Source organism: Gasterosteus aculeatus, chromosome 20 (genome assembly GCF_964276395.1).
Source record: "Gasterosteus aculeatus chromosome 20, fGasAcu3.hap1.1, whole genome shotgun sequence".
NCBI classification, from domain to species: domain Eukaryota; kingdom Metazoa; phylum Chordata; class Actinopteri; order Perciformes; family Gasterosteidae; genus Gasterosteus; species Gasterosteus aculeatus.
In genome coordinates this window covers 17283395-17853447 of record NC_135707.1, presented here as the reverse complement: position 1 = coordinate 17853447, position 570053 = coordinate 17283395, and the positions used below count along the sequence as shown (strand labels likewise).

Sequence of the window (570053 nt, the reverse complement as noted above, 5' to 3'; positions counted from 1 at the left end):
CCGTCCGACCACCTGCCCTCTTGACCCCATTCCATCACATCTTCTACGATCTATCACACCTGACCTTCTTCCTTTCCTCACCTGTCTCATCAACAATGCTCTGTTATCTGGCTGTTTTCCCAATCCTCTGTAGGAGGCAAGAGTTAACCCTCTCCTTAAGAAACCTACCATCAACCCTTCTGAAGAAAACAACTACAGACCGGTCTCTCTTCTTCCCTTTTTGTTCAAAACTCTTGAACGTGCGATCTTTAACGAACTCTCCTCCTATCTCCACCATAACAACCTCCTTGACCCCCACCAGTCAGGCTTCAAGGCAGGCCATTCCACAGAGACTGCTCTCCTTGCTGTCTCAGAGCAACTCCACACTGCTAGAGTTCTAGGCTCTGCTCTCTCCCTTCTCTCGTCCTACCTCGACGGCCGCACCTACCGGGTAACCTGGCGAGGATCTGTGTCGGAACCTTGTCCTCTTACTACGGGAGGTCCTCAGGGTTCCGTCCTGGGTCCCCTTCTCTTCTCGCTCTACACCAACTCTCTCGACGCTGTCATGCGCTCGCATGGCTTCTCCTACCACAGCTATGCCGATGACACCCAACTAATTCTCTCCTTCCCTCCCTCGGATAAAATGTCTCAGAGCTGCCACAGACACCCATCAAGTTAAATGGCAGTAGCATGGTAGTTTTAATTGATTCAGGAGCCTCTGCAAACTGTGTTAGCGAAACAAGCTTCGAGAAACTGATGCCACGTCCTCAACTGAACCACACCAGCACCAAGAATTACCCGTTTCGCTCCAAAGTTCCATTACCACTCAAAGGTAGTTTCAAGTGCAGTGTGGAGAAAGGACAGGAAAACACAACATGCACATTCTTTGTAGTTGAAGGGGATGGATTTAACGTGCTCAGCTACAAAACATCTAAAGCACTGGGACTGATTAAAATAGTCACAGCAGTGTCGTCCACACAACAGCGTCGCACAGTCGCAGATGAGCTGGTGGAAAATCATCCGGAACTGTTTCAGGGGATCGGAAAACTGAAGGACTTTCAGGTAAAGCTTCACATAAATCCTGACATCAAGCCTTCATGCCAACCACATCGACGTGTACCGTTCCACATTTGCCAGAAGGTCGAAGATGAGCTTCAGAAACTCGAGGCAGATGACATCATTGAGGAGGTCAATGGCCCGACACCGTGGGTCTCACCTATCGTTGCACCTCCCAAGCCTAAAGACCCAGACAAAGTCAGACTTTGTGTTGATATGCGCCAAGCTAACACAGCTATAGAGAGAGAACGGCACATAACTCCCACCATGGACGACGTGATACACGAGCTAAACGGAGCAACAGTGTTTTCAAAACTGGATTTGAGAGCTGGATACCACCAGCTAGAGCTTCATCCAGACGGCAGGTACATCACTACCTTCACCACACACATTGGGTTGAGGCGCTACAAGAGACTGAGTTTTGGTATATCCTCTGCTGCGGAAGTATTTCAAAATGCTATATGCCAGACACTGCAAGGTCTCTCTGGTGTGAAGAACCTCAGCGACGACATCATTGTCTACGGAGCCTCCCAGACTGACCATGACAACAACCTCCGAGCACTGTTCCAGAGACTGGGAAAGCGGTCTCACACTCAATCGGGAAAAATGTGAGTTCAATAAGTCAAGGCTTGAGTTTTTTGGTTTCTTCTTCTCAGCAGGAGGTGTTTCAGCAGATCCCAAGAAGGTGATTGCAGTTCAGTAGGCTGCAGACCCCCAAAATCCAGGAGAAATCAGGAGTCTGCTGGGGATGGCTAATTACTGCTCCCGGTTCATCAGAGAGTTCTCCTCAATCTCAGAACCGCTGCGCAAGCTGACCAGACAAGACACACCCTGGGTATGGGGCCCAGAACAGAAAGTTGCATTACAGACACTGAAAGACCAGCTAACCAGCGACACTACGATGTTATATTTCTACCCAGGCAGAGAAACGGAACTGATTGTAGATGCTAGCCCTGTTGGACTGGGTGCTATCCTCTGTCCAAAAGACGTGCAAGGGGCTAAGTACATGATTGCATATGCCAGTCGGTCCCTGAGCGATGTAGAGGGGAGATACTCTCAAACAGAAAAAGAAGCACTGGCCATAGTGTGGGGCTGTGAACATTTCCACCTGTACATTTATGGTCATCCTTTAACTCTAGTGACGGATCACAAGGCGCTGGAAATCATATGGAACAATCCCAAGTCCAAACCACCTGCCAGGATCGAGAGATGGGGACTGAGGCTTCAGCCTTACGACTTCAAGGTTGAATACAGGAAGGGGGCTGACAACCCAGCTGACTACATGTCTCGGCATCCCATGTTGTCTGAGACAGGTGACAGCACTCGTGCAGCAAAAGTGGCAGAGGAGTATGTGGACTTCATTGCGAGTCATGCTACACCTAAAGCAATGACACACAGAGATCAAGACAGAGACACTTGCAGACCCAATGCTTCAAGAGGTTGGTGCTCACATCAGACACAACACATGGCATAAAACTGACAAGTCACAACATGCTGACATACTAAAGCAGTTTAGACAAGTTAGCAGTGAACTAACAACATCACATGCATCTGACATTATACTGCGGGGCACTAGAATAGTGATTCCCAAAGCCCTACAAGACAGAGTGTTACAACTAGCCCATGAGGGACACCAGGGCATTGTCAAAACAAAAGCACCACTCCGAACCAAGGTGTGGTTTCCAGACATCGATCGCAAAGCAGAAGTCGCAGTACGCAGTTGTCTAACATGTCAGGCCAACACACCAGTCACACACAAGGAGCCGCTAAAAATGTCAATTCTGCCAGAAGTTCCTTGGCATAGTGTAAGTGCAGACGTCTATGGACCGCTTCCGACTGGAGAGTACTTGCTTGTCATCGTGGATGAGTATACACGCTACCCAGTTGTAGAGAGTGTGCGGTCGACATCGGCAAACACAGTCATTCCGGTCATGGACAAAGTCTTCTCCATGTTTGGAATCCCCAGAGTTGTAAAACTGACAATGGTCCCCCATTCACCAGTGACCAGTTCGCAGATCATCTAGGATTCCATCACCGCCGGATAACACCGCTGTGGCCTCAAGCTAATGCAATAGCTGAACGGTTCATGCGGACACTTGGCAAAGCTGTTCGTGTGGCTGAAACACAGGGACTTCCTTGGAAACAACAGCTGAACATCTTTCTACGTGAGTATCGAGCTACGCCCCACAGTACAACAGAAAGCTCGCCTGCAGAGCGGTTATTCCAACGCAAGGTGTACACGAAGATTCCTTCATTCACTCACACTGTCAGTAACAGTTCAGACTCCGAAGTGAGGGCAAAAGACAGCAAGGCCAAAGCCAAAATGAAATCTCATGCAGACTCTCATTGTCGTGCTACACCACACTCTCAGTCCAGGTGACACTGTGCTTCATCGTCAACCCAAGCACAATAAGCTCACCACACCATATAACAGTAAGCCATACACCGTGACCAAAGCCAAAGGATCCATGATCACAGCAGCCAGAAAAGGACACTCCATCGTCAGGAATGCTTCATTCTTCAAGAAGATCTCACCAGAAATATTGGACATCCCACCGGACACTGATGATGATGGTGATTACAGTGATGCCTTCACGAGCACAACAACGCCAAGATATCCCTCAAGGCACAACAGACGTCCTCCAGCCTACCTACAGGATTATACTTAGTTTAGGGACTGTAAGCAGAAGAAATGTTCTGATTTGAAAGGGGACTGTATTAGCCAAGGTTAAGAAGTTTGGTGATTTCCCCTTTTAGCAGTCTAAAATAGAATTTTATTTCTGTTTCTAGAATTAGAAATACGCTATAAATATAGCAGGTACAGCAGGTACGATTGCTGAAGTTTGTTTGATTTGATGTAATAGCAAGCCCAGTTTTCAGAATGTTAAGATGACAGGTTTGTATTTGTTCAATTAAAAAAAAAAAGGGCAATGTGATGTTCATGACGTAACCACGTCACCTGCAGATATAGACGCGCAAGACACGTGAGCAGGAAGTACGCAAACGGTAACGTGTAAGCCAGAGCCGGAGAATAAACGCCCGTGGATATGAATCAAACTGTGTTAGGTCTGGTGTATAAACCCACACAACGCAAACACTACACTGGGAAACTGCAGGAAAGCACAGGCATAATGACGGAAAAGAGGGGTTTTATTTTTTCTGCAGAGCCTGGTGTTCATGAAGCTGCAACCATCTTCTCCTTTCTGTTGTCATGCGACAAACAACCGATCACGCAACGTCTTTGATGTCCCAGATAAAATCCAGAGGAATGTCTGCCATCTCTCTGTGGAAGGTGTCGTCAAATCTCTCGTTCTGGGCCACAGTGAAGTGATTCTTCCAGTCGCCGATGGTGCCTGGTGTCCACAGTACATGATGGGAGGAAAAAGAAAAAGGTTGTAGTCCTCAGTCCTCAAACGTATTGTAAGTCTGCCTATTCCCATCACCATATGCACATGTAATCCCCAAACGGATGGCATAAGCAGTGCAATGATATTTCACGTTAAAATCTGGATCAAAATATTGTTTTAAAATGAAGGTGCCGCTAAATGCTGAACCTGTGTGCTAAACACTGAGATATAGAGCATTAGTACAGCAGTCATTCCCCTCTTGTGTCCATCCATCCATCCATTGTCAAACCGCTTATGGAGTCCTTCCCAGCCAATCGCAGGGCTACACAGAGACCCACGACCATTCACACTCACACATCTACGGGCAATTTAAAGTCCCCAATTAACCTGATCCCCAGAGCATGTCTTTGGACTGTGGGAGGAAGCCGGAGAACCCAGAGAGAACCCACGCTGACACCGGGAGAACATGCAGACTCCACACAGAAAGGCCACTGGGCGGAGTAAAACCCAGGACCTTTTTGCTGTGAGGCGACAGTGCTAACCACCCCCCCTCTTGTGTGCGTGTTACAAAATGACACGGATCTTCTCTACAGCTGCTGCACAAGATTCATCCTTTGTCTCCGGCTCCTCCTGCATGCATCTGCAGCAGTGACCCTGCTCACCTTTCCTCAAGAATGTGCCCTGGTGGTGGCTGAGCAGGCGACCTGGTACTCGCTCGTAGTTGGCCTGTGGGTTCTTCTTCATGTTGTTGAAGGTGGCGTGTTTAACTACATCGGCCAGCTGCTCGTCGGTCAGCGCTGACCCCAGGAACAAGGCAATCCTCTCCACTGCGGAATGCAGGTCCTGAACATACAAAGCAGGGTATTTTTAACAGACCGATGCGTCGTCACACAAGCCTACAACTTCCAACATTACAGCACATTCAAGCACAGGGAGGAATGAATGCGGCTCCTACTTTAACCATCTCTTCGTAAGTGAGGAACAGCATGTTTATATCATCCTTGTGCAGGTACCACGCCTTGATGTGCTCAAACCAGCTGGAAGCAAATACTGCAAAGGAGAAGACAGACATGTTATCGCCACATTAGACGTTCACCTTGAGCTGCACTGGTGACAACGTGCCACAAGCACCTAATGCCATCATGTGAGTAACTGAAGAACTTGCCATCTCCTCTCATGAATTTTTCAAAGAAGTCGTCAAAGTCCGTCGGCGTTTCCAACATGTTTCCAACCTTATGGAAGTGGAAGTAAGATACAAGGACATCTTTGGGATTTCTTGCCACGTAGATCACCTGAAAACGGAACAGCCTGGGTGTGAGTGTTTAGGAGAACAACCCCAACACAAACAATAATAATACATAAAAGCCTGTAGCGCCTCATCGACCTGTAGCAGTCTGAGAGATACTTTGTGAGCCCGGTCAACTGATAGTCAAGATGATTTGTGCGTCATTGTCCAGATAATCTCACAGGAACTCATGGTGTAATGTTTTATGTTAAAAGTGCAAAACAAAGGGACCTGTACGCAGTCAGATTAACAACACGTTTTGCCTTGTTTGAGGAACAGTTCAAGATCTTGTCCATTATGTGTGTGTGTGTGTGTGTGTGTTATCTTAAAACTATATAACTCAAAGCCAGAGGGGAGGATCTTTATGAACTTGCAGGTGTGTCAATTCTGTCTCCTGCTTGCAAGTATTTCATAAATGTTCTACGCTTCTTTCTCTTTTAGATGACATTGAACATCAACACCACATTTGTCCACCCATCCAAAGCTACCTTGATGCCCAGAAATTTTACACACCTGATGCTTTCAAATTAAATATGTAAAACACGAAAAAAAATGGTGGTGTGGTGGTTAGCACTGTCGCCTCACAGCCAGAAGGTCATGGGTTCCACTCCGCCCAGTGGCCTTTCTGTGTGGAGTCTGCATGTTCTCCCCGTGTCTGCGTCGGTTCTCTGCGAGTTCTCTCGTTTCCTCCCACAGTCCAAAGAAATTCTCTGGTAATCAGGTTGATTGGGGACTCTAAATTGCCCGTAGATGTGTGTGTGGATGTGAGTGTGAATGGTCGTCTGTCTCTGTGTAGCCCTGTGATTGGCTGGTGACCAGTCCAGGTTGTACCCCTTCTCTTGCCCGAAGTTAGCTGGGATAGACTCCAGCCCCCCTGCGTGCAGCATAAGTGGTTTGACGATGGATGGATGAAAAAGAAAACACTTGGCTAGAGAGCTGCCTACCTTGCCTTTCTTCTGGCTCAGGGCGGAAGGTAATAACGAGAACGGCAGATGGCTGACTGTCATCCGTGGTGACCGAGACTTGATAAATGCCTCTGTTTGCACCTCGATCCAAGGGACCAACTCAGCGTTGGAGAATGTGATGTGCTTGCTGATGGCTGTCAGATTTCCCTTCGCCTCAAGCAGCAGCAGGATCTGTTGCATCCAGATGGTCCCTATCAAAACAGAGAAGACGGGCCTTATTTGCATCTCCCAGACGGAAGCACACCTCTCACCTCCTGTCCTTTATGGGCCTCTGTCCTGGTTTCTTTTCACGAAACACACCATCATTTCATACCCTGCTCTCTGTTGAAATCAATTTGCAACACACAGGATTAAAACGCCTTCCCCCTGTGAGATGTATGTAGTGGTAAAAACATTCTGTAAACAATTGTCTTGTGCTAAAAGCCAGATCTCAGTGGTTGACCCTGAGATGTAGAGACAGAAATATTTAGGGTTTGCAGCTGTGTTTGGGGAAGGGGATCATCTTGCTCTCACAGACCTTCGATCAGAGGAGCATTGTGTGTTACCCTCAGCTCCACCTGAGTTCTTATCTCAACTTGATTTGTGGCTTTTCGTAACTGGCACTAAGAACTGTCTTCAAGTGTATAAAAACTCAGTGTTTTTACTGCTCGGACACCCCATTACACAGAACGCTGGAATACGTGCTGGTGTGTTGGACCTCCTGCTTACAAGCAAAAGTTAGAGCCAGATATCTGCGGAGAATTGTTCATGTAATCTTTTTCTTTTCTAAATAAATGTTAACTTTTTGACTTTAATTGATCAACGTGCTGGATCCTTCTCATCAACCAACTCGGAGGGATCAGAGATCCCGACACCCCCTGCCTGCTCTGCCAGAAATCTGTTCTATTGACCTGATTTTATTACCCCGACCGATCTCCCTCCTGAACCTAACCCTCCCCCCACCCCGCGACCAGTGAAGGCTTGGAGTGCTAGCCAATCAGACACAGGGTAGGGCTGGTCATGATCACACCGTTCGGGGAAAAACAAATGGCGTCTGTGATGAATTACGTATTTAGTGTGACCCGGCACTTGGTTGTGCACCTTTGAAGCTTTAGAAAGGCACTTGCTGCAAAATGATAACAATTAAGCAATAATTAACTATTGTATTTAGTGTTGTACTCTTGTGATCTAATCACCTATGACACATTTTGAAATAAAGAAAGCATAAAAGGGATCTCAAATCTTTGTTTTCCTCACCTGATTTGGGGTATGTGACGACCAACACATCAGATTCTTTTATCTCCAAGTTACGAATCATGTCAACCGCATCTGGATCATGAAGGCCTTTGATCACCAGGAAGCCTTTGTGTGACACTAGGCCAGGATTCTTGCCATCAATTACATCCATGATCTAAAACAAAATAAGGGACATTTGGTCTTCATAGCCCTCTTTTATCAATGTTGCTTCTGTTCTGTTGCTTGTGAAGGAGAGTATATTTTGCCACCATGTCTGCACAAGATTGCGCCATGTATAGCTGTTCATAGGCAATTTTAAAAGTGTTGTCTATCATGCATCTGAATTATTGTCATTATAAAAAAAGTGTGATGGAAACGTGCACGTTACGACTTAAATGTTATATCAGTGCTGTACATGCGCCCTGCATTCTGGTAGATTACTGTTTGACTTTCAAACTTATTTTATTTTTGAAATTAACGACTATGATGGAGGGTTTGATGCATCTGAGATGGAACTTCAACTTCAGTACACACACACACACACACACACACACAAATTTATTGCAAAGCAAACATGCAGTGGTTTTAAAACAAGTGAACCCGTGCATGCCCACAGAAACACAAATAAAGAATAACTATAGAAAATTGCATTCATAGAATGTGGCTCGTACATCAGAAACATTGATTGTTCACCACAGATTCAATTACTCCCATTTATTACCAAAGAAATGAGTCAAGAACTAAGCAATGCATTTAGAAAAATAAAGTACACACAATCAAGCTGTCAGAACCCAGCTGCATTCCATGAAGAAATATTATGGGAGCGGTGCGACGCAACGCTTTGGCTAGCCTGGCTCTATTCCATGATGTTATCAGTTAGTCATATTAAATCAATGACAGTGAATAAATGTGTTTAGTTTAGTAAATTCAAAGAAATCCATTAAGTATGTGTAGGCCTCACTAAATTGAGGGGTTGAAGGGAGAGACAAAAGAAAGGACCTCTGTAGGACCTGATAATGATAAAAATATGAAGGCTCCTGGAAATGGGCTCACTGTGTTACAGCTTAACCGTGTAATACGTGTGTGTGTGTGTGTGTCTGCAGGATCCTGATTGGTGGAGCCGCCGCAGATGCGAGACAGTGATTCGTGCGTTCAATAAAAGGGAATTTATTTAGGTATATTAGGTATTTTAAAATGACACCAAATATATATGGGATTATTTTAACAGCAGAATTCAAGGTGCGGGGAACTTTAATTAAATTACAATTACAATTACATTAAATTACACTATTAAATCAATCCCATAAACCACAGCCTGGGACATTCCAGAATCCTTTGAGAGTTTCAGTTTTAGGTATTGCCCTGCCGGGTGATACGAATCTTAAATACTAGTCTACACATCATTTTAACAGTAAAGCGGACAGCGTGAATAACCATTTAGTTCATGGCTATTTTTCAAAATGCAGATTATAAATAAGCATATATAAAAACCTTGCACTTATATTAAGAAGGAATTAAATCAACCATTGGTGCCTTTCATTGGTTAGCGCAAACGTTCAATGGAAACAATAAGCAGCCCACATCACAATAATGCCTGGTACAAATTTGGTTTACCAATGATGTTTAAATAGTGTTACAAGACAGCAGATACGTGCTGCCATGTCGTTGTTACCACGTTGCCCGTTTGCTGTCGATGATCTTCATTTAAGGGGAGAAACCGCAGGTCGTTTTTTGTTTTTCACTTGTTCTGAAAATGTCTCTTTGATTATGCAAATGAGGCATTATCTCATGTTTGGTATTTGGGCATTTTGCAGACAAGAAAAGGTGAAGAAGTTCAAAAACAACTAATGGCACCAATTACTTTGATACGTTTTATGTTGTTTTGAATTACACATTTACTGAGATTTCATGTTTAGAGGTGCATTATCTGGTATATATAAACCATCATACGTGAGCGTCTGTGGAGCCAAATCCACATCAAACGTTCTGTTCATTTGAAAAACAAACCGGAACCTGAAATTCACATTTGATGCCAGTTGCCCGCCCCCTGCGCCACATCAGGGTCAAAAGTCCGAATGTGAAAAAAAAGATCTGAACGCAAAAAAAAGATCTGAAAGTGAAAATATAAATGTTTTGAATCTGAAAATATAAAATCTGTAACCGAAAATTATAGAGTGAATATCAAAAAATTAGTATAAGTGAAGATTGGAAAAATATAGTAGAGTCAAAACTATATTCATCCCGAAAATATTTTTCGTCCACTTATTTTTAATTTGAATACATTGTTATTATTTTTCAATGTGCAACAAAAAAAAACTTAAATTTTCGATCATGGCGTTCAGCCGCCGACGTGTCGCGTACCTGCTGTAGCGGCTCCTCAGTCTGACGCACGAGCAGCGATGGCACGATCCTTCTGCACGACCACGCGCGCACAAACTCCGCTTTATCGGGCCCACTGCTCCAAAAGCGTGCCAGCGACTCCACCTCCTACCTCCTTCCTCCTCCCCCTCGGAGAGACAGAGAGATAGAGATAGTCTGCTGTTACAAATGTTAAAATATGCCTAATGTATTTATACATATACACAACGGCATATCCATGGTTTGAGCAGGCACTCAGAGGGTCCCGGTGACCTTTTCTTAACAAACGGAAATAAATTGAAAATAAGACATAACAGACCGATCCATTGACAGGGTTCTGTTGAGTATTAAAATATAACCATGCACGCTTACGCTAGAATGAAATTACACTTACTACTATAAATTGCATAGTAATCATGGGTGAAGGCCGCTTAAAGGCCAGATTGCACAAACATGTATTTCAAGTCACAACCCCAGCACACGAACATGTTGCAAAAAGATGCAGCACTATCTGGGTCAAATGCAGTTCAGGAACCACCTGTTCCCCATTCTAAGAACAACATGTCCATTCCCCCCTGTACACAAACTGTTACGCCGCTGAGGCCACAAGGGTTTAGACTCAAAAGCAGACGCAAGGCGTAGTAGTCAGAGGCAAAAATAGTCTTTACTTCAGGCAGGGGTTCGGTACACGGGTAGTCAGACAGAGAAGGTGGATCAATCCAAATCGGCCGGCAAAGGGTCAAAACACGGGAAGAAACACTCAGGAGAATCGCGGGTAAGCTCATTGGGAACAAAGACAAACTGGCAAAGAGCAGGCTGTTGGCACAAAGTAAATACACATCAGAACGAGACACAGGTGGAAACAATAAGGGCAGGGCTTGCAATCACAGGGCGGTGGCACACAGGGAGGAGGAGTCTGAAACGAGAGGGAAAGGTGAGTGACAGAAACTCAACAGAAAACAATATTTGACCTAGGGTGTACCAGTACCCTGTACCCTTACAGTAGTCTAATGTATTTATACATATATACAACGGCGTATCCATGGTTTGAGCAGGCACTCAGAGGGTCCCGGTGAGCTTTTCTTAAGAAACGGAAATAAATTGAAAATAAATAAGACATAACAACAGACCGATCCATTGACAGGGTTCTGTTGAGTATTAAAATATAAACATGCAAGCTTACGCTAGAATGAAATTACACTTACTACTATAAATTGCATAGTAATCATGGGTGAAGGCCGCTTTTAAACAACACCAGCACACGAACATGTTGCAAAAAGATGCAGCACTATCTGGGTCAAATGCAGTTCAGGAACCACCTGTTCCCCATCCTAAGAACAAGATGTCCATTCCCCCCTGTACACAAACTGTTACGCCGCTGGGGCCACAAGGGTTTAGACTCGCGGGTAAGCTCATTGGGAACAAAGACAAACTGGCAAAGAGCAGGCACAAAGTAAATACAAATCAGAACGAGACACAGGTGGAAACAATAAGGCGGGTGACACCACCCTCATTGGACTGATCTCTGGTGGGGATGAGTCCACCTACAGGTGGGAGTCTGACCATCTGGTGTCGTGGTGCAGCCAAAACAACCTGGAGCTCAATGCTCTAAAGACAGTGGAGATGGTTGTGGATTTCCAGAGGAACAGAGCCCCACCCTCCCCCATCACCCTGTGTGACTCCCCCGTCACGACTGTGGGTTCCTTCCGTTTCCTGGGCTCCATCATCACCCAAGACCTCAAGTGGGAGCTGAACATCACCTCCAATAAGGCTCAGCAGAGGTTGTTCTTTCTGAGGCAGCTGAAGATATTCAACCTGCCAAAGACGATAATGGTCCACTTCTACACGGCCATCATAGAGTCCATCCTCTGCTCCTCCATCAGCGTCTGGTACGCTGCAGCCACAGCCAAGGACAAGGGCAGGCTGCAGCGTGTCATCCGCTCTGCAGAGAGGGTGATCGGCTGCAATCTGCCGTCCCTCCAGGATTTGTTCGTTTCAAGGACCCTGAAGCGAGCAAAAAAGATGGTGGCCGACCCCTCTCACCCCGGACAAAACCTGTTTGTGCCCCTTCCATCTGGCAGGAGGCTGAGGTCCATCAGGACTAAGACCTCCCGCCACACCAACAGTTTCTTCCCGTCGGCAGTCGGGCTCATAAAAGGAGCCCGGTCCCCCACTGACTGACTCTGACATTCTGACATTCCACCGGTCACTTTCTTTCATTCTGCACACGTCACTTTTGTCACTTCCTGTTCGCTAGTGCACTTTATTATTTTTTTGTTTTTAATATGTTTTACTTTCACTTCTTAAATTCTATTTTAAACTAACCCATAGCACTATACTACTAACCCATATCATTAGCATTTTTTTTTATTTCATTACTCGTGCACCTGCTGTCCTGCTGTCTTGTCGTACTGTCACGCACCAACCGCCAAGTGAAATTCCTTATATCTGACATATTATGGCAATAAATGTTTCCTGATTCCTGAAAAGGCCATAATGAGCAAATGATAGACTGCGAGAGAAAAATAAAAACATTTTTTCCAAATGTGTGAACTCTTCTTATCAACATAGGAAGCAGGTCCCCTCATGTTGCTACAGCAACCCAGAACAAACCGAGCACCTTATGAAAGCCACCCTACGGTGTTGTCCCATAATGGGGTTTCATTTCCACTGCACCGTTAAACGTATTCCTGATTTTCCTACATGATGGTTTTCCCAGAAATGTGACATACCGAGGTCCCCAATGTAGTGTATGAGACCCTAAATAACAAATACAGAGCGCAATGCGTCAGGTGGAATCACAATATGCCACCATGGCGTGCAAACAAGGGCTGAACCGCTAACAAAACACCTTTAGCTTGTGAACAAGGTTGATTTCAGCGTGCTGCTTTTAGCACTCTGTGTCTACCAGGTGGGCGGTAAGTTAGCCTAGAACTTTGTGTCTACTTTTCCTTTGCTGATGCCTCCTTTGGTCTTTGTGCTACTTAGTTGTTGGTCCATACATGTACTGCAACTTTTCTGACCAGAGTCATTAGAATTGTTTTTTTGTAGACAGTCAAATATACAAATGCAGAAATAGGCTCTCTCCATCTGCCCTGGATGTTCCTATTGTATTTATTATTATCATCATTTTTTTACAATTGTAATCATTTTTCTATAAAGTCACATGAAGTGTTATTTCAGAAGAGGCAGCTGGTCCTCTATGAAGGACAGAAATCCTAGATCTTCCCAGACCACCAGCTTCATTTGTCCTGAGATGACTTAAACCAACAAACGGCCACCTCCTTTGAGGGGGTTTTCCCTCAATTTGTCCCCTTTAGTCCCAAACTAGGGTCCAGGTTGAAGAATTATACCAATCAGTGGTCAGTGACAGCGTTGTGTATACTGATGTGTGGGTGTTTTGTCAGGTGTTGTTCCATGGCACGGTGGTAACCATTGAAAACTTCCTGACGTGGAAAGCCAAGTTTGAGCTGGAGATGGCTGAGCTGAGGAGTAAAAAACAGAAAGAGGAGGAGCAGGGAGGGAAGCTCAAACTCACCGGTAAACTCGTGATGTTTTTACTTAAAGGCTCACGACTTGCCACGTTAATTACAAAAAAGAAAACGCATGAACTAAAGAGAATGTAATCTGCACCTCACCAGGTAAACAGCTGTTTGAGACGGACCACAACCTGGACACGTCTGACATCCAGTTCCTTGAAGAAAGTGAGTGTTTGAACTGCTGCTTTTGTAAAGCTGTTACACAATATTGTTACTACATATCCTGGATATCACAGAAAAGCAGTTTTGTTCAGAGTGGATCTGTTAGATATTGGTTTGTTTTTACACACTGTTTACAAACTTACATCCACGCGCACACACACAAACAAGTTCAATGCCTGAACCATTTAATTGACTGAATAAACGTGTGACTGGGCTCTAGTGCCGTTTGACGTCCTGGTGCTACCTGGCCAGCAGAGGGCACTATATGTTTTCCTGGCACAGAACAAGCAAGATTTAACATTACAAGTAATATTACTGCATTCACACGTATTTTAAGGTGCATTCAGCAATGGTATTTTTAAATACTATTTTATTGTTTTCCAGAATCCCCCTTTTATGTAATAGCAACTTATATAATAACTATGACCATTTCGTAGCAAGGACAGCAAAGAGTTGTGATCTGGTCGAGTGTTTTGCTCTCAGTGAGGGACGAGCAGTTTAGCAGATGCAGAGCGGAGAGTGCGGGTCGGGATGTAGGATTTGACCATGTCCTGGATGTAAGCTGGACCCGATCCATTCACAGCATAGTACGTGAGCACCAATGTTTTGAACTGGATGCGGGCAGCCACCGGTAGCCAGTGAAGAGAGCGCAGGAGTGGAGTAGTGAGGGCGAATTTCGGAAGGTTAAAGACCAGTCGAGCTGCTGCATTCTGGAAGAGCTGCAGAGGTCGAATGGCGGTAGCAGGGAGACCAGCCAGGAGGGAGTTGCAGTAGTCCAGGCGTGAGATGACAAGAGCCTGAATCAGTGCCTGCGCTGCCTTCTGAGTGAGAAGGGGACGTATTCTTGACGCCGAGGTTCCTAGCGGTTCAAGTGGGTGTTAGCACGGAGTTGCCAAAGTTGACCGTCAGGTCCTGTGTAGGAGAATCTTTTCCCGGAATGAGAAGCAATTCAGTCTTGTTGGGTTGATTTTCAGATGGTGGGCGGACATCCAGATGTCAGTCAGACAGGCACAGATCCGCGCCACCACCTGGGTGTCCGAGTGAGGGAACGGGAGAATTAGTTGGGTGTCATCGGCGTAGCTGTGGTAGGAGAAGCCATGCGAGCGAATGACAGCGCCGAGAGAGTTGGTGTAGAGCGAGAAGAGAAGGGGACCCTGGACGGAACCCTGAGGAACTCCAGTAGTAAGAGGACAAAGTTCCGGCACAGATCCTCGCCTGGTTACCCGGTAGGTGCGGCCGTTGAGGTAGGACGAGAGAAGGGAGAGAGCAGAGCCTGAGACACCAAGTTCCTGAAGGGAGTAAATAAGGATCTGGTGGTTGACTGTGTCAAATGCAGCAGAGAGGTCCGGTGAGAACAGAGGAGAGAGAGGCGGCTCTAGCGGTGTGAAGTTGCTCTGAGACAGCAAGGAGAGCAGTCTCTGTGGGATGGCCTGCCTTGAAGCCTGACTGGTGGGGGTCAAGGAGGTTGTTATGGTATCTATTGCTATCTACAGTTTGCTTCATTTTGTTGACGTAGAGTTAAAAGTTTTAATAGAGGGAAATTTGGATGTAGAATAATACAGCTCTAATGGCACAGACATAAAATAACTTTTAGAATATAGATGGGAATGAAAAAGTTTGGGAAATGCAAGTTCTACTAATGCAACTTGTGAATAATAAAATAACTCAGAAATGAGCCCTTAAAAGATGCCTACGCTGTAATAAGACAACCGGGGAAGACAGTAATGAATTGCACTCATATCACCATGAAACTTCTCCAGTTGATTTCTGCAAATCTTGAATATATGTTGAAATATGCACAAAAAGGCATTATCAAAACTTAACTATGTGAATTTAAAATAAATCCACCTAAATGTACATTTCGGATGTACATTTAGGTGTTGTCAAAGTTGACAACATGCAGAACAATGTTTTCATCTGTATTGTCTCCCCACAGACACAATGAAGTATATTATACACACAAACATACACACAGTACCAGTCAAAAGTGTGAATGCACCTTCTCATTCAAAGGTTTTCTACATTGTAGAGTCATATTAAAGGCATCAAAACTGTGAAGGAACACATACAAAATGTGGTAATAAAAAGAAAAAAGAAAATGCTCAACCAACCAGAATAGGTTTTCTATTTTAGACCTTTTCCTTCTTGGTCAAACAGCCCTTACAGAGCCTGGAGGTGTGTTTGGGCTCAATGTCCAGTTGAAATACGAATGCAGGGCCCTGGGGTCCGTTTCAAGAAGCGGGTTTAGTGGAAACTCAGAGTTTGTTAACCCTGAGATGAGGGAAACTGTGGCCCGTCTGTTTCACAAAGGGAGGTAACTAAAGCTCAGGGTCAGTCACCATGGCAACTGAGCCTGTGAACATAACCTGGTCGGGAGCAGCTTTTCTTCAATATATATATATATATATATATAGAGAGAGAGAGAGAGAGAGAGCTATTGATGAATCTGTTTTTATTGCATTTCAAAAATGGAGATATGGTGTTTTTGAACTTGCAAAAATTGGGCTTTTACTTTGGAGAAATCTCCAAGTCTGTACAGTAAAAACACTTTATAATCATCATGGTAGTAGTCAGAGAGGTCCTTAACATGAGTACACTAGTATTTGCCTGGAACTATTGAGAATTATGTTTTTTTTGCATTTCAAATATGGAGATATAGGGCTATAGGGCTTTTACTTTGGTGAAATCTCCAAATCTGATACTCAGCATGCTAGTAACCAGAGATGTTCTTAACTCAGGTACCTAACTCTGCTAGGTTTGACCTGATCTAAGTCGGTTTTGCCTTCACTTCTGAATCAAATAAGATTTGAATTCTTAAACTCTCAGTTTGTCAAAACGCCACATGGTGATTGTTCACTTATTAGAGTGTCAAGCAATTGGTGTTTTGCATTTTGAGGAGTTTCTGTCGAGGCCAATCAACCTTTTTTCTCCTAAACGACAGGGGAGTGGTCAGCGCAGCCGTAGTCAACTCCCACTAACGAGGGAGTATTTAACTACAGATCGAGTGAAGCGTTAGATTATCCTAGCAGCACGAAGACGAGCAGGACAAAGACTAGGGAGTCTTTCGTGGAGTCTTCGGGGCAGCTGAATGCGGCGCCTTCTTCTAGTTTTGGTTATGTGTTTGACCCCTTTACCCATACCTGTCCGAACCTCCTCCCGCAGATACTACAGGCCTCGGGCCAGATCCGCTCTCTATCGTAACCTTTCCTCTCTCATCTATCTCACCCGCTCCACTCATGTCCAGCACCTCGTCACAGGAGGCCTCTGGAACTGCCAGTCAGCTACTCGCAAGGAAGACTTCATCTCCGGCTTCGCTATCCAGCAGTCGCTTGACTTCCTCGCTCTCACCGAGACCTGGATCACACCTGAGAACACATCTACCCCGGCCGCTCTCATTCTCCTTCAGCCACACACGCAGGCCCACTGGCAGGGGTGGTGGCACAGGTCTACTCATTTCACCCAAATGGAGCTTTTCTCTTTACTCTCTTCCACCACTGTCTTTCGAATTCCATGCTGTAACAGTCAGCGTGGTTACATGGATTCGAATAACTGGCTTAGTCAGACTGAAATTGAATTATCCGTTTCATGTAAACACCTTTGTCCGACTATGTGCGGTCCGACTATGATCCGATTGACACCCCTGGATAACTCGATCCGATCCAGTTGATAGTTCGACTATTGCGGCATGTAACTATGAATCGGATAAGGTACTGGACATTGCGTCTTTGCGCATGCTTGAGATCCCGACGGCGTCTTCTCTCAGTTATCAAATCAGCCAATAGCGCCATTCGCATTCGCTGTACTCCTATTAACATCATGCAAAAATAGTAGAGGGATGTAGCTTCTCCTTGCTCTCCGTTCGCCATCTTTCTCGTAATGTTGATGTTGTTGGTAGTGGTGAAGCCGTCAAGCGGAAATGGCTGTATCACAACTAGTTGTAAGGAACACAGCGCCACCTATCGAATCGGATATGACATGCTTCCGGCCAATGATTCGATTTATTCACTGCCATACATATTGGGATAATAGCACCTCCCCCCGAAAGATAGCATAGTCCGACTAAGCAAAGATTTGAATTATACCATCATGTACACACTGAGATACTCACCTGGTATAATTAACTATCGTTGTCCTTTACCGTCCGCCAGGCTCCTTGGGTCATTTCTTGGAAGAACTGGACATTCTCCTGTCCAACTTCCCTGAAAATGGCCCTCCGCTCATCCTCCTGGGTGACTTCAACATCCAGACAGAGAAGTCATCTGACCTCTTACACCTTCTTTCGCTCGGTCACTCAGTCCCTCTCCTCCTACTCACAAAGCCGGCAATCACCTTGACTACATCTTTACTAGAAACTGCTCTACCACTAACCTCTCTGTAACTCCACTTCCTGTGTCTGACCACTTCATCTCTCTCCCACTCTCCATAACTAACGACCCTGCCCCATTGACTGATTCTGTACCTGTTCGTCGCAACATTCGCTCCCTCTCTCCCTCCTCTCTGGCCTCCTCCTGTTCTATCATCTCTCCCTTCTACTGACTCACTCTTGCATCCGAACGCTGCTGCAGGGACTCTCCTCTCAACTCTTTCCTCCTCTCTAGACTCTCTCTGATGACCCGACGGACTGGCGAGTCCCCTCCGGCTCCGTGGCTGTCTCAACCGCGTGCCATGAGAGCCACCATGCGAGCATCGGAAAGGAGATGGCGTAAATATAAACGACCTGACGACCTGCTTTTTCTGCTTCTATCTCTGCTGCCAAAAGCTCTTTCTACCTATCCAGAATAGAATCTTCATTTTCTAACCCTAAAAAACTATTTTCGATCTTCTCCAACCTCCTCAAACCCCCTAGTCCTCCTCCCCCCTCCCCCCTTCTTCCGGGTGACTTTGTTAACTACTTTACCAAGAAAATAGCCGACATACACTCCTCTTTCTCAAACCCACCTCCTACTTCTTGCATCCCACTGGCTTCACCTCTATCGGCCACATTCTTACCCTAGTAACCTCTGCCCGTCCGACCACCTGCCCTCTTGACCCCATTCCATCACATCTTCTACGATCTATCACACCTGACCTTCTTCCTTTCCTCACCTGTCTCATCAACAATGCTCTGTTATCTGGCTGTTTTCCCAATCCTCTGTAGGAGGCAAGAGTTAACCCTCTCCTTAAGAAACCTACCATCAACCCTTCTGAAGAAAACAACTACAGACCGGTCTCTCTTCTTCCCTTTTTGTTCAAAACTCTTGAACGTGCGATCTTTAACGAACTCTCCTCCTATCTCCACCATAACAACCTCCTTGACCCCCACCAGTCAGGCTTCAAGGCAGGCCATTCCACAGAGACTGCTCTCCTTGCTGTCTCAGAGCAACTCCACACTGCTAGAGTTCTAGGCTCTGCTCTCTCCCTTCTCTCGTCCTACCTCGACGGCCGCACCTACCGGGTAACCTGGCGAGGATCTGTGTCGGAACCTTGTCCTCTTACTACGGGAGGTCCTCAGGGTTCCGTCCTGGGTCCCCTTCTCTTCTCGCTCTACACCAACTCTCTCGACGCTGTCATGCGCTCGCATGGCTTCTCCTACCACAGCTATGCCGATGACACCCAACTAATTCTCTCCTTCCCTCCCTCGGATAAAATGTCTCAGAGCTGCCACAGACACCCATCAAGTTAAATGGCAGTAGCATGGTAGTTTTAATTGATTCAGGAGCCTCTGCAAACTGTGTTAGCGAAACAAGCTTCGAGAAACTGATGCCACGTCCTCAACTGAACCACACCAGCACCAAGAATTACCCGTTTCGCTCCAAAGTTCCATTACCACTCAAAGGTAGTTTCAAGTGCAGTGTGGAGAAAGGACAGGAAAACACAACATGCACATTCTTTGTAGTTGAAGGGGATGGATTTAACGTGCTCAGCTACAAAACATCTAAAGCACTGGGACTGATTAAAATAGTCACAGCAGTGTCGTCCACACAACAGCGTCGCACAGTCGCAGATGAGCTGGTGGAAAATCATCCGGAACTGTTTCAGGGGATCGGAAAACTGAAGGACTTTCAGGTAAAGCTTCACATAAATCCTGACATCAAGCCTTCATGCCAACCACATCGACGTGTACCGTTCCACATTTGCCAGAAGGTCGAAGATGAGCTTCAGAAACTCGAGGCAGATGACATCATTGAGGAGGTCAATGGCCCGACACCGTGGGTCTCACCTATCGTTGCACCTCCCAAGCCTAAAGACCCAGACAAAGTCAGACTTTGTGTTGATATGCGCCAAGCTAACACAGCTATAGAGAGAGAACGGCACATAACTCCCACCATGGACGACGTGATACACGAGCTAAACGGAGCAACAGTGTTTTCAAAACTGGATTTGAGAGCTGGATACCACCAGCTAGAGCTTCATCCAGACGGCAGGTACATCACTACCTTCACCACACACATTGGGTTGAGGCGCTACAAGAGACTGAGTTTTGGTATATCCTCTGCTGCGGAAGTATTTCAAAATGCTATATGCCAGACACTGCAAGGTCTCTCTGGTGTGAAGAACCTCAGCGACGACATCATTGTCTACGGAGCCTCCCAGACTGACCATGACAACAACCTCCGAGCACTGTTCCAGAGACTGGGAAAGCGGTCTCACACTCAATCGGGAAAAATGTGAGTTCAATAAGTCAAGGCTTGAGTTTTTTGGTTTCTTCTTCTCAGCAGGAGGTGTTTCAGCAGATCCCAAGAAGGTGATTGCAGTTCAGTAGGCTGCAGACCCCCAAAATCCAGGAGAAATCAGGAGTCTGCTGGGGATGGCTAATTACTGCTCCCGGTTCATCAGAGAGTTCTCCTCAATCTCAGAACCGCTGCGCAAGCTGACCAGACAAGACACACCCTGGGTATGGGGCCCAGAACAGAAAGTTGCATTACAGACACTGAAAGACCAGCTAACCAGCGACACTACGATGTTATATTTCTACCCAGGCAGAGAAACGGAACTGATTGTAGATGCTAGCCCTGTTGGACTGGGTGCTATCCTCTGTCCAAAAGACGTGCAAGGGGCTAAGTACATGATTGCATATGCCAGTCGGTCCCTGAGCGATGTAGAGGGGAGATACTCTCAAACAGAAAAAGAAGCACTGGCCATAGTGTGGGGCTGTGAACATTTCCACCTGTACATTTATGGTCATCCTTTAACTCTAGTGACGGATCACAAGGCGCTGGAAATCATATGGAACAATCCCAAGTCCAAACCACCTGCCAGGATCGAGAGATGGGGACTGAGGCTTCAGCCTTACGACTTCAAGGTTGAATACAGGAAGGGGGCTGACAACCCAGCTGACTACATGTCTCGGCATCCCATGTTGTCTGAGACAGGTGACAGCACTCGTGCAGCAAAAGTGGCAGAGGAGTATGTGGACTTCATTGCGAGTCATGCTACACCTAAAGCAATGACACACAGAGATCAAGACAGAGACACTTGCAGACCCAATGCTTCAAGAGGTTGGTGCTCACATCAGACACAACACATGGCATAAAACTGACAAGTCACAACATGCTGACATACTAAAGCAGTTTAGACAAGTTAGCAGTGAACTAACAACATCACATGCATCTGACATTATACTGCGGGGCACTAGAATAGTGATTCCCAAAGCCCTACAAGACAGAGTGTTACAACTAGCCCATGAGGGACACCAGGGCATTGTCAAAACAAAAGCACCACTCCGAACCAAGGTGTGGTTTCCAGACATCGATCGCAAAGCAGAAGTCGCAGTACGCAGTTGTCTAACATGTCAGGCCAACACACCAGTCACACACAAGGAGCCGCTAAAAATGTCAATTCTGCCAGAAGTTCCTTGGCATAGTGTAAGTGCAGACGTCTATGGACCGCTTCCGACTGGAGAGTACTTGCTTGTCATCGTGGATGAGTATACACGCTACCCAGTTGTAGAGAGTGTGCGGTCGACATCGGCAAACACAGTCATTCCGGTCATGGACAAAGTCTTCTCCATGTTTGGAATCCCCAGAGTTGTAAAACTGACAATGGTCCCCCATTCACCAGTGACCAGTTCGCAGATCATCTAGGATTCCATCACCGCCGGATAACACCGCTGTGGCCTCAAGCTAATGCAATAGCTGAACGGTTCATGCGGACACTTGGCAAAGCTGTTCGTGTGGCTGAAACACAGGGACTTCCTTGGAAACAACAGCTGAACATCTTTCTACGTGAGTATCGAGCTACGCCCCACAGTACAACAGAAAGCTCGCCTGCAGAGCGGTTATTCCAACGCAAGGTGTACACGAAGATTCCTTCATTCACTCACACTGTCAGTAACAGTTCAGACTCCGAAGTGAGGGCAAAAGACAGCAAGGCCAAAGCCAAAATGAAATCTCATGCAGACTCTCATTGTCGTGCTACACCACACTCTCAGTCCAGGTGACACTGTGCTTCATCGTCAACCCAAGCACAATAAGCTCACCACACCATATAACAGTAAGCCATACACCGTGACCAAAGCCAAAGGATCCATGATCACAGCAGCCAGAAAAGGACACTCCATCGTCAGGAATGCTTCATTCTTCAAGAAGATCTCACCAGAAATATTGGACATCCCACCGGACACTGATGATGATGGTGATTACAGTGATGCCTTCACGAGCACAACAACGCCAAGATATCCCTCAAGGCACAACAGACGTCCTCCAGCCTACCTACAGGATTATACTTAGTTTAGGGACTGTAAGCAGAAGAAATGTTCTGATTTGAAAGGGGACTGTATTAGCCAAGGTTAAGAAGTTTGGTGATTTCCCCTTTTAGCAGTCTAAAATAGAATTTTATTTCTGTTTCTAGAATTAGAAATACGCTATAAATATAGCAGGTACAGCAGGTACGATTGCTGAAGTTTGTTTGATTTGATGTAATAGCAAGCCCAGTTTTCAGAATGTTAAGATGACAGGTTTGTATTTGTTCAATTAAAAAAAAAAAGGGCAATGTGATGTTCATGACGTAACCACGTCACCTGCAGATATAGACGCGCAAGACACGTGAGCAGGAAGTACGCAAACGGTAACGTGTAAGCCAGAGCCGGAGAATAAACGCCCGTGGATATGAATCAAACTGTGTTAGGTCTGGTGTATAAACCCACACAACGCAAACACTACACTGGGAAACTGCAGGAAAGCACAGGCATAATGACGGAAAAGAGGGGTTTTATTTTTTCTGCAGAGCCTGGTGTTCATGAAGCTGCAACCATCTTCTCCTTTCTGTTGTCATGCGACAAACAACCGATCACGCAACGTCTTTGATGTCCCAGATAAAATCCAGAGGAATGTCTGCCATCTCTCTGTGGAAGGTGTCGTCAAATCTCTCGTTCTGGGCCACAGTGAAGTGATTCTTCCAGTCGCCGATGGTGCCTGGTGTCCACAGTACATGATGGGAGGAAAAAGAAAAAGGTTGTAGTCCTCAGTCCTCAAACGTATTGTAAGTCTGCCTATTCCCATCACCATATGCACATGTAATCCCCAAACGGATGGCATAAGCAGTGCAATGATATTTCACGTTAAAATCTGGATCAAAATATTGTTTTAAAATGAAGGTGCCGCTAAATGCTGAACCTGTGTGCTAAACACTGAGATATAGAGCATTAGTACAGCAGTCATTCCCCTCTTGTGTCCATCCATCCATCCATTGTCAAACCGCTTATGGAGTCCTTCCCAGCCAATCGCAGGGCTACACAGAGACCCACGACCATTCACACTCACACATCTACGGGCAATTTAAAGTCCCCAATTAACCTGATCCCCAGAGCATGTCTTTGGACTGTGGGAGGAAGCCGGAGAACCCAGAGAGAACCCACGCTGACACCGGGAGAACATGCAGACTCCACACAGAAAGGCCACTGGGCGGAGTAAAACCCAGGACCTTTTTGCTGTGAGGCGACAGTGCTAACCACCCCCCCTCTTGTGTGCGTGTTACAAAATGACACGGATCTTCTCTACAGCTGCTGCACAAGATTCATCCTTTGTCTCCGGCTCCTCCTGCATGCATCTGCAGCAGTGACCCTGCTCACCTTTCCTCAAGAATGTGCCCTGGTGGTGGCTGAGCAGGCGACCTGGTACTCGCTCGTAGTTGGCCTGTGGGTTCTTCTTCATGTTGTTGAAGGTGGCGTGTTTAACTACATCGGCCAGCTGCTCGTCGGTCAGCGCTGACCCCAGGAACAAGGCAATCCTCTCCACTGCGGAATGCAGGTCCTGAACATACAAAGCAGGGTATTTTTAACAGACCGATGCGTCGTCACACAAGCCTACAACTTCCAACATTACAGCACATTCAAGCACAGGGAGGAATGAATGCGGCTCCTACTTTAACCATCTCTTCGTAAGTGAGGAACAGCATGTTTATATCATCCTTGTGCAGGTACCACGCCTTGATGTGCTCAAACCAGCTGGAAGCAAATACTGCAAAGGAGAAGACAGACATGTTATCGCCACATTAGACGTTCACCTTGAGCTGCACTGGTGACAACGTGCCACAAGCACCTAATGCCATCATGTGAGTAACTGAAGAACTTGCCATCTCCTCTCATGAATTTTTCAAAGAAGTCGTCAAAGTCCGTCGGCGTTTCCAACATGTTTCCAACCTTATGGAAGTGGAAGTAAGATACAAGGACATCTTTGGGATTTCTTGCCACGTAGATCACCTGAAAACGGAACAGCCTGGGTGTGAGTGTTTAGGAGAACAACCCCAACACAAACAATAATAATACATAAAAGCCTGTAGCGCCTCATCGACCTGTAGCAGTCTGAGAGATACTTTGTGAGCCCGGTCAACTGATAGTCAAGATGATTTGTGCGTCATTGTCCAGATAATCTCACAGGAACTCATGGTGTAATGTTTTATGTTAAAAGTGCAAAACAAAGGGACCTGTACGCAGTCAGATTAACAACACGTTTTGCCTTGTTTGAGGAACAGTTCAAGATCTTGTCCATTATGTGTGTGTGTGTGTGTGTGTGTTATCTTAAAACTATATAACTCAAAGCCAGAGGGGAGGATCTTTATGAACTTGCAGGTGTGTCAATTCTGTCTCCTGCTTGCAAGTATTTCATAAATGTTCTACGCTTCTTTCTCTTTTAGATGACATTGAACATCAACACCACATTTGTCCACCCATCCAAAGCTACCTTGATGCCCAGAAATTTTACACACCTGATGCTTTCAAATTAAATATGTAAAACACGAAAAAAAATGGTGGTGTGGTGGTTAGCACTGTCGCCTCACAGCCAGAAGGTCATGGGTTCCACTCCGCCCAGTGGCCTTTCTGTGTGGAGTCTGCATGTTCTCCCCGTGTCTGCGTCGGTTCTCTGCGAGTTCTCTCGTTTCCTCCCACAGTCCAAAGAAATTCTCTGGTAATCAGGTTGATTGGGGACTCTAAATTGCCCGTAGATGTGTGTGTGGATGTGAGTGTGAATGGTCGTCTGTCTCTGTGTAGCCCTGTGATTGGCTGGTGACCAGTCCAGGTTGTACCCCTTCTCTTGCCCGAAGTTAGCTGGGATAGACTCCAGCCCCCCTGCGTGCAGCATAAGTGGTTTGACGATGGATGGATGAAAAAGAAAACACTTGGCTAGAGAGCTGCCTACCTTGCCTTTCTTCTGGCTCAGGGCGGAAGGTAATAACGAGAACGGCAGATGGCTGACTGTCATCCGTGGTGACCGAGACTTGATAAATGCCTCTGTTTGCACCTCGATCCAAGGGACCAACTCAGCGTTGGAGAATGTGATGTGCTTGCTGATGGCTGTCAGATTTCCCTTCGCCTCAAGCAGCAGCAGGATCTGTTGCATCCAGATGGTCCCTATCAAAACAGAGAAGACGGGCCTTATTTGCATCTCCCAGACGGAAGCACACCTCTCACCTCCTGTCCTTTATGGGCCTCTGTCCTGGTTTCTTTTCACGAAACACACCATCATTTCATACCCTGCTCTCTGTTGAAATCAATTTGCAACACACAGGATTAAAACGCCTTCCCCCTGTGAGATGTATGTAGTGGTAAAAACATTCTGTAAACAATTGTCTTGTGCTAAAAGCCAGATCTCAGTGGTTGACCCTGAGATGTAGAGACAGAAATATTTAGGGTTTGCAGCTGTGTTTGGGGAAGGGGATCATCTTGCTCTCACAGACCTTCGATCAGAGGAGCATTGTGTGTTACCCTCAGCTCCACCTGAGTTCTTATCTCAACTTGATTTGTGGCTTTTCGTAACTGGCACTAAGAACTGTCTTCAAGTGTATAAAAACTCAGTGTTTTTACTGCTCGGACACCCCATTACACAGAACGCTGGAATACGTGCTGGTGTGTTGGACCTCCTGCTTACAAGCAAAAGTTAGAGCCAGATATCTGCGGAGAATTGTTCATGTAATCTTTTTCTTTTCTAAATAAATGTTAACTTTTTGACTTTAATTGATCAACGTGCTGGATCCTTCTCATCAACCAACTCGGAGGGATCAGAGATCCCGACACCCCCTGCCTGCTCTGCCAGAAATCTGTTCTATTGACCTGATTTTATTACCCCGACCGATCTCCCTCCTGAACCTAACCCTCCCCCCACCCCGCGACCAGTGAAGGCTTGGAGTGCTAGCCAATCAGACACAGGGTAGGGCTGGTCATGATCACACCGTTCGGGGAAAAACAAATGGCGTCTGTGATGAATTACGTATTTAGTGTGACCCGGCACTTGGTTGTGCACCTTTGAAGCTTTAGAAAGGCACTTGCTGCAAAATGATAACAATTAAGCAATAATTAACTATTGTATTTAGTGTTGTACTCTTGTGATCTAATCACCTATGACACATTTTGAAATAAAGAAAGCATAAAAGGGATCTCAAATCTTTGTTTTCCTCACCTGATTTGGGGTATGTGACGACCAACACATCAGATTCTTTTATCTCCAAGTTACGAATCATGTCAACCGCATCTGGATCATGAAGGCCTTTGATCACCAGGAAGCCTTTGTGTGACACTAGGCCAGGATTCTTGCCATCAATTACATCCATGATCTAAAACAAAATAAGGGACATTTGGTCTTCATAGCCCTCTTTTATCAATGTTGCTTCTGTTCTGTTGCTTGTGAAGGAGAGTATATTTTGCCACCATGTCTGCACAAGATTGCGCCATGTATAGCTGTTCATAGGCAATTTTAAAAGTGTTGTCTATCATGCATCTGAATTATTGTCATTATAAAAAAAGTGTGATGGAAACGTGCACGTTACGACTTAAATGTTATATCAGTGCTGTACATGCGCCCTGCATTCTGGTAGATTACTGTTTGACTTTCAAACTTATTTTATTTTTGAAATTAACGACTATGATGGAGGGTTTGATGCATCTGAGATGGAACTTCAACTTCAGTACACACACACACACACACACACACACAAATTTATTGCAAAGCAAACATGCAGTGGTTTTAAAACAAGTGAACCCGTGCATGCCCACAGAAACACAAATAAAGAATAACTATAGAAAATTGCATTCATAGAATGTGGCTCGTACATCAGAAACATTGATTGTTCACCACAGATTCAATTACTCCCATTTATTACCAAAGAAATGAGTCAAGAACTAAGCAATGCATTTAGAAAAATAAAGTACACACAATCAAGCTGTCAGAACCCAGCTGCATTCCATGAAGAAATATTATGGGAGCGGTGCGACGCAACGCTTTGGCTAGCCTGGCTCTATTCCATGATGTTATCAGTTAGTCATATTAAATCAATGACAGTGAATAAATGTGTTTAGTTTAGTAAATTCAAAGAAATCCATTAAGTATGTGTAGGCCTCACTAAATTGAGGGGTTGAAGGGAGAGACAAAAGAAAGGACCTCTGTAGGACCTGATAATGATAAAAATATGAAGGCTCCTGGAAATGGGCTCACTGTGTTACAGCTTAACCGTGTAATACGTGTGTGTGTGTGTGTGTCTGCAGGATCCTGATTGGTGGAGCCGCCGCAGATGCGAGACAGTGATTCGTGCGTTCAATAAAAGGGAATTTATTTAGGTATATTAGGTATTTTAAAATGACACCAAATATATATGGGATTATTTTAACAGCAGAATTCAAGGTGCGGGGAACTTTAATTAAATTACAATTACAATTACATTAAATTACACTATTAAATCAATCCCATAAACCACAGCCTGGGACATTCCAGAATCCTTTGAGAGTTTCAGTTTTAGGTATTGCCCTGCCGGGTGATACGAATCTTAAATACTAGTCTACACATCATTTTAACAGTAAAGCGGACAGCGTGAATAACCATTTAGTTCATGGCTATTTTTCAAAATGCAGATTATAAATAAGCATATATAAAAACCTTGCACTTATATTAAGAAGGAATTAAATCAACCATTGGTGCCTTTCATTGGTTAGCGCAAACGTTCAATGGAAACAATAAGCAGCCCACATCACAATAATGCCTGGTACAAATTTGGTTTACCAATGATGTTTAAATAGTGTTACAAGACAGCAGATACGTGCTGCCATGTCGTTGTTACCACGTTGCCCGTTTGCTGTCGATGATCTTCATTTAAGGGGAGAAACCGCAGGTCGTTTTTTGTTTTTCACTTGTTCTGAAAATGTCTCTTTGATTATGCAAATGAGGCATTATCTCATGTTTGGTATTTGGGCATTTTGCAGACAAGAAAAGGTGAAGAAGTTCAAAAACAACTAATGGCACCAATTACTTTGATACGTTTTATGTTGTTTTGAATTACACATTTACTGAGATTTCATGTTTAGAGGTGCATTATCTGGTATATATAAACCATCATACGTGAGCGTCTGTGGAGCCAAATCCACATCAAACGTTCTGTTCATTTGAAAAACAAACCGGAACCTGAAATTCACATTTGATGCCAGTTGCCCGCCCCCTGCGCCACATCAGGGTCAAAAGTCCGAATGTGAAAAAAAAGATCTGAACGCAAAAAAAAGATCTGAAAGTGAAAATATAAATGTTTTGAATCTGAAAATATAAAATCTGTAACCGAAAATTATAGAGTGAATATCAAAAAATTAGTATAAGTGAAGATTGGAAAAATATAGTAGAGTCAAAACTATATTCATCCCGAAAATATTTTTCGTCCACTTATTTTTAATTTGAATACATTGTTATTATTTTTCAATGTGCAACAAAAAAAAACTTAAATTTTCGATCATGGCGTTCAGCCGCCGACGTGTCGCGTACCTGCTGTAGCGGCTCCTCAGTCTGACGCACGAGCAGCGATGGCACGATCCTTCTGCACGACCACGCGCGCACAAACTCCGCTTTATCGGGCCCACTGCTCCAAAAGCGTGCCAGCGACTCCACCTCCTACCTCCTTCCTCCTCCCCCTCGGAGAGACAGAGAGATAGAGATAGTCTGCTGTTACAAATGTTAAAATATGCCTAATGTATTTATACATATACACAACGGCATATCCATGGTTTGAGCAGGCACTCAGAGGGTCCCGGTGACCTTTTCTTAACAAACGGAAATAAATTGAAAATAAGACATAACAGACCGATCCATTGACAGGGTTCTGTTGAGTATTAAAATATAACCATGCACGCTTACGCTAGAATGAAATTACACTTACTACTATAAATTGCATAGTAATCATGGGTGAAGGCCGCTTAAAGGCCAGATTGCACAAACATGTATTTCAAGTCACAACCCCAGCACACGAACATGTTGCAAAAAGATGCAGCACTATCTGGGTCAAATGCAGTTCAGGAACCACCTGTTCCCCATTCTAAGAACAACATGTCCATTCCCCCCTGTACACAAACTGTTACGCCGCTGAGGCCACAAGGGTTTAGACTCAAAAGCAGACGCAAGGCGTAGTAGTCAGAGGCAAAAATAGTCTTTACTTCAGGCAGGGGTTCGGTACACGGGTAGTCAGACAGAGAAGGTGGATCAATCCAAATCGGCCGGCAAAGGGTCAAAACACGGGAAGAAACACTCAGGAGAATCGCGGGTAAGCTCATTGGGAACAAAGACAAACTGGCAAAGAGCAGGCTGTTGGCACAAAGTAAATACACATCAGAACGAGACACAGGTGGAAACAATAAGGGCAGGGCTTGCAATCACAGGGCGGTGGCACACAGGGAGGAGGAGTCTGAAACGAGAGGGAAAGGTGAGTGACAGAAACTCAACAGAAAACAATATTTGACCTAGGGTGTACCAGTACCCTGTACCCTTACAGTAGTCTAATGTATTTATACATATATACAACGGCGTATCCATGGTTTGAGCAGGCACTCAGAGGGTCCCGGTGAGCTTTTCTTAAGAAACGGAAATAAATTGAAAATAAATAAGACATAACAACAGACCGATCCATTGACAGGGTTCTGTTGAGTATTAAAATATAAACATGCAAGCTTACGCTAGAATGAAATTACACTTACTACTATAAATTGCATAGTAATCATGGGTGAAGGCCGCTTTTAAACAACACCAGCACACGAACATGTTGCAAAAAGATGCAGCACTATCTGGGTCAAATGCAGTTCAGGAACCACCTGTTCCCCATCCTAAGAACAAGATGTCCATTCCCCCCTGTACACAAACTGTTACGCCGCTGGGGCCACAAGGGTTTAGACTCGCGGGTAAGCTCATTGGGAACAAAGACAAACTGGCAAAGAGCAGGCACAAAGTAAATACAAATCAGAACGAGACACAGGTGGAAACAATAAGGCGGGTGACACCACCCTCATTGGACTGATCTCTGGTGGGGATGAGTCCACCTACAGGTGGGAGTCTGACCATCTGGTGTCGTGGTGCAGCCAAAACAACCTGGAGCTCAATGCTCTAAAGACAGTGGAGATGGTTGTGGATTTCCAGAGGAACAGAGCCCCACCCTCCCCCATCACCCTGTGTGACTCCCCCGTCACGACTGTGGGTTCCTTCCGTTTCCTGGGCTCCATCATCACCCAAGACCTCAAGTGGGAGCTGAACATCACCTCCAATAAGGCTCAGCAGAGGTTGTTCTTTCTGAGGCAGCTGAAGATATTCAACCTGCCAAAGACGATAATGGTCCACTTCTACACGGCCATCATAGAGTCCATCCTCTGCTCCTCCATCAGCGTCTGGTACGCTGCAGCCACAGCCAAGGACAAGGGCAGGCTGCAGCGTGTCATCCGCTCTGCAGAGAGGGTGATCGGCTGCAATCTGCCGTCCCTCCAGGATTTGTTCGTTTCAAGGACCCTGAAGCGAGCAAAAAAGATGGTGGCCGACCCCTCTCACCCCGGACAAAACCTGTTTGTGCCCCTTCCATCTGGCAGGAGGCTGAGGTCCATCAGGACTAAGACCTCCCGCCACACCAACAGTTTCTTCCCGTCGGCAGTCGGGCTCATAAAAGGAGCCCGGTCCCCCACTGACTGACTCTGACATTCTGACATTCCACCGGTCACTTTCTTTCATTCTGCACACGTCACTTTTGTCACTTCCTGTTCGCTAGTGCACTTTATTATTTTTTTGTTTTTAATATGTTTTACTTTCACTTCTTAAATTCTATTTTAAACTAACCCATAGCACTATACTACTAACCCATATCATTAGCATTTTTTTTTATTTCATTACTCGTGCACCTGCTGTCCTGCTGTCTTGTCGTACTGTTACGCACCAACCGCCAAGTGAAATTCCTTATATCTGACATATTATGGCAATAAATGTTTCCTGATTCCTGAAAAGGCCATAATGAGCAAATGATAGACTGCGAGAGAAAAATAAAAACATTTTTTCCAAATGTGTGAACTCTTCTTATCAACATAGGAAGCAGGTCCCCTCATGTTGCTACAGCAACCCAGAACAAACCGAGCACCTTATGAAAGCCACCCTACGGTGTTGTCCCATAATAGGGCTTCATTTCCACTGCACCGTTAAACGTATTCCTGATTTTCCTACATGATGGTTTTCCCAGAAATGTGACATACCGAGGTCCCCAATGTAGTGTATGAGACCCTAAATAACAAATACAGAGCGCAATGCGTCAGGTGGAATCACAATATGCCACCATGGCGTGCAAACAAGGGCTGAACCGCTAACAAAACACCTTTAGCTTGTGAACAAGGTTGATTTCAGCGTGCTGCTTTTAGCACTCTGTGTCTACCAGGTGGGCGGTAAGTTAGCCTAGAACTTTGTGTCTACTTTTCCTTTGCTGATGCCTCCTTTGGTCTTTGTGCTACTTAGTTGTTGGTCCATACATGTACTGCAACTTTTCAGACCAGAGTCATTATAATTGTTTCTTTGTAGACAGTCAAATATACAAATGCAGAAATAGGCTCACTGCATCTGCCCTAAATGTTCCTATTGTATTTATTATTATTTTTTACAATTGTAATCATTTTTCCAAGAAGTTACTTGAAGTGTTATTTCAGAAGAGGCGGCTGGTCCTCTATGAAGGACAGAAATCCTAGATCTTCCCAGACCACCAGCTTCATTTGTCCTGAGATAACTTAAACCAACAAACGGCCGCCTCCGGATTCTTCTACTAACAGACGGCTGCTGAGAAATGATTTAGGTGTGTCTCATGATGACGGCTTACTCGTGGCATCAAATATTTGCGATATTACATTTGGACTAAGAGGTTCTCAGAGGGACTGTGTATGTTGTCGGGTTCTTCTCAGGACAGCCTGATTCTGCTCCACTTCCTCTCAATCATCAACGGTCATACCTACAAATAACTGGACAGCATGGAACAGCACAGCTTTTATTTAAAAAATGCTCTTAAATTGTGCAATATGGACATTTTGATAGAATGACTACATTAAATAATTCCTTAAGAGCAGAAAATGAACTTGTTCACAATAAAAACAAACAACTTGAAGTAGATGAGGTGCGCTTCTGTTCACGGGATGCGTTCAGCACATAATATCCTGGATTTAGAGATGCTGATCTGTAAAAAACAAAAGGATAATGATTCTATTTGACTATATCACAACTTTAAAGCTCTCCAGATGGGGTTTAATTGAATGTTTGAATCCTGTTCAGTCACGAGTTTAGTTCAGTTATTCATGGCACATGCACACATGCGTCCTTTCCAGGACAGCTCACCTGTTTCTCCTCCGCGGACATCACGCCGTGCACAGACACCACCTGGTACTGTTTGTGCTTCAGGCTGCCGGGGAACCTCCTGACTCGGCGGAGGGCGGGCGCGGCGGTGTCCACGCTCAGCAGCTTCCTGGTGTCTGAGGCCGAGGAGCTGGGATCAAGAAGCAGGAGGCACAGACTCCCGTTCCTCCTCTGCTCCAAGCCCACGATAGAGCGGCTGTGACCTGCGGGAGGACCACGGGTGTTGGTCAGAGGCTGAGACATGTTTGGCCACACTTGAAGGTGGTGTAAAAAGTCATGGGGGGGGTTACTTGCCTTACATATGTATTTACCGCCCTTGGAGTTTTCTACATTTCTACTACTTTTACGTGGTGTAACCACAGATTTATTTTATAACCTAAACTACATTTTTAGCCTCAATTTAAAACGCTGCGTGGAGGAAATACAACACTGCCCATCACCCTGAGCACACCGCCCCACCAGTGAAACATGGTGGTGGTGGCATCATGCTGCAGGGACGCTTCTCTTCAGCAGCTACAGGCAAACTAGTCAGAATTGAGGGAAAGACGGATGGAGCCAAATACAGCGCAATCCTCGAGGTAAATGTGATGCAGTCTGGAGAAGACTGGAGACTGGGTCGGCGGTTCATCTTCCAGCAGGACAATGACCATAAACATACAGCCAGAGCTACAATGGAAAGGTTCAGAGGATGCTAATGGTTTAAAATGACCAACAATAGTAATTAAAATGTTTGAGAAAGCAAGATCACCTTGTTATGTGAATAACATCTCAGAATAAAATCCACAACATAAGGTGAAAATACAGTGCAGCTGTTTACAGAAATAAAGTGGACATCTAAGTAAACAGAACTGATGGACAGACACAAATCTCCAGAGCAATTACGGTGGTTTGACTGAAAAACAGTGCGTACTGCACCTTGTGTCAGTCAACCTGTAGATTGAAACCTGCAATTAGCTGCACATTACAACACTTGTGAAAGATCATCCGGGTGATAAAAGTTTTAAGTTGCTCTATGTTTATAATTAGGCCTTTAAATTTAAAGAAAGTTAGGTTGCAAATTATTTTAAAACTCTTTGGGCTAGTTGGTAGCTTAGAGGGAGTCAGATCAGCCTCCCTATTTATGAATGCATGCTCGAGGATTCACAAATGTATTCAGGGATTTATATACGACTGTCTGGGGCCTGAAGACATTAAGTAGTCAAAGAAGCATGCGAGTGTATTGAGACCAACTATACAGTTCGAGGCGAACGACTACAGCGGGGCACAGGCTGCAGTGTACCTTGGTGCTGAAGGTAAAGCGGGGGCAAGGAAGTGCGGATGAGTCTGGGCGGCAGCCGGGTGCTCCCGCCAGACAGGAAGTACTGCTTCACCCACTCAAACAGCCGGGGGTGAGTGTCCGCCGGGCCTGTCGGCTTGTGAAAGTCGATGATGCGGGCACTGGAAACCAAAATACAAGCGTTGGTGTTAGATCGATACAAGATTTCAAAGAAGTCACTGAGCTGCATTTCAGCTTTCAGCTTCAGGGATAACTGAAGCAAAAAGTGCAGGCGGCCTTTGGGGAGGGTATGGCTGACCCTCACTGGGTGAATAATCATGTGGTGAGATGAGCTCCTTCGGGAATTTGAGAGAGTATGGAGTACCGGGAATGTTGCTATGAGTTATGCTGCTCATTCTATGACATGTAGTGCACATCTGACCACATCATAATGAGGCACATTTGTGATTTTGGGCTGTACAAAATGAATACCATTTGATCGTATTGCCAGACTGAGGGCTTTGTCCGTATTAGCAGCAGGAGGTCATGGCTGTTGAGCTCTAAGAGGTTTGTCCTTTGTCACAGCTTCTGTTTGGGATTGGTGTATCTAGGGGCCTTGACTAGTGTAACGCTCTCCTGGCAGGTCTCCCTGCTACCGTCATTCCTCTGCAGCTTATACAGAATGCAGCAGCTCGACTGGTCTTTTACCTTCCTAACCTTCCTTCTCCCACACTCCCCCTAGAACTAGACACACCTCTTCAGACTCTACCTCAATTCAAAGGATTAATTGTACCACTTAAATTGTACTTGTAATGGCTCTTATACTGTATATAGCAAGTTATAAATCTGCTTATTTAATGAAATGTAACTTTCTTTTTGTTCCTTTGAGTCGGCATCCTTATGGTTGAATGCACTTAAGTCGCTTTGGATAAAAGTGTCAGCTAAATGACATGTAACGTAATGTCTTGTTCTCCAGTCAGGGTGAAATAGATTGGGAGAGGGATTGGTGCAGTGTCTGTTGGGGTCACCAGGGACGTTGGCCAGAGGTCAAAGCTTTTTAACTACCAGTCGATCGATATTCCAACCCTCAACTATGGTCATGAGCGAGTAGGAGTGAGAGAGAGAGAGTATTAATCCATGCAACATTGCACATTTTACTGATACAGCAGGTTAGAGTCAAAACAGAAAGAAAAAAAAAAAGAAAGAAAAAAAACTACTGCACTTCACCCAACACCAAAGGGACGTGGTTCACCTCCCCATGGGACCAGGCAGGAAGAACCTCCTGTCGTTATGCTCACCTTATTCCCAGAGAGGTGAGGAGGGAGTAGATCTCCGTGGCTCCGATCCAGGCTCGCGTTCCCTGGAGCCGCCGGTTGAAGTGGGACGCCCCATGCGGATCCAGCCCTGCCCTCCACGCCTCCTCGATCATACTCTGCACCCGGGGGATGCTCGGCGCTGCGTTCTCTGACGGAGGAGGAAAGAAGTGACGGGTCGGTTTTTGTTTACCTGTCGTACATTTCTATTACTAAACATCTTCTGGCTTCTATGCAAGTTTGTGCAGGAAAGTCAAGCCACATCGTAAGAGTTTAGATCAAATCATGTTAAGGTCTTAAAATGGCTCATATTGCAAATCAATTGACAAACTATGGCAGGATTTGAAAATGAGTTAACTAGGTTTCCTATCTTGTCTCTTACTGTTCGGTCATCACTCTTGTATTGTTGTTACTCCTATTGTTTATTTAATTATTTTACAGTGTGTAATGTGCCTTGAGTACCTTTTAAAGTGCTATACAAATCAAATGTATTAATATTGGCACAAACAAATCATCAATTTATTGAAAAATACGTATACCTGAAACCCTCACCAATGTATTTTGGTAAAGGGCGCCCTGTTTTCTGACATGCGCTGTTATAAGTGACTGTTAATGCAAACTCAACACTTCATGTTTACCAGCATAATGTCCATTTCCTAAGCACTGAAAACTAGAACAACCAGCCCTGATTGGTGCTGGACAACTACCACCGAGGAACATTGTCAAAATCCAGCCAGACAAGAAAAAGGATTGGAGGTGATTTCAGGTGAGATTTGCAATGTGATGGTGCACCTTGTAAGAGGGAGGCATATGGCTCTATTGTGTGCAGAGAGGAGAGGAGCATCTGGAGGTTTCTGTATCCACAGCCCCAGCCTCTGTCCCCCGCTGAGGAGCAGTAGTGGTCGGTGGCAGCACACAGCCAAACGTGGACATGGTCCTTGCACTCCGTCTGGTAATATTCATACAACGCTCGGACCACACCTAGACAGCGAGGAAACAAGTTGAACTAGTTATTTTCCAGCATTGTTCCTGACACACAGGTACACCAGCAGCCATCACATCTCACTGATCAATATGCACTCGTATGTCCGCCAACTCTTAATTCCAGGCTCTTTCAAATCTGCGTTGGATATTCAATGTTGTCCTCAGCCCAAAGCTTGGCTCCCCTGAGGAGCAATTTCAGGACCAACTCTTTTTTTTTTCGTCAATATCCAAAGTAGATGCTAATTACAACTAAAACGTTGCAGTAAATATGTGACCAGAGAAATTATACCAAGGAAAGTCCCTTATATGAATTGGCCTCCGCAGTCCAGGGGTTGAGAGTAGTGTGTTTGGAACAGATGTCTGAGGTGACCATGCCTACAAGAGCTTTGGTGTGTTCCTGTGAACCAGCAGTGTGTGCGCTTTTGTGGTTAGAGAACAAACATACCCTGAGTTCTTGTTGTGCCATCATCAACCCCTGAGGCCAGAGACTCCATCATCTCGGCCCTCTTACAGTGGAACTCGCCAGGGGCCATCAGACCCCTGGCCACAGCCCTCTCCATGGCCCTCTCTGTCTGCCTGCTGTAGCCCCCGCTGCCGTCCAGACCAAACTGCCTCTGCACAAACAACACATCCCACAGGCGGATCAACATCCACTGTCCCGACAGTCCACACAGCAGGTGTGCTCTTGTGTAGAATCCAGACCTGCAGCTTCTTAAACTCTTCTCCCTCCTGCTGAGTCTCCTCCAGCCTCCTCCTGTGCTCCTCCTCCCGCTGAAGTTCTCTGGCCAGCTTCAAGTCAGAGCCGGGGCTCCCTGTAGACCCACAGTCCAACCCAAGGCGTAGAACGATTAGGATTGATATGATCAGACGGTTACCTTTGACACACAGTTTAGTAGAGGGGCTCGAGGGACCTGCAGCAGGGATACAAACATGTGCCCACCTGCAGAGTTCACAGCAGCTTCGTGGTCTAAATGCAACTCCACATGTTCCTGCAGAGAGAAGCTGTCGCTGCAGACGACAGAGCACATCGGGCACTCAAATCTCTTCTCTCCTATGAAACAGATGTGAGAGCCCATGTGAGTTTTAAACATTTGACATGCGAGGGTTGACAACATTTTTTTTTAGATTACATTGTACTCAAGTATGAGTAAAATTACACACTTGAAGAAAATACTCATAAAAGTACCCCAAAAATCTACTTAATTACAGTAACATAAGTAGTTTGTAATTTCCACCCATGGCAAATACAGTGTTGATTGTTCATGTTTCTGCCATTCTACCGCATCGTTACTAAGACTATTAAAGCACTGCGACACCTAACTGAAGCTTTTATCAAAGACTTGCTTCAATATTTTTGTTGGGTTTGCGCAGGAATTATCTGATGATTCCATCATCAAATTAATTAATACAGCTCATTCCCTTTTCTGCAGATGCAATGTTTCTTCTGGCAGGGCAATGATACATGCACAGTGAGAAAATCTACATGATCATCTGAGGGAGAAAAAACACTGCATCTGGACGCCTTCATCAAACCCCTGAAAACCCTCCTATAGACTCAGTTCACTCGTATTTAGCCAGAAAACAGTGCAAATGCTATAACAATGAACCCTAGCATCTACTTGTATCCCCGCTAACTAGGTTTTGCTATTGTGACACTTTGATGCCATAACTGCTCGTCCTGCTTCACCGATGCATTCATGCACCATGACGAAGAGCAGATTTAAATGGCAAATTGCCATGTCATGTAAATTCTACCAAACACTGTCAAATTTCTGTAATGCTGACCATCACTTGCAAGGGCTTTGTCATAAGTCCTGCTCTCTATGGACGACCTCACCCCAAAGGCCCAATATCGACACTTCTGACTGAATAGGTATCTGTCACCCCTAAATAATTAGATAACACTAGTTGACAGAGCGACCGAAGAAAATCTTCCAGACATGGAAGCAAAGACGCAAATCTAAGAAACAGAAGGCTTGCCTTCGGCTGCGGGCCGCTCCTGCAGATGCAGCTCCACGTGCCCCTGCAGGATGAAACCGCTGCTGCAGACCAGTCCACACATGGGGCAGGAGAACTCCTCCTCTGACACCAATACGAGACTAATCAGGTCAACAGTGACTTTAAAGTTTGAAATACATTTGGAAAAGTTTTAATCACCTTCTCCTGGTGAGGTCAGACGCGTCTGTTTGGCTTCTCTGTGCACAGCTTTAACCCCATCTCTGTCCTCATCACGGTGCCTGACGAGCTCACGTCGCGTTTTAGGGCTCCGTGTGGTCAAAGTCGGAGTGACGGATGCGGCCTCCCCAGTGGATGAGCCTCCACCTCCTGGTGCACTATTGTGTTCAGGCCGCAGTGAGTCTCTGGTGACACAACTGTCCCCAGCCGTGCAGGACTGAGGCATTCTGGGCTTTTTGCTCTCGGTTACGGCGGCGTTCGTCCCGGCTGAGCAGCCCGAAGTTGACGCGGAGACGGCTGGATCCTGGGCTCTGTGCGGTTCCTCTGGGTGCGCAGAGCTGATGTGGAAGCACAGTTCGTCGTAGGAGACACCAGACAGGGGACAGAGTGGACAGTGCATGTTAGTTTCAACATGGCTGAGAAGGAGATGAGTCCTCATGTCCTCTTCCAACATAACGTCCTCTCCGCAGATTTCACAGGTCAGCATGGCTGCGGCCTAAACACACACACACACACACACACACACACACACACACACACACACAAAGACACTTCAGTGTCAGAAACACAGAGTCGGTAGGGAAAAGTTCCAGGTAGTGATAGCTGGTACAGGCACAGCATAAAATAATTACATATAATAATAAAATATAACCAGCCGATAAACACACAACCGTGACCATGTCTTCCTGAACATCTGTGTATTTGCTTAAGAAACGGAACACTAAACAATAATCTGAATCAATTATTAGTATCAGCGGTTACATAAAAATGTATGTTTATGCCGAAATGAAATATAGTACAAGCGTTGCTATGATTTGGACCATCGGAAACGAGCATATTTTCGGAATGGAACCTTGCATATTATGTACACACTCGTTTCTAGCAGACAAAAAGGTGTAAATTGGAATACTGTTGTCGCCGCCATAACGTCACGTCACACCGCTGGTCACTGACATAACGTCACGTCACACCGCTGGTCACTGACATAACGTCACGTCACACCGCTGGTCACTGACATAACGTCACGTCACACCGCTGGTCACTGACATAACGTCACGTCACACCGCTGGTCACTGACATAACGTTACGTCACACCGCTGGTCACTGACATAACGTCACGTCACACCGCTGGTCACTGACATAACGTCACGTCACACCGCTGGTCACTGACATAACGTTACGTCACACCGCTGGTCACTGACATAACGTCACGTCACACCGCTGGTCACTGACATAACGTCACGTCACACCGCTGGTCACTGCTGGTACTTTCACGTGCGCGTGTTGCCCTTCTACGTCCAGACTGACGCGTTGTTGTGGTTGGAGAAATGAACTCACGCTGGATGAAATGAACGCAACACGGCGCGGGGATGCTGCGCTTTCCTTTCTTCACGTTAGAAACCTCGCGTGCCTTCAGGCTTATGGCGCCGTGCTACCAATATATTTCCGGCATAAACTTTCACAATAAAATGATGGCGAACGAGAACAAAGCCGTTTCTGAATATGCGTTCTTGTGTGGACTTTTGTTCTCGTGGACTCGTGAAACGTCATCAGTCACAGCCCGAGTACTGTTCCAATTCTCAAGTCCGCATCTGGCCGAGAACGGTCATAATACCCGGATGTGACTCGCCCCGCCCATTTTACCGGGCATGCATCGAAGCAGGCTCGTCTGTTCTTGTGAGAGACATACATCCCAGAATGCATTTCACCTCAGCAAGCTGCGATGGCAGATGAGATACTTGCGTGCGTAAACAAAGACCGCCTACTGTGGTGACGTCATCAAGTCAGCTGCTGTTCTAATTGCGGAAATGTCCGTTCTCCGTTCTCCCGTACCCGTGAGTCAGGACTCCCGAGTCTGTCTCCCGAGTCTATTCTCGCGGGAACGCGAGTCCGTTCTCGCCGTCTTAGGTATTGAGAAACGGCCCAAGACTCAGGAGACGAGTGGCTGCATCCTTGTAGCCTTCAGCCCTCAGCAGCCTTCGTAGACCTGGTCTGGTCCTCCAAAAACCGCAAAGGCTGAACCAAGCGGTCTCTGAAATGGGACAGTCTGGCCTACGGGGGGACTTCCTGCTTCTCCTTCTTCCTCTTTTTGGCGGGTTACAGCGATAATAACGTATACCGCCACCTACTATACAGGAGTGTGTAAAGGGACTTACAGTCACAAACTCAATTTATACTGCTGCAAGTCTAGTTTAGACACAGAAAAAGGCATTAAGGAATTGGATGAAGACCACACCACTGATGTAGGTTCTAAGACGTTTTTTTGTTGTTGATTAATTTTCTTTCTTAATTTTGATTTGGTTGTTGTTTAGAGTTTCTTAAGTTGATTCCTGATTGTCAAAAATGACAAAAAGAGAGGGATGTTGGGGGAAAATTGTTGCGCCTGCGTAGGGTGAGGCTCTCAGGAATGTGACCTTTTATGTGAGCCTGTGACCTAAGGCAGTCCAGGGTGAGATACGACACAGATGGAACCATACGTGCCCTGACTGACCTTTTAAATGTTATTCATTGACTGGGTCCATTAAGGGAGGGTCACAGTGTCTCCCCCACATCGTCTCTGGTACTTTTCCAAACACTCCTCTTTGAGGGGTGGGCTCTCCTGTGCTGAGGCACCACAAACCTCCCTGAAGTGTATAAAACCTCCTGTTCTCCTTTTCAACTTGGTCAGATCTTCTAGCTCCTCTTTGGGAGAAAGACCCATCAGCCCCCTTTCACCTGAATTGTAGTCATTTGACTTCTGTCTGTACTTACGGCTTGTGTTGATGATTTCTGTATTCTTTATCATTTTTCTATATTCTAGTTAGTAATAAATATCACAAAGCGAGTTCAAAATACTTTTGATTTCTCACAGGGGCTGAATCCACAAATTTCCACCACACTAATAACACTACCTTCAGGGATCCCATTTACAATCACAAATTCTTATGAAAAGGCCACTCCTACTTTTACCTTGAATGATCAATTTGACTAGAAACCCAATATCTAGTTATTCATCCTTCCACCTAATCCTGTTTATTTATTTCATTAATAATCTCCTTAATACTTATTTCTTTCTCTGCCTAATAACTTTTATTATTATTAAGTGTTGACCTACATTTACAAAAACCCTTCTGTGATTTATTTAGCAAGCATTTCATTTAATGTGTGAACGCTTCATTCTAGCTTCAGCCTTTCTAATCTTAAAAATTCAGGGTTCTTGCACCATTTCGAAAGTAAAATGTAATGCTTCTGAAGACCTTTTTAAGACCTCAACAAATATAATTTAAGACCCCAAAATGTCACAATTTCTTTGGAATACGCAATTTATTGCCTCCTACAATGGAAATCAAAACATTTTGTATAATAACTGACAATAACCCTCCCAACATTGTTTGGCCAATATAGATGTAAACAATCAAAGTGATTCCTTTGTGATGCAGAACAGAGCCAACATAACATACATACATTTGGATTACACTAAACAACACAATGCATTGAGAATCGGGGAACATGGCAGCAAAGACGCCACGTATGCATCATTAGATTTAAATGAATTGTGCCTCGTCACAGTATGGAGAACGCACAGTACCTCTGCCTTTTGGGTGTCTGGTGTTGAAATGAAACTTGTTACAGCCGACTGTTAGGTCGTGCTGCAAACAATGCAGGGATTAACCTGGCCCCGCTATGGCTAGCTGCTGCAACGTATCGCTGGTGCTTTCCTCCTTTCATGTGCGACTCGACGGCTTTGAGCCCCATGGTCCCTAATGAAAAGGTCTTTTTGCGTAGTTTACACATTGCCTCATTGTTGTTTTCAATCGGCACCAACCACCTCCTAAATGCATCCACTTGTTGTTAAATTTGCACTTCTCCATCTTCTTTGCATTTTCAACCTGAGATAGACAACCGCGTAATGGCGACACGCAGCCTGACGTCAGCGGAGACTCATTTCGCACAATACTAAATTAATCAACTATTAGATGTTTTACGATGCGCCACTGTGCTTTCTCGTCGTCATTAAGCGCACCGGCAAAAAAATTAATACCTACAGCAACTTTAAGTGAAATTTAAGACAATTTAAGACCTTAATTAGCCGGATTTTAATTTAAGACATTTTAAGGACCCGCGGGAACCCTGAAATTGATCAGAATAGTTCCTCAAAGGATTTGCATCTATGACGTTTTACCCTTGTGTGTTCTCATGTGGGCATATAAGCTGTTAGAACTTCTGAAATCTCTTTTGCACATTTTACAGGAATATGGCTTCTCATTGGAGTGAGTTGGTGTATGAAACTTCAAATGTGATGACTGAGTGAATGTTTTCCCACATGTGTTGCAGGAATATGGCTTCTCCCCAGTGTGGATCCTTGTATGAAGCTTTAAATGTGATTTGTCTCTGAATGTTTTCCCACATGTGTTGCAGGAATATGGCTTCTCCCCAGTGTGAATACTTGTATGAAGCTTCAAAGATGCTGCGTGATTGAATGTTTTCCCACATGTGATGCAGGAATATGGCCTTTCACCAGAATGAATTTCCGTGTGAAGTTTTATGCTACTACTAAATTTGAATGTTTTCCCACATGTTTTGCAAGAAAATGCCTTCTCATCACTATGAACTCTTTTATGATTCTTACATGCTGATTCATGAATGAATCTTTTCCCACAGGTGTTGCATACATATGGTTGATCAACACTGTGAGCTCTTTTCACGTGGGACAACAAGCCATTTTTATGTTTGAAGTATTTCCCACATTTTTTGCAAATAAATGGCTTCTCCCCTGGAGGAGTTTGCTCCTTGCTTGATGTTAAACTACGTTTGACTCTTTTCTGATCTTTTACATGCGGCCTTTCTCCAGTGTGGATCCTTGTGTGACGCTTCAAATGTGATGTCCGTGTGAAAGTTTTCCCACAGGTGTTGCAAGAATATGGCCTTTCCTTAGTGTGAATTCCCATGTGGGCTTTTAAGCCACTACTACATTCGAAGGTTTTTCCACATGTTTTGCAAGAAAATGGCTTCTCACCTGGAGGAGTTTGCTCCTTGCTTGATGTTAAACTACGTTTGACTCTATTCTGATCTTTGCCATCAGATACATGAGAGTTGTGAGAGAGAAGCTGGTGGTCATTGCTTGGTTCAACTACAGCGGCGCTTTCAACTGAAATGTAGCCTAGAGATGTTTCCTGTACCACAGTCTGTGTTTCGTCAGTACACAAATCCAGAAGTTGGTCTTCACCGTGGTCTCTTTCCTCACAAGTAGGAGTCAACATGAAGGTCTCCTGCTTCGGTTCAAGCTGCTCTCCCTCCTGACTGCTGCGGAGTTCCTCCTGTTCCTCTTTAATCTGTGGAGGATCTGGGTCCTCTTGGTCCACACTGGGGTTCCTCTCCTGGAGACAGAGCTGCTGGTCACCGAGAACCTCCTCCTCCGTACACACACGTGGCTGTGGGAGCTCTGCGGGGACACGGAACAAAAGAAATAGAAAAACTAACGTTTGAGCGAATAAATACAACGAGTGTTTACAAACCACAACCATCGTGTGTCCTGCTGTTCTACTAGACAGCAGATGTTTCTAAAGTTGTACTCACTTATCCTGTGTAACTTCACGTCGGGTTTCCAAAAAACATCCAACATTCTGCGCTGCCGGTCGATCTCTTCCTGGTACTCGACGACGGTTCTTTTAAAAACTCCGAATATTTCTTCAGCAGCAGCAGATAGTCGCTCGTTGACGAACTCTCTCAAACACTCAACCGAAGACATTGTTGCTTGGTTACCGATGAAACAATTACCGGCAACACCGAGCAACGACTGGATGTTACACTATAACGTTCCGACTGGAGACCTGAGTCACATTAAGGTTCCGCTTTCTATTATGGTCGCAGGTCAGCCGGCTCCTCCTTATTCTTCTTCTTCTTCTTCTTCTTCTTCTTCTTCTTCTTCTTCTTCTTCTTCTTCTTCTTTTTGTTTATTTTTGCTCGACGTTTCGCAACCAACTTAAATCGGTACACACCGCCACCTACTGTACCGGATTGTGCAGTTTCAGGGTGTGAGAGTTTGAAGTGTCAATACGCGCTGTTTTATTGACGCGATGGGTGAGGATAAGGAAGTAATTCATTTAAACAGCTTTAGATGACAGACATCTAATATTCAAGATTCCCCCTTTAATTCTACTATTTTGTTGCACTGTTGCATTATTAGTTTTAAATTTTGTTAAGTTATTTACTGTAACTCCATTGTTGTTTACCTTTAATTTAGATAACTGTGTCCGTGGGGCAGACACGGTCTCTATAGGGTTCATTAGGGTTTGGGTGAGTGACTGCTCGAATGGAAGCGCGTGTAAGACTGCGACTCTGCTTCCTGATCTGAACTCTGGATTAATATAATATAATCATGGATTAAGTCCAGCATTTTGATGTCGCGTGATCAAGGTCTGTAAGTCAGGGAGAAGGAAAAACATTTAAAAAAACAGGGCCCCCCTGGTTTGTACGAACGTACTCAAGATTCTTCGTCCAGACAATGTCGCCATTCCTCTAAGGCGACCTTGCCCGCCTCTAGCTCCCGGTTTCCCACATCGTAATTACGGTCACCCGGGTACAACTGACACGACAAGTAAGCACAGGGATGAAGCTTACTGTCCGTCTCAGTGCGTTGGGATAAAATGGCTCCCAACCCCACGTCCGAGGCCACAACCACAAACTGCCGCCACGGGTCTGGTTGGGAAAGGATCGTAGCAGAAGTGAACCGCCTCTTGAGCTCCTCCACTTCTGAAGTCCACACGAAGGGTTAGACACAGGAGGTAAGTGCAGTAAGAGGAGAGGCAACACGACTGTAAGCCCGGATAAACCATTGGTGAAAGTTGGCAAAACCCCAAAACCTCTGCAGTTGTTTTCTCGTGTCGGGTTTAGGACACTCAAGTACTGCCTCCACCGTAGCTGGATCCATCCTCACCTGTCCCTTAGAAATGACATAACCAGGAATGAAACAGTGTGAGCATGAAATTCACATTTCTCAGCCTTTGCATATAACTTGTCCTCCAGGACACTTTGTAGAACCAGGCTGACATGTTGAATGTGTTCGGTGGGATCTCTGGAATATGGAATATGAGAATGTCATCAAGATATACGAACACGAAACGTCCCAACATGTCTCTGAGAACGTGGAAAAAGCCCCTGAAATACCGCTGGGGCATTAGTCAACCCAAACGGCATGACTTGATATTCAAAATGTCCCAATGGAGTATTAAAGCCTGTCGACCACTAGTCTCCCTTTCGTATTCTGACCAAGTGGTATGCATTACGTAGATCTAACTTTGTGAAGATGGTAGACCCTTGAAGTGCATCAAAGGCCTCATTCATCAATGGTAACGGATGCTAGTTCTTGATGGTTATGTCATTGAGACCTCGATCATTAATACATGGCTGAAGGGAACCGTCCTTCTTGGAGACCAAAAAAAAATCCTGCTCCCAATGGAGACGAAGAGTATGTCCTTAATGTATTTCTCCATGGCTACGCGTTCAGACTTAGAGATGCAGTACAGACGACTACTGGGAAATGTGGAACCGGACTTCAACTCAATTGCGCGGTCATAAGGGCGGTGAGGAGGGTTTACTGAAAACCTCTCCTAGGTCATGGTAGTCAATGGGGACGAGAGATAGGTCAGCCGTACATTGGGTGGTTCCCTGACTGTTATCTAGTTTCGCACTGGCAGACTGCAAGCAGTTGGCATGGCATGATTTACTCCAATTGGTTATCCTAGCCTCTGTCCAATCAATCACAGGATTGTGCTTAACCAACCATGTATGCTCTAGAACGATCGGAATCATGGGAGAGTGATAATTAACAAGCTGATCTCTTCATGATGGTTACCTGAAATAAGTAACTTAACGGGTTCAGTTCAGTTCGACTAGTGATTTTGGCCAACAACCTGCCGTCCAGAGTAGTAGTAGCCTCAACCACCCCCCCCAGAGGAATTGTGCAGAGGCCCAGTTGTCTCACCACTTCAACATCAATAAAACTGTCATCTGCCTTGAAATTGTTTTGGCCAACAACCTTCCGTCCAGAGTAGTAGTAGTCTACTACTAGAGTAGTCAGTCTTTTGACTGACATTTCATTGTGAGCGTGGCGTGTAGCGCCTGGAGCTGCCACCCTCCGTTGGAAGGTCGACACATCCCGCCTCCTTTCTCTCTGTTGCTCCCGACATTGATTATCCACCCGTAATCCCGTACTGCACTAACTCTTCTAAAGTCTCTGGTTCAGGGTATGATACCAATTCATCCTTTATCTGGCCATTTAATCCGTTTTAATCCGACAGTTATTGCAGGGACCCGACCTCACCAAAGGGGCGAGCAATAGCAGAAAGGTCTTGTTATCTATCCCTGCACAGCACCGAGGCAGCAAGCTAGAAAACCTTGATCTCAGCCACGATGCCTTACCGACTGAACAAGCTCTTGGCGTACAGTGGAGCACAGAAGATGATACGTTCACGTACAGTATCAAGCTGCAGGATAAGCCAAAGGACCCCTGTTTCTGTTGTGCCCAGAATGTGAATCGCCAATGAGACCATACAAGGAGGCACAAGACCTGCAAAAAGATCCAGAGGTCATTACGGTGTACATACATCATAATTGAAGAGGATGCTGACCTTGTGAACAAATTGCTTTTTGGGAGATTACTCAAGTTGGGACAAACTAAAGAGAGCGGTGGCATGGATTATGAAAGCCAAGGAAACTCTGATCCACCTGACGGACAAGAGAAAAGAATTACAGCACTGGATCAGTCAGGTCGACCAGGATCCAGCAACATTAAAACTACTTGTGTAGCAACAAAGGAAAAATGTCAAATTTGACATTAAAAGGAAAGAACTGAGCTTGGAACAGTTGGCTGAGTGGTAGAGCAAAAATGTCCCAATCGCCATGGAGGTGTAGATTATTTTGGTCCCTTTGAAGCCAGACGGGGCCCGAGTTCTTCACCAAAGATTCATGGTTAATGGGAAGAATAATCCAAACCATATCTGAATCCAGTGGAACTGTACGCAGAGTGAAGCTGCAGACCAAAAACAGCACCCTTGAAAGACCTGTAAATAAACTGTTTATTGTTTTGTTTATTGTTTATTGTGTTTACTGCAAGAAGCCACTTGAACATAAGATCAGATAATGAAGAGACTGATAAACGAGCCTTGGAGTATAACGGTTTATGAATATATATATTTGGTTTGATAATTAATGGCTCTATTGATTTCAATTGTTTGAAAATGGTTTAATCTTTCTGCTTAATGATTTGGGGCCAGAAATGTAAGAGCCCAAAGAGTGTATATTGTTTAATTGGAGTGTCTTATATTTAGGATATATTATATTGCTATATATGTTTGATGCTCCCTTTATTTTCCCGTTTGTATTGACGTCATGTTGGTAGCAGGTGCAACTGAGATGAGCTGATTAGGCATTAGAGTACAGTTTTTCTACCGTGTGACAGAATGTGTTTTTTGGTCTATTTGGTTAACGCTTTTAATGCAGGAAATTTATCTCCATCCTGCTCCGGTTTATTTAAGAAATCTCAGTAGTGCCTTGTATCTCTCGCGCCATTCTTCGTCCGCTGTCAGAACTTCCTCCAAACTCCACTTCCGTCCCAACGGACTCATATTTTGCTTTAAGATGTACCTATCTGCATTTTACACGTGTGCGCTTTTTCCATTTAATACAGCGTTGAGTTGAGTCCTGTATGTTAGAATCTCAAACTTGATATTATGACCTCCTCTCTTTGTTACTTCCCTTTGTACATCTTCACATTTATGTGTTTCTGAATGTTATGAAAATGTCTTGGTTCGTCGTCTTTCTCCCACTTCTTCTACCAGACGTCCTGTACCGCCTCTCTTATTAATGATTTAGCTTCCCTCTTTCCAAAGGGAATATTCAATACCTTCTTGTCTTTTAGTTCTTGCTTTGCGATCATATCTGCTCTCTCGTTGCCTTCTACACCTACATGAGCAGAGACCCAGACCCATTTATTCACAGTCATTGAAGTGTAAACATAATAAAGGATATTTCCATCACTAATTCCTCTCTTTCAGATTGTTGTGACATCAGGCTGTGTAGTGACAGATTTTCTTGAGCCACTTGGCAGGGTGCGGGAGAAGATCCTGTTCCTCACTCGCTCACACAAAGATTCCAATTCTTTTTGTTTTCTTTGGGTGAAGTTCCCGTTTATTAGTTTTACACTTCACAAACCTCCAAACAACTGCATCTATATTTAGTTCTTGATCTCGCAGTGCATCCTGGTAGCGGTAAAAAACGTGCGATCTCCCCGTCACCCATGCATCATTGCCCTGGCTAATTGCACCTGTGCCCCCATATGTAGACTGTGTCACACTGCCACCCGTGGCCAACCTGAGATTGGCTCCCAAACATCCAGTGGTACACAAACATCCTGAATGGCTCCTACAGGCTGTTTAGAATCTGAACAGTCGACCTCTTTCAGGTCTCACCTCTTCTACCCATCACAGTCCCAAGGTTATTGCAATAATTTCACCTGAACAGACAGTCTGACATTATTATTGTTTGCACATGGTCACACTACATTCTGATATGAATACTCCAGATCCCACGTGTCCATTCCTATTGTCTTGATATCTGTCTGTATACATCTACAGATAGTTAAAATAATGTTAGTTGATACATACTCTGATGTCCAATGTCATTCAAGTTTATTTCCATCCATTGTGTCCTTACTATGAGTGTTAAATCCTTATTGTTAGCTGGTAATATCCAAGGAGGAACATTTCCACACGTTACGTTGGGATTACAGATCTAACCCCTTTCAAACGATTTCTTTGCCTCCTGTACTGATACTCCACCCAAACCCTTTGCCTTTACTTTGGGTGTATTCACAGAAGTTGATCTTCACCATGGTCTCACCCAGATCCCTTCAGCTTCACCCAATATGCCAGAGATGGCTTTGACCGTCTTAATCTTAATTGCAGTTTGTCAGCTTCCACCAGAAGTGTGTCGTTTTAAGATGGATTTAATTACGCCAATTTCTGCCTTAAGGCGCTGGCATGCTTCTGCAACGGCGCCTGTGGCTTTCCGTGCAATCGTGTTGATGGACTCGTTTCAATTCATGATTCTAAAAGGGTTGAGCGTGTTGCAAAGCAATTCACCACCAGAGCAATAGGTGGAGTAACGTTTCTTTTCAAAGACGACCTGGAGAATGACGTCTTTGTGTGTGGAAGTTGTTGGTTTATTTACTTGCACGTTTGAGGAGATCTGTGCGTCCTTATAGTCCGCTAATGACGGTGTGGTGGCGGGGTGTGGTTAGCTCAGCTGCAGGGGGGAGAGCGGGGGAGTGGTTCAGGGGACGGTGCCGGCAGGTGAGTGAAGAGCACAGGTGGATGTAATTTGGACTGATTGTCTTCCTGTTAAAAACGATGAGCAGGATCTGGAGGGGAGATGACGGGAGCAGAGCAGAGCAGAGCTGAACTGAACTGAACTGAACTAAGCGGAGCCGAGCAAACAACGCAACGAGTGGCCTCAATCTTGCTCTCTCCCCCTCTGACAAAATAAAAGACACTTTGCTGACAACGTTGTCTGTGCGTCCTTGAAGGAACCCGACGGTGGTAGCTCCAGAACGGCTACAGTGGCGCCCGGCCAGGAATGGATGCAAACGGCCAAGCAGGGGGGCTGATGCAGCCGGCGGTCGCACTTGGGCAGATGCTGGGAGAAATTGCCGCAATGCAGCGTGAGCAAGCCGAGGCCAACCGGCACATCATGGGGGCGCTGCAGGCCGCTGCGGACTGGCCGACCCAGGTATTGGAGCGGTTGGCGGCCCGGCCAGCCAGGTCCCGCGCCTGCGGGCGTGGTGATGCACAAAATGACTCCTGGGGACAAGGTGCAGTCCTACCTGGTGATGTTCGAGGCGATGGCGTGTGGGTGGCCGGCTGACGAGTGGGCGATCCGCCTGCTGCCACTCCTAACCGGGGAGGCGCAGACAGCGGCCATGGGCTTGCCACCCGGGCCCAGGCACGTCTACGCCAACGCGAAGAAGGCCATCATGGACCGGCTGGGGCTCTCCCCCGAGGACCATAGGAGGCGGTTTTGGGAGGCGAGTCGCCGGCGGTGGTGGAAAAGATGGTGACAGAGCAGTTCCTGGAGGGTCTTCCGCCGCGGACTGCGGCATGGGTCCGGTACTACCGGCCGGCGACGCTGGAAGCCGCCGTCACCCTCGCCGAGGACCACCTGGCGGTTCACCCCGGCAGGAAGGGGGAGGGCGGTCGGCCGACCGCATCGAGGCAGCCCGTCCCTGCGCCACGAAGGAGGTCCCCGCAGCCTGTCGCGGCTCGGCCCCCGCCAACCCCGCGGGCCCTAGCCCCTCAACGGGGTACTGATCCACGAATTACGCTCCATGGAAGATTTTCCACTAGAGCAGTCTCGTGATGATACTCTACCCATTGCCTTCGACCAAGTGAATTGATGGTCAAATGGTGCGCCCCAATGCCGCATTAGCATACCCGCACTTTTCACTGATTAGGGACAGGCTATACCGAGTGAGTCGCAACACTCAGACAGGTCAGGAAAATACGCAATTGTTGGTACCGAAAAGCCGTCGGGAAATGGTTTTCCAGGCGGCTCACTATAACATGATGGCGGGCCACATGGGTAGAGACAAAACTCTGGATCGGATAGTGGCCCGATTTTACTGGCCAGGCATCTGGGCGGATGTGCGCCGCTGGTCCGCATCCTGCCCACAGTGCCAGCTGGTGAACAGGCCGGCCATCCCGAGAGCGCCGCTGTGTCCGCTGCCGTTAATGGAGCTGCCGTTCGAACGAGGTATGGACCTCATCGGGCCATTCCACCGAGTGCACGGGGATATCGCTTTGTGTTGGTTCTGGTGGATTACGCAACCCGATATCCAGAGGCAGTGCCGTTGCGCAGCATCTCCGCCAGGAGTGTTGCGCGGGCGCTGTTTCAGGTCATCTCTCGAATCGGAATCCCGAAAGAGATTCTGACTGACCAGGGCACCTCGTTCATGTCACGCACCCTACGGGAACTGTACAAATTATTGGGAGTTATGTCCGTTCAGACCAGTGTGTACCATCCCCACACTGATGGCCTGGTGGAACGGCTGAATGAGACGCTAAAATCCATGATTCGTAAGTTTATTCACGACGATGAACGTAATTGGGATAAATGGCTTGACCCTCTGTTGTTTGCAGTACGGGAGGTTCCCCAGGCCTCCACGGGATTTTCTCCCTTCGAACTGCTGTTTGGCAGGAGACCACGGGGGGTGCTCCACCTGCTTAAGGAACACTGGGAGGAGGGTCCGAGCCCCAGTAAGAACGAGATTCAGTAAGTCCTGGACCTGCGAGCCAAACTCCACACATTGGGTGAGTTGTCACGTGAGAATTTGCTCCTGGCCCAGGAGCGTCAACAACGGCTGTACAACAGAGGGGCCAAGCTGAGACGATTCACACCGGGAGAAAAAGTACTTGTATTACTTCCTTCTTCTAGCTCAAAACTACTCGCCAAGTGGCAAGGGCCCTTTGTGGTCACACGGCGGGTAGGGGACGTCGACTACAAGGTGGTGCGATCTGACAGAGGGGGAGCTACACAGATCTACCACCTCAACCTCCTTAAAGCATGGAGGGAGGTGGAGTCTGTGTCTCTGGTGTCTGCTGTAGCGGAGAGAGAGGAGCTCGGGCCAGAGGTCCCAAAGTCCACCGATGCGTCCCGGCTCCCGTCCGATGCCCATCTCTCTGCAGCCCAGCAAGCGGACATAGCCCGGTTGCAAGACCAATTTAATGATGTGTTCTCCCCTCTGCCAGGTCGCACGGATCTCATAGTTCATCACATTGAGACGTCCCCGGGCGTGACAGTGAGGACACGGCACTACAGGTTACCTGAACACAAAAGGAAAATGGTTCAGCGAGAATTGGCCGCCATGCTGGAGATGGGGGTAATAGAGGAGTCCAACAGCTCCTGGTGCAGCCCCATCGTTCTTGTCGCCAAGAAGGACGGCTCGATAAGGTTCTGTGTGGATTATCGCAGGGTGAATGCGGTGTCACGGTTTGACGCGTGCCCGATGCCCCGGGTCGACGAACTCCTGGACCGATTGGGCACCGTGCAATTTTTTACCACACTGGATTTGACCAAGGGCTACTGGCAGATTCCCTTGTCACCAGAGTCCAAGGAAAAGTCTGCTTTCTCCACTCCGTTTGGATTATACCAATTCACCACGCTTCCCTTTGGGTTGTTCGGTGCCCCTGCCACCTTCCAGCGCCTCATGGACCGGGTGCTGCTGCCGCACGCTGCGAATGCTGCCGCCTACCGGGATGACGTCATCATCCACAGCACCACGTGGGGGGAGCATGTGCGGCGGGTGGACACGGTGCTGGAGTCCCTGAGGCAGGCCGGGCTCACCGCCAACCCGGGGAAGTGTGCAGTTGGGCGGGGGAGGTACGGTATCTGGGGTACCACTTGGGCGGCGGGAGGGTGCACCAGCAGGGGGAAAAGACAGCAGTCATCGCAGCCTGCCCGCGGCTAACGAAAAAAAAGTGAGGCGTTTTTTTTAGGCCGGATGGCTCCCCGGCCTAAGTCGGGCGGTGGGGGTATGTAGTGGTGGGGTGTGGTTAGCTCAGCTGCAGGGGGGGAGCGGGGGAGAGGTTCAGGGGACGGTGCAGGTAGGTGAGTGAGGAGCATAGGTGGATGTGATTTGGACTGATTGTCTCCCTGTTAAAAACGATGAGCAGGATCTGGAGGGGAGATGACGGGGGCAGAGCGGAGCTGAGCTGAGCTGAGCTGAGCTGAACTGAACTGAACCAAGCGGAGCCGAGCGAACAACGCAACGAGTGGCCTCAATCTTGCTTTCTCCCCCTCTAACAAAATAAAAGACACTTTGCTGACAACGTGGGTCTGTGCGTCCTTGAAGGAACCCGACGGTGGTAGCTCCAGAACGGCTACAGAGGGTTGTATAAGTGGTCATATTTCGGTATTACTTCAAAATACAAAAGCTCTTCAATCTGATTGATTCTTTCTTCGAAAATCTTCCTTTTAAAAATAGAGGTATTGTGCTATGAAACCGTAAATGTGAGACTCCGTAAATGATGTTGTTAGCAGACCAATCACAGCCTCGCGGGCTGCGTGAGGCTTGCGTAGGTTTTGACGCTAGTTTAGAAAAATTGGTCGACTCACGCAAGGAGGGGTAAAAAGGCACGCAAGGGGCCCCTGTGTCTCTCTGAAAACGCACAACCATAAACTAGGCTTTAGAGCTCTCAAATGATGATTGTAATGTACTCTTAGCAGCGGCTCCATAAACTGTTGTGGTCAAAAGTTTACATACACTTAACATAATGTCATGGCTGTCTTGCATGTTTCCTGTTATTTCTACAACTCTGATTTCTCTGATAGAGTGATTGGAATAGATACTTCTGACTTCATGAAGTTTGGTTCTTTTATGACTTTATTATGGGTTAACAGAAAAAGTGACCAAATCTGCTGGGTCAAAAATATACATACAGCAGTGCTAATATTTGGTTACATGTCCCTTGGCCATTTCCACAATTCCATAGTATATACATTATTGTATGATCGCATTATAGCATTATATCTTACTTTATCCCTTGTGCACTGTTGTCTTGTCATCCTGTCATCCATTGTCTTACTGCTGTTATGCACAAACCGCCAAGTCAAATTCCTTGTATGTCTGACATATTAGGGCAATAAATGTTTCCTGATTTTATCTTATAGATATCCATTAGTGACCTTTTACCTGCAGCCCATTCATAACATTGATCACCTTTTTACATTTAGTTTCAATATGAGTTCTTTCTCCAAAGACATTGTGGTGGCTGATTTTTGTAAGGGGTGCGGGAGAAAATTCTTTCCCTTACTCGCTAACAGAGATTCCAGGTCCTTCATCTCTTTGGGTGAAGTTCCGAATGGCTCCTACAGACATTTTAAGAGTCACGCGATCACTTTTAAACGTTTTGGATGCTGCTGATCACTAATATTTCTTCCCCTTTTCCACATTAATCCATTATCAGCATATAGCACACAGACGATATCTCTATAAACGTCCACAAAGAAGGCATTTATATAATACAGGGCTAATAAAACTACCTTCAGGGATCCCATTTACAATCACCAATTCTTCTGACATGGCATCTCCTACTTTTACCTTAAGTGATCAATTTGACTAGAAATCCAATATCTAGTTAGTCATCCTTCCACCTAATCGTGTTTATATATTTCATTAATACCCAAACCCAAACCCAAAAATGTCACAATTTCTTTGGAATACGCAATTTCATTTAATGAGCTTCATTCTAGCTTCAGCCTTTCTAATCTTAAAAAATGATCAGAATAGTTCCTCAAAGGATTTGCATCTATGACGTTTTACCCTTGTGTGTTCTCATGTGGGCATATAAACTGTTAGAACTTCTGAAATCTCTTTTGCACATTTTACAGGAATATGGCTTCTCATTGGAGTGAGTTGCTGTATGAGACTTCAAATTTGATGACTGAGTGAATGATTTCCCACATATGTTGCAGGAATATGGCTTCTCCCCAGTGTGGATCCTTGTATGAAGCTTCAAATATGTTGCCTGATTGAATGTTTTCCCACATGTGTTGCAGGAATATGGCTTCTCCCCAGTGTGGATCCTTGTATGAAGCTTCAAATTTGTTGACTGAGTGAATGTTTTCCCACATGTGTTGCAGGAATATGGCTTCTCCCCAGAGTGAATTTCCATGTGGATTTTTAAGCCACAACTAAATTTGAATGTTTTCCCACATGTTTTGCAAGAAAATGCCTTCTCATCACTATGAACTCTTTTATGAGTCTTAAATACAGACTCGTGAACGAATCTTCTCCCACAGGTGTTGCATACATATGGTTGATCAACACTGTGAGCTCTTTTCACGTGAGACAACAAGCTATTTTTATTTTTAAAGTATTTCCCACATTTTTTGCACAAAAGTGGCTTCTCACCTGGAGGAGTTTGCTCCTTGCTTGATGTTAAACTACGTTTGACTCTTTTCTGATCTTTGCCATCAGATACATGAGAGTTGTGAGAGAGAAGCTGGTGGTCATTGCTTGGTTCAACTACAGCGGCACTTTCAACTGAAATGTAGCCTAGAGATGTTTCCTGTACCACAGTCTGTGTTTCGTCAGTACACAAATCCAGAAGTTGGTCTTCACCGTGGTCTCTTTCCTCACAAGTAGGAGTCAACATGAAGGTCTCCTGCTTCGGTTCAAGCTGCTCTCCCTCCTGACTGCTGCGGAGTTCCTCCTGTTCCTCTTTAATCTGTGGAGGATCTGGGTCCTCTTGGTCCACACTGGGGTTCCTCTCCTGGAGACAGAGCTGCTGGTCACCGAGAACCTCCTCCTCCGTACACACACGTGGCTGTGGGAGCTCTGCGGGGACACGGAACAAAAGAAATGGAAAAACTAACGTTTGAGCGAATAAATACAACGAGTGTTTACAAACCACAACCATCGTGTGTCCTGCTGTTCTACTAGACAGCAGATGTTTCTAAAGTTGTACTCACTTATCCTGTGTAACTTCACGTCGGGTTTCCAAAAAGCATCCAACATTCTGCGCTGCCGGTCGATCTCTTCCTGGTACTCGACGACGGTTCTTTTAAAAACTCCGAATATTTCTTCAGCAGCAGCAGATAGTCGCTCGTTGACGAACTCTCTCAAACACTCAACCGAAGACATTGTTGCTTGGTTACCGATGAAACAATTACCGGCTACACCGAGCAACGACTGGATGTTACACTATAAAGTTCCGACTGGAGACCTGAGTCACATTAAGGTTCCGCTTTCTATTATGGTTGCAGGTCAGCCGGCTCCTCCTTCTTCTTCTTCTTCGTCTTCTTCTTCTTCTTCTTCTTCTTTATATTTGATCGGCGGGTCGCAACCATTTTTTAAACAGGTGCATACCGCCACCTACTGTACCGGAGGGTGCAGTGTCATGGTAACTGTTTCATCACTGTTCTAATTAAAAAATCAAAATAATAAACAACACCTACCGGACCTTCTTCCAAACTCCACTTCCGTCCCAACGGACTCATTTTTTGCTTTAAGATGAATTAACTCTTTTTTGCCATTAAATGCAGCCTTGAGTCCTGCATTTCAGAATCTCAAACTTGATATTATGACCTTCTCTCTTTGTTACTTCCCTTTGTACATCTTCACATTTATGTGTTTCTGAATGTTATGTCCTTTGTCGTCTTTCTCCCACTTCTTCTACCAGACGTCCTCTACCGCCTCTTATTAATGATTTAGCTTCCCTCTTTCCAAAGGGAATATTCAATACCTTCTTGTCTTAGTTCTTCATTTGCGATCATATCTGCTCTCTCGTTGCCATCTACACCTACATGAGCAGAGACCCAGCACAACATTTATTCACAGTCATTGAAGTGTAAACATAATCAGGGATATTTCCATCACTAATTCCTCTCGTTCGGATTGTTTTGACATCAGGCTGTTTAGAATCTGAACAGTTGACCTCTCTCATGTCTCACCTCTTCTACCCATTACAGTCCCAAGGTTATTGCAATCATTTCACCTGAACAGACAGTCTGACATTATTATTGTTTGCACATGGTCACGCTACATTCTGATATGAATACTCCAGATCCCACGTGTCCATTCCCGTTGCCTCGATATCTGACTGTATACATCTACAGATAGTGAAAAGAAAGGAAAATGTACATCAGGTGCAACAACAAATACAAACCCTTATTCAGCTCCACGACACGGCCATTGAGCTACATAAGTCATTAATCCCTTTGCTGCCCGAAAGCAAACAAATTTTACAAAAGGTATGGTTCTTAAGCATCGAGAGTTACACCAACGTTTTCAAAGACAATGTTACCCAATGGCTGAGTGAAACTACTGTGAACTTGGATGGAAACGACTTTGATGGCTCAAACAAAGACGTGCCTGACTCTGATATGCACGCCTCACAAGCACCAGCAAAGGCAGTTTCCATGCAAGGAGATCCACAGGATTGTGTGAATCCATCTGACAGCATATCCGACGTGGGAAGCAGGGCCACGGCCAGAAGCTCTCAAAGGTCATCTATATCAAGCATTTCTTCTGCTTGCATAAATGCTGAAGCTGACCTGGCAGCACTAATGGCACGACAAGGATTTCTGAAGGACAAACATGCGCTGGAGGAGGAAGAGGAAAAGATACGAAAAGGAAAAGAGAGACTCAAGATGGACGAGGGCAGCAAGCATGACCGGTTCTAAAGGCAGCGCAAGACAATACGACAACATGAATTCTTACTTTAGTGAAGCACAAACACAGTCAATACAGCTGAGAGCTGGTGCTGCTACATTTGTTCCTCAGACGTTGGCAGCACCTAAGAGGGACGAGCAAGTCACGAATAGCATCAGCGACCCAGCCACAAGAGCTAAGGTCAGAATGGCCACCCAAAGTTCACATGTTCAACTTTCTACTTCTCAGCACCATATGCACGAGCATGGAACCACTTTTAGCAACGAAGGGCCTTTAGGCCAAAGTGGTCAAAACGACGTTATTAAAATTATGAAAAGGCAAAATGAAATAACAACCTTGCTGGTACAGCAACAACAAATGGCATCTCTACCCAAAAGAGATCCGCAGGCTTTCGATGGCAACCCATTACAGTTTCACACTTTTATAAGCGCTTTTGAGAACGGTGTCGAAAGCTAGTCGAGCAATTGCAGTGATCGCCTGTATTTCCTTGAACAGTTCACTAGAGGTCGCCCAAGGGAACTTGTACAAAGTTGTCAGCATGTTGAGCCTGAAAGGGGTTATGCTCAAGCTAAGGCTTTGCTACAGGAACACTTCGGTAATGAGCAAATAATTGCCACTGCTTATATGGACCAAGTTCTGTCATGGGCCCCAATAAGATCCGAAGATGTTAATGCATTACAGGATTACGGTTTGTTTCTTCGAAGCTGTAGCAATGTGATGAACGGCGTACAGTATATGTATGAACTGGATATGCCCGCTAATATGCTTAAAATAGTAAAGAAATTGCCATACAAGCTTCGGGATTGCTGGAGAACAGTAGCCTGCGAGATACAAGAGAGCCGTAACCAAAGGGCCACATTGTTAATTTTGTTGAAAGGCAAGTTAGAATTCTAACACACCCAGTGTTCGGGAATATCCAAGACCCCGCACCAGCATTAAGTAAAAGTATGAATCGAACCATCTCTAAACCCAAAGGAAGTATTTTCGCTACAACTGCGACCACAGTGGAAAATAGGACTATTGGAACACGGGAATGGAAACGGTACACTGCCTTACCCATCAAAGATTGTCTGTTTTGTGAAGGTGAACACACTCTAGAGTCATGCCCTCACCTGGAAGAGAAGACTCGCACCGAAAAGATCACATTCTTAAAAGAAAATGGTGTTTGCTTTGCCTGTTTATGTACAGGACATATCAGCAAAGATTGTCAAAAACGGTCGACATCCCAAGTGTCCGCACAATGCTTCATATTCAGTTTAAGGAGAAGCAAGCAAAATCTGAAACTGAACAAGAGCCAGGCACGGCAGTGGGCAGAGCCTTAATGTCCAATGGCCTCACTGGGGCTGGTGAGGAAGACTGTAAACTTCCCATAGTCCCAGTACAGGTTAAGTCTAGGAAAGGTAATGAGACAGTGCTCACTTATGCTTTCCTAGATCAAGGAAGCACTGCTGTTTTCTGCACTGAGAACTTATTGAATAGGCTTAATCTCACAGGAAAGAAAACTTGTATCCTTTTACGTACTATGGGTCAAGAGAAGGTCATGAACACCCAATTAGTCACAGGTCTCGAGGTGGCTGGTCTGGATGGTGAGATATTTTGCGAACTGCCAAGTACTTTCACTTAGGAGAGTATGCCCGTCAATAAGGGAAATATTCCACATCGACAGGATCTTCAGAGATGGCCTCACTTGCGACATGTTCATCTGCCAGAGATCGACGCAAAAATCGAGCTGCTAATAGGAACAAATATGCCAAAGGCCTTGGAACCATTAGAAGTGATCCGTAGCCTGAACGATGGACCTTATGCCATCAAAACAATTCTAGGGTGGACTGTTAATGGACCATTGGTAGGAGACCGCACCGATGCATTTGACATTGTCACAGTCAATAGAGTTTCAGTTTCAAACTTGGATAAGCTCTGGCAGCAACAGTTCAAAACTGATTTTCCAGAATGCAGCCACGAGGAGCAACCTGCTTTGTCAAGGGAAGACCAAAAATTCATGAAGCTGGTCATAAATTCAGCGAGCCTTGTGAACGGACATTACCAGATTGCATTGCCCCTGAGAGAATGTAAATTAAACATGCCAAAGAACAGAAAAGTCGCAAAGCAGTGTACTCTAAACCTTCAAAGGAGGTTCAAGAGAGATGTGTCTTTCCGACAGCAGTATGCAGACTTTGTGGACAATCTTGTCTCCAAAGGATATGCTGAGCGAGTATCTGCGGAGGAACCGACTCGTGATGATGGGAGATTGTGGTATATCCCACACCATGGCATCTACCACCCTCGAAAGGGGACGATGCGGGTGGTGTTCGACTGCGGAGCACCTTTCCAGATGACATCTCCCAATGATCAGCTCCAGCAGGGACCAGATCTCACCAGCTCATTGATAGGTGTCGTGACCAGATTCAGGAAGGAACCAGTGATAATCTTGGCACAAATAGAGTCCATGTTCCATCAAGTGAGAGTACCAGCAGAAGACATGGATTTGCTGAGGTTTTTCTGGTGGCCCGATGGTGACTTTGCACAAGAACTGGTGGACTTCAGAATGAAGGCGCATCTCTTTGGTGCTTGGATCTTCGTCACCAAGTTGTGCTAGTTTTGCAATTAGAAAACGTGCTGAGGACAATGAAGGGCAGTTCAGTCTGGAAGCTATCGAGAAGGTTTTAAGTTGACTAAATGGACGAGTAATCGACGCGCCGTGATTACAGCAATACCAGAAGGGCAAAAGACAGAAAAGGACTAGTACGAAGGCTACTTATCAAGACTAAGACCAATTGTTTAGATAGGACAATAACCAAAGTCTGTTTGCTACTGGAAGCAGAGGTCTGAAGAGACAATTCATTTTGACTGACTTATCTACTCACACGACAAAAGGTGGTGGGTAAAGATCACCTTGACAGGCTAAGTGCTTGAACCTCTGGCCTAGACTAGACTCGTTCGTGAAAGAAGATGACTACACCCCCTTACTGGAATATTAATCATGGGCATTCGTTTGATGTATGTTTTATTGTGTTTTTTGTATTTACTACAGTGTTATAATTAGGGGCTGGGACTTCCTATGTGTGAGTGTTGGTACTTTTATTTTGAAATGTAATTAGCATCAGAATCACGTGGGCAGGTGTGCAGTGGTTTATGAATGAGTGTAGGCATCTAGACGGAGTGATGGTTGTATGGACATGGGGGTGAGTCGGGAGACGATACTTTTTGTTGACCGTATTCTACAGCGCACTTTATTGCATCGTCGCACAGAATGTATCGCTTCGCCTGCTTGGGTGTTTTTAACTTGACTTTCGGACAATAAAATCAATGAACTTCACAGGAGGAATCTGCGTCTGTTTGGAACGAGTTCACACACCAATCTCCCGTACTTAGCCTCACGTGACTCTACCGGATTGTAGTCACCACACCAGCCATTCTAAACTGGACCCCCACTTTTCATTCAACACTCTTTTCTTTCTCTTTGTCTCTTCGTTTATTTGTTGCTTTCATGACCAGTTCTTCTCTCTTGTGTCCTGCGGGTTTTCCTCCACCTGCTCTTTGCCGCCACGTCCTTCACCTGCACTGCGCACTTCTACCAAAAGGATCCACCTGTCACGTGTGCGCGCACCTCTATGTTGCTTAGTAACGAGCGTACGGTGGCCGAGACGGTTTAACAGCGTCTTCTCACGATGTGGCGCGTGAACCACAGTAGAAATGCGTGAGGCTTCAGAACCTGCATTTACTTTATTACGTTAGACGCGTTAACAGTCCCGAGCTGTTAAACGGGTCTTCGTGTTTCTGTGAAGCAGCGCGGCTTCAGCCTGCTAACAGTCAGCTGATCGAGACAGCTGAGCTAAACTCGCCGAAGCGTAAAATAGTCGTCGCGGTCCGCAGTCGGTGCACAAGAACCACCGCTGCACCGACGTGAGCGAGCGTTCTGGGTTCGTGGATGACGTCATCGTGACGCGTTAATATCCGCCGTACTTTGCCGGTCTGTTGTCTGTTAGCTGCGTGCGAATTTAGGGGGGAAGTATTGTGACTTCGTCAACCACCAACATGTTCGTCTCGTTAACGAAAGTTAGAATACATTTAGTCATAGTTTTTATTTTTTATTTTTTAAGATCGTTTTCGTCACGTCTTAGTCTCGTCTTAGTCGTGGGAAAAAGGTTCGTTAACGAAAGATTTTCGTCATAGTTTTTGTCGATGAAATGAACACTGGATCGAACCCCTTTCAAACGATTTCTTTGCCTCCTGTACTGATCCTCCACCCAAACCCTTTGCCTTTACTTTGGGTGTATTCACAGAAGTTGATCTTCACCATGGTCTCACCCAGATCCCTTCAGCTTCACCCAATATGCCAGAGATGGCTTTGATCGTCTTAATCTTAATTACAGTTTATCAGTGTTGGAAAAACTGTAATAATGTCATGCCAAGAAGGAGTTTTTAGACAAAACAAGACTGTATCGTTTGTACAATAAATTGGGTGTGTGACATGTTAGCTGAGATAAGACGACCACTCAGCATATGAAATCTGTTAAACTGATAAACCCTTAAGTGATGTCTAACAGATGAATCAATCTAATTTGCAACAGATATTCCAAGATTTTCTTTTTTTTAGATGAATATATTTATCAAACAAGGGAAACATTTGCAGGATATATTCACCTAATGTGCAACAAAAATTGTTTTAAAGATTTGGGGAATAAGAGTAAATTCTTTAATCGCAAGTATTCATTTAATGAGTGAACGCTCATCCAGTCGGGTTTCGGCTGATGGTTATGCCTGTCAGAAGAGATTACTGAAATACACACCAGGAGTCTTTACATCAAACTAAAGACACAGCTCTTCATACTATACTTTGACTAAAATACACAAAACAAATTGTAGCACTTGAATTCTACTTATAATGGCTCCTATCTGTAGCAGGTTGTAAATTAGCTTATTTGATGAATCTGCACTTTTCTTGTTCTGCAAATGCAGCATTGATGTTCCGTTCTAATAGAAAGCTTCAGCCTTTCTAATCTTAAAAAATGATCAGAATAGTTTGTCACAGGAGTTGCATCTATGACATTTTACCCTTGTGTGAAGCCTGTGGGGAGGGAAAGCACAAAGACTTTAGGAGAGGGTAATGTTGGTTTACGAGTACAGTAATATGATTAATATCTAAAATAATAATGATGATGATGATGATGATGATGGCAGCAGCAGGTGTCAGCAGGGCCACGGCGGATGTCAGGACCAGGGTCCAGAAGGAACTACGATCTACGGAGACCTGCTAGGGGAGAAAGCACAAAAAACTCCCGGAAAGAAGCTGAATTAGTCATGTGCATTAATAAAACGTGAATTATTGTAGAACGAGAGTGTGAGAGAGGAGCTCGGTGTGTCCTGAGGAGAAGTACCTTCAATTCTGTTTTTGATTTAACAGGGAGCCAGTGCAGAGAAGTTAATACAGGAGTAATATGATCCTTTTTCTTAGTTCTTGTTAATACACGTGCTGCAGCATTCTGAATCAACTGGAGAGGCTTAAGAGATTTACAAGAGCAGCCTGATAACAAAGAATTACAGTAGTCCAGTCTGGAAGTGACAAATGCATGAACTTATTTTTCTGCATCACTTTGAGACGGGAAGTTCCTGACTTTTGATATGTTACGTAGATGAAAATAGGCAGTCCTTGAAGTCTTCTTTATATGCGAGTTGAAGGTCATATCCTGGTCGAAGAAAACTCCAAGATTCCTGACGGTGCTGCTGGGTACCAGAGCAATTCCATCCACAAAAAGTGTATCACGTGACAGCTGGCTTCGGAGGCGCTCTGGGCCTATCAGGATAACTTCCGTTTTTTCGGAGTTTAGCATCAGGAAGTTGCCGGTCATCCAAGTTTTGATGTCCCCAAGACATTCTTGAAGTCTAACAAGCTGGTTTGTCTCTTCTGGCTTGATCGACAGATACAGTTGAGTATCGTCTGCATAACAATATCACGGTGTGGTTCACTTCCTGTCTTTAATTTGTAGTTTTCTGCCACTCGTGTCCCCGGGTAACTTGACTTCCTGCCTTGTTCTGTCATCCCCTGTGATCGTCTAATAGTTTCCACCTGTGTCCAATCACCTGCACCTCCCTTGTGTATTTAAACCGTGTGTCTCTTGTGTCACTTGTCGTCATTGTCTTTTGCCGCGCAAGTCCCTGTCTTTCGTCGTGGATGTTCGTAGTTCCTGTCTGCCGTTTTTCCCCTGGTTCGTGTGCGTTTTTGCCTGTTGGCCTTTTGCTTTTGCCTTTTGACAATTAAAGTATTTTATTTTCTAAAGAAGTCTGCGTTTGAGTCCTGCCTCCCCCACGCACCCCCTGACAAACAATGGAAGTTTATGCGGTGTTTCCTGATAAGATCGCCCAGAGGAGGCATATAGAGGGTAAATAAAATCGGTCCAAGTACAGAACCTTGTGGGACTCCGTGACCAACATTGGTGGTCTTTGAGGATTCTCCGTTTACAAGCACAAACTGGGATCGATCCGATAAGTAGGATTTAAACCAGCTGAGTGCAGTTCCTTTGATACCAATTAAATGTTCTAGTCTCTGCAACAGGATACAATGGTGTATGGCATCAAATGCGGCACTGAGGTCCAGCAAGACAAGAAAAGAGATGAGTCCTTGGTCCAATGCAAGTAGAAGATCATTCGTAATTTTCACCAGTGCTGTTTCTGTACTATGATGCGCTCGAAATCCTGACTGGAAATCCTCGAACAAAGCATTGTTTTGTAGAAAGTCACATAATTGATTTGCGACGGATTTCTCAAGGATCTTGGAGAGGAAGGGAAGATTAGAGATAGGTCTGTAGTTAGCCAACACCTCTGGAGCAAGAGTAGGTTTCTTAAGAAGAGGTTTAATTACAGCTACCTTGAAGGACTGTGGTACATGTCCTGTCAACAAAGACAGATTCATAATATCTAATAAGGATGTGCTAACTAAAGGAAAAACTTCCTTAAGCAGCTTGGTCGGAATCGGATCCAAGAGACAAGTAGAAGATTTAGACTTTGAAAATAAAGAAGTCAGTTGATCAAGGTTGATGGAAGAGAAGGCATCCAAACAGGCATCAGGGCCCACTGCTGCATCCAAGGTTCCTACATCGGAGGACAGGTCGGCACTGGTTGAAGGCAGGAGACCATCCATTTTCTCTTTGATAGTCAGAATCTTATTGAAGAAGTTCATGAAGTCGTTACTAGTGAGGTCCAAAGGAATACAGAGCTGTGACTCTCTGTCAGCCTGGCTACAGTGCTGAAGAGTAACCTGGAGTTGTTTTAATTTTTCTCTAGTAATGATGAGTAATAAGATGCTCTTGCGTTACGGAGAGCCTTCTTATATGTTTTAAGGCTGTCTTGCCAAACTAGCCTAGATCCTTCTGATAATCAAAAGTTATTTTCATGGGCTTAGTTGGGGGTTCACTGTCTTGTCTTGATTTAAGAGTTAGGTAAGGGGGGAAGCAGGATGTGCCAAGCAGGCAGACACGAGTCTGACAGGATGGGGAGTCAGTTTATGTCCTGGCTGAGGAATGTAAGGTCTGCGGGTCAACTAGCAGATTTACCAGGGGGGGTTAGAGACACACCAACACTATTCAACATACACACTCTGTTTGCTGATGTTTACGTTAAGTCAGGAGTCTGGACATTGGATGTGACCGGATCTTAGATGCGGGAGGTGGAAGGTCCTCCTCTACGCCAGTTTAGGGCCAATAGAAATCTTTCCATCTCTGTCTTTCAAGGGTTATAAAACATGATGTTCTTGCTGATGTTAGTTGTTCTTCCGGCCTGTGTGCTGCCTGAACTGCTCCTGCCTTTGCAAACGCAGCGCTGATACTTGATCTGACAAATAAATTTCCCAGAACGAGAAAAGTCGTTCGGCTGAATTTTTGATAACCCGGACCAGGCTCCAATTCTTGAACACGTATTCTTACACTTCTGATTTGGTGGAACGCCATAATCGTTCAGGTTTCCGCACAGTTTGCTTTAGGTTCCGTGTTTGAGGGTTATACCACGGAGCAGACTTCCTTCTTGTTGCTATTCTTCTTTCCAGAGGAGCAATAGCATCCAGCGCCACTCTCAAAGAGCCTGTAGCAGTATCGACAAAATTATCGATCTGGGACGGACTGAGGTTCTCACCGGAGTCTTCTTGTATCTTGAGGCAGGGCACTGAACTTAGAGCAGAAGGAATGGCTTCTTTAAATGAGGCTACAGCGGTATTCGATAAGCGTCGACTGTAGAAACCCTTGGCAGGAGGAGGTGGTTCCGATAGTAGAAATTCAAAGGTTTTCAGACAATGGTCCGACAGGAGAGGGTTCTGTGGAAAAATTGTTAAATGTTCAATCCCAATCCCATACACAAGAAGGGGTTTTTAGACAAAACAAGACTATGTCTGTATCGTTTGTACAATAAATTGGGTGTGTGACATGTCAGCTGAGATAAGATGACCGCTCAGCATATGAAATCTGTTAGACATCACTCAAGGGTTTATCAGTTTAACAGATGAATCAATTTAATTTGCAACAGAATTTCCAAGATTGATTTTATTTTTTTTAGATGAATATATTTATCAAACAAGGGAAACATTTGCAGGATATATTCACCTAATGTGCAACAAAAATTGTTTTAAAGATTTGGGGAATAACAGTAAATTCTTTAACCGCAAGTATTCATTTAATGAGTGAACGCTCATCCAGTCGGGTTTCGGCTGACGGTTATGCCTGTCAGAAGAGATTACTGAAATACACACCAGGAGCGCAGAGTCTTTACATCTTCTGCTACAAACTAAAGACACAGCTCTTCATACTATACTTTGACTAAAAGACACAAAACAAATTGTAGCACTTGAATTCTACTTATAATGGCTCCTATCTGTAGCAGGTTGTAAATTAGCTTATTTGATGAATCTGCACTTTTCTTGTTCTGCAAATGCAGCATTCATGTTCCGTTCTAATAGAAAGCTTCAGCCTTTCTAATCTTAAAAATTGATCAGAATAGTTCCTCACAGGAGTTGCATCTATGACATTTCACCCGTGTGTGTTCTTTTCATGTGGACAAATAAGTTACTAGAACTCGAGAAACCTCTTTTTCACATTGTACAGGAATATGGATTCTCATTGGAGTGGGTTCTTGTATGATACTTCAAATGTGATGACTGAGTGAATGATTTCCCACATGTCTTGCAGGAATATGGCTTCTCCCCAGTGTGGATCCTTGTATGAAGCTTTAAATGTGATTTACCATTGAATGTTTTCCCACATGTGTTGCAGGAATATGGCCTTTCACCAGAGTGAATTTCCATGTGGACTTTTAAGCTACTACTAAATTTGAATGTTTTCCCACATGTTTTGCAAGAAAATGCCTTCTCATCACTATGAACTCTTTCATGAGTCTTAAATACAGACTCGTGAACGAATCTTCTCCCACAGGTGTTGCATACATATGGTTGATCAACACTGTGAGCTCTTTTCACGTGGGACAACAAGCTATTTTTATGTTTAAAGTATTTCCCACATTTTTTGCATAAAAGTGGCTTCTCACCTGGAGGAGTTTGCTCCTTGCTTGATGTTAAACTACGTTTGACTCTTTTCTGATCTTTGCCATCAGATACATGAGAGTTGTGAGAGAGAAGCTGGTGGTCATTGCTTGGTTCAACTACAGCGGCGCTTTCAACTGAAATGTAGCCTAGAGATGTTTCCTGTACCACAGTCTGTGTTTCGTCAGTACACAAATCCAGAAGTTGGTCTTCACCGTGGTCTCTTTCCTCACAAGTAGGAGTCAACATGAAGGTCTCCTGCTTCGGTTCAAGCTGCTCTCCCTCCTGACTGCTGCGGAGTTCCTCCTGTTCCTCTTTAATCTGTGGAGGATCTGGGTCCTCTTGGTCCACACTGGGGTTCCTCTCCTGGAGACAGAGCTGCTGGTCACCGAGAACCTCCTCCTCCGTACACACACGTGGCTGTGGGAGCTCTGCGGGGACACGGAACAAAAGAAATGGAAAAACTAACGTTTGAGCGAATAAATACAACGAGTGTTTACAAACCACAACCATCGTGTGTCCTGCTGTTCTACTAGACAGCAGATGTTTCTAAAGTTGTACTCACTTATCCTGTGTAACTTCACGTCGGGTTTCCAAAAAACATCCAACATTCTGCGCTGCCGGTCGATCTCTTCCTGGTACTCGACGACGGTTCTTTTAAAAACTCCGAATATTTCTTCAGCAGCAGCAGATAGTCGCTCGTTGACGAACTCTCTCAAACACTCAACCGAAGACATTGTTGCTTGGTTACCGATGAAACAATTACCGGCTACACCGAGCAACGACTGGATGTTACACCATAAAGTTCCGACTGGAGACCTGAGTCACATTAAGGTTCCGCTTTCTATTATGGTCGCAGGTCAGCCGGCTCCTCCTCCTTCTTCTTCTTCTTTATATTTGATTGGCGGGCGCAACCATTTTTTAAACAGGTGCATACCTCCACCTACTGTACCGGAGGGTGCAGTGTCATGGTAACTGTTTCATCACTGTTCTAATTAAAAAATCTACACCTACCGGACCTTCTTCCAAACTCCACTTCCGTCCCAACGGACTCATTTTTTGCTTTAAGATGTACCTCTCTGAATTAACTCCCTTTTGCCATTAAATACAGCCTTGAGTCCTGCATTTCAGAATCTCAAACTTGATATTATGACCTCCTCTCTTTGTTACTTCCCTTTATACATCTTCGCATTTATGTGTTTCTGAATGTTATGTCCTTTGTCGTCTTTCTCCCACTTCTTCTACCAGACGTCCTCTACCGCCTCTTATTAATGATTTAGCTTCCCTCTTTCCAACGGGAATATTCAATACCTTCTTGTCTTAGTTCTTGCTTTGCGATCATATCTGCTCTCTCGTTGCCATCTACACCTACATGAGCAGAGACCCAGCACAACATTTATTCACAGTCATTGAAGTGTAAACATAATCAGGGATATTTCCATCACCAATTCCTCTCGTTCGGATTGTTTTGACATCAGGCTGTTTAGAATCTGAACAGTTGACCTCTCTCAAGTCTCACCTCTTCTACCCATTACAGTCCCAAGATTATTGCAATAATTTCACCTGAACAGACAGTCTGACATTATTATTGTTTGCACTCCAGATCCCACGTGTCCATTCCCGTTGTCTTGATATCTGACTGTATACATCTACAGATAGTGAAAATAATGTTAGTTGATACACTTAAGTCTGATGTCCAATGTCATCCATAACACTGCTCAAAACTGCTGCTGAGTCTGAACATATCAGCACCCTACATGGTGTCACATCCTCCACCCATCTCAACCCAATGATCATAGCCACCATCTCTGCCGTGTACACCGACACATTACTCACACTGCACTCAGGAACATGCACTCCTGCAGCCACTCTACCACCATTCACTACCTTAGATCCATCAGTATACACACTTACAAAACCATAAACCCTTTACAGACATACCTCTCCACACACACGCTCACGTCCCCCTTGCCCCACTCCCTCCTCTCCTCCATCATGCCTACATCCACTCTTGGGCTGTGCCAACATCCCAGGGAACATCTCCCCTGTTACTTCCATGATCCCCATAAACTCCTTAGCAGCCCTAACAACCATCTCAATCCGTGCCGACTTTTTTTTAACCGGTTCACTCATATTAAGAATGTGACACATAAATGCCAAAAAATCCACCCGTTTTACCACCAGTGTCTCTTCTGTAACTGAGCACCCCCATGACTACACTTCTTCTCTCATTACATTACATTACATGTCATTTAGCGGACGCTTTTATCCAAAGCGACGTACAATAAGTGCATTCAACCATAGGGTACAAACTCAGGAGAACAAGAAAGTGCAATTTCCTCAAATAAGCCAATTTACAATTTGCTATAGATAAGTGGCGTTACAAGTACAATTGCTACAAGTGCTACAATGTGTTAGTCTTTAGTCGAGGTAGAGTCTGAAGAGGTGTGTCTTTAGTTTGCGGCGGAAGATATGAAGGCTCTCTGCGGTCCTGATGTCTTCCGAGAGCTCGTTCCACCATTTCGGCGCAAGGACAGCAAAGAGTCGAGATCTAGTCGAGTGTTTTGCTCTCAGTGAGGGAGGGACGAGTAGTTTTACAGATGCAGAGCGGAGAGTGCGGGTTGGGATGTCGGGTTTGACCATGTCCTGGATGTAAGCTGGACCCGATCCATTCACAGCATGGTACGTGAGCACCAATGTTTTGAACTGGATGCGGGCGGCCACCGGTAGCCAGTGAAGAGAGCGGAGGAGTGGAGTAGTGTGGGAGAATTTGGGAAGGTTGAAGACCAGTCGAGCTGCTGCATTCTGAATGAGCTGCAGAGGTCGAATGGCGGTGGCAGGGAGACCAGCCAGGAGGGAGTTGCAGTAGTCCGGGTGGGAGATGACAAGAGCCTGAATCAGTACCTGCGCTGCCTTCTGAGTGAGAAGGGGACATATCTCCCCCCTCCACCACCTGCCCCTCCCCTCTCCCTGTGATCACTCCTGGCTGTTCCTGGGCCCTTATTTCTTGTTCCCTCCTGCTAACTTGGCTTTTCCTTGCTGCCTCTGCATATGTTACCTTATTTACTATCTTGTACCTCTGTCTTCTTTCTCTGCACAACACCCCCCCCATATGCCGCTCTATGTTCCCCGCCGCAGTTACAACACCTTATTTTAGCCTGTGCTTCACATTTCCCATACTCATGTGGGCCCCCACATTTAGCACACCGACACTGCCCCTTACACACACTGGCCACATGCCCCATGCGTTGACACTTGAAGCACCTTGGCGGCGCCGGCACATACTCCCTCACAAAGTAACTCACATACCCCAGACACACTCCACTGGGTAGATGCCCATCAAACTCCACCATCACCGTTGGGCTCTCCTCTCCGTTCCCTTTGTTTTTATTTGTCGTTCGTTTTGCCTCCACTAACCGTCCTCCCTTTACTTCTTTCTTGAATTCCTCCATTGTTATATCCCCCGGTACCCCTGTAATCACCGCCCTGCTCTAAACCAATTCCACCCGGTACATGACGCTTCACCTTCGCTCCATTCAGCGACGCCGACGTCAACGCCATTAACTTGCTGCGCCCAATTAACAGCAAAAATCAACACTCTCCCATGCCCAACACACCTCCCATCTCTAACATGTGCCACCTCTGCTTCAATAGCTTTAGATAATGCTATCAGATTCAACACTTTCCTCGTAGGCTCATCAAACACAGCCATAACTTTCCATTCCTCCACCTGCTCTCGCCTCTTATCCCTTCTCATTCTCTCCGCACCCCTCTGGTCATCCCCATCCGACATTGACTCTCCGTCTTTCCTAATACGCTTCCTCTCACCCTTCCCTTTCCACTTTACCTTAATACCCGCATGCATTTCTCCCTCCTCATTGTCCGACTTCTCACTGCCCTCCCGCATATCCACCTCGCTTCCACCCGAACTACCCGCCATGCCAACCTCAGTCACAGCGCAGCTGTGCAATCTGCAGAGCGTAAAAACCGGCAACAAAACTAGTGCCGAGGTTGTCGTGCGAATGAAGTCTCCACCCGGCTGCTGCTCTTTGTCTAAGAGAGGAAGGGCTGGTGGAGGCGTGACACTTTTAAACCAGCCCACCTAATTGCAGCCCCCTGGCGTTAATTGCCAAAAGGGTGGCACCTCTATACTGCCACATTCGCAGTACTTGGTTGTCCATTAGATGTCCCTCCTAGGACAGGTCTATAGCAGGGGTCGGCAAACTTTTTGACTCGCGGGCCACAATGGGTTGTGAAATTTGACGGAGGAGCCGGGCCAAGAACAAATGGTTGAAGTGTTTGTGTGAGCGAATATAAATGACATGTGAAAAACAATTACGTGAAAGGATTTGGATTTTAACAAATAGCAAAGCATTTATTTACAAGGCAATTTAACAAATTGGCAAAGGTGTAACAACTTCATGAGGACCAGGGACCTAAACGCAACACTTTGTTGTCTTTGTCTGTTTACTTGCAATGCTTTTGACACTTCATGGTCCTTTATTGTTTCCACTGTGAAATTGCTTGTCCCAGCAAAAGAGACCTTAACGTAATACAATCGTTGCAATACATTATTTTCTTGGCTGCATCATAAACCAGCCATTCTAAACTGGACCCCCACTTTTCATTCAACAGTGTTTTCTTTCTCTTTGTCTCTTCGTTTATTTGTTGCTTTCATGACCAGTTCTTCTCTCTTGTGTCCTGCGGGTTTTCCTCCACCTGCTCTTTGCCGCCACGTCCTTCACCTGCACTGCGCACTTCTACCAAAAGGATCCACCTGTCACGTGTGCGCGCGCCCCTATGTTGCTTAGTAACGAGCGTACGGTGGCCGAGACGGTTTAACAGCGTCTTCTCACGATGTGGCGCGTGAACCACAGTAGAAATGCGTGAGGCTTCAGAACCTGCATTTACTTTATTACGTTAGACGCGTTAACAGTCCCGAGCTGTTAAACGGGTCTTCGTGTTTCTGTGAAGCAGCGCGGCTTCAGCCTGCTAACAGTCAGCTGATCGAGACAGCTGAGCTAAACTCGCCGAAGCGTAAAATAGTCGTCGCGGTCCGCAGTCGGTGCACAAGAACCACCGCTGCACCGACGTGAGCGAGCGTTCTGGGTTCGTGGATGACGTCATCGTGACGGGTTAATATCCGCCGTACTTTGCCGGTCTGTTGTCTGTTAGCTGCGTGCGAATTTAGGGGGGGAAGTATTGTGACTTCGTCAACCACCAACATGTTCGTCTCGCTAACGAAAGTTAGAATACATTTAGTCATAGTTTTTATTTTTTAAGATCGTTTTCGTCACGTCTTAGTCTCGTTTTAGTCATGGGAAAAAGGTTCGTTAACGAAACATTTTCGTCATAGTTTTTGTCGATGAAATGAACAGTGTGTGGAAGTTGCGTTTGTAATGAAAGGCAATTCCGCGAGTTGAGAACAGCAGCGTGTGTCTCGTTTATTATTACCATAACAACTCTCAAGAGGGCGCAGCCCTGTAACCTCACAAGCAAGGGTCTCTACGTCATAACATAACAAAACGTTTAAAGGGACCGTGATCCCGGAACAGTCGCAATTGCGTGTACCACGAAACAAGAACAAAGGTGAATTATGCAGTCACATTCACTACAAGTGGATCGAACCCCTTTCAAACGATTTCTTTGCCTCCTGTACTGATACTCCACCCAAACCCTTTGCCTTTACTTTGGGTGTATTCACAGAAGTTGATCTTCACCATGGTCTCACCCAGATCCCTTCAGCTTCACCCAATATGCCAGAGATGGCTTTGATCGTCTTAATCTTAATTACAGTTTGTCATTGTTGGAATAACTGTAATAATGTCATGCCAAGAAGGAGTTTTTAGACAAAACAAGACTATGTCTGTATCGTTTGTACAATAGCGTCGTGGCGGAGGGGTTAGAGAAGGTGAAGCACAAAGTTGTTGGTTCGATTCCAGGCTGCCCCCAGTGACATGTCAGCTGAGATAAGATGACCGCTCAGCATATGAAATCTGTAAGACATCACTTAAGGGTTTATCAGTTTAACAGATGAATCAATTTAATTTGCAATAGAATTTCCAAGATTGATTTTATTTTTTTTAGATCAATATATTTATCAAACAAGGGAAACATTTGCAGGATATGTTCACCTAATGTGCAACAAAAATTGTTTTAAAGATTTGGGGAATAACAGTAAATTCTTTAACCGCAAGTATTCATTTAATGAGTGAACGCTCATCCAGTCGGGTTTCGGCTGACGGTTATGCCTGTCAGAAGAGATTACTGAAATACACACCAGGAGCGCAGAGTCTTTATATCTTCTGCTGCAAACTAAAGACACAGCTCTTCATACTATACTTTGACTAAAAGACACAAAACAAATTGTAGCACTTGAATTCTACTTATAATGGCTCCTATCTGTAGCAGGTTGTAAATTAGCTTATTTGATGAATCTGCACTTTTCTTGTTCTTCAAATGCAGCATTCATGTTCCGTTCTAATAGAAAGCTTCAGCCTTTCTAATCTTAAAAATTGATCAGAATAGTTCCTCACAGGAGTTGCATCTATGACATTTCACCCTTGTGTGTTCTTTTCATGTGGACAAATAAGTTATTAGAACTCCAGAAACCTCTTTTTCACATTGTACAGGAATATGGATTCTCATTGGAGTGGCTTCTTGTATGAGACTTCAAATTTGATGACTGAGTGAATGATTTCCCACATGTGTTGCAGGAATATGGCTTCTCCCCAGTGTGGATCCTTGTATGACGCTTTAAATGTGATTTGTCTCTGAATGTTTTCCCACATGTGATGCAGGAATATGGCCTTTCACCAGAGTGAATTTCCATGTGGACTTTTAAGCCACAACTAAATTTGAATGTTTTCCCACATGTTTTGCAAGAAAATGCCTTCTCATCACTATGAACTCTTTTATGAGTCTTAAATACAGACTCGTGAACGAATCTTCTCCCACAGGTGTTGCATACATATGGTTGATCAACACTGTGAGCTCTTTTCACGTGGGACAACAAGCCATTTTTATGTTTAAAGTATTTCCCACATTTTTTGCACATAACTGGCTTCTCACCTGGAGGAGTTTGCTCCTTGCTTGATGTTAAACTACGTTTGACTCTTTTCTGATCTTTGCCATCAGATACATGAGAGTTGTGAGAGAGAAGCTGGTGGTCATTGCTTGGTTCAACTACAGCGGCGCTTTCAACTGAAATGTAGCCTAGAGATGTTTCCTGTACCACAGTCTGTGTTTCGTCAGTACACAAATCCAGAAGTTGGTCTTCACCGTGGTCTCTTTCCTCACAAGTAGGAGTCAACATGAAGGTCTCCTGCTTCGGTTCAAGCTGCTCTCCCTCCTGACTGCTGCAGAGTCCCTCCTGTTCCTCTTTAATCTGTGGAGGATCTGGGTCCTCTTGGTCCACACTGGGGTTCCTCTCCTGGAGACAGAGCTGCTGGTCACCGAGAACCTCCTCCTCCGTACACACACGTGGCTGTGGGAGCTCTGCGGGGACACGGAACAAAAGAAATGGAAAAACTAACGTTTGAGCGAATAAATACAACGAGTGTTTACAAACCACAACCATCGTGTGTCCTGCTGTTCTACTAGACAGCAGATGTTTCTAAAGTTGTACTCACTTATCCTGTGTAACTTCACGTCGGGTTTCCAAAAAACATCCAACATTCTGCGCTGCCGGTCGATCTCTTCCTGGTACTCGACGACGGTTCTTTTAAAAACTCCGAATATTTCTTCAGCAGCAGCAGATAGTCGCTCGTTGACGAACTCTCTCAAACACTCAACCGAAGACATTGTTGCTTGGTTACCGATGAAACAATTACCGGCTACACCGAGCAACGACTGGATGTTACACTATAAAGTTCCGACTGGAGACCTGAGTCACATTAAGGTTCCGCTTTCTATTATGGTTGCAGGTCAGCCGGCTCCTCCTTATTCTTTATATTTGATTGGCGGGGCGCAACCATTTTTAAACAGGTGCATACCATCCTCCAAACTCCACTTCCGTCCCAACGGACTCATTTTGTGCTTTAAGATGTACCTCTCTGAATTAACTCCCTTTTGCCATTAAATACAGCCTTGAGTCCTGCATGTCAGAATCTCAAACTTGATATTATGACCTTTTCTCTTTGTTACTTCCCTTTGTACATCTTCACATTTATGCTCACGGGAGGGAATATTCAATACCTTCTTGTCTTTTAGTTCTTGCTTTGCGATCATATCTGCTCTCTCATTGCCATCTACACCTACATGAGCTGAACCTGAACAGACAGTCTGACATTATTATTGTTTGCACATGGTCACACTACATTCTGATATGAATACTCCAGATCTCACGTGTCCATTCCCATTGTCTTGATATCTGACTGTATACATCTACAGATAGTTAAAATAATGTTAGTTGATATATACTTAAGTCTGATGTCCAATGTCATACAAGTTTCCATCCATTGTTTCCTGAGTGTTAAATCCTTATTGTTAGCTGGTAATATCCAAGGAGGAACATTTCCCCACGTTACGTTGGGATCACAGATCGAACCCCTTTCAAACGATTTCTTTGCCTCCTGTACTGATACTCCACCCAAACCCTTTGCCTTTACTTTGGGTGTATTCACAGAAGTTGATCTTCACCATGGTCTCACCCAGATCCCTTCAGCTTCACCCAATATGCCAGAGATGGCTTTGATCGTCTTAATCTTAATTGCAGTTTGTCAGTGTTGGAAAAACTAATGTCAATTCAATTAAATTCATTTTATATAGTCCAAAAACGCAAATTTGCCTCAGGGCTTTACAGTCTGTACACATACAACATCCTCTGTCCCGAAACACACACATCGGCACAGGAAAAACTCCCCAAAAAATGAAAAACCCTTCCAAGAGGGAGAAAAAGGAAGAAACCTTAGGCAGAACGTCAGAGGAGGGGTCCCACTCCCGGGATGGACAGACTATAGGATGCCATGTGTACAGAATGAGCAATGTATAATACATGCAATTCCTATGACATAAATTATTCAAGTAATTGTGAGTAGTAAGTGTAGGATATTAGAAACATAAGACAATCCGGTTCATAAAATTAATAAAAACGCATATAGTGTACACCAGAATACAGGCATGATTCTGAAACTAATCAATAAAGTAATGACAATATTGTAAAACCACTGTAATTCTGCAACTATAATAGAATAATACCTGTAGGAACCATTGTTCTCGAGTTCGCTGTTGGAGACAACAGACGGGCACTAGGGATGGTCAAAGGACTGACCTGGGGCCTGTTGGTTGCTGAGACCAGCGGCTCCTCAGCTGAGATGTTCTTTTTAACACAACGCCATCCCCTTTATTTAATACATTTGATTTTAACCTTTTGATCAGCGATGACCTCTGTCCGTCCGGCGTTTCTTCATTTTTGAACACAACATAAGCCAGGCGCACAGCAGGACCACTGCAGGGGCAACCACCATCAGATAGAACCACCATCCACAGAAGCCTGTGGGGTGGAAAAGCGCAAAGACTTTAGGAGAGGGTAATGTTGGTTTACGAGTACAGTAATATGATTAATATCTAAAATAATAATAACAATAACAACAACAACAACGATGACGATGGCAGCAGCAGGCGTCAGCAGGGCCACGGCAGATGTCAGGACCAGGGTCCAGAAGGAACTACGATCTACGGAGACCTGCTTGGGCAGAAAGCACAAAAAACTCCCGGAAAGAAGCTGAATTAGTCATGTGCATTAATAAAACGTGAATTATTGTAGAACGAGAGTGTGAGAGAGGAGCTCGGTGTGTCCTGAGGAGAAGTACCTTAAAATCTATTCTTGATTTAACAGGGAGCCAGTGCAGAGAAGTTAATATGTCAGCCCTGTGAGGCGGGGGACTTAAAATCTAATAAAAAATAAGATACATTTATAAAAAATAAAAAAAAGGTACCAGCAACGCCACCTAGTTGCGGAGTCTAGGTCTCCATAAAAACAGGTTCTTGTTCACCAGAGGAAGAACAGCATGGATCACAAGACTTAAAAGAGTGGTTAAAAATGGAGGATTTTATTATTAACTAAAAACCCATAAATAACTACAATTGTATTAAAAGTCCAGCTGGAACAAAGTACTAAAAAAGATTAAGAATTCGACCAGCCACTGCTGCTGATCAGTCTTGCCCTTTCTTCTTGTTTCCGGTTCCGTTCCTTTCCTGGGTGAGGTGTCCAGTCCGTCTCGTTCCTCTCCTCGTTGCACCCTGCCTGCTCGTCCGCTGTCTTGCCGTCCTCTCGCTTGATTTCCCGTGGCTTCTCCTGCCCGTGGCTTCACCTTCCTGTGGCTTCCGCTTTCATGCCATAGCAGCTGTGTTAATTGGAAAGGGGAGGTCCTTTCATTGTGTAATGTGGTTGGCCAGGGCTCTCTGTAATTGATTAGTCCCTCCAGGTGCATGTAGTTTACTGAAAGGTGGGTTAATATGTGAAAATGTAATAAAACAAACCACGCTAAAATGTAATAAAACAAACCACGCTAAAATGTAAGACCAAACTATGCTAAAATATAATAAACCAATAATTTACAGAAACCACAATTCTCAGGTTTTATCCTATACACCAACCCTGTATTGCCCACTAGTTAAGTAACAAATTGTTCAGGGTCCCACCAAGTACACAATTTTCCTTGACCTCGTCGATTTCTGTTGCGTACTCATACTCTCTCTCCGGGTAAGAGTGGCATAGCTTCAGCTCTTTTGTCAGTGTTGTTTGCTTTTGGAGGCTGCGTTATCCATTTTCTGTCTAGCTATACGTTACGCTAGTGAAAGTCTCTGTTGGTGGTCTAGTATCCAACCACCAATGTCATGGCGTAGTTGCTGGGGACCGACACCAAGTCCCACATGCACAGGAAGCCTCAGATGCCTCCCAAACATAAGGAGGGAGTGTAGCTGGTTGCACTGTATATTGTATTATTTTAAGCATGTACCAACTCAAGCAAGTATTCTGGCCAACGGTTTTGCTTCTATTTCTAGAGAGCGGAGCATGTTTAACAAGGTCTGGTTGAAGCGTTCTGCCCCACCGTTTCCTGCAGGATGGTACGGCGTTGTGCGGCTTTTAGTTATACCATAAGTATCACAGAGCCGTTTCATCAATGCCGACTCAAAATTGGATCCCGGTCAGAATGGAACCGAGCTGGACAGCCAAAAGGCTGTATTACATGAGTCCACAGAGCTTTTACTGTTGTCTGAGCCGTTTGGTCATGTGTGGGGATGGCCCAAGAGTAGCGTGTAAATAAATCTGTGGCAACAAGGATATTTTGAATACGGTCTGTTGGCCGACCTAAGGACAAGAAGTCTAGCCCCATAACTTCAAGAGGGTATGACACAGCTATCCGGTTAAGAGGGGCCTTAGGCTCTACTCTTTTCTTCTGGAGGCTGCAGGCAACACAACCCAAATGGAAATGGCGTACCTCTTGCTCCACGTCAGGCCAATAGAAATGCTGTCGTATCCGGGCCAGGGTCCGATCCACACCAGCATGGGCAGCAGCTTCATGGACCTTTTTCCAGACCTCTTCACACCTTGAGCTTGGACACACCACCTGGAAGCATACTTCATGGGTGTGCTGATCAGTAACCTTACGGCACAATACTTTGTTTTCATCTTGTAGTCTTCTACTATAGAATTTCCTACAGTCCACACAGAACCTCCAGTTACCGGCCTTCACCAGAACTATGGGCGCAGCCCATGGGCTACAACGTTCTCTGATTACCCCCTTCAAGCATTTCTGCAAGTAGGTTTTTCATTTCCTTATACATCAGAGGCGGAAGAGGTCGGTACCTTTCTCTGATGGGCGCTGCATCACCCGTATGGATACGGTGTTGTACCAGGTCTGTCCGACCAAAGTCTTCATCATGGTTAGCAAACGCGTCCTTCCACTTGAGCAGCAGGGTGCATAGCTCCTCCTGTTGCTGTTTTAGAGAGATCAGGTCGGTTAGTCAGGTTCTTTACCTCTTCAGGCAGCTCCTGTCCCTTGTGGTTGCCTGTTGCATCTACCAAAGCCACTTCAACAACACAATTGTCTTTCAGAGATAGGGTAAGGTCACGAGATCCATGCACATCAGCTTCATCAACGTGGTACAGCTTACCCAATTTCTGGTTCCGCCCTATTGACAAGGTGTAGGGATATGGGTTACAGACACGAACAGGGATTCTCCCATTTCTTACCACTGCCAGTGTCCTAGCAACGCCAACATTGTTGGTTTCAGGTAGTGCTTCCATCAGGGCACAGTAGTCCGTTCCTCCCGGGACCATCCGAGCACGGCCCCACACCAGCAGCTCACTCTTTGGTGGGACTCGGATATTTTGGCTGCCCTTAACTGGAAAACTACAGGGGTCTTCCCAAACTTAGCTTTGGAAAAATGCTGCTCAAATAAACTCTGCTGCATTAATGTAACCTGAGACCCCGTATACAAGAGTCCTTGCAACTCAACCCCTTCAATCGTTACTCCTATAGTTGGGCATTGCCCAATAAAGGCTTCCGTGGCCCTTGAGTCGTGTAGTGCATTAGCAACCCCTGCCCCTTGGACCTCAGCAGCAGGGACAGCTAGTTTAAAGCCGACTGGGAAGCAGCAGGCCTCCTACAATACCTGGCTATATGTCCCGCTTGTCTACATTGGCGACGGATTGGCCTACCTTGTTCATCCCAGTCATTAACACCGGACACCGGTCGCGACCACTCCCTATGTTGTGTCAGGGGCTGTGGGGGAGCATTGAATGGTATAAGGAGTGGTTTAATTTCCTTCATTAATTCTTGGGCGAGTCCTTGCATCTGGGATTTCACATCTTTCATGATCTCTCGCTTCAGCATGTCTCTCCAACTTTCCTTCTGTAACAAAGCAGGGGAGGCATGCGAGTTGTTCACAGAAAAGCATGTTACCTCCGGCTGTGTTTATTTGTGTTCTGCACCCGTATATTAACTGGAGAGGCTGGAGAGGTTTAAGAGATTTACAAGAGCAGCCTGATAACAAAGAATTACAGTAGTCCAGTCTGGAAGTGACAAATGCATGAACTAATTTTTCTGCATCACTTTGACACAGGAAGTTCCTGATTTTTGATATGTTACGTAGATGAAAATAGGCAGTCCTTGAAGTCTTCTTTATATGCGAGTTGAAGGTCATACCCTGGTCGAAGAGAACTCCCAGATTCCTGACGGTGCTGCTGGGTACCAGAGCAATTCTATCCACAAAAAGTGTATCACGTGACAGCTGGCTTCGGAGGCGCTCTGGGGCTATCAGGATAACTTCCGTTTTTCGGAGTTTAGCATCAGGAAGTTGCCGGTCATCCAAGTTTTGACGTCTCCAAGACATTCTTGAAGTCTAACAAGCTGGTTTGTCTCTTCTGGCTTGATCGACAGATACAGTTGAGTATCATCTGCATAACAATGGAAGTTTATGCGGTGTTTCCTGATAAGATCGCCCAGAGGAGGCATATAGAGGGTAAATAAAATCGGTCCAAGTACAGAACCTTGTGGGACTCCGTGACCAACTTTGGTGGTCTTTGAGGATTCTCCGTTTAAAAGCACAAACTGTGATCGATCCGATAAGTAGGATTTAAACCAGCTGAGTGCAGTTCCTTTGATACCAATTAAATGTTCTAGTCTCTGCAATAGGATATAATTGTGTATGGTATCAAATGCGGCACTGAGGTCCAGCAAGACAAGAAAAGAGATGAGTCCTTGGTCCGATGCAAGTAGAAGATCATTCGTCATTTTCACCAGTGCTGTTTTTGTACTATGATGCGTTCGAAATCCTGACTGGAAATCCTCGAACAAAGCATTGTTTTGTAGAAAGTCACATAATTGATTTGCGACGGATTTCTCAAGGATCTTAGAGAGGAAGGGAAGATTAGAGATAGGTCTGTAGTTAGCCAACACCTCTGGAGCAAGAGTAGGTTTCTTAAGAAGAGGTTTAATTACAGCTACCTTGAAGGACTGTGGTACATGTCCTGTCAACAAAGACAGATTCATAATATCTAATAAGGACGTGCTAACTAAAGGAAAAACTTCCTTAAGCAGCTTGGTCGGAATCGGATCCAAGAGACAAGTAGAAGATTTAGACTTAGAAATAAAGACATCAGTTGATCAAGGTTGATGGAAGAGAAGACATCCAAACAGGCATCAGGGCCCACTGCTCCATCCAAGGTTCCTACATCGGAGGACAGGTCGGCACTGGTTGAAGGCAGGAGACCATCAATTTTCTCTTTGATAGTCAGAATCTTATAATTGAAGAAGTTCATGAAGTCGTTACTAGTGAGGTCCAAAGGAATACACGGCTCGACAGAGCTGTGACTCTTTGTCAGCCTGGCTACAGTGCTGAAGAGAAAACTGGAGTTGTTTTTATTTTTCTCTAGTAATGATGAGTAATAAGATGCTCTTGCGTTACGGAGAGCCTTCTTATATGTTTTAAGGCTGTCTTGCCAAACTAGCCTAGATCCTTCTGATTTGGTGGAACGCCATAATCGTTCAGGTTTCCGCACAGTTTGCTTTAGGTTCCGTGTTTGAGGGTTATACCACGGAGCAGACTTCCTTCTTGTTGCTATTCTTCTTTCCAGAAGAGAAATAGCGTCCAGCGCCACTCTCAAAGAGCCTGTAGCAGTATTGACAAAATTATCGATCTGGGACGGACTGAGGTTCACACAGGAGTCTCCTTGTATCTTGAGGCAGGGCACTGAACTTAGAGCAGAAGGAATGGCTTCTTTAAATGAGGCTACAGCAGTATTCGATAAGCGTCGACTGTAGAAACCCTTGGCAGGAGGAGGTGGTTCCGATAGTAGAAATTCAAAGGTTTTCAGACAATGGTCCGACAGGAGAGGGTTCTGTGGAAAAATTGTTAAATGTTCGATCCCAATCCCATGCACAAGAAGGGGTTTTTCGACAAAACAAGACTATGTATGTATTGTTTTTACAATAAATTTCCAAGATTGATTTTATTTTTTTTAGATGAATATATTTATCAAACAAGGGAAACATTTGCAGGATATATTCACCTAATGTGCAACAAAAATTGTTTTAAAGATTTGGGGAATAACGGTAAATTCTTTAACCGCAAGTATTCATTTAATGAGTGAACGCTCATCCAGTCGGGTTTCGGCTGACGGTTATGCCCGTCAGAAGAGATTACTGAAATACACACCAGGAGCGCAGAGTCTTTACATCTTCTGCTGCAAACTAAAGACACAGCTCTTCATACTATACTTTGACTAAAAGACACAAAACAAATTGTAGCACTTGAATTCTACTTATAATGGCTCCTATCTGTAGCAGGTTGTAAATTAGCTTATTTGATGAATCTGCACTTTTCTTGTTCTGCAGATGCAGCATTCATGTTCCGTTCTAATAGAAAGCTTCAGCCTTTCTAATCTTAAAAATTGATCAGAATAGTTCCTCACAGGAGTTGCATCTATGACATTTCACTCTTGTGTGTTCTTTTCATGTGGACAAATAAGTTATTAGAACTCCAGAAACCTCTTTTTCACATTGTACAGGAATATGGATTCTCATTGGAGTGGCTTCTTGTATGAGAATTCAAATGTGATGACTGAGTGAATGTTTTCCCACATGTGTTGCAGGAATATGGCTTCTCCCCAGTGTGTACATTGTACAGGAATATGGATTCTCATTGGAGTGGGTTCTTGTATGAGACTTCAAATGTGATGACTGAGTGAATGTTTTCCCACATGTGTTACAGGAATATGGCTTCTCCCCAGTGTGGATCCTTGTATGAAGCTTTAAATGTGATTTGTCTCTGAATGTTTTCCCACATGTGTTGCAGGAATATGGCTTCTCCCCAGTGTGACTTTCCATGTGGACTTTTAAGCTACTGCTAAATTTGAATGTTTTCCCACAGGTTTTGCAAGAAAATGCCTTCTCATCACTATGAACTCTTTTATGAGTCTTAAATACAGATTCATGAACGAATCTTCTCCCACAGGTGTTGCATACATATGGTTGATCAACACTGTGAGCTCTTTTCACGTGGGACAACAAGCTATTTTTATGTTTAAAGTATTTCCCACATGTTTTGCATAAAAGTGGCTTCTCACCTGGAGGAGTTTGCTCCTTGCTTGATGTTAAACTACGTTCTACTCTTTTCTGATCTTTGCCATCAGATTCATGAGAGTTGTGAGAGAGAAGCTGGTGGTCATTGCTTGGTTCAACTACAGTGGCGCTTTCAACTGAAATGTAGCCTAGAGATGTTTCCTGTACCACAGTCTGTGTTTCGTCAGTACACAAATCCAGAAGTTGGTCTTCACCGTGGTCTCTTTCCTCACAAGTAGGAGTCAACATGAAGGTCTCCTGCTTCGGTTCAAGCTGCTCTCCCTCCTGACTGCTGCAGAGTTCCTCCTGTTCCTCTTTAATCTGTGGAGGATCTGGGTCCTCTTGGTCCACACTGGGGTTCCTCTCCTGGAGACAGAGCTGCTGGTCACAGAGAACCTCCTCCTCCGTACACACACGTGGCTGTGGGAGCTCTGCGGGGACACGGAACAAAAGAAATGGAAAAACTAACGTTTGAGCGAATAAATACGAGTGTTTACAAACCACAACCATCGTGTGTCCTGCTGTTCTACTAGACCAGCAATTCCCAAAGTGTGGGCCGCGGCAAGGTACTGCAGGTCGGCCGCGAGAGGTCATTTACAATAAATAGTTTTTTAATTTTCAATTTTTAAAAGTTTGAAATTAATATAAAAATATTTTTGATGCGGCACATTAGTTATGTGAAACATTAGTCGATGAAGCACAAACAATTTAAACGAACAGATTAATAAAACAATAAGGCTCTCGCTCGAAACGGCTGCTCTTGTCCGCCTGTCGTTGTTCAACGAACGGGGCGCCCTCTTGTAGTATTAAAGTAAATATACCGCATTTTCCGCACTCCAAGGCGCACTTAAAAGGCTTTAATTTTCTCAAAAAACGACAGTGCCTTACAATCCGGAGCGCCTTATATATATGCATCCATTGGTTAATCGGTTGATCCATACTGGTTGTACACGGCGCTCAAGGCGCTCTGCCAAACATGCCAAAGCTCGTCTACGACGGCGAGATGCTGAGCGGCGCTCAAGCGCGTGAGATATGAGCTTGTTTCAGGGCGCGTCGGAGAAACAAAGCTGTCGTTCTCGCCGAGCACTTCATGAGATTAAAGAGCGAGAGACGGCGTCCTTTTCTCTACAGTAGCTGAACCATCTTAACGGGGAAAATAAGTTATTCTAAAAGCAGCCGAAGATTTAAGGCGTGGATGGCGAGGGGGCGGCGGGAACGGACGCACCTCGCAGCATCATGGGACCCTGAAAGCACCGTCTCCACCTTACTGTCAAAAAGAACCACAGCGAACGCGTAGAAAACTCGTTCGAGCGCGAGCAGAGATTCTCCTCCCGAGCAACGAAGTTCACGTTTCGCAAGCGAGCAAATACCTCGCGCGAGATGGACTTTTGCTCGCGGATGTTTGATTTTGGTTAAATTCTTAATGTCATTTAATCATTATGTTTTCATTAAAGATTTTCAGATTTCAAAGTGGGCCGCGGCATTCTTGAGTTTGGGAACCGCTGTACTAGACAACAGTTTCTAAAGTTGTACTCACTTATCCTGTGTAACTTCACTTCGGGTTTCCAAAAAACATCCAACATTCTGCGCTGCCGGTCGATCTCATCCTGGTACTCGACGACGGTTCTTTTAAAAACTCCGAATATTTCTTCAGCAGCAGCAGATAGTCGCTCGTTGACGAACTCTCTCAAACACTCAACCGAAGACATTGTTGCTTGGTTACCGATGAAACAATTACCGGCTACACCGAGCAACGACCGGATGTTACACTACAAAGTTCCGACTTCTTCTTCTTCTTCTTCTTCTTCTTTATATTTGATCGGCGGGTCGCAACTATTTTTAAACAGGTGCATACCGCCACCTACTGTACCGGAGGGTGCAGTTTCATGGTAACGGTTTCATCACTCTTATAATTAAAAATAATAAACAACACCTGCAAACAACTAAATCCTTTTTTTTACTCCTTTTTCTTTAAGAAATCTCAGCGGTGCCCTGAAGTTCTCGCATCATTCTTCGTCCGCAGTCAGAACTTCCTCCCAACTCCACTTTGTACATCTCTGAGTTGTCTCTTTACACATAGTGCACTTATCTGACTCCTTTATGCCATTAAATACAGCGTTGCGTTGAGTCCTGTATGTCAGAATCTCAAAGTTGATATTATGACCCCTTCGTATGCTAATGTCCTAAATATCATTATATCAATCATGTATATCATTTGATATCATTTATCAATTTGTTTTTTCCCATCTTTAATCATTAATGCTTCTGAACACACATGTGGCGTCATCTTTGTTTGCCATATTTTTTACCAATTACATAAAAACTAACACAAATAGTATTTGTAGCAATCTGTGAATAAATAAAATCTAAAAAAGTAAAAGCAACAAGCCAGGCCGAAAATAGATTATTAAACAGTGTTAGAATCGAAATATAACCGTGGGGTTGTGTTTTAGTTGTGCTTTAGACATTGTTTGTAGCGTCGCCATGGCAGAGCTCCGTCTCTCGCCGTCGCTACGCGAAGCTGCATTGTGCGCGCTTCCGCGAAGCTCGTACGCGTGTCGGTGGGCAGGCAGGTTACGCCCCGCCCACCGACCATTTATACAGTTCATACATTTTTTTTTTTTTTTTAGAAACAATTACAATCATCTATTATTATTGGTTTGCTGTAGATTAAGGCCGTTGATTCTGTCAATATAAAAAAAATATATTTGTTGTTTTTCATTTTACGCGGGAGGTCAAAGGTTACCAACAAAATGGCTGCACACGGAGGATCCGCGAACACAATTCCATCAGCAGCCGGATAGTGACGGGATATTTGGATGATTTGTGATCCCCACCGACTGCAGCAATCATTATCTGGACATTATCATTTCATTTCGTTTCGTATGAATACAATGCCGAGAGCAAGTAATGCCTGACTTATATTTACGGAAGAGTCCATTGTGTCGGCAACAAAAACACCGCCGAGCAACCTCCGGGTGAAACAGTCAGTAACGTTGTATAAAGCAGGCATTAGACAGACGTTGGTGTCGGTTGAGTGCCGGTGGATGCATTGTTATACCGTAAAAGTCAAGTATCGCTAACGTGTATTGTTGTTTTTCGCTTTACATTCGTTATGCTGCCTTTTGCTATGAACTTTTTTGCTGAGTCTTGAACTGGCAAATGAACGTGTGTCCGACGCGCTGCTGGGAGGGAAGCAGACTTCTGCCATGTTGAAACTGGAGTAAAGAAGCAACAACAAGCACCGAGGATGAACAGGAAGAAGGATAAGGGATTTGAGAGCCCTCGCCCCTTTAAATTATAAGTATTCGTTGTAAAGTGTTGAAATGATTTGCAGTGCCGTTAAATGGACGCGTTGTTTGGCGCTAAGTTACTTTAAGTACAAACTCTTCTGTGCTTGTTGATTTGAAATGTGATATCTGGTAGAGTTCACAGCACATTTTGACATTGTTTTTCTTTTGTTGCTTTTACGACCCACCAGGTGGTGTGCATCAACAACATCAACTTCCAGAGGAAGTCTGTCATTGTGAGTACAGAAGTTATTAATAATAACGTGTAATATTAAGGCTGTTTGTAAGACATAACTGCTTGAAGATGTAGTCTTCCCTCCTTGTGTCAAACCTAATGCTACTTCTGTTAACACTCATTCCAATATAACTGCAACTACAGAAATGACTATTACAAACTTGTTACTCTTTTTGTTAAGTATACTCTTTTTGTTAAGTATAGTCTATATATTCAGAATTTGTATTGGTTATATATTGTGTAGCTTCCTATTACTTCCAGTTCATGGAGAGACTTTGCTGCTGTGAGAAAACCAGCGCAGATACTGTGTGTTGGAACACTTTTGGGGTGAACAAACCCTTTCATGCGGTACATGTTGGAGGATTTGTTTGGTTCACATGGACAGCGCTTGTCCTGCTCTCTTGCCTCCTTTAGGGCTTTGTTGAGCTGACCATCTTCCCCACAGTGGTCAACCTGAACAGGATCAAGCTTAACAGTAAACAGTGCCGCATCTACAGGGTCCGAGTCAATGAACTCGAAGCCCCATTCATTTACAACGACCCCACCCTGGAGGTGTGCCACCACGAGTCCAAGCAGTGAGTATGTCGGTGCACGTTTCAGTGCTCGTATTGTGCCCGAGTTCTGAATACAATGGCTTGTAATTCGTTTCGTAGGGTTCAACAGGGTTCCTACTTTTCATTGGAATCCATTGACCAACTGTCGTATTATCTTTGGAAATCATTTTATCCTTCTCCAATTTCTCTTACCTGTGAATAAACTATAGGTTATCTATCATAGCTCCTCAAAACGAATGACGCTGCCTCCTAAACGGGTTATGTTCAGGATCATATTAGCGGTCAGTTTAAATCCGACTATGGGCAATGGTTTCCATGTGTGTTGGGTCAGATTGTAATGAATAGGAGTCAGAAACATGGCCTCACACTGGCCAATATTACTATCATTGTCTCTTCTAATGCAACGCTGCATGGTTAAAGTTAAATTGAAAACCTCTGGTGTGTTTGAATTATTCTATAATAAATGCGCACATTTTTTGTTTGCCTCCGTAGGAGGAATCTCAACTATTTCTCCAGCGCCTACACAGCAGCAGTGAGTGCTGTAGACCCCGATGCAGGACACGGGGAGCTGGTCATCAAAGTTCCTTCTGAACTCTGGAAACAAGGAGATGGTAAGTGAAAAAACTACCCTAGTTTTGGATCAGTTACCTGGTAAAAAAGCAAAACAGAATTCTGACGTTTTACTTTTGCCAAACAAACACACATATAACATACTGTCGCCTACCAGGTTTTTTATAAGAAATTAAAGGCCAAATTAAAATGATTTGAGATTGTTAACCGAAAAGGAAATGATACATAGAAATATCTGTGTTTTTGTCTCTCCAGATTTGAAAGTCTTAAAGGTGTACATAGAGTTTTCCCTGGACCAGCCGAAAGGAGGTCTCCACTTCGTTGTGCCTGATGTGGAAGGCAGCATGGCAGAGAGAGGCGCTCATGTGTTCTCCTTTGGATACCAGAACTCCACCAGGTCTAGAAGCAGTTTTTAATCATGACAGTCAAATCACGACATGCCTTTATTTACATTATAATAAATCCCGGCAGTGTGTAATGCAACCACTCTGTGCTCCGTATCTTCCCTGCCTTTCTCTTTGGACAGTTTGGACCTACAATCTTGACCTCTGTCTCGTTTAATAATTGACGGTTGTGTCTACCATCGAAGCCCATAATAGAAGCCGGTTGGTGGATTTATTTCCGAGCATGCGCTCAAAGCTCATCATAATGTCGTCTCCAGATTCTGGTTCCCGTGTGTGGACTCCTACTCAGAGCTGTGCACGTGGAAGCTGGAGTTCACCGTGGATGCTTCAATGGTGGCTGTGTCGTGTGGAGACCTGGTCGAGACCATCTACACCCATGACATGAGGAAGAAGACTTTCCACTATGTCCTCCCCATCCCTACCGCGGCCCCCAACATCTCCCTGGCAGTGGGGCCCTTTGAAATCCTGGTTGATCCCTACATGCATGAGGTGGGTCTGCAGTGAACAAGTGATGGATGTGTATGAAGGCTCACAGGTGTCACACGTCCTTTAAATGTTCTGGGTAGTTTCGGATTGTAATGAATCAAGTGATTTAGATCACTGTATTAGTACCTAATGCAGACATGTAAAGTGTACAAATATCTGCACATCACAGAAATGTTAACACCACTGTTATGTAGCTGGAAATATTGATTGGCATCGCCCTGGAGAAAATGACACGAGGTGGCTGACAACACGTCACGCAACTGTTGTCAGATCCGGCTGGTATCTCTTCACTTCACTTTATCAAACAGGCAAAACGAGGATAAGCATTGGAACATTGTAATGCATTGCAAAAGTTCACCCCAGAAGAGCACAACTCTTATCGATGAGCAGATGGTGTCACTCAGAGGGACTGGCAGCCAAATAAGGCCCGCAGGTCAAGAGCAAGCCCCGTCCTTGGGGTGGAACATTTGGGGCCGTTGCGCTTGTGTTTTTCTGGTCATTGAAGGGGCCGCTGGGAAAAAAATCTGACTTGGCATGAGAGGTGAAGCTGTGTGAAATTCCACACAGTATTTGTGGACAACGTGTTTTTCAGTGACAGATTTACTCTACAGGAACACTCACTTGGCTGGCTGTCTGCTTGAAGATGAAAAAAGTCTTGAGACAAGATGTGAGGGTGCAGAAGAGGGATCCATTGCCATTTTCAGGGGGTGTGACAACACATCTGTTGATCTCATCTCTTCTTACTGTGCAGTTGAACCTCAAGACAAAGCTCAACACAGGAGCAAATCAGACAAAGCATTTGTGGAAGCATGGGGAGATCCCTTTTCTCAAAACATGTCTCAAAACCACTTCAGCACCACTTAAATGTTGATGTGTTTGAAGTCACAGTTGAACAGAAGTAAGAGAATTAACTATATCTTCTCCGGCAGATTTGACACATTACAAATCTGCCTCATCTGGTCAGGAGGAGCAGGATGAGGGAGAAACAAACAGGTTACATTTCAAACCCCATTCTTAGAAATGTAGAGCAAGTTTCTGCTGACAAATATCTAAACATACACATCTTAAGTTAGAAAAAAATGCTATGGTGAATCTGCACAGCGACCACTAGATGTCACCAAACAATCAGAAGTGTTTGAGATTAACCAAATTCAGTGCCTAGTGTATGGACACTCTGTGTAATTTGCTGGTAGTAAGTACAGGCACTGTACCAGTGTGCTCAGCATAGAGCTAGTTTCTAACGGTGTTCGTTTCTAACAATAAGTGCAGCCATTGGGGTTCAACTCTTTGCTCTTGCTTGTTCGGACCATTTAAGAATGCCCCGTTTAGATATATTTTACATCATCCTCTCGCAGGTGACCCACTTCTGCCTGCCACAGCTGCTGCCACTGCTCAAACACTCCATGTCGTACCTGCATGAGATCTTTGAGTTCTACGAGGAGATTCTGACATGCCGCTACCCTTACGCCTGCTTCAAGACGGTGTTTGTGGACGAGGCCTATGTGCAAGTGTCCTCCTATGCTTCCATGAGCATCTTTAGGTAAGCATTACATTGAGTGCGGATCGGTTACCAATCTTGGTGGGTTTATTCATCTCACTGTGGCTGACCTTGAGTTGTCGGCTCTGTTTTTAGTACCAACCTGCTCCACAGCGCTATGATCATAGACCAGACCCCGCTGACCCGCCGCTGTCTGGCCCAAGCTTTGGCCCAGCAGTTCTTTGGCTGTTTCATCTCCAGGATGTCATGGTGAGGATCAACACAGTATTGGATTTGAAAAGGCCTTAGTTTGTGTTTAAAGGTCTCCAATTGATCTTTCATATAAGTCTGAAGTAGGCTTTTGTAAATCGCTTCTTCTGATATTGGAATTTAAAGTGTGACAAAATATTAAAACCCAACTCTACAAAGTCCAGTGGAGAGTAATTGCACCTATTTCTCTTCTTCCATTTGCTCAAAATGGAAATGTTTAAAGCAAATCTCTTTCAGGTTCCTGAGAACAGTTGGTGTGTTGAAAGTAGTGCACAGACTTTTCCTGCAGGATTTTGTCATCTTAAAAAGTTGACACAACACTGTCAATAAAAGTAAAAAGGAGTTTATCCTGGTTTCGGTTTCTCCTCTGTACTCCCCCCCCCCTCCGTCCTCACTCTACTTAATGTGCTGTTGCATCGCCCAACCCTGAATATTGGTGTTGAAGTTGGTCACCTCAACTGGGCAATGATCCGATGTGCGAGCGAATCTCGAAGGACTGCCTTAATGTCCAATAATTGTGGCTTTATTCGGCATACTCTCTTGCTTAGAGACATTCTGAGATTGTCTTCGCCAGTGGTCTTGTACCATTTGTTGTGGTTCCCGTTTGCGCACAATTACTGCGATCGTTTCTGTCTAAACGAACTTCACAAAAGTTTGATTGAGACAAACTCGCGTTGTAATAGCGCCCTAACACGCTGCGTGGAGAGAAGTGCTCGACGTGTGTCTTCTCACTGTTCCGCCTCACACGACCTCTGAACACCCATCACGTGTGCGGCCTTGACTGTCTCGTGTTGGCGAGCCGGCTGCTGTCGTGCAACAGAAGACCTCGGGGGAGTCGGATCTCTTTGATTCAAGCAAAGCGTGGCGCTGCCTGAAAGCAATTAGCTGAGGCGTGTAATTGAAAACAGGCCGAGCTCAGTAGCCCGCCAGACATAGAAGAGAAGGCACGAGGAGGCCCATGTGGTGAGAGACGGGCTGTGATCTGAGGAGCACCAGACCTTGTATTAGAAAATTAGCCACGTTGTCTTCATCATGTTTGAGGTCAGTTTTTAAAGCATACCTTTCAAAAAGGCTTTATTAAATATTAAATTCAGAATTCATTCATCATATTTGTTGCCTGTTGTCACATGAAATTGGTGAGAGTGAGAGACAGTGGAATGAAAAATAAAAAGCAAAAATCAAGGACTAAATAAATTCACAATGGGCCCGTGATGACGTGTGGAGGGGCTCAAAGTGGGTCTCATGGTGTCGCCTAACACTTCCTTCCTGTTTATTCTGCCCCAGTTGTTACGTAGCTTCATCCTTCTTGGTTGACATCTGTCACATGCTGAGAAGAGGAACTTTTATAACTTGAGTGATTGCCACATTGAAGTTAACTCCCTTTAAAATGGTCTAAATAAACTGCAATTCGTTGGCGTTGGGCGTAAACGTGTGAACCATGAAGGGAACTGATCCTTCATTAAATGATTTGAATTCCGTACTGCAGTGACTTGACGCGTTGTTACCTCTGAAGGGCCGATGAGTGGGTGTTGAAAGGAATCTCCGGATACATCTACGGCCTGTACCTGAAGAAGACCTTTGGAGTCAATGAGTACCGCCACTGGATCAAAGAGGTAACGGCCGGCGTAACTCTTCAATGGTTTCTTTAGGGATTTGGTCCGTAGAGGCTGCAATAGAAGCCCAACTCCCGCAGCACTGCTCAGAGGTTCTTTTCCTAAATATTTGGACTCGGACTGTCCGAGTGGTACGGTGGGCTCTCTAGAGCCTGTGTCGCCAGTGTCACATACGTGTAAAATTAACATCCAATGTGCAAAAATAACTCTTCTGGTAACAAAGCAAAGTTGAATCTTCTCATGTGTGAATTTACAGAAAGTTTTTAATTACACTGTATATCGTCTTGGTAGGTGGGGACTCGTTTTACTAATGATAACACAAGAATTCTTAATTCCAGATGATTATAATGGACACATAGTTATGAGCATTTTATTCCATATCTGCTAATAGGTGCCCCCAGCATTCTACACACTAGTACTTCAATAAGCATCATTTCAATCCATGAATCTAGTTTTAAATGTTGTTGTTTTGTTTTTGCCAGGAGTTGGACAAGATTGTGGAATATGAACTAAAGATGGGAGGAGTTCTGTTGCACCCGACCTTCAGTGGAGGCAAAGAGAAGGACAAGTAACACATTCCATTTAAAATACTAATAATTTTAAATTAAAGCCCTTCGCATCGATTGCAGTTATTGATTTGAAGATTAGAAGTGTAGGTAACAAGTCTTACGGATTATAATTACATAACGCACTGAACCGAACCTTTTTTTCCCCCCAACAGCCCAACTCCCCACCTTCACTTCTCCATCAAGCACCCTCACACTTTGTCCTGGGAGTACTACAAGATGTTCCAGTGTAAGGCCCACCTGGTGATGAGGCTGATAGAGAACAGGATCAGCATGGAGTTCATGTTGCAGGTGGGACACAACTGGCCTTTTCTTGTCCTCTGCCTTTGTAATAGTCTCAGAAAGAATTTGTTAAAGGGTTTGTTGTAATGTTTTGATGTTAGCTCCTATGAGACACTCATCCATAGTAGTGTCTCACCTACAGTAGATGACGGTCGGCTCGCCTCCAGTTTAGAGAAACCGACGTGAGGAGCAGCACAGGAGCAATGCAATGTACCGATGTAAACGGGGGCAGCAGCAAAAGGTCTTTGTGTGACTTTGGTGAATCCGAACTAGCTAAAGTCACATAATGACACAAACAGACTCATTGATGGAGGCAGCAGTGGACCAGACCTCTTGTGTTCAAATTACAGGGTTCTTTCGAGTTTGGTGGCTTCTGCGATTGCTTCAGTTTCCCGTATAGCCGTCTCACGCAATATGAATATGTTCTAAGTGATTTCATTTTAGGACCAAAGCAATAACCTGCTTTCCTCCTGTGTTCTGCTTCTCCAAACCACTTACCGCCATCCACAGTAGAAAATACACTGACTATAGAGACGTACTCGTAACCTCACATTAAAGCATCTAAACAACTATCTCTTTGACTCCAAACAGAAAGCGGGTACGGTTTGTATTGAGTTCTTGTTTTTTTTGTTGCTCTCCTGAAGGTTTTCAACAAGCTTCTCAGCCTGGCCAGCACGGCCTCGTCCCAGAAGTACCAGAGTCACATGTGGAGCCAGATGCTTCTCTCTACTCACGCCTTTCTTAAATCCATCTCCAATGTCTCAGGCAAAGACATCGGCCCTCTGATCAAACAATGGGTGTATCCTTTATCTGCAATCCAGTTCTGTTTGCAAGCAAATGCAATGATTCATAATAATCAGGCTGCACTGTATGACGCTCAGGAGCATTCCAGGTTAAATGCCAGACCTTAAACCACCTTCCAAAATACACCAGTTGGTGGGTTTCAGGCCTTTGATAAGAAATAGAGATATAGTTATGAAATGCAATTAAAGGTTGTTAAAAAAAGTTAAACCTTTTCTCTTGAATTGAATAAATAAACGGACTACCGCTTTGTAGACTATCGCTGCAATATTATCAATATGTCTTGCTGGCTGTTCTCATAATTTCTTCATTTTCCAGCCTCTCTTTGTTATCTTGGTTAACTGTTTGCACTCAGAGATCAAAGCGCTGTGGTGAAGTTCTTTGGCAGCTTTGCCTTCAATAGGAAGAGGAACGTGTTGGAGCTGGAGATCCGACAGGACTACACGTCATCTGGGACTCAGAAATATGTGGTGAGCGTGAGATACTGAACATGTGGAGTGAATGTGTCTGTGTCTCAAGCAAATTAAAGTCGATTCGTAGAAGTTTCCAACTGACGTGCTTTTCTTTTCTCAAACGATCCCGTCGTGGTTGAACAGGGAATATTTCTTCACAACGAAAGGCTGTTTAAAAACTGATTGGATAAATGAATCGAGCATCTCATGTTACAGAATGTTTATAAGGAGCTAGAAGTGCCAGGTACCTAATTTATGGTGTGGCGTATTATTACTGTGAAATAAGAGTGTGTGTGTGTGTGTGTGTGTGTGTGTGTGTCCCTGCAGGGTCCCATCAAAGTGACGGTGCAGGAGCTGGATGGATCCTTCAACCACACGTTGCAGATCGAGGAGAACAGTCTGAAACACGACATCCCCTGTCACTCCAAGAGCAGACGGTACCTCCACAGCACACGGCTCATGCCCTCTTGATTTAAGATGAGGAGTTATAGTAGTAATGTTATAATATTGACAATAGATACAATAGATGTCGTATATCTCTGGTGTGGCGGTTAGCACTGTTGTTTCAAGAGAAAACGAAATATCAATAATAGAAAATAGAAAAATAATGTGTCCCATGTTAGTCTTAGTTTTCTGTTGACTGGTCGTTCTGTTGGTTTCCTCTTCCAGAAACAAGAAAAAGAAGATCCCTCTGATGAACGGAGAGGAAGTCGACATGGATTTATCTGCCATGGAGTAAGACACCACTCACTATTTGGCATTTTATGTTTGAGTTTAGTTGCTGTCCTATGAGGGTATTGTTTTGAGCTAGGTAAGACCTGCGTGAGTTTAGGTACTTCCCTTTTCGCTTTAACTTTGTCGGCCTGCTGTCTGCAGTGCGGACTCTCCCCTCCTGTGGATCCGCATCGACCCAGACATGTCCATTCTGAGGAAGGTGGAGTTTGAGCAGGCTGACTTCATGTGGCAGTATCAGCTTCGCTACGAGAGGGATGTAGTTGCACAGGTGGGCTGAAGGCACGAGTGCAGCTCTCCGCACTGGCTTTTTTTTTTTGCATTTCTAAATCATCTGCCATCAATCTGATTAGACATCCTGGAGAAGGAGTTTTTTCAATATTGAACGGTCACGTGTTATAAGATTGATTAAGAGATTTAAAAGGATTTTGTGGCTTTATCGCTCTGCTAGGAGGAGTCCATCTCAGCATTGGAAAAGTTTCCCACCGCGGCCTCCAGGCTCGCTCTGACGGACATCCTAGAGCAGGAACAGTGTTTCTACAAAGTCCGCATGCAGGCCTGCTTCTGTTTGGCCAAGGTACGTGTCAGTCAGCGTGTATCTGTGTGTTTCTGTACTCCAGCAACATAATCAGGGATGTGTGACGTACCCACTTTATCAACTATAGGGTTTGTATCGCACAATCCATTCTTCTCTGACTGCAGGGGGCTGTGTTACTTGTTGAGTGTGTGGGGGCAGTTTGAAGGGACTGGTTCAGTGAAGCCTTCTCTGTGTCGGGGGCCCAAATCAATATGGTTATTGAGAGGCCGCGACCTAAAGACTCAACCCTCTCGCACAACTTCATTTTGACTTTTCATCTTTTGCATATTTCATGAAACGTTTCTTTGTACTCAATTGTTGAAAGCGCTACGGTTTCATTCATAATGTCGACACTTCGGATCGAGCAACTTGTCATTTCTAATGGAAGATGGCAGCGTCATCTTCCTCTATGATTACATTTTTGTAAAAAAAAAAGCCACGAATGTACCACCCACCGGTTTAACCCTTGCTGCTCGTTGGACTCAATAATCCTGTTCCGTGGCTGCAGGACATTCTCTGGATTTGGTCTCTTCCAGCTTTAACCCCACTGGATTTCTGCGATTCGGGTTCCACCTGAACCAATATTTTCACAACATGATGAACTGAGTGGAGGTTGAAATTGCAGCACTTCGTCTCTTTCATTATGGGGCTGTATTTGGCAAAGAACCCCCCAGCAGACTCCCATCATAATGGCCTCTGGTATATACGGCACACAAGCTCGCACACATACCCGCACTGACCACAAAGTGAGTTATGACTCACCTCAGATGGACTTGGCTGCATTTTGGTTGATTGTAATGGCATTTACTTGCATGTTATTGGTAGGTCTGCATATGGCCTTTGTAAAAACGGACAAATGCACATTAATCGCACAAAAAAAAACAGATGTGTCTGTGAATGTGTGCACACACTTCATACAAAAACATTCCGGCGGCCATGCCCCTCCCTTTATTTACCTTACTGAATGACAACGTCCCGTGTCAGTGACCCGTAGTCCCATATTACCACATTAACATAAATTCCACAATATCCTGTTGGAACCAAAAAAACACCGGAGCCGCTGGTCTTCGTGCCCGTGGAAAGCTGCTCATATGTAAATCTGCCTTTGACCTTTAGACAGTAAGGACATTATAACAGTCACAACATACTCGACTTGTCATTCATGTGCCCAAATAACCACCACTGCTCCTCAGAGAGCAGATTATATGTCCTTGACATTTCCTCTCCACAAACTTTTCTGAAAATGTTAAATTTGGCCATTATTTTGACTTAGTTGCTGCCTCTATGTGGCAGCTTTAAACAGAGCTGAGCTGAAGTAATTGGCTAAAGCAGAATTGTGTTCTTCTCTTCTCTCTCGTGTGTGTCTGTGCGTGGAAACCTCGCAGATAGCCAATGCCATGGTGAGCACGTGGCAGGGTCCGCCAGCGATGAAGTCCCTGTTTACTCGAATGTTTTGCTGTAAGAGCTGCCCGAACATCGTGAAGACCAACCACTTCCTGAGCTTCCAAAGCTACTTCCTGCAAAAGGTACCGGCAATCAACGTTCATTTTTCAGCATATTTTGGCAGCAATCCCTCGTCCTACAAGGTCATTGCTACACTGAGTATACTCAGTACTGAAGTATATTGTCCATCTTTTCTGTAGTAATATTGTCCTCAGGATGACTGTTCTGTCTTTTTTTTTCCCATGTCAGACGATGCCTGTTGCCATGGCGCTGCTAAGAGACGTGCAGAACCTTTGTCCCAAAGACGTCCTCAACTTCATCCTTGATCTCATCAAGTATAACGACAACAGGAAAAACAAAGTAAAGCAAAATCACATGCCTGTTCACATTGTCTCACAAGAAATACTGAACAGAACTCTTACAAAACAAATCTATTTCTTTGTATGAACATATACAAATCACCAACCAATAATACCAGTGTGTGGCGGGGGATGGGGGGGGGTGTCTTTTATATTATAAGTTATTCATAAGTGCTAAGTTTAGCTGTTGTGTTTTTGTGACAATTATCAAGTAATTGTCTTTATTAAAATCCTAAAACCGTAGCATATTAATGGCCCATCAACACCGCCTCCTTCCCTCTGTCTCCAGTTTTCAGATAACTACTACCGTGCAGAGCTGATCGAAGCTCTGACCAACTCTCTGACCCCGGCCATCAGCATCACCAACGAGGTGCGCACCGTGGACAATTTGAACGCTGACGTCCGTCTCATCCTGGAGGAGATCACGCGCTTCCTCAACATGGAGAAACTGCTGCCGAGCTTCAGAAACACCATCACTGTCAGGTTAAGAATGCACTAGTTTCCGTTGGTCCGTTAAGTTGGTACATTACTCTTTATTGCTGTAGGCCGAGTATCAGAAAGGGATCTTATCTCAAACCCAAGCAGACACTCCGTATGGAAGTTAGGATTAAAGGCCGTACCATCCTGTCACAATAGTTGGACCAAAATGGGACAAAGTCACACATTTTTTTAAGGGTTATAATAGTTTGGGAAAACATTTCCGTATTTAATTCTTATGTTAAAAATGTCATAAAAGTTGTCTCCTGTTATACTACAAGTAATATACTGTTGCATACAAGTCGTAAAAGAGTAGATTTATGACAAAAATGTTATAATGTATTAATTAATAATAATAATAATCATATATTATTTAATAATAATTTCTCTTCTATGTATCATATATTACGTTTCCATGCTGGTAAACATTCCTTAGGAATATATATTTTTGTGTTGAAGGCACCATAGTTTTCATTTGACATTTTTGGGGGGCAATTTTTCTTCCCTCTCTGCAGTTGTCTGAGCGCGATCCGCCAGCTTCAGAAGAACGGTCACATTCCCAGTGACGCGTCACTCTTCAAGTCCTACGCCAAGTACGGACACTTTGTAGACGTTCGCGTCGCCGCACTGGAGGCCCTGGTGGACTATACCAGAGGTATAGTATCAGAAATAGAAAGGCAGCTCACCTCAGCCTGCCAATTTGATTTATGTGACAGGCAGCATTTATATTCTTTCAATAACTTGGACATTTTGCTCTCGGAGTCGTTGAGAATTGAGAACCAAAAGAATCCAAATGAATTTGTGTGCGACTGAAGGATGTGTGACCCTTATGTTGGTTGAAATGGTTTGTGAAGCGCTTAGGACCAGGAGGCCCTCGGCCCGTCTCCGCACTCAGTATTTGTTATGTTCGTTATGTCATGCATCTCTTTTTTCCCCCGTAGTTGAAAGAAGCTCAGTGGATCTGCAGTGGCTGCTTGAAATGGCCCAGAATGACCCAGCTCATTATGTCAGGTCAGCTCACTCAAGCTCTCATTCAACGCACATTATGGCTCCTGAAACCACAATGCAGATGTTCTGACTGCTGTTAGTGTGGAGAATGATGGCGTTTGCTAAAGCTTCACATCAGCTTTGCCTGAAGTATTAAAGTTGGTGTAGGACAGGATGTCTTTGTGGGACGGACTAACGAGCCAACAGGACTTTCATTTTCCTGTCTGCCTTTCTTATTTATGTCCCATCAGACATAAGATCCTGGGTATGCTCTGTAAGAATCCACCTTTCACCAAGACAACCGACCCGGCTCCACCTTTCACCAAGACAACCGACTCGGCTCTGTGTAATGAAGCTCTGGTCGACCAACTCTGGAAACTTATGAACTCAGGTGAGACAGACAGAGACACGTGAGACACACACACACATACCTGTGCACCCGACAGGATGTTCAATCCTCTGTTCAAACCTCGGACAGCCCTTTCTAACGGGGGAGCCGTTGTAGCCTCTACGGTTGCCAAAGCCAACAGACCTCCATTGAAAAGAAGAGCAGTCATTTTGTGTGTCAGGAATGTTGTGAACACGCTGTGCCATCAAAAACAAAAAGGCACTTCCTGTCTGTGTCCATCTTTCCTCCTTCCTGCCAGATTCACAACCTGCTGGTCCTGTGTGGATGTTTTCAGACACAACAGCAGCTTCAGAAAGTATTGTCTCATCACTGTCACGAGGACTGGATGGAATGTCTTTGCGGCTTCATTCATAATGAGTAATCAGGCAGCAGGTTGAGTCCTACAGGGTTCCTGTGTCTTTGTTTTGGTTGTTCACAGCATCCATCCCAAGCACAGCCCCTCTACAGTGAGCCTATAAACGACCAGGCTACATATGTCCTCTGATGGGTGGTGATAACAGACGTCTTTCTGTCATTCAGATGGACAAAGGCAGAGTTAAAGAAGTTTCCCTTCCCACATGTGTACGCCTGGACAGACCTCTGACAGACTGCTACACTGTTCCTCAACTCAAACCGCGTTTGAACTTTGTCGTCGTTGTCCTCTGAATCACTTGTGTGCCTCAATCAGCTCTTTTCCAGACCGTTGGGGCGGTTCATCATGTGCTAGAAAGTGTTGATCCAGCCTCAGTTCCTCTTGCTCAGGTCCAGATACGTTGCAGTACATTCACTTGCAGCCACTTCCTGCAATGAGTACACGCTCCACAACACAAAGATATTCCTTTTTTCGGTCTATCCAAGCGGATAGATGGTAAACCTCCTTCATTCAGCTCTTCACAGGAACACTGCTTTTTAATCCAGATTATGTGGTGTAAATATATTTTACTGTCACATAAAACGGCACCTCTGTTTGATTGAACGGTCTTGGTATTTTCTGCGTTTTTGTCTTACAACTTTTTAGTTTCATCTTTCACAGCGTGTTTCCGGTTTAGTCACCTAAATATGTCTTCGGCATACGGTTGTGTTTTGCTCCACTCTGCCTTGTTCCTAAAAAAAACAAGACGACTATGGCAAAAATAGGACTACGGCAACAAAAGTATTGCACACAAACCAGTGGGTGCCATCACAGTGACTATAACGCAGTCTATGGTCACAATAGAAAAGGTCTGCATGTCAGGTCTCTGTAGAAATCGACTTCTTGCAGCCGTTTTCTTTTCTTTAAACGAGTAGTATTCTAGGGTTATAGTCTCATGGGCAGCGGTTGATTCTGGCGCCGCTGAACTCCTTGTTCGTTGTCATCGGTGGGATGTTGGACAACGAGGCTCAGTGCAAGCTAACCACTGTCAGTATGTCGGGGCTGATGAGACTGGCAGGCTCTACATGGAAGGAATGGCTTCAGTGTTCAGTATGCAGCCCCCTGTGTTTTTCCTTCAACATTGTCTGGTCGAAGGTTTAGGTCTACTTTTTGATGTGCCTCCGCCTTGGACGGGGTCTGCTTGCTATTGTGTCCTCGGGTTTCATTATGTTTCTCTCTTCCAGGGGGTCCTATGAGTCCGAGCCAGCCGGGCGATAGCGGCTCACTGTGCCAATGCAAATACACACCGACTCAAAATCTTATATAGAAGCATTGGTTCAAATTTCTATACTCCTGAAGGACACTGGGCTCTTATTGGCTCCTATTGTCTAATTTATTAAGGTGCAAGCTTGAAGGACAACATGAGGTATTAATGATCATTATTTCCGGTGAACTTTAGTTTGTCATTGCGGGTGGCTGCTGGACCGCTTAACTGCACAGTGACCAGAGTGTGGTCACCTATAATATTATCTTGGGGAAATGTGTTGGTTGGTCTCCCAATCCCGCTTCAGCCCACAGCCCCCCGTGGTGACGCACACACATGTTTCACTGCCCGAAGGCCACAGCGGAAAGAACACAAACTCTGTGTGCGTTCTGATGCTGTTAAAACCTTCTTCCAAACCCACAGCCCCCCCTCACACACACACACACACACCACCACGCTGGGCGCCTGCACGGCCATTGGATTGTTGTCTTTGACAAAATGAGTTTTTCATTCCAAACACACCGCTGCTCCAATGACTCATAGCTCGTAGAGGGAAAATGGGCCCACATGTCGCTGAGAGACAATCATCTTGTATTTGGTCCACATTGTGTCGGTAGGACTGATTGAATAATTTGTGTGGTTGAATAACATTGCGCTCGGGATTATTGTCTGGGGTACACTGTGACGTTTGCACCACGACTCTGTGCGCGAAGGGTCCACAGTCCACCAAACTGGCCTATTGTTTTCCATCCCATTGCCTCCACTTGACCCTTGACCCTTTTTTCTCAGGGACCTCCCACGACTGGCGGCTGCGCTGTGACGCCGTGAACCTCTACTACGCCTTGTTTGGATTGACCCGACCCTCATGCCTCCCCCTGCCCGAGCTGGGCCTCGTGCTCAACCTGAAGGAGAAGAAAGCTGTGCTGAACCCCACCATCAAGCCCGAGCTGGGGGTCGGTCCCGTCATGGACACGCCCGCCAGCATAGGCATCCATGGCGTGGGCATGAGCTACTCGGCTGTAAGTGCCGTGTTAACATTAAATGCACTAAAGTAGAGCAGAAGTTGTTTCTTGGCGTAGCAGCAGCTCCATTGGGTTTTATGCTGTTGGTGATGTAATCAGTTGCTTGGTGGTCTGTTTTGAATGTCTTTCTGATTTATTAATGCAACATAACAAATGTTGTAACTACAAAACAACATTCATCAAACATCAAAACACTTATCTTAGGTTGGATCTGTGTAATTATGGGTACTGTAGTGCTGCCAACTGGATTTGGCTGCACCTCTTACCCATTGCATCACTGTTGTGCACACTTCCAATCAGTCTGACTGCTGGTAGGATCAGTATTACCAGAATAATCTCACATGGAAGCAGTAAAGGGAGGGAGGTACTTTTCCACCAAACAAAAGTGTAAACAGTTGAGAGACTTTAAAAATGAAGGAAAAGGCCATTTCACTACATATTTAAGTGTCTTTGTGTCTGCCAGGTGGATGAAGAGCCAGATCCCATCTCACTGGGGGTGTGTGGGGTGGGGCAGCCCCCTCTGAGCCTGAAGAGGAAGGCTGAGACCCCTCTGGGCTCCCCTCCCGAGCCGGGGCAGATACTGCAGCAACAGGAAGATGATGCGCGAGGAGGGCGCTTCAAGATCAGGGTAACGCACTTTCTGTCTTTTTGTTGGATTGAGGCTAAATACTCATTCATATACATCTTAAGTCCGCTTTGTTCAGTTCCAGCAACGTCTCTGCAGCTAAAAAGACGTATCGGAGTTCTGATGATCTGTTTTTGCTGTCAACGCGTTCTCTGGTGTTAACGTGTAGCTGCGGTTTGTTGTAGTTCAACACAATGGAAGATGAAGATATTGATATGGAGACGGTTCATGACAGTCAGGCCTTCATTCACCATCACCTGAATTTGTTAGAGAGGCCCTCCACGCCAGGTGAGCGCACACACACACACACACACACACACACACACACACACACACACAGATCATTCGGAACAACAAATCTAACCCGGTAACACACACACCTGCCCGGTTTCTCTTCTCAGGTAAAGAGCCTCCGTCAGTCGAACAGTCGATGCTGTCCATGCCCGCCACGCCCGTGCCGTCCTTCCCGAAGGAGACCACGCCCCTGTCCTCCAAACACGGCGGCGAGCACGGGCACCACCACCACCACCACCACCACCACGAGCACAAGAAGAAGAAAAAGAAGCACAAGCACAAACACAAGCACAAGCACAAGCACGAGAGCAAAGACAAGGAGAAGGACCGAGAGAGGGACAACTCCCAAGCCTACAGCAACAGCCCGGCCAGCGGCAGGTCGCTGCGCTCGCCGTCTCTGTCCGACTAAAACATGAGGGGGAAAGTTGGGCTTCCAGTTGAGGGTTAGGGGTAACTGGTCACATGTGTCCCGCAGTAGCAGGCGTACGTCTCTAGTGAGCACAGAGACACAAAATAGAAACCAAACGGCATTTAGTTTATCTCTCCATTCCCTACTCCGTACTATCAACGCACAAAAAGAGTCATTTTGGCAAAGTGTTCAAATAAACGATGCTCTTTCGAGTGCCGTGTTCCTCAGATATATTTCAGGCGGCGCTCAGTGCTGGTTTGAGAGAGGGAACAGACGTTTGAACTGAGGCTAAAGTGTCATTTAACCCCTCCAGAGGCAACTCTTCTCTCTGTAGAAGTGTGCGGACTTTAGACACCGCTTCCAATCTGTCTGAGGCATGCAGCCACAAACGTCTCTTTACAAAGAGGCCAAAACCCTCAGCCCCCCCCCCCCCCCCCCCTCCTCCTCCCCCAGGCAGAAACATGATGTGTTGTGGTGTGGATTAGACCATTGTGCCTGGACTGGGCCTCTGGTGTCTTTAACAAACACAGATCCAGCTCCATAAAAATAGGCATTTGGAGTTTACTCTGGCACTGTTTCCTCGGACTGATTAGATGGTTTTAAACAGTGGAACATGCAGAAGTCAACGTTGGAAATGGCAAAATACGATGGACAAAAGACAGTCAAAGTCTCACATTGGTGAAATAATCCCTGTCAGCATTTATTCCCTTCTTCGTATTCGTCTTTATAGAAAGCTCAAAGACAATATTGGCGGCACGTCTGTGATACAAACCAGTCCTGACAGGAGACGTAGAGGAACAAGAGGTCAAGTAGAATTCACAGACTTCATGGATATCTAAGGATGCTTAACCTATGGAGCCTTGGAACTTAGGAATTTGGCCCTGATATTTTCTATGCTGTAATTTGTTTTGTAACAATTGTTGATTCAATTATTTTTAAATAAATTGGATGCAATTTTATTAGTAGTTTTTGTGGCAAAAGCTGGGTTGTGGCAACTTTTGAGGTACATGGATGACGTTCAGTCTTTTTATTTTTTCTGTATCTATGTCTGGTTAGAATGAGGTTTCTTCTTTTCGCTTAAAGGAATAATTTGGGTATTTGGAAATGGGTTTATGACCCGTATATCTGTACTCCCGTATGAGGAGGCTCTAAAAAGAGCACAGATCTATTTCACTTTTAGTTCTGTTCCTCGTCAGAAATTATTTGCAATATAGCCTAAACTCCTACCTATTGTTGTTTTGGAGTGAGCTTTGCGACGGCTAATATAGTTTTTCATCAAAGCACTGAATTGATTTTCTCCACGGCTGGTACTCGCATCTATTTCTCCAAACTGGGAAACTCATCTATACGTTCTTGTTACGACCCCTTTTTCAAACATGTGGACTATCCCTTTAAGCTATTTAAATCCAAATTTTTTGGTTAAAGGAGACACCAATACTAATATAATTTCTTTCAGCAAGTGACTTACAGGAACAGAGCAAAAGGCCTGTAGACAGCAAAGCTCTAGGTCTGAATTCCAACCTGGCACTGCTACTACACGCTGTTTCCTTCCTAGATTATCGTGCCATCATTGAAGTTCCGGGAGGATCTATTATCTCAAACTGAATTTATTGAGATAATCGATCCCCCACCTCCCTTTTTGGTGCGTTTCTCCACACAAACCCTCCTCTGAAATTGGTCCATCCTGTCAATTTTTCCCTGACTTTTGTGGCCATTCTGTGGAGGGCTTTTCTGAAACACATGATGCTCCTTCCTTAAGTCGCTCAAAGCTCTTTGACTTGCGCCCGCAGTATCCAACACAGCCAGTGGATCCCCACGGGACGGGTGTATGACACCGGGATCAATCTACAATGAGGGAATACTTGATTAATTCTAGGCTTTGTGTAACCAACAAACAACCTGCACCAGATATTTACCAAACTTCAGGCGTTTGAATAATTACATCAGAATCATATATTAATATTTAAATCAGACAAGACACTTTATTGTGCTCTTATTTCTTTAAACTTAAGTTTCTTGGCAATAGAAAACTCTTTACACATCTGAAGTGCATTGCAGGTTTATTTTGACAAAGCCAGAATTGTTGATCAATGGCAAGGATCGTGTGAGATGAATTAATATTAATAAACATGTTGTCTTATAACCATAAATATTTTATATTTTATAAAGGATTTTTTACAAATATGTTCCTCGTAAACAGCCAACGTCAATCAATCTTCAGGTTTGAGCAGATTGATAATAAATGCAAATAAAGTAAGGACGAAATAATCATCTGCATCCCAGCCGAGACTAGAGCCCACCTCCAACCCCCCACCGATAAGTATCCGGTGAGCCCCCCTCCTCCCTCCTCCTCCTCCCTGCTGCTCCCTCCAACGGTTCTCCTCCCCGGTGGTCCTCTCGAGTCAGCATCACTCTCTGTCCGACGCGCAGCGGTGGAGGACGAGGAACATGCTGTTGCAGACATTGGTACGGTAAGAGTGCGCGTCCGCTGGCCACTTCTGCCGCCGCTTCAATCCATGCGCAATTACGCATAAAACACGTGCGTTTTGGCTAGTTTGCGAAATGCGCTTAAATCCGTTCAACTGTTTTTTTTCTTCTGAATTACCTCCATCTCTCCTCTTCGACTCCTGCTGCTAATCATTAGCAAGAGAAATGCAGATCCAAACTATCAAAGGCGACAGTTATGCGGGTGCGGGTGGTCCAGTCCGCGGGGCTCACAGCAGCGACAGCAGAGTGTTAGATCTTTATTTCAATGCCTGATACAAACTTGTATATATATAAAGCTGACAATTCATTTTGGCTGTGCTCCACGGACTTAGCCCCCTCTTGACTGTGTATTCTATTATCTTCTCTGTTTTTTCACTTGTGCAGAATGTCTATTCTAATGTGAGATGTGTTGCTGTTGTTGTGTCAGTTTGTGTGGGTCCTGTCAGTCCTGCGTGGCACCGATGTGTGTCTGGGATTTGTCTACGACCGGCCCAGACGCTCAGGAGAGGATGGGACTTCTTCTAGATCAGAGTGTGAGTACCGCTGACCTTGTTCCCGGGACAGAATAGACATCCGAAGATAACATCGCTGCTCACGACAAAGGATGCCCCGAAAAAAAAGGCACTGAATCCGTAGCCGATCCTGACCTCTGACCTCCTTGTGGATAGACGACAGGAGAAAAGGCCCTTCACAGACTTTAACATTGCGATCATTATTAAGTTACAAAAGAAAATCATGTTTTTCTTTTTATGCTAAAAGGTGAATTGAACAATGAATCTTTGAAGCAATGACGTAAATAACTGTTACAACAGCTACACCTCCACTCGCACCCGTCTTGTGTGGTTATCAGCTGTCAAATGAATGAGAACAATTCAGAGGTGCAGTGAAAGCCTCTCACAGCGCTTTCATAAAAAGCAAACCCCAGCGAAAAGAGGCACCCACTTCTATGCGCACCGGCCATGTGAAGTGTACTTTGGACCTGCGTGAATGTCTCTGGTCGTTGGACGTGCCTGAAGTGCCAGACACGTGCAGAAAACGGCTGCGGTCAATTTGAACCCCATGTGAGCTTTAAGGGCAATCAGCCACGGCAACGTGAACCGCGGTGATACGCGTCCACCCCCATGGGCCGTCTCAGAGATCTCTCCCCCAACAAACAAGCCGAGGACTCGCTTTGCACACCAGCCGCTCCGCAGGAATGTCTCCTGCTCGGTTTGTTTGCTGGCTTGTTTTCTATATGAAGTGTCTGCCAGCGCATATGAAATAAGCAAGCAGAGGGTGTGTGGTTGTGGTTGGGGGGCGTCACAACGGATCACTGTGAGCCCGCAACGTTGTGATTGGGCAACCGGTGTGTCTTTTTTGTTGTTGTTTTTTTTTAAGAGGAGGGGAGGGGGAGTGTGTTTGTGTTGCTCTACCTTGAGTCAATATTAAGGGAGCATTGGAGCTCATTTTCTGCCTCAAATTCTCAAACCACGGGAGCATTAGGAGGCAGAGGTTTGCTTGGATTGTCATAGCAACAGGCGGCGAGGGCTGCAGGCCATTCTGGTATTTAACTTTGAGCATTCGGACTTTTATTAACTTAAGAGGAACATGCGGAACAGCGGAGAACATGAGTGTTTTGCTAAGAACACATGGCAACACGTCACGTTATAAAAGAAAGCACAGGTGTAAATAGTGAAATGAATGATGTCTGGATTCTATTCAGCTGCTTCAGTTTCCGGGTGTGCGGGTGTTGGTCATGATGGCTCACGGTGACACTGCCCTCATTTCTTACTGGGCTAAAATATGGGGAGGTAGAGCTGTTTGTTGACTTCACCAAAAGAAAGAATCAATGAACAGCTTTTACCAAAGCTTTCAACATTGTAATTTGTGTTTTTTTTCATTTGTATTTACACCTGCCTTCACTTCTGTGGTTCCTCATTACAGGTTGCTGAAAACATTACCAACCATGTAGTTGGTGGCTCTTGATTACGGCTACCATAACTAGAAGACCTAATATTCTGACTATTGAAAAATAAAAAACATGTGAGCGATCTGGCCATCTGTCAATTTCACCTCTACTAGTGGGTCCGTAGTCTCAATTTAAAGTCATCAGAAATGCTAACTACCGACTGGTGCTGCACCCTAGTCAACTTTCAAATTCAATAAAGCTTTTTTTCATGCTGAATGACTTATTTCTAAGAAATGTATGAGCCCAACTCTGGTAAATCTAAAGAGGCGCTTTTGTGCGTTTCTTTTTTGAAGTAACTTGGTTCTGTCGATAGGAAGAGGAGGTTGGACGTGTTCTAGACAAAAAGCCATCAGGGCTTTTCACCTTTGACCTGCAGTCCTCACAGGAGTAAGTCGAGTAACGCATGTCATGCATATGCACTTGCACTTAAAGAAACACACAAACGCTCCGTGTTGAATGAGTCCCGTTGGCATCGCCTGACTTTCTCCCTGAGCAAGGCCGTTTTTTTCCGCAGGAGAGTGGACAAGGAGCGTGTTGTCAGAAGTGTAGCAATAAGTTTACTCACTCTCGGATCTGCAGGATGTCTTCAGTTAGGCCAAGGGGGGGGTTCTCACAATGCCGGTCGGGTTCCACGCCGAGGACACCGTCCTCTGGGATCTCAGTGGACAAGAGCGTTATTGTCTCCGAGGGAGCGTGTCCACATTGAGATAGAGTTTCCACAGTTTGGGTCCCATGAGAGGATTTAAAGTTTAGTAACTGTTGAGTCTGGTCCTTACAGAGCTCAGTTACAGTTATTTAGGAAATATATTTCATAATAACTTGATAAAACTATGTTTTACTTGTATAGTATTTCTGACCTCAGGTCGCTACAGTTGAGAGACTTTTGAACAGGGAAGGTATTCATTCCCTTTTTGGACAATATGCAGTTTTTAGCCACTGGCCAAATGCCAAAATGTGCCCCCACTTCACTGTTAGTGTTTTGGAAGTTTGAAAGGTGTTGAGTTCAACGACAGGAACATTTGTGGTCAGCGCTGTGTGGAGGCTTAACCAAAACCAGGTATGGTGGTTTAAAATTGCTGCAAAAGGGTTTGAAGCTTTCATAATAAAAGGTGTCATTTTGAGAGGGAACATATTTGCCAATTGATATCTAAACACAATCAAATACCCAGAGTAAGGACACAAGGGACTTAATATACAGTACCAGTCAAAATGACGAGGGACTTGCACACGCATTAAGATGTCTTGCATTCTTTCTAACGCCCAGCAGGGGGCGCCTGCTCTGGTTGTGAAAAAAAAAATCAATCATTTGGTTGTGTGTGAGAGCTTGTGGGTCCCGGTCTCTAGTTTCAAGTCTTCAATGCCACAGTCCACCAACCAATGGTGGATTCAAAGTGGATACGTTCACTTCCTTCCAATATTATTTCACTAGTTGGGGAGAATCAGTTCCATAGCATTTCACCATCATAGGACAAGAACATTTCAAAGATGTTGAATTGTTGACCACGCCTCATACAAAGTGATGTATTGTCATACAGATAGAATATCACAATTATTAAATTATACACCATTGAGTTCAGAAGTAATTGACATATACATTTTAGCATTGTACAGGAACAAAAATATTAGAGATTTGTTAACAGTGTATTGACGTTCAAAACGTCTTCAGATGCAACTCAGCAGTGTTCAGAGAAACACCATCACATAGAGACACAGAGAGCACTATTGAGCCTCTCACTGAATGTGTGTTCCTCCCCGTCAGCTCGCTCTGCGTCTCAGTACGCGCCGACCTCCGGCTCCTGCAGGAACAGGTGCTTTGAGCTGGTTGAGCTGCAGCCCCCAAACTGCCGCTGTGACAACCTGTGCAAGACCTACAGCGGCTGCTGCTCTGACTTCGATCAGCTGTGCCTCAGGACAGGTACAACCTCCCCCAGCTTTTACCACTCTTATGCTAATGTGGAGTTAAGATAAAGCAACCAGTTTTACAAACGTAAATGAAGCCCTTAACCAATCAAATTGTGTGGATCAGACATACTAAAAAACCGTACATTGTGTTGCAGAGCGACACGTCAGTTCTGCATAGTCTGAATGATAAAGCAAACTGTTCCTCTTTTTAACCTTGACAAAGCAGAACTGATCCACTCCCTCAGCGCTTAAATTTTACAATAAAAACTGGTTGAAGGGGGAACTTCAATGAGCTCAGAACGTTGTGCGACAGGAAACCCGAATGAGTAGTAAGCAGTGCCTCCGGTTATGCAACAGTTGACCTCAGGCAGCCTCCCAGATCTGCTCGGATCCTGGTCGTAAACCCCTGAGCAAAGCTTTTCAAACCAATTATTGATAAAGGCTTTAACCGCCTCAAGTTTGCATCGCTGCCTGTTGCGTAGGAATTGTTCTACTCCCAAATATTTGAAGTTGAGCATTTCCCACATTTCTGTGTGCAGAGGCCTTCAATGTTCTGGTGTCTGGCTTTGAGAGAGTAGTTCATATTGATTGGACTTTTCTAGGTTATTGAAAAAACATTTTGGGCTTTCTGCTTTTAGGTGGTGCATTCGAATGTGTCCGTCACAACTATCTTTGATGATAAAACTTTGCAGTAAATGCCAACAATGCTTATAAAGTTCAGCAAGAGAATGTTTGTTGTAATCAATTTGAATCTACAGCCGTTTCTTAAACCTTGCTGGGTTGAGTGTCCTCATCAGAGAGGGTTTCTCATCTGTTCCCATCTTTAGCTGTGTCAACATTTCCTCCACCAGTATTGGTGGTCTGATCCTTCAGCCTGGTGGTCTCTGGCTTACCGCTGCCCAGCCACGCGAACCCTTCACGTGCCAGAAAACGATGCCTCATACACCAGCAACAAATCTAATCCGATGTTCTCATCTTTGGCCAGAACACACGCAGCGCTGTCCGTGTTTGTCCCAAACGGCAGCGCGCTCGGGCCGTAAGCAGCCAAACCTCTGGCAGCATCAATCACATCAGCTGTCACTTCTCAGAGCTGCTGGTTTTACTGCTACTTTAGAGATCCGCTTAGTTGTGTGTACACATAGTATAGTTTTGAGTATAGTGTTTTCTGCTGGTTGTCATGTCAACGTTCTTCCACGTTCCCATACGCAGAGCGGGGTTACGAGTGCAGCAAGGATCGCTGTGGGGAGATTCGGAACGAGCTTCATGCCTGCCACTGCTCCGATGACTGCCTGGCCAGAGGGGACTGTTGTACCAACTACAAGACCCTGTGCAGAGGTTTGAAACTTGAAATATTACGTACAATGATCAGCATGTGAAGGCTTATTGATGTGTGGATCTTCAGGACACGTGTCTTATCTTGACCCCCAAAAAACAGTTCACTGATTTACGATGCTAAAAGGTGTTTGGTCACAAAAAAAGTCAGAAAAGCTTTCAAATGTCAAATAAGTTAGCAAAGCTTCCAGAATACGGTTTAAGAAGACAGATCACTGACCTTCTACACGTACACATGCAGCTTTTCTATTTCCTATTTTCAGCTTTTGTTGTTCAGCAACAGTCTGGAAGTGACTCCTTGCCTGTCATTTTAGGGGAGACTTCGTGGCTGAAGGACGAGTGTGAGGAGATCAAGACATCTGAATGTCCTGCTGGGTATGTTTACATCTAAGCACTGAAGTAAAATGTATTATTGTTATTTAGTTAAATAAATGTGTGCGCATTGTAATGCGCAAAATAATCAATAATGATTCAAAACTAGTGCTCACTTATTTTTGCAAACACTTTAAACAAAGGTGCTTTTTAATAACAGTATTCCCTTTACACCGTATCAGTTCAAATAACTCTTGTAAATGTCAATTATAACTTTATTTAATCAAAGATGAAAAAGTAATGTAGTCAAATATTAAAGCAAATCTATTTGCCACTGCCGGGGTATTAACGTTTTATCTAGATTCAGGAAAAACAAGTTAGCCTCAACCTCTTGAAAATTACATCCAGCTGTACCAACAATCATGTTTTACATGTGAGAAAATTAGCTTTAGAATATTTTTGAGAGCCACAATCATAATATTCTAACAAGTTTACATTCATAAATGTGAAGAGGTACCACCGTGTTAACAAATCCATATGCATACATCTATATATATATACATGCCGTGTAACTAAATGATCAGCGTTGACCCAATTTGACTTAATATGACAGTACTTTGATCTTCCTCTAATATGTGTTTGTGCAGGTTTGTGCGCCCACCACTCATCATGCTGTCAGTGGATGGATTTAGAGCTTCTTATGTGAAGAGAGGAAACACAGTCATCCCCAATATTGAGAAACTGAGTAAATACTGGCTGGGAGTTCCCTGTAACCACTGTGTCGACATTCACATAAGACCTTTAACCGATTAGGGACTATTCTTCGTCGTCTTTGTTCTAATATTTGGGCCTGCTCTTTGTCCTTTCCAGGAACATGTGGAACCCACGCTCCATACATGAGGCCCGTTTACCCCTCAAAAACCTTCCCCAACCTCTACTCACTGGCTACGGTACACGGCCTGCTTACAAGCATTTGTTTTATCTATTTGTTTAGTAGTTTAATAGTACTGTTTTAAGACCGTCAGGCAAGCGCTAGCTGTGCTAATAGCTTTGCCAGACATTCCCCAAAAAGTTATTAAAAGATATTTTTGAACGCCACACTCACAAAAGGCCGATCGAGTACAGTTATGAATTTATATGTTGTCACCCTAAGCATCATCTAAGTGTCAATCATTATCAGGGTCTCTACCCAGAGTCTCATGGCATCATCGGCAACTCCATGCACGACCCCGTGTTTGATGCCACCTTCACCCTGAGGAGCCGAGAGAAACTCAGTCATCGTTGGTGGGGCGGACAGCCGGTGAGTTCAGTCTGTATGTTTCCATCCGTAGTGCATCAGCAACGTCATGGTATTTTGTAAATGAGTTTCTGTTCTCTTTTTCTTTTTGACAATAAATGTCCTCTTGTATGACTTTGAACGTTGGTGTTCTTCAAATTCTTCTGACGGTCACCGATCAGAAGCCAACAAAGGCACTAGAAACTTTTATTTTGAAGCCGACATCAGACGCAGAGCCCAGGAAACCACAACTGATAAGTTTTGCAATCTGGAGATTGAGAACAGATGTAAATATGAAATATGGTTTGGGATCACTTTTAGAAGACCAAAGCGTTGACATTCAATAGTCTGCAACCACTTATGGTTTTGCTTTGTTGTATTCAGTTAATGAAGAAACCTGCATTAGGATTTTAATACGACTCAGAGTCCGGATGCACTGCTAAGCAGCAAGGCTTTATCCTAAATGGTTAACACTTCAATAGCATCCTCTTGAAATATATCAGACTGATAAAATAATAAAGACTGCACTGTTTCTCTCCTAGATCTGGATCACAGCCCTCAAACAGGGAGTGAAGGCTGCCTCCTTCTTCTGGCCTGTGTGAGTCTACATTCCCGCCTCGCTGCGGCCAGGTGCTGAACGCGTTTCCCCACCTGGCGCTTTGACTTTTAGGTGCTCTGCATGAGCCGTTGATGTCCAGAAGGACAAGCATTATTTCCCTGTATCACTACTTTTTCGGCTTGCAGCTGGGTGGAGTGTCCTCTTTGTGCTGCTGAATCAGCACAATTCAAAGCTTCTGGTGCCGTTCTCGCACAGCTTTTTACGGTACTGAGGTGTTTTGGTGCCAGGAAGGAGAGGGTGAAGAAGGAGAGGGTGAAGAGTTGCTTATTTATTATTCAGCATTTTTAGAAATGCTGAATAATGCTTTTGATTTATTCTCAAATTTCAAATGTATTCTTCATATTCCCCAGACAATGATCATCTAGGGACTATAAATCACCTGCTGGGGCGTCACCACAGCGTGCGCGTTAATGTTCCTGCTGCACACTGAGGCCGCAGCAGCGAAACCCACAGCCTGTGTGCGGAACACAAAGGAGCCCACATGTATCGGCATAGAGTCGGCTTTGATGGAGCGGGGGGGCAGATCTCAGGAGAGGGCTGTTTTCACAGCAATTTGGGCAAATGGGCTTATTTACACTACGCGGGGTTCCTCTGTGAACTGGGGTCGTAAACGTCACGCCGCACGGCGCCGCAGGGGCCGGAGCGTTACAGTTCTCACTCTGCACTGGAGAGAAAGGCAGAGTGAGGACATGGAGACAGGAATGTCCTCACGAATGTCCTCACGACATGTGCCGACATTTCTATGTACTTCAGAAAGCCCCTCTTTTTGTTTTTAAACATAATTCAGCGCTGTAGTACCACTGTGGGCTTGGCATAGTAATGGGGAGCGAATTATTTGCTGACTGGTTGCCAGTCTTTGTTTTGGGTTCAGCTTTCTGGGAGGTCCCCCCCCAACTCCCCCGACCCCCCCGACCCCCCCGACCCCCACTCCGTAAGCACAAGGAGAGAAGTCCAAATGGAGCATATAAAACAAGGGCAGAGGAAATGCTGTTTAAAGTGTGAACATAAACACACAAAGGTGCAGAAAAGGATCAGAACCTGCTGTAAAGTGCTCATGCAGCGAGACCCCGACTCACACGTCCAGCGTCATTCCCGACGGGCGACACACACGCAGCCAGCGGGCGCGTCCCGCTGTACAGGCCTGCTTCAGAGTCGGAGGGAGCACTGTGGAGTTTAATGGTTTTAATGGGTGCATCCGAGTGCGCCGCTATAGTTGTGTCATGGCGGCTCGCGGCCTTTGGTTTGCGTTGACTAATGTTGTGTGGCCGTGGTTGTGTACTCGTGTTGCAGTGCTATCCCTTTGGAGAGGCGAATACTGACCATGCTGCAGTGGCTCCACCTCCCTGAAGGAGAGAGGTAAAATTATTAATTAATTATACAATTATTCCATTTTGGTCTGAATGTGAGGGTTTTAGACGCCTAAACAAACCTTATCAGTTTAAGTTCACATTATATCTCAGCACTTTATCTTTTTTCATAAAATTAAATGGGAAAATATTTAAACTATGGCTTAAACTTAAACCGATAGTGTTTTGGGTTATATACCGTACATTTAGCTGATAAACCTTATTTTTCTCCTGCGCTGGTACTTCCCACCGCCATTCGCTGTAGGTAATACTTTGACGTCCAAATCTCTTGAACTTAACATCTGATCTGACAAGTAACTATAACTAGTAGAGCTAAAATTACGCTCATTTCCTTTACCACAAAATGTTGTGGAGTCGAGGTCTAAAGTGAAATCTCAAAATTGTTCATAAATGCTGTGTTTGAGTAAATTGACTTATTCTCCACCTCCAGCAAGTGATGCACTTTGAAGCGTTAATTGTGGATTATTACTTTTTACTACATCACCGTCTTGTTTCAGGCCCTACGTTTACGCCATGCACTCTGAACAACCAGACGCATATGGACACAAAATGGGGCCCATGAGTGCAGAAGTGAGTACTGTGTATCTGCATTTTGGTCAATGTGTAGGAATGTGTGGTTTTGCACGGAAGGCTCATAGTAGCTGTACACATACACACCACTGTAGCGTCTCTCTGTCTGTATTGTGTATAAAAAAACAGACACACAGTGAGCTGAGGCCCTCTCTGTGTTTCAGTTGAACAACCCTCTGCGGATGATTGACAGGATTGTCGGCCAACTGATGGATGGACTCAAACAGATGAAACTTCACCGCTGTGTCAACATCATCCTGGTTGGGGATCATGGTACACACACACACACACACACACACACACACACACACACACACACACACACACACACAGAAGTGCTCTGCTCTGCCGTAGACACTCACACAATTGCCTGTTCTCCTCATCAGCTGATCACTCGTTCCCCTGCATGTTCTCAGGTATGGAAGAAGCTCACTGTGATCGCACCGAGTTCCTTAGCAACTATATGACCAACGTTGATGACATCATCCTCGTCCCCGGGTCTCTGGGCAGAATTCGCTCAAGATACCCAAACAACCCGAAATGTGAGGAGAGACGAGATCACAATATTTAATACTTACTGATATTTCAGCATCTTTTTGTCCTCCTTTTCATTTGTTTCTTTGGTTTCTTTGTCTTTTTCTGGTTCACTCAACGCGAGACATTACGGGCAAAGACATTTTCATGCAGTAGTCGATTTTAGTAGTTATTTTAAGCTATTTTGCTTACTTAACAAGAAAGAAAGCGCATAGATCTATAGACACACAAATATGCACCTACCTTAATCAAATCAGTAGTTACAATAAGATCATGCCTCATTTGCATATTTAAATATGTCGTTTCAGAAAACTTGAAAACTTTCTTTTGTATTGAGAGATTTTTGTCTGTGAGACCGTCATCATCATCATCATCAGACATGACACAATGCGCACTGCAGTCACTACGCAATGGAACAACTTTTACAATTGTTCTTTTTTTCAGATGACCCCAAAGCTGTTGTTGCAAATCTAACAGTAAGTTCTAGTCTTGCATGAATCATACTAAAATGTGTGTGGACTTACTGATATTATTTGTAATATTGTATTCTTGATAATTAAGGTGATAATAGAAATACAATTTTATTTCTGCAGCCCCTTCCAAACTGCAGCTCAAAATGCTTTACAAGAAAAATAAATCAATAAAGAAAGTATTTACAATAGTAGATACAAGGATCTAAGCCAAATAATAATGTCCCACGGATAGGTTAAAAAACAGGAGAAAAATAAATGATTGTTAAAACAATTAAACAAGCATGAAAAAGATTACTAGATATTACATATGTTAGAAAAGGGACGAATGAACTGAAAGCAAATTCATAAAAAATAGTTTTGCACATTTTAACACTATAGACAGAAGTGGCCAAATGACCGAAGGGGACGGTCAGGAACATACAAACCATTACAACCAAACCTCAATGTTATTATGATGTCTTATGTGGAACATAATATGTTCTCTTTATTTGATTAATGTTGAAATGCTCGCTGCCCAATTTCTTCTGGCCTGTCAACATTTTTAGATCATCTAAATGAGATAAAATACAAAGGCACAGTTCAACCTTTTGACACCTTCCGAAGAGAAGAGGGGTCCAACTATTGTAATGTTTCTTAAATGATAAAAAAGAATCCTTGTAACATTGTTCACATGTGATTTAAAATGCATTTCATGATCGAGACAAAGACTCAGGCTTTATACTTCAGTCTTATTCTGTAGAGCCGGACGTCCAAGTTTGCTTGTATATAATATTTTTTCCTTCGGTGAATTTTTACCGGTTATAGTCAAAGAAGATAAACATGCGTTGTAGCACGTAGAGTGTGGAGTATAATGGGTGATCGGTCGCCTCGGCCATTGGTATAAATGCCAATCATTGTTTCTTTGTTCCAGTGTAAGAAGGCGGCCCAGCACTTTAAGGCGTACTTGAAGCAGCATCTTCCTAAGAGACTTCACTACGCCAACAGCCGGCGCATCGAAGACATTCACCTGCTGGTCGAGAGGAAGTGGCACGTTGCCAAGTAAAGTACCACCGCTGCATCAAACAGAACAATACCAACAATAATCCAAGGCGTTAAAAGTCAGTGCAAAGACCGACACATCATTTAATATGCCAGTTGGAGACGTGCAGCTCTAAATGGATCCCTTGAGCTCGGTTAGCTGATAGGTGCATTCGGTCATGAATGAAAGGCTGATGTGCAGCGGACACACTTTCCAGCCCAACTGGGAAAGAAATAAATACTTAAATACTGAGACGCATGCACATAAGATAAAGAGGAGTCAGTGACTGTTTGCACTGAACAACATGTTCATCTGTCGACAAAAAAGGTCTCCTTCTAATTCCTTTAGTAATTATTCTATAATGAATAGATACGTTGGGAGATATTTTTTTTAGCTGGTCTGAAGTTCTAACTAATTTAGTTTATAATGTGTTGCGCTGTGATGTTCAGTCAGTTTAAGTACGTGGGCTTTTCAGCCCACCCATCAGAGGCCGTTTACTGCACATCTTGCTTCACTTAAAGACGCGTTTTAAACGTGTGCTGCTACCAACGCATCATTAACACGTGTCGTGCTGAAAGGTTTTGAGATGTTCCGTTCCAACCCCACTTTACACACCTTAAAAAAAACTTAAAGAAACATGTTTTTTTTCAAAAGTGCAGCTGCTGAAATGTTAATGACGAGCTCAAATGTACGCTGACAGGCGTGTGATGTAGATTCAGTGACAAAGTACATTATGATGTCATCAGGACTGAAAGAGAAAACAAACCACATCAGCACACGACACTGTGTGTGTGTGTGTGTGTGTGTGTGTGTGTGTGTGTGTGTGTGTGTGTGTGTGTGTGTGTGTGTGTGTGTGTGTGTGTGTGTGTGTGTGTGTGTGTGTGTGTGTGTACATGGTCAGGTTAACAGCCGTCTAGCATGGAGCTGTCATGCTTTTTGGGGTCGGGGAACCATAGGAGAGTTACATTCTATTTCTCTCTGCACACACGCACACGCACACGCACACACGCACACACAGCTCCTAAATGAAAGACATCTTTGAGGTTTGAGTGCAGCTCAGATACAGACGGGTTAATCGTTGGCACCGGAGCTTTGAGCAGAGTGTCTGAACTTTTACACTATTACACACACACACACACACACACACACACAGAGGAAAATATACAGTACGTATGTCAATGTCTGCGTAAAACTCCAAACCAACTAAGTGTTCACCTAATAGTTCACCTAATACAGTTACATTTCCCTGTCAGTTACATTTTTAACATGCTTGTGGCATTGCCCCCTAGACAGACCGACACGCACACACACACACACGCACGCACGCGTATATTCCGGTGTATAACGGAAAGTAGTGTTTTAATGGACACGTAGTTAAAAGTAGGTGTTTTTCAATTAGACTGTGGCTTGGCCGGTGTGAAGGAGTGCTCGTCCCGGGCTGAGGACCAGAGTGAATACGGACATTTTACGGACCATACGGACCATTTTCTAATGAACCAATTCGTTCCTTCACCTTCACTACAGGAAAGCTCCTGAAGGGAAGAGACACTGTGGCTTCTCTGGCGACCATGGATATGACAATAAAATCAACAGCATGCAGGTACGTCCCCTCGGTTCTCAGCTCTGGGGGGCAATGTGTACGGACGGATGGGTTAGTGGGGGTGTGCAGAAGTTGTAAGCGTGACCCCCCCCCCCACCGTCACCGCATTGATTTTATACACTATTCTGTTGAGCACAGACTCATGACATTTTGACTTTTTGAAGACTTTTAAAGCCATAGCACACAAGTAGTAGCTCTTAAAACTAAAACAATTACCCATCAACTGCGGCGACTCAACGCGTGTTTCGATCCGTTGTAGCTTAACATACACATACTAAATGGTTACTGCTGGTACCGCGCGAGTGGGGTTCCAGGCTCAGCCGTTCTCATCTGGTCCCCCTGATACACCCACTGCTGTTATTTATTATTTATTTATTTATTAATTTGTGCCATCAACTCTCATTTCAGACTATTTTCTTGGGTTACGGACCTACATTTAAATTCAAGACTAAAGTTCCAGCCTTTGAAAACATTGAGCTTTATAATGTAATGTGTGGTAAGGCATTTTATTTTTGTGCTTCGGTCTCTTGTCATTTTGGATCAAACTAAATGCGTTTCAATGAATATGTGAGTTCTCTAAACGCAATATGAATGTATTTTTGACCGCCTCCACTTTTTCTTTTGCCTGACACGACATTTTTCCCGCTCTCAGATGTACTGGGTCTGAAACCAGCCCCCAATAACGGCACGCATGGCAGTCTGAACCACCTGCTGAGAAGCCCCCCCTACAGGCCCACCATGCCAGAGGAGGTGTCGAGGCCAGCGGCCTCTGGTCCTGGTCCGGCAGGAACAGACGACCTGGGCTGCAGCTGTGCAGAAAAGGTCAGCCATGGTGACTCTGTGGCAGACCCGAGTCCAGCGCCCCGTCCAACCATTATTAACACTTCCAATTATTATTTAGTCCAAATGTTTTCTTTGTGAATTATTGACACTTCAGTAAAAAAATTCAACAATTCATTAAGTGAATCAGAAAGTAATTGAAGTACGCAGCTTTCCTAAACTTTCTAAACTAAAACAATCAAGACAAAAAATTGGCTACTTTTTAATTGAATTTTAGGAAATTGTCCAAAAATGATTTTGTATTACTTTAGTTACAATAAAGGAGTAAGGACAATCTTTTGAGTCCATGCGACAAATCAGTTTTGCTGCGATGACCATAATTCTGTCTGAAACGCCTGTGAGCTGCACAGTCAGTTAGGATTTCGGATGATGCTTAATTGGTTTCACCAGGCGGAATTGGAACCTGTACAAAAGATGAATAATGTGACTGTGATGCCGGTCAGAGGCCTTTTTCCTCCTCTCGACTGTGTTCAATCATGACAGCAGCCAGCATTAAGAAGAAGCACCGCTTAGTCTCTGCGTGCTCCCGCTGAGGCGGTTAGAGGAAAGATGAAACATGAGGATCACTTCTTTAGTCTGTCACATTTTTTTTTTTTTTTATGTGTCTGAGAACTGGCACAGCAAGTCGCTGGATGCAGAGGCTGTCTGCCTTTGTGTGCGCGTCTGTCTGCGTGTGAATGAGCCTGTTTGACTTGTGAAAAAAAGTAACTTGATACCTGTTTGATTTGTTGTGTCTTATGGTTCCGCTTCTCTTTTCAACGTGACATTTGTCATCCGATGCTCCTATTTGGGATCTTTCACATGTGGAATCCGATAAGCCAGACGACCTGCTGAGGTGACGACTTCCGATCTCAGCCTTGCAGAGCTTCACCAGCAGCTATTCTTCAATAAAACCAGTGTACTGATTCTGCATGAAGGCAGAGTAAAGGGACTTTTATTGTGAAGAGTTCCAGGAAATGAAACGTGTTCATGCAACGTTTTTAAGCAGCTCCTTTGACACATCCATTTCTCCATGAGAAGTTACATTGAACGCAGCTGCCGATCTGGTGCATCTGATCACAAAAGTCACGTTTAAAAGACAACTTGTTACCGCGGCTGTCTATTCAGCTTGCTTGAATGCTTCAATAAATATGTTGCATCTTTGATTTCTGCTGCAGAGCTGGACTCAATTCACCTCCAAGTCAAGCGGTTCTAAATCTGTAAATATTATGCCAACAAAACGGCAACTTCTCATTCCACCCTTCTCGGTCTAGACGCAGTCTGTATTCTTGAGATCTGATAAGCTGTAGCTTGCATTGGAAGTGAGTAAGAGCGAGCCCCTCTCTGCAGTGTTTCACTTTGTACTGTGTTTGTGATTTCCATGAAGATCTCTGGCAAGAGATTGTTTCAATCTCCGATCTTTTTGCAGTTGCGTGTAAAAAGTAGGGGCCAGAGAAGTTTGAAAGTGACCCTTGTACGAGGCTATAACCTGGAGTCACTCTGGCTCTGTCTCTTACAGAACAAAGTGGACGAGTTAAACCAGCGACTGAGGCAAGCTATGGATGGTCAGTCCTAAAAATTGTCTTTTGGTAGATGTAAACCTATTTAAATTGTTAAAGTATTGAGTATTCCTCACCGTGTCCCGAGTGAACCTGCGTCCTGATCCCATCCGCCGAATGATTCACAGGTTGCATGTCCTCGCCCCGTGTGTCTCGTCCCGTCCCTCTTTGCTCTCTCAGACAGCAGGAACTTGCCGTACGGCCGACCTGCTGTGCTCTTCCGTACCAAGTACTCCGTCCTGCACCACAGCGACTACATCAGCGGCTACAGCGAGGCGCTCTCCATGCCTCTCTGGACATCATACGCTGTCAGCAGACAGGTACTCTTCATCCTGTGCTTTTGTCTTATATGACATTGTTTTTAACATACTAAATAATAAAAGCTCAAAATTTGGAATTTGGAATTTGGGCTTCAGTTCAAATTGATAATGCATAAATATTCAACTAAAAATAGAGGCCTACCTATAGTATGTTCCCCAGTGCAATATTCTTCCATCACAAGTCTGTCCACTCCATTTAACACCGACAAAGGCAGTGACAAGGTGTAGCTATTATTAGCCTTTTAACTCGTTTTGCATTAGACACATTTGACTTGAAAAGGTTCTGGCGTCGTGTGGGTGAATGGGCTTGAACACAAGTCAAGCCATGTGCCATTTGCTGAGATGTCTCCTACTCACACGTCTCAACAGCTGCTCTCAACTTGTAAATGTCACTAAAGTTCCCTTCAGATATGTTTGAAGACGAAAGGGTTATCGGTCATGTTTGAAGACCTTGGATGTATTCTGAGAGTTCAGTTCATTTCAGACTTCCTTGTGAGGAAGGGCCCTCGCTGGCTCAAGGTCCAACAACGAAATTAGTCAAAATTGAACTAGTCCGCTGACCTCTGTCGTCTCCCTCTCTCTCTGTGTTTGGGTGTGCGTGTCTCCGTTTGGCCCTCTAGGTAGAAGTGTCCCCTCTGCCTGAAGCCCTGTCCAACTGTGTGAGACCGGATACAAGAGTCCCTCCGGCCTACAGCCAGTCCTGCACCAACTACAGAGCAGACAAACAGATCACCTACGCCTTCCTCTACCCGCCACGTGAGTCTGTCACAGCAGCGTAGACCCTGAAGGACACTAATGCAACTAAAAAAGGGCTCCTTGTAGGTGCTGTCCAACCACCAAAACAACCACAATCGTCGAACCTCGACCGCAAATGTGTCAGAAGTGTCTTTCACTTTCCTTTTGATCAATGCCGCTTTCAGCACCGGCTCGGCGCATGCTGGCATTTCAGCTGCATCCAACTGCTGCAACTTCAGCCGTTTATTTATGCTTCAAGTACATTTTCTCAATATTAGGCCAAACGAAAATTTACAGTCCACATTTGGCCATAAGAAGATTGCTCAATGAAATATTGTTTCAAAATGTGTGATTATTTTAACCACTAGAGTAGATCCATACAGTCATGAATGGGTACAACAGTTATAGGGACGCTGGGATCAGTAGAATCCGACGGCACACTCACACACTGTTAAGTGTTCAAAGATCAATTTTTTTTTTATCTATTTGGCAAAAGTTTAAGAATATTCAAATTATCTGCAATTTGATTGGTTGTCGTTGGCATTAACTGTGAGGCCATTACTAGTAACTATGTTCTTTTTTTCATCATTGACAGAATTCTCCACAACCACGGACAAAAAATATGATCCCGTCCTCATCACCAACACCGTCCCCATGTATCCTGCATTCAAGAGTAAGTCGATCAGCGATTATTATTATTATTAATATTATTATTATTAATATCAGCTAAACCGGGGCTGATGGATTCGCTTGTATATTCACTGCTATTCTGCACCATCACTTCCCATCGTCCCTGTTTCATCCTCTCGCTTGTTCTTTCCCCTTTTCCTCTCAAAGGAATATGGAGTTACTTCCAGAAAGCGCTGGTGAAGAAATATGCAACTGAGAGAAATGGAGTGAACGTGCTGGTTGGACCCATATTTGACTACGACCACGATGGTGTCAGGGACTCGGCTGAGAAGATAAAAGAGTAAGTGCAATCTTTTTCCTCTCCATTTGATTCATCTTCAATACACACAAAGGTTGAATAAATGGAGACATAGTTTATAGAGACACTGGGAAGAGAAGGGAACGGTTTGCCCATTTGTTTCTTTTGTTGTTGCAGGTACGTAAGCGGGGTGATACCGGTCCCTACGCATTTCTTTGTGGTCCTGACCAGCTGCTTGGACTTCTCGCAGGCTGCAGACTCGTGCAGCGGCCCACTCAGCAGCGCTGCCTTCATCCTGCCGCACAGAGCCAGCAACGACGAGACCTGCAACGTAAGGAACATCACGCATCTACACGTGTGAAAGCATTTTAGTGACACTCAGCAGGAACAGAAAGATTTGTTATGAAGAAAATACATTTAGGAATAATCTAAGAATGGGAATTTAGCTTTTACAGAACTGTCCTTACAAGTTAGGAATCCTAGGCAAGGACGGCATAGACTCTATCCTAAAATAAGCTCTTCTTAGGTCTGGATGGTTATGACAGTGAAGATATGATGATTAAAATGCTGCTGAATCTATGTGAGACTTTAAATGTCCCAGACTATTTAATAATCGTCAGTAGTCTTGCCACAATACTGAAGGGTTGTCTCCTGCCTCCCTGCAGAGCTCAGAGGAGGAGTCTCGCTGGGTGGAGGACCTGATGAAGATGCACACGGCCCGAGTCAGAGACGTGGAGATTCTCACCGGCTTGGACCTGTACCGTAGAACAACCCGGAGCTACGCCGAAATCCTCTCGCTCAAGACCTACATGCACACCTACGAGAGTGAGATCTGATATCCGCCGGCCGCCCCGTCAACATTGATGTTGCTCATTCCTCTTTTTTTCAACCGTGGTGGACGTATGTGGTACAAAGAAGAGGTGCTGTCACCTCCGTCACACTGACTTGCAGCAGGTCTTTCTCTGGATGCTGTGTGCAGCTCTTCCTTGTGGCCCTTTCACAGGAAATCTGCTTTCTTCTCATTCATCTCATCCATCTGTTAAGTCACAACATTGAACACCACTGAACTACCAGCTGTGACTCGTCCACTTTCTTCTAGTAGCAGGGAGGTGAAGCATTGTTCTGCTGCTTAATGGTCGGCAATGTGATTCAGTTACATCCAACTGAACAGCGTCGAAATATATTAGAAAATAAATAAAGGGCTTAAATTGAATTATACTAGTAATCTTTAGCCATCATCAAGATGCTGATCACAGTTATGGTGGTCATGAAGACGTCCAGGTGGATGCTGGTATAAAGGGCGTGGATGGACCGGCCGATGCAGGAGTAGCAGGTGTACAACTCAACAGGCTCAAATTGAATTTATACCAGTAAAGAAAAGAGGGTTAATCTTCATCTGCCCTGAGATTCCTGATGTTGACTGAGTCATCTTTTTTGGAAATGTTTATCTTTAACAGTGTGGTCAAATTTACCTGCAAAGGGTTTTTTTCAGGTACATAAACGTCATTATTTACAAAAATGCATCATGGTAGCAGAGTATGAAATCATAGGTCTCAAAACTAGTTATAATGTAGGGCCCTAGAATAAGGCAGGACTGCAAGACCAAATAATACTGCAGGACTGCTTGCCCTGAATACTCTTGCATACTTTGTTATTAGTTGTGTAGTGACTTGAACAGATATCCAATATGGTTTTAAGCCACCGTGGGCCGAACGGGAGAAATAATTGTTCAGTGTCCAATGCAGCCGTATCTATTCTCGATGTGCTGATCCATTAATCACGGTGGCATTCATCACACTACACATCAGGTACCAGGATCAGACATCAGGTCGGTCAAAACACATATTTGCTTCCTGTGTGTGTACACACACACACACACACACACACACACACACACACACACACACACACACACACACACACACACACACTCTGTGTCCAATCACCAAGCGCTCGCCTATATGCAGTCTCACATCAGTGCTCTTTTACAAGTAACACACACTTCAATTGTTCTCTAGCAAACAAGTATCCATATGTGTAAAATGAGTACATGTTTGAAGGTTTTTAAATAATCTTTAATTGCACTACAGACCCATCAACAGAAATCCATCCCAGATAAAACCATCGCCTGAGGGTGAAGGCCGGATTCTCAGTCCTCTTAACAATATAACCTTGATCCACTCTGTCTACTCTTTACACTACTAACCGGTTATGTTCAGTGAGTAAGAAGAAATTGTCTATTTTTTTAATGAAATGATAATGCAATGTTTGTGTGCACACAATGTGTATATGTTGAGTTCCATATATTTTCTGTTTGTGTTTCACGGTTGATTGTGTGATTGTGTTGGCTTTTCCTTCTGTGCACAATAACAATGTTCGAGATGATGATGTTTGTCCCCTAAGACATTTACCACCTGTGAGACCTATTTATGCTTTATGGAACGGCCATCATAATAAAAGTGTTTTTACAAAATGAAGTGTTACATATTGAAGTCCAGCTTCTTTTCTTTCTTTCAATCATTTAATTTTTAATTTTACATCGGCTTACATGCTTTCCTCAAAAACAACTATAATAATAATAATAAATAATGGACTCTCTAAAATTCATTTTTAAACCAATTAAAATCCTTTTTAAACGTTTTTGTTTTTAAAGTAATTGATATTATTTGCAATTAGCCAGTAAAATAAGCCCACCACTTACCCACAGTTTTTCATGACAGTTCAAATGTACGTAAGCTAGATATACATTGGTTCATCATAACTTATTAAAACTGGAGCTGGTGTCTAAAATGTACCACACCGAACTCCAGTGTCACATCCTGACACTTTCATGTGACCAGGAGCTGAAGTTGAAGTTCCGTTAACTGTGAGGCCCACAAGTCGCCTGCTTTCATGTTCACAAATAACAACAAGCAAGTTGATGCCTCGTAGATTCTTTATCAATACCTATCAATACAAGTATTCGAAGTGAAAACACCCCCATAGTTTCGTATAAAAAAAGTAAAGTTATATAATGTTATTGTTGAAGAAAGATGAAATGAACATATTGTGATTTGAGTTCTCTAATTTCCGCGCGGACGTGAACGCAGCTTGTGCGCGTTGGGAAGTGACGCGTTGGGACAGAAGGCTTTCGCTTCCTATAGGTCTGTTATAACCGGGGGGCGGCGGCACGTCAACGACATCCCCCTCGCGAATGGAGGTCGTTTAAGGTTTGCCGCGAACGCAGTTATCGGTAAGTAGCGTTTCGTTGTTTGTGTTACGTCGGCCAGCGCCAATGACGCCACGAGCGACAGTTAACGTAATAATAACAACATGCGTAAAATGAGTCTGACGTCATGAGCAGACGTTCTCTTAACACATTTTCTAAACCCAGAGAGCGAAAAGGAGCCGCAGGAATTGATTAGTCTTGATTGTTAATTCTCAACAAAGGACTTCCAGCTTGTTTGTGATTTAGTCCGCGACTACAAACCGGGTTCTTCGTCGCATCATTAAGGAAACAGCGTTGGCACAACTGCGGTCAACTCCGCTGGAACTCAGATTTCCGAAGTGAACTCAGTGGACACTTGAATTTTAGTGCACGTATATGCTGACATTTACGGTATTAAACAAGTATGTAAACAACTAGGAAACTACTATCAAACAACTATGATACTGAATATTAAATCATTTTATTGTACAAATTTGGAAATTTATCTAATGTAAAAAAAAACATATTTGCAAGTTCAAAAAGTCTATTTCCATATTTAAACAGGAATACAATACTTTTCTCAATAATTCCAGACAAAGACGTACATCAATGCGTACAAGACTTTTATGACTATATAATTACAGACATTTTTTAATACACAAATGTGTATTTTTTACAAACAAAAACAAAAACAAAAGAGTGAGTCAGATCTTTGATCTTCTAAAGATACTTTTAGTGGGTTCTTTGATAGACTTTTGTGAATTCAAACATTATATTTGAGAACTTACAGGTTTTACAGAAGGAATTTACTGTGCACGGTACGTTTTAGTCGATTTCCTTTTGGAGAGTCTCATTTAAAAAAAAAAAAAAAAAACACTTTCAGTGATGCAGTTATACAAGGACAAAATAATTAACATCCACTTTTTTTATCCATTTGTCTGAATTTTTCTTGCGTTGGTTTGTCAACAGTTCTCTCGCACGCCACATTCAGAATGAAGATGATGAAGGGAGTGGCACACATGCGCATTTCAAGGTGTAATTCAATGGTGTAGGCGGATAAATACATTTTTTTCCATCTTTTGCATCAAACATTTGGTTTGCAAGGTTAATATGTCACTCATGTCAGATATTAGTTGTGTGATATATATGTTTTTTGGTTTTATGATAGCAGTTTATGATCCAAAATATTTTTAATGAAGTCCCCAAATTTGTTCTGTAAAAATATAAAAAAAATTGTAATAGAAGATACAAAGATGTCCTGAACACATATGTATCAGTCATTGGTTGGACTTATTGAGCATTGGATTGCAATTCAAACATTGAGAAAGGATCTTTTGGGATTTTTACTCTATAATAATAATCCTCTAGAAGAAGTAGAAACATTACAGAGAGGTACACAATTACATTGGTCTTTGTCTGGAATAATTGAGAAAAGTCTTTTTATTGCAGTTCAAATATGGAGAAATGGTCTTTTTGAACTATTATAGGGCTTTTACTTTGGATAAATCTGTACAAAAATGTGTACAGTAAAAATACTTCATATTCAGTATCATGGTAGTCACACAGGTCCTTAACACATGTACGTTAGTCTTTGTCTGAAATTATTGAGAAAAATATTCATATTGCTGTTCAATTATGGAGAAAACATATTTTTGAACTTGCCATTATAGGGCTTTTTTTGTTTGCAGAAATCTCCTAATTTGTATAGTAAAAGTTTCTGTTGAGTTGACCACGGAAATCCGAGTGCCTGCTGAGTTGACCGCAGTGTTGGCACAAAGGAGGGAGATTAGTGTGCACATATTGGTCATCTCTTGACGTTTAACAATTGCAGATGTTTAATGCATTGATTTGTCAACGTGAATACCCAGTAAACAACTGCTGGGCAGCTGCTGTGAAACGCTTCACCAGCAAGGATCAGCAGTGTTTTATTCATGCGTCACTTTCACAGGAGGATTCTTATCAGACGGCTAAGAATAGCCATCTGGACTCTTCAACACCGTTACAGAGTTCATTGTAAGTATAATGATAATAGCTGTGATATCAGTACATTGCATCTTTGGTGACTGTCGCCTTACTGTAATTGGTGGATGCCTTCATTGGAATTAAAGAGGTTGATAATTAAGAAAGATGCTTCATTGGCTCACAAAACATTTCACCCGTCTTGTCATCTGTAATCCCACACAGGTGACCTGCAGTAAATATGGGTGAGATGGAAGGAACCAAGGTGCCATACCTTAAGATCCTCACTTACCACAGGGAGCTGCTGGTGTCACAGTTAAGGAGCATTCAATGCATCCTGGACAACCTGTTGGCCTGCAGCTTTGTCTGTGAAGAAGATGTCGAGATCGTACTGCGTTCTGCCACCAGGACCGATCAGGCAGGACATCTATTTAAAACATTTTCAGCAACATTTTCTCCATCTTTATTCATTGAAAAAAAAACATACAACATATATTCGTATCTCTCTCTAAAACATCTTCTGGTTCAAAGTAGATAATAAAGTAATAGAGTCTATTAAATTATAACCAACAAGGATGCTCTCTCATGTGACCGTTTCCCAGGTTCGTAAAATCTTGGAGCTAGTTCAATGCAAAGGGGAGGAGGCCTGTGAGTACTTTATTTATGTCATATATAAAGTACGCGACGCGTACGTAGACCTCCAGCCATGGTTGAAAGAGATCAACTACTCCCCGAGCAGTGACGCGACGGCACTGTCAGTGGTTAACACCGATCCCAGTAAGTATCACAGTCACTTCGTTCTCATGCTTTCTTATGATATGTCATGTAAGGGTGTCTGTAGCTCTAAAGGACTGATGTCTACAACAGGTGCGTTGTTCCTGTGTTGTATTGCATCACACATAGAGGTGTTTCTCCCTCTCTGGCTCAGTGGTGACCCGAAAGAGTCAATCCCAGGCGCTGCCAGTGTCCTTGTGTCCCTAAAACTTAACCCCAAATTGTGTCTGATTGTTAGTTACTGATGGGCAGGTGACACCTTGTATGGTAAAGTGTGTGACTGGGCAAATTTTGACAGGTAGTGTTAAAGCGCTTTGAATGGTCTGAAGACGCAGGATAAAAAAAAGTACAGTCCTTTTACCTCAATGAGTGAAAAATACATTTTTATGTACATTGTAAATGAAATTGACTTTGTGGCTAATTTAATGAACTAACCTGCATGTTGCCCGGTTACTACCAGGAGTCTTTGTTACTAATTTAACCAGAAACATTTAGCTCCTTTGTGATGAAAGGTGATCTATTGTGAAACGGCAGCTGCAGTCTAAGCCGGTTGTAAGCCCTTCTCTCAACTTAAAGGAGACATGTCACATTCTCGTTTTCAGGTTCACACTGGCGTTTAGGGTTTCTATGTGACATTTTTAAATGACTTGGTGTTAAAAAAACGTTTCTTATACTGTCTGATTTGTATGTGCATTCGCCCCGAGTCTGGAAGAATAACATTTTTAGTGCCTGTCTCTTTAAGCAGAGTTGACTTGAGGACTTCCTTATCTGGATTTAGGACTTGACTTGTCTAACTTGTCAATTGCAAAACAATGATTTAGTCCCCGGGGTTTTAGTGAAAAGAATTTGGCTCACCAGACATTATGACGCCACCAAAAGCTTCCACGTTGCTCTAATTCTCTGTCTTCCTCTAAGTCAGCCGGTACAGTGAGAAGTTGAGGCATGAGATGAGCCGCGACACCTGCTTCATCATGTCCTACGGGCAGCGAGAGGAGACCCGTCTGGAGGACCTGTACACTGACACGCAGATGGCCCTGCTGGACGACTGCAATGAACATTTGGGTTTCTTGGGGAGTCTGGACGAGCTCTTCGCAGACCAAGCGGTTTTCAATCCCCAAGGTGAAATCATCTACGTGATCGGGGATGCCGGTGTGGGAAAATCCATCCTGCTGCAGAGGCTCCAGAACCTCTGGTCCAAGAAAGATCTGCAGGCGGACGCCATCTTCTTCTTCAAGTTCCGCTGCAGGATGTTCAGCCTCTTCAAAGACACAGATCAGATCTCCCTCAGAGACCTTTTGTTCAAATACAACTGCTTCCCAGATCACGATCCAAATAATGAGGTGTTCGACTACATCCTCCGCTTCCCGGAGAAGGTTCTCTTCACATTTGATGGCTACGACGAGATTCAGATGAATGACCTGCTGAACGCTCCTGAAGTGGTCTCACCGGACGCCAAGGCGCATCCCGTCCAGCTGCTCGACAGCTTGCTCGGCGGGAAACTGCTCAAGGGCTCCCAGAAGGTGCTGACGGCGCGTACGGGGACCGAGATCCAGAGTACGGTGATCAGAAAGAAGGTGGTTCTGCGGGGGTTCTCCCCGGCTCATCTGAAGACCTACATCAGTATTCACTTCAAAGAGCAAGAGCACCGGGACCAGGTGTCGGTTCAGCTGGATGCCAGCCCCCACCTCTGTGGCCTCTGCTCCACTCCGCTCTTCTGCTGGATTGTACTAAAGAGCTTCAGGCACCTGCATACCATGCACGATAGCTTCCATCTGCCCGAAACCTGCGTCACGCTCACGGACATCTTCCTCCTGCTGTGCGAAGTGTGCCTCAGCCGCTCGGGCTCAAGCGCGCCGTCTCTGCTGAAGAAAAGCCCTCGCTGCGTCTCGGAGACATTCGTGGCCGGGCTCAGGCCTCTCGCAGCGTTTGCCAAGGTGGCGCTCCGGGGTATGGAGCGAAGTAGCTTCGTTTACAGCCAGGAGGAGCTCATGGAGTGCGGCCTGACGGAGGAAGACCTGACGCTGGGCTTTCTCAGACCTGTCGGCGAGTGTGATGCCAGTGGGGGCCCCGCGACATTCGAAATCCTCCATATCATCCTCCATTCTTTCCTGGCGGCGTTTGCTTTAGTGTTAGATGAGCAGGCTGCTGCCGGCTCCGTCCTCAAGTTCTTCACGGAGTGCCGCAGGAAAAGAGAAGCGCGCTGTGCGCCGTGTCTCTCCTGCTTCTGTGGCTCCTCAAAGTCCGGTGAGAAGACCCTGTTTGAAACGAACGAACACTTCCAGTTCACCAACCTCTTCCTGTGTGGACTCCTGTCCAAGGCTCACGCCGGCCTGATGGAGCACCTGGTGTCTCCTGTGTTATTAAGGAAGAAACGGGGGCTGCTGAAATCCTACCTTTCCACCAGTGTAAAGTCCCACCTCGTTGGCTTACCCCATCACAACAGTGGGGAGGGTCAGAAGGTCCATGTTTTGCCCAACTTCCTGTGGATGCTGAGGTGCATCTTTGAGACCGGCAGCAGAGACATCGCTCAGATGACAGCGAAAGGCATCACAGCCGGCTTCATCAAGTTGGGCTACTGCAATGTGTTCTCGGGCGACTGCACCGCCCTGAACTTTGTGCTGCAGCACCGTCAGAAGCTCCTGGGGCTTGACATGGACAACAACAACATCAGTGACTACGGGGTGAAGCAGCTCCGGCCCTCGTTCTGTAAGATGACCATAGTGAGGTAAAAACACTTGTTTTTAACTGCTGGTAAATCTCCATTGTGGGATATTTAGACTGATATTATAAACGCTAATCCAACTGCTTGTCTCCAGGTTGTGCGTCAATCACCTGTCTGACAGCAGCGTCGAGGTTCTTGCTGAGGAGCTGTGTAAGCACAAAGTCGTGGAGGTCTTGGGGTGAGTGAACGTGGTAATTGGTTCCAGGATGGATGGGTGCCAGTGGTGTATAAAATAATTCACAGAGTTTACTCAACTGAAAAGTACCAATACAACCCGCATTCGCCTCTCCACCTCAAGTTCTGCATTTGAAAATCCTCCGTGAGTAAACCTAGAGAAGTATTATAAAGTATGAAAAGTCAGTACTTTTGTGTGGGTGATGGGTGATCGTTGAATATGGCGTTATGCGCTTGATCATGCCGATGCATCATTGCATGAGTCTGAGATGATTCACGGGTAGAGAAGCTCTGCTAGTGTGTTGATTTGTTGGACTAACAAGTCACTCTTTGAAATAAATAAAACCTCCTTCATGTCAAGTAAAATTCTGCTGCGTTATTTTGAAAGTGAAACACAATCGTGAACCTTAATTTGTTTGTTTGGTCTTCAGGCTTTACAACAATTACATCACAGATGCTGGAGCTAAGCTTGTTGCTCAGATAATTGAGGAATGCCCCAAACTGCGAGTTGTCAAGTATGTTTCAAACCTCTCCCAATATAAAGTTGAGATGATATAATAGTTATAGTGTTAGTAAAATGAATGTGTGTTACATTTGTTATGTTAATTGATGACGTTATTGTGTCCTTAGGATTGGGAAAAACAAGATCACTGCTGTTGGTGGGAGATATTTGGCCAGTGCAATTCAGAAGAGCGCTTCAATATTTGACGTTGGGTAAGATCACTCCATGCAGGATGTTCTCATCTCACTGCGGGATCTCAAGTGACACAAAATATGTTCTACATGTCACCGTACAAAAACCTTGACCTTTCTTGATATTTTCGCTTGCAGAATGTGGGGGAACAGCATCGGCGATGAGGGGGCCCAAGCATTTGCGGAAGCTTTGAGGAACCACCCGAGACTTACCAACCTCAGGTGAGAAGAAGCTCCCTACAAAATAAATACCCACAATATTTATAAAAGCCAGCTGATTGAAAATCACGGATAACATTTCTGTGTTCTAGTCTCGCAGCCAATGGCATCACTTCTAAAGGTGGCAGGTGTCTAGCAGAAGCGCTGAAAGAGAACAGCATGCTCAGGATATTCTGGTAGGCTTGTCGCCCAGTTTGAGCAAAGGGGTTTCTGGCCGTTGTCACAGAACTATTCTGTGTGTCTGTGCTGTTGTAGGTTGGTGCAGAACGAGTTGAATGACGACGCAGCGCCACACCTCGCTGAGTTGGTCCAAGCGAACACAGGATTAAGCCACCTCTGGTAAAGAAAACAAACGCACTAATGAAGATGCTTTTCATTTACTCGCATGATGTGAAGACCAGAGGTCTCATTTGGAAAACAGTGCCGGAGATTCACTCTAAATGTTTGCGTTCGTACAATTTGGGAAGTTTACCTAAACCCACAAATATTATTTCTAAAACCGGTGGTATGTTTGCCAGTGGACAATTTCCTTATTACAAATTCAAATCAATGTGTTTCAGCCGCACATCCCACCCTGTGCACACCTACACTCAACCATTAGCTGTCAATGCAGAGCACTTTATGAATGCTGCTGCATAGAAATGAGCTGCTGATCGACGCGGCTTTACGGGGAATCACAGGGACTACCGAGCGGACGCGCTTGTGGATGAGATGATCCCTCCCAATTATTCCATTTACACATATTCATTTCCTAGACTGATGGCTTCCAAAACTATCGCAACAATCAGTGGTACCCAGTGGAAGTTTGATAGGTTAACACTATTTATTCAGTTCAGTCTTGTTGTAGCATTATAATTAGGACTGCTTGATTTCCAGTCCACACGTGCTGTAACCACGGTTACAGCAATGCTGTATCTGTCTCTAACAAAGTAACCAAGCATGAATCATTAAAGTGAAGTTCACGGTTTCAATTGTACGTACAATAATTATATGAAATCTACTGGTCTTTATCTTGCAGTGATAATTTAATCACCTGCAGATGGTTCATGTTTGAGATGAGGCTGATGACATTTAAGCATTTTATGAGGTTTCAGTTGGATTATCTCTCGTACGAGCACAAACAACATCCCTATTTCAAATGTTTATGATGAAGAGAATGGCTTCAACGCAACGTGTGAGGTGAATAAAAATGGAATGTGAGAGACTGTTATTTTTACCTGATATGATGCCTCTCACATTTACTTCCTAGTCTGGCTTCATTTCACCATCATGTGTTACGCCATTTTTTCCCATCTTCAAAATGTTTGATATTATAGATACACAATGCCTGTTTTGTTCACCCAAAGGCTCCAAACGGACCCCCGTTGTCGGACGCTGATTGTCAGAAACTCACCTGCTTTCTGTATTTGTCTGCAGGTTAATCAACAACCAGTTCACTGTGGATGGGATCAAAATTCTTTCTGCAGCCCTCAACGTCAACACGGCACTCAAAGAGATATGGTGAGGATCAGGTGTCGGTTCACAGAGATTTCAGACACTGTCTTTGCCTGCAATGGCCCCCAAATGCTATAGACCAACTGCTTCCATGTACTTGCTGTTTGGCTGCGTTCCATCTGTGGTAACAATGAATTGCATCCAATTATCAAAGTTGAGCAAAGGTTTTTTCCTACACAATAGCAGAAGGCTACTTCAGTACTCTACTTTTAGCAACAGCAATCTGATTAGTTCACATTTTAAATCCAGTCTTTCTAATGTCATGCCAAAAAATCCCCCAACAAATAGAAAGTTGAATATAAGCAAAAGGAAAACCAGTTTCTCAGCTTCAGTCTTACTTGGGCTGGTTTGACGGTTACCAATGTAAACAAATTTGACAACTTCCTGTTGTCTCAAATCGAATCAATGTTTTTGTACACATGGTTTTGTTTGCCTGAAAAAGAGTTTGTGGTTTACTAGATACAGATTGGTAAATGACCTTCTGGTACATTCTGAAGCTTTGTTGTGAGACTAAGAGACATAATCATGCCGACTTTTAAATGCATTCGATCATAGTGTACGAAGCCTCTCGGCTAACCTTCCATTTTTTACTTCTGACCGGTTTTTTTTCCCGCTACAAAAATCCTTACAGTGGTGTTCATTTGGGATCTGGACACACAAAAGATTCAAGTATCCAAAATGTTAGTTTGAGAGAACAAGTGACTAACTTCTGGTTTTGGCCAAATACGCTACATTAACTGTAGACTAAATTCAAATAAATGTATCCTGAAAGACATTGGGTTGGAATTGCTTAACATAAAGTTACATTTAATGCGCCTTGATGATTATGTTGATTCATCAGGAAGCTCCCTTGCTTTTATACTTTACTGTTTCTGTTAATTGAAGATTAGTAATTTACTGTAGGAGTTTGTAGAATGGGGGAACCATATAACAGAGCCATTCCCGTGTATTTTCCCATTTGAAAGCATGACGTGTCTGATGTTGTTCTTACAGTCTGAAAGCAAACCGGCTCTCCGAGGAGGAAGAGAAACAGTTTGTGGGAGATAAAAGGCTGCGGTTCCACTGACTGCTGCTCCTGTGAGATAAAACCTCCGTGTGAATAGACACAATATGCAGGCCGGACGCTTTCACTGTGATGGAAGTGAAACAATTGCTTCCTTCTGTGTGAACTTTAATAGACTCAAGGGGCACGTATGCACATGACATGACTCCAACACAAGGTGCTAATGGGAATATGTTGAGCCAGGAGGCTGAATAATGTTTACTGCCTGTGCAGAGATGTACAAACACCCTTTGGCTGGTGGATGCCAATCACTGGATCGATTTCTGTGGATGGACTGTGGACCGGGAAAAGCTGATGGCTTCGGGGAACAAGGACAACAGATGGAGCTTCGTTCAAATAAGACAACGTTGTCTTTATTGAGTCAACTGTCAAGCCGCCTTTGGGAGAGATGCACTCAGTCATAGGATTAAAGTGCTACAAGATGATTGTATGTATGGAAGGTTGACTGTTTTTCAACATTGTATACTGTAATGTCTTATGACGTACTGTGATTTAGAACATTTCACATTTTTAACTAAGATTCTCTTATAACTTTTTCTAATTTGAACACACCCAATAGTCACTTTTTTAAACCAGTTCGTACTCTTTCAGCAGCCTCTTTAAATTAAATCCAGCCATTGAGCCTCAGCATTGACATCCCAATGTCTTCTAGTTTGGTAGTTACTGCTTTTTCAGGTTTTACAGCAAAATATTCTATTTCAGACACTGTGCAATGTAAAGAAAACACGTTGTGCTCTCCTTTCAATAAACAATACTTCTGGATAATTATCATGTTTATCTATCCAATATTCATGAGCAAAATGAGTATTGAGTATTTCACAAACAGCTATGTGAAAATGTGTTTTACTACAGTGAGTATAAGTACTCTTAAGCTAATACAAATATAACTTACTGGTGTAATACAGTATTTCAAGAGCACTACAAATACATACTGATACACAGAATCCAAAAGTGTTATATTGAATTCTTCTGTCCTACCTTCAGTGTTAAGTAATATGAATGTACTTAGTGAAACAACTGCAATGAATGCAATACTTAATTCCAGCTTGGTTAATAAAATACCTTTTGTAACTTTCTGATCACGTCACATAGACACAGAAGGGTGATGCGTTCATTATATGTATTGATTGAAGATGGATTCATATTTTTCTTGCTTGCCTGAAGTAACATCTGGCTCTCCGTTCTGTTTGATGAAAGCCTGGGAAAACCAAAGACAACACCTTATGTAACTGAGACCATCAGTATCTAAAAAAAAAGTCTCCAATAGTCTTACCTCCATTTCCTCCAAGGAGGCAGAACCTTCATCCACTCTCTGTCCAAGGCCGTGACTGAAACTTGAGTAACGCTCCTGTTTGAACCACACACACACACGTGATGGTTTCTGTACACGGAAACACAAAGGGATGTTCCTCCAGCCGCAGACGTACCTTCACCATGCCAGAGATCAGCCCGTCCGTAATGATGCGAACAGCATTTCTGAGTCCTCTGGCGAAGGCGTCCATGGCCCCGATGTGAGCAATGAACAGGTCCTCCAGGTCCGTGGACTCCCGGCGCACCTTCGCATCAAAGTTCAGGCCTCCGGGCTGCAGACCTCCTTGTTCAACGATGACCTGGACAGGATGAGACACTAAAGAATGACCGGGTGCCTGTATCACTGTACTACAGACGGTGCAATAACCATTTACTGCATATGAACGTTAAAGATGCACTAATCATTGTTTATGTTAACTATGTCCTCATTAGCCCTGTGCGCTGCCACAGAAGGCATCAGTGTCACTACTGCACTCCCATAACATTACAGAAAACTGACAGTGAATGGTTGAAAGCACCCCATCCATCCTTTGTGCGTGTTATTTCAGATCCACTTCCTTAAATGAATGACCGGGCTTGCCAGCCATTGCGTAATGTCTTAGCAACGTTATCTCATTTGGATTGTTATCTTATACTGTTGTTGGACAACATCACATTCACAAACAAGTCTGGCAATAAACTGCTAGAAATCAAACAAATCGTTTCACCTTCATGACCAAGGTGGTGTTCCTGATGTCCATGGGGAACTGGTCTGTGTCCCAGCCCAGGTCAGGGGAGCCCGTGTTAGCGTCAACGGATCCCAGCATCCCGAGCCTGAGGACGAGAACACAGCTGGTTGTTAAAGGCAACGTCATGGAACGCCGTTTGCTCTGATGTTATTTTAAATGCTTACGCAGACGCCATGACAACATCGTGTTCGTACGAGTGTCCTGCCAGCGTGGTGTGGTTGGGCTCAATGTTCAGCTTGAAGTGACTCTCCAGACCGTAGTGCTTGAGGAATCCGATGACGCTCATAGCATCTGGACAACAGAGTGAGGTGTAGTCGCATCAGGACGACGGCGTTTCAGAGCTTACGGTGTTTCCACACACCTTACCGTAGTCATACTGGTGTTTGCAGGGCTCCTTGGGCTTGGGCTCGATTAGAAACTGACACTTCAACCCAATCTTGTCTTTGTACTCTGGTGACAGATCAGCAGATTAAACTGAAAGTGAGAAATTACCGATTTCGAATGAATCCCGTTTTTTCGTGTGCTCACTTACTGACGGCCATTTTGAAGAAGTTGGCCATGTGCTTCAGTTCTAGAGCAACGTCCGTGTTGTGGACGGAGAGGAACCCTTCCCGTCCTCCCCAAAACACTGAGGAGATAAATGCATACAATGGTGTGGTAACATTGCTGCACTGAGGAAGCCTTTCCGTATTTTAGACCCATGTGCGGCACCATCAAGTCACTCTACCGAAATTCTCTGCACCCAGCTTCTTGGCGGTGTCGAGCCCCTTCTTGAGCTGAGCGCCAGCGTAGGCCAGAACGTGACAGTCCGGGTTGGTGGCCGCACCATTCATGTACCTGTCACACGGATCAAACGTGTGTGTGTGTGATATATATCATGTATCATAACTTTTTAAAGGTTAAGACGAAAGAACCTCTTTCCCTGCTAGACCTATGGACCTCTTTGGGGGGGGGGGGGGGTTCTGAATTAAAATATAATAATAACCTCTGGTGGGCAAAGAGGTTGCAGGTGACCCACAGCACCTGGATTCCAGTCTGGCTCTGCAGCTGGAGGGCCAGGTCTGTTATTTCATCCAGATTCCTGTTGGACTCCTCCAGGGTGGAGCCCTCAGGAGCCATATCCCTTTAAGAAATAGGGGACAGATATTAGACTTTAAGACCATTAATATTATTAAATGAATTGAGTCCAGCAATTTGCAAAATATTGCTGTCACTAAATAGTTGATCCAACAAACCACTTAAATGACTTAAATCAATATTCACAGACATGTCAAGTACACAACCTCGATCAAATCGAAGCGATAAAACGGTAAATTACCGGTCATGAAATGTGTAGTATTTCACCTGTAAAAAAATGAATAAAAAAGAGGCAGAGGTCAAAGGGGAAACAAACAGCATAAAATGAGCATCAGCTGTGTGTAACTGTGACGTTGTAAAAGGGGATTTCCTCTCACACCGAGCTTGGTGAAAAACTCAAAAGCAGCCCGCAGTCGCTTCTTGGCGGAGTCCATCGGAGCGCCTTCATTCCAGGGCCGGTGCAGCGTCGGAGCCCCAAAGGGATCAGCTCCTAATAATATGTCAATTCAAAGATGAAGACAACATCTGTTGGTCTAATAAATGACTTTCTCTATACAACAAAGACATAAACTATAACAGACATCATGTGTGTGTCTTCTAGAGTCTATTCGCACTGCGATGACGATAGGAGGTCAGTTGCTACAGTACCAGTGCCGCAGAAGGAGTGCCAGTAGCACACGGAGAACCTCAGCCAGTCCTCCATCTTCCTCCCCATCAGCACCTGCACAGACCAACACTGATCTCAGACCAGCAGCTTCCTGTAACTATGTCTCACTAACAGACACACACACACAATTCATGATCAAGTTTCAATCCTACCAGGATATTTATCAGGTTAGAATATTTGAAAAAAGTTCAAACCTGACAGATTTTGTGAAAAAAATAAAGGGGGGGGGGGGGGGGGGGGGCGCGTGATTGTGTCCAACACCCACCTCCTCCGCATTGTAGTGTCTGAAGCACAGCACATCTGCGGGCCCGGCGTTGGGTGAGTACGGGATCTTGCGGATGCCTGCGTGCGCCACAAAAGGTTCTCCTTCAGTCACGTGACGTGAGGAAAACAGCGCATCCGGGGGCGTCATTTATAAAACCTTGCGTAGGATTTGCGCCAGAAGTGGCGTAAGGATGAAACGTAGGACGTGACTTATAAAACCGTGCGCACGCACGTCCTACGCAGCTTTCCCTTAATAAATCACAATCACTTCTGAATGCAGCGCAGCTTTTGCGGCTTCATGTCACGCCCATAGTTGCCCATATATAGTCTGTGGAACGCCCACAAATGAATATTCATCGATTGCGAAATCATGACAAACACTGAGAGGAAAACGAAGAAACGTACTTCACTCAGTGTGAAGTCGAAATGATCATTGGGAGGTGGAAAGGAGAAGTAAAACGCTTTTAGGGGGCACAGTGTGGACATCACTGATGCCAAAGAGGCACTTGAGTGGCAAAAGGTTGCAGAGCAACGCTGCAGCCTCGATAACCGTCCGTTTGATTGCATCTGACAACAGCTGTGTTTTCAGGATGAATTGCATAACGTGCCGATATTATTGCAGAACATATTTCACTTTTCTTTTTGAAAATGTGTTCATTTGTATTTCTGTTTGTTTTACGCTGCAGATCGATCAAACCGGTGTTTGTGTTATTTATGAGAGGCAGTATTGGCATTTCTTTTACAACAGTCTAGTTTTACACACTTTCACACACGTTTGCGTGTTTCTTGCATTTGCCGGCGTACGCATGGGTCCGAGCTTGCGTGAAGGACCGTACATTTTTCCGTCAAGTTTGCTTTTAATAAATACCAATTATTGCGTAGAGAGCGGCGTACGCCTTTTTTTGTGCGTACGCAACGTTCATAAACGAGGCCCCTGGACGTACTGTTGCACAACGAGGCGCTCCTTGTCCGCGGGCCGGATCCAGGGAAACCCTCCGGAGTCCGGACACTTTTCGCACAAGATCAACACGCACAAACGCACACGGCAGACGTTGTAAACGGGACTTGAAATAATATGAATTACCCAGGAAGAAGTCCTCGTGCGCTGCCATTTCTGGATCCCGACTTCTCCGGTGTTACGGTTCAACAGGCGACCGAGCAGCTGCAGACTTCAGCCGCGCTGTTGGCAACAGGAAGAGACCACGTAACGCAGCGGATTCGACGTCGGGGATTCTTTGAGGAAAAGAGTGTCGAATGTTTATTTATTGAAACAGGAAAGAGATGTTGCCCTACTTTGGAAATCGAGTTTCTATGAAAGCAAAAACTAATCGTTTTCAGAGCCTGTTTTAAGTAAACACATAAGAACTCTGTAGCATAGTAAAAAAGAAAAAGAAAACCTGCAACCAGAAGAAGATGGATCACTCGTAACTGTCACAAGCAGAAAGGAGGCAGATCAATTTATAGCGGGTTATCAGTAAGCACGGTCGCCTGTTGGACCGTAACGCCGGTTCCTGCAAGTTTGTCCACGTCTTTCCTTCAGTAACCACAAGGTGTCACTAAGTCCCTGTTACGGCTCTGCTATCTGAACCTGTGCACGTTGCACGAAGCCGATGGTGCACAGTAGCATACAGGTGCATATTTCCCCATCGTTGACTTCATTGTCCTCTCATGGCCTCTATGCAAAGACCAAAGTGAGGCAACGTTCCATGGAATAACAAATGTAACCCGCAAACCCAATTCCCCCCTGACGCATGTTCAACACAGTGTGTTTATTTCAATTATAATGGTGCCTTTATAAAATATCTGATACAGAAACATGAACAGAAATGTAGAAATGATAACAGTATACCGCACACACACACACACGTAACCCATAAATACACATGAACACATCCTAGAAAAGTACACATTACCCTTTAGAAGCCTTTGGTCTGGAACGTATGCGGGGGGGAAACAACAAAGATTTGCAGAAGAAAAGTTCTTGGAGCACCATTGGAGCTCTATCATAGTTCATATCTGTGCGCACACAACACGCTTTGCCTTCTCACATTAAGGGAACTATTCAACCGTGTCCATTTTCATCATGCTCGTTTTTTTGCATAAGATAAGGAAAGAATGGAAGGCGAAACAAACAGAACCAGGCACCAGGCACTGTAGAGTGAGGCACTTGAGTACCTAACACCTTGGTTTGGCATCATGACGTTTGGCACATGAGGGTGACGTTGCCCTTTGAACTGTGTGTGTGCGCGTGTGTGTGCGTGTGTGTGTGTGTGTGTGTGTGTGACAGAGTTAGAGCGATTGAGATAACAAGCCGTCGTTGTCTCCTTACTTACGGCCTGTCCATCTGAAAACAGCTAGGTGAGTTACATTCATTCTGCTCATATTTACACTTCCAGCGTACATAAAGTACATATTCTTGTAACTCAAGAGGGATTATTTTTATTTCTGAACCCCCGACGAGGCTTCCTGTCTGCCGACTTGTGAAAAGGTACTCCAACGTCACTCCTTCTCCGGCATGCGGGGCTTCCTCAGATCAGCCGGGCCACCCCGGGCTGGGAAGGGAAGCTGCTACGAGGAGGACGAGTCTAGCTGGCTGAGGTCCGTCTTCGGCACCTTGGTCTTCTTCTTCTTCTTCTTGTTCTTCCTGCGGCAGGGCTTGCAGACGCAGCAAAGGATGCACGGCGAGGCCAGCAGGAGGAGCGGTGACGTCACCAGCACGATGATGCTGACCCCTACCAGGATACCCACCACCTGAGGGCCGACACGGCGACATCGGTGAGCTGCAGCGATCAGTCATTATTATCAGTCGATCAAGTGACTAACTGGGATGTGAAAGGGGTCACTGACAGGGAACAATTATCACACAACCTTACAAAATGTAGCATATTACAGCTCATTGCTTCAATTTCAACTTCTCAGTTTTGGTTCAGTCGAGCCGCTCTCTTCCATCTTGCTGCAGGAAGCTGCTTTCAGTGAATGTTATAAATCGACTGTGCACTACTTGCACTGGTAAGAGACAAAGTTATCTCTTAACAGCAGCTAAAGAACCTGATATTTCCCCCAGGAGTTGGTGGAAACCTAAACAGGGCTCAGAGGAGAGTGAATAACACACTGAAGAACAAATGACAAACAATAACACTGCTAATGAGGGAGTTACATTAAACTTTATAACACATACTATAAGATTAGAAAAATGTATGTAGTAATGTTGAATGGTATTGGGAGCTGTGGTTCGTGGACTCCTGCACACGGTGTGCTAGCTATGCGCTTTCCCCACAGCAGCGTTTCCTCGCGGCTTCAAAGGAATTCACGAGAAACGGATAGTGAAACTCACAAGACCTGTTAGACGAGATGTTAACCAAAGTTTGTCATGTGTTGCTTTGCAAGGAACAACTGCGTGTCTGCTGTTCTCTTCTGTCGCCCTGGATATTTAGCAATGCAGTCAGGGAGTTTGCTGTAAACTTGATATTAACTGTTGGAGCCATGACGCCGTTATGCCGTCTGTTTGAATCTATCCTTAAGGGGAATTTACAGTGATTTGCATTGTGGGAGTGCCAATAGTATTTTGACCAAGTATAATATATATATACAAGTTAACTGTATTATATGGATGAACAGATGGAAAATAGACGCATTGGACTATTAATAGTTTTGTAGCCTTGAACACACATCAGAGGGGCTTCACCACATTACCATGTGATCATTTCATCATGTGAAATAGAAAGTAGGTTTGGAGACCGATCCTATTGTTGACGGGATAACGTCATTTCAGGGCAGGAATTTGAGATTAGCGCTGGGATTAGCTGAGCTTAATGTCTGAAACAGGACGATTTAGCCACACTAGCGGAAAACAAACCGCTAAAAGCGAGTGAACAAAAACAGATATTCAAAAAGAAAAGGTTATGCTAATGCACATATTATTTAAGTGTCCCCGAGGTGTGGCAGCGTGGGATTTTACTGTGCTACGTAGGTTCCTTCAACATCCTCGCTGGAGACATTGGGGATCACTGACTCATAAACACTGCAGCTGGGACGGAGTCCAAAAATCTCGGTAGAAAAGGGCACAGTTTTACTAAAATCAAACACAACAATTGACCACCCACGGATGATTGGCTGTGCAGGCTATTCTCTTCAGACAATAACAGGATGAAATGAATACTGTAGGTCTGGTCCGTATGGGGAGTGACCTCACCTGCGTCCTGTTCCACATAACCGAGGCCCTCGAGTGTCCCAGTTTGTTTCTGCACGGCCCCTTATCGTAATGCCTCAGGAAGATGTCGCCCTGCAGTCACAAACACGCAGAGGACGTGTGAACACAAACAAAAAAGAGTGAAGCAGAGAGATTTTGAGCTTTAACGAGTAGGAGGCTAGCTAGAATAGATACTTTTCACCCTGTTTGTAACACGGGAGACTCACATCCAGATTCTGCAGACAGTACCAGCAGAAGGTGTGTTTGCAGCTCTTGCACAGCATCTGTGCACAGCCCTGGTTCCTCTCGATGTAGATGCCGCACATGGGGCACTGCTTGATGGGCATGTCAGAGTCGCTGCTGGAGCGGGCCCTGCGTGTCGGGTCAAAGACACACATATGCAGTCAGCAGGGGCACAGTGGCGTGTGAGGCCACCAAGGCCTCCGCAGGCAGCGTGTGAATTCTATATTTGGCAACAGAAAGATGGATCAGTGCTCACTTTGAACTGGGTTAATTATTTTGGGATTCAAAGGTTAGAGGTTAGTATTCTGTGCGTAAAATACGGGGCAATGGGTTCCACTAAAAAGTTGTGTTTGAGGGGTTTCAACAAGACTTCATCTTAAACAAACTGTGAACACAATTTGGACATTATTACTCCTGATAAAATTGTAGCGCTAACTGGTTAGTAAAATTGCCTAAATACGTACACATAGAGAAGTAAAAAGAGCAACATTAGAATTCACTACCAATAATGTTTGAAAATAGCTCTTCTTTGGCCTCCTCCACCTGGGTGCTAAACATCTGCTAGTTGCTACCTGTCTGTCTCCAATTTTGTGCATTTGGGTTTATATTATCAGTTTTGTTTTAAACAGCTGCATGTTGTGGTTGGAAAACGTTATTAATCCAAAACAGAAAAGTTGCACAGCAAAAAAAAAGTTCTAAGATGCTAAAAAAGACCATGTAGTTCGAGGGGAACCTCAGAGTTGGATGATACTGCTTTGTGACTCTGTTCATGTAGTGTTTTTCTCTCTTCATAAAATCAAAAAAAATCAAAGCAGCTTTAAATTTGAGTGGAAAAGGGGGATCATGGAAAAGCTGTCCATTTGGTTGGTGCTTTGTAGGGTTATTAAGAACACTGATGAATGAATCTCGTGACAGCGTCAGACAAAATAGCTCTACAGCAAAATGCTGACGTGGGCATTTTGTTTAAATTAATAAACTGCAGGGATTTACGGTTTTGTCACTGGTTGCTGAAAAAAAGAAGATTAAATTAGATTAAAAGCAAAATGAGAAAATTGTGCAAATATTTTTTTTGTTGACTCCTCGCCGCAGTGTTCCTAAAGCATTGGCTATGACCCAGGTACAACAACATTGTGCTTGACTAAACCTGCCGGATCTCCCTTCTTCCCCCTCATGCGTGTGCCATCCTGCACAGCACACTGCAGACACCACTGCTTCACTGCAGTGCACAGGCCAGTCCTGCACTGTGAACCACCCTCCTCCTCCCTTTGGCACACTGACAATGGAGTTACGATCCAAGTCAGTGACTCCCCAAGGACAACAGATGAGCCCAAATTTGGAGGGGCTTTTGCTGTAGTTGTACGACGGGGAGTCGGGGACCACACAGAGGGCACTGCTGAGAAATACTGAGCTCTTCATCCTGAATGAATGTTTATTGCATATTCAGCTCAGGGCCTCGACTGAACAGAGGATGGACTCCTACTACTCACTTTATAATCCATTCAATGAAAATATCCTGACACAATAACAATCAATTATATATAATGGGATGAATGCAATCTGAATAGGATGCAATAGTAATAATCCCGCTTTTAGCACAATATCATTTTCAGTGCAGCTGACCAAGCAGCTGGCTAACTGACCTGCTTTCACGAGAGGGTACGGGCAACATCATGGGCTGGCGCTCTGGGCAGACATGGCCGGCCTGCCAGGGTCCTCTACAACCGGAGCAGAAGACGGTGTGGCAGGTAAGGCAGGGCACGGCGTGGGGCCGGCCCTCAGTGCTGAGGTGCACACTGCACACTGCCTGGCATTCCAGCACCGGGCACCAGGCTTTACTGGAGTCCAACTTCACTCCTGCAGAAAGCAGATATCAAGCAGATCTAAATGTTACAAACCAAATAAGAACATGTTTTACTCCTCATCTCTAAATACCAAGTCAGTAGCATAGGCTGCTGTGCTGTTTCTGTATCATCCGTACAGACAGTAATACCACTGATCAGAAACAAACTGACTTTTATAGCATTGTAAACTGAATGTGTCGCACTGCAAGAAGAAAATCAGGCCAACTGACGGGACAATGAAAACATGCTGCGGGCCAAAAGATCAATACGACAGTGGTTACTGTTAATTAAGTATTAACGAGTAAGTTACCGCGTTACAAACAACACGTAACTTCACTGTCTTACCAGCAGCCTGTTACTGCTAACACCACCAACGTTAATAGTTGTCTATCCACTTTTATTTAGTTTTTAAAATACACAGTAAAAATAGGATACAATTCAAGCACGATTCTCACCCCAATAAACATTTTTAATGGATCATCTCTGAAGACAAATTACTCTCTAGTGACTTTACGGGGACAGAAGCAATGCGGACAAATAATAAATCAGGAATGATTTACAAGCATAACAAAAGGCTCAAGCTTTCATTGTTTGTTCCCACCAGCTCATCCTTTAATAGTGAATCTATACAGAAAGGAAACATTGCTGTCCTACACTTTTTATACTGTTCATTGCACTATTTTATACTAAATATTACTAATATTATACTAATAATATGAGTCTCATGATTTTTGGCAAGAGTAAACAATACTGTGCAACTGAAAAATACCAATATAATTTGCAGTTTGTAAATGTCACCAGAAACCTATTTCAACAGTCATTTCTCGCTAAGCCTCCAGGGCAAGGCCGAGATATATACATTTGTCCCACTTCTACTTCTGGTGCAAACATCTACATATACAGTAACCTAAAAACACTGTCATTGAATTGAATGAGAAAATGTGTCCAAACTTTTGACTGGTACTGTAGGTCAAATCGTTCAGTAGCACTAAAACCAGCATTGCTCCATGAACCTCTTGCAGCATTTGTTATTGAACTCCAAGCAGGTGATGTTTGGTTTAGCTCAAGGTAATAAAGCTGCAATGTCAGTAACCTCCGGAGTAAACAATTGGACCAGTGCACAAGAGAAAAACAAGGCCCCGCATTATCCCAGGCATGTGAAACCCCGTGGTGCTGCTCGGGTGATGACACACCCGATAAAGTGCGACCTGAAGTGGCCGCATGCCAGCGTGCCAATGCCACAATAACTACCTCGCTCAAACTTCACACGCTGGTACAGCTCCACCTGGTCTTCTGGGGCCAAGCTAGCTATCTGCAATGACATAGCAGAGAGAAGGGATGTTATTGGTCAGTCTGAGACTGAATGGATTGTGTGCATGCAGGACGATTGAGGATACCAGAATCCTATTAGACAAATGCCAGAATACATGGCGATCGGATAAAACACTTCAGTAGTAAGATTAAAAAAAGGGGTTGATTACAAAATGATTGGAAGAAAGCTGAAAAGCAACAATTACTCCTGCTTGCATGTTTAACACCTGCCAAAATAACAGGGGATCTAACTAATTCCAGTCAGACAGAAGGCCAACGAACTCTGGTAAGCCAGGGGTATTTAATCTAATTCAGTTGTAGCCACAGAAAACATTACAAATGAGGAACTGAGTAGCAGAATTTCCATTAAAGAGTAAATCAGCAGTTTGCTGACTGGTATCTTGTATGAGTGACTTAATCGTGGAGTTTCACTTTCTGTTTGCCTGCTTTACATTATCTCATCCTCAGAAAATAATTCACAGAGAAATGTCATTGACACCACTACATTTTTACAATATTTACTCTTAGTCAATACAGCAAACGCAACTTATAAAACACAAGGGGGGAAATCCAACTTCAAGTATCTTTAGAAGTTATCTTGCTGCACTCTGGAATCCACAGCAGATTTATTTAGAAAGAAATTCAAATGTATTTTCCCAAAATACCTCAGAGTCCAAAAGCACTCCGGTTTTTAGGCAGGCCATATCTGGGCAGGTGATGGGTGCACCCCCACCCTCCATGATGGCCAGCTGAACATACCGCTCCAAACACTGGAGAAGGAGAGAACGACACGGCAGCATTATTAACATGACCGTCCCCTGAGGACAAAACTACAAGCAAAGGGAGCGGAGGGAAAATGAGCCGGTCCGCACAAACATGGCAAACACAGTGCGGCACGAATAGAAGTTTCCTATTGGTGTTTCTTATCAAAGTCTCATGTTGCCTCAGCTTTCAAATATGGAAGTCAGAGGAACTATGTCAACAGTGGTAGAAAGGCAAAGGTAGACAGCTTCGACAAACAGAAGAAAACATTTACGTGTCACTATTTGTTAATGGAGGAGTGGAATGTGTTTTTAAGACCCATTCGTACGTGCAAACTCGTGCTCATCATGTGCCTTCGAATAATGCATCCAAATACTGAACAGTCTGTGTTCTGCTTAATAAAACAGAGTTGACCTGATAAGCGGGGGTTTACAGTATCCCTTTTCCTCATTCTTCCCCCGTGACACAGTGTCTCTGTATGTGCTTTCTCGCTGACCTTGTGCAACAGAGACGCTACCTTGGACAGACAGTAACACCTCACACTGTGCACCAACCTCTCCGCACCTACACCTCAGTTTCCACATGTCACACAGGCACGTATTACACTTGAACAGTGTGGCGGTACACATCTGCTGCTGTTATGAATGATACATCTCCGTATTCCTCCGATAACGCTTCTTCTATAGAGAAATGTTCGTGAGACACAGTGAGCCTTCATTAATAACAACATTGGAAGTGGGGGAGAAAGTCAGCACTGGGTTGAAAGCCCTTCATTTCTCTAAAGCTGGATTTGGCATCAAAACATCTCAAGTTATTAAAACAGGAAGCAGCGCTCTAATAAAAAGGGAGTAACCCATTCCTACTGATTCAACAGTTGGACATTTGCCTAAATTGCCCAAACAAAAGCCGGTAGTGTTGGATCACTTTTTGTGAAATCCTAAAAGTAACAAGCATGAGCGAAATGATCCGTGTCAGTCATCACTCTGCATATAGCTTTTACGCTTCACAGGTCTCCCCTTAGTGAGCACTAGACATCATTTTAACGTTGAAATGAGGTCGGAATGTCTTTCCAACGACTAAAAAGTGCTGTCAACCTGTCAAAACACGCCAATTCGTTGATAATGTGCTCTGTTGTAACGTGAGGTTGAAAGAAAGACGATATTATCCATGAGGTTTTCATATTAATTAATGAGCTGGTCGGCGAAATTTGATCTACGTGAAGACGTACCCGGATGAAAAGTAAAAATCCCACAATATTTGATGTGTGTTACGATTGCGTTTGGTTTTGTGGACTGTTGCTGTACAACATTTCTGCCCTGCCCGTTTTGTGTCCTAAATACAGATTGGATGGGGGAAGGGTGTGTTGTGTAAACAAGAGGGCTCCTCCATGCTAAAAGCAAAAACTGTAAAGTATGATCCTGTGTAATACACAGATGAAAGTATTACTACAGAAATGTAATAAGTTACCGATGAGTTATAAGTAAACCGTATTTACTTTACCTACTAAACACGGAAACGTTCTTACTCCCGATTTCATTGTTTCCAAGATGTATCAAACTTCTTCAATATAACTAAACTAACTAAATTTATGTAAGAACATATACCACATTTTACAATATCAGTATTTACAGGCGTCTTCCATATTCTATTCAATTCAATTCATTTTATTTTGTATAGCCCAAAATCGCAAATTACAAATTTGCGTCAGAGGGCTTTACAGTCTGTACACATACGACGTCCTCTGTCCCGAAACCCTCCATCGGCACAGGAAAAACTCCCCCAACAATAAGAAAAACCCTTCCAGGAGGGAAAAAAGGGAAGAAACCGTATCTATATCAACACCCTCAGGGACAACGTGCACAATGTAAGTTGTAAGTTGCTTTGTTTAAATCTCAATACAAGCTTAATGTAACAAACTACATTTTACATTACAGTCATTACACTTCTGCTGAAACCAACATGGATTCAAATTATTTGGAAAAAATGGAGCGTAAAAACCCAAATCAATGCCTTAGAAACTTTAAACACAACTGATGATGGGCCAGGGGATCTTTTGCGGACCAGGGTTCTAAGGCATCTGTAAATGAGGGTTCTGACACACCTGCTGCCGCATTATTTACTATTATTAGTCACATTACTATTACTACTGTCCTCATAAACCAACTTTACTGACTGGTTTCTTGCCTGAAGTCGCATCTTTTACGCTGTTCATTCTGTACACATGACATCTAATGCCGATGTGAGGGTTTCGGGACAGAGGATGTCGCATCTGTACAGACTGTAAAGCCCTCTGAGGCGTTTGAACTTTGGAACCACTTTTCAACGTCTCTTCAAGGGAAAAATGCTCGCAGGGCTCCGACTTCGCTTGCCTGTTCTTACCGTTGTGCAGAAGACGCAGTCGCAGCCCTGCAGCTCCCTGGTGGCGGCGGGCGGCTGCTCGCTGAGGCACAGCTTGCAGTAGGCCCCGGGCCCTGGCTCGGGGCGTTGACCCGCGGCCTCCAGGGTCCCCGGGTCCGAAGCCGCATCTTCCCGGCTTAGCGTGGGACTCCCGCTGGCCATGGTGGGGGCTCGGCTGGCAAAGGGGGGAGGGAGGAATCGGGTCTGCTCTCAGCCTTTCCGCTGGGGACGGAGAGGAGCTGCGCTCTCCATGTTCCTGAAAGCCCCAGAAAACAAAAGCAGCAGTGATCGTCTTTCGTCTCCGCAGCGTAGGTGGCTATCCTCTTCCTCTTCGCCACACGGTTCACACGCCGCCGCGGCCCGTCTCTGGGACCTGCCGTCTCCTCTGAAAACTCGTACGAACTGCGATGACCTCACCCCTCCGCGGGGCTTTCCACTGTCGCCGCCTTGTTACCTGAGAGACGAATTAGTCACTGTGCCAAGCTGGGCGGCGCGTGAAGCAAAACATAATCATGTAATTACAGCGGTATTACTGATTACTCATCGTGTCGTTTTTACAGCCGTCCAAGTCCAAGGTCTGTGTTTACTGAGTCTACAGTTATTGACCAGCTCCTCATTGATTCTCACAGGAAGAATTGATTGCTGATGTTTTTTACAAACATATTAAATCCACGCTTGTGCAGGCACAGTGGGTACAAGCACAAACGTGTTAGCTGACTCCCTTATATCAGACAGCAGACGCACCAGCTGCAAGGAATTGTGTGCATGCATGCAAGACTTTTGAGAAATCTGAGGTATTTTTTTAGAAACCCTAGTGGAAAAATACATAGTGATCGAGAATGCATTGTGATCGTTTTGAGTGGTTACCAAGAAGATCACCCAGAATCACCTGGTCTCCTAGCAACTGCAGTACACGGCGTTATTTAGATAACGCCAAAGAAGTGAGTGAATAGCTACTGAGAGAAATACAGAGGCTCAATGCAACACTTTCTAAATGGAAAACTAATCTGCAAAGGAATAATCATACCGCTGTTGTTCTTGCACGAATATATACTCATTATATCAACAATAGAGATGTTACAATGGTGTGCCAATACTCAAGAAGGTTGCTTAAACCAACATTAGCTTATAGTAATGCAAAGTAATGCAGATCAGCAACATTTTGAAGATAAAGGAGCTTAAGAAAAATGTGTATTTCCTCCTCCAATTTTTCAAGACTAAAGTAATTTAGTTATTTTCCCTTAAAAAAAGAAATAATAATAATTTAAGACCTGCCTAATGTCTCTACTGTATGATAATCAAACCACTTCAAATCGGACAGAAGGCCAATGAGCACTAAAAGTTTACAAAAAGGTTTCTTGATTATATTACATTAGAACGAGAAAAAAAGTACACAATCAATTGGGAACCGAGGAGCAAAATTTCCATTTGTTAGTGAATCACAGGCAAAAACGTATAAGAATAACTGTGACTATTACACCTTTTGCACTAGAGCTTCACATTTCGGGGACAGCAGGACAGAGGTAGGTGGCTAATAAAGCTAACGCACCACCCAATCCCCCAAAAAGCGAGTAATAATCAACCCATAATCTGGGATTTGTGATTTAATCCTGCAGTGGTTTGACACAGAAAGGGGAACACATGCACGCACCGTGCACCCTGAGCTGTTATTGAAATCCCAAATCACCCGACAGGCAGTGCTCTATATTACATCAAGGCTGGTGAAATTGGGCTGAAACCTTTAGGGTCGCTCAATCGATACAGCCACCAACACCGCCGGTGTCCTACATTTTTCAGTGCGTGCTGTTCTATTGGGTGCTGCTGATCGTCATGCATGCAGCGGGCTGATAGTGGAGCCTGTGCAGCGCACACTGGCATTTCTGCACAGTCACGGAGCATCGTCCTGCTCTGCTTTAAGACAGGCAAGCTGAGGCGGCTACAGTCATGCTCCCACGCACACACTGTCAACCCGTCCCGTCCCGTCCTGTCCCGTCCCGTCCCGTCCTGTCCCGTCCCGCCTGAGAACTGGAGGCCCCACGCAGAACCCCAGTATGCGTTCATCAACAGTGTTTCATTCCCAAACAACACCGAGGTGTAGCAGGAGCTTGAGATAACTGGGGGTCCCTGTGTTTCTGCTGGAGAGAGTCAAATCAAATCTCGTCCCAGCATTAATGTTTGATGGATTTGAGGCCTTTTAATTGACTGTGAATTGTGGTCTGATTCTACTGGAATACAGTGAGGCGGTTTTGGAGCTTGGAGCCACCGTGTGAACGCTCTCACAGACGCATTTCCAGCCTGAATGATTCAATCCCAAACACTTTACATGGCAATGGCAAACAACTCGAAGCGTCCACCACACTGAACGCATCACCAATCCTGTTGGCCTTCATGAATCCATCCGGACGCCTCCAAGCGAGCAATTACAGCCGAGCATAACTTTGAGCAGTTTATTAATCAGAACACGCTCGTGTGCTCACAGTTCTCCTTAGGCTCAAAGCTGGCCGCTCCGTGATTAGCAGTCCACACATATCAAGGTCTAGATGCATGCCGGACGAGGGGGGGTCAAAGGATCATTGTTTACACCGGGAGGCAGAAAAGGGAAAGCTGGACCTTCCCCAGTGGAAGCTTCTTTTCACACATGCTGCCACTGTGTAAGAGGCGAGGTGTTAAGAGTGTGAGTGAGTGGCAGAATATATATGGCACCATTTATAAAGCTGCAATCTCTGCCTCTTGTCTGACGCTCTGGATTTATGGCCCCCGTAGTTGTTTTTTGGGGGGGGGGGGGAGCCAATGACAACAGCATATTGCAAGTTGAAACACGTCGAAAAATGATGAGGTGGAGAACACGCACACCTTCATTTACTGCAAATCCCTTTAACCACAAGCACGGAGCTGGATATTGAGTTGCAGTTGTTTAAAAGGTATTGTTGTTCGCATTGTTTATGACGAAAGTAACCGTGTGACGTCACGTCTGTTACGGTGCATTCAAACAGACCACATCTGACACATCTGCATCTCCCTCCCAAGGTTGCATTCTCGTCCAACATTGTGACGCATTCACGGTGGCGTATTTCCTCCGGTGTGAGCGGTATCGGTTAATGGATGGTCCGTATAATGCAGACAAACTCCGCCGGTATGAGGCGAGCAGTGACGGGGGGGTGGACCTACCTTGTCTGAGGGGTCGCTGGGTTTAGGACCTGCTCGAGTCCAGATCCACCGCCGCAGTGCCCTCACTGAGTCACGGGCACATGTGTAGAGCCTGCTGCGAACCCTCCGCCGTCACCGCCGAAATACTGCTGTCGCCTCTCTCTCTCTCTCTCTCTCTCTCTCTCTCTCTCTCTCTCTCTCTCTCTCTCTCTCTCTCTCTCTCTCACACACACACACACACACCCACACACACACATGCCTGGGCGTCTTGCTCGCCCCCGGTATGTGTGTGTGTCTCCTGCGTTTGGTCTCGTCTCATTACTGCCCCCTGCTGGTTGTTTCAGTGAACTCAGGACGCGTTCGGGTTCAGTCGGAAAAAATGGAAAAATGAAAGTTCAGCTCTGCTAACTTAACTCTTCCTGTGGCTGCTTACTCAGCAACATTTTTGGGTGTACAATTCCAGTGTAGAATTAATTCGAATTAGCCGTCAGTCCTACCGTATTGTATCATACTAATTAAACTATTTTAGGCGACAACAATAACTTATTGATATAAGAATTATATTTCTGGCATGGAGACTGTAAACTCTTTTAATGGGGAATACAATCAGCATAATTGTGGGGGCCTTTTTAGCTTTCTGGACTAAAATTGCGAGACTCTCATAGACTTTACATACATAGATTGGAGACGTCAACCGATTTTGCCAGTGGGACGAGGAGGGTAACACATGCAACTAACGTTAATTACGTTTTACAACTTCATATTTATGTGATTTTTATATTACCTCCTTTTTTGATTCAGAATGATTCATTTTTTTCTCCCATTACTTGTTTGCAAATATTTTATATGTTCAGCTGGAGTAGCTTATCATAGATACTACGTATCACCGCCCATATAAGGCCTCCCTCATAGCCATTACTACCCCCTTGATGGTTCAGGAATATGGTTGGTTCCCTAATATATGTGTGAAGGCCACATTACTAAATATTTTTTTTACTTTTGCTTTTTTACTAGCAGCAGACTTGACCTGGATGTTTGTCCCAAACAGCTATGGCTCTTTACGTTTGTATATTTGCAGTTATTTTTCCCTCACCATATAACCAACAGTTCTTTCATTTTTGACCATATCATATTTTCTAAAAACGACGGTGTTCTAATGATGTCATTGTTTTTCTAAAGTGTGCTTTGAGGACAGATTCAACCCCTCCCCCTTTTTACCCTTGTTTCATAACTTCTTCCCTGGTGCTTGCGTATGACGTAACATCGTATTCGTTAGCCGCGGCTACGCGGAAACCCCGAAAGAAAGTGCGCATGCGCGCGGGTTTTTCTGAAGTATATCTCATCATCAATCGGTGTTATTCGTTTACAAGTTTATAATGTCACTTGCCTTCAACGCGATCGATGGGCGACGATCATCTTCATGACAGCAGTTTTACTAAAGTGAAAGAAAACCTTTCATTCAAGGTGAGATTTATTTATTTCCACACCCACACATATATACATCTTTTATATTTGTATATGAAGTTTATATGAGCAGTCAATGGGTTAAGGGTGTATGTGGTGGGATGTTTGACTTTTTTGCTATCAGTTAAGAGTTATATTATTGTAACATAAAGTATTAGTGTATAATCAACAACGTCGCAGGATGTTTTCTATTCTTCGCACTATTTCCGAGTATTTCACGTCATTCGACGTCCTTTACATCGAGTGCGCGGGATTAGTTCACTTATCCCCGGGAGGGCGCGAACACGACTGGATATACACACCGAGTTTCGGTTTCCAGCCGTAATCTAATGACCGGCACGACCGACCGACAGCATTTCCCCATATTCTCTGTTTCTGTACAGAGAGAAAGGGCCCAGGGTTCTGTTATAGCGAAGTGCACGTGAATTGGCTGTGGGAGTTGTTGTTAGCACTAAACTACGGGGGTTTCTGTTTGCTTCTCTCCTTTAGATGACGTGCTGTAAAACCTCCACCATGCAGCGCTGCCTCCAGGTGGCGCAGTGGGTGGCGCAGAAGAGCTTCTGCAGAGCCTGCCAGCTGTTCTGCTGCCCCGTGGACGCGCTGCTGAGTGAGAAGGTCACGTGGTGGCATCAACCTGCTGCAGCTACACAGGGTCAGCGCCTAGCTTTTCTTCATTAATCTTATAATAAATATATAATAAAAATTCACTATATCAATTTAACCATTTAGGGGTGTTAAATGGTAAATAATGTATTCCTTTATTTTTATTATTTATCTATAATGTATTATTGTTGGTGCATGTGACAATTCTTTAAACAAACTTTTTTGATCACTCCATACATAATCTGTTACAAACTTCATTGCCTTGGCTTTTCTGCAAAGCAAGTGTTTCCCAATGTTCGCGGATTCATGAGGAACTTGTGACGTGTTACTACATCATGAGGAACTTGTGACGTATTACTACATCACTCTGGAACAACAACTTCCCGTTCTCATATTCTCTTTTCCCCTTTTTCCTGAAACAGTGGCCGTACGGAATTCGGCGTCTACCATTCTGATTTTGAACATCAGCAACTCCACCTTGATCGACTGTGTCATTGGCAGCGACAACTACCCGTGCGCTGTGGCTGAAGCTCGGCCTCTAATGCGGGAACCTCAGCCCCAAATGCAAGGTGGGTCACAGCCAAACCTATTTTATTATTATTTAATTTACTTGTCATGGAGGAGGACTTTCAGGGGAAGTTCATGTCCTGCTTTGTTGTCTTACATTTTACATTTTTACACATCACACCCATGAGAGGTGAAAACAACATGTTTGTTTGTGTGTTTTCGATGAAGGGAGATGCAGGTGTAGCTGTGGACAGCAGGGGGCAGCACAGAGTTCTACTCCTCCTCCTTCTCCTTCTACGCTTCCATCAGCTGGGTCCCTGAGCATCAACATCCACAGCTCCCGTCTCAACTGTGTCATCATCGGAGACAAAAACTACATGCAAGCTGAGCAGACGCACTTGACGGAGACAGAGGAGCCGTGAGTGTGACGCTTTGGTCCCACAGAGAGAAAACATTGGAAACCATCGTCTACAGACTCGATATTCTGGCTCGGCTGTGCCGGGTCTGCTGTGGGGACAAAAAAATGAGTCCCCACGCTATGGTCCCCATGATATGCTGACTGGCAGGAGGGACAGCTGTGTGTACAATTAGTTCATTTTATATTGTGTGACATGTAATGATGCCGCCTAGACATGTGTTTAAATGTATCGCACACGGTCGTTAACAGTTGCTGGAAGTCATTGTGATTTCTTGCGTTCATGAAACATAATAAGAGGACTTGAAGTAAGCTGCTATTATAAATACTGTTGAAATGTTGATATATAATATGATTCTGTTACTTGCACATAGTTTACTACTTTGTATGGTTTTTTATTCTGTTGAATATTGTATGTTTGAAATGAAGAAAAGCAATGATTTTAATACACTAAATTATTATTAGTATTACGTCTCAAAGGACTGTTGAAAAAACTCATTTCTTCTTCATTACTTCCTTCTTCTTCTTTCTCTTCTTTTTCTCGCCTTTCTTGTCATCTGCTTTCTTAAAACTACCGAGCCCCCGGCGGGCCATGCAGCCTCTCCACCACTCCTGCACCTACCGGGTCACAAGGTCACACAGGCCTGGGTCAGATTTAGGGACCAGTGCACTAAATAACTACAGCCGGCACGATAGGACATGACGGTAACTTAGGAGTGGATGTTGTTACCTTGGTAGCAGCTCTGGCTTCCCTCTGCTGTTGCCGCAGCTTCTCCTGCTCCTCCCTGTCCTCCATCACCACCCGCTCCATCTCCCTGATCTGAACACAATTCAGCACCTTGTCAATCTTTGGGCAGCGTGGGCAGCTGTTCACTGCGCGACGTTTGGCACCAGGAGACGCTCACCTTCCTCCTCATCTCCGACAGCTTGTCCAAGTTCAGCGTTCTCTTGCAGCACACGGTCGCGACCTCCAGCTTCTTCTCCTGCAGCATCTGCACCGTGCGCCGCTGCCACCGCTGCTGCAGCAGCTGCAGCTCCTGAAACGACCATGGAGACAGTCCTAGTGGCGGTACGCACCAGCACGTTTTGGTGCTGGTGCAAAACACGGGCAACAACGAAGTCTTGGGCATCGTTGAGGGAATTTGAAGGCAAAAAATGTTTAAAAACGTAAATTTAATTATTTATTAATATGTTATATTTTTTAACAAACCATTAATTTTCAGTTTCAGTTCAAACCACAGCTTCTGAAAACCTTAAACCGCAGTCAAGCTAATGAGCTCCCATCAGCAGCAAGTAGACAATATTTGCAATAACATTAGTCTTTTGTTAATAGTGATGTTGCTCTACCAACCTCCTGTCGGTTTTGCAGGAATTTCACAGACTTTTCGTGAACTTCCCTCTCCTCCGTCAGTTGTATCTGCACCATCTGGGACAGAAGGTGATCAACATTTAACCGTGGAGTCTGTGGTAGGATTTGTGAGGAAATATAAAAACCCTGCCCAGCATGCGGTTGGATTAGTTGGTAAGGAAACATCTCCTCGCGACTTGGTAGCTGGACCCACCTCCCGCTGGTCCTCCAGCTGCTTCTCAGCCTTGCGGTTGTTGCTGAGCACCTGTTCGAGCTGCAGCGCCATTCTTTTCTCCTCGAGTATCTTCTTGACGGCCTTCCTATTTTTCTGATCATCCAGCTGCTCCTGCAGTTTTTCAGCGAGCACGGACCTCTCCTGCAGGCAGCAGTATATGAGGTACTGAGAAATTTGAATTTGGGGCGGCTGTGGGTGAGGACAACTCCTCCAATCAGAGGATTGCTTTGATCTCATCCCCTACTAGCCTGCGTGTTCATGTGTCCTTGGGCAAGACACTTAATCCCAACTTTGCTCTGGATGTTAGTTACCGATGGGCAGGTGGACCTGTGTGTGGTAGCTCCTGTCGTCAGTGCATGAACGGGTGAATGATGACATGAAGTGTTAAAGCGCTTTAAGTGGTCGGGAAACTAGAAAAGCGCTATACAAGCACATTCCATTAACCATTTTCAAATATAAGCCATTCATTCAGACAGGTATGAATGTACTCTTACTTTCTCACCTTCAGTGTAGAAATCCTTTGTTGCACCTCGGCCTGCTGTCTCTGTAGAGTTGTAATCCTTTGCCTCAGCTCCGCCTTGGCCTGTCTGGGTGGAGAAAGGCTCATATTACAACATATATTAACAACAACATAATACAACTCATATTATACTACATAGTACGCAACTCTTTTTAGAAAAAAATATTTTTCTAACCCTTTCTTTTGTAACCATCATTAACTCAAAAACCTCAGAACACCATGTGCACAAAATGATCGTTATCAATCATTTTGACCCCAATGAACCTCTTCATCTCCTCGGCCTCACGCTCCTGCTTCACTTCCTCCAACACCGCCAGCAGAGAGCTGAAGCTCTGCTTCTCCTCCAGCTCTGAGCTCAGCTTCAGCACCTGCTGCGAGATGGACTGACTGCCGAGACAGACAGAAATTAAATCATTTTCAACATGAATGTTTTCTAGCTATTTGTCTGTACTACCCACCAGTCTCTCCGCAGATTGGTCAGTCTGACTTTCTCCTAAACACACACACACACACACACACACACACACACACACACACACACACACACACACACACACACACACACACACACACACAGCAGTTTCAGTCAACACATTTAACCAAGCTTGAAAACATTTACATCTTCATCGTCTGATAAAAGGAGCGGGCAGCTGTTTGACAGATGTTGCTCTGTCAACACTTGTTTGTCAGCTGCCAACTCAGCAGCAGTCTTGGCATGTGTGTAAATAAGTTTCACCTGCTTACATTTCATGCATTTCATGTTTCTGTACAGTGCATCACAGACTTTAACACATCGCATCCTGTTTGATGAACTAGAAATACAACAACAGTTGTTTAATGACAACTTTCTTTGCAACCTGTGACAAAAACATTAGCAGACTGTAATTACTGGCTTTAAGGCTGTCTCCGGATTTAAAAATAAATGTAATAATGGCACAATACCCGTCATCAAGGAATGATCTGTGATTAATTAAATGAGCAATGGAGGGTCTTAATGTGTCTTTATGAGATTCGACAAACATTTAGCCTGTAGCATTTGTTGGAACAATTTCCCATACGTTCATTTTTTCCCCGAGTTCACCCCTTTGGCATGATTAAAGACGGAAGCGGCAGATTATCCTCAATTAAATCTGTGCTTTGAGTTTAAAATCTCCTAAAAAATGTGGGTGCCTCATTAATATATTACAGATATATTACAAAGAGAGATTCTGCTAATCTTAGCACCTGGGTAACTTAGTTGCTTCAACCTTTATGAATCAGTATCAGTGTTCCTTAGTGCAGCATCTCTGGTCTTCACCAGCATCATCTCCCCCCTCACGCAGTGGACTAGATGAACGAGTGGTTAGAGCCATGCAGGAGGACCTCGGGGGGTCACCTTTGCCCTCGCCGGGCCTCGCTGCTTGTCGGCCCGCAGTGCCACAGTCAGTCCCAGCACGTCCAGCTCGTCCGAGCAGTCCTCCAGCACGGCGGCCGCTGCCAGGCTCTCAATCCGGGACAAACGCATCTGTGGACGAACAGACACTTTGCGAATGGACGTTTCAGCGTTAGCCAGATGAATCCTTTTACTCCAGGCGGTGCTGCGCACTGAAACGTGCTACTTCATGTTTGCCTGCTTATTTAATGGTGATTGAGTACTCGATCAGTAGCGTAACTTCACCGCTACGCAGAATCAAGCTAGCGGCGAGGAGACAGCGTCAGATCGCTGCCGCGCTGCGCTTCATCAGGGGAATAATGTCAACATTTACATTCATATTTAGAGTAACACTCACTTGCTCTGCTTCTTTCTGGATCCTTCTTTCTGGATCCTATCAAACAAGCGGCGTTATTTTCAAGAAAGTACAAACGTTTACGTGTAACTATGGTAACGCGCGTTTTGTAAAACTTTATTGAAAAGCGATAACATGACAGAACAGCGGTATTATGTAAAGTTCAATTTAACGTTACAAGGTTAAAGAAAAAGCCTAAATGTGATGGAAATCCGACTTAAATGCTCCCCATTATTTTGGATGTTTTGTCCATCACAGTTAGTCTCCTTTTTGTCAATGGATGCTATTTTATTACTTAAGTAATTAATTAAGTGATTACTTACTTAAGTAATTAATTAAGTAATAACCATACTACTTTAAGCCCACAACGGTAAAAGAAAAGAGTGTATTATTGTGACCTGCTTTCATCTGTGCAAATAAAGAGTCTTTATCCATCTTTGTATTTGTCTGGTCTGACCCTGGCCTTAGTCAAACTTCCCTCATTCTATGTAAAGAAAACCTTATGTAAAACTGTCCATTCTTTAGTGGATATTACTTTAAATAATGATATATTACAAGAGAAATTCATACGTTTCATTACAGCACAAAGAAAATTCTCTGGTCAGGTATTGCATTCTAGTTTATTGTTGCAGTCATCATTTGTTGCGCTCTCTGCAGGGAGGTACAGCTTAAAGGTAATACAGACTGAGGGCACAAGCTACACCGTTGTACATGCATGACGCAGTCACACTGTGACGTTTGTCCTGTGCGTCCCACTCCTCCCCTGAACACACTGTACTGGAATAGTCTCGCACTCAGCTGACCGACAAACAAACCGTTGGAAACAAAGTATGTACAGTTCCAGTAGACGACTGTTCAATGTACCGGCGTGATCATAAAAGGCAGTTCTTAAGGCAGAGATATCTTAAAGAGATGAGGAATGGGATGCAGAATGAAACAGAAAGCCCAGCAAGTCTGATATTTGTTCCTGTGAAGGATAAAGTGAAATCATAAAGGCATCGCGTAGAGATGTTGCTATTTGGCTGCCTGTAAAGTTAACTGGGTTTCAACTGTTTATCCGTACAAAAAGGGTTTTCATGTGACTAATTTGCACAGTTCAAAAACAAGTCTGAAACCTAATCCAAAGAAAATGAGTTACGTACCACACGATTATCAACACAAAAGTTATGAAGATAGTTCATTTAAATTATTCAGAGGTAAGACTGAAAGAGTTACGCATGTTACCAACTGTGGAATTTGAAAGTGGGTATATACGAGTCAGAAACTTTTTAACAACGTATGCAGTCCAGTTGCATTTTGGGTAACGTTGTTTGAAGCTGGATTGATGTGGGCACAATGCAAACACACGCAACACATTAACTCGGCCTCTGCAGCCTCAGATTTCTCAGAAGTCTCAACGCGAAAATTGCTGGAGCGACAGCTGTCAGTCAAATTTGATCAAATCTTGCCCACACAGTCCTGATGAAGCAGATTAGCTTAACTATCAATAGAACACTGAGAAGTAATTTTGGTTTGACTAAACAATTTAAGATATCAACTGTTGCAAAACAAATCAGAGGGAATTCATTTCCTTTGGGTGACATTTATAGAAGAAATATGCAATTATTTGGCACTAAACCTGCATAATAACAGATTTTAAATATGTTGGAAATATTAAAAAAGGATGGAGGGAAATTGATTGCTCAAGAAAAACAGGAATCCGGGTTCAAGTGCGCTTGGTAAAACCGAAAGTCTAAAAAAACAGAGGGGGGCTTCATCAAACAATTATTTACATGTTTAAAAATAAAGAATTTAAAATCCATACAAAAAACCTGCACGGTCGAATATTTTCTTGAGTGTCATTCTCGATTACAACATGACGCCTCTACAGGCCTCGTATCTTCTGTAGTGTCGATGCCTGACGAGGTTAAACACACGTCGTCTGACTTGTGCTTATCGATTAGATTAGATTATTTGGTTGGGGGGGCTCATTCCGCTTTCACACATTGCCATCACACTTCTTGTCTCTTGACGCAAAATTCTGGGGCCAGAGATTAAAGAATCATCTTGGATATCGTAATAATAATGATAAAAAAAGATTTACAGTAGGATGCCTGAAGGAGCTGCACGCGATCAGGACACAGCCACACAAAACACACTGTTCTCCACGAGGTTCTAATCCCACTGAAGTACACAGGTACAGTGAGATCACATCCCGTGTTCAGTCTTTATAATTGTGCCGTAGGAGCTAGAAGCCGGCTGGAGGGAGGGAGGGTTTCAAATCTCCTTGATTGTTCGTTCAGAGGGCCGGTACTCCTCCCTCCCTTTCGGCGAGGACAAGTAGAAGGACTGAGTCTTGCGTTTTAGGCGAGCTCTCTTGGTGGCCAGAGACAGGCTGTGCTTGCTGGAGGCGATGATGTCGGTGATGAACTTCTTACAGTCCACGCACACCTCCATGGTGGCCCAGTCCTCCGTCAGCTCCGAGGGAAGCTCCAGTTCTTCGTGGGACTTCAGAGAGCCGTGCTTCGAAAACCTGCAGCAAGAGGACAAGCTCGGCATGAACAGGATCACCGCGGTTTGTGTTTCTATAGTTGGTCGACAGAGTAACTGTTCAAGCCATCCAGGGTATGTGGTCGTGGACGCATTTTGAAATGGGTCAATACCTCAATACTTGCAAAAAAGTACTTTTAATTCCATCAGCTATTTACTTACTTTTTTTCTTCCATTGAATGTAAAGACTATCAAAGTGTTTAAGATAAATTAATGCTGATGCTGAATTGGCCGATTTTAGAGAAAGAAATCTGGAAACCGAAACAGCTAAAAACCGAAATAATGTGCATGGTTTGAATCCACTGGGAGTTTTTAGGCAAAACAAAAAAAGTGTTTTGTATCTAGAAATGTGCAAAATATTAGATTAATATTAAATTAAAAACAACAAGGGAAATGCAATCCATTCAGTTGAAAAGGGGAAGATATCAAAATGCAAAAAACAAAGTGTGCAGAGGAGTAGTTGATGCCTTTGTGAGGGGCTTCAGTTTCATTCCTTCAGTGTGTCACAACTTCCACGCAATTTGGCCTAAATTGAATTATGAACCGTGATTTGCTTGCTTTGTTGATCTATTGAGTTTACTGGTGTGTTAGTAGTGTAGTTACATTTTCATCGTTGCTTCCTATCTCAGCCTTTGCATGGCTTATATGTTCAATCAATGTACAGTTTGGGTTTCTGTCTTTGGGGTCCCTGTACCAATATCATAAAAATGCTCCACAAGACAATTAGTTCCACGAAATACCCCCCTGGCTGTCTGAATAATTAAGCTCACAGCTCTTACTTGGACATGGTCTTGTGAATGCCGTGGCGCTGTGGGCTACTGGTGGATTTCTCCGATTTGGCAGCAGCCTCCGGAGCAGCTCTTTTAGGTGCCCCTGCTTTTCCCACTTTCACAGTGGGTGACGCCGTGGCCCCTCCCACTGATGAAGGACCCGGGTCTCCAGCCACAGACAACCCTTGTCCTACGGCAGCTATGGCACTGACTCTCTCCCTGGGGAGAGTATTGGTCGAGCCGATGGAGTAGATGGGCAAGCTGGAGTACGGTTTGGATGGCAGTCGCATCTGGTTGAAGGGCATAAGACAAAAGTGTAAAAGGAAAAAGCTAAATGATTAATGAGAAAGAATACTGATCTACCATTTACAGGTGTACATTTTTCATAAAACTTCACATCCTCAATATCCTGCAATAATGTCTTAACTGGTCTACTGGTCTCACAGTAAGTTTTGGCGTAGGTTTAGCACGTGCTCTTATTTTGAAAGTGATTCTGACTCACTTGACCTGACGTAACAGGAGAACTTTCCAAGTCAGAGTAAAATTGAACTTTTTTAAATAGCAACACATTACTGTCAGCTTACTGATCACAACAAAAGAAGGTACAGGACTTCATGCTGTCCCGGCCGGCAGGTGATTGGCTGATTGAGTTATCCGCTTTGTCTCACCTTTTTGCAGCACTGCGCGCACACGGGCCTGAAAGGTAAAAACGGGGGGGCAAACGGAGAAAGTCATAAATGAAACCAGTCATTCTTCCTTCCAAATTGTAAATAACAAAAGAAAAGAATTTAAGGTGTTGTACTTTTTGCAAAACTGGCAGATGTAGGACCAAGTGAAAAAGGAAAACCTTTTGCTTCGACAACAGAAGCAAAGCTGCAATAGAAAAAAAAAAGACAGATGAAGACCACAAATTTGACCGAATGCATTTAGTTGATGAACATTTGTGCTCCCAACATTCATTAAGGATGTTCTAACTCCTCTATTAGCTGGTTTCTTTCTGTATAGAAGAAGAAGTTACCTTTCCCTTCTTCATAGCGTTGTAGATGTCTTTGTACTGCTGGAACTTCTCCAGCTCGGCCTTAACCAGCACCTGTCTGATGTGCATCACCTCCTCCACCGTCAGAGACAGACACTCCACCGGGAAACAGAATTCCTCCTGCAGCGACACACACATGCATACAGGGCGCCCAGTGTTTATCATTCAGCGCACAGACAGCCGTCCCGTGGCACCTTTCAGAGCAGAATGCGTGAGTCCACGATGCTTAAAGTGTTCTCATTGTTCGCTGAAGGATACACATAAGAGGGCCCATGAGGCGTAAATAACCAGTGATGGGAGGACAGTTACAGCATAGTTCCTCACAAGGCTTGTCTCAAAGGAGACTGCACAAAACTACGTCCGTTTCTGCTTTATACCTGAACGCAGTTTGTGTACCCTCGAGTCCATCGCAGTGAAGATTTTTTGTTTTTGAAGATTTTGATGTCGCTTTGAAGGTTCTGTATTTGCAAATAATGCAAAAAGAATGTTCATGGAGTTCATTGAAGGAAGCTGAGCCATCTAGAGAATAATCTGTGTGAGTTGGTTTTATTAGTTCTTTGTTTGGACTAAACCATTTCAGACGGTTAAACCTCAGGATTACAAGTCCTGCCACCTTGCAAACACCTCCTTCAACTCAAAACACCCTCCAAGCAGCTCTCGACCCGCTCCATCGCAGTCAACGTGGCCCTGTCTGTCCGAGAGAGAGGCCGGACGCGTCAAGGCGTCATGGAGCGGAGGCTCAACCGCTTAGCAGGCGAGGTGCTGGACACCGTCATTCGTGTTGCAGCGTGCTGTGTTGGATTCACACATGATTGAATGCAGCCAGCAGACGTTGCAGATGCTGCTGAGTCAACTTCAACATCAATAACAGCTGGTCAGAAACGTCTGTTTAGCTCTGATCAAAAGGACACACCACGTAGGAGAAACAGTGTCAGTGAAATACAGCTTCGCTGTATCAGCCGTTGAGGTGTTTTGTGGTTGTACATTACAGTGCGCCAATGTACCCGTCTGGCTCTGGTTGTATGGATCATTGTTCTGAACTGGTTTGGTTTGTGTTGGGAACAAGAGGCAAGAATCATCAGATAGCTTAAGAAATTGCCTAAAAAAGTCTAATACTTTCAGAAATAATTTCTCGTCATGAGGGCCCCAAATAAAGCAAAATATGAAGGTCAAAATGTGGAGGTTTTTCTTATAAATGCATCCCACCAGCAGCTAATGAATAATATGCGGAGCAGTTTGTCCTCGGCCTGTAATGGCAGCAGCCGGCTCTGAAGGTGAAGGATCTCTACTAGCGGGGCGGGAAGCATTAGGAGCGGATGGGCAGCTACCGTTATTATGGCAAAAAACAAACAGAGCAAACACCGCCTCCATCAACCCCAACACAAATGCCTCGACAGGGCGGGAGCTTTGCAGAGGACTCTTTGGTTTCAGGCTCATTTTGCTACTCTGGAAGCATCCTAATGCCGTTTGTCCTCTTGTCCAGCTTATTGAGTTACTGGACAGGATCTGTGGACGGGGCAGAGTTAAACCTTTGCCAGGCTACAATGTCCTCAGAAAACACAGCGTAATCCGATATACTAGATCAAAAGGAGCATTTGTCCTTCATACTGTTCACAGGGCAAGTGCACCGCATTGTTGTGAAGCTCAGAGTCGGTGTCTCTGAACTCGACAAATGGGCAAAGAGGATCATCGCCGGTTGAGCCGTGGCGGGCCGAGATGGTTCTACAGGAGAGACAGGACAGCGACTCCCACCTGTCACTCACAGCAGCCAAGCCGTCAATCATGCACAATTTCGATAAAGAATCTACCCTTCTACAGTTGCCATTATGAGAGACATAAGCTGTGAACATGTCAACTCCTGCTGTGAAGTTGGATATTTTGAGATCAACTCGAGTCAAGCGGCCATTTGATGAACTGCAGTTTCTGACATTTTCCCCCGTGGCGCCAGAGAGTACTGCTTGTTCCATGATGCCTGACTCACCAGAGACTTGGAGTTCTTCTTGGAGGGCGGCTGAAACAGTCGCACATTGGTCGGAGTCTCCTTCTCGATGGAGTGTCTCCGCTGGGGCGTCTGCCGTCTCTCTGGCTGGGGCGTAGAGGAGATGGGCAGGAACGAGGGGGGAGCTGGGGTTCATGGAGGGGAGAGAGGTAAAAGTGAGACAAGGAGGCATCTTAACAGGAAATATTACATTCAAGGCTCACACATTTCTGCTTATAAACAGCAAGTAAAAAAGAGAACACCGAAAGATCAAAAGTAATTCACCCCAGGCAGCGTAGGTTTAGCAGAGGAGGCGACTGAGTTGTGACGGAAATAATTGCTGACTCACTTTTCTTCCCCAGAGCGCACTCCGGGGACGTATCATCCATCATGGATGTAGCCACGCTGGAGCTGCTGGCGGATCTGTGCCCAAATATCTCATCCTGAATACATGAAATACACAAACACCTCAACCGTTATTTCCTCTGCACGCGCCGAAATAAAAATCGATCCCACACAGACGAGCGCATACTGACGTCGGAGTCAGAGCTGTCCAGCTCGGCGAGGCTGGGAGCCTTCAGGAGCCTCTTCCTCGGAGGTACGGACTGCGATCCGGAGGGTTCTGCCCTGCTGCAGGCTGATCCATTGGCCAAAGACAGAGAGCTGGACGTCCTCCTGCCCATGTACGGACTGAACTCATCTGCACAGAGCCACGCACAAGAGAGTCATTCATGCTGAGGGGTGAAAAACGCTCAACGTGAATCTCAAACCGAATCCTCACATGATTCCTTGCAGCCTGTGTTATTCTTTTCATCTATTTGGACGGTTCTGCCCCCAATACAAAAGGGCGAAACAGACAGTTTAAGTGTGTTTAATGGGTGTCGAATAGATGCAGCGGATCCTATGCAGAGGATTGAGGTTTGAGTTCCATGTCAAGGTCGAAGGCGTTTGGGAGGGTGAGTTAAGTTGGTCTGAGGGGAGGCAGAGGAGCCGGCTGGTGTTACACACAGAGCATGGATTAATCGTTTCATTATTTTTCTCAGGGGGAGCTGAATCCTTCAAATCAAGCACCACAAGTTCATTCTGCAGTGAGAGAAGAGTCCAGAGATACAAGTACAACCACCAGACGAGCAGCCTGACTCTTGATGAGGAACGAAAAACAACAGCAACTTAGTAGAGGGTTGAACGGGGGGGAGAGAGAGAAGAGGAGACGAGGCAATGCTGCAAAAGACAGATAAAGAGCTACAGCTGATCAGAGCTTTGCAACCTCTCTGTTCTCCTTTCAATCGACCGAAGCTTTTTCTGCTTATGGAGTTGAACTAACTTTGTACCACATAAGACACTACAACATCTGGCTTTAGATATTCCTGTACAACAAATAGACCAGCCATAATTAGCCTGTAATGTGCACTCCACCTGCTTCTCTCGAAAGGCTTCAAAATCCAATTATTCAAATAGAGACTAGAGAATATATTAGTTTGCAGCCAGGAGGCAGACAGACAAGGCCATTAGGTTTAGGGTTAAAAAAAAGCCCTCCAAACCACAGCAGAGCTCATACTTTACCTCGTCCAGTACGGAACAAATCCTGCGGCACACTGCGAGTTTTGCCATGACCTGAAAGGGGACACCTCCTTCATCAGGAGAGCTTTCATAGCATTCCATTATGTGGTGTGTCTGCGTGGTTTGGTCTCAATAACCTATAATGGTAGATTGCATTATTGCGTAGTCAAATGTGGACCCAGCCCCCCTCAACATGGTATGTTCATGTGTTTGCGAGGCCCAGAGCTCTTCCCTGGTTCCCACTGTTATTTCGGTCAGCACTGTTAGCTGGCGCCGTTAGCCTCAAGCTGCGCGCCATGTTGAGAGCCATGCGGAGGCAATGGCTGCGCCCACAACATCACACTCAGCAACTTAAAGCGAAGGGTTAAGTTATCTTTTATGACTTGAGTGCTATCCCTCTCTCTATCTTTGCGTTAATTGTGAGTCGGCACTCAGGAGGCGATTGTCTTAGGTTAGCTTAGCATAAACACTGGTAACAGCTAACAGTTAAGTCTAAAGATCTAAAGAAAAGAACTAATTAACTTGTTGCACCCTGTTTGTTTTATCTCTAACGCTAAATGAAATAAAATGTACAAATGACAAGTTGTTGTTTTACATGGAGTTAAATATATTGTAATTTATGTGACTTCCTGTTGTCACAAGAGAAGTTACACAAACTTGTTTGCCAAGAAATAGTCCCTGAAAACTACAACCGATACCTCGTGGCTTTAGCTTCAGATATGTTACTCAGAAATGTGAGTTTTGTTTATATGCCCATGTAACTCAAGCTAAGTGCATGAAAAACTATAAATTGTTGATGAATAATAAACACCCGCTCACACACACCATCTCATATATGTACGGTGGCCCTGAAGTGCAAAACACAAACGGCAAATAGGAACGCACAACAAAATTAACTCCTTACGGAAAGGGGAGGGCCTTATAGCAGAGGACGGACCCTTCTGATTGGACAGACGAACTGTCTGTCTTTTAACAGGAAATGATACAGGGACCTCAGGTGTCACGCACTCCCGCCACACATCCAATTCCTCATGGTCCCCGAGCCGTGTCGGCCATAGCGTCCGCGGTATCCTCCATGTCACTTTCCGTCGCCGGCGAAAGGCTTCGGATTAAGAGGGTTAAAAGACAGACAGTCCGTCTGTCCAATCAGAAGGGTCCTCTGCTTCCTGCTATAAGGCCCGACCCTTTCCGTAAGCAGTTCATGTCGTTGTGTTTTCCCATTTGCCGTTGTTGTGTTTTGCACTTCAGGGCAGCTGTACATATTCGCCACTAGCAAACTTCAAAAACAGACTCAGAAGTGCATTATCTTTAAATCTTGGAAATGGACTTTTTTTTAACCTGAAAAACCTTAATTATGTTCATTAAATTGCTAGAAGGTATGTCGAATCTCACCATAAAATACAGAGTGAATTCAGGGTCACGCGGCTCCCTTAGCATGAGAATGATGAATTACAGAGGGAAGTTTGCACAAACACGTACACAGATTATCATACAGCATAAATGAGTATGTAAGAGGTGATGCAACGTGTGTGATTAGAGACACTGGGTTAAGTAGGAGAGAAGAAGCATCATTCAGATGTCCCTTACTCTGCAGTATTCCCTTATCCCCTCAATCAGAGCGGTCATATTTAATTTGCACACTTGCAAAGTCACATAGAACATGAAAGACTCGTATGTGTAGTTGATCATTTTTGCTCTCTGATTTGATGGCTGGCCAGTGGCTACACACTTCTACTCAAAGGCTCCATGTGTAATGTCTCACCACATCTTTTTATTTTTTAAACCAAAAGTAGGGCAAGCAATACGTATTGCACCTGGAAGATTGATATCACATCAGCAGAAACTTTACAGATGTTTACTTAAGTGGACCTTTGCCTGAGAGTTCAGAGATCAACGGCAACAACCATTTTTTAGGAGTAATATGCGTAATCCTGTCCCCTTGTATGAGCTGTCAATAGACATTTACATAATAGAGAATTGATTATTACGTTAAAATATTGTCCTCCAAAGAAAGAAGTCCTTTAGAAAAAAAGAAAAGTCTGTTTTACTCTGCGAAAATATAACACTTAAAAAGAAGAAACACTGAGATTCAAAATAAACGCAGCTGGATACTGGTTAGATTATTTAAACCATCCCTGGCCATTAATTCAGCTTTGTAGTCAGATTAATTCAGTATCCAACCACAAAGCACCAAGAGCACTAAAGCCTTTTAAATATCCCACAGCGCCCATGAAACGATGTGATCTGCTCCATACAGCCAGCTGAGTTTAATCTCTCCCTTTAGGAGAGACGATAATGGTAAGTTAGGATTCCCTTCTGCTAGTTCATCTGACGTGTGCATGAGATCTGGTAGATCTAGTTTCAGCTTTACCTCTTATTTGTTGGTTTTTCAGTCAGTTTAGTCAAGTCAGTGGTAATTCTAAGACCACTTAGAGAGGCGGCAGCTGCATGTTTCAAGCATTTCTTCTTCTCACTTCATCTAGACCTGCTGAAACACTAAGCTGCTTTTTCAAACTTGCCATCAAATGTTGTTTGAAATCTTTGCAGGGAGTTTATGGAAGGAGGGTAATGTGTTATCAGATATGAAGAACATCACCGTTCTCCTCTTTGTCCTTTTGATACATAATGCACCTTGTTAAATGAAGGAAAATACAATTACCTTGTTAATGTCTTTCAGTGGTCGCCCTGTCTACAGCTTTGTCTGTTTGTACCATGGATGAAAGTCCTGTGTGGTCACAGTGTCTCTCATCGGTTCTGTCCCCTCGGCGTCCTACCACCCATCACCGCTGTCCCAGTAAACCATGTTTCACCTCCACAGATCACAGCAACCACTGAAGCATGACATGGAATGTGTGTGCGGTGTGCTGATAGAGTATGTTGGATGTGTGTGCAGGCTGGGAGTGCAGACGAGCGGCCACGACAATAAAAGAAACAGAAAAGGGCATAAAAAAACAAATAAAAAACAAACAGACAAGCAGCGAGGTAGACTTTACCTGACGCATCAAAACTGAGAGACATGCAAGGTGGCCGAATTACTGCAAGGAGAAACAGTCATGGCAGTTAATGATTGGGGTTAGGATGTAAATCAAGTAAAGGGGGGGGGGGGGGGGGGGGTACACGCTTATTGTGTGGTTCTAGAATTCATTATGGGAGATAATAGGATTTCAAATAAGCCACAGCCAATGGTGAGAGATTATAATAAAGGCATCAGTTGCAACACAAATATGAGGTTATGCAGCGTTAGCCACAACAGCAAAGAGCACAGGCACAAATAATAGTGTAGTAAAGTGTGAAAGGAACTGTTACAGGAGGCTGCTACATATTTCTCATCCGCAAGAACCAGCTTCATACTTCTGCTTGAAAAATTACATTTCAGAGCGAAGTATGTTTGTTTTGTGTTTGTGTGTGTGATTAACAATAAGAGCAGGGACAGAGAAGTGTCGAGTTTCCTCACCCAGCATCCCCCTGCGGACTTCACCAGGAGACACCGGTCGGAGTTTCCTCTCTGATTTGATTTCTTTCAAGATGCGCTCATGCAGCGTTGGAGGAAGCTCAGTCTGTGGCTTCAGCTTACGGGCCGACACCTATAGAAATATATATATATATAAAATAGAGACACAGAGAGCCAGTGGAGTAGAGCGTCACAACCAACAGGGTTAAAGCCAGAAGTCTTTATCTTCACCACCTCCTCTTATCCACGCCGACTGATTGTTCCTCTCATTACGTTGAGTTGAGCGTCCCGCTGAAACCGCAGTAAGATACGTATCAACAGAGACGTGGGGGACGCAGCATTCCACTGAGGGCACAATGAGGTGCAACGTGTACGAGGAGCTCAAACCATCCATGAACCAGGTCGGAAACAATCTTCTGCGACAAATACAGCCCTTCCACATGCCGTATTCATGACAATTCATGCCTACTTATTATAAATGTGGTGATAGTGACTCTGTGTCAGGCTAACTCTTGCCACCTTCATTGTAGGGACACGGGAAACAAGGACTCGCACAAACAAACGTAAATCAGGGTCCAAAGCTGTGAATGTATGACAGGATAAACCAGTAAGATATCGCCCCATCCATGTTTATCATAACTGTATGCAATTACATTTATTTCAAATAACTAATTTATAGAACCACATTATAATCAGAAACCCCAAAACATGATGTTAGGCCGTATGCCCGTATTTTCACCATATATTTAACTATATTAGTATGTTTAAATCTTTTTTTAACAGTTCTTGCGTTATAGCTTTGTAAAATCAGCATTCTCCGTCTGTAGGCTAAATCCCAAACGATTGGGTCCTGAGACTATTAAGAGAAAGGTACAGCAGACAAAAAATACATGTTTATCATTCCAGACTTTGAGAGCAATAATCTAAGCTTTGTTTTCCGTGTCAGTCACTGGATAATGTCGCCCTTTCGGCCCCTAAAGTTAGCTTGAATAAAACAAGGGATCAATTCACTGCGGTGAAAACCGTTCAAAGACTTATAGATGTAAAATGCAGCTGAGAAAGGGTCACGACTCTCAAAATGTTGGAAGCCACTGTTCTGGCTTGATGTTGGTTGACGCCCCTATTTGAGGACAATATTGAGTTTAATATTTAGGTCTTGAGCTGCACTCACAGGGTTGAGAGGTGGTCTGGACCTGATGAAGTCCAGGATGACTTCGTGAGCGCTCTTCTTTAACCTCTGTGGGATGCTTCCATTTACCTGGAACAACAAAACAGGATAATACCACATGGAAAAGGTACACGGAGAGAAATCGACCTCAGGAATCCTGCTTGTTGCAGAAGGTCGTGTGCAGCAGGCAGGTGGAGTGCAGGAGGTACGGATTTCCGCTTGTGGTCCAAGCTGGACACTGACCATGACTTTGCGCAGTTTGTAGCGTTTGGACCGGATGTCGTCCATGAGCATCTCGTAGGGGGTGAGCTGGTACTCGATGGGCAGAGGGTTGTACTGACGCTCCTGCACCTTCTTCAGCTTCACTCCTTCACGCAGGTCCCTCATCACCTGAACCCAGAATCGAGCCTGAGGAGGCAACGGGCAGCGTGGGGAAGGGTAAGCACAAAAATAGCACTATCAGGAGTAATACGTTTTGCTCAGGCCCCACAGTGAGTGACAGTGGGTTTGGTTTTTGTCAAATGATCAGTTGAGACTGGAGGTCAGAGGTCAGTTGAGACTGTTTGTGTACCCAGTCGGCGTTCTGTAGCTCATTGAGGTCTCTGCCAGGGTCCCCCGATGGTCCGTCCTCCATCTTACGCAGGTTCTGGTGGAAGCAGAGAGAGAGATAAAGTTTGAGAAGAAGAAGTGCCATTACAGACAGCTACTGTGCATACTAAGAACTACATGCACATACTACATTAACATCTAGACTTGTCAGTTCATAGGAATTATTTCTCATCTCAACTACTGATTGATGGACCCCCATGTCTTTAGGCACCAACAGCTGTTGGACAATGAAATCAATGTTAGAGGACCGTCTTGACCAGTCATTAATATCCTGAATGGCCTCCTAACGTGCGCCACTAGGATACGCTTTAATGCAACCCTGAAACAAGGACAGAACTGCTGTTCTCTGCAATGGCAAACTTGTATGATGCAACTATTGATGTAATTGCTTTGCATACGATTGCTGAACTGAAACATCCATTTGGGGTAAGAACAACTACAGACTGGCTGTTAAAGGCTTACAGATACATACAGCTATGTTCACTGAAGTACACATCATCCCGATCACCAAATACTATACATAAATTGTTTTATGTAAACAGCAAATATATGTTTTTCAGTTTGATTAAATATATTGTTTTAAAATGAAAGCTTTCATATGCAGACCGATCGTACGTGTCCTTTCACATAACTGTCACCGTAGGGACCAACGGTGCGATGATGCTAACCGTGACAGTGGTACCCACACAGAAAGACAGGTGGGGGGCATGGAAGGTCACCATGATAAATCTTTTAAAGAGAAGCCCTGCTATGACCTTCATATAAAAGGTCAACGATCATCCTGTAGCCTTTGATTAGGAAGGAGAATGTGAATTTATAATGTGCGGCTAAAACACATATCTGATGCCTTAAAGATGAACCAGACGGAATTTTTAAGTAGTGCATCTTTCTCCCGCTGCCTAGCGTCTGATATATCGGCACATGAGGATCCTTTTGGCGCGGTTGCGCCGGGAACCGCGACGTTGGCGGTTTGAATCCCGGCTGCTCCATGTCCCATGTTGAAGTGTCCCTGAGCAAGACACCTAACCCCTAATTGCTCCTCGGGCAAAATGTAAAAAAAGCCACGGGCTAAAAATATAATGCAAGTCGCTTTGGATAAAAGCGTCAGCTTTGACCTGTCATGTAATGTACGATACACAGCGGCCATATGTGATAGTTTCTCTTGTGTTGGGTTCATAGAGCATCTACCGGTGTGTCTGCAGGCGTGAGCCACACGCTGAGTCATGAAGATGATGAGAACGACGACGACCCACCTCTTTTGCGCTCCTGATCTTCTCCAGGAAAGTACCGAGCTCCTTGGTTTCTGTGTAGAGAGCGCGACACACTGCCTGGTAGTGGGTGGGGGTGTCCGACAGAGCGGGCAGATGAGCTGTGCACAGCTACGAGGGAGACAGGGAGGAGCAGAGGAAGAGAGGATTTTAGTAAAACGTTTCTACAGCCACCAAAATGATTCACTAAACTGAATGTGTCTCAATGGTGTATCAGTGGATAACAATATCCATATTATGATGATGTTACCATCACAGACTAGGTGATGGGTTTACGGTGTTTAGAAGTGCCCCCTGGCAGCCATGCTTGAGGAGCTCGATGGTTTATCAACACTTGGAGAGCAACTCTTCTAAAAGTTTGACAACATTTTTCATGCTGGCTTGTTAGCTGATTGTAAAACGAAACCAGCAAATATTCACATTCACCTTTTTTTGACGGCATTTTTACCCACAAGCAATTTATTATTTTTGATTGACTAATTGATGGACCAACTGTTGTAGATCTACTCTACATGGCAATTCTCTGAATCTCAGCAACCGCAGTGCAGAAACACATCACATCAGACTCTTGTTCGCTCCCAGTTTTTAGTCTACACAAATCTTCCCTTCACATCTTTGCTTATACTCCGCTACATTTGTCTGACTGCATTAGAGGTTACCTTTCACATTACACTTTTGCATATCATACTGTCCTCCGAAAACTATCCATCTGCAAATCTGTTGGTTTTAAATGTTGAACCTTGGACCAAAACTGTTTCTCCGGCAAGTGGCAGGGAAAATGTATATATCAGATGAGAACATTGTCCTAGGCGGCACGGTGGCGTGGTGGTTAGCACTGTTGCCTCACAGCAAGAAGGTCCTGGGTTCGATTCCACCCAGTGGCCTTTCTGTGTGGAGTCTGCATGTTCTCCCCGTGTCTGCGTGGGTTCTCTCCGGGTTCTCCGGCTTCCTCCCACAGTCCAAAGACATGCTCTGGGGATCAGGTTAATTGGTGACTCTAAATTGCCCGTAGCTGTGTGAATGTGCGTGTGAATGGTTGTGTGTCTCTGTGTTGCCCTGCGATTGGCTGGCGACCAATCCAGGGTGTACCCTGTCTATCGCCCGAAGTTGGCTGGGATGGACTCCAGCCCCCCCGCAACCCTGTGTGCAGGATAAGCGGTTTGACAATGGATGGATGGATGGACATTGTCCTACATCTTAAGGTAAAAAAATATATGAACAACTGTAAATGAGCTGAAAACATGGCGGATCTGAGAGCAACACTGACAGGGACCATTTGACTGTTTACTGATAATACTTCTACTTGGAATTTGTAGTGAGTAAAATCAATACAATTTGGAACTTATAGTAATACTACAAATCTATGAGTATTGCAATAGTTTGATCAGTGAGCAACAGGGTTAATCCCTGTCGTGGCGCAGGGGTTAGAGAAGGTGTGCTGGGAAGCACAAGGTTGGTGGTTTAAGTCCAGGCTGCCCCATGTTCCGTGTCGAAGTGTCCCTGAGCAAGACACCTAACCACTAATTGCTCCCCGAGCAAAAATGTAAAAAAAGCCATGTAAAGTGCAATGTAAGTTGCTTTGGATAAAAGCGTCTGCTAAATGACCTGTAAGGTAATTGTGTCTACTTTGACGTTTGAAGAAGAGTATTACTATCTGCCAAAATATGGATCTACTATCTTCAATCGTTGAAATTGTATATATATAATATAGCCACAATATTACACTGACAGACAGGTTCCTTCATATATATATATATGTATATATATCCATCCAGTCAAACCGCTTATCCTGCACACAGGCTCGCAGGGGGCTGGAGTCTATCCCAGCCAACTTGCGAGAGATGGGGTACACCTTGGATTGGTCGCCAATCGCAGGGCCAACACAGAGACATACAACCATTCACACTCACACACCTACGGGCAATTTTAAGTCCCCAATTAACCTGATCCCCAGAGCAGGTCTTTGGACTTTGGGAGGAAGCCGGAGAACCCGGAGAGAACCCACGCAGACACAGGGAGAACATGCAGACTCCACACAGAAAGGCCACTGGGCGGAGTTGAACCCAGGACCTTCTTGCTGCGAGGCGACAGTGCTAACCACCACGCCACCGTGCTGCTTATATATATATATATAAATATGCAAATATGTATATATATATATATATATATATATATATATATATATATATATATATATATGCGTATATGTATATATATATATATATATATATATATATATATATATGAAAATATGTATGTATATGTATATATGTACACATACATATATTGTGTCAGAATATATGTTAATAAAAATAATTAAATAAACATTTTTAAAATTTTTATTTTACTCTTCCATATTTTGGACATTACATTCAAAACATTCAATCTTCTATCCAACAACTAGATGATGTAATGTAAATGTCGGTATCCCATGGCAACGATGACATATCTGTATCCCATAGCGACGATGACATATCTGTATCCCATAGCAACAGAAAGATCAAAAGGAACGATGACATCATGGAACGTGTCATTACAAGGGTTCCACTGCTTCCACTCACTCACTCACTCACTCACTCACTCACTCACAGCTTAGCAGACATCAGTCCGGTTTGAAGACCACTCTGACAGTTTGAATTGAAGGTGTACTGAGCAGAAAGCAACAGATAAAAGAAAAGTATGTCCAACGTCCAGAAAAAACAGATAATGGTGGAGAAAAGGGATTTAAATTCCAAGGAGGTTGATCCTCCTGTGAATTTCTATCTCCGTTCGCTGGAGGAACAAGTAAGAGCTGAGCTGGACAGCAATGCAATGCTCACCCAAACTCAATGTGAGGGGAGAGTTCTCCTTCAGATTGACAAGGACAGATTGCAACAGTTCCTTGATCTTCTCCCTGAAAAAAAGACTGGAGAAGTGCAAAAGGAGATATGCCAAAAAACGCAGCTAAAAGCCAGCCGGCCCAAGCTGCAAAAGACCCAGGGTGATGTCGAGGGACAGACACCCAAGACCAAGATCCAGTGTGTAGACTTGAAAATGAAGGGAGAAAAACAGCTTCTGCCTAATTTTGAAGAGACTATCTCTAAGGAGAACTTGGAATTGAAGGGTCAACTGGAATGGATGTTGAAGGTCAGTGCTGAAATGAAGCTGGCTAAAACTAACACAGAGATTGAATTGGAAAGTCAACTGGAAATTGAGAGGGCTCAAACAGAGAAGCTTCGCATTGAATTGGCAGAAGCTCTTAAAAACCAGGAGGGGTCAGCAATCCGAATGAGGGAACGATTCCAAGCCTTCCATAACACCCAGATGTACAATTGGAAATTGGAGAACAACGGCATTGCGGCGGCCCTGAAAGCAGCACAGGACGAACTCCAAGCTGAGCGGATGAAGGGAGAAAAACCGGCCCTTCAAAATGACGCAGAAGCTAAAGAGTTGAAGCCCCAGGCTAAAGGGAAGTGGATTGCTGCAGCTGACCGTAAAGAGAACTGGAAATTGAAGAGCCAACTGGAAATTGAGAGGGCTAAAACAAAGAAGCAACACATTGAATTGACAAAGTTGGCAGAAGCTCTTAAAAACAAAGAGGAGGCAGTAAAGCAAGTAAAGGAATTATTCCAGGCTTTCCAAGAGGACACGATGAGCAAACAGAGAGCGGAAAGAGACAAGATGGCTGCAGCCCTGAAAGCATCACAGGACCTTCTCAAGAGTGAGCACTTCACCACTCAGCAGATGACGACCAACCAAGGTGAAATGCAACAATTCAAGGCCTCAAGCCAAGCTAAACTGGACGAACAAAGGGATGCTATCATTAAGCTCAAGGCCGCTCTGGAAAAGTCTGAGCAGGACCTGAAGGCCGGTCATCTCCAGTGGCAACAGGAAAAGGTTTCCCTCAAAGAACACTGTGTCCACTTATCTCATTCTGAGGGTCAACACATGGGCACGCAGACCCATGCAGTTGATCAAGAGATGGACGAACAGAGAGAGGAGACAATCAGGATCTTAGCCACTCTAAAAGCAACACAGGACGAGCTCCAAGCTGAGCGGATGAAGGGAGAAAAACAGGCCCTTCAAAATGACATGGAGGCTATGATGTTGAAGGTCCGTGCTGAATTGAAGCTGGCTAAAACTAACGTGGAGTTTGAATTGGAGAGCCAACTGGAAAATGAGAGGGCTCAAACAAAGAAGCAACAAATTGAAATATCAAAGTTGGCAGAAGCTCTTAAAAACAAAGAGGAGGCAGTAAAGCAAGTAAAGGAATTATTCCAGGCTTTCCAAGAGGACACGATGAGCAAACAGAGAGCGGAAAGAGACAAGATGGCTGCAGCCCTGAAAGCATCACAGGACCTTCTCAAGAGTGAGCACTTCACCACTCAGCAGATGACGACCAACCAAGGTGAAATGCAACAATTCAAGGCCTCAAGCCAAGCTAAACTGGACGAACAAAGGGATGCTATCATTAAGCTCAAGGCCGCTCTGGAAAAGTCTGAGCAGGACCTGAAGGCCGGTCATCTCCAGTGGCAACAGGAAAAGGTTTCCCTCAAAGAACACTGTGTCCACTTATCTCATTCTGAGGGTCAACACATGGGCACGCAGACCCATGCAGTTGATCAAGAGATGGACGAACAGAGAGAGGAGACAATCAGGATCTTAGCCACTCTAAAAGCAACACAGGACGAGCTCCAAGCTGAGCGGATGAAGGGAGAAAAACAGGCCCTTCAAAATGACATGGAGGCTATGATGTTGAAGGTCCGTGCTGAATTGAAGCTGGCTAAAACTAACGTGGAGTTTGAATTGGAGAGCCAACTGGAAAATGAGAGGGCTCAAACAAAGAAGCAACAAATTGAAATATCAAAGTTGGCAGAAGCTCTTAAAAACAAAGAGGAGGCAGTAAAGCAAGTAAAGGAATTATTCCAGGCTTTCCAAGAGGACACGATGAGCAAACAGAGAGCGGAAAGAGACAAGATGGCTGCAGCCCTGAAAGCATCACAGGACCTTCTCAAGAGTGAGCAGATGACGACCAACCAAGGTGAAATGCAACAATTCAAGGCCTCAAGCCAAGCTAAACTGGACGAACAGAGGGATGCTATCATTAAGCTTAAGGCCGCTCTGGAAAAGTCTGAGCAGGACCTGAAGGCCGGTCATCTCCAGTGGCAACAGGAAAAGGTTTCCCTCAAAGAACACTGTGTCCACTTATCTCATTCTGAGGGTCAACACATGGGCACGCAGACCCATGCAGTTGATCAAGAGATGGACGAACAGAGAGAGGAGACAATCAGGATCTTAGCCACCCTGAAAGCAACACAGGACGAGCTCCAAGCTGAGCGGATGAAGGGAGAAAAACAGGCCCTTCAAAATGACGTGGAGGCTATGATGTTGAAGGTCCGTGCTGAATTGAAGCTGGCTAAAACTAACGTGGAGTTTGAATTGGAAAGTCAACTGGAAATTGAGAGGGCTCAAACAAAGAAGCAACAAATTGAAATATCAACGTTGGCAGAAGCTCTTAAAAACAAAGAGGAGGCAGTAAAGCAAGTAAAGGAATTATTCCAGGCTTTCCAAGAGGACACGATGAGCAAACAGAGAGCGGAAAGAGACAAGATGGCTGCAGCCCTGAAAGCATCACAGGACCTTCTCAAGAGTGAGCAGATGACGACCAACCAAGGTGAAATGCAACAATTCAAGGCCTCAAGCCAAGCTAAACTGGACGAACAGACTCAAATCAACGAAAGCACCAAGGCTGCTCTCCTTAAGAGTGAGCATTGCCTGCATAATGCACGTCTTGAGTGGCAAAAGGAGAGGTCTTCCCTGACAGAAGTCCGTGACGTTCTTCAAGCCCAGGTGAAGACAGAGACAGAGGCCAAGCAGACGCTGGAGAGAATCATATCAGCCCATCAAGGCCAGCTAGAAGAACAGAAAGCTAAGTCCAACGAGACCTTGTTAGCTATGAAAGTTATCAATGTTCGGTTAGAAACCCAGCGTCAGGAAAATTCCTTCCTCACCGCACAGCTGCAGACGCAAGACACAGTCAGCAAAAGCCGTACTATTGAGTGGGAGCAGGAGAGGTCTCACCTCACAGCCAGGCTGAATAAAACATCCACGGACCTCGAACATGCCCTGCTGAGGAACGTCACTCTTTTTCAAACAATGGAGAAGGAGGCTGCGGAGACGTTTGAAAGAAACCAGGCATCCCAAGAACAGCTGATCTCAACAATTCGTAAAGACAAAGATGACTCGTTAGAAAGGCAGCGCCTCAGCTTTCAGGACATGATATCACACCTTGAAACTTCCAACAGAAACTGTGTTACCAAGCAAGAGACGCAGGAGGAGGACCACAAAAACCTCCTAGCTTCTCTGATCAAGAAGTTTGAGGATGACCGAGAGAGTAAACGTCACGAATGGAACCAGGAGAGGTCCGACCTCCTTAAGATCTCAAAACAATCCTTGGCAAGGGAGGAGGAGTACCAGGAGAACAACATCTCCTTAAGCTCTCATGTGGAAGCCCTTCAATGTCAGATCAACAAGCCGAAGAAAAAGTGGTACAAGCTATTCTAAGGCCCGGCTACAGATCAAGACCAATGACCCCCACACACAGACACCAAAACGCATTGCTGTGAGGGCAGTCAACTCCTAAAGTGCACTAAAACGCACAAAAAAAAGAAGAAAATACATAAACACAGACAAGAAACACACACACACATAGACAACAAATACATAAACACACACACACACAGACAATAAATACATAAACACACAGACACAGACAACAAATACATAAACACACAGACACAGACAACAAATACATAAACACACAGACAACAAATACATAAACACACACAACAAATACATAAACACACACACACAGACAACAAATACATAAACACACACACACAGACAACAAATACATAAACACACACACACACACACACAGACAATAAATACATAAACACACAGACACAGACAACAAATACATAAACACACAGACACAGACAACAAATACATAAACACACACAACAAATACATAAACACACAGACACAGACAACAAATACATAAACACACACACAGACAATAAATACATAAACACACAGACACAGACAACAAATACATAAACACACAGACACAGACAACAAATACATAAACACACACACACAGACAATAAATACATAAACACACACAACAAATACATAAACACACAGACACAGACAACAAATACATAAACACACACACACAGACAACAAATACATAAACACACAGACAACAAATACATAAACACACACAAACAACAAATACATAAACACACACAGACAACAAATACATAAACACACAGACAACAAATACATAAACACACACAGACAATAAATACATAAACACACAGACACAGACAACAAATGCATAAACACAAACACACACAGACAACAAATGCATAAACACAAACACACACAGACAAGAAATACATAAACACACACACACACAGACAACAAATACATCAACACACACACACACAGACAACAAATACATAAACACACACACACACAGACAACAAATACATAAAGAAACACACACAGACAACAAATACATAAACACACACACACAGACAACAAATACATAAACACACACACACAGACAATAAATACATAAACACACACACACACAGACAATAAATACATAAACACACACACACACAGACAACAAATACATAAACACACACACACAGACAACAAATACATAAAGAAACACACACAGACAACAAATACATAAACACACACACACAGACAACAAATACATAAACACACACACACAGACCAAAATTACATAAACACACACACACACATAGACCAAAATTACATAAACACATGAATACACACACACACAACAAATACATAAACACATAAACAAACATAGACAAAAAATACATAAATACACACACATAGACAAAAATGACATAAACACATGAAGACACACACATAGATCTTCTCCGGGCACCGTCACCTTATCGAGGTGGAGAAGTTTGCGTGTCCCAATGAACCTGAGGGCTGTGTTGCCTGGAGCCTGGTGCTCCTGTTAGGGTTACCCATGGCAAAGTGACCTCAGGCGAGGGGCCAGACGAAGAATGGTCCAAAAAGAGAACAAGTTACGTGGCCCAGAGGGCAAGCAAGGCCGCAGCAGGCTCGACAGCGGGCGCCTGGTGGCCGGGCTTAGGCCGACGGAGTGACGCGGCCCCCCTCTACCCTCCCTCCCATGGCCACACCCACCACAGGTGGTGATAGGTTGGGGTGCGCTGCTGCATGGGGGGCGGTGAGAGGGGCGTGTCTAGACGGAGAACACCTGGGCGGCAGATACTGGTGCTGGGGACGTGGAATGGCCCCTTCTTGTGGGAAAGGAGCTAGAGCTCCTGCAGGAGGTGGAGCGCTGTCAATTACATATGGTGGGACTGAACTCCATTTACCTTTGGAGCTAAATATAGTTTTCATTATTAAAGTTAGCTTTGCCTTTACTAGAGTCGGTAAAAGGATGCTAACGATAAATTAGCCGTGCGCCGCTATTGGCCCTGTCCAGACTAGCTAATTTATATCCTATTTTCCAGTATTAAAGCTAAATGACGGTAGTATTACTGATACTAAACAAAACGTGTGCTTACTCATTTATTTTCATTCAAATTCAGCAGTTAGGTACTCATGCTAATTTAACTCCTCAAGGAGTATGCTAATGTCATTAGCATTTATTTCTTAGTCATCATTAGCTAGTCGTGTACACCTTAGAATATGCTGCTAATGCGTTACGTCGTCATTAACAATAGCTCACCGTTCACATTGGCAAGTTATGTTGGCAGGTTGCAAAAAGGAGACAACTTAACGTTATCTAACACTAACGCGCATAGCTAGCCATGCACAACAAATAGCCTCAACAGAACAACTAGCTAAGATATGAATATAATATGATATGATATAATGCACAAATAATCTTTATACATTTAGACGGATGGCGGTGAATATCTGCTTACCTTTTCCATGTGCGTCAACGGTTATCTTCTTAATCTGGTTGTGACAGACGGCCTTCGCCTTGGTTTTTGTGGTCATGTCAGATACTCGATTGTCTAGTTTAGTGCAACATGAATGGATCTAATAAATGTTACGTTTTTGCAGTTTGTGCAAATCCTACATGACCGAATCACGTTCACATTGGAAACATGAATTAATATTGTTCGAAATACATGTTGCACTAAAGTAAATGTAACAACCAGCCAATATCATTTTTTGGAGTGCACTGTTAAGGATTTGAATACTTCTTCCACCCACGTCAAACTGTTTGCTTAACGATCTCAGGCACACCGAATGAAGACATTCACATATACATATTTGTCAACAACTAACTGGTGAACACAATTGACAAAACCGCCATGCCACACAGACACACACACACACACACAGACAGACAGTGATCAGAGAATACGCCAATGGTTCTCCTGGAGGAACACTGGGTGCCTCGGGCCAATTCTTGGCCTCCTCTTGCTTACGCAGAACCCAGCAGACAGGCGTCTCTCCATAGGCGTTATTATCCCGTGATCGGATGCCTCACCAGGAGACACACACAAACAATGCAATGCCCCGTCAATGGATATATTGTTATTGTTATGTGCAGTCCGGGGGTGAAAAATACTGAGATGACAATTGGAAGCGCCAGCTCTGTAGTCAGTGGGCCAGCCAGACTGCCCAGATACCTTCGAGAGCGCGCGTGTGTGTGTGTGTGTGTGTGAGACCGGTTATGTGGTCATTATGTAAACAGTGTGTGACTCTGACACAAGGACTCTGCGCTCCATTGGACAACAGAGACAAAATGCCCTTTTGCCAGGAGGAGACTTGTAGCCGGATTGCAATGTGCTCCAGAGGCCATTTTCTAACACACATCTTTCCCTCAACAGTTCCCGTGTCCCTGGAATCCATTAGCAGATTAGGTTCAGTTAAGGACTGCGCTTCCATTCTTAAGACACTATTTACTTCTTCACCACCAGACTTACATACTTTCTGTCTACAAAGACTTACTTAAAAGTAATCTGCACTGGTTACTTTTCAAATGAACATTTCTGTCTGAAACATACAAGATAATATTTGAGGGATCATCTTATAATAACTTCCCGACGTCATATGAAACTGTAAAAGTGTACTTTGAATGATCAATTGAATGCTTAAATGTGACTAATAATATGGCAATAATCAAAGCATTCAAATGTCTGAACGGTCTCTGAAAGGAGCCGTTCTGTACATTCCCTTCCGAAAGATTTTATTAAAATTGCTCAATATTATTATATTGCTCAAAATTGTATACAATTATAATTATTGATTGGTATGGTAAACTACCATTGCTGGAATCGTGCTGTAGTAGTCCTGTCGAAGGAGGATTGGAACATTCCCAAATGTTTTGTTTCCATTCAGTGCTTTACAATCCTCGCACAGTATTTAAACACTTGTAACGTCACCTTAAACATTTTACCTGAGAACCTCAAAACTAGCTAATGTAACACACATTTTACATACATTATAGTCTTGTGAGCTGTTACAGCCTTTCCCAGGCCAGATTCACCTTAGAACAGGAAGAGATGTGTCTCAAATCGGACGTGTTGGCTTGGTTAGCCTTGGCATGAAGAGTCACCTACTCAGCTACGTACCTTGAAGATATCTCTGTAGCCGGGGACACTGCAGATGTTGCCGGCGTCATCCTCAGCCTCGTCCTCTTCCTCTGTTGCCTCGTAGCCTTCGTCGGGGCAGGCGTCCCTCTCCGCCTCGGCCATGTTGGTCATAAGGTCGATGAGCTGCTCCAGAGGAGGGCTGAGCTCCCTCTCCTCGTTCTCCTTCAGGCCGTAGTCCAGAGCCTTGTAGATCATGATGCCCAGAGACTCAATCACCTGCAAGACACAACCAAGCAGCTGTTATTCTATCCAGGAACTATATGCAACTATTTGAATAACCTGCAGTGCACATACTGCAGGTTGCACTTGTTTTAAGTAAAATCCAGCAAAATAAACTGGAAGTACTAATATTAAGTGAAACACATTTATTTGGGAGGCAACATTTTTTTATTTTGTGCGTTTGTCTGTTCTTATCTGCCACATCAGTAAAACAAAATTGTATTTCCGTCTTTGTTATGCAATGTGATCCTCTTTTGTGTGCCGAGCCTGAGCCGAACAGCTGTAATACTGTGACCTCATGACTCGACCTTTCAGCGGGAGACCATTCACAGACGCACGCAAACACACAAACGCTGGCTGGCCTTTCGAGGGGCCGACGCCAGCAGCAGATTTCCGATAGTAGATCTTGTGATTAACTGACACATGAAGGAAAACACTACCATCAAACATGTCCTTGTGTTGAGATTTAAGATCTTCCAAAGGAATCCACTGTGATTCCTCCTCCACTTTGGGGACGTCAGGTCTTAAATGTGACTTTGCCAAAAGGTAAACAGTGCTTGAATTAATTTCACTAACAAAATTTACTGGAAGTGAGAACACTGTTTCTCTCCTCATCGTAATCAATTGTAATAACTTCTTTAATTTACTTAAATTTTGCAGCGGAATTTGACCGGTAAACTCAAGTCTCATAGTTGAGTTCTCACTAATATAAAATACATTTAGAAATATCTCGGGTACACAAAATCCAAATTCTGTGGCATTGAACAACCTAAATGCTACTTTTTTGTCCTACTTGTAGTAGGAAACTCCCTTAATTCCTAAAATGCATGATGTTAGCTCTATTCTAGTGGTTGGTGCTGGCAAGGCGAGGACCAAGGACATGAGTGGGAAATCCATTTGGCATAATTCTGCAGCCCTGAGCACTGACATATAAAACGCTGAGAGACAGAGGGAACGGAGGGAGGAGAAGGACAGAAAGACATCGAGAGACAAAAAGAAGAAGATGTGAATGACAACGTGAGTCGTCGAGTGGATTAGGGAGGTTGAGGAGGGCACAGAGCGGAGAACCACAGAATCACAGAATAAGTGCAGATCGATGGGCAATCACGGCGGGAGGAGGTGTTATATGAGAGATCTGTCCTCCTTTCCTCCATTTAGCGCGAACCAACTTTCCTTGGGAGTCGGGAGAGCTGAATGCCACCTCTTTGTTTAAGCCCCATCCGGAGCCCCACTCTCTGATATGTGACACCATGCAGGCACACACACACACGCACACACATGAACATGCAACCATACACTTCCAGGGACTTAGACTGTCAATTGAAAAATGCCTCTTTAGCCGACGGCCGAGAAGGCTCCCGTTTCTTATCTACAAGCTTATTTAAAGAATTTAATAATATTTGAAAACACATTAAACATTCAAGAATTCAGTTTTCTGATCTGCACCCGATTGGTTTGACAGTTTCTTTCAATTTCAATTTTTGGACTCTCCGATGAAAGATGTGTTGTTTTTTTAGCTATCAGGAGATGTGGACATTACGTAAAGGTGGAGAAAGCATAATTGGCGTCACCTTAGCAGCAAATCACTAGTGGGGAAAACAATGCATGGCTCTGCCTTTGTATTGTGTGAAAGTCCCTTTTTGTATGTAGAGAACATGCAAAACCGAAACATGCTCAATAAACTATAAACTACCCAACCATAGAAGTCAGCCATAAGGAAGCAAGGGTCCTGCACCCCATACTCCTGCAGCACCCCCACAAATAACCCGGAGGGACCTGGTTGAGAGCCTTCTCCAAATCTGCAAAGCACGTGTACACTGGTTTGGGCATCTCCCAGGACCCCTCCATCAGTCTTGCGAGGGTAAAGAGCTGTTCCACGACCGGTGCGGAATCCGCACTGCTGCTCTTTAATCCGAGGTTCGACAAACGGTCCGATTCTTCTTTCCAGCACCCTAGCATTAGCTTTCCCCCGGAAGGCTGATCAGTGTTAGACCCCAAAAGCCCAACCCTTCTCCAAGAGCTTGGTTCAGGAGCCAGTGCTGTGTGTGGTGAGCCCAGCTATATCTAACTGCCACTGCTCCACCTCCTGCACTCGCTTCGGCTGTTTCCCCACATCCCAAGAGCTGGTCCACACAGCACCCGACCCCGATGCTTAACCCTGCGGTTGGTGACCCCACACAGGTCGGCTGCTCCATGCTTTTCCTTTGGGCTCCTTTGAGCCCCGGCCACCATTCAATTCTCACTGAAAGCCAAATTAACCGGCAAAAACGTTGATATTTACTAAGTGAGTTCACAGGAATTAATTCATGGCAGTGAAAGTAAACAACAAGAAGAATTTGACAAAAAAATGTAACTGTATGGATGAATTACCACTCTATTGCTTCCTGCCCTTTCAAGCTTTCACAATAAAAGATAATAACACACCATAAAGTTAAATTAGGCAGGATTCCGTAGTTAATTTATCCTGCATTTCATGATAAATCTAAAGATTTCTTCTTCTTGGGGACATGGAACGGAAACTATGGCCGGCGGTGGGTTGTCTGCATGGGAGGGCGGACCATTTATTCCCTACTCTCTAAATGTTGTGTCTTTAAGCAAAGGACTGAACCCCCAGTGGCTGAAGCTTATATGCTAATGATTAGGTAAGGATTAAATGCAAAGGTCAATGTACCTACCTGATGGCATTTGGCTGTAATACAGTATAATCATGATATATATTCTTATTATAACACTATAGTAAGACTAAAGACTATAAATAAGCTTTAAATAGACTTTAAATTATCTACCAAAGTAATTTTCTGTAATCTGTAAAGACCAACCCCCTGATTGGACAAATCTTATGAGACTGAAGGAACATCACAAAAAATAATGGAGATTATACAACTCCTCATTTAACAAACATACTGCTGTAGTAAAAGTAGTAGTAGTAGTAGTAGTAAGTAGTAAAAGTAAAAGTAAATCTGTCCAATTAATAATGAATGGCATGCGTGTTAAATCTGGATCACTTCCTTTCACAAACAAAGAAGAAATGAACTTTCTCTCTCAGCCTCTCACACCTGCTGCTGTGACCTCTGACTGTCATGTGACTGAGTACGGTTCCTTCGGCTTGTCCCATGTGTGGAACCTGCATGACTTCACAAACAGAACAGAGAGAACACTTGAACAAAATCAAAGGTATTTCTCTGTCTTTTGCATTTCTTGCTAGTTCTATTCTTACCAAAAAAACTCTTAACCAAATTTTCTTTTTACGTCAAACACCGAATTCAAACTCTAATCCCTTCCTAGACTTCAAAGCGTGCATGAGCAAGAGGGCATGAAGCATCCACAGTTAAACTTTGACAGCAGGGATGTAACAAAGTGTAATCCACTGATTCATGGGTCACACTGTATCACGGGACCAGGAGGGTCTTACTAGCACTTCTACAACAAATTCCCTTGCAAACGCCGACATAGAAAAAGGTGGAATTGTGGAGCCACATTTGGGTAAGAAATTGCTAACAACTATCATCTGTTTCCGATGGGATTAGCAACAGTGACAACTGAACACAGAGCCTTGTAAAGGAGTTCACTGGCCCTGAAGACAACAGCATCAGCTGACATTCGCAACTGCATCATTTGCTGGAGTTCATGCAATTTGAAGCAGTGTGCGGATGATGTGCGTGTGCCACGTCTACACACGTGTTCCTGCTCATCCAGCTTTGGGCTAATTCCACGCTGCATGTTATAGGAGAACGCCTCTGCCACAGGATTTATTCCTATCAAGCGTCAAGCAGCTGCAGCATCTCGCCGGTGGTTTTGTCAGCCAGTCTGCAGCACACTGCGTTGTGAGAACTCATTTGTCGTGCAAAGCTGCTTATCAGAGATTCGACTGTACAGTTTCACATTCTCCACAGCTACAGCGTGTGTGTGTGTGTGTGTGTGTGTGTGTGTGTGTGTGTGCTTGAGTTAGTCGCTCTCCATCTGTTTTTATCACAATCCTTTAACTCGTACACTGGTGAGACCGAAAACACGCACCCTTCGGGCTAAATTATCGTCTATTGTACAACAACCCGCTTAATATTCCTAAAACATGGATAGAGTATAAAAAGATATATTCTTACAAACTATTATTACAATATTTAACAGCAACAATAGTTGTAGCAAAGAGCCCTTTAATTAGATCCTGAACTTGTCCCAGGACTGCAAACAGCTTGGAGCTGTGGGGCTGGTGGAGAAAAATAGACCATTTACACATATGCCAATAAGAAACATTAACATTTGGCCTGTGTTCATAGAATAGATATCAGCTCACATGCTGCATGTTAAATAAGAATGTTAATACTCTGATTAATTGAGTATGAACCTTGGCAGGAGGTGATTAGCTTAGCCTAGCAGAAAGACTGGGAGCAGGTGGTAACGGCTAGCTTGTTCTATCCCAAGTTTCAAAACACTGATTATTAATCTTATTTGTTAAAACTTGACACAAACAGAAGAGTAAAGATGACTTACATGCTCTAAAACAGAGCAGACAATGTGCACTAGCGCGTTTTAAAATACCCAACTTGACAGCAGGAATTAACAGCCCGGCCACAGCTGATATCGCCGTTCATTAAAATAGTAGGTAAGGTGAATTATTGTTTAAATTACCCATTTGGTCTGTTTACTCCTGTTTACAGCCACAGAGCTTCTGCTCTACACTTACATCGTACAGACATTAAAGTGGCATTGATCTTTTCATCGTCAAGAAAGCCACATTTCCCAAAATGTAGAACCATCAGTAGCAATCCGGCGAGAGAGAGAGAAACTCGCTGGGAGCTCTCGAAAAGTGTGCGAAATAAAGTTTGTTTCCGAAACGATCTGCTGTGTACTCCTCATTCCGGGAATCCCCGAGAATCACCACGTTACAAAGCTAAACCAAAAAAATAGGGCATTGTATGTGCTGATAAAATGCTAACTAGTCATTCTATCCGACCAGTCAACTTGCATTGGACAACGTCTGGTGCTGTTTTCTCTGTAATGTTTTTTAAACCACAGAGGTTGCATTGCAGGCATGAGGATCAACATACCACACACCCATGACTTAACAGTTTCAACAACAGCACTACTGTAGATCCTTCAGAGTGCCCACTTGAATACTCCATCGCTTTGTTTGGCAGCCCTCTTTGGCAGCTGGGTAACTGTGGGAGGTAAATGCTTAAAAAGTAGAAAATGCTTCACAATATGCTGTTAATTAGCAGACTGGTTCCTGACTGTCTCAGCCTGCACTCTGGGAGGCTTGAGAGCTAATCGACAAAAACATTCCAGGGAAGTTTCACAACCAGTGACCCTCAAGCTAATCCATTCATGTGACCAAAATACAACATTTAAACACAGATATTTAAAATACGTATTTTCATCACCCAGCAACTAGGTTGCACATCTAACACACAGGGAACACATTCCCCAAGCAAAGTAATGTACATTTTAATAAAATGTCACTGTTATTTCATTTCTAATAGGACCAATGTTACTATCTCCTCCCTCGCCCGCAACATGTAGTTTTACTATATTGTATTTGAATATACGCAAGAAAATAATGTCCACATAATAGTCCAAGCCTCTGCAAGCATGCAATGATGCAAATACAAGAACTACAACAGAACTACAGTGGAGTTACTCACCTCTGTTGTTGTGCAAGGACTGTATTTACCTGCAGGGAAACAAGAAAGCAGTGTTGTGATAAGCTGCAGATGTAAGCCAAAGCACAAAGCAGCTAACACACACACACACACACACACACACACACAAACAATTATGCACGGAAACATGTTGTTGTTGCTGTTTCATTACAGTGAATAAAGAATGTGTGACTGTCAGAAGTTAAGCGCGTGTGATGATGATCTTAGATGTTCGTGTCGAATGGCCACGCATTCCTTTAAATCCATGTCTGAATGAAAATCACGTGAAATATACATTGCATCAGGATCCATTGCGATGACTGAGCCGTCATTAACGCACACATAAGGACTGCAGCTGAGAATCTCTGATCTCAGTATCAATAGGTCTTTTGTCACTGATAGAAAATCTCAAGGCGGCATTCACATTCTTTTTATACTAAAACTAATCAGGAACAGAGAAACAAATGATCAATGACATGAAAAGAAGAGGCACAGTCTTATTCTATGTTTTCCCTTCGCCCATAAATCCCATGAAAAGGCATAAACTCATTACCTGCTCTAATGCTGACCATCTATTGTACAGTATGTGTAGCACAGACTCTAAATAAACACACTGCCGATGTGTGTGTCTTCAGATGCAGGTTTAAAGAGAATAGCTTACCTATCGGTGATTAAACATTCCCTTATTAAACTAACTCTTTGCAATCATTATGCAAACCACAGCAGTGTCATTATGCAAACTAGAGCAGTTTTGATAAAAGCTCTGTTTCATTTCTAATTACAGTACTTTGGTGGTTTGTAGCATGTGACTGATGATTCCAAAGAGCTATGCTGCATGAATGTACTCCCTTCAAAAAGAAGATACACTAATAGGCCTGGGATCTACTTTGCGAACAAACAGTCTGCTGACAGATGACCCTCACAATAAATTGGCTGTTTTGTCTTGTGACATGCAGTAACGCAACATCGGAACATCACAACAGCCATGACATCATCTCGCAGCCTTAACTTCAGCATCAGCAGGTTTGAATGCCACACTGCTGTATGTAGGGTGAAGAAGAGTAAACTGTGTGATGAGAGCGATGCAGAACGGAGGGAGCAGACAAACCAACGGGCTTTCTTGATGGTGCTAATCACAATTGTGAAGGGAAACAATACGATATTTAAAGCGTGACATAAGACTATATCTAGAAGTTCTATAAATAATCACGCTTTCATGATGTAATTAGATATAATACTGTCAGGTTCCCCGGATGACCCACCAAATAAAAGAGTACTAGTAATTTGCATTTGCTAATTCAGTGCAAAATAATCAGATTATCTAATATTTTTGTTAGTAAGCTTGTTTTGATCCGTTTAGATGATGTAATTGTGTATCTCGCTATCCTCAATTTCCTCGCGATATGATTTCATTGAAAAACAACAAATTCAGTTAATCCTGCGTTTAAGAGTTTGTCAAACACTAACCTTGTTGGGATTTAGCTTTAAGCCTATTTATTATGACCAGAACTTCAGTCTTATATCCTGAAAACTTTTGCCACTGATTTATCAAAACACTTGAAAAAGCCTCTCAGAATGACTTAGACCGAAGACGTGCACAGCTGGGATTCCCAGCCAGAGGTCTTTGATAACTCGGCATGCGATTCATAGGATTGTGAGGTAGAAAGAACCACTAGATAGAAATGGCTAATAAACGATCACTTTAAATAGTCAGGTAAGAGTAACACAGTATGATACGGTCTGTGTGTTTTATCAAATCTGTTTCCTAAATCGTGTGTTTAATAATTTGCACATTTTGTCTATAATATTAAGGAAAATGGTAAGATGTTAGTCTGCATCCTCTGGGCCGTATGCTATCTGAACACACAGTCATTTTACCTTCATCCCTCTACATATATTACCTCTCTATATCGACTGAGGTTTTCAATCAAAACACATTGTTGAACACTGATGTGTGCCCGGCAATGGTTATACCGTCAATGCCCCCAAAATATGCTTTTGAATGATTATTTACAGAAAAAGATCATTATTGAAAAGAGATATATGTTTTTGTTTAGGGTTGACAGGGAAGTGACGTAATCTTGCATTCCAATCGTATATATCATGCATGTCATGCTTTTTAAATAATTAAGAATACAAAAAGATGCTCATCTGTGAAATAGCAAAATGATTACTGAAGCAATATGAACAAAAGAAATTATATTGCAGATACCAATGTCCCCAAAACTGCATAACTACGAGTCGATACGTTTGCATTATGTGACATTATAGCAGCAATGAAGGCCTGGACTCCCCCCTCAAATGGTCTCTTCCGTGCTCCTAAAAATATCTCATTCATTCTCGCATGTATACTGACTTACGGGACACAACCAGCATCATCCTCACAGAAAAGCGGCGCATTCATCGAATCAAGGGCCAAAATGTTTCCCGAACAGTGTTTAGTATTGCGTGTGTGTGTGTGTGTGTGTGTGTGTGTGTGTGTGTGTGTGTGTGTGTGTGTGTGTGTGTGTGTGTGTGTGTGTGTGTTCATTACAGCTGGAGTTAAGAGCACATCCCTCAGGTGTAGTCCATTACAAACAGAGACAGATGGATGGAGTCTGCTCTGAGCTCTGTGTTCACTGCATCAGCGCACGTGATTACAACATGACATGAGCATCACATGGCACGCAGTGTCCTCGGTTTTATTTTGAATGCTGGTTGATACCTTGTAGAACTAAAGTATTTTGTATCAGGGACACTCAATAAGTGCCACAGAAATGCTATAACTGTCCCACGTGAGACACAAATTACCACCAAGCGCCATAAAGCCGGTATAAACGGCCTGCATGGAGCCCCAGAGGACCCTAAGGCGATAGTCATGCTGCGATTTATCATTTGCCGCGCTGTATCCTCCCACTTTCTTGTATGTTTTCAGAGCTCTAGCCACACCAGCAGGCCCGTAACTCCTTGGTTGTTGTTTTTTATAGCACCTCATTAAACGGAGAGCCCCCCAGTGTCACAGGCCTAGTAGCAGCTGTAATCATGCCATTTGAAAACACAAAGCCCGTTCAGGAATGAACCATCGCCTTTTTGTGCGTACACAGTGTACATATGTCCCACGCATGCACATCCCAGCTTGCAATAATCACATGCTTCCATCGGCAATGTGATGTGAAGTGGAAAACAGGCTGAGAGGCCTTCAACAAGAGATGTAGCCGCGTGATGCACACACACGTGTCCTCAGTGAGCAGGATTAGTGGAAACCAGTGAAGACCACTACAGCAGAGTGAGACAGGGGACTATTTGTTTGTCAGTGATCAGGTGTAATTAGGTCTCATGAATGTGGCTCATTTAGTCCTGCTGTAGGTTTAAAGACTTATGAAGCACCCGATCAGGGAAATCATCCAAAGCTTCCACGTGCTAGATGTTATATTTAAAGTAGCTACATTGATCTCTTTACTATATTGGGGATTAGACACCTGTGTTTATATGTTGTGGGCTAAGTCCATTATTTGAAATGCAAGTGATGTTCTGGCCTAGATCGAGAGGCTTCAGGCGCACTCATTCTTACATAACATGTCTCTACCTTCGCGGTCCCGCTGCTGCAAATTGCTTCTCTCCTTTAGATGACGTGCTGTAAAACCTCCACCATGCAGCGCTGCCTCCAGGTGGCGCAGTGGGTGGCGCAGAAGAGCTTCTGCAGAGCCTGCCAGCTGTTCTGCTGCCCCGTGGACGCGCTGCTGAGTGAGAAGGTCACGTGGTGGCATCAACCTGCTGCAGCTACACAGGGTCAGCGCCTAGCTTTTCTTCATTAATCTTATAATAAATATATAATAAAAATTCACTATATCAATTTAACCATTTAGGGGTGTTAAATGGTAAATAATGTACTCCTTTATTTTTATTATTTATTTATAATGTATTATTGTTGGTGCATGTGACAATTCTTTAAACAAACTTTTTTGATCACTCCATACATAATCTGTTACAAACTTCATTGCCTTGGCTTTTCTGCAAAGCAAGTGTTTCCCAATGTTCGCGGATTCATGAGGAACTTGTGACGTGTTACTACATCATGAGGAACTTGTGACGTATTACTACATCACTCTGGAACAACAACTTCCCGTTCTCATATTCTCTTTTCCCCTTTTTCCTGAAACAGTGGCCGTACGGAATTCGGCGTCTACCATTCTGATTTTGAACATCAGCAACTCCACCTTGATCGACTGTGTCATTGGCAGCGACAACTACCCGTGCGCTGTGGCTGAAGCTCGGCCTCTAATGCGGGAACCTCAGCCCCAAATGCAAGGTGGGTCACAGCCAAACCTATTTTATTATTATTTAATTTACTTGTCATGGAGGAGGACTTTCAGGGGAAGTTCATGTCCTGCTTTGTTGTCTTACATTTTACATTTTTACACATCACACCCATGAGAGGCGAAAACAACATGTTTGTGTGTTTTCAATGAAGGGAGATGCAGGTGTAGCTGTGGACAGCAGGGGGCAGCACAGAGTTCTACTCCTCCTCCTTCTCCTTCTACGCTTCCATCAGCTGGGTCCCTGAGCATCAACATCCACAGCTCCCGTCTCAACTGTGTCATCATCGGAGACAAAAACTACATGCAAGCTGAGCAGACGCACTTGACGGAGACAGAGGAGCCGTGAGTGTGACGCTTTGGTCCCACAGAGAGAAAACATTGGAAACCATCGTCTACAGACTCGATATTCTGGCTCGGCTGTGCCGGGTCTGCTGTGGGGACAAAAAAATGAGTCCCCACGCTATGGTCCCCATGATATGCTGACTGGCAGGAGGGACAGCTGTGTGTACAATTAGTTCATTTTATATTGTGTGACATGTAATGATGCCGCCTAGACATGTGTTTAAATGTATCGCACACGGTCGTTAACAGTTGCTGGAAGTCATTGTGATTTCTTGCGTTCATGAAACATAATAAGAGGACTTGAAGTAAGCTGCTATTATAAATACTGTTGAAATGTTGATATATAATATGATTCTGTTACTTGCACATAGTTTACTACTTTGTATGTTTTTTTATTCTGTTGAATATTGTATGTTTGAAATGAAGAAAAGCAATGATTTTAATACACTAAATTATTATTAGTATTACGTCTCAAAGGACTGTTGAAAAAACTCATTTCTTCTTCATTACTTCCTTCTTCTTCTTTCTCTTCTTTTTCTCGCCTTTCTTGTCATCTGCTTTCTTAAAACTACCGAGCCCCCGGCGGGCCATGCAGCCTCTCCACCACTCCTGCACCTACCGGGTCAAAAGGTCACACAGGCCTGGCTCAGATTTAGGGACCAGTGCACTAAATAACTACAGCCGGCACGATAGGACATGACGGTAACTTAGGAGTGGATGTTGTTACCTTGGTAGCAGCTCTGGCTTCCCTCTGCTGTTGCCGCAGCTTCTCCTGCTCCTCCCTGTCCTCCATCACCACCCGCTCCATCTCCCTGATCTGAACACAATTCAGCACCTTGTCAATCTTTGGGCAGCGTGGGCAGCTGTTCACTGCGCGACGTTTGGCACCAGGAGACGCTCACCTTCCTCCTCATCTCCGACAGCTTGTCCAAGTTCAGCGTTCTCTTGCAGCACACGGTCGCGACCTCCAGCTTCTTCTCTTGCAGCATCTGCACCGTGCGCCGCTGCCACCGCTGCTGCAGCAGCTGCAGCTCCTGAAACGACCATGGAGACAGTCCTAGTGGCGGTACGCACCAGCACGTTTTGGTGCTGGTGTAAAACACGGGCAACAACGAAGTCTTGGGCATCGTTGAGGGAATTTGAAGGCAAAAAATGTTTAAAAACGTAAATTTAATTATTTATTAATATGTTATATTTTTTAACAAACCGTTAATTTTCAGTTTCAGTTCAAACCACAGCTTCTGAAAACCTTAAACCGCAGTCAAGCTAATGAGCTCCCATCAGCAGCAAGTAGACAATATTTGTAATAACATTAGTCTTTTGTTAATAGTGATGTTGCTCTACCAACCTCCTGTCGGTTTTGCAGGAATTTCACAGACTTTTCGTGAACTTCCCTCTCCTCCGTCAGTTGTATCTGCACCATCTGGGACAGAAGGTGATCAACATTTAACCGTGGAGTCTGTGGTAGGATTTGTGAGGAAATATAAAAACCCTGCCCAGCATGCGGTTGGATTAGTTGGTAAGGAAACATCTCCTCGCGACTTGGTAGCTGGACCCACCTCCCGCTGGTCCTCCAGCTGCTTCTCAGCCTTGCGGTTGTTGCTGAGCACCTGTTCGAGCTGCAGCGCCATTCTTTTCTCCTCGAGTATCTTCTTGACGGCCTTCCTATTTTTCTGATCATCCAGCTGCTCCTGCAGTTTTTCAGCGAGCACGGACCTCTCCTGCAGGCAGCAGTATATGAGGTACTGAGAAATTTGAATTTGGGGCGGCTGTGGGTGAGGACAACTCCTCCAATCAGAGGATTGCTTTGATCTCATCCCCTACTAGCCTGCGTGTTCATGTGTCCTTGGGCAAGACACTTAATCCCAACTTTGCTGTGGATGTTAGTTACCGATGGGCAGGTGGACCTGTGTGTGGTAGCTCCTGTCGTCAGTGCATGAACGGGTGAATGATGACATGAAGTGTTAAAGCGCTTTAAGTGGTCGGGAAACTAGAAAAGCGCTATACAAGCACATTCCATTAACCATTTTCAAATATAAGCCATTCATTCAGACAGGTATGAATGTACTCTTACTTTCTCACCTTCAGTGTAGAAATCCTTTGTTGCACCTCGGCCTGCTGTCTCTGTAGAGTTGTAATCCTTTGCCTCAGCTCCGCCTTGGCCTGTCTGGGTGGAGAAAGGCTCATATTACAACATATATTAACAACAACATAATACAACTCATATTATACTACATAGTACGCAACTCTTTTTAGAAAAAAATATTTTTCTAACCCTTTCTTTTGTAACCATCATTAACTCAAAAACCTCAGAACACCATGTGCACAAAATGATCGTTATCAATCATTTTGACCCCAATGAACCTCTTCATCTCCTCGGCCTCACGCTCCTGCTTCACTTCCTCCAACACCGCCAGCAGAGAGCTGAAGCTCTGCTTCTCCTCCAGCTCTGAGCTCAGCTTCAGCACCTGCTGCGAGATGGACTGACTGCCGAGACAGACAGAAATTAAATAATTTTCAACATGAATGTTTTCTAGCTATTTGTCTGTACTACCCACCAGTCTCTCCGCAAATTGGTCAGTCTGACTTTCTCCTAAACACACACACACACACACACACACACACACACACACACACACACACACACACACACACACACAGCAGTTTCAGTCAACACATTTAACCAAGCTTGAAAACATTTACATCTTCATCGTCTGATAAAAGGAGCGGGCAGCTGTTTGACAGATGTTGCTCTGTCAACACTTGTTTGTCAGCTGCCAACTCAGCAGCAGTCTTGGCATGTGTGTAAATAAGTCTCACCTGCTTACATTTCATGCATTTCATGTTTCTGTACAGTGCATCACAGACTTTAACACATCGCATCCTGTTTGATGAACTAGAAATACAACAACAGTTGTTTAATGACAACTTTCTTTGCAACCTGTGACAAAAACATTAGCAGACTGTAATTACTGGCTTTAAGGCTGTCTCCGGATTTAAAAATAAATGTAATAATGGCACAATACCCGTCATCAAGGAATGATCTGTGATTAATTAAATGAGCAATGGAGGGTCTTAATGTGTCTTTATGAGATTCGACAAACATTTAGCCTGTAGCATTTGTTGGAACAATTTCCCATACGTTCATTTTTTCCCCGAGTTCACCCCTTTGGCATGATTAAAGACGGAAGCGGCAGATTATCCTCAATAAAATCTGTGCTTTGAGTTTAAAATCTCCTAAAAAATGTGGGTGCCTCATTAATATATTACAGATATATTACAAAGAGAGATTCTGCTAATCTTAGCACCTGGGTAACTTAGTTGCTTCAACCTTTATGAATCAGTATCAGTGTTCCTTAGTGCAGCATCTCTGGTCTTCACCAGCATCATCTCCCCCCTCACGCAGTGGACTAGATGAACGAGTGGTTAGAGCCATGCAGGAGGACCTCGGGGGGTCACCTTTGCCCTCGCCGGGCCTCGCTGCTTGTCGGCCCGCAGTGCCACAGTCAGTCCCAGCACGTCCAGCTCGTCCGAGCAGTCCTCCAGCACGGCGGCCGCTGCCAGGCTCTCAATCCGGGACAAACGCATCTGTGGACGAACAGACACTTTGCGAATGGACGTTTCAGCGTTAGCCAGATGAATCCTTTTACTCCAGGCGGTGCTGCGCACTGAAACGTGCTACTTCATGTTTGCCTGCTTATTTAATGGTGATTGAGTACTCGATCAGTAGCGTAACTTCACCGCTACGCAGAATCAAGCTAGCGGCGAGGAGACAGCGTCAGATCGCTGCCGCGCTGCGCTTCATCAGGGGAATAATGTCAACATTTACATTCATATTTAGAGTAACACTCACTTGCTCTGCTTCTTTCTGGATCCTTCTTTCTGGATCCTATCAAACAAGCGGCGTTATTTTCAAGAAAGTACAAACGTTTACGTGTAACTATGGTAACGCGCGTTTTGTAAAACTTTATTGAAAAGCGATAACATGACAGAACAGCGGTATTATGTAAAGTTCAATTTAACGTTACAAGGTTAAAGAAAAAGCCTAAATGTGATGGAAATCCGACTTAAATGCTCCCCATTATTTTGGATGTTTTGTCCATCACAGTTAGTCTCCTTTTTGTCAATGGATGCTATTTTATTACTTACGTAATTAATTAAGTGATTACTTACTTAAGTAATTAATTAAGTAATAACCATACTACTTTAAGCCCACAACGGTAAAAGAAAAGAGTGTATTATTGTGACCTGCTTTCATCTGTGCAAATAAAGAGTCTTTATCCATCTTTGTATTTGTCTGGTCCGACCCTGGCCTTAGTCAAACTTCCCTCATTCTATGTAAAGAAAACCTTATGTAAAACTGTCCATTCTTTAGTGGATATTACTTTAAATAATGATATATTACAAGAGAAATTCATACGTTTCATTACAGCACAAAGAAAATTCTCTGGTCAGGTATTGCATTCTAGTTTATTGTTGCAGTCATCATTTGTTGCGCTCTCTGCAGGGAGGTACAGCTTAAAGGTAATACAGACTGAGGGCACAAGCTACACCGTTGTACATGCATGACGCAGTCACACTGTGACGTTTGTCCTGTGCGTCCCACTCCTCCCCTGAACACACTGTACTGGAATAGTCTCGCACTCAGCTGACCGACAAACAAACCGTTGGAAACAAAGTATGTACAGTTCCAGTAGACGACTGTTCAATGTACCGGCGTGATCATAAAAGGCAGTTCTTAAGGCAGAGATATCTTAAAGAGATGAGGAATGGGATGCAGAATGAAACAGAAAGCCCAGCAAGTCTGATATTTGTTCCTGTGAAGGATAAAGTGAAATCATAAAGGCATCGCGTAGAGATGTTGCTATTTGGCTGCCTGTAAAGTTAACTGGGTTTCAACTGTTCATCCGTACAAAAAGGGTTTTCATGTGACTAATTTGCACAGTTCAAAAACAAGTCTGAAACCTAATCCAAAGAAAATGAGTTACGTACCACACGATTATCAACACAAAAGTTATGAAGATAGTTCATTTAAATTATTCAGAGGTAAGACTGAAAGAGTTACGCATGTTACCAACTGTGGAATTTGAAAGTGGGTATATACGAGTCAGAAACTTTTTAACAACGTATGCAGTCCAGTTGCATTTTGGGTAACGTTGTTTGAAGCTGGATTGATGTGGGCACAATGCAAACACACGCAACACATTAACTCGGCCTCTGCAGCCTCAGATTTCTCAGAAGTCTCAACGCGAAAATTGCTGGAGCGACAGCTGTCAGTCAAATTTGATCAAATCTTGCCCACACAGTCCTGATGAAGCAGATTAGCTTAACTATCAATAGAACACTGAGAAGTAATTTTGGTTTGACTAAACAATTTAAGATATCAACTGTTGCAAAACAAATCAGAGGGAATTCATTTCCTTTGGGTGACATTTATAGAAGAAATATGCAATTATTTGGCACTAAACCTGCATAATAACAGATTTTAAATATGTTGGAAATATTAAAAAAGGATGGAGGGAAATTGATTGCTCAAGAAAAACAGGAATCCGGGTTCAAGTGCGCTTGGTAAAACCGAAAGTCTAAAAAAACAGAGGGGGGCTTCATCAAACAATTATTTACATGTTTAAAAATAAAGAATTTAAAATCCATACAAAAAACCTGCACGGTCGAATATTTTCTTGAGTGTCATTCTCGATTACAACATGACGCCTCTACAGGCCTCGTATCTTCTGTAGTGTCGATGCCTGACGAGGTTAAACACACGTCGTCTGACTTGTGCTTATCGATTAGATTAGATTATTTGGTTGGGGGGGCTCATTCCGCTTTCACACATTGCCATCACACTTCTTGTCTCTTGACGCAAAATTCTGGGGCCAGAGATTAAAGAATCATCTTGGATATCGTAATAATAATGATAAAAAAAGATTTACAGTAGGATGCCTGAAGGAGCTGCACACGATCAGGACACAGCCACACAAAACACACTGTTCTCCACGAGGTTCTAATCCCACTGAAGTACACAGGTACAGTGAGATCACATCCCGTGTTCAGTCTTTATAATTGTGCCGTAGGAGCTAGAAGCCGGCTGGAGGGAGGGAGGGTTTCAAATCTCCTTGATTGTTCGTTCAGAGGGCCGGTACTCCTCCCTCCCTTTCGGCGAGGACAAGTAGAAGGACTGAGTCTTGCGTTTTAGGCGAGCTCTCTTGGTGGCCAGAGACAGGCTGTGCTTGCTGGAGGCGATGATGTCGGTGATGAACTTCTTACAGTCCACGCACACCTCCATGGTGGCCCAGTCCTCCGTCAGCTCCGAGGGAAGCTCCAGTTCTTCGTGGGACTTCAGAGAGCCGTGCTTCGAAAACCTGCAGCAAGAGGACAAGCTCGGCATGAACAGGATCACCGCGGTTTGTGTTTCTATAGTTGGTCGACAGAGTAACTGTTCAAGCCATCCAGGGTATGTGGTCGTGGACGCATTTTGAAATGGGTCAATACCTCAATACTTTCAAAAAAGTACTTTTAATTCCATCAGCTATTTACTTACTTTTTTTCTTCCATTGAATGTAAAGACTATCAAAGTGTTTAAGATAAATTAATGCTGATGCTGAATTGGCCGATTTTAGAGAAAGAAATCTGGAAACCGAAACAGCTAAAAACCGAAATAATGTGCATGGTTTGAATCCACTGGGAGTTTTTAGGCAAAACAAAAAAAGTGTTTTGTATCTAGAAATGTGCAAAATATTAGATTAATATTAAATTAAAAACAACAAGGGAAATGCAATCCATTCAGTTGAAAAGGGGAAGATATCAAAATGCAAAAAACAAAGTGTGCAGAGGAGTAGTTGATGCCTTTGTGAGGGGCTTCAGTTTCATTCCTTCAGTGTGTCACAACTTCCACGCAATTTGGCCTAAATTGAATTATGAACCGTGATTTGCTTGCTTTGTTGATCTATTGAGTTTACTGGTGTGTTAGTAGTGTAGTTACATTTTCATCGTTGCTTCCTATCTCAGCCTTTGCATGGCTTATATGTTCAATCAATGTACAGTTTGGGTTTCTGTCTTTGGGGTCCCTGTACCAATATCATAAAAATGCTCCACAAGACAATTAGTTCCACGAAATACCCCCCTGGCTGTCTGAATAATTAAGCTCACAGCTCTTACTTGGACATGGTCTTGTGAATGCCGTGGCGCTGTGGGCTACTGGTGGATTTCTCCGATTTGGCAGCAGCCTCCGGAGCAGCTCTTTTAGGTGCCCCTGCTTTTCCCACTTTCACAGTGGGTGACGCCGTGGCCCCTCCCACTGATGAAGGACCCGGGTCTCCAGCCACAGACAACCCTTGTCCTACGGCAGCTATGGCACTGACTCTCTCCCTGGGGAGAGTATTGGTCGAGCCGATGGAGTAGATGGGCAAGCTGGAGTACGGTTTGGATGGCAGTCGCATCTGGTTGAAGGGCATAAGACAAAAGTGTAAAAGGAAAAAGCTAAATGATTACTGAGAAAGAATACTGATCTACCATTTACAGGTGTACATTTTTCATAAAACTTCACATCCTCAATATCCTGCAATAATGTCTTAACTGGTCTACTGGTCTCACAGTAAGTTTTGGCGTAGGTTTAGCACGTGCTCTTATTTTGAAAGTGATTCTGACTCACTTGACCTGACGTAACAGGAGAACTTTCCAAGTCAGAGTAAAATTGAACTTTTTTAAATAGCAACACATTACTGTCAGCTTACTGATCACAACAAAAGAAGGTACAGGACTTCATGCTGTCCCGGCCGGCAGGTGATTGGCTGATTGAGTTATCCGCTTTGTCTCACCTTTTTGCAGCACTGCGCGCACACGGGCCTGAAAGGTAAAAACGGGGGGGCAAACGGAGAAAGTCATAAATGAAACCAGTCATTCTTCCTTCCAAATTGTAAATAACAAAAGAAAAGAATTTAAGGTGTTGTACTTTTTGCAAAACTGGCAGATGTAGGACCAAGTGAAAAAGGAAAACCTTTTGCTTCGACAACAGAAGCAAAGCTGCAATAGAAAAAAAAAAGACAGATGAAGACCACAAATTTGACCGAATGCATTTAGTTGATGAACATTTGTGCTCCCAACATTCATTAAGGATGTTCTAACTCCTCTATTAGCTGGTTTCTTTCTGTATAGAAGAAGAAGTTACCTTTCCCTTCTTCATAGCGTTGTAGATGTCTTTGTACTGCTGGAACTTCTCCAGCTCGGCCTTAACCAGCACCTGTCTGATGTGCATCACCTCCTCCACCGTCAGAGACAGACACTCCACCGGGAAACAGAATTCCTCCTGCAGCGACACACACATGCATACAGGGCGCCCAGTGTTTATCATTCAGCGCACAGACAGCCGTCCCGTGGCACCTTTCAGAGCAGAATGCGTGAGTCCACGATGCTTAAAGTGTTCTCATTGTTCGCTGAAGGATACACATAAGAGGGCCCATGAGGCGTAAATAACCAGTGATGGGAGGACAGTTACAGCATAGTTCCTCACAAGGCTTGTCTCAAAGGAGACTGCACAAAACTACGTCCGTTTCTGCTTTATACCTGAACGCAGTTTGTGTACCCTCGAGTCCATCGCAGTGAAGATTTTTTGTTTTTGAAGATTTTGATGTCGCTTTGAAGGTTCTGTATTTGCAAATAATGCAAAAAGAATGTTCTTGGAGTTCATTGAAGGAAGCTGAGCCATCTAGAGAATAATCTGTGTGAGTTGGTTTTATTAGTTCTTTGTTTGGACTAAACCATTTCAGACGGTTAAACCTCAGGATTACAAGTCCTGCCACCTTGCAAACACCTCCTTCAACTCAAAACACCCTCCAAGCAGCTCTCGACCCGCTCCATCGCAGTCAACGTGGCCCTGTCTGTCCGAGAGAGAGGCCGGACGCGTCAAGGCGTCATGGAGCGGAGGCTCAACCGCTTAGCAGGCGAGGTGCTGGACACCGTCATTCGTGTTGCAGCGTGCTGTGTTGGATTCACACATGATTGAATGCAGCCAGCAGACGTTGCAGATGCTGCTGAGTCAACTTCAACATCAATAACAGCTGGTCAGAAACGTCTGTTTAGCTCTGATCAAAAGGACACACCACGTAGGAGAAACAGTGTCAGTGAAATACAGCTTCGCTGTATCAGCCGTTGAGGTGTTTTGTGGTTGTACATTACAGTGCGCCAATGTACCCGTCTGGCTCTAGTTGTATGGATCATTGTTCTGAACTGGTTTGGTTTGTGTTGGGAACAAGAGGCAAGAATCATCAGATAGCTTAAGAAATTGCCTAAAAAAGTCTAATACTTTCAGAAATAATTTCTCGTCATGAGGGCCCCAAATAAAGCAAAATATGAAGGTCAAAATGTGGAGGTTTTTCTTATAAATGCATCCCACCAGCAGCTAATGAATAATATGCGGAGCAGTTTGTCCTCGGCCTGTAACGGCAGCAGCCGGCTATGAAGGTGAAGGATCTCTACTAGCGGGGCGGGAAGCATTAGGAGCGGATGGGCAGCTACCGTTATTATGGCAAAAAACAAACAGAGCAAACACCGCCTCCATCAACCCCAACACAAATGCCTCGACAGGGCGGGAGCTTTGCAGAGGACTCTTTGGTTTCAGGCTCATTTTGCTACTCTGGAAGCATCCTAATGCCGTTTGTCCTCTTGTCCAGCTTATTGAGTTACTGGACAGGATCTGTGGACGGGGCAGAGTTAAACCTTTGCCAGGCTACAATGTCCTCAGAAAACACAGCGTAATCCGATATACTAGATCAAAAGGAGCATTTGTCCTTCATACTGTTCACAGGGCGAGTGCACCGCATTGTTGTGAAGCTCAGAGTCGGTGTCTCTGAACTCGACAAATGGGCAAAGAGGATCATCGCCGGTTGAGCCGTGGCGGGCCGAGATGGTTCTACAGGAGAGACAGGACAGCGACTCCCACCTGTCACTCACAGCAGCCAAGCCGTCAATCATGCACAATTTCGATAAAGAATCTACCCTTCTACAGTTGCCATTATGAGAGACATAAGCTGTGAACATGTCAACTCCTGCTGTGAAGTTGGATATTTTGAGATCAACTCGAGTCAAGCGGCCATTTGATGAACTGCAGTTTCTGACATTTTCCCCCGTGGCGCCAGAGAGTACTGCTTGTTCCATGATGCCTGACTCACCAGAGACTTGGAGTTCTTCTTGGAGGGCGGCTGAAACAGTCGCACATTGGTCGGAGTCTCCTTCTCGATGGAGTGTCTCCGCTGGGGCGTCTGCCGTCTCTCTGGCTGGGGCGTAGAGGAGATGGGCAGGAACGAGGGGGGAGCTGGGGTTCATGGAGGGGAGAGAGGTAAAAGTGAGACAAGGAGGCATCTTAACAGGAAATATTACATTCAAGGCTCACACATTTCTGCTTATAAACAGCAAGTAAAAAAGAGAACACCGAAAGATCAAAAGTAATTCACCCCAGGCAGCGTAGGTTTAGCAGAGGAGGCGACTGAGTTGTGACGGAAATAATTGCTGACTCACTTTTCTTCCCCAGAGCGCACTCCGGGGACGTATCATCCATCATGGATGTAGCCACGCTGGAGCTGCTGGCGGATCTGTGCCCAAATATCTCATCCTGAATACATGAAATACACAAACACCTCAACCGTTATTTCCTCTGCACGCGCCGAAATAAAAATCGATCCCACACAGACGAGCGCATACTGACGTCGGAGTCAGAGCTGTCCAGCTCGGCGAGGCTGGGAGCCTTCAGGAGCCTCTTCCTCGGAGGTACGGACTGCGATCCGGAGGGTTCTGCCCTGCTGCAGGCTGATCCATTGGCCAAAGACAGAGAGCTGGACGTCCTCCTGCCCATGTACGGACTGAACTCATCTGCACAGAGCCACGCACAAGAGAGTCATTCATGCTGAGGGGTGAAAAACGCTCAACGTGAATCTCAAACCGAATCCTCACATGATTCCTTGCAGCCTGTGTTATTCTTTTCATCTATTTGGACGGTTCTGCCCCCAATACAAAAGGGCGAAACAGACAGTTTAAGTGTGTTTAATGGGTGTCGAATAGATGCAGCGGATCCTATGCAGAGGATTGAGGTTTGAGTTCCATGTCAAGGTCGAAGGCGTTTGGGAGGGTGAGTTAAGTTGGTCTGAGGGGAGGCAGAGGAGCCGGCTGGTGTTACACACAGAGCATGGATTAATCGTTTCATTATTTTTCTCAGGGGGAGCTGAATCCTTCAAATCAAGCACCACAAGTTCATTCTGCAGTGAGAGAAGAGTCCAGAGATACAAGTACAACCACCAGACGAGCAGCCTGACTCTTGATGAGGAACGAAAAACAACAGCAACTTAGTAGAGGGTTGAACGGGGGGGAGAGAGAGAAGAGGAGACGAGGCAATGCTGCAAAAGACAGATAAAGAGCTACAGCTGATCAGAGCTTTGCAACCTCTCTGTTCTCCTTTCAATCGACCGAAGCTTTTTCTGCTTATGGAGTTGAACTAACTTTGTACCACATAAGACACTACAACATCTGGCTTTAGATATTCCTGTACAACAAATAGACCAGCCATAATTAGCCTGTAATGTGCACTCCACCTGCTTCTCTCGAAAGGCTTCAAAATCCAATTATTCAAATAGAGACTAGAGAATATATTAGTTTGCAGCCAGGAGGCAGACAGACAAGGCCATTAGGTTTAGGGTTAAAAAAAAGCCCTCCAAACCACAGCAGAGCTCATACTTTACCTCGTCCAGTACGGAACAAATCCTGCGGCACACTGCGAGTTTTGCCATGACCTGAAAGGGGACACCTCCTTCATCAGGAGAGCTTTCATAGCATTCCATTATGTGGTGTGTCTGCGTGGTTTGGTCTCAATAACCTATAATGGTAGATTGCATTATTGCGTAGTCAAATGTGGACCCAGCCCCCCTCAACATGGTATGTTCATGTGTTTGCGAGGCCCAGAGCTCTTCCCTGGTTCCCACTGTTATTTCGGTCAGCACTGTTAGCTGGCGCCGTTAGCCTCAAGCTGCGCGCCATGTTGAGAGCCATGCGGAGGCAATGGCTGCGCCCACAACATCACACTCAGCAACTTAAAGCGAAGGGTTAAGTTATCTTTTATGACTTGAGTGCTATCCCTCTCTCTATCTTTGCGTTAATTGTGAGTCGGCACTCAGGAGGCGATTGTCTTAGGTTAGCTTAGCATAAACACTGGTAACAGCTAACAGTTAAGTCTAAAGATCTAAAGAAAAGAACTAATTAACTTGTTGCACCCTGTTTGTTTTATCTCTAACGCTAAATGAAATAAAATGTACAAATGACAAGTTGTTGTTTTACATGGAGTTAAATATATTGTAATTTATGTGACTTCCTGTTGTCACAAGAGAAGTTACACAAACTTGTTTGCCAAGAAATAGTCCCTGAAAACTACAACCGATACCTCGTGGCTTTAGCTTCAGATATGTTACTCAGAAATGTGAGTTTTGTTTATATGCCCATGTAACTCAAGCTAAGTGCATGAAAAACTATAAATTGTTGATGAATAATAAACACCCGCTCACACACACCATCTCATATATGTACGGTGGCCCTGAAGTGCAAAACACAAACGGCAAATAGGAACGCACAACAAAATTAACTCCTTACGGAAAGGGGAGGGCCTTATAGCAGAGGACGGACCCTTCTGATTGGACAGACGAACTGTCTGTCTTTTAACAGGAAATGATACAGGGACCTCAGGTGTCACGCACTCCCGCCACACATCCAATTCCTCATGGTCCCCGAGCCGTGTCGGCCATAGCGTCCGCGGTATCCTCCATGTCACTTTCCGTCGCCGGCGAAAGGCTTCGGATTAAGAGGGTTAAAAGACAGACAGTCCGTCTGTCCAATCAGAAGGGTCCTCTGCTTCCTGCTATAAGGCCCGACCCTTTCCGTAAGCAGTTCATGTCGTTGTGTTTTCCCATTTGCCGTTGTTGTGTTTTGCACTTCAGGGCAACTGTACATATTCGCCACTAGCAAACTTCAAAAACAGACTCAGAAGTGCATTATCTTTAAATCTTGGAAATGGACTTTTTTTTAACCTGAAAAACCTTAATTATGTTCATTAAATTGCTAGAAGGTATGTCGAATCTCACCATAAAATACAGAGTGAATTCAGGGTCACGCGGCTCCCTTAGCATGAGAATGATGAATTACAGAGGGAAGTTTGCACAAACACGTACACAGATTATCATACAGCATAAATGAGTATGTAAGAGGTGATGCAACGTGTGTGATTAGAGACACTGGGTTAAGTAGGAGAGAAGAAGCATCATTCAGATGTCCCTTACTCTGCAGTATTCCCTTATCCCCTCAATCAGAGCGGTCATATTTAATTTGCACACTTGCAAAGTCACATAGAACATGAAAGACTCGTATGTGTAGTTGATCATTTTTGCTCTCTGATTTGATGGCTGGCCAGTGGCTACACACTTCTACTCAAAGGCTCCATGTGTAATGTCTCACCACATCTTTTTATTTTTTAAACCAAAAGTAGGGCAAGCAATACGTATTGCACCTGGAAGATTGATATCACATCAGCAGAAACTTTACAGATGTTTACTTAAGTGGACCTTTGCCTGAGAGTTCAGAGATCAACGGCAACAACCATTTTTTAGGAGTAATATGCGTAATCCTGTCCCCTTGTATGAGCTGTCAATAGACATTTACATAATAGAGAATTGATTATTACGTTAAAATATTGTCCTCCAAAGAAAGAAGTCCTTTAGAAAAAAAGAAAAGTCTGTTTTACTCTGCGAAAATATAACACTTAAAAAGAAGAAACACTGAGATTCAAAATAAACGCAGCTGGATACTGGTTAGATTATTTAAACCATCCCTGGCCATTAATTCAGCTTTGTAGTCAGATTAATTCAGTATCCAACCACAAAGCACCAAGAGCACTAAAGCCTTTTAAATATCCCACAGCGCCCATGAAACGATGTGATCTGCTCCATACAGCCAGCTGAGTTTAATCTCTCCCTTTAGGAGAGACGATAATGGTAAGTTAGGATTCCCTTCTGCTAGTTCATCTGACGTGTGCATGAGATCTGGTAGAACTAGTTTCAGCTTTACCTCTTATTTGTTGGTTTTTCAGTCAGTTTAGTCAAGTCAGTGGTAATTCTAAGACCACTTAGAGAGGCGGCAGCTGCATGTTTCAAGCATTTCTTCTTCTCACTTCATCTAGACCTGCTGAAACACTAAGCTGCTTTTTCAAACTTGCCATCAAATGTTGTTTGAAATCTTTGCAGGGAGTTTATGGAAGGAGGGTAATGTGTTATCAGATATGAAGAACATCACCGTTCTCCTCTTTGTCCTTTTGATACATAATGCACCTTGTTAAATGAAGGAAAATACAATTACCTTGTTAATGTCTTTCAGTGGTCGCCCTGTCTACAGCTTTGTCTGTTTGTACCATGGATGAAAGTCCTGTGTGGTCACAGTGTCTCTCATCGGTTCTGTCCCCTCGGCGTCCTACCACCCATCACCGCTGTCCCAGTAAACCATGTTTCACCTCCACAGATCACAGCAACCACTGAAGCATGACATGGAATGTGTGTGCGGTGTGCTGATAGAGTATGTTGGATGTGTGTGCAGGCTGGGAGTGCAGACGAGCGGCCACGACAATAAAAGAAACAGAAAAGGGCATAAAAAAACAAATAAAAAACAAACAGACAAGCAGCGAGGTAGACTTTACCTGACGCATCAAAACTGAGAGACATGCAAGGTGGCCGAATTACTGCAAGGAGAAACAGTCATGGCAGTTAATGATTGGGGTTAGGATGTAAATCAAGTAAAGGGGGGGGGGGGGGGGGGGGGGGGGGTACACGCTTATTGTGTGGTTCTAGAATTCATTATGGGAGATAATAGGATTTCAAATAAGCCACAGCCAATGGTGAGAGATTATAATAAAGGCATCAGTTGCAACACAAATATGAGGTTATGCAGCGTTAGCCACAACAGCAAAGAGCACAGGCACAAATAATAGTGTAGTAAAGTGTGAAAGGAACTGTTACAGGAGGCTGCTACATATTTCTCATCCGCAAGAACCAGCTTCATACTTCTGCTTGAAAAATTACATTTCAGAGCGAAGTATGTTTGTTTTGTGTTTGTGTGTGTGATTAACAATAAGAGCAGGGACAGAGAAGTGTCGAGTTTCCTTACCCAGCATCCCCCTGCGGACTTCACCAGGAGACACCGGTCGGAGTTTCCTCTCTGATTTGATTTCTTTCAAGATGCGCTCATGCAGCGTTGGAGGAAGCTCAGTCTGTGGCTTCAGCTTACGGGCCGACACCTATAGAAATATATATATATATAAAATAGAGACACAGAGAGCCAGTGGAGTAGAGCGTCACAACCAACAGGGTTAAAGCCAGAAGTCTTTATCTTCACCACCTCCTCTTATCCACGCCGACTGATTGTTCCTCTCATTACGTTGAGTTGAGCGTCCCGCTGAAACCGCAGTAAGATACGTATCAACAGAGACGTGGGGGACGCAGCATTCCACTGAGGGCACAATGAGGTGCAACGTGTACGAGGAGCTCAAACCATCCATGAACCAGGTCGGAAACAATCTTCTGCGACAAATACAGCCCTTCCACATGCCGTATTCATGACAATTCATGCCTACTTATTATAAATGTGGTGATAGTGACTCTGTGTCAGGCTAACTCTTGCCACCTTCATTGTAGGGACACGGGAAACAAGGACTCGCACAAACAAACGTAAATCAGGGTCCAAAGCTGTGAATGTATGACAGGATAAACCAGTAAGATATCGCCCCATCCATGTTTATCATAACTGTATGCAATTACATTTATTTCAAATAACTAATTTATAGAACCACATTATAATCAGAAACCCCAAAACATGATGTTAGGCCGTATGCCCGTATTTTCACCATATATTTAACTATATTAGTATGTTTAAATCTTTTTTTAACAGTTCTTGCGTTATAGCTTTGTAAAATCAGCATTCTCCGTCTGTAGGCTAAATCCCAAACGATTGGGTCCTGAGACTATTAAGAGAAAGGTACAGCAGACAAAAAATACATGTTTATCATTCCAGACTTTGAGAGCAATAATCTAAGCTTTGTTTTCCGTGTCAGTCACTGGATAATGTCGCCCTTTCGGCCCCTAAAGTTAGCTTGAATAAAACAAGGGATCAATTCACTGCGGTGAAAACCGTTCAAAGACTTATAGATGTAAAATGCAGCTGAGAAAGGGTCACGACTCTCAAAATGTTGGAAGCCACTGTTCTGGCTTGATGTTGGTTGACGCCCCTATTTGAGGACAATATTGAGTTTAATATTTAGGTCTTGAGCTGCACTCACAGGGTTGAGAGGTGGTCTGGACCTGATGAAGTCCAGGATGACTTCGTGAGCGCTCTTCTTTAACCTCTGTGGGATGCTTCCATTTACCTGGAACAACAAAACAGGATAATACCACATGGAAAAGGTACACGGAGAGAAATCGACCTCAGGAATCCTGCTTGTTGCAGAAGGTCGTGTGCAGCAGGCAGGTGGAGTGCAGGAGGTACGGATTTCCGCTTGTGGTCCAAGCTGGACACTGACCATGACTTTGCGCAGTTTGTAGCGTTTGGACCGGATGTCGTCCATGAGCATCTCGTAGGGGGTGAGCTGGTACTCGATGGGCAGAGGGTTGTACTGACGCTCCTGCACCTTCTTCAGCTTCACTCCTTCACGCAGGTCCCTCATCACCTGAACCCAGAATCGAGCCTGAGGAGGCAACGGGCAGCGTGGGGAAGGGTAAGCACAAAAATAGCACTATCAGGAGTAATACGTTTTGCTCAGGCCCCACAGTGAGTGACAGTGGGTTTGGTTTTTGTCAAATGATCAGTTGAGACTGGAGGTCAGAGGTCAGTTGAGACTGTTTGTGTACCCAGTCGGCGTTCTGTAGCTCATTGAGGTCTCTGCCAGGGTCCCCCGATGGTCCGTCCTCCATCTTACGCAGGTTCTGGTGGAAGCAGAGAGAGAGATAAAGTTTGAGAAGAAGAAGTGCCATTACAGACAGCTACTGTGCATACTAAGAACTACATGCACATACTACATTAACATCTAGACTTGTCAGTTCATAGGAATTATTTCTCATCTCAACTACTGATTGATGGACCCCCATGTCTTTAGGCACCAACAGCTGTTGGACAATGAAATCAATGTTAGAGGACCGTCTTGACCAGTCATTAATATCCTGAATGGCCTCCTAACGTGCGCCACTAGGATACGCTTTAATGCAACCCTGAAACAAGGACAGAACTGCTGTTCTCTGCAATGGCAAACTTGTATGATGCAACTATTGATGTAATTGCTTTGCATACGATTGCTGAACTGAAACATCCATTTGGGGTAAGAACAACTACAGACTGGCTGTTAAAGGCTTACAGATACATACAGCTATGTTCACTGAAGTACACATCATCCCGATCACCAAATACTATACATAAATTGTTTTATGTAAACAGCAAATATATGTTTTTCAGTTTGATTAAATATATTGTTTTAAAATGAAAGCTTTCATATGCAGACCGATCGTACGTGTCCTTTCACATAACTGTCACCGTAGGGACCAACGGTGCGATGATGCTAACCGTGACAGTGGTACCCACACAGAAAGACAGGTGGGGGGCATGGAAGGTCACCATGATAAATCTTTTAAAGAGAAGCCCTGCTATGACCTTCATATAAAAGGTCAACGATCATCCTGTAGCCTTTGATTAGGAAGGAGAATGTGAATTTATAATGTGCGGCTAAAACACATATCTGATGCCTTAAAGATGAACCAGACGGAATTTTTAAGTAGTGCATCTTTCTCCCGCTGCCTAGCGTCTGATATATCGGCACATGAGGATCCTTTTGGCGCGGTTGCGCCGGGAACCGCGACGTTGGCGGTTTGAATCCCGGCTGCTCCATGTCCCATGTTGAAGTGTCCCTGAGCAAGACACCTAACCCCTAATTGCTCCTCGGGCAAAATGTAAAAAAAGCCACGGGCTAAAAATATAATGCAAGTCGCTTTGGATAAAAGCGTCAGCTTTGACCTGTCATGTAATGTACGATACACAGCGGCCATATGTGATAGTTTCTCTTGTGTTGGGTTCATAGAGCATCTACCGGTGTGTCTGCAGGCGTGAGCCACACGCTGAGTCATGAAGATGATGAGAACGACGACGACCCACCTCTTTTGCGCTCCTGATCTTCTCCAGGAAAGTACCGAGCTCCTTGGTTTCTGTGTAGAGAGCGCGACACACTGCCTGGTAGTGGGTGGGGGTGTCCGACAGAGCGGGCAGATGAGCTGTGCACAGCTACGAGGGAGACAGGGAGGAGCAGAGGAAGAGAGGATTTTAGTAAAACGTTTCTACAGCCACCAAAATGATTCACTAAACTGAATGTGTCTCAATGGTGTATCAGTGGATAACAATATCCATATTATGATGATGTTACCATCACAGACTAGGTGATGGGTTTACGGTGTTTAGAAGTGCCCCCTGGCAGCCATGCTTGAGGAGCTCGATGGTTTATCAACACTTGGAGAGCAACTCTTCTAAAAGTTTGACAACATTTTTCATGCTGGCTTGTTAGCTGATTGTAAAACGAAACCAGCAAATATTCACATTCACCTTTTTTTGACGGCATTTTTACCCACAAGCAATTTATTATTTTTGATTGACTAATTGATGGACCAACTGTTGTAGATCTACTCTACATGGCAATTCTCTGAATCTCAGCAACCGCAGTGCAGAAACACATCACATCAGACTCTTGTTCGCTCCCAGTTTTTAGTCTACACAAATCTTCCCTTCACATCTTTGCTTATACTCCGCTACATTTGTCTGACTGCATTAGAGGTTACCTTTCACATTACACTTTTGCATATCATACTGTCCTCCGAAAACTATCCATCTGCAAATCTGTTGGTTTTAAATGTTGAACCTTGGACCAAAACTGTTTCTCCGGCAAGTGGCAGGGAAAATGTATATATCAGATGAGAACATTGTCCTAGGCGGCACGGTGGCGTGGTGGTTAGCACTGTTGCCTCACAGCAAGAAGGTCCTGGGTTCGATTCCACCCAGTGGCCTTTCTGTGTGGAGTCTGCATGTTCTCCCCGTGTCTGCGTGGGTTCTCTCCGGGTTCTCCGGCTTCCTCCCACAGTCCAAAGACATGCTCTGGGGATCAGGTTAATTGGTGACTCTAAATTGCCCGTAGCTGTGTGAATGTGCGTGTGAATGGTTGTGTGTCTCTGTGTTGCCCTGCGATTGGCTGGAGACCAATCCAGGGTGTACCCTGTCTATCGCCCGAAGTTGGCTGGGATGGACTCCAGCCCCCCCGCAACCCTGTGTGCAGGATAAGCGGTTTGACAATGGATGGATGGATGGACATTGTCCTACATCTTAAGGTAAAAAAATATATGAACAACTGTAAATGAGCTGAAAACATGGCGGATCTGAGAGCAACACTGACAGGGACCATTTGACTGTTTACTGATAATACTTCTACTTGGAATTTGTAGTGAGTAAAATCAATACAATTTGGAACTTATAGTAATACTACAAATCTATGAGTATTGCAATAGTTTGATCAGTGAGCAACAGGGTTAATCCCTGTCGTGGCGCAGGGGTTAGAGAAGGTGTGCTGGGAAGCACAAGGTTGGTGGTTTAAGTCCAGGCTGCCCCATGTTCCGTGTCGAAGTGTCCCTGAGCAAGACACCTAACCACTAATTGCTCCCCGAGCAAAAATGTAAAAAAGCCATGTAAAGTGCAATGTAAGTTGCTTTGGATAAAAGCGTCTGCTAAATGACCTGTAAGGTAATTGTGTCTACTTTGACGTTTGAAGAAGAGTATTACTATCTGCCAAAATATGGATCTACTATCTTCAATCGTTGAAATTGTATATATATAATATAGCCACAATATTACACTGACAGACAGGTTCCTTCATATATATATATATGTATATATATCCATCCAGTCAAACCGCTTATCCTGCACACAGGCTCGCAGGGGGCTGGAGTCTATCCCAGCCAACTTGCGAGAGATGGGGTACACCTTGGATTGGTCGCCAATCGCAGGGCCAACACAGAGACATACAACCATTCACACTCACACACCTACGGGCAATTTTAAGTCCCCAATTAACCTGATCCCCAGAGCAGGTCTTTGGACTTTGGGAGGAAGCCGGAGAACCCGGAGAGAACCCACGCAGACACAGGGAGAACATGCAGACTCCACACAGAAAGGCCACTGGGCGGAGTTGAACCCAGGACCTTCTTGCTGCGAGGCGACAGTGCTAACCACCACGCCACCGTGCTGCTTATATATATATATATAAATATGCAAATATGTATATATATATATATATATATATATGTATATGTATATATATATATATATATATATATATATGAAAATATGTATGTATATGTATATATGTACACATACATATATTGTGTCAGAATATATGTTAATAAAAATAATTAAATAAACATTTTTAAAATTTTAATTTTACTCTTCCATATTTTGGACATTACATTCAAAACATTCAATCTTCTATCCAACAACTAGATGATGTAATGTAAATGTCGGTATCCCATGGCAACGATGACATATCTGTATCCCATAGCGACGATGACATATCTGTATCCCATAGCAACAGAAAGATCAAAAGGAACGATGACATCATGGAACGTGTCATTACAAGGGTTCCACTGCTTCCACTCACTCACTCACTCACTCACTCACTCACTCACAGCTTAGCAGACATCAGTCCGGTTTGAAGACCACTCTGACAGTTTGAATTGAAGGTGTACTGAGCAGAAAGCAACAGATAAAAGAAAAGTATGTCCAACGTCCAGAAAAAACAGATAATGGTGGAGAAAAGGGATTTAAATTCCAAGGAGGTTGATCCTCCTGTGAATTTCTATCTCCGTTCGCTGGAGGAACAAGTAAGAGCTGAGCTGGACAGCAATGCAATGCTCACCCAAACTCAATGTGAGGGGAGAGTTCTCCTTCAGATTGACAAGGACAGATTGCAACAGTTCCTTGATCTTCTCCCTGAAAAAAAGACTGGAGAAGTGCAAAAGGAGATATGCCAAAAAACGCAGCTAAAAGCCAGCCGGCCCAAGCTGCAAAAGACCCAGGGTGATGTCGAGGGACAGACACCCAAGACCAAGATCCAGTGTGTAGACTTGAAAATGAAGGGAGAAAAACAGCTTCTGCCTAATTTTGAAGAGACTATCTCTAAGGAGAACTTGGAATTGAAGGGTCAACTGGAATGGATGTTGAAGGTCAGTGCTGAAATGAAGCTGGCTAAAACTAACACAGAGATTGAATTGGAAAGTCAACTGGAAATTGAGAGGGCTCAAACAGAGAAGCTTCGCATTGAATTGGCAGAAGCTCTTAAAAACCAGGAGGGGTCAGCAATCCGAATGAGGGAACGATTCCAAGCCTTCCATAACACCCAGATGTACAATTGGAAATTGGAGAACAACGGCATTGCGGCGGCCCTGAAAGCAGCACAGGACGAACTCCAAGCTGAGCGGATGAAGGGAGAAAAACCGGCCCTTCAAAATGACGCAGAAGCTAAAGAGTTGAAGCCCCAGGCTAAAGGGAAGTGGATTGCTGCAGCTGACCGTAAAGAGAACTGGAAATTGAAGAGCCAACTGGAAATTGAGAGGGCTAAAACAAAGAAGCAACACATTGAATTGACAAAGTTGGCAGAAGCTCTTAAAAACAAAGAGGAGGCAGTAAAGCAAGTAAAGGAATTATTCCAGGCTTTCCAAGAGGACACGATGAGCAAACAGAGAGCGGAAAGAGACAAGATGGCTGCAGCCCTGAAAGCATCACAGGACCTTCTCAAGAGTGAGCACTTCACCACTCAGCAGATGACGACCAACCAAGGTGAAATGCAACAATTCAAGGCCTCAAGCCAAGCTAAACTGGACGAACAAAGGGATGCTATCATTAAGCTCAAGGCCGCTCTGGAAAAGTCTGAGCAGGACCTGAAGGCCGGTCATCTCCAGTGGCAACAGGAAAAGGTTTCCCTCAAAGAACACTGTGTCCACTTATCTCATTCTGAGGGTCAACACATGGGCACGCAGACCCATGCAGTTGATCAAGAGATGGACGAACAGAGAGAGGAGACAATCAGGATCTTAGCCACTCTAAAAGCAACACAGGACGAGCTCCAAGCTGAGCGGATGAAGGGAGAAAAACAGGCCCTTCAAAATGACATGGAGGCTATGATGTTGAAGGTCCGTGCTGAATTGAAGCTGGCTAAAACTAACGTGGAGTTTGAATTGGAGAGCCAACTGGAAAATGAGAGGGCTCAAACAAAGAAGCAACAAATTGAAATATCAAAGTTGGCAGAAGCTCTTAAAAACAAAGAGGAGGCAGTAAAGCAAGTAAAGGAATTATTCCAGGCTTTCCAAGAGGACACGATGAGCAAACAGAGAGCGGAAAGAGACAAGATGGCTGCAGCCCTGAAAGCATCACAGGACCTTCTCAAGAGTGAGCACTTCACCACTCAGCAGATGACGACCAACCAAGGTGAAATGCAACAATTCAAGGCCTCAAGCCAAGCTAAACTGGACGAACAAAGGGATGCTATCATTAAGCTCAAGGCCGCTCTGGAAAAGTCTGAGCAGGACCTGAAGGCCGGTCATCTCCAGTGGCAACAGGAAAAGGTTTCCCTCAAAGAACACTGTGTCCACTTATCTCATTCTGAGGGTCAACACATGGGCACGCAGACCCATGCAGTTGATCAAGAGATGGACGAACAGAGAGAGGAGACAATCAGGATCTTAGCCACTCTAAAAGCAACACAGGACGAGCTCCAAGCTGAGCGGATGAAGGGAGAAAAACAGGCCCTTCAAAATGACATGGAGGCTATGATGTTGAAGGTCCGTGCTGAATTGAAGCTGGCTAAAACTAACGTGGAGTTTGAATTGGAGAGCCAACTGGAAAATGAGAGGGCTCAAACAAAGAAGCAACAAATTGAAATATCAAAGTTGGCAGAAGCTCTTAAAAACAAAGAGGAGGCAGTAAAGCAAGTAAAGGAATTATTCCAGGCTTTCCAAGAGGACACGATGAGCAAACAGAGAGCGGAAAGAGACAAGATGGCTGCAGCCCTGAAAGCATCACAGGACCTTCTCAAGAGTGAGCAGATGACGACCAACCAAGGTGAAATGCAACAATTCAAGGCCTCAAGCCAAGCTAAACTGGACGAACAGAGGGATGCTATCATTAAGCTTAAGGCCGCTCTGGAAAAGTCTGAGCAGGACCTGAAGGCCGGTCATCTCCAGTGGCAACAGGAAAAGGTTTCCCTCAAAGAACACTGTGTCCACTTATCTCATTCTGAGGGTCAACACATGGGCACGCAGACCCATGCAGTTGATCAAGAGATGGACGAACAGAGAGAGGAGACAATCAGGATCTTAGCCACCCTGAAAGCAACACAGGACGAGCTCCAAGCTGAGCGGATGAAGGGAGAAAAACAGGCCCTTCAAAATGACGTGGAGGCTATGATGTTGAAGGTCCGTGCTGAATTGAAGCTGGCTAAAACTAACGTGGAGTTTGAATTGGAAAGTCAACTGGAAATTGAGAGGGCTCAAACAAAGAAGCAACAAATTGAAATATCAACGTTGGCAGAAGCTCTTAAAAACAAAGAGGAGGCAGTAAAGCAAGTAAAGGAATTATTCCAGGCTTTCCAAGAGGACACGATGAGCAAACAGAGAGCGGAAAGAGACAAGATGGCTGCAGCCCTGAAAGCATCACAGGACCTTCTCAAGAGTGAGCAGATGACGACCAACCAAGGTGAAATGCAACAATTCAAGGCCTCAAGCCAAGCTAAACTGGACGAACAGACTCAAATCAACGAAAGCACCAAGGCTGCTCTCCTTAAGAGTGAGCATTGCCTGCATAATGCACGTCTTGAGTGGCAAAAGGAGAGGTCTTCCCTGACAGAAGTCCGTGACGTTCTTCAAGCCCAGGTGAAGACAGAGACAGAGGCCAAGCAGACGCTGGAGAGAATCATATCAGCCCATCAAGGCCAGCTAGAAGAACAGAAAGCTAAGTCCAACGAGACCTTGTTAGCTATGAAAGTTATCAATGTTCGGTTAGAAACCCAGCGTCAGGAAAATTCCTTCCTCACCGCACAGCTGCAGACGCAAGACACAGTCAGCAAAAGCCGTACTATTGAGTGGGAGCAGGAGAGGTCTCACCTCACAGCCAGGCTGAATAAAACATCCACGGACCTCGAACATGCCCTGCTGAGGAACGTCACTCTTTTTCAAACAATGGAGAAGGAGGCTGCGGAGACGTTTGAAAGAAACCAGGCATCCCAAGAACAGCTGATCTCAACAATTCGTAAAGACAAAGATGACTCGTTAGAAAGGCAGCGCCTCAGCTTTCAGGACATGATATCACACCTTGAAACTTCCAACAGAAACTGTGTTACCAAGCAAGAGACGCAGGAGGAGGACCACAAAAACCTCCTAGCTTCTCTGATCAAGAAGTTTGAGGATGACCGAGAGAGTAAACGTCACGAATGGAACCAGGAGAGGTCCGACCTCCTTAAGATCTCAAAACAATCCTTGGCAAGGGAGGAGGAGTACCAGGAGAACAACATCTCCTTAAGCTCTCATGTGGAAGCCCTTCAATGTCAGATCAACAAGCCGAAGAAAAAGTGGTACAAGCTATTCTAAGGCCCGGCTACAGATCAAGACCAATGACCCCCACACACAGACACCAAAACGCATTGCTGTGAGGTCAGTCAACTCCTAAAGTGCACTAAAACGCACAAAAAAAAGAAGAAAATACATAAACACAGACAAGAAACACACACACACATAGACAACAAATACATAAACACACACACACACAGACAATAAATACATAAACACACAGACACAGACAACAAATACATAAACACACAGACACAGACAACAAATACATAAACACACAGACAACAAATACATAAACACACACAACAAATACATAAACACACACACACAGACAACAAATACATAAACACACACACACAGACAACAAATACATAAACACACACACACACACACACAGACAATAAATACATAAACACACAGACACAGACAACAAATACATAAACACACAGACACAGACAACAAATACATAAACACACAGACACAGACAACAAATACATAAACACACACAACAAATACATAAACACACAGACACAGACAACAAATACATAAACACACACACAGACAATAAATACATAAACACACAGACACAGACAACAAATACATAAACACACAGACACAGACAACAAATACATAAACACACACACACAGACAATAAATACATAAACACACACAACAAATACATAAACACACAGACACAGACAACAAATACATAAACACACACACACAGACAACAAATACATAAACACACAGACAACAAATACATAAACACACACAGACAACAAATACATAAACACACACAGACAACAAATACATAAACACACAGACAACAAATACATAAACACACACAGACAATAAATACATAAACACACAGACACAGACAACAAATGCATAAACACAAACACACACAGACAACAAATGCATAAACACAAACACACACAGACAAGAAATACATAAACACACACACACACAGACAACAAATACATCAACACACACACACACAGACAACAAATACATAAACACACACACACACAGACAACAAATACATAAAGAAACACACACAGACAACAAATACATAAACACACACACACAGACAACAAATACATAAACACACACACACAGACAATAAATACATAAACACACACACACACAGACAATAAATACATAAACACACACACACACAGACAACAAATACATAAACACACACACACAGACAACAAATACATAAAGAAACACACACAGACAACAAATACATAAACACACACACACAGACAACAAATACATAAACACACACACACAGACCAAAATTACATAAACACACACACACACATAGACCAAAATTACATAAACACATGAATACACACACACACAACAAATACATAAACACATAAACAAACATAGACAAAAAATACATAAATACACACACATAGACAAAAATGACATAAACACATGAAGACACACACATAGATCTTCTCCGGGCACCGTCACCTTATCGAGGTGGAGAAGTTTGCGTGTCCCAATGAACCTGAGGGCTGTGTTGCCTGGAGCCTGGTGCTCCTGTTAGGGTTACCCATGGCAAAGTGACCTCAGGCGAGGGGCCAGACGAAGAATGGTCCAAAAAGAGAACAAGTTACGTGGCCCAGAGGGCAAGCAAGGCCGCAGCAGGCTCGACAGCGGGCGCCTGGTGGCCGGGCTTAGGCCGACGGAGTGACGCGGCCCCCCTCTACCCTCCCTCCCATGGCCACACCCACCACAGGTGGTGATAGGTTGGGGTGCGCTGCTGCATGGGGGGCGGTGAGAGGGGCGTGTCTAGACGGAGAACACCTGGGCGGCAGATACTGGTGCTGGGGACGTGGAATGGCCCCTTCTTGTGGGAAAGGAGCTAGAGCTCCTGCAGGAGGTGGAGCGCTGTCAATTACATATGGTGGGACTGAACTCCATTTACCTTTGGAGCTAAATATAGTTTTCATTATTAAAGTTAGCTTTGCCTTTACTAGAGTCGGTAAAAGGATGCTAACGATAAATTAGCCGTGCGCCGCTATTGGCCCTGTCCAGACTAGCTAATTTATATCCTATTTTCCAGTATTAAAGCTAAATGACGGTAGTATTACTGATACTAAACAAAACGTGTGCTTACTCATTTATTTTCATTCAAATTCAGCAGTTAGGTACTCATGCTAATTTAACTCCTCAAGGAGTATGCTAATGTCATTAGCATTTATTTCTTAGTCATCATTAGCTAGTCGTGTACACCTTAGAATATGCTGCTAATGCGTTACGTCGTCATTAACAATAGCTCACCGTTCACATTGGCAAGTTATGTTGGCAGGTTGCAAAAAGGAGACAACTTAACGTTATCTAACACTAACGCGCATAGCTAGCCATGCACAACAAATAGCCTCAACAGAACAACTAGCTAAGATATGAATATAATATGATATGATATAATGCACAAATAATCTTTATACATTTAGACGGATGGCGGTGAATATCTGCTTACCTTTTCCATGTGCGTCAACGGTTATCTTCTTAATCTGGTTGTGACAGACGGCCTTCGCCTTGGTTTTTGTGGTCATGTCAGATACTCGATTGTCTAGTTTAGTGCAACATGAATGGATCTAATAAATGTTACGTTTTTGCAGTTTGTGCAAATCCTACATGACCGAATCACGTTCACATTGGAAACATGAATTAATATTGTTCGAAATACATGTTGCACTAAAGTAAATGTAACAACCAGCCAATATCATTTTTTGGAGTGCACTGTTAAGGATTTGAATACTTCTTCCACCCACGTCAAACTGTTTGCTTAACGATCTCAGGCACACCGAATGAAGACATTCACATATACATATTTGTCAACAACTAACTGGTGAACACAATTGACAAAACCGCCATGCCACACAGACACACACACACACACACAGACAGACAGTGATCAGAGAATACGCCAATGGTTCTCCTGGAGGAACACTGGGTGCCTCGGGCCAATTCTTGGCCTCCTCTTGCTTACGCAGAACCCAGCAGACAGGCGTCTCTCCATAGGCGTTATTATCCCGTGATCGGATGCCTCACCAGGAGACACACACAAACAATGCAATGCCCCGTCAATGGATATATTGTTATTGTTATGTGCAGTCCGGGGGTGAAAAATACTGAGATGACAATTGGAAGCGCCAGCTCTGTAGTCAGTGGGCCAGCCAGACTGCCCAGATACCTTCGAGAGCGCGCGTGTGTGTGTGTGTGTGTGTGAGACCGGTTATGTGGTCATTATGTAAACAGTGTGTGACTCTGACACAAGGACTCTGCGCTCCATTGGACAACAGAGACAAAATGCCCTTTTGCCAGGAGGAGACTTGTAGCCGGATTGCAATGTGCTCCAGAGGCCATTTTCTAACACACATCTTTCCCTCAACAGTTCCCGTGTCCCTGGAATCCATTAGCAGATTAGGTTCAGTTAAGGACTGCGCTTCCATTCTTAAGACACTATTTACTTCTTCACCACCAGACTTACATACTTTCTGTCTACAAAGACTTACTTAAAAGTAATCTGCACTGGTTACTTTTCAAATGAACATTTCTGTCTGAAACATACAAGATAATATTTGAGGGATCATCTTATAATAACTTCCCGACGTCATATGAAACTGTAAAAGTGTACTTTGAATGATCAATTGAATGCTTAAATGTGACTAATAATATGGCAATAATCAAAGCATTCAAATGTCTGAACGGTCTCTGAAAGGAGCCGTTCTGTACATTCCCTTCCGAAAGATTTTATTAAAATTGCTCAATATTATTATATTGCTCAAAATTGTATACAATTATAATTATTGATTGGTATGGTAAACTACCATTGCTGGAATCGTGCTGTAGTAGTCCTGTCGAAGGAGGATTGGAACATTCCCAAATGTTTTGTTTCCATTCAGTGCTTTACAATCCTCGCACAGTATTTAAACACTTGTAACGTCACCTTAAACATTTTACCTGAGAACCTCAAAACTAGCTAATGTAACACACATTTTACATACATTATAGTCTTGTGAGCTGTTACAGCCTTTCCCAGGCCAGATTCACCTTAGAACAGGAAGAGATGTGTCTCAAATCGGACGTGTTGGCTTGGTTAGCCTTGGCATGAAGAGTCACCTACTCAGCTACGTACCTTGAAGATATCTCTGTAGCCGGGGACACTGCAGATGTTGCCGGCGTCATCCTCAGCCTCGTCCTCTTCCTCTGTTGCCTCGTAGCCTTCGTCGGGGCAGGCGTCCCTCTCCGCCTCGGCCATGTTGGTCATAAGGTCGATGAGCTGCTCCAGAGGAGGGCTGAGCTCCCTCTCCTCGTTCTCCTTCAGGCCGTAGTCCAGAGCCTTGTAGATCATGATGCCCAGAGACTCAATCACCTGCAAGACACAACCAAGCAGCTGTTATTCTATCCAGGAACTATATGCAACTATTTGAATAACCTGCAGTGCACATACTGCAGGTTGCACTTGTTTTAAGTAAAATCCAGCAAAATAAACTGGAAGTACTAATATTAAGTGAAACACATTTATTTGTAAGGCAACATTTTTTTATTTTGTGCGTTTGTCTGTTCTTATCTGCCACATCAGGAAAACAAAATTGTATTTCCGTCTTTGTTATGCAATGTGATCCTCTTTTGTGTGCCGAGCCTGAGCCGAACAGCTGTAATACTGTGACCTCATGACTCGACCTTTCAGCGGGAGACCATTCACAGACGCACGCAAACACACAAACGCTGGCTGGCCTTTCGAGGGGCCGACGCCAGCAGCAGATTTCCGATAGTAGATCTTGTGATTAACTGACACATGAAGGAAAACACTACCATCAAACATGTCCTTGTGTTGAGATTTAAGATCTTCCAAAGGAATCCACTGTGATTCCTCCTCCACTTTGGGGACGTCAGGTCTTAAATGTGACTTTGCCAAAAGGTAAACAGTGCTTGAATTAATTTCACTAACAAAATTTACTGGAAGTGAGAACACTGTTTCTCTCCTCATCGTAATCAATTGTAATAACTTCTTTAATTTACTTAAATTTTGCAGCGGAATTTGACCGGTAAACTCAAGTCTCATAGTTGAGTTAATATAAAATACATTTAGGCATATCTCGGGTACACAAAATCCAAATTCTGTGGCATTGAACAACCTAAATGCTACTTTTTTTGTCCTACTTGTAGTAGGAAACTCCCTTAATTCCTAAAATGCATGATGTTAGCTCTATTCTAGTGGTTGGTGCTGGCAAGGCGAGGACCAAGGACATGAGTGGGAAATCCATTTGGCATAATTCTGCAGCCCTGAGCACTGACATATAAAACGCTGAGAGACAGAGGGAATGGAGGGAGGAGAAGGACAGAAAGACATCGAGAGACAAAAAGAAGAAGATGTGAATGACAACGTGAGTCGTCGAGTGGATTAGGGAGGTTGAGGAGGGCACAGAGCGGAGAACCACAGAATCACAGAATAAGTGCAGATCGATGGGCAATCACGGCGGGAGGAGGTGTTATATGAGAGATCTGTCCTCCTTTCCTCCATTTAGCGCGAACCAACTTTCCTTGGGAGTCGGGAGAGCTGAATGCCACCTCTTTGTTTAAGCCCCATCCGGAGCCCCACTCTCTGATATGTGACACCATGCAGGCACACACACACACGCACACACATGAACATGCAACCATACACTTCCAGGGACTTAGACTGTCAATTGAAAAATGCCTCTTTAGCCGACGGCCGAGAAGGCTCCCGTTTCTTATCTACAAGCTTATTTAAAGAATTTAATAATATTTGAAAACACATTAAACATTCAAGAATTCAGTTTTCTGATCTGCACCCGATTGGTTTGACAGTTTCTTTCAATTTCAATTTTTGGACTCTCCGATGAAAGATGTGTTGTTTTTTTAGCTATCAGGAGATGTGGACATTACGTAAAGGTGGAGAAAGCATAATTGGCGTCACCTTAGCAGCAAATCACTAGTGGGGAAAACAATGCATGGCTCTGCCTTTGTATTGTGTGAAAGTCCCTTTTTGTATGTAGAGAACATGCAAAACCGAAACATGCTCAATAAACTATAAACTACCCAACCATAGAAGTCAGCCATAAGGAAGCAAGGGTCCTGCACCCCATACTCCTGCAGCACCCCCACAAATAACCCGGAGGGACCTGGTTGAGAGCCTTCTCCAAATCTGCAAAGCACGTGTACACTGGTTTGGGCATCTCCCAGGACCCCTCCATCAGTCTTGCGAGGGTAAAGAGCTGTTCCACGACCGGTGCGGAATCCGCACTGCTGCTCTTTAATCCGAGGTTCGACAAACGGTCCGATTCTTCTTTCCAGCACCCTAGCATTAGCTTTCCCCTGGAAGGCTGATCAGTGTTAGACCCCAAAAGCCCAACCCTTCTCCAAGAGCTTGGTTCAGGAGCCAGTGCTGTGTGTGGTGAGCCCAGCTATATCTAACTGCCACTGCTCCACCTCCTGCACTCGCTTCGGCTGTTTCCCCACATCCCAAGAGCTGGTCCACACAGCACCCGACCCCGATGCTTAACCCTGCGGTTGGTGACCCCACACAGGTCGGCTGCTCCATGCTTTTCCTTTGGGCTCCTTTGAGCCCCGGCCACCATTCAATTCTCACTGAAAGCCAAATTAACCGGCAAAAACGTTGATATTTACTAAGTGAGTTCACAGGAATTAATTCATGGCAGTGAAAGTAAACAACAAGAAGAATTTGACAAAAAAATGTAACTGTATGGATGAATTACCACTCTATTGCTTCCTGCCCTTTCAAGCTTTCACAATAAAAGATAATAACACACCATAAAGTTAAATTAGGCAGGATTCCGTAGTTAATTTATCCTGCATTTCATGATAAATCTAAAGATTTCTTCTTCTTGGGGACATGGAACGGAAACTATGGCCAGCGGTGGGTTGTCTGCATGGGAGGGCGGACCATTTATTCCCTACTCTCTAAATGTTGTGTCTTTAAGCAAAGGACTGAACCCCCAGTGGCTGAAGCTTATATGCTAATGATTAGGTAAGGATTAAATGCAAAGGTCAATGTACCTACCTGATGGCATTTGGCTGTAATACAGTATAATCATGATATATATTCTTATTATAACACTATAGTAAGACTAAAGACTATAAATAAGCTTTAAATAGACTTTAAATTATCTACCAAAGTAATTTTCTGTAATCTGTAAAGACCAACCCCCTGATTGGACAAATCTTATGAGACTGAAGGAACATCACAAAAAATAATGGAGATTATACAACTCCTCATTTAACAAACATACTGCTGTAGTAAAAGTAGTAGTAGTAGTAGTAGTAAGTAGTAAAAGTAAAAGTAAATCTGTCCAATTAATAATGAATGGCATGCGTGTTAAATCTGGATCACTTCCTTTCACAAACAAAGAAGAAATGAACTTTCTCTCTCAGCCTCTCACACCTGCTGCTGTGACCTCTGACTGTCATGTGACTGAGTACGGTTCCTTCGGCTTGTCCCATGTGTGGAACCTGCATGACTTCACAAACAGAACAGAGAGAACACTTGAACAAAATCAAAGGTATTTCTCTGTCTTTTGCATTTCTTGCTAGTTCTATTCTTACCAAAAAAACTCTTAACCAAATTTTCTTTTTACGTCAAACACCGAATTCAAACTCTAATCCCTTCCTAGACTTCAAAGCGTGCATGAGCAAGAGGGCATGAAGCATCCACAGTTAAACTTTGACAGCAGGGATGTAACAAAGTGTAATCCACTGATTCATGGGTCACACTGTATCACGGGACCAGGAGGGTCTTACTAGCACTTCTACAACAAATTCCCTTGCAAACGCCGACATAGAAAAAGGTGGAATTGTGGAGCCACATTTGGGTAAGAAATTGCTAACAACTATCATCTGTTTCCGATGGGATTAGCAACAGTGACAACTGAACACAGAGCCTTGTAAAGGAGTTCACTGGCCCTGAAGACAACAGCATCAGCTGACATTCGCAACTGCATCATTTGCTGGAGTTCATGCAATTTGAAGCAGTGTGCGGATGATGTGCGTGTGCCACGTCTACACACGTGTTCCTGCTCATCCAGCTTTGGGCTAATTCCACGCTGCATGTTATAGGAGAACGCCTCTGCCACAGGATTTATTCCTATCAAGCGTCAAGCAGCTGCAGCATCTCGCCGGTGGTTTTGTCAGCCAGTCTGCAGCACACTGCGTTGTGAGAACTCATTTGTCGTGCAAAGCTGCTTATCAGAGATTCGACTGTACAGTTTCACATTCTCCACAGCTACAGCGTGTGTGTGTGTGTGTGTGTGTGTGTGTGCTTGAGTTAGTCGCTCTCCATCTGTTTTTATCACAATCCTTTAACTCGTACACTGGTGAGACCGAAAACACGCACCCTTCAGGCTAAATGATCGTCTTTTGTACAACAACCCGCTTAATATTCCTAAAACATGGATAGAGTATAAAAAGATATATTCTTACAAACTATTATTACAATATTTAACAGCAACAATAGTTGTAGCAAAGAGCCCTTTAATTAGATCCTGAACTTGTCCCAGGACTGCAAACAGCTTGGAGCTGTGGGGCTGGTGGAGAAAAATAGACCATTTACACATATGCCAATAAGAAACATTAACATTTGGCCTGTGTTCATAGAATAGATATCAGCTCACATGCTGCATGTTAAATAAGAATGTTAATACTCTGATTAATTGAGTATGAACCTTGGCAGGAGGTGATTAGCTTAGCCTAGCAGAAAGACTGGGAGCAGGTGGTAACGGCTAGCTTGTTCTATCCCAAGTTTCAAAACACTGATTATTAATCTTATTTGTTAAAACTTGACACAAACAGAAGAGTAAAGATGACTTACATGCTCTAAAACAGAGCAGACAATGTGCACTAGCGCGTTTTAAAATACCCAACTTGACCGCAGGAATTAACAGCCCGGCCACAGCTGATATCGCCGTTCATTAAAATAGTAGGTAAGGTGAATTATTGTTTAAATTACCCATTTGGTCTGTTTACTCCTGTTTACAGCCACAGAGCTTCTGCTCTACACTTACATCGTACAGACATTAAAGTGGCATTGATCTTTTCATCGTCAAGAAAGCCACATTTCCCAAAATGTAGAACCATCAGTAGCAATCCGGCGAGAGAGAGAGAGAAACTCGCTGGGAGCTCTCGAAAAGTGTGCGAAATAAAGTTTGTTTCCGAAACGATCTGCTGTGTACTCCTCATTCCGGGAATCCCCGAGAATCACCACGTTACAAAGCTAAACCAAAAAAATAGGGCATTGTATGTGCTGATAAAATGCTAACTAGTCATTCTATCCGACCAGTCAACTTGCATTGGACAACGTCTGGTGCTGTTTTCTCTGTAATGTTTTTTAAACCACAGAGGTTGCATTGCAGGCATGAGGATCAACATACCACACACCCATGACTTAACAGTTTCAACAACAGCACTACTGTAGATCCTTCAGAGTGCCCACTTGAATACTCCATCGCTTTGTTTGGCTGCCCTCTTTGGCAGCTGGGTAACTGTGGGAGGTAAATGCTTAAAAAGTAGAAAATGCTTCACAATATGCTGTTAATTAGCAGACTGGTTCCTGACTGTCTCAGCCTGCACTCTGGGAGGCTTGAGAGCTAATCGACAAAAACATTCCAGGGAAGTTTCACGACCAGTGACCCTCAAGCTAATCCATTCATGTGACCAAAATACAACATTTAAACACAGATATTTAAAATACGTATTTTCATCACCCAGCAACTAGGTTGCACATCTAACACACAGGGAACACATTCCCCAAGCAAAGTAATGTACATTTTAATAAAATGTCACTGTTATTTCATTTCTAATAGGACCAATGTTACTATCTCCTCCCTCGCCCGCAACATGTAGTTTTACTATCTTGTATTTGAATATACGCAAGAAAATAATGTCCACATAATAGTCCAAGCCTCTGCAAGCATGCAATGATGCAAATACAAGAACTACAACAGAACTACAGTGGAGTTACTTACCTCTGTTGTTGTGCAAGGACTGTATTTACCTGCAGGGAAACAAGAAGGCAGTGTTGTGATAAGCTGCAGATGTAAGCCAAAGCACAAAGCAGCTAACACACACACACACACACACACACACACACAAACAATTATGCACAGAAACATGTTGTTGTTGCTGTTTCATTACAGTGAATAAAGAATGTGTGACTGTCAGAAGTTAAGCGCGTGTGATGATGATCTTAGATGTTCGTGTCGAATGGCCACGCATTCCTTTAAATCCATGTCTGAATGAAAATCACGTGAAATATACATTGCATCAGGATCCATTGCGATGACTGAGCCGTCATTAACGCACACATAAGGACTGCAGCTGAGAATCTCTGATCTCAGTATCAATAGGTCTTTTGTCACTGATAGAAAATCTCAAGGCGGCATTCACATTCTTTTTATACTAAAACTAATCAGGAACAGAGAAACAAATGATCAATGACATGAAAAGAAGAGGCACAGTCTTATTCTATGTTTTCCCTTCGCCCATAAATCCCATGAAAAGGCATAAACTCATTACCTGCTCTAATGCTGACCATCTATTGTACAGTATGTGTAGCACAGACTCTAAATAAACACACTGCCGATGTGTGTGTCTTCAGATGCAGGTTTAAAGAGAATAGCTTACCTATCGGTGATTAAACATTCCCTTATTAAACTAACTCTTTGCAATCATTATGCAAACCACAGCAGTGTCATTATGCAAACTAGAGCAGTTTTGATAAAAGCTCTGTTTCATTTCTAATTACAGTACTTTGGTGGTTTGTAGCATGTGACTGATGATTCCAAAGAGCTATGCTGCATGAATGTACTCCCTTCAAAAAGAAGATACACTAATAGGCCTGGGATCTACTTTGCGAACAAACAGTCTGCTGACAGATGACCCTCACAATAAATTGGCTGTTTTGTCTTGTGACATGCAGTAACGCAACATCGGAACATCACAACAGCCATGACATCATCTCGCAGCCTTAACTTCAGCATCAGCAGGTTTGAATGCCACACTGCTGTATGTAGGGTGAAGAAGAGTAAACTGTGTGATGAGAGCGATGCAGAACGGAGGGAGCAGACAAACCAACGGGCTTTCTTGATGGTGCTAATCACAATTGTGAAGGGAAACAATACGATATTTAAAGCGTGACATAAGACTATATCTAGAAGTTCTATAAATAATCACGCTTTCATGATGTAATTAGATATAATACTGTCAGGTTCCCCGGATGACCCACCAAATAAAAGAGTACTAGTAATTTGCATTTGCTAATTCAGTGCAAAATAATCAGATTATCTAATATTTTTGTTAGTAAGCTTGTTTTGATCCGTTTAGATGATGTAATTGTGTATCTCGCTATCCTCAATTTCCTCGCGATATGATTTCATTGAAAAACAACAAATTCAGTTAATCCTGCGTTTAAGAGTTTGTCAAACACTAACCTTGTTGGGATTTAGCTTTAAGCCTATTTATTATGACCAGAACTTCAGTCTTATATCCTGAAAACTTTTGCCACTTATTTATCAAAACACTTGAAAAAGCCTCTCAGAATGACTTAGACCGAAGACGTGCACAGCTGGGATTCCCAGCCAGAGGTCTTTGATAACTCGGCATGCGATTCATAGGATTGTGAGGTAGAAAGAACCACTAGATAGAAATGGCTAATAAACGATCACTTTAAATAGTCAGGTAAGAGTAACACAGTATGATACGGTCTGTGTGTTTTATCAAATCTGTTTCCTAAATCGTGTGTTTAATAATTTGCACATTTTGTCTATAATATTAAGGAAAATGGTAAGATGTTAGTCTGCATCCTCTGGGCCGTATGCTATCTGAACACACAGTCATTTTACCTTCATCCCTCTACATATATTACCTCTCTATATCGACTGAGGTTTTCAATCAAAACACATTGTTGAACACTGATGTGTGCCCGGAAATGGTTATACCGTCAATGCCCCCAAAATATGCTTTTGAATGATTATTTACAGAAAAAGATCATTATTGAAAAGAGATATATGTTTTTGTTTAGGGTTGACAGGGAAGTGACGTAATCTTGCATTCCAATCGTATATATCATGCATGTCATGCTTTTTAAATAATTAAGAATACAAAAAGATGCTCATCTGTGAAATAGCAAAATGATTACTGAAGCAATATGAACAAAAGAAATTATATTGCAGATACCAATGTCCCCAAAACTGCATAACTACGAGTCGATACGTTTGCATTATGTGACATTATAGCAGCAATGAAGGCCTGGACTCCCCCCTCAAATGGTCTCTTCCGTGCTCCTAAAAATATCTCATTCATTCTCGCATGTATACTGACTTACGGGACACAACCAGCATCATCCTCACAGAAAAGCGGCGCATTCATCGAATCAAGGGCCAAAATGTGTACCGAACAGTGTTTAGTATTGCGTGTGTGTGTGTGTGTGTGTGTGTGTGTGTGTGTGTGTGTGTGTGTGTGTGTGTGTGTGTGTGTGTGTGTGTGTGTGTGTGTGTGTGTGTGTGTGTGTGTGTTCATTACAGCTGGAGTTAAGAGCACGTCCCTCAGGTGTAGTCCATTACAAACAGAGACAGATGGATGGAGTCTGCTCTGAGCTCTGTGTTTCCTGCATCAGCGCACGTGATTACAACATGACATGAGCATCACATGGCACGCAGTGTCCTCGGTTTTATTTTGAATGCTGGTTGATACCTTGTAGAACTAAAGTATTTTGTATCAGGGATACTCAATAAGTGCCACAGAAATGCTATAACTGTCCCACGTGAGACACAAATTACCACCAAACGCCATAAAGCCGGTATAAACGGCCTGCATGGAGCCCCAGAGGACCCTGAGGCGATAGTCATGCTGCGATTTATCATTTGCCGCGCTGTATCCTCCCACTTTCTTGGATGTTTTCAGAGCTCTAGCCACACCAGCAGGCCCGTAACTCCTTGGTTGTTGTTTTTTATAGCACCTCATTAAACGGAGAGCCCCCCAGTGTCACAGGCCTAGTAGCAGCTGTAATCATGCCATTTGAAAACACAAAGCCCGTTCAGGAATGAACCATCGCCTTTTTGTGCGTACACAGTGTACATATGTCCCACGCATGCACATCTCAGCTTGCAATAATCACATGCTTCCATCGGCAATGTGATGTGAAGTGGAAAACAGGCTGGGAGGCCTTCAACGAGAGATGTAGCCGCGTGATGCACACACACGTGTCCTCAGTGAGCAGGATTAGTGGAAAACAGTGAAGACCACTACAGCAGAGTGAGACAGGGGACTATTTGTTTGTCAGTGATCAGGTGTAATTAGGTCTCATGAATGTGGCTCATTTAGTCCTGCTGTAGGTTTAAAGACTTATGAAGCACCCGATCAGGGAAATCATCCAAAGCTTCCACGTGCTAGATGTTATATTTAAAGTAGCTACATTGATCTCTTTACTATATTGGGGATTAGACACCTGTGTTTATATGTTGTGGGCTAAGTCCATTATTTGAAATGCAAGTGATGTTCTGGCCTAGATCGAGAGGCTTCAGGCGCACTCATTCTTACATAACATGTCTCTACCTTCGCGGTCCCGCTGCTGCAGGCTCACGGACCCGTCTCTTTGTATCCGGACGTCCTCCGGTCCCGTTATCTTCCTCGGAGCCGCCGCTGACGATGCTCCGGCGGCGGAGGAGCTCCCCCTGCTCCGATGCTCCCTCGCCAGCGTCCTGCAGCACTGGTAACACACCGCCCATGCCTGCTCCTCGTTGATGGGCTGGCTGTAGAGCCTCAGTATCTCCTCCAGGGAGAGACCCTCCACTGCCGCGTCCTCGCTCGAGCTCATCGCGCTGCGACGCTGCTTCTCATCCCGGTGAGTCGCCGCGGCGGCACCCGTCAGTCCTCCCTGGTCCCCGCGTCGCCGCTCGGCCATCCTTTCATTATCTCAGCAGCGCAGGAGGAGGAGGAGGAGGGAGGAGGAGGAGGGAGGAGGAGGCCCGATGACGAGAGCAGGTCCAAGGCGATGCGTGAGAGGGAACCGGGCGGCATGGACGCTCCTCGTACCTGCTTCGCGGGGCGGCGGCCAGCAGCGCGCCGGTGGATGTGCGTGTGGGTGTGCGCGGGATTGTAGCTTTCGCCGTGGATTGTGTGTCTCACAAAACAACCGAGCAAGCCAGACTGACTCTTCATCACATGATCTCTCTCTCTCTCTCTCTCTCTCTCTCTCTCTCTCTCTCTCTCTCTCTCTCTCTCTCTCTCTCTCTCTCTCTCTCTCTCTCTCTCTCTCTCTCTCTCTCTCTCTCTCTCTCACACACACACACACACAGACAAACCGACACACACAAAGATGCACACACTGAATATCCTCAGGCAGCGGCGGCTGGTGGGAAATGTTCTTTGGCAATCAATCAATTTAAAACATCCAAAGTTCATTTAATGCAAAAACACATTTCAGTTAAATGCTAAATTTGTATTCCAACATGAAAAAAGCTGTAAATAACACTTACAATCTTAATTTTGTCATCCTTGCATGTAATTCAGCATAATGAAACATATATATCAAATAATAATCAGTGTGATACTTGAATGGCGATAAGATCTGTGCTCTTTACTACCTCCAGAATGTCATCCACCTGTCAAAACCAGCTTTGAAGAAGGCGCAAGCTTGGGGCAAAACAAATGTTGTCCCAAGCTGAGTCTATTGAAGGACGCTGATTGGCTAAATTGTATGTCACACTTTTAATTTAATCAGCAATTGGCTGAAGTTGTCACGGTGTGGTTCACTTCATGTTATATTTTGTAGTTTTCTGCCACTTGTGTCCCCGGGTAACTTCACTTCCTGCCTTGTCCCGGTTTCCCCTGTGATTGTCTAATAGTTTCCACCTGTGTCCAATCACCTGCACCTCCCTTGTGTATTTAAGCCGTGTGTCTCCTGTGTCACTTGTCGCGTCATTGTCTTTTGCCACGCATGTCCTGTTCTTGTCTTTCGCCGCCGTAGGTTCTTGCCTGTGTGTTTTTGCCCCTTGGCCTTTTGGATTTTGGACCTTTTGATTATTAAAGTCTTTTGTTTTGGAAAAGTCTGCGTTTGAGTCCTGCCTTCCACCCCCAACCCTGACAGAATGACGCGACCAAGGGACTCAGCAGACCCGCTGCCAGACTACGGTCCGGACTACTTGGACGTAAGAAGTCCCTTCTGGCAGCGGAAAACGAATTTTGTTTTTGGTCCCAGGAGCTATCAGCTCGCCTGCCTCGAGCTCCGGGACCTCCTTAACCCAAGGAGGAGCAAGCGGAAGAAGCGCTCTCCCGTTCCCGCTGGGCCGCCGCAGCGCTCTCCCGTTCCCGCTGGGCCGCCGCAGCGCTCTCCCGTTCCCGCTGGGCCGCCGCAGCGCTCTCCCGTTCCCGCTGGGCCGCCGCAGCGCTCTCCCGTTCCCCGACTCTGTCCTCCGACCCCGACTCGGCCAGTCCCCGCTCCGAGACTCTCGGCTCCGACCCCGACTCGGCCAGTCCCCGCTCCGAGAATCATGGCCCCGACGCCCCCAGTCCCCGCTCCGAGACTCATCGCCCCGACGCCCCCAGTCCCCGCTCCGAGACTCATGGCCCCGACGCCCCCAGTCCCCGCTCCGAGACTCATGGCCCCGACGCCCCCAGTCCCCGCTCCGAGACTCATGGCCCCGACGCCCCCAGTCCCCGCTCCGAGACTCATGGCCCCGACGCCCCCAGTCCCCGCTCCGAGACTCATGGCCCCGACGCCCCCAGTCCCCGCTCCGAGACTCATGGCCCCGACGCCCCCAGTCCCCGCTCCGAGACTCAGATTCCCGCCCTCCCGTTGGTAATTTGAGGGCCGTCTGGGATCCGGCCCTTAAGGGGGGGGCTATGGGGTGGGTTATGGGGGGTGCTGAGCCGCCGACTGCGGAGGTGTTCCGTGTCCCCGAGCCACCGACTACTGCGGACGTGTTCCGTGTCCCCGAGCCACCGACTACTGCGGACGTGTTCCGTGTCCCCGAGCTGGAGCCGCCGCCGACTACTGCGGACGTGTTCCGTGTCCCCGAGCTGGAGCCGCCGCCGACTACTGCGGACGTGTTCCGTGTCCCCGAGCTGGAGCCGCCGCCGACTACTGGGGACGTGTTCCGTGTCCCCGAGCTGGAGCCGCCGCCGACTACTGCGGACGTGTTCCGTGTCCCCGAGCTGGAGCCGCCGCCGACTACTGCGGACGTGTTCCGTGTCCCCGAACTCGAGCCGCCGCCGACCCCCCCGGAGGGTTCCCGTGTCCCCGAGCCTGCCATGCCAGAGACGTTCCGGAGCCGGCCAAATGACCGTCCGCCGGGCCGACCACCGGAGGCTCCCCGGCAGTGTGCCTATCCGCCAGGCCGACCCCCAGAGGCTCCCCGGTCGCCTGGCCGCCCGCCGGGCCGCCCGCCAGAGTTTCCTGGGTGGCCCGACCATTGTCTCTGGTTTTCTGTCAGGGTTGGGGGTGGAAGGCAGGACTCAAACGCAGACTTTTCCAAAACAAAAGACTTTAATAATCAAAAGGTCCAAAATCCAAAAGGCCAAGGGGCAAAAACACACAGGCAAGAACCTACGGAGGTGAAAGACAAGAACAGGACATGCGTGGCAAAAGACAATGACGCGACAAGTGACACAGGAGACACACGGCTTAAATACACAAGGGAGGTGCAGGTGATTGGACACAGGTGGAAACTATTAGACAATCACAGGGGACAACGGGACAAGGCAGGAAGTGAAGTTACCCGGGGACACAAGTGGCAGAAAACTACAAAATATAACATGAAGTGAACCACACCGTGACAGAAGTGCTTCTTAGACCCGCCTTCTGCGGGCAATCTTGAGATTTCCACTAGCTCAGCTAAAACACATCTGACAGGCAGGAAAAGCATATATTTTATAACATTATATTCCCAAAATTACTGCGTAAATTCCATATGTAAAAAACACAAATATTGTCAGAGCACTTGAATGGGGCGTACCCTGTCTCACCTGATGTTAGCTGGGATTGACTCCACCATTGCACTGCTAAAGTAGAATAGCAACTAAGCTGTTATATTTAAATACATGAGTTTTTAATTACTGTATCAGTGAGTGAGGTGCGGTTGATCCGTGTAGTCTATTACAATGCACAGTGAGGTAGAGGAGCTGGTCTATGTGTCCATTTGGAATCTTTTTACAAAGTCAGTTTACATGGGTTTTACACATGTTCAAATTATATTTGTCCATTGTATTCTGTGTTTACATAGCAACACCAAACATTTTTTATGAAGTGTACTGAATGGCCTGAGTCCTGTAAATACCTTAGTAGAGTAGATTATTGATTATAGTGGTGCCCTGAGCATAGGTCTAATCAGGTTAACCAAAAATGCCTGTGAGCGGTCCAGAGCCTTTTCTTATTCAAACCTTCATTTTAATTTTTACATCCTGTTCATTTTAAGTCTCAAGAGGTGTGTCTTTAGTTTGCGGCGGAAGATGTAAAGGCTCTCTGCAGTCCTGATGTCTTCAGGGAGCCCGTTCCACCATTTCGGAGCCAGGACAGCAAAGTCGTGATCTTGTTGAGTGTTTTGCTCTCAGTGAGGGAGGGACGAGCAGTTTAGCAGATGCAGGGTGGAGTGTGCGGGTTGGGATGTAGGGAGTTAACAGTCAGGGCCTTGGTAGGAGAATCTTTTCCCAGAAAAAGAAGTAGTTCAGTCTTGTCGCGGTTGATCAGATGGTGGGCGGACATCTACTGAGAGATGTCAGTCAGACAGGCAGAGATCCGTGCCGCCACCCGAGTATCCGAGTGAGGGAACGGGAGAATTAGTTGGGTGTCATCGGCATAGCTGTGGTAGGAGAAGCCATGCGAGCGAATGACAGCGCCGAGAGAGTTGGTGTAGAGTGAGAAGAGAAGGGGACCGAGGACGGAACCCTGAGGAACTCCAGTAGTAAGAGGACAAGGTTCCGACACAGATCCTCGCCTGGTTACCCGGTAGGTGCGGCCGTCGAGGTAGGACGAGAGAATGAAGAGAGCAGAGCCTGAGACACCAAGTTCCTGAAGGGAGGAAATAAAGATCTGGTGGTTTAGAAGGATGAGGACAAAGGAGAGAGGCGGCTCTAGCAGTCCGGAGTTGCTCTGAGACAGCAAGGATAATGTAATGTAATAATATTTGTGTAATTATTTCCAAAGCAATTGTTTCAATTCAACTTTTTACTTTGTAATATTTATTTCCCTTTGTTTTGTATACTTGTTCTATAGAGTTCTATATAGTGTTCTACTCTAAAGTGCTTTGTCAACCTTCAGGAGTGTCAGAAAACTTTACTTCCACACATATTGATCCTGTATTGACTTTCTGCGCTGAATCAGTGGATAATTCTTCTAAATGTTATGTTATTGAGAGCCGACTGTGCAAATCTCTTGTATGACTTGATGCCATTTTAACTTGTTGGATTTAGGAAAATCTGATCTGTCTGTGGAAGAAAAGTAAAGTCCTCTCTCGTTAGTCCTCGCCCTCTCCCATTGTACTTATGCAGCACTATATTTACATTTTAATTCTTTAACAGTAGTTGTATTTAGAAGCTATATGTTCTTAATTTATTTCAGCGGTCATGTCCAAAATGCATGATCGGTTTGTAAAACATGATGCATTGTGGGGGATTAAATTTACCAACATTATGTGAAGTGTCTCTACCAAGACCAACAGAAACCCGATGAGTAATGAATCATTGACACCACTGGCAAGAGGACTCATTTTGGTACTTTAATTGCATTTATTTGTTTATTTATATTCTATGCCTCATTTAATGTTTGATGCCCCCTGCTGTCAACACCTCCAGGGGACAGCCATGTTTAAACTGATGTTTGATTCTTTTCTGAAGCTGTGCGTATTCCAAGGAATTTCTGCTCAAAGAGGAACCATCTTAGAAATTGCCTGCAGATGTGCGTATGATAATCACGAGGCTCCACAGACATTCTTGTTTTACTACATAGAGCTGGGTCAACATGTCTCTTTCTCATATGCCCCTCACACTGTATTCGTATTTGTTGTTCGTTTAACCTTTATTTTGCCAGAATAGCCCTGTTATGACTAAAAAACCTTTAGTAAAGTTATGTTTAAGCCAGGAGCGTAAAGGTTTCACACACTAAAGAACAAATAAAATACCATTAAATGTTTTCAGATATGTATATAAAATAAAATCCTGATTTTGATCATAAAAAAAAATAAAATTTACAAATTCACATATATTTGGTATATTCATCGATCATATTTATTCAATCACTGGCTTACACACAATACTCTGATACAGATCTTATTTCACAGCAAATATACACAACATCAGACGAGAACACACACGTTACACAAAGCCACACCACAATCTCAGGAACAAATAACGAGTCCGGTTGCCGTGGGTAGCAGTGATAACATATGAACACAAATCTCTGAACACTCAGGATCTTCAGGATCAATATAAGCCAACACAAGTGGAATGAGGCTTTAAATATACTTATCTTTTTAGCATTTCTTAACCCACCTCACGTCAAAAAAACAAAGTGTAAACAATGACACTAATGAAAAATTGTTTACTTTTTTCCCTTGGTTTTAAAAATGATAGAAGCTTACGGTAGGGCTGTTTCACCACAAGGAATGAACATGCAGCGTTCTCATTCAAGCGGGAGAGGTGGCGGTGAGGAAACGGATAGCGGGGGGAAGACGGGGAGGGACGTTCAGGGAAGAGCAGATCTAAGTCATGAGAAAACAATCGGCATAAAGACAAAACAGCCAAAGTGTTAAACTTTAAAGTCCAACAGGTTACAGTTGATCTTGTCGTAGACGTAAGGATAATACTCCTGCTGGCTGAGGTTCAGGCCCGGGATGTCCATCGCACACTGACAAAAGAAAACACAGAAAAAGACGGTGAAAGCTTTTTATGCGTGTGAACAGCTGTTTCCAATATTAAGAAATGAACGCTACACATGGTCAAATGAGGGCGACCCTGCAGGATTTAGTGTTTAGCACAACACACACATCTCACTCCCTGAATCTCCACATTAACGTCAAACATGGAAATACAAGATTTGGATTTTGCCAGAAATCCATTTCATGCTAAAGTTGACATCAGTAAGTAACTCAAGCTTCGGATGAAAGTTGGAAAAGGGCATTTCTCATTAATTAGGCCTGATTTGATGTACTAGCATTAATTTACTTTAGAGGGCATATTTTACTATTTGAAAATGATTTTTCTTTCCTTGAAGGGCATGCTGGTTTGATATAAATGTGTATGCACATATCAATGTGTTTATATACATATATTTTTATTTGAACTTTGTTCTTTAACAGATAAATTAGTAAAGAGTAAATACAACAAAAAGACGTATTTATTTTACATTGTTTAAAGACAAATCAATCAACAATCCCTTTTGCCTAAACATTTAACAGGTCCACTATACTTGTGTTTTTTTAACAGTAACCAGCTCTGGCCATGAGAAGGAGCACCTCTTACAATCTTGCACAGTGATGAGGAGAAGCAGAGGTTGCAGCAGTAGAGACTCAATTTGCAGTGAAACTCCCCCATAAAATAACTACTTTGTAGTTGGTTTGAATTAGTGTGCAATGTGGCTTTTAGGCACACTGTGTTTATAAAAAAGGGTTATATTGCAAGCACAATACAATATTCTAACATTAAGGTCTAAAGAAACTACAAAAAGTGTGGGAAAATCACATAGTGATGCATTTTAGATTATTAAGAACTAAAAGTTCTTAATAATTTGTAATTATTTTAGGTCTTGACGGTATTGAGGGTCATTCATAACATCATATTGTGAATCCTTCTGCTAAGATAATTATTTTATCCAATTCTTATTGTTGCAGGTGACTATGTTGCTGAGTTTTTCTAGTTGCTGCTGTAGTGAGAGCCGTTACACAACGCTAGTACTCACGTCGATGATAGCTGCTGCACTGCTGTCTAGATGTTTGTAAAGATCATTCAGCACCTCCCTCAGCTTCTTCACGGTCTTCTTGTTTGGCTGCAGGAGCATGGCCTGAAAGTTCACCGGCAGCCCATATCTGGAGGAAAAAATAATTCTTTTTTTAACTGCTGCCAGTTTACAATCAGTTTTATGTAAGGCCAGCGGCGGAGGAAAAAGTGTCTGGGGAGTTATTGTCAGACCAGCCGAGTTAGTACACGACATGTAGCCCACTCAATGCATCGCAGGTCAGAACCAGTCAGAAAAACTACACTTAACATTATTTTTATCAGATGGTTCTATAAAGCCTTAAGGTCAGCAGAGAGACCACACAATGGAGACAGAATCACAGGGTAGAATTAGTATCAAATATATTGTAGAAATGAACAGAACATACAATAGAGGATGTGGACATCAGTAGTGTTGCGTGCTAGGTGTGTGATTGTGTGTGTGTAGGGATGTTGACCGTGCATAACAAAACATGCATAATAGAGTTGTTTTTTTGGGTGGTTTCCCTAAATAAGTTACAGATTTTTAAATAGTGTAATGCACCTTCCTCTAAATATCCTGATAACCGATATCAGAATTTAATACAATAGCCGCTGCATGTCTCCCCTGCGACCGCTCGCCGCGCAGCTCTGCCTTCTTCTCCACCAGAGAAGTTGCTAGCTTTGTCGCGCGTAGCTTTTGCAGTGCCTTCTGGGACTTTTAGTATCAGCCGCGTGCCAATTGGTCGGCAGTTATGATAGACATATATCATCAGACATATGATATTTACTCGGGCCGGACACCGAAAACAAAGCTAGACCGACAGAGGACATTAGATGAGTGAAGAAGAGCAAGCACTGTATTGACTTGAGGTACTAAAGTAAATTTGACATTTAATAAAGTTATATTTATGTGCGATATCGAGACGATTTCTAATGACAGTACCTTAGAACCGATTCCACAAACACTCTCAGTGCTTTGATGTGAATCCACGCGATGAAGGCTTCACTGAAGTTCACTTTCAGCCATCGGACCAGCGGGCCCTGCAGAGAGCAGATACAGATTAGAGACATCTCTTTTTGGGGTTTATAATCTCACCAATGGAATAAAAGAATCTATTCTGGAAAAGAGACTAGAAAATTGACATCACCGTGGTGAAAACAGTGCTCGCTCTGTTTCATCTGGATTGTAATCGTTTTCATGAGTTTTGGGGATTTAATAAGAATAATAATGCATCTTATTAGTCACCACTTGATAAACCGTCTCCATTGCCATTCATTATCATATGACAAAAAAGGTCATTTTGAACATGTAATAAAGTGACAAACACAACCGTAGCCAGGATTAAAGTCTCTGCGTATGTACACAAATGTATCCAATGGTTGCGTTAAGTATTCATGGTAGTAACAAGGCACTGAAGGAGGCCTAAAACTACCCAGTGTGATACGATGTCTGATTTCCTGTTCCATCACTTACAAACTGCTTCTTCTTATCCGTAGAGAGCCGTGTCATCTCCTCTTTGTCTGCTTTCATCTCCTCCTCGTTGTACTGGAAGTCTCTCACTATGAACCTAGAAACAAATGTTGGGGGCAGAAATCAGCTTCATGTGATGGTGGATATATCTATAAAGTTACAAACATAAACCCTATGATCACTGTCCAGTTGATATTTTTAGTTAGAACTATTCATATTTGGCGAGCATTCGGGCTTCCTTTGAACACATTTCACACGTGCTGACAACGACGGCAGGAGTTTGCTCGGTGTAACAACTCCTACTTGTTCTCTCGAGCTTTGAGCTTGAAGTCGTCGATGGCTTTCAGGAATAGAGTGACGCTGAACAGTCCGCTGTCATTGTCTTCAAATAGCAGACTGGAGGAAAAGACGGGAACTTGTTATACTGCTGCTTTGATCTTTAATGAAAAATGTAATTTTATAGGCACATAAATCCGCAATTTAAAGATATTGAAAAAAAAGAATACAATCAAAACCATTGACCTCACTCACTTTGAGGACCGGGGCACCACCATCTCAGACAGTGTCTCATATGTTTTCTGCCAGTCAGCATATGCCGTCCTGAAAGGACAGAGGACAAGGGAACAATGAGACGGCCGCTCATCCCTCTTTCCCCTGAGGCCCTCTAGAGAAAGAACACTCACTTTGGTACAACTACGAGCATAGTGATGAGGTACTCCGAGTCCAGAACAAAGTCGTCCTTCTTGACGATGTCAGCCAGGCTCCTGGTCAGCAGGCTCCCCCTGGTGGCACAAGATGGTGTTACAATAACATGGACGCAACATGGAGAAGGTGTTGACAGGAGCTGTTCAGACCATGCTGACACCCGTCAGGTGAACACGATGCGCAGAGAGAGCGAGAGAGAGTGCGTGTGTGCGAGCGAGAGGTCTGCGGTCTTGGCCATTAGTTCCTTTACTTAATTTTGTGTAGGTAATAGGTTGTTAAAGATCTTTAAACTTAAATAAATGACCTATACAAGTAGTTATGTCTCGTTGTATTAATTTGTCCTGTTGTTGACGTAAACAGATATTCGAATATATGTGTTTTTTTAAAGCAAATATTCAAACGTAATTTGAGCAATTTTAACAGCGCCACTACTCTGTGACGACGTGCGGTTTGGTACATGAAGGTCACTCACGCATTCTTCCTCTCTAAGTTCTGCAGGTTGCCCTTCAGGTTGTTGTAGGACGACGCTCTCGCCTTCAGGTCATTGTCAATCTGGCTTACTTGCTGGGAAAAGATGGAAAACATAGTTGAAGGATTTCCGACAGACGCATGACATGCCATGTAAGACCCGGCTCCGATAGCTGGTGGAAGCGCCCAGCAGGAAACAGAAACAGTAGAGCTCTACTATGGCCCTCCAGACTACAAACATACAGATACGATTCACAGTGATGTCTGACATATTTCTTGTAAACGCAGTACCGAGACCTACCTTTGAGATGATTTCAGAGATGTTTTTAAGGGACTGTTTGATGGGATATTTTGCCATGTCCCATTGAAATCTGGTGATGTAGGTGACAAGATCAACTGTGAAAAAAGACAAGAGGGGACCTGTCAGTCTCCGATCCTTTTATTATCAGATTATAGATGATGGGTAAAGACACAACTTAATCACTGTGAGATTCAGATCTGATGCATCTGATGGTTGTCAGTTGGACTTTTATACAATTGAAGAATATTAAGTACGACATCAGTATGACTTAAGCGTCATTATCATTACTGTCCAGTCAACTTTGCTTCGTATTCCCACGGCTTGTTTTGGATCTAGAATAATTTTGAACCGTTGTGTTACTTGCAAACATCACTCACCTCCATTGGCCAGCAGGTTTTCCTGCACTTTGTCTCGAGTGTCCTCCAGCACGTCAGCCATGTACTGAGCAACCTTCTTCACCACACTGTGAACAGCCGGGAGACATCAAAACCCAACGTAAACGGAGAGCACAGGGCTGGGGCAAACCCAGCGTTCGCTCCAATACAACACACACACACATAAAACGGTTTCACGTATTCCTGTTAGTCATTTCCTGACAAGGCCATTTATAATATGGCAGACTTGCAGAGTTCAGCAATTTTTGCCGTTCGGCAGCATGTCAAAAACAGAAGTGTGTCTACAGTCGTGAAGCCAGGAAGAGACTGAGAGCCAAGTCACACCTCACGCCTAAACAGTTCAGAAGAAAGTACATCTACCACTTAGTTACATGTAAAAGGATGTATGGTTTTTATAATGACAAAGGACAACAACATAACACAAGATCCAAATAATGCAAATGAAACTCATTCAAATCATGAATGTATGCAGTTTTGAAGGAAGAGGTAGTTTAGTTGTTGTTTTATTTTCCATATATGGTGAATGGAAACTTCAAAAAGGGAACCAGATAAAACGTTGTAGTCAGACAAAGTGAAACTGTCTTTCTTAGAGTCTTGGAAAGACTCATAAAGCAAGCAAAACAGGATGTCAGTATTTCCAAAAAGCTATAAATTACCCTCAAACATACTTGGGGCACACAAGTCAATGGGAATACGACTGAAAGAAGAGCTGCCGGTGTGTCACCCAACTGTAATTTGCCAGGCTTAGACTGTGCGTCGCTACCTGGCCACTACCTGGAATGGTAGACCAGCTACATCAGACAGTCAGGCAGGTTCAGAGATGATCTTATCGTGCACTAAAACAGTATTCCCTCAGTTAGCGATGGTCATTCCAAGTCAGAATTCATCGGGTGGCATACCTTTCAACAAAGGAGTCTAACTTGGACAGTTCGTCCGACAGCCCAACCAGAACATCGAGTGTCCCCACCTGTTTTTAAAAACAAAAAGTCAAACATTAGCACGTTATGATTTTTCAGCCCTGAGATTTACGTCGTTTCAAAGTGGTGTCAACGGGGTCGTGTTTTAACAGTGACATCTGAGGTCCAGTTTGCCTACAGTGACGTCCAGAGGGGGCCCTGTGTGCTTATGGTGGCGCCTCTTTATCCGGGGCCACTCGTGCATCGCTAACAGTTCCAGGAGAACGTTGCAGGCCCCGCGGGGCTGCAAGGTCAGCGGGTTTACTCCACCTTCTGCACAGAGAGGAACCGAACCAGACGAGCCGGGCTGCTCTGGGGACAAAAACTTCACCAAAACCGACCGCTTCAACATGCAGGCGGCGGATCTGTGTGAAGACTGCTTCTCATGCGCACAATCTGCTTATTCTTGACAGCGGATATATCAGGTGAGTGATTTTAGCCTACTAAATGTAAAAGCATTTTTTCAACTTTCTTCTTTTTTTGAATAATGTAAAAACCACTACGCATGGTGCAAAGAAGAAAGCTATGTGCACATTATACTACTTGAGTCATTCCAGTAGCAACCACAAAGCAATGCCGAAGTAATGCTGTACGTCAGCGTGGGAGAAAAGTGGGATGTTGTGAAAAAGCAGATGAGAAGCCAGGCTAACCTTCAGGTCGGGGATGTTGAACTTGTGGTTGTTGGAGAGATTGTTGGTACGTGTGGTGGCTGCCGTCATGGTGTCCCATGTTTGCTGACAGGTTTTCTCCCCCGGTGCAGAGATCAACCAAAACTCTGTCATGGTCTCGACAGCACAGGTGGAGCTGCAGAAAACTGAGAGGAGGACTCTATTCAGACTCCTGTGTTGTGATACGGCTCGGCAGTTCATGGACCGTTGAGAAACACTGCTGTTTGTTACATGTCCCCTGTCTTTAGCTCCAACAACCTGCTGTTCACTTGTACCACTAATCTGGTGGCTAATCAGGCTAACCCTAGCGACAGGAGCTCATTCAGTGTTTACGTCCACTGCAGGCTGTTTTACCACCGATGACTATTATCATTCCCTTACTGCTACCGCCGCTACGGGGCCAGGAGAGGCAAATAAACCAGAAGGACACGACATACAACCCGAAGCTGACAAAAATATGGTTAATGTCAAGCAACATTTAGCAGGAATTAGCTAGCCGTTAGCCACTTAGCTTTGATCACAACAACCACAGCAGCAGCAGAGGTGATTTCTATTTCACTCACCTGGGAATACCAAATGTGGCCGTGAACAGTGACAGGACGGTGTGGTTATCTATGGCTTGATCATTTCCATAGTTGCCATTCAATGCAGTTGGTGAGATCTCCTGACAGCAGCATCAGAGTCAGCTGATCGGCCAGAGGAACCGGAAGGCCGCTCACGCGCTGCGCTCACTGCGGAGACTCCGCAGCGACCGCAGGCGGCGGACAGCGGGTACTGCAGGACACGTCCCCGGAAGAGTGACCGCGTGATGCTGGTCCTTGTGCGTGAATCTGGTGCTTGGATGCGTGAGAACATATGAGATCGAGTCAAGAATGTCATGCCATAGCAATGATCCGTAACTGCCATTATTAAGAAGTTGATCTATTTGAATGGGGAAGACACTGCCACACCAAAGTTAGTCGTATAGAAACCTATTTTGGTGAGCCACCATTTTTTTAATTCAATTTTTATTTAGTGTAGCCCAAAATTACAAATGTGCCTCAGAGCTTTACACATCCTCTGTCCTGAATCTGTCCCCAATCTTTATTGCCATTTGCCAATGATGACAATCGTAAGAACTCAGGATGTCTAGGAGCATGGAGCAGGAACGTTAGCTATGGGGCCCTTGAAATGGCCTCTCTGTTTGCAGATGATGTGGTCCTGTTAGCTTCCTTGTACCCTGAACTCCAACATTCACTGGGGCGATTTGCCGTCAAGCGTCGGGGATGAGGGTTAGCACCTCCAAATCTGAGGCCATGGTGCTCTGCCTGAAACCGGTGGACGGCTCATTGGTTGGGGACGCCCCGACTACGGCAAGCAAAGAAGTTTGAGTATCTCTGGGTCTGTTCACGAGTGAGTGTTGGATGGATCAGCAGATTGGTGCGGCGACGAAGGCGTAGTTCTCAATTTACCTATATTTTATGTTTTGACTGTCATCTATAGTCATGAACTCTGGGCCACGTCGAGGTCGCGGCTGAAATGAGTTTCCTCCGGGTGGCTCAGCCTTAGCGATAGGGCAAGGAGGTCAGACATCAGGAGGGAACTTGGAGTTGAGGCGCTTCTCCTTCGTGTCAGAAGGAGGGAGCAAAGGGGGTTGAGGCATCTAAGTATCCAGATGCCCACTGGAGGGTTTTTGGCACAACCAAGGGAAGTCTGGGTCAACCAGCTCGGCCTGTTGCCAGAGGGCCCGACCCTGGATAAAGGGAGGAAGATGGATGGATGGACGGATAAGAGCTCAAACCCCAGACTTGAGCGTCAATCCACATTCCAAGTGCATTATTACCCTCTAAGAGAAGGATACGGAGCAATGTTGGATGCCAAGTCAGCAAGCATTTGAGGCTTTTGAGCTGCTAAATTTAGAAAAGCAGGCTCAGGTTTCCTGACTTTGGGTGTCTCCCGCACACAATCTAAAGGGAAACGCCCCCCAAAGGGACATGTTTATAGTCCAGTGGGCTGGTGTTCATTGTTTGGGACACAATGGTTGGTCTGCCTGGAGCCAACCCTCGACATCAAACGACAGGTCGAGTTTACCCATGGCTGGCCAGAGGCCAGTCTACTGGGATGTTATCAGGACAAACACGCAAACACACGGCACATTCAGTCTGCAGAGAATCTGGTGTGCGCTTGCACCCTTTGTTCAATTAGAGGGAAAAGTGTTGTTTTAGCAATAAGTAGCAATCAATGAAAAATAGAATTATTTGCATGGTTACCGCCATCCCCTCAGACACGTTGTCACCTTGCATGGACTGCCAGAGCTCTCTGGAAATCATCCCAGCTAATGACCACAGATCCCATCTTCCTCCAAGTCTTTATGCTTTGTAAACTTCACCTGTGGAAGCTGAACGTACACGGTGACATACTGTTTCTAGAGATTTAAGCACGCTCCCATACACACGCGTAGCCCACATGATGGCTACTTGTTCATGTTGTAGATACATTGCAGGGTACACCTTCAATATTTAGCGTGTCATTTTTCAGCTCCACGGCCACACGCCGATACGAGCATTCTGCATGATGAAACATAAACTGTCTATATTTAATTCATCAATGGGGTCTTCCTGAGGATTTTCTCAGAAACAATATACCTTCACAGAAAACCACACATTATTAACTCATCTGACACAGAGTTTGCTCTTAAAACTGAAGAATGACTTATGCTGCAATCTATCTAGGCAGAGAGGAAGCAAGGGGTGAAATGTGAATCATTCTTGTAATTGTTCAACAATCCTGCGAGATCTTGCTGTATCTCTCCACCACTTTGATACCATTGTTGAAAATGACAGATTCTGGGAAAGCCCAGAGAAAGGTGCTTCCTTTCAGGTGGCATATTGTCAGACTAAAAAAAGTAGAGACATGTTACAATACATTTTGTAGGTGTGTCAAAGATTGCATTGAATTTTCATAAATGTCAGCAAATTCAGCAGCAGCAGCAGCAGCATTCTCGGATCACATTGTTTCAATGAGATGGCTGTTGTATATTTGTTGTTTAGTTGCAGCCAGTTTTCCCTGTTTAACATTCCGATCAGTACGAGTAAAAGTTTGGCGGTGGGTCTTTTTACTGAGCAACATTCTTTGGCAAAAAGACCCTATGAGTGACTTAACAACACAACACTGGAGTCTGAAGTTGAGGTTGTGGTTTAACCAGCTACCCAAGTCCCTGTAATGAGTCAATTATTTTCCAAATATGCAGAGTACATTATTTGTATCATATTGAGTTTAAATATATCTTATGCTATGCAATTTTGACATTTAGAAGCTAAAAGGAAAATCTATTGAGTTTAAGGAGCTTTACTGTCTTATAACATTAATTCTCTCTCTGACTGGAGACTCTTGGTCAGTCAGGGTTCATCTATCCTGGCTCTTTCTAACTCTGTGTTTTGATGTAATCTGTTTGTAATGTTTGCAAATATGAATTCCTGCTGCACAATGCAGCCACTGGAGTATTTGCCCTCACAGTGGGTGGTACACATGTCCGGCTGACGCATACCCAATGCCTGCGATGGCCATTATGATCCAAACAATGGAAATCAAACATCGGCCTTTACTGGAAGCCACTTTAGATGCTACGCACGATTAGACTTATATATACATGGTCTCGTTTAGTGTCGCACAGCCCGCACAAAACACGGAACAGCTTTTGTGTTGCGGCCTGCATGCTTCTGCGGCCTTTACAATGGAACCCAAGCAAAGGTTTTATTAGTGAAACAAACGCTGCTATTGTTTATTGCTTTCCCCAAGGAGTGCTCAAAGCTCATCTAATACGTTGATGAATTTCCCAGTTGTTGTTTGTTAGATAGCACACCATTACTGTACTGTTATGACATGCAATGGTAAAGATTTAGCATAGAACATCTTGTCTCAATGAAAGGAAAGGGCTTCTAGTTATATGGAATAAAAAGGTTTGTTGAATCATGGAAAAGCCCAACATTGCCGACATCAACTTAAAAGTGAAAGCAAGGATTGCTCTAATGTGTGTTCTAAGGATAGATATTTTGGTGATATTTTGGTTCATTAAAATTGCACTGTGTGCCAAACCAAGGCAAAATGAAGTGATCAAAGGCTGAACAGACTCAGCACCCTTCGCCCCTTCTCCAGTGTTGAGGAGGGACACATGCAAATGTTTCTCCTTGGAAGAAACCCAGCCTCTGCCTTTCCAGGGGGGGGGGGGGGGGGGGGGCACAACTCCTTAAAGTCACCACAACAAAAGCAGGGGGGAAGAAAAATCTCATTCTGAAGTTGAACTTGGGACAAAATACATGCATCCATCTACTTGTGGCTTGTGGGACTGCTGCTTTGTAGGCTTGATTTTGGAGACAGAAAAAAAGAAACTTTCTGCAGATTTAATTTGACAGCATTCTGTCTTTATTGCTGAGCCATGGAAAATACAATGAAGAAACACAGGTAATTCTTAGGAAATTGCACATTAATATTATAGATATATCATATCTGTAATTATTATTATTATAGAGATATCGGTCTAGATAACAAATAACAGCGTAATCACACAATTTTGTTAATTGTTATTTTTCAAATAAATTGAAATACTAGTATTATTATTACATTCATTTATTTATTATTGATGATAATTGCGAGTTACTTTTCGGGGTTGATCAGTGCTCTGTCATTCATGTCCTTGGTAGAGGTCCCTCTTTAGGATCAGACCCGAATAGCGTTACATGGTCAGCTGTATAATTTGCAATGACTTTATTTGAGTATGAATGATCATGCTAATAGTATAATAGTATAATCAGGTAGTCAGATTTTCGGGATTAGTGCATAATATTGCATAACAACGGTTACAATGCGAATATCGATTTGGACTTTATTTTGGTGTTCACACCGGATGTGGCCCGTGATCACTTTGCTGTGTCGTTACTTGACGTTCCTGTCAGTCGACCTCCACGGTTGCCTTCCGCTGCGTCGTCACACATGATCGGTACCATCTTGCTTCGGCGGAACGACCATAACTCGATCGAACCCACCACGTCCATGGCCGTGATCTTTTTCTCTTCTAGTAACCCCACCACTCTTTGAAAATTCCGCCTAAAAAGAAAAAGCGTTCTGTCCCCTCCTTTGGGTTTTCAGCCAGCGTAAGTAACGTTCACCTAGCTAACCGCGTTGTTAGCTTGCTAATGAGCCTGTCGTTATATCAACCGGGTAATTTGTCTATTTTGGGGGGCAGCAGCCATGAATCCGAGCCTTAAGAGGTTAATGATGACGTTATCGTCACTGAAAAAAACAATGAGTAACTAGTTAAACATTACTTTAATGACATCGTATGTCGCTAGGAAGCTAACGCTAATATCTAATGCTACCGTTACTACCCTATGCTAACGGTTACTAAGTTAAGTTAACTGATCCGTTAACGTTAATACATGTTGACGTCAGGTCGGGAACAACAACCTGGCTATGATTTGGAATCGATAACAGGCAGATCATGACACGGTTAATCACCACCCGGGGCAACGGTGTGCAAATATTATTCCGTGAATGAACTATTACTGAACTCGAGATCGCTAACCTTGATTCCAAACTAAAAGAGTTGCATTTTAAACATTAACACGTCGCATTCAACCAATCCATGGATCACGCATAGGTTATTCCCACGCGCTGCACCCATCGGCTTCATCACGCAGCATTTGGCTGCTCATCAGTTTCTAAATGTTTCCCCAGCAGTTGAGGACGTATTGATCGTGCAGACACTGTTGATCTTGTGTCAGGGTGTTTTCTCTTTCGGTGACTTATTAATCGGTGTCCTTTTCACAGGTGTACAACAACTATCCAGAGGATCTAGGGGCATCTCTCTACCGAGAGCCATTTGACTTCAACGCCGAGCCCCCTTGGGATCCTAGCTGATGGTGGACGGGTTCCTCCCAGGACTCATCCATGTGAGGGACATCGCTGTAACATATGAATGCCACCTCTTTGCTGGTTTTACTTTTCATGGTTGAAACGTATGCAGTGTAAAACCGTGTCTGCATAGATATGTATGATGTTTTGGTATGTATCAAAACTGCGTCACCAAATCTCTTGACAGAAGCAGAAGATGTATTAACAAGTTGGGTGTTCCAAATATATCCCTAAAAGGCTAATACTTATTTTAGGTTTTCTGATCTATTTTTATCTCTTCTATTGAAATGACAGGGAACTGGGTTCCACAATACGTTATTCTGCAGTTGTGTTTTTCTCTTTCTCTGATTTAGTTGCAACAAAAGGAGATTATTATTTGGTTATAGATATTAACTTACTAGTAGTGGTTACATTTCCAACGTTCCTCCTGCAGTGTAATGTGAATATATTGTATTAACTGTGTATGACCCCGTCATCATTTTCTTCCATGAGAGAAATGTTATGAGTGACATTGTTTAGTTGAGTTCCTTTCCAAAGTCTTCCTTTTCTTTTTTTTTTTAAGTGGTTACAGGGTTGAGTTACGTCCAAACCACGTTTTATCCCGTGTTTCTGCCGAGGACTGAGATCAAGGAGTTATCTTCCTGTGTTTGTATCAGACTGTCAGTCCCATTATTTCAGTATAATAACTCACACAACCGCTTTTGAGGAGTAATGAGCATACATCACTCCTTGGGAGCGATAGCCACATCTGTACAGCTGTGTCAGCAGTACATCAGGTCCAGATGTGGCTTTTTGACGTTTTGTGCAACATCATTGAACGTAAAGTTTTGTCATCAACGCTGCCTGCATTGTACCTTGTTCGACGCCATTAAAAAAAAAACCTTTCATGCGTCGCCAGTTTGGGGATTAATGGTGATTGTTGGGAGTAATAGACGCTAAAGTAAATGAACTCTGTGCCCCAGACTCTATTTTCACAGCGGCTCTTTAGAAGAATAGGCCTCTTCTATAAAGCTGTCCTGTAACGCGGAGCCTGCACTGTGCTCTGATTGGATGATCCCTGAAAATGACTTGTTTGATTTGGGAGCTCATCGGAAAGGACTAGAAACGATCCACAGAAATGCATTATCAAAATACGATTGAAGGGCATCGCTCCTTTTTTGCGTGTTGTGTTGACTATTCTCATTCTCTCACACAGTTTGTTGCATAGATTAAGGACCCCAAGGGCTCGATTAGGTGCTGAGCAAGACCACTTCGGGCGAGCCACGTTCTTTATGCCTGTCGGATTAGAAGAAAACGGTTGAGAGGATGAAAGGAATCGCTGATGAGCCGCAGTATTCTGTCGGTCTGCTGGAGGCGGGCACAGCCCTCTGTGACGTGATCAACCAACACATTGATGAGCAAACTCTGGTAAGGGGTCTCGCCACCACCGCAACGTACACAGTCGGCACAAAACCCTGAATTTCTTAGACTTTGAAGTGTCACCAACACCCGTTGTTGTTCCGCCGCGTGTTTCTTTTCACTCATCCGCCTTCGTGTTTGTTTTCCCTTTTCTGCAGTCTGAGAAGAATGCGTTCTTTGTAGCAGACCTGGGAGTTGTAATGAGGCAGCATGTTCGCTGGCGAACCCACATGCCTCAAATTCGACCGTACTACCCCGTCAGATGCAACAGCAGTCCAGCTGTGATTGAAGTTCTTGCGGTCCTCGGCGCTGGGTTCATTTGTACCAACAAGGTAGTCTCTCCTACTCGCATACTGGGCAGAAAATTGCGTAATTAGGTTACAAATATGGTGCAGTGATGTACCTTCTCTACTAGAGCAAGTAGCACATTTATACTGTCCTGTGTACTGCAGTGCCCTTTCTTATCTTGTTTTTGCACGTTTTATCTGTAGTTTGATGAAATGTCTGTTAACTTACCCACATGCAGTATATCAAGCGAATATGGTTCTAACTTTGTCTCCCTTGATTTTCAGTCTGAACTTGAGCTGGTCCAGAGCCACGGTGTTCCCTCTGAAGACATCATCTACAGCGGGATTTGCAAGCAAGTCTCCCAAATTAAATATGCCGCAAAAAATGGCATTGACCTCCTGGTGTGTGACAATGAAGCTGAGCTACGCAAGATCTCTCGCTGCCACCCCAATGCCAAGTAAGTGTGTGAGGTGTTCGTCCTGGCTGCCATGATTGTTGTGAATCATTTATTTGCCTATTCCCAAGTCATCAGATGCAATGTATCTGACAGCATTTGGTGTATTGTGATTCCCAATGGCAAAATAATTTGGGTCTCGGCTGCAGATATTTTGGGATTTAATAAACTCTCTTACCTCATTACCTCCATTTCCAGCTTCTTTCCTTTGCAAACCGCTAACAGTGATCTTTTTTTCCCTTTTAAAATCCAGGCTGCTGCTCCAGGTTTCAACGGAAGCATCAATTCAGGGCGATGAGATGAGCATGGCCTTTGGCTGCTCCCTCAAGGACTGCAGGCATCTGCTGGAGAAGGCCAAGGAGTTGGGCGTGCAGGTGGTCGGGGTCAGGTGAGGCCTACATAGATGCACTGTGCCTGGTTATGGAAGCATCAGGAACACTTCTCTTTACCTCAGATCCATGTTAAACGAATGCTGAAATCAAACCTGCTGCAGCGTGAAGCTTTTAATCCTTGTGATGTGGTTAAAGTTGCACCATTGACTTTTTCCTCACTTCCTCCCCACAGGTGCCACATTTCCAGCGCCTGTGAGGATGACCAGGTGTACGTTCATGCTATATCTGATGCCCGTTGCGTCTTTGATATGGGAGTAAGTAATGTGAAATATGGCCAATGTTGATCAAAATTAGGCTAAATGAATCGGTGTTTCTTCTACATTCATTCTGCAGGAGCACTGCTAACATTTCAAATGATTTAGGATTTAAATCCTTTATACATTGACACAGTGGCTGAATAGGATTGTTTCTGACTCAAATACAAACATAACAAAAACTTGAGAGAACGAAGCCAGAATTGATCCCCCCTTTTTACTTTGTCTAATTAAATCACGATTAGATTAATCACTTTATTTTCCAAGGGTTTTTATGTGGAGAACATAAATTGTTGAGCATTTTTGTTTCTTATTGTTTTGCACAGTCATGTTTGGAGCGCTCGTGAAGGCTCGACTTGATGAACATTTGCTCGCTTGTGTTTTGGTTACACATTTAAACACGTTTGTCCGCCTCAGGAGGATATTGGCTTCGACATGACCATCCTGGACATTGGAGGGGGCTTCAGTGGATCTGAGAACCAGCTGGAAGTGGTCAGTACTGTATTTTAGATGGGATATATATATATATAGCTTCTTTTTTTATTTTTTTTAACTTTTACTTTTTTAACCCATTTTGCGTTCTAATTTCTTATCGTGGTCTCTTTGGCAGATCAATAAAGCGGTCATGTCTATGGCAGACTTATACTTCCCTCCTTCTACTGGGGTTTCCATCATCGGCGAGCCCGGCAGCTTCTTTGTGTCCTCTGCTTTCACTCTGGTGGTGAACGTCATCTCCAAGGAGGTGGTGGCACGGGATCGCCAGGACCAAGCACGTGGTCAGTGGCATAATGTTTCCACTTTGGGTATCGATGAGATTATTGAAGAATGACGTCGACATCCACGCATGTCTGGAGGTTTGACTCTTAAGGCCACTCTGCATGGTGCCTTGCGTCTCTGTTGTGTTACATGAAAAAAGGAGCATGTCGACCACGAATGTGCGGCTCCCAAATTGTAATTTGAAACAAGTAGGGGTGAAGAAATGAAATCATTACACTGTAAAAGCGTTTGTCTGTAATCTCTAAACAGACGATCCATCTCCCAACGACGAGCCAGAGTTCCAGTACCACCTGAGCGAGGGAGTGTACGGGCCATTTGCCAGCAAACTCTCTGAAACACTGATTGCTACTCCGTCTGTCTATAAGGTGATTCTCAAAGATTCTGTCTCAACTTACAATATAGACGCGTTTTAAATACATGTTGGTCAAACATCCCGCCCTGATGAAAGGTTGTCGTTGGGATCACTCTTCTGCTCTGACTCGCTGATCATGGTCAGGATGTAATCAATGAAAAAGAAACGCCGTATATACTGCAGCAATCTGTAGAGGAAACGAACTTGTATCATGTACTTTTTCCTCTTACATCAAAACAAATGTGTCGATTAATTAATGGAGAAATTAGTCATTTTTTTCAGTGTTTCATTCGGCTGCCTGAAAATCTGTCTTCAATGTTTGAGAGACCCTGAATTAAAACATGTAAAAACCCCAAAGCACTCGTGGCAGAAGTTGATACTTGGTGTGATCGAAGGTCACTTAAGTGCATAGAATTGGGGTTAAATCCGCTTACGACGGCCATGTTTGTTCTTCATGGGGCCTCTCACCTCCAGCGGGTGGAGATTGCGTTGGGTCACCGAATAATTGTTTAACCATAACTCCTTGTTGTGTGGTGGCAAAAGCCCCCCCAGGATGCTCCTCTGTTCAGCTGCAGCCTGTGGGGTCCGTCCGGGGACGACCTGGACCAGGTGGTGGAGCACTGCCTGTTGCCTGAGCTCAACGCCGGAGACTGGCTCTTGTTCACCCACGCGGGGGCCTACAGTACGGGCCATCCACTGTGCACGGCCACCGACTCCCCCCCACCCCCTGAGTATTACATCATCTCCTCCACAGACTGGTAGGGGACTCTGGAGTTATTTTGCAAAAGAAAGGTCAAAACAGACAGAAATACAGAGTTGGACGTTGACACGTGATTCATTTCCCTCCACCAGGTTTGAGATGCAGGACATCGGTGTCGCCCACGAGGCTACGCTGAAGAACTTCTCTTTGGTCCCTTATTTCCTTGCTTACTGCCAAACAGCGGCTGGTCGGTCTCTCCCTGCCTAGCGATCAGCGGACGCACAGGACGGCTTGCTTACGCCGCTTACTCCGAAGTTATTTGACAAACCCCAACCTAGCGTAAAGTAAGTGATTAGTCCGGCGAAACCTAAGTAGACGTTAATTAGTATGCAACAAAACGGATGACTCCGAAGAAAAAAAATATATATATAATTTCCCCTTTGCTTTGGGTGTCCCACAGCGCCACAGTTTACACTCGTACAGTAGGCTTGTAATTATTTTAAATGATTATGTATGACAAATAGTGTTATGTCTTAATTGCTTTTGCCTGATTTGTAAAGTAAGATGCGTATCCCAAAGTGAAACAGCGTATTTAAACGGTAATACATAGTTTTCCTACAAGACTTCTATTTATGGTTTTGATTGGTTGTATAGTTTATTCAGTGTGACAAAAGCTTGATTGAATGTTGTCCCTCTCAGTGCTTTGGGGTTATACATGAAGGTGAATAAGTCCACTGCTGGAAACGGGGTCGAGGATCTAGTGTTTGAGTTTTATCTAAAGTGCCGAGCAGCTTGCTCCCACACCAGCGAGGCGGCAGCATGTGCTGCAGAGGACAAGGCAAGTGATGAATCAGCTGATCTAATGGGGCCCTCAAAAAATTAGGACTGAATATTATTTTGCAACGTGTGTATATGTGAAGCTTTCTCCTAATCTGTGTCCAAGGCTTAATGTGAAATAACTGTCTTTACCGTAATAACCGTACATGAATAGTAATAAACACCTCACTGACGGATTGTGAACCACACGGGTGTCTTTTATTAATATCCGTATTCTGTGTGACGGCAGCATAACATGACCTCATCTTGGACAATGATCAGAAGAGAAACCACTTTGGTTGGAGCAGCTAAATGTCTCAAGTCAACCACGTAGGAACTGAACAGGAATAAAGGCTTTGATTACACACACAAAAAGAAAACACGCGTTCCAGTGTAACAAAGATCTGTAATGTCCCTGCAACAAACAGGGTTGTGCAAAATAGTTTTTTATAACAAAAATAGATACTGGTAAAGCACAAAAGAACCATATGAAACATTCTTTGGTTGAACATCAGCGACAGGTAAAGGTGCAAAGTGTTGATCTGTACATAGTGAAACATATTTTCAGGTTAAATGCTCCGTTTGAGGGACGCAGTAGTTTGACGTCAAACGTAAACAATCTCTCTCTTCGATCGTACCCAGCTATTCTCATTAAAAGCAGATGTTTTTGGCCGACTGACATGTAACAAAGCAAACCAGAACACACTGCGAGGCTCAAAGGCGCGTTCAACAGTCCAAAGCGCTGTGTGCACGTCGCCGGGTCACAGGGATCTTGTCCAGGTCAGCGGACTGCCTGACTTTTAGCGGCCAGCAGGCGCCCTCCTCCCGCCAGGTGCCGCCGGGCGTGCTTGGCGAGGTGGTCGCTTCGCATGAAGCGGCTGAGGCATGCGGGACAGGCAAACCTTTTCTCCCCCGTGTGCGTCCGCCGGTGGCGGGACAGCTCGTCGGAGCGGGCGAACCGCCTCTCGCAGCCCTCCCACTTGCACTTGAAGGGCTTCTCACCTGTTGGAACACAAGCGGCATGGAGCAGTTTGTTCTCATCCGAGCATCGATAAAACGGACATTTTATTTGGCGTACGGTGGTCTATTGGCACTACAAGTCCTTACCCGTGTGTGTCCTCATGTGGGCCTTGAGGTGGGAGCTCTTGAAGTAGGTCTTGCTGCAGTCCTCACGGGGACAGACATGGCTGCGTGCACGGGACGCCTCCGGCTGCAGCGGGTTTCCTCTTTGCTCCGACGGGGCTGGGCAGGGCGCCGGGGCGATGGCCAGTAGCTTGGCGCCGCCGCTGACAGTGGTCACCAGTGGCGGCTGGACGTAGAGTGCGGGGGCAACTGGCTGGGGGACGATGAGCGCCACCGGGCCCCCCAGGAGGAAGACGTGGGCGGGACAAGCTGGTGCTTGCTTTCGTGGCGCGGGGGCTCGATGTTCGACGCCTCGCCCAATGGGACGCAAAGGTGTGTGGAGCGCCGGCCAATGGGCGCGCGGCCCGCTGCGTGGTGGCGGGCGTGGAGGCAGCGTGGTACACAGCGGCGTGGGCGTGTGAACAATACATTCCTGATTACACGCGGCTCGCGCCGTTCCCCCAACCCCTCCGATACACACGCGCGCACACGCACGCACACCGCAGTCTTGGGTGAGTCACGTCGCGGTGACTGTGAAGAGGACCAGCAGCACACCTTCCACGAACCAGACTTTTGGAAATGGAGACAATCGATGCCCTGGCATTATATCTTGGATTTTAAATAAACGATTCAAATTTCAAATACTTTTCCAAGAAATGGTCCGACGGGACCTTCTGGAGTGCTGGTGGACCAAACTTTTCCTAAAGTTTGATGTGTCTCTGATTAAATAGGAACAGGCACAGTTTATTTTAAGAACTTGTCTCCAGAAATAGTACAACGTACAAGTTTTAGTGGTTTATCCGATGATATTATAAACGCGTTGTTGTTGTTTTGGTGGTGGATGGCATCTCATTGTCACAGTAAGCTACACAAACCCCTTCTCTCATCGGCCTGAAATCGTCATACGTGGTGCAATAGAAACGGTTTTGACATCTTATGGAAACATATTATAGCATTTTGCTATATAGCTAATAAGCAGTCCCTGGGAATTTAGTCTGTCTGGGAAGACTTTCTCTATTATTATTCCCTCTAAACATTTGGTGTAATGGTAGGAGCTCCCCATGACTGAACTCTTGTAGCTGAATTGACTTTACATTACTTACTTACATTACTTTTTATTTTCTGAACTTTATTTTTCTGTCTTCCTTTTTTAAATCCACTATATTGTTAGGCTTCTTGTCCCCTGTGGGTGAAAGAGTCGGCCAACAGGGGGTGACCCCAGGCAGCCCGCTGGATTAGGTAAGTATCAGCTGTCTAGACCTTCATGCACAGCACAGACAACCAGAACAAAAGGCCGGCTGCAGACTCACAATGGACAAATACACACACAGAGCAGCACTTCGACTGAGTCTGGCGCTGTGGGACGTTCCTCAAAAGCATATCCAGGAATGTGTAGAGCAGAGAGTCTGAATGCAATCCATATATCTTAAATCTGAACATCTTGACATCTCCATTACAGCTTCCAACAGATTGAAATTAAACTAGTGTTCACATTTCTTGGGGGAGTGGGTATTTTTTATGAATGTATTCATACTTATTAATAGTTTATTCTATAGTATTGGGGCAGCTTCACAGTACTGTATTACCTTCCTATGTTTATTGTATTGATACTATATATTGAAATTGGCATTTATAAGTTGATTTTTTTTATATTCAGACTCTTTTCACACTCCCAATTTTTGGTATGGGCCGCTCTATTGTGTGATATTTAAAGTATTGTCTGCTAAATATATAAAACTAAAATATTTTGACGCATACACACACCAAATTTATTTCTTTGCATATTCACAATGCTGAAATCCACACGTTGTTCTCATCCCTGTGCGTAACGTGTTCCAGTGTTGAATGTAATCATACACACGTATGTTTCTACGTTCTTTGCCGCAACACTAGCAGTTGAAGAGTCACTCCGCCAATTTCACGCATAAAAGTCAGATTTCTAAGCAGAACTTTCTTCTTACGAACTTTGTTCGAGTTATTATTCTTCAGCAGAAACTTTAATGACGAGAAACATTCAAATTTTTCAGCCTAATAAAGATTCAATTTCACAAAGAACTCAAGTAATAAAGTGTCATTCCTTATTTTGTTTTGTTCGCTTGGGGGCAGCAAAACACACTACAAAATGCAAATCACCTTCTTGGGATTGACACATAGCATTAGCTCTTTGTATGTAAACCCCCCCCCACAATAATCTATTTAATGTGCAGAACAAAAACAGTGAGAAGGATGTCTGCAGTAGTGTGTGATCCAGCACGGTTCAGTCTCTTGTTCATCCATCGGGTAATCTGGCTCCCAGCGTTGCAGAGTGAGCGGTTGTGCCACAAAGGAGCACATTTGTATCTCTTCCTGGTCTTTTGGCAGGTCAGGTTTCCTGGGTTTTCAGCGTAATGCAATGGGGACCCAGATTCTTGGCCGGTGTTGACTAATTTTAAGGTTTAGCTTTTTTGAGCAGAGATTTAAAACATCCTTCATGGACAAAGGGATTCTGTAGGAATCTTTAGCTGCAGCGTTGTCCTCCGGCATTGCCACTTTCTGCGCAACGTCGGCCAATTGTCAAACAGTGTTGTGAATGGCAAGCGAGACGAGGCCAACAAGGACTCACTGTTCTCTTTTGATGTACTTCTGTCTCTCTCCCAAAAAGAAAGAAAGAAGCAAAAGGCCTCTTGTGAGACAGCAGCCGGGGAACAGCTCATCACAGGTCAGGGAAATGTGCCGACCTGCTGCCAGCAGGCAGGATTGCCCCAACCATCATGGTCGGACCTGCCGCGGGACCTGTGAACCGACGTCTCAAGAAGCACCGAGAGGAGTTATTTAAAAGTGCTCCTCTCCAGCCGGTGCTCGTGTTACCTCACTGGGAATAATACTTATGCTCGTGGCCCCTGACTGACAGGAGCTGCTGGTCCACTGGTCTACGGTTCAATGAGTAATCGCGGTGAGGGGGGGAGTTTTGGGTCCCTCTTGGTTGTTTCCTTTGCAGATGTAAATCATTAAAATATGTTTCATAGCATCCAAAACGCTTCACTAACTAGCTCATTAAGTGGGATCCACGGTGTCTTTTATACATGTAGACGGATCTCCTGGGAGCTACGAACGCGCTGGCCTCTGCTGACGGAGCAGTGTTCCTGGCTCCAACTCTTTGGACACGTATTCTACAACACCAGAGGTCATTTGATAGCACAGCTCCCACAACTAAAAATAGATCGGGAGATTTCTGGGGTTTTTGTTTTGACTTCAACCCTTGGAACTGGTTTCATTAACCTCTTTTTGGAACTCAGTAAACACATGTGGAAAGAAATCTAACCATCACCTTTTGTCTCTGCTGGTTACACGTGGCATCTGTAAAATGACCAAGCGAGGAAATAGTGTAATTATTTCTACAATACTACCCATTATTTAACATAGATGTCCTAAGAACAACAACACATACAATACTGAAGTATTGTCCCAGTAAATAATAAAAAACATGAATATTTGTTGATGAATATTATAATTGTAGTGAACGGCAGGCCAGACGATAAAAGACAGTTTCATAGATCAGTTGTTTGGGTTGAAACTGTGTTCAATAATTAGCATTGGCTAAGTAGGAGGACAGAAGATAAGAGTAAACGAGGAACCTGACATCGGGTAGTCAAAACATTCTCTCCGTATCCTTCTTCATTTCACATTATCTTTACTATTTATTTTGGTACAAAAGCTCTCACTTTTGTTTTTTTAGTTGTTATGGCTATTTTAACCGCTTATTTTGATACAGAAATATTTGACAAATGTTTGTCAAGTTCAGGAGTTACTTATGTGGTGCACATACCACTATCTGCCCCACTGCAGGCCTGGTGGCGTGGCGCTCTGCCACTGATTGGGATCTCATTGTCAAAGGTAAATCCTGCCCTCTGCTGGTGTGGAAAGACAAAGGCTTCTATCGGATTAAGAACACTGCAACCAAAGAATGGCCGCCACCACTTTTGATTTAGGTTTACGTTCAAATGAGTAATCTCTCCCAACTTCTTTGAATGTTTTCATCTTTCCTTAACGAACTGAATCGGTGAGGGTGCTCGTGCAAAGGTCTATCGCGGCTAATAAATAAAGACCTCAAGAAATACTAAACTCATTGTGGATGATCACTTTATTAGTTGTTCCGCACTCCATCATTTAAACACTTGTTTTTCTCCCGAGTAGCAAAAAAAGGAAAACATCTACATCCTCAGTTGTTCTCTTACATTCAGTCAGCCAGTCAAAGTAGGCTTTTCCTTTGTCACTTTGACACAAAGCTGACCTGGAGCCTTTCATTTGTTTTCTGAATCAGGGCAGCAGGCTTCTACCACCTGCTGCTTAAATCCTTCCTGGATTCAGGTGATGCGGGGATATTAAACACGAAGTCTTTAGTGTAAGTGAGCCCAGCTTGAATAGACTTCAGTCTCTCCTCCACACAGTCCTGTGTGGGTTCAGCATTAAATATAAGTGTAAGTGTAAGAATAGAAGCAAGAATAGAATCCCACATCATGCATGTTTCCATTGACAGAATAATGCTGACAGTGTGTCTAGTTTAAGCCCGTAGTTCCCATAATAACATTTGGGGACATGGTCTCTAAGATTTTCAGAATTAGGATATAGTATTCAATGTAGAGCAATTAATAAACTTGCTTCGCATATTACTTTAGTCAACCCAATGGTTGCTCCACAATGGTAGAAAAAAAATGATGTTTAAATATTTCCTGTACTAGTTCATAAGAAAAACCACAACCATTCTAGTTTTGCTTCTTCACACGGGGGATCAGGATATTGTCAATATTTTAATTGAAATGCTATTGTCTTAGCTGTTCTGTTTTGTAAGCTATTGTCCTGCAGGTCGATACTTCATCCTCCCCTTTGTGGTACAATCACCTCGAAAGGACTGCAGCAAATGCAAAGAAACACAGATGCATCGGCCGAAAGGCTTGAGAACAAAGACGTTGCAGTGTGAAAGTGTAGTATTTTGCGATTACAGTAATCTTGCCTTTCTTCTTGAGGCCAATCCCGTCCAATTTAACACGTTTCCTGTTTGCGCTCGGGGTCCAACCAGCGGAGCGGTTGCATGAGCACTAATCAACACACGGAGAAGAAGCCTGCTAGAGTTAAGATGGCGGCGTGTGGGTGAGGAGGCTGGGATCTAAACTCGAGGATTTTCGCCATTAAACGATTCCTATGAATCCGCGTATACACGGTCATCGAAAGAACAACGATTTCTACATCTTTCACACGTCCGCGTGTGACTCCGGATTGACCCCATGACATCTATACACTTCGTGGTTCACCCGTTGCCGGGGACCGAGGATCAGCTCAATGACAGGTATTTTGTCGCGGCCTGTGGAAAATAATAATTCCATTCCGTGCGGGGTATGGTTGATAGGGTGCGATATTGGCATTGCCAACGATGTTGACATTGTCATGCGTGTTCACTCGTGTTTAAATAATTTAAATACCCCCCCACCCCACCACCCCCTCCTCCCTGGGCTGAAACGAGGCCCGGGTCCTGAACAATCCTCGTTAGCTCACTGCTAGCTAAACAGTCGGTCCAGTGCTAGCCAGATGCTAACCCGTTGAGTGGACATCGTAGGACTAACGCTAGCTAACACTAGCAGGCTCCCTTGATTATCTGGAAGGGTTGGCTCTCAGTCAAAGTTGAGATAGACAATGCGGGTTGGGGGATGGGGAAAAGAGAGGGAAATAAGGGTCGTAAAACACAACTTTGTTGAAAAGATGGGAGTTTTCGTATTCAAACCACACATGCACTCATTTGACATGTGTCAGTGTTTATTTTGTAGGTGTCTCGTTGATTATCATGATCAATGAAGTAGCTAACGTCAGCTAACTGGTAGCTAGCAGCTAGTGCTAGCAGGCTAATTCGCTGCCACGCTCTTGACAAAGCCAAATATTTGTTCAGCGTTAATGTTATTTTTTTGGCATAGTACTATTTTCCAAGGTTTAGCGACGCCATTTACTTGCACGCACCGTCGGATACCATGATTCCCCAATTGTACCCCTTTCGAACATTGCGTACCGAGATAAATATCTAAAATATGCGGTGAAGCACAGTTCGCAACATTGCATTCACAGTAATCCCGTTATCCACTTTGGTAAAGGGGGGCAGCCGAGGCTTCTAAAGTCTGTATCATCGATTCTGTAATCATCAGCGTTCACGTGATAATGCACTTTATTTCTTCACTGTTAACCAAATACCTGGAGCATGCTCGGGACCGATGATTGAATTGCACACGCAATGGTTAGTGGTGACATGCTGCTGGCATGCATCACACTCTTCCATGGAGATCCATTCAGAGCATTTTGAAACTAAAGAGATCCTTGGACAGCCGTAGTTGGGCAAAGACAAATCGATGTAAAGCGTGAGACCTGTTTTTTTGGCAGAACATGTGCTTTATCATGAACCTATTTATACCACCCATTGAGATTGAACTGATTAATGAGCTGTTCTACTTACACAAAGGTGGAGAAATGTTTTTCAAATGACCTTGAGGTTAGGAACTGGGCACTGGCTCAGAGTTTGCGAATGCTTTTTACAGGTTGCTGTACTGCCCGACTCTGGAGGCCCAGCTTTTGGTGCCACTGACAGGCAAGCTGCGTTACTCTGCTGGCTAATGAAAAAGTCACTCCAGTGTCTTTATAGTTTTTGACCATGGGTTCCTTGAGGAGGTCATGGCTGTTTCATCTCCATGCATGCATGCTGCAGTCACCATGTGCTGCTGCCCCCCCCTTCACTCTCGCTTCCCCCATGAAGTCAGCAGTTGTCAAAGCAGATAAGTGCCTCCATCTGAAGATAAAAGGCTCGGCACATGTGAAGCGATGCCTGGCGTGAACCTCCAGTCAGATTTCCTCAACCAGGTGCCGTTGGTTTATGCTGGACCTAACTGAGGTCTGCTTTGACACATGCGTTTAGCACAGTGCAATAACCAATGGCTTTCCCCCGTAGCGCAATCAATTTTTTAATACGTCTTTGCTGTGCTTTAGTGAGACTTTTTGTCCTGCCTACAGTGGGGTCGTTTGTTTTGATGGGTAGTTTAGCGAATGGCTGACCTGGATTCTGCGTTAGTACATTTATCTTACCTCCCTGTAGTGTTTGGACTGCTCCGTGGTCTCTTAATATGCTTCTGTATTGTGAGGAGAGTTCAACCCTTCTGCTTAAGCTGTGTGCCTAATATGAAAACATTCTTGATTGCTTGTTGTTATGGGTCTGTTTATTAAGGTTTGCAGCTGGTATTGACACGTAATTCTTCTTCTGAATTGTAAACCCTCCATAACTGCACTGCATTTATATGCGAGTTGACGTCTTGCCCTCTTCAGGTTTCGTTATTCCTCACAACAGGTGTCCCCATTGCTCTTATGTCTGAGCGTAGTGACCGTCCACCTGTGGAGTACATGGTTTAGAGATGTGTAGATTCAAGATGACAGCGAGGAACAACTGGTTTGAGGAGTTCAGGGTTGATTAATGACACAAATCAGAATACAAAACGGACCACATCTATGGTTAAGTATGTATTTAGTTTGTTTCCTATATTTTGGTGTATATAATGTGTTATTTTGGTACAACACTTGTTTTACACTCTTTAGTGAGGTGGTTGGAGATATTATTTCTTTTACTTTCTACATGGACAATGTTGGGCTAGCCTTAGATATGCTACTACCATGACCTGCATAAGCACTAAACAGTCTGGACTGAGTCATCCATATAAAAAAGACCTTCTAAAACGCGTAATAATACTTTTAAAACTGTTTTATTATCCACTTTTGGATTCTGGATTATTTGTGGATCGCGGTCGTGACCTGATTGTGGTGACCTTGTTTGAGACAGGCCACAGAGACAGTTTTTTTTTCTTCTGTTTTTGAAGTGATATATTCTTCAAAGTTAATTAAGGGTTTTATATACACAAAACCAACAGTTGGAAAAAGTTACCCTGACCCATTGACATGGTTGTGAAGGACCAGAGGGAAATGGTTCAGTACAATTTCCTCAGGTTTTGCCACTGGAATCGACATCATTTGGTTTTGCAATAAAATACACTTAATCTCCTTTTTCAGGCTCCGCGAGGTCTCGGAGAAACTCAACAAGTACAGCTATAACAGGCAAGTTTGGGTCAGCGTGGAAACACTGCTTTTTTCTAATTGGATAAATTGTTGCTGTTTTGTAATTGTAATGCTAATTCTCTATATTGTCTAATTTTTCTTTGTCGGCCTTTCCTCCTTCCCCAATTCTCTAATGCAGTCATCCGCACCTTAGTCTGCTGGAGCAGGCCACCCTAAAACAGTGTGTTGTTGGTCCAAACCATGCCGGATTCCTCCTTGAGGTAATGCTACGAGACATTGCATCATTGGCATTAACGAAACCCTTGCTACAGACCGTAGTTCATAATGAATGTTTATTTATTGGCCACCAAAACTGAAGGTATCGTATTGAGATTTAGATTCAAACCCAACACTAATATTAGATGGCATCTGCCTTTTTGCTTTTAAAACACTACCAGCGGACACAGAGCGGGCATCCGCAGCGTCCTCCCGTTGGACGGTCCCGCATCGAAGTATTAAACCGAGGGTGTAGCGGCGTTCCTTCCGTGTTGTTTGTCATTAAGCCGCATTGAGCTGCAGACACGTGACTCAATTTCCTCACGTGAATGACGGCAGATCGTTTGCATCGGTTTGTCTTTATTTTACGCAGCAAAGCGTTAACTGAATATAGAAATAATAAATGATGTCCCCTGGTAGATAAACGATATGCTCTCGTGCCTCATGCAGCTCTTCTGTGTTGCACCTGCTGTAATCATGACATCAACACATCGAGACAAACGAGCGTCAATCCAACATAAATGCTTTTCAATATATGTTGCGTATCTTTAGTTCCTGCACAATGAGCATGAATCTAAAATTAAATTTGGAATCGGGAACATTGATTACCAAAATATGTTGGACATACAAGGAATTTGACATGGCGGTTGGTGCATAACATCAGACAGTAAGACAATGGACAACAAAACCGATGAGACAACATAGTGATTAATGTTCCACAAATTCCAATTAACTAACAGATGCATAGTTTGAAGTTTAAGTGTTTTTTACTTATTTATATTTACAGTATTGTTTAAACAGTTAATCAATTTTGCTTGGCATTAAAAAAAAACTGTTTAGTAGTGGGGAAAAAAACACAAACGATAGCCATCCCTATTCCTCGGAGCCACCGCTGACGGAGCGCACGTCCCCCCCAGATTGTCAATTAACATCCTTTAGGTTTTAAATCTTAAAGTCTGATCCAAGAAATGAATGATTTCTTCCAGCGTACAGCACCTCTGAAACAAATGAATTTAGAGCAGGCGGGCTGTAATTTGTGGACAGCCATAGATAGTCAGATGTGAAAGACCGCTTTGGGTTGTTTTATGTTTGGCTGGATACATGGTTCAAATTCCTATTTGGATCATCTCACCCTCTCAATATAATGAATAGTTGGTTAAATTTCAAACGTGTGACATTGCAAACCATAAATGCCTCTTTTAGGATGGCCGCGTGTGCAGAATCAGCTTCGCTGTCCAGCCGGACCGCCTGGAGCTCAGCAAACCGGATGGTGGCGATGGGTGAGTGAGAGACCTCTTTTTAAGATTGGATACAGCCCGGAAACTGTTAATTTTTTGGGACCGACGTGGGAAAACGTATTGCTCAGGGAGATGTCGCACAAGATGCACTGAGCATGCTCTGGCCGGTTGCTGTTGCCTCTCGGCCGAGTGCAATGCTGTCGGACGTGATCGCCCCTCGTAAAATAATTCTCGGGCTGTTATCTTAAAAGATTGTAATCAAGTAGAAGAGAATAACAATTTTTGAAAATGTAGGTCTGTTCGCAAAGGAGTCCTCCCAACTGTGAGTGGGGTGACTGGGGGATGCTTTGGAGTGGGGGGGAGATTATGATGCACAAGTCATTCTCACCTCAGAGCTGCTTTATCCTTCAGCTTTTATTCCAATCTTCACAACAACAAATCCTTTCTATAAGCCAGTTCCTCTTACCGTTGCTACAATTTCAGAGCCTTCAAGGCCCCTTTAACTGTAAAGTCTTTTTTTCCCTTGCTACAGCAAAACCCTTTTGTACCAATTATATTAACAGCACATTGGTACTGTTAAAATGATAAAATGACATATCTCAGTCTCTGAAATCGCGTGCAATAATTGTTGCTGATGCGATATTAATTTGACATATAAATGAATGTCACCAACATTTAAGTTGATCCTGCTGGCGATCGAAGCCCCACGTTAAACCTCCCCAGCTGCCGCGGCGCGCTGGACATGTTTTCTCGAACCCGACTAGCCAAGCCTGATGCTTTGCCCGATGCTCCGCCTGCTCAGTGTCCCTTGCGCTTATTATTTTTTTTGTTTTTCACATTCCAATTCTAATATCTAACCATTCTGACAAATATAACGTTCTTTGAAATAGTGTACTTTTATTACTATGCTATTTTATTGTCATTATGTTCAGTGGCATAAAATCGTCTGAAAATTGCAATAATATCGCAATAAATGTCGGTGTAATAATCTCACAACAAATATTTGATATCGTAACAGCCCTACATTCAAGTAAACTACTTTTGGCCAAAGGCATTCCATCATAAGAAAAGTTTAAGTAGGAGAAAGCTGTTCTCCCAGCAGGAAGGAGTTACAGCCAACTCCGATTGCCGTGTGTGTTGCCAGGCTAATGTCGTCGTTGCCCCCTCCCACCCGCCACGCTTTTTCCAATATACCAGTAAAGAAAGAAAATGACTCCCAATATGAGGGGTATAATTGAGCAGACCGTGGGTGAAATTGCGTTCTGACCCAGTCAATAAATTGCAGTCTTTGGGTTTTGGACCTGTGTGCGACCCATGCAGATGTATAACGAATCTCCCATCTTTTGTTTCCAGTTCAAAGTTGAGCAGTGGTTCAGGGGCAGGAAGGAGCTCCAGGCCAGGCAGGACTAGCGATCCGCCCTGGTTCCTGTCTGGCTCTGACACACTGGGCAGACTGGCAGGCAACACCCTGGGGTAAGTTCTGGAAGGGTTGACGCCGACTCTGTGAAAGCTCTGTGTTTAGAGAGCTGAGCTGTATTCCCCCACCTCGTTTGTCATGCTGAGGAGGGAACTTGAGGGTGCAGTAAAATGTAATAAAATGTGTCCACCACATGGCAAACATCGAAGGGCACGGCCGTGTTTATCGGCTCTGCTCAATTTGCAGTCTTCTTAATGCTCATGTTGATCATTGGAGGTGAAAGTAAACCAACTGGCAATTTAAACAGAATTTGTGCATAATGCTTTATCCTACTATACCAAATGTTTTCAGCTCTGATAATGCCTGATTAAATTAGGAGGATGCCGGAATATCGTTTCTCTCCCACTGACCCGTCCCCGTTGTCAGGAAGGCAGCAAATCCCTTCCTACCCAGACCTGTCTGTGCTACGTCTGCTCTTTGTCACATGCTTTGTTTTATCTGACCACATGGCCTTGCGCTCCATGTGACAGGAGTCGCTGGAGCTCTGGCGTGAACGGCGCCACCGGAGGCAGCGGAAGTGGAGGTGGAGCGGGGGGAGGCGGAGCCGGGGGTGGCAGTAGTAGTAGTGGCGGCGGCGGTGGAGGCGGAGGCGGCGGCGGCACGTCAGGGAGGTCGTCAACGGCAGCGCGGGATTCCCGCAGACAGACTAGGGTGATCCGTACAGGGAGGGACCGCGGCTCGGGCCTGCTGGGTAGCCAGCCTCAACCGGTCATTCCGGCGTCTGTCATCCCTGAAGAACTTATCACTCAGGTACCGCGTGTGTGTGTGTGTCTGTATATGTATATGTAAGTGTATCTTTGAAAGACAAAAACAACCAAATGGTTTAATGACCCTTTCTGTGCTTAAACTGTACCTGCTGCGCTGCATTCACAAGTAAGTGTCGATCTGTTTCTAATACGTAGTTGTGTACTTTTCGCCAGGCCCAGGTAGTCCTTCAGGGGAAGTCCAGGAGTGTGATCATTAGGGAACTCCAGCGGACCAACCTTGATGTCAACCTCGCCGTCAACAACCTGCTGAGTCGGGATGATGAAGATGGCGATGATGGAGACGACACAGCCAGCGAGTCCTACCTGCCTGGAGGTTTGTCAAAAATGCTAAACGTAAACAAACAAAGGTCATATTAATAAAAATAAGTGTTGTGAGTGAGCTCTGCATCCTTCTGTTTCTCGGTCCCACGCAGAGGATCTGATGTCACTGTTGGACGCAGACATTCACTCCGCCCATCCCAGTGTGATTATTGATGCTGATGCAATGTTCTCGGAGGAAATCAGCTACTTTGGCTACCCTTCTTTCAGACGCTCCTCACTGTCGCGCCTGGGATCCTCCAGAGGTAACTTGACAACTCCTTTCTGACTAGTGAAGCCGGTAGTTGGAGAGGTTTTCCGCGCCTCTCTGATGGCTTTCCTTGTGATGATGGAGCTTTAATTGCTTAGTTTTCGGTAAACAATTTGAAAAGCAAAACCACAGATACATTTTCAACAAGTTGAGCTAATTGTTTTTTGTGCATAACAAAAATGGCGTGCGAAGAAAATACATATACGATTTTCCCCTTTGCCGAATGTATTGTTGAGTTGTTTTATAAAGTAATGTGTTTGGTGTTACTGGCTTTAAATGTTTGGTGTCTTATGCTGCATGGCTGTATTACATACTGTGATCTCTCTGAGAAAGGCCCGCTAGGTCCCCCATATCATAACAGGGACCCTTTAAGACAATCTATTCTAAACCACCGTTAGCCCATATGCATGCTTTCTTTCCGCCCATCCACTTCCTCTTCTACCTCACATCTAACATGAGCGTGCAAACTGCCCCCCCCCCCCGGTATAGTTTAAACTGCCCCTCAATCTTCAGCAAATTAGGTTCTAAAGGATCCCTTCTCTCTCTCTGTTGCTATCCTTAAAACTATGTTGACGGGTCTTTCCCAGAGAGTGGCTTACTTCTATCTCGCTGGTGTGACCTTATTGCATACCAGTTCTCCTTCTTCCCTTAGAGCGCGACTCCGAGCTGTTGCGTGAGCGTGAGTCTGTGTTGAGGTTGCGCGAGCGCCGGTGGCTGGACGGGGCCTCGTTCGACACGGAGCGAGGCTCCACCAGCCGCGAGGGCGAGCCCAGCTTGGACAAGAAGAACATCCCGGTCCAGAGCCCTGTCTCCTTGGGAGAGGAGCTCCAGTGGTGGCCTGACAAGGTGGGAGGAGCGCAAGCATATATGTTTATTTAAGAACATAGGAATCCACACCTTTTTTACGTTGCATTTGGGGTTTTGACCATTCTCGTTTTCCCTCTTGAGATGTTGCTGAGACTTGATTGCTGATCCGCGAGTAGAAAAATGAATTTCTTTGGACAATTAGGGTGACGTTTTGCATTCCCTCACATTTACTGAGATCTTTAATTTTTGCTTTCATAGGATGGTGTGAAGTTTGTGAGCATCGGAGCCATGTTCTCAGAGTTGGTGGCCGTCAGTTCCAAAGGAGAGCTGTATCAGTGGAAGTGGAGTGACCCTGAACCCTACAGGAATCCTCAGGTGGAGAATTCAGCCCATGTGAATGGAATTACCTAAAACTGCACAATAAATTAACATCTTACTTTTTTTTGGCAAATTACAATGTTATTGTAGCATGTTTAATTGCAACAACAGGCCATTTATTCCACTTTTCTGTTTGTTCCCTCAGAGTTCTTCCATTCACCACCCGCGGGTGTCCTTCCTGGGCTTGGCCAATGAGAAGATCACCCTATTGTCTGCCAATAGCATCAGAGCCACTGTAGCGACAGAAACCAACAAGGTAGATTGTGATTGCTCCCTTTGTCTTGACAACACGTGTGATCGGCTTCCTTTTTGGTAGCAGCACTCAACCACAGGATAAGTTGTGTAACCATACAATGTTGTCTGCCTAAAGAAATGTTTCTGAAGTGATTAATCAATCACATTTGCACTACAAATATATTTATTGAAAGAATTATCCGTGTGTGTCTGTGTGTGTGTTTGTAGGTGGCAACCTGGGTGGACGACACACTGAGCACAGTGGCCTCTAAGCTGGAGCACAGTGCTCAGGCTTTCCCTGAGCTGCAGGGGGAGCGTATGGTGTCGCTGCACTGCTGTGCGCTCTACACATGTGCTCAGCTGGAGAATAGCCTCTACTGGTGGTGAGATGGAGAAAAACGTTTTGCATGACATCACATTGAACAGAATTGTTATTCTATGTTTTGAACAATAACATTGCCTCCCGAATATTGCCATAACATTGTTATCCTGACAGGTGTAGCGGGAGTGTTCATCAAAGTCACACGCAAAACAATAGGTTATTACACTTTTCTTTTTCACAGGGTTATTGATGGGGGAACATTCTGCGTTTTTGTTGAGTGCTTAATCGTGACTCTTACCAGAGGCGACAATATGGATGTCTTTGTCAATTTAATGTGACACACGTTTTACATCGCAGAAAAATATCAATGTCGCACTGCTTGTCGTCCGTGTACAGGGGTGTTGTGCCTTTTAGTCAACGGAAGAAGATGCTCGAAAAGGCCAGAGCCAAGAACAAAAAGCCTAAGTCCAGCGCTGGCATCTCCTCGATACCAAACATCACCGTGGGAACACAAGTAAGACGGTCCTTTGTATATTTATAATACTTTTTATGGGTTTGTCTTGAGATGTTTCTTCATGTCCCGGTGGCTTGCGTTTTGTTTGAAATCCATTTTCCCGTCCCTCCCTCAGGTGTGCTTGAGGAACAACCCCCTCTACCACGCCGGCGCAGTGGCCTTCTCTGTCAATGCTGGGATTCCCAAAGTGGGCGTCCTGTTGGAGTCCGTCTGGAACATGAACGACAGTTGCCGGTTCCAGCTGCGCTCACCAGAGAGCCTCAAGAACATGGAGAAGACCGCAAAGACCCAGGAAATCAAGTCCGTAGCATTTTGTGTAGACGATGCATTTTTTTCATATATTTCATTACAATTTTAACCACAACTGTCAGACATAGACTTCAGTCCCTGTGATTGCAGAAAGTAGAAATTCAGGAAACTGAAAGTGATCTTTTTCTCAATGCGTAGGACGGAGACCAAGCCAGAGCTGGTGAAGACTGAGATGGGTCCCCCTCCCTCCCCGGCATCTACCTGCAGTGATACCTCTTCCATAGCGAGCAGTGCCTCGCTGCCCTACAGTACGTCAGCTTCGCTCTCCCTCTCGACCTCTAGGTCTCACAACAACACTCGTCTCTCAACTTTCCTCTCCATCTCCCAGGCACAGAATCAATTTCTTCCTCACTCTGCGCTCTCATTACTCTGACTTTGAAACAGATGGTGCGCAGACTTTTATCAGCACATTTTTTCCCCTGCCTGGTTTCCTGTGTATTGCCAGCTGTTTTTTTTCCCCCCTCATCATATGAGCCCTACAGCTCGGCTGTCTGTTGATAAGTCCTTTTCCCTAGTCCACCTGGTCACAGCATTGTTACAGTCCTAGTCGGTGATTCCGCACTATTTAATCACTAGATGTGAAAACTAAGTTTTGTATCTGATTATTCTGTGATTGAAGCATTAATTGTCAGTATGCTTTTCTGTCGACAGAGCGAAGGCGTTCCACCCCGGCTCCCAAAGAGGAGGAGAAGGTGAACGAGGAGCAGTGGCCACTCAGGGAGGTGGTGTTTGTAGAGGACGTTAAAAATGTCCCTGTGGGAAAGGTGGGTGCATCCGAAATGTGGCAGTGCATAGACGGTGTCAGTGTTTGCAAATGCGATAAAGTCTTGTAGTGCTGGTTATCCCGGATTTGTTCTGACATTTCTTAACGCATTACCTTCATGTCCTGGGTGTCCTAGGTACTTAAAGTGGATGGCGCGTATGTAGCTGTGAAGTTTCCAGGGACATCCAGCAGCATGAATAACCAGACCACCGCCGCTGCCGCCGCCGCCGCCGCTGCTGCTGCTGCCGCTGCTGCTCCCACAGACTCTGACCCATCATCACTGTTGCAGGACTGCAGGCTCTTGAGAATAGACGAGCTCCAGGTAGACATCAATTGTTCCAATTGTGTCTTTATTGCAGTGTATGTAGTTATGCAGGCGAGAGCCCCTCTCCATTCATATTGATGCAACTTTTTGTTTTATGACAGGTGGTCAAAACTGGTGGGACTCCTAAAGTTCCGGATTGTTTTCAGCGCACACCTAAAAAGCTTTGTATCCCAGAAAAAGCTGAGATTCTGGCTGTGAATGTTGACTCCAAAGGTGAGTTTTTGTCTTCATTATGTCTATCTGTATCCTTGATATAGTCTTTCAAAAAATGTATTTTTAGGTGTGTATATCTTCTTTTTCCAACCCGTACACATCTCTCCACCCACCAGGAGTTCACGCAGTTCTAAAAACTGGTAACTGGGTGAGGTACTGTATCTTTGACCTGGCCACAGGCAAAGCCGAACAGGAGAATAACTTCCCCACCAGCAACCTGGCCTTCCTGGGCCAGAGTGAGCGCAATGTGGCCATCTTTACTGCAGGACAGGTGAGATAATCTCCCCAATATGTGACATGTTTTGGTGGTTTGGCACGTGCCTTGTTGTATACAAATCTAAACTATGATTTTTCTCCCAGGAATCTCCCATCATCCTTCGAGATGGAAATGGTACAATCTACCCCATGGCTAAAGATTGCATGGGTGGAATAAGAGATCCCGATTGGTTGGACCTGCCTCCTATAAACAGCCTGGGAATGGGAGTGCACTCTCTGGCAAACCTCCCCTCGAACTCTACAATTAAAAAGAAAGCTGCTATTATTATTATGGCTGTCGAGGTAAACTTAAGCTTTTTATAAATGTAAACTAAGAATAAAAATCTGCTTCCATCCTTTTCTACCCATAAATCTGACTGAAAGACCATAGCTGTTCAAATAAGCGACAATCATCTATGTACCCTTTAGAAACAGACTCTGATGCAGCACGTTCTGCGTTGTGACTACGAGGCGTGCCGGCTGTACCTGGTGAACCTTGAGCAGGCTTTCCTGTTGGATCAGGGCGGCCAGGCCCTCCGAGCCCTTTTGGATCATCGCTGCGATGGAAACCGCAACATCCTTCACGCGGCCGTCTCTGTGTGCTTCCCTGTTAGCAACAAGGAGACCAAAGAGGAGGAAGGTAAGCAGGCACTTTAGAGACGTCGCTACTCAAAAGTAGTTTATTTTTTATTTTCATGTCACATTTCTTACCAGTTTTGGACGTTGCCATCTTTTTTTAGAAAGTTTGAAAAGAAAAGAATGAATTTTTCTCCAAGCACAAATGTTTGTTTTTGAGACTGCCGCTGTATCAGTTTGATTACCTGTTTCCCTGAGTCTCTCTTCTCCATGCAAAGTGACGTGCCGTTTTGTTCCAGAAGCTGAAAGGTCAGAGAGAAACACATTTGCAGAGCGTCTATCTGCTGTGGAGGCAATTGCCAACGCCATCTCTGTGGTTTCAAGCAACAGTTCTGGGAATCGGACGGGCTCCTCCAGCAGCAGAGGGTAAATGCTCATTTATGCGTTTTTTGCACACTGCTCCCCACGGCTTTGAATCCAATGTTGTCCATTAATATGAAAGCTCAAGCAACAGTGCTGGTCTTGATTTCAGACCCATGTTTTCTTTTCACGTACTGTCTCCAGGCTTCGTCTGAGGGAGATGATGCGGAGGTCTTTGAGAGCCGCAGGTCTTGGTCGTCACGAGTCCGGCCCGTCATCCGGTGACCACCAAGACCCCGTTTCTCCGCCCATCGCCCCACCAAGTTGGGTCCCTGACCCTCCACCCATGGACCCTGGTCAGTGCATCGGTACAACATTGTAAAATTAGAATAATCTTAAAATCAGATAAAACTATAGCGAGAAAACAGGATATTTAATGAAACCACTGCTTTAGTACAGTGGAGGTGTCTCAACAAGGCGTTACAGACAAAAACTTGATCCTTTTTCCACAGCAGCGTATGTGGGCGATTTCTGAAGTTAGACAATCCTGATGGACTGAAAAGATTATAAACTCATGTTGTGCGAGCCTTAGAACGGATCTTGACAATTTGTATTCCACCGTCTCACTGGTGCTTTGTAACACACCATCCACATCAGGGCAGCCTCTTGAGTTGTGTTGCCGCAGATGTCCGTCTAAAGGCGGTTTGTTTTATTTCTTAAATTGAACTGAAATCTAAAAATATTTTATTTATTCAATAGACGGTGACATCGACTTCATTCTAGCACCAGCTGTAGGTTCACTGACCACCGCCTCCACTGGGACGACCCAGGGACCCAGCACCTCCACCATCCCCGGTACGTTACATCTTCAGCACGCCAGGCTACGGCAAATGTTTTTTCTGATTTCTTTTTTTGTTTTTAATAGGTCATTTTTAAATTGCGTTGTCTTCTATTGGAGCTTAAAGTTGCGACTGACTAGTTCATAATAAGACAACAAAGAGAATCAAAGCGCTTCAGATGATTCTCTTTAAATAGGTTCTATATGACATACTGACATTATCCTGTCGTCTCATTCTTTGTCCTCCACTTCAACAGGGCCGTCCACCGAGCCATCCGTGGTTGAGTCTAAAGACCGGAAGGCCAACGCCCACCTGATCCTGAAGCTGATGTGTGACAGTGTGGTTCTAAGGCCACACCTACGGGAGCTACTCTCGGCAAAGTACGCTTTTCTACTTCTATTATCATCAGAGGTTATTGTACACATCGAATGCTCTTACCCTTCTTTGTCTGTCCCTCATGTGTGTCCTTGTTTCTGTTTGACAGGGATGCCCGTGGAATGACTCCGTTCATGCTGGCAGTCAGCGGGAGAGCTTATCCGGCAGCCATCACTGTACTGGAGGCTGCTCAGAAAATGTCCAAGGGTAATTTAAGAAGTCCTCATTGGGTTTTAAACTGGTTTCTCATTTGAATGAGATTCTCATTGGTTTCTCATTTCCGCCGCAAACTAAAGACACACCTCTTCAGACTCTACCTCGACTAAAGACTAACAAATTGCAGCACTTAAATTGTACTTGTGACGTCACTCATCTATAGCAAATTGTAAATTCGCTTATTTGAGGAAATTGCACTTTCTTGTTTCTTGTTCTCCTGAGTTTGTACCCTATGGTTGAATGCACTTATTGTACGTCGCTTTGGATAAAAGCGTCAGCTAAATGACATGTAATGTAATGTAATGTAATGTAATGAATGGTTACTGTTTGCATTAATCCTAACCATTGCATAAATGGCTGCCTAGTATCGTTCACATTATACTGAGAACATATTCTGACTTTTTTGTGAATCTCATGTAATTTAAAGGGGGTGAGGCAGCAGCTGGGACATTGGGGGTCATCTGCAGTGTGAATCCTGACCTATTTAGCCGCCCTGCTTACAACAGTTAGCTATGTTGTAACTGGCATTCCTCCTGTTTCAATATTTTCCTCCGAATGTCTGACACAGTGGGTGACCCGGGCATTGCAGAGAAGGAGGATGCAGACACTGTGTTCACGGAAATGATTTGCCCCTCTGGAACCAACCCGGATGATTCGCCTCTCTATGTTCTCTGCTGCAACGACACCTGCAGTTTCACTTGGACTGGAGCTGAGCACATTAACCAGGTCGGTCTACAATAAGACAGGGAAAGCACTGGCCAGGAGAAAGTGACGTGTTGTAGGCACGTCACAACCACGGCGGCTCACTAGTCCTGCATGGCCTGGTTATGTTAAGGATGGCGGTTTTCTTTGATTATAAGGTTTAGAGAAAGTTAAGTAACTGAAAACCTAATCAAATATTAATCTCATTTGTGCTACTTAGGAGCCTGTTTTTGTCAACCTTCACGTATGTTTTAAGGTTGTGGGAAAAAAAGTTATGGATAAGTCATGGTAAAGTCTTTGACATATATTAGCAGAAATGTGCATGAACCCTGAATATTGTTTGGATAAAAGTAGGTACATTGGTCTTTTTCATCACAATGACTTTGCATTTAGGACATCTTTGAGTGTCGGACCTGTGGTCTGCTCGAGTCCCTCTGCTGCTGCACGGAGTGTGCAAGGGTGTGTCACAAAGGACATGACTGCAAGTAAGTCCTAGTTGTTAGTCTTGCCATGACTTTCCCCCCGATTTCATTGCATTCAACACTATCATCCTAACTTCGCTGCTGTTCTCTCCCAGGCTGAAGAGGACGTCTCCCACAGCATACTGTGACTGTTGGGAGAAATGTAAGTGTAAGACGCTGATCGCCGGCCAGAAGGCCGCCCGTCTGGATCTGCTGTACAGGTTACTCACAACCACCAACCTCGTCACAACACCTAACAGCAGGTAAGGCCACGCTGCTCTCTGCGCACTTCAACTGTCACTTTCTTTTTGTCTTTTGTGTACTTCATAATTGGCAAAACACAGCAGGAAATTCTGGCTGAAATCAGCTTGATTGTGTTATTTGGACACAGAAGCTGCTTGATATTGTGCAACCGAGATGGACGTGATATTTCTGACAAATCTTTTTTTTTTTTGCAGGGGAGAGCATATATTGTTGTTCCTGGTGCAGACTGTTGCCAGGCAGAGTGTTGAGCACTGTCAGTACAGACCACCACGCATCAGAGAAGACCGGAACCGCAAGGCTACAAACGCAGAGGGTAGGTTCTGAAACCCTCGTCTGTTTCCCAACTTATAACCATCGGGCAGACTCCTCACCATTTACATGAGACTATTTCCCCCACTCGCCTTTAGTACTAATTATGCTGGGTAAAAAGGGTTCCTTCGAGGCATCTGGCATATAACCCCCTTCTTTTTCTTTCCTCTCTTTCAGACTCTGACATGCCAGACCACGATCTAGAACCTCCCCGCTTTGCTCAGCTGGCTCTGGAGAGAGTCCTGCAGGACTGGAATGCCCTGAAGTCTATGATCATGTTTGGCTCCCAGGAGAATAAAGACCCGTAAGTATCTCCGGGAAACCTTGCCCACAGCAGTCAGGGTTCGTACCAGGAATCAGGAATCATTCATTGCCATAATATGTCAGACATACAAGAAATTTGACTTGGTGCGTAACGGCGGACGGTACGACTGGACGACAAGACAACAGTGCACGAGGAATAAAATAAAAAATAAGGCTATGGGTTAGTTTAAAATAAAGGAGTTAAAGATAAAGTTAAAAAATAAAGTGCAAGTGTACGGTCATGGAAAACCTGGGAAAGTCATGGAAATTTGTTGTATTTATGTTTGTGTGGTTCATTTAAGATACGTTTGAAATAATTCATATGGTTTTAAAGCGAGACGCTCCAAATATAAGCAGGATTCTCTCGTACTCGCAGCTCAAATAACTCTCACCGTGGTTGTGTGAACGCACCTTAACTGAAAAGTTCAGTGGCCGTAACAAACAAATTAAACATTATGAGCAAAGTGTCAACTTAATATACAATAAAAAAATTATGTGACACAGTAGATAAACGATATGCTCTCGTGCCACATGCAGCTCTTCTGTGGTGCGCCTGCTGAAATGACGTCAATACAGCGAGACACACAGCAATCCAACATGAATGCTTTCAATATGTTACATCTCTTTAGTTCTACACAATGAGCAGAAATTAAATGATTAATATTCCCAAAAAGTAATTATATATATATATATATATATATATATATATTAGTTATACCCTTCCGACTCAGCATACGTACAGAGACTGTACGTATGCTGTAAACAGGTCATATATTGTCCATAATTTGAAGTGGGGAAAAATAAGGATTGGTTCAGCTGCTGTAGGCACATACTTTTAAAAGTATCCTTTTAGCACTTGCATCAGGATAAACCCAAACGATACTCATCCATAGTGGATGATTTGTAAACATAAATAAACACTTTCTTGTGGCCATATTGAATGTAGGGACATACGGTATGCCTTGGAATTCTCATTGTTTAATACTACATTTTCTCACTTTTTTTTTTTCATTTTCTCAGATTTCACAAAATTTGGGTCCTGGAAATCAATTGGTCAAAATATGTATGAACCCTGAGCAGTAGAATCTGGATGAGTTTGCCGCTAAAAGAACTGAATTTTACGTTTTTCTTTTATTACCTCCTAGACTTAGTGCCAGCAGCAGAATTGCCCACCTCCTGCCTGAAGAGCAGGTCTACCTGAACCAGCAGAGTGGCACCATTCGCCTTGACTGTTTCACCCACTGCCTCATTGTCAAGTGTGCTCCTGACATCACTGTAAGTCGAGCTCGTTTGTGTGCGCCAGAAATGAGACAATTGTTGTCCCCCTTGTCTTTACTTATTTGACACAAAGGTAAGCAAAATACATACAAATACTTAACTTGAGCGTGTTGCTTTTTTAAAAATATAGTTTATAGACACCTTGCTGGGTACACTAGTAAAGGAGCTGCAGAACAAGTACACTCCAGGCCGGAGAGAAGAGGCAGTTAATGTGACCAGGAGGTTCCTGCGTTCCGTCGCCCGGGTGTTTGTCATTCTCAGCGTGGAGATGGCGTCATCAAAGAAGAAAAAGTAAGTAACCAGTAATGGACATGGGATGTAGGAATTCATTTAAAAATGGCTCAATATGGCTATATAATGACATTCATTACACTTTGGTTTATTTTTTTTCTTCTTCTTCTTCCCCAAGCAACTTCATCCCTCAGCCTATTGGGAAATGTCGGCGTGTTTTCCAAGCACTGCATCCCTACGCTGTGGAGGAGCTGTGTAATGTAGCCGAGTCGCTGATTGTGCCGGTGCGAATGGGTATCGCGAGGCCGACTGCTCCGTTCACTCTGGCCAGCACCAGCATTGACGCCGTTCAGGGCAGCGAGGAGCTCTTCTCTGTGGAACCGCTGCCCCCAAGGCCCTCACCTGACCAGTCCAGCAGGTCTGTTGGTTTCAGTGCCCTCATTTTTCCTTTCTTTATTTCCATTATTTTGTTATGGAAGGTTGCAATGGGCTCATGTTGTATCAGTTTGTTTGGTGAGAGCTTCATGTTAATGTGCCCAAGTGAAGATGAGAAGCCTTTTATATTACGGAGTCGCTTGCTTGATTTTGATTTGGAGAAGAAACCAAAGTCTGCAAAAGATTCCTGATTTATCTTATTCACTAATGACTTCTGTTTTTGTGCTTCGTCCCCCAGCTCCAGTCAGACGGCTGCCTCTTACATCATCAGGAACCCCCAGCCTCGGCGCAGCAGCCAGTCTCAGCCTACCAGAGGGAGAGACGAGGAGCAGGATGACATTGTGTCAGCAGATGTGGAAGAGGTGGTGAGCCTCATTATATAATCGAGAAGGCCTGCAGGTCAACCCATGTATATTGCTGAAGTATGATGCCACCTAGTTTTGGCTGGAATTATGCATTCAGAGAATTATAGAACGACGCCTCTCAGTAACCGTAGTGGACCGTAGATGACAACCAGCTACAACCCCAATCTACCAGCACTTTAAACCGCACATTAAGACCAATGCGTCCGTATTGGTAAAAGGAAGTCTGAATCTATGAATAAATTTCATAACTGATCCATTTTTTGGAAAATTTAAATAATGAAATAAGTCATGCGCAGGCATCTTCATAGTTCTGTAGAGTTGGCGCGGGTTGTAGCTAGTTGTCATCCACGGTCCACTACGGTTACAGAGAGGTGTCGTTTGAGTTTTATCTCATAATTTTGACTTTCTATCCCCTTCTTTAGTGTGGAAATGAGCTTCTATAGTTCTGTGAATGCATAACTCCAGCCAATCCAAAGACTGGCTTTCAATTGGGTGTAGAGCTGCAATGGTGACTGGCTCCGCCCCCTTACTGTCAAAAACAGCGAGCACACAGAAAACACCTTTGAGCGAGTGCAACGAAATTCACATTTTGCAAGCGAGCAAACATCCCGCTATAGACTCGGATGTTTGATTTCCGCGCACGCATGGACCTGATTTGCGCTCTCGGATTTTGAGTGATTTGCCTTCATAGAATTTACTCATTTTCATTCCAATCATTGTATCATATTGGGTGAGAATGGGAATAGCGCTTGTCTCAAATGTCGCTTATGATCTGTTTTGTTTGTCTTTCAGGTTGAAGTTGTAGAAGGAGTAGCCGGTGAGGAAGATCATCACGATGACCAAGAGGAACAGGGAGAGGAAAATGCGGAGGCAGAAGGCCAGCACGACGAGCACGACGAAGACGGTGAGACGCACCCTATGTTTTGAAACCAAGGGATTTAATGACGCTGTTTGTGTTTCGCAATCTTGTAGCACCCCACAGCGAGTGAAACATCTGTTTGTCATTGCCTCTGCTCTTAGGAAGCGACATGGAGCTGGACCTTTTGGCAGCGGCTGAAACTGAGAGCGACAGCGAAAGCAACCACAGCAATCAGGATAATGCCAGCGGCCGCAGGAGTGTCGTCACGGCAGCCACAGCGGGCTCGGAAGCAGGTTTGTCAACAGCTTTTTTCAAACCTTTTGTTTAGATTTTCTTTAAAATCCCCCTTCACAAAAGTGTAATGTTCCTTTTCTTTGTTTTTTTTTAGTTTCTTGGTCGAAATCCAGTCAGCATTCCTATTGCCCTCTTAATCTTTCCAAATCTTTGAGGCTCCAACTGCTTACTAAATAGAAAATACATTTCTGTCTTGCTGCACCGTGGTATATTTTCCTTGAATTTCGTACTTCTGCAGTCCTCAGAAAATCATTGGTACTCAGCATTTTGGAAATTATTGGGATTAATGTTTGGAGAGCTAATGATACGGCAGACAAAGTGGTCCCTGGCTGAATACCCCATGTATTTCATTCGCAGGCAGTAGGGTGTCCTTGGCATTTCCTATTTTTGGTAGGAGCTCCTCTTTACTTCAATGCACACACAGATGTCAGGGCAAGAGTGAATTTATAAAGTGCATACAGCTTCCTGCTGAGAGTTCCTTCACTTTGTCCCTTTCTCACATTACACCATTATCGTCTTGTCATTTTTAACCAAAACTCATCACAAGTGTTTGTCCTTTTCACCCAAATAACTCACTAATCAACTTTTCACAACAGCTTTTCCAAAATGGTGTGGTGTTTTTCTCCTCCTTGGTCATCTAAAATGTCTTTCTTGCTAATGATGTTCAGAATATTAGTACATTTGAGACATTGCTGTTCTTCCTCCCTTATGCCATTTCCAACCTAATTAGAAAAATATATAAGTGATACATGATGCTAGTTTGCACAAGGGGCACACAGTGCAGCTGTTGTCTTGACTTCAGTGCTGTTGCCGTCACATCATTGTCGTTTGGCCTTGTAGTGGTGTGATTCACTAACCCGCACTCCTGCCTGGATAAATCTGATGACCGACAAAGGATGGGGAGCTGAGAAGAAAGCAAAAGCCATTAAACTGGTCTTTCTTTTTTTCTTCATCCCAAATCATCCTCCTCTCCTCCCTGAAGGCGCCAGCAGCGTTCCGGCCTTCTTCTCAGAAGATGACTCCCAGTCCAATGACTCCAGTGACTCCGATAGCAGCAGCAGTCAGAGCGACGACGTCGACCAGGAGACGTTCCTGTTGGATGAGCCGCTGGAAAGGACAACTACCGCCTCTCATGCCAACAGTGCGGCCCAGGCTCCCCGCTCCATGCAGTGGGCCGTTAGAAACACGCCCAGCCAGAGGGCCGCGGGGAGCGCTCCCTCCAGCTCGTCAACACCTGCTGGTCAGTGAATCTTTAGGATTTCCTTGTGTGAAACGTCTGTTTGCGTTTCCACATGACTGTAATGTTTTCTATTTTTTTCTTTACAGCGAGCTCTACTGGCCTGATCTACATCGACCCCACCAACCTGCGACGCTCCAGCGCCATCAGCTCGAGTGCGGCGGCTGCGGCGGCGGCCCTTGAGGCCAGCAACTCCAGCAGCTATCTGACATCTGCCAGCAGCCTGGCCCGGGCCTACAGCATCGTCATAAGGCAGATCTCTGACCTCATGAGTCTAATTCCCAAGTACAACCAACAAGTCTACACGCAGTACCCTGCTGCTGTGAAGCTCACCTACCCGGATGCTGTCAACCTGCAGGTAAGATACACTGTCATCAAAATACTCTTTTTGAATAATATTTGTTATTAATCTGTTAAGATTTTCCTAAGCAATCACTGATCAAACATTGCTTAGGTTTAGAATAAATCCATACACCATGGCTATCATTTGAGCATAAAACCCATGTAAAACCCTCCAAATTAGTATCTGTGTACTCTTATATGCAGGGCAGTACCGAATATCCTTTCTTTAAATGTGATACTACTTAGGTTTTTTTTAATTGAAGCTTCAAATGTCTAAAAGGATATGTCATCAGCAAAAACAAAATTAAGTGATTGGATTAAGTAAATTCATATCTTTTTTATTAAATAAACTTTAATGAATATAACAAGCATGAGAACAGTTGGGTTTATTGCGGTGAAAATGTTGTTCTATACCATTTTATATAATTACATCTCTTGATCCAAAACACTTGAACTCTCTGGAGTTATTGGAAATGTTTGGAACACGCAAGTCTGAAACAATCCTACGCAGCCACCACTGGAATAAAGTTCAAGTGTATTAATAATAACAATAATGTAGCCTGATATTTTTCTGAAAAACTAAGCTTAGCTCCATAATTATAGATGCTGAAATTGAGGTTCTGGTTTAATTTAACTTGTGTAACTTTGGGGTACACGGTAGGAAAATTCAACACAACTAAACTGTTCTGAGAAGACGAGCACAACCGAAGCTAATCATGAAGTTATTATAATTAAAGACAATAGTACAGCATTGGAAAATTCATCTTTATCAAAATATAGTGTTGTCCCCGTTGACCAACTTGTATCCATTATATTGTGCTGTGAACTCCAATGACAATCTGAACATTGTCATGTTTTTAATTGTATCAGCGTAATGAGTTTATTAAGCGTGTAATGTTTATCATTTTGTTGGGAACAGAACTATGTTGAAGAGAAGCTGATTCCAACCTGGAACTGGATGGTGTCGATCATGGACTCCACCGAGGCTCAGCTGCGTTACGGCTCGGCTCTGTCATCGGCTGGAGACCCGGGTCACCCCAGCCACCCGCTCCACGCGTCGCAGCACTCTGCTCGCAGGGAGCGTATAACGGCCCGGGAGGAGGCCAGCCTGCGCACCCTTGAGGGACGCAGGTAAAACAAAACAAAAAAAAGCTCTGCATATTCAATGAGCACCAAACTGTTCTGAAATGGGACAGTAAATAAATAAAGGAGACAATTTAAAGTGGGACAACGTTTTGACCAGAATTAAAGGAAACCACAGGAGAATCATGGACAGTATAAACTTAACAGTTTATATCAAAGTTCAATCCAACTGCCGTTTTGGTTCACACTTTGTATTGAATAAACTCCAGATTTTTGACTCCAGTTTTATGTTCTTTCAGGAGAGCGGCTACCTTGCTGACGGCTCGCCAGGGCATGATGTCGGCGCGGGGCGACTTCCTGAACTACGCGTTGTCCCTCATGCGTTCCCACAACGATGAGCACTCCGATGTGCTTCCTGTGCTGGACGTGTGCTCCCTGAAACACGTGGCCTACGTTTTCCAGGCTCTTATCTACTGGATTAAAGCCATGAACCAGCAGACCACGCTAGAAACCCCGCAGATGGACAGGAAGAGGTAAAAGATAATTTTAAATGCCTTTTTGTTTACCATACAAACTGTTTGGTTACGACACGAAACGCCGCTTTTGCAGTGGGTTTATATTTGCATCACTAAATAATTGTATTGTCTGCATAGAAAACAATTTAGTGTTGTATTGCTTGACGAGGCTAACGTCAAGAACTGTTGTCATTAGGACAATAACCATTAACCATGGCTTACTAAACGAACCCTTCTATAACGACAGCAGTATTGTTAATCCACTTGTTTTAAGGAATCGAGAGATTTTGGAGCTGGGTTTGGACAATGAGGATTCTGAACACGAGAACGATGACGACACCAATCAGAGTAAGCCCAGTAGCTAACATCAGTCAATGAGTCATAAATATCACAAACCATGTTTCAAACCATCATTTGAATATCTGTGCTGACAGATTAGTTTGTTTGTGCTACACCTCAGGTTCAACTCTCCAGGACAAGGATGAGGATCCAGTCCCGGCTGAGATGGGTCAGAACCACCCCTTCTTCCGTCGCTCTGACTCAATGACCTTCCTGGGTTGCATTCCACCCAACCCGTTCGATGTTCCCCTGGCTGAAGCCATCCCACTGGCAGACCAGCCCCACCTCCTACAGGTCAGTTGCTGCTCAGTGTCTAGTGTGAAGCTGGAAGGATTAAAAATGCACAGTCCACAAACCACGTGCACGCATTTATCAGCATGAAACATCATGCCAGACTGCCAACGCGTATGTCTCTATTGCCCTCGGAGCAGCTGTAAGAGGGAAGGATATCTGTAAAGAAAGGTTACGTAGGTCATATCTCCCAATCAGGCATTTTCTCGACATGTCAGTTTTTAAATTACATGTCAAGAAGCAGCCCGATTGGATGAAGCTTCTTTATCAATGATGACACGCAGCGAGCGAGAGGGCGACAACATTTCTTAAAGGTTTTTGAAATAGAGGTGTAAGATTCAGAGGAAACGGTGGCTGCAAGAAATGTGTTCTGTTGTGCAGCCAGTTTCATTCCCAATGCGTCTTTGGCTTTGAGTTGATTTGTGCTTCCTCTTTAACAGCCTAATGCCAGGAAGGAGGATCTGTTCGGTCGGCCCTCTCAGGGCTTGTACTCGTCCTCCTATATGGCAACCAAAGGCCTGGCTGAGACAAACATGGACAGGAACTGCCTGGAGGTAAACATGGGCTCCTCTCTACCCTCCCACTCTCAGGTATACCACCCCTCTTCACTGGACAAACATGCTGGCACCTGTGTTCTAATATCCACGCATAGAAAACGCCATGGCAGTAAATGGAATTGAGTATAAATTAATAAGAAAATACAGGATGGCAGTTCAGCCCCACCAGTTGCATCTGAGAGCTGATTTGAAATGATTGCCGTTTTGGGTATTTCTTTTTGCTCACTGTGAAATTACAGCATGGATATTGGAGCACAGCTTGTGGTCGGTCCCATTATCATATTTCCATTCTTTCGTCGCACAGTCAACGTCAAAGACTTGTGTTCACGTTACTCAAGAACTCCTCTGAACCCCATTGAAACAGATCCTGCCCACCAAGATGTCTTACTCAGCCAACCTGAAGAATGTTATGAGTATGGAAACCAGCCAGCGGAGCACTGAGAACGAGCCACTAGCAGAGCAGGAGCTTGAGGCTTCAAAACCTGGCCCTTCGCCCCACGACCTCGCCGCCCAGCTGAAGAGCAGCCTACTTGCTGAGATTGGACTCACTGAAAGTGATGGACCTCCTCTCTCAACATTCAGGTACCCAACACCAGTCTGTGCTTTGTGATGTTGGTTTAGCGAAGGTGGCACCTTAATGTTTGCTGGGCTTTGCCGACATTTTAATATTATTTTTTATATATATATATATATATATATTAGTATATTGAAAAAAACTTCTGAACCTGGCATCCGTAAATTGTTACATTTTATATCAGTTGTAATACTGGGCTGGGACGTGCATAGATATCCCAAATGGTTACAGTCTATAAATCTGTTTTAAATACTATAAAAATGCATATCTAGCATCCCAATGTGTGCACCTTTTTGTGTCCAGACCTCACTGTAGTTTCATGGGGATGATGATCTCTCATGACATGCTGCTCGGCCGCTGGCGTTTGTCACTGGAGCTGTTCGGTCGCGTCTTCATGGAGGACGTCGGAGCTGAGCCCGGATCGGTACATTTAAAAAAAATCTATTTACTTAAATGTAGGGTTGCAAACTGGAAAAAACAAACTCCACCAAGCCCTAATTTGTATGATTCTACATTAATTCTACATTGGCTCACTAATTGGATTACACAGGGCCCTGGGGGGGCTCTGTTTCACCCCCTATGAGTTTGTAGGTACGTGTACTGCCGAATTATGTAAAAGATTTATCAAATGTATCTTGTGACCCAAATAACATTTTTTACGGGAGTTTATTGTGCAATTCGTGTACCGTGCAACATCATTGGATTATTTTTCCATCTGAGTGCGGGATTATAATTTGGCCGTTCTGTATCATTTATCCCAGATCCTCACAGAGCTCGGTGGCTTTGAGGTAAAGGAATCCAAGTTCCGTCGGGAGATGGAGAAGCTGAGGAACCTGCAGTCCCGTGACCTGGCCCTGGAGGTGGACCGGGATCGAGACCAGCTGATACAGCAGACCATGCGTCAGCTCAACACCCACTTCGGCAGGCGCTGCGCAACCACGCCTATGGCTGTGCACCGGGTGAAAGTCACCTTCAAAGACGAGCCGGGCGAAGGCAGCGGCGTGGCACGCAGCTTTTACACGGCCATCGCCTTGGCCCTCCTCTCAAACGACAAGCTGCCCAATCTGGACTGTGTTCAGAGTGTCAGCAAGGGCATGCAGGCCAGCAGTACGTGTCATCACGATTACAATTCAAGTATGACCATACATAGAAACTATACTGTATTATAGAAGTCATTTATTGTTCAATGGTACTTTTAATGATGCTTGATGACCATGATGAAAACTGTCTGCAAACATTTTTCTTTTCTTTTTTTTACACGTAACTGAACTCGTTATATTCAATGAGTTTCCGTTGTGCGTTTGTCTGCAGATCTGATGCAGCGCTTGAGAAACCGAGACCGGGAAAGAGAGCGGAGGAGCGGCGGGCTTCGAGCGGGATCTCGTCGAGACCGAGACAGGTATGCTCCCCCCCTTTTTTTTTTTTTTTACCCCAACTGTTTTTGTTGATCTAGACTGAGACCTGTGTATTTGTGTTGCACAGAGACTCGAGGAGGCAACTGTCCATAGACACCCGGCCCTTCAGGCCTTCGTCGGAGGGAAACCCCAGCGATGAGCCCGACCCCCTGCCTGCACACAGACAAGCCCTGGGTGAAAGGCTCTACCCACGAGTTCACGCCATGCAACCGGTAATTAATCATCTGCGTACATTTCAATTGAAGAACAGGTGGACATTTCTCGACTCATCCAGATTTGCATTAATTTGGAATTGTACATTCAAACATACTCATCAGAATACTTAGATTTTCAAATATGAACATACTTCTGTTACAAAACCAAATGTATCACTGGAGTAATTAAGGCTTTCCTTCACAACGTTGACACCAGATGTGTTCTCATTTTTTCCTTTAGGCGTTTGCCAGTAAAATCACAGGCATGTTGCTGGAGCTGTCCCCCGCCCAGCTGCTGCTGCTGCTCGCTAGTGAGGACTCTCTCCGAGCCAGGGTGGAGGAGGCCATGGAGCTTCTCATTGCACATGGGAGGTAACCATCTGCTCACGGTGCTCACACACATTGCTCTCATAGACTGCATTTGACACCAGTGTTCTGGGAGTAAATTATATCATAATGAAGTGTTTTAAGTAACTAACCTTTTAAACGTTTGTCTCCTCCAGGGAAAATGGAGCAGACAGCATATTGGACTTGGGTCTTTTGGAGGCTCCAGAGAAAGCACAAGTAATATTAAGCGTCTCCGTTTTCACTGTTCTTCAGCTGAATCATTCCCTTTCTATTCGGATCTAATCAGGTGTGCTTTAGCACACCAACTACCGTTCCTCTCCTATTGACATAATGAGACATAATGCCTCTGTGCAATGCATGCATTCTAACCCGCCTCCTCCGCGTTGTGTGGCTGTAGCAGCAGGAAAACCGTAAGCGTCATGGTTCAACGCGCAGTGTGGTCGACATGGAGCTGGACGACCCAGACGATGGGGACGACAACGCCCCTCTCTTCTACCAGCCTGGCAAAAGAGGCTTTTACTCCCCTCGCCCCGGCAAGAACACAGAAGCCCGGTTGAACTGCTTCCGTAACATTGGCAGGTAATGAATCGTCCCCTGTATTGGACAAACCTGGAGGGACTTAGAATCTGTCTCCTTTGGTCAAACACTTCAGCCGAGAGCAACGTGATCGGCCACCTTTCAACAATGAAGAATGCAAGAGCTAAATGTGGTGTTTTCTTTACAGAATACTGGGCTTATGTCTGCTTCAAAATGAACTCTGTCCAATCACGTTGAACAGACATGTCATCAAAGTGCTGCTTGGGAGGAAGGTAAGAGATTCTTTGATGGTATTTTGTATACTGACCAAGAACCTGCTGCGTCATGCTCTTGCTTTTCAGAATGGAGTTGCTGAATGTACTTTTGTCCCCGCAGGTGAACTGGCATGACTTTGCATTCTTTGACCCGGTCATGTATGAGAGCCTGCGGCAGCTGATCCGCCATTCTCAGGCCGGTGAAGCAGATGCAGTGTTTGCTGCTATGGACCTCGCCTTTGCCATTGACCTCTGCAAAGAGGAAGGAGCTGGGCAGGTAGGATCACGTGGTCATTGTGTTGCCAAATGTACACTGAGATGCCATCCGAGTAATACTTGTGCTATATGTCTATGGCGTTATATTTGTGCCACAATCCTGAGCGCGTAATTTTAAGTTTTGAGCACAGAGAACTATGTTGTAGCAAAGAAAAACATTCCGTGCGCGCAGTTTACTGAGGTGCCCTCTCCACAAACTGGTTTTCTGCGCGCAGGCAGCGGTTGCTGCGCTCGCTCCACCTCTTCACGCTGCGCTCGCTCGACTTGCAGCAGCGTTACATTTGTGCCACAAAACCAACCAATCAGAGAATTAAAGAAGGTCCATTTTGATTGGCTGTTGGTCTCCAATCACAACGCTTCCTAAAGAAGACGAAAACGAGTGATATTAGAAGTCCGACTAGCCACCATCAGACATGACCGAAGCAAATGATGAGAACACCAAGTGTTTTAATCCAGGCCGTTAGCATTTAGCACAAATGCTGCAAACTTCAACAACTCGCTGAGCTTCCGCGATGCTGTAGGTAGTTCTACTAGCGTTGTGATTGGAGACCAACAGCCAATCACAATGGACCTTCTTTAATTCTCTGATTGGTTGGTTTTGTGGCACAAATGTAACGCTGCTGCAAGTCGAGCGAGCGCAGCGTAAAGAGGTGGAGCGAGCGCAGCAACCGCTGCCTGCGCGCAGAAAACCAGTTTGTGGAGAGGGCACCTCAGTAAACTGCGCGCACGGAATGTTTTTCTTTGCTACAACATAGTTCTCTGTGCTCAAAACTTAAAATTACGCGCTCAGGATTGTGGCACAAATATAACGCCATATATGTCAGGGGTCCCCAACGTGGTAACGGGCTGCAAAGAAAGAATGTTACACTTACCTGGTACGGGTAACCAGTTGTTTTCTGGATGTTTGTAACAATTACAAAAATGTATTTTTAGATGCAGCCCTTATTTCTGTCAGAAAAATGATTTAAGTAATTTTGCTTTATTTCTGCAATGTTTTTGAATACTCAAACCTAAAAGGCCCTAAAATCTATAAACATCTTATGGTTCAGATGTCCTTATTCAGGACACTCGTACAAAATATGCATATCGGTAATCAACAGAAAACTTCGTCACACGATGTTGATGTAATACAGCTTCAGGTTTTACTCTGGAAAGCAGAATATGTTGATGCTTTATTCTTCCTGGTTCAGGTGGAGCTTCTGTCCGGTGGGGTCAACATGCCAGTGACCCCTCTGAACGTGTACGAGTACGTGAGGAAGTATGCTGAGCACAGAATGCTGGTGGTGGCTGAGCAGCCTCTCCACGTGAGTACGACGCTTGGGTGACGTGGAATTGTCAGAAGTTCTAAATATAGTCATTTTTTATGCTACCACACCTTTTATTAAAATGTTAGTTTAGTGGAACAACTAATGTTTTGTCAGTCTCAAATGTGTATTCACACCAGTTATGTGTGTGTGTCTGAAGGCAATGAGGAAGGGTTTGCTGGATGTGCTTCCCAAAAACGCCCTGGAGGACCTGACTGCGGAGGACTTCCGGCTGCTGGTAAACGGCTGTGGAGAAGTCAATGTCCAGATGCTCATTAGTTTCACCTCCTTCAATGATGAATCTGGTAAGCTGCTGTGTCCCGAACCTCATGCTCTCGTTCCATTGGTTTTCCTGTCCCATCTCAGTTTCCTGCATTCATGCCGAGATGAACGTTTTACAGTTGTAAATTATCACTCTTGCACTTAATCCAACAGGGGAAAATGCAGACAAACTACTGCAGTTTAAACGCTGGTTTTGGTCCATAGTGGAAAAGATGAGCATGACTGAGAGGCAAGATCTGGTAAGTCGTTATCATTGTTCTCCTAAACCGAGGGACTCCCTGCGGCTCTCCGCAGATCGGTGCTTGACGTTGGGAATAATTGCCTTGTTGGTACATTACTCGAGTGTCGCACCAATAGCACAATGCCGGCGTGAGCCGCGTGTGATGGATGCCTCCCACAGATTAAAGCTGTAGCCCTGCTACTGGTGTGATGTTGGTACGCCGTTTATTTATTATTGATTATTTTCACCGTGTATTTGCCGAAAAGCACACGCAGAAAAAATAGAGACCTTGAATAAAACATCTGAGGCAACTGCTCATTAATGGGGCTGCTCTGACCTGCCCACATCGCTACCAGGCAGCACATGGATCAATTACCCGTAAATAGATAAATGACTTTGTGCTGCAACTTTATTTAAATGTAAGTGCAAGTAAAATATACCAGGAAGATTGCTTTTTATTATGTTGTCACATGCATCTGTCACAGCACCACTTGGTTTAAGTCGTCCTTTTCTGTTTACATTGAAGGACGACATTTGTGTCATAATTGCAGCTTGCGAAGAAGAGTTTGTGATCTGTAGTTGCATTTTGAGACATTAAGTGATCTGTATGACGAGCACCAGTAACCAATAGCGACAATGTGTTCAATAATGTATGTTTTACTTTTCTTTTTTTGGACTGTTTACAGTACTCAGACATCAAATACAATTGCAGGAAATGGCTCATTTAACTTGTTTATGTACTCAGGTATACTTCTGGACCTCCAGCCCGTCCCTGCCAGCCAGCGAGGAGGGCTTCCAGCCGATGCCCTCCATCACCATCCGGCCTCCAGACGACCAGCACCTCCCCACGGCCAACACCTGCATCTCACGTCTCTACGTGCCACTATACTCTTCAAAACAGATACTCAAACAGAAACTCCTGCTAGCCATTAAGACCAAAAACTTTGGTTTTGTGTAGAGGTTCAACATAAGAGTTTAAAAAAAGGAAAAAAAATAACATGTTTACTGTTGTGTAATATTTACCTAGCTCCATTTTTGTAGATTTATTTTTTGTCTATACAATTTTATGAAATTCGACATACTGTCACAATCTCCCCAGGCAGTAATATTTGTTTGTGTTGTGAACACAAACAGCTTGTTATTTTTATTTCAATTTTATTTTTTCCATTTTCTTTTGTGTTAATGAAGAGGTATACAGTCCAGAACATTCCTGCATTGGCACTGTAAAACATGAAGCCCACAGCCCTGCTTTATTGGCTTAAACTTTTGCTTCCCAGGAATGTGGCTTGACAGAAAGCTGTCAGCCGAAACCCAGCCAAAGATGACAGCAGTAGAAGTATTTAAAAGAAGACACACTGTGATATTATGTTTTTTTTTTTTTTTTTCCTTCCCTAGAAAAGTACGATCACTGACAGTTCACTGCTGCCTTGTGGAAAGTCCTTTTTTTTTTTTTTTTTTTTCTTTTTCTTGTACAGGGGGAGTAGGGAATTTCAAAATAAACTTGGATGCAAATAGGTTGTCCTGCCTGAATTTACTTTCCCAGTGCTTTAGGTTAAGATGATTATGGATTTATTTTCCCAATGTGAGACGACGCTGCTTGCTGGAGTGATGCTGAGATCGAAAAGGGGCAGGTGCCTTTCTCAGAAGCCCTGTAGCGACATGGACCTGCCTCCTCAACCATATGCAAATCTCAACACCACGACTTGAAAGTAGCACAGCGTCTGAAATAAAGTATATTTTATCTTGTCAATTTTCTTTGACTAAATGCGAGGCTTCAGATAAAGCGATTAAGTATTTGCTCGTATAAATGCTACTCGCAACTTTTCGGTCTGTGCGCTACTGGCTTGCTTGTGACAAAGTTACTAAACACCAAATCTGGCTGTTTAATCTTTATTAACGACAACCCTACAAAGACCCTTGTGTACTACTGTTACTTACTGGTATCAGTTGGAGCATTTCTATGTTCTTGCTTTTTCTTTACTTTTGTGTATGCAATATTATAAATGGAGCAGAATGTAGTTTTTCAGAATCTTATGGTTTGGGTCACAAACCGCTTGTTACAGCTGGAGATTGACGAGCCACTAAAAACAATTTATAGTGTTCTCAGTTCAACGGGAAACGTTTTTAAATGATGTAGACCAATCAGCATGGTGGAAATCGTAGCCGCGCCTATTTCGCTGTGGCTGCCGTCGCCTGTTGGTGATGCCTTCAGAAGATTTTGGGAAAAATGGAATTTTGTGTCCCCTTTATTAACCTGGAAGATTTGAGTTAAATTAATACACTGGAAATTTTCATGACTAGGTATAATCTTCATTCTGTCTCTTACATTGTCTTATAAGATACGAACATTTGTTTTAATTATCTTTTTGGACAATACTCTGCGCGGTTACGATCTACAACCTGGCAACTGCACTTTACAAGCGACAGTGAAGGCAACCCTTCCCGGCCAGTCAAACCGGAGCCATATGAGGTGAATCCGTCTTGCTCGCGGTCACATGGTGGTGGTCAGCTAACGGAGGCGTATTATCTTACGACATCAGTTAGCTGGCTGGCTAGTTTGCTAACTTAGTTTTGTTCAGCAGCCTGAAGTAGATTCAGCTAGATCCGCCCGGGCCGACGCTGCTGGCGGATGAAGGGATTCGTGCATTGTCATCCATCATGTTGAAGTCGTTCCGTTATTTTTAGCTAGCACCGCAGGCTAGCGCAGCTAATAGAGGCAATCAAAACGTGACTAATCGGTTTGTTTAAAAAAAAAAAACAATACCAATGGAGCAGTGGCAGGAAGCGGCCTCTGAGCAGTTCAATCTGCTCACAAAGCGTCTGAATGAACTGCTGTCCAAAGGCCTGGGGCTGCTGCGCTCCGAGCTCGGCGTGGATTTGGGACTGAAGCCGGAGCTTATTCCGCCGTGGGTGATCCTCTTAGCGGCGTGTACCGGTCTGGTGCTGATGGTAGCTCTGTGGGCCTCAACCTGCCGGTCTCTCTTCAAGAAACGACCCGCTGAAAACGCAGCGGACGACGGCATTGCGGAAAAGCGGGATTCCGGTAAACCCGTCAGATCCGAAGAGCCGAAGAAAAAGAAGAAGAAGAGCACAGAAAAGGCACGTAGCGTGAATGAAACCAACCTACTCCCCTTCCCCGCCGTGCTAGCCGCACCGTTAGCATTGCTAGCTGTCATGCTAACACCCAAGTGACAGTTGAATCATGTCGTGGCCATAACACCAGCTAGCTTCAAGCGACCGTCCTTGCATTTTGACCCCTTGGGGGGAGGGGGGGGGGGGGGTAGCCGGTAATGGCCATGGCCTTTTACATGTGTTCTTTATATTTTCGTTTCAGAAAGCTCAGCCAAATGGGAGAGCTGCTGCGGAGCCGCAGGAGGAAGCCATAGCGGCGGAGGAGACGGTGCCACATCAGCAGCAGCAGCCCGCAGCCGAAGGCAAGGCCGAAAAGGCTTCAGAGGTAAAACGGCACAACCCGCATCTTGATCTGTGTGAAGTCTGATGGATGTGACTAGGTTGTGTTTGTATTAATCATTGCACATTGTTGCAGATTACTATTTCTCGGGTCCACTCCGACGTAAATCCCTTGTTAAAAAGCCCCCTTTCACCTCGCTGTCCCTGCACGATGGAACCGGAGCAGCTGCCGGTGTTTGGTTACCGTTTTTTAACTTGCAGATGCAGCACAATCCTGAAGGGTGGCCGCTGTCTTGGAAGGGCGCAAGGTGCAGGCTTGACCTCCTAATGCCACCCTTTGGATCCCACTAAGCCACGCTGACTTTGGTTCTCAGGAGATGAAATTGTGCGACGACTAAAAAGTGGAAACTGTGTTTGTAAAAAAAACACATTTAGAGGGTCTTGAACAGGGGATGTAGTTTCACTTATAAATAGACGTGTCTTGAGCAAGCTGATTTAAATGACTGCCCGTGCGTGGTTCAGTCCATAGCAAGGGGAGTGCTGTGAACTTCTTTAAACCCAGTTGCACAATCCAAGATGTTTTTCAGTTAACTCTCACTTTTTCTTGTCTTCTAGTTGAAGAAGTCCAAGAAGAAGGCCAAACAGCCTGTTAAGGAGACAAAGACTGGGACCGCCACTGGCAAAGAACCAGAAGAAGGTGAAATATTATGTGCATAAATGAGGTTTTTCAGTCAAAGTGGTGTTTTTTTCAGGAATTTGAAGGTGGCCTTTGTTAGGAAGAAATAAGTCGTTAGTTCCTCCTTATTCACAGCAAAAAATAATTTGTATTTGAACAGTCGTCCTTTGTCCTGCCTTAATCAATACCGCATTTCCTCACTAATCCCATAATGAAACCGGCAGTATTTTGCAACTAATTCCGCGCTCCTTTTGATGGCACCTTTCAGGCACGTGGGAGACCAAGGTCAGCAACAAGGAGAAGCGTGAGCAGCGCAAGAAGGAGAAGGGTTCCAGTGATGGCTCGGCCAGTCCTGGAGGAGGGGACGCGCGTGCGTCTCCCCCCGAGCAGCCCAAGGCCTCCGTGGCCCCGACGCCTGCCAGCCAGAAGAAGAAGAAAGGTTACTCCTCAAACCAAGGCGTATTTTCATTTACGGTGTCATTTGCTTCTTTTGACAAGTTTTACATTGGAAGAAGAAAAGAGTTTGCATTAGTGTTGTTTTTTTTATTGTATTTTTGCACACAAATCACAATCCCTCCCTGCCGTCTCAGGCAAACAGCCCAATGGCACCCGGAGAGATGTTTGTGACTGTTCTGTGTGAGCTGTTGTTGCGTTTGGCTGGTCTCTTGACACGACAGAATATAAATACATGAATTTAATTGATTCCCAAAGTGAGCACCGGCCCAGGTGTTTTGTGCTGAGGTGTGTGTGTGCGCGCTCCCTTCAGTAGTAGGCCCTTATGGAGAGTGTATTTGACAAATATTGACCTTTGTTTAATCCTTTCCCTTTCAGGAGAAACTGCAAAAGTGAAGTCCGAGAAGATCGAGGTTGTTGCACCTCAAGGTAGTTATCAGCAGAAAATGGCTATTGGCTCTAAGACGCCTAAAACACTGATCTCATTTATACCGAATCTTTAGTAGACCAAACGTTTGCTTGCTCCCACGGAACTCGTACATTAGATGTGCTGCCATCGTGATCCGTGTTTATTCTGGCCGTGTATCAAGTTTCTCTCTTGGTGTTAGTCACCAGCAGGGAGGTGGTGGCTGCTACTGTGACTGAAAAGGCTCTAAAGGCTCCGGCTCCAAAGGCCGGCCCCTGGACCACCGCCTCAGAGCCCGCCCTGCTGTGGAGACCGGATGTCGATGGTAAAAATGTTTCCCCACTAAACAAGTGCACATTCTATTCGCTCCTTAGAAAAGTCCCGTTTCCTTTTTGCCAGGACGGTAAATGGCAGAATGAATCGTTCATGTGTGGGTGTAAACGTTTCACGGCATCTTCCTTAAAGCGGTCATGGACAGCGATGTGCTAAATGGGTTTTGATCCTGATATCAACCGTATTAGATTGAAATGGAATTGGCAGATAACCACAAATTCAATGAATATTATTGTTTGAAGTGTGCTAGTATTAACACGAGTGACACTCTATTTTTTTAATTTTCTTTCTTTTTTTAAGATGAAGCTATACCTTTTTTATAGAAGTATTCCAAAGTAAGCATGGCTCAATAACTCACTGATTTAATTGGTTAATGAATGAATGAATTGGTAAATGGTGCATTGACATCATTGTATCTGGATTGTGCTTCAGAGTCGTGGACTGTGATTGAAAGGGGGATGGCCACAACCAGTCCGGTGTCTTTATCTGGACTGGGCGTCGGTACCACTGGTAAGTTCAGCAGAAAGCGGTGATGTGGCATGTGGTGGTTGGACCTGGCCATGGCCCCCAGGTGGCGCTGTTTCCCAGCGTGTCTCTTGAGGACGGCAGGCTGAGTTCCCCTGTGTTGTGTGTCCGTAGAGCCCGCGAGCAGCCTGCCCTGGCTCAGCCCGCCCCGCGTGGACGACGAGTGGTCCGGACCCAGTAAGCACCGCTCCGTTTGACCCGGGCGTCACGCCCCTTCACACTTGTTCCTGTGCGCTGATGACCTTTTATATGTTTCACAGGCGGTACGTCTGTGGACCCGAGCTCTGACTGGAACGCCCCCTCTGAAGCCTGGGGCAACTATGAAGAGCCCGCTGCGGAGCCCCCTCCCGCCGCGGAGCCGCCGGCCCCTGAGCCCGCCAAGGTGGATCTGCTCATCAGAGCGGCTGTGAGTATGAGAGAAGATGAGCATTATGATAGTTTCCTGCAAGATGATGAGGGCAAAAAAACCTGGTAATTGATGCCTCGTCTCTGGGTGTGGTTTCCATGGCAACGGTCCTGGTTCTGTCGCAGATGTGGCCTTGGTGCTCCTAAAGAGTGTTACATGCAAAGTAGACTTTTCCTCAAGTCGTACCATGATAAACATGAGTGTGACATCATGAATGAGATAAATGACGACAAATTGCTATGATGAAACTCAACACATGCAAAGTACGGAGTTTGCACGTTATTTTCTGAATGCAAACCCACATGTTCTTTTTAGGACGACGATGAAGATGAGAAGGACAAGGGAGAGACTGCTGCCGACGCAGCGGCTAAAACTAAGAAGAAAAAGAAGAAGAAGAAGAAGGCCGCTGAGGAGGAAGAAACAGCTGGCCAGGTAACAGCAGGAGGCTGATGTATGATTTCAAATCCCACACTTGACGTGGAAGTCCTTTGGTCTCATACGTTACAGCTGGAGCCACCTTTTATCTACTAATCTGTATGACATGCTGAAAGGTTTATTTAGAATCCACTGCACAGCTTGGTGTGAACTTTGCTCGTGTCCTGTGAAGGGCGAGGAGCCGGAGAAGGAGACGGCGCCCGCAGCCCCAGTGAAGAAGCACCAGCAGCAGCCGCTGGCAGCTCAGGAGAACGCCGCCGCCGTCCAGCCTGTCAAAGCAGCAGCCGCCGCCGCGGAGGTCAGTGGTGACGGTTTAATATCCGCAGATTGTTCGTTAACAATAAACCTCGTCGTTCATCTCTGAGGTGGACTAAAATAAAAAAATCCTTTTGTTGTAGGCGCGAGTGGTGCAACCAGTGAAAGTCAACACATCCCAGAAGCCCCCAGTCACACAAGTGCCACCGAAGCCAACTGAAGGAGAGCCCACTGCCAAGCAGAACAACCTTTCTGCTCCAACACAACAAAGTAAGCGCGCTTAAACATTACGAGCTGTCACCACCTCTAATAACTTGCTGGTCGTGAGCCAGGTTTCTAACCAGCTTGTTGCCCTCCATCGTCCTTTTATACTAATTACATTACATTGGCCGAATTTGATGAATAATGGGAGCAAAAGTAGCCAAATGGATGATTGATCCTCGTCACTTGGAACCGCCTCCTTTCAGGAAGGGAAAACCCATTAAAGTGTGTGACTCACACGTTAAGAGCCGTCGGACTAATCTCACCGTTTCCACAGAAAACCCCGAGGAGAGCCAAGCGCCCAAACCAGCGAAGAAAAAGAAGGCGAGGAGAGAGACATGAGACGCTCCCCCTCTGCACACCTGTGTATGCAAAAGACTTCATATCTTGTTTATGCAACACCTTTTGTGACCAGAACTTTGAACTACGGTCCTCATGATGGACTTCAACCTTGAAAAAAAAAAAAACCTGAAAATGAAACAACTTTTTTTGGATCGTTTAACTGAACCTAGATGCGGTGCAATCCAATGCAACGCTGTGTTATTGATTTTTAATTATGCATTTGATACTCTTGATTATATCTTCTTATTCCAATGAATCAAATAACTGAAAGAGCTGTATTGTACTAATTAGACATGTATTAGAATACTGATCTGTTTAGAAGTCTTGATGTTGTGGTGACTAACGCCTGGAGCTTCCTGTGTCGTGAATGAACGGTCAACATGCTTTGGGTCACCGGGCCACGGTGTCCACTCGGCCTTTTGCTTTTTATTTTGCTCTCAAGTGTTTGTTGAGTATAGCTGAGCGATCAAATGGTTACTTGACGCGGACGACTCGTGAACATTTTGGACGGAGGTAAGGGAATCCGGGCTGCTCCGCTTTATCTGTAAGTGCAACATTTCAACTGACCGTCCAGCCGGTTTCTTACTGGTCTGATGTGCTGCTGTTTTTACCGTCTGAGTGCTTTGTGACCCGAGCCGTGTGGGAGCCTCCGACCCTCCGTGTACCGTCGCAGTGTCATCGGCCTCTTCGTGACTCTCCACCTGTGGTTTATTTAAAAGTCTTTGGAACTTTTTGTAAAACCTGTTTGTAATAAAATAAAAACTAAAGCCATATGTAAAAATACTAAATAAAGGCCAGTTTTTCTTTATCCAGACTATTTGGTATTACAGCAACTTACTATTGTGGAGTATTGATTAGTAAGGACTATGAATAAAATAATTAACTGCGGCCGAACCTTTACAAACTGATGCTGCTGTGGTAGAATCCAACACTGCTTCTCTCAGGAAAGTGACCTCTGACCTCTAAGGGAATCTTCTGAATGCAGAGATGGAGAAAGCTACAGAAATGTGGCGTTTGACATTTTGTGTGTTCATTAAACACAAAATTGCTTTAACAATTTTCTACTTAAACCCGATAGGTTCACAATCAAATCAAATAAGATTTATTTGCAACAAAATAAGTGAGCTCAAGTGGAAACTGCTGATGCTATAATAACGCTATAGTATACAAAAAAGTCAAACTTTCATGACAATAAAATAGGTCTCAAAGTCATAGTATTGCCCGTATAGATGCTCGAATATTAAAACCAAACCTTGGCATGAAAATGTATTTTTTGGCCCACATTATTGTGATGACTCATTAAATTGTCTTGACCTGGTTGCAGTTGTAATTGCCGGCAGCACGTAACAAAAGAACTGGGAGGTTTCTAGAACAAAACGTCTCCTGCTGGGTGAATGTGCTCAAAGGCGTCGTTCAGGGTCAACCCTGCATCCCAATAAAACATTTGTGGTTTTCTGTTCCATAAATCCTTCCTGGCATGTCTGAAGAAAGTCATATAATACGTCAAAGAGAGATCACTGTGTCAACAGAGTCATAGAAAAGTTATTGTATGAAACATTGAGAAAGGTTCAAAATATTCTTAAGTCTTTAAAAGTCTAAAATATATAGTATGGCACGTCAGAAGTCCTCAAAAAGTCTCTGCTGTGATAATCAGAAGTGTCATGTTAAAGTGGTCTAGAATTTCAAAAAATGTATTGTGCAGATATTTCTAAAAGTATCATAAAACGTTAAATCATAACGGATAAAAAAGCGATTGTATCTGTTGAAGTAACGCATTAAAAAAACAATTATATTAATCAGTCATTTTTCCATGATGAATTCTACTAGCATGATGATTCTAATGTGTCCACTTCTATTATATTATTCTATTGTTACTTCTGCTATTATTTATGTTACTGTTATTGCTATTATGATTCATGTAACGTTACAATGTTCCCATTCTGTATACCTGACGTCTATCGTACTACTGCCGATCCCTCCCTCACAATAGAAGCGATAATGACTCATAATGACCATAGTTTTATTTACAAGGGAATAGTTGTACGTATAAGTGTCTCTGTGCTGCCGCCCACAGGAAGGTCGACGTACTGCAGCTGCTCGTTTTACTGGTCGGATGAACATCTGGGGGGACAACGGGTGTTCAAAGCAACCCAGATTCGACACAATTAGAGATAATATTATTTTATCATTAAAACCATTAGGTAATTAGGTATTAGGTAGGCTTATATTGTGTATTTGGACACATTATTTATAATTCGGTTAATTATTTTCTCCAGTCGACTTTGTTTACTGTTATCTTAGCTTATGTTCATACCAAATAATATGTCTCACCACTGCACTTCTGAGCCCGCTGTGTTAGTTCAGGTGTTGTTATGATACAATAATACATTTTGGTTTCACTGCTTATTCAATAACATTTTTTAAGTCAAGGTTAAGTAGGGGTTGACTTCTGGGCAGAAACAGCAGTTATTTTATTTGTATTCACCAACAGTTTATTGTTGTGTTACATCCAGTTTATGCGTTTGGCGTTCCAGAACAACATGCATCAGTATATTTCTATTTGTATTGTCCTTCTTGGCTCCGTTTAGTCAAATCCTCCAGCTGTATTACGAATAAACATTAAAAAGAGATCTCACTCTGCACCTTTTCCTGGGAACTATTATCATCCCCAGTGACTTGTCAGAATTTATACGTATACGTGGCAGATATTTCCTCTGTTACGAAAACTGTTTAGTAAAATATCCATTGTTGCGAGCTATCTAGACTACATGTTGCTTTCATTTGTCCATCACGGCTTTGGTTACCACGGTAACAGCTTGTTATCCTATTTCAAGAGGCACACTCAAAAATTGTCCCGATTTATAAAGCCAGAGGGGTTTTGCCTTGTCCAATATAGACGATCTTTGCAGCCGGTCTCCGTCCCATTCTGTGAGGTAAATAAATGCAACGCGCACCTTCCCACTGACATCACATCATCCTGCCAGCAGGCCGTCCAATCAGCGGCCGAGGGGAGGGCCGGAGCGGCGGCGGCGGTCCAATGGGCGGATAGCGTGAGCTCTGCTCACCGCCACGTCACTTCTGATTCGAGGGTTGAACTGTGGAGGAGGCGGGACGGAAAACCACCGAATGAGACGGAGTGCGCCTTCCTCATTCTAATAAATTATTCACCAGCGCTCCTCCGACCGCCTGAGAGCAAGTTATCATCAGTTACAAGCGAAACATTTTGTTTTGGGTTTGCTAGCTTGTATTTTTTTGGAGCACCTGAGAAATAACATGAAGAGTGATTATTAATTGCGTGTTTTCCGTCAGCATAAAAAGAAAATCGGTCTCTCAGTACAAGTGCGGTTATTTATCTAGTTGATTTTTTTTTTAAATCCAAAAATATGTGGACCTTCTTAGGAATAGCAAGCTTAACGTACCTTTACAAGAAATCCAGCACAGTGTTGAGTTACGCTCACAAAGAGGTGGTAATGGCCGCAGCCTTACTTGTGGCAGCCGGCCTGCTGCTGTCGTATGTCAGGTGTTCTCACACCTACAGGCTCAGGTTCTCTCAGGTGATGCACTGGCCCCTCGGGCTCTTGTCCCTTCTACCTGGTGTCAAACACTTTATCCCACAAACGTCACCTGAAAGGAGCGAGAAGGTGGAGAACAGCTGTAAAAAGGTAGGAAAACTAAATAGTAATAATGTTTAACACAAAGGCAGATTCAGAAAGAGTGTCGTTTCTTTGTTTCGTTTATCTGAAGTAATTTATGTTAAATCTGTGATCTTAATTTCTGGAAAAAAAACCAAGTCTGATTCTTGCATTTCGAAGGTGCTTTAAAGTTAATAGATCTTTGCATCTCCAAAGACTGCGAGAGTAGCTGGTGATTGGATGAAGTGTGACCAATGTTTGCCTTTTACTCCTCCGCTCGGACTTCACCCTGTTTGTAACGAGAGACTCTCCCATCCGTTGCTCCCAGAGCCGCAGATCAAGGAGGAGAGTGGATACAGAGTCCTCCACCTCCCCGGGTGCCTCGGCTGGGGGCCCCTCGGCGGCCCCGGAGCCCGACGTGGTGATAGTCGGGGCGGGGGTCCTGGGCTCTGCGCTGGCGGCTGTCCTCGCCCGGGACGGCCGGAGGGTGACGCTGGTGGAGAGGGACCTCAAAGAGCCCGACAGGATCGTGGGGGAGCTGCTGCAGCCTGGAGGGTTCAGGGCGCTCAAGGAGCTGGGACTGGAAGGTCGGTGATGGGAGCACTGGGAGCACTATGCTACTATGTGTGTGTGTGTGTGTGTGTGTGTGTATACACATATATACTAGATGACCAGATATTAGATGAAATATGTTCCGGCTATTTCACAAAACCAGTCAAATTGCTATTTAATGATTTCCTCAAACATCACCTGGACCTCAACAGCGTCATGAGGCACAATGATGAAATAAACTCCAATACAACATTAATATTCCTGTTACAGCTATTTGCTGTAATAATAATACATCATTTTCTTTTCAAAATGTCCCACATGCAGATGCGTTCCGTTAGTAAAATGATGAAAAAAATGTTATGGTCTTCAATAGTTTGAAAATGTACCAAAACTGTCAATTTGTGAAAATGTGTCTTAAATGAATCTTACATGAGACTATTTGATGGAACAGCTTCCGATCCCTCAGTCGGGACATAACATGCATGTTCCATTCCGTCCGCATGCGCTGATTCACGCAGTGAGGGAACACGAGTGCGCCTTGTGATACTAACCTGCCGTGTTGTGCGTCGGCCCTCAGGTTCAGTGGAGGGTCTGGATGCCCACGTGGTGAGCGGCTACGTGATCCACGACATGGAGAGCAGCACGGAGGTGGAGATCCCCTACCCGCAGGGGGAGGACCACACCAAGTGTGGACGCGCTTTCCATCACGGACGATTCATCATGGGCCTCAGGAGGACCGCCATGGCGCAGCCAAAGTGAGTGGGGTGTCTCACACACACACACACACACACACACAGTCCATATGCCAGCTGACCAACTGGCTAATTGGATGGCAATTTATTTGACAGTGAACAGGAGTGTCATTAAAAGCTGTTCATTTATTCTGCCAAACTGCCCAAATGAGTTTGTTAAAAAAGAGCTTGACATGACTTGTGATATATTTTAGATTTATGCAGAGGACTATTTACACACTTATCAGTAGTGATGGTTTACTGAAACAGCGGAATGACGTATTCGGACCATATTTTTATTAGGCGTCATGTAGCTTTCTGCTGTCATGTTGTCTGTCCCCTGCAATGGGTGACAGTCTCTCACTGCGCCCCCTAGTGTCACAGTCATAGAAGGCAGCGTGACCAGCCTGCAGGAGGAGGACGGCTGTGTGACCGGAGTGCAGTACAAGGATAAAGAAACCGGAGACGTCAAGGTGAGAAGAGGAAGCTCTGCTGCCCATCCAGAACCTTGTGCCCCCCCCCCCCCATCTCCCTCACTGGTTATTGCAGCGGCTTGTTCGATGACTGGGAACTTGTGTCCTGTAGGAAATCCGTGCTGCGCTGACTGTTGTGGCTGACGGATGTTTCTCTAAATTCAGAAAGAGTCTGGTCTCTGGGAAAGCTCGCACCTCCTCTCACTTTGTTGGATGCCTCATGAAGGTAAATAGCACTCAGCGGCGTTATATCGGCCCACTGCGTGTAAGTACTGGAAGGTCTTTACAGTTGTTGAATATTGTCTGGTCCCAGCTTCTCAGATGAGAATAAATCCTCTTTTTATTCTGTTTCAATGGACTTTTTCACTATATCGAGATTTTTTATACACAATTAAACATCAATTATTTAAGCCAATAATGACATTTATCCTGAGTTGCAACCCTTAATTATATTGCTGGTATTACTGTGTGTAAACCTAACAAACTCACCTTCAATGATCTGAGACGCTGCGTCTGAAGACTACATTGAAACAAGAGGTCTTCTCCCGCACAGGACTGTCCCCAGTTTAAAGCCAACCATGCTGAGCTGGTGCTGGCCAACCCGAGCCCGGTGCTCATCTACCAGATCTCCTCCTCAGACACCAGAGTGCTGGTGGACATCAGGGGGGAGATGCCTCGCAACCTCTCGGAGTACATGACCGAGCACGTTTACCCTCAGCTACCAGGTAAAAGACACGGCAGAGACATTTGTAACATGTCCCTGAGGTTGTATTCTTATCAACCATTTTGAACGAAGAATGACCTTTGGCGTGCGCTCAAAAAGCTTGTAGTGATGCAAGCGTTAGGCAGGTAGGTCTATAAAGAGACGACCAAGGCAGCTTCAGTTAAAGGATTTCACGTTCATTGTGGGCTCTGCTATTCAGCGGACACATCAGAGCATCAACTGTGGAGACGTTGCTGAGGTTCAGCGGAGTCGCTTACACTGATGCTTTAATAGATGTACATTCAGACACCACGACGGAGCCATGTGGGTGATCAACAGCATGCACCTTCTCTTCCCTTCTCCCCCTCAGAGCATTTAAAGGAGCCTTTCATGGGGGCCCTGCAGAACGATCGGCTCAGGTCCATGCCGGCCAGCTTCCTCCCGCCCTCCCCTGTCAGCAAGCCAGGTACTGACGCGTGTTAGAGTCTATCGGGCCCATGTCAGCCCGTGATGCAGGTCACGGAACGTTTATGCACCACTAGTCATTTTTCATTTGTTTGACTTGACGGTCAAATAGTTCATAGTTCTCGTCTATTTAGATGTATGTGAATGGATGATTTCCTGGTTTTCTTCAAAAGTAAGAATTACTAAAACAGGAAAGGCCCCTTTTGCTGAATACTATTCCATTTTCCAAAGGGAAGATCCTTATTCCCATATGTGTGCAGTAAACATGCTATGCTAGTAACGTTTATCAGCTGTTGAGCTTAGTTTTGCATAAACAATGGAAACAGCTCCAAAAGAGATGAATTAGTTATTCTTTCTGCACTTTTTTGTAGGATAAAACAAGTTAAATACCTTTGGACAGATCCGGTTAAGCGTTTTTAACTTGTTTTTAATGCTTAGCTAAGCGACTCTTGGCTATAACGACAGTAGAGAAGTAAAGCAGACTGCGATGTGTTAATCAGCGAGCTTTGGGTGTGAGGGTGGAGACACGCCAGCTGTTCGCCGTTTCCTCTCTGTGCTCCGTTAAGCAAAGCAGAGCCACGAAGCAGCCGGTTAGACAGGACGGTTGGACAGGAATTACGTGTTAATTGAGATTTAGAGGCAGATTTTGTAACTGCAGCACAGAGCCAGGCGAGCGGTTTCTCCCTTTGTGCTAAGCTAACTAGCTGCAGACAGCGCATGCATGAACATGCAAGAAAATCAAGTGTGAATGTGAGCGCTGCAATGTCGATGTAGCACGAGTGATCTTTGTGTGTCATTAGCAGCAACACTTTTGAAGACAAGACCAATAAAAGCAAAAGGGAATCTCTAAGTCATCCTCCAGACGCCGTCTCAGAGATTGGCACTAATTGGAAGATTTTACTACAAGTGCTCAGCGGGGGAGAAAACTGACAACAAATGGTGATGTATTTTGTACAAGAGACAAACAGCGGTGTGTCGGTTGCAGGCGTGCTTCTCCTGGGTGACGCTTACAACATGAGGCATCCTCTGACGGGAGGCGGGATGAGTGTTGCCCTCAATGACGTTCGCATCTGGAGGAGTCTGCTCGGAAAGATCCCAGATCTGTATGATGACGGGGTCATGCTGCAGGTGAGCACGGCGACCAGGCTCCAGTTTCCCCACCAAGCCTAAAAACATTCACATTAAAACGTATGGGGAACAACAAGGCCTGAGAGTAACTACATGTGATGCGTCTGCTGCATCCCAGTCGCCTTGTCTGGTTATTCGCTCGGCTGCAGGTGAGCGGCTGCAACGTTACAACAGATTCTTTTCTTCTTCTTCTCAATAGGCAAAGAAAAAGTTCCACTGGGAACGCAAGTCATCACATTCTTTCGTGGTGAACGTGTTGGCCCAAGCCCTGTACGAGCTGTTTGCAGCCACAGACAGTGAGTCGGACCGCCTCCACATCATTGATTACACATGATTATTATTAGCATTATTTTGTCCGTACAAAAGTAAAAAACTGGTTTCTCCCCATGTGCCTGTAATACGTGAACCAGATTCTCTTCACGAGCTGAGAAAGGCCTGCTTCCAGTACTTTAAGCTCGGTGGAGAGTGCATTGCTGGGCCCATTGGACTCCTCTCAGTGTAAGCAATAAATAATGTCCTCCACTACAACACAACTGACTGATTCTCCAACGAGCCTTGATGGACTCAAGTTTGACATTTTGGGAAACAAGATATTTGCTTTGCTTACTTGTTGAGGGTTAGATGATGAGATTTATACCATACGTGTGAAGGATACATTCTTTATGGTACATATTGAGCTTTCATTTCCCCAAAATGTCAAAAACTATTCCCATTAATACAAAAGACTTAGTGACATTGTGATCTTTACCAGGTTGACCCCCAAACCCATGACCCTCATTGGACACTTCTTCGCCGTGGCAATGTACGCCATCTACGTCAACTTCAAGGCGGAGTCTTGGTGGACTAAACCTCGAGCTTTATACAAGAGTGGAGCCATCCTGTACCGAGCCTGCACGGTCATGCTGCCACTCATCTACTCGGAGCTCAAGTACCTGGTGTACTGAAGGAGGACCAATCCCAGCGTACGCTCTTCAGCCGCGGCGTCATTGGAAGTAAAACAACTGTTCCTTCTGTTGCCGTACTAAAACCCGTTTCACTGTGGAGGACATTCCCCAAAGTGCCCTTGCCTTACTGAAAATGGCGTTGTCTTAATGTCGCATTTAATGCCTTTTTTCTATTTGGACGTGCTATCCCAAGAATGCCAGGTGGTCCCGTCCGTCATGAACACGTAATCCTGCCCAACAGAACTGCTGTGTGGCAGCAGATTTTTTCAATTTTGCCATTTACCCCTGCCGAGCTATTTAATACAGGCGTCCTCATGTAATGGCCATTTTTAAAAATCTAAAGTATGACGACGGGAGGCTATAAAACACGGTCTTAATTATTCCATGTTGTGTATCACACAGAAATCCGGGATGTTTTCAGCCTCGCGTTGATGAGAACGATATCCGTTTATTTGTTGAAATCGCTCACATGTTCACAGCGTGATTGCTTCTTGCCTTCCAGATGGCACCTCAGCGCTTTTCATACATCATAGTGGACGTTTTTTGGTTTCTACATCGAGTTTGAGATATGCTGACAGTGCAGGTGACAAAATAAAACAAAAATCATCCCAGAAGTCAAGAACGATCCCTGCTGGGCTCATTGACGCAGCCGGCCTTGGGGGGACGTTTGGGTTTGACGGGGACATGAGACAGGAAGAGACAAAGTCAGCAGATGCTGGTCAGGCGGCGTTTGTCCTGAGCCGACCCAGACCAGGACGTCCTCACATGTAACTCCCGTGTCGTGCTTACCGGTCCGGCCTGCGATGGCTTAATGGGCCGTTAAATAAAACATACATGACCAACACGACCCGCCCCCACCTTTGTGTTTGTTTACAATAGTTATTAATATAATAGGTTTTATTAGTGATGTGATTGAAGTGTAAGCCTGCAGGACAAACACTAACAATGACCGCTAGATGGCGCTCACTCACAGGGGGAGGACTGCTGTTTGACTGGCGGCTCGGATTCCCCTGATGTGCCTCAGCAGATACATTCTGGAACATGATGAATTGTCGGGATTGCAGGTTCAGAATGAACTTGCTATGAGACGTTTGCAGCAGCTTTTAATATTCAGAATTGGTTCACGTTAACCGGCAGGAGAAACGCACTGAATGCATCAGTCGGATTGCAGGCTTAAAAGGATTTGTTGGGAAAAATGAAACATTAAAACAAATGTATTCCCCATGGTTTCAGATGCAATTAATCATGGGGATACCATCAAATATATCCTTGTGTTTATTGGTTTCCTGTGTAAACCTGTGTTAATTTGAAGAGCTGCCCAGTTAAATCATTCAAACATCTTATCAGCTCAATGATTCAGCAAATAAACGTAGTGACCTCAGTTTTATTTTAATATGTTACAATGATTAGGTTAAAACGGAATAAAACCATCACCAATTCACATATATTCCAGGTTACAACAATTAATTCAGCTTTATTGTTATTTATACATCACTGATACATTGTATTCTGGTGAAATAATTGGATGAAATATCCATATTATTCTATGTGACACAAATACTGGTGTGGAAGACCAGAAAGGGGGACGACAGCTCCTTGGGGGCAAGTTCTCTCACACTCTCACACACACACACACACACACACCCACACACACACACACACATCTCCACCCGGCTGTCAGACGTCTGCTCCTACACCTACCTGCGCCTATGGAGACACATCCGACAGCCCACGAGGAGAGGTGCCCCCCCTCCCTACCACAGTAACTTCCCGTTGACCCTCACTGGTATTAGTAGCAGCAAGCTTTCTACTAACAGTTAACATCTTAATGATCTAAACAGAAAAGTACTGTACAGCTACTGCTAAGAGAATATAATAACCTGGCCATGACGCCTTCACACCAGATTAAAGTGCTAGAAGCAACCCACCAATCCACACTTTAATATATATATATATATATATATATATATATATATATATATATATTAGAGCGCTGTATTTATAGCGCTGTATTTATATATATTGGAACATATCTACTATTTGAACATTCATTTACAGGGTAATATACATGATATTGTAACAGCTGAAATATCAGCACAATTAGATCACTGTCACACTTAACAGCAAAATATATATATGATTATACAGATCCAGAATATAATCATATATATCAATATATAATTGTCATATATGCATGTAAAACAGTTAACCACGTCTCAGGCTTTTTGTATGATACCCAGAAAAGCCATCGTGTATCAAGACGTAAAAGCTTTACAAGTTGCTCTCTGGAAAGAGCGACAGGAGGCGGCTAAAGTGCCGCGGCCCGCGGGTAGTCGAGGTCACAGGACAGTTAATTGCATATTCCACAAATCTATTGCAACACGTTACTGTCTACGAACAGTACAGCCGGCGTCCTGCGAGAGGAGCCGGCGTTAGCTGGACTCACATGAACACCCACTGAAACGGAACGGTACGACGATGGGTGATCTGGTTATAGCGATGTGCGTTCAGATGGTGCGCTATGACGGTGAACAGGATGACTACAATACACAATACTCTATAGTTGAGCCTCAGAAGACAAGCCCCCCCCGCCCCCCCACCACGGTACTGCAGAAAGACCCCCAGCAAATATTCTCTCCTCTCAGTCACGTGGTATCGTATCCTGCTGATGGGTTTCAGTAAATGTGAAAATGTGACACTCAACCATCACGGTCAAGGATGATGCAATGCGTCCCCCCCCCCCCCCCCCCGAGTCTGAAAACCTACTGAATGAACAAAGTTCTGGGGGCCCCTTGAGGTTCTGTGAAGTTCAGATCCGAGGCCGTTCTCTCGCAGCAGTCCCAAACTTCAGCTGCTGTCACCTTCACCCCCCCTCAGCTGGGAGGAGACCCGTCCCCCGTCAAGGCCCCCGTTTCCCACAATCCCGTCACCATGGTTTCCACCGCTTAACACACTCCCCCCCCCTACTCTGCAAAGATGCTGCACAGGGCTGTAACAAGATACACACAAAGGTAATTTTCCACAGAGAAAAAGAGCTCCGTAATAACTGCAGTAGTGACGCACAACAAGCATCTGATAGCTGGCGTGGGGGCCGGGGGGCCCGGCGCCCTGGTGATGTGCAGTTACGTTTGGGGCGGTTCGGCCATTGTTCTAAAGGAGGAGGACCCCTCGGTTTGCCCATAGCAGGACTTGTTTTTTTTTCTACGGTGAACTGTTGAGTTATTCAAAAGCCCAGATCTCTATGTCCTGAACATAGAAATCCTCCTTTTTTGAGAGCATGGGGTTCCCAAAGGTCTTACAGGAGTGACTCCTGCCGTGGTACAGATCTCCGTCCAGCCACAGGCCAAACTCACCGCTGAAGGAAAAGAGAACAAACTGAGCAGGGGAGCCGCAAACGTACAAACTCTGATCTGCCTCTTCCGCAGAATTATTTCATTTAGCTCCTTGGAACTCGTTTCGTTAGATTTATTTCAAACAAATGTCGCTGGAAGAGATTTCTGGTTACTCGTGTGCATCACCGGCAGCTCGGCTCACCTGCCTCCACCAAAAGCTAAGGAGTCCATATCGCCCTTCATGAAGAACATGTTGTCCCCCGTCCACTTGTAGACCTGTCGCAGACACAGCAGAGCACATGTTAGACGTATGACGCGTTAAATGCTGGTATGGTCTGACATTGCTTGGAACAGAACACATGCGTGTTTACCTCCTGTGTGGGTGAGCGCAGACCCATCAACACACAATGTAACACAAAGTAACGCAAACCGGGGCACGTGGACCAGGAGCTGCAGTGCGGCACCAGCTCAAATGATTGTTTTTAAATCAATGGAATCTTTAAAGAGCAAAGACTTCCCATCCGGAAAGAGCAGTCTAGTGCCAAGCGGCGGAATGTATTAGACAAACTGAACATCAGCTGGTCTGCGGTCACATGACGCACTACACTTCAAGTGGCTACAAGACGGCCGAGGTCATTGTATCGCCAAAAGATCCGGGCGGCTCACAGGAGGCCGCCTGTCTGTCAGAGCGAGCGACCTGTGACCTTCCCTCCGCCAGTGAGTGAGAGAGAGCGACGTTGCTCAGACTTCTCTGGAGTGAGAAGCCTCCTGTAGTTGCGTCTGTACGCGAGGAGCAGCTCCATCGGCCTCCACCGCTGAACCGCTCGGAGCATTGAAAGCGGTGGTGGGATAAAAATGAAAAATCGCACCCCCAGGGTTTTTCTTTTTATCACTCACAGACAGCAATCGAGTAGTGAATTTAAATATTTGAAAGCTATTAAGCGACTGCCTTAAAACAAAAAGTCACATTTTGATAGAATGTACATTTGTAAAAAGCTACCAACTTAAAACAGGATTGCAGTGTACCTGGAACTCTGGGTTGAAGGAGAAGAGGAACGTCTCTCCTGTGCCGTAAAAGCCGTCGCTGATTTTAAAGGGCTCAGACGCCAACGCACCAAACACCTGGAGACAGAAACACAAGTCCGGGAGGGGGGTGATTACAAAGTGAGTCAAGCGGCGAGTCCATGCACTACTTAAGCGTTGCGGCCTACCTGGCCGTCGCTGTCCTTAATGACCATGAGCACGGGCGTGTCCTGGCCCTGCATGGCCCGGTACAGACTCTTGATGCTCATGCCGTGCTTTGATGTGCCGAAGGCCAGCGTCCACGGGTACCCAATGGTCCGCGGTGGGAGATTCCTGGCCAGCTGTTGAGAATGAGAAAGGAAATGAAAGGCAGCAAAGGCCGCGGCCACCAACGCTCAATTACATCTGCGGTGACCTTTGAACACTGCTTGGTGTTTAAAGGGGAGTAACAAGGCTCCCAACACGCAGCGCAGGCTCGGGAGAATGAGAGGTCCGGCGCTCCCGGCGAGCCGGCAAACCCGAGGATTACCGGTCACAGCGGCGGAGATAAAGCCGACGGAGGAGCAGTGCAGTCCAGATAAAACGGACACAGCCCTTTTAACAGTATGCTGCACCATTTGCTCCAATTGAACGCCTTTAAAGACCCCGTTCGTTGTCCAGTAATTCTTCGGCTTCTCTACGCTTATTTTTCTGCGTAATCAGCAGCCACGAGCAGACTGAAGGAGACTGGAGCTCTGAGCGCCATCCTGCAGGGGACTAGAAGAAGCTGCACTGCAATTTATCTGCAAATATTCCGACTGGGACTCATTGGGAGCCGTGTGTGTGTGTGTCTGTCTGTCTGTGTGCAACGCCGCAGCCCAAACAACAGGACAGGTTTGGGACTCGTGAGACTTCATGCAGCCGTCGTCTTTTCATAAAGCCACTTACCCGTTTGACATAATTTAATATAAATTTCAATTTCATCACATGTTCTGTGTTGTAATACTTAATCACAGAACAAGTTGTCCGCTGTAGAGCCACAGAACCAGAACCCAGAGGAAGGTGAGGAGAGAACCGATCCACACACAACATGAACAAGCTGCTTTGTATTTAAATCAGGGCTGTATTGAACATCACTGTTTTTAACATTCAAAGCTTCTATTGAATAAAGGAGGGTCTCTCGTGATGCCATCTTGAAATGAAAAGAATCCTTAAGTTAGATTCTGTTTGACTAAAGCGATCTATCGGATGAAATGAGTTTCTTTTTGATCCATTTAATTATCTGCCTTCGATGAATACAAGTGTGCAGTGGGAGAGCAGTTTTAAAAGCTAAATGCCGACCAATATGGATTGAAGCACAATATTTGGTCTTCTTTTATTAAATACATTTTGACTCAACCACAAGTTATTGGGAGTGTTTGGATCACACTAATCAAACAATCGTACGCAGCCCCACTGGAATCTGACTGTGCAAAGAATATGGTACTAATTAGAATAGTGTAGCCTGATCTTTATTTGATTTGATTTGAATGCTGCGCAGCTTTTATCTTTGAGTTTATCATCCACAGGAGACAAATAATCCTGACAGTCACAGAATAAATCACTTGCTTTGGTTTCTTTTACGAATTTGAAAGTGAAATAACCGGCAAGTCCTCTTCATTTCCATGTTTTATTCAGGCCAACCACATGACACACACAGCGCATAAGATATTATATAAAAGGTGCTCACTTCACGTCTTAACTTATTTTATATTGTTTTATACGTTTTATCCGCTGGCATTCAGACTGTTGAGGGAACAGGAGGAACATCTGTGTGCACGTGATTGAGCAGTTTGTTGCGTCTATTCATTTATGTTCAATTTAACTAATTAGGATAGTTAGTTTGACTTTTGGTGAATAAAACCCTTTCATCTGGAGTCGTTGCAGAAGCCGCTGCGTGCTGCCTTCACACACGTGTCGTATTAGAGTCTGCTGGTACCTTCTCTATGTGGTCGGCCTCCAGGAGATCGCTGGATTCTCGGAGGTTGGGTTTGAACGTGTCCTGCTCCGGCTCCGTCTTGATGGACGCGCCCTGCTTGGAGTTCACCTCTTCCTTGGTGGTGATCTACAAGCACAAACGCATGTCAGACACGCACACACGTTCACGGGGAGAGGCTCAACCACCGACACCGGAGGGGTTCAAACGCCGCGGTCTGTCATAAAACTGCGATTTGGTTTTGCGTCACACTACACGTACCTAAAGTAGTTACCGCAATTCTCAACGCGGCTATAGTAACAGTTCAAAGATAAAAGGCTGCGATAACGCAAAGAAACTCGCCTTTAATCAAAGACTAACACCGGCAACGCAATCTCCCATTTTAAATTGACAGTGTTCGTGCCAAAACTATAAACGCAGTGTTTTCTGGCAACACAAACAACAGTGTGATGACGGCGGTTGCATATCTCTGCGCCCGGCAAGCGGGATTGGTTTGGCAGATCTATGGAGCGGGCGGACACGCCGTCTGGGAGGAGAGAATGCAAAGTGAATGGGAAATCAACCCAAGGAATAATTTCTCTCCACTGTTGGGACATTTTCTGTGAGCAACAGACTGTTGGGGTTACTTATCCCTCCCGATAACAGAGTGCTTCTCCACTGGTCGCTGCGATGCTCTCATGTTTTAGCCTACCTGCATTGTCCTAATAACCATCACTCAGCCGCCACGGGAGCCCTACGTCCATCCCCTCACCCACACACCACAGCTGTGTCCTTAGATATTCTATATGTTCAGGTCATTTAAACATACAATAGCAGTTTTTGTGGGGCATATATGAAATGTGGTTTGATTATTTCTAATCGAGCAGGTTGACTGCACAGAAAACACCATGACAACAAGTCTAAGAAGGAACGCCTGACACGTTGAGATAAGGCTTCTGTCACAACCTCATCACGCAGCTCCCTGCACGGAAATGATTAAATATCCTCCCCAAATGATCGTGTATAGCAAGTTCTGAAAGAAAACATGAAACCTACTCAACAGATCACTGCTGTGTAAAGCGTGTGTTTCTGAGGTTCATGTGCGACATAAACATGCGAGACCATCAGCAGGGGGAGAGAGGGGGGGGGGGACAGGGCTGGTCAGGGCACCTGGAGTCGTTTGCAGAGCGAGCGTAGATCTTCACTCTTTAGTGCATCAATCCGACGGTGGTACTCCGTCTGAGACACTACCTAGCAGTATAAAGACAGGAACAGGTGCAACATAAAACGCTGCCGGGTCCATCGGTGGGCAGGGAAAGGACAGCGGGAGCTTCGGAAGGCGTTATGCGCACCAGGTGGAGCAGATTCAATGAACTTAACAATACTCTTTGAATACAAGAGAGATGTAAAAGAGTTTCAAAAAAAGGCTTACAGCCACTGCCAACCAGAAAAGAAGGGGTTGGCATTTAAAAGGCACTCCATCGTTTTGCATGTTTGTGTAATAGGTTTTAATAACACCACCACTGGCGGCTCAGTTAACATCCGACTAGAAGTTAACACCAACCATTCTCCAATGCAGAGAAACCCAAAACGAAGAGACAAGACTCGACTCACAATGTACCACCGTGTACGTGAACCACTGTGGACGGGAGCAATAACCCACAAGTACCGCCGTGGACAGTCCACCGGGTCTCAGGACGCCAAAGACGGACAAAAAGTGCACACAGGTCAATATTTTAATGCATACTCTTCACTAAACCGCCTGGAAACGGACGTCCAAAGCTGCTTCCAGTATTTATTGAATTCTTCCGTGTGTCGGAAACAAGGTGCCTTTTTACAGCGCGCTATAATGCGTCATCTGTGCGTCGCTGCAGGGGCATTTGACCCCTGATGGAGGGGCCGCTGAGCTAGCAGCATGCTAACCTGCTACTGACTTTTCACCGTGTATCGAAAGCCGCCTTTCTCAAGCGACCGACGTCCCAGAAAAGGTCCCCATCTGACCGGGTAATTACAGCACAAGGGACCAGGTGTCACTTCGCGACATGTAAACGCTAAACATTAGAACTACTTAAACTTGTTCACGTGGAGTTAAAACTAACTCAAACTGATAAGAATGAAAACAGGGGCTGAATGTCTTAAGTGGCACAGAGCAACTTGGTCAAGTTGAACTTTCAGAGCCGCACACGTCGTATCACACGGTCCCAAGAGGACGGACACGCAGCGACAATACCTCTGCTGAATAGTGATGTCCACTTTGTTTAACACCAGTCACGGACCTGGACCGTGTCGGCTAACGGGCTAGCAGGCTAGCTAGCTTCGCCAGCGAGCTAGCACGGCTCGCTAACAACAGCAGCAGCAGCGAGCGAGCGCCGATGCTCCGGCGGAGACCCGGACTACGCACTGGGAACATACACAGGTGTACTTGGGAGTCAGCCGCGTCTCCGGGTCTTTCATCCTCCTAGAAAACATGTCTTGCTTTCTGGGCGACGCTGAAGACGGAAAGTCACATTACAGATCCTTCAAGTTGCCCCGAGACAAGCGGGCGAAGTTGGTACGAAGCCTGGCAGCCTGGTCCACTTAAATAGAAACATTTTATTTCCGTTGGGGTTTCTACGCCGGATGATTTGTGTGACGCCGCTAGAGTCCAATAACAACGCGGCACAGGAGAGACGCGGCCTCCCATTGGCTGAAATGAGTTATGACCCGTCCCACAACAGACCGGATTTAAAGATACAGTAACGGCCATGAGGTAGAGACGTTGACAGCAACGACCCCTGGTTTAAAATAAGTTAAAATTCAATAGCGATAAAACTATTACGTTACCAAACTCAATGTAGTCTTGTCATTCTTAAACAAGTTATTAAACATGTTTTTCCCGTGAAGCTCCATGCACAAATGATGCTGCTTAAAATTCATGTCTAATCAACAGGACAAACAAAAGCAGTTCCTGTTTACTTATTCAAATGTAATGGATCATGTAGAGACAAACAGATCAGTCCACTTTGTTTCCTACATCATTCATTTACATTAAAATTTAAATACTGGCCACTGGCTCTCTTGTATCAAATTCGAACGAATGGGTCCCTTTCATTATCTTCATGCACAAAAGTAATCTCATTTTACAAAAACAATCCAACGTGTGCTGTTCCAGTACTGTACTAGATGAGCCTTCCTGGTCTGTGCGTCCCAGTTTTACCGCTACACAACTTGAGAATTAAGTTGAGATGAGACAGGAAGACCGATTGAACCCACATCGGTGCCACATGGCTTTGGGGTGATTTCACAGGCACAAATAAACAGTTTAACTGCTCAATGATTCAATTCCCTGCAGCAACTCTGATCGCTTTAGCCTTTCGCCATTCAGCAAAATAAGTTGCCAAATGCTGACTAATGCTAGTGACAGTCACACAACATGTGATGGACCTACATTACAGAGTACACTGAGAAGAGTAAACAATTACACAAACATGCAAAACACTTTGGTTGGAAGTTCAGTGGAGCGCATTTCCAAGCAAAGAAAGTGTTCACACAACTTACACGTGATAGAAACAAGTTTAGACAAAAAGTTACCATCAAATCAAGAAATGTGCAGGGGTACATAGAAGTGCAATATACAGAAGCAGAATACCAAGGGCACAATTCTGATGGATTTAAAACCACGATTAGCACAATACGTTTGGACAGTGTTTTACATAATGAAAGCAAATCAACACATTTATATAGAACATGTAAATCAACACACAAAAAATCAAATGGTTTCACAGATTATGGATTAAACCATAGTGAAAAACTATATACTTAATCCACTTGTGTGATGCTTGAGACAACACAACAGGTGCGCTTTAAATAAGGTGGCGGGGCAGTTTCAGCCGGGTGGACCTTACCTCCCACTCCTTGACATTGAGGTCAGTGATGGGCTCGTCCTCAGCCGTTTCTGACACATCATTCTTCTTGACAACCATGAACCCCGGCTCTTGTCCCATCCCCCTGACCCCCTCACCGTACATGTCTGGGCTCCACTGCATGAAGAACACGTACAGGTGGTCTGACCTGGCAAGAAACAGACACAATTCCCGTCAGTCCAGAGAATCACTGAATAATGTGCACGTTAAGGCGTCCTCAAAGAGGCTGTTAAGGAAGCCTTTCAACATCAACAGACAGACACTTAAGACATTTTGCTTGTCTCCTCTTGTTTGCCTGCCTGTGAGACGCAATGTGCTTTGCAAAGAAAGTAATCACTTTGTGCTTAAGTGCAGGAGGACGTTGGGGAAAATGGTCTGCGTGCACTGATTTGGTTGTTTCCTCGTGAGCGGCGCAACAAGCTCTAAATACAACATCATGATTCATTCATTCATCATCATTTAACATTGCATCTGCCTTTACATGAGGAAAAAAAGTTTAGGATACAAGATCGTACTCCATAACACAAGAAAGGTTGAAAACAAATACAGTTTGTGTCACATAGCGCTTTGGGCTATCCCTTCAGTGGCCTCCCTTTCTTCCCAAACCATTGGCAGGACACTTAAAGACGCATCATGCAGGTCGCCGACCATCTAGGTCAAGCTACAGAGTGTCTGGCGGCGTCTGAAGGAAAGGGCCATGAGGCCCTGTGTTGTCCGTCCCAACAGCTTATTATCGCCCCTTTCACACACGCACACCTCAGCCCACTTGCGGTGCCAAGAAAGACAAACTAAAAATAATGAGTAGTCTCAAGTACGAGCACCTTCTCCACATAGTAGCTTTGAACCTGCAAGGCCCCTGGGCATCCGTCCCCAGGGGGAACGGGAATCACAGCAAACTTGTTTTCCACGTGGGAAACAATGTTGCTTAGCAACCGGCGGATAACACCAACAACGCTGAAACAAACCATGCAGATGTTCATAATTAATAATGAAGGGGTGTGTGCAGTTACTGTACTCCCAATACATCACAAAACCAAGAAGCATTTACGGGGTTATGGCTTAACTGAAAAATACATGTTTAGTTGATTCAAATGGACTAGCAGCCCGGGAGAACATCACAAGTGCTGCTGCTGGTAAAATAGCAGAAAACAGCAGAGGTGATCTCAAGGTGGGACAACCTCCACCTCAGGTTTGTCATCACCAGCGGTGTTCCTTTGCATCCTTCTTTCTGAAGACGGACATCCTCACTACCGCTGCCCTGGAGCCAGATTCGGCTGTAATGAATGGCTTCTGATTTATTAAATCAAAGGACACAAACAGTGTATGCTGTAATGTAATTATGACTATTGCTTGCTTGTACATCCAGGAAGAGCGCTTGGAAAAACACAAAGCCATGTCTATTTCCAGCAGCTTTAAAACATTACAGCGTAGGCCAGCACAAGTTCGTCAGTATAAACTCTTTCTGAAGATACAAAACCAGGATAAATACAAGCTTAAATGTTGGATGGTTTTTGTGTGCGTTTTTCCCAGTGCAGGAAGAAAGTGCACGTCTGTTTCCCTGCAGAGTGAATGAATAATACATGGTTTTGTCTGGCAGGGGCAGCACACAGAGATGTGCAGGAGCGGGAGTCAGAGCCATGTGAGTGCATGTTTGATTGGTTTCAAATATGAAAAAGGACTTGAGGTGAGGCTCCTCTGTAACTCAGCTGAATATTGCGGTGTGTCAAATCCCAGCACCTCTTTGCATTACAAACAAGGTCTGCTGCACTGTCAGTGGACCCTTGGAAGGCGACTATATCCCGTACTTCGCTTTGCTGTCTTTCCATTTTACAGATTATGAACCACGTCATCAGATATAGAAATAGTTTTACTGGAGTTATTTAGGCTCCCGCAAAAAGGATTTTCTTGTACTCAAAGGTGTGCGGAGGCACTGACCTCTCCTGCGGAACAGAAAACCAGTACTCGTGCTTCTTGCCCTGCTGGGCATACTGCTGCATGGAGGCGCTGGCGTTGGAAATAAAAGTCTTCTTCATGGGCTTCCCCACCCGCAGACACAGGAACTTGTGAGAGGGATGCTTCCGCCGCTCCACAGAACCTGTACCTGGAAGAGGAAATCATCACATGGTCACAAAAGCATTAAAAGGTAATGTCAAATATGTTACGACTTAGCGGCGACAAACAGGGAAAGTTGTCTTATAAGAAATGGGTTTGTACTGATGTTGTGGGTAAACATCAAACTTGTATGATATAGCAATTTACTTATTGAGCTTCACAGGTTACGGACGGTGCCGGGTTAGCCGTCCCCCGTTTCCATTCTTCATGCTAAGCTAGTTAACTCTTTGTGGCATCAATATGAACATCCAAGTTACTTCTCGCAGGAAAGAAAAGCAGAATATCAAGTGTCTTGTTTTAATATCAACCATCTGAACACACATCTCGTTGATCCCCTTCATACATGCGTTATTTGTGTGACCTAGTTTTCTCTCCTCTATTTGCTGGCATTATTCATTCCGTGGCAGAATCACGGCAGAGGACAGAAACAAATGGAGAAGGACACTACAATTGATGGTGGCAGTCTTCTGCATTATCAATGGCTTTTTATAAAGGTTGCAGCCCCCCCCAGGGAGCCGAATGACATCACACTGCCACACATTGTCAGTGCCTGGTTGGGCAGCTCACCACAACTAGCAATAACGACTAAGATAATCTGCATAGACAACACACTCCGTGGGACCAATTCAATTTTCAGAATGCATTCATTCGGTATTAATGCAGCTTGTTTTTGAGGTTGCTGCTGTTACTCGTGTGGGCTCTGCGAATGTGCACAGAATGACGAGCAGCCCTGCAGAGAGCCCCGTGAATTAGAGCTGCTTTTGGAGTGCGGCTCCTAAATTGACGCCTAGGAAATAGAAAAATAGAAAATTTCTCTCTCCAACTGTATATTTGGTCTATTTCTTCTTGCGGGAGAGACATTTTTTTGCGAATCAGAACTCCGCGTGTAGAGTGGACAGTTTGGAGCGAGTGTGGCATACTGAGGGCAACTGTCGGATACAAGACACAAACTGGGCTCCCTGATCGAGAGGATACTGCCAGGTTTTAAATGTGCTCGCCTATTGACTACTGCCAGCCGTTTTCTCCATCACATGGTGTCTGTTTCTTACGGAGCTTCATAGCTTCGATGATTTCCTAGCACATTTTCAGCATTTTGCCGGAGGTAGATTATCCATCACAATGAACGTTCTGCCTCCTTTCTGTCATCGTCAGTTGTAACACGGTGAGCTGGTTTCAAACTACTTTTTGGTGCGTTCAAGGACACTATGGAATTGCCATTTGAATTTGTCAGAAAACATGGAAAAGGAAGTGCTGACTTGAAAAAGTTTTTGTGAATGCAACTAATTGTTAGGAAGTAAGACAGTCTGTAAAAATGAAGAGAAAAAAAACTCATACCATTTTATAATCTTTCTGCGTATTTTGAAATATCACACATGGAAGATGACCGTGTTATATCATCCAGCGTGGAATGGGCCACTAACCATAGTTGGCAGGTTACATTATCTTAAAGCCACTAGTGTGACCTTCTCATCTTAAACATGGCAACGTGAACAAAATAGCTTTATTCCAGGCTCTGAGGAAGGTGACATTTGTCTAAATCCACATGAAAGCAAACCAGAAAAGGATGTCACATGTAAATAAGGTGTTTTGATGTTGAGTTTCATCACAACCGTGTTTTGCATTACTTGCGTTAGTGGCGTTGTGGTGTTTGATGGCTTTAGCTTATCGCCCAGAAAAGTGGCCCAGACCACCGGAGCCCGAGATCAGAGAGCTGCAAAAAGCCCCATAAAGCCTGACGAGCTCCGGTGAGCTGATAACAACAGAGGGGCTGCCATTTCCCTTGGTCGTCATATTCCAATTACTAGCGCCAAGGCAGAGCGGGAACAGAAAGGTTATTGGGAATCAACATGAGATACGTGAGATTCTGAAGCACCCAGAGAGGAACTTGTTTTGATAGTCTTCAGAAGGATATGGATGTAAACATATTGCCCGATTCATCCCCTGAAATGTGCTCTACCGGTTTCTGGTGAGCTTTGAGTTACTACGTAAAGGCATTTACCCGCTGCGGAGTTCTGCGAGTCGTCCTTTGGCGTCTGCTCTACGTTCTCCTTTGCCTCCTTGTCCTGTTGCATAGTGTCCGTTTTGGAGACGTCTGTCCCCTTGTTGGCGTCCCCCTGTGGACTCGCTGAGACAGAGGTGGTGTCGGCAGGACCAGGGGTGGCTGAGCTTTGGGACCCGGAGCGAGAGGTGGTGCTGCTGCTGGCGCCCTGGGCCTGGCTAGTGCTGCTGCTGCTGGTGGTGGTGGCGGTCGGTGTGCTTGGTGGCTTCTCCTCGCTGTGCTGCTTAGATCCCAGGAGGGACTGGCTATCGCTCTCTGTGGCAGTGTCTGGTGGATTGTCCTCCGCGGTGCCCTCCTGCGGCAGACTGACCGCGACGGGGCCACCGCCCGGGGCCCGGGACGCCGCGCCGCCGGCCTCCACCTGGGTGACGGTTTGCACGGACTCCGCGGAAGCGCCCGAGGACTTGTCCAGGCGGAGGTCCTCGGTAGACGCTTGCTCCTCCTCGCGGATGGGGGACAGCTCTGTCTCGGTGAAGACGTCTTCGGAGACGGAGCCCCCGGCGCTGCGCGGGGGGGCCGGGCTGTCGCTGGCCCCCGGCTCCCTGAGCCGCTGCTCTGGATCCTTCTGGGAGGGATGTCGCTCAGTGGGAAGAGGCTCCAGGTCACTGGAAACAATAAGAAGCAACTCCGTCAAGACAAGGGGAATATTTGGACATGTGAGAGTCTAATGATAGACGCTATCCATTTGCATTGTGGGAGTTTTCCGAGCTTGACCTCAGTCAGGGTCTTGGCATTTGCTCCTTTGTGAGTCGCCGACCTTTTAAGGAGTTCAACGCTAAATCACTTGAGTGCACTTCAACGCATAATCGACAAAAGTTAAGATGCATAATGCATACATGTCCCAATTTAACAATGGACCTGCTTCCACCGCAGAGAGCGCGACACAGGGACCGGGAGAGACAGAGACACAGAAACACCAACAGAGACAGACGATGAGCGGCTGGGCCTGGCACACGAACCAACCCTTTGCCAGCACATTAACTGCTCCTCAGGCAACACAGAACCGCTCAGACCCCCAAAGACCGACTCCACGGGGCTCCTGATATTACATCAGATTTGCCCTTGCATGAATAGGTCTTCAACTGCAACACTAAAACAATTCAAATGAAGCCAAAGACTTGTGGGAGGAGACACAAGAGGATCCTCTGAAGCTGTTGCTTCCTGGAGCATAAAGGCGAGCGATCCGCTCGTAGGCGGGCTGAATGCATACTTCATTAACCCGGGTGTAATTGCTGCTTCCTTTTTATTTTGGTACGTGGAGAGGGGATTAAACTGAAGACTTGAAATTGGTTGCTGATGCAATCCGATCGCGGGTGCAGCAGAGAATGACATTGATTATAACAGTGGTTGCTGCACTTCTGGGAAAGGTGAAAGTGGGAGAAAAGCCTTTGGAGTTCAACGGTGGGGAAAGACAAGAAACATGAAGTGTAACGGTAAAAGTGAAAGTAGTAAATTAGGACCACACGTCTGGGTTTATATACTCTAAATAACTCCACGTGTTGGTCTGCAGAGAGGTCTTCATCACAAACAACAGCACACGTCAACCGTCCGGTCTTACTCAGGCACAGCCGCTCTGATCTTGGGGTCGGTGATCTCCTTGCAGATGGCAGCAGACTGCACCTCCTCCAGGGGGCACATGATGCCGTACTCCTCGCACCCGTGCTCCTGAACCAGCGGGTCCATCCGGTGGGGGTCGAACATGATGTTGTTGGGGGTCACCAGCAGCACCCCGCTCACCGCGCCCTGATGAACACGGGAGGAGGAGGAAACGGAACCCATCAGAACTTTACATGCGTAGAAAGTGTGTTGACGCACAGTCACATAGTATCATTTCTTAGTGAGTTTCTTTTGTACTATTTGAACAAATAGCTAGTTTTTGATTCAGAACCAAAGCCAAACTCTTCGATTAAGGTGAAAAAAAAAAAAAGGCGCTGAACAACAAACATGCAACTGTGCAGAAGATCCTTTAAGATCCTGAATGTAGAGAACTCAGTTTGCAGACTTTCACGGGGCTGCAGGACAACATTAAGTCAACCAGATGACACCACAGTGGGCAGCGGGGACGCTGCTCTTCCTGTGCTGGTCTTCGGGGTTTATTCAGATCCGTTTTTATCATCGTTTCAGGTTTTCTTCTATCAACTCCACAACAACAAACGAAAAAAACAACGGCGGCGAGCTGGAACACCTGTTTATTGAGATAGCAATTCATAAAGATTGCAGTGCGTTTCAGTGGAATGACTTTCCCTTTGTTTACGTCTGCCTTGGTTGGCGATTACAATGTTTGGCGGCCTGGAATTAGCAACTGAAACAGCAAGAGATGAAAGTAGAAATCAGGCACGCTGTTGTCTGTTCGAGCAGAGAGTATTTATGCGGATTTGTTCTTGCGTTACTGTGGAAGGATAAAAACTACGGAATCTCAGAAGAAGAACCTCGTTGTGATGGTTCACAACAATCAACAACAAACAACAAAGCAAGAAAAAAACAAACTGCTTGAATATGGAATGTTATTTGCATTGCGTCTCGTCTCGTTTCTACAGCCAAGCTTTTTGAAACACCGAGTGTGTTAAGAACCCGCGGCTGGTGGCTGTGTAGTATAATCTTGTATATAGTTTTTATATCAATACAATCACTTCCAATCTCTCGCCATTTGTTCCTGGACCACAGCAAGTTTGCAACAAACGGTCACATGACCGGGAGGGTCCAGACAGACCTGTGAAGCATCTTACCATGCCGCCGGTGATGTACTTGCAGTTGATCTTGAGGAACTTCTCCGTCAGGGCTTCTTCCTCCTGGGAGGTGGATGACACCGCCCTGGACTGGCGCAGGGCGGAGAACACCGGGGGGTGGACACCTTCTGCTCTGGAGGGGCCATCAGAGTCCTTGAGATAGGATGGAGACACCGTTTGTTAGGTGGTACATAATATTTTAATACCCATGTTGTGGCCGGACTAGTTTATCCTTCATCACCGCAAACAGTTTGTCTTTTTATAGCATATAATTTAATTAAAATAAAGTACTTATTACAATATTGGAGTGATGAATCTAAAACTGACACCCACAACACACACACACACCCAAAGATGTTAGGCACTGTTGAACAGGCATAGTTTGGTTCACTTGGTATTACATGGTGTAACTAATTTGCGTCTCATTTCATCAAGCTAATGCGTGCGAGTCTCTAAATGTATTATCTATATATAAACAGATATTTCCTGCACAGCGGGACAATCAGGTTAGAAGAAACCCAATGACGAGCTGGATGAATGGGCCTCCTCTGTGTGCTGGAGCCTCATGCGGGAGATTAGGTGAAAAACATTCATACAAGACAGAAAATCTAATTATTGGTCTTGTTTAGACCCAACGTGCCCTTGAGTCCTGGGTGGGTTCGGAAACTGATGAATGAGGGCTAGACGGCGGAGCACATTTATAAATGTATTGAGAATTTGTTGACAATGCCGACTCTCCGTATTAACACATCGTTAATAGTTACATTTTTTATTCAATGTAATTAACAGACAGGGCTCAACATGACTCTAGTGTGACCCCTAGAGTCAGACTCCTAACACGTTTTCCTTTTCCTTTTCTGGCCGGGCAACTGCCATGATTGGTAATGTGTTTGTGTGCAACCCTCAAGAGATGACAAAGCCCTCAGCTCCAGAAAAAACTAAACAAATAGGTGTGTAATTATATTTTACCACTGGGCTCATGGTAGTGCTTGTTCGATTGACTCTACACTGGATTTGACTTGCCCCAGAAATCTGTGCCGTCCTTATAGTCAGGATGAAGTCAGATTATGAGAAAACTTACTTAGCTCTCTGTCTCTGAGGTCATTTCTGTGGTTGTCTTTTTTGGAAGAACAAGGGGTCCAGGGGCACTGGGCCTGCAATCCAAGGTGACAGGCAGCGGGCTTCTTGACAATATTGGATGGATTACTGAGCGGATCGACGTCTGCTCAGTAATCCATCCATGATGCAAAGACATGCGTATCAGTGTACCTGCATCTGTATTCTTTACGGTTGTATTGACCACACATATGGCATCATCGATGAAGATCGAAAACGCCAACGGTGATACAACGGTGTTATTATTAATGATACGTATGATTAATATGAGATTTAAATACTCTTTTTGCCCTCTTAATATTTCGTCTAATGCATCAGAGGCGCCACAGCCTCATGTTAGACAATGTTAGCCATGTCTCAACCATGTTCTTCTATTTTACGGTGACACATACACCATTAAGCGATTGTGTTACTGCTTCTTCAGCTACGCAAGCTGCCACAGATGGCGCGTCTGCTGGGCCGCAAACACGAGGCGCGATGGGTGATGGGTCTCGACTGGTGGCCCGTTGCCAAGCGATGTCTGAGAGACTCAAGCCCGTCTGGATAAGCGTCCGCGGGGACAACTGTAATCTGTCTCCCTCGCGTTGAGTGGACTTGAGGAAGAGGAGCAATAAGGACGAGAAGGACAAAAACAGAGGAGTGACAGCAGCGTAAAAGCTGCCGTGGAGAAATCTCAGGGAGATAAAGCGAGCTGAAGGCAATGTGAGAATGATTGAAGGCAGAGCTCGGAACAAAAGGGAAAAGGAGGACGGAGAGGAGTGTGTGGGAGTCGTCGTTGAGGGGGCTTTTGGGCCCGCGGGGGCGTACGGAGGAGTGCAGTGAAGAGGGGTGAAGAGCTCAGAGAAGACTCCCCCAGCCCATAACAACTGTCGGCTGTCCTCCTGACACCCACACCTCCCCCTCTCAGCCTCAAACAGACGGCAGCGGCCGACACGAGCGGCCCAGACGCCGGCGGCCGGGGACGGGTCGGAGGTTTAAGTACGTCCTCTGAACAAGAGGAGGAGAAAGCAGCATCCCGCATCTCCAGGAGGATCTGGTGCTGATGAATTTGAGATGTGAGTCAGCTGTCGGAGCAGAGGACAGCTCGTCCTCCACTTAAGACCGAGCACCCGTCACCTACACAACCGCACTTCAATCCCGACACTTCCCCAGTGACTCATTTGAGCCGCCCTTCCTGTTCCAATGTTGAATATGAAAATGTGAGCAGCCATTTCCACCTCAAAATAAAAATGAATGCTGAGGAAAACACAGCAGGACACTAAATCAGTGCAGCTCAAACATGGGTTTATAATGAGCAGCAACGGGTGTCTAAACATGTCCGCCCTCGTAGAAATGCAAACAAACAGTCTCCCACTCGGCGCACAAGTGTGGCGTAAGTAAGTAATGGGTGTTCATCCATCACACGCCGCACACAGTCCACATAAAGGACGAGTGTGATCAGGCGCTTGCTGTCCATCAGCTGACACAGAATTATTTTGGCATAGTACCCAAATGTTGACTCGCAAAGCAAAAATATGAAAAGATAAAAGTTAATTTGTACATTACATTACATCTGAGGAATAATTACTGTCTGAAAAAAAGAATTACTTTGAAAGAGAAAGTTGCTCTGTGAATAATCACATGATACAAAGCTCCAATCAAACCTCCCATTAATCAAGCCTTCAACTCCAAAAAGAAGAAGAAAGTGAAACTGCTTAACTGTAAACGGTAAAGTTTGGAGAGGAAAAGCTGCCAACAACCTGCCCGACAAATCCCATAATGAAGAAACAGTTTATTTATCTCCACAATGTCCGGAAGGAACCAGATTCCCGTCCGCCCTGGTCAGCGTGGGTGCAACATCAAAGCGAGAGAAGTGAAAGCAAAAAAATGAAAGCGCCGCCGGCCTCAGACTGTGAGTAGATATCGTATGGGGGGCTGTGAAGATGAGAGGGAGGAGGAAAGTAGGATTAGAAGATAAATGGAAGCGCAGGAAGAGCGCGGTGGAGGTGAGAGAAATGATGATGCCATCAGCCCCCCGAGAAGCTGCAGGAGTTGGTGCTGACAGGAGATGGGTGGGGCAGTGTTGGATAAAAAGTAAATATCCCTTTAGTTTGAAGGACAATGTGAGGGGTAATATATCAATAAAGGACATTCTGCAGTTGAGGATATAGATTAAAAAGACACCATTCCCTAACAAGTGGAACACTAGTGTCTTTCATCTCGAAGTGAGGGCAAAGATTCTCTGACGGGGGAGTCTGCAGGTGCCACCCGGCTTTGACCTTGTCAGTGACACGCGGCGCAATCAAAAATCAATCCATAGCGCCACCATGTGGGCACGGGCGTGTTCTGCAAGAGGGAGCACACAATGGTTTGGATTCATCAAATGTCAGCACAGTCTGTGCTGCTAGAAAACACGGAACAAGACAAGCTCATTGCTGCAAGTTAATGACGAGGTTCTCACTAAAACATACAGCAGGTACTGGACATTAGGAGATGAACCACGTTCACCACAGTGAGATCATGGTGGGCGCAGACAGCCAGCGCCAGATATGTCGGCATCGACTCCTCCACTACTCATTTTAGGTGACACGCCAGTGGAAGGAAGGAAGGACGGAGGGAGGGAGGCCAAAGAGGCGCCAAAGGAGGAAGAGACAGAGAAGGTCAGAGTCGTGGCTCGACCGCGGCGTGAGCAAGCATGAGGGTGTGTGTGTGTGTGTGCACATGGAAGGTCTGGGAAGGACAAAGAAGGCCCGCCTGCCCGCACAGATGACCGGAGAGAAAGCATGCCAGCGAGCCGAATAAGCCAACGACATAGAGACCGGCAGCCAGAAAGTCAGCCAGCTCCGCGTGCATGCACGTGCAGACGCACGCGTACAGTCATCCACGCAGCCAACGGTCCCCGCCTTCACGATGTGGTAATTTTTCCTGCCAATACTGGCGGGTCAGCAGGCGGAAAGAGAGCGCGAAGACACCGGAGCTGCCTTATCCGGCCTTCGCTTGCTCCTCGCCACCCTGGACCCCGCGGCCGGGCGGCTTAAAATGTTTACTTTCCTCACATCAAAGCAAGTGAGGCTGCTGCACTTTGGATTTGACACCCGCAGTCAAATAAGAAAAATCTAACTTTTCAAACTGCACCTGACAGATTCCAACTTAGTGGGTTTAACGGTTGCAGCATTAAAGACTCGGCATCCCGTCTGAGGTGTCAGCACAGTGTGGCGGCTGCCATTCTGCTGCAGGCACTTTAGAAGCCAGACGTCACTGTTCAAGAGAAATAAACAACAACAAATTCCCCTTAATAAACACAAGTTTGAATGCAAAACAAAAATAAAAATGTGTACTTTTCACTAAAAGGTTCTGTGTTTCTGAAGGTTCTTCGTGGACCGTCTCTATTTTAAGGCAAACTCGTGGATCCACGTGAGAATTAGAAGGGATTTGATAAAGAATGACAAAATGATTTCAGTTTGGATTTGAATAGCAACACAAAACCCCTTTTTTATGGCTTGGATTATTTAACTATTTGCACTTCCAATGGGACCTTGACACATCTGGTGCTAGATCAACCTCTTTATATCCAAAACTTAGAAAGACAAGCATGTGAAAGTAGTTCCTCTCTTTAGAGCAGGGTTACACTAGCCATTTGCAGCTCGCGTTGCTATTCCCAACCACCAACCCCCCAACCATTTATTTAGACAATACCCTCATTTAGACGCTCGTGCCAAGCACTGAAATTGGCTTGTAATTAAAAGATGCCGGGGATTCTAGAGAGAAAAGAATTAAAGAAGCCGAGGGAGTTATTAAGGTCCTTTCCTGAGGTTTAAAAATCAAACTGCACCTGGATGTTGATTGCTTCTATAAGACTACCACACACACACACACACACACACACACACACACACACACACACAGAAAGAGATCGGAGTGTGCAGGCAGCCGCACACAAACACACAGAACGCCTCCACAAACACATACGGAGTTGGCACGTCGGGTGAGGCAATGTTCCCTCCCTTCTGCCTCCCAAGCACACTTCCTCTGCCTGGAATAATTGCTGCCTGGCTGCTCGTCTGGTGGAGTGAGCCGCTCCGTTCATTAGTTGCTTTTAATATCAGACACGGCATCACTTTTAAAGCCTTAATTTCACCGCAGTCGCAGCCCCTCCTCTCCGATCGTCAGCCGCCAGGAGCCGCCGAGTGCGCTCCCATTCTCGCAGGCGTGACCCAAATAGATAAGCAGTAAGCGAACGGGGGCCTTTTTCTTCTGGCAACCGGGGAGGGGATTAACGGACAGAGACCAAACGGGACATGCTTTGCGGTGGGAGGGTGTCTGAACCCGAGCGGAGTAACGGGGACCGCGACGGAGGGGAAGCGGTATCCATTTTCTCACAAAAGCCGCAAAACAAGACGTCCGTTTCCATGGAGACCAGCAAACATTCATATTTCTTAAGGGACCACTGGGCTTCCTGTGGTGCTGCGTGATTGGCTCATTTAGATGCGGCAGAGGCAGTTGCCGAGGGAGATGGCCACATATCAGAGCAGGAATAAAGCCTTTTTTACCTGACCCATTGCCATTTAATGTTTAATGCATCATAATTCATCAGCTCATTTAAAATGCACACCACCACCTCATGGTCACTCACCGCCCGATCTGTACTGCACACGAGCAAACAAGTGCTAGACACTTGTGTAAAACAATCTGGTGCACCTGAAGGCTTTGTGCACCAGATTGTTAATGCCACATTGTGAATATTGTACAGGAGCCGGGTAGCTGTAAGCGGCCGGCGGGCAGCGCATATTTGCTCTCTGGAGTGATGCACTAGAAGAAATAATGCCACAGCTTCACGAGAAGTGCCTCCAACACAAAGTGGAGAAAGGACAACCGGCTGTAATTGCAAAGCAAAACATTATGTCCTTGATTTGGATGTTTATGAAAGACACGCATCGCTTCCTGTCCTTGGAAAATACAAGACAGGCTTTATTGTCCGGTCCTTGGAAATGATTGGTGCCTTTCGTCTTATTCTGCCCTCCAACCGCGTGACACATCGTCTTGGATGCCCACCTTCAGTCTGACAATGAATGGAGCTTTTTAAATGTGACAGCAGTGGTTGAAGGAGACGTCAGTGTGCTGGTGACAGAGAGACAGAAACTGTGCGTCTAATTCCTGGGTTGTTTGTGTGTGCGTGTGTGCAGTCAAACTAGTCTTGAAATGATAGGCTGAAATGATTGCCTGCTTCAATGACAATGAACTCTCAGATTGTAATATTTGAATTAATTTGTTATATACAGTTGTGGGCACTGCACTGTTAGCAGATGTCCTCATTTATCTCGCTGAACTATCTCAGACAAAACTAATGAAAACAATGGCCAACGCCAAAGTTTTTCTTTGCTTTTGTTAGGCGGATGATAAACTTGTGTTACATTAGCTTTAAAAACAACCCTGTTCTATCCATCTGCCAGTGATATTTGCACACATGTCATACTGTGGACGGTATTTAAGTGCACATCGGAGTGTGTGAGATCTGAGGTGTGGTCAACATACCGTCACCTTCTCTAAATCGGCTTCTGAGGAGGTGGGAGACAGGGGGCTGATGGGACTGAGGGAGGGGGAGCTTCCGACACTGGAGACGCACTCTGGATCAGGAACGTACAGAACCTGCAAACACAATTCATTTCTGCATTTACACAGGCGCCGCCTTTGTGCAAACACGCATTGCGACCAGCACACATGCACGCGGAGGGATAAAAGAGAACGTCTCGCTGATTCATGTGCAAACACAAAACACACCAATCACAAAGCAAGTATATGAACATGAATGAATGGCTTCAGGCTACTGACTGGATTAAGCGAGGAAAGGGAAAGTGCTTATGATGTCGAGTTGACGTGTCAGAATTCTCAGCAATGGGAAGAGTTGGTTTTTGCGGTTAACACAAACCATGTTTTAATTAATTTATTACGACATAGGCCAGCGTCTAATGTCATTTTCTTTATTTCTTGATGTGCGGATCATTTTCTGTACTAAATTATGAATCATTTTTCAATTGTGTCGGCTGTATAGGTACGTGTGTTGCAATCAACGCATACCAACACGTCTGTTACTCTGTACGGTGACGGGGAGCGCCATCTGTTGCATAAAGTAGTGACACCAAAGGCTAGAGTCAAGATGTTTAAGAAATAGTCTTTGGACCTCTGGATATTAATTTGATGCAGAAAAAAGTCAAAGTATAACTGTACCCACATCGAAAAGCCTGAGAGTCTTGTGTTTAGCGAGCTAAAGATTTTGACATATAATAGTGACAACTATAGCATATTTTAAACAGTTAAAACACATCATGTTATTACACCTCTATAAACAAAATTGGTCCTTTGCGACTTGCATCCTGGTGGGACAAATTACACTGTAATTAGCAGGCAATTAAGTGGGGACGCAGATAGGAGGGATGTGAAAAGTTCCTACGGGAGTCGAAGGATAAACACATGCAGCATGTGATGCACCCGAAATAACCTCTCCTTAATGTTTAGTCATGGTGAGGCCGAGACAAGCGACGGGTGTGTTAGAAGGTGTGGATGTGAGGTTGCTGGAGGACGGCGATGAAGCCGAACACATCAGCGAAGGCGAGCACGGCGGTTCACACCTGGCCAGGCACCACTGCTCGGGAGAACAGCTTGTTCAGCTGAACCAGTTCGTTGGGTGTGGTGTCAAACTTGAGTGCAATGCTGTTCAACGTGTCCCTCGATTCCACCTGGAGCACAAAACAAGAGAGAGGACACAGAATCACACTCCTGAGTCGTGTCAGGGCTTTCTTATGACGCTACACAGGGAACGAGACCAGCAAGATGCGACTGATAAGAGACACAAGCGAGAAAAGCTGAGAAAACCCCCCTGAAATGAATCCTGAAATGCTGGAAATGCTTGGATTAAATCTGCGGATGTTATGCAAATAAAGGCTACTGATCAGGAATAGAAATGCAATATGAACTGACATGAATGTCAGCCACAGTTTTGTGTTATCTTGTGAACCACCCGGGTAGCCATGGCTGCCCTTTTTACCCCCAGGTTAAATTAGGCTCTAATGCACAAGGTCTAACTATGAATCATCGATTGCTTTCATTATTGATTAAACTAATCATTTAGTCAATGACGGCACAAGACAACTGCAAACCCTCCCCCCAAAAAACCTTGACTAAGCCCCCAGAATTGTACCTGGGCAGAGCAGGTCAAAAAACGCCGTTCAAGGGTAAGATCGTTAGCCTGAGCGGCTAACTAGCTTCGACCACTAGCAGCTCTGTGTCTCTTTATTGTTCTCCATCATAAGTAAAAGCCCTATAAGTAAATAGCTTCACACGTAATTGAATTTGACAAACAGACCCTGAACCACGTCGAGGTTTAAGGTATCACACCGCCGGCGGTGGAGGAAACATCCTGCGCTCAGCTGCGGCACCCTGCTGTTTCTACACAGGTGTCTTTGCTCATCTCCGACAGTTAAAATCCGCACAACGTGTCTGAACCGGTTAGGCTTCCAACATGCCCAGTGGGGAATCTACCTCCCAGATAGGGAAGGACAACCATGTCAGAAGGTGCCTAAATGTGTGAGAAACATGGTGCATTGTAGAAAAAAAAAAAAAATGGCGCTCAGGGGAGAGGACCAGACAGGCAGGGCCGACCATGAGCAGGCTATAATTAGGACAGGAGACTGGCACTGTGTGTTTAAGTGCAACGGTCATGGGAATTGCCTCGGCGGTTCTCAGCACGTGTATGTGTGCAGCTCTCCGTAAGCAGGTGTGTGCGTTTGCAAATAGGCACACAAAAATAACGTGGAACAACAGCTTCTCCAAATTCTTCGCATGACAGATTGTCTGTTTCTAGAATCTCCTCCTGGAAACCGAGACAGGTCGTAAAATAAAGGGGAAGCGAGACAGACAAGCTGGAACATTAGTAACACAGATCGTTGTGTGTGAAGTAGTCACGCTCGACAGCATCGTGGCCACGTTGATGCGTGGAAATAAGCAGAAACAGACACACGTAGGGTGAGAGGGCTAATATTTGGTTGGAAACACAGCTCCAATTTTACACTTAATATAAAAATGCAATGCTTAATTCAGAATGTTAGGTGTTGATTATATTAAATGTGCCGTTCCTATAGAACTCAGATTTGACATGAGCAAGAAATCTGTGTTTGAATTTAAATAAAACGAAGAGGAAGAGGGAAAAGAAAGTGAAAGGTTATTAAAAAAAGAAAACTGTAGAACCTTCTTCACAAGCATTTGCCGTGTATTGCATTTGACAATTATTTACTTCAACTTCAGTAGAATGTTGATCATATCGCCAATATCAAATACTGACGTCATTTCAAATTGAAAAAAAAAAATCATAAAAGTAAAAAAGGAATAAAAGAAATCCCTATTGAATAGATTCAGGCAAACAGCCAACAATAATGAGGCTTAGGCCAAAGCGAGCCCACTAGGGGCAGACAGGGGAATAACAACAACAGTGATACAACGTCTCAAGACTAAACCCTCTTAGGTCATGTGGTGGAGACTGAGATCACACAGAAACGGCTCTGGACGGACTCATCACCACGAAACAACAGTGACGCTTGTGGCTAGAGAGCACAGCGCAACTTCTGATGCTGAGCGGACTGGTGATGTTGAGAAATGAGAGCAGGAGGGTGGAGGAGGGTGGAGGAGCGTCGCGGACGGTACATGTAAAATGAGCATTTGGTGGCGGGTTTGGATGCCTTAGTCTCTGCAGGAACACACTTATCTGAGGTCAGTCCCGCTCCATGACTCATCAGTGTAAGCAACAATGGACAAGGGAGGACAGGCACGCATTGAGCAGTGAGGACGGGGGGGGGGCAGGCCGTGCAGGGCTGACAGAGGACGGGCAGAGGACACACATTGAGCAGATCTACACCATGGATGATGATGGTATGGGTGGAAGTGTCCCATATGGCCAGTAACTGGTTGGAGAAAGTTGGTTAGATAGGCAAGCCCAAACTATAAGTATCCAATAAAACGATGCATCGTGTTTGCATCAAATTAAATCATGTATGAAGATACCCTGATAAACAATAACATCCCCTGTGACAATAACAGGGACATAATAACAGGAATCCTCCTGTGTCACTATATCTTTTCTAATGTTTTTGTCATGGGTGCTTTGCTTTTTTCTTTAACAAAGTTGCATTTTCAGAGCTTTCACACAGCGAGTGAAGGCATCGACCAACCAAGCTGTGTGGATTGGACATATTCAGAATGTACACTGCAACGCACAACAACACAGAGGCCCAGAAGCCAAGACAGCAGACTTATTTTCTCCTTTCAACCTTTCAAAGGCGCCGCAGACCAGCCTCCTTTGCTTACATTTCAAAATAAAAGCCCAAGGTAAATACAATGGGCTTTTTGAGCTTGATACAGAGCTTTTTGCTAAAAGGAAACTTATTAAGTAGCTTACAGGCGCTTAGGCTTCAGAAGAGTTTACCTCCAATGACTCTTCTCTGGATTAATAGGATCCTGTTGGTTCTTTGCCTGCACCATTTATTGAAAAAGTGATGACTTTCACAACGTATCAATAAATAGTTTTGATGTACTATACTCGGCAGCAGGATATTTTGTATTTTCATGCTGCCTATTCGTCAAATCCTCTGTGTGTAAATGGCCTTCATTTGGATTAAAATTGGTGTGCATGTAAAAATAGGATATAAGTATTTGTCATGTTCTCCGTAATTTCCCTTAGAACGGTTGTGTTCATTTTGCACTGAAAGGTAAAAACCATTTACCATAAAACATGCAACGTTGTGTACACACATCATGACCTACGTTTGCTAGCCTTGGATTACAGCGAAGGGAGGACCTTCCTCAACCCCTCAAGCATCGCTTCAGGGGGTTAACGGAGTTGATAAAAAAGTAAATAACTTTTTTTAAATCAGTTTGACAAGTGAGGAATTCACACACAGCTGCCTGTTAACCCTGATGTCTATTTTTGCCTTGTTCACAGACGGATCTCCTCGAAGGGTCAAAGTGGAGATACACAATAACAGCAGTTTGTCGAGGTGATTCAAAAGTCCTGCTAGATTAAATGTTAATCTGATCAGTTTCTAGGAACAAATCAAATTAGAAAGATGTCCTTCATATTTCAAAAAGTTATTCGATACTTCTATATCATCACTGCTTGTTCATCAGGCCAGATTTAATTCAATAATTGGATCAAAGTTAAGATTAGGTTAAAAAGGGAGATTGCACAGTAACCGCGGCCGTGAAGACGAGGACAAAGCATGTGGACGTTGACTTTAGAAGTGAAGTGACGGAGACTATTCTGGTCTGTGCGGGAGAGCGATAGGAGCGCGTCTAACATGGAGAACACACAGGCGCCACATTGCAGTCATTTTGAAAACGTCAAGGTTTACAGACCTGCTGTTTCGCTTATTGAAAACGGCCATGTGGTCAGTTTGCAGTCATCTTCTGTTATTGTGGATTAGATTAAGAAGCAAAGCATCCTCTGCTGCGGGGCCACCTCAGACGATAGACTTCATTATTTTGTTGTTATGCCCTTTATTCGTATTAGAGGAGTATTTACAAAATATGGCACAAAAATGCAATCGGGCAGCGCTCTGATATAAATAAACAAAACACTACCATGGTGCCTTCCTCCAGTGTGAAATAAATCCCCTGAAAAAGACACAAGGAGACGTGGTGACAGGTGTATAACGGCGCCTCATAACTGTGTCGCTAACAACTGCTCCGTCATGACCCGTCGGCTCCGTGGGAGGGACGGGGGACGGAGGGGGAGACATACGGAGACTCAGACAACAGTCCAAGTCAGTAACAGGCATCCAACCCAGAGAGACTCCACAGCGACGTGTGGGCAGTCAAAAATATTACTGTTGTGCGTCATTGAATTAGCGATCGCATCCCGAAAGGTATTTACAATCACCAATGCAGCATTGCCGTGATGTAGTTGGTAAATCGCTGGCGTGTTAAGATTGGAAAATGAATTTAATTGCAAGTCTTGTTTTGAGGGGCAGAAGGATTTGTTTTGTTTTTGGACTATGAGGAGTTAACCATCAGCAGCCCTCTTACAATGTCACAGCCTTCATGCAGGCGGCTTCAGCACAGGGCATCGATTCTCCCTCGGTGCCATTTGCAACCGTCTCATCCATGAACTATTTATTTTTAGCTTTACGGCTCCTCCGCCGCTCAGCACTAAAGCCAGAACTACAGGACACTCGGGTCTGCAGGACATTCACAGCTGCTGAAACACCCTTTTTATTCAGGTTTTCTCTTGCTTTATGCGATACGAGGACGCCTATGGGGCTTCTATTGTCGAAAGGTCGGCTTTTTGCTCTCAAACTAGATGCCTTAAAGCTTACAGCCGGACCAGTGACGTATCAAATAGCTGCTGTAGTAGCGCTGGTGTCAGCAGCACAGCCAATTAATACGGGGTCCAAACATATCTGCTGTTCAATGAAGTAAAACATTGTCTGGGTGGATGTGGGCACTAAATGTGGGGAACAGTAATAACGAAGAGATTGAAGTTTGCCTTTTAAGCCTAATTAATCGCTTAATCTACATAGGAAATCTAAAATGACACACGGGACTACAGCTAAGCCAAGACGGGACCCAGTCGCTGGGTCGCACTGTGAGGAGCCGTATGCAACTTCAGCCGCAGAGGACAGGGGACATGTAAACGTGACCCGTGGGTAAAGACGGGTTATTGACACGTGGTTAGGCCTGTCGCAATATGCAATAAGATTACAAATCGCGTGCAATAGTCGCGCACACTCTGAAATCGCGCGCAGTAGTCGCGCACTCTGAAATCGCGCGCAGTAGTCGCACACACTCTGAAATCGCGCGCAGTAGTCGCACACACTCTGAAATCGCGCGCAGTAGTCGCACACACTCTGAAATCGCGCGCAATAGTCGCACACACTCTGAAATCGCGTGCAGTAGTCGCACACACTCTGAAATCGCGTGCAGTAGTCGCGCACACTCTGAAATCGCGCGCAGTAGTCGCGCACTCTGAAATCGCGCGCAGTAGTCGCACACACTCTGAAATCGCGCGCAGTAGTCGCACACACTCTGAAATCGCGCGCAGTAGTCGCACACACTCTGAAATCGCGTGCAGTAGTCGCACACACTCTGAAATCGCGCGCAATAGTCGCACACACTCTGAAATCGCGTGCAGTAGTCGCACACACTCTGAAATCGCGTGCAGTAGTCGCGCACACTCTGAAATCGCGCGCAGTAGTCGCGCACTCTGAAATCGCGCGCAGTAGTCGCACACACTCTGAAATCGCGCGCAGTAGTCGCACACACTCTGAAATCGCGCGCAGTAGTCGCACACACTCTGAAATCGCGCGCAATAGTCGCACACACTCTGAAATCGCGCGCAATAGTCGCACACACTCTGAAATCGCGCGCAGTAGTCGCACACACTCTGAAATCGCGTGCAGTAGTCGCGCACACTCTGAAATCGCGTGCAGTAGTCGCGCACACTCTGAAATCGCGTGCAGTAGTCGCGCACACTCTGAAATCGCGTGCAGTAGTCGCGCACACTCTGAAATCGCGTGCAGTAGTCGTGCACACTCTGAAATCGCGTGCAGTAGTCGTGCACACTCTGAAATCGCGTGCAGTAGTCGTGCACACTCTGAAATCGCGCGCAATAGTAGCGCACACTCTGAAATCGCGCGCAATAGTCGCGCACACTCTGAAATCGCGTGCAATAGTCGCACACTCTGAAATCGCGTGCAATAGTCGCACACTCTGAAATCGCGCGCAATAGTCGCACACTCTGAAATCGCGCGCAATAGTCGCACACTCTGAAATCGCGCGCAATAGTCGCACACTCTGAAATCGTGCGCAATAGTCGCACACTCTGAAATCGCGCGCAATAGTCGCGCACACTCTGAAATCGCGCGCAATAGTCGCGCACACTCTGAAATCGCGCGCAATAGTCGCGCACACTCTGAAATCGCGCGCAATAGTCGCGCACACTCTGAAATCGCGCGCAATAGTCGCGCACACTCTGAAATCGCGCGCAATAGTCGCGCACACTCTGAATCGCGCGCAATAGTCGCGCACACTCTGAAATCGCGCGCAATAGTCGCGCACACTCTGAAATCGCGCGCAATAGTCGCGCACACTCTGAAATCGCGCACAGTAGTCGCACACACTCTGAAATCGCGTGCAATAGTCGCACACACTCTGAAATCGCGTGCAATAGTCGCACAACAAAATTTTGAGTGGATGGAGGGAACGAGCGTCCTGGAGTAATCACAAGCAGGACCATAGCCACTAATGAGCGGTTCACCCTCCCGCCTTATCCCCCAGATCAATAACACCCGTTGTTTATCTCCAGCTGGGGATGAATAATTAACATCTTGCTGTTTAGAGGCGACGTCTGTCCTTCTTCCCGGATTGGTAGAGGACGACTGACCGCGACCGTCCTGAGAGTGACTGACGTGGTCCGACTAACGGTCACCTTGTTGAACAGGAGAGGACGTGCAACATTACACAAGGGCAGTCGGCTGGACGGCCAAAGACTAATAGCCCCATTAAGGACTCCGCTGGCACTTGTTCGGAACATTAAGTGTGAAACATGAGAGCAAATCCATGAGTGCCACTGCCAAAGGCCAAAGACGACACTCTCATTTCATCTTGGTATTAAGGAATAGGTTTAAAAATGCTTGTGCCGACTCAGACGGTCAATAAAGAGAAATAAACTGGAGCATAGAAGAGAAACAATCATAAGCTAAAACTCAGCGGAGCACCGTTTAATCACCCATATTAACTTATCAAAGCAGCCATCGCTCCTCATTTAATAATGACGGATGAAGCCAGCTATGATATGACAGTTGCCATGGAAACTCGGTGCTTACAATGTTAATGGCATGTGTATTGTGTACAACTACATCCCTGCTGACGGTTAACAGCCCTCAAATTAGACCCTGCCTAAGTGACGGAGGTCTTATCGTTCCGTGCCTTTCAAGAGAACAAAGAACAAGTTTGCTGTGTCACTCTCATGCGCTGATGGACCTCGCTTTGTGCCCGGCACAGATTCCCTGCTTTGGGCTTTGATGGCCTTTCAACTGATTTACCAATATCCAATCAAGAAGGAGGCGAAATAAGTCACTTTGACTAACAGCACTTAGTCAAACGCAGTAAGGAAGTGATGGGGTATTTGCTGATTAAAGAGCAGTTGTGAGAAACTCATTTTCTGATAAATTATTCACAATAAAATTTGGTGAAATGTTGAGTTTTCATCATCGGTAACTCCACGTGACATACGGTGGGTCCCCCCGGGCAGCCCAGCTCAATACCAGCGGGGCCACCTCGGCATTCCCAATATGAGCACGATCCAATCAGGGTGCTCACATCGCTCGAAGAAACCAAAACGTGGAATTAACGGGCTAGTACCGTTTGTAGCTTGGCTAACCAACTAAATAAATCTTCATGTAGCTTATACATTTTTTTTTTTTTAAATGGAAAGTCTGCTGGCAGCACTGATCCTGCCCCTTGATTTATGGGGACAATTGTATCGGTGGGACATTTCATTTGTTTAAATGATGCTCCAACGGTGCGCTCGGGCTCAACCCCCTGACTGGAGAAGTGACCTGGCTTGTTAACGTAACCTGTAAATAGAGGCAGAGACATTCTCAAAAGATGACACACACACACACACACACACACACACACACACACACACACACACACACACCTTGACTCATCGAATGTTCGCAAGTCCTCATGCCAAAAGCTCTTCCTCTGAGCCCAGCTGAAATGATTCGACTGGCAGACTGGTGACACTCTCCACATCTGGGGCCACCGTGACACATCTGGGTGATGATCTGTGTACCATAAACGGTAGTTGTTGTTTTCAAGCAGCACACTGACGCCGAGCGCCTGATGCTCGTTCTAAGCATGGCAACACGCTATTCAACAGCATTTGTTCGTCATCTCTTGGGCAACATGAAGCTGTGGCTGTTTCATTGTTGCAGGCGGCAAAGAATAGGACAAATTGGAAATTCTGAACGGATGAATGCGCCTTATGAGCCGTAACATGAAGCAATTACAATTACTCCTGAGGAATCTGGAGGGATTTGCCTTCAGTCTTCAGGATTCATCCTCTGGGAACCATGAATGCCTGCCGACATGTTTCACAGTCTAAGTGACAACTTTGACCTGCTGGTGGCGCTGAGTCAAAGGATGGTGAGGGTTCACAGCATATCCGTTTGGCTCCAGCCCACCGAGTGCACACAGCTGATGACGCCAGCTGACCAGTCGAGTCGCTGGCCAGAACGACTGAGTGCAGACAACGGTCCTTCTGCCTCGGCCGACAGACAGCCTCTCCCCCAAAAAACGCTCTCTGGCATCATTATGCAAAAACGCAATGAGCCCCCCCGCTGTGCCAGTTGTGTGAGAGCACGGCTATAGACTGAAACAGCGCGTGGGCGGGCAGGCACATGACTCAACATTAAGGAACAGCTCGTTCATCACAACATGGAGCTTTCCTTTGTGGTTTTGGGCCACGGTTGGGAAAAACGACCGGACCGAATCAGCTTTCAAAAGAATGTGCATGAACCTTTATAAAAACCCGTCCCACGGCACTTGCTCCCGACTCAATTCAAACCGACGCTCGATGACACTCAATGCAGAGTGCAATGTTTTCAGAGCCATTAAAAATGACGGATAAAGCCAGGAAAGTGAAAGTGCGAGGCTTTCCCAGTTCTCTTTTTCAGGTCTGCCTGCACCTCACGAGAACAGGTGTGCATCCGTTTCCAAAGCGACGGAACGAACACCAATAAACCCGGAATCGGCCCTTTAAACCCACTTATCGGTTTACAAGTCAAACACCCAGGGGACGCAGTTCAAATCCAAAATAGCACCCTAACTAGAGCACCTGCGTCCATGGTGTGGGAACGCTGGTGAGAGTCTTTCTCTCGCTCCGTGGAGGAGGAGGGAGATCGTGTTGATAAAGGCAGCTGAAAGACGCCGCCTTCCTTATCCGGAGGGCGATAGATTAAAAAAAAAACCTGCTGGTGAGCGAAATAAAGAAAATGCCGGCGGCCGCGGAGGAGATGAGTTTAAGATAAAGAGCATCTCAATCACCGGGACCGTGGCGACCGTGCGTCACTCCTTAAACGCTCTCGCGCCGCCTCGGGCTACGGGACACAATCGTTGGCCGGGCTCCATCCATCACTGTAACAGCCGACCAGCGAGCGTGTACGAGACATCAACGTGGTTTGAACAAACACTAAATGTCTCTTTTTTTCAAACCAAGTGGAATTTCCGTCCACTCGTGGACTTGTTGCACTTGTTGTCACCAGTTCATTCGAGGGCTGTGACACGGTGCTCGGCTCTGACAAATATCCTGTCGCGGTTTGTCAATCAGCGGGTCTTGGATGACTGGCAGGTGATGTGGAGGCGTTCGTCAGGTACTGGAGGTGCTGGAGAAGCGAAAACACAACGCTGGCTCCCGGAGCCGGAGTTTTGGGTCCCTCGCTCCAGTCCTGTCCTTGCTCTCCTTGCTCCCTTCCGCCCTTTGCCCAGCCGACAGGCGGGGAGCGGCAGCTGAGCCGCGGCGATCCCGCTCCTCGCTGTTGCCACGGAGAGAGAGGCGAGGAGGAGCAGCCTGACTGCAGCTGGATTTGAGGGTCATTTCAAGAACACAACCAGGCAAAGCAGAGACTGGCTCCATTTTTCAGCTCCCGCCGGGGAACCAGAGCCCCCCCCCTCTCCCCCTCACACTTCACCCCCCCCTTCTCCTACACAACAGCTAAATCAATAGAAATGACCACGCAGTTGGAAGGTCATTCGCACAGTGCACTCTGTGGTGGAATGCTCGGCGGTACGTGGCACAGCGAGCGGGGCTGGAAAAACAAATACCCGTCCTGACAGCACTCCCACCCGTCTGCCCTGGTCCGATCCTGCTGGGGGAGACACACGGAGCTGCTAGAATTCCTCTCTTTCTGGATATCAACATGCAAAATGGAGCTGTGTTGTGCTGCTGCACAGAGGATACATTCTTTCCATAAGCTTGCTTCCATCGGCTACCGTGTACACGCACACACGCACACACACACACACACGCTCACCCTTTATGTAAACACTAACAACGAGGTACACGTGCTACACTAGCAAAATAAAAAATGCTTCTCCCCCTCGCTCATGAGCCATTAAAGCTAAATGGTTCGACACGGTGGCTTCACAACAAACACAACAGCTACAGACACAATATTACTGGAGCAACAGAGACCAGCAGCAGACACACACACACACACACACACACACACACACACACACACAGAAGCAGCACACAACGACAAACACAGAGCGAGCGGAGTTGGCTCGCGTCTTACTCACAGAATATTCAACGGTCCCTTTGGGTCGCTGGAACGACATGCGCCTCCCATCCTTCTTCTCCGGGGTTTTCTTCTGGCCGGTGTCTGAAAGCAAGCGAGGCAAGGTGCGCATTACATTCATGTTCCTCTCTCGCCAGCTCGTCACAAGCTGCCGTTTCCCAGCCCCGTGGGTACACCGCTCATCCGTCAACAGTGAGCGAGCAGCCAGCCAGCGATGTGAGCGCCGGACCGCTTTCTCCCTCCCTCCCTCCCTCCCTCTCCTCTCTCTCTCCCTGCTTCTATCCTCCTGCCCTCGCTCTCCCTCCCCCTCCCTCCTCCTCTTCGTCGTCGTCGTCTTCTTCTTCTTCGTCCTCAACCCACCGTGCGACGCAGTGACAGCAGTCGAGAGCGGTTCACCTCGCCTCTCTCCCCCTTTTGTCTCCCCCGGCAGAGGGAGAGAAAGCGGACCTCCATCAGGGCCACCGGTGGTCGGGATGCGAGCGCAGGACGACGATGGATCGGGTCGGGAGGCGGGGTGCTGAAGGGGGGGGGGGGGGGTGTTGGAGGGAGGGTTCAGTGCAGCGCGGTTAGGCAATGCGAGGGGTGCAGCATGGGAGGCGGCTGCTGAGGTAAAGACTAGTAGGAATAATCAGAGTTGCCCTTGGAAGAGAGGAGAGGCAGTAAGGAGGCACGGGAAGGGGCACAGGGCGGAAATGAAGATCCTTGGTGGGACGGTCGGAACGCAGAGCACAAGAAGTTTGGGGTCAGAGAATAGAAGAAATATGAAATGGAAGAGAAGCCTGGCTTTGAGATCAAGTGAAGAATGCACATGAAGACGTTTGGGGGGGTTGTCGGAGGTTGGGAGGAAGCATGGAGAGGAAGGCGGCAGGGTGGATGGACAGGAGATGAGAGACGGGAAGGGAGGATGTGGAGACTTTGGTCTACAGGGCCGAGGACAACGAGCGTGAGCAAACTGGCTCCAGGAAACAAGGGTGTGAGCGGATCGGGGGGGTTCAGCCAGCTTTGGGGAGGGGGTTCCTGTTGGAACTGCCGTCCCACCTCTTTGTTTTGTCGTTTTTGAGCAGGACTAATATGGCCCCATATTCTAAGTGGCTTCCTCGACGGGCGACTCCGATAGCTCAAAACATGAGTCATACACCAGTGCTGCTATTTCTGGGGCTTGGGACTGCCTGGGGGGGGGGGGGGGGGATCAGAGCAGCCTCAGGTGTAAATATCAGTCGAGTAAAGACGATATACTGGTGGGGCCGTTGGTGACATAAACGCTTAGCACTCGGGTTGCATTAGTGAGTCATGTTAACCGTTTTCACCTTGTTACGTCTAAAAATGGGGTTTGGAAAACGCCAGTCGTCATCAGAGGTGCGTGAAGCTGCAGTAACTTAAGCCTCACTCAATAAAGGCCAAAGGGTGAGGCGAGTGAAATAGTCTGAGCCGATTGTATAAATCTCAGTTGCATGCACTAAAACGATTAACTTCTCCACGTGTTTACGTACACAAATATCAACGGAAGAAAGAAGAAACTTCTGGCAGCACCGATTGGTTCTCTCAACAACCATGTAACAGATCACATGACTGAAGCATTCCAGAAGTTAATAAAACCTATAAAAATAGGCATGCGGGAGACTTTAGCATGTCGCTGATCATTCCGCTCTTCTGGATTTAAAGGCGCTGGCTGCACTTTGCGGGAAGCCTCGAGGCTCCGGAGTACATAATCATTATAAAAACAATTGTAATCCAATTTAGAGATCTCAATTTGTTTAGAAAAATATCATCTGTCTAAATATCTGGCAGCTGCACAGTGTTTGATTTTTGGAGGTGAAAATAATTTCTATGAATTAGCGTCTACTACAAAAAAAAGGATAGCTAATCATGCAGCTTTTTCTTGTGCTCACGCAACTTTCTCAAAATGTTCTTGTTACGTTTCATCTTTGAATACAACCAAATTGTCATTTCGGAATGAATTGCACTTTCAATTCAATATTGAGGAAATCTTAAAATTACAATATTTGATTTTGTTGACCCTTGCCAGCCGGGTTGGTGCGTCTGACAACCTGTAGCACTCTGAAAACCTTGAGTCAGGATTTGTGGAGAGAAAGAAAGCACAAGAGCTGCACTAACTGTGGGCGTGCGCCAAATCAATTATTCAGCATCCAAATGAAAACCTGGGCAGGATGATTACTTTCAGTGGGACAGAAACAGAAACCGGAGCTGAGGAATGTGTGGATGATTGCATTTGAGTTGCTATTTAGAGGCCCACATCAGAACTGTGATTCAACGCTGCTCTGTTATGAAATATAATCCGCTGTGTTTTGACTGCGGGGTCGCTGCAGCGCGTCGGGCCGCGTGTCAGCTGACCCGTCTCGTACGCGGAGGACGTGTCTATCCGCTTCGGTCTAAAAAAAGGAAAAATGGCAAAGACAACAAAAATGTGTGTCTGGCTCGGCTTGAAAACTTGTGCAATCGGGCTAAACAGAACATCTGAGAGGGGAAGGGCGGAGTGACGGTGAACTACGCAGACAGAGGAAGACCATACCGGATATGCATCAACAGCTAAAAGGGGGCCTTGTGCATGGCGAGCCAGTGGGTCTAAAATTAAACCTGGATCGGATTGTGGCGCAAGAAATGGCCATTTTATTCTCACACACACACACACACACACACACACACACACACACACACACACACACACACACACACACACACACTGGCAGAGGCTCTTGTTTCATCCCGCTCCGTGAGACGGCCGGAGCATCTGTTGTCTCTGAATGAGCTGTGCCTCTAGAGAAGGAAGCTACCTCTTAAGTCGGTAAATCACAGCCTGTTTGTTCCAGCCCGTCCACGCGCATCCAGCGATGCATTGGAATCCAGAATATTGCCAATAAACGATGAATAGACAGTGTTTCATCTTTGATTTCTTTTTCCCTACTCGGCCTTTGCTTTCGGGCCATAACGGCAACACGCTGCACGTCATGCATTGAGACCGCATGATGTGGCGTGCTCAGTGTTGCAGAATGGAGATGCGGAGGCTGCACAGGAAGGGCGTGAAGAAAAGGGCCCGTGGCCAATGCCAATCTAGATCAAGTAAATGCAGTTATCTTTGGAGAACAGCGCAGCAGCAGAAAAAAAGAAATTCCGACACAGTAGCTGAGGTCTAATTTCCTGCTCAACCAAGTAAACAGTTGCGGCGCTTTGCTGTTGTCGTTGTCCATGAAGGACGCTTCACTCGGCCTCGCTAATGGGCGGAATCACAGATCGCACTGGGTCAGCTGTGGGCGAACGCCGTGCGACCGGCTCGGACGCTGAAGAGGAGCGGCTGTGGGTCAGGAGAAGACCAGGGCGGCCTCTCGGCGAGGTGGGATGCCGACGCTCGCAGGAAGTCACGCCTATCGGAGCAACGGCACTAGAAAAACAAGAGTGAAGCGCCAACGGCTGCGCTCAGATCGCGGAGCAGAAGGCGTCGGGGTGCGGTTTCACTACACAGTCATGCAGTGGGGTCGTAAAGGCCGCTATGAATATCTTGGGATTAACAAAATGACCCTTTCATAGCCGCCATTGATGGACATCCCTAGTGATTGAATATTAAGGTCTCCATTGAAGACACAGAAGCTGTGTAAACCCTGGCGAGTTTGCACACAACGGCTGACACGGAATCTTGATTTTTCGATAAGCGCTAAATGCAAATGCCGCTCGACGCTAAGGACGCGCTGTGTGTTCTGTACCCGCGCAATCTGTCGGTCATGAATAACGGCGATCTCTGTATGCACGTCGCTCTGTGCACACACAGGACAGAGTGGAGCGCGTAGGGAATAGGAGGGGGGGGAACAACCAACATCCCCTCAAGCAGCCAAGTTCCCTCAGGTGGAATGTCCCCTGCCTGCTGGCTACAGTCCTCCCCACATGTTAGATATGGAGATTAATAAAAAGGATTCATTATTTTTTTCAAACTCACTTATTGGCCTCGGCTCATATATCAGAGCACATTTTCATCGACTGCACACCGTGACCCCCCCCCCCCCCCGCCCCCTACACACTATGATACGTGGTCCACTGCGGGGCAAATTAAAGTGTGGAAATTTTAGGTCCTTCAGGCTTACAAGTCTACAGTGGGAAGCCTGAGGGGTGAGAGTTGTCCTGGACGTGTCTCAGGGACTTGGACGCAACCTCACATGTTACAATTTCCTGAGAAAGGAGCTCATACAGACTGAGCTGACCATCGCGGGAACGATGAGGCCCAGGCTCGAGAGATGAACATCAACCATATTTGCTTCTAATTGGGATGAAGTAAACATCTGTTGAGTATTTTGACATAAGATTGCTTGACTTTGTTGGACTAAAACCCTCAAAATACACCAGGTACAACAGACACACACCACCGGCTGAGTAACACAAAAATGAAAACCACACAAGGGTTTCCAGCTGGTATGAATGTGAGGTCAACAGATAAGCAGCCTGTTTTTCAACACAAACCACTATGTTGGTGACACAGGCCCCTGTGGAAACATCCTCCAACCTCTGGTGTATGAAAGTTCACCAGGGGGGAAGAGTTAGTGATCTCTGCAGCTGAAAGTAGAACTAAAGCTTTGTGGCTTTGTGCCTCCCCCAACCCGTTTAAATTAATGTCTGTCCAAAATGTCATCACATCATCATTTTATCAGCGGATGGAGAGCCCCTACTGACTGCGAGTCCAGAGTCTGATCAGTCAGTAAATGCAGTGGAACGCTTACTCAAATAAAAAAGTGCTGACTGTTGCATTGTGCCAAACTTAAGTCTAAGCTGGCGACGCCTTATCTCGACAGTAGGTCGTTAGGTGGACGTGACAACTTTATTACAGCGAGTTCCACAGGCGCCTCTCACGCAAAAAAGGGAAGTCATCCATTATGCATCTAACAGTCCTTTATCATACATAGTGTCATAAGCAAATTATTTAGCCTGCCAAGTTCACACACTGTGTGTGTATGTGTGTCTGTGTAGAATCTTGATGCTCATGTGTAACAGAGCACGCAGTCTTCATGCATTTAGATGATCTTATCTTTTAAAGCCAATGACTGATTTAAAAAAAAGGATGTTGGTAGAAGAAAAAAAGATTTACTGCTAGGAGAGCTGCAGCCGCCTGCAGAAGTTGTACCAGTCTTACACGACTGCAGCAAAGTAAGCACATGGATCCACTAATTACTTGCTTTATTGTGAGGATAATAAAGGCAATGCATCACACACCAACAGCAGCAAATGTCCACTTTTATAATCAACGGCCCCATTGTCTCTGAGGTCTTGTGAACGTCACTGAATAGAGGCAACACCGTATCAAGAAGCGCTCCAATAATTGCTGTGCATCTCCTCTGCAGCGTGAGCATCGCCTGTGGCCTTTCCATTGTAATGAATATATACAGCATGTGTCTGGTGGGGCTGTCAACCGCGTGACGGTGCAAACAACTCCCCTCACCAGACACTGACCACGCCGATACACCACTCCGCTGCCATGGGAAACTTGCTAAACTGCGGTTTTGTGTGAATGACTGTGTGTGTGTGTGTTCCTATCCACGCTGGAACAGAAGGTCATGGATGTGCCCCGTCCACTCTAACACTCTCCTCGTGTCATCTAATCACGCTCCCATTGTGTCGCTGGTAACGTGGCTCCCCTCGCTCTGCAACGCTGGAAGCCAGACGGGAGCGCCACGCTTTCAATTAATATTCCTACAACGCGTGTACATGACTGTTTCCATAGTGACGAACCTGGTGCAGACTTAAAGGGAAAAGGGGGCGTTAAAAAGATGGCGAAGCAACCTGTAGGCATAATACTACCCACAGCTTGGGGGGGGGGACATTGATCCAAATCAGTTTTGCAGGTGGAGAATGTGAGGCACGTCGCCCAACCGCCCCATTGTTGCCTAAAGGGAAATATTTTGTGCAGAATTTTTAATTTACTGACTGACGCTGGGTAACCAAGGAGGGGCGGCACGGTGGTGTCATGTGATTGGCCTTCGACCAATCTGGGGTAGCTGAAATTGACTCCAGCCGCCCCGTGACCCTGTATGGCGGATGAGCGGCTTGAAGATGGGTGGGTAACCAAGGAGGGAGTGCTAATGTTAGCTGAACACAAACCAAGAACTTCCTGGTAGTTGACTGAAGGCTACAGTTCAAATGAATGAAAGCAAAGTATTGCACCAAAAAGTCCAATAAAACTTGGCCATTCAGTGCAACACCAGTACAGCCACCCAAAGGCGGTTGGTAACTTCGTATAGCTGGATAGGCCACGCCCTTTCGCCAACCATCAGCATTCCTGCCCTGTGACGGGATCCGCCCCCAAAAACTATTTCTAATTCACTGAAATCCGTCCAACATTACACACACAAATAAATAAATAAATAAAAAGTTCACCTCCTGGTAGTGCTGGAAGAACAGGGGATCGGCAAAATGAAGAGGATTTATGCACGGTGGAAAATGTCATAGCAATCCATTCAATGGTGGTTAGAAGAGGTTTGAACGTTTGCTTTTTGCTAAAGGTGATTTAAAAAAGCATCACACTATCAGTGACGATACATGATTCTAACATTTCACAGACATGATAGAAAGACTGGACTGGATGAAGTGATCATGGGAGCAATAGTCAGTATGTTTCTAACACGCCGCAACCACGAGGATGAAACAATGCCAGTATTCACAGCCAGCCTCTCACAAACACAGTGAGAGCACTTTGATCTGCAGTTCATGCAGCTGAAAACAGGAGGTCTTACTCAAGCTCCAAACCTCCCATCATCCTCCTCTCTGCTGTCACACGCGCTCAGACTCCCGGGCGCACTAATCACGCTGGGATTACTCCAACCTTTAGAGCGAAGGCTAGTGCTCTTTGAGCAATATTTCTTTGCCAGTCAAGCTAGTGGGGAGGATAGTGTGTGTGTGTTTCCTGTCAACAGGAATCTCGTGGTAGGAGACGCGGTTCGGTCTGAGCCCACGTGTGCGGTCCAACCATTGCGATGCAGAGGCACGTCTTTAAGGGCCCGGCGGTCCTCCGGAGCCCGGGCACTTTGCATCTCGGGCGGCAACACGAACCTCTCAGCTTACAGCTCCAATCAATAGCGTCTGAAGTGATGAGCTCAGCTTTGCGAGAAAACAAACTCTGCATTATCATCTCTTTTTATTGAGCCAAAAGCAAAGGGACATGGTCAACAGTCAAGATTGGAATCCAGTATGAGAAATATGGGGGGGGGGGGCGGACGGAGGGAATAGTCATAGGAAAATGTAGAAATGAAAGACTCATTGTAAGTTAACCAAAAATACAACAATTTAAAGTTTCTGCTTACTATGATGAAAATGTATTTGGTAATGTTATATTCCATTTTGGCTAACGCAGAGTGCACCGCTCGTCTAACCACAGTCTGCTGTGTCACCGACAGCAGCAGCTGGCTTTGCATTCACCCAGACAGGGAAAATATTAAAAAAAGCAAAGACAGCGTCTCAAATCCATCCGCGTGACTAACGATCACACACCGCGAGACTTGACAACATGATGAACCGTCTGTCTCCTCAGCAACAAAAGCCATTTCACAAACCGCTTTAGTGGAAAATGTTTATCAATAATGTACAGCTAGCTTCAGAATAAGAAGAGGGATAAAAATAAAGGATAGTGAACTCTCATAGAAGTCCCCTTTCCCGCAGACTCATTGGAGGCCAGCGGTGTCGTGCACAGAAGGTCGATGCGGGTCAATGTCGTGATGCGGTTGCAGCCAATGCTTTGACCACGAGCTGCGGACTCCGTTAGCGGTGCATTGGATGGATGCACACCGGAGGAGGCTGAAGGCCCTCGTGCTCTGAGGACCACTCAGCGTTGGTTACTTATGGGAAACCAGACTGCTTCTGAGTGGTTGATGGGTTTCAACTACTTTTAAAGCAATTATTGAACATGAACCCACAGTTTAAATCAACATAGTAGGGGGGGGGGGGCTTGAGAGACGGCAAGGAGGAGTTCAACGGTTGGGAGGACAAACGTGCTCTTGCACCAGCCATCAATACACGGACACGCAACGGGTTTTATGGGATTTAATGTAGCGCTTCCCGGGAGCAGCGCGTCAAAAGTTAAAGGTTAGTTTGGAGCTGTACGAGACGCTATTCTTAGTCCGTATATTAAACACTACACTGTGGGTCATACTCTGAGTGCCTCACACAACCCCACTTCAAGTCATCCCAACTGTGCCTTTGAGCCCCCCCGGATCACAGGTGCTTTCCAATGTAAGTAAATGTATTCCGGTCGCTCTCAAACCAATTTAGAAGAAGCTGTGAGCTGTGTGATGAAGGTCGAATGCACATGCTGTACGGCGTCGGGTTTTCTACAGTGGGGCTAGAACGCGTTCAGGGTATTCCACGAATTAACTCTCGACGGCGCACACGTGTTAATTGAAAACCATTCCAGGTGACTTCCTCTTGAAGAGGGTGCAAAGCGGTCATCAAGCACTGATGCTGTACATCCGTTCTAACAGAACAGCCTTCAAGCACACATGTGGGTGCAAGTATCCAGCGAGTTGCACGCGTGTCTTGTCCCAAGCAGCGGAGACGGCGTCTCTACGTATGTCTTTTTTACCCGTTTGTGAACAAGACTTTGAGAGGCATTCCTCTTCAAATCAGAAAAACCTTGGGACTGTGCCACTGTGAAATCAGAAAGGGCTTGAAGGCCACGCCACACACTTTAATAGCAGCTGCCTCGAGGTGATTACCCAAGGTTACCACAAATAAAAGCCTTATAAAAGTAAAATAAAGTATAAAAATCTTTCTTTCTCGGAGGGCCAAGATCCTGGTGGAATTTTTTCTCGTTCAAATAGAAAAACATTACTGAAACGCAACAACGGTCCAATTGATAGCTTTGAGGATCTGTCAAACACACAGTGCTCGATTCAGACGAACGAGGTCGTAAGGTCAGAGGGCAAGCGACCACAAGTCTCATCCACGTATGTAAAGTTAGTGAAGAGGTCAGGGGGTAAACACAATGCTTGCTCGTGCTCCCCTCTGCTTTGCTGGACTCCAGCATATAATTGTTATTTACCTGCTCATTGTGGTTGTTTGAAACAATGAGCCCTGCGCCACTGGGGAAATAACTCTGGATCCAGCTGACAACACGGCTGCTTCCGGCTGGTGACACCAGCAGGATGTGTGCGAGCTGCAAGTCGCTTCCGTTACTGGTTCGTGTGCTGTCATGTAAATGTAGAAGGACTCCGGGCAATGCAGCGCGCGTGTGATTTCAAAATATAGTCGCAAACTGTATTAAAAATAAAATTAAAATAAAAAGTTAGCATGAACTTTTCACAGTTCGGCACAGATGCACAGAATGTTTGAGTGACAGCCATTGAGGAGGAACTACACTTAGACTAAAAAGTTAAAATTACACTAAAATGATCGTTACTTCGCGGATAGAATGTCGCCGAATATAAGGATAACATTAGATATCCATGTCTATACGACAACATGTGCGGTCCCGAGGGGGGAAAGTATGCTAGGAACGAGGAGACGTGGAACTACGGGATTTGTTAAGGGAAGGTGGAAGCGCGCCCCGGAGAAGCGCGCGCGTTAGGCGTTAGTCTGCTGTGGAAAGTTGTTTCCTTCGCCGCTCGCGGGACTCAAACCCCCACCAACCTGTGCTGGAGCTGCGGGCGTTTCGCTCGTGCGTGGTCCCGGGACGGTCCCGGTCCACGGTCTCCTGTCCGGGCCACAGTCTCTGCGAAATCACGTCCCTGACCCCTCTGACGGCCGCGCTGCCCGGGAGAGAGAGCAGGAACTCCATGACGGACAAAGCGAGCCCGCTGTCACTGCACGGAACGCGGCGTGGGCCAAAAAAAGCACAAAGCAAAACAAGTCACAGCTTCAGAGTCGCTGTGCGAAAAAGCCCCCCCCGCCGCGCGCCCACCGTCAACACGGGACCAGCACTAGAGGAGACGCGCAAACAAGCGCAAACTTTTTTCCATTTGAGCCCCTGGTGGAGGTGCGCAGCATCCCCCCCCCCCCCCACTGCGCCATGGCCGACATGTGCTGCGCGGACACATGTACGGAGCGGACATGTCACCCCCTAAATACACAGCAGGGAAAGTCTTTCAGTTCAGCAAGAGTCGCCTTCAGTTTATGTGGAAGGGAAACACTCGCCAGGGCAGGATTCGTGTTCACTTGCAGGATATATCTGGAAGGCACCGATCCCACTAGGCAAATATATTAAAATGTATACAAATCCAATTCTACATTGTCTCGGCTATTTCGTTTGGCCTGAAATTGGGAAAAACGAGCTGCGGATTTAGTGCAGACGGAAAGTAAACTTCTAAATGTTACCATATGTCAGATCAAGGGCATGACAAATGAACTTCAAAAAAACTAATTATGGGCCGCATTGATAAAAATAAAAAAATGCAAACCAGCTCAGCTCGCAGTCATTTCCACTTTGTTGGAAGGGTATTTTGTAGCAATCAAGACAGACAGTCTTGATGGCTGACAGTCTTCGGCGCCTGCAGGCCACTGAGGAGGACATGCTGGGACCTCAGACCTGAGACTTATGATGTGGCTGCTTGAGGGTGTAATAATTGGGCAGCGGGCTCAGGAAAGATGGAGATACATTATTCATCTTGGGCCAGAGCCTCCCGTGAAACAAGGCAGGAATCCTGGAATGCATCAGATGAACTGGTGATGAAAATGTGTGTGTGTGTGTGTGTGTGTGTGTGGGGGGGGGGGGGGGTTACACTTCTTCACTAATTTACCATCAGAAAAGGCAAAGGGGGGAGCGTTTCTTCCTAGCTGTAATCTGACCCGAGTGCCTGTGCTTCCCTCCTGGTGTCGGTGGCAGGTGGGCTGGAGTGCAGTGAACCAATTTGAGAGAGTCAGGGCCCTTTCAATACTGAATGTGCTCCATCTGCTGGTTCCATCAGGTGGTGCACACCATCGAGGAGGAGAAGGTAAGTAGAGGTGATGGGAAATCGAATGGAGATAATGTCACAATTGGATCCTGCGCGAGAAACGTATGTAGAAAAGATATGACTGTTTTTATACAAACTGAGGGTGAGCGCTGCTGCCTGTTCACAAGGACTCACCTGCATTCTGCTCTGGTGAGAGGACTGAAAGTCATTTTAGTTTAGGCAATAGAGTAGGGCAACTGTTTTCATTCTAGGTTCATCAGTTTGTACATTTTACTCTTCTAGAAAAAAAGGCCCTAAATGAGTCTACAAAATGTCAGTGAAAACAAGCAATGAATGGAATGATCAGTCCTTCAACAAATTCTGGTTCATTATTATTTCATCAACGTTTGGAATGTAGAGGAATTCTGGGATCAATAAAGTATCTATCTATCTATCTATCTATCTAAAGCAATACTTCAACCTTTTTGCACATGACCTGCAGCATGTAGGTCAAACAACTGAAATCAGTCTATGTAACTAGATGATTTATGGAAAATACAACCCTCAAGTTCATTTTATTGATTTGAACCACAATTTCACTTTTTTTCAGCAACCGGCGCTGACCCGCGAGGCCCCTCGACCGACTTGCAGTCACCTTGCACAGGCCCCACGCTGTTCAACTTGGCACTTGGACCGTGTCGTTGGACGCTGGGAGGGGGGGGCGGCTTGCAGCTGGACGATCTACTGCTTTGACGTAAAGCCGCCCAGAGCGGTCATCAAATCATCCCTTGCGTCCTCAAGCGGGAGGCCAACCGTACCGCCCTCCCCGCTGCGGCTCCACCGCACGTGCAGAGAGATACTTGCTGGCTTTGCACAACCTGAACCATCGAGCTGAATCGAGTCATGAAGGCCTTTATTTCCTTGGAGAAGTCCTCAACTCTCTAATTAAGCTATAATGTGACCAAAGAGGGAAAATGAAAGAATTCCCTCTGCGCTCACAACAAGCATGAGCCTCATTGCCTGAGAGTTATGCAACACTTGTTTCTTCTTAAAAGTGGCATGTCTGCGTTCCCTATTTTATTGGAGATTAAAGAGCCTTTGATTAGTTAACTCGCACCCATTGTGTTGAGAGGTTCTTCCGATATCCTTTTGAAAATTACGGAGCTTGATTGTGACCAACAAGTCATATGTTCACATTTCATACAAGTTGAATTTGTGCATATGTTTAGAGTACGTGCACAATTTGTGTTACCACCTTGCTCATCATGCATTTTCTAATATAATCAGATCAGCACTTGTGAGGGATGTTTAATGGCTTTAAAGTGGTGGAGTCTGGTTATACAATAACCCATATAAAAACCTCTTGGTGTCAGCAGATGCCAGCAAGAAGCCCTTAGAGGGTCTCGTGTGCGAGGCTTTGTCAGTGAGAGCGGGTGTAGGTGGGTGGGGGCACCGGAGGGCTGAGTGTTAATCTCAGTGGTTCCCTATTCAGAGCCAGGTAGGCTGCAGCCTAATCCTGAGAAAGGGGCCGCTTCCATCACGGAACAACGAACACACGGGCCGCTGGGGAGCTGCCACTTTACCGCCGTCAAAGGGTGGACGGACTACAACAAGCCGGGTTACATAAGCAGAGCTGCAGCACCAGCATGTGTGCACTGCATTGGCTGCATTAGCATGTGCGCACACAAACAAACACACACACACACACACACACACACACATATTCACATTTCCACAATCGGCTCATTTCCCCGGTAACAGTGAAGATCACTATGACATGAATGCAGCTGGAGTGTACTCATGCGCCACAAATTCACCTGGTGGCAAACACAATATGATTGAGAATGTTTTTTTAAACTTTTAATTAAAATGACATTTTTTTAAATGATTATTGCCAAGTTCTCTTGTGTGAGATCATTATTATGCGGTTATCAACGGCATTGGCTAAGCTGGCTGGAGCAAACTGCGTTATATGTCCTCACCGCAGACTTCATCCGTCGCAAATCATCTGGAAGCATCAGCTTAACCAATGGGCATGCAAGCAGAGAGGACAAAAAGCATCTTGAACTTCAAAATATTTTGCATGTCCGGCACCAAATGGAAAAAAAAGGATGAGACAATTTTTTCGTGTCTGTGCATCGCATATGGCGAGAAAGCCATGAGTAGATTAGCTTAGCTTAGTTTAAAGACTAGAAGCGGGGGGTAAACGGCTAGCTCAGCTCGGCTACTAATTTGCGCAGAAATGAAGAAACATCATCCGCCAAGAATGGCTGTGTTGGCGTTTACCTGGTCTTCACATTTTTCTATATTTTGCTCCAGCAGCTTTTTCTAATGTTGACAATTAACCTTCAGGCTGCAATGAATACCGTGAAAAATTGAAGTAATCATGGAGACGGTAATCGATCACTGGCATGGCAGCCTCCCAATCTAAACTGAAACAGACATGTGCTCACACATCTACAACATTATTGCACAATGAGAAAAACATTGGAAACAAAAAGCATAATCAGCGACACTTTCCTATTCATGGAGGAGAAGCATCTTGGGTCAATTGTGCCTTTTATGCATCTTTTACCCTCCAATTCAGGAGGCCTGGCCTCCAGTTTTCTTTCCTCTGTCACATTTGGGACAAATCATCCAAAAAAAGGGAACTTTTGTGGCGCAGGAAATTGAAAATGGAAAAAATATCAAATGAGATGGCTTCTCCAAAGTCTCCAAACAGGTACATAATGGAGGACGGCTCCTGTGTTCCATCCAAACGCCTTCTTATTAAAGGAGAGGAGCAAGAGGCGCAGGACATGGCGGCCGAGGGGCTGTTGTCTAACAGCTCCAAGCCCGCCGCAACAATTCAACCCTGCTGCTGTTGCTTGTGGCTCTCCCTGTGGACTGTGATGGATGGCCGGTGGCATCTGAGCGGGCCGTCTTTCACCTCCACGGCCCCCGCCCACGGTCATCTATCCTCCGTGGGTGTCTGCGCCGCGTGAGGCCAAGCCCGACAGGCCGGGTGGCCCCGACGGATGACGGCCGCTGGCCCGGCAGGAAGAGCACATCAGTCAGTTGAGGCGAGGGCCGTCTCCTTCCATCCCTCCACCTTCCTCTTCCTTCAAGAACGCATCTCACTTTTACTCCCAGGTTAATGCACGGAAGAGAAGAGAGAGAAGGCAGGAGGAAATACGAGAGGTGGTGGATGAGGGAGGAAGGGAGGAGGGAACGTGCATCCGACACGCACCGCTGCCCTCCTCATACAGGATAATTTATTAAAATAATAAAGCCCGGCCTCGCGCTGAAGGTTGAGCCCACAATAAAAGCTGTCAGGGATACAGAGAGAGGCTACAAAGCAGAGCACACGGGCGGCAAATAAATGACAAAGACACTCTGCCGTGTTCGTTACCACTTTATTATCCGTGCTCTTCAAAAAAGGAGCTAATTGATTTCTTTTAAAAGCAGACACCATCATATATTTCATCATTACTGTAAAAAAAAAAAAAAAGCCTCATGAATCAGCCGGCGGCAGCGGAGGCAGAGCGATCGCTCTGAGCCGCCCCGCGGGGCTCCTGATCCGACTGCACCGGGGGAACGGGTGCACCCTTCAGCCAAACGGACATCTTAAATCCGACACAGCTTGAAAGAGGTCCATCTGCTGTAAAGGTGTCCCCTCCCTGAACGCTCTTCATTCATCACCTGACAAATCCCGTTCTACGAGTATGCTAAATTGGATAATGAATCTCTGGGCCCAGGAGACGCAGTAGATGAATCATTTGTTGGTTGAATTACGAGTCGGGGATCCGTTGCATCATTCGAGGTGTGAGGCGTCGGGGCGGCTAAATGGACGCAACCTTTCCGGAGCCCATAGGAGCAACGTGGACGGATTAGCAACCAACGAAGACGTAATTAACCGTGCGAGGAGGGACTCATTAACTGGAGTCACACCGGCTCGGTTTGAGTCAAATATGGGGCCACAGTGTTGATGCAGTCTTCTCTCTGGCTAAAAAAATCTTGTTCAAAACATGAATGAATGGAGCTATGTGATGCCTAAAATTCTAATTCTACGACAATATAATCCATATAAATGTAGTGAAAAAGATTATATGAGGAGCGGGCCGGCAGGTGCAGCTGCAGGTAATGTGATTATATTGCGACTGACAGAAATACCCCGACACTTGTCGGCAGCATACAGCGTGCAGATGTGCAACACGGCAGTTTACGTCTGCAAGCGGTCCTTCGTGTCTCCATCACAGCAGTGCGTGAACATGCGTGTGCTTTGAAAGACGGCGTGCGTCAATCACAGACGTGGCAGATTGTGCCCGTCTCAAATAGAAGACTGAACATACCGGAGGCCTCGCCTGCAAACTGTCTGCAAAGAGGGAACCCCTGCACAGCAGCAGTATGATCAACCTCTCCTTATTCTTAATTCAATAACGTCCAGAGTCTGTACAAAATGACAAAGGGCCTGAGAGGAAAAGGAAGAAAAGAGATTCTAGATGGCGCGAAAGCAAAAACACACCTTTTCGAAATAACCCACTGGAGCTGAACCCAATTGAACCTTCCAATGACCCAGCGGCTGTTTTAAACGCATGTGCTCCAGCACAGCTTCAGCTCCAGTAATAAATTGTGCAGCTGGAGTGGAAAAAGTCAAATAAGGAGGCATTCAAACCCGATGTGAAGCAGCTTCTGCTACCGGGCTTCCTTGTGTCAGCTTCCCAGCGCGCTGCCATCCAGAGAATGTCCGGAGCGGTGACCCGCGTGGAAAAGACCGCACACTGCATGTGGACGGCTAAATCCTGTCCTCCAGCTATTCTTCCTCTTGGATAAACCGCCGCATAGCAAACGAGAACCCTGGAGCGTGTACAATGCAGAGTCCTCCAAATACTAATGAGAGCTCGAGGAGGGGGAGGGAGACGGGGGAGGTGGAGGGCGGGGGGGGTCAAGGTGGATGTGGATGAGTCACACTCGTGGCCCTTTTTGATGCTCAACCATTTTGGCCCAGAAGTTTAGTCTAAAAATCCACTGATTAGGTAAAAACTACAAGGACAGAGGATGCTACCGAGTGAAAGACGAAAGCACTCAGAGGGCCGGCATTTCCCTGCTCTGATTGCTCTCTCAGTAATGCCATGAATAAAATATGTAAAAGAAGAAACTTGGAATAATAACCTACTCCAATGTTTTTTTTTGATGAAATATTAAATGGAGTTCTTTTATATCTTCTCAAAATCTGCCGTCTCCACGTCGTCGGAAATGTTACATTTTGCCTTCCAACGGAACCACATCCTGATTGAAATCAGAGAGATATCGTGAAACACAATTACGTTCTCTGCATCAGTAACAAGCACATAGGAAGCCAAATTACTCATTTGGTACTGAAGGTCTTAAAAATGTATGCATTTAATTCACGCAAGAGTTAACGAAACGATGTGGTCATTTCCATTCATTTATTTTAGAACCATAAAAACATGATATTTCGTTATATGAATTAACCTACATTGTGAACAATTTGATTTGGGTTAGAAGGGCAAACCTTCACAAAGCCAGTTAAGGTCACAAAGGCTCCACATTGCTCCAACAGCAGGTGATCTCTGCTGACACGCACTTTAACAGTAATGCAAATATCACCCAAAGCTGTGTGATGGTTTATCTGCTCCTGGTTTCTCCTGTTTTTAGCACATGTACATTTTATACAGTATACAGGCAAAGAGTAAGCCGATTTGAATAGTAGGAGTCCATAAATTCACAAGCAAAAATGGAAACAAATATTTACAGTTCGGAGAAGTGGCAGATCTTATTTCCGCTCTGCAGAAGAATGAAGCAATAAACGAAGGGCCGGCGCTGCAGTCGACGGCGGAAAACTGCTTACTCTTCATTTAGCTACGTGTAATCAATCCCAGCCAGAGGATGGCTGGAGCCCTTTTCCAAACTAAGTGGGGAAACAGTGGGATTACTACCTCTGTGGCATTTATAGATTGAGCAGCAGGAGAAGTGGGCCACCGAGAGACTCCCGGTCAACGTAATTACACCACCAGGCCAATAAGTCCCAGCCGCAGGGCTTTTACAGCAGCAGCACGGAGCCGCTTTCCTCACGCTGCCTTCTTGCTATACGGAAGAAACTTTTTTTCTCTTCCCAGTCTTGATTAAAAAATAAATTAAAAGAAAAAAAAAGAAAAAAAAGAAAAGCACCGCAGCCTTGTCAGGAACAAATGTGCGTGGCCTTGGCCACATTGGCCTGTGGAGGGAAATCTGCATTTAGTCCCTTTGAAACGTAAAGCGCCCTTGAAGTCCATCAAATGTTCCCTCCCGCTCTCCCTCGCCGTCTTGAAAACGTGAAGGACGTGTGGAGCGGCTTTAAAGAGCAGACTTGATTACAGGACCACAGCGCGTGCGTCGCCTCTGGGGACCAAACAGCGTTAAGATAAATATCTAAAAGGACATTCGTGACCGAGACAACGTCGCATCGATCTTCAGGACATTGAGATGGGCTCCTCATGTTCCAGGTGGGTGCGTGTCTTCCTCGCCGTATTGTTAATATGTGGGAGCTGCAACTCGGTCTCTGCTTTGACGTCGAGTTACAAATGAAACGCGACCCGCGTGAACCAATCAGCACGACTCATTGGGGAGTCAGAATCTGGTCAGGTAAGGAATAAGACAATAACAACAACGGAGTTATCGTTTTATCTCATTTTGTGATAAAAAAAATGAAAGGAAAGTTCCGGACATTAATTCAGGGAAGCAGCCAGTCTGCTCTGAATTAGAACGCGCTGGGAGCTCAGGCAATAATAAGAGTTAAAAAGGTCCAAAACCCTGGATTAACAGAGGTGACATTCTCCGCCTGTAAGGAGTTTGTGTCAACACGGCGCCACTGCTGCAAGGGGACGACCCACGCATGCTATTAACCTTTGTTCAAATGGATGCTTGAGCCCTCCAGAGTTGCAGGGGCGCACGTGTGTGTGTGTATGTGTGTGTGCCTTGCACACCTCTCTCATTACAGTGCAGCAATCACACGAGCCGATAATGATGACTGGCATCCGTGAGCGTTCAAACCAAGGACGGCACCCGCGTGCCGGCTGCCTCGGGCGAGCCGAGCCCTGGAGGCGTGCTGATGTCGGGGCCCCTCATCGACGCGCGGCGGAGACGGCGGCGCCCCCTGAGCACCACCGGAGGTCATCTGCATTGATGCGCGTTACTAATGTGACTTCTTCTCGGGAGTCTTTGGTCGTTCTGATGATTATACTCTTCTTATGACGGCTCTTACGCTGTCATTTGACGGCCTCCGGTACACACGACGTCTACGGCCGTCGGTGATCCTCCGGACTCTCACTTCTCTCTTCTCCCCCTTAAAAAGGGTATTTATGGAGACTCTTTGCTTTGTCTGAGTCGAGGGTCCAGGGTGAAAAGGATTGTTTGTTGTGCAGATCGTTAAGCCCTCTGAGGCAAATTTGTGATATTGGACTGAACAAATGAAACAGAAAAACATCAAGTGTTGTGTGGTGCTGTGTTTATTCCTTCTATTGTTCGGCGTATTTGCATGAGAGTGAACAGCTGGGTTCTGGGATCGAGACCTCATTTGAATATTTAAGAGAGTTGCTGGGTAAGCCGATACCCTTAGAGGAGACAACAGTGAGGCGCGTTACTACTTTGATATGATTGCAACAGCCCAACAGCCCCTCTGGTCACATCTCGATCTATGAGCCCTGCCACAATGGCGTTGAGCGGGACACGGGGAGCAGAGACCTTGAAAAAGACATGGCGACGATAGAGGGAAGAGGACAGAAGGGAACGGCTGTGTGGGAGGAAGCAGAAGTAAAGAGCGGTTACAGAGAAGAGTCGGCGTCGGATGTGTGCGGAGGCTAAGCTGCCTTCTGGCGCCGCCGAGGAGAGGAGGCCCGGCCTTATCTCAGCGCGCACAAGCCGCTCCGCTGGCAGAGGCTCCGCGGCGCGCCACCAACAGGGCTCCCCCCTCTCGTTTCCACCCGGTCATTCATTCATTCAAATGTTCACTCCATCCACCCATCCCTCATTCATGCACTTCGGGAGGCACTTTTTTAAGATCGAGCAGCAGCAGAGAGTATGAGAGTCTTCTGGTTTGAATGCTAAGCTTATGTTGAATAGGAGAAAGGCTTTTGGAAGTCTATATTTAACATCCACAAACCCCCTTCTAAAGTTCTACAGGGAGCCGTGGATGACTTAAGAAGCCTTTCTAAATTCAATTCTTCCAACCACATGTCCTTAAAGCAGCGAGAAAACGGACATTCAAACCAATCATTGCTGACAACCGGGTTCCCCCCCGCTGGCACAACATCCAATAACCGATAAGAGGACGACCAAGGTGTTGATCAACATTGTGAAAACATGAGGATGGCGGCGCATGCTTTTATGCAGTCTATCAAATGAAACAAAGCAGGATTAGCAATCTTTGGCCCGTTGGAGAAGTTCAAATTCGGAACAAATATAGGTAAATATAAGCTTACGAATGATCTAAAATAGGGAAATTCATTTGGAATACTTTCTGACGCCATTGAACGACATTTGCAGGTCTTTTGTCGTTGGAGGTCTCACTGTATCGCTGGGTTCAGCCGGGAGATGAATAAAGGACTCACGGCCCAAGCAAATCAGGAGTAGATGTCGACGCGGTGACATGAAGGGAATCCACTGTGCCGATATTGACCGCCACGTGATCAAATCATCCAGGGAAAACCGTGCCACCAAGGTCAAAAGCATAGACTTTTGTTTCCTTTGAAGACTTGTACGTTGATCCATTTCCATAGAGAACCCCCCCCCCCCCCCCCTCCCCCACCTGTGCAACAGTGAAGGGTTTGTAATGGACATTTGCCACCTGAGACTATTGCATCAAATACAAGGAGAGCAGCGGTGTAGCGCCGGCTGTAACTGTCATCCACGGTGATTAGCGCCTCATCCCGCTGCCACCATGCAGCTGCTGCTGGGAGACACCGTTTTCCAAAGGACAGGCTCTGCAACGTCGGATCCAGCGCGGGAGGGTGGTCAACTTAACATGCCACCTCGCACCATTTGCCATTGGATGGCCACGGATGTAGCTCCGCCCTCTGAGCCATAAAGCTGCACATCAGGGAGAGAGTTAGCACATTGCTCCACCCATTACGGGTTCCTCCTTTCTTCGACCCTGCAGTGTCCAATGAATGGCGAACATGGGAATACTCATCCACGCGGCGGCAGCGGCAGGCTCCGCCGCTTTAGGGGCGTCAGGAAACGCCCACACGTGTTGTTCTGTCTTGTTTATTTGCATTTCCTCTGCCAGCTGCTGTGGACAGGATGCTGCGTCAGCAGAGTCAGGCCTCCGTTGGTGGCAATTCATTCCAGTAAACACAATAACAGTATAGATCTAGAATATCAGTGCCCTCCCCCCGTGAAAAGTAAAGGGGAGGAAATACAGGGGTTTTACAGTGTTAATTGTAGAATTAGTGGAGCTTTGTTGGTGGCAACTCTTCAATACAGCGGTTGTATTTATACTGAAGAGAGGACAAGTAGGCAGCCCAAATAACGGAGGGATTTTAGTGTGTTTGTGCACAAATTAACAGATATGTTGCATTGAAACAACACAGTGGGACCGCGGACCGGACAACGGCACGATGTGATGAAATTCTTCCCAAGGCTCTGCCAATCCATTGCTGTTTTTATGGACAAGGGCGGACTACCCTTCTGCCTGTGACCCCCCCCCCCCCCCCACCCGCACACCCTTATTGCAGATGGGTCCGACACACCTGACATCAGAGGATAACAGGCCAGAGGGTGTTAGAATGGAGAGAGTGGCAGAAAGGGTGGAGAGAGAGAGAGAGAGAGAGAGAAAGGAAGGAATGAGCGTAGGGGGGATCTGAGGACAAAATGGCAGAAGGAGCAGAAAAACAGGTGGGGGGCGGGGGAGGGAGGGAGGGAGGGAGGGATGCGAGGAGGCGAGAAGTGCACCAGCGCTCTTATTAAAAGCCATTATCAGCAGCGACACGCTGTGAAGTCTCTCCGTTTGCACCCGTAGAAAGACCTCTGCAGGAAGGACGCGGCCACATCTCCCGACCTGAAAGTGCTCGCCTAACGGTCACACGCCGTTTCCGTAGGTAACCGCGCGCCAACACATACACAACAGGCGTGTGAGCGCGCACGACAGCTGTAGTGCAGCACGCCGAGAACATAACGTGACAAAATAGTTCTCAAGCTCGTCGTAGGCACGAGCGCCCAGAGTTCTACTTAATGAGTCCATGGCGGCGCGGACGTTTCGGTTCGTCTCACGTCGGGCCTTTTCATCGGTGCGGTGAGCTACCGGAGCTGTGTGCGGATGATGAAAAGGTCAGACCTTCCAGGCTGTGAGACGTGACGCGCTGGGAGTCGGGGGAGAGCCGGTTTCACGCCTTCTCATGGCGCGACGCCTTTTCTTCCCCCGTCACTTTCTTAAAACTTCCATCTCACCTTTCCGCTCGGCAGCGCTCTCGCTCCGACGCCACTCCTCCTCGTCACGGGACGCCTCAACGATGACATTCAAATCCGACAGACCTAAGGAGGGCACACCATCAACACAGCGACGTGTGCTTCTCCTCCGAGGCGGGCGGGTGGGTGGTTGAGTTTTAGAGGGGGGGGGGGGGGTTCACATCGGTTCAGGTTATTAAAATGTCGGCGATGAAGACGAGCGTGCCTGCCTCTAATGACGGGTCTGTCTGCAGTGTGGCAGGCGGCGCAGCAAGTCTCCTGCCACATTATTACTCTCCCATTAGCAGAAATTAGCAAGATGAGCTCGGCAGGAGCAGCCCGGTCCGGGTCGGACTGTATCAAAAAAGCCACAGGGCTCAGCTTCCTCGATTTTATCACGATGGGAACTAGAGACGGGACGTGAGTCACCAATCAACGTCTCATTGAGCGACGCGGCAGCCTAAATGACTGACGGCTGCAGTGTCTCTGTAGCCACGTGGGGGGGGGGGGGACTCGGGCCTTGATGCAACCGGGTGCTTTTATCTAGGCCAACGCTGTCCGGAGCCAATGATTAACTGCCGCGACTCGCGCTTTGGAGGCTTGTACAATTTGCTACTTTGTAGTTAAAAGCCGTAAAAAGCAGAGTGAGTCACAGCGGCGTTTCATTTAATGGCTCAACGGCTGTGACTTCCAACCCCGGTGCTTTTAAAGCGAGCCGACCAGCTGGGTAATGGAGGATAAGAGCGGTGCTCAAAAGCCACCCCCCCCCACCCCTCTCCCATCGACTATCTCCGGTTGCACCGGCGACCCGGAGATTGATCCGTTGTCCCGTCGATGCCTGGCCTGTGGAGCGGAGTCGATACACGACGACTCTCTAGCAAAGCTCGCCAGAGGAGGCCTTTGTCCCACTCTCCGTGAGGCAAGCGGCAACCCGCGACCCGACGGGACACGATCCTCCCACAGCCAGGTACTGCTGCAGTGTTTCGCCCCTGCGCCCATTTACATAACTGATCGCAGGCACGAGGAAATTCAAATTTGGCAGAAGCTTCATTTAGAGGGCCGTCGGATGGAGAGTGAGGTGAGGGATTAGGGTGAACTGCATACGCATGGCAACGTTGCCCTTTCACTTCTTCACTTAAAGGTGAAAGGAAGGTGAAGTGGGCTGGAGTCCTGCTATTTTCTGCTTTCTTTTATTTTCAGCTTGTATTGAATACAAAGTCAAACTGTGGAGAAGTTCACTGTTCAATCTGGTAGGTTTTGGCCTTTTGAGTCGGTTCATTTAGGCTGGTATGAATAAAACTCCGGCGAGGACCACAGATCCACATATAGACCCCCCCAAAAGGCCCGTTTAGGTTGCTTTCCAATGGGACTCGTTGGCGTAAGAGCACAAGCAGGAACTGAATGGATGTAATTCCAGAGTTAATTCAAAAGTTAATCCCCCATTAAATCATGTGTAAATTGGAACCAATCAACCATCTGTATAAGATGGGATAATTATGCAAGATAATTTGGTAACCGTGGTAACGTATGCACGTTGTGCTTGATTAATCAAAAGGTAATTGTAACCCAAACGGAAGAGTTTTGTTTAGAGTCCCACTCAATGTTACTTAAATACAAACTACATGTATGAAGGGGAGCATGATCTTAGATGTGTGTACGCTAACGATGCAGGACGACTCCGGGGTAATGCATCATGTCCCAAAGCTCATATCATCTCAAACTGGTTTCTTGAACATGACGAGGAGTTCACTGTAGGCCTCCACAATCACCACGCCTCAATCCAGTAGAGCGCCTTCCGGATGTGGGGGATTCACATCATAGATGTGCAGCCGACAAATCTGCAGCAACAGCGTGACGCCGTAATGTCATTATGGACCAAAATCTTGTTGAAGGTATGCCACAAAGAATTGTGGCATACTTTGTGAAAGTACTGTAGGAACTACATTAAAAAGTCACAGCACGGAAACCAGCGGCTGAGATTTCGCTGCAAATCAAAGAGGAATCCGTCAAAATAAAAGCGTCTGGCGGATTCCCTTTCAGTGGTTCAGCACAGTCCTTGCGGACGTTCTTTTTCATGTCCGCGCTACCTCTCTCCAACCTCGACTCGAGCGGCTCGCTAACCGAATCACACCCATGACGCGAACGGAGACACATTGCTTTTCGGAATCAGTTTAGCTCAAACTCATTTCATCATCTGTGAAAAGTCAGCTCCCCAGAGTGTCCTTCCTCGCCCAGCAGCAACCTGCACTCCAAAACACAGACAGACCGACCGACAGCAGACAGACAGCAGACCGCCCGTTGAATTCAAGGCTAAATAAATGTCCATCACAGCCACAGAATCATCATTTGTGGGCAGATTAAACTGATGATGAGCATAGAGGCCTTCCTCTATGAGAATGTAGCTGAAATCCACGATTTAAAGAGGTTCAACTCGTGCAAACACTAGAATATATATATGCAAAACAATGAGCAACGCATGAGCTCATGATTTCTCAGAGGTTTTTACTGCACGGTGAGAGTTTAGAGAAAGAAGGAGCTGTAACAGAAGTTTGCTTTAATCCCTCGACCAGGTAATGTATTGTGTTTAGAAACTCAGCTGCCACCCAAACCGACGTCGCTTACCGATGGTGTAGCCTCTCTTCAGCTCGCCACATCGGGGGCTGCGGCGCTGGGAGTTGGTCGTGTTGTTTTCCTGCACAGCCAGGACGGCCGTTGTCTTGGCAACCCCTGGTGCAGCCTTGTTGAGGGGCGAGGCTGGCGCCAGAGTCGGGGAGAAACCCGCGCTGGCAATATCCACCGACTGGGACTTCTTCTTCAGTCTGCAGGTGGACAAGCAAAAGCACAACTTGTTATCGTTGTGGTTGTCAGATGGAAAAACGAATACCGTGTTCACCCTAGGTTTACTACTTTAGGGGGGCGGAGTGGTCGCGGGGGGGATGAGGGGGGTTAATGGTTAATGGTGTCACACAAACTTAGCGAAATCACTTCACGGGCAGCAACCTGGAGATCCAAGTTTGGAGCAAATGTTCAGTATTCTGTGGTGATTTGTTTTTATTCATCCCATCCCTTTTCACCTGCGCCCTCACTTCCGCCTTGGTTTGTTTACAAGGGGTCCGGGATGCTGGGGCAAAGATGGTCACCGTAAAGGTCAAATGTGAATTCTTGTGAACACCCTTAAAGCTTTGCATGATCTGACACCCTAGACCCCCCCAGGTCTACTACAGCGATACGTTGCAAGTTGAGTGAACTCAAAAATCATGGTAAACTTTGGAAGTCAATCCTTTTGGACTTAAGAGTACTTTACATTGCACTCCTAGAAATAGATGAAGCTCAACCGGAGATATTTTTATATCCTTGATATTTGTCAAAACCTGCAGCCTACCTTATATCCAGAATGCACGCAAGTTTGAGGGAATTTGGGGTGAGTCATGCTAGCAGCGGCTAACTTAATCTCGAGCCGCTAGTCTCAAGTAGAGACCAGCAGCGACCCACAGGTGTGACAGCACTTTGAAGCGGTTAATATACTATTTATTTGACATATATTCCTGTAGAACCAAGAGCTGTGAACTGAAAATTGGTGGTTACGCGGTCAGCTGATCAGGGTACTTTGGCTCCATTTCTGTAAAACAATTCAGCGCGCACCAGATGCAAACCTCCACCCCCCCGGGCACCTCCAAAAAGCAGCAAAACCCGGCGTATCACCAGTGTCTGGACTCCCAGATGTGCCTCATGTCGGCATCCCGGCCAAGTCCAAGTCCAAAAGACTATTCACAGTGGGCGACTGTGGGTGAGTGGGCAGCACGGTTGTCCTCCAATCAGAGGGTTGTGGGTTCGATCCCAGTCCTGGCTAACCCGCATGTCGATGTGTCCTTGGGCAAGACACTTAACCCAACATTGCTCCTGTAGCTGCGACTACAGCGTATGAATGTTAGTTACTGATGGGCAGGTGTCACTGTGTGTGGTTCTCCTGTCATCAGTGTATGAATGGGTGTGAATGGGTGAATGATGTCATTTTGTGTTAAAGCGCTTTGACTGGTCGGAAGACTAGAAAAGCGCTATACAAGTACAGTGCTGCCCGTTTAATAAATCATTGTTAAAATTCAAGAAGTCTCTCCTGAATGAAATACCGACATCTGCTACTAGAACGACATTAAGACAATACATGCACATTTGCTTGTGTGGGAAAAGGTTTTCAAAGCAGACAGCTTAGACAGGTCTGGCCACAAAAACTCCTGAAAGCCCATTAAAAAGATGACGACATCCTGGGTCTGCTCAGGTTATAAATTCCTTCACTTGGCTAATCTGAGCGGGCGACACTTACACATGTCCTCATTCTGGTGTATTCAGACAGAATTTATGTAACACGCTGACACTGGCACACACAAAACAAAAAAAGATTATACTTGGGCGTGCCTGTATAAACTTAATATAGGGAAAAGGCAGCTGAAGACTATTTGTAATGTAAAAAATTCCTGAAATAGCAATACAAGCTCCAATGCTCCACATACGGCACAAAAACTTTCAATCTTTCCAGCAAAAACTGCTGAAGCGAACAGAATCTTATTGGCCATTTCACCAGAGTTCCCAAGCCAGAATGGACCAAAGCAGCACACACGACAGCGTCGAACTGGCTCATGAACACGCTTAATCTCCATGGCGATGCTGTCCATCAACGTGCGACATTGAGAGGAGTTGAATACTTTTCTATAAAGGCAAACAGAATAACATAATATACATCATTTTAAATGCTCTGCACTTTGGTTTGAATGTGAATAAAGACATTTCCACATGTATGCATGGTGCATAAAGGTTTACAAAGATCTAGGAATCGAAGTGTGTGCTGCTCAAAACTCCCAAGGGTTGCTTGGTTACAGAAAATGGCAGTAATATAATACGTTTTAATAATGAATGGAAGTGTGTTACTTGAGATCTTCCTCTAAAATCTTCTTCAATCAGAAATTTCGTGGCATGTTTTTGAAGTTTTATTCTTCAGACTTACTGCCACATCAGCTTTGCAATGAAAATACAAATCGGTTTGCAGCCGTAATGAACTGAACGGCCCATCAGGCCGACGCTAACACCCACAGCTCACTGAGGACAACTGGCACCGACATGTGACTTCTCGCTTTTCCCCTGCTCACTGTCCCCAAACCCTGCTGTGGATGTTTTGTTTGTTGCCGCTGCAGCGTGTACTGTGGGGTCAGCATTTTGTTCTACTCGAGCAGAGTGGTGCCAACGTTTCCCTCACCGCCTCAGGCTCTGCACTGTGGTAACAGCGTCCCGGTCACGGCCCCGCCTGGGCCCACGAGGGCAAGCGGTCGCATTCACATGGCGAGAATGTGAAAAATGCTGCACAGGATTGCATTTTTGTCCCTTACATTTTCATTCCTGTCTATTTGTGGCCAGCTTAGTTCTTACGGATATACACCACATTTTTATGTTTCACAGAATCATAACTGTGATAACCGTGACTCAAGCTCTCAGTGACCGTGACAGCTGTGATAGTGTGCGCTTACTTCAGCTGATCAAACCCAACAACATAACCTTCTCGGAAGCTTTCCCACACATTCAAACTAATACGACCGAGCAGAAACAATTGAATTCAAAGCCGTCACACTGGGCAGTACAATTCCAAAACCCTTCCAAAAGGGTATTTGTGAGGTTTTTGTTGCTTCGTGTGCTTGTCAGAGTTGCCCTCCACTCTCTCGAGTCACTTCTGGTAGAAAAAACTAAAACAAGATGGTGAGATACGCCAGATACTGGTGTTCCAATCCTCAGCCCGAAAACCAATGGCTGTGTCCAAGGGGACTACGTCCACTTTTCATGTTCAGTCTATACCCCAAACGCCCCCCGATGCCATGTGGCCGCCACTTACATGTATAACTATATTTAGACAGGTAATTATAAAAAGGAACTTTGTTATGACACAAAAAGCAACGAGGCACAAAGATGGCGACGGACAGGACATTCTCACCAAAACGTCATAAGATCGTTTAAGTACTGAAGAGGTCATTTAAACAGCAAACCCCTGTAGATGCTCTTGCGTCCATGGTAGGGTTAAAAAAAAAAAAAGAGCATGTTGTGGGATCCCTGCAATAAGCTTAACGTGTGAAAAGGGAAGGCGTGGAATTTCACAACCAGACTTGCAATCCAGGAGAACGCGACAAACGCACCCTGCTTCCACTGCGACACCCAGACACACGATGCAGCAGGATTACCAGGCTCTTGTTTGGTGCTGGTAACTAGGCTTCGTCCCGTGCCACAATTCCACCTATCTGCATCTCCCTCCTGCAGGCGTAGTGACTACAAACACCAGAGAGGAATGGGAGGCGCACGTCAACAGAGCCACCAGATTCCCATCTGCAAACCATAAGATTGAATGGAGGTCGGAGGAAAATGAAGGCAAACAGACGCGGAGGCATTTTGGTTTCCTCCCCCCCCCCGCTGCTTTGACCCGGGCCACGAGGCAGTGGTGCATTTGCAGGCCTGCCAAACTGGCATCCCTGAGATTATCCCCGACTCCACGTGGTTTGGCAAAGGATGCATAAACAACAAGAAATTTGGGGCTAAGTCAAAACATGCTTATCGCTCCCCCACTGAGAGGGATTAGACGTAGGAATGAAAAATAAATAAAAAAGGGAGCTGCATTTGCTTTCCCTCCGCTTGCCCCAAAGCTACGACAGAGAACTTTCATTCTCTGGGGTTTTCTGTTTACGTACAGCAGCAGATAGGATGCGGAGCTATATAAAGACTATAGGAAGTGGCTGGGTTGACGTCATACTGTGTTAGAGTGCTGACAGCACAGTGACCCGTCTGATGACGCCTAAGAGTACACAGAAAGCTGCTTATGTAACTCTGAAGGGAAGGAGGAGCGACCTTATCACATCTATTGAGTAGTGCAAACACGCAAAAATATGTTTTAAACAAAACATAACGAGTGACTGATGGGGAAGATCCTCGTGTTATCCCAGGCGGGTAGATGGTGCGCTTGCTTGTTGTGTGTGTTCTCCCCCAACGGTTCGGTTCAGTCGCTCAACCTCATTCCCACCTTCCCGATCGTAGAGGGTAGCTTTGCTATTCCTCAATGCTTTTCTCCCCCATGTTTTCCAGCTTAAGAAGAGCGAGTTGCCTGTGAAGCTGTAGAGAGAAGGCAACAACAATCTGTGGCCATGTACGTTAACGCCCTCCCCAGTTTCATCCAGCAGCCTAATGAAATACGGGCCGGACCTCGCCGCCCTCTGCTCCGCTGTCAGACGCCTCGGCAGAGTGATGCATGGAGCCGCGCGCCGCGTCACGCCCATCCGGCCTTGCAAGAGCGGCAATTCAGAGTCAAAGGGTCGCCATCGCAGGGTTAGCATCCAAAAGGCCGGCCGCAAAGGAGGTCGTTAGGTTAAGGGAGTTTGAGTGCATCCTTCTAGTGGCAGTCCTTGAACAACGCAATCAACAGCGTCCTCACGCAGCAATACACAGCCTGCCCATCACTTCCCTGCCCGACGCGTCTCCTGTTCAGCAGATGCTGGTTTTCTTTTCAGTTCTTACACCCCAAACTGACCGGACGGCTGATTTCTAGTGTGTAGAATGTAGCGTTGTTTCACATTGATGCAATAAAACCAATTTGCCAAGCAAGTATTGTTTAATGAAGTGTTAAATATCGAGAAATGCAAGTGAGGGTACATTTACTCGGCCCTTCGAAGCCACTGTATACTTCTTCAGTTAAACATGTTTAAATATATCTCCACTTTAACTATAAAAAGCAAGATCGCCTCAAGAAAAACTGGATCAGTTTAGTCAAACCACCAGCACCATCTGTCCATGACGCAGTGACAAAGCCCTCTAGCGGCCGAGTGGATCACGAGTGCCGTCTGTTGGAGCAGAGGAGACCTTATTGTAGGACAAGCAAGAGACGAGAGGATCAGACACACAAAGCAAACTAAAACGTAACCAGACGAAGACACCAGGAGACGCGATGCCTCACCGGCCAACCGGGCCTCAAGCTACGTCTAATGATGTCTTCATCACATGGCAACATCTGCCAACAATGTCCAACGGCTCAATTTAAAAAAGGAAAAGAAACATTCCATAAATCAGCCGTTGTGGCCTGCGAGCGCACAGCTGGGGGAGCGAGGCCTGTCCCTTTCCTAAAATGTGTCAATATTACACAGAAGCCGCCGTCAGCCACAGCCTTTCACTTGACTAACTGAGGAATTATCTTTGCTGACACAGGGCGGATGGGGAGAAGAAAATCACTGCTTCGTTAAGTGTCTGGCCCGGACTCGGGGACACATTTTTCTCCCTCACGTTATGGCTCTGTGTGCATCACTCACAGCAAATACAAACACGCACAGCGAGCCAACGTGCTGTCATGGTGACAAACACAAGCGCACCCAGTCAGACTCCACACCCAGCCGCCAGCGTTTGATCCAGTGAGTGTTTGCGGGGCATCGGGACTGTTACTGCGGTCCTCCACTGTCACCCTCCTCCTCCTCCTCCTCCTCAACGTGGCAACGTGATGCCGCTGTAGCATCAGGTTAGATCCCAAGGAGGGGGGGGGGGGGTGATTCTCAGTTATTGGCTTTCCACATTGCATTTAATTTGTTAGTAAGAAAAACACTCCTGCGCTCAGATTTAATGTTGGTATCTAATTTACTTCAAAATAATACTCCACCATTCAACACCATTGGGTTTATTGATTGATTCTTCGGATAAAAATGTAATTAGATTTTTTCCATAGCTAAAACATTAGTTGGCTAGAGTCTTAAAGCTTAAAGTTAATGATTTACAGACAAGCGTCTGACAAATTGCTCCACTAAAGTAAATATTGATTCGTTCTTTCGTTTTTAACTTTATTCTTCTTATATTTAACTGTATGTTTCCCTTCTCTCCCAATTAGAACTACAGTATGCTTGTACCTGTTCTTTGTGCAAAATTGGGAAATTGTTAGGGAAGCCTCTACATAATAGATCATTTGTGGTTGCAGAGCTTTCTTTTTGCAAATTTGCCTTCCATACTCGTTCTTTGTGACAGTTATTAGAGAAGCTTAGAGACCAGTGTGAACAGAGACTTCAGTGATTTCTTCTGACCCTGATTGACAGATGCCCCGAATGAATAAAAGATCAACTAAACCCTCCTCTGCTGTACCGAGGCTGACATGAACATCTCATCCGATCCACAGCAGCAGATCACAAAGAACCGCCTTGGACTGACTGAGCCGTTGCTTGCTACAGACAATGTAAGCAACACAAACAATATACATATTTAGCAGTGACACGTGCATCGTGGGGTTCGTAAAGCTTTGAGAATGCTTAGGCCTTCTACTAAACTTCCCACAGCCATGGGTTTCATAATAGTGGTTATAAGCCAATGCTCGCACTTTGCACATCTGTTCATTGCAAGACAGAAAAGCAGCACCTGGCTGGAGGCACCCACATCTGTCCCTGGCACCAACTCACACACACACACACACACACACACACACATCCTCTGTGTTGTTAAGTGGACACACTTAGTACTGGGTCAACGATAGATCAGGATGTGTATACTCACGGCACGAGCTTCGATGTTGGGCACTTAGGCACGTTTTTACACAGAGCTGTGGACGCCGTTACCTGGGGCGACCAGAGAACACCTCTCCACACACCACACACACACACACACACACACACACTTAAAGTGATGTACAAGCTGAAATGCAGGGCAAATGGGAGTTAAATAAATCTGTCATCAGTGTGTCTTTTGGAGCTGCTTAACCATTCATTATTAAAGGTTGACACAAGCCAGCCAGAAGAAGAAGACGGCTTTAGGCCGTCTATAAAAAGAAAGAATAGCCCCCCAAATGAAAAGTGACAGCTGAGGGGGACATGGCAAATGAAGACCGGGCCTCCAGCACGTCTGTGGGCAGCTGTCAATCACATCAAACTGACCTCGCACAAAAGCGGAAGTGAGAAAGAAAGTTAATGTGATGTTTTCTAGTTAAATTAAATATGGTTTGAGGCGTGCTCGACCGTGGCAGGAGCCTGTGGAGGAGTTCATGTACGTGTGTCTGTTTGTCCATGGCTAACCTTGCATAGCACTCAACCCATCAGCTCCACAAAACGTTACCTACTCTACTGAGTGACCTTTGAAACACCTATAAAAGGACAATTCCCTACACGCTCTGTGAATTCTCCACAAAGATGAATTTAAACACATTTGTGTACACCGGGTCCTTTTGATGTAGACAAAATATAAACTAACTGCCTTGTAACTTTTTTATTCTACGTAAAGCAAATCGAGTAGCTTTGTAAGCCTCAAGTCTAAGTTGGATATTGGAAGAGTGTCTTTTTGCAGCTGCGTGGAGGACATGTTGGTGTGTTGCCGTTTCATTGCCAACTTTTGCTGTGAGACGCGCAGAACACGGACCACTGGCTCAAAGAAACAACAGGAGATCTGCATTCAAATGTGGGCGGAATCAATGCAACAGGAAATTGGATTTGAAATGTCTCAATGTTAATCAATGCATCCTGAAGGTGGCGCTTTGATGGACGGTGCTCGCGGACGCCACAAATCTGTTAACAGGCTGTAACGCGGCTGAAAGGACGGCGATAATGACTCCATTACAAAGAAAAGATGTAAATGGGGAACGGACAGAATCTACACAGCAGCTTTATGGCGGTGTAACGAGCCCCACCATGTGTCACTAAGCGGCAGAGTTGCCATGACGACTACATGACTGTCCCCTCGCTGCCTGGAGAAGCGACTTCACTGCAATGGACATTAAGGCCTCTGATTCATACCAAGGTATTTTGAGACATTTAGCATCTTTGCTAGTTAGCTAGGTGAACTTCAATGTTAAATCACTTTTAATAGGAACATAACTACTTCAACTTAGGGTACAAGTTTAGGTGAATTTGAGCTAACTCTGAACGTAACCCGTTGTAATATCAGGAAACATTTATTGCCAAAATATGTCAAACATACAAGGAATTTGACTTGGCGGTTGGTGCGTGACAGTAGACAGTGTCACGGTGTGGTTCACTTCATGTTATATTTTGTAGTTTTCTGCCACTCGTGTCCCCGGGTAACTTCACTTCCTGCCTTGCCATGTCATCCCCTGTGATCGTCTTAATAGTTTCCACCTGTGTCCAATCACCTGCACCTCCCCTAGTGTATTTAAGCCATGTGTGTCTGTTGTCACTTGTCGCGTCATTGTCTTTTGCCACGCATGTCCTTGTCTTTTGTCGTGGACGTTCGTAGTGTCTGTCTCCCGTTTTTCCCCTGGTTCCTGTGAGTTTTTGCCCCTTGGCCTTTTGCTTTAACCTTTTTGACAATTAAAGTCCCTTTTGTTTTGAACTCTGCGTCTGAGTCCTACCTCCCCGCAACCCCCTGACATAGACAGTGTAACAATAGACTACAAGACAGCAGTGCACAATTAATAGAATAAAATAAAATGAAATGCTATGGGTTAGTAGAATAAGGCTATGGGTCAGTATAAAACAAGAGAATAAAGGTAAAAAATATTTAAAAAGTAAAAAAATAAAGTGCACACAAGCGACAAAGTGACGAGTGAAAAATGACAGTAAAGTGACGTGTGCAGTATGAAAGAAAGTGACCGGTGGAATGTCAGTCAAGTCAATGGGGGACCGGGCTCTGTTGATGAGCCAGACTGACTAATATAATGCATCATTAAGAAAATGAAAGATATCCAATCATTAAGAATTCACAATAGGTCTTCACGGTAAGGCATGAATGTGCCCTGTTGCCCTCAGCAAATGATGTCAGTTATTATCCAGCTGTCTATCAAGTTACATGCCTGAGGAGTTTGGATTCTAGACGAGAAATATTGCAGTTGAGGCTGTTCCAACCGATCGGAGATCGCCCTCTGCAATAGGAAGTGGGTCGTGTTCGACGACAAACCATTGGGACGGCGAGTCTCCGCAGGAGGAAGCGGTCTCGCCCCCCAAAACTCACATGTCGTCTTGTATGAATCCATGTAAAGTATTCCTATACTAGTCCTATCCGGTGCATAAAACAGTCCCGTCAGACCTAAAGAGGTCATCCCGTGATGAGTGTGGCGTCAGGGTCGGCCGGGCAGAAGCGAGCGCTGATCTCTCCCAACGGGCAACGCTTAGCGAACAGGCGGTCTTGTTAATACAGCGGCCAACTAGCACCGCGCGGGCAAGCTACACTTGATATTCCCAGCACCGCTCCCTGTCCAACGGGACATCTGTTCGCCTCCTGCAGCTCGGCCTCCGCGAACCCGGCTCCCTCACAATGAGGCGGCGCCTGGAGGAGCGGCCCAGCTGCCGCCATATCACTTTGCCATTTCAACCGACGCTTAAGATAATATTTTGGTGCACTCGCTGGAGAATGAAGGGGGTCCGCAGGTGAGTCGGGTTTGCACAGCTGCAGCCGTCGGGTTGCTTTTGCGAGCGGGCCGCGGACTCGTGTTGTTAAGGAAGACGCAGAGGTATGCAAATGCAAGGGGATTAGAGGGCTAATAAAGAAATGTCCTTAGGGGACAAATAGATCCAACGCCTATTTGAGGTTACTCAGAGTTTGAGACACACAAACAAACCGTACACGTGGCACTTTGGGAGGCCCGGTGTTGATGCTGCAGACAGGTTCATCCAGTTCCAGCAGCCTCTAATCTACTCCACGGCCTCAGAGGATCCTTCAAACTGCTTCTCACTAAGTGAGACGCTCTCCAGCTTAAAAAAAAGAAGAAGAAAAACAACCCTTTTCACTTGAGCGACAAACCCCAGCTGAAGATGCTCGTCCATCAAAAGCACAGCTGTTGCTGCGGCGAGAGAAGAGAGAACGACCATTTGGATGCAAAAACAAAAACGACGCCCCCTTTTAACCACTTACATTTTTCATTAAAGTGACTGCCATCCACAGCGACCGTCAGTACTAAATTAATTAAACTCTACTTTAGATATCTAGAAAATATGTAGACATTAAGGGCCTTGTTCAGACTTCCAGGCTGGATTCTATCCGGATGGATGAGTTTGGACATTTGCCGGCGGTTTGAAATGCGACTCCAAATGGATTTGGACGGGCTCGTCACTCACACCTTCCTCTCACGCAGCGACGCTCGCCATCACTCAAGTCACGGACGTGCACTTCCGTTGCTCCCTGCGCCGTTATCCTGTTGTGGTGCTTTGTGTGAGCCAAGTTTTGTTGCGGGTTGCAGTTACAGGGGATTTTTATATATTGTTATCTGGCAGTAAACTCAGCAATGTGGTGCATACTAATAGAGCCAACTGACTTCCTACAACTACATTTAGAATGACTAAGTCACATGAAAATGTAATTCGATATTTATTGTGGTCCATTATAAAAATTATAATAAACTATTATTGCTGAGAAACAATGTCAGTGAGTGACTAATGTATTACTATAAGTTATGCTGCATTATAATTACGATAAAATACGTGAGTGCTTGTAACTTATTATCAGAATGCCAGTCATGCATTAAAGACATGGAAATAATCCCCAAAACCCAATTCAACCTAAATAAATACAACAACACACACACACTATAGTGAGTCTATCTCTCTAAACATCCAAAGACATGAATCAACAGAATTTCTTAAGCTCCTTACACGGCTCCCTGCTCTCCAGACGGATTCTGGATCCCAGCGACCCGCTGCAGGATTTGCCTTCAGGTTCAGGATTAGAGGGTGGATTAGGTTTATTTTGGAGGGAAGGGTGGAGGTTAAGCACGTGGTGGTGAGAGGTCATGGGGAGTCAACGCATCCGGGTGTTTACAATGCGGCACGTTGACGCACAACTCGTTCCCGTGACAAGCGAGTCATTTCTCCCTGCTGGGAGCAGCCCGAGTACGGAATGAGCTACACTCCCCCCCCCAGTCAGAATAAAAACACAGCGAGCCCGCGGCTCGTCTTTGCCTTGTCCTTGTCGTGTCGGCTCCCCACTTTCCTTCTCCTCCCTCCTTTCCCCCCCCACACGCCACCACTTGCTGGCGAGCGCCAATCTGGTCCAGCTGTTTGTTTTTTGTGAGTGTGATGGAGCGGGTGACTTCTCTCCACCCTTCTACGCCATCTCTTCCCCCCCGGAACATCTTCTGCACCACTGCTCTGCCACCTTTAATTCATCAGTTCAGATCTCCTGCAAACATCCTAAACAAACAAGACACACACACACGCTCCCTGACCGAGACGGAAACAGTCGGACGCACACTTCTTGTTCGACCCGACAGCAGCCGACAAATACTTCCAAAAATGGAAATGTGGGAGCAAACCGGTGTAATGAGAAGTTGCTGATGGGTTTATCCACTCCGTAATCCATATCTGCTTTGTTTACCTCGTGGTGAAGCAGAGCAGGATTATTATTGAACTTCAATGTAAAGACTAAAATATAGCTTTTATAGATCAGTCTAAAATTAAAAAAAATAAAGCTTTAAAAAAAACATTAATACAAATTAATCAATCCAATTAAATCTCCTGTAAACACCCACCTAAAAAAAACTAAATGAAAAGGCGTACACACAGCACAGGTGTGAGAAAACCTTTTATCGGAGTGGAAACCAGAGCCGCTCACGCTCACGTGCACTAACAGGCCGGTGGAGCCGGCTGTGCAAACCGAGCACAGAAAAGTCACAGCGCACGCAGAGCCAGTTGATGCTCCGCTGAAGCAGACGTTCCTCGCCGCATCTTTACAGCCAAAAACTGGTGTTTTTCTGCCCTTTATTTTGCGCTTACGTAACCTTAACAGTTAAATGTTTGTCGTTGCTCGGGTTCAACGTTAATCACATCAGACAGGGAACAACGCAGCTGCCACTTGCATGACTCGCACACAAAAACAGGCCGTATACATTTATGGCCAATAATTAAGATACAGGACACAATTGTTCCTCCCCTTTCAGGGACTCTGAGCACATGTGTCCGCTGTACTCACACACACACACGGGAGGATTCACAGCTAAAGCTCGCACTGCAGGTGTCTCTGTGCGTGTGTGTGTGTGTGTGCACAGTCAAAGAGTGATTTGTTCATCCGAACACATTGACCGGAGCGTGTCATCGTTGAGCAGTTATGATCCGCGTGGACTGAACGCCAGCATACGGTAACACAAGGCAGCGTTACGTGATTGCAGCTTCAGATGAATATCCTTAAGCCGTGGGAAAGCGGAGTGGTTTATAGCGTTCCCTCATGGCCCGTGTTCACCCTGCTGTTGGAAAGCCTCTTGGATTCAGACGGTTTTTTCGACATTCGACAAATCTTCTGCGAAATCCGATGTGTGTGTGTGTGTGTGTGTGACCTGTGGCAGTACAGCTGACACCTAAACAGTCGGATTATGTGGTTTACATGTTTCTTTCCATTGCAATGTGTTGCATGTCTGGGCCTATCCGACGAGGAAATAGAGACAGCAGGTTACAGGGCAGCAACAGTACTCTTATTTAATATGTTCCTCCCCAAATATCTGCAGGTTGTCTGTGTGGGCCACCGATTTCCTGTTTCCACTGCACTGTCCAAGCCACTGGCACTGATCAGAGTGGATCGGCGGTAGAACGTGGAGGTCGGAAGCGTGAGCTGGAGCACTCAGCCAGGGTCCGCTTGGCTTCGGCTGAATGTTTGGGTCACAAACTCGTTGTCACAGAGCAATAAAACATGTTTCTCAAAACATTTCAGGTTTAAAAATGGTCAAACCTTCTCCTTCTCGCCAACTCCTTTTTGATCAAAACAATGGGTTGTTTTTCTTATTTCAGAAATGTTGCTCGCTCTCACCATGTTGAACTGATCGGGGATCAGCCTAGGCAACTTTAGATGCTGATAAATGTATAAAAAAACGCCTAGACCATTTCCCCAGACTGCTTATGGACACGGTTGCATTTAAATGTTTAAATCAAGAGGGGTTTTTAAAGCAGCGTTCTTGACAATCCAATTGTTTTCCTACACAATCCCAGAAAGTCTGTTCCGCTCTCCTGAGAGGACACGCCAGGGCCTTTTTTTCCTCCCTAACGGAATCGATTGAAACTGGTTCCTAAAACTTGCGGCAGAAATGGAATGAAGCCTTGTTAGGATTACTGGAAAATCCTGTATTCACTACGGTGCTGAAGAAATTGTTGAACGCTTTGAGAGAAGCTCTTACCAGAACAAGGTTTGCCATTAATTCTCTTTTTATTGACGTCCTAACGAGCAAAAATGCAACCAAAAAGGCCACTTCCCTCTTAACCTTCCACAGTACTCCATCTGCACGGAAAACTGTTTTTATTATGCATGTAACCTTCTCATTATGCCTCCTCCTTTCAAAACAAACCTAAATTGGAAATACAGCTAGTTTTTTATAACACCATTAGGGAGAGAAATCGCTTTTGGGTGAAAATGAAAAACAAAAAGGAGGATCCAGCAAAAAGACTTGGTACGTACCCAGCAGGTCTCCGAGCGGGTTCCATCGACGCTCGTGCAGCTGAGATAATGGTATCGATCCCTCAAACTGCTTAACTTAAGCATAGGAGGAGGCCCGTCATGTGACCGCGTCCTCATTAGGAGAGTGGGGCAATGCGCTAATTTACCCGATATAAACCAGACATGCAGGATTGCATGAGGAGAAGCCGAGCCGATTTAAGCCCAGATGAGACCTGGTGGCAGGGGGGGGGGGGGGGGGGGGGGGGGGGGCGAAAGTGTGTATGACACTACGCAAAAAGCTTGAGACGACAGAAGACGAGATTGAGATGGCCAGGACGGAGAGGAACAGTGTGCCGCGCCTTGCCTGGTGCTCACCGTGGCCCCAGGGGTCCGCGTCGCTCACCGTGGCCCCAGGGGTCCGCGTCGCTCACCGTGGCCCCAGGGGTCCGCGTCGCTCCGGCCCGTTTCCACCCGGTTAAAAGCATAAGGGTCTCTTGGAGTTCGCTGGGAGCGTCCGTCCCTTTGACGCATTAGCGACCCTAATGTCCTGACATGACCCTCATGTGCCAGTCACACTTTCAGAGCCATAGGCCTAACATATTTTGTGCATGTGACTAGATGCTTAAGGACCTGTTGATTTAAGCCTCAACATCCATCTTAAAAGGTCTCATTTTTAACTGGACCGTTTCCATACCCAGAATGTTATGCTCCACTAAAAGGGAGGAATAATTAAGTGAGATTGAACTCTTCTTTGTTTGAGGTGAGAGAGAGAGAGAGAACACTTGATGGAGATCTGGACTCTTGAGTTAAAACCAACTTTCCTTTGTCTTTCCTTCACAATGTCTTGTGAAAACAGCCTATGAAGCTGACATTTTTTTTATTATTTATTATTATATATTTATTATTTATTTTGAACTTTGACAAAGAAATGCCATCGTATATGATGATATGACAACTGTTTTTGTCTATCGTTTTCGTATTTAGGGTTGAATAAGTTTTAAAAAGCAGTAAATAGGTTTAATCCAAAACTGAACAAAGCACATTCTTGCAGATAAGAGAACACCCTCTAGGTTTGAGGTTTTTCTGTCGCATTTTATTGTTGAAGAATCCCCAGCTCCGTCTGCAGAGAAACAAATCACATAAACGCAACCTGACCAGTGATCCTAAATCAGTGCTCCTATTGTGACATCACGAACAAGCGTGGCCGGCGAGCACAGCCCGGCTTCGAGCGCGCTGTCCCATTGCATTATACTGCAACTGTAAGGAGAAGCAGCACATGCAGCGCGTTGATGTGCAGGGATTCAGATCCCACCGCTGCCGAGCAGGAAGGATCGGACACACGGGTCACACGATGTCAGAGTGGCGTTTCGTCTGAAACGGCAGCAAGCTGCAGAGTTACCGTTAGCGCCATCTGTCATTGTCATGGAAAGACAGGGTTTCTGTCTAATGACTCACACAGTGAATCCTAATTGGGATGATATCTTTCACATTTAGCAAATTAGGCATTGGGTCCCTCTTATTCTAATCTCAGAGGTGCAAGCAGTGGTTGCAAACCGTGCGCAACGGTACACTAATAGAAGCTGAGTGATCAGAATATGTTTCCAGAGGTTCTCAACCTTTGGGGAAAAAGAGCGAGCGTCTAATTGGAAAAATGCCAAAGGGAAAAACTATTTGGTGACACTGCATACAAGGAAACGTTGGCCAAACACACGCGAAGCGCTCAGTCTCAACGTCTGATATTTATGTGTTTTTGAGAGCTAGGAGACAGTTAGCTTAGTGCTAAGAAGCGAGCATAGGCTTTATCCAATGGTAAAGAAACCATCTGCCCATCAGTACCGCTGTCAATAGGTGCTCCTTCTATCCCTTCCAACAGAGCCAGCCGGGCTAGCTATTTTCTCGCATGATACGAGAGCTCATATAGCTTAACCGTTTCATAGAGTGAAAAATAGCCGAAAATACTAATCTGACCGAAAAACTCAGTTGTGAAAAAAGAAAAACGAAGCCCCCCTCTGGACGTCCTGTGTCCAACCAACAATCAGCTCTTTCTTCCGTAGTTAACTCTGGTTTGCTAGTTTTACAAAGTCGAGCCTGGTGTTGCCTTGCACATAAAACACCCCAGTAACTTCCATAGAGCTCATTAATTAAACACTTGCATTGGTATCGGGACGGAGATATGTTCATGGACGCATTGCTGGTTTAAAGTCTCACCTGCAGTGATGCATGTGTGACCTCACTTTTAGGGTTAAAGCAGCTATAAAACAACCAGGTTCTCTCCATTTATATTCTATGACTGCACCACCTCCACCCAGTACATCATATGTTTCGGTGTCTGGAAAACTGTTAAATCTCTGTTTTGTATTACAGTTTTATTTGTATTTCAGGTTTAATCAGATAAAAATTATGTTTATCCAAAGAGAACATCCCGTATAAACATTCAAGTAAATCCTTTGTTAGCAAATATGCAAAGAGCTTTATCTTCTCTGTTATGTATCACGTAAAGCCTGTGACAGGGGAGAAGTGGAGGACGGGCTTTTAATCAGGCCAAGGCATTACATAAATAGTTTCATTCCGCATCCAAATTCATTACCAGATCAGACATTAATCTCGTCAGATTTATATTTAGAAAGTGCTTACGTCATGATGGAAAACCAGATTCATATTTTACAGCACACTAGGACAACAACAATGCTTTATGTAAGCGGCTACGGACAAAACGTCAACATTCACAAGTAAACATCCCAATAGAAAGCTGCAGGAATGAAAATTAACAGGAGTCTTCATTTTTCCATTTCACGTCACAGGCGGTGGACTTTCTGTCACACGTGTTGTTGCCGGACTAAAGCGCATTAAACAACCTCGACAGTGTTTGGAGCCATTTTCAACTTTTATTTCAATATAATGTCAGTCATATCATTAAGCTTAGGGCTATTAAAAGAACAACACATGCTAAATGTTGTGTTCCTCGTTAAAAAGATGGCACCTCTTCGACCAAGAGTCATAATAGCGAAGAAAAAGAAATGAATGGTGCAAAGTCTCGACGGGCCGCAGCTGTTACACAGCCTGGAATGAAGACGCTCCACTACAGAGCTCGGTTGTGAATGTGCCCTTGAGACACACAAGTGCGCACATGTCTCTAGCCTACTCTTATATATAGCAGACATCCGATAGCACACAGACAAAGATCTCTGGGGGGGAAGAATCCCATCTTTTCTAGGGAGCGCTTTCCTCATCTGGTGTAAATCCTGTTTTGCTGTGCGTTCACGCTCTCTGGATTCCCCTCTCACTCGCACCTCAGAGCACAGCTCATTTTCCACACACACACACACACACACACACACACACACACACACACACACACACACACACACACACACACACACACACACACACACACACACACACACACACACACACACACACACACACACACACACACACACACACACACACACCTCTGCGGGTGGCTCTTTGCAGGTACACCAAGATATGAATCTTCATTAGAGGCAGAAATCGCTGAATAATTTATAGGTAATCAATTTGCAGTGTTTCCCGCTGAGATTCAGAGCATTAATACAATGTAATCAGAGAATTTACTTTAAAGACTGGATAAAGCACTCAATGCTACCATTTCTTTGAGGCCTAAATCAATTTATTGAGGCGTTATTAGAAGCTGCAGACAATGGTGTGGATGGAGGAAATCGTCCCTAAAATCGACACTAAAACACCTTCCGCAACACTTAAATGCATGTTTTCCATTGGAAAGAGACATCAGACATTGGCTTCAGGTGGAGTGGGTGAAACCGGTGTGATAACAAAGGGGCTAAACATGAATACAGTGAGTCAGTTAGGCTCCAACTGCATCCTCCACCCATTTCATTCTGACAATCCTGACATAAACACTACAGACGTTCGCCCCGAGCAGAGCAGCAGATCTCTCCGACGCCACTCAACCAGAGGCTAATTTAATTTATTTCAATAACATTCAAAAAACGGGCTTGAACGAGTTGCTGTATATCCGACCGGCAGCGGAGAGAAACAGGAAAATATATTCTACCCCTGAGCTCCTGCAATGTGAATGCAACAAAGTGGATGCACCGTATTCTGCCATACTAAAATGACCTTTCATGATAATTGTGGCCACGTGTCCTCGAGGCTTTGGGCCTTGGAGTGGATATTATGCAACTGGGATGACTTCACTGCACTGTGTTAGTTTCAAATGTCAAACACGTCAAGGACAACAAGGCCGGATGAAGAGTGTCCCTTTGGTTGCATCTTTCATGGCAGCAGGGACAGCATGCAGAGACACCTCTGGCCGCCTGAATTAATTTCCAAAATGACTCGCCCTCTAACAGACAGCCTGCGGTTTTGCTGCCTCCTGATGAAGAGACGACTGTGACCACACACAGCAATTGGAGTTATCACAGTGTGCCCCCGTTTCCTTGCATGTTCTTTTTACTTTTATTCTTCTGGTTTTACTTTTAAATCGCTCACTGTAAGGAATGCATCCATGTGCTCATCCTGGGGTCCTTGAATAAGTAATACCTGCATGCACATCTACGTACCAGTATACACCTATTAACCGTGTGAGTTTCTACTCATGATACCAGTTATCCTTATAATCCACCAATCCAAGAATATACTCATACAAGTAACAACTGCCCAAATACTCACCAACTCATATTACCATGATAACATGTACACAGTAAGTACCCTTCCATCCAGCCAGCCGTTTACCCAACATACATAATTTGGGCAGAGTAGGAAGAAAGACTTCTTGCAATCACCTTATGGGGGAAATTTTGGGTTTGAAAACTTCAAAAGCAAAATCTGTGCAAATGTGTACTTTGCTTTACCTTAAATATCACCGCGGGAATTTACCCTGGCGGCATGTTGGATGTTATCTCAGCCCTTTGATAAAGACTTGATGCCTAGAAGCACAGAGTAGTGTCTTTGATAACCTGACAGGATGACAGGTACGGTGTCAAGGCTGCTCGAGTCCTGCATGTTTCCACTACCGCTGCGTGGCATCGAACTTCACGCGACCCAGAGACGGACGGTTAGGAGCCCACTGCCATCACGCAGGGCCGACGTGATCTAACCGAACTTCGTGGGATATAAGAGCACGTTCCAGCAGCAGACACTTCCTTTCGTATCGCTCTATCACACAGCATGCTGGAAACTGATCGCAGGAATAGAACTACTACTCTAGAAGTGAAACCAGTGAGCGCTACGCTGCAATACTTCAGGGAGCTGTGGACTGTAACAGAAGTTGATGACATGTCTGAATGTCTTCAAGGGAACCAGTTGCTAAATATTAAGAAGTGTTTGGTGCAGCGGTTACGTCGGCATAGCTTTGTCCCTGCAATGAACAACTTTTATAAGTGTTCTGTTATTAACAAGGGTGAGGGCCCAGAGCTAGTGTGAAGCGACTACATGGAGTCATCTTCTTTTGAGCAGTAACGGACACACCTACTTCCTTTTCCTGGAGATCAAAATGGAGATAGTTTCATAAATGCAGCAGCTTTATGCATCATTTCAGTTAGAAAAAACAACAACAACCAGAAATACAGATCCAAACAAACTCCAGACCAGTCGAGCAATGTTTTTAACCCCTCAGGGTGGAGATGCAGAGACGGAGGTAAATTTGCTAAATAAATAAGTCTTTCTCAGACCGTAAGAGATGATTTGCTTTGGGGAACCGGTCACGTCCAGCAGGGCCAGTCACCTTCCATACGACCATACGGCACCTCTGGATGGCTGCAGCAGGAATTCATTGTTGACATCGCGCCTTCTGACATGCTTCGTAGAACACTTCACGTCTGACTGACACATTTGGACTTTCAGACATGTCTGAAGCTCATTTTAAAAAACAAGCAGGGCTCAGCGCCTTCCGGGTGGCATCCCCCAGAGGAAAACCGCCAAGGTCACTGACAGTAGTCACATTATGTACCCAATTTACTTGGAAGTAAAATGCTCCTTTAAAAGCAGCAGACATAAAAGCCCTGTTGGTTTTTATTGCGCTACCTTTAGTGTGCTTGCTGCACCCCTCACAAGGGTCAGAGAACACACCATCCATCGGGCCTCGTTAGGGGCCGCTGTCAGCCACAGGCCGACTCGTCTGTGGGGTGATTATGAGGTAGCGATGCATCTGGAATGATCAAACCTGAGAAGACAGAGATACTGGAGTACAGCAGCTTCTTATCCCGTAATTGACAATGTTGACGTCCAAACAGCTTGATGGATGCAGGTTTACTGGATGCATCTGTAAGAGTGAAAACTTGTCCACATACATTTGGGTACTTCTGCTCCGAGGACCATTCTGGGTGCACAGACACGTGCGCACACCGAGACTAGCGGACATGCAACTACTTCCCCATGTCGTACGGTTTGGGACGTACAGCCGCCTTGGTCTCTTCACCATGTTTCTGTCCCTTTATTTAAGGCGTGTAGCTAGTTTGATAGCGATCTTATTGGCATTCACATTCTTAATCCTGCCAACATTAGTCTAATGGTTCGATCGTTTTCTTCAGTTGCCAGAAACCGAATCCTTTAAATCTCTGATCCAAGCCGTTATATTAGCTCCTTGACCAAGAAGAGCAAAGCTCAGGGTTTGGGGGCATTTAAAAAAGGAAGCAGTATCACAGTCCTCATAATTGAACGTTCATGCAGACACAGCACTGAATCCCACTTGCTAATGTTGACATGTGACAGGTTAAAAGCAAGTGCTGCTCCGTTATCAGCCACAATGAATTGCTACACAGTTTAATTCCTGACTAAACTGCTGCTAGCCTCCTTGTCTGTAAGAGAGATTTATGCATTTCTCGTTGCCACGTGGAGACCGTATCAGGTGTGGATGATTTATAACGGCAGGGCAGCAGAGCCTGGTGTTCTCAGAAGAGGACGGACATCAAATATGGATGTCTCAATTTGAAAAGTGAAAATTAAAATATAGGATACAGGCATGCTCTCGTCCCCGTCTGATAACATGCTACAATCAGAAAGAACTGATTGCATGGTTTGTAGTGAGCATCAAGAGGTTTCTAGATAAGGGCGTGGAAGGCAGGCGCCCCTGGGCACGTGACATCTCCTGGTGCGTTCAACGTAACTAGTTCTTTTGAGTCCTTCACTGAACATGCAATGAGGTATTACACGGTCTCTCCGCCAATGGTATTGCATTGTATTACACAGCAGGCATTTCATTATTAATTATAGTTTAAAAATACACCAGCTGTACACTTAATTGGTCTAATGTATGAACCAGGTTGACGGCTTATAATATTCCAGATTGGCCTGAAATAAAATCACTAACAGCCCTATAAATCCTAGTCTACATGATAGCCCCGTGTGTGGACAGTATACAAGTTTCACGTTGGTAGAGTGGGGAATAGACCACACTGTGAAGGCCTCACAGCCCAGAAATGGGAGCAGTGAAAATGTGGATTCTAAATCAGCTTGTGATTGGCTCATTTATGCCATTCAAAACACACTTTTCAGTATTATCTGATCCCATCGGATGTGACTAAACTGACGCGGAAATGACCGACAACTTCCTTAGCCACTCAGGAGCCAAAATGTGTAGAGCGCAAAATGGCGCTCAAGAGTGAGGATTGGCTGTGAAATTCGCCCGCTGAGCCCAATCATCATTCAAAAGCAACAAGAGGCCGTGTGAGTCATGCAAGATGGCCGCATTGCACTTAAAAAAAAAAGAAGCAGATTTGTCTCATAATTCTGTTAGGTAGCAGAGATTTGATCCACATGCTTCAATGGCTTGGTGGTTTTTGTACCCTCGTGTCGGCATGGTTTGTCAGGTACAGATATCACTGGATTGAGCGCAATCTAAGCCAGCTATTTGCAGTGTTTGAGGAATGCACATGAGAACAATGCAATTCGGAAAGCAGGAGAAGACAAAACTTTATTCATAACCAGTTGTGTTTGATGAGTCAATTGCTCTGCGCTCGGATACTGTTCTGACAGACAGGGAGCTTGCAAATAGCTTCCACTTCCCCACAGTGCTGCTCGCTGAGTCAGATTTTATTTTGCAACTGGAAAACGCAGGGGCACCTTTCCTCTAACGGGATTATTAACACAGTATTTTATGCTAATTTACAGTGAATCGCAGTATAGTATGAACCATGCACTGTATATCAGGAACGGCTAATGAAAGGCTTATCTTAATTCACCAAATTAAAAAGGATCGAACTACTGGTGCACTCCGAGGAGATGCTGTGAGAAAGAAAGAAACACACAGTGTTCACAGCGCTTCACTTTTTCCACATTGTTATGTTACAGCCTTATTCCAAAATGGATTCATTATTTTCCTCAACATTCTACACACAACAACTCATAATGACAAAGAGAAAAATGCTTTTTGCAAATCGGTTAAAAATAAAGAACGAAAACATAACATGTACATAAGTATTCACAGCCTTTGCTCAATACTTTGTTGAAGCACCTTACAGCCTCAAGTCTTCTTGGGTATGATTCCACAAGCGTGGCACACCTATTTATGGGCAGTTTCTCCCATTCTTCTTTGCAGAACCTCTCAAGTTCCATCAGGTTGGATGGGGAGCGTCGGTGCAGCCATTTTCAGATCTGTCCAGAGATGTTCAATGGGGTTCAAGTCCGGGCTCTGGCTGGGCCACTCAAGGACATTCACAGAGTCCCGAAGCCACTTCTTTGTTATCTTGGCTGTGTGCTTTGGGTCGTTGTCCTGTTAGAAGATGAACTGTCGCCCCAGTCTGAGGTCCAGAGCGCTTTGGAGCATGTTTTCATCGAGGAGGTCTCTGTACATTGCTGCATTCATCTTTCCCTCAATCCTGACTCGTCTCCCAGTTCCTCCCGCTGAAAAACATCCCCACAGCATGATGCTGCCACCACCATGCTTCACTGTAGGGATGGTATTGGCCAGGTGATGAGCAGTGCCTGGTTTCCTCCAGACATGACGCTTGGCATTCAGGCCAAAGAGTTCAATCTTTGTTTCATCAGACCAGAGAATTTTGTTTCTCATGGTCGGAGAGTCCTTCAGGCGGGCTGTCATGTGCTTTTCACTGAGGAGTGGCTTCCGTCTGGCCACCAAACAGGCCTGACTTGTGGAGTGCTGCAGAGCTGGTTGTCCTTCTGGAAGGTTCTCCTCTCTTCATAGAACAACGCTGGAGCTCTGTCAGAGTGACCATCGGGTTCCTGGTCACCTCCCTGACTAAGGCCCTTCTCCCCCGATCGCTCAGTCTGGCTGGGCGACCAACTCTAGGAAGAGTCCTGGTGGTTCCAAAACTTCTTCCACTTCCGGATGATGGAGGCCACTGTGCTCATTGGGACTTTCAATGCTGCAGAAATCTTTCTGTACCCTTCACCAGATCTGTGCCTGGATACAATTCTGTCTCGGAGGTCTACAGATAATTCCTTGGACTTCATGGCTTGGTTTATGCTCTGATTTCCACTGTCAACTGTGATACCTTATACAGACAGGTGTGTGCCTTTCTCAATCATGTCCAATCAACTGAATTTAGCACAGGTGGACTCCAATCAAGTTGTAGAAACATCTCAACGACGATCAGTGGAAACATGAGGCACCGGAGCTCAATTTTGAGTGTCACGGCAAAGGCCGTGAATACTTATGTACATGTTATGTTTTCGTTCTTTATTTTTAACAGATTTGCAAAAAAAAGGTTTACTTTGTCATTATGGGTTGTTGTGTGTAGAATGTTGAGGAAAATAATTAATTTAATCCATTTTTGAATAAGGCTGTAACATAACAAAATGTGGGAAAAGTGAAGCGCTGTGAATACTTTCCGGATGACGGATGTATTTTTTATTTTTAAATTACATTTTACTTGATTGATTTACTAAGATAAACTATATTCAGCATTTACTAATTACTTAGAATTGATTAAATTGATACATGGGTGGTTAACCTTTGTATTATAAAAGAGGAAATGATGAACTCACATCTAATAAAAAATGTATAAGATATTCGCCGGCTCTGGAAGTCATCAGAATGCTGATGTGTCCTTCAGTGCAATAAAGAAAATAAACCAGCACATTGTAGCTTTGTGAGTGTTCTCTTCAATCCATCACGCCATCTATTCCTAATCCCTCCCCAGTGCAGCAGCCTCCCCTCCCAGGATGCTCCACCGTAGTATTTATTTCTCTGTATGCTTTGTGAGGAGCGTTCACCACATTACCTCCCCCTCTCCTTTTATGATGAGTCACAGGCTTAACCTTAGGCAACGGTGCTCAGGGAAAGGGAGGGCGTGTGATTTGAATTCAGCAGCAGTCAGGAGGAGACGGAGGGAAAAGGGCAGTATATTTTAAGACGCCTCTAGTCTGTATTGCTGCGTGCATTTGTCAGAAATAATTTAGAGACGCTCCAGTGGAACTTAAGATATATATATACGCACACACACTTTTTGGGTGAAAATGATTGCATAACCAGAGTGCATGACTCCAGCAGTGGGGAGCAGGTCCCCCATCACTTTGAGCCTCTGCTGAATGACCAGAAAAAGAACCGCATCAGCCAAACTACATTTGATTATACCAAAGTTTGAAGGTAGCCGGTTAGCTTAGCATAGAAATGGTAAACTGCCGGTAGCTGGAATTGGTGACCAAATCTTCTAAACCACACCAAATGCTATGTGACAAAAACCACGCTTTTGGGATTTCCATGTGGCCATGTTTGAGAATACTGATGAGAAATGCGCCCTCTGTGCGCCCGTCTACGGTCCAGGCTAAACTACGCTAACCGGCTGGATTCATATTTAGAGCACAGACCCGAGGGCGGTTTCTATCTTCATTTATATAGCGGAATATCTATGTAGGGTACTAGCCAAAAGTGCTGGGCTGGCTACACGGTGCAGTGAGCAGGAAGCTCCATTTTCAACCCCATCTCGGCTGGTCATGTGATCTAGATCCATTGAATGGGTTTTCAGATATGCGCTTGAAGAACGACAGTGAGGCCTCGCTATGCCATCTGTTGTGTGCTCATAAATCTGAGTCAATGTCACATTGGATCACCTCTCAATGAAGAAACGGCACGTGGTTTTAGTTTTAATAGCGCTCGGAGACCACGTCAAGTCCACCACAACAGGCTGTTCCTCCAATCCCAACAAAGAGGCTGATGACGCAACAGACAATGGCGTTAATATGGACCCCGCATCCTGCTCAGCACATTCAAAGATCCAAAAACAGAACATGTTGAAGCAGCCTTTTTCCCCCACCAGTGACTGACTGACTTTGGTCACTCTATCCCCGCGCTGTTGTCCTTAGATGCCATTGTGTGTTTCTGTAAATGCAGGTTCATGTCTAAATGCCTCTTGCCAGATAAGGATGAGCTCAGCGCGCATTCATCAACGAAGCTGGGACCCTCCAAACATAAATCCTGCAAGGGCACTTTTTCATCCTCGCAAAAATGTCACAGCAGTCAGCAAATTGAGTTAGTGGCAATGGCAGTGGGCGCCAATCTGACTTCTTATGGCTGGCTGTTTGATGCAGTTTCTTCATTTGGAGTCACAAGGCTAAAAGCAGAGAGAAAGAGTCTGCATCTGTAGCTGTGTGGCCCATCTTTGAATGCTTTCCCTCCGGCGGTCTCCCCACCTGAATTAGCACGCTTAACAAACACACCCAAGCACCCTGAGGAGCCATTACAAATAACTGCTGTGGATGCAGATATTCAACAGTAGTGGAGATGTGTATTTGTACCGTTTTCCTGCATTTGGTCATTGTTTCTGCCCTAGACCCCGGCGCCGAGCAGCGTTTACCCTCTGGATGACATTGAGAAGCGATGCTGCTGGTGTTTCAATGTGAGTAATGAAATAACGCGCTAATGTGACGACTCCTCCTCAGCGCAGGTCAGCGGCCTCCCGGGGGAAGCGGCTGCTGCACCTCGCCGGGCTACCCCCCCCCCCGGCCCTCCCAGAGGGCGAGGACAAACAGAGGAATCCACAGAGGGAAGGAGAATCAGAGGTCATGAGGAAGTACAGCGGGAGGTCAGAGGGGAAGGTTGGCGCTGGACATTTACCACATGCCAGCGGCAGGAGAGCCACACACACTCGTTCCATCTCACGTCCTAGAGATGCACCATTATTTGTTTCAAGAAAAGATTCTGTAAGAACAAGCAAGTCTGAACAACATCATTGCCGGTAAACAAACCAATGACCAATTAGGAAATACAATATTTGCTGTTATCAAAGTCTACTATGATACATTTAGAACTTAAATCAACAGCCTGTTATGGAGATCATGTTCCCATTTAACCAAATCTGTTCAATTGGTCACACAAAAAAACAACTTAAATGAGATTTGACAACTTGGTTACATTACTCCTTTTTCTCCATTTGGAAAGGCAATCTTGTTAGTAAAACTAATTAAAAACAGACTCCCTAAATTACCCTCCTACAAATGAATAACTCCATAATTTGAGCATCCATTTTACTTCCTGTAATGCAGGTTGCACAACACAAAGCGGGGGACTTTTTCGGTCACTGCATCTTACGGCCCCGTCGCTCACACAGATGATGCAAAGATCTCGCTCACTTAAAGCACTAATCGAAATTGAGCCACACACACACCAACTGAGAAAAGTGGAATTAAACCCATCACTTAGGAGCCTTGGATTACAGAAGGAAGTGTGTGGGGTGAAGATTGGTTCTTGCTTTTCATCGAACACAAAAAACAGTTTGGAACGGTCCTATTGCGAGGAGCGCCGCAGCTACGCTCGCCCCCCCCCAGCCGTGGTGAAAGCTCGCCTTTGAAGTTGGAAACAGAGACTGGAAGGTAATCCTGTAAAATGTAGCTCTAAATAAAACCGTATCAAAATTTAATTAGCGGGTGCTCGTGGCCACGGGCTCGCTTTCACCAATTTGACCAGGTGACACTCAACCTGCGTTGATGTGAGGCCATACATCACACTCAGAAAGTGAATGATCCGTTCTGCACCCCCAAAGCCCCCTTATTGAGACGCTTCTGTTGAACTGCATCCATCCGTTCTCCATCATGACTCACAGGTTCATCGACTTAAGCCCTTTCTCTGGAGGGTGTGTGGTGCCCGTTCACAACAACAACAACAACAACAGGAGTGAGCAGCGAGAAACATGTGAGCAGCGGACAACACTGGTTCGCAACAACATGACCATTTCTGCGGTCTGATTGGACGGCGTGAATCTGAAAGGAAAAGGGAGGAGGTACCAGGCGGCTCATCAACATGAGTGACATGTGAGAGGGTGGGAAACTGAGGCGGCAGTGGGAGGGACCAATAACAGGAGAGATCGTGTGATAAACCCTGACCTTCATGTTGTTATGGTTCCGTTACATTGATGTTGTGGTTTATGAGGCGAGGTTAAATGTCCCCCACCACCACCACCACTCACTTGAATAAATATAAATACGTGCTGGTTTACTGGGGCCATGGATGAACAAATCACCAAAAAGCTTCAAATGTGAGCAGTGACGTGTAGAATGTCAGCGGTTATTATTGAACATTTCTAAACTAGATGGATCGCACAAATACAGATATGAAACAGATGCTTAGCGCATGTTTAGAGCTATACTGTATCAATAGCTTTACAACTGATCAAATCACTGTAATGTGAAAGGTTTTCAGCTACACTTTATACTACTAGCGAGAAGAGAACCAGGGTCAACGTCTCGCCAATGTTGCAGAGTGCGCTGGAAACCAAAGCCACGTGCTTCTGGACGGCCGCAGCGTGCATCTGTTGTCATGGTAGTGCCGCTTATCCCACTGACGATTAGGAGTGAAAGTAGCACACGAGGCCGGGGCTTAAATACTGCCACAAACAACCTGCAGTAAGCCGTGCACTTGCCTCACCCGTTGAGAAACTACAACTACGGAGTTAACCCCGCGGACAACCCCGACCGACTGATGGCGCTCCGGGGGGCTGCTGCGATGCTTCACTGGTGATCCGCATGTCGGAGTCCACAGCGGGGAGCTGGGATCTCATCTCACCACGGATTATTGACCAACAAAATCCCCCTTGAATAGCATCCTAAATCAATACAGTGGCTGAAATGCAATGAAAAGATTTTGATTTAGACGACATTGGTTTTTCGGATATATTTGGTGCACTGACACAAAACTTTTCCCTGCTTATTTGTCCAGTCGTACGGTTTCTAACGCCGATGAAAGATACAGTGGAGTGAATGTGTCCCTGGACATTTGATACCTCCCGCTCTCCCGTGTCAGCAGAACGCCAGCTCCTCATCACCTTCCTGCAGAGTTTCAGCGGTCCTGCGGCTCCATTACGGATTCTGTCACTTCCACTGTCCACGACCTGCCGCATCCACGTCGTCCCGATCCGAAAGCTGCTGACGACTGCATTGAACGAAGCAGTGGCGGCAGAGACCGACTTGGACATCTCCAGCCGGGAGACTGATTAGATCCAAATGGTTTTTGCCGGCTTGAATAGTCACCTCACGCTAGGAAAGAGGCTGCATGCATTTATGATGTTATTTGTAACAGTGTGTTTAAAGTTCACGGCGTGATTTCCTACTTCTGCCAATGTCTTTGTCAAACAGAACATGCTTTATATTCAAGCGTTTTTACATGTATGTAACGATGGTCAAGGCTTAAAGAAAGGTCTCAATCTCTTTTTTTCCCCCCAATCAGAGGCCAAACTGACAAATAACTTCGACATCCGTATTTGACATTAACCATCGTAGCTGCACTGACATCAGAGTGATTCAACGTTTGAAAGCACAGATTTCAAGCAGTAACAAAGATGGAAGCTTCTTCTATTTAGATGGGATGAACAACTCTTGCTTTCTCAAGATATCCAACAAAATGCCCAAACAACAGAGAAGACCACGAGACCTTCCTCACATCAGGCCCAAGCTATTAACGCAACAAAGGATGGAGCGGATGCAGAGTTAATACGAGTCGAGGAAACAACAAACTCAACGCACAGTAAAGTTGTGTCGGGGCAGAAGTTAGTTTACCATGTGTTTATTGTTGACGTTTTTCCGTATTTATGAGGGATTGTGGATGTTCACAGGTTACCGAGCTCCTCTAAAATACCACTTAAACATTCCAGCATTCTTTAACACGCCGATACACACAATCCCAATTCTGTTAACACGCATTAAGGCAACAACAGGGAAAATGTGATTCATGTATCAATTTTATATTTTGATGACATAATAGAATACTGTAGAACTAGTAAAACTAATACTTTACAGAGCAATTGTCTTGGTAACAATTAATACTTTGTATAATAAGTGAAAACTGAGTGAGGTGTTGTAGTAAAAAGTTAAAAGTAAAAAGGTCTTTCAACCAAAAATTTGACTATTCTATAAGTTTGTTTACAACGTGTACCATTATCTGACTACATGTGTTCTTTGTCATTTCCTGTTCAGAGATAATTACTTTGAGTGCACATTGTAGGATATTAGAAATAAACAACCCGGTTCATAAATTAATAAAATGCATTTAGCGTACACCAGAATACAGCCATTCTGCAAAGTAATGAGAATATTGTAAAACCACTGTAATTTTGAAACTGTAATCAATAGAATAATACCAATGTACACTATGATTGTATTAAATATAATCAACTGGAATGCATGCATGTAATACTTGATAGCACCACAACTGGCATAGACATTAGAAAGTTCCATTGAACTCACCAGTGACCACTCCCACACCTTTACTGCTCTGTGTAAATACCTGTAGGCAGCCATTGTTCTCCAGTTCGCTGGTGGAGGCAACACACAGTCACTGTGGGGGGTCAAAGGGCCCTGTGGTCTGTTGACTGGAGAGACCAGCGGCTCCTCAGCGGAGATGTTCTGTTTAACAGCTTTTCTTTCATTAAACACTTTCGATTTTAACTTTTCAATCCGCGATGTCCTTTGTCCATCCAGCGTTTCTTCATTTTGAACACAACATCAGCACATTATGACCAATAGAGTAACTAAGACTACGGTTGTATCCACCAGGTTCCTCTGTGGTGCTGTAGCACAAAGAAGTACTGCCGCTGCTGCTGTGTGAACCTTCAAACACACCGCTGACCAAAGATTGGTCAAAACACTGACCGAGGCGTTTTTCATAATAAAACTACCATCTGTGCTCAAGTACACACTATGAACGAATGCAAAACCATCCATAGTGTGTTCAACTAAAACCAAATCACGTGCAGCCCAACCTAATGTATATTACATTAGAGTCCTCAAAGCGCGAGTTCATATCTTAGAATGAGTCTCTGCAGCGCTGTTGTGAAGCACTTCAAGGTCGGCCTGAGGGGAGGCGGCGGGCGGCGTTGGGGCGACAGCCTGTTCATCATGATTGAATCAGCAAGCCCTCGCAGGGGGGGGTTAACACATCCCAGCATGCACTCTGCCGCCGCCTGCCCGTCCCCACCGACGCCCTTCTCTTCCCCCGGCGTACATAAGTATTCAAGTGCGATGCCCATTGATGTCCATCGGCAGCTCAGAGCTACAGATACCAAGAGATCAAATCCCACCTTATGAAGGTCAGGATACGTGGGGGGGGGGGTCAATGTCAGATATATTTCATTAAGACCGTAATTACTGGACTGCCATCACAAGTTTAACTACATACAATTATGAACATGTGGCACATTGACAGCTTTAAGGAGGAGGGCAGAGGTGCAGGTGATTATCATGTGGATGGTTTGTGAGCAGTAAGAAAGAATCAGCAGCCACAGGAAGATGCCTACCCACGATGCATCACTATAATGGGGCGTCCCACATCACAGTCAGGCAACATTAAACATTAACTCTGTCAGATTAAATGGGGGAAAGGCTGTGGAGATTTGGTGAGGTCAGGAACACCATTTATAGCGCTAATGGGTCCAACTCATATTGTGGTAATTTCATTACGCTCCCCCTGAACGCAATTACTGGTTACGGCCGTGTCCCCGTCGTCACCCTCTCACCATTATCTCCGTCTGAGCCGCTACCGGCACGACAGTTATTTCCTGTTCCAGCCCCTGTAAGTTTCCAGAGAAAAAAAAACAAAAAAAAAACAGCTGGAAGGAACCTCTTTGTAATGATGATCCCACGCGACTGACAACCGAGGGATGGAAATCAAATTAGCCCTTCGAGGCAGCCGATCTGAGCGAACACCTCCACAGCTCGGGAAGAGAGCGCTGAGTGACCTCGACTGGAAACACGGGGCCAAACGCAGGCGGTTTATCGTAGCAGAGTCACATGGAGCTGAAAAAGTAGTGCGACAGAAGATGAACTACAGGTGCAGCAGTTACCAGTTCCCATGAAGACGGCTCGTCGGATGGTTACAAGTCACGAACAAATGACCTTTTGGCTGTGAGCACCGGAAAAAAGAAATAGACCGAAGCATAAACCATGAAACACGTGTAAAGAAGCTGCTACAGAACAGCCAGTGTTAAAGGAATGACCAGTTTGTTTGAAGCTTTTTGTCAGCTGTAAACCACCCACAGCTTTTAGACTCGTTTGAAGTGAAAATGAGACAAATATTTGTACAGTCTTTTTGTCACAAATATCAACCCCCATCATGGAGAAAGCAACCATCATCTCTGTCCTAAAGATTTCCAATTTGCAACCCAAATCAAAGATACGGTGCATTACTCCAGAAACGTTCTCACGCAGAATGAAAGACGCAGATTAACGGTGCCCCAGTTCCATTTTAATGGGCATGTGGAGACACAAACAATCGCGCTGTGGATGTGCGCGCGCTCCGTTTATCCATCACAGTGTGCGGCTCAGCAGAGGAGAGAGAGCACGAAACTGAAAAGACAACCCCAAAAAAGGTGCCAACGCTATAGATTTATTATCCGTCCTTCGGTTCCACACTTTGATCCTTTCAAATCAAAAACTAGACTGACTTTTGACGGATTACATTTTAATGAAAGATTTCATTTGGGTCTTTTATTTTATGTGAATTTGGTCTGAGGTGACCTGAGGGAGCCCAGAACAAAAAGCAGCCACAGCAGCACACAGCGATCGCTGCCAGATGCAGATTTATCTGCCCGCTTTATGTTTCCTTCAGCAGTTTAGGGACGGGAAAAGATAAATAGAAAAACACTTTGTTTCACATCGAGCAGAAAAATGCGAATAAGCTTTCGGAGTCTTTGAATTTCACGATGGCAGCCTACTACCGTCCCTTTGAGCGTATTGGTGTCATCGGCAGTGCTGACACAGCGCCTTGAAAGATGGAGAGCTGGCTTGGTTTAATCTTCACCTAAAGTAACACACACACACACACACACACACACACACACACACACACACACACACACACACACACACACACACACACACACACACACACACACACACACACACACACACACACACACACACACACACACACACACACACACACACACCTCTATTATTTTTGTGGACATCTTGTCCTGGAGCAACAAATTGCTTCTGTCAATGCAAATCAGGATTTGAGAGGCGGATGTCAGTCAACCAATCTCACAGAGTTGAAGGCCGCGTTGAAGAAGCGTGAGCTCAGGCGCTACGACTCGTTCAGAGAACTGACCCGTCTCCCCCCGAGCCCGAACTCAACTCTTGCCCCCATACAACAGAAATGGAAAAATCAATAGATTTTCCAGATAAGCCTTGGTTTTGAATGCCAACAGGAAGCTTTCCCAGTAGTCGTGGCTGGAGTTAACCTAGATGTTACATTAACGTACGTGTCCTCACTTGCTAGAGACGGATTCCTCCAAGTACAGAAATAAGGACACGTGAACAGCCTTAAATCATCACAGGACAAATTTCAGTCTTCAGGCTAAGCTTGTAAAGCAATTTTTCACAATACCAGAGCAAACTGGTAGTTTCAATTAATTATTCAGTCATTATTTAAACATCTACATTTTTCAAAACAATGTGTTGAAAAAATGTGACAAGTCAATATTGACCGATTGACAATAGTCAGGTAGCTAATTAATGTTAGGCTCCATTAGCTGGTTGTAACTTTAATGTAGAAAGCAGAGTGGTTTGAAATGGGACCCTTGCATACGGCCCCCCTAAACGGGCACTTGATGGTAAAGTTTGCAGATCTGACAAAAAGTTAATGTTCTAGCCAGTTTTATAAAAGGACAGGCAACAAATAGGTCCTATTAAGGATGTATGGCTTGTATTATCAAGCATGCTTAACTTTTAACATTAGGGAAAGACAATAAAGCGTTTCAAATATCAGGACTAGAAGTTTATTCTTTTGGTATGAAACTGTCTCGCTTATAGTTTGCTGGTGCGTAAACCTCAACCGATCCAACAAAGAGCTGCTGATGCTGCCCTCCATCCTGCATCCACAACACACATCACCGATACATTCCTGAAGCCACTGTTAAGCTTCAAATGTTATATATGCTCACATTTGAAGCTTATGTTTCAGTAGACAAATACTATTTATGAATAAACTAAAAAAAAAAAGGACACTAAGCTCACAAACCCTCGTGCACGGACCAAAGCCGCACACTGAAATCCTACCAGGCCATCAGGCCCGCATCCCTGAGCTAAAGTATGATTGAAGTTTGACACTATTTGGGAGGGCGGTTTAGTGAACAGTCAATTCCTCAATCCGTGTGAGATAAAATCATTTATTTTGTATGCTGCACATGCAAATTGTGCTTCTTTGAACCAGGTTATAGAGAAAGTTTGTCAAAACTACAGCCTATTTCAAATGATGTGTACAAGAAGTCTACAAACAATACATTTCAAAATCTATCTGAATAAAATACAAAATATACAGAAAGGGCTGTGGACACAGATTTAATATTTCCTGTCCACAACGTATTCAAAAAAGTTTTGAGAATCCATGGATTTAATTATTCAAGAGAAATTCACTTGCGTTTTCAACGATAGACTGAATGGGCTGTTTTCAGTATCCAGTGCTGGAAGTAATTAAACAAAGGCAACTTTGAGCTGTTCCACATTAAAACCACATGAAGCGAACAAAAGCACTTGGTTTTGATCCACCTTAAAAACACAGCGACCACGGCCGACTTGTGAGTCCAGTGATGAATGATGTATGCAGACCGTACGCTCACACGAGTCACATTCAAAACACAGAATGTACACACACCCAGAGAGACCGTTTCCTAAACACCCCACCCAGAGTATTTAAACCTCAGCCCGAAAGGTTCGCTTAGAACCGTGGGAGGTGGAAATATCAACACAACATAATTCATGTATTTTACACTAAACAAAAAAGGGGAAGCGTTTTCTTTGTGTGTGAAATTGACCTTTACCTGTTTTCACATCAGAGTACTTTAGACTCTGAAGTTTAACACAGCGGAGCAGAAATGTCAGCATTATCAGCAGAAGGCCTTTTCAAATGTCCTGAAATTTCTGCTGGGCTTTTTCTCTTTTTCTTGTTGTTGTTGAATGGATAAGAATAGAACAAAAGTGATATTGCGCTGACCTTTTGGTGCTGAACATATTGGCACCGTCTTCTTTCTCCTGCTCGGAGGCTTCGGGAGGTTGAGGTTTGATGTTGACTTTTCAAACCTGCAGGAAGAGCACACACACACACACACACACACACACACACACACACACACACACACACACACACACACACACACACACACACACACACACACACACACACACACACACACACACACACACACACACACACACACACACACACACACACACACACACACACACACACACACACACACACACACACACACACACAGAAAGAGATGAGTTAGCTTTTCTTTTAGCGCCACAGTTGGGTCGCCCTCAAGTTGTCTGAATGCCGCGGCAACGCTGATCTCATAGACCTCCGTTTGCCGGACTCTGACCGAGCGATTCCAATTGAGCGGCCGCGGCGAGAGGGAGGGAGGGAGGAGAGGGAGGGAGGAGAGGGAGGAGAGGAACTCTGCCAACATGACAAAGACAACACGTGGTGTCAAATATCAGCTTTGATAATAGTCTGCTTTTCTTTGCCACAACAACGCTGAATCAAACCAGAGTGGAATTGGTTAGAACCAGCGCGACGAGGACTAATTGAAACTCAATCAAAAGAAAGGAGAAGAGCTCTTGTGATGTAAACATGCCACACGTGGCGCTGCCTCTGAATGTTGAGAGTCTGTCTCCGGATGTCAGAGCCACACCTGCCGCGTAGTGTTATGGCTGGAGTTGAGGTTATCAGAGACCGTAGAGGAGGAGCGGGAGTAAAATAAGATAGGGTTCAATAATTCATGCCGAGGTCTATGCAGGCCTCACTCCTCACCCTCTCCTGTCAGTAATGAGACGAGCGGAGGGCCAGAGGGAAGGAGAACGGGGCGATTAGAGCGTCCAGATCAGCCTCCGACCCCGAGACACACACACACACCATCTTGTTTAAAACACCTGGAGTGTTTCCGCTCCCCCACACGGTGCTGCGTCAGGGCGCAGAGCAGAATAAGCAGGCGTAAAGGTTAACAAAGTAGCGTGACACTGGAAACATCTGATAATTCATTCAGGTGACATGGAAACCGCAGATGTACTCGCTGCTGTAAGTAATCCAAGGCAGCGCGGCGGCCTACTGCGTGGCATCCATGACTCACAGACAACAGCAGCCCCAAAGAAATATTATTAAAAAAATTATTAAAAGGACGTCACATATTGGAGTTGTCAGATTAGAGACAAGATTTTTTTTTTCAACACAGGCGGTTTTAAAACAGCCAGCAGCTTCAGAAACTGCAATTCTGCAAGTCAAGCAACTTTACATTAACGTCCTACTGCTAGCTTAGCAGTTATAAGCGGTTTCCAGTGTCAAAGCTAGCATGCTAATACTTAGCAAGCATAACTTGCCATGATAGCCAAAGTTGTTCACGCTGTTAGCAAACTTACAATTGCTAATTAGACAACCAGTAAAAGGCAAAGCCGATGGAAATGCCGTTCATTTATTAGAAATGAAAAGGGAAAGCGCAATGTCGATGTCTTACTGCAGGCTACGTAGCTAATTAGCGGGTCAGCTGCAGCACATTGAACAGCTAACGCACCTGCTGGTTAATATTTAGAGGAATGTTCATCCTCTGGGGAACATGGATGTCAGCACATTTCATATTCCATACAATAAGCTAGTAGTTGAGATTCATCAATTTAGATAATTGTTGAAGCCGTACATTACATTTAAACTGATTTTTATAACATTTCATACCATATATAAAGGGGTTAAAGAGATGAAACACTTGCCATGAAGGGCTAAAGGAACATGCGGACCAACAGCCAATTATTCTAAACTATTTCATTAAATAGAACTGTTCATTTAATCGGAGGGAAAATTCACAGCCGAGGGGCTACAGAGAGAGATTTCAAAGAGGAGCATAATTTCCTCTTCCATTGCTGTTAAAATGTGACTCATCCAGCCATTCGTCACAGTGTTCCAGGGCTTTAAAGTGATTACAGAGTGCTTTACCAAACACGATGCTCCCGTTACAGAAATAATAACCAACCTCTCAGCTTTCTACCTTCTATAAACTAAACAAAGTAGACAGACCAAACCTGAAAATAAATTGACACTTTTGGGGATTAGACGAGGCCAGCTGCACACGTTTGTTATTTGAGCCGTATACACTAAGATGACAGAAAACAAAAGGGACCTGCATAGCTACACTAACCCGAAGCGTCGGCCTGCTAAAGACTTTCCAGATCTGCATTTACTGACTGACCACGTCTGCGTCTGAATCAAAATAATCCTGTTTGAGCTTCATTAAGCCAGCCTTGTGTTTCAGCAGAGCGTTCTGACAAACACTATCAGCGTTCATTACATTACATTACATTTAGCTGATGCTTTTATCCAAAGCAACTTCCATTGCATTTTTAACCCATGGTTTTACATTTTGCCCGGGGAGCGTTTAGTGTGTCTTGCTGAGGGACACATGAGACTTTGAGCAGCCAGGGCTCGAACCGCCAACCTTGTGCTTCCCGGCGCACCCTCTACTCCATGCACCACCGTCGCCCCGCATACAAGCGATCGATCGATGCAAATGCATCAGACAGACAGAAGAACAGCAGCAGGTGGCGCTATTGGGTACTTTCGGCAAGAGCTTGTCTGACGTAGAAAATAAAAATAAGGGCCCAAAGCTGAATGGGCCCAGGCAAACAGAAAATTCTGCTCTAAAAGCCGCACCCTTTCAGATTTGAGGTTTCAATCCTCACTGGAGCTGCATTTAATGACAACAATGGGTAGGTAAATAAAGATATCAGCTGCACGGGTTCCTGGAGGGAATCCAGGGCGTTAGCAGGAGAAGTGGAGTATCGATCAGAGGCAGGATTAGCTGGCCCAGCATGCAGCTAAATCAGTAACGCAGTGGACAGAGACAGGAAAACAGCAGCCATGTAACACGGCAAGTACGGCCGGAGTATTTTAAAGCAAGGTAGGTAGGGAAAGAGCAGCAAAAAAATGAACTATGGTTAATTTATTGGCTGAGAAAGTGAAGGCAACCTTTTTGTCTAAATCCAGTTCCATTGTTGGGCGTGTCGACTTTATCGTAAACTGACATGCAATCAGGACAAGCCGTCAAACGGCGCCATGTGCAGCTTTAATAAAGAAAGCGTCCATGTTTCCTGACATTATACCACGACGAGTCAAAGCAGGAGAAAACGACGGGCACTCTGAAGCGATGGCGAGTATTGGATATATAGTCCGGTAGCTGCAGTGGCATTTCAATCAGGGCCCGCTTCGCTGCAGTGATATGACTCATCTTGCCTTCTGTTCTCCGCTCCCCGATCCCCTGGTCGTCCCATTGTCTGAGTCCCGCCACTGTTTATCTCTCTCCCTGCCCTCCTCCCCCCCCGTCTCCCCAAGTAGTTTCCTTGGCCACGTCTCGTGGCGCACGAGGAGCCCGATTGCACCACGTTGCCTGGACTAATAAGGGTCACATTAGCCTGGCAGGAAACAAAGCCATGATGGAAACGCTCTGTCAATTACCGGGACACGAATAAACAAACCCTCTGTCATTTTTGGACTCATATTTGTTTTGGGCTAATGGCTGCGATGCGCGGGGGGTTATCTGCTCCGGGGAATCTTATCAGCGTCTCCCAGAGAGAGCCGGGCAGCATGCTCGTGCTCTGTGGTGTCATTGGGTGACGTTTGGGTTTCCGTCATCCACTTGACAGTTAAAGGAACGAATGCGGTTTGAAGTTGGTGTCCAGGCGTCATGTGGCCTTGATTGTATTCCTGTGTTGACGTCATATTGTGAGTCGCTTTGGATAAAAGCATCAGCTAAATTACATGGAATCTGCAAGGGGTATTTTTTAAAAGATAGAATTATAGATGTCAAACCTTGAAATGTGACTTGATGTAAAAGGTAATCACTAGAACATTAAAATGGTTGGAAGAAACTAAATTACTTTTCCAGTTCGCTTGCTCATATTCCACCATCTAATCGAGGTGCAAGAGGCTTATTGTAGGCTGAATCATAAGAGCTATATTGTTTATGAACAGATGGATTTGGGTGTTATTATAGAAGCATATGGAAGTTTCACTGCTCGAGATAAAAATATGAGAATTCCAAAATTACCATTTCCTCTTAACAGAATAGTTACGGCGACTGAATTCATTTGGTATGCTTTATTAAACTTCAGGATAACGAGGTACAGAGAAAAAAAGAAACATGCATGTTAAGTGAGTTCACGCTAACACTAATTGCTTTATAAATTAGCCATGAAATTATTCATAGATACTATGGGATACGGTGGAGAGACGGCCTCAAGATAAACCCCATCGCTACATTTAAATTGTGCTTGTCAGTCAGACATTAACCCGCATTAAACCAGAGAGCCAGTCTCCGCCAGGTGTGTTTGCCACAACCACTGCTGGAGTATCATTGTGTATCATCATTGTGTATCATTAGTGGTTTTTACCCGCACACATTGGATTCTTAAATCTCAGCAAACGGGCCCCAGCCAGGGCAGGAAGCTTTCATCCAGGGAGCAGGTCTGGTTCTGCAGACAAAAGCACGGACAAACGGTCTCTGTGGTGCCAGTGTGGTTCTGTTAGCATGTAGCCAAATGCACCTCCTAAAACAATACAAGTGGGGAACCAGTTCTCCCCACAGAGAGAGTCTATCAACCGCCCCACGTCTCTGGCTACATCTCCAGCTGTGGCGCAGAAGTGGTGTTAGAATTAGAGGCACCTTCATTCAGTGGCGAGCAAACAAATAACCATTTTGAGAAGGTGTGAGTGAAGCCAGAGTCAGCAGAACTTCTTCTTCACTTCGTGACAAAACCAAGGTTCACTTGTTGGGATGAGGACACATACTGATGTCCACGCAGTCTGGTCCACTAAGGGCACACTGATCGATGGGGACCATCGAGGGCTCTTCATCTTAATAATTAACCGACAATCTAAAAAAAAGTTAGAAATGAAATAATGCGCCACAATCGTGGAAGGAGCCCCTAAAATATACCAAACCACTGTGTCCTCCTCTTTAATAAGATTGACAGACTGTAGACAGAAGCAGATTTTTACAAAGATCCCCAGGAGCATTTTCCTGGAATCCTTCCACTTTCAATTCCACGTAGGAAACGCCACGTCAAAATGTGTCATTCTGTAGCTCAAATAGTTAACCAACGGGTCGGCTTACCGAACGGTTTACCACTTAAGAGAGACATCGGCATGAAGGCCTGACAGCAAAAGTAAAAAGATTTCCCTGCTTGCGTTTGTCTGTACTCATAACAGCAGTCCAGTCAGGATCAACCAACGAGCGAGATTACGCAGAGAAAACTACAGAGAAGATCCTCTTCACAGCCGTTTACTCAAAATAAACCGCTGCCGTCCTGGCTTGATCTATTCCTGTCTGTGAGTGTTCCTGAGGTTTTGCATGGAGGCTGCACATGATGATGACAATGCAGGGGGGGGGGGGGCTCAGCTTTAAAGCAGAGTAGCTCATGGCATGGTATGTACGGGAGCTAGAACACTGTCAGTCTGAGTTAGACATGAACACGGGCGGGTTGGGAACTGCTGAGTCACTTCACTGTGTGATATTCGGCTGACGAAGACAAACGCCCGTGGAGCGTCAAAAAATGACCCCGTGCCCCCTTGCTTTGATTTAATTAGCTTTCAAGCCGTGTCCCCAACGTGGAACCAAAGGCAACGGTCGCTCGGCTTAAGTGACGGGGGCCAAATCGGATTTCAGTTCGCCGACAGCCTCCCGTCAAGTTACGTTGCGTGGGTTTTGTGCTGCTTGTCATCTGGCTGTCACATTATCGCTCTGTTCGCAGGGGGGGTGCAGAGAGGACGTGCCCTTGGTTTACCCCAACAGCTATGTGGTCGATACGTTTGGGCAAAAAAGTAGAACGCCCCGATAATCAGTAACAACAACCACTGTGCAAGGGGAACCGATCTTAACCATCCTTTATGTAATGCATACAAACAGCGATTTGGGTCACATGGGCGGCCCCGCGGTGCATCATGGGCCGAGTAGGCCGAAGAGGGCGGTTTGTTGATATGATCAAGAAAGGAGGGACGGCGCCTGGTCACTGGGTTAGGTCCTCTCTGGCTTAGCATGGTTAAATCCTGAGTAATCCTCCAGCCAGGCCCATATATGTAGACATTATGGACTCAGCCCCAAAAAGCCGCCGCGCTACAACGTAAGCTACAACGTAAGCTACATCCAACGACCGCCTGTCCTCCACCATTGTTCACCTGTTTATCCGTAAATCTCTTGAGATTATCGTCATTACACAGCGGGAACACACACACACACACACACACACACACACACACACACACACACACACACACACACACACACACACACACACACACACACACACACACACACACACACACACACACACACACACACACACACACACACACACACACACACACACACACACACACACACCTCTTTTCAATACGCAGTAACATAATCACCCTTACATGTACACACAAGTCCTTCCTAGCAAAGCACACGCGGAGCACATAAGTGGCGCCGAATCTCGTGGGCATCTTCGTAAACGGTGTTTCAGTCCGATGTGAACCACGTAATAATGGAAACACGCATTTCTTGGAAGCTTCAAAATGCATTTTCAGCTGGATCGCAGAAATCACATTACAACAGACGGCAACAAATCACTGTGTCACTGTTATCTCATTGCTTTCTTGCGGAGTCAGGCCCCGCCGCCCTGGTTGACTGTCTTCAGCCAGACATCTTTTGGAAAACCACTTGACTATTGTGCCAAAACTACTCTATGAAAAAAACAAAAGCACTAACGTGAAGTTGGATGAGATCGCTTCCATCCAGCCGTTAGACAGCTGCGACTAAATTGAAAAGCAAATGGATCCGCTTGCAAAGATCGGAAAGACATTTATTACACGACACCGTGTCAAGGATTTCCATGACGTCGCCTTGGATTCTGGGTAAAAAGGTCATTTTCGCATGAAATTTGTTGACTATTAAATACGACCTGTGAGTCTTTTATAGAAGTGGTCTCTAGGAGCAACTGTGTCATACGTACGTGGATGCAGACTTCTGTCCCCCCCCCGTAGAGAACGTGTCATCATCATACACGAAAGTATTTGACCAATACCGATCTTATGTACTGTACCATTCAGCCATTTGTGGAGGAATTTTCCATGAATTGTCCAAAGCTTTATGGTTTCATTTTTATTTTCCAAGACCTCCAGGCCTGGAGATTTCCATTTTTAGATTCCACGACTGAGTTTTCCATTAGTATACAAACCCTAAATGAAGCTGCCATATGTGAGTAGTTCAGTAAGCGTCTTGTAGCCCATTTTTAGATATTTAATGAATTTAGTGAAGTATTTAGACAGTGATGTTCTGGGCATGTGAAATAGTCCGTTAGGAGATTGACTACAGAGTTCTTATGCAGCCTGAACAAAGTGCAGAACGGAGGAAAAACTCTGGCCCGTGATCACAGGGAGAGTGATTTAGGTCTTTTAGGGATTTAATGATTTAAGATTAACTTAAGTGCTGGACAGAGTCCCTTATGGGACTCTGTCCAGCATCCTGCAGCCTTGAACACCGGTTTACTCTTTTTCATTGCAACAAGTCCACTTAAGACTTGCAGTCAGGTTTGAACACGGATTAGCATCAGCTGGTCACAAGCCATTTACGATCGGCATGGAACCTCTCGCATACAAGCCCACCAATTTACCGGCACACGGTGTGAGGTCATGACGGATGAGCAGGTAGCGCGGCAGCAGCTCAACAGCCACAAAGCCGGTTTACAGGGAACATTCTTGGGTCCGCATTAACGAGGGCGCAGAGACGGGCGAGATGGCAGCAGATGATCACACGACTTCAGATCCTTTCACACATTAAAATCAGAGCGATAACAAATTTTGCCGAGGACACCTTGAAAAACATCAAGCCACATCCACGCCAGCTATGGCTTATCGCCGTGGAAACAAAACCTCCAAAGCATGAAAGCACAGTTTGATATACTTGAAATGTTTTGTAAGAACCAATTGAATCTTTTTTTTTGTTTTAACCATGTCTAGAATTATTTCTTCTAAGTGAATATAGTTGTTTCATCTTGGCAAATCTCAATGGAATAATGAATTGGCAACAGAAAGCAATGGCTGATGAACCCTGGGTGAATTATTTAATCAAAACCAGCATGATTTCTTCACGAGATCATTCAAGGTGTGTGTGTGTGTGTGTGTGTGTGTGTGTGTGTGTGTCTCATGCTTTGTAGTAGCAGAGGGATGGGGCTCCTTTTCTCATAAATCTCCGGTTTAACAGGTGGATTTTCATTTCATAAGATTCAAAATTTCTATTTGATGACTCCAAGATGTTTAGGGAAATTGCTCAGCATTTCAAATTGAAATAATGGCGCTAATGGAATAGTTTAGCAATGGACCATATGAACATCTTTTGCCCGCCCCATTACGCAATCAAAACAAATTGTGATCCACAACATTATCCAAAGAATCACCCAAATATGCTTAAAAACAGCACTTTAAAAATGTAATAGAAGAATTCAATACGTTTCACCTCCTCACAGAATGGATATGCCTTCATTTAGTGAAAACACGCACAATTTTAAATAAGGTAATCATACATGAAGGTTCAATAAACAGCTGCATTGTGTCTTGTTCTGTCTCATGTGATCATCATGTATTTGTTTTTAAATCAGACTCTACGTTACGATTCACTAGCATGAAAGAAAGCCAGACGGTCTGTGATGATATTCGATAACGGAAATCCACCACGATCGACCTGTTCTTTTTGCAAGCCACGATAATCATATCATATATTGTCCAAGCCCCAATGACAACATACAGAATGGCTTTGGGTTTAAGAATTTTAGCCATCTGAATAAGTCACCTCAGGCTGTGAGAAACTGATCACCACTTTTTCTACAACATTTCACTGATCGCACCATTAACGAGATCTACTGACGTACATCAACAGCGGAAATAACTGCAGTAGCAGCAGCTCCTTTTGAAAAGTGCATCTATACGGCTTCACTGGACACGTTAAGGGTTGAGCAATAACCACGGTGATCTTAAGCCCGGGATCCTGAACAAACCACAGAGAGCCTCAGCAGGGCACAGCTCCCCGTCCCAGCTGCTGAACCCGCTCTGGGAGGACAGGTTTTATTAGGATGTAGGAGAAGCGATTAAGACAATGTACAGGACCCGGAGGCCGCTCTCTCTGCGCCTTATGGGGCTGTACCTTATTGCATTATGCAACGTGGTAACAGGCTTAGCTACATGCTGCTCTGCAGGGGGGAGTTTGAGGCGGACTCCGATGACTCCCTTCATTAAGTCTCCCTTCCTGAGAGCTTTGGAGTTGCTGAGGAGTGAACTTTCCACCCCACGTGAACACTGGCCTCGGATTGCATTCACAGTAAACATCCGCATATAAACTCACTTAAAACAAGATGTTCTGCAGACATACGAGTACATATGGAAGCGTTATATTTGTTGGTAGTTATGCAGCAATTTCAGGTCGTCTATAATAGTATATAATAATAATAATAATATACATTAAGTTCATTGTGATTCACCAATTGCACTTAACGCTTCGTTCTCCTCCAGCAGCTCTAAATGTCCCTAAAAGAAAAGAAAAAAATGCACGGACCCCCACACCTTCATTTGCCATCCATGTCCTCTTTTCACAGCGACCGTCCACCTGAATCTCACCTGCGCGGCCACGCGCATCGCAAGGAGCCGCATCCCAACAGAACTATTTTTAACCCACCCGGGCTCCCGATCCCCCGCCAGCTGCACGGAAACACAACACTTTGCAAACATTACACCTTCACAGCGGCACCGCACTCGCTAAGTAAGCAAAAGCCGTGCGCGCCGCTTCGGACCACGCAGGGACGCGCCGCAGCGCCCCGGTACTTACTTTCAGGAGCGACGCGGGCCGAAGGAGCCGCTCTTCACACGGGCGCAAACATCGCCGGACACGCGGTTCAGGTGCGCGGAGCGTCTGAGCATCGCGGGAATGAACACGGAGGCAGGCACGCGCAATCATTTGACCTTCTCCCAACAGAAAGTACCATCGGCGAGACGCGGGAGGGGGGGCGGGGGGAGCGGACCATACCAAGCGGGCGTCCCGGCCAGACTGCGGGGGGGAGGAGGGGGTCATCCAGGGATGCACTGCATGGGACGGATGTGAAGGGTGGAAATAAATACATTTATTTACTATCATTACTATCATCTTTTTAACGAGGAGACTCTTTTTCCCTAAAATGGAAATGTACAGTGAACATATAAGACACATTAAGCATTTACATCATTCACATACCGTGTGTACATTAACATAATGACTTACAGGCATGAAGCTTAAGTGATTAAAACAGTTATAATCTTCATAAAACTAAATATTTTTTAAATTCCTGCATGAGGGCAGTTTTCAAAGGTAATAAATTCAAAATGCAGAGCAATGTCTGCAGTGAGATGTTTGACAAAAACACGAGTGATACAGAATGAATTGGGCCATGAAGTAAATATGTGGAATGATGTTTGAAACTTTTATTATGCAAGTCGCAGTTTGTCATAAGGTTGTTGAAGTGGCACTTAGCTTTGTGTGAAACTGAGACGTTTCCCCCCCTCGTCACACAGCTTGCTAGCTCAACAGCTGGACAGTCTAGCTGTGTTTTTATCTTCCATAACATGCTCTATACAGCGACTCTTTTTTCTCAGCCTCAAAGATAAAGAAGTGGCGGGTATGAAAAATGACACAGGCATTTTGGTTCAGTGAAGAGAGCGGCGAGCTAACACGGTGGGCACGGTCATGTGCATTAAAAAAACATGTGCAGCTGAACCTGCTGGAAGTACAGAAAAATCCAGATTACAACACACGCAACTTTCTTCTCTGCTCAGGGAGACATTAATACACTATATGTTACATACTAGTGGTAATGCTATTATGTATCTATCATCTTAATGTCACAGATGGAGCCTTTTTAAAAGTAAATGCCGTTCTGCGGCATCCAGGGCCAATATTATTTAACTCGATGATCTGAGAGATTCACATGTATAAGTGTTCACATGTGTAAGTGTACAACAATATACAAACATGTATATTGTTGAACACGTGAATCTCTTGAATAAACTGAATTTCTTGTATATGATTGAAAAGATAAAAAGTTGGATACATATGCAAGATGCACATATATTTGTATAAATGTTTCTAATATGTATGTAAATGTTTTTTGGTTTATGTATGTATGCTCCTACATGAGGATGTGCAAGCATAATAGAATATTATAGAAATGGGAGATTAACCAAATAACAAAAGTGTATATGAGCAACTTGGACAAATATACAAGTGAGTAAGATATGGCGGAATTTCCATTTATCCAAATGGCCCTATCCAACCTTTATTTGCTTTCTATGTTGAGATTAAAGGCATCACCCTTGAAAATGTGTCTGTAGAAAAGCATCAAAGTAAAAGCCTGGCTGGGACAAATGCAACTACGTTGCTTTACATTAAACGTGTGGCCTTGTGAGCACACGGCCTCGTACGAAACCCTGCTTCCCGTCAAAGGGGGTTGCTCTAATGCACTCGAAAAGTCTCACTGAGGGTGTAAAGGAGACAGACATTAAACTGGCTCAGATGGTCAATGGTCGTGCATTCATGTTGCAGGGGATGTTGTTGTTGCTGCATCTAGATGGTGACGCACAGCCACGTTGGACATGCAACGCCCACGGCCAGATTCAGACCGGCTCCTCTCTCTCTGTATTGCTCTGCAGAGACAACACCGGGAACTCCTTGCCCACTGAGCTGGAAACTGCATTTCTCAAGTATAAATGAAGACTTGTTACTGTATTGATTGATGGTACACTTCAGCCGGGAGGGGCTGAAATCGATGAGCGCCACATGGAGCCTGAAGACGCGGGGCTGAAGACCGATGTCCGTGTTGCCTCCCAAACACCCCACATCTCACTCATAAATAAATGAGGGACAGTGCATTTCCTGAAGAATTGCTCTGCTTTGAAGGGGAAAGATGCCTCAGTGCAGATATCACACACATTTTTTTTATGGAGGACAGAATCTATTCATCAGAAATTAATTTAAAAGGTTCCTTTGTGCAGCAATAACATTTAGCGTGTGTGTGATTATTCTCACACTCATCATAAAACAGAAAACGCTCTTGCACAAATTAATTTAGCTTGAGACCTACCGAGCGCTATTAAGTATGAATTTCTCATGTGAGTGAGTTTGAGTCTGAAATTACTGTAAATGAAGCGTTGTCTGTAATTTGAAATTATATTCAGTAATTGTTTTATTAAACTGCTCATATTGGATTGTATTGATAGACATTGTATTGATAGACATTGACGGACAACAATTCTGTCGATAAGTGCAGTGCAAACGTTTGCACTGCTCACCAATGCTGATATCCAGAATCCCAACACATATAAACGTCCTGTTGCGGAATCATTGATCTGGTTTCATTGAATATATTTTCTTTCTCCATGATTTAAAAAAATGTTGCTGCCTTGTTTTACCTCACTGAAGCATTTAATATCGTTGATTGTAGAATCTTTATCCGTTAACTACAGTCCACTGGTCTGGATGATCTCAGACTGTTGTTGCTGATTGGACTCAGTGAAGCCGTTTCACCATCACAGTTTTGTTGCCATAAGGGTCTGTCCTCGATATGTCTACATTGTACTCAAACGATATATTTCATCCTAATCAATACTTTAATGTGCATTTTTTTGTGCACGGCTTCACACCACATGTCTTCAGTCTACTCTTGATGTTTTATAGTTCTTAATTCCTAATTATAGACTGGTTATAAAAGAAGAAAAGACCAAGTCATTCAAATACCTCTGACCGCCATTAAAGATTCAAATTCCACATTTCACTCAGAAATAAAAATATTCAAACTTCTTGTACAGAAAAGTACAGTAAAGTCTGTCTTATTTGAACCTTTACACTATAATGCAGTCTACTTTCCTGTTTGTTCTTGAATACGGAGGTGTTTTCCATTGTCAGGCTAAACTCGAGATTTATAACAAATGGCAAATTTTGGACCCGTCATTGTTGTCTGTATCACATCATTGGATTTATTATCACTGTGGTGTTTAATGTATGTTAGGTAGATGCCAGTTTATGAGAAGTAACCGTAATGTTAATACAAAATATAACAGGTTATGCTAAAAATGTTTTAGCATAACCTGAGTATTTAGAAAAATCCCATTGTTCTAACATGTATTTAGCTAATTTTCTTTTTAATTAGTGTTAATAAGCAACATGATTTTTAATATATACCTTAATGAATATTATGTAAGTATTGGATGGCCTTATTTATGTGGGAGTCCTTCAAAAGACACCCACAATTTGGGAGTTGAAATAGCTCTTGGTTCAGTTTGAGCTCGTACTGCTTTGCAGCCATATCGGCTCAACACCTCTGTACTTAATTTCATGAGCCAGTTATTATTGCTAACACTAATTCCAATTTGGAATTAGTAGTCTGAGTCTGAGATGGATGCTTTTGACCCATTCTATTGATGATTATCATAGTCGGAAAGTTTTGCTATTAATATTAATTAATTTTCATACAACACAAACCATAATGAGGAAATGTCAGAGGATCACCGAAGTCATGGCAAGTTTATCCGCTCACTATATCGGTAAGAGAGAGAACAGCAATCCATCCAAAAGTTGTATGGATATCTCTACATCCGTTGGGCCAAAGCCGCCCGCTTCACTGGCTGCTACAAAGCACAGCTCCTGTTTAACATGAGATTGGCCTTTTAGATGGCACATTGAAACCGCACGCCACTGTGCAGTACGGCAGATTTAATAAAGCCCCTCCAACATATTGTGAGATACGAACGCCCCAGCAGAATTTGGCAAAGCCTTCGGTGATACTGGCGGCCAGAGAGCGTAAATGTCACCCTGGTTAACCTGCTCTATGTGACAAAACAGATAAGACAAACAGGAAATGGATTTTTATCTGCCCGCAAAGCTTTCTCAATTATTATTTGATTTCATGTGTGTGTAAAGTCTGCTGCTCGCGCGTCGACGCTTCGGCCCAATGCGATTTATTAAGAAACCAATTTTCAAGGCTTGATATCAAGCGAAGGGGTGAAAGTGAGATCCATCGCTCACAAGCCGTGGCGTGCGAGAGATGTCAAAATAATAGGTTATTATTTGCACTCCAACTCAGGCTCCTGTTCTCCACCCTTGCTGGCTGTCCCAGCCCACACCTGCTGAGTGGGGAAGGTGCCCTGTAAATAAGGATGAGGTGCACGGTGTGCTGAATGTCAGAGCAAAGGGCCGGGGGGGCACGAGGGGGTGGCAACACCTTAGAAATGGTCGCCGCCTCCAGACATGGCGCGAATGGCAAAGACGGCGTGAAGGTGACATGGCGCCGCAGGAACGGCTCTTCATCGCCGTGAGTGTGAAGATGTTACGTGTGGCTCGAGGGCAGAGGTCTAATAACAAGAGCAAAGGGCACGAGCCTGTGAGCTTGTAAAGGACGCTGTAACATCGTGTGACTCTTTATTCAGAACAGTTTACTTACAAACAGCATCACAGAAGTAGACATATAAAGGATATTATAAAAATAAAATTATCTTTGACACTGATTATGTCACTGGATGGAGATGGACAGAAATGCACACAAATCCCTGGAGAAATATCATAGATTGTTTTCACAGCACTTGTTCAAATAAAATAGAGGGAACACCTCTTAAAAAAAATAAAGAATGAAAGAAAGCAATCAAAAAGCAGAGCTGCATGTCATATCTGACAATCTGAAGGTTCAATCACTACTGTGGGTTTCATTTAGAGCTTTGTCGGCAATCAGAGATGTGTAAAGCCCTGAATGCTTCACCGGTGATCCAAGGGGCAAAGGGGCAACCTAGTGCTACAAATACCAAATGTTAGTCTGGCACTCAAGCACATTATTTTTTTCCTGTTTCTATGGTGAATCTTCAAATTAAGTCAAAATCTTTGATGGAATGAGTTGCCTTTGACTTCCTACAAGAGCCAGACACCAGACAGTGCTTTGTGCAGCGCTGTTTAGAGCAAACGGGCCCCGTAGAAGTCAAGGGGGCCGGGTGACTGCTGTCTGAGCGCCGCTCATAAACTGCAGAGCGACGGTTGTGTGATCAGAACGGCCTCCTCTCGATTCTACTTCTGCAGGAGCAGAAGCAAGAGGCATAGCTTAAATCAACCCTGGATAGCCTGAGAGAAAAATAGCACACACACACACACACACCTACACAACAGCCGGCCTGACGGTGAGTCAATACCTGACATTCATCATTTCGGTCCAGCAACGCTTTTTAATTAGGCAATGAATCCCCTACATGGCTCAGGTCACCTGCTATCTAAACAGAGTATTATTGTTAAGCATTGGCTTCGTCTAAATGCTACTTGATGGATAAATAGTCTGGGGAGGCTGGCTTTGTTCTCTCTTTGGTGAATATCAAGTTTAGTTAAGTAGCAGCAAAGTCAATAGAATTTTTGGATTCTGAATGAAAACAAAAATATTGTCTCGGGCCTTTTCTGATGGCACATTTATTTTTTTCCCTTACGATTGAATCTCCAAAACGATGAAGCTTTATCAACAGCTGTCTGCCAAGTGTTGATGCAAGATGAGTACTGATGACCACTTCATCAGCATGAACGTCACGGTCCCGAATGACTCAAGCCGGCACTCTTTGGCACGCCGCACGTGCACCATTGCATTGAAAACAGAAATTAGCATAGATCACTCTGTCCGCCACAAACGCTTCATTACACGTGATGAAGTGTGATTGGTGGAGAGGGGTAGAGGACACGCAATCACGGCACGCGATATCTGATAATCCTCATCTATTTGGCTCCATTATGATAAACTTTTCCATGTTTAGTCAACGACCTCTCGTTTAGCCCTTTATTAGAACGGCATTTTGTTTGAGGTTGTTCAGATGTTCATAGAGAGACTCATTAAATGGTGATTAGGGAAACTGTTTCATGTTAATCCTGCTGTTTTTGCTGTTGAGTGCAATACTTTGTGATGGAGACTATAAGACGAGAACAAGGGATACAGCGACCCCTGCAGGTCAGCAGTTATACTGCCTTTCCACTAATAAGTGCCCTAGGGAAAGTACATTATTGAGATATCAATAATAGTATCAAACAGCCAGTATTTACATTATTACATTAGATATGGAATCGCAGTTTGAATGATCAGCTTTGCCTGTGACATTGTTAAATGCTCCAACTATCAGCTGTAAATCCATGTGTGGCAGTAGAGTCGAGTTGAGAGGAAGTTCAACTCGCGAGTAATTGGCGCGCGCACGGTTTGTCTCCGGTCGGCTTCCGTACCCCCACCAGGAAGTGACAACAACTCCATCCAGTGTGTGTGTCTGTGTCTGTGTGGCGGCGGTTACAACTCATTCATTTCAAAATGCGTAGAAGAACCGAAGCTCAAGCATCCAGCAGCGAGCCCGAACATGAAAGAAACAGAAAGGTGACGCGCTGCCGCCGATAGCTTCTGCTAGCTAACGCAATGCTAAGGCAGGAGTCCGCCTGCTCTCCAGCGCCGCTCGCTCCACGTTTGACTTAACAATTCATTTCCCTCCTACATGAACTAGGAGCCCCAGCAGAAAGCGCAGAGCCGAGCTGGAGGCCGAGCGTCTTACGGCTCCGCGCTCATCACCGTCGGAAAGTGTCTCCTCGTGGTCCTCTTCGTCCCCCCGTTCCTCAACTACGCGTCTCTGCAGAGAGAAGGACAGATGCTGTTGCCCAAAGGTTCCCGATGTCTTACGCTAACAAAGTCATTGTTCCCTTCAGTTTCATTTTTATTACCACCCGGGAATACATTAAATACACCTGTTCATGTCTGTTCTTCTCCCCTTTTTCATCCAGATGGTCAGATTGTTGATGTTGGTTTGGGTCAAAAGATGCATCTTCTGTGTAAAGGACAAGGACAGCCAGTTGGTAATACATGTTATGATGTTATTGTATGATCTGCCACGTCTGGTTGTCTTTCACTTATGATAAATGATCTACTTCAGCGGATCCTCAATTTCCTTTGACCCTGGGGACATTTTTGCTAAATGAAAGTGGGTTCAGAGTTAATGATTGGTAATAATATTCATTACCTAAAATGAATTACTTCCTGATCTCGGCCCTCCCCACTGTTACTCTATTTTAATGCACTTTAACATCCTATTTACAAAATCATGATCCCATAGTGAATCAAGTTATTGTCATTTTGCAAATATCCACCTGGTGCTTGACTGCAGGCCAGATCCTTAAGCTGAGCCTCACTCATCTACACTGTCTGGACTTGATGGAGTCTTTGTTTTTGCTCACTCTAACCAGTTATTATTTTTCTCCTACAGTCATACTAGACGCCCCGACTGGAATGTCTTCAGAAGTTTGGTTCCATGTACAGGAAAGTGTGGCCACCTTAACAAAGGTGAGGAAATTGCACAATCACTGTGGATTCTGTTGGAAAAAAATACTAAAACTGTTAAAGGAACAAAAACACAGACAACCTCCAGGCCGGACAACGACACCGTAAGGACCACCAGTTACAAAGTAGCTACGCCCTACAGCGCACCCTGCTTTATGGTCTATTTAACTCTAAACGTACAGACCCGCATCTAGAGGTTACGACTCGTGTGTTTTACTGAGGGAATAAATCGAGTGAGAAGTGGTCATTTTCTCAAAGACTTCTATACAATCCGAAGTGTTGCCCCCTGATGGCCCTTAGAAAGAATGCACTTCCGCGTTGGCTTTACCTTCCAGACCCAATATGTGATGAATATCACGTACCAAGGACGTCCACAGTGGGGAAGCTCCTTTGAATCAGTCACTACTAATGCAGCAGTATTGTCAGGGTCCCGTGGGGAGAGTTCCAGCGGGGCGCTCAGCCACGTCGTCTCCGCTCAACAAGTACTCGGCGCAGCAGAAAGTCTGGGCCGACAGCCTGCCCCATGCCGTTTGTCCGAGATGTGACTCAAATTGGGTCACATGCATGCTGGGGGAGAGGGGGGGGGGTTCCAAATGCAGTAAGTCCCAGATGCAGTAACCGCGCCCTGTTTACACCATTTCTTATTTATCATGTTACTCGGCCATCATGCATTTTTAAAGTCCACGGACGGGTCGGGGGGTAAGCGGGGGGAAGCATCTCATGCGTATGTAGAGCATGGTGTTTTATTTAACGTTCCTGTATACCTGTTTGTCCTGCTGCTCAGGTGTGCACCTTCGACAGAATGGGACTGGGCTTCAGCAGGCGGCTGCTGCCCAATGAAACCACAGGAACCGAGAAAGTCTGGGGGGTGTCGACGACTGGACGGTAAGTGCAATATACCTGGAGGCAGTTGTCAGTTTGACTGCGAGGTGATGGGGGGGGGTTACACTTTTCCCGCTGTACACAACATCTGCATCGTCAATACAGTGGCATGTTTTTGTTTGTTGCGTGGGTGGGCGGTTTCACACCTGCTGATTCATCTGTCGTTGGGTTTGTAAAAATCATTCGTTGACATTTTGGATGAGATGTGGGCCAAACACTTGTGTATGAGTCTGTTGAGTCAAGTGTTAGAAGTCATGTTTTCCCTCTGGGTCCTCAAAGATGTTTTCATATTTTGCTTTAGCCAGAAAGAAAGACAAATATTCATTTATTCAATCATCTGAGAAGTTTTCCCATCAGACCAACTTCTGGTGTACGTGATAAAGTTGACTAGTGATTGATGACTTTGGGGATTACTTCATGTTTCAACCGTACCAACTGCAGTGTATGCACACTCCCACAGACTGCCTGTATAGAAATGCATATTTACCCCCCCGATATAATTATAGGGGAAACACGGGTTTCAGAATGCTGGATTTAGAGGACAAATCGATCTGAATCTCTGCAAAGCGACAAATCTTCTGTTGATCAAGTGATAATGTCAGCCTCGCATCGATCAGACTGTACGCCGGTACATGGTGTGGCACTGCACTGTGTAAGGCCAGAAGGCCTAGAGCAGAAGGCCTAGAGCTGCTCTACATGCGGCACAGTCGGGAATGCCAACAGGTTCAGTTTTGTCTCTTTGAAATCAATGTTCCTTTGACGAAGTGGCTGCTCGGGACGTTTCATCCGTGTCCCGGTCGGCACAGCCCGGTCTGCGCATTCCTACGCCCAACCAACCCCTTCCTCATGGGGCGGGTGGGGGTGAGCGAGGACGGGGTTAGCCGGCGGTCAGCAAGTTTACCTTGGCAAGAGTAGCAGAAATCAATTTCCCAGAATTCAATATCTCAAGGAGGCTTGATGACTGCTTCACCTTAACCCTGTGAGTCTTTTGAAGACTCCTCGTTCCAGCGGGACACCTCGGGTTTTATTCATTAGCACAACAAACCCCGGGCAGCAGATGGCTATCCGCAGCTCATGTAGCGATGATGCGCAGTCTGATGATTGCAATTAACCGCTGCTTCTCCTGAGGATTGGAGATGAAGAGGAGCCACAACGCTGTTTGGGTTTCGAGCAGTGCTGTTTCTTTCCTCATCTTTGCTTATTCGTAACGCCTCTTAGTTGAGCCGTTAACGGGCAGACGAGGTGAATGACTCATAATAAGGAGGCCCGGTCCCACCTGGTCGATGAGGAGGCCCGGCGCCACCTGGTCGATGAGGAGGCCCGGCCCCACCTGGTCGATGAGGAGGCCCGGCCCCACCTGGTCGATGAGGAGGCCCGGCCCCACCTGGTCGATGAGGAGGCCCGGCCCCACCTGGTCGATGAGGAGGCCCGGCCCCACCTGGTCGAGGAGGAGGCCCGGCCCCACCTGGTCGATGAGGAGGCCCGGCCCCACCTGGTCGATGAGGAGGCCCGGCCCCACCTGGTCGATGAGGAGGCCCGGCCCCACCTGGTCGAGGAGGAGGCCCGGCCCCACCTGGTCGAGGAGGAGGCCCGGCCCCACCTGGTCGAGGAGGAGGCCCGGCCCCACCTGGTCGAGGAGGAGGCCCGGCCCCACCTGGTCGAGGAGGAGGCCCGGCCCCACCTGGTCGACGATGAGGAGGCCCGGCCCCACCTGGTCGACGATGAGGAGGCCCGGCCCCACCTGGTCGACGATGAGGAGGCCCGGCCCCACCTGGTCGACGATGAGGAGGCCCGGCCCCACCTGGTCGACGATGAGGAGGCCCGGCCCCACCTGGTCGACGATGAGGAGGCCCGGCCCCACCTGGTCGAGGAGGAGGCCCGGCCCCACCTGGTCGATGAGGAGGAGGCCCGGTCCCACCTGGTCGATGAGGAGGAGGAGGAGGCCCGGTCCCACCTGGTCGATGAGCAGACCTTGAATCCAGGGTCTAACAGCTGAACTTTATTTGGAATTGATCAGCATCACTTTAAATGATGACCGGCGTGTGTGCTGAATGCTATTAAACAGTCAGTAGGTTGAATGGAGACACTTCCTGGCCCAGATCACAGCGTGTCCAGGTTCAGTTGTGAGACCGTGTTTTTGTTGTCCTCCTCCTCGCTGCAGGATGGTGGATGATCTGCACCGACTCCTGCAGGCCGCTGCCATCGCCAAGCCCTTCATCCTGGTGGGCTCGGAGCTCGGCGCGCTCAACGGGAGGTTCTACAGCCACATCCACGACGTGTAAGTACGTCATTTTAACTTTAATTATTCACCTTGAGAAGGATTAAAAGACTTCAATTTTCTTTTTAAAATGATTAAAACCTTCGGCCTGGATTTTGCTCCACACCACATCCGCTATAACAGCTTGCAAGTAGTGTGCGTCTCCCAAGCTGGCACTTAACAAAATATAATCCAGTGTCGATTTCCCCTCCTGCCCCATAACTCGCCCAACGCAGTGATTAACGCGACAAGTGGCCTCAAAGATTTACTATTTAATCAGGCACCGTGTTGCTGCCGGTCAGGGAGGAAATGAATGTGGGTGGATGATGCCTCTCTGGATGGAAATATGGTCCCTGGAGCCGGCGTGTGGTCATCCGTCCGCGGGGGCGGAGGATGGAAGAGTGTGCGGGGAAGACGGGCGGCAGGACGCTCATCCATCTCGCGCTTATTACGACCTGAACGAGGGCGTTCCGTCACTCCTCCTTCATCTCCCTGTGTTTGTGTCCTCTCTGCGTCCTCAGGCAAGTGTCGGACCTCGTGCTGATCGATCCCATCCCGGAGGACGTTTTTGAGGACGAGCAGTGGACGCAGTACTGGTGAGCTCGGGACGAGTGGGAGGATGTAACCGGGGGAAACGGGAAGGTGGAAAATGAGTCGTGAGAGTAGAGGGCAGGTAGAAAGCCGATAATCAGCAGGGAAAGAGAAAAAAAAAAGAAAGGGAAACGTACCAAGAAAGAGGATTAATGGGAGGCCAAAGGAAGCCATTGGCTCCTGCACCCTGAAACGGATGAGGGTGGTGACGGTGGTCGGAGTGGCAGCAAGTGTAATAACACCGCTTTAATCCTCCAGGCGAGCTGTATTTGTGTCAAGTGTTGGTCGTTGTCACACCGTACATCTCTGTATGCATTAATTATCTTACAAGGGGTCTGGGTTATTAATGAGAGCGGATGGGGGAATGTTGGAATACCTGCTGATTCCGCAACACGACGGCATCTCAGCTTGTTTACAAGCGAAGCGTGTCGGGTGATTCTCCACGTTTCTATCGTTTAGCAGAACAGCAGAGCAGTGATGGCTTCATAGTGATCATATCTGAAGGAACAGGATACATCCATATGTGCCTTTCTTCCATCACTACTCTGAATAGAGTACATTACTTTGAAGAGCCGTCCGGATGGCCCGGTGTCTTGCCATGGGACCGTTCCCTCGACAGAGACGTATGTGCAGGCGGTGAAGTCCGTCCCCAGCCAACAAGCTATCAAACGAGCTAACGGCTAGCATCATGAAGTGGCAGTCAGACACCGTTCCTGTAGAAGTCGGTGCATTTCACCGGGCTGCCTGCGCCTACGGGTGCTGTTTGGTCCCAAAACGTGACGGCGTTCGGTGGTCCGATGTGAGTAGGACTTTCACAACGAGTACAAAGTCGTTATGTCTTCTATGATTGATGCTGAGGACAAACATTGGTTGGAGAGTTGTTTTCGGGGTGATAAGCCACGCCCCCTGAAAGTACGCCGCCGTTTAGAGCGTTTGAGGCGACGTGAAAGCTTTTCGTTGCGTTTGCTGTGAACTCACCATTGGGATGCAAATTCACCTCCATGGAAGTATTGGATTTGTACAACACTGTAGTGAGTATGTGGAATAAAACAAAGCTTTAGTTGGTTATTATATATCAGTATAATTACTCTGTCCAATCACTCCTCAAGAGTTCATTTCAGAAACTATTTCAACATCGCTTATGATACAGTGCTTTAACTCTAATTAATTAATAAATGCGTAACATTATTATTTTTCTCGATCTTGCATTTATGTGCAAGTAAGAAATGGTTCTATCACTCAGGCAAGAGGAACCCCAGAATCGATTTAAATCAAATAACATTTACTAAGTATATTTCTGTGAATACACAGTCAGGGATGACGCCATCGCTAAGTGAATCTGAACAGATGCATTAAGCTGCCAGAAAGCAAAAACCCACTTTTTAGCAACCTACATAACATAGAATCCTCAAATGTAATAGTTGGGGTATTTACGTTTTAGTTTGTAAAGCAAAACTTTAGATGTCTTAAGCTTGTGTTTAATTACAGGCCTTATTCAGCCATCTGATCAAAAATCCTTTTGTGATGCCGTCTAACGATGCTAACTGGGAGTTTATACGAACTTTGACGCCACAGCAGGAAAACATTATCAACTAATATGAAGTACTCTCATTTCTGTGCATCCGTCTACCAATATTAGCACCCATGTCATAGAAGCATGAGTGAAGCTAGATAAGAAATGGATCCCTGAAAACGGCCTAATTTGTACGTGACTCAAAGTGGAGCAGCGCAATTTATCACGGGGTATGTGTCCAATTATGCTCCGATTAATAGGCATTCATTTCACAGTACAGCGCAGCCACAATCCAATTATTCTGTGGCGGAGCAATGGGGAAATCAAAAGACTTGCATATGCTGTGTGGAAAAAATTCTCATCGGTGTCAGATTTTAGAGTGAGGAGGGAAAATAGAAATGATATCATATGTCTGCATTTACGTGTTTACAATTATTTCTATTTGTGTAAAAATATCCCCTTAATGCACCGGTGTTTGTCGGTAATTCTCCTTTGTGTTGGTTGGTAGGAGCGTGTTTCTCCTCCCTCACACCCGTTATTAGTGGTCAGAGGTCTCGCGCTGCTTGCTACACCAGATAAGAGAGCCGGGCTTCACCTGAGCAGGATGGCAGGGACAGCGTGGGACCGGGAGGGTTTACACATCAAAGACCCGCTCACGAACAGAGGCTCACTCCCAAAATGAGTTGTGTTTGCATCCTACAAAAATAATTGTCACCGTCTCCCAAAAGGGCTGTTTGTGTGTCTGTGTGTCTGCCCCGTGTTGTAAGGGGTCAGCGGTCCTATTTGGGGATTTTCTCCTGCAGCCGCAGACTGTGCCTCCTTTCCTTGCAGGCAGAGATAATTCTGCGTGATGGAGCAGCGGGTCCAGCACGAGCGATTAGGGGGAAGCCCCAGTGTACGTCGGGCCGAATTACATTCTGGATGAGAGCCGCTGGCTTGAGTCACTCAGCGCTGTCAGTCTTTGTTTCAGCAGCTCAAGCTTCGGAAGCGTTCCGCACCCCCCCCCCCTTGAATGCAGACGGAAACATCATACATCTTTACTAGATGGTAAAGCTGAGATCACATGGCCAGAAGGATGCAAAGAGACGTCCAATAAGCCCGTCTGTGATGAACACGTCAATGCACAGCTGCAGAATGAAGCCAAACAACACGTCGCATTGTGTGTCTATGAGAAGATTACCAGACTTCTCTTGATTTATTCCCTCCGTTAACATGAGTTTATGGTCTCTAGTCTCACTCTCCTTCAATACAGCATGTCAGTAAATCATGTTCCATTTAGTCGAATGGACGGTCTCTGATTGTGCCAAATCTGTACGGATTGACTTGACAGAACTACTATAAATTCATTCATTTTTTAACACTACAGAAGAAGCTCTGCTATTCTATTTCAGATGTGGGCATATTTGTTGGCTATTCAGAGGTGTAAGCAACAAAGTACAGATGCTTCGTTACCTTACTTAAGTAGACATTTTGGGTATCTATACGTATTTATTTTTCATACGACTTTTAACTTCTATCCAGATAAATCCCATCCGGATGGAGTGGATTTGATTGTGGTTGGATGAGGAGTATAAACATTTACCATCCAGACACCCTATTGGTTTTATCCGAAATCAGATCAGAGGGACGGCGGGTGCGAAAAGTGGTCGGCGGCAGGTTCCTTTGAACGGCAGGTTGGGGGCCGTGTGCAGGTCTACAGTTTTGTCCCTGATGTCCTTACAGAGCTCTCTGGTCTTTGCCATTGGGTGGAGTTGGAGTCTGTTTGATTGAGTGTGTGGACAGGTGTCTTTTATACAGGTAACACGTTCAGTTAATACAGGTAATGAGTGGAGAACAGGTGGGCGTCCTAAAGACAAACTAACAGGTCTGTGAGGGAATTCTTACTGGTTGGTGGGTGATCAGATAAACAAACGTCTGTAGTTACTGTTTTCTTCAGGTTTGTAGCTGAAGGGCCGATGCACAATGCTCAAATCCACATGACGTGGGGTGCGTCTCTTTTTAATATCTGTGTGGATACGGGATGCTTTTAAGTGTCTGCCGGCGGAGCGGAGGCCTGCACGGAAGCCTTATTGACTTATGGATCCCAACATGCACACAGGCCTCTGTCCCATTCGTCCTCCTACCTGTCGTTAATGTGCTGAGCAAGGCCTACACTCACACACAGTCAGGATCACGTTCATGCACCGACACGTGTGTTTGTGTGTGTGTGTGTGTGTGTGTGTGTGTGTGCATATCCTCACGTAGACACACTCCGCTCCCTGTAGTGTAGATAATGGACACGTTTTCTTGCTAACCCTTAGCCCGCTCTGTATGACAGGCAGCGTACGGCTGTCACTTGGACGGCTGCGGTGGGTTTGATTTATCACCTGCACATGCGTGGATATGATGGGTGGAGGAGAGTGTTTCCATCTTTCCCCCCCTCCTCGCAGAGCTTTGTCAGGGGACAGATTTCCAGGCCTAACGGATTCTCCTCCCCTCTAGTGCGCCTCACGTTTCTGTACTGAGGTGCAACGGAATTCAACATCATAATTTACCATTTTGCTTAAAAATGTGCCTGATGGGTGAAATCAGCTGCAAGTAGTGTAATTGCTCATGATAAGAGTTGTTTGAATCCTCCACTTAGCTCCTTCAGCAAAGGAACCACTGGACTTCACCAGCGGGACTTTACGAGAGGAGATCATTTTGTCCCACAATTCCTGGCGACGGCAATATTAAAATTTTGCTGCTGCAGACTGATGTCACCAACAAGCGTCTCCCGTCGTCATAACTATGTAGTTTACTGAAAGTGGAGTTGGATTTCTTAAACTCTGGGGTTGTCTTCTCATGAATTCAGGTCATTTTTTGAAACTATTTTATTGCAGCCAGGGACTTAAGAACAGAATGGAAACGATGTTCTTTTTAAAGTTCTTTTTTTTAATGTCAAGTAAAATGTCAGTTATTATTAAAGGAATTAAGAAACTCTTTTGTAAAGTTAAAAACATAGTTTCTGTATTGATAACATAAGTGAGTGAACACCAGTGAGTGATTCACTTTGCTTCAGTGTGGTACAGTAATGGCTCAGAATCCCCCCTCTGTTCTCCCCTGACTCCGCTGTAGCCCTCCCCCATATCCTCCCCCCTCACCAGAGACCCCCAGACGGGGAGGAAATGCCAATTGATTGTAATTAGAAGCAGTGTACGCGTAACTATTGCTGTTCCGCTGCACTAATGAATCCGGGCTGCTGCTGCAGTCCCCGTGCGACCCCCCGTGTGATGCTGCTGTGGTGCAAAGGTGACACCTTGTGTTCATCTCTGGGTATTACGCCCGATGAGCGCAGAGAGAACTTCAATAACAGCAGTGAAATAGGTAGAAAGGGCCAATGGATGCGCAGTATGACTGATTAAACCTTCATCAGAGGGATGGCCTGGGGGGGGAAGAAGCTGCTCCCGTGTCTGGTGGTTTTGGTGCACAGTGCTCTGCAGCGCCCGCCAGAGGGGAGGAGTCTGAACGTGTCGTGTCCAAACTGAAGGGACTGCAGTGATCTTTCCTGACTGGAGGTGTACAGGGTCAGGATGGAGGTTCAGGCTGAAGCCAATGATTCTCTCTGCAGACGGCATGATGTTTGTATTGAAACAGTTAAGTCTGGAAATCAGCAGCAGACAAGCTACGGAAAATAACTTGTACCTTCTTCTTTTTTCAAAAGATATACAAAACTCCATAAAATTACACACATTATCTATTAACAACCCAACTATTAATATTAATACTATAAATAAATAATAATAAAGTATTATGCTCATGATGAAATCACTGTTCTCATGTTTGTACAGAAGAAATACTGTATTATATATATACATTGTTTTACTGCTTATACAGTGTTTTTAAATGACGTACACAGTTATGTAAAATAACAAGTATCCAGCTCATCATATAACATGTATGTCCATAATAACAGTTTAACAATTTTTTTGTAATTTCAAAGTAACTCCTATTAAATTTATATTAATATGTACATTTATATTAAAAATCTAATCCAGCGTCTCAATTTAGCAAACCTTTTTTATTACATCAAACGTAATGCAGTCTTTTCTTTTAAAGAATAAAAAGCTGCATTGCTCTTGATGTTGAAACCTTCACGGGTGTTGCTCCTCTGGCTCCACCTGATCAGTGCAATAGTCCAGGCAGAAAGTAGAAGCAACAATGATAACTTACGTCCTTTATAGCTCCGTGTCATAGTGAGTAGAGAAGGTCCTCTGCTGATACGGGTCATTGATCCCTAACCTCTAACTGCTCATTGTCTTATTAAGTGCAGTTCGGCACAAACGTTTTGATAGCCCTTTATTGAAGGTGTTCTCTTGTAAATAAACAAGAAAAATCTGTAAAATGACTGTCTCGCATGGTTTTCGCACTTTATTTAAATTAAGATATTTTACTTTAATTTACGTTTTTTGTTTTTTTTACCGTGTGCATAAAAATTGATTCAAAATATAACAATGCTTGAATCCAATGTATTTTCTGTTTGTTTTTTTTTGTAAAATATATTGCATATTAGTGGTCTACTCCTCCTATGATGCGGCGATACATCACTGTAAATGAAAATGCGCATTAGCAGACATTCGATGAGATAACGCTGCACGTATATTTAAACACACATCAGAGCTTGTAATATGAGAACAACTGTCTCCATGTTCGTGACCAGCTGTGGGATCTATTGGTGACATGTTTTACCCTCCTGCCTCCTTAGACCACATGGTGCTGCCTTAGCCGTTAGACTTCTTTGCCTGCGTGAGTCACGGACCTCATCACGTCCACGTGTCCTCCCTCTCGTAATAGCCTCTGGAATTCTTTGTAGTGACCCTTTTTTAGTGTTCTATCGGCGTAATAGTTAGCTGAGCCTCATGTAATAGTCCGTGTTTAAATGTCCTGCGCTCATTGTAATAGTCGGCAGGCGCTCGTGTAATAGTTGGTGTTTTGTGTGTGAGCGGGCTCTCAGGTGACGGAGGCCCTGCATATGAAATGAGATGGTAATGAGGAGGAGGGAGGGGGGGCCTTATCACTGCAGGGCCAAATTCCGACAGTGAATTGCGCAGTTGTAACAAAAGTAACAGAGCGTCCATTCAGCCTGAACTAATCCAGATGGGAAAGTCAAACAGCAGAAAGTCCACGGCACAAACTCATTTCATCACTTTATTAATTTAGATATTGCCTCCGTGCTCCTGTGGGGGGGGAGAGAGAGAGAGAGAGAGAGAGAAAAAGAGCCCCTCTGAAATGACCAACATCGGTGAGGCGTTTTGCTCTACATGGTCCCCCCACTTCGTCTCCTCCCGTTATCTGTTTAATTCATCCCGCCAATCTCGGCTGTCTTTACCCACTAAATTTCCCTTTGACACGCATGCCTTGCTTCGCATAATCCTCACTCCGGGGCAGAATTAAAAATGGAAAAAAAGAGGAGGGAATAGGACAGGTGGCTGGAGAATCCTTGAAATGGTGTTCAATGCGGGAGCCGGAGAACGATTTGACCAGATTCGAACTGGGGGGGCGGGGGCCTGATAGGGAAGTAGTTCTTTTTTTTTTTTTTTCCTTCCTTTTTATTTTTGGAATCAAGGTGGAGGAGGGGTGACAGGTGGAAAATGTGCAGAGACTGAGAAGTCCCTTAAGAGGCGGGTCGGAGCGTCGGTTCTAAATTGTGGTGCAGGAATGACTTCAGGGGGCGGAAACCGTTGCGATGGAGATGGAGATGAAAATGTCACTCTCCAAAGGTGTGATTTGAAAAGTTTTTCTCTGTCGACCAAAGGCCGAGCGTTAGAACAGACGCCTCCGCCTGCATGGATCTATCGCAGGGGGGTCCGCCTCTCGTACAGCCGCCGCCCCGTGTGGCTCCGTCTGACCCGCCAGGGGCCGACGTGCTCTGCTTCGGTTCTTCAGGCGGCAGCACGTCATATCAACAGCGGGGGAAATGGGTTCTTTTACAGCGGAGGATTGCGGCGCTTACGATGGAGGTCTGATACGATCGGCGCGAGCGCGGTGAAGCTGCCCGTTGTAAAATGAAGAATATTTCGCTACGGCCTCGTGCCGTGACAAAAAGCCACTGTAGCAACTGAAGTATTGGTATTTCTATACTGAATTGTCAGTTGAACGAGGAATACATCAGTTTGATAAAAGCTCCCTTGCACAGTTGTGTCGCTCCGCTAGTCCAATATTTACAACATAACCACAACATCCAAGCTCCTCACGTCCTGCTCTCCTATCTGTCGATACATCCACTCCCTGTTAAATGCAGGCATGAAAGGAAAGCAATCTGCAAAGGTAGCGACCCATCCAATCGCTGTTACAGTCCCAAATGCCCACCGCTCAGTGGACATTTACAGACTGGATAGATTAAACTGGTAAAATGATCAACAAATAAACCGGCATTAACTGCAGTGCTGCAGCAGGGACGTTTGGATATTTTCTAGAGGTGTTTTAGAGGAACACTGCTAGAAGTCCGGCACAGACCAGGAGTAAGACTTAAGACGGGGGGGGAGTGTTTCCTGGTGCGGGGGGAGGGGGTGCAGATCTACAGTGTGTCGGCTGCGTGTGGGGGGCCGGCGGCGCAGCTCGGCGCGGAAAATGGCGGCGGTGACGGCAGCAGACGCACGGCACTATTGATTGGGCTCCACAGGCTGAGACCGGCCAATTCAGAGCACCAGTGAGCCGAGACCGATTGGGCCTCCTGAGTTACAAAATCCCACAGCTCCTCTTCTCTCATCTGCCAAGTATTTCTCATTCCCCAGGCAAATGTTTTCCAGAAGAAAGTTTTCGATTTTTGGGGGTAAAAGAAAAAAATAAACGCTGGAGGAATTGTATGACTCGTATGCATGAGCCGCTGTACAGTGAACGGAGCCATCCGGCACCAACTAAGGCCCACTTGATCTTGGGGTTAAAGATCCAAGTACTTTAAGGGCTGCGATTGAGACACACTTTTAGAATTTAGTTTTGGATTCACGGCCCAATATCTCTCTCCACCTCTCGTTCTGCAGTAGCAGGCGGCTGTTTCAAATAAGCTTGATGGACTTGACTTCTTGTGCCACCAACAAACACAGCTCGCTACGAGCATTTGCTGAGACCTAAATGTGCTTATTTGTTGTTACTCTGCTAGATATCTCTAGCATGACTCTGCTAATCATGCCAAAGTTAAAGGGTCCAGCAGGCAGCAGCTCTACGCAACGGATCGCATCGCCGCGTAAAAGGTCTACGTCGTGTTCAGGATCATATCAACATGTTACATATTATAATATCATATTATAAGTTTCTGCACAATTGTCTGGTACTCTGAAAAATGTATGTTTGTTATAATAATAAAAAATATATTTGTCAGTTTCTAAGCACGTAAAGGGTTAATTTCATTGCCGTAGACGTCCTGACAATTTTATTGTCCTCTTCATTTTACTTAACGTGTTTCTGCAAGTAAGATTGTCTCTAACAAATTCCTCAATCTTTTTTACCATTAAAAGTGAGGAAAACTAAGCAAACGTATAGCTTTGTGTCCCATTAACCACGATGGTTTGTACCAACTCAACCGCACAAAGCAAGCAGCCTAGGCTAAGCTAGCTGCTAGGCTAAGCTAACTGCTAGGCTAAGCTAACTGCTAGGCTAAGCTAGGCCAGGAGTTGCTGGTTCAACATGTTCCACTCGGTGGAATTCTGCCTCCAAGATGATCAAATGTGTGTAGTTTTGTGTTTTAAATAACATTGACAATTAAACAACAGTGTCTAAAATACATGTTTTTGAAAGTTATTACTTATTAAATATCCATTAAAAACAACATTGTACCGACATCATCATTAATCGAGATTAACGAATTTCAAAATGTGCGATTTTATTCTTTTTTTTTTAATCTATTGATTAGTTTTTAACTTGTCAATAAATCAATAAATGCAGCTTTTAAGACCCGAGTGCAGTTAAATTGGACTTTTGTTTCCCTCCTGCTAACAGTGTGTGTGTGTGTGTGTGTGTGTGTGTGTGTGTGTGTGTGTGTGTGTGTGTGTGTGTGTGTGTGTGTGTGTGTGTGTGTGTGTGTGTGTGTGTGTGTGTGTGTGTGTGTGTGTGTGTGTGTGTGTGTGTGTGTGTTCAGGTATGGTAAGCTGTTGCCCTCCCTCCAAGCCAGGCAGTTCTCAGCAGCTACGGGGCTGAGCCGCATGCTTCTCATCCTCGGGGTGATCCAACCGACCCTTACAGAGCTAAATGTTTCCGAGGACGTCATCCAGCGTCAGGTCAGGATAATGCTCTTAACCACGCACACACACACACACACCTTGCAATGAAGCATGCCCCAAAGGTTGTGACAGATTTGAAAAGACACCTGCAGATATATTGACATTTTTGTGTGTGTTTTTGACATCTCTATAGTCTGGAGACGACGCTTTTCTCTGTGCTGCTGCTCAGGCAATCTGTGCTTCCATGAACCTCATTTATGAACACAAAGGAAAAGAAGTGATATGTTCCAGGCATTCAAAAGCCTCCCATCTGCCCTCCCCGTGCGGCCACAGGATGGCGCTAGTGCGAGAATAATGTCCCCTTCCTCAGCAGAGAGATGAGTGGGTGATGTCTGCAGAGACGTTTGTGTCTCAATGTCTGCTGCCTGGCGTCATTTAAAATAAGAATGAAACCGGTTTCCGGAGCGGATTTGATGCCGCAGTCGTTACCTTCTGACGCCGTTACCTTCTGACGCGCAAAGTCGTCCCTCTGACGGGCCGTGTATGCAGTATAAGCAACTCGCTTCATGCTGTGTGTTAGAGGAAGTTTCCTTTTTTATTTTGCATTTTCCACTCTGAATCTGTTCAGAAACGTGCACACCGCTTTGTTAACATGCGGTGGGGGGGGGGGGGGGCACCTTGTTAGCGCACGGGAACAAACCCTCACGTGGGGAGAGAAAGAGCTGTTTGGAGCAGAGGCTAATTTAGCTCCATTTAAACTACAATGTCCCACTTCAGATTCTTCCTTTTTCTCAAAATGTAATTTGTTCGGAGAAGTTGGTGCCCCTACCCCCCCCCCCGTCCTCCAACATCTCTAACATCCGTCCAGCATCACATTTGAGCCGCAGCTGTTCACAGTTGGTTAAGACGGCAGCCAGCCACCCACGATGTGATGGCAGCGGTGATGAGCGACCCATTTCCGCTTTTCAAGTATTACAGTCGCTGCCAGAGAGATAAGGACATCATTGTGCTCGGAATCTCCAAGGACACAGAGAGGTTTTGCAGACTGGCTAGTGAAGGTTATAACATGCGCGCACACACACACACACACACACACACACACACTCAATAGAGCATGCAGTCCATTTCTCAAGGGCATGTTCTGTAACCGGCGCTTAATTGAACCCGAGCAGAGTTGTTTGCTGCTATGTGAGCGGCACCAAATCTATCCGGTCTCATCGCATGTCCAAGGTAGATGCTAATTCTTTGCACTTTGCGGGGGGGGGACACGTCTTTTCCTCGGAAAAGCGCAAACGTTGGGCGGAACTGAGAAGTTTAAGAGACGGAGCGAGTCTCTGTGTTCTCTCCTTGTTTTCCGTTGCCTCTGACAGTAGCGAAGGCTTTTCGTTGCATGCCGCTTTAATGATGAGAAGAATTCTGCGTTGTGTCTGATACATTTACCGTGTCTCTTATAGAAATACCTTCTAAGTAACCCGGCCCACCAGAGCAGTGCTGTGGACGAGCATTACTTTCTGAATGAGAGTGCATCTCAAGTGAGGTACGGCAACCGTTTCTGTGCCCGTTTTCCTGGTGGATTTGCAGTTTGCATGTTTAAGTCTGAATGAATAATTGGACCGAGAAGCGTCTACATGATTTGTGTTTTTGTTGTCGCCTTTGAAGGGACATCACAAAGTATAAGCCCCTCTCCAGCAGTACGTCAGTGAGCGTGATCACCGGCGATTACTTTGACCAGCAGATACCAGAACATCTAAACCAGGTCAGAGTGTTCAGCGTACAGCCGCACGGACCCGCGATGCATTATTAACTCTCGTACGGTGACCGGATGAGGCCGTAATCAGAAGAAAAGAAAATCCAGAATAAATTGTCTTTTTCCTGCACCAGATGGTCGCCGAGCTTCAAAAGAAGTTTCTGGAGGAGTCCTACCCGTCAGCCAATCACATTCACATAAAAGGAGCCGACCGGCGAATGATCTACAAGGAGCCATCTGCCATCAGCCAGCACCTGAGGAAGCTCGTCAGCCGACGACAAGCCAAACAGCAGAGCCAGTGACCCGCGGCCAACGTGCGGCCAACGTGCGGCAATAGCGCCGACACGGACGGGGTGATCGTTGAATATGTTTTAAATATTCAATAAAATATTAGGTATCTTTTCTTTTTTTTTTTTCTTAGTAAAAGCTAAGGTTCTTTAAAAAGTCCACTTTTAAATTGAAAATAACCGTAGGGCTGTTTGGTGCGATGACATATTTGCTGTCTTAGTTGGAAAATCTTATCTTTCAAGTTTATATTTCAGTCTCTTAACCTGATTGGCCAGAGACAAAATTGAATACATTACTCCTTATCAATGTAAAGGCCACACGCGCCGGCGCTCATTTTATCTCATTTGGTTCAGTCTTAACATTCCGCCTTGTTACAGCCACAGGGAACTACGGTGAGTCTCTCTCGCGCTCTCGGGGGCGTCAGCTCCAGTCATTTGTTACTCGCATATAATTGGCTTAGATCACAAACAGTTGTAGACCTCCATCTTTGGACTTTTAATCAGCGAACAGATGAGTCTGTCCTGCAAAGCTTCATTTCTGTAAACGTTTTTCTCTGCACTGATCTCACTTTTGGGCGAAAGAAAGAGCCGACAGCGATGGTTTATCCTGAGGATTTAAGTTTAATTATGACACCACATCAAAATAAAAATTTCCAACAGATCTGGAATTTAATTCCATCGATATACATGCATAGCAACAACGTTTTAAGAAACATTTTCTCCCATAATCAGGACATTGGAATGATCATTGTACATCAGTATCCCCACTGACCTCCCACCCATCTTGTTCATCAGCAATAAACGTAATTCTTGTACAACTTTTTTTTTCTTCCCTTCGGGGGTTACAAATAATTATATGCACAGTCCCCCCTTCCATAATACTGCTTTTCAGTAATGTTCCCTCATTTACAAAGTATTGCATGGAGAGCAAAATTTCAAAAAGGGAGACCAAAATGTATCATCAAACGGAAATACGAGTACTATACAAGAATGCTGCCATCGTCATGAAAACATCCACATCCGAGTTGAAGAAAAGAGACGGGGACAAACAGCCACATATGTATGCAAAGCCTTGTGCATATGTCGAAAATGTGAGATGCAGGGTTGTGCCTGTTATCACCCCCAAATGGTGATTTATTTAAGGCAAACAAGTCATTAGTAGCAATCTGCAAGTGACATTTTGGGCATATACAGAAACTGGTACAGCAAATAAGAATACACAAGTGCCTCAGTAGCTATTTTAGTGTCTAAAATGCATTTTTGTATTGTCTGTTTCATTGAGCCTACACTACAGTGTAAACAATGTGTGCTACACAAGAATGACTATACAATTACATTACAAACAACTCTGATATAAATTTCATTTTGAATTTAAATTAATATCACTACTCCTATTAATACTGATTGTAAAATAAATTAATGTGAAAGTGGCACCAATATTATTCTTGATTCATTTTTTTCCTTTTTTTTTTAACCAATGGTTTTGCATTTTTAAGTCTTAAAACGATGAAAGAAGAAGCTTCTCTTGATTGTCCACAAGCAGCGCTTAGCACTGCGTGATGCACTATTCCAGACACAACAGTGTACCGAAACAAAAGGAGGAAAAAAGGGGGGTAAAAGTTGGGTGAGGGGGGAGTGGGGGGTAAAGGGGAGGGAGAAGAAGAGCGCGTCTCCTCAACCTATTTGACATGCTCTGCAGCGTGTGATGAACAGTAAAACTTCTTGTGGGTGATAAAGTTTGACAGGTTGTTGAACTGGATGTCACACAGGCGGCAGTACTTGCCGCTTCCAGAGCCGTTCACGCCCTTGTTGGCCGCGGGCGCCGCCTCCTCGCCCGGCGACTTGGAGGAAGGCGACATGTTCTCGTTGGAGTCGGCCTGGTGCTCGCCGGCCCACGTGGGCGACGGAGTGGGGTGTTGGCCGTCTGGCTGCGGCTGGTTCTCCTGCTGGGGGGGAGCTGTGCCCGAGCGCTCCTCGGGCTTGTGCCCCCCGTTGACGATGACCATCCCCCGGTTTTTGGGGAGCAGGGGAAGGGGCTCCTTGCCAGGGTGGGGGCAGCCGTTGGCAGCGGGCTGCTGGGCCTGCTCTCGGGTCGCTCCTCCCTCTCCTCCCCCTGTGCCTCCTCCCCCGTTGACGCTCTGCTCCTGCTCGCTGGCCTCCCCCTGCATCACTGGCCCCCCGGTCACGTAATCGGTTGGCTTTATCCCGAAATACGGCGATAGTTGCTCGGAACCTTTCGCCTTCTTTATTGCTCCGGGATAAAGGCAGTGGGGCAGGAACATATTCTTGCTCTCGTCTTTTGACGGGATGAGCTGCGGCTCGGCAAAAGGCTTGAGTCCCGCCAGGTGAGGGGGGAACAAGCCTCCGTTCTGCACCGCCCCCTTCCCGTTACCGCTCTTCTCGCATTTGCCCGGGCTCTTATCGTAGACGTCGTCGGGGCTGTTGTTGCCTTCGCTCTTCACATCTGGGAACATGGTCGGCTCCAGGCTGCCAGTCTCGCCGTGTGCTTGCTGCTGCTGTTGCTGAGCGGCAGCGGCGGCGGCTGTCGCGGGGCAAAAGTTCTGTTTGTGCGCCAGGTAATTCTCCACCTTGTTAAAACTTATCTTGCACACGGCACATTCGTGGTAGTCCAACAGTCTTTTAGGGGAGCTACATGTCTTGTCGGGCGAACACTTTTTGCTGAGATCGATGGGGGCGTCCAGCTCCTGCTGCTCCACTGTATTGCATTTGGGAGCCACGATAGGTTTAGTGACGGTCAAGGAGGCCTCCAGGTGTTTGGGCACCATGCCGGGGAAGATGTCACAGCGCGGGTGGAAGCGCTCTGCCAGGCTCTCTGCAGCTTCCTGCGATGTACAAGGGTTCATTGGAGGAACTCCGAGGAAGCCTGGCTGACCCATGGGGTTCCTCTGGTGCTCCTGGTCCGGCAGACACATCTCGTACATCTTCCTGCGCTTGCGGGCCCTGATGGTCCTCTGCATGGAGGGTACCTTGTTGCTGGACATGCGTTTCATGGGCGGGTCGTGGCGCGTGGCACAGTAGTACTGCTTGTGGACCATGAATGTCTCGTGGCGGCTGAAGGTGATATTGCAGGCCTCGCAGGTTGTCTTGTTCGGGTCATTGTCACTTTCCACCAAACCTGTAGTGGGGCTCTTGCCCTCCAACTGCTTGCCGTTCAGCCTCTCCTCGGCCCCAGTTGGGGTAGCGATCTTCTTCACCTGTCCGGCTAGATCCTTATCAGAGCCTTTGGCCCCGGCGTTGATCATGTCCAACACATTGGCGTTCAGACAGGCGGACTGCATGATGTGGTTGTCGGCCTCCGCAGGGTGGCAGCTGGTCAACATGCTGACGGAGCTGTGACCACTGTTGGGGCTCACCGCCTCGGGTACCTTATCCGAGAGGGCGGAGAAGTCCGGGGACTTTGCCATGTGGTTCCAGCGGCTGTTACAGTAGTGCTTTTTGTGGACCAAGTAGTTGTCCAGGTTGCTGAAGGTGATATTGCATTCGAAACAGGTGGCCCCTTTGGGCATAAGAGGACTGTAGATGACAGGGGGGTAGCTGTTCCCTCCGTGGCGCAGCCTCCGGTGAACGAGCTCTGACATTTTAGCCAGAATCTCAGAAGCCTGCGGGACCACTGAAATGTCTTGGGAGAAAGCAAACTGAGACAAGAAAGGGCCCATGGGAAACGTAGGCATGTTATGCTGCACAGGAGAGGAGGCCAGCCGGGGGCTGGAGGGCTCCGACTTGATCCTAGTGTAAGAAAAACTGGCTTTGCTGCCGGGGTGAGCCTCTCCCTTCTGAGCGGACAGCATGGGCTTCTTCTCGGCCTTGTCGGCTTCCCCGTCTGTGCTGGTCTCCTTGTGGAGGGTCCCTTTGGGACTTCCCAGCAGAACGTCCTTCCTGTTGGCCAGCTCAGCGCGGGCCTGCTGCTGCTGCTGCTGCTGGAGGCTCTCCTCGGGCCCCCTGGGGGAATGCTCGGTGCCGTCGCCTTCCCTGTGAAGTTTGCTGCCGTGTCCATGTAAGTCCTGATGCTGTAAGAGTTCCCTGTGGCTCTGGAAGCTGATATGGCAGTGATTGCATCTGAAGGCCGCCTGTGACAGGTGAGACATGATGTGATGCTGGAATGTAATAAGAGAATCCGCCGTGTAGTTACAGATTGTGCATTTCAAGCTGGTGCCAGGAGGGAGGCTCTCTTCCATTTTGACACCTGTGAAGGAGATAAAAGGGAGAAATGCTCAGAATCTCGCCTCCCACTTCTCCTTTCGAGTTAACTGTAGAAACCATCAAACGCCGATGCATTATGCCAAGCTTATTCCCATGCACTAGATATATATTTTTTCGCTCAAGGATAAACTGTCAGCTGTGGTAGCTGACAGGCGGATGTGTATATATCTGTGCCGTCCTTCTAAAACACTTTCCTTTCAACAATGAATTGAAAGTACCATTATGAAGAACTAATATATCCAACAAAAACCCTGGTTTTTTGAACGCGCCGCCACTCACCGCTGTGTGAGGTGCTCAGGTGCATTTCCAGCGCCCTGGCCCCCGAGAAGCTCTTGTTGCACTGCGGGAAGGGACACATGCTGGCCGTCTGATGGGGCCCGTTGTCGCTGTCCTCCACCACCGTCTCTGGCTCCCTCTGCCGCCCGCTGCAGTAGTACATGAGATGGGCCTGCAGGTTCCTCTCGCTGCGAAACCAGATTCCACACGCCTTGCAAGGGAAGATGTCCTCTGGAGGGACACGGGAAAGGGGACAAAGGGGACACGATATCAGGGTATGTCCAGCACTTCCATATTCATGCCCAAAGATAAAGAGCTTTGGCACAGACACGCACTCCTCCGTCACTTCCACAGCTCTGACTCTCAAAGCCGTGTTAAAAAGGCTTTTCCCACAAAATCCTGGGCTGCTGCATATCGCCGCGTTGGTACCACTCGGTTGGTGCCCTTTCTCAAGGGCAAACAAGAACACTGGACCATCTGCTTACAGAAGCCTCCCTGTCGGGCTGAACCCAGATAGCCCTCGCTAAGTAAACAAACACGCTATTTGCATGAGGCGTGTATTTTGCAATTAACACGTTCGTCGGAGCCTCGGTGTGTTTATGTGAACCCAAAACTTGAAGGTCGCCGGCTCTTATCTCCAGCGCAGAGACTCATCTGGGTTAATCTACGCCCGGCGGAGACGAGGCTCCTTGTTAAGCAGGTGACTGAGTGCAGAGAGAGAGAGAGAGAGAGAGAGAGACTCACTGTTGACGATGGCGGTGGGCAGGATGGACGCCATGGCGGCCTGCTGCGGCAGGAGCTGGATGCTGTCCAGCAGCCTGGCTGGGTACATGCCCTCGCTCAGAGACATGTGGTTCACCGCCTGCAGACGCGAGTCAAAGTCCACGGCGAACGCCACCAGCTCCTCGCCCTCCATCATGTTCTTGGTGGTGGTGCACCACAGTTGGCCACCTGGACAAAGAGAGACGGAAGAGAACATTTAAATGCTTGCTGCGAGGTGGTAGCGGGTGCTGGCGTGCGTCGTATTGCGTAACGGCGTTCGTGGTGCTGGCAGCGTTGGGGAAATGACATTCAAAAGGTTTCCACAGCAACGCGTCTTTTCCAAAATCAGTCCAGCCAGTAGCCGGGGGACTCATGAGGACGGAGAAGACAAAGTGCATCAGCAGAGGGGGATGAGAAAATGTGGTTTGGGCAAAACTGGGGGGGTGGAGCCCTTTCTGTCTTCTCCTCAGCCGGGGTAAACCGTCCAACACCGAGACAGGTCCTTCATATTATTAGATTGTTGTGTTTTGGGATTAAGCATTCCTCTGAAATCTTCTGAACGTATTCATTAAGTCAGAGAAAGGGGAAGGAAGCGGGGAGGGGAGAGAGTGAAGGTTTTAGCTTAGATAATAATTTATCTCTGCACATGACAGGCTTTTCAGCTGCACTTCATTTTCCATTGAAGAGATTAAAGTTTTTAATGTGACTATTTACAGAAATCTGGCCGGGGAGATAACAACAAACCATGATACGCTCCTGCTAAATGGCAGAATTAGGACATTGTTTCTGAGGAAAGCCGGACAATTAATTAAAGCGCCGCTGTTGGCTCTGGAAGATGTGCAAACATGACGACGGGGGTGTCAGGCTGAGAGGGGACATGTGATTTTGAGTCCCGGCCGATGTGGAATAAAGAGAATCCTGAAGAGAGGTGTGAAGACGTGCGCGCACACATGGGACGCTGATTACTCCTGTTTGAACCCCCCCGTGGAGGAAGCCAAGGTGCGCGACGACAGAGCAGAGCTTTAGGGAGCAGCACACAGCCGCCCGGACGCCACGCTGTAAACCACACCGTCTCATCGTGGAAACTGGCCCCATTATTTTAATTCCAAATTGATTATTACAGATTTAACGTTGGTGTTTTAAATGAAAACCTTCCCGGACCCTTTCTGTCTGCCGGTGAAGCGCTGGAAATTAGACCAGCACAATCGTGTCAAAGGAGTGAAATAATATTCAAATATGCTGTGTGTGTGTGTGTGTGTGTGTGTCAGCGCCTATCTGTCGGCCAATCTGCTGTGACGAGGCGACACACTTCAGGCCGCTCCACTTCATCGTTTTGATTCTGTCATACCGCACGCTGCCTGGAGAGGCCCTTTGAATTTTTATCTCCTAATTAAAATAACAAAACTCCCCTCCACAGTCCGCCCAAGTCACCATCAAGGTAGATACGGACTGCCAGCGACAATGGCGGCGAACAGATCGCAGTCACAAAAGTTTCCCGCCTCCACAAAGAGAATTATGAACGAGGCCCCGCTGACGCTCGACACAAATGATAAAGATGAGGTGGTTTTATTTTGTTGGATCAATCCAAATCAAAAGACGCCGCTCGCTTTCCCCTCAGTCCAAATGAAGCCGATTAGATGTTTTTACGGCGCTTTATTTTTACGGTTGGAAACGCACTGCGATGGCGTCCCTTCAGCCAAGAGTGCTGCGCGTCCATCTGTTGTGTGCGAGCAACGCTGGGAGTGGGTTTTCAGGACTGCGTGTGCCGGTTTCACCGAGGAATCACTGGTTACAGTCGGCCAACCAAGACCAGCGGCGAGGGTCCATGTGCTCCAGCCGCAGGACTACGCCTTAAAAATACACCTCACAGCCAATATTTCGTGAAGGAGATGAATGAAAACATCCTTCATGGCCGCTTCTCTCCGCCATCCTCATCACGGGTGATCGAAGAAACGGCGACAATGCCGTGAAGGGGTCAGGAGTTGACGAAACGACTGCCCCCCCCCCCCCCCCCCAGTGGTGAAACTGGGGGAAAGGCCGAGGGGGAAAAGTGCAGCTCGCGATTTGCACTTGTTTGCCTGCTGACTGTCGGCGGCGAGCTGCCTTTGTGCGGCGGCCAATGCAGTTGGAACGACGGCTATTGTCTGAATCCTCCTGCAGAGCACCTGATAAAAGAATAAAGAACTATGACATATTCTAAAAACAATGGAGGAATTAAAGGGAGACAATAGGCCAGCTGCCTCATTAAAACAATCAAAAAACGGCATCCTGTACGTAGTCCAGATAATTAAAAAGTCTCTCAACAGCATATCCAGCGGCTCGCCGAGGCCCTGAGACGGCGGCGCTGCTGGCTGGCTGCCCTCTGCCCCCCTGCCCCCCCCCCCTTTGATTAGCTCCATTTGAACGCACAGCTGAAGATGAACGTAGCAGCGAATTCATGAAACAAAAATTATAATGCAGACCCCCTTTCTCCTCTCCTATAAGCACTTATAAACTAATCAAATGTCTCAGGATGAATCACAGGGACTCGGGGGGGGGGGGGGGGGCTCCTCTTTGCCCAAAGCCCCGAGAGATTTCAAAGTGGAGGCATCACAGGGCATTTTTTAATTTCCTCACTTAAAATGACTTTATAAGAAAACGGATGTGTACAGTATCTGTGTATGTGGGGGAAGTCGAGGGGGGGGGGGGGGGGGGGAATAGAGCATGAGATACTTGAGCAGGAATAATTTCCCCCTGCTAACCGTGCTGCCGACCTCCGTATCTTAATGAAACCCGGGAACAAATCTCTCACGCCTCGCGCAGAAAGGGAGACAACAAAGCCGGCAAAAAATAAATAAAAATAAAAAAACAGAAGGGGCGCGGATAATTAAACTGGCCTGAAGACAGGTATTCAAAAATGTTGGTGTGTAAACAGCACGACTCTTTAATAGTTGAGCTGTAAAATGCGTAGTTAAGCAGATCAGCACTCGCCTCCCCCATCTGTCCACACACGTTGCCCCAGCAGAGGCCATTACGGCACCGGCAGACCCACCCCACAGGGAGGGGCACTAACAGTGGGGGGGGCTTCCATCGCCGTACAGGGGTCACCACGCTTTTGGCATTTTGAAGGAGCAAAAAAGTTCCACATTTACATCCAATTTCTCTTTGTTCACCTTAAAGGAGCCGAATTACCACACAAACTTTTAATTCCGCTCCTTTCAGTTGTCGTCTCCGTCTATTTTCCCCTCCTGCGCGCTCGCTGCGATCTGTAATTGCAGAGTGAGGCCAGTGGCGCCCGGAGCCACAGAGAGGGTTGTAATTAAAGACCTCGCTACTCCTCTTGTCTCCACATCAGCTCCCCAAACTCCTCCCGGTCAAACGGGAACAAGCTTCCCGCGCATATCAAGTACCTGCGTCGGAGCTGCTGTTAGCCGTCTTTATTTATTCCACTACCCGGGGATTCTGTTTGCCCCACAGACCAGTACGACAGCACGCGGCCAGGCGCCGAGCGAGGCCTCCGCCCAAATGCAGGTGAGTGTTTGGTTCCTACGCGGGTAGAACGCTCGTATCAGTGATGGCAGAGAGGGAGACGGCGAGTTGGAGCGGAACGCGATTCACCGGCTCGCTGTTATTGACGGTACACTCCACCGGAATTAGCTGACTGTACTGTTATTTCAGCAAGGCAGTGATGCGGATGGACTCCCTCCCGCCACCAGGAGGCGCTCTGCTCATGCGCTACCCGCAAGGGCACGTGCTCTGTGCGCGTGCTGGCTGTGACGACGCAGAGACGGCCGTGCGCGCGCGCAGAGAGCCACAGATCGTTTGTCTCTCGTGAGAAATGTCTTCGGAAGAGAAAAGACATTCGTCCGTATCTTTTGCTTTGAATGTGGCAACAAAATTATTGTCTCCTATTTTTATGTTTTAATACCGCTGTCTGTTGTAGATGAATTATGCCAGTGAAAGTTTATTTTTATTTCATATTCCTCAAATATTTTAAAATATTAATTTCATTATTTTTTACATTTTTAATATTTAAGACATTTCTAAATTAAAGAAGAAAAAAATGTCACGTCCCAGAGGAATAGATTTGAGTAAATATGCGTTTACAGAGCTCTGGCCTGGTGTCGCGTGACCCAAGAAGAAAAGAGACGCACGCGGATCCATCCCTCCTTCACTGCGGCGTCCGCACTCTTTTTCTGCACCGAGTGGTTTTTTGTGTGCGGATACAGCCGACAAACCGGCGCTCATCGCTGGTCTCGAGCGAATGGCACGCGGGTCAGAATCCACAAATTAAAAAAAAAAAAAAAAACGCCGCGCGTGCTCCCCGGGGAGCCGGCGCGCGCGCCGCGTTCATTCCCCACAAAGACGTTAAAAGATGCGCGCCGCCGAACAACCAGCGCACCTTCACCGGGTCTGAAGACACGCGGCGCTGCGGTGATTCAGCGAAGGCTTTGCCGGAGTAAAAGAAAAGAGAAGAAAAAGAGAATTAAAACGTTTCACTTTGAAATAAAAAAAGCAGGCGGTGTCCTGCTGGTCTCTGGAGACGCTTGTTCGACACAGTGAGAGCGACACGGCAGGAGGACGTTTGCCTGGTAATGGTGTTGTAATCATCGAGAGAGAGAGAGAGAATAGAACAACTCGAAATGTGAATTAGCAGCTATGATAGAGTGCAATGTTTCCAATTCATACAAACGTACTCAAACGTACGTACTATTTAATGGAGGACAATTTAAAACTCCAAGCAGCACCTGTTTTACTCCGATTTTTTAAACATTAACATGCTGCAAAGAAGATTTTTTTTTAAATATATATTTGACATTTCATCCAAACAAATAACGATAAACAGCCATGGAGGATCCTTCTCACTTTCTCTATTACACGTGTGAGTTCTGCACTGTCAGTCTGAGACAATAACAGCCCCAAATTGCTGCAGCACAAAGCAGCTCTCCCTCATTAGCTGCCACACACACACACACACACACACACACACACACACACACACACACACACACACACACACACACACACACACACACACACACACACACACACACACACACACACACACACACACACACACACACACACACACACACTCTGTGGGCCCCTCCCTGTTCCCCGGCCGAGAGGAGTCCACTCTGACTGGCTCCTTTTCCTGCTCCGCGCCGCTTTATTCTTTATTTGGACAGGTTCGTCCCGCTGAGCGCTCCATTAGCCGTCCCTCTCCCCGGGTAGTGCTGCCCGTGTCCCGGCTGGGGCCGGTCGACATGTGTTTACTGTCGGCCCCCGCTGCGCCGGCAGGCTGGTCCGAGGGCCCCGTCCTGACCGAGCCCTGCTAATGGGACCAGAAGACCCCATCGTGACAGGGCACCGCCGTGTCGCTGTGCCCCTCCCACCCCACCCCCACTCCCCTGCCCCTCCCTCCAGCTGCGGCCCCGTGGCCCCTGCCCCCTCTGCCCATTATGCCTCGGTGGGAGCAGGTGAACGGCGGAGGGCCAGAGCCGGTGAGCTCGGTTTGTCCTGGGAGAGCGGCGCGCCATCGCCACTCGCCTCAGTGGTTCCTCCAACATGGCTCCGGCCCCACGCCACAGCGGCCGGGCTTGCTTGCCAGTCTGTGTGTTTTTAAGTGTGTGTGTGTGTGTGTGTGTGTGTGGGTGTGGGGGTGTATGGTGGATGCCAGCCCTAATGCAAATGCGTGCCGTTTACAAAAAAGGGAGCTTCTCTCCTCTTTTGGAAAGGTCTTTTTTTGGCTTTCTGGTGCTGCCAGTTATTTTTCTCAATCTCCAGAAGGACAGACCGCCAGGGACCCGTCACCCATTTTGAAATTCAACATCATCGATCTGAGGAAGAGAATGTACGATGTGTCTTTCTCCCTTCCCTTCATTTGTGCCTTTAAAACATGCACGCTTCTCTTTCGCAAAGTGCCTCTGTGACTTATTGCCGGCGTGCTAATGTGCTCGCACACACACACACACACACACACACACACACACACACACACACCGGTGCAACATCCCAGTATGCCCTATGTCTCGGCACCCCTGTAATTCTACATATTGCTTAAAGTATGCGCTAATTAAATGTTCGGTGGGTTTGCGAGGGGAATAAATAATCGGCAGCTAAAAGGCCTAATTGCGTTTGTCACATTGTGTCCCGGTGGCTGGTGCGTCGGGAGCACAGCCGCTGCCCTTGCTCATTGCCATTCTGTCGTCCTGGCAAGCCCCCGCGCTGCCCCAGGTATCGCCGCACGGCCATCTGGAGCCGACATCTGTCTCTCTATTGATCACAAGGGTTTAGCACTTGATCAAACAGACTGCGACAGGAAATTGCTCTTTTCCCCACAGAAAAGGCCAATCGCCTGCGTGAGGGTAATAGAGTGGAACTGAGTTGCAGCGCCGGCGCGGTGCGGCAGGCGGGCGGGCGCAGGGCAGCCAGGGAGCCAGGCGTGCTGCGGCAGGGGAGGCGGCCCCCGGGATGGCACCGGAGTCCGCCGCCATGTTACCAAACGCCGTGTCCCCAGCCGCGCCGCTGCAGCGGCACGTGTGTCACCGAGGTCACGTATGACAGTTTACGGTCATCCGGCTTGCCACTGCGAGCGCATTGCTGTCACTTCTGGTTAAAACGCCCCCCCCCTCCTCAGAAAACAAGAGCAGGATATATCTTTCAAGTCACTCAGGTGAACGTCTAACGGAACAGCTGTCCCGACCGTTTGGAAATCAAAGCTGGATGCCGGTGAAATATGCCGCACGATAAGGCCGCCAGATGGTGGGGAAATGTATGTATTTCTCCTGAAAAATAAAGACACGAGGCCTTTCTGTCGGTCTTCACCATAATTAAAACAAACCGCAGGTGGAATTCTAGTCTGTAAAAAAACCCGTAGGAAGATAAATGTGTATTGAGAGCTCCCAGGTTCATCCATAGAGGGGGTCTCCCTCTCTTCCCTCGCTGGTTTCCCTCGCTGAGTTCAGCACGCCGTTAGCGCCTGAGGGGAAGCGCCGCTGAACGCGCGCTACAGCGATCCGCCCCGCCCGGGCGTGCTTTCCAGGCACTCGCTGGTAACACCATGTTTAGCGAGTATGGACAATTTCATACCGAAGGTGACATTTTATTCGGCATTGTTGCAGGAAAAAATAAAAATGTAATTGTTCCTGCAGAGAGCGAGATATGTTTTCCCCTTGCCTACAGTGCCGGGGTTGTCCTCTGGAATATGATGCAAATTTTTTTGGATTGCAGAAACTAATTCCTCCCCTGCACCCCTTTACACCACCCAACCCCCCCTTTCCCCCCCCCCACCTCAATCCTCTGCCAGCCTCCGTCCTCCCCAGACGAGAGGATTCTGATTAATCGTGTGACCGCCCCTCCGCTTTGCATTTTACACAATCTCGCGGCGCCACGGTGAGATGTGTGAGGTGTTTCGCCACTTTTGGCAAGCAGAAAAGACGTAGCCCAAGGAAGAACAAGTCGAAAGTATGAGGGTGGGAAGGGGTGGGTGGAGGAGGAAAAAAAAATATGACCAGGGGACGTGATAAAAAATTATCAGCCAGTGTGTTTTCCTGTTTGGTTTTAATCTACATTTAATTAAATTCTTATCTGCTGTGTGCTTATGGCTGCATTTGAATGGCGAGGCTGCATTCATTATGAATGGTAAAATTGAACTCAGTACATTGTGTGTGGCCCAATAAAGAAACACGGCTCTCGCTGCGGTGCATGCGCAGGCTCCGGCAGACATGCGGGAAGAAAACGGGGGAAAAAAAAAAAAAGCCACCCGACAACAAGTCAATTAAGATGGGTCTTTAAATTACGGCGGTATCAAAACAAGGGGTGGGACCGTGCTCCATAATGGAATCCTGACAGGGGAGGGAGGGCGCGCTCCGCTCCCGTTAATATACATCCCATCCGATGCAGCCAATTGGGTCGGCCTGTTTATAGGACGCGTACAGTCGATGCCCGCTAGATTTACTGGTCTGTCACGATAGTTCATAATCGAACGGCGCTGGAGAGAAGAAAAAAAAAAAAGGAGAACTCCAACGAGGTCGAATGGCAACAAGAAGAAATGGCTGCAGCCGTATGACAAGAGTCCCCTCATAAAGATCCTGCTGGTTTATCGGAATGTTCGAGGTCAACAGCAAAGGTCACTGGAGGAATATGTAGACAATATGTGTGGGAGGCTAAAGAGTTAAATCCTCAGTGGGAGAAGGGGGGGGGGGGGGTTGTAATACTATTGACTGAAGACACACAGCTTATAGCGCGGCGCAACATAAGCTAAGAACAATATCTCATAGGCAGCAGCCCGGAAAACGTCATGAAGACCCTGAGCCCGTGCTACAAAGTTGGGCCCCGGCAAAATCCCTAAATCTTCCCATTTGCTTATTCCGAACAGCGTTGGGGGGGGGGGTCGGGGAGTTGGGGGGGGGGGGGGGGGCTGTGTTTACAGAGCCGTTCTCATCTCTAGGCCCTGCTCATCCACGGCACTGACACACGGTGTCGACATGATTAGGGGGTCTGTCTTTGCATAGGGCTGCACATTGGTGTGTGTGACTGCGTGTGTGTGGGCGGGCGGGGAGGGAGGTGGGAGAGGGGGGGAGAGGAAGGGAGGGAGGGGGGGACGGCGACCGGCAGATGAATGACTTTGGTGCATCGTGGAGGGATCGCAGCAGATAATCGCTCGCGACGGCTGCGCCTGAGCTCTCGGATCTGCTCTTTTAAAATAATGTTTCAGAGTCGAGTCTCTCCAATTCCTCGTCTTCGTCTTCTTCTTCCTCGTAGGTCAACTCCCACATTTTATGTTCACTGTTTAAAATGTTAACGCAACACGAGCAGCGGAGTGGGAGCAAATATGTCCGGTGGAAGTCTGGAGTGGAAATGTCATTGCGATGGGGAGGAGGAGGAGGAGGAGAAAGTGGAGGAGGGGTGTGTGTGTGTGTGTGGGGGGGGGGTTGAGATTAGCTGAAGCCGGGGAGACCAAACTCCTCTCTGTTCGTGTGGCTTCCTCTCCTCCTCACAAACTTTAGGACTGTCGGGGGTTTGACCTTGGCAGGCGGGTTCCTGCGTCGAGCGCGGAGGGACGGGTCGGTGGGAGGGGCCTAAGGAATCTGACCTCTCGCTGACGTCACCCAAAGGCGTTCCGCCCAAACGGCGGACAAACATTTGACCAGAGTGCGTGTGCGAGCGCCGGCTACATAAATTCCAATATCATAAATACCGCTATCACCCAAACCGAGGAGCCATAAAGCAGCGCTGCCCGTGTCTGGGACTATAAACCTCTGGCGTTACTCATAGGGGAACGAACCCCACGTGCACGATTTACTGCACAAGACCCCCCCCCCCCCCCCTTTGTTTATCTTTTAAATTAGCCCACTTTATCACCCTCCCGCATAAGCAAATCGCATGCAATGTGTGTTGTTTTAACATTTGATATGCCGTCCAGGAGATTCATTTCTCCCCCCACCAATTCAATTGTCTCCTCAGCATCCCGCTGCCATAGGCCCCATCAGGCCCCATCACCTGTTCGTTATCACCGGCCGTCCTGTTCGGGGGCTCTTGAAGCCGTGCCATGGCGCCGACTCCCAGCTAACAGCAGGTCTCTGAACTTCTCACGCTTGATGGCGGAGGCTGGGAAATCGGGCGAACAACTAATTAACATCATAAAGAGCGTTTTAAATGGACGGACGACACCTGCAACCTTCATTTGCACACGCCAACGCAATATTACCTGTGGGGTTTTTCCCCCCCTCTTCTTTTTTTTATTTTTGCAGATAACACGTGAATTTTTTCACACCTTTTTAGAACATTGTTTTTCCTTCTTCTCCTCCTCGTGGCTTTAGAATGAGCACACTAGTGTGTACAGTAAAAAGAAAAGAAAGCCACCGGGCCAAAACAGTGGTTGTCAAAACAGAAGCGCTGGCAGAAGAGAAAAAACGCTCCACGCTGTGCCTCAAGTAACACAGTGCGTTTGTAATTTTCTTTTTGAATATAAAATACTTGCAGGCGGCAGTCAGACATGGACCTCCAGTTACTGGTCCGAGTAACAACGTGGCGCCCGTCAGTCGGAGACACTTTGCTGGCTGGCTGAGCTAAGCTGGTTTAGACTGACGAGTCCTCAACGGCGGCAGCCTCAGCCTCCACCTGGCAGGCCTGGGGGGGCCTCGGACGCTGCCGCCGCAGATGACCACGGCACAGTATCCACCCCCGCCCCCCCCCCCCCCTCTCTCACTGGCTCCCCTTGTTAAAAAAAAGGGATTGAAACAGCAGCTAACTTCCACAGGACGGTAATGCACCCGCACCTCATTACAGGGCCACATTACGGACTACAGCGGTAATGCGGCTTTAATCTTCGCCAAATCGTTCTAAATGTCAAGCCGGGGCCAGGGACCCCCGGCCCGCTGCGCTGATGGCTTAGCCGCCCCCCACCCCCCCCTCTCCCACGCATCGGCTTTAGCCAGAGAATATTACCCTCACTGCCAGATCCCCAGAAACTTTCAACCCTTTTGTTTCCAACATCCAATGCGTTATTAACATACGGCTTTGAAATCCCCCCAAAAAACATGCACAAAAAAAGGCCCCAAACAGTCGATACCCCCCCCCCCCCCACCACCTTCCCCCTTCTCCCCTAATGAGACGCGACATCCGCGGCTCTCCACCGAAAGGATCCAGCCTCTGCGTGATGGAGAGAGGGGGGGGGGGGCGAGGCTGTTTATTAATAATGAATTTGGGTTGTTTGCGTGTGCGAGCGTTATCAGCGCGCACACAATCCCACCAATAGTTTGCCCTGATGGGGTAGTCGGGCTCCTCATTAGCAGAACATATTTAATCCAGAAGTTTCTTATCAAATGTCACACCTGCATCTCCAAATGGCATTTTCACATTCATTCGCCTGTATTTGGGAGATGAGGCTCCAAGGTGCTTTGCAGAGATTAAGGCGGAGGGAGAGAGCGCGAGCTTATTTTATCATTTAGCGGGTCTGGAAGGAATCCAAGGAGTTTTTGTCTTGTTGTTGTAATTAGAAAGCCTTTTAAGTGATAACGCCTGCATAGGAATATGAATATGTAGCGATCAGGCCTGCCCCCCCCCCCCCCCCCCTCCACACACACACACCCTCTCACCCCCCCCCCCCCTCATCTCCTTTCTCCCTCTTTCTCTTGGCTTTTTTTTTTTTTAATTGTTGAATGCTGAGTTTTTGTTCTGTGTGCGGCAAGGATTAACTCAGACGCTTCAGAAGTTTAATGAAAGACTTGAAAGTGCGCACTTTTCCTTGTTTCCACGACTGTGACAACGTCTCCTTTTTTTAACGTTCCCACGCGTGATGACATGCGTTTGGACTTGTGTCTTTGTACCTTTCAGGATGAACTCGGCTCTACTTGACGAAGCCCCATAATGCACAGCAAAAAGAACTGTTTGCACTCAAATCAAACTGTCCTATAGAGGGCATTTCCTGATCCCTCTCCAGTGGTAGGAGGCAGTGCCCCCCCCCTGCCGCCCTCTCAGTAGTGGTATTTAGTCCCTGCGTATATCCTGCTGCTAACCACCGGGGCCAGAGATAAGTGCAAAACTGAGAAGTATTGATCCAGTAATCGTGGTTGGCGCCTCGGCTCTGACACCATAACCCTGCAGACATAATGTCATAGCCTCTTATCCTTTCCTCTTAACACAACCCGCCTATCTCCCCCCGCCTGTCACCTCTAGTAATACGCTTCTCAAAAGCTTCCCCTAAATCACAGGAATCATTGCACTTTCAGACATTATTTATTTTCCCGGGCACCTCTTAAAAGTGAAGCATGATTTACAGTTTGGTGAAAGGTGGTGCCCCCCCCCCCCCCTTACCATCACTCCCCCCCGGTGTGCGTCCCTTCCCTTCCTCCGTTTTCACCCTCTTCCCGTCAAGGTAGTTCTCCATCGTCCATTGTAAGCGCTGCTGCGTAGCACTTAGTGCGTTAGTTGTGTGTCATTGCGTCGGCTCGCAGTTTTCCCAACGTGTTCATTGTTACAGCGTCACCGCGTATCGGCGCGGTATTACAGTCAGGCATGAATGAAGTCCGATACAGCTTCATTACGCCGCTGCTTCTCAGATGTGTGATTTTTCTTTCTTTTCTCTATCGGCCACGAATCACGAGTTGGAAGCACTGGAGGCTGGCAGCAATCATTAGGGAGGGCCGAGGCATTAGAGTGCTAGTATAGAAGAACCCAACATACAGAAAGCTGTGAATGATCACACGGTTTTGATCGATGCGTTTTCAGAAAGCTGCCAAACGTTACATACAACAGCATTATATGCAAATGTTGTCTATTATCGCGGCACAGATTCTGCTGGGCAACTTCCAAGCAAGTTTTTTTTTTTTTTTTATGCACAAGGGTTTCTAATTAGCTCTCGGAGGGCTGCAGTCAGCACGGCGCTCTTCACAACAGCCGCTGGGAAGTTGAGCACTAACTTTGAGGGCTCCATATGTTGCCCAGGAGGCCTGAGAGACGGGCCCGAACCCGAGTGCTTAGCATTCGGGGCGCCGTGTTCACTCCTGAGGGACGTCCTCTTTTTTTTTTTGGTTTCATTCTTCCAGGGACAGAGAGGGAAGAGTAGCCAAAGACGTAAGTGTTGATCACTGGTGCTGCTTCTCTTTGTGCCGCCTTCATTTTAAAACAAAGGTCTGGATGCGAGAACATTATAGATCAGGAAATCAAATAGTTGTGTTCACGACATGACACACAATATGTGTGCTGTCGCTTTATAGTGCAAGCCACTTAAGTCTTAAAACAAACTGCAGTTTGAGCATCAGTCCCAACATTATTGCATAATACGTATATTGATATTGTATATAGATAATCTCCATTATTTGTATCCATAGTCGCTATACATTCTATTTATTTGACAATGCACACCACTGTTCTAACTCATTCCATGCAAGTCATTGCTTGCTAGCAAAGGGAAAATAAATAATCATCACAATAATAATCTAGGAAATAAAGTTAAAATTAATAATATATATAATATAATGTTTATAATCCAAATCCATCATCACACATCCCACATTATTAACATTAGATCCTCACAAAACAGCGAGTTATGAAGTATTATGATGAGTTCTGTTTCATAATGTGTTGTGATTGTTGTCGTTCAGTATTAATGACGAGGCTGTAATAACCTATAAGGACTATGAGCAGATTGTGCTCTTCCATGATGCGTTTTAGACACCATGGCAGCGGTAGAAATGTTAGCGATGTCCAGTCGCAGGAGCTCAGTAGCAGATTGGGACTCAGAAGGGACATCAGCAGTATCCATGTAGACTCAGCTCACCCTCATCTCCATCTTCCATTTCAAAGCTCTGATGATCTCATATCTCCTTCAAAAGCCGATTCCCGCTAAAGGAAGCCCCGGTTCTCCCTCCCTCCCTCCCTCCCTCCCTCCCGTTCTGAATTGTCTTCTCAGTATTTCCTCCCCTTCGCTCTCAATCAGCGTGCGTTCTGCTTTTGACCCCGGCGGGCGCAAAGAAGAAGGGGGAAAAAAGAGAAAACGATGATGTGCCTCATTAACCGAGACATCACACTGGCTTTTTCAACTTATTGTCTCTCGCACCTTATCCGGCCCTTCATCTTAAACTCGGAATAAATTAGAGCGATAACAATCACGCGTGTGCCATTAGTCACAAATGAAGTGGTTAACGCAAAGAGAAAAGAATAGGAGGGGACAATAAGGCTGAGATCTGATGCCGACTCATAAAAGAAGAGGCAGATTGTTGTAATAAAAAGATGGGACGTGCAGATTTGGCGGCGACGTTATTACCAAATGAGCTGGTGGCGTTCTTTTTTTATTTATTTTCTTGCCAATCCTGATGGCGGCCCCGGGAGGAGTGGCAGCGACCGGCTGCTATTTGAACAAAGACTTCCGCTTAAACAGCAGGCGCTGATGCTGCATTTACCTTCTAAGATGTATTTGCTTTTAATTTATACATTTGATTTTTAAAACAGGTTCTCTATTGAGGCATTAGAGGCCAAATGACGGTCCTGAGTAAATACAAAACGGGAGGGGTGGTCCTGATAAGAGAATGCAGTGTTTGTTCAAGTTTGCTGCTGTTGGCTGAGGAGAGACTTTAGCTCTCAGGTGAAGCTCGGCCCCTATCTCATGTTCAGCCATGGCCTCACAGCTTAACGCTGCTAATATCTGGGGGGATAACTTGTTCCAAAAAGGGATTTTCAGAGGCGAATGTTTCGGCTCGACTTGGAGAAAGAGAATGAGGACAATACCTAAACCCTAATTCGGTGCAGAGGACAATTACGGTGTAAAACCCCCCCCAAAAAACGAACGATACATCTCAGGCCGAGGTAGCATCGCTCCTTTCTGAAGAAGACAAACTGGCGGATTGAAGGTCTCTTGAATCCGGGCTGTCGCTGGGGGTTGGGGAGCTCTTGTAATTTGCAGAACCGAATCCATGGAGCGGGCATAAGGGAATAAGTTGGAAGGGGAAGAAGACAGAGAACAAACCTGGCAGGCACGTTGAGGCCATGCCAGTCCTGCCTGCGCCACGCGGTGTGGCAGGGGGGCAGTGCCAGGAAATGTGGCAAGAGGAGGAAAGATCAAACAACAAGGGCTGCAGATCTCCACCAATCTGCTCTGTATTAATGTCGGAGCCAAGGAGCAGCTGAACCAGACGTGATCCACAATGTGTGACAGCGTGCGTGCGTGTGCGCGCCGATGTGACCATTTGCCGCAAACTGGGCCGCCTTCGCGATGGCCTGGTGGTACGAGAGGCGACTCAGAACTCTCAGAGTTTTGTTCCTCGGAGGACACTCTGCGCCGTGCGTCTGCGGCGTGCAGCAGGAGGCAGCGCTCGAATCTCAGGTTTCATTCGGAGGCGTTTGTGTCTCTGGATGTCAGGCACACAGTTTGGCCGTGATGGAGTGGCGGTAAACACGACGCCTGTTTTTCCAGACACGCCTCCCGGCTCCAGTGGGCCGCCGCGCACGTGAGGGGCCCTCAACCCGCTCCAAAAACTTGTTCTGTATAGCCGCAATAAAGCAAGCAGACGGCAAATGAGCTCCACGCTGCCATCGCTCCCTCCCGGGCAGATGGCGAAATTAGACAATATGCTTTCCAAAATTACACTGCAATCACACGGCCACGTGTCTGTCTGTCCGGCCGGCCGTGCTGCATGGCAAGCGCCGACGTCTTTGCCGGGGTGTGGCGTCTGCCCGGGGCGGGGTGAGGCGCGGGTGGGGGGTGGGGGGAGGGTATGATGTGGAAGCCGGCGCCAGCCTTGTTGCTGGTGATTGATATCGTAGCCCTGCGATGGGATGTAGGGCCAGCAGGAGCATCGGCGTACGCGGGGGGGAGACGTGAGCGAGGCAGCTAGGGAATGGGCCTGTTCTATTACACTGCGTGATGAACAGCCTGCTATTTGGAGTGCATCCGCCGGAGCCAGTTTGTAGCGGCCGGGTCCTCGGAGAGGGAGAGATGTGGGAGGAGAGCAAATGTTTGAGGAGCGGACTCGGAGTCTCCCAGTGCTCTGTGTGTTTTTTCTTTTTGGTTTCTCTGAAAGGGGGGCGCGGGGTAGTGACACAGAGCATCTTATGACAATATTAGCCTCCATCCCTCTGCGTCTTTGTGAAGCGGAGGCTGATAATGGTATCTCCGACTGATACATGGCGTCTCTGCTTGGGAACTGGGAGAGTTCTGCTGTGTTTTGGGGGAAATCGCTGTTGAAAATCTTGTCTGAGGGAAATTGCGTTATTCCTCTGCCGCGCACAGTTAGAGATAGAATTGCACAAGTTGGCAGCTTGACTATCTTGTCATGTAAATAATTCAGCAGAGGGGCCTTCCCCCTGCCCTAAAATGAACCCCCGAAAAGTCGTTCAAGGTTATTGCACAAACAAAGCTCTAATTTGTAACTTCAGACTGTAAAAAGAGGAGCAAAACAAAGCAGTAACCATTCTAAAGATGTGACAAACAGAACGATGCAAATCTACTCTCAAAAAATCACCTCCAGCTCAGCTGAGATGATTAAAGTATTAATTTTAAAGTGAGGAATATCCTCTAATTGACCAAACAAACATAAACGCCACCATTGCTGGAATGAAAGTGGAGCCGCAGATGGCAGAATAGTCGGATTCTGGACCGAGTTGCGAGAGCAGCAGCCAGACAAAGCGAGTGGGAAAAACCCCACCAGAAACGGGGCGGTGCACAGCGGCTGTAAGAGTCGGGACGTGGTGCAGACACTAATGGTATATATGCGGCAGGACGATCACAGCCACGGACCGCTCGTCGCCGCCTTTGATTGGCCTCCCGCTCCGCCGGCTGGGAGCGGCCCGCGGCCCCCTCTGTGACGCCTGTCTCCGTCTTTGTGGCCCCCGTTCGGGCAATTACGCCCGGCGACATGTTTTCCTATGGGAGCGGATAAGGGGAGAGCAGGTGGGGGTGGGGCTTGGTGGAGGGTGGTGGTGGTGTGAAAAAGTCATTTTGGCGCTGCACTCTTCAGTTCCGGTCACGCTCCGTACCGACGCAAATTAAAACCTCCCCCCGGTCGCCTGTGTAAATACGCTGCCTACTGTGCTGCGCTTTAATGAGCCATGATATGAAAGACATCTAAAACCAACGGGAAATGACTGGCCACTTACAGGTGGGGCGCGTCTGACAGGTGACAGGTAGAGCCGGGGTGTAGGACAGGGTTGGGTGGTGGTGGGCGGGATGATAGGGGCAGACCCGCTCTGGCATTCAGGAATAATCTAGAGCTGCGAGCTGCCGGGGGAGAGTAACCAGCTTTTTAGCCTCAGGCGTCTCAAAGAATTCTGGGTGGCGAGAGGGAGAAGGAGGGGAGCAGGTGGAGATTGTGTGTGTGTACCGGTTATGTGCTCATTATTAAGGGGATGGGATGTTGTTAGGTGAGAAGTGAAAGGAGACCGTTACTATGTCTCAAGCTAAAGACACAGCTCATTGTCACACACACACACACACACACCTCTAATAACCTGTCTTCTAAAAACCTTACAAGGATTACCTATCTGGGAATCTGCTTTGTATGCAGAATGTGATGGCAGTATGGAAATGAGCAACTGTTCAAGATGGCGCCCCCCCCCCCCCCCCCCCAAAAAAAGGAAACCACATCTGCACAAACCGATTAATCCGAAACATTCAGAGGGAATCGCAAGTCATTTACAATATCACAGAATCCATAATCAAGATTCAGTGGCAGAGCCGGAGTCTGCGGCTCGGAGTCAACGCCCAGTTCAATGAGGGCTGATGGGATGTATAATTTCATGACAGATGCACGCGTTCACAGCCGAACACAAGGTCATTTTAACATGCGCAGGCAAGAAGAGGAAATACAACAACTCACCCAAGAAAGGAAATGCACACCCAATTATTAAGGGGCGAGATGAGGCAATAGGAAAAGAAATGTGTCAAATGTTTGTTTGCTGATAGCAGACTATTCATGAAATGCAAATTTCCGCATCATATTCGCATACGTGTGCTGCTCTTAATAGCAACGTATCCATGTAGATATTTAGAAACACGGCCTCCTATGGCTATAAATATGCGTCTCTAATTGTACAAATCCCAGTGTATGCATAACATTAATTAGGGTGATCGTGTTTATTGTTAAGATTATGAGCTTATTTGTTCTAACAGGTGCCTCGCCGAGAAGACACATTAGGAGCAAACCGCCGTGGTCTTCTCGGACTCAGTGGGAGCCGACCAGTTTAATGCAACTCCAACGCATTGCGTTTGAAATGGAAAAATGGGGCAAACAGATTTGCAGATAAAAAAATAAAATAAAAATAAATCTGTGGGATTGTTTGTTGGTTTTGAGCCCGAGCAAGCCGTGCTAAATCCGCTCTTCAAAGCCACGCAGCGAGCCATGAAGGGAGGAGCCGGCTGATCCATTGTTGTTGCTCCATCTGACAGTCCAACTCGCGGGCGAGGGCGAAACAGAGGAGCGGGCCAGTGGGGCGCCTTATGAATTTAGACTAAGTTGAGATTCAACATTTGGACAAAACGCACTCTCTCCTGTGAACTGTCAGCAAACCAACCCACTAACGATGGTACTGGTGAAAAAGCGTTTTACCTTCCTGGCGTGTGCTCTGACAACACGTGCCAGATCCAACTGAAGTAACAATGCGCAGAGACATGAGTGACACTGACAGGATTATAATACGTGTGTAATGTGGTATAGGGCTCACTTATAACTTATCCGTGAATGCTCATTTCTCACACGTACTCCTGCAAATGTCAAGCAACACGAGCGATCAGAGCGGAACTGGTTAACTGGTTTAACGAAGATTATAGTTTGGCTTGAAATAGGTATGTTTTTTTAAAGTTAATGACCAACCAGCTGACAGCTTGGACGGGGTTGTTAGTCTTGCTCTCGTGCCTTGTTACACTGAGTGTAAGGAAATGCCCCTCTGCCATCCTCATCATGTCTGTAGATATTAGCATTGGAAAGACACGGCCCATTGCCTATGAAGCTGAGGGGCCTCCATCAGCTCTGGACCTGGTCTACACTGCCTTTGGGCTGCTCTGAACTCTTGACTAGAACTGGTCTTAGACTTGGAACTAATAAAGTTGGTCTTGAAAACAGCTCGCAAGCTTGAGACCCAAATAATGACGAGACAAAATATGTCACACGCATTAATAAGGTTAACAGAATGATTTACTTTTACTAAACAGTTTATCTTCTCCAGCTTGTTTTGGAGTTCCTCTGCTCCGGAGTGCCCCCCCAAAAAAATCAATTAAAAAGAAACTAGATATCATTGAATGTTGATGAATGAGGCTCTCTGGTGAAGGAGACAGTTCACGGCAGTGGAAGCAGCTGAGACGTCTCTCTGACCGGGTCTTTCTTCTGGCCCCTCGGCTGTGATTGCAGAAATGGCCGCACAAAGAGTCATCTCTCACCCCGGCCACTTTGTGTGACCTTGTGCGGCTGAATAAGACTGTAATAAAAGAGCATACACATTATCAGCATTCTAATTATAATTAATACAGGCAGCGCGGCAGGCCCATTATTTACGATGGCGAGGGGCGGGGTGAGCAAACACAATAATAATCTGCTCCATGTTTTTATTGATACGTTGATGAATGGCTCTCTTTCGCACAAAACGCCAACGGAATGTCTCAGCGGCCGATCACAAGGGTGCTGATAGTCTTTCCCTACACCTTTGTTTGCATCACCTTGAGTCCCTCAGGCCACGCCTCCCGACAGAGCCCAGCCAGGTGAGAGCCAACCAGCCTCCAGGAGGTCAAACAGTTACAAATTAAACATTCTTACTAAAAATAAGTCCCCCACGTTCTGCAGTGCTATATAAAAACTAGGAGATAGCGATTGTGAATACATCTATTATTTTCATTTGATGGTAGAAAATTATCTGTGAAAGAAAAAGAAGCTTTTACGAGAAGTTAAAATCGCTCTTTTTCTCTTCAGATTATGTGGACTGTTGGCAGAGAGTAAGAGAAAACAACTACATTAAACAGTCCCTGGATATCCTCCATCCAGCGACTATCTGCTTTACTGAGCACAAAGACCCCACTGCCTCACAGCCAAAGTGCGTGAAATAAGAAGACAGCAACCTTCATATCTAGGTTATCCTTTATAATTAGGTGTCTATGTAGCTTATGCCATTTCCCCTGTTTGATAATTGTAGTCCATCCCTCCTAATTTCGCACAGAGTCAGACAAAAAAAAGTGCTTATTTGTGCCTATCTTCCTTATTAATTCTCCTCACAAATCCTTGATTATTTTCCAATCCTTTCCTCTGATATCGCTGGCTCTGTTTGTCTGTTTCACTCACTCGTCCACTGAGCAGTCTGCCTTCCTTCTCAATCGCCTGTTTTGTTTCCCGTTTTAATGAACAGTTGGATTCTTTTATTTCTCTACAAGTGCTGGATTTGCCTTATCACCCCCCCGTCCCTTTGAGGGTTGCCAATTGGTTTTATCCACGGATGTATCATTTCTTAGGCTTCCTCTTTTTTTCTCCACAAAGAGAAAGAACCACTCCGTCAACAAGCCTCTCCGGAGCCAGAGATTAAAAACCTCAACATCACCTTCCTTCCAGCGCTGCTCCCAACTGGTTTGTGTAGAACTCAATTAAACTTGTCCCCACTGAATTTCACATTACAGTACATTAAAAGGAAATTCTTCAAGCGTGATGACAAAGCTCAAACCGAGCTTCACAGCCGCCGTTTAGGAGCTTTCCCCTAAACGTTGTAGTCTTCAGGGAGTTTTCTATTTTTTTATTTTTTTTTACGCTCGCATCATCAACAAAGAAATGAGTTTTCTTTTGACTGGGGGAGGAAAAAACCAACAAACTTTAGGATTTCTTTATTTCAACAGACGTGTTGAAAGTCTCCGCCGATCAATTAGCGCCGCGGCAAAAGGTGCGACGCGGCCGCGCCACAAAGCGAGCGGGCCGCGCCTGTTTTGTCAAAACAGGCACGTTAATCTTGGTGATTTCTTTTAATCTCAATTTCAGAGGCCTGCGAGTCGATGGCGAATGATTCCACCGCCTTCACACAATCTGTCAGGGTGAAAAGGGAGAGTTCAGTGGAGCGCCGCGCCCGACGCACGCGGGTCGCTGTGTTGTGTTAACTTCATTCACATTTGACGACGCGCTTTAAACTACAAGATAGCGAACCTGAGATCAAGAGGGAGGGGAGGGTGGGGGGGGGGGTCTTTTGTTGTGTGTCTCCCCCCTGAGGGGGAGAGGAGAGCGCGGAGGGCCGTGCTACAATGCGGAGGAGGGAGAAAAGGGCCTCGGCCAGGTCCAGAGAGGAGAATGTGGAGATACGACCCCTCCCACCGCACAGCGATCCCTCCCCACAGCTCAGGAATTTAAGGGCAGCTTTGAACCCCTCAAGTCCCCCCCCCCTCCCACCCCCACCACCCGCCACCTGAAGGTGTTTTTTCTGTGTTGAGATTAGTGAGATGAGGTTCAGTCTGTGTTTTGGGCCAAACATGCCCATCCTCTGACACGAGGGCGGACTCCCGACTCCGACTGGGCTACCGACCAAGATCACTCCCCCTTGTCTCCTCTGCTTCCTCCTCCATCCTCTCCAACACATGACATGTGTCACCGCCACAGATCTGCTCTACAAGATACGACCAGTTGAAGGTCAGGGCAAATCCCCAAAGCAGAGAGCACAGAGGGGGAAAAAGGTCCTTATCCCCCTGCCTTTTTTTTTTTTTTTTACACTGATGGACTATTTAAAAAGTTCATTTTTCTTAAATGCTTAGCACATTTCACGGTGCTGTAATATGAGCGCTATAATGTGAAATCTCCATTAGCCGATGATGGGCGCCGCAGTAATGCAACGGATATGTCCATTCTACTAAAAATGAATTTTTGTCTGGATTTAAAACCCATGTAATATTCATATTTTATATTTCACAGCACAATAGCCAGCGAGGAACTAAAGTGATTATACATAGCCAGTGTCAAACTCCACGGCCGTTATCTATTACGGTTTAATAAATCAACAGAGGGAGATTCAGGGAGCACAAATATTTCGGAGTAATTTCCTGAGTCAAATATGTTTGATGAGATAAAGAAAAAAAACAAGAGGGATAAGAAATATTTAAATAGAGGATTATTTTTACATAGAATTACATGAAGCGATGAGCAGTCATGTGTGGTCACGGCTGCATTCCTCGGTAGTCGGAGGTCTAGAGCAACCAAACTTGGATTAATTCACCACTGACAAAATATCATTCAGCCCAAATGCTTTTCTGAGGCCAGGTTCCCTCAGACAGGAAGGGAAAAGGGGGCCACCGTGTAATTATTTGGTACTTACAATGTCCTATACACTCCAGATTTGCGAGGATGGAGAGCAGAAAATCTGTTTACTATGGAGCCCAGTTCCTCACTCCTCTTCTGTGTTGATGGAGCCTTTGAATAATTCATGTGAGAGCCATAGGCATATGCGATGCAGAAAGAAAAAGAAGTCAAAAAAAAAAAAAAAAGTGTCGAAGAATATCACGCCAAAGATGGCACCCTCCATTATGTGCGGCGTGCCCGCCGTGCCCACGGACCTCACATAATGTAATTGGATGAAAGTCAGATGCTGCATATTGAGGAGCTACATAAGCAGGCGACATTCTTCAGAGTCTTCTGCGATGTACTAATTGACTCTAAAGCAGCTGCAGAAAAGTAGCATCGCGTGACTTATTGTCTCCTCATATTTATCTCCAACACCTCATTACTTTTTCCTGCCGTTACAAGAAATAAGTGGAATAAATTTACCCGCTACAACTTGTGTTCAAAAAGCATGACCTCTCCCAAATAGAACAAGCGGAAGGGAAAAAAAAAAAACACATCAAGTCTCAAATAAGAATGTCATTATTCTGATTCGGTCCAGCAGAGATGTTTTTGTTGTCATTCAGGCTTCTGTTGACAACTTGTCTCATCGGGATGTTAGTGAATGAAACACTGTGACGTGTGCTTTACATATCAAAAACTGCCGGGACTTTCATTTAAACACCCGTCACCGTCACTGAGGACATTTTTATAGACAGGTAAAGCCCCCTAGACGCGGGGGTCTAATTAGTCTCTCTCTCTACGCCGTCGTGTCTACACATCCGAAGCCCCCCGAAAGGAAAGCGATCCAGACAAAAGCAAGCACTTGTAGAAGAAGCATCCAGGTCTTTGGCGTCAGTAGAAGTCGTAGTAGCACAGTGAAAATGCCGCATTGTTCCCCGAGTATAAATATGCAGGTGTTATTAAGGGAATGTACTCAGAGCTTGGGTGGGGGCATGTAGTATGTGTAATCCTACACCCCCCTCCAGGATGCTGAAAAGACAATAACGCGCTCGCTGTGCACGGGGACGACAACTGTGTCCACAGCAACAGAAGGCTGTGAGGAAATGGCTGTCAAAGGCTCTGACCAATCAGGACCAAACTGTTAAACAGTATTATATAGTTATTGTAAATGATCCATCCATGTTCAAGAAGCATTTTGGACTGGTTCAGTTTGTGAGAAAGGGTCACACAGTCTTGAAACTGGGTGAAAGAGTGGAACACAAAACCGAGCAAGAACACGTTATAATTTGGAACGAATCCGAAATCCGGACGGATAAACAAATGCTTCTTTAACTAATCTGCACTCTTGGAGTGCCCTTCTTCTGTACGATTATTGTCATTAATGCCCGACGCAATTACCCAGAGCTCAAAGTGACCCTTTCCACTCACCAGCTGTCCCACTAACCACCAAAACATCAAAATCCTTCAGTCTACCGTAATATAAGACATGAAAAGATGAGAATTTTTTTTTTTTTGAGATACTGGAACCATGAAGTCATTTGTGCATGAAAATGACAGTCACCTGATGATATAAAGTATACGCCAGCGTGATATTTTAACGATTAAGGTTTTTCACATCTTTTTTATGCTACATACGTTAAATACGAATGTGTTCTTAAATGCAGCAGCATTCGGCCGGCGGAGCCGACGCGCTAAACAGGAAGCGGCGGCGATGATGGATGTGGTCGCCGCGTGACTGTAGAAAGGAGTCGGTGGGCCGGCGTGCGTAATTCCTGACATGAAATATTACCCGCAGCGCTCGACGGAGCGGACCTGCTCGGATGGCGGCAGAGATACCATCCATCCCTTCAGCACGAGAAACAAACAAACAAAAGCTCCAAGACCCCTGACCTGACCGAGCAGGTACAACTGATAAGTTGGTACCAATTCCTCCCTCCTCCCCTGCTTCCCTCTTTCCTGTGAATAGCGTTTCCTTGCCTTTGGCCCCAGTTTCACCTTGCTACGCTTGTGCCCTTCTATTAAAGGTGGTAATGGCTGCCAACTTCCCTCAGGCCTTCTTTTTAATATTTGTCACTCATGAAAGAAAATGGCTGGGGTGCAGGGTGGAGGAGGGGTGGAGGAGGTGGGGAGGGAGGCGGGGGATGATGAATCTTACTTTGCCAGCTAAGGGCTTCCATCTCCCAAACAGAATGAGATCCAGTCCAAAACACTGCTGTGCGCATTAGGGAGCTGTGGGTTTAAGCCTTGTCCGCCGTGATCAAACCAGGATTTATGAGGCATCATAACTCCCGACAACATCCAGCGGCTTATTAATTTTATATATTTCTGTCCATTCCCTGATATTCCCGGCCTTGACAGTCACTCAAGATAAGCCAAAAGCGCTCTGACAGGATGAAGTGTGTGTATATTTCTCACTGTTCTGCCGCTCCCCTCCAGTTGAATAGGTTTAGGGGGAAAAACCTTGAGTCTGCCGCGCCGTGATTTGTCTGCGTTTTTTGTCTTCACTCGCAACCTTCCCGTTTGTAAGGGGCCTTAAATCAGCCTCGCAGTCTGCTGAAGCATGAGAACAGGCCAGACAGAGGCAGCGAGGGAGGGAGGCAGGAGGGTGCAAGTCTCAATATATGTTCATGCACAAAGAGGCCGAGGGAGGGAGGGAGAAGGGGAGGAGGTGATTGGCTCCGTCAGAGCTTCACACGTGTGGTTGAATTTTAATGAAAACACTGACTAATCACCATTTACAGGCCGTCTATATAAAGGCCCGTTCTCCGATACGAGAGGGCAACGCGCTGATAGGGTTTCATTTAACCAGCATCTGGGTCGGAGGCTCCATTTAATGTGGCCCACAGGAGAACTGAGCGGGAAGGAGACAGAGACGTGGTAGTTCTTTATGCAATGATCACATAGGTGCACATCAATAAAGCCCTCGCCCCTCGTACCAGAAACGCTACACGGAAGGGGAGGGGCCCCCTGCACGCGCGGGAGCAGTGACGGGGCCTGCGAGGCCGCTTCTAGATGACTCCCTTAACCTTTTGAACCACCTTTTCCTCTTAATTCTCCCGTCTCTGCCCACAAAGTAGCTTAAATGTGTGTGAAGTGTGTGTAATTATTACATGCACTTCATCTGCTTGTTTCCTCTTTGAAGTTTGATGATACACTGGACATAGAATTCCAGTTCGGTCTCTGATGTTTGGAAATTGCTTATGATTAAGTGTATTTAATTCAAAGGGCACTACTTTATTGTTTATTTATTTATAGCCGACACCTCCACTGTTTGCAGCACTAGAGATATCTCCTGTCATATTATACTTTCAAGGCCCTCCATTCATTATAACTAAATCCTACAATATTATATAAAGAATGGTGCAAAGCACTGTTGTAGTTTACACTTTCCCCAGTGATATGATGACACAGTGAACCAATGTGTGCCACAGAAGAATTACCATATGAGTAAACAAGAAACTGTTGCTATGTGGAGTTATTCTTCTAAAAATAAAATTGAATAAAAAGTAGTATTCAAATATTTTCCTTTGTTTTCTTTATAAAATACTCATTTCTACAGCGCAGTGAGGCCGTGAAGTATGCAACAGTGAAAAACACCAGCCAATCAGAGCAGGGCGTTTAAAACGGGCACTAAAACAGGCTGTTTCAATACTGGCATTTCCACCAACAGATGTCTGCTGCCTTGCTCAAGGTAACCCTGAAAGCAGCTGCGAGAGATGATCAAATATAACGCTACAGTTCCCCCAACGTGTGCGATGTTTCCTCACACCTTTGCAGACTTCCCCTCGAGGTCGGAGCCCTCCTGAAGTCTCCGCCTGCTCTTTTGAGGCCCCAAACCTTTGATGCCAGCTCAGACTTTCCTCCCTCTTCATTCCCTCCAGCCGGCTGCACTCTGGCCACGACCCCGACCGCGCTAACTAGCCCCGGTGGCTATCACACCCAGCAGCGTCTGACTAAGACCCTAGCATGCACCAGCCGGGCCGCGGCCGCGGCGTCTGAAGCAAGCGGCGGCGAGGAGGCAGGCAGGATGTAATCTCCGGGAGCTGTTGATACAGGGAAACACGCGGGTTTTCGGGTCAAAGGGATTAAAACGGTGGAGGTGGCGGCCGTTAGAAGGAGAGGGCCTGTGGAATAGCGGCGGGAGCAGCGGGCGAGCCACCCCACAACAGAGAGGAGTGGGGAGATTACAGGGGGGGGGGGGGGGGGGGGAAGAAGTGACTCCCAATGGCAATGGGAACAGCGCATTAGTAGCCACTATTCAACAGTATGCAGGCTTAGCAAGCTCAGAGGTGGCCATGTTCTCCGTGCCGGTCAGGAGACGCTGGCCTTCTATGAGGAAGACATGGAGGGGAAAGGAGGGACCGTTGTGATGCCTCAATAGAGAGAAGAAGAAGAAGGAAACGTCAAACGAACTCTGCTCAGTGTTATCGAGCGCGCGGATGTGTGTCTGAGATTTCATTTCCCTCTGAGCCCTTCATGCCTATGCAAACCTCACATGGTTTGGATAGACTTCCATCAACAAAACATGTCAATCACCTCCCGTGAAAACGGCAGCGATACCAGGCTGAAACCTATCTCGCTCAGACCCCAGCACGGAACTCACGGCTTCCATTTCACAGTCTGTGGGAGAGCCGAGTTCAAAATTCTCACATCCATCTTTTTTTCTTCTTCTGCAATCCAGGAGGCTCAGATTCCAGTTACGTTTCCCATTGAATAGACTTGTGTTTCCAGTCTAACCCGCCTCTAGTGTGCTGGCTGGTGGAGCGATGACAGATTGGTTTCCACTCGCTGCACGCTGGAGCACAATGGAGTGGCTTTGACAGAGTTAAGAGAAACAGTGCATCAATGCCCCCCACCCCACCCTCCATCCTTCTTCCCTGTACACACACACACACACCTCCCTCCACCCTCCCTCATTTCCCCCCCTTCTCTCCGTCTCTGCTCCCTGGGGCTTGGAGAATGGATGGCCCTGTCTGACCTGGACGACACTGATGTCTAGTCCTCTACACTACTGTACCTACAGCGCGCCTGTCGGCTCGCTCGCAGCTCCGCCCGCGCTCTCTCTCTCTCGCTCTGACACACAGCAAGCGAGTACACACACACACACGGGGGGCCGGGCCCGCCATCTCCGTCACCCTGCGCCGACAGGCAGAGGTCAGCAGAGCTCAGGCACTAAAGCAACCTAGAGGAGGCGCTCATACTGATAGCAGCCAACTGCAGTGCCGCGGTGGAGACGGACACACGGCTCAACAACCTTTAAAATGACCAAACGCCACCGTCCCTTAACTGTGGAGCACCGCCATTTGAATATGTCATTGCCCTCTTTGGTAATTCACACGGGGAGCTACGTTCTTAGAGGATGATTCAGCACGTCGCAGCTCCAATGACCCGGAAGCACACACGCGGTCCAGAGGCCCTGATCAGTGTGTCGGACACGTGGCGACGGCGCTCAGAGGACCTGAGGATGATGATCTGGTACCAGGGTTCCGACAACCGATTGTCATAAAACAACAACTTTGACTGCAACGCTTCCTTAGAATCCACCTTAAACGCAGCATGAAACATGTACTGGCCACGCTTCCCTCTCGCAGGATTCACAACGTCACACAAACCACTTTAACCAAATTGCGACCACTACACCTTTTAACGCTCGTTGTTGAACCGGCCTCGCGCGTGCGTCCCCGTGTCCTTACCCACGGCATTGGACTTTAAGAGAGGAGGAATAGCGAAGATGCCGTGAGCAGATAAGCGCGATAAAACCCCCCCAGCGATAAGGCTGTAATGCTAGAGGTGGCTTGGTGTTTCTCCGTGCGCCGCAATGAGAAAAGAGAAGCAGTGATACCGCACTGATACGGCCATCCACAGACTGCGGGGGCCCCGCGTTCCTTTTTCCCCCCCGTCTCCCACGCAGGTGGATGTACAATCAATAAAATGGATTAGCTGCAAAAGGTATGTATAAAGGTTATCGCCGAGTTCTGTCGCACGAACACAGCGGCGACCCCGCGAAACAATTTGATAATGTGCCGAGCTATTTCTTCAGAGGAAATCTGATTATGTTTTTCCCCGGCCTAAAAATTGATTTGCAGGGGAGTAAACATTATCAAAGGGAAAAATTGCTCCCGCTACAGCAGACCTCATGGAGCTTAAATGGAATTGTTCTAACTGTATTCTCCAACGCGGCCCTTTTTTCCTCCTCCACTGTCTAGCCCCTTTCTCTTCTCCCCCCCCGTCACCGTGAGCTTTTTTCCCCTCCTGCACCCACCCACCGTAGTATGATCATCTCCTCTCCCCCTCAGCGCATCGGAGCTTCACCCAGACTCAGTCCCACTTGTTTAGTTCCACTGGCTGCAGTCCTGTGTGTCAACCCTCAGAGAGACTTTCACCGTGTGGTTTTCCATCACGCTGACTGACGATCTAAACAGCCCTCCACCCCAGTGATTCCTCTATCGCTCGCCCACCATCTCTCTTGCTCTCACACTCTCTGACACACACACACACACACACACTGTGACCTCCTTTGAGCCTGATAAAAAAAAGGCGACCCCCGCCCCCCCCTCCAAAAAGGAAAGTGTGTGGATGTGCAGAAAGGCCCCTCTCTCCAGCTCCTAGCTTTTGTCTCTGGTTATCCTGCACACACAACCCTCCACGACCCCCTACATCCCGTCTCCCTCTCACACTCTCTCCTTCTCAACTTGCCCCAGTATCTTGTGTGTATGTAGATGTGTGTGTGTGTGTGTGTGTGTGTGTGTGTGTGTGTGTGTGTGGAGTGTGTGGGGGGGGGTTGACTCTGACCAATGGCATCCAGCAGCAGGGCTTTATCCTGAAGCACACTGACAATGCTTTTCACACCTACTTAGCAGAGCAGAGATGGGGGCGCTGGGCTGCATCATGCACCCGGGCCTAACAGCAGGCATAAGGGCTTTTAGAAGACACACACACACACACACACACACACGGAGCGGACACTCTGTAATTACTGACTCAAGATCCCGCTAGTAGATTACCAAAAGTCTCGCAGTAGCTTATTTTCATATTTTTTCAATGAATATCAAAAATGGCCGTTGATAATGCCGTTAAGGGAGAGGAATATAAAGCACATATAATCACATTAACTTACAGTGATTAATGTAATAAAATGTGATCCCCCCCCCATCTGAACACATTCAATACTGAGGAGACATGCTCCAAATGTTAAGAGGCCACTTCTCGAAAATACACATTTAGGCAGATCTGTATTTGAGGACGAATCATATTCTCACCGGGGGGGGCACACGTGCACGTGTGATGCCCGCCGCTCACTATTTTCAGCTTCCTCGGCCTACCCGCTTGATCGATACCGGAGCTTTCCTCATCATCGATTATACAATTATGGAGAAAGTTAAATGTGTGACACACTCTCATGTACGAGTGTTTACCGACGCAGCCGGCGGGCAGAGTAAGAGGGAGGAAGAAGCCTCCTCTTCCCTCCCTGCTAATTTTTTCTCGCTTCATCTTCTTCTTTTTTAAACGTGGTGCTTAAAGAGAGCTCAGCGTAGTCCAGGTACTTCACTCAGATGATTATAATGCCACGAGGGTGCAACACATCACTCTTATTAGCCACACCGGAGCACAATGGTATCATAATTAATGGTCGCAGCAGGATTGAACGCTGCCCTGACATGGAAAAGTGGGCCTACTTAAGCTCTACAAGGCATTTAAATATGCAGAGTGAATGGCACAACCCAAACCCTCCTGCTCTAAGGACAGCCCACGCTCATTAGCCCGACACCTTTCCGTGGCACTGATACAAGGACAACCGGCGTGCACGTTCACAACACGAGTCACACGGGTGCACGCGCCAAAAAAAAAGAAAAGAAAATGCTGCGTGGCGGTGCATGAGGAGAACGATCGGGTCCCCTCATCGCTGCCCATCACTTTGCAGCCCCTACTGTTGCTTCCTGTCTGGAGGCTCAGTCCGCGTGCTGAATGCAGGGCACACGCATGTGCGTCAGCGGCCATTACTCAGATCTTGGGTAATGGCGTTGGGTTGGTGCGTGTCTCCGCGGTGGCAGAGAGTGGCGTGTGGTGCCTGAGCTACGCCGCCTAGCTCACCGAAGCTGCCTGCGCGCCGGGAGAGAACAATGCACATAAAAGGCTGCCGGAGGAAGCGTCTGGAGCAGACGTCTTTCACATGGCTCTGAATGGTGTGTGTGTGTGTGAGTGTGTGTGTGTGGGGGGGGGGGGTTATGCTTAAGAGTGAGGCAGAAAGAACGAAACAAATGGGGAAGAAAACGCCCTCTTCAACATGTTTATGGAGGAAAATAATAAGAGTGCGTGCTCGTGTCTCACTCAAACGCGCTCTTTACAAAATGCCCGCGCTCCTAAACGGCACGTGTGGGATGGTTAAGTCCTCCCAGATCGCTGTCCTTAACCCACCACGCACACGCACACGCACACACACACGCTACAATCCTCCTCCTCTCCCTCGCCACAAAGCCAGCTTTACAACTTCCTCTGCTGCTAATGTGGAGGCTCGCAGCCACAAGACACGTTGCTCAACAGCTGCCAAATGCCTAAAAACCGGCTCACTCCAGCCTGACCGTACTGAGTTATCGCGCGGCTCAGTGCAATCAATTATTGCTGCAGTGGAATCATTAATAATTTCCTAATGAAAACGATTCTGTTGATCTGTTGTCTTTTAATTAAACATAATTAGTCGGCTGCTCGGAGCCGTGGTGGGGGACTCCTTTAGGGTACAATTTTGTTTTAATACACTGATAATGAAATTTTTACATTGTGTCAGTTGTTTAGTTATTATTCAGTCACACTATTTCGCTATGTTCCCAGATAACAGATAATAACCCTCGCACCTCCTATTCGCCGCAGTCATTTTAAAAGGAGGAGGGTTGAAATGAACAATTACATTTTGAACTGTGAGAGTCCTCTCCTCTCACTGTTCAACGCCGCATGCTGCCAGGCAGCAGTGCAGGAAACGCCTTCAATTCGGGTGGGAATTAAAAAAAACCCAAGAACGAACGACTCAAAATGTCATTGGCAATACATTGCAGAGCTGGAGTTGTTATTTCTTCTTCAAAGAGTCAAACAGATTCTCCATCTGTCCAGGCAAGTCGTGCTAGTTTGTCTTCTGCCTCGGGGCTTCAACGCTCTGGAGCAGCGGAAAGGAGCAAATGAAGGCATTAAAAAAAAAAAAAAAAAAAAGGATCTGATTGTGAAGACTTAGTGACTATGAAATAATACAAAGACACAGCCAGTTGGCTAATTCGGCAGTGTCCGGGCTTATGTAAAACGGCCTAGTTACATTGGTCAATTTCTGCACGAACAATGGGGCTGAGTTGCTCTGGAGACTTATTGGACATGCTGTATCTGAATGTGGTCTGGCTTAAGAGGCTTACAGTTGAGAAGTTTAGGTGACCTCTGAATAATGCCACATAATGTGGTCACATTGAATGTGCACAGTTTCAATTGGCTCAGATAGCAGGTGACAATGGCGGAGGCACAATGGCGGCTGAATGAAGTCATATATTATACTGTAGACCCCAAAATGGTGCACTTCTGGTGTACAGTCAGATGTGACCGTGCTTGATTTCAGTGTCAGCTAGAGAGAGGAGCTTAGGGCGGACCTCTTGGTACCTGCTTGGTACCTCTGAACTCCTGCGTTCTTCCTGGCGGTCAGCAGGGGGCAGGATGCTGTTTTAGGGTGGTGCTACCTTTGTGATCGATGCCTCGCCACTGTCTAAGGTAACTCTGAACCTCACAATGTGGTTTTCCGAGGATGAAAGTAACATTTTTGCTTCTCTCGAGTCACTCCTGGTTGCAAAACCCCCCCGAAAACGCAAATCAAAATGGCGACGGGCTAAATGCCAATGGGTGAGTGTGTCCAGTTGATCAAGAGGGCAATCAGCTGTCAATAAACTTTGCCAATTGATTGGTGGATGTCATGATTTTATTGGTGGAAATTGGTCTGTATTAACTCACATAAACAGACATATAATAATAAAGGTGCACTATTTCAGAGGGAACGTGATCTATAAGGTTTAAAAAAGCTTTTCTGATGCCCTCTCGGCTTTAATATATATGAACGTAAAAGATTCTCCAAAGATGGAAATTTTGATCAGAGATCCCGGATATAACATTTTTCAATCATTACTGTCAATGAGGAGGACCAAAGCCGGCAATGAACTGAACTTAAAACTATTGCTTGTGCTGCTAGAATCAGGCGTATCGTGTCATACAGCTCCTGTGATGAAGAGTGGAGCGCGACCTGTAACCTCAATTCACGGTTCGGTGCAGGAGAAGCAACAATCCAACAGACTGACCTGGAAACCTGAAGGAGCTGATTGGCCGGACGGAACCAAGGAGGCCGATTCAGGAGAGGTGTGTGGACCGGCACAAGCCCAGAAAACCAGCCGATGCAGCCGAGGGACAGAACGAGACAGATCCTTCAGTCCCACATCCTGCTGCTGGGAATACCAAACGTGTAGTGACCCCCAAAAACTCCCAACGAGTGCATCATTTAGCGCCTCCGTTGCCGGAGATGATTCTGCCCGTGTTAGGAATGTACGTGTGTCCCGAGAACAGGTGAGGTAGGTCAGAAAGTTTGGAGGGGAAGACAAACGCATTCTTGTTCTTTTCATGGGATTTGTTCACAATAACAGAAACCGAGAACTGCTCAAATTCTTCCGATCCGGCAGGTTTTTACTGCATATTGAACAGACACATGCATCTGGGAGAAGATTATTTTTTTTTCAGAATTTCTTTTCTTCCGTTGAATCTCTCGGCTGCATTGTTTATCAATCTGTTGTTTATCAGTAGGGAAAACTCTCCCCAGGTTTCTCTCTCTCTGGGTCCCTGTCTGTCACCCCCCCCCTCCGTCTCCAGCGTTACTGTAACATATAATTACTCTGCAGACTCGCTGCCTGTTTCTTATAACTTCGGGGGTTCAAAGAAACCATCCGAGTGTGGAGGAGAGCATTGTGGGAGTTCCAGGTGGATTTCTGGATAATGAGTTAGTGCGCCGCTAGAGTCGAGAGTCTTAGTAGTAGCTGGCTGCTGAGGCTGGGAGTTTAATGTAAAACAAACAGGGCCGCGCCGACAGCCTGGGAAAAAACGATACCGCACTTCCCCACTTCCTCTTCGGAGCTGTCGCCGCCGTTTTGAGCGAACGGGGAGTCGAGGAAGGATTTGTATTCACGGTACGGCTCCGTGAATCCCAATTTAGGACATTTAAATGCCTCAAACATTACCGCTCACTTCTAATTTCTCCGAACGGGTGAAAAGCTTCCGCCCCTTCCTGCTCGTCTGGAGAGAACGATACAGGCGGAGGGGGGACGGAATGCAGATTGTCGGGGGACAATATGGTGAAAAATGTGGGATCCCAGAAATAAATCAGTATTTGACACTTGAGGGTTAGCTTGTCTCGGTGCGGATGACCGGGGGCGCCCCGTGGGGGACCTGAATACACCTCCCCGCCGCTTGTTACACACTCCAGCGCATGTATTATACATAACAGGCTGCTAGGAATACAACTCCCAGAGGAATCCTTTCTGAATCCTGTCCTCTCTCTCTCTCTCTCTCCCCGTGTATTTCTCCAAAGTTCTGCTGTTGGAAAAATAAATGTGAGGCAGAATCACAGGCAAACACCCAGCGGAAAGCTACAGCCACTCAAACCAATCAGCAGTCCTTACTTAGAGATACTCCCCCATAAACTCACCCTGGCGAGCGTCCAAAGTGAAGCGCTACTATCTTTGCAGGCAGCCATAAAGAAAAGCCGCGACCACTGAAAGGTAAGCCAAAGCGTATTGCTGCAAAGCACACTGTGCATTGAGATATTCACTGTTTTCCATAAGTGACGCATCTGCAGGGAGCAATGAAGCAGTCTGCAGAGGGTGAAGATATAAACAGCCCAGGCCTCAGCATTTTCCTTTTTTTTTTTTTGTTCAAGGTGGGAAGAGAGTTCCTATTTAGCGTCGACGCGATAAAACACGACTCAGGCGGCACTTCCAGAAATGAAGCTCTAGAAGAAGGAAAAAAAAGGCCGGATACAGAACTGAATTCAACAAAGTTTGAGTATTTTTACAATGTGCTGACATTCGATTTCAGTGTCACCTCCAGAGGGGGCCCACACCTGTAGGTTGGCGGTAAAGAAGAATAAGCGGCATCAAACACTTTCTGAACTTACTCACAATCGAACCGGGAAAAAAAAAAGAAAGTGGCCAGCAGCAAAATATGGATAGAGAGCCGAGAAGAACCGACACCCAACCAATTTATCCAAAGCTGTCTGTGGCAGAGACGCTATGAAGCTGTTCCAGTGTGGAACACAGCCCGAAGTTTTTATACCGGTTGGTATTACGGTGGAAATTTATTGCAGCAGTTTTCACAATGAGAAAACAAAAAAAAATCTTGTGGCAAAAAAAAAGGTAATACTTCCATCCCCAAAGTTGATGAGAAATGATGAGAATCGGAGTCGGATGCATTTTGTGACGATTATTCTCCGTCTCGCCAAGCCGCAACCACGAGGTGACAAGAGATACTTAACTTCTACCAGATTTAAATTAATTTTTGGTATTCAACATCCTCTCTATTATCGTTTGTCATCAGCTGGCAAGCGTGTGGAGATTGCTGTATGTGTGTGTGTGTGTGTGTGTGTTCGGGGGGGGGGGATTTGCTGTAATGAACTTATGCAGCACAACACAGAACAAATCTCACTAGGGGACGTTTGCAGATGTGATTGTGTTAATTTAATAAGGTCAAACGGGAAGCGACAAACAAAGGGAGGTGTCAGGGGATCCACAGCTGAGGTGATGATGATGATGATGATGATGATGATGCTATCATCATCTAGAGGAAACAAAATAAAATGAGAAATTCATCCTTTTTTTTGTTTCATACACTCGGCCTCTGAGCAAAAAAAGATTAGAAGATCTTAAAGAAGTGCGTAATCTTCTTTCACAGCTTATCAAAACTTTAATGATTTGGTGATAAAGAGCACAAAGTTAAGTAGCCGGTTAAGAGGATAACTCCCCAGTGCAGTCTAGTGATTAGTAGATGAGAATTGGGAGACTGAAAATCCCGGTTGCAAATCCCACTCCTGCCACTTATTCACTTTGAGGAGAGAAGAAGCTCCATTTCAGTTTTGGTGGGGGCGGCGGGGGGGGGGGGGGGGGGGGTATCGTCACGGGGTAATCACTTTTTGAAAAGTGATAAATGGAGCCCCTCTCTTTCGCCCTCTTTTGGAAACCCAGAAACACTTCTTTATTTACGTGTTTATTTGTCGGCGCGTCCGTCTGGTTGACGCCCCTGTCGTGACCTAATTATGGCTGCAGGAGCAGCAAGTGATGCTGCAGACGGCGGCGTCGGGGCTGCTACAGTCGAAGCATCTCCTCGTGCAATCTGCAACAAAAGCGGGGCTCCGCGCCGCTTTAATGAGGGCGAGCCGGACACAATGCCGCAGATTGAGGAGGGTTTATCGCCATGACAGCGAGTCACTTGTTTTTTTTCTTAAAGGATGACGGCCGGATGAACAACATGTTTTTATTTTCTCTGATGACGGATCTGCCCGCGTACTTACCCAGCGCTGCGTGACTTGTTAGAGATGCACCAGATAAAGCATTGGCTGAATTAGGGAGGGAGCAAATGAATTGAAATGGCGAGGCCCTTTCCACTCGTGCCTTTGCTGGCTATCTGCACTGAGATAGGGATTCACTTAGTATAAAAAAAAAAGTGGAGGGGGGGAGGGGGGGCATTAATTACCTCGTGAAATCTAAAGACCATTAACTTTGTGTGTCAAGTGATGTTTCTCAGTTCCTAATCAGAGTTTTAGTGATATAAATGACCCGTTGGAGTAAAACAGATATGGTGTGTGTGTGTGTGTGTGTGTGTGTGTGTGTGTGTGTCCTCGCAGTGCAATTATTTCTGCGTGTTTGTGACTTTGAGAAGTGAGGAAGAGAAGAGAGAGAGAATCAAAAGTAAAAGAAAGAGAGACAGACTTGGAGGGGGACAGACAGGCAGATGGGAGCGGAGCGGATGGAGGATTGTCAGTGTTTTTCTTCTTTTTTTTTTTTTGTAGCGGCGGCGCTGCGCTGCGTGGTGTGTTGAGCCGCAGAGAGATAACAGGACGCCGGAGCTGCTCGCTTACCTTTGCTGTACACCACACAGTTGTTTTTGTTGTCTTCCGCTCCCTGCCAAGTCACATCCAGCAGCCACCTGGGGCCGGCGCTCAGCACCACCGGGACCGTGCTCTTCGTCTTCTGGACGGAGACAGATAACACACACTAATCATTCGCTTATTTCGGTGATTAAAGAAACATTAATAACCACTGAGTTACGCTGCTCTGAATGGCAGTAAACACACAATTTCAGAAAACTATACACCAGACAGCCCAAGTCCACCCCGTTTGCTTCTTCTTTTTCATTTTTTATAACAATGCTGAAAGGACTTGAGAATCAGGGCTCGTGTATGTGTGTGTGTGTGTGTGTGTGTTGGGTCGCACAGTTGTTAGAGTGGTGACAAATGGGTGCAGGGGAGTCGAAGCCCAGGAATAATACTCCAGGATTGAGCCCTAATAATTCAGGATCCGATGTTTTTTTAAGATTAGGAAGAACATTTGTGGGATTTACTTAAAAAGCGAGAAAGGAAGAAAGGAAGAGAGAAAGAAAGAGAAGGCCGCTGACTCTCAGAGAGGAGGAAGCGAGCGTTCAGCGCTGAACTTTGGGCACATTGTGCCTCCCTATCGCCAGGATCTCACCATTTCCTGAAAACAGGCAGGGAAGAATTTAAAGAATCAGTATCCATTTCAAAGGCCGATTGAGGTTAGGGGTTTTTATAATATGCGGAAAGAAAATGATTATGAATGTTGTACGGTCGTTTTTCTTCCCCGGTCAGAGGTCAAACGAGGGAGTTTTATTCCATCGGAAAGAAGAAAGAAAATAAAGAGAAGAAAAAAGAGTGAGATAGAGTGCAACATCCAGCACGGTGTCACCACCTCCCGCTCGCTCTATTTATCCTCCTGTGAGTTCCTGCTCCGTCTTATTTGGTTTCCCGGTGCTCCCTATTCTCTCGCCTCCTGCAAAATGGTGCCGTGGGGCGTGTGAGTGTGTGTGTGTGTGTGAGTAGCATCCCACTGTTTACTATTATTACTCAAAGCCAAAGCGTCAGTGTTTTGAGGCCGTTATACTTTTGAACCTGGGGGTGGAGGTGGTGGTGGGGGGACGGGAGGGCCGCTCCTTCATCAAGGTGTTACGGAAACAGTCGCGCTTAGAGAAAGCGGCGCTGGGAGCTCAATCCCGACACTTTCATTTATTTATTTTTCCGTCCGAGGCGACAGGACGCCGTCCATCTGCCTAATGCAACAGAAGAAACGCTGGCGCTTTTCACTTCCTCTCTCCCCCGCAGAAGGCAAAACAACCTTCAAGGATAAATGCAAATGTCACTTGAGCGTGTTAAAGGTCTGAATTGGCACAGATATGCACAAGAGATGAGCACAGGCAGTGCGGCTGCGTGCCCCCTCCTCCTCCTCTTCCTCCTCCTCTTCCTCCTCCTCCAGCCGCCCATTTCTCTCGCCGTGAACTCTTTCTGGTCCGAGGCTAGAGGACAAACTGACTCTACTGTTCCTTTTTCAGGGAGCATTTATTTACTAACAGCAAATACATCTTAGGGAGTTGATAGCAATCTGTTTGGATTTTGTCTGCAAATTAAAGACACTAAATAAAGACAGATTCCTACGTAGTCCCTATATATATATCTATGTGTGTGTGTGTGTGTGTGTGTATCTGCAAGCTGGCCAACTACACTGCCAAACTGATCAAACACAGACAGTAAATTGTGTCTGTTGATATTCTTATTCCTTCTCCTGGCATCCTCTTATCCTGCCCTGGCAGCAGATGAGAGAGAGCGAGAGAGAGAGAGAGAGAGAGAGGACCTCTGTAATTTAAGTCATCCTCGATTTCACATTTCAAATTAGCCTCACAATAAAGTCTTCTATCGGGCTAACCTGAAAATCTCACACCCCTGTCAAAGGCGCAGAGCCGACCGGCTGATTGTTGCTAGGACGACAATCTGAAATGGGAATCAGATTAACCCTTCCTTAGATCTGCAGACTGGAGCCATCTCTTATTCAGCAGCGAGAGGCCTCTCCTCCGTCCCTCTGAGCCGCTGGGAATTCATGATATTCCAGCTGCCCTCAATGGGAGCCAACGGGGACAAAAAAAATACCACCTTAACCAGACGTCTCCCCATTGTTAGAAACGGGCTCCAAACTATTACAGCAATCTGGATTAATCCTTTAGTTGCTGCCGAGATAAAAACTTTGAAAAATCCTGACCACGGGTATTATATTTGATTACAAGTGATTCCCCAGTATTTCCCTTTACGCCCCTTTTGTTGGCAAACAGAACCCCGTGACCGTTCCCCGGTGCAGATTTACATAATGCGTCGATGGCGACAATGGCGGCCCGCGAGCTTTGTGAGCACACCGCATGTACCAGACGTCACGCAGACAAAGAAGCGCCCGCACAATACATATTTAGGATTAAGACGCAGGGTCGTCGGAGGGCAAGGGGGAGGAGGGGGGCAAATGCAAATGTTTAAAAAAACAATAACATTTGCAGGGGTCCGGATCGGTCGACGGGCAGAACCTTTTGGTTCCCCTGGAGCAGAGGGAGGCGCACCTCCACACACCTGCTGGCGAGGGGATGTGACGCACGGAGGCGCTTTCCTGTCCAAAACGCGCTACAGCTAAAATACGCCGACCCCTGTTGGTTAAATATGTCACGAAAATAAAATAAAATACAAGATATTTAATGTTACCTGTTTGTCTTTTTGGTATTTTCAAACTCGGATGACGCGATGTGGGAAAGGAGTGAATATTGGTTTGGTTTTTGGGGGGTTACAGTGTTTAGTATCAGTTTACACACTATCATCCCTGTCAGAGCTGTGCTGTGCAGTGCGTTTGGTTTATCCACCCTCTGCCTTCACTTCAGTAGTTTCAATACTCAGTGTTTTTTATTATTTATTTCTTTCTCCTCCCTGAGCCCTGCTACCGTTCCCCGTGTAAGAGATACAGTGAGCGAAACAGTGTAGTCAGCGAGGGAGTGATTACAAACTGATGCTCCAAATTCGCTATAAAATGAAAATCAATATTTCCACAAGTTGCTGCAACATAAAAGATAACCTTCATTGATTTTTTTTTTCCCTCGACTTAGGTCTCTGCGATAAGATCTAATATAAATTTTCAGCCACACGGATTTGGATCAGAGCGGAGAGCAGAGGCTGCCCGATAAGTTCCGCGCACATCTCTCAGAGTTGGATTTTTTTTTTTTTTACCTCAATCCCTCCCCCTCAACGCTCTCTGCCTCTCCTCCAAGCCAGGGCTGTACTATTTATAATTGGCCCTGTGTGAGCAAAAGCTTCTATCAGGAATCTGTTCTAATTTTTATTACTGAGAAGCTAAAGCCTGTTCCAGATAATTTGGAAATTTCAGGGGAATTGTGATAGAGCTGATGGCACAGCCGGACCGACTCCAGAAAGGAGCTAACCTGTAATAGCCTCTGTGGCTGCGCTGATTAAATGTTGCCATAGATGAAAGACCTGCCATCACCGCAATAAATTAACCAATCACACAAATCCCAAGTCGCTACTAATCCCTCCTTGATACCATGATCCTCTGATCAGCTGAAGGAGGTGAAGAAGAAAGTGGCTTGTGACACTCAGCCTTCCTCTAACTCCCCGCTTCCCCGTGTAAACAACAAGCTAATGATATCGCCGCTGACCATTTCACCACCACTGGCTACTCTTAACCCGCTTCATGGTCAGGGCAGGTGAAATCGATACAAACCTTGGTGGGAATGATTATTTTCCCCCATGGCTTTTTTTTTTCTCCCTCCTTCTTCTTCTTCTTCTTTCCCTCCACCAAGGTCACTGACTGGCACTGTATCCGCCGTGATCCCACAGCTGCAGGATTTAGACAACTGAGAGATCAAAACCGCTCCGTCTGAATATCTCGACACACATTCGCTGGCTTCACACGCCGCGCTTTCAACACCCACTCGGTGTCAAGTAGCGCCGTTTCTTTCTTCCGGGCAAAGAAACACCAGGCAAATAACACCGTTGACATCTTTTGGGTAAAGAATGAAACACAAATGTTCCCATTTCGATTGAATCGCAGATAGATATTCATTAAACCTCGCCCTTAATCACGTTCCAAACCCATTTCCTTCCTTTTCACAGTTTAAAGGTCATTGCTGCAAATTGTGGCAAAACAAAAGAGAAAACGCCGTTAAACCGCTAAATGTTCTGGTCAAATGCATCACGGTTTGGTTTAAAGCGACGAGGGAATTGAAACGAAACCAAACAATAATTCGACAGAAATATTCTGGCTTATGTTGAGGCTGAAACCCTGACCCAGCCATGGACCCCCCCCCAACCCCCCCACGCAGACTTCTGTGGACTTAAACTCGTTTTAAAGAAAGCTTAATCCACCACCAAATGGGTTTCCCTCTGAACGTAATTCACAAGTTTCGCTGTACGTGAATGTCATTTTAAGGAGCGCCGCGCTCCTTTTTTTTTCGGAGGGTACCAGCGGCAGAGTATAAAAAAGGAGCCCGCTTGTGTGCGTGGGTTATGTCAAGTTTATATGTTCTCTGTTTCTAACATGGGAGGGAGGATAAAGGATTTGTACCTGTTCTACCAGTCAGTTTACAGCAGACAGCACACTCACACCTTGATAACGTCCGTTGCAATTAGTTGTTCACTGCGATGAAACAAATTGCATGTGGTCAACTGGAAATTTCATTAAGGGAGATTTTCCTCTAGCCCTTGTTATCGCTCTGGGTATTAATATTTTCTTAGCCTCAAGGATGGATGGGTTGCGAGGGTCTTTATTTTTTTTATTTTTTTTAGTTGAATAAAAAAAAAAAGCCCAGTGTGTGTTCTCTCCCTGCTGTAGCCATGGCGAAGAAAAGAAGACGCACCACGGTCAGTCTGCGTGGTTTCTCCCAGTTAACACCCTCCGTCAGGTGGGACATGCCGGCATCCCTCAAGTCTGCTTCTGTCCCCTCCTTCTTCTAAATGTCCCATTGTTACATCTGCCAAAATGAAAAGATACCAACTCCCCCCCTCTCCCCCCCTCTGTCCCTCTCTCTAAGGCTACAGCATCTGCTACCGGGAGACTGAATAACAGGAATATGAAGGAACTGCACACTAATTCCCTTTAGAGATAGATCTTGGCTGGTGCCCTGTCGTAAATCAGAGAATTTCGATATGAAATGAGGCAAGCTGCTCTGATCGTTTCTGCATTTCAAATTGGATCACTGGCTCAATCGCTTGGCTTTTAAACTGCTTGCCTAAGAGCAAATGTGAGGTGGGAGATAATTCGGCTGAAATCTCTGCCTGCTCGGGGCCGCGGTTAGTTTACTGCATGAGTGCAAGAGAATGCCTTTTTTTTCTCTCCTTCTTCCTCCCTTACCCCATCGCTCTCTTTTCAACTTTGTTAAATTGACTTTTCATTTTCCAAAATCGATTAAATGGCGAGAGTCGCCGCTGTTCCCCCGGAATCTTTAAAGGGACTCCCATCACTGTTCGCATGTGCCTTTATTTGGCGGCCGCTATCGTTGGCGGCGCTTTGAGGAATAAATATTTCCTCATTTAAATCACCTTTTATCCTGCTGACTGGACTGTAAGCACCGACGCTCATGTGCTGCATTAGCTCCTGCTCATTTGCCTCCGTTGAAATGGCCGCGCTGCTTGTATTTATGTTGACAGTGGGCGGCTCTGCATCACGTTCTGCTCAGAGACGTAACAGAGTGGTCTGGAGGCCGACCACGGAGCGCCTGCTCGATTAGCTAGAAATGATTTTGCGTTGTTATTTCTCAAAGGGAATCTTGCGACATCAGGGAGGGGACGAGAGCAGGAGGCAGTTTCGGATGGATGGGGGGCGGGGGGGGGCTTCCCTTCCTCTGTGCTCCATTCTTCGAGACCTTTGGGCACATCGAGGTGCTCCAACTCTAAAGCCAAACAGTTTAGAGTAAGCTGTGGCTGCCCTGAGGACATCCACCCCTTTCTCCACCCACCCCCTCCTTCCCTTTCCTATGGATTATTTTGCCGTTTGCTTTTCGCTTACTTCCATTTACTTCCTCTTGTATCCTTTTCGTATTCATTCTTTTTCTCTCGTCTCCCTTCCTTTCTTCGTTTTCTCTCCCGTCCTCTCTCGTCTGTCTTTTCCTTTCCTTTCTTCTCTTCACCCTCTTTCCTTGTTTTGCCTCCTACGCTCTCTCATATCCTTACATCTCATACCCTTTCTCTCTTTCCCTGTCATTCCCTATTTGTCCTTTTCCTTTTCCTAATCCTTTCCTTTTCTCCCCTCATCTTTAGTTCCCTCCTCTCACCTCTGCTTCCCTTTCATATCTCTCTCCTTTCCTTCCATTTATAATTTCTTATTTTGCTATCTCTTCTTCTCCCCTCCCGTCCTTTCCCTCGCTCATCCCTGCTGTGATTTCCTTTCCCTCTTTTTTTATTTCCTACCTGTTCTTCTCCTCTGATCTCCTGTCCTTTCCTTTAACATTTGTATCACCCACGCTGCTCTGTGCCGATCCGCTGGCTTCGTTTCCCTCCCCAGCCCTTCAGCACCTCTCAACAAAGTCCCCAACTTTCTTTGTATTGCAGAATTTCTGATTCAACTTCCCGAGTAAATGTGCATGTACCTCTGTAACTATGTATAATGCGTGTGTCCTGAGAACTATTTGAAGTTGTAAACAAGAGAAAGCTGAATATGTAATGCATGCGCTGCAGGACTTAATCATATCTTGGAAGTGTGAGCACACACACACACACACACACACACACACATGTACTTCTAGTGTTTGGCTTTGGTCAGGGGACAGAACAGCCCTGTCGCTTCACCACTCACTTTTTTGAATTACTCAAAATTTCCCATTTGAATTCAATTGGGAAGGACTTGTTTGATCTCCTGCATGTAAGCTGGCGCTGCCTCCCCGAGCGGCGAGGCGCTGTGTGAGGGAACATAATAGGGGAACCCGGAGCCAGTAATGTTCACCTGTATGGATATTACCGTGGCCCCCGGGGGTCAGGTGGCGTATTCTGCGGACGGAACCACTCGCTCTCTGTTTGAAATAAACATTGGAGGGGCAGGGTGGGGGGGATGGGGGGGGATGGGGGGATGGGGGGAAAGGGGAAGGGTTCTTCAAAGAGGAAGTAGGGAACTCGGGAGTCGATCAGTCAATGGGGTCACAACAAATCCCTGCTCTCATAACCACACGCCGAAGTCAGAGGCAGCAAATAAAGACAAACAATAAAATAGCAGGCATGATGCTTGAATAAAGCCCCTGACTTTAGATAAACCCCTGCGCACCCCTCTAGGTATTGGATTTTAATATTCTTTTGAACTCCCCTCTCTCCTCTGGTAGTTTCATGATGTATTAGAATAGCATCTGGGTGTGATTTTATATTTCAGCAGACATTATATATGCAAATAACATATTGATACCAATATGGACGTGTACGGAATCGTCATTAGAATAACAGCAAAGTATACAGATGAAGAACAAAGAGAAGAAACGCGTCGCTTTGTTTTAACGACAAAAGGAACAAAGGTGTGTTTGATTTGCATACCACCACCCGAGCGTCTACGTAATGCTGCAGTGCGCAATAGTTTGATCCCCGGGTTCACCTCAGAGACGTCCGGCTAATTCCGCTGCAAAAAAGGCCGACAATATTTACGCCGAGTTAAGTAAATAAGATAAAGTTGGTGAACTTGGCCCTCGCTAAATGCATTAGATGTGAACTCCCTTATCGGAGTCTCAGCACGCTCGCTGCTAAAAGATGGTTTTCTGGAGCTGGAAATGGTCTTTGTTACCCAATTAGTTTGCCGACGACCCCGCGGTGTAATATTCCCTCTTTGACAGCCTCATACACATCCATCTAATGAGGTGCTGCCGGACCACCGGGGAGCGAATGAACACTGTCCAGACCTTCATCTCCTCCAGCACCTATCAGCGCTCTTATCATCAACGCTAACCTCTTTTTCTTGACCTGCGTGTGCTGGCTTGTTCCTGCGGCGGCGTCTTCAGCTTGGTCTTTGGGTTGGCCCCCATCCAACTAGGCTGAGGATCAGAGGGCTAAGGCCAGGACCGGGGAGGGCGAGGACTCAAGGTCCACCAGCAGGGGTTGGCCTCCCCGTCGGGTGGCAGTCTTTCTACTATCCGAAGCAGGTGAAGCAAGCGAAAGCCCCCCAGCTTCCCCGCCGCCTGCGCCTGGTGTGGAGAGCTTTTTACTTTACGTAATATACAATTACAAGACGTTTCAGCCAAACATGGAGAACTGTAGAGTTCGGGTCGCCCACCTTAGTCGTGGGGGCGTAACGAGGACTACCGGGGGCGGGGCTTGAAAATGGAAACAATGGCGGGGGGAGGGGGGGGATCATCGGCACCGCTTTTCAAGAAAGTTACTTCAACACATCACAAGCGCGGCCGTGACAGTGACAGATGGCGAAGCAGCTGGCACCACTCAAACTTTGTTTCTCTTTTCTTGCCTCTTCTTCCTCCTTCTCTGGAGCCTCTGGTGCAACGGCGCTCCGCCGTGTATTCAAGTGTTGGGAGAGTCCTTCATTCGGGGAGACATCTCGCGCGCCGCGGAACAAGGCAATCTGCGTGAAGCCGGCGAGGCCTGAGCTCCACGGCGGTCTAAAGCCCAGCTAAAGAAGCTGATCACCACGGGGGGGGCTGATGACGGCACCCTCTGACGCCCGGAGAGCTGTGTGTGGGTCTTTTAGCCCGTCTGTCTGTTGACAGGAGGACGGTCACATCTTCTGTGAGGACGGAGCCGTTCATGTCAGCACAGCGACATGAGCAATGTCCCCTTGCTGTGAAATCTGCACAATAACGCTCATCTTATCTCCATCTACCTGCTACACGCAGTGGCATAGAATAAATAAATGACTGGATGAAAGCACCTTTGGCATTGAGAATATGTGGATGTCGGAGAACGGTTGCGACAGTGGGCTCATTTACACAAATAAACGAGTTACATTTAGACACACAACAGGAAACCGGAAGCATTCAGATCGTCTGCTTGAGTGAAAGTATCAATAGACCAACAACCGGTTACAGCTCAATGTGCTGTGTCAAAGGAAAAGTACACACGTTCTGCAGAAAAATGATCCGTCTCAATGTTTCACGATAAACCAATATAATGACGTTGTATTTTCAAGGTTTATAATTAGTTTTTAATTTAAAATCTTGATCCGTAACGTGACCAGTCACTATATGTGATGAATGCAGCGACACAAAGAGCAGCAGCACGGCGGCGCTTTGGTTTTGGTGAAAGCCAGAGGAGTCAAAAGGACATTTTAACGTCGACGGGTTTATTTTATATAAAACACCGCCTCCATTACCCCCACCCGAGCTTCATTACTTTCGGCTGTAACTGTTTGAAGAAAACGAATGCAGCGTCGCCTCCAAAATCATAAACGTGGCCGGAATCGTCGAATCCGTGTTGATCACTGCATCCTTGGCGCGTTTGAGGAAAACCAGGCAGCTATCGCGGCGAGCGCAAAGCAAATCAGTGAGTCCTGCTCTGCTTATCGTGTGTGTGTGTGTGTGTCGGGGGGGGGGGGGGGGGGACGTGACCTGCCATATCAGTTCGGGTGTACTTGCGTTGTGATGTAAGGAACGGGCGAAATGTCAGGTTTCCCTTGTAGATCAAGTCAACCATGCATTATCTCTCAAACAGTGGAGCCCGGCCGTGGCCGTAATAGCTGTCTGAGTGCGGCGACTGACTGAGTGCTTCGTGGCCAAACACACGGAGCAGCGACGTCCAGCCGTGAAAGAGCCGGCTCGGGAAATAAATGTGCACGGCGATAAATCAAACAAAAAAACAGTAAGTAGTGAGTTTCTTTCCACCACAGCCTGCAATCCATCTGCCCCACAAACGGACGTCAGCACCTTGATCTGCGTAAAAAAAAAGGGATTTAAAGGGATAGTTCGGCAGAATTTGCCCTCCCCCTTTTTAGTAACATGAAAATCCTCAATAAATGCTGTCAATAACGACATTACTGGTGAAAACTATATTCAATTGAATGAGAAAGCGTGTCCAAACTTTTGACTGGTACTGTACATGGATGATTCTGAGAGAGGGAGGGGGGAGCAGCGCCAGATAATTACCATTTTAGCCATCTGAAGAGACCCCAGCTCTGATATTGGTTTAAACCCAAGAAATAATTGATGCATGCAATCACAAATTGGTTCGCCGCCTAAAATTTGGGCCCATTATTTCATTAGACTGAGCCACATTCTTTGTGCCAAAATTATTTGTGTGTCCAACGCTAGAAATTCAAATCCTGTTAGTCCTGATAGTGTCTGGCGTTATGAAAAACAACAACCCAAAAAACAAGCCTGCATCCAAGACAGTGGGAACTTAGAGATATAAAGCACGGACCACCTTTAAATACTAAAAAACTAAATGTTGTTTTGTCCGTTTAAGGGTTTGTGTGTGTGCGCGCGCATGCATTTTGCAGGATTTGTGTGTGTGTGTGTGTGTGTGTGTGTGCTTTAGCATCTACGCTACACAGAGGTCCTATCCTGGGGTGCCTTCTTGCATATGTAATTGGATGTTACTGTAAATAATTGCCTGGGCATGTGCCAGTGTGATGATGGTGATGATTTGTGTGCGCGTGTGTGTGTGTGTGTGTGGACTCATGTGTGACTGCGCGTGTGTAGGACGTGTGTGCGTGGTTCCGTACGCATGTGTGTTTGTGTGTGCGCGAGCGCATCTGCCCCATCCGTACTCCACTCTCAAGTCCCACTGATTCTCCTTTCCAGCCATGTTGAATCCTCTTTTCCTTATCAGCGGAGCCCAGGCCTGCATCAGGCTCTCCTTGCTATGACAGAGGCTACAACAATAGGCCTGCGATACCGCTGCTTAGCGCTGCGTTTCGGAGGGGAAACCTGCCACGGGCGCAGATTAACTACAACACACACACACACATACGCGTGCGCGCGCACACGCGCAAACACACAAAATAGATTGCAGCCTCCAAAACAAAACATTTTTTAGAATGCCTCCTCTTGATTAATGAAGCAGTGACGGGATAAAATAATAATTCCTGAAACAGAAAAATTCGCCGCCACTTGTTAAAGTTTAGGGGTAGCTAACAATAAACATATCAGGGAGGCAGAGGCGGGGGGGGGGGGGGGGGGGGATGAGATAAATGTCTTCAGTGATGGACTCCAAAAATTCTGGAGCATGGTTTTTTGGGGGGAGTTGCAAAGGCCCATATTCCAACCCGCGTACTGAATTACACAATAACCGCACTCCATGGGCTGAGGCTGCTCCCTCCCTCCCCCTCTCTCCCCCCTCTCTCTGTTCCAGGTGAAAATTGGGACAGTATCTTGACATTTTTGCTCTTCTGTAGTCTGCAAGCTGAAGCTCTCTGTTCACAGCCCCAAAAAACACAGCACGCACTCGCACACATACTTCCCAGGCGTACAGCACTACCCAAAACAAACACACACACACACGCCAACGCAATGTGCACATGTGCAAGCAGCACAAGAATTTTGTGTTGTATCATGAGCAATTGAACACGACAAAAAGGTAGCAGATGTGAACAATATTCCACCTATCACATACACAAGTATTGACAAACACAACTATGACTATGGCGACTTTTCATTCAAGGGCAATGTATTGATATTGTGTCAGGACTATAGGAGTTATTATAAACGATTGGATTGCCCATGTTTTGGGATCCGGACCAATTTGCTCATATACACTCTTGCAAAACAATTATGTAAAGACGGAGGAAAAGCTCAAACCGGATGGATCTCGGTCTGGAGTTCTAAGCATCACAATTACCATGTCGTTCGCACTAAAAGGCCCCCAAAACACAAGCAGACCACAATCCAGGCTCATTACAGTGCACCTCGACTAAGCCCCTGTAATTAGCATTGGTAAGGCATTGTGCGAGAGGCGGCAACACCCTCATCAACACACATTTACAACCCCAGCTCTAAATCTGCTGCTCATTAATAGCTCGCCTCCCAATCAATTATTAACACCTACAAAGGGAGCCGGGCTCACCGGGTCCGGGGCCTCTCACTCCAGGCAAACCGCGGGGCCGCCGCCCCCCCCCCGGTTCTGTCCGACGTAGGTAATTACCTCTTTTAAAAAGACACCTGCTACTCAATAGCTTCGACCCAGACGGTTAATTTAGCCCCTTCCGTCGCAGACATTTATGTCTGAGTGTCACTATTAATTTGCGTTAATTTGAGAGAGAGAGGGAGCGAGGAGGAGAGGGCGAGGGAGCCGGGGCCGAGGCGTTGTCGGCAGCCTGACTGTGCTCGTCGCTCACCTGCACCGGGGCTGCGGCTGTAATTGGAGTCTAATGGTCTGATTGATCAGTGAGAGAAGTGAGGGATGAGACGGCTCTCAGGCAGCTCCATCAGTCAGACGGAGGCGGAGGAGGAAGAGGATCGGGGCGGAGGGAGCAGCTGACGCCGGCCGCACAGCGCCAACTCTTGGGCGGTTTATTCTTATTTTTTTCCCCCCCTCTCAAGCTCGCTCGTTCTCGTTGCCTCGCCGCTCTGCTCATCTCGCCACAGAGTCCGAGACCCTTCGGGCTGCCGTACATCCCCTTCTTGTTGTCTTTAAAATATATCACACGTGGAAACCAGATTATAAATCGACCCAAAACCTCTGGAATCTGTATGTGCTGTGAGAAGGCCAAAGACCACGGGGGTGCCGGGCGCGTTCGCTGCCCCGATGCGGCGCATGCTGTTGCTGTTGCGTTACCAGGTCTGCAACAGCTACAACTGTGTGTGGACCGATGCCGCTGGGGTCCACAGACCTGCCACGGCCGACCCATCGGCTGTGAAATCTGCTTTCCTCTTTGATAAACGGTCGAGATGTGACGCTATCTCTGTCCTGCAGATGCCCAGATTTCCTGTCATGCCCCCCCTCAGTTTTACTCTGCCTACTCTCTCCCTCTTTTTCAAGCTTCACACCTGTTTCTCTGTCTGTCCTGCCGCTGCACTCGGCGCTCTTTCTCCCGCCGTCATCCATCATTCCTGCGGGGGCCTGGGGGGTACTGAGGCCTTTCTTCCACCGTTTGCTACCTCCAGGAACCAGCAGACCCCCCCCCTCCTCCCGTCCTGTCCCACCACCCTCCATCATCAGACACGTGGCCTGTTCCCGCTGCAGTTTAATGCAAAAGGCAACTTTCATTATTTACTATGAGACAATTTGGGGAGACGTTAGACTTTCAGGCTCTCCGGGCGTTGAGCCAAGGATCGAGAAAAGGACCCGTAGCAATCTGGACAAAAATAGCCGCTGACCTCTGAAAAGTCGTATCTGGAATGACGCGTCTGGACGGAGAGGTAAAATAGATTTGACTTCAGAGAGGACATATCAATATCTCACGTGTTTCATTCAGGGTAGGGGTGCCGCTCCCGCCATATAGCTGGCCGCCTTCGGGTAATTCATTCACCTCGATGGTTTAACGAACAAAAAAAAAAAAAAAAAGCTAAGAGAGTAAAAGGAGATTTAATAGTCTGTGGAGGTCACACTTCATGAGAATGAGTGAGAGTGCCTCCTAGCCGAAGCCATGAGCCTTATTTCTACCTCAAACACTTTCTGCCTGCCTTCTGACCCCGCTCTGCAGTAATGGTTGCCTTGACACACATCTGGCCTTCTTCTCCTTCTTTCTCTGCTCACTTTCCCATTTGTTCTTTCTACCTTCCTTCCCCCCTCTCCAGGTGAGGCATCAGGGTTTGCTCCCTCGTCTCCACGCGACTCCCACTGAAATAGCTCGAGACGAATGCAGCAGCGCATTGCGGATGTGGCCCACGGCTGCGGGTTTTAACAAGGCAACAGCTCAATAACTGGAGTCTTCATTTAAAAAACAAAAGAACTACACTACTGTAAATGAGATGATTCCCCCGTGACGCCTAAATACGAGGAATCGGCTGATTGTTCTCTGGCTCCTTTTTGTGAAACAATGTAAAAAGTTACACTGAACCCTGAAAGCAGGCTTGGTAAAACAAAACACACTAGTTGGGTTGACCCGGGCTTTAATGAGATATAGTGAGAAGCTGCTAACAGCCAGAACCCCGTTGGAGAGATGAAACTTCGAAGAGGAGGAGGGCAAGCGGCAAAGCACAGAGAGGGCCCCCGGGGAGAGTAGACACACACGAGATCCTTAACGGCAATGTGCCAAAGCGTCTTCCTCGGCTTTTAATTGCGAGGGAGGTTTGGCATATTCTGTAACCCCTCCGCAGCCTATTACAGGTGATGACCAGCACCTGCTTGCTTAAAAGAACCTGAGGAGGATCTGGATGAATTCCTCCGAGGGCAGTTAGTTAAGAACGTAACAGTCTAGCCAACAGGCGCGATCGGGGTGTGCGTCTCGCTCATTTGTAAAGTTTGTGTCGGGGGAAAACAGCACAAAGAGATTCTCAGAAGATGGTTTCCTGTGAGTCTGCGGGGTCATTGGAGAGACGGTTGAAGGGTTGGTACCGGACGCCAGTTCATGAAAAGATTGCTGGAGTAATCTACAAAAAAGGAATATGGAAGTGTGTTGCTTTGGGTAGAAACTTGAGGTGTTGCTCTGGCAAATCACTTTTCCGCCCAAGGATAACTGGCTTTACCGAGAAGCCGTTTCATGGCTATAATACGGGCCGGGTTATTGAAAGCCACTGATGACTTCAAAACCGCGAGGGGAGCTTAGAAAACAGTCGAGAAACTGCTCTGAAAATGATTCAGCCAAGTTTACGGTGGGGGCAGGGGGGGGGGGGGGGGGGGGGGCACCAATCCTCACATACTTCACCTTATGTTTCTCAACAGGATGAATGTGCGCTTGGGTGCTGTTTCAATAGGAATTTCTTAATGAATCCGAATGTAGTAAGGAGCCCGTGGGTCCTCCCGTGGGACTCGGCGGGTCAACACCAGCCTCTCTGAGACAAGAGACATGAAGGCTGAAGTGTGCACGGCAACATCAAAAATAATGGATTGCGACTTCATTCGGTTGAAGCCTGGACGCAGCTCAAAATCCACCAATTAAAGCGTTTTGTCATGAAATATGCAGATTAAGTGGTGGAAATGGATGCACTTCAAAGGGGGCCAGTTGGGTCCCAGGAGAGCCACCTCAATGGGTCTGAATGTCATGGGAATCGTCATTAATACGCTCTTTAGATGCACAGTAGGACAATCGTGTTCCCATGGCTGCCACAGGCAAAGATTGACCAAATAAATTAATTTAACCATCCCTTTAGTTTGTAATTAAGCATACTTTGTAAACGGTGGCTAGAGGCTTAGCAATGGTTCTTTAATTAATTAGTGATATTCAATATTTCGAATGGAGTCATTAATATAGACATCATTTGTGCTCCAAGTTTGTGTCTCTAAGTGTGTCCATATCCACTTTTACTGTAGAACGACCCGCTCGGTGCTTTTTGCTCATCACGCCATCAATGGACAGTTTGACCTTTTTCAACAAAGTGCTTCAGCGCATCCAATTATATCGCCGTACAAAGAATGCCTCATTATTCACCTTGCAATAAAGCACACAGACAGGCATGTTTCACTGAAGGCGGGACTGTCGAGCCGAGGTCAGAGAACTGAAGAACAGCTTTCAATGCTGGAGATTCCTCCTATTGGACCGCAGCATGTTGGGGATGAGGTACCGATCTCAACAACACAGTGAAGGATCCACACAGGCCTTCATCTCCTCTCTCAGAGCGATGCTCCTTTCACTCGCTTTGACTTCCCCGTGGTTAGTTTATGTTTGTGCTGTTAGCACGTTGAGAGCCACGTGGAGGCAAATATATGCTCTGAATTCTGTATTAGGTACCTTTAAGGCCCCAGACATTTGGAAAGATGTGCCGTGTGATAAGATTTGTTGTGCTGATTCCTTCTCAAATCCCCCTGTATTTAGCAACGTGCGCTCCCCACTATCTCATCCAGGGATTTGCAATCATTGTGTTGTTAGCCTGTCCTGTTATGGTTGGCTAATGTTTAACAGTGGTGCCCAGAAATGTCAAAATGATACAGTAGTTGAGTAGAACGAGGACATACCAGTGTAGTGCTGTCGGTGCTCATCTCAATCTTCCCCTCGAAGGGTCCCCATGTCGTCCCCACAGGGAGCTGCTGCCGGCTGTGGATACGACGCTCGCCGTCTTTAAGGAACCCATCCAGCTCTCCTAAAAATCAGACAGGAAACACACAGCAGTCAGCGCTCTCTGAAGCACACAAAGTTCCACATTAAATCACAGCGACGTTCATTCGGTTGTCTGCCCTCAAACCTACAGCATCGCCTCGGAGCCAAGCGGTAAACAGTCAAGGTTAAAGCCAGGCTTTTTTTTTCCTCCCCCCCAAACGGATAAGCAAATCAAGCGAGCATCCATCTGACGGCGTTCCTCAGACGCGCGGCGCGCTAACCTTACGTGAAAGGTGTCCTGGGTTGAGATAATCTCTGTGAGACGGCGCAGGCTCGCTGGCCTGTTTATGTTGCTCCGGGAAGACTGGGCCCTTGTTAGTGCAGAGCTCCAGTTAATTAACGGTGAAACCGGATAGCGCTGTTACAGCCACAGGTGCCCCCCCCCCACTATCTTATCTGTTAGATTCAGAGTACTTTTTCGGCATGGTGATAAATCAAATAGTTATGATAAACCCCATGTCAGGCCGTGACATGGTTTACCAGAGTGGATGTTTCCCTGTGTGTGTGTGTGTGCGCACAGGGGGGAGTTCTCACATTTCCTACACGTTGCCTTGACAACCCAAAGAGGCCTCGTTAAAGGTGTGAACAATCAGACATCTGTAGCTAAAAGTTCTGATTTTATGAACTTTCTAGATTATAAAAGTTTCACCAACTGAAACAAGGGACATTTCTATCAGGACGGAGAGACGCGTTGGGCTTTTTTTTATTATGTGGGAGCGTTTGATCACTGAGTGCTCATTGGGAGGCCAGAGGTTTGGGGTCAGGAAGGACTGAATCTCTAGCAGGAAGCAAAACTATGGAGCCAGCCAAAGAACCCCCATGTTTTATTATTAATAAAAAACTCGACGAGTTGTTAACATTGTGTCTCTGTAACCTATTTGTTTGCACGTGTGGCTAATAGGTATTCAGGGCATTCTGAATGGGCTGAAGTGATCGCTGAACTTTTCTGATGCGCGTGCCGCATAATGACCTATTCAGCCGAGTTCCACTGTGTAAATATCAGCCGTGTATCTGCGGGCCATTGTGTTCGCCCGGTGTGCTCATATGGAAATGTTCGCTTATGTGCTCCTTTGCATGCATAAACATGATCGCTTGGCGTTGCTGCCCGCCACAAACAACGTCCGTGCCGATCATATACTCATCGCTGGTGGTCACTCCGCTGACAGCGAAAAAGCTAAATGTCACCCATAAAAGAAATTCACCTTTTTGACCAAATCTTTGTCGAAGCCAGATGAAAAAAAAAAAAAAAGATATCTCTGCAACAGCAACACACGGTCTAAACACAAAGTCATATTGGAGAGAAAACGCAGGCACGATTTTTGGAATGGGCCCATAAGGAAGATTATCGAGCGTTATCTCTCGCTCTTTCTTTCCACTCCGTCCCCCCCTCCAGTGTTCCTGTCGTTACATCCTGTCTTCCTCCGTGCTGCAGTGGAAGGTGGGTAAGCTCATTACAGAGAAATAATTAAACATCGGTGCACAGCTGGTCGTCATCACGGAGAGCAACAGCCACCGCTTGATGCATTCTGTTTGTCCTCAGATAAGACCCACGGCCTTTAACCGCTTGGATGCGAGTTCCTGTTCAGCCCCGCTTGACAAACAGCACCAGCCATCTCCCAGCCAGAGATTCTGATTCCTTTTCCTTTACCCTTTTGTTTTTCCCGGGTGCTTGGAATAAAAAAATAGGGGGTCCTGGGTAAAGTCGTTGCTAGAAGGAAGGGGGTCGGGGGACGACGACGACGAGGGGATACGATTCAATTTGTGCGGTTTGTGGTCCGCCATGTTTAGGTGCCAGTTGTGCGCATCTCACACCAAATGTTGCCTGAGGACCTTGGCGCGCAGATGGCTTGTCACATCTGTTGCAGAAACTGGTGGAAGATCTCCACAAAAACACCCCGTGGATGAATAATGACATCCCTCCGTGCACTGCCTGTACCTTCTCTGTATTACCCAGATACTCACATGGCTTCAATAATTCTTGAAGTCATGGTGATGACATCTTACGTGGTTGATTTTGCAAAAAGTCTGTCAAACGGAGCAGCTCCTGTGTCCTTCTTCTTCCACTTCTTCCTCGCCGTCCAATTCTCAAATGCCACACGCATTGGCCTCCAAAATCCCTACCAAACCCTCACCCTCTGCACCCCCACCCACCCGCTACGCCCCACCCCATCCCTGGATAAGATCATCATCTGTCGCTAGACTCTAGGGTCTGTTCCTGCACTGCACAGATACTTGGCAGACCAATGAATGTCCCTTTGTGTGTGGAGATCCTCCTCAGATAACACCAGAGATGCTCCACGCTGGCATCTGTTTTTTTTTTTAATTTTGTTAATGTGCGTCCTGTCTCTCCTTTCTGTTGTGGTGTGGAGGAATAAGAGAGCTTCAATGGCACACGTCTGAATGCTGAGGGGTTTGTCAGTGGCAGCCTGGGTACAATATGTAGAATAGACGGCTGTGGGTCGTTGACGGAAAGAGACCCTAAAATATAGGGGTGGGAATCTCTTGGAACCTCACGATTCGATTCCGAGGTCAACGATTCGATTCTAAACCGATTATCGATTCTAAACTGATAAACGATTATCGATGCATCTCAATTTTCTAAATTTTCTGAAATCTGAGTTTGCTACTCAGAGGTTGCTAATCACTTCCTACTTTATTTGATAAATCAATTGCAATTATTAACTTTTCTGAATCGAGACTGAATCGTTCTAGAGAGAATCGAGAGAAATTGAAAAATCGACTGTTAAATTAGATAGAATACAACATGCAGTTCCCTCTTTTATTTCCGCCAAGGTTGGATAAATCCTTTTGTTTATCACCTGTTTGTTTGTACCAGGTCTTTATCAAAGCTATGACGGAGCATAATCAGACCTACGATATACTCATTCATCTAATGGGAAGCGTTAGAAGTACAGGTGCTAACTGAATACATATTCCCCAAGAAGTTGGGTATATCATGGGAGCACGTTGAAATATTGTGATCTCCACTGGAATTTCAAACAAAGTTCTGTAGATTTTTTTGGACCCCCCCTACCCCCTACTACTCTTTTAATCCCAATATTAAGATATTGATTTAAGACTGGAACTGAATTACTTTAATTCGTGGAAATGCGATGATAGATTCACATTTCCCTGCGGGTCTATTAATGTACATCACTTGGAATTTCTGCTTAATACAATTTCTGGCACGGAGTGAGGTCTCTGCGAAAGGTCAGAGATGACAAACGACATCATGGACTCGCTCCCGCTGATTAACATTTGTTAAAGAAATGGATCTGTTCGAGCCGTTTGCAACATTGCTTCTCCAACTAGTTCAAAGAACCAACTTCAAGGAAAAGACATTACCCGAGGCAATAAAAAAAAGCTTTGGTTTACCTCACCTTTTTTTCCCAGTTATCTTGAGCATATTAACAAGGAGGGAGGATATTGTGGGGAAACAAAGAACGGCAACACCGGAGACAAGTGGGGAAAATGTGTTTGAGCTTCAGAAGGCGGGAGACCCTCTTGATATCGAGTATTACCTTTGAATCAAAGCAAATAAATGCCTGCTGTTCAAAGTTCAATAACCTGTGCGTGGCAATTCACAGATGTCCCACCGAATCCCAGTCATCTCCGCCGACAGGCCGCGTTATGGAGCCCGCAAATGGGCTATAAATTAATATACCGTGAGAGAGGCATATGGGGTGAAATGGAATGTACGGTATCGGTTCAACAAAAGGTGCCACATCTTTAAAGCAGATATGTGATATGAAATTTTACAGCTGAAGGAGAAATGTCACAGAGCTTTGATAAGAGAACGATGAACCCCCCCCTCCCCCCCCCCTCCCCACACAAACCCATCTGCTATTATCAGGCCCTGGTGAGCAAAATGCATCATTTATAACCCACACTTTTATCTGTGAGGAAGACGCTTGTTTTAAAGCAGGCGAGGACCCCCGCCACCGGCGGCTCCTTCCTCAGCCTCCTCCATCTCCCGTCCCCGAACTGGCTGCTTCTGGCCCTGAACAGTGGGGGAGAGGGTTGCCAACCACATCCGTTCGGGCATGTGAAAAGGGGGAGAGGATGCTAGCAGGACTTACCCCTTCAGGTTTGGCTTTTTTTTTAGGCTGTGGAAGGTTTGGGGGGGGGGCGGTGAAAGAGTTAAACAAGCCAAAGGGATTGGATTTTTTTAGGCCATTTTAGCTGTGACCCTCCGAACAGGCGCAGCAGGGGGTTGGGGAGGGATTTGGTGGGGTGGGGTGGGGGCTTCCCTCGAATAGTTGACTCCCACCAGGTCGTTGCAGAAGGAGTCAACAATGCCTGCAAAGTACTGTTTTTAAGGGCGGCACTAAGAATACAGGTGTTTCAGCGCCATCGCCCAACAGAAACATTGGTATTGGCCATTTCCGATTAAAAAATAATTATGTTAAATAATAATGTTTTAAAACAAGTGGGATTTCTTCATGACATGTTCCCCTCTTTATGGAGATAAGCATAGCACCCCTTTAGCGTAGCTAGCTACTGGAAAGCTACATTGAGCTATCCAGGTTGACTTATTCCAGCATAACAACTGAAAATAAGAGGAAACTGCTTGCCCTGCCTCAAGGTCACTGTTTAATTTGATATATCTCTAATTCCTCTCTCAAAATGTATAAAAAAGCGTGAATTTTTAAAGCAGATTAAGTTGCGTTTATTGGCTCTGAGCAGTAACATTTTTCGCTGGTTGCCAGGCAACAGCCTCTACCAGTAAAAGTTGTTTGGCTCGCGAACGTACAAAAATGGTTGTTTTTTTAGACTTCAATTTTCTAGGGCTGGAACAGGTAAAATATATTAGTTAGCGAGCTCTAGAGGAGCCGGTTGGTGGATTATGCTCCCTGGCTGTTTCCCCTGCTGTTTGCAGTCGTTGTGCTATGCTAACCTAACTGGCTGCCATGTATCTAGCTGGCAGATAAAAGAGTGCCGTCAATCTTCTCATCTAAGTCTCTGGCGGAAAGCAAACACTTTTCCTTTGATGAAAAGGCAGAACCTTGTGTGCGGGTCTGCCAGGCGCCTCTGACAAGCTACATGCGCACCCGCCCCGACCTCCACGCGCACACTACGCGCTGCATTGGCACAGAGTTAGCAGCGGACTGCTAATGCGTGGACGTGATTCCTATGGGGGCACTGGTCTCGGTGTTGATGAGGATGGAGATAATAGGAGGTCTTGCCATGCCCGTGTCCCTCTCTGAACTCAGCTGGGCGTCATTGAAACGATTGAAAAACACCAGCTGCGAAGCGACCGCGCGATCGCAAGTTAGCAGCCGGCTCGCCGACAACAATCTCCGAGACATCCATCTTTGGAGAAGCGCCGCAGTTTTCGATTGATGGCATGTAAAGGGAGACAGCCCGACCTAACGAATGACTGTCCCCGCTGCGAGATACCAGCGTATCTGTCGGCAACATCTAGAGGACACGCCGCGCCACTCGCGCTGGAATCTGATCAATTTTAAATGCTTTTCTTAAAATTTCAACACCATCAAAAGGACAGTACTCCACCTGAGGGTGTCAGGATGAATGAGCAATAGCCGGTTTGTGCGCTGGGAGCCGCATGTATGCGAGACGGAGGACGGATAACAGGGGCTACGACCTCGGCTCCAAGGAGGAAGTCGCTGTTTTGTCTGTCGTCATAAATAAAGCGTGCGCCACCAAAGCGTGACGTGGAATAGTTGGAAGGAAATGCAGGCAGGGGGGGTGAGTGGGCTGTGAAACACCTAAACAAGCAACTTTTTAGTAAAGATCCAAGTCCTGCAGTTAAATCAAGAAGTGACTATTTTTAAAGTGCTCCTAAATCTCGTCCCGAGTCAATTACCAGCCTGCAACTTCCCCTGGGTAACGGGGGAATGCTGTTTTTTTTCTTCCCTGGGTGACCTAGTTGTCTTTTGTGAGTAGGTTTTAGCCGGAGCAGTTTGACAGTCAACAGATAAGATGGATTAAGCTTCTTTTTTTTCCCCCCTCTCATCCAGTTTTGATGTGAACAGCGTAAAAGCGGGTTAAATCGTTGAGTTTCAGGAGTATTTTTAAAATGCCTGGAGATAGGCGCGATAGACGAGCTAAACCTACGACTCGGGCCCCGGGAAGGTCAAGGTCGGCGCTTCGGAGGGAGCGAGCCGTACGGGGCGACTGCCTGGGCCAGACGAGCACACCTCTCATCGCCCCCAGAAAAGATACGCAGAGGGACTGAAACAAAATCCCAGAGAGAGCTCGACGCGCGGCATCAAAGCGCAGCGCACCCCTCGCCCTGTGTGGGTGCATGTGTGTGTGTGGTAGAGGAGGGGGGGGTGTTTAGTTCCTTGTGTGCATGCAGGAATGAGATGTGTGTGTGTGTGTGTGTGCCTGTGTGTTCACTGTAAAATATCGCTCACCCCATGAGCAACTAGCTCCATAATAATGTTTGGATTATTTGCGAGCACTAAAATAAAACTGCAATTAATCTGTTGGTGTAAGACAGAAAATAGAACATGCTGAACAACCCGGTTTACAGAGCGGCTGCGACAGTGAGACAAAACCACATTTTGAGAATAGAGTGAGAAAAGAAACCCGATCTGAGGTGTGCTTAAGCCGCGGAGTCAGGTGACGCGGGCTCGGCCAATCCCACATCCGTTTGAGTTTCCCCCTCTCCGAGCCTCGGCGGCGATGAGGCCACTTGAGCACCAGCGAAAGAAGGTGAGGAGACAATAAGAAAAGCCAAATCAGAGCGGGACAGCGGGGCCGAGGGCCGCCGGGTTATCGCCTGTCACATCTGGCCCCCTTCGCGCAGAGCTTCCTTCTTTCGGGCGGGAGACGTTTTCTGAGGGGACACATTCTAACGCATTTTTGTGGACGCCTCTTCCCCCCACTGCTCCTCATGTCGGTGACAGGGGAGAGTAATCCTATACACAGGCGCCTATTGTGAAATGAGAAACTAGCCTCCTTCACTGCCAGGGACCAGATGCACCTCTCCCTCTCTCTCCCTCTCTCTCTCCGTCCTAATCTGTAAACGACTTAAAGGAGCCTTATCTCCGGGCTCTTCTGCTTCATTTCATGCTTGATTTACTTTAATTTGTCTGATAGGGCACAAGGATTTGGAAATGGCCCATCTTTCGGTGGAAAATGTTCTGATTTTTCTCTGGCATTGTTATGTGGAGGTTTTTGACTTTTTTCTCCCTCTCTCTCTTCCATCTCTCTTTTCCTGCTCACCGCCATCCTCACTCTCTCCTTCTCCTTCTTGCTCCATCATCTCGCTCTTCTTTCTTTCCTTCGGAGGTGGTGAGGGAAGCGGTGTTGAATCTCGCTCCAGTGCAACAGTCTGTTTGAGTGCATTCAGATTTGAGCTAACACAGCAGAAACAAGATTTCCTTCTCCCCAAGGAGTGATTTTGTGATGGGGGGCTGTGGGGGGGGGCAATGCTGGACGCCTTTTCAGATCCACATTGGGGTAGCGGGGCAGCCGAGTGCTTCAAACCACAAAGATCTTACGTTTAAGTTATGAGACGAGCGGCTGGCGCTGATAAAGTTGCTCCACGATGAGCGACAGCGGCGAGCCGCCGCGTCTGCGGATGCCGCCACTCCTTTTTCCTGCTGGGGGGGAACTCAAGTGCCTGCTTGTCTGTCTGGTTGCTCCCGTCAACAAGTACCTCCCCCCCCCAACACACACACACACACACACACACACAGGTAGTGACTGAATGACAGTACAGGCGTGATGATTAGAGGAACCCATATCTAACCAGATCCCGAATAACCTCCACCCCCTCCCAACAACGAGCAAAAAGCGCATGAGGGGCGCAGAACGGAGGAGGGGAGGAGGCTGCTGGCTCCACCGGCCTCCTCCACCCACCCGGTTGTGGAGACTGAGAGGCAAAGAGGAAAAAGAAAAATCTACATCCATTCAAATGGAGTCAGTCAGGCTAATCTGAACGGCGGTCGTTCAAATCTGCCAAATGGAAAAAAAGGGGGTGGGGGGGGGAGTGGCGGGGGGGTGGGAGGGGAGGCATGATCAAAGAGAGGCCTGCCACACCAATTATTCTGTCTGTATTAAACAACAACAGTCATCCTCAACGTCACGTTGTCTCCAGCCACACCTCCAAACACAACGCGCACAGATACACCGGTAACCTCACACACACACACACACACACACACACACACACACACACACACACACACACACACACACACACACACACACACACACACACAGAGAGGAAGGAGCATGGAGACCATTGAAATTCATCTCACAGCCTGAATTTACTTAACTGCTGGGTCTGCGCGCGGTGATAAACGGAGTGATGATCCGGCAACACGTCTTTATCCATGCTTTGCTTTAATTAACGGCGGCTTGTTTGTTGAAAAGATGATTAATATGCCAATGAAAATTGCATAATTGAATACCACAACACCCGCACAATCAGGGAGGAACATGCCATTTTTTATGAACTTTTTATTATCGTTATTATAGCTATTATTTGCTATTTTAATTCACTTGACAAGCGGGGCCAAACCCCCCAGTCTCCTCAACCACCACCTCTAAACAGGGGGGATATCAATACCTATCAGTTTGAAGGCAGTACCTGTGTACCTGTGTGCGCGTTAGTGTGTGTTACTGAGCGGGATGGGGAGGGTAGAACAACGATGTGAGGACAGAGAAACAGTCATGCATAGCAAAGCAGAAAGAAACTATCTGAAGCACTTTCACAAATTCTCGCATGAATAAGAACTACAAACCGGAGTCAGACTCAAACACACTCTGGAGTTATATTTAACCAAAAAAAGAAATGAAATATCTCCACATGCAAGGAAGTTTCAGTCGAGCAGTGCAGAGTTTACCCAACGTTATGCATCCCCCCTCCCCCACCCTTCCCCACCACCACCACCCATGTTAATGCTAAACACACACACAGGTCGAAAATTACAATGACACCTATCAGAAAGACGTGTGTGCAGCTACAAAATGCCTGGAGGAGGGGAGGCATTGCAGAACAAACATATTCAGAAAGCTAAAGCAAAACGCGATGGGGAGGGGAGGAGGATCAGGGGTGGAGGGGGGCAGGAACACCAGCACCACCTGCTTCGTAAGTTGGCTCGAGTGGCGCAACAGTCCTCTGTGGATCCTGCTGGACTTGTTGGTGTGAAATAGAAATCAGGGGGAAAAAAGATGGCATTGTGAGCGGACACAGATCCCACTGAAACTTGGACAAAATGGTTTGGGAGCGAATGATCTTATTAAGGGTATTCTCTGCGTGCCGCATCCCACGTACAGCCGCACAAAACTAGAAAACCCAATGTGGTGACATCTTCCTCAGATGATGAGAACAGCGATTGCATTTTGCCCTATTTTAGATTATATAACTAACAACCATGAGGTTCCCTCATAAAGCCTCTTAGTGGAGCGGATCAGTGGCTGCATTTGCATGGAGACGATGCGGCATAGGAGTACAGTGATTTGTCTAATCTCTTGTTGCATATTTCATCATTATAATCACACATTGTGAGAATAAAATATGTGTGTGGCTCTGGGGGAGGGTGTATTCTCTGCATGCACATACACACACACATACACACACACACACACACACACACACACACACACACACACACACACACACACACAGGTGATGCATAAAGCCTGCACCAGCAACACGCATAAGAAACAAATGCATTTGCAAGAAGAAGAAAAAAACGTTTACACACGGCACCTTGATTGCAATTTAATTTTACATCACTCACGGCCTGGAACTCACAGAGAGGCTGATGATGGACTTTCATCATCAGTATCAGCGATCTGAGTGTCATTCATGTTTTTGTGAGACTTGTCGGAAGACTTTGAATAAAACCCTGGAGGAGCGAGATAAAAAGAGGAAGAAGAAAAAACTCCTCTTCCAAAGAGAGAATTGCCGTGATGCACGTCCAAATTCTCTTGATTACAAGACGAAAGAGGAGGGGGACAGGGACAGGGAAGGAAAATAAAAAAATAAAATCCTTGAATGAAAGCCTCGCGCTGAAAGTTTCCACTTTGCTGATATAACAGTCAAGTGTGTCTATAAGTCTACTTAAAACGCTTAGGTATCAGCGGAGACAGCTGCGACACCCTCCGCTTATGATTCTGTCGAGACAGTACACTATCAAACCTTTCATACCGCTCCCAAGCTACATTTCCGGTTACAAAAGCTTTGCGAAAAGCCTCCTGAAGGATTCATCTATATCCTAATATTTCCAATCCAATTTAACTGGAGCAGCCGGAGTGGTCTGAGCACCAGTTTACCAATCTTTGCTTTCCAAGACTCCGTGTGCTGAAGGCTTGAGGGGTTCAATCAATGGCGCTTTGATCTCGGCTGGAACCATAATTATTTAACATTGTTACAAGGATTTCTCTAATCCATCCTACCATTAAATCCCTTTTACACCCTCATCTTCTGCAGCCTAATCTGCATCTGGGCGCTCCGTTTGTCTCCCTCTCTCATTTCGGCGCGCCCCTCCTTCCTTGCCGACACCCTGACTTTTCCATTGGACTCGGGCGCCGAGTTGGGAAAGCGCCGTGTTTACCGAGGAGCACCTGGCTGAACCGCGCCGGAACGAAACGTGCAAGAATTTAAGAAGTGTTTTTCTTTCTGCAGTTAGGGTCAGTTTGCTTTTTACTTCCGTCGGGCACAATTGTTGGGAATGGGAACATTGTGAAGCGTTGATTATAAAAAAGACGCTGAACCCCCACTTTCATTTTGCATTTCTTTCCCCTCCAGAGCGAGAAGTTTCTTCAGATGAACTCTGGGAAATTCTCATTTCGGAAGCCTGATGGCCGGAAGGTTTAATCCCATCTGTTTATTCCGCTGATCACTTTGACTCCAAAAAGGGCTCACTGTCCTTTTTTTGCAAATATTTGGGTGTCTGTGTTTCACCACGATATAAATAGCAGCGCGGGGCACAGCAAACATTTGTTGAGGCACCTGCCACAGCATCGTGTCCATCTGGCCCTCTCATCCTCAGCATGACATATGTGCATTAAAACCTGATATGGTTGTACACTGGATCGTTGCTTTTTTTAAGTAGACGGCCACGGGACCTTGTGGGTCGGCTGGAGTCAAAAATGAGACTTGAGAGAACGGGGGAGGGTCTCCGTCCGTATCTGACCTTCAGGTAGATCCTCAGATGGTCGCCCCCTCAGCTGACCCCTGCCTCCCGGCCCTGGCCGACGCCCAGCTGGCACGGCGCCGATCACATGGCTCCTGTTACCTCTCCGTCACACTCCTCTGCAGCGTGCTTTATTTGACCTCGTATTTGCTGTAATCGCTCGGCCCCTGAGGTCGCCGCCGTGTGTGATGTCAAAGAAAGTAATGCAGACTTACTTGGCTTTAGTGGTGTATTTGATTGGTTAAACCAGCGTGAGATTTAGAATGGTAACACCCGACAGAAAGCTGCAATAGCCCCAGTCGTGCAAATATGCAGTCATTTCTTGACATTATTGCCGGAAAGCAACATGGTTTATGTGATTGATGGCGTCTGTAATGTTCTGTAGGTTACGCGTTACATTGACTCACATCACCTCTACAAAGTCGCCATTGAGTACTTAAAAAAAATGGTAATTGTAGGCGTACTTCACTGGAATACTGTTCGTCACAGGTGTGGTTATATTTCTGTATATTTCAATTTCTATACTCGTGAAAAGTGTTTCCCATCCTAATGAATGAGTGGTGGCCCTTAGCGACGCGCTGCGCTCCTGAGCCGAGCAGTTGGGGCACGCCGGACCTTGCTAGCATGCTACATGCTAACACGGTAATGGTGGACACACCCGGGGGGGGGGAACGACTACCTTGAGGGAGGCTTTGTGTTTGAAAACTGTGCAGTTCCTTCTTTGCACCACTCGTATGAACAGAACAACCAACCGCTGCTTTGGACACAATGATTCCTGTTGTACAGGTTGACATTTAACACACATGACAAAATATGTTCCTTAAAACCCTAAAGCTACTTTTTACTTGCCTTAGAAACGATGACATCAACCAGGTTATTTCTTTAGGATTTGAAAAAATCCTGCCACAACCAAATAATGTTACAGGGTCAGAAAACTGACCCTTTTAATCGTGTTTCATTATCTATCAAGAACTCAATACGCTGTTTCCTTTTCTCTGTCTATTGTTAGATATAAGACTAGATTATGCATACGTAAGCAGGCAAGGCGGACCGCCATGCGTCAGTCTCTATATTTAAGGTAACTGAAACAAATGGCATCTGGAAGGGCTGAAGACTTTGAGCAGAAACGTCTTGTGATCATAATTACAGCAGCTCCCAACGAACCCCGGATGCTCGTGACTTTCATCAGGGGGTGTAGTTTACACCAGCACGCATGTAGATAAGGCGGCGAACAAGTTCATTAGCGGAGTTAGCTAGCTAACAGACACCACTCCCAATTAGCCCGGAGGAGAGCGAGCGGGAGGGAACGAGAGCGACGCTGGAGTCAGATCCCTATCAGCGCCGGTCCGTGAAAAAAGGAACAGAACAGCGTGACGCGCTATCGCCCCGAATCAGCGGCTGATTGCGAAACACCCGTGACGAGAAATGAACACGAGACAGAAGATCGCCGTGCAGATTTGCTTAAGGACATACTTGTAGGGAGACGGGGGGGTAGGGGGGGACTCGCTGGGTGTTCCACATCAGGGCCCCGGCGCTCTGTGCACAGCGGCTGTATCAGATTAATAGTGAGTCCTTCTGTGTGCGCCGCCGACAAGAGGAGACAATCAGAGAAGTCGGGGCGGGGGGGGGGGGCAATCGCGGACACCACTCCAACACGAGTTGCGAAAGCGGAGATGAAACGCGCGGACAAGAAGGAGAAAAAGAAAGAAAGGAGAAGTTCAATTAAGGGATGTAGATTGTAAAGGCTTTTGTTGTTACTCAGCAAAAGGGAAAACGTCATGGAGGTGCTTGAATAGAATCACCAGCGCAGGTGGGCATGTTCCCAGCCGCCCCGGCTCGTTAAAAGGCTTCATTCGCCTTTTTTATTTTTAACGTAACGGCCATTACACATCCTATTCAGATGCACGCGCCCGGGTGATTAAAAATTATCTGTTGGAGATGGTAATCGCACCTGCTTAAACTTAAGCCAAAGAATAACAAAGAACTTTTGAATGCGGAACTATCCGAGCATTTACAAAGAGATTACAGGGGAGACAGTCTCAAACTAAATAAATTTGCTTTTAATCGCTCTGAACAGGAAGTCATGTCATTTCAAATGTCCCTATCTGATTGTCTGATTCCCCCCTCTCTTTATTCAAATTACAACATGCCCATCTGACTTTTCCGGCACAATGGGAAAAATTAAAAAGGGAAATGACCTTTCATGGCCGCCATGATGGGAGAGTGAATGGCATTATTATGCACCAAGATTAATTTCTGCCCACTCCATGCTGCCCATTGAGGAAACAGAGCGGGGGGCACAAGGGCCTCGGTGTAAATCATCACATCATTGATATGTCGACAGCGTTACATGTTGATTACGGACATGACTAGAGTGCTTTCCTTTGACCAACCCGACTCCATAGTACAAACATAGATTATATATATATATATATATATATATATATATATATATATAGTGAGAGAGAGGCAGAGATACGCGTATGTTACTGTGTTTCTCTAACTTGGATGCAGCCGTGTGCTAAGTTGCCCATTTCTCAGCTCGGCGATAAGGACACGGCGCCAAAGTCTTCAAACCGGATGTCCCTCGGCGACTCCGAAGCACTCAGGCTGTGGTTTGGTAAAACATGAAATGGGCACCGCGTCTCCTCTGCAGTTCAGCCGTGGCCACACGCCGCATGCAATAGAAATACTTTAGCCCCTAATTCTCATCCTGACGGCTAAGTGGAGACGGGAGGATAATTACAGTCAGTCGTACATGGAGTCATGCTACATCCATCCCTCCTTTTCAAAGGCGTATTTCTAACCTCAGCATTTTCTCCCTTTTTTCCCGCATGTGGTGCCTTCTTTTTGTCACGGCCCCGATAGTTCAGAGCTGACCCCCTCAGCCCCGTCCCCCGTCTGATCACAGTGATGGTTTATTACTGTCGTCCCAGCGCTCTTATCTTTAGCCAGCAATGCTCATTTCCTTCGCCAGATTTAAATGCAAATGTGAAATTTAATGATAAATGCATTATCTGATAGGTGCGATAACACTGATTCACTGTCAGTATAAAATACACACCCCGGGGGGCTTCCAGCCAGCAAGCACAACTTGCCCAAATCCACTTTTTTCTCCCTCTCTCTATCGCCCTTCTTTTCTTCCCTCTCTTCTTTCTCTCTCTGCCTTCTTTCTTTTTTTTTTCTACAAACGCATGTACCTGCAATAAATTCTGGAGGTCATTTAATGCATTAAATGGAATCGTACTTGTGCGTTCAGCAGTGTGTGCGCTGTCTTTTGCTGAGCAGTAATTGCTGTGCGACTATTTTGACCCATGTATTATCCAGTTTATATTAGCGAAAGGGCAACACAATATAAAAAAATGTTAAGTCTTCAGAAGCGCTACATCTGCTTTGCATTATGGGCACTTCTCTAAGAGATGTACCTGCTTTCTTTGAGCAGTGGTTGGTAATTGAATGTAGTGTTAACATGTCAGTGCACGGCTGCTATGATGGTTTTACTTCTTTCTTACTTTTGAAATAGAAATGTCCACAGAGGCACTTTGCTCCTTTTGCCAAAGTCAATACCCAAACTAGTCAGCATGGATTGTAAACTGGTTCCTACTGTCCGATGTCACCGCACCCCTACTCGTATTTTACGTGTTTACGTACGTGTTTGTGACTCAAGGTAAATGTTGTAAAACGCGCTTCATGTTGCACGCGGCTGTAACACGTGGTTGTAACAGTTCATGTAGGACTTGTCTTACTTGGACCATCCCAGTCATCTGGTCCCACGGTGTTGTGCCTGGTCTTCTCGCCCTGCACGTCCATCTCCGACTCTCCCGACTCTCGGTTGCCATCTTCTCCTGTGAGGCAGAAAGGAAAAAAAGTCCTCCAAAGTCATTTAAAGCACACAAAATAAGAGAATAGCAGCAATCCAAGCTCAATCCAGATATAAAGATGGTGCATTATAGACTGTGCCTCAAGGGTAGATTCTTAGGACTTTAGATATCATCCCCACCAAAGAAAATAATTCAGTTTTATAACCTTTTCCTGTAATATTTGAGTTTCACAGTCTGAAGTCGCGTGAGCCTTTGTCATTGTGTGCAACGGTCTATATATAGTTTGCCATACGTCTATTCTGCAGTGAGATCACCAGGTCCAGCTGCATACTTTTATGTAAAAAAGGAGTTCCCATGAGCGCTGGCAGGAACAGGAGGAAGCCCCGTGGAACAGGAAGGAAAGCAATGTGTGGGAGAGAGGTGGCTATTTATTACCGTTTGATCTATTGTGGAGCCAGCTAGAATGTGTGTTATAGGATGTAGTGCTGATTTACAGTCGCAGGGCTCACGCAGACCACGCTAAGGGATATTTGGGTATCTCTCTTCAGGATGCAAGTGCTTAAAGACCTTGTTAAATAGACTCCGCCTCCCAAGCAACACTGACCGGGGGCGCTTACTGTTAAAGAGAGTCTTTTTTTCATGTCTACAGTAAGAACAGTTTGCACTCACTTCATAGGCATATAAATCAGTGCTCAGTAGGTGCGCCCCCCGGTGAGGGGCTCAGAATAAACCCACTGTGGCTGGCGCAGTGGGCGTCTCTCCACACTCGGGCGGGCGAGTGCAAATGTGCTCGCGGCGCGTGGTGGCGGCTGATAGTTTGTGGAGGAACTCTTCTCCCACTTTTGTCACCGCATCGTTTTCGGCCCTTTGATGTTTAAAAAAGCCCAGTAGTTGAACGGTGAAGGACGGGCCTGGATTACTACACTGGATTACTACACTTCACACACTCGACAAGGGGGGAAAAAGGGGTCGACTAGTGGATTTAAATGTCAATGCGACAAAGACAACACATCGTAACGACGCGGCTCGCACAGCGCCTGCATTTAATAGGAAAACTGCCAAATATGATGCACATTACATACATGCTGTTGTCATATGGTTGTTTACCATATCTGTGTAGGACTCCAACCCCCCCACCACAACTTCCAAAAAGCATCCAGCGTTAGTTATTATCAACATGGCTCCAGCACTGTGCGCCCTCCGTTAAGAGGTTAATCACCGGATCAAGCGCACACACACACACACACACACACACACACACACACGCGCTTGTTTAGCTTCAATTTTTTTGATTTTTTTTTGACATGGCTCACTTCAAAGAAGGTAGCAAACATTGCCAAAAGGATGTCAGCTTTCTGCCCGGCGCTGAAAGAGGAGACGTACACGGGGGGAAAAAAGTAGATTGAAGGGAAGCGTGCAGGAAAATGTCCTACTTACAGTACGTGAGGTCATTATGACCCAGTTTTGCTTATGCAAGTGTCTGCTTGGGCTGGCGATTCACCCCCCCTCCCCGCTCCGTTCCCTTTCCCCAGTACATTATCAGGGAGCCCACTCCACTCAATTCCCCCAGTATTTATTGTTGGGCCCGGAGAACCTCTTTAGCATACCAGGCTCGTATTATGATGAGGATAACAAAGGCGCATATCAACAGTTCCTTCCAATGGAGCGGAGTTAGGGGAAAAAAAGAGAAAAAGCCGGCGAGATAACATTAAAGGCACTACCTTGATCTCAGGCGAACATGTTAAGCCCTGTAACGAAACGTATTGGAAGTGTTTAATTACAGCCCGGGAAATGAAGCTACAAGATGATTCCTTAATTAAGCAGTGATTAAGGATTTTCTGCCTTCTATCTAGTGCAGTTTGCAGTGCATTTTAAATACAATCGCCTCGGCAACCTCACAGGGAACAATGTCACAGGGCTTTGATGAAGTTTTCCTGCACAAATGTCACATGGCGGAGGGAGAAGTGCTGGAGCAGCACTCCTTTGCTTACAGTGCGGCTTGATAAAAACCTGCAATACGGAGGGAACGTGGAGGCTCGTTTTTGAAGGGTTTTAAACGACAGAGCAGATTTGCGCTTTATGATAGAGGCCCAGATTGATTGAGGGACTCCATTTCATTTGCCGAGGTCCACGGCAAGTAATAGAGATTGCGCCTTGTTTTATCATTTGAATTGAAACCCTCTGCCGTCTTATCAAGGGAGACAGATTGTCAATGATCATCCTCTACATTATCACCTAGATCATAATTTACATCTGGCTTAGGCTCCATTCCTCGCGCAATCAAATGGAGATACTTAAGGTTGAGTGAGAGAAGGCTGAACAGAAGGGACGGGGAGGAGGGGAGGGAGAGGGGGGGGAGGCCTGCTGGGCGAAGGGTTGGCGGGCATGCAAGAGGAGCCAGTGAGCTGTTAAAATCAGCCCTATCGCCGCTCTATCAAAGGACAGCTCCCTGGCCAAATCGCAGTGGCACGCAGCGCGCCGCGCGTCCGGGTCAATAAGCTTATAGGCGATTTACACAAACAATTCCTGGAGCAAGGTAGCAACAAAGTCGTATTGGCTTTTTTTCCCCTCCCCCCCCACCTCTTTTTCTTTGCATTGTTTCTGCCAAGGAAGCCCTTGAAAATGTCAATCTCCCGCGCGTGACTCTAAGGAGCTCAGAGCGCTCTAATCCTGACCACTGAGTCCAGAGACAGGTCGCAATTCCTGCAAAATGCACTATAAGTATTTTTTAAGTCTTCGTATGAGATTGCACAGTTTTCTGTGTGTTACTAACCCGCTGCCACTTTCCTAAACCCATCCCAATCTCGCTAGTGTTTGAGCTCGGCAGTGATTTCCGGAATGTGGTATTAGGGTTATGTGTGTGTGTGTGTGTGTATGTGGGTGGGGGGGGGGCGGCTGGTGTCCCGCTCCACCACCACCATTGGTAGTGCCACTCTGTCGGTGTTGCATATTTGCGTGTTGATGCAGATTACACTGCGACAGATGAAGTCCTATCCAGGAAGCAAACGTATTTACCAAAGTCAAGCGTAGCTGCAAGACTTCCCTGCTATCTGAAAAATAGGTCTGCATTGCGTGCAATTTGTGGTAGGCAGAGGCCGCTGCGATGGAGGGAGGCTATTAGTGAAATGCCTTGCCACTGTCTCTTTAAACGCCAATAAATTCCCATCATTACAGAATCTGGCAGTTTTTCTCCCTGTCTGCAGCCCGGGTCTTTATCTCGCTCTGCCTCAGTCTCTGAGCATGTAGATCTGGCCCAGTTAGATTGTCATACTTAACAAACATTAATGATTAATTTCCTCCACTGAGTCAAATGGGGCTAAAGGGATGACGCGATTCATGTTATCGCGCCGCAAATTAGCATTTCTCCATATTCTCCAGCATCGACTGTGCATTAAAATTCCACATTTGCCATTCTGGGCACCGGCAGCTGTGGCGAAAGCGCCAAGCAGATCTTCCTCCCAGTGTTGCTGGGGATCCTGATTACCTCTGTTGCACAAAGAGTGGCATAATTAATTCTTCCTCTTTCCGTTGGTTACGCCTCTGACCGCCTCAAGTCAAAATGCTCACGACAGGTTATTGGGCGGGTCAAGGTGGGGAGCTCTCGCTCTTCACTTGCACGGTGATGAAATGTTCCTGCCTACGTACAGTGTTTTCCGGTAATTTCAGGAGAGATCAATGTGTTTTCGACAGCAATCAGAAAACTCACATGGAGGGAAATGAGATACACAAAATAAAATCCATCATCGGAGCTAACTTGGGAAGGCGCTTGTCATCAGTCAACAGGCACACAAAGGGAACAGCTGGTGGCAGCACCATGTGCTGAACTCCACAGATAGCCAACAATAAAAGACGAGGTGAAACAGCAAGGTGAAATTTCACAATTTCAGTAAAAAAAAGAACAAAAGAGTTGCCACTCAAAAACCATGCCACTATAAAAAAAGGGTATCTTTCTTACAATTATGGAGCCTGGGGGGGGGACTATAAATCTTGCTTGCTGTTGAACCGCCTGTGGACTCTTCACAAGCAGAGCTCCATAAATGTGAAATTGTACCGAGCAGGAGAAGTTATTTGAGGCACGGTGCGGTTTCAATGGAAAGGAAAAACCAAGGTTATTTCTTTTGATGTGTGGCCTTTTTTTCCCCTCTAACCCCCCTGCATATTAAACCCTCTTCCTTCTCTCGCCTGCTTGGTTTACCTTAAAGTATCATCAAGGTATGACCATCAAAATATAATCATTCCAAATTCAGAGCATTAACGTAGCGTTAAAGAGCTATTTGCAATGCAAAGGCCGGCGAGAATAGTGATGTCTGCTTTAGAAGCAGCTGGCTGCCGGCTAGGTGGAGGTTGCCATGTTGAGAGCCGTACAGAGACAGTCCTCCAAACATGATGCTAGTCACTTGGCCTCCGAAGGGGACGCTGCCCTGGCTAAAAGAAAGCCTTTAATGCACCTTTAAAATGTTTTGAGGAATTCAGTCAATACATAAAATACACACGTTGGTGTTGAGATTACCACACACTAAAAAATAATTTCACAAAATGTGCAATTTGCATATTTAAACACACACACACACACACACACACACACACACACAAAGGATTGTCTTGGTGTAGGTGTCTTTAAAATGTGTGTCATTTTACAACACTACAATACATAACTTGAATCATTTTTTGATCTATAGCAAATTGTAAGTTGGCTTATTTGAGGAAATTGCCCTTTCTTGTTTCTTGTTCTTCTGAGTTTGTATCTCTATGGTTGAAAGCACTTATTGTAAGTTGCTTTGGATAAAAGCGGCAGCTAAATGACATGTAATATAATGTAATCAATCAAGTCTCCACAAACACTAAATGCTCTTTTGTCATTGTGATCTATACTCTGGAGGTTTTATAAAGGGTTTGTTAATATATCATATTATTCATTTATTTCATTCCTAAGAACATGTTTTTTTGTCAGTCTATGGAATCACTCATATAAAAGACAGGTGCCACTAGTGATGAGGGAAGCAAGCAGATACATGTTTGTTGATGGGGGTCACAGGTGTACAAGGTTAGCAACCACTCATGAAGATAATACAGAAGGTCTTTGTATGTCGCTTCCCCTCTTTAAAATGAATTTCACTCGCTGCTTACTATCGGTGAGATTTAACATTTCATGCTGCAAAGTCAAGGCTAACCCTCCAAATCACGTCCGTGTGAACACCAAAGACCATCGAGCGTCGCGACACCATTAACTAAACGGGCTACGGGGTCAACCGCCGCCCCGTTTAGAGGTTCCCGAGCCTCGGACCAAGGCGGGACGCCAAGGTGCTCCTCGCACTTATCTGGGGAGTCCCTGTTCTGCAAGGGCAAGGCAAATGGCTGAGTCTTTGGTGGCATTCAACTTCTTGACCTTTGCGCCTTTAAGCGGCTTTGCTACTTCACCGCACTCTGATCAAAGTTAATAAGTGCTTCATATGTTAATGAAAATTGGTACTCCTCTTTGTGTTCCTACAGCTTTTTAATACCTATTATAGACTGAAACTTTTAATGGAGGTTTTAGGTCCCCCTGACAAGCCCATTTCAGAGAGTGACTACACAGATACAAGGCTAAGCTAAGACCAGAGAGTCACTGCTCAGTGGAGGAACCTCACACGGGAGACCTTATTCTCCGGGAAGCAGCAGCAGATAAAGGCCATGGGATGAGTGGCTGCTTTAAAAGCCACGTTCAAGTCCGCACAGGGCTAATTACCGCACACCATCACATTTTCAGAGGGTTTAGTTAATCAAGGGGGCTCTCTTTACCCCCCCCCCCAGTTATAGTCGAGGAATAACGCACTTAAAACCATTTAATGCCGCCAGGATTGCGTCCCGTTTAATTCGCGGCGCTTTCGCATAAGTGGGGTAAATTTAAGCCACTCCGACGTTCGTTTTAAATAGACCTAATGAAGGGAGGGATCATGGGGGAAACGGCTACACCTGATGATTGCACACAACTTGCCAACGAGGAAAAGAAAAGACATTTGGATAGTACACGATTTAGGTCTTACGAGGCAACGGGAGACTTAGCTTCTGTAAGCCCAGATAGCAAAGTAATAGAAAAGAATCTGACTGGTAAGGCCCGTGTATGACGAGGAGCAGATTACCAGTCCCTGGCCAGAGAGCAGCACTTGACATTTGGGATTGCTATTGGGTGTTGACTTTGTTCATAAACATGGGAAGCAGATTTGAGGTCTCGCTCCTGACACGGTTTTAACAAAACAATGGGAATATCCAACAGCTCTGACAAGGTTCTTTGAAGATTTTTCACAAGTTGCCCCCCCCCCATTCCTATTCCTGCTGCCGCCACTAGTGTGTACTCCAACATCTAGTTCATGGCTACTGGGCTATTACAAGACCATACGTTCCACTTTGAAGTTTGTGTAAGGGCACATTACGCCGGAGACAAAGGCGAGAGCCAACGAAGCGTCGCCGGTAATTGCAATTTCCGAACAATTGCGCCGTTCGACTTTTCCCAAAGAACAAAAGGGAAAGTGGTTATTGATACGATTACTGGGGCATAGCCTACCTCGAAAAACATGAAAGATTTGTTTTTCTCCAATAATGTAATCCCACGAGGCACATCAGTTTAGAAGTGTGGAGGAATAATTCTAAACAATTTCCCCTTTGAAAGGAGAAAGAGGAGGCAGGCATTCAAAGCATCGGCCCTTCATTAAAAAGTCAAATTTATGGCATCCGTGCGCCAGTAAGAGCGGCGGCGGGGGGGGGGGACACCTGGGGTTGTGGCAGCCATGCGGCTAGGGGGGAGGGGGGGGGGAGGCGGGACAAGTCTGTCATCTTCACACTGTAACCTGGAGCAGACCCCAAATTAGCTCCTGTGATGGCGAGGTGTGACGGAAAATGAAACAAACACACAAAGAAGCCGTCTAATTGAATCGGAGTTCAAAGGGGGCGCGCCGGGGCGCTTTCATGGTGCTGGACCTCCGAGCGCCAGCAGGAGCCGCCTCGCGCTCACGGGGCCTCAGCGGCGGGAAGCCGGAGGAGGTGTGTACGGTAAAAAGGTAAAGAAGCACTGCGCACAGTGAGCAGTGAACACGCACCTTTGCTGCAGAAGTACTCCATGTCTTCACAGCTCATGTTCTCCGCCTCGAACTCGGCGGAGAAGGTCTCCTCCGCCGAGAACTCGTCTTTGGCCAACAGCTCGTTCTCCTCGGAGACGCACTCCTCCTCCTCTTCCTCCAGGCCATCCTCCAAAGGACCTGAGGGAACACACACACACACACACACAAGGGAGATGTTGAGCGGTTTCATCACATCCTTCAGGCTCTCGCTCTTTCTCTGCTTGTTTCTTTTGTTGAGACACGGCGGATGTAGAGCAGCACATCGCTGCACCGACTGTCGCTCCACGTTCAGACACGCGGCATCGACAAAGATTAGGCAATGTCAATAAACGTCATATTCCACTGAGGTGCTTCCTTTAAGGCTTTTGAAAAGAAGCCAAGGTGAGCGCCGATGTTAATCCACTACACCTGCAAAACAAAACATCGACGGGAAGAAAAAACGAAGAAAAGTTCCCTTCCAGACCTTTCAAACAGGCATCAGAATAGGAGGAGGAAAGAAAATACTTTTATTAATTTGTTAGCCTTATCACAGGGTACAATGTTGATTTTCCATTTACATTCCGTGCCTCCGGGTAATACACCAGAGCAATCTTAAAGGAGACACTATTCCGTGTGATTAATGTTTTCCCCCCTCTGTGCAATATTATTTCCTTAAATCTAAATGATTCCGGGCTTTTGCTCGTAGCTGTACATCTCCTTCCCCCATTTGCATATTGCCATTCTTGCTTCAATCAAGGGCGCTGATGGAATTACTGTAGTGCCACCCGGGATTGTGTTAGCGCCGGAAAAACACCTCATCCGGCGTTTGAATGCTAATACGATGATGTGCATCCGGCGCACCTCTCCATGCCGCCAAAACACGCCTGCCGCTGACGTTGTCTTGCCCGTCCCGCGTGCGATATCCCCCCCTCCCTCCTGTTTGTTCTATTGTAGCGCCGGCGAGGCCCCCTCGGCTCTAATAAAGCAATACTTTGAGTTCAGAAAGCAGGGCCTCTCCTGTTTCTCTTTCTTCCCTGGCAGCGAGCCTCGCGAAGGACCCCCCTGATGTCCGCCAAACGCTCGCTCTTTTCATTAGTCTTATAAATTACCCCTTTGTAGGAAGCGCCGCATCTGCAGGACGCCGCGGACATGAAAAGAATTAGCGCACAGATCTCCTAATAGACACCGAGGAGGCAAACAGGAGTGGCGCTTTTCAAATTAGGATACAGTTTTATGATCTTATCCGGCGCCTTCCGCTGATTTCGCCGAGGAGCGAAGCGAGGCGTGAAGTGACTCCATGAGGCGACCATCGCTCAAGATGATGCTGGGAGATAAATATCGCAGCATCAAGGGGAGATTGTACGACTGGCGTAAAAAAAAAAGAATAAAAAGGCTCCTGCCAAGGCAATCGAGGACAGTGCGAGGAGAAACGCGTTTCCACACACACACACACTCCGTACACATTCCATTACACAGCTGAATAAGAACTGTGTGTACAACTAAACGATTCTCCCTCTGTTGCCGGCAAATACAGCGGCGCCATTGCACCGCGGAAAATAGACCTACAGTGTCGTGCGATAATAAGGGTAAAGGGAGATTAAAGATAAACTTCATGGTCAATAAGACACAAAGATTAGGGAGATAAGATGAGATAGAATTGAGGTTTAATAGACTCGGAATAAGGGCATCTCACTTCCCCACTCCAGCAGATAGTAACTAAATGGAGCTTTTTCAAAGCCACCGGAGGCCTTTCTGAATATGGAAAAATGAAACACTGCAACCTAGACTGAGACCTTAAAGGGGGCGGGGGGCGGGGGGGGGGGGGGCACTGATGGCTACTTCTGGGGCGCGGCGTAGATTAACAAAGTTTGTGAGCATTCTCACATGTTTAGTTTATTATACAGTATTCATTGCATGGAGGGACCTGAAATTATTTCAGAGACAGCCATGATAAGAATAATGACTTTCTAAACGACCAGCACCACACTCCTAACTCATTTTCTGATAGCGGCGTGCCCCCCCTCCCTCCCCCACCCTGCTATATTTAGTTGTGTACTGTTTAAAATCCTGTCACATTCGCCGGTGTGACCCGCGCCTCTCGCTGCGTCTCTATAGGGCCCCGGTGGAGTGTGTGCGGCCGCGCCCGCTTATCAGCCGCACGCTGCAGCTCAGATGGCCAATGACACGGCGGGGAGACAGCGACACGGCCCGCCCCAAAACTGCTCGTTAGGAAACAGAGGCAGGATTGTGTACAAAGCAGTTTTGGAAACTTTGGAAAGGGAGGTTTTTTAGGTGTCTTGTCCCTGTGATACGGACTCTGATTTCCATCATTTCAAATGTTTGCAAGAGAAAAGCCTGAAATACAAATGGAAGCTTTTAAAGGCAGCACCAAGAAGAACTTTTCCTAGATGCAACAGTAATGTCAGCCTCTCTAATGTCAGCTGGTCATCTGGAGAAGACGTCACGTTGCCCATCAAAGCAGGAGGTTGTCCACTTAGAACCCAGAGGGAAGCTAAATATCTGATTCCAGGGTTTAATTCCTCACTGTGTGATTAATGGGATATTATTTCATGTGTAAGGCAACATCAGGCTTGATTTGAACATGTAAGAAATAAATAGATATAAATGAGTCATGTTGTAATAAGACCACATGGTAAAACAAATTATGGGAATTACAATTCTGTAAAGAAGCGTCATCCTTTTCTAAGGCCAATTTCAGTATGTTACATTTGACTGATGAAAATGTAGAATTAATGAAATGAATAGATTAACTCCATTCTCACAGATACCCGATCCAGCTATTTAAGTCAATTATAAATACATAATTGCCATAAAGGTTTTTGTTACATAAGGAATGTTTCAAATATGACCTTCCTCTGAAATTCCTCCTCTTCAAATTGTGGATTCCTAAACATTTTCCAACGAACGGGACGTTGCCTCATTCCAACTCATCACAGGTGGTAAGGGTCAAAAAACGGCTGAATCCCTCGGCCGTGGAAATGAGTGATTAGATAAATATCATGAGTCGCTGTCTCACAACGCTTCCCGTCTCTCTCAAGTGCGGAAGTGGCTCAAGGTGGCAAATCCCCCACAGAGAAAAGGGCCCCGCCCTGAGGGGTATCACCCGCGTTCATCGGCCCCTTCCTCCGCCGACCGGAGGATAAAAAAAGAAACCTCAGCCGCCTGTTCAAACAGCGGTGCAGCCAGGAACCGCCAATGCTAATAGAGCCATTGGTGGCTGAATGCGAGGCCCGATCACAGGGGCTCTTTTGTCCGCGGCGTGGCCTCTGTCTGATAGGGATCGGCCGTGCGGAGTGGCGCTCCGGAGAGAGGGGTATGGTAATGCCCCCGCTGAGTCCATCAAACGGGGGTGATACCCTGAGACCATATGACGGACAGAGGATTAATGAGTCACACAGGCAGAGGGGACGAGGACAGAGGGGACGGAATGAGCGTATCTCACAGGATGAAGGTGAAACACAAAATGGCAGAAACGACGCGTGTGCAAAAGTGCACGAGCGGCCTCTTATTTCACGGCCAGGCTTCCTTTTTTTCCCGCGCGGCGCCGGTGGCCGGGCTGTGATAGCGATGCGTCGCCCTATCAGCGGGCTCCACGGTGCGATGCGTGGATCACAAACCCGGCCTCCGCTACGGCGCCCTAATTAGAGGTGAGGTAATTGAATCTGACAGAACAAAGCGGCAAATCTCTATAAGCACGGAAGTGGTTTATTTATTTGTTTATGTCGCTCCCGCCTATACACTTTTGCATCCAAAAGGTCCATTGAAAACGTGTCCAAGCTGGCCGGGGGGATAAAACGCAGCACCTGAGACTAAACACGAATGCATAATGCAGCCCTAAAAAATAAATTAAAAAAACAACGGGGCTCAACTCTCTGCCAACTGCGCTGCCTGTGACTGGTCCTTTTGTGCCAACACTGATACTGGGGCCTTCCTTGCTTCCAGGGCGAGCACACACACACACACACACACACACACACACTGCAAAACCCTTCACACTGCTGCAGGGAGGAAGTGTAGACTTTGTCTCAAGTAGCCGTGCGCTCACATTGTACATCACGCTGGCTGTTTATCTCCACAGCTGGAGAGAAAAGTGAGAAACAACAAAAACAAAAACACGTTTGACTCGTCTTGCACGAAGAACTGGGGAGGCTGAGAGAGGAGGGGGGGGGGGGGGGGGGGGGGAGGAGGGACTGGGGGCCATCCTCTCTCTCCTCCGCTCTAATGACCTTTGGGAAGCAGAGGGCTCCCTCAGCCTTGGAGGAGTCTTAGTGTATATGTTACAGGGCTCAAGCCTCTAATTTAATCCTTGATCACTGTAATGAAATAGATACCATTTGCGCAACTCTTAATGGCTTAATATGCTGCAGGAACGCTCAAAGGAATTCCTCGTTTATAACATCGTCTGCGTAAATGTGACCAAAAAAAAAATCCTCTCTCCGCGCTGCACTCTGTGATCAAACTAAATGTGGAGCTAAAGCCGTAGCAACAGTCCAAAGTAAATTACCGTTTGTATTTTGTCTGTGAATGCAGAGTGTGTGTGTGTGTGTGTGTGTGTGTGCGCTGGGCGGAGCGGCTTCACTGCAGACTGATGTGTTCTCAGAGCGCGCTGCCTGTGACCAAGAATAAGCGATGGCATTGTTTAACTAGATTTTACGGTTGCTAAGCAATGTAATTCTCGTGATTAGAAATGGCTGCCTCCCTAAATTCGGGCACTTACAATCAACAGTCAACAAAAAGTCCCCACCGAGCGCTCGTCTGGAAATCTGGAAATGAAAAGGACGTTTTCTGTGTGCTTAAATGAGGTCACATGCTCGTGAAACACACGCACCGTTGAGCGCGGACGCCGTTCTGTCTGTTCTGCGGCGCCGCGGAGATGACAAGGCGCCTAGAAGCCGTCTAAACGTTGACGCGCGCTGCCATGCGGCCGGTCGGAGGCCGGCGCCACGGCTCCACGTCGCCGCCCCGCGTTGCCCGGACGCAGAGTAACAGTCAGTCCACTCAAACGGAAAAACAAACAGGACCGTTTCTGTTCCCGTTCCACAGCGAGTTCCGCGGAGTCGCCTGGAAGGCCCGTGTCCGTCTGGACCGCTGAGGCGGGAATAACGCGCTCTCACTTGGTTATCCAACGGGTTGGAATCGCGGCGCCACGAGGACATGCTGGCATTTGACCACGCCATTAAAATGCTGGAGGCACCTCTGAGTGCGCCCGAGGGCCTCAGCAGATGCCTGCCAGCTTCTCTGCGGAGTTCGCCGGGCTCCCCGGCTCGCTCTGCCGCCTCCGCTCGCCATCTCTGGAGCCTTTTTCCAGAGACCCGAGTGGACGGCGGCGCGACGTCCTTCCCCCGTTAAGAGTCCCGGAGCCCGCTCTGTAGCAGGTCGACCCTCGGGAGGATTGAGAATGTTTGTTTAAAATGGCCGCTCGGCTGCGTTCAGGCGCCCCGCGCTGCTTCCTGCGTCGTCTCTGCCGGCTGAGTGATTTATTAATGTCGTTCTGCAGCTTATAAGGAAATAAAAGTCAAGCGTGTGCCCGTACACCGGACGTGACAGCTGAAACAAAGCAGGTAAAATATGTGCGTTCTTAATTACGGGTTTATAAGCGGGCTTTTTCCAGCAGAACGTTCACTTTTAATGAAGCCATTGAGTGAGGCTCCTCCAGGGAGCTATCATGGCTAAGTGGGGGCATCCATCTTCAGCCATTGGCTGGTGTGCAGACGAGCGGAGGCTCTGTCTGCGGCGCGCTCACCTCATATTGGATCACTTTATCTCCACTAAGTAAAAGTCGTGTTGGACGGCGCTAAAAGGGGGCGAGGAAAGTACTTTTTTCCTGCAGCGAGCGGCGGCGAGGACGGGACTGTTTTCACCCGGGCACGAGATGCCTCCGCTGAACCCGCCCCCGATATGAAATAAAAAGGCATCATATGCAGAACAATGGCTGGTTGCTGAAGCAGCAACGTTGTGAACTCCGCCTCTGCAACAATTAGCTTTCAGTCAAGCGGCATTTGAAAGAATTTAATTGGGGAGCCTTTAGAAAAAGGAAAAAACCTGATTACTGTATCAAATAATGCAGATAAAACAATATTTCCCCATCAAGGAATTTCTATGAAATGGATATATCTAAGATGTCAATTTCATTCCAGTATTGTGAACCATGTGGGGGGGGCGGGAGGGTGTGTGTGTGTGTGTGGGGGTCCTTTTGCTATAAATTCTTCATTAATTCAATTCTAATTTTCCTCTGGTTCCTATTTCTTCTATTGATAGTTCCACTCCTTAATACCTCAGATAAAGGGGGGGGGGGGGGGGGCTCTGTGGAGACTGTGGGCAGCAGATATGATCTAAATATTACCAATGCCAAAAGAAGTGTGAAGTCTGATGAACATTTCAAAAGAACAATTCTTTATGGATCAGCTCAATCTTTTCCACTTTTTAATTAAAAGTAAAGAAAATAGAAGTTAATTATCCTGTAAAAGATTAGCTGGTGGGCATCTTTCTGTAAATTACTTCTAATTAAAAGGAAATTGTCAAATGACATTCAAAGCACTGTCCTTTAAAACACACAGACTGAGATGGGCTTTCACCCCCCCGTCCTCCCCCCTCAGCCTCCCTCCTAATTCTTGATCTGTCCGTGTGAAGCTTCTTGCTGGAAGATTAGGATTCTGCCAATGCACGCACACACACACACACACACACACACACACACACACACACACACACACACACACACACACACACACTCTCTCTCTCTCCCGGCTCGCTGGGTAGCCGGCGTGTAGCACACTGTGAAATAGTGCTGCATCAATGGGAGATAAATACTCATCATCGATAAATGATTGCAGTGATTAGCTGCTCGGAACCGGCCTGTTGCCTCAGGTCGACCTTCACTTTTTGTTTATTTTTAGAAATATCTAAACTCTGCAGGTTCATTTATTCATTCAGAAAAAAGAAAACGTAAGCGAGCAGTTCCCAGAGCGTGAGATGACGACACAATTATTCTTAACCAAAAAACACTCATTTGCCTCCTAATGGGAGTCGAGAAAAGCTGGCAAATGCAAAAACAGCTGCAACCAAAACATGTTTGAAGCGGTTTTGCTTTAAAAGTTAAACTTCATGCGTTGAACCAGTTTCCTGTCGATCAATGGATCCACTGTAACGGTTTAACCTCCAGCATCCTCATCGGCCTCCATTACGATTCAAAGCCTTCAGCTTGCACGACACTTTACCCGCCACCGAAACAAAAGAATTGCAACAGCCATGAACACACACACACACACACACACACACACACACACACACACACACACACACACACACACACACACACACACACACACACACACACAGACGGAGCTCTTCACCAAACCCCTGCTCTCATCACTTCACAAATACATGATGAATCAGACCGCCTCCTTTCTGCGTGCGCACAAACTGTGTGGCTTTCATCGGATTCTGTGCAGGTTTCATCAGCCGCCGCCGAGCTCGGCTGTTGTGTCGAAAAACCAGATTCCAGCAGTTGTGGTTGCGACAGAAGAAAGAGAAAGACAGAGAGACACAGGGAGAGAGGGAGAGAGAGCGAGGAAAACAGTGTTGAAGCCCCTCCATCTGCTGCGGCTAATGATGATGCTCTCCCTGGCCTGCAGCAGAACTGCGCGAGGGAGATTTACACTCATAATGCCCCTGAGGAGGAGGAGGAGGAGGAGGAGGAGGAGGGGGGGGGGGGAGGAGGAGGAAGCTGCACCTCGCTCCCAAAACACCGTCACTCCATCACTTCCTATATGATGGCTGGCAGAGCAGGTGACAATGGACCGGCAACAATGTGTTTTTGTGTCGCCTGACAAGTGCCTTATTTGGTTGACATCAGCCGCCTCGGCGTCTGAGGAGCGACGGCGAAGCACGCGGCAGAAACGGATGACACCATCGAGGCGGCGTGCATTGTCGTAACAATCACACCAGGCTATGTTTAAAAAATATATATTAAAAAAACACAGCCAGGAGTGTGTGTGTCTGATAGGAGTGACTGAGGAGGGAGAGGTGGCTGTCTCTGCCATACACTAATTGGAATGATGGCGGGGGGAGGGGGGGGGGGGGGGGGGGGGGGGGGCGTCGCAGTGAGCCAAACTCAAACCCCTTTTTTTTCTCCATTCCCACAATTATAAAGGTTTATAAGTTGTAATTGGCCTTGATTTCGGGGAGCTTTAGACCGGCTTCACAGCTCTGTGTGGGACCAGCCTGACATCCATCTCCCTAACACACGCCGCTTAAATGGTGGGAGGCAGAAAGAAAGACTTTGTGTGAGAGGGAGGGAGATTGTTGCAGGCGGAGATGTACGGAGCTCCACTCCTCAGGGATGAGTGTTCACACACACACACACACACACACACACACACACACACACACACACTCACGCAGTAAATGGAAGCGGCGCAGCTCTGACCTTCTTCAGCGGGTAGAAGCAGCGGCGCTGTCAAAATATTGCCTCAGAAATGACAATCCACCTCACCGGCCCCGAGCCGCGACACGGCAGGCAAGTGGCGAGGGGGGAGCCGCTGATCCCGGCGCTACAAAATATATGTGTGTGTGTGTGGGGGGGGGGGTAGATATCCTAAACATATTTATAATCAGCCAAACAGATAGACAAGTCTGAGACAACACAAATAAAAAGTAGTGAGGAGAAGCATCCTCAACTCCGTGGAGAGTACCTCCATCATAAAATAATCCCCCCCCCCACGACGCCTCCTCCTTTTCCCCCCCCAAAAAAATCACAAGCAAATTACAAGTGCTCTGAGAGGAAGCTTGGGAGGAACAAAGACAGGCAGCCATAATTATATCTTGGCGTGTATAGCATGTCAATGGGCCACCTTTCGTTCTGGAGGGCATCCCCCCCCCCCTCCCCCCGGGCCCCCCAGGCATCAAAATGATGTCCAAATTATTTTGTGCTCTATTGCAGCATGGCGGCATCATCATATTTACCGGCGGTGCATTATGGCAACACTGATGTTTACACCTGTCTGTGCGCGCAGGCGAGGTTTACACTCAGTAATTTAGCAAATGTACAGTATGCATATGAGCTCGTTGGCAGGGATTTAAATTAGGTCAGAAATGGAATACATCAATAGCAACCCATATGTGCATCTTTTCCCTTTTCTTTTTCCCCCCCTGTCTCTCACCCCCCCCCCCACTCCCTCGCCTCCCCGGCCGTCTTTGCTCAGAAGCTTGGCGACGAAGCAGCTCGACGACTGCAGAAGTGTGATATGTGCAAATCACATTTGCAGATGAGCTTGAAACTCCCTTTTAATATTCAGATATCAGACATCGTGCACCGAGGAAGCCCGCTAAGACGTGATTCTGGGGCCGCGGTCGTGTGGTAGAGGGTGGGGGGGGGGTTAGAAGGGAAAAAAAAAAAAAACACAAGATCCGCGTCATTAAGGGAATCGTTGGAGGCTCGGTTTACATTTTACATATTTCAGGAAAAATGTACGACCAAGTAAAAACATCACCGGTTATCTGCGATAACAATGCAAATTTTTTTGTCAGAGAGCGCGTGAAGATTCCGTCGAAAATCCAAAGTCGCTCAGGTCTTTTCTTTGCGTCTTCATGTCTCCCTCTCTCTCTGTCTGGCTTAACACCCTCAGCTTATTGGGGCTTTGATTTCCCTGCTATTTCCTCCCAGAGAAGTCAACCAGCCTTGTGGAGTCGAGGGCGGTGGAAGGTATGTTTACCGGGGAAACGTGTCCCCGCCGCCTGCCAACGGCTCATCAAACGCGCGGGGCCCCAGCGGGGGGGGGGGGGGGGGGCGCCAGCCCGGACGGCGCTTGGGACGTCGGAACGCTTCTGCCGCACAAACAGTCGCCGCCTCCAGTTGGCTTCCGTACAGCCAGAGAAACAGAGACCCCCCCTTAACCCTGAAACATTTCTATTTCTATTTCTATTATTGCCTTTTCTTAGTTGTTTTTCGCGTACCTGAGCCTGTTTGGCGTTCAGGGGCTCTCTGACTAATTAAAACAAACGCCGCTTTTACAGCGTCAACTTTTTCATAGGAAGACCGAGAGAGGCCCCTGTACCCCCCCCACCCTCCTCCTCCCCCCCACCCCCGCTCCCTTACCTCCTTCATTTCCCCGTGTCCTAGCCCGGCGCCAAATTTGTCTCTGTGCCATTTTAATTACAGCCAAGGCAATCTTTATGGTGGTATTCTGAGAGAACACCAATCTGCAGAAAAGGTGATAAGTAGAAGCGCCACCCGGCTTTGGTATCAGTAATAAACAGACACTTAATTGAATAATTTGACCTAAGAGGCTGATCTCGGGAAGTAGCATGTTGGAAGAAAATTATTTTGAATATTGCAGACGGTTTCGGCGTTTTTTTTCCCGCGCGCCGCCTGCAGTCGGGGGGGGGAACACACAGCGCGTTTGGCTAGCTGCCCGCCAACTCGCCAACGTGGCGAGTCTTTACGGAACAGATAAGTGAGCCTTTGGTATCCTGGAAGCACTCCGATATGTGTGTGCGTGTGTGTTTTTGTTGCAGAATGGGGGGGGCAACACATGCACAGGTTTGTGTGTGCGGGCGTGTGCATGTGTCCGATATGTACGAGTGTGAAGTGTGCCCACTCGAGGGTCCATCCCCAGCTTGCAGCCACATGGGTGAACCCCCCCCCCCCTTGCATCCCTCTCCCTGCCCCCCAAAGACACACAGACACACGCACGCACGCACACGCACACAGGAGCTTGCCACAGAGCCTCAGAGACAATGACTCGCGGCCCCTTCCTGTTTAAGGATAGCTGTCAGAGGACGATGGCTCCGATTCAACACTGCAGCAGGTTTGCAGAGCTCCCTGATGAAAAAAAAGAAGAAGAAGAAAGAAGCCTCCACCCTCTCTCTCTCTCTCTCTCTCCTCCCTCTCCCCGTGTGTCTCCCTCAGAGTCTCCCCATCACTCTCCCTCTCCCTCCACAGTTCAACACTGATTTGACTGCTGGCATAATTTTGCAGAGGCGACTATTTGCAGATGCAGCAGAGTTATCAATCCGAACAGACACACAATCCGGGTCCAATGTCACTTCTCCTCATTATGTTAATGGTTAATGCATGCAAATGAAAACATTCCGGCAATTTGATTTCTTTGAAGATAGTTTGCATATTGTCTTAGCCATAATGATGGCACACTTTCTCCCCAGCTCGGGATTTATGCAAGGCTAGTTAGTTCATTTTTATCAGCTCCCGAGTTCATTTCTAGGGCTACTGGAATGTGTTTTCGCCTTCCCCTCACTATTTAACTAATTAGGATTCAGGTACCATAAGCAGATTTTTCACGCTATTGGTGTTTTTCTTAATTAAGAAACAAATGAATTCTCCCCAGCAAAATAGATGGAACAACGGGATAGGGTGCCAGGGGCCAGATGCGGCGTTTCTTAATTAGAAGTCACTCCATTGTCTGAGGTTTTTTAATGAAGCTCCAATCTAAATGGATATCAAAAAAGCTTCTAGTGAGGAAAACACACACACACACACACACACACACCGGCCATTTAAAATAATAAGGAAATAAAGATAATGAAAGACAAAAGATATGTACTGGCAGGCCCGGCTCACACCTCCAGTTCAGTGCACGCGGTGCTCCCGTCACCTCTGCATGAGCCCTATTAAAGCAGCTCCATCCCTCGCCTGCCCCTGCCCCCCCGCCCGCCTGCAGCCACGTCTAATGTTCTGCCAAGCCAACGGTGGAACGCTCCCTTTTCAACTTCTCATCAAAGGTGGAAGTTTCATTACCCCCGCTGGATGGTTATCAACTAACTATTACGGAAAAACTGTTGCGGCTGTCAACCTCCTGTCTGGGGTTTATTTTTTGGTGTATGAAACAGTGGCGTCCGAAGCTTATCGTATTCATGTCGCTCGCGATGGGATGATGCTGTACGCAGGGGAAGGTCCAACGCCAGGAGTCCAATTAGCCGGAAACAAATAGTCACCTCCACCCTGTATGGGAGATGGAAGCGGTGGTTCGCCGTGCGATCGGAGCACCTGGGCTGTGGATGAAGGTTGCGGTCGCGCGTGAGACGAAAGGGAACTCGTCGTTTTGAAGTTCATTTGCGGTAGGGTTCTTAATTTCTTCATCTCCCGCCCCGCGTCGCCCTCTCTGTGAAGCCCGCCGACGCTGCTGCTGCTGCGGCGCCGCCGACTGAAGGCCGATAACATCGGGACTTTTTTTGAAATAAAAACCCGCGGTATGCCCATATGGGCTGCCAACCCCATCAGTTCTTCTTCAGACGGCATGGCTTAGGAGCTCCCGGAGGACGGGCCAGTGCCCACTGATACGGGGCCCAGCAACCGCCTTGTCCGGGCCAAGCATCCCCGCGCCCAGGGGGGCTGTGCCATCAATGCCACGACTTGTGCCAGACTGGATCCGACCCAGCAATCCATTTCAAAGGCTTTCTGGGTTGTTTTTTGGCCGTTTTCTTTTTTTTTTCCACGCTATGGATCAGGTATGCAGTGTGATTTTCCTTTCACTTTGTAATGCGCCGTGGCAAAGGCGAGCCAGGCTGGCTTTAAAGTCATGAACTAGTTTTTCAGCCTTTCATTTGGTAAGAGGACATAATTGATTACTGAGATGAGTAGAGAAAAAAGATAAGAGCAATGTCCTAAAAATCAATCGGCAACATGGGCATGTTGATTTGAGTTGGGGCTTTTATTTCTAAGTACTTGATCAATGTTGAGCAAATACTGAAGTATCCATCATCCAAATTATTCCCAGGGGAATTTTACTTTTATGGACTACTGTTCTAAATGTAAATCTTCCGAAAAGACATTAGAAGATCATTTCATTTCTCTGGGTTCACCGACTGACAATCGATATTCTCTCTTACTAAAAAGTCCCGTTTTTTTCCCTCTTCTTTCTTAAACACCTTTATTCATCCACAAATTACCATAATCCTCTGGGTGCTCACTCGTGTGCTCTCTCTCGTTCGGAGCATTACTTGTTTATTTATATCAGTGAATGAGATTAGAGGAGAAGATTACTTTGCCCAGACACATGAATAGCGAATCAAAGTCTTTCGCTGATTGCTCAGCCCTTTTTCTTTCTTATTTTTTTTTTCCCAAATCTACCGGTCGGAGTGTTAGAACAATGCGAGTGGCGGCGCTCCATACAGCGTGACAACAGTAATACCAAATCCTCGGGGAGCGAAGCGCGTGTGAACACTCCAGATCGGCAACGCTGGCACAAAGTGTCCTTCTAATGCAGCAAAAATTAGCCTCGATCCCGACGAGGGCGCCGCGAGGTAGCAATCAGCCCGCTGAAACGGCCTCATTTGAGGCACGACGGGTCCCGTGTCTGCACAGAGACACCAAGGCCCAACATGGGGGGGGGGGGGGGGGGGCATTCCTGCCAACAGCAGACGAGCACCTTCCCTCTGATTTTTGGAAACTTTGGAAAAATACTTTGCCTCGGACCACGGATCGGTGGCAGCAGAGAGGAGAGCTGTCGCTCGGCTGTACGCCAACAAAGACACATGCCGTTGCAACAAAAAACAAAACCAGAAAGGCATCAGGCTGCGGTTTTGACGAACACACTCTGCAAGGAGGATTTTACTTGCAGCCGCTAATGACGGGACGGATCTTAGGAGCAGTTGGCTAATTATTTATCCTACTGGCTTTATGGCTCTCATTAATTTCCCTCCTCTTCTCTCTTTACCTTCCATTGAAAGTCTGAAGTCAACCTGCATCTGGCGCTGATAACGTGCCGGCTCTCGCCAGCGTTCCCACCACCCTCCTCCCCAGAGAGAAGGAGCAGCTTTCACACACCCCCACTGGATAATGCCATTAGGAGCAGAACCGTGTGCCTCTCTGAACAAGGAGAAACGCACACTACATAACACTGGGAAAGAAGGAGCTGGATGTAGAAGGAACTCGATGTAGAAGGAGCTGAATGTAGGAGGAGCTGGATGTAGAAGGAGTTGGATGTAGAAGGAGCTGAATGTAGAAGGAACTCGATGTAGGAGGAGCTGGATGTAGGAGGAGCTGGACGTAGGAGGAGCTGGATGTAGAAGGAGCTGGATGTAGGAGGAACTCGATGTAGGAGGAGCTGGATGTAGAAGGAGCTGGATGTAGAAGGAGCTGGATGTAGGAGGAACTCGATGTAGGAGGAACTCGATGTAGAAGGAGCTGGATGTAGGAGGAACTCGATGTAGAAGGAGCTGGATGTAGAAGGAGCTGGATGTAGAAGGAGCTGGATGTAGAAGGAGCTGGATGTAGAAGGAGCTGGATGTAGAAGGAGCTGGATGTAGAAGGAGCTGGATGTAGAAGGAGCTGGATGTAGGAGGAACTCGATGTAGAAGAAGCTGGATGTAGAAGGAGCTGAATGTAGAAGGAGCTGAATGTAGAAGGAGCTTGATGTAGAAGGAACTCGATGTAGAAGAAGCTTGATCCTGAAGGAGTTCCAATAGGCGGAGCTCCTATTTGGAGCTCCTTCACCATGGTGAGAAGGAGCTCGCTGTAGAAGGAGTGACGGGATTCAGATACTCCGCCTCCTGTTTCATGATATTTCAACACATTTGTTTTTTAGAGAAACAATCTTGTATTCTTCAAGAAAAGGTTCTCCTGTGATACTGAACCATGTTCTGAAGGAAATGAAGGGAAGATCCTTCATGGGCCGCATGTGTTTCTCTCTCTCTCTCTTCTACCCTCTGCCATTTTGGGGGGTTTGGTAAATGGGGGGGGGGCTGTAATTGGCCCGCACTTGGAGCTCTGGTGAGATCGCACACCAGCAGGTCCGAGCGGAGGCTCTCCCCTCCACCATCCCACACTCCCTGTCCTCTACCCGTAGCTGTCAATCTCCCCCGCCCCCCACCCACCCACCACAACAAATGTTTCCCTCGTCGCCGATCTACAGGCGAACAAAATGTCCCCAAACTCGCGCCGCTTCCTCTGAGGGAGCGAAGCGCTTTTAAAAGGCGTCCGAGAGACACAACGGCCGAGAACCGCTGAAAAGCAAATACTGCTGACTTCAAACGGCGGTCAGACGGCCGTGGAGGAGGAGGTGGGTGGAGGAGGGGGGGGGCGCTACACACACCACGAAAGAAAGGTGCCCAAAGAACTCTGGGCGATGCCTTTTCATGTTTGTCTTTACAGGAAACCCAGAGCGTCTCTTCTTCTGCGCCAAAGGCGAGTAAACACGGCCCTCGCTGTGGGTTGGGGGAGTCGGGCGGTCCTGAGCGGAGCGCCCCCCCCCCCCCCCTGTTCTTTCTTCGGTTTTACAATTAGACGCACTCGCTTTACCGCGGCTTTGGCACATTCTATATATTTTTCTTCAAATGAATCAAAGATTTATTTGTATTTTTATTCATGATTCATGATGCGAAACCCGTCACCTTTTAGTTTCACAACAAAAGTGTTGTGCATACGGTCCAACACAAACACACACAAACACACGTGTGCAAGCGAACACACCGAGAGAAAGAGAAACTTAAAGCTGTGTTTCAGTCTCCACAATTGTGCCGCAGGTGAAGCTCCTTTGCAGTGTTATTGGACTATCGGTGCTCAGGCGTTGGGGGGGCGGGGGGGTCTGGCCAGTGCAGATAAAACAAACCCTGACGAGATGTCGGGGGGGGACGGGGGGGCTGCTCTGCTATGGTGGAAGGAGCCCAGTCAGTCGAGGGGTGAGAGTGGGACGGTGTCGCATTGACCCGAGTGACCCGGCTCCCCTTCACAGAGGCTTTACTCACGCTGCTTACAGCCCAACGTCGTTTAGAACAGGTTCATATTAATTGAATGGAGGACAAATAAATGTCATTTCTGTGTACATTTGAAAAATGCCATTTTAGAATAAAAAAATGATGAAAATGTAATTGCAACTTAGATAGCAGCGGAAACAACATTATTGATTTGTTGGCAAAGACTGTCACAGTTAGCACAGTGTTGGATCTAGATGATTGAGGTACAGTAGCCTGATGCCGGTGTAACGTCCGTCCTTAACTATGTACTGTATAATACTGTAAATACTTTTCATGCACGTCATTAAGATTTCATTTTTTAGTTAAACAGCAGATTTTCGGTGGACACCACTCACCGTTAATTACATCACATCCCTGTATTTGTGCTTTCAGAGGTTGTTTTTCCAGTGATTTGAAGTTGGTGGGGCGCGGTTTGGGGGGAAAAAAAGGTGACATCACGCAGTCTGATGATCTGATGACAGCCTTGGGGCTGGTTGTCACACAGGCTCTGCTTTTCAGTGTTTAACTCCATGTAACTGTCAAAATGGACAACATGTAGTGCAGTGCAACAGGGAAAGTACGAGCAAAAGCTGTGAATACTTGTTTTCATCACCACCAGCTACTGTACACACCTACCTGCACCTTTGTCCATATATTCAGACAGAGCAGGTCTTCCAACGTCCCGCGTCATGTGACCGAGCAGACGCCCCACATCGTTATTTACCACTGTCACATATCGGAGACACGCACTGAATATCGCTATCGTCGAGCTGGTCAATATACATCACTTCAACCCAAAGGATTACACCTCTTATCTGAAATGATATTCAATAAAGTATGACCGCTGAAATACAGAGTGGAGTGTTCAGGCCCGGATCTGCCTCACGCTGCGGAGAGGAGGGAAAAAAAAACTTAAAAAGAAAACACTTTTATTGGAATTAAGATCCAAGTCAAGATTACCTGAGGAAACGGCCCTTTAGATTTCTGTTCCAGTGCCACGTGCTACACTTTATTCTCTGCTGCTTGGGGACCAGACCACAGTGCTGCGTTGCCCACAAGCCATGGGGGTGTAATAGGATGCCTTTATGAAATATATAGAGGGTCCCCGGCACCTGATCACAGATCACAGCGCGTGAGCTGTTGTGTTTGGAAAAGCCAAACTTTGGCGGTAATATCTTCAAGGTGCACGGGACGATACGCCGCTCGCTCATTTGCGCAGCCCAATTAGTTGCTGCAGCTTGCCGTCCTCCCCCGCCCCCCGTTCAGAGCTCTCTAGCAAAGCAACCCCGTCATTAGCAACAGAGGGACTAAGTTAACTCCACCGCTGCCGCGTGCGTTTCACGGTATGTGGCCAGTTGGAAACCTGGGCAGCTGTCATCAGATTTTTCTCGCATGTGTTGCTTATAAAAGGGGGGGGGGGGGGGGGGGCGAACATTCAACCAGGAGCTGGAATCTTGTGGTTTCTTATTTTCCATGTTTTATTTTCATCCCCACACACACACACACACACACACATCTGCTCTGTATAGCTTTTCTTCTTCTCTTGTTTGATAAAGCCTTTAGTGAGTGTGGTTGGAGGACTTGGGCTGAGGATCTGATGAGGACTGTGGGGTCTGTCACACACACACACACACACACACACAGTACATTGTAATTAGCTGATGTATGCAGGACCTCATCCACGTTGGAGGGGTATCAAAAAGCAATCAACGCCCCATCCCTGATGAGCTCACAGACACAGAGATCCACATTGTCTACGGAGAGACGATGCGTGGCCGGCCCTCCGCCCGGCTCTTCCAAACCGCCATAATGCCATGCAATCACAAGACATTATGCACAGATCAGAACCCCCAAAGCCACAGGATAGAGGGAAAAAAGTGAAGGGAATATTGAGTTCATAATTCAAAAGCCTGATTATGATGGCCGCGCTTGTGAAACGCTGTTGTGGAGAGCCAGAAGTGGGAGAATTGGGCCCGCGAGTGCCACAAAATGTGCTTATAAATGCAGAGGAGAGAACGCGTTTAAAAAGATGTCATGATCAAGAGCAATACGGCTCGGACGGCAGGCAAATCAGTTAAGATGACAACTGGTTGCCATGGAGAGCCAGAGGAGAAAAAAAAGTAGTCTGACTGTTTGAGGGAAATGTATGAAAGTAATTCTTCTTGGAGGGGGGAATCAAATAGAAATACAATATCCACCACAGCAGAAGTCCACACGTTATCAGCATGAAATGGTGGTGGTGGTGGTGGTGGTGGGGGAACTATCCTAGACACCCGATCGCGGATTTCCTCACCCATTCATAATCTAATTTGACCCGCGGCGGCGCGGCCCATTCGTCTCGGCAAAGACCATAGGTGTTTTAGCCGAGGGGCTCCGATGGAGAGAGGCATGTGTGTCGCACAAAGACCATCGGTTAGCGACGTACCGAAAGGGACTCTGTATCACCATCTTATCTTCAAAGGACTGGGCAGGGGCTCAGGGGAGCTGTGCCACCGTCTCGCCTCCACACACATGCACACAAACACACGCGCGCAGAGGGGGGATTTGGACCTGCAAGCAGGAACCAGAGATCTCTCGGCCGGCACCCAGGCCCGGACCCTCCTCCAACTCGCCCGCGGAGAACAGGCAGGGTTCCTGCACAGGCGGCACGACATCAGTGAGCTGATTCCCCACCTCCCCCACACCACCACCACCACCCTCCTCCGCCGACTGCCTGCCCATTTGCTTCCTGGCCTCAGCTCGACGGAGGGGATGGGATCTGAACTCAACTTAGACACAGAGTTTCCACATTTCACAGATGGCTGGGAGAGGCTTTGCATGGAGGTGAGGAAATGGAGAGAAAGGGAGAGAGGGAGAGAGAGGGAGGGAGAGGGAGCCTCCTCGCCGCCGCTTTCCGAAGCGGGGCCGATTTCACACCGCGGCAGTGTGCGCTAAAGCAGGCCGCCGTTAATCCACTCGCCGAGGGGAAGGCCCGCAGCCACTCCGCCGCCTGGCCGCCATCTCCCTCCACAAAGCCATAAATGGTGCATTATACGAGCGGCCTTCAGAGACACTGCTGATATGCTGATAGGCGGGCGGACAAAGACCAAAAGCAACCACGGGAGCAGAGCTGCATGCAGGACCGGCCGCCCGGGGGGGGGGGGCGGAGGGCAGTTCCTACCGACGGCGCGCTCGCCGGGGCACGGGCCGCCCCTCTGAGCCGTGCACCGCGTCCGGCTCGACCTCCGGATCGGGGGCCTGGAGACGCGGAGATGGACGCGCACCGACACGCCATCTTTCCTCTGCTCTCCAACAAAATGGCTTTTCCTCTCCCCCGCCTGCCCTCCCCCCCCGCGGTGCCAACCCCCATCCGCAAAGTTACCGAAAGTCTCCAAGATGAGTCTTTGAACTCACGAAAGGCAATCATTGTGAATGAAAGGAAGACAGGAAATATATAAACATGGGGGAATTTAAATAAATTGCCACAAAGAAAATGGCGAGCGAGGGCAGCGAATTATGTAACGATAAGGCCGCCACCAGCCTAAGCCACAAAATGAGATGTTTTACATGAAACGAACAGCGGCCCAGATTACAGCGCCATCCTGTTTAGACATGAAGCCAATTGGGGTTGATATCACATGCAGAGGAAATTTGAAAGATAAGTGGGAACTATGAGAATTGTTATAATCCAAATGTAACAAAACGCTGAAGTACATCATTTTATTCTCCCGCCAAAGCACGGCCCGATAAACATCTCCGATGAAAGAAGTTCATTACTCGGGCGCCGCGTAGTGTGACACACGCGCACACTGCGAGTCGGCGCCAACCTACAGCGAGAGGCGGCCTCCAAATGGAGCCTGAGGCACTTTAATGGACATCATTAGGTGAAAACATATAAGAGATAATTATGGTAATTACAAATCCCTTTTATTGGCCCCGAGTCTTTGACAAGAGGGTTGTCATATCAGCCACTTCAAACCAACAAAGAGTTGTTGTCTCCTTCCCCCTAAATGATGTCCGGTTCCATTTGGATGGGGATTGTCTTCGGATTATCCTCTTTTTTTTTTTTCTTTTTTTTTAATTGTTCGGTTAGCCGCTCTGAATGGAGTCTACATTTCTTTCGGTTCGAGAAAAAAAAAAAACTTGATTAAAACCAGCGATTTACAATAGTAGAATTTGACTTGCATTTGCATAGGCACTTCATTACAAGTGAGACCTTGATCTTGAAAGCAGCCCCATTCAAAGCTAATGGACATGTCTGTTATGTGTGTTACAGATGGGCTCTCAGTGTAATAGCACAGCCATCACTACGGGGCACCCAGAGGCCCGTGCTATGCCACCACCCCCCCCCCAGTGGAAACACTGGTCTTCCATGAGTTTTGTTTTGGTTAAACCTAAACCAGCTGTTAGTTTTGCCACGCGGGGTCAAACCCGGAGCGAGTCTTGTCACTTCATCTCAGCGCCCTGCGCGATCTGAGGGGCGCGCGAGACCAAACTCGGTTTGTTTATTTACAACATGCATCCAATCATCCTTTGTCACTGTTCCATGACCCTCTCCCCCCCCCCCCCCCCCCCCCAACCCACCCTCCAACCCCTTCTTAGCCCACGAGAAAACCACAGAGAAAAAGACACTCCACAATGGCCCAGATTCCATTTTTTGGCCCTCTTTGCTGCACGAACTCATAACGCGGTGCCGCCTTATCAGATTCCGCTCGCAATAACAGATCCACTCGGAGTCGGAGGGAGACGCCGCTTAACCCCTTCAGTCCCACAGGGGGTGGGGGGGGGGATTCAGCTCAAACAAGTCAGGAGACATCTGCCAGTCCACGGCTGCAGCTGATGATGTCAACGGGTCACCCCCCCCCCCCCCCCCACCTCCCCCCATCCCCATCGCAGATTTCCCCCCAGCACTTTCAATCACTCCTTGTGAGATTACGGCAATAGGATATTACTGTACAAACTATGACCGTGTGTCCTCGCTGCCACAAAGCTTAGCAACATATTACAGTTTGTCAAAGCAAGCTATTGCGAGGGGGGGGTGGGGGGAGGGGGGAGTAAATACAGAGGGGAGGAGAGGAGCCGTTGACCTTTGTGTCCTTCACATTTGCCTAGCTTCCCCTCCACCCCAATCTCAAAGAGCCAAATCATCTGATCCCAAACTAACTGTCAACTGGCGTGTGATGGTGGCAAGCCGGCAGACATCAATCAATCAGATTTTCTGCTCGTCCATCAGAGGAGGCCTTTTTTTTTTTTCTTTCTCTCTCTCTCCCCCCTGTTTTGCCCGGCTTATCATCTGACCCAGTTGTTATCCTGTTTCTCAAGCTTTAAGGGGGAAAAAAAAAACTTGATTATGGCCAAATGTCTCGGAAGATTCGGGCACATTTTAAACCGAAACGAATATTATCAGCACAGAAATGAATGCAGCATTGATGAGGCTCTTAATTCCACACTTGTGGTGAAAATAAGGAGTTTGAGCCGTTTATCTTGGTTTTTCAGGAATGCGTGAGTCCACGATAAAAATCCAATCTGATATCATAAGACAAAAAAAATAAAAGAGAGAAGAGAAAAAAAAGGCATTTTAGTTGGCTACAGCACTTGCTCAATGTCAACAGTTTTTTAGTAATTACCAGATAAGCATTCTCTGGAATACACAGAGAGAGAAAATTGGCTGATTCTGAAATAATAGCTGCTTTCTGCCTCTCTGCCTGTTTGCTCTGACACTTCATAAAGCCGCTTTGAAATAATCAAGCAGGAGACGCAGCACGTCACTCCTTCTGCCACTATATAGATATATATATATATATATATATAGAGAAATAGATATATTTCCTCCTGGTCGAGTCGGACCCGCCCACTAGGTTGGGGCGCCGCCACCTGAGCGCTAATCACACGCAGGCCTCCGATCGCGCCACGCGTGAGCCGCGCTGTCAGCGGCTTCGGCGTCTTTCCACGATGCCGCGAATCTAAACACGGCCTAATTTCATCCTTTTTTTTTCAGCCTTAACAGGTTTCTGGAGTTTGTTTCTATATTTTCAGCACTTTTGACATAACTTGTTTATCTGTTTACGAAGCTTTGTCATTAGCGATTTTCCGGCGGGGCCTTTAAGTTCGGCGCCGCGGCCGCCCGTCTGGCAGCAAAATGCTGATGTACAAATTGAACTGAAAGGCTTGTTACTTAATCCGCCGTCGCCACCCGTCCCTTAACTATGGAGCCGGCTGCATTTCATCCCACAGAAAAGTTCTGCCCCCCCCAACGCACACACACACACACACGTACATCTTCAGTAATTCCTGCCAAGGCAGAGATTTACACTGAACAGCTACTCGGATGCGCCAGCTCTTAACCTGCTCATCAAATCATCCCCTCTTATTATCATCCATTAAGACAACAACAAGAAAATACCATTTCATGTTTGGGTTTTTTATGGCTGAAACTGTTGATTTGGTTTTGAAGTCAATCTCGAGGCTCGGCCAATAATTCCGCTGTACATTGCGAACCAGACGACGTATTGTGACAACGCCCCCCACCGCTAAAACGTGACTCACAATACTCGAGGAGGCCCCATTCCCATGTTCTCCCGTCCAAGATTCAGTCAAAACCGTAATATCAATTTTTGACAGCCGCCATGACAGCGTGTTGATGAGCTGTGGCTAATTCAATTGCAATAAACAAAAAGGCTCTTAACACACGCACAAAAGTTGCCGCGTGAGACTGACAGACTGTGTTCTTCGTACATTTGTGGTTCCTCTTCCGGGCCGGGCGGAGACGTCAAGGCATCGCGCACACAAAACAAAAGCCAATATCCACGATGCATCAAAACCCGCGGCCAGCACCTCGCCAGCGACCTCAGAAATCCCCTTAATTGAGCAATATCTCCATTCCTGATCCGTGTGCATCACCGGGGCGAGCAAGTTAAATGAAAGGAGAATTCATGATGTGTGGCGGCCTCTCTTACTCACCCTGGCTATTTCCCCTCTTGGCAGGGGCCAAATAGAGAATGTTAAATGAGGCAATTGTGTCCCGGAGGCAAAGAGGGGAAGAAAAAAAAGAAGAGGAAAAGCTGGCAGTGCCCTGCTCTCTGCTCTAACCCTGAGGAGCATTCTGCAGCACCATGAGGTAGACCACCACGAGGAAGACCACGACCTCACTCGTCCACCCAGTAGTCTGCGTGCTGATCGCGCTGGTGTTGGCGGGAAAAGATATTGACTTTTAAATCCAAGGACCAGATAAATCCCAGTCAGCCCAGACGAGCAGAGCAGCTGGGGTTCTTTATTTTGGAGTCGTGTAAAGTAACTAAGTACATCTACTCACTGAGCACTGGGCTCCAGCATAAGTAGGAGTTGGCGACTGGGGTCTGAGGCCCGCGGAAAATACCCAGGATGCAGTGCGCGATCCGTTAACATTCTGCGTCGGTGGCTGCAGGACAACTGAATCCCCCCCTGCAGCCATACAGACATCCTCGAAGTGACACGTCTGATAATCAAAGCTTTGTCTGGGTCTTAAAAGGACGTACTTGAAGGAGAGCGAGACCAGAGGCCCTCTTTGCCTGTAGAGGCCTTCGGACATCAATATTTAAATCTTACATCTCTGTTGTGATTAGAATGCTGCCTTTTCTCTGTTGTTGTCTTCTTCGCCCCCCTCTCTCTCTCTCTCTCTCTCTCTCTCTCTCTCTTTGCCGAAACAACAAGGTGGGGGTGAAAAAAAAAAAGAGAAGAAAAAGACAGCGGCTTCAATCGATGATCTTTGAGTCTAAACTAGATTCCCAAGCAGTTTGCCACTCTCGGCAGCAAGATAAGATAAACTCTCTTTGACCCGAGAGATGAAGTTGCCATGACGATCAGGGAGTCCACTTTCTCTATTGATATCTGGCTGATGTAACAACAAATGGAACCAGATCCCGCCCTTGATAATGGTGATTAATTAATACCAATATTGATCGGTACAAGCAAGAGACAAGGCCATTAACTTAGAGCAGGTTGAAAGTCAATTGTTACCCGGGGCCTCAATGGGCGTCATTGATATCAAATCTAAATAAACAGAGAGGGGCGCCGACCGGGGAGGGAAACACACGGGCATGTTTTTGCCTTTTTGCACATATTTCCTGAAATTCACACTCTGTTTCACATCAACAGTCGCAGCCCGAATTAAAAAGAAAAAACACAACAGCTTTGAGCGGCGTCTTATTGGAATAATAGCGGTGGAATTCAGGAAAGGGGAAGATAAAGAGGAAGCAGCGCCAGGAAGTGACCTCCACCTCCGCAGCAGCACTGCCCACATTTCACACTGCAGGCCACAGCGACGGAGAGGGCATCACCAGGAACCGCCAGTCCATCGCCTGCCAACCGCAGCCCGTCCAACGCGCCGCGCGCACACACACACACTCACACACACACACACGCACGCAGAGACCGATCCCAACAAAGGAAGCAGCAGCTGCCATACATTCCTCTCCATATAGCTGCTCGACCCTGTGACACAAGCAGCCACTTTCTCTGCACAAGAAACATCGTCTTTAGGAACACAATAGATTTTTTTTTTTTTTTTAATCATTTTTTTCAAACATTACGAGAAGACGACATTCATCTGCATTGTTGTTTTGTGTCAGAAGTGGGGAGGGAATCGGGGATCCTTCAGCTAAGACGAGGCGATGGCACAAGCTGTTATTGGCAGGGAACAGATGTTTGAGGGAAAGTTGGCATTCAGGGACCATTCTTCTTCTGACACAAATCAACAAGAGAAACACGAGAGGCAAGTCGGCAATTGTCACCCGATGAATGAGGAACCCCCTTAAATATACGGCGAGGCTGGCATGCAAACATTTTTCTTTCTTTATTTATTTTTTAACACCCCCGAAACATCTGACTGCCGGAGACGCCAGCGTTGGTCGGGGCCCCCCGGTGGAAACGTGGCGTCTCCCACGGCAACGCTTAACTTATATGAGAAAGCATATTTGTAGTAAAGAAAAAATAAAAAATCAGATCAAGCTAACAGCTCTGACCCCTCCGCTAAAGACGCGTGGGTCGTCCCACATGCTACACGTGCATTGATGCGCACACACACACACACACACATTCAGACAGAGGATGTTGGCAGTAAATTCAGTAAACACTCCCCTTATCCCTTACGACTGTAATCTGCCTCTGATAAATGCCCCTCAAAGATAGAAATGTCACCTGATATGGTAAACAGCATGCTGACGTTACGTAAAGTGGCCTTATGCTAAGGAGTGGGAGAGATTAACCGGAGAGCGGAGATGGAAAAAAAATGGTCGCCGCGATACAGAAAACAAAAACTAAAAAAAGAAAAAAAAAGAAAGAGGTCTTTTAGCTCTCGCTGAGAATCTTCTTTGGCTGTCGTTCAGTTCCAAACGGACTCGTTGTGAAAAGCAGCGATCTATTTACACAAACCCAAGGGTTGTACGTCGCACAGTATATTAGATTTAAAGTAACACGGTTGTCAGTGTAAACAGAAGTACAAATAAACAAACAGTTGGCATCGCGCTCCTCAAAAGTCAAAGTATTTTCGGGAAAAGAATAATAAAACTGAGTAGGAAAACGCAATGTTTAGCAAAGCGCCACTAGTTCTTGCTCCCACTTTATCCACAAGGTATTATGGGTAAAACAAATAAATAAATAAGCCCAAACCCCAAAAACGCATTACTGCAGTGCAGCGGGCAGCTTTACAGATGTAAGATGGCTATCGCGCCAGTAGATTAGGCGTTGGTTGGGGCCGGGGGGGTTTTGAGGGGGGGGGGGGGGGGACAGTAAGACACATAGCGGTGGGCTCCGGGGACTCGTGCTGTATAAACCCACAGCAGCAGAGCGGCGTGATGGCGACATGCATTCTCGGACGGCGGGAGAGCACTAAGTCAGCTTAATAAGCACATTTGACATGAGACGTCGGCCCGCGTGGCCTCTGAGGGCCGCGGCGTGGCCATAAACTCTGAGCGAGGCACGCTCCCTACATCATCCAGATTCCACTCTTAACACGGTGGGGTTTGCGGGTGGGGGACGCCGGCGGTGGCAATTTTGCAGAAAAATTACTCTGAGGGGTGCCGGTTTCAATTCAGCCTGCTTATATCTTTCCTTCCTATTAAGCATCAAAATGTTCCCCCCCCCCCTCAACCCTCCTTTTGGAGGGACGGCGCGACGGCGGCGAGGAGGAAAGAGAGGGGAGGATGGCGGGAGCGGGGGGTGCTTGGTGGAATTCACACATCACATTACCAGCAGCTAATCGCAATCCGCGGAGCATCGGCAATATTTCCGTCATTCCTGTCAAATTCCGGCGACCCCGCCTTTAAGAGCGGCTAACAATCCGGGGCAATTTATTGGCATATTGGCACGGGGTGATAAGGCCAAAAACAACAGCAGCTAGCAGCTGGCCCCGGGAGATGGGCCGATAACATTGATATGTGCTCCCACACAAAACACCACCACTGCTATCTCCTCTTCCCATCAAACTCTTATTACAATAAAAGTGTGTGGGGCTTTTTTTCCCCCTCGGAAAAAGCAATGAGGGGAGGGGGGGGGGGGGCGGGGGATACACAAACGGGGGCCCGGGAACATATAGTTATTTATTTTGATATTATATATTTATATATAAAAAAGAAATCAGATGTAACGTTTCACAGGAAGAAAACAAGGGGGGAAAATACATAATTTATCACTGTATTATCGGGATATCCAGGCAGCCTAATCAAGGAGCACTGAGTGACTATTTTTTGCCTTATCATCCAAAGTGGTGGAAACGGAGAAGGAATTATCAGCCAGCTGCAGATTGCTGGGCTGGAATTTTAATGGTAATAATCTGGGTTTTCTGATGGTATATCTTCCCTGCTTATCTTTCCCATTATCTGGCCTTATCTCCCCAGTCATCGGAGCAAATTAATGGTGCTCTTTCAGCATCGCCTTTTTATCGCCGCTCAGAGAGCACCCAAGGGGAAAGAATAAGCAAAATATTAAAATACTGCATAAATCACAATTTTAGATAACGGTCCAATGTATGCAGGAGGTGTGAAGGGGGGGGGGGGCGGGCGGGCGGCTGCGCCCAACAACCTTTTTGTCCTTTAGAATGACTGTCTGTGCTGACTTTCTGTGCAGTGGCTCCTCTGCTCCTCTCCTTTCTCTTGCCTTTTTTTTCCCGGGGAAGCTCAGAGGAACCGGGCTCCTCGTGACCTTTCCTTCTTCCAACTAGGAAGTATATACGACTGCACACGGGCCTCCATATTTACACCGCGGTTTACACATGACATACCGATTCACACCAGGACGCGGGGGTCACGAAGACGAAGAGGCGGCAACGCACAAACGTCGCCCTTCCTTCTTGCTCGACAACAAAAATTCGGGACGCTACGCCGGGATTGGTCCGTGGACGAGTTGAGGGCCTATCACGTCACGACGCCGCCCGCGCTCCTTTGTTGATGAGGAGCGGTCGCGGGTTCGTTGTGGACGCCAGCAAAGAACACAACGATACAAAAGTCAAAGGCAATGGAAGCAAAAGGGTGTTTCTGCAGAAGGAATTATTTAAGGGCAGCTACACCGTCCCAGACGGCTCTGAGATGTTTGAGAAATGAAAACAGTATTTTCTTTTTTTTTTAATGCATCAACTCTGCTTGCTCTTATATTCTAAAAGAAAAAATTGTTGATTATAAAATGTAAAAAAAGAAGAATAAAAATAGAGTAATACAATGTGCAGTGAATTTAAAATATTACAAATAAATCCCAATTATCTTGTTTTTTAAAGTACGAGCAATAAATGTGTAAGCGTGGAAACGATGATAGATGTGTGCAAAACACAAAGACACAGAAGTCTCTCGACTGTCAAAATCGGTGTCACGCAAAAGTATTAATAAAAGCACTTGTATACCAACGTGTCCTCATGAAGGCATTGATCTGAGCTCAAACACACAAACACATCCACACACACACGTATATACAAATGCTGCCGTAGCTGAATTCCCCGTAATGTCTCGCAGCACAGATAAACATTATCGTGAGTACGAGACACATCAGTGGAAGGGGTCGATGTTTTGATATTTTGACCCTTGGGTAACCGCAAAGTAGTGACAGCAGCAGCTTACAGTGAACGAACCGAACACACACACACACACACACACACACACACACACACACACACACACACACACACACACACACACACAGTGTACACACACTCAGATGTCAGCTGGATCTGAGATGTGAAAGTATGTTTGTGAGTGTGTGTGTTCTGTGAATCCACACGTAATTAAGAATTATCTACTGTCTATTTAAAACCACTACAATTATGACAAGTTGTTTAAAACAGAACTTTAAAAATATACATTTCATACTACTAATATACATCATTGTGAATGTCACGCACTTCTGAATTAATTGTACCTAGATATGAATATTTCTGGCCTTCAAAGATAAATAATAATGCCCAAAAATTCCTTTTAAAATTACGTAGAAATGCGATCATCAATATCAACACTTTCTGCAGAGCTTTTATAATCTAGTTCAATTAAATAGGAATTAAAGCAAGTCACAACTTGCCACACTTTGGCTCTTTGCACTGCCACCATGCACAGCTGTGCACGCTGCTCATCGATGTGTGTGTGTGTGTGTGTGTGTGTGTGTGTGCTTTACTCTGGAGTTTAGGAGGAAGAAGAAAAAAGTGCAGGAAGTTTGTGTGCACAAATTTATACCTGCAAGTGAATGAGTGTGTGTGTATTTAAAAGGAAAACCATACCAAGGAGTTGGGATTGTGTGTGTGTGTGTGTGTGTGTAAATATCCTGCACGCTACAATTAAAAACATTTAACGGCAAATGTCAGTCAATAAACAACCGGCCTTTATCGAGCAGCCTCGTGCTACAGATTCGCTGCGTATTATAAACTTCACATTAAATATGGGAATAAACCGCCAGCAGTCAAACTCGAGCCACAGTCTCGCTCACAATTTCTGATAAACTACAACAGTCAACAGAATAACTTCACATATATTTAAAACACACATATATTTGGGTTTGAATGGGAAGCGGGTTCGGGGGGGTTCTTTGGAGCCAGCTGCTCCGTGGTGGGGTTTTTTGGGGGGGGATAGTAAAGACACGCAGGCACGCGTCCGCGGCGGGAGACCGGGGGCGCGCGCGACGGTGACCGTGATCGCGCGAGCGCCCGCCGAACCCGCGCGGCCACTTCTCAAGTACCACGAGAATTACGACGCGAAACAAACAAACAAACAAACAAACAAACGGAAAGACAACTTACGTTTGATCTGCCTCGGGTTGCTCTGCTTCCTGCGGGACATGCCTGCTGTGCGGCCGGTCAGCGAATCCAGGTGTAGTGCTGACAGATCGATAGGTTCTGGTTCATCCAAGCAGCCGGTTTGGGTTTGTTTTCTCTCTCTCTGTCTCGCCGTCTCCCTCTCTCTCTCTCTCTCTCCTTCTCTCCGTGTCTGCGTGTGTGTGTGTGTGTGTGTGTGTGTGTGTGTGTGTGAGTGTCTGACGGAAATTGAGAAAGGAAAAAGAAGAAAGGGGGCACCGCTACTTTTTTTTTTTTAAGCGCACGAGTCTATCGTTCCGTCTGTCCTTCCTTTATCTTTCTTGGTTTCTCTGGCTCCGTCTCTCTCCCTCTCTGTGTCCTGCTGTCTCTCTCTCTCCCTCCCCCCCTCTCTCTCCCCCTCTCTCTCTCCGTCTCTCTCTCTGTTCTCAGCGCCGTGCTCCGTGATGAGGCTGCGCTTCGCCGCTATCCGACCGGACTGACTGGGGAGGTGAGAGCGTTTCGCGCTTTTGTTTGAAGATAAGGTTTGTTCCTCCCCGGGTACCGTAGCCGCGGCTCGGTGAACTTCACTTGATCCGCAGTTACTTGAACTTCCAGTTATTAATTAGCGCCGCTCTTAATTAGCGCACGCACGTATTTTTTATATGAGGGGGTTAAGATAAACCGAGCTCGTTAGACATCACAATGATTCTAACAATAATAATAATTAAAAAAAAACACATTTGCAGGCCTTTATGCAGGTCTTACACTTATATTTCTTAAATGGTCTATTCGAAACCAGTGTGCTGCTACTCTTAAATATTCCCCACTATTAATTCAACTTTTTTTTATTGTGTGTATTTAAAAATAAAAACGGCATTTGGTATTACCAGGGTCATTTAATGCAGCACGTGGTCCTCGTCCTATCAACCACCAGCCCGATGAGCTGGTGGCAGTTTGGCCCCTCGTTCCCCCATAATGCACTCTGAGAGTGGATCTGGATTGAGATGCCATGACCTCAAATGTCTTGGCCAAAAAGCAGATGGAAGTAACCTGACGTTTTTTTAAGCACTCTATTGGAAATTATTATATAGCTATAAAAACCTGCAAGGTGCCTGCTGTGTTTATAAGCCTTGAATCCAAACTTTTATTTCAAAATATATTAGAATAAGTGGATTTCAGATTCTACTGCTTTGTTTTTTATCCATATTTTATGAACTGTCAATCTCTTTGTCTACTTCTTTTCTACAATTACTCTGCATATGGACGGGGAAAATATTCTGAATATGTAAAGAGAGGGACAGAGAGAGAGAGAGAGAGAGAGAGAGCTGAAGCGAGGGCCTTTAAATCATTCCGATTTTGACTGCCATGTTCTGAGCAGTTGCCCAAACTGGAAATCACTCCCTTCAATTAGCCAGTTGGACTGCCAAGGAAGACAAGCAAGTGGCCTGTGAAATTATCTCGTAACCCAATTCCACAACTTTGGAATGGAGTCTGAAACTACAGAATAATTTATGTGGCAGGCGGGTCAGCGGAGGTTCACCTTGAGGAGAGCATCTGTCTCACCGGCCTCCTTGGTTTGCCCCCCCCCCCCCCCCCTCATCCCTGCCGACCCCTCAGCGCTTCCACCAATGGTTGAAGTTTTGTTTCTTCTTTCAGGTTTGGTCAGCATCCGAACAAACATGAATTCAGTGATAGTCACAAACAAGAATGTCCCATCTTTGTCACAATGCAGTTTGTATGGTGAGAGTAAAAAAAAAACATGATCCAAACCAGTAAATAGTGATAGTCAACTAATCATTTGTTTTGGTCAATATAGATTTATTTAGTTGAGTCAACTTTTAAAGTGTTTTTTCTTTCTGAAACTTACAAGCATTGTTGAACGCAATTATTAAAGTTGTGCTTTGGTGTGATTTTGATTTTGAGAAAAACTTAAATCAGGTAATCAATTAGCCAACTAATCATTTGTTTTGTCAGGGGCTATAAATAAAAATTACATTTCCGCCTATTAGAAGGTTACAACAAAGCCATCTCATGGCCTCTCTGAAATCAGCATCCTAAGCATCTATAAATATCCTTTACCGGCCATATTAGGGAGCCAGCACCAAAATCAATAATGGTTTGTGGCGAGAGCAACAACATAGGGAGAGAGGGGAGTCAAATTGCCAGCTGCAGATTAATTTAACGCCACTCCTAAATCCTCTGAGACCAGTGCGTAGTTCTTCTCTGCTGTTCCCGAGCCCCAGTGGCTTGTTTGAAGCCGCCTTTGATTGACAGGTACAAATCTGCGAGCGGAAGAGAAAGCTTCGTTCTTTTTCTTTTTTTTTTTCTCTCTCCACTGCTCAGACCAGATGGTTGTGATAATTAACATGATACTGTTTCCATCGCGAGGGAAATCACTGACACAAGGTTGGTCATATTAATAGGTTAAGGTACTGTATGCTGTGGAGATGCTGCGCAGTGCACTCGCATAATCTGATTAATAGGGTAAAGGTTGATTTAATGCGCTAAATCATTTGATTAGAACTGCCAAGTCACATTTGGGGACTGCCATTCAGTGTTTGTGGCAGTGGAGGTGGGCCGTCTGGTGGCTTCATCGTGTTCATTGTTGAAGGAAATATGCTTCGGAACAAAAAGGGGCTTCATTGGCATGGCCGGAAGTCCTTTTGGCGGAAGTTACATCTGCATCTCTGTGAATTGTGAGTCTCATTTTCAGAGCCAGAAAATGTTTCTTGAGAGCAACATGTGGATGTTAGAGAATAGATGAAGTTTTGTGGGAAGATGCATTGAAGCATCGGGCATTTTACAGTCAATTCAAAAGGGAATGTCATCATTTGTAGCAGTTCCCTAATATAGGTATAATTTATACCTGTGTTTACATTACACAGTATTAAGGGACTGTGCCAAAATAATTTAGAATTCATAAAACCTTCGGCAGAATTATTCATATTCTTTTCTGCACCTTCCTCACAATGTCTCAAATTATGACGCTATTGAATCGCTACAAAACAATGAATCTTTAATACGTGTAAAAAGTATTCCAACGTTGTCGTCCAGTTTAAACAGTTGTGGAATTTATATTTGCACTTTCAAATTCACATTTACCAGACCTGCTGACTTCATGTGAGCCAAAGTTTGAACAACTTCGCTTCACTTTGGAGATTTAACCTTAAAAACGTATTTGGTTTCTCAAAGCTGGCATATTGATCCTAAATTATTATCATGAGCAGAATAGACCCCTGATAAAAAAGGACATTATTATCCTCATTCAGCTGAAAGGACACACAAAATAAAATCTAATTTTTGGACACTTATATATGTTTATAAAAGAAATCTGAATAATGGAAAAAATATTTCTGGGATTTAAAGTAATTAAGCAAAAATTAAATAAAGACCGTCCCACTTTCTGACCCCAACTCCCCCTGATTCCACACGGCCCCGAGGTGACGCGTGATTGCATCGTGACAAAGTTCCAATACAACACGTATGTAACAGTCAAGTCCTAAATCTCCTTGCGTTGTACGTCACCACGTGTTCAAAATGCAACAACATTGAATTATTGCCGCGCTTAACAGCCGCAGTGCTCCACTCACACTCTGTCTGGCATCACTTTACCGGGTTGATGTTGTTTTTCAAACATTTTTATGGATCACACGTTGTCCGATGGAGTCGGGAGTGACAGCCATCGGTAGAGGGGGGTCGGGGGGCTCCATCCTTAAAGCGCAGGCTCAGCAGCTCGGCTTGGACATCGGTGTTATGAGTTTGCCTGCTGTGGTGTCACCCTCTGGCTGTTGGGGATTGGTTTGTCTCCAGAGGATGCAAGGACTGTCACAGTGTGTGTGTGTGTGTCCGGTGTGGGAGAGTGTGTGTGCAGGGAGTAGAGTGATGTGAGGTGCAGGGGGGCTGTGGCACATATATCACTGTTAAGGTTAAGGATTGGGGAAAAAACTAGGAAACTAGACAGAAATGGGAGCAGTTTTTCTGTGTTTTTTTTTGCGTAATATCCCATCATTCTATGCGATTTTACAATCACGTGTGTGTCCCTCAATGCGTTCATGCATCCCAATACAGACATTCACAACAATAATAGATTTTTTTTTAAAACTGCTTAACTCATGGCAAGTAAAGTGCTGCTTCCCGTGACATTACATGATACATTACGAGTCCAGACTAAACCGGTAAGACTCCGAAGCTGGTTGTGGCTGACAGCTCCAGCCCCCCCCCGTCCACCCCCCCGTCCACCCATCCCTCCACCCATCCGTCCAGCCAGCAGCTCCAGCAGCAGTGAGCAAACAGATGTCTGAGAGAGTGCCCACTGACGCTGGCTGCGCTGCCAGAACCCCCCGCGGCCCTGTAGGCCTCGGCGCCAGCTCCTTTTCCAGGGAGGCTTCGCTCTCCGCAGCGTCGTCCAGGACCGTTTCCCTCCTTCACCAGGCAGCGAGTTGTAGAACAACATGCAGCGCGCCTTGAATGAAGAAAAAAAAAAGCCACGGCAAGCAAAGGAAAATGAGTCCGAATTTGTTTAAAAAAAAATTGAAATCAAAATGCCACATGTCCCCGAAGCATCTTTAAGATTTACACCAAAACATTAAAGTCCATGCAAGAGATGGAAGTGCTGAAAGAGGGCGGGATGAACAAACTATGCTCCTCCCATTGGGAGTGTAAATCTGTAAATAAAAAGCTTTGTGCAGAGGAGGGGGAGGAGGAGGAGAGAACCACGGGGCAGTATATTTTCACTGCTAATCCCACTGTCTTTTCATGTGGTCAAAAGCTGAGATTGTGACACCTCCAGGGGATGAGCAAACCTTTTTGCGGATTATAATCGTAAATATCCGTACTTGTTAGAAGCGGTTCATTTCTACCCAAATAACAACATGTTTATATTACATGGCCGGTGAGGGGAGGCCGCCTGGTTTCTACCAGACATTTATAATAAAATCATATCTCTATGAATATATGTAATGTTATAACTGAATTAAAGGTGAGACAGAAGGGAACTGATGACACTAGTGTTCCCGTGGTCACTGTGGGTTTTACCTGCTGGGGACGAAGGAGCCAGTGGGTCTCAGGTCTCAGATGATGGCTGCACAATATAGAATATAACCACTTCTCATAATTCCCTATTACATTGAAACCTCTGTGTAACTCCTGCAGACAATACATAAATGCATTTTTATTTTTTTGTTTACTGACAGACTGCATGGACTTGCAAACAAGTACATCTTCTAACAATACAAGCAAAACAGTCAAAAACAAAAGCTCTCACAATCATACCTTCAGACCTTCAATGGCAACATTAATTGTGTATTATCATAATGGAATAAAACTGTAGTCAATACTATTTCTAACTCTTTATGCCTATTTGCTCATGAATAGCAGAAGGAGAACAGTTCACAACTGTGGTGCAGATATTTAGCTCGTAGATAAGCAGCTGTTTCCATTGTCGATGGAAAAATTACAGACACGTCACTTGAATTTATCTATTTGATATTTTTTCTATATCTTTGAAATCTTTCTGAAGTTCTAGAACATTCAAAAGGCAAAGCATCCGCTACGACTTTGGTCAAGTACTGGCTATAAATCATCAGTGGAAATGCGCACTACATTGTGAAGTGTGCACGTTTCAATGCATCGCTGTTTGTATGTAGTAAGTGCTCTAAATAAATATATATGTACATTCTGCTGCTGTGTGCACCTCGTCTGTTTCGACATCCTGTGATTTTACATTATTCATTTTTATGAGGTCAAGTAAATGATATTTAATATGTGTATCAAATATAACCCCCCCTCCTCCACTCCCTCCTTTCTCCATTTGTGCACCAGCAGCGGAGGACACACATCTAAACGCAGCATTATAATACAGTCTGTTGATGTATTTTAAAAGTGTGTCTGCTGTTTTATTACATATGCAGAGGCATCAGTGCAAAGCAAAATGGGGAGAAAAAAAATGCATCAATCTATTCACAGAAAGGCAGGCCTGTGGACAGCTCAGGAAATAAATCTACATCTGCCAGGCTCCATGCAAACAGCAGAGCCATCCTTAATGGCAAAACCATCGATGAAAACAGATAAAAATATTAAATATTCAGACATTCCTTTCAGCCAGTATCAAAAGCGTCCAGATGTGAGGAGCTGAAGTTGTTATCACGAATCCGACGACAGGCATTGAAAGGAATTTCTCTGAATTTTCAACCATATAAAAGTATTTTATGCCATGCAAATAAATGGTAATTTTCGACTATGGAGGAAGGGAGGGGGGGAAGAAACATGGCAATAAACCCTATCATTTGGGACTAAAACTCCACAAACAGGAGATACTTTCAATTTGCTTTGCCTGTCTCCCCGCGTTAGATGCTCGCGATTGCCGCGAAATTAATCCATTTAACAATCTGTGGCTTGAATTTGAGGATTTCCAGCCTTTTTTTTTCTCCCCCCGAATATCAATAAGTTCCAATTGAAGAGAGGATTCTTTTGCAATTCAGGCATGTGCGGGCGATAACGGCAGAGTTGGCATGAAGAGAGGCAAAGATGGATTAATTATGCAGGGAACATGGAAATTCTGCTTATCATCGCTTAGCAAAGGAGCCCAGCTCACATAATCAGAAAACGAGGATGAAAAAAGAAAAATAACAATGCTATGGCACCTTCCAGCCCATCATCTTACAAGTTAGATTTTCCCTGTAATTAAAAAGTAACATACAATTATATTCATATCTCATATGCAGACTATGAGTGGGTGTATATTAAATAATTGCATTGGGATATAAGGGTTGATGTATAAAAATAAATAAAAAAAGAGAAGTTTAAACAAAATCTCGTCTCAGAGGGAAAGCTCCCCTGGGTTGGATTGAACTACTTAGAAACTGGAAACTTAAATTATCTTTGGAAAGCCAAAACAAAGACAAAGGCTAAAGAGAGACTGTATATTTACTTACTTGTGTTTTTCTGATACGTGCACTCTGTGCATTCTGCAAACAAGAGTAATACTGTCTAAAGGCGGTTCTGGCAAATCCCCTCTGAGGACGTATGATATGGAAAGATGTGTGTGTGTGTGTTGCGTTTTGATTTCCCCATCACAGTGGAGCGTTGCAGGGAGCCGAGGAGCTGTGTTCTGCCTGCCAGCTCTGTGAGCAGCAGCTAATATGTGCCGGGCTTATTCCTCTCATTCCTTAAAGAGCCGCAGATTAAACTGTTAGCGTTGTACAGTGGTCGATTACAAACGGGCGGCAGGTTTAACGCCTCTTTCTCTGTCACGCATCCGTTTGGAAGAAACAGCAGAAAAAAAGCAACACATTTTGCATTAAGGTCAAAGGTTATTGGTGCCATCGCACGGGGTGGATTCACGGGCTCGTACTGTAATGCGAGTAGAATGCCCTCACGTGCTGTGTATCCCCTGTTACCAAGGAAACGTATAGGATGTGTCATGCGTCAAGTCAAAAGTTGTATAAATAAATATAAGTGATTCCTCTTCCTTGCAGCGGTTCCGTCACGTGTCTTTTATAGACGTTGAACCTCCTCTATCATCTTCCACTGAGATTCCAAACCCATTGCGACGCCTCCTGCTGACCCCACCAAGCAAATCCCTCACAACTCTACTCTTTTTTTATTTCTTTACCCGAGATAGCTTTTCCAGTTCACTTGCAGATTGCAGGCAGCCCTTTTCAGGCGGCGCACCTGTTGCCCGAGCCTTGATTTGGCTTTTTGATCAGAGCGGCCCTTTTACAAAAGAGGGAAAGAAGAGGCCGAAGAAAAGGCGGAGGCACGAGAAAAGATCCTTATCGAATGCTCTCCACCGGACAATGAATCTCCCCCCGACCATTCAAATGTATCTGCAGAATGCTTGAGTGATTCATTACAGCAGATTCTGAAGTGTGACAATGGACCTCAGAAATGAGTGATGGTATCTTTTTGCTGATTTCATTTCCCTGATCCTCCTTATCCCCCTGGCCTGTGTACCTCTATTAATTAGAAAGTAGGGATTTCCACTCATCAACTGATGGGTTTCATGCTCTGCTCTGTCCCAAATCTCCTGTCCACTCTCTCTCTGTCTGTCCCTGTCTGTCTCTCTCTCTCTCTCCCCTCCTCAAACCACGGCCACCTCGGAATGAGCGCTTCAATCTCTGCTGCATGTCAGGGTGGCTTTGCTGATTCATAAATATTTATAAACCGATTAAGAAAGAATAATAAAGTTATAAGACACTGGTTGGTTACCCTTGAACAGTGCTCTGGATGACTTCCTCGCTGGGGGGGGGGGGGCGCGGCATGTGATCATCCTCACCGCTGCCTCCCCGCTTAGGAAATCCTCCTCCCTCACTGTTTTGAACATCCGAACTATTGGTTTATTATTTCATCACTCACATGAGCAACGTTGTGAAACGGTTATTAATGCGAAAGGTAGGATGATTTGCCGGCAGATGGCCAAACGCTTCATAAACGTGCAGCTAAAGTACAGCGTGCAGTAACAGGATAATTCTGTCACGTTTTAACCTGTTTGTTGACATTGATTGCCTTATTTGACCAATGGGAGTTATCGTAAAGAATTGTGACACACCAAATATTTGTTTTGTGAGGTGTGCATGAGCAGAAATATACCGTCTTATTAAGAAGTCCCTCGTAGACAGAGACACTACGCTGTGTGACAGTGCTTATTGTGTCTAGTCCACGATAAATTCTCTGTTAGACCCCTTGTGACCGTCATTAAACACAACTGCAAATGGACTTATTTTGAAAAGTACTGGCAACAGCGATTAAATACTGTCCATGGGGTAAATGAAAAGATGTGGCATTTAGCAGAATAGAAGAATTACTTCATTTTCTGCATCAGATCAAAATCTGAAATATTAGAAATCCTCCCTCCCAAAGAGTTAATTGTGGTTTTCTCTGTTAATATTTTGTGTGTATCCTCCACCGTATCTAGAAATAAAGAAAATATACTCCACAGTATGACATTCATTTCATTTGAGCATGTACACTTTTAAATAAGTGTCAAATCTCAGAGCAGCACTCACCTCCTACCACGAAACGTCTCGTAAAATAACAGCAGCTCCTGAGAGAAGTTTTCTGCCGCACGTGAGAGAGGCGACATTTGCGCGAGTCAGCGACACGCGGCGTCGCTCCCGAAAGCACCTCTCGCCTCGCTTTTTAGGGACAGCCCGACTCCTGAAAGCACCATTAATTATTAATGATACCCAGCACGGCTGAAATGGCCAATTTCCCTGTTGTCTCTATGACTAGAAGGGTGCTTGAGGGCGAAGACCTGCAATTAGCTGCTGTACGTGGGTGGCCGTTCTAGACAGCATCAACTCTTGTTAGTAGCATGACTGCAGAGGAAAGGAGACTGAACCCCAAGACTAATTATCCTCTCTCCCTCCCTTAAATATGAAGACATTAAAGTTGATTAGTCTTTCTAATTAGGTTATGCTTTTTGATACCACTTTGTGTTTCTTGCTTCCGGCTTCTATGTACGATAATCTCTCTTTTGCATACTTGCCTACAAAGTTATTCCATTGTAGTCGCACACACTGGCATCACAGGCGCTGCAGACAGGAAGCACACATGGGCTGTGTTTCCGTGTCCACGGGTGAAGTAAATGTCTTGCTATTTTATTTTTCAAATTACTGGGCTTTTTTTTTTCCAAGCCAGGCAACGTTTCTTCTTTTTCTTTTGGGAACAAAAGGAAGTGGACTCGTGGACGCGCGTCGAGCTGACAGAGAGACGAAACCACAAGAGCCACTTAACCCGAGATGCTTCTTTCAAATTACAGCTAAATCTGAGATGCCAACCCCCGCCCCCCCCCCCCCTTTTGCAACGGCACACGCGAGGACATGACTGGGCAGAAAAAGGAGAGTCCTCGTCTGTAAGATTAGGTTTGGCAACTCCTCTCCTCGGGATGTCAGATCAGCCGAGTAAATTATATTGAGATCCTCTCACAGATGACAGATGAAATCTGTCTCTGTGGGCTCGACGTGGAGCTGCAGGTGATACATGATATGTGATAAGGCGGTGATGTCACGGCGGCAGGTGGCTTCCCCCCCCACTCCCCCCTCCCCGCCTCCCGTACTCTCCCTCCCCCTCCACTTGGGTGGAAAATGGCAGCACTGTGAGCAGCTCACAGAGAACTTTTATCTCTCCCCATCTGTGTGGTCTCGGGCGCGATGATCTTGGACTCCAGCCATCGCAACCTTCACGCCATTTAAGAAAGAAAAAAAAGAGAGGGGTGAGGAGAAAGGGGAGGGAGGAAGGTAGGGGAGGGGAGGGAGTGAAGAAGGATGCCTGAAGTTTTGTGGTGAGTAAGCAGCTGTTTGACATGTTGTTGTTGGGCCGTTGCAAAAAAGGTATCCTCCTTTTGATGATGACCTGTAGTGACCCTTCATCCACACCTGCCCACCCGCACCAAATGTATTCTCATGATAAACGTGATGATATTTACCACTATCATATAAAAGTCACATATTGTAACAATAATTGTTTTATATGCACGTGTTGGTTCTTTGGTTGTGTTTACATACTGCACTTCTTCTTCAGTCTCTTTTAGCTTTATCATCTCCACGCTAATAAAGCTGATCCTACTTTTTATATAATAAAAGCAATTTTTTGACACCATAAAACCTGTCACAACAATCAGGATTTTTTAACTAATCACAACTTGGGTTAGGTGTTTCGGTACTTTCGGGACAAACTGGAGTAGCAGACCTTCTCCTGGTTGGTGAATCAAACGCCAAACCTCTACATTCAAAGTTGGACTTCTCAAACCCCCACGATGAATGAAACGAGGGCGTGCAGCACAAAAGGAGCCATCACAAGCAGGATGTGTAGAGAAAGTCAAGTCAAACAGGTTAATGGCTTCAGCCGGCACGGGGAGGGTCTTCTGTTGCCGAGCCTTCCTGAACAAACAGGTACGCCTGTAGTCATTGATAGGGACATCTTCCCACTGCAGACGCTCGGTGCAGCTCGAAGGACTTATCACTTTGAAATGAGGCAAAGTAAATATATGTTGCTTGTCAATAATTAGGAATGCCTCGCCTTTTGTTCCTATGCACAAACTATGTATGCCGTTGTCAATGTGCCATTTTGGACTCAGCTGCACTCCGGAGATACAGAGGCAGGCCATGTTGTCTCCTCTGTCTTGTGATATTACCGCTTGGCACAGTTCCTTCATGTTAAAGGATAAACACGTGGCTAACAGTACATCAGCCACTCCGCTGTGCGCGCTTATGCACAGAATGCCTTTTAGTGTATGGGCCACAACGTGGAAGATTGTTTTAAGGTTTCCCCCATACAGTAACGCTGGGATTCAATTAATTTCTACGATTGTCTAAGCGCAACGAGACGGGGGAGGTGGGGGGGGCCAAGGCACAACATTCTGCTAAATAGCTTTGAACTACAGATAGTTTCCATTAATTAAACTGGATGGCGAGTTGTTTAATCAATTTCAGAGCCCCAAACAGTGACAATCAAGCGCCTGCAGCCAGTGTGTGCGCGGGGCGCGCGCCTGCCCGCGTGCGTGCGGTCAGAAAATGAGACAAAAAAAACCAAAGCGTTTCTCTGTTTGCAATGCTACCGGTGGCGCGTGGGGTCCCACTAATTAACCTCCGCGTTGATAATGTGCTTAATTACTTTATATTGTGATTTAGTTCCCTTCCTAGAGGTTATTCTCGCTTTCAGATTGCAGAAATAATCTCGCGTGCCTCAAAGGTGTTGAGGGGAGAATGCGATGCACCGGTGAAGCGGCGGCGGCGGCGGCGGCGGCGCGCGGGGCGGGTTGGCGCGCGCGGGCATCTGTGGATGGACTTTGTGATTAGCAGCGCGCCGACATCAATGGGAACCGTTTGACACGTGGCCCAGAGAGACGTCGGACGGCAAGAGCTTTGATTAAATAGACAAAAAAGACACGCATAGTCGAGAGGGGGGGTGATGGTGATGTGTAATTTCGTCTGATCACCACACTGGCCCTGTGTCCTATCAGGCTGAGCACCTCTCACCACCTTTACATTTCTCTGGACTCATGAAAAGACCAGACACAGGTTTGATCAAAATAAATGAAAGAAAGAGAAAGAAAACTATGGCAACACAAAGTGAGGGTGGGATGAGCACTGTGATCCTCCGCCTTTTGATACCTAGTGGAGTCATGGGCAACAATTTACTCAAAGTGTGATTTAGAGTCCTTTGGATGCCTGCATGCTTGCAGGATACACGGATACACAGCGCAGAGCAGCAACACACTAAACTTTTCTTATTGGGACGCCCGGAAAATGCAAAAAGCTAAGTATCCATGACATCGCATGCAGATTTTAAATGCATTTCTCCATAAAAGGAGCACATGCAAATGAAGGAAAGTGAGCAACAATAAGCAGGAATTTAAGGAAATCAGTTTGTATTGAAAGGACATATTACTCCAGTCCGGCGGCGTTTATTTACGTCACAATGCATCACAAATTAGCACAGCACTGAAACAGGAAAATGTGCTAAATGCACCTTCGCTCGGTAATGGGATTGTTCATAGATAACAACACACACCTGCATCTCTTCCTCCCTGCACACACACACACACACACACACACACACACACACACACACACACACACACACACACACACACACACACACACACACACACACACACACACACACACACACACACACCTCCCCCCTCTCTGTTTGTTTTGGGCAGTAAGAATAACACCTGCCTTTTCCCCAGTTAATGGTCTTTTTAATTCATGGCTCAAACCCATTTAAAGGCGAACCCTTTCACAATTTGCTTAATTTCTGATGTCATTTCCACCCTATAATTACTGTTTTCTCCCTCATTTATCAGGCAATGTACCTGCGGTGAAAATACAAGACCTTGACACCACTTTTGCCGAATCAAAATGGTATTTAATTTGATGTCTTTGGCCGTCAAACAACATTGTTCGGGAGACGTAATTAGGACAAATTTATCTTCTTTTTTTTGTGTTATTATTTATTTATTTTATTTTGGGGATATTGCCAAGGCATGTGGGACCTTTATGATAAGAAGGAGGAAGAAAACGTTTGAACGCCGCTGCCCGGTATCTGGTGGTTATTGTCAATGGCTTTCAGTAAAATTAATGGCGTGGGGGGGAGGGGGAGGGGGGGTTGCAGCATGGCCGTGCTACAACAGGAAGCAGATGTGGTTACAGGGCACGCAGGTAAGGAAGCAGTCGTTTCCTGAAGGCAGCGCGGAGTAACACATGCACACACACACATGCACACATGCATACACACACACGCATACACAGTGTATGTGTGAGAGGCGAAATAGGGATTTGGATCATTGTCGTGTATTCCTATTACTCCCACCGTTCTCTCTTTTGTCGAGTTTGCCCTTTGACCCACCTCCCTTCTCCTTGATTATTATTATTATTTTTTTAAACTTGTTTTGCTTGATACCCAATTGGACTTTAAAAATAGCCTCGGCTTTGTGTGTTTGGAACAAACGTATGAATCCAGAATATAGCAAATATAAAACCTGAACTTACAACAAGAGTTAACGTCACCGTGGATATAAATGGGGTGCACTTCTGTACTTTGAGCCTTTCATCGGCCTACACGGATCTATATGCACATGGGGAGGAATACGCACAAAAACTGCTCCCAGCAGGGTGAAAAATGACTCTTGTGTAAAGCCAGATTTTCTGTACACAGCCTGCTATATGTTATGTTGTCAGGCGTTTTTTTTTTTGTTCATGAGTTTTTTTTCCTTTTTGCCGGCAAAGGGAAATTAATTGCAAAGCGCCACAAGAATTTGTTTTCATATTGGCTCGGTGGAGCCGAGTGCCAGGATGGAGGGGGGACAGCTGTGGGGGAGGGGTGGAGGGGGGGGCTGGCCGACCCGCGGCCTTCTGCCTCTCCCATGCCTAGCTGCACCGAGCCTGTGACAAAACAAGCCTCCAGGAATACTGGGCAAACACTGAGAGCCTCTCACTGGGATCTCCCTGAGAGCCGGGGGGGGGGAGGAAAAACGCCTCACACTTCCAAATGCCGTCCCCACGCTACTCTCCCTAAATTGAATCGTTGCGTCGGTATCGCGTCGCCATCAGAGACGCAGAGTGGCGCTGACGGTCGGGAGGCGCCCGTTCGGTCGGCGGCTCGCGGAGAGGAAAGAAAAAGGAAACGAGGCGTCGAACAAACATGTTCTCCTCTCACGCTCAAACGACCCCGCCACGAGGAATAAGGTCAAGCACGCTGTAAGTGATTCCACCTCTCTCCTCGATGTGTGCGCGAGGCCGCCGAGGCTCAGCCAGGAGAGATGATGGGGGGAGATATGGAGGGAGGGGGGGGGGGGGGGTGAGCCAGGAAGCATTTTCACACCGCCACAATTACAGGAACCATCATTACATTGCTCACTCTAACTCAAATACAGATAGAAGGCCCGCCAACACCGACCCCCCCCCCAAAAAAAATTATGCGCAGGCTAGGAGGAGAAAGTGGCTCACTTCTGTTTGCTAAATTAATCGCTTCCTAAATGGCTCCAGGCCAGGCAAAGTTAACATTTGCAGTTTCAAAGGTTTTCAGCGCTTGCAATGAGCCATGAAATTACTGCATGCCGTCGAAAATGGCAGCTGATGAAAAGCCCAAGGAGCAGGTCCCACAGGCAGGGGGGGGCTGGGAAGTGAAATCTTAAACACAAAAGTCTCATTTCTGATTCGGATCGTGGTGAAACTCAGAACCACAACCGGTGAATGGCAGCCTGCGTGCCCCGGGCGGCGGGACACAGCTTCTTTTTTGTGCGTGCGTGCGTGTACGTGTGTGTTGAGGGTGATTACAGGGAGGGGGGGGGCGCACTTTGGGCTCAGATGAACCCGGCCGGCTCCCACCACCCCCCCCTCCGGGCTGAAAGGAAACCGCCAGCAAGTCCAAATGTAGGATTTGAGACGTCACGTGATCCGTCCAACGAGAAGACAACGAGATCTTGCGCTCCAACGAGAATCGTGTTGCTTCCCTCCCCAACGGACGGGAAGTAGAAATAGATAAAGGGGTTTGAGGAGAAAATCAAAATGTTTGGATCCCTCTCTGAGCCGATGTTCTTGACTTTTTGATTGCACATTCCCCTTAAGTCGGGTGGAATGGCACCTGGGAGACGAAGCCGCTGCCTCGCCAGGAAGGAAGAAAACTCCCCCGCATCTCACTCTGCAATCATAGAGCCTAGCGGACACTTGGGATTGCAGAAACTTTGACCTATTTTTCAACGTTGGAGTGACCAACCAATTTAGGAGCCAATTTGATTTTTCATTGAGCCCGTGTGACCAGAAATTAGATCCCGAGTTAACTCGATACATCCAGAAGAGTTGGACGATAATCATTTCGTGTTGCGTGTGAGTCTACTTCTGAAAACACTCCCCCTTCTGAATACGAAGCAGCAGCCCGTCAGCTGTGATCCCACTGAATTGTGAATTATTTGGTCAAAAACAGGGCGACAGTGTTTGCGGAGACGCCGCCTGTCACCGCTAATAGAATGTCTCAGTGTGTTTATCTTGCTGTTCGTGTATTAATGACATTTAAATACGTTATGCCTCCGCCATAAAACATTAAGCGCTCTATTGTTAGGTCAAATTTGGAGTGAGGGAGAAGTGCTGGCTGTTTATGAACGAGAGCTTAATTAATTAAAGAATGCATTAGATTTTAATGGCGAATTGTTAACTCTCGCCGTGGCCTCATTAACACGCGCCCCCCGTGGGGATCGCGGCGCCGTCGTCTCAGCAGCCACGTGCAGGCTTGCGGGTCCCGTGGCCGTTTTACGGGGGCCGGAGATTGATGGTTGACAAAGCAATTAATCACACGCTCGGCGCGTGAAGCAGGTGGAGGAAGCCGGTTTGAATTGTTAACACTGATGAGCTAATGCTGCATTTTACACAATTCCAGTGAATAGAGGAATTGATTTTCTGAAAGCGGAGGAGTAGCGAAAAAGGGAAAAGGTCGATAGCTGTTCTTTCACTTCCCGTCGATTACATAGAAGTAGTTTCCCTCTCGGTATTGTGGAGGCATGCGGATCCTTTTAGTTTCATCTTCCCAGTTTTTGAAGTGAATGACATTTCATTGGAAGCATTATATAATCATTTCCAATAAAGAACAGTATCGCAATATCTACAGACTTTTGAAAACAATATTACCGAAGCTACCATCATTTCATGGGCAATATGTTGTGCTGTATTTTAGAAACTGAATTACACTCAAAATCCAAGTCCATAGATGTACAAAAGAGGATTTAAGAGGTGCTGGATCATTTGCACCAGGGATCGACAACAAGGTTCAAAGAATGTGTACATTTGATAAGACACGTCGCTTCATCTGCTCTCTTACACTTCTGGTTAGATCGCTGTCTCAGTACCTGTACTGTGCAATGACAATAAAGTTGAATCTAATCTAATCTCATATTTAAATTTCTATCCGCAGAATGATTATCTGTAAATCCACACTGGGTTGAAGGAGTCCTGCTGCTTTAAGTTGCAGCGTCACCAGCACGCTATTGTGACGACGACCACAGAACACAGGCAGGCCGATGAAAGGCCAAGAGAAAAAACAATCACATGTGTGTTTTAGTTTGTTGGGAACAGTGCGTGCGTGGTCAGCAGCGTACACGGGACTCCTCTACGAACAGAGGACCTAAACGGAGCTGAAAACAGGGCTTACGTGACTGAGGAAGGCCAACGCAACAACAGAGGCTTCGTTTGGTAGCTCGCGTCGAAAACACACGAAGCCCCGAGCCGATGGCCGGACTGCAGAGTAGCTAACTGGGAAGTAACGGAACTTTGTTGTTTTGATATTACACAATAATACACCCAATATCATCATAAATGTTTACTCAAGATAATATCAGTATTTCAGATAAATACCACGTTTATCGTCCATACTTGTGACCATTGGAAATTCACTTTTAGAACATTCAGTAGCCTGTCTCTGGGCAGGAACAATGTCCAGGTCTCAACTGCCTTTCTGCCAAAGACATCGTCCCGACGGAAGCGTCTCACGGGGAGCCAGAGTCGCCGAGGCAACGCTTCAATTCGCTGGATATGCTTTTTGTTTCACATTCAAATGGCTTTCGGGCCCATTTATAGGTGGGATGGAGGCAGAAATAAGATGATAGATACAACAAAAAACTCAAACTATTCCAGAAATACAGGTAGCGAGGAAAATGTCTGGCAAAAAATATTTCTGATTTCACTTCCGTTAGCGCTTACATCCTATTTCTTTCCTGTTCTATTTTTCATGGTATTGTATTAGCGATACTGCGTAGCAAACAAAGTCCTGTTTACTGTCCAAAGGGCAAACAAAAAACACTGAGATAAGCTGCAATAACAAGGATTTCTTTTACTGCATACACATAATAACCCCCACATCCAGCTGTGCCCCGGCTGAGTGAACTGGCCCTGAACGCACACGGCCGCTTGCACTGTTAGCTCATGAAGAAAGGGCACAATGATTTCCACGCACCACATATAGTGTTGTGTTACAACACTGATGCTGCGGGGAGAAACCGCACAGCGGGCGCGACCATGTTAACACGAGCACAACAATGCCGCGTTGACTGGCCAAAAGGGCGCACAAATCCCTCCGCCACTTGAATGGCGTTGTTTAAAGCCTCTCCCTGAACCCGGCCGCTCCGAAGCCGCCATCTTGTCTCCTTTCGCTCCTAATTACCGCCGCCTCTCCAGAAAGTCCTCTGTTGCTCCATCTGTCCCCTCAGCCGCTGACTGAGATGCTCTAATCACCTCGCGTAGCAGGGCTCGCATGGGGGGGGGGGGACTACACAGCCACCATACTGCCTCAGATATAGAGCCGGCGGCGGCGGCGGCGGCGGGTGCCAATACCTCGCAGGGGGGTAGGACATAAACACTGGCCGCAGCCTTGTATGGGATATGTTCAGTGACGTGCACCTGAAATGCATCTATCTTACGATAACAGTTCTCCCCGACGCTAATGCCTAATGAGGTTCCGTATGAAAAGGATGTGGCATATGCCGAGCGCGCCGGCAGTTCATCAGCCGCTGACATCAAAATGCCACCCGAGGGACGGGACGGAGCTCGGTCGTGGTTTCGTTTTGCACCGGCACCGCAGGTTTACGTTAATGTTTAAGAATATCAGAAAATGTCTCTAATGGGAGACAGGGGGGAGGGGGGGGGGAGGGGGGGGGAGCAGCCAGTAATTGAAAAGCAAACCACTTTATTTTAAAACCCCGCATGTGTTCTAGAGCCATGCCTCCACAGATCCATGCATTATTTAATCTCAGCCTGTGTGCCCTGCAGCTTGATACCTCGCCCTCCTCCTTTTTGATTTCCGTTATTCTCACCCAGGTTGACACCTTCCGACTTCTCCTCTCTCCGCGTTCCCCCGCTCCTCAAACACTTTCATGTGTTCCCCTTTTGCGAGACCCCGCAAGTTTCTCTTGCTCTCTGAAACTTTTTTTTTTCCTTTTTTTTTCCCGGAGCAAGAAGAGAGAAACTTTCCTGCTTTTTGCCAAGAAAAGCCTTCTCATCTTGGCGGAGTAGCAGGCGAGGGAGCTCTCAAACGATGACAGCCATCGTGAAAGGGCAGATAAGCCCGTGTGGCTTTGCCTCTGATTGTATGTTCATCTCATTCTGATCCGGCCGCGATTCTAAGCCCCTGTCTCGCAGTCCTCACTCTCCCAACAGTTGATCTTCTGCATGTCATTGAAATCGTCTTATGGCTGATCCAGGAGACAGGGGGGGGGGAAGTGGCTGTTTGTCACCCAACTTCAGCCCCGGCATGGAAGACAAGCTCTGCTGTGTTTCCCTTTTTCCTTTTATAATGTGACTGAGTTACTGACCAGTCTGTTTTTCTTCTACTCAACAGTACGAGATGAAACACACAGATTGCAGAATGATTTTTAGTTTTGCCATTCGGAGGTGTCCAGGTGAATGGCCAATGTCTTGCCAGGCTCCAAAAAAGGCATAATATTGATGGCCGCTGATTGATGAACTTCAAAGACTCTTATTCCACAATTAACGTTTAAGCAGAACAAACCAAGACTATATGACTGACTGAATTTTTGTTTTTGGAAAGGGTGACTCCTACATGTGTGGCAATGAAACACAAAATGAAACCAATCGTTACCAAATGATCTGAAAAAAACACCGGCCTTTCCACCTATTCAACTTGCAGGGGTGAGGTTAGACTTGATACACAACCATCTTCTTGGTTTTAGCTTGAATGTCTGAGCTTAATCCAGATATTGTTTTTCCTTTGTCTTTCCTATTGTATTACAAAGTCAACAGCCAAGTTATTGCTTTGGGTAACCGAAATATCAGGGAGAGAATTTCCACCCAGTTGTTAGTCGTCCACTCCAGTAATGTGAATGCAGGAACACAACATGGAACGTCTCCCTCGTGAGATGCTACACAGCCTCAAGTAAAGGCTTCTTTGCAAATAGCATTCTGGGAAAGTCAGGGAATCGCTCACTCTGGCAGAAGTATATTACGCAATTGGACGGAACGTGTGTTCAACAACAAAAACAATACATCAATGAAGCTCCTTCAGTGGTCCCCCACTGATGAGATCTGAACAGTGCAAGAGCATCCAAGAGGTGACTTTTATCTTCAAGGCAAGTGGAGCAAACAGGACGCCTGGAAGCAACTAGAAGCTCCCCAGTTGGTGCGAAGCCACACAGCAGCCCATAAAGAAAGCTGAAAGGGGCTTTTTCCACTTGAAAAAACACCGCTCCTCCAACACGGCTTATCAAAGCTTATTATTTGATTTTACTTGACCATTTTCCATTAGAAAAAAAAAACACGATAGCCACTGCGCGACTGACAGACCCAGGCGGCATCAGCAGCACCACCCCCCCTGCCACCTCCCCTTGCCCCCCTCCCACCCCCACAGGGAGGTACGTACCCTGCTTACTAGAGTGTGCAGGCCGAACAGTTCCCTTCACTTAACTTGACATTTCCAGCTGCACTGTCTGCTGCGGGTCCGGCGCGGTGTCACATCTATAGCCCCCCGCAGCATGCACCGCTGAACGCCACGGGCCTTAAATGAGATCCCAAAGGGGAAAGCCAGGCTGAGCAGGGGAGTGTGGGGGGCGGGGGGGGGACTATTATCTTAGCCGCTAATGAACAATTGTATAATTTCTATCAAAGGCAGTCATAAGGCCTGCTCAGTCTTACGGTATCTCCTCTAAATACTGTCACGATAAAGGGACTGTTAAAAAGGAGCGGGCTGGTGGAGGAGGTGGGGTAGAGTGGGGGGGGGACGAGGCGCTCGGAGCTGTCAAGAGGGGCCACTGTGGTCAGGAGGAGCGCAAGAAAGGAAAGTCTCTCCGCCTTTATCTGCCATTTCCTGCTCTCTTCCTGGATACATTAATAATCTGTAAGAGCAGACAATCACGCGCGCTTCTGGGAGATAAAGCGCTGACAAAATATCAACTTCCTGCTACAAAAAAAACTCAAAGGCGTTATTAGAATATCAGGCACAGGCGGTAATTAATTTCAACTTTAATTACTTCCACTGTTCCTGTAGATTAGATCACAGGTTTGAGATGGGTTATTAAAACAACTGGGGAAATCTGCAATATAAAAAAAAAAATGTTAATTTCGCCAACCCCGTCTCTTAACCTGCTTGTTGAGTGATGCAATTACATCTTTGTGGTGCAGACAAGGGTTGATACGGTGTAGATGAGAAAGACGCCCCGATCGCTTCGGCTGGAAGCTGCGGAGTTTCTACATCCAACACTTCTAAACGCCGATGGTATCGCCTGATCACCAGGGTTACGATGACCTCGTGTTTTCAATCTATGTCAATGGCAGACAATAAAACTGGTGTAATCCACAGGATCTTCACAGGCGATAAAGCAGGGACCCCAAAGATAACAGCAATCTTTCTGTAATGCAATATGGGCCTCCGTGTGTTACAGTAGAAGGAAGATGGTGTATTATTCTGTTTGTGGTTTTTTGAAGAATTTAAAGCTTTCGTAAAGCCGGCTACATCCGTCCTGGCAGAAGAAAAGGCCAATATTCCTTTGAAGGTTGTTTTATTTAGATCTTCTCCTAATAGCATTCAGCAACTCTGTTTCAAATCACTCTTTATTTTTTATTGTAGCAATTTGCATTGTTTTTTTATTTATTAAAGGAAGGACTTTCACATATAATTTATATAGATATCAAACAGCTACAATACAAAATGCATTGTTGCCCATCTCATTTTAAATGCTCCGAAAAACACGCAACTGAGATGAAGAATTAAAAGCAAATCAAGTAGAAGTAATAATATTCACGTCTTCCCTTATTACATTTTGTTGAAGAACATAATTGCCGGCAGAAGGTTCAGCCTGTGTTGAGTTTTCTAACAAATCAAAACGCAACATTTATTACTTAAACTAGGCAACGTATTGACATGCAACAATTTATCCAACATCCTGAGAGAAGTTCATTTCCTGTAAATTCCCCTGTGTGGGAATAGCAAAGGATTTATTTTATCTGATCATATTGATTAATGAAAACACAACCAATTTAACCATTCCTGTATTTTGAAAAGACTCCATTCGTCGCAAGTCACTGGAGACATTTTGTGTATTCAAACAACTTTCCCCAACCAAGACAGTGTGAGTTCAGTATGCAGCTTGGCAGGTACGGTAATTGTCAACTTTTCATAACATATTATTAGAAAACTTACATAAATACTGTATACAAAGACTCTATTCCCAGGATACAGGTTTTCCATCACAGAAAGGTTTACTCCCCACTCTCCCTTTTTATATCCCGTTTTACAATCCACCTTCTTCAAAGGATTCCAGCCCCCATTATTTTCAATTGTTTGTCTCCTGTTATTAGACCAGGTATTGTATTTTAGGTTACTAAATTACATTTCCTTTTGTTCAGCATAAGTGAAATGTGCTAAACGTTTGCAAAACAAAAAGTGAAAGATGAAGTCACGATAGTCATCATTTATAACCGTTTGGATTTGTTTCTGTATGAAAACAAATCCAAACTGTGAGCGCGTTGCCAACAGGAGCGCGCGACAGTTCCACAGCAGCTTCCGTTCCATCATGTCACGAATCCACTTGACCTCGTCCTCGCCCCGATACTCGTGGATGCATTCGGTGACATGTTTAAATGTCCCTCTAATGGGGCATTCATGGTGTCATAAACGGGGCCATTCGGGAGCGATCCTCACATTTATCAGCACAAGCGCATGACTTATGTGCCCAGCAGATACCAACGTGACGAGGCCTTGATTTCTATGCAGTAAGCAGGACGCTGCATTGAGCCACGTGCCTTAAATCCCGGGTCTTGTTCTAATAGGGCCACTCCGTATCGCTTCGTTCAATGCACACTTTTCTTCATCAATCAAAATAACATCAGACGGCCTTTTCATAGTTTGCAACCTATATGCAAATAATCTCCTCCGAATGGTAATATCACACGAGCAGAAAACATATACTCGCTGTGGGATTATAGACTGGGGGAAAAAAGCATTGCAGATATGCCATTTCAAATTAAACGCGCAGCCTTTCTCTGCTATCTGTCTTTAGATAGCCTAATTAATTTACTCCAACTATAAATAAATATTTAGCTCCTTCCTAGCGCAGCACACAGGCCTGTGTTGATTTGGTGCATGGAGTCTTCATTATACAGTAGTGCTAAGGGGTACGTGGGAACGGCTAATCTTCAAAATCCCTGCCACACAATAAACAGAGTGACAGAAAGGAAGGATGTGCGAGATAAGTCTCCAGTAATGAAACTGGACGCCAAAAGGAGGGGACAGTATGTAATGAAGAGAGAGCACAGGGGACTGTTTAAAATAAGTTCAAGAACAAAGATAAAGCCCAAGGATGATGTTATCTGCGGGATGGTGGAAAGCGCTTCAGCTACAGAATGGTCCCAATCACTTAATCAGCCGGGCTCCACCCAGCACCGGCCCTGTCTTCCATCATATGCTATTTCCCCGCGCGCCAAACACTCAATGTCCACAGCGTGTTTGTGGGTGCGTGCGCGTGTGTGGCCGAGGTCCGGGTAAACGGGTGAGAGAACGCGCTGATGGCTCTGTCATAGCGGAGGGTGGCCTTGCATCGTCAAAGCGACGCACGACGCAATGTCTGTGCAGAGGGAAGAGTTTCTAAATGCAAGTAGTTATTTGGGTTTTACTGCTACAGAGCAACGGGACCAGATGTTTGCATCTGGAGCGTTGAGGTTCTAGTTGAAGCCCGACCTGACCAATGGAAGTAAAAGGGACGTAACACATTGGCTGAAGTGTAATGTGGGAAGCCATAATCTATTGCCTGATGGTGATTTAGACTATATATTTACTTTGGTGTTAAAGAATTTACATACAACCCCTACTCTTAGCTTAAAACATTCAGCAAATAAAAATAAACAAAACAAAATCAAATAATCAAATTCAGCTCATGGCTGTTTGTTTAATGTGGACGCCCCCCTCCCCCCCCACACCGCTTAAAAAATATTCTCTATTCAATTAACTGTGAACAAGGAAAATACTGATTTACGTATGATTAACATTCTGTAATTGTACTAAAACATTGTTCATTTTCAGTCGTGTGTAAGCTTCCTTTATTTACTACTTTTCTGAATTGTTATGATGATCTGAAAAATTGGATAAACGTGGAAACTTTTTCTTCCTGATTGTCAATTCTCCTGATGATAATTCTGTATTGGTACCTTAGCATAACTGACTCTTAAGATGAAATAAGATAAGATGAATTGCTTTATACTTGTAACAACATTTTTAGTGACATTTGCACCTTTATCATCCACACGTGAGTGTGAATTCAGATTTTTGTCTTTAGCACAAACAAGGAACGCTACAGTACACTGATGTTACCGAGGAGCCGTACAGACTAATGCCGATAAAGCAGCGACATATATGATCTGTTCCGAGGCTGAGCTCCCTGTGAACTTCCCCTCCATTCACCGCTATGCACCGCTGTGCAGCGCAGCGCCGACTCCCCACAAGCTTATTTACAAAAGCTGCCGAAGCTCTACTCAAATCCTCCAGATCCCGGTCCCTGCTGGGGCCGGACTGAGATCCTCAGACAAAGACTGGCCCCAAACTCCTCCTGATTTGGACGGGCCCCCGGCTGCCGTGCTCTGCAAACACCATAACACCATCTCTGCGCTCATTTGCGGGGCCTTTAGCTGTTCATGAGTTAGCGATTAGCACTGCTTTGGCTTGATGGCAGCTCACCAGTTGTAAAAGTCGGCGTGGACACTGGCCCCCCCTCTGAGAGATGCTGGTAACTTGGCCTCTAATGCGCTGACCCCACATGTACCAGGCGGGGGCCCGGCGCTGCTGAGGCCGCTCAGCGAGCAGTTTGAAAGATAATGACACCACAGACTGCACAAATGTTCAAAAAACCCATGTAAATATAGCGGCAGAACGGAAGATAAGACTGCCGGCATCCCTCGCCGCTACCTGCATTGTTGTGTGCAATCATGGCCCTCTGCAAATCGCACGGCTGCACAGAACTGCTTCCAGAGCCGTTCTCAAGCTGTTCTGTTTGCCTATTGTGAGATGGTCCCCTGTTTTGAGTTGACCTTGATTCGGCCGGGTATCATCCATCAATGTTTGCTCATTTGTAGAGAATTGTGGAAGGTTTAGTGGGCATTCCCGAGGCCGCTTGGATTGTCTTGGATTTAACTTGTATTCTTTCTCAAAGGGCACATATCGTGCTCATTTTCAGGTTCACGCTTGAATTTGGGGTTTAGACTTGAACATATTTACATACTTTTCTGTAAGAAAGTTGCATTTGTAACGTTGGGTCTGTCTGAATAGACAATGGACAGACTGTATTTACTCTCAGTCTGAAAGGCTGCATTTTAGCGCCTGCCTCTTTAAGATACCTTTCCAAAAAGCCTAGTTTGCTCTGATTGGTCAGCGTTTTCTGGTCTTCCATCGTCATCATCATCATCAGCATCTCTGCAACCAGGGACCCACCGTGTGTGTCACCGTCTAACTGAGACATCACGACCATCGCAATACAGGCCGTGGATTTCTCTCAACCCGCTTCATTATCAAAAGAGACATCTAAATTTATACTGGTGTACTCATATGTTCAGGCACAGCTAGACCCCTCCACTACTAACTTAACTATTCTTACTAACAGGATGCTAGAGGACACAACTCTGTCAAAAGCTTGTTGTGAAATGATTGTCAATCCACATAACATACACATCACAAATCATAAAGGTACATACCTGCTTTCTGGCATAATACCAAATATACACATTCTTTTTGCATAATCCACCACTCATTATTATTCAAAATATATGTAAAAGTGTTGTGGGAATATGATGATGTCATATGATGACATTGCGTAACATACAAAATACAAATATGTACTTAACTGGCTCTAAAAAAAGTGAATGCGAGCCTCATTTTAAAGGGCATATTTATTCATTTTGCCAGATGGAAGAGATTAGGCTCAAAGAGGTAATACTTATGTAAATAATATAGTATAGTGCTGTAGTGATTAAACCTACAATGTCTGTGTAACAATATGCATGTCATACTCTTTAGTAGAAGTGTTGCGGTAGACTCTTAAACAACATAAAAAGCACTATGCTTTTTAGATTTTAGTTGATTGATCGTAATTAAATCATTTTGGTGTTTGAACAGAGTACGAACCTGCCTGCACAGGCATATATATATATATATATATATATATATATATATATATATATATATATATATAATATTACCCATGCATTATTATTGCGTTAACGCATTAATTGAAATGAAAATGATTTTATCGGCGGGTTAAAGCGGTTTAAAAAATATTATATATTTATATACATATTTTAAAAGTCCATTGCTCACTGGCTCTGAATACACATCCAGACAAACCATGGGTTACAGGAGTGGAGGGGGGGCGGGATCAGTGTTGCTGTGGGGGAGGTGTCATCACACGTCTCAACCAATGAGGGCATTTGGGGGTGGGGCTTACGATAAGGGACAGAAAAATGGAGAAAAGTAGCAAACTCTTTGGCGGACTTTTCATCTTAAATCTCTTGCGAATGGCAAGTTCATAGAGCTATTAGAGTAATAAGGTATTTGTAACCTGCATGACTAAAAGTGTGTTCTTTTCTTTTTTGGAGCTGGATTCTCTAAAGGAAATCCAGTACCAACATGGACTAAAATGTCTTTTGATGGATGAATAAATTATTGATAGATTGATAGACTGTTTATGCTGCTCCCTGATCAAATAAACACGTTTATGCTGACAGATTTATAAATGTTAACTTTCCAGATATATTTATGATCTTGGATGGTAAACTGTTTTTCTATAACAATCGAGACAAAGCATTATGCCCTGG

The 570053-nt window shown here is 45.8% G+C and overlaps 28 protein-coding genes and 3 long non-coding RNA genes across 110 annotated transcripts; 12 read left to right on the top strand and 19 right to left on the bottom strand.

Annotated features, from left to right (window-relative positions):
- Positions 1-4167: 4167 nt before the first annotated feature.
- LOC144382994 (amine sulfotransferase-like) lies at positions 4168-10432 on the bottom strand. 2 transcript variants are annotated; one of them, XM_078095559.1, is made up of 7 exons: positions 10209-10416; positions 7869-8022; positions 6612-6823; positions 5548-5674; positions 5338-5432; positions 5045-5225; positions 4168-4388 (listed from the first exon to the last, which is right to left on the bottom strand). In XM_078095559.1, exons 2-7 carry the CDS (start codon positions 8017-8019, stop codon positions 4264-4266), a joined length of 891 nt encoding a protein of 296 aa, XP_077951685.1. In that variant the 5' UTR covers positions 8020-8022; positions 10209-10416; the 3' UTR covers positions 4168-4263. The 2 variants fall into 2 exon arrangements, with proteins under 2 accessions (XP_077951685.1, XP_077951686.1); XM_078095560.1 differs by lacking the exon at positions 7869-8022 and having other exon boundaries at positions 10209-10432.
- A 2041-nt stretch (positions 10433-12473) lies between these two features.
- LOC144389782 (uncharacterized) lies at positions 12474-14125 on the top strand. The gene is made up of 2 exons (XR_013453931.1): positions 12474-13745; positions 13847-14125. It is a non-coding gene; the product is annotated as an uncharacterized LOC144389782 (long non-coding RNA).
- Positions 14126-23077: 8952 nt separating this feature from the next.
- On the bottom strand, positions 23078-29259 carry LOC120810067 (amine sulfotransferase). 2 transcript variants are annotated; one of them, XM_040164287.2, is made up of 7 exons: positions 29119-29259; positions 26779-26932; positions 25522-25733; positions 24458-24584; positions 24248-24342; positions 23955-24135; positions 23078-23298 (listed from the first exon to the last, which is right to left on the bottom strand). In XM_040164287.2, exons 2-7 carry the CDS (start codon positions 26927-26929, stop codon positions 23174-23176), a joined length of 891 nt encoding a protein of 296 aa, XP_040020221.2. In that variant the 5' UTR covers positions 26930-26932; positions 29119-29259; the 3' UTR covers positions 23078-23173. The 2 variants fall into 2 exon arrangements, with proteins under 2 accessions (XP_040020221.2, XP_040020224.2); XM_040164290.2 differs by lacking the exon at positions 26779-26932 and having other exon boundaries at positions 29119-29255.
- A 3350-nt stretch (positions 29260-32609) lies between these two features.
- Positions 32610-40844, bottom strand: zufsp (zinc finger containing ubiquitin peptidase 1). Of its 6 annotated transcripts, none has more exons than XM_078095552.1 (11): positions 40479-40844; positions 38695-39208; positions 38518-38619; positions 37478-37588; positions 37240-37349; positions 36983-37151; positions 36346-36534; positions 35539-35704; positions 34265-34422; positions 32968-33188; positions 32610-32809 (listed from the first exon to the last, which is right to left on the bottom strand). In XM_078095552.1, exons 2-11 carry the CDS (start codon positions 39197-39199, stop codon positions 32762-32764), a joined length of 1779 nt encoding a protein of 592 aa, XP_077951678.1. In that variant the 5' UTR covers positions 39200-39208; positions 40479-40844; the 3' UTR covers positions 32610-32761. The 6 variants fall into 6 exon arrangements, with proteins under 6 accessions (XP_077951678.1, XP_077951679.1, XP_077951680.1 ...); XM_078095553.1 differs by having other exon boundaries at positions 40422-40795; XM_078095554.1 differs by having other exon boundaries at positions 40546-40793.
- Positions 40845-41996: 1152 nt separating this feature from the next.
- Positions 41997-44531, bottom strand: LOC120809947 (uncharacterized). Its single transcript, XM_040164101.2, has 2 exons — positions 44269-44531; positions 41997-44134 (listed from the first exon to the last, which is right to left on the bottom strand). Exons 1-2 carry the CDS (start codon positions 44438-44440, stop codon positions 42861-42863), a joined length of 1446 nt encoding a protein of 481 aa, XP_040020035.2. The 5' UTR covers positions 44441-44531; the 3' UTR covers positions 41997-42860.
- Positions 44532-54117: 9586 nt separating this feature from the next.
- LOC120809952 (uncharacterized) lies at positions 54118-56627 on the bottom strand. Its single transcript, XM_040164115.2, has 2 exons — positions 56218-56627; positions 54118-56083 (listed from the first exon to the last, which is right to left on the bottom strand). Exons 1-2 carry the CDS (start codon positions 56387-56389, stop codon positions 55053-55055), a joined length of 1203 nt encoding a protein of 400 aa, XP_040020049.2. The 5' UTR covers positions 56390-56627; the 3' UTR covers positions 54118-55052.
- Positions 56628-66432: 9805 nt separating this feature from the next.
- Positions 66433-68309, bottom strand: LOC120809956 (uncharacterized). Its single transcript, XM_040164124.2, has 2 exons — positions 68005-68309; positions 66433-67870 (listed from the first exon to the last, which is right to left on the bottom strand). Exons 1-2 carry the CDS (start codon positions 68174-68176, stop codon positions 66993-66995), a joined length of 1050 nt encoding a protein of 349 aa, XP_040020058.2. The 5' UTR covers positions 68177-68309; the 3' UTR covers positions 66433-66992.
- A 5184-nt stretch (positions 68310-73493) lies between these two features.
- On the bottom strand, positions 73494-75377 carry LOC120809955 (uncharacterized). Its single transcript, XM_040164121.2, has 2 exons — positions 75071-75377; positions 73494-74936 (listed from the first exon to the last, which is right to left on the bottom strand). The coding sequence occupies exons 1-2, from the start codon at positions 75240-75242 to the stop codon at positions 74059-74061; spliced, it is 1050 nt and encodes a 349-aa protein (XP_040020055.2). The 5' UTR covers positions 75243-75377; the 3' UTR covers positions 73494-74058.
- An 807-nt stretch (positions 75378-76184) lies between these two features.
- On the bottom strand, positions 76185-79078 carry LOC144389778 (uncharacterized). Its single transcript, XR_013453928.1, has 2 exons — positions 78884-79078; positions 76185-77785 (listed from the first exon to the last, which is right to left on the bottom strand). It is a non-coding gene; the product is annotated as an uncharacterized LOC144389778 (long non-coding RNA).
- Positions 79079-82381: 3303 nt separating this feature from the next.
- On the bottom strand, positions 82382-85298 carry LOC120809954 (uncharacterized). Its single transcript, XM_040164118.2, is given in 3 exon segments — positions 82382-83071; positions 83074-83940; positions 85047-85298. Coding segments are annotated over 3 exon segments (1167 nt in total). The 5' UTR covers positions 85219-85298; the 3' UTR covers positions 82382-82943.
- Positions 85299-86243: 945 nt separating this feature from the next.
- Positions 86244-104397, top strand: taf2 (TAF2 RNA polymerase II, TATA box binding protein (TBP)-associated factor). The gene is made up of 27 exons (XM_040164078.2): positions 86244-86809; positions 86981-87035; positions 87449-87609; positions 88081-88199; positions 88414-88555; positions 88820-89051; positions 90404-90588; positions 90682-90795; positions 92309-92408; positions 92891-92976; positions 93130-93265; positions 93901-94055; positions 94413-94527; positions 94837-94946; positions 95179-95244; positions 95386-95512; positions 95693-95818; positions 97204-97344; positions 97511-97621; positions 97910-98103; positions 98613-98752; positions 99039-99108; positions 99336-99475; positions 101878-102107; positions 102574-102738; positions 102921-103023; positions 103137-104397. Exons 1-27 carry the CDS (start codon positions 86760-86762, stop codon positions 103436-103438), a joined length of 3675 nt encoding a protein of 1224 aa, XP_040020012.2. The 5' UTR covers positions 86244-86759; the 3' UTR covers positions 103439-104397.
- Positions 104398-105801: 1404 nt separating this feature from the next.
- On the top strand, positions 105802-125720 carry enpp2 (ectonucleotide pyrophosphatase/phosphodiesterase 2). 2 transcript variants are annotated; one of them, XM_040164082.2, is made up of 25 exons: positions 105802-105904; positions 106353-106458; positions 109633-109788; positions 110985-111110; positions 111422-111482; positions 112067-112164; positions 112290-112369; positions 112600-112719; positions 113238-113293; positions 114605-114670; positions 115179-115251; positions 115416-115524; positions 115668-115793; positions 116230-116261; positions 117169-117296; positions 118801-118876; positions 119285-119372; positions 119529-119698; positions 121215-121260; positions 121435-121574; positions 122195-122330; positions 122905-122982; positions 123147-123279; positions 123415-123568; positions 123903-125720. In XM_040164082.2, the coding sequence occupies exons 1-25, from the start codon at positions 105887-105889 to the stop codon at positions 124071-124073; spliced, it is 2547 nt and encodes an 848-aa protein (XP_040020016.2). In that variant the 5' UTR covers positions 105802-105886; the 3' UTR covers positions 124074-125720. The 2 variants fall into 2 exon arrangements, with proteins under 2 accessions (XP_040020016.2, XP_040020015.2); XM_040164081.2 differs by having other exon boundaries at positions 121125-121260.
- A 633-nt stretch (positions 125721-126353) lies between these two features.
- Positions 126354-136293, top strand: nod1 (nucleotide-binding oligomerization domain containing 1). 2 transcript variants are annotated; one of them, XM_040164079.2, is made up of 13 exons: positions 126354-126469; positions 128373-128437; positions 128609-128801; positions 128986-129160; positions 130073-131882; positions 131974-132057; positions 132485-132568; positions 132684-132767; positions 132885-132968; positions 133058-133141; positions 133221-133304; positions 134382-134465; positions 135453-136293. In XM_040164079.2, the coding sequence occupies exons 3-13, from the start codon at positions 128625-128627 to the stop codon at positions 135523-135525; spliced, it is 2823 nt and encodes a 940-aa protein (XP_040020013.2). In that variant the 5' UTR covers positions 126354-126469; positions 128373-128437; positions 128609-128624; the 3' UTR covers positions 135526-136293. The 2 variants fall into 2 exon arrangements, with proteins under 2 accessions (XP_040020013.2, XP_040020014.2); XM_040164080.2 differs by lacking the exons at positions 126354-126469; positions 128373-128437; positions 128609-128801 and having other exon boundaries at positions 129019-129160; positions 130077-131882.
- LOC120809949 (uncharacterized) lies at positions 135591-141117 on the bottom strand. Of its 6 annotated transcripts, none has more exons than XM_040164105.2 (15): positions 140967-141117; positions 140654-140802; positions 139571-139647; positions 139287-139359; positions 139016-139128; positions 138880-138905; positions 138547-138684; positions 138289-138398; positions 138094-138189; positions 137928-138011; positions 137726-137852; positions 137541-137646; positions 136950-137132; positions 136796-136870; positions 135591-136720 (listed from the first exon to the last, which is right to left on the bottom strand). In XM_040164105.2, exons 2-15 carry the CDS (start codon positions 140679-140681, stop codon positions 136637-136639), a joined length of 1320 nt encoding a protein of 439 aa, XP_040020039.2. In that variant the 5' UTR covers positions 140682-140802; positions 140967-141117; the 3' UTR covers positions 135591-136636. The 6 variants fall into 6 exon arrangements, with proteins under 6 accessions (XP_040020039.2, XP_040020041.2, XP_040020040.2 ...); XM_040164107.2 differs by having other exon boundaries at positions 140654-140749; XM_040164106.2 differs by having other exon boundaries at positions 140654-140749; positions 140863-141096.
- Positions 141118-141323: 206 nt separating this feature from the next.
- On the bottom strand, positions 141324-153787 carry rnf144b (ring finger protein 144B). 2 transcript variants are annotated; one of them, XM_040164125.2, is made up of 8 exons: positions 153481-153787; positions 150295-150568; positions 147819-147923; positions 147094-147154; positions 145642-145855; positions 143986-144130; positions 143762-143851; positions 141324-142320 (listed from the first exon to the last, which is right to left on the bottom strand). In XM_040164125.2, the coding sequence occupies exons 2-8, from the start codon at positions 150472-150474 to the stop codon at positions 142138-142140; spliced, it is 978 nt and encodes a 325-aa protein (XP_040020059.2). In that variant the 5' UTR covers positions 150475-150568; positions 153481-153787; the 3' UTR covers positions 141324-142137. The 2 variants fall into 2 exon arrangements, with proteins under 2 accessions (XP_040020059.2, XP_077951676.1); XM_078095550.1 differs by lacking the exon at positions 153481-153787 and having other exon boundaries at positions 150295-151103.
- Positions 153788-154753: 966 nt separating this feature from the next.
- On the top strand, positions 154754-156915 carry LOC144389775 (uncharacterized). Its single transcript, XM_078095551.1, has 4 exons — positions 154754-154923; positions 155413-155575; positions 155949-156095; positions 156262-156915. The coding sequence occupies exons 1-4, from the start codon at positions 154861-154863 to the stop codon at positions 156453-156455; spliced, it is 567 nt and encodes a 188-aa protein (XP_077951677.1). The 5' UTR covers positions 154754-154860; the 3' UTR covers positions 156456-156915.
- Positions 155681-160433, bottom strand: LOC120809958 (dynein regulatory complex protein 9-like). Its single transcript, XM_040164126.2, has 10 exons — positions 160321-160433; positions 159927-160055; positions 159010-159044; positions 158816-158938; positions 158534-158618; positions 158011-158172; positions 157800-157874; positions 157354-157485; positions 157179-157268; positions 155681-157066 (listed from the first exon to the last, which is right to left on the bottom strand). Exons 2-10 carry the CDS (start codon positions 160053-160055, stop codon positions 156944-156946), a joined length of 954 nt encoding a protein of 317 aa, XP_040020060.2. The 5' UTR covers positions 160321-160433; the 3' UTR covers positions 155681-156943.
- A 485-nt stretch (positions 160434-160918) lies between these two features.
- On the bottom strand, positions 160919-195000 carry LOC144382999 (protein spire homolog 1-like). Of its 2 annotated transcripts, XM_078095540.1 has the most exons (17): positions 194780-195000; positions 191218-191246; positions 185339-185575; positions 174672-174797; positions 173381-173455; positions 173053-173217; positions 172813-172899; positions 171645-171774; positions 168194-168244; positions 167167-167330; positions 166980-167073; positions 166634-166776; positions 164635-164772; positions 164419-164489; positions 164285-164312; positions 163626-163906; positions 160919-162829 (listed from the first exon to the last, which is right to left on the bottom strand). In XM_078095540.1, the coding sequence occupies exons 1-17, from the start codon at positions 194958-194960 to the stop codon at positions 162574-162576; spliced, it is 2256 nt and encodes a 751-aa protein (XP_077951666.1). In that variant the 5' UTR covers positions 194961-195000; the 3' UTR covers positions 160919-162573. The 2 variants fall into 2 exon arrangements, with proteins under 2 accessions (XP_077951666.1, XP_077951667.1); XM_078095541.1 differs by lacking the exons at positions 191218-191246; positions 194780-195000 and adding an exon at positions 188635-188750.
- Positions 195001-196225: 1225 nt separating this feature from the next.
- On the bottom strand, positions 196226-199830 carry LOC144389772 (dynein regulatory complex protein 9-like). 3 transcript variants are annotated; one of them, XM_078095543.1, is made up of 10 exons: positions 199708-199830; positions 199314-199442; positions 198413-198447; positions 198219-198341; positions 197937-198021; positions 197414-197575; positions 197203-197277; positions 196757-196888; positions 196582-196671; positions 196226-196469 (listed from the first exon to the last, which is right to left on the bottom strand). In XM_078095543.1, the coding sequence occupies exons 2-10, from the start codon at positions 199440-199442 to the stop codon at positions 196347-196349; spliced, it is 954 nt and encodes a 317-aa protein (XP_077951669.1). In that variant the 5' UTR covers positions 199708-199830; the 3' UTR covers positions 196226-196346. The 3 variants fall into 3 exon arrangements, with proteins under 3 accessions (XP_077951669.1, XP_077951671.1, XP_077951670.1); XM_078095545.1 differs by lacking the exon at positions 197414-197575; XM_078095544.1 differs by lacking the exon at positions 199708-199830 and having other exon boundaries at positions 199314-199560.
- Positions 199831-200305: 475 nt separating this feature from the next.
- On the bottom strand, positions 200306-234900 carry LOC120809944 (protein spire homolog 1). 4 transcript variants are annotated; one of them, XM_078095539.1, is made up of 18 exons: positions 234176-234900; positions 230590-230618; positions 224724-224960; positions 214065-214190; positions 212774-212848; positions 212446-212610; positions 212206-212292; positions 211038-211167; positions 210571-210612; positions 207581-207631; positions 206554-206717; positions 206367-206460; positions 206021-206163; positions 204022-204159; positions 203806-203876; positions 203672-203699; positions 203013-203293; positions 200309-202216 (listed from the first exon to the last, which is right to left on the bottom strand). In XM_078095539.1, the coding sequence occupies exons 1-18, from the start codon at positions 234522-234524 to the stop codon at positions 201961-201963; spliced, it is 2466 nt and encodes an 821-aa protein (XP_077951665.1). In that variant the 5' UTR covers positions 234525-234900; the 3' UTR covers positions 200309-201960. The 4 variants fall into 4 exon arrangements, with proteins under 4 accessions (XP_077951663.1, XP_077951662.1, XP_077951664.1 ...); XM_078095537.1 differs by lacking the exon at positions 207581-207631 and having other exon boundaries at positions 200306-202216; XM_078095536.1 differs by lacking the exon at positions 210571-210612 and having other exon boundaries at positions 200306-202216.
- LOC144389770 (uncharacterized) lies at positions 216581-221349 on the top strand. The gene has a single exon (XM_078095535.1). It carries the CDS (start codon positions 216722-216724, stop codon positions 220583-220585), a length of 3864 nt encoding a protein of 1287 aa, XP_077951661.1. The 5' UTR covers positions 216581-216721; the 3' UTR covers positions 220586-221349.
- Positions 234901-239819: 4919 nt separating the features above from the next.
- LOC120809953 (V-type proton ATPase subunit C 1-A) lies at positions 239820-247287 on the bottom strand. Its single transcript, XM_040164116.2, has 13 exons — positions 247056-247287; positions 246475-246638; positions 245768-245835; positions 244851-244936; positions 244474-244568; positions 244177-244268; positions 243683-243781; positions 243531-243599; positions 243303-243395; positions 243003-243096; positions 242472-242569; positions 241512-241638; positions 239820-240461 (listed from the first exon to the last, which is right to left on the bottom strand). The coding sequence occupies exons 2-13, from the start codon at positions 246604-246606 to the stop codon at positions 240363-240365; spliced, it is 1152 nt and encodes a 383-aa protein (XP_040020050.1). The 5' UTR covers positions 246607-246638; positions 247056-247287; the 3' UTR covers positions 239820-240362.
- On the top strand, positions 245826-258019 carry LOC120809948 (antizyme inhibitor 1). 3 transcript variants are annotated; one of them, XM_078095542.1, is made up of 12 exons: positions 245826-246249; positions 252298-252419; positions 253577-253788; positions 253938-254111; positions 254352-254524; positions 254775-254909; positions 255086-255167; positions 255585-255659; positions 255778-255943; positions 256194-256309; positions 256840-257054; positions 257149-258019. In XM_078095542.1, the coding sequence occupies exons 3-12, from the start codon at positions 253687-253689 to the stop codon at positions 257261-257263; spliced, it is 1353 nt and encodes a 450-aa protein (XP_077951668.1). In that variant the 5' UTR covers positions 245826-246249; positions 252298-252419; positions 253577-253686; the 3' UTR covers positions 257264-258019. The 3 variants fall into 3 exon arrangements, with proteins under 3 accessions (XP_077951668.1, XP_040020037.2, XP_040020036.2); XM_040164103.2 differs by lacking the exon at positions 245826-246249 and adding an exon at positions 250748-250932; XM_040164102.2 differs by lacking the exon at positions 245826-246249 and adding an exon at positions 251362-251621.
- On the bottom strand, positions 258008-259538 carry klf10 (Kruppel like factor 10). The gene is made up of 3 exons (XM_078094152.1): positions 259490-259538; positions 258920-259402; positions 258008-258814 (listed from the first exon to the last, which is right to left on the bottom strand). Exons 1-3 carry the CDS (start codon positions 259536-259538, stop codon positions 258594-258596), a joined length of 753 nt encoding a protein of 250 aa, XP_077950278.1. The 3' UTR covers positions 258008-258593.
- A 550-nt stretch (positions 259539-260088) lies between these two features.
- On the top strand, positions 260089-263035 carry LOC120809960 (uncharacterized). The gene is made up of 2 exons (XR_013453923.1): positions 260089-260173; positions 261576-263035. It is a non-coding gene; the product is annotated as an uncharacterized LOC120809960 (long non-coding RNA).
- A 632-nt stretch (positions 263036-263667) lies between these two features.
- Positions 263668-294579, top strand: ubr5 (ubiquitin protein ligase E3 component n-recognin 5). 50 transcript variants are annotated; one of them, XM_078095513.1, is made up of 60 exons: positions 263888-264257; positions 267002-267046; positions 267186-267267; positions 268466-268542; positions 269854-269973; positions 270448-270727; positions 270898-271057; positions 271158-271307; positions 271965-272158; positions 272378-272494; positions 272643-272753; positions 272960-273114; positions 273228-273269; positions 273450-273567; positions 273683-273867; positions 274015-274124; positions 274528-274640; positions 274776-274961; positions 275066-275177; positions 275294-275448; positions 275538-275735; positions 275862-276072; positions 276308-276434; positions 276573-276724; positions 277128-277223; positions 277464-277587; positions 277692-277789; positions 278367-278524; positions 278894-278985; positions 279078-279224; positions 279420-279538; positions 279712-279838; positions 280983-281112; positions 281246-281406; positions 281525-281764; positions 282020-282143; positions 282939-283050; positions 283167-283298; positions 283657-283689; positions 284282-284539; positions 284626-284894; positions 285798-286009; positions 286261-286494; positions 286751-286824; positions 286937-287109; positions 287547-287696; positions 288028-288245; positions 288541-288661; positions 288999-289344; positions 289549-289636; positions 289720-289864; positions 290088-290218; positions 290350-290410; positions 290592-290773; positions 290919-291003; positions 291107-291262; positions 292452-292565; positions 292726-292870; positions 293001-293086; positions 293813-294579. In XM_078095513.1, exons 1-60 carry the CDS (start codon positions 264196-264198, stop codon positions 294023-294025), a joined length of 8616 nt encoding a protein of 2871 aa, XP_077951639.1. In that variant the 5' UTR covers positions 263888-264195; the 3' UTR covers positions 294026-294579. The 50 variants fall into 50 exon arrangements, with proteins under 50 accessions (XP_077951651.1, XP_077951627.1, XP_040020935.2 ...); XM_078095496.1 differs by having other exon boundaries at positions 286727-286824; positions 288999-289371; XM_040164995.2 differs by having other exon boundaries at positions 282020-282146; positions 286727-286824; positions 288999-289371.
- Positions 294580-295332: 753 nt separating this feature from the next.
- LOC120810465 (protein LYRIC) lies at positions 295333-301362 on the top strand. Of its 2 annotated transcripts, none has more exons than XM_040165017.2 (13): positions 295333-296166; positions 296402-296524; positions 297094-297175; positions 297423-297593; positions 297986-298036; positions 298216-298338; positions 298779-298856; positions 298986-299048; positions 299132-299277; positions 299593-299709; positions 299885-300010; positions 300111-300237; positions 300506-301362. In XM_040165017.2, exons 1-13 carry the CDS (start codon positions 295834-295836, stop codon positions 300568-300570), a joined length of 1605 nt encoding a protein of 534 aa, XP_040020951.2. In that variant the 5' UTR covers positions 295333-295833; the 3' UTR covers positions 300571-301362. The 2 variants fall into 2 exon arrangements, with proteins under 2 accessions (XP_040020951.2, XP_077951660.1); XM_078095534.1 differs by having other exon boundaries at positions 295504-296166; positions 298986-299050; positions 299125-299277.
- A 2048-nt stretch (positions 301363-303410) lies between these two features.
- On the top strand, positions 303411-310045 carry sqlea (squalene epoxidase a). Its single transcript, XM_040165015.2, has 11 exons — positions 303411-304232; positions 304531-304789; positions 305332-305509; positions 305862-305958; positions 306071-306184; positions 306512-306683; positions 307032-307127; positions 308112-308254; positions 308454-308550; positions 308665-308752; positions 309006-310045. Exons 1-11 carry the CDS (start codon positions 303954-303956, stop codon positions 309196-309198), a joined length of 1716 nt encoding a protein of 571 aa, XP_040020949.1. The 5' UTR covers positions 303411-303953; the 3' UTR covers positions 309199-310045.
- Positions 310046-310645: 600 nt separating this feature from the next.
- oxr1a (oxidation resistance 1a) lies at positions 310646-412800 on the bottom strand. Of its 5 annotated transcripts, XM_078095529.1 has the most exons (17): positions 412641-412800; positions 402734-402819; positions 368632-368828; positions 344733-344815; positions 334007-334114; positions 332913-333026; positions 326286-326438; positions 325118-325302; positions 323500-324164; positions 321324-321489; positions 319371-319536; positions 316657-316737; positions 315511-315636; positions 313742-313894; positions 313557-313652; positions 312733-312806; positions 310646-312553 (listed from the first exon to the last, which is right to left on the bottom strand). In XM_078095529.1, exons 2-17 carry the CDS (start codon positions 402748-402750, stop codon positions 312418-312420), a joined length of 2520 nt encoding a protein of 839 aa, XP_077951655.1. In that variant the 5' UTR covers positions 402751-402819; positions 412641-412800; the 3' UTR covers positions 310646-312417. The 5 variants fall into 5 exon arrangements, with proteins under 5 accessions (XP_077951655.1, XP_077951657.1, XP_077951656.1 ...); XM_078095531.1 differs by lacking the exon at positions 316657-316737; XM_078095530.1 differs by lacking the exons at positions 368632-368828; positions 402734-402819; positions 412641-412800 and adding an exon at positions 354347-354758.
- Positions 412801-419027: 6227 nt separating this feature from the next.
- On the top strand, positions 419028-437061 carry LOC120810476 (uncharacterized). Of its 2 annotated transcripts, none has more exons than XM_040165038.2 (11): positions 419028-419217; positions 419342-419498; positions 419616-419687; positions 420095-420171; positions 420953-421053; positions 423212-423328; positions 423829-423903; positions 433504-433642; positions 435040-435122; positions 435245-435341; positions 435467-437061. In XM_040165038.2, the coding sequence occupies exons 1-11, from the start codon at positions 419155-419157 to the stop codon at positions 435632-435634; spliced, it is 1149 nt and encodes a 382-aa protein (XP_040020972.2). In that variant the 5' UTR covers positions 419028-419154; the 3' UTR covers positions 435635-437061. The 2 variants fall into 2 exon arrangements, with proteins under 2 accessions (XP_040020972.2, XP_040020973.2); XM_040165039.2 differs by having other exon boundaries at positions 419116-419217; positions 419342-419523.
- On the bottom strand, positions 436221-544257 carry zfpm2a (zinc finger protein, FOG family member 2a). Of its 2 annotated transcripts, none has more exons than XM_040165036.2 (8): positions 543760-544257; positions 514824-514982; positions 507676-507774; positions 492668-492792; positions 476723-476834; positions 440861-441067; positions 440120-440347; positions 436221-439823 (listed from the first exon to the last, which is right to left on the bottom strand). In XM_040165036.2, exons 1-8 carry the CDS (start codon positions 543797-543799, stop codon positions 437299-437301), a joined length of 3495 nt encoding a protein of 1164 aa, XP_040020970.2. In that variant the 5' UTR covers positions 543800-544257; the 3' UTR covers positions 436221-437298. The 2 variants fall into 2 exon arrangements, with proteins under 2 accessions (XP_040020970.2, XP_040020971.2); XM_040165037.2 differs by having other exon boundaries at positions 476723-476831; positions 543760-544256.
- Positions 544258-570053: the final 25796 nt, after the last annotated feature.

What these genes read in the sequence shown, in the direction of transcription:
- LOC144382994 (XM_078095559.1), bottom strand. Translation starts at nt 8,019, where the DNA reads ATGGATGTAATTGATGGCAAGAATCCTGGCCTAGTGTCACACAAAGGC. An exon ending in CGTCACATACCCCAAATCAG is followed by an intron (nt 6,824 to 7,868) that starts GTGAGGAAAACA and finishes CTGTTTTGATAG; the next exon opens with GGACCATCTGGATGCAACAG. An exon ending in TGAGCCAGAAGAAAGGCAAG is followed by an intron (nt 5,675 to 6,611) that starts GTAGGCAGCTCT and finishes TTCCGTTTTCAG; the next exon opens with GTGATCTACGTGGCAAGAAA.
- LOC120810067 (XM_040164287.2), bottom strand. Translation starts at nt 26,929, where the DNA reads ATGGATGTAATTGATGGCAAGAATCCTGGCCTAGTGTCACACAAAGGC. An exon ending in TGAGCCAGAAGAAAGGCAAG is followed by an intron (nt 24,585 to 25,521) that starts GTAGGCAGCTCT and finishes TTCCGTTTTCAG; the next exon opens with GTGATCTACGTGGCAAGAAA. An exon ending in CTTACGAAGAGATGGTTAAA is followed by an intron (nt 24,136 to 24,247) that starts GTAGGAGCCGCA and finishes TTGTATGTTCAG; the next exon opens with GACCTGCATTCCGCAGTGGA.
- zufsp (XM_040164096.2), bottom strand. An exon ending in AGCTGCTGTGAACTCTGCAG is followed by an intron (nt 37,350 to 37,477) that starts GTGGGCACATGT and finishes GTGGGTCTACAG; the next exon opens with GGAGCCCCGGCTCTGACTTG. An exon ending in AAGAGTTTAAGAAGCTGCAG is followed by an intron (nt 37,152 to 37,239) that starts GTCTGGATTCTA and finishes TTGTTTGTGCAG; the next exon opens with AGGCAGTTTGGTCTGGACGG.
- LOC120809947 (XM_040164101.2), bottom strand. Translation starts at nt 44,440, where the DNA reads ATGTCTTCGGTTGAGTGTTTGAGAGAGTTCGTCAACGAGCGACTATCT. An exon ending in CGTGAAGTTACACAGGATAA is followed by an intron (nt 44,135 to 44,268) that starts GTGAGTACAACT and finishes GTGTCCCCGCAG; the next exon opens with AGCTCCCACAGCCACGTGTG.
- LOC120809952 (XM_040164115.2), bottom strand. Translation starts at nt 56,389, where the DNA reads ATGTCTTCGGTTGAGTGTTTGAGAGAGTTCGTCAACGAGCGACTATCT. An exon ending in CGTGAAGTTACACAGGATAA is followed by an intron (nt 56,084 to 56,217) that starts GTGAGTACAACT and finishes GTGTCCCCGCAG; the next exon opens with AGCTCCCACAGCCACGTGTG.
- LOC120809956 (XM_040164124.2), bottom strand. Translation starts at nt 68,176, where the DNA reads ATGTCTTCGGTTGAGTGTTTGAGAGAGTTCGTCAACGAGCGACTATCT. An exon ending in CGTGAAGTTACACAGGATAA is followed by an intron (nt 67,871 to 68,004) that starts GTGAGTACAACT and finishes GTGTCCCCGCAG; the next exon opens with AGCTCCCACAGCCACGTGTG.
- LOC120809955 (XM_040164121.2), bottom strand. Translation starts at nt 75,242, where the DNA reads ATGTCTTCGGTTGAGTGTTTGAGAGAGTTCGTCAACGAGCGACTATCT. An exon ending in CGTGAAGTTACACAGGATAA is followed by an intron (nt 74,937 to 75,070) that starts GTGAGTACAACT and finishes GTGTCCCCGCAG; the next exon opens with AGCTCCCACAGCCACGTGTG.
- taf2 (XM_040164078.2), top strand. Translation starts at nt 86,760, where the DNA reads ATGAACAGGAAGAAGGATAAGGGATTTGAGAGCCCTCGCCCCTTTAAA. An exon ending in TCCAGAGGAAGTCTGTCATT is followed by an intron (nt 87,036 to 87,448) that starts GTGAGTACAGAA and finishes TGCCTCCTTTAG; the next exon opens with GGCTTTGTTGAGCTGACCAT. An exon ending in GAGGGCGCTTCAAGATCAGG is followed by an intron (nt 102,739 to 102,920) that starts GTAACGCACTTT and finishes GGTTTGTTGTAG; the next exon opens with TTCAACACAATGGAAGATGA.
- enpp2 (XM_040164081.2), top strand. An exon ending in CATCCTGGTTGGGGATCATG is followed by an intron (nt 115,525 to 115,667) that starts GTACACACACAC and finishes GCATGTTCTCAG; the next exon opens with GTATGGAAGAAGCTCACTGT. An exon ending in GCTGCAGCTGTGCAGAAAAG is followed by an intron (nt 119,699 to 121,124) that starts GTCAGCCATGGT and finishes ATCTTTTTGCAG; the next exon opens with TTGCGTGTAAAAAGTAGGGG.
- nod1 (XM_040164079.2), top strand. Translation starts at nt 128,625, where the DNA reads ATGGGTGAGATGGAAGGAACCAAGGTGCCATACCTTAAGATCCTCACT. An exon ending in AAAGTCGTGGAGGTCTTGGG is followed by an intron (nt 132,058 to 132,484) that starts GTGAGTGAACGT and finishes TTTGGTCTTCAG; the next exon opens with GCTTTACAACAATTACATCA. An exon ending in AGCATGCTCAGGATATTCTG is followed by an intron (nt 133,142 to 133,220) that starts GTAGGCTTGTCG and finishes GTGCTGTTGTAG; the next exon opens with GTTGGTGCAGAACGAGTTGA.
- LOC120809949 (XM_040164105.2), bottom strand. Translation starts at nt 140,681, where the DNA reads ATGGCAGCGCACGAGGACTTCTTCCTGG. An exon ending in GCACTCCTTCTGCGGCACTG is followed by an intron (nt 139,129 to 139,286) that starts GTACTGTAGCAA and finishes ACATATTATTAG; the next exon opens with GAGCTGATCCCTTTGGGGCT. An exon ending in CCTCCTTGGAGGAAATGGAG is followed by an intron (nt 136,721 to 136,795) that starts GTAAGACTATTG and finishes TGGTTTTCCCAG; the next exon opens with GCTTTCATCAAACAGAACGG.
- rnf144b (XM_040164125.2), bottom strand. Translation starts at nt 150,474, where the DNA reads ATGGCCAGCGGGAGTCCCACGCTAAGCCGGGAAGATGCGGCTTCGGAC. An exon ending in GCGTGTGAAGTTTGAGCGAG is followed by an intron (nt 145,856 to 147,093) that starts GTAGTTATTGTG and finishes TGCTTTCTGCAG; the next exon opens with GAGTGAAGTTGGACTCCAGT. An exon ending in ACTGTCTGCAGAATCTGGAT is followed by an intron (nt 143,852 to 143,985) that starts GTGAGTCTCCCG and finishes TTGTGACTGCAG; the next exon opens with GGCGACATCTTCCTGAGGCA.
- LOC144389775 (XM_078095551.1), top strand. Translation starts at nt 154,861, where the DNA reads ATGGGCGACGATCATCTTCATGACAGCAGTTTTACTAAAGTGAAAGAA. An exon ending in ACCTGCTGCAGCTACACAGG is followed by an intron (nt 155,576 to 155,948) that starts GTCAGCGCCTAG and finishes TTCCTGAAACAG; the next exon opens with TGGCCGTACGGAATTCGGCG. An exon ending in ACCTCAGCCCCAAATGCAAG is followed by an intron (nt 156,096 to 156,261) that starts GTGGGTCACAGC and finishes TTTTCGATGAAG; the next exon opens with GGAGATGCAGGTGTAGCTGT.
- LOC120809958 (XM_040164126.2), bottom strand. Translation starts at nt 160,055, where the DNA reads ATGCGTTTGTCCCGGATTGAGAGCCTGGCAGCGGCCGCCGTGCTGGAG. An exon ending in AGCTGGAGGACCAGCGGGAG is followed by an intron (nt 157,875 to 158,010) that starts GTGGGTCCAGCT and finishes CTTCTGTCCCAG; the next exon opens with ATGGTGCAGATACAACTGAC. An exon ending in TCCTGCAAAACCGACAGGAG is followed by an intron (nt 157,486 to 157,799) that starts GTTGGTAGAGCA and finishes TGGTCGTTTCAG; the next exon opens with GAGCTGCAGCTGCTGCAGCA.
- LOC144382999 (XM_078095540.1), bottom strand. Translation starts at nt 194,960, where the DNA reads ATGCCACCACGTGACCTTCTCACTCAGCAGCGCGTCCACGGGGCAGCA. An exon ending in GCTACAGAGATATCTTCAAG is followed by an intron (nt 174,798 to 185,338) that starts GTACGTAGCTGA and finishes TCTCCCTCGTAG; the next exon opens with CTGTGCACAGCTCATCTGCC. An exon ending in ACGCTATGAAGAAGGGAAAG is followed by an intron (nt 164,490 to 164,634) that starts GTAACTTCTTCT and finishes TTTCTATTGCAG; the next exon opens with CTTTGCTTCTGTTGTCGAAG.
- LOC144389772 (XM_078095543.1), bottom strand. Translation starts at nt 199,442, where the DNA reads ATGCGTTTGTCCCGGATTGAGAGCCTGGCAGCGGCCGCCGTGCTGGAG. An exon ending in ACCAATTTGCGGAGAGACTG is followed by an intron (nt 198,342 to 198,412) that starts GTGGGTAGTACA and finishes CTGTCTCGGCAG; the next exon opens with TCAGTCCATCTCGCAGCAGG. An exon ending in AAAGGATTTCTACACTGAAG is followed by an intron (nt 197,576 to 197,936) that starts GTGAGAAAGTAA and finishes TGCTGCCTGCAG; the next exon opens with GAGAGGTCCGTGCTCGCTGA.
- LOC144389770 (XM_078095535.1), top strand. Translation starts at nt 216,722, where the DNA reads ATGTCCAACGTCCAGAAAAAACAGATAATGGTGGAGAAAAGGGATTTA.
- LOC120809944 (XM_078095539.1), bottom strand. Translation starts at nt 234,524, where the DNA reads ATGGCCGAGCGGCGACGCGGGGACCAGGGAGGACTGACGGGTGCCGCC. An exon ending in AGTCCGCAGGGGGATGCTGG is followed by an intron (nt 210,613 to 211,037) that starts GTAAGGAAACTC and finishes TTCTCCTTGCAG; the next exon opens with TAATTCGGCCACCTTGCATG. An exon ending in TCTCAGTTTTGATGCGTCAG is followed by an intron (nt 207,632 to 210,570) that starts GTAAAGTCTACC and finishes GTCCCCTTTCAG; the next exon opens with GTCATGGCAAAACTCGCAGT.
- LOC120809953 (XM_040164116.2), bottom strand. Translation starts at nt 246,606, where the DNA reads ATGACAGAGTTTTGGTTGATCTCTGCACCGGGGGAGAAAACCTGTCAG. An exon ending in TTTGTGGAATCGGTTCTAAG is followed by an intron (nt 241,639 to 242,471) that starts GTACTGTCATTA and finishes TTTTTCCTCCAG; the next exon opens with ATATGGGCTGCCGGTGAACT. An exon ending in GTGCAGCAGCTATCATCGAC is followed by an intron (nt 240,462 to 241,511) that starts GTGAGTACTAGC and finishes TTCTTTTGTCAG; the next exon opens with TGTGCGATGGACATCCCGGG.
- LOC120809948 (XM_078095542.1), top strand. Translation starts at nt 253,687, where the DNA reads ATGAAAGGAATCGCTGATGAGCCGCAGTATTCTGTCGGTCTGCTGGAG. An exon ending in CGCTGCCACCCCAATGCCAA is followed by an intron (nt 254,525 to 254,774) that starts GTAAGTGTGTGA and finishes TTTAAAATCCAG; the next exon opens with GCTGCTGCTCCAGGTTTCAA. An exon ending in CTGAGAACCAGCTGGAAGTG is followed by an intron (nt 255,660 to 255,777) that starts GTCAGTACTGTA and finishes TCTCTTTGGCAG; the next exon opens with ATCAATAAAGCGGTCATGTC.
- klf10 (XM_078094152.1), bottom strand. Translation starts at nt 259,538, where the DNA reads ATGCCAGGGCATCGATTGTCTCCATTTCCAAAAGTCTGGTTCGTGGAA. An exon ending in AAAAGTCTGGTTCGTGGAAG is followed by an intron (nt 259,403 to 259,489) that starts GTGTGCTGCTGG and finishes TGTGTATCGGAG; the next exon opens with GGGTTGGGGGAACGGCGCGA. An exon ending in CCACATGAGGACACACACGG is followed by an intron (nt 258,815 to 258,919) that starts GTAAGGACTTGT and finishes GTGTTCCAACAG; the next exon opens with GTGAGAAGCCCTTCAAGTGC.
- ubr5 (XM_040164990.2), top strand. Translation starts at nt 264,196, where the DNA reads ATGACATCTATACACTTCGTGGTTCACCCGTTGCCGGGGACCGAGGAT. An exon ending in GCGCCTGGGATCCTCCAGAG is followed by an intron (nt 271,308 to 271,946) that starts GTAACTTGACAA and finishes ATTGCATACCAG; the next exon opens with TTCTCCTTCTTCCCTTAGAG. An exon ending in TGGCTGAGCAGCCTCTCCAC is followed by an intron (nt 292,566 to 292,725) that starts GTGAGTACGACG and finishes GTGTGTCTGAAG; the next exon opens with GCAATGAGGAAGGGTTTGCT.
- LOC120810465 (XM_078095534.1), top strand. Translation starts at nt 295,834, where the DNA reads ATGGAGCAGTGGCAGGAAGCGGCCTCTGAGCAGTTCAATCTGCTCACA. An exon ending in AGGCCGAAAAGGCTTCAGAG is followed by an intron (nt 296,525 to 297,093) that starts GTAAAACGGCAC and finishes CTTGTCTTCTAG; the next exon opens with TTGAAGAAGTCCAAGAAGAA. An exon ending in ACGAGTGGTCCGGACCCAGT is followed by an intron (nt 299,051 to 299,124) that starts AAGCACCGCTCC and finishes CCTTTTATATGT; the next exon opens with TTCACAGGCGGTACGTCTGT.
- sqlea (XM_040165015.2), top strand. Translation starts at nt 303,954, where the DNA reads ATGTGGACCTTCTTAGGAATAGCAAGCTTAACGTACCTTTACAAGAAA. An exon ending in TTGTTGGATGCCTCATGAAG is followed by an intron (nt 306,185 to 306,511) that starts GTAAATAGCACT and finishes TCTCCCGCACAG; the next exon opens with GACTGTCCCCAGTTTAAAGC. An exon ending in CGTTTACCCTCAGCTACCAG is followed by an intron (nt 306,684 to 307,031) that starts GTAAAAGACACG and finishes TCTCCCCCTCAG; the next exon opens with AGCATTTAAAGGAGCCTTTC.
- oxr1a (XM_078095529.1), bottom strand. An exon ending in CTCGCAGAACTCCGCAGCGG is followed by an intron (nt 321,490 to 323,499) that starts GTAAATGCCTTT and finishes TTCCTCTTCCAG; the next exon opens with GTACAGGTTCTGTGGAGCGG. An exon ending in AGGCCGACCACATAGAGAAG is followed by an intron (nt 313,895 to 315,510) that starts GTACCAGCAGAC and finishes CATTCTCAACAG; the next exon opens with CTGGCCAGGAATCTCCCACC.
- LOC120810476 (XM_040165038.2), top strand. Translation starts at nt 419,155, where the DNA reads ATGCGTAGAAGAACCGAAGCTCAAGCATCCAGCAGCGAGCCCGAACAT. An exon ending in GAGAGTGCATCTCAAGTGAG is followed by an intron (nt 435,123 to 435,244) that starts GTACGGCAACCG and finishes TCGCCTTTGAAG; the next exon opens with GGACATCACAAAGTATAAGC. An exon ending in TACCAGAACATCTAAACCAG is followed by an intron (nt 435,342 to 435,466) that starts GTCAGAGTGTTC and finishes TTCCTGCACCAG; the next exon opens with ATGGTCGCCGAGCTTCAAAA.
- zfpm2a (XM_040165036.2), bottom strand. Translation starts at nt 543,799, where the DNA reads ATGTCCCGCAGGAAGCAGAGCAACCCGAGGCAGATCAAAC. An exon ending in GGAGTACTTCTGCAGCAAAG is followed by an intron (nt 507,775 to 514,823) that starts GTGCGTGTTCAC and finishes TCTGCCTCACAG; the next exon opens with GAGAAGATGGCAACCGAGAG. An exon ending in GCCCACCGCCATCGTCAACA is followed by an intron (nt 440,348 to 440,860) that starts GTGAGTCTCTCT and finishes GTGTCCCTCCAG; the next exon opens with AGGACATCTTCCCTTGCAAG.